The sequence below is a fragment of the Amblyomma maculatum genome, chromosome 9 (genome assembly GCF_055883805.1).
Source record: "Amblyomma maculatum isolate TAMU_Amacu chromosome 9, ASM5588380v1, whole genome shotgun sequence".
NCBI lineage: Eukaryota > Metazoa > Arthropoda > Arachnida > Ixodida > Ixodidae > Amblyomma > Amblyomma maculatum.
The window spans coordinates 8,900,960-9,477,675 of NC_139352.1; the positions used below are offsets into that span (position 1 = coordinate 8,900,960).

At 45.7% G+C, this 576,716-nt stretch overlaps 10 protein-coding genes, 1 long non-coding RNA gene, 2 other non-coding genes and 1 pseudogene across 21 annotated transcripts; 4 read left to right on the top strand and 10 right to left on the bottom strand.

Annotated features, from left to right (window-relative positions):
- The first annotated feature begins 848 nt into the window (after positions 1-848).
- Positions 849-100,752, top strand: TfAP-2 (transcription factor AP-2). Its single transcript, XM_084579718.1, has 7 exons — positions 849-1,133; positions 38,494-38,877; positions 45,052-45,276; positions 61,888-61,948; positions 76,364-76,690; positions 97,115-97,256; positions 100,437-100,752. The coding sequence occupies exons 1-7, from the start codon at positions 849-851 to the stop codon at positions 100,717-100,719; spliced, it is 1,707 nt and encodes a 568-aa protein (XP_084435844.1). The 3' UTR covers positions 100,720-100,752.
- A 51,259-nt stretch (positions 100,753-152,011) lies between these two features.
- Positions 152,012-167,056, bottom strand: LOC146178214 (rutC family protein C23G10.2-like). Its single transcript, XM_084579720.1, has 7 exons — positions 166,903-167,056; positions 166,341-166,443; positions 164,652-164,706; positions 164,152-164,188; positions 157,975-158,006; positions 152,799-152,854; positions 152,012-152,130 (listed from the first exon to the last, which is right to left on the bottom strand). Exons 1-7 carry the CDS (start codon positions 166,962-166,964, stop codon positions 152,083-152,085), a joined length of 393 nt encoding a protein of 130 aa, XP_084435846.1. The 5' UTR covers positions 166,965-167,056; the 3' UTR covers positions 152,012-152,082.
- A 21,053-nt stretch (positions 167,057-188,109) lies between these two features.
- On the bottom strand, positions 188,110-202,070 carry LOC146178215 (2-iminobutanoate/2-iminopropanoate deaminase-like). Of its 3 annotated transcripts, none has more exons than XM_084578020.1 (6): positions 201,039-201,429; positions 200,211-200,316; positions 199,175-199,229; positions 199,033-199,101; positions 197,933-197,988; positions 188,110-188,362 (listed from the first exon to the last, which is right to left on the bottom strand). In XM_084578020.1, the coding sequence occupies exons 1-6, from the start codon at positions 201,155-201,157 to the stop codon at positions 188,282-188,284; spliced, it is 486 nt and encodes a 161-aa protein (XP_084434146.1). In that variant the 5' UTR covers positions 201,158-201,429; the 3' UTR covers positions 188,110-188,281. The 3 variants fall into 3 exon arrangements, with proteins under 3 accessions (XP_084434146.1, XP_084434145.1, XP_084434147.1); XM_084578019.1 differs by lacking the exons at positions 188,110-188,362; positions 201,039-201,429 and adding exons at positions 195,383-195,559; positions 201,853-202,070; XM_084578021.1 differs by lacking the exon at positions 188,110-188,362 and adding an exon at positions 195,383-195,559 and having other exon boundaries at positions 201,039-201,423.
- A 2,021-nt stretch (positions 202,071-204,091) lies between these two features.
- On the bottom strand, positions 204,092-208,261 carry LOC146178216 (complement factor D-like). Its single transcript, XM_084578023.1, has 7 exons — positions 208,123-208,261; positions 207,051-207,196; positions 206,751-206,839; positions 206,467-206,545; positions 205,434-205,629; positions 204,724-204,845; positions 204,092-204,429 (listed from the first exon to the last, which is right to left on the bottom strand). Exons 1-7 carry the CDS (start codon positions 208,247-208,249, stop codon positions 204,271-204,273), a joined length of 918 nt encoding a protein of 305 aa, XP_084434149.1. The 5' UTR covers positions 208,250-208,261; the 3' UTR covers positions 204,092-204,270.
- A 12,383-nt stretch (positions 208,262-220,644) lies between these two features.
- On the bottom strand, positions 220,645-312,747 carry Fak (protein tyrosine kinase 2 Fak). Of its 6 annotated transcripts, none has more exons than XM_084578027.1 (29): positions 312,582-312,747; positions 258,240-258,477; positions 256,804-256,979; positions 255,714-255,801; positions 255,290-255,366; positions 253,410-253,527; positions 253,014-253,154; positions 251,646-251,723; positions 250,639-250,743; positions 250,134-250,245; positions 246,146-246,169; positions 245,491-245,512; positions 245,330-245,391; positions 245,150-245,200; positions 243,536-243,633; positions 243,046-243,133; positions 240,553-240,653; positions 239,051-239,166; positions 237,660-238,055; positions 236,989-237,068; positions 236,729-236,760; positions 234,515-234,892; positions 233,510-233,548; positions 231,672-231,788; positions 229,665-229,755; positions 228,416-228,495; positions 225,474-225,716; positions 224,955-225,035; positions 220,645-223,208 (listed from the first exon to the last, which is right to left on the bottom strand). In XM_084578027.1, the coding sequence occupies exons 1-29, from the start codon at positions 312,665-312,667 to the stop codon at positions 222,840-222,842; spliced, it is 3,687 nt and encodes a 1,228-aa protein (XP_084434153.1). In that variant the 5' UTR covers positions 312,668-312,747; the 3' UTR covers positions 220,645-222,839. The 6 variants fall into 6 exon arrangements, with proteins under 6 accessions (XP_084434153.1, XP_084434152.1, XP_084434150.1 ...); XM_084578026.1 differs by lacking the exon at positions 312,582-312,747 and adding an exon at positions 274,782-275,228 and having other exon boundaries at positions 225,474-225,680; XM_084578024.1 differs by lacking the exon at positions 312,582-312,747 and adding an exon at positions 274,782-275,228.
- Positions 312,748-313,018: 271 nt separating this feature from the next.
- LOC146178218 (guanine nucleotide-exchange factor SEC12-like) lies at positions 313,019-336,435 on the top strand. 2 transcript variants are annotated; one of them, XM_084578031.1, is made up of 9 exons: positions 313,019-313,183; positions 316,861-317,086; positions 319,751-320,082; positions 320,447-320,530; positions 321,074-321,198; positions 322,361-322,534; positions 325,992-326,064; positions 326,626-326,785; positions 335,348-336,435. In XM_084578031.1, the coding sequence occupies exons 1-9, from the start codon at positions 313,049-313,051 to the stop codon at positions 335,431-335,433; spliced, it is 1,395 nt and encodes a 464-aa protein (XP_084434157.1). In that variant the 5' UTR covers positions 313,019-313,048; the 3' UTR covers positions 335,434-336,435. The 2 variants fall into 2 exon arrangements, with proteins under 2 accessions (XP_084434157.1, XP_084434158.1); XM_084578032.1 differs by having other exon boundaries at positions 319,754-320,082.
- Positions 336,436-337,871: 1,436 nt separating this feature from the next.
- On the bottom strand, positions 337,872-341,732 carry LeuRS (Leucyl-tRNA synthetase). The gene has a single exon (XM_084578030.1). The coding sequence runs from the start codon at positions 341,480-341,482 to the stop codon at positions 337,913-337,915; it is 3,570 nt and encodes a 1,189-aa protein (XP_084434156.1). The 5' UTR covers positions 341,483-341,732; the 3' UTR covers positions 337,872-337,912.
- Positions 341,733-342,001: 269 nt separating this feature from the next.
- LOC146178220 (uncharacterized) lies at positions 342,002-352,970 on the top strand. Its single transcript, XR_014700572.1, has 3 exons — positions 342,002-343,206; positions 344,025-344,194; positions 350,081-352,970. It is a non-coding gene; the product is annotated as an uncharacterized LOC146178220 (long non-coding RNA).
- A 2,500-nt stretch (positions 352,971-355,470) lies between these two features.
- LOC146178221 (uncharacterized) lies at positions 355,471-363,409 on the bottom strand. The gene is made up of 2 exons (XM_084578033.1): positions 361,789-363,409; positions 355,471-358,399 (listed from the first exon to the last, which is right to left on the bottom strand). Exons 1-2 carry the CDS (start codon positions 363,024-363,026, stop codon positions 357,451-357,453), a joined length of 2,187 nt encoding a protein of 728 aa, XP_084434159.1. The 5' UTR covers positions 363,027-363,409; the 3' UTR covers positions 355,471-357,450.
- A 961-nt stretch (positions 363,410-364,370) lies between these two features.
- Positions 364,371-434,545, bottom strand: LOC146178222 (uncharacterized). Its single transcript, XM_084579654.1, has 39 exons — positions 434,533-434,545; positions 434,142-434,216; positions 433,200-433,265; positions 432,127-432,262; positions 429,392-429,608; positions 418,817-418,987; positions 418,006-418,077; positions 416,176-416,289; positions 412,938-413,027; positions 410,113-410,157; positions 409,873-409,926; positions 408,532-408,585; positions 408,401-408,460; positions 396,289-396,339; positions 395,128-395,181; positions 394,592-394,645; positions 393,833-393,886; positions 393,255-393,311; positions 392,646-392,699; positions 390,350-390,403; positions 389,757-389,810; positions 389,268-389,321; positions 389,119-389,172; positions 387,847-387,900; positions 387,283-387,336; positions 386,831-386,884; positions 386,083-386,136; positions 385,431-385,475; positions 380,695-380,757; positions 379,621-379,692; positions 378,121-378,156; positions 377,948-378,001; positions 376,020-376,052; positions 375,142-375,288; positions 374,113-374,167; positions 372,436-372,537; positions 367,252-367,341; positions 366,626-366,703; positions 364,371-365,827 (listed from the first exon to the last, which is right to left on the bottom strand). Exons 1-39 carry the CDS (start codon positions 434,543-434,545, stop codon positions 365,619-365,621), a joined length of 2,907 nt encoding a protein of 968 aa, XP_084435780.1. The 3' UTR covers positions 364,371-365,618.
- TRNAA-AGC (transfer RNA alanine (anticodon AGC)) lies at positions 421,896-421,968 on the top strand. The gene has a single exon. It is a non-coding gene; the product is annotated as a tRNA-Ala (tRNA).
- TRNAA-AGC (transfer RNA alanine (anticodon AGC)) lies at positions 425,824-425,896 on the bottom strand. The gene has a single exon. It is a non-coding gene; the product is annotated as a tRNA-Ala (tRNA).
- A 106,596-nt stretch (positions 434,546-541,141) lies between the features above and the next one.
- LOC146178225 (uncharacterized) lies at positions 541,142-542,559 on the bottom strand (annotated as a pseudogene).
- A 2,206-nt stretch (positions 542,560-544,765) lies between these two features.
- Positions 544,766-545,845, bottom strand: LOC146178226 (uncharacterized). Its single transcript, XM_084579655.1, has 2 exons — positions 544,912-545,845; positions 544,766-544,794 (listed from the first exon to the last, which is right to left on the bottom strand). The coding sequence occupies exons 1-2, from the start codon at positions 545,843-545,845 to the stop codon at positions 544,766-544,768; spliced, it is 963 nt and encodes a 320-aa protein (XP_084435781.1).
- Positions 545,846-576,716: the final 30,871 nt, after the last annotated feature.

Consider the following 576,716-nt stretch of genomic DNA (forward strand, 5'->3'; position numbering starts at 1 on the left):
GTCACCCTCCGCCCACCTGTTGTTGGATCGCGCCCTCGGCTCCGTAGACAACGACCGCGTGCTCGGATCGACCACGCGAAAGTGTTTGTTTCACCTGTGCCTCCTCTGTGTGAGTGTGACTGTGTATCCCATCGACGACAGCAGCGTGCTTGCAGGAAACGGCGTGCCCGCTGCAGCGTCTGACGTTCTGTTTGCGTCCCCGCGAGTGGTGTTGCCCTTTTTGCAGCAAGTTCACGTGGACGATTCACCACGGTGCGACCGCGTCCTCAACGAAGTCTTGCTCTTGCTCAGCCCGCGATCGGCGCGGGTCGTAGCACGCTGAAGCATCGACGGAATGCACCGGCACCTTTAAAAACCTACGGCTACCAGGGCCAACAGTGTTTCACCGAGACGTCGAAGCGAGCAGCGAGCGGAACCATGCGCTGGATTAGAGCAGGCAAGCCGGACTGACGTTGCCCGTCTTCCGGGCTGGCAGCAGCCCTGCCGACCACGTGTGCGAAGAGAAGGCGTCATCTCGCCGTCGGCTAGAGGAGAAGCCATGAAGCACGTGCTGAAGCGACCGAAGCCAGCGAACTGTTGATCGCATACGCTGGGCGCCGAATGGTTGCCACCGGGACCCACGGTCCAGGACTGGCAAGGTGCCATCGACGTGCGATCTGCTTGGAACGACAAGGTGCCAATACCTCTTTACCACGCAGCAAGCTTGAGCTGGATGGGAAGGCACAGAAGGCGTCATCGCTACAACTTGGATTAGCTACAGGCCGTAGGACTTAGTCTTCCGGACAAACTGAATCGAAGAACGGATTCTGGCAGAAGGAGCAACAGCGAATATCCACCGAGAAGACGTTATGGCTCAGCTGAGCCCGCTGGCCAGCACAGACAGTCCTCCACCGCCATCGAGGACGAGCAGCAACGGTGCGGCGTCGCGGGAGCGTGGTTCCGCATCGCCGGTGTCCTCCCGCAAAAAGCGCAGGATGCACGATCCGGACTCGAGCGGCGACGACGACCTCAGCCCGACGTCGCTCGCCAAGAGGTTCATGTCCGACGCGGCGCAGTGCGCCACCTCGTCTTCGCCGGCCACGACTCCTTCCACGGACGTCGCTTCTTCATTCGAGCTCATTGACGTCAGCGAGGTACGTTTCGAAAGTGTCGCTCTCTCTCTCCTTTAGAGCTTCGAGGACGGGCTCTCCTTTGTTGCGCACCGCCTCTTCTCCCCGCTCTCCTTCTTCTTGTGTTCGATCGCTTGCTCGCTGTGGATGTTGGCAACGGCAACAGGAGAAACCATCGGTGAAGGTTGCTTAGAGAGGGAAGAGGGAGATCTGAGTGCTACTACTGCACCCAAGCGATGATACAACGCGTCTGTACGTCTCTCCATTTCGATATTTTTTTTTCCCTTGGGCGACTTTATTATTCTGGATGGCTGCCGGATTAAGGGCGATCGCTCTGTCGCGTTTGAATTTCTTGCTGCCGTGCTGTGAATTTGTGTACTTGTCCTTATTCCCACAGTAAAAAGCGCTTTCTCCACATTGCACGACTAACGAAAACGATAGAATTTGGGGATGCTTGCAGATTACGGCTAGGGTTTTTTTTTTTTTTTTTTTTTCATTTTCTGCACAAGTTATTGACAGCACTACACCAAGGTGAAAACTACTTGTGGACATACTTGTTTCGCGGTAATCTATACCTATTAACCTACCCTTAACCCCTCTTTTTCTATCCTTTCCTGCATTATGGATCTACAGCTTGGTGAAAGTTCCGACTAAAGAGAGATTGTGCATTCGTGTTGTGGTTTTATGAGCGTTTCTAATAGTACGAAATAACTTTCCTAGTTGACGCGGAAACAAACCGCTTAACAAATTCGTGTTTGCTTTAGATGTCTACCGTTCATGTGCATTACTTCGCATTATATTTGTTTAATTTTGACCATATATATCTACAATATTGTAGTTTCAATTGTGGAACTTGCGTTTGCGTCTTATACATGCCGGTAATCTGCAGACGCTAATGGGGGCGTGCTCGAATGCAGTTAAAATAAAAAATCCCACTACGTAAACTTTGGTCACTCTACTGGCGTTACGTAGTTGCCCTGCATTCGAAACACGATGCTGGTGCGCGCGGGTATGGTCCCTGCCTGCTTGATGACCGATAGCAGTTTTCCGAGACGCTAATCCCCTCTGACAACCAGCGGTCTATTCACCGCAGTGAGTTCTCGATGATCGATGATGCTATGAGCGTAGTTTGCAAATACGACCGGCCAGATTATGCGCACCTGTTCTGTGGGCTGTTCGGTTCTGTCGGGTAGTAGAAATGGACGGCCCAGTGGCTCTGCGCAGTGCGCTCTACTCGTCCGGATGCGCCCGCCATTCGCATAGGCGCGCCGATCGCGTTGGCAACCATTGAAAGCTGGTGGTAACTAATGAAAACAAAAGAGGGGCTGAAATTGACATCAACTTTCGTCATTGACTGCAAATATAAACTATTAGTGTTTGGTACGTATGTTTAAGTGCGACTTAGGGTTCAATGACCTCTATTCATGGCGGTGGTTCCTTCTGACATCGCTAGCAGTGAACAAGTATCCAAAAGCAGTTCCAAGCACCTGGCTTGCCACGCACTTTTATTAGCACATGTGCATACAAATCCGTGTTTGACATCCAGAAGTCATGGTATGCTGTTGTCACGTGCAAGCTCCCCATGCTTCGGTGGGAAATAGCTGAAAACTGCTTGAGCAGCTGTTGGACTCTGGCATATAATATAGGAGCAGGGTGTAACCATCAATCTCCATAACTTCCTGCGCAATTACTCGAGCACGTGGACTACGATACTTTTGGACTCAGATACACGACCTCGAATAACATAGTAACTGCAGTTTTCTCAAGCCTGGCGAGTTGGTCTCTTTTAGCAGCGAGGACATACCACAATTTGGAGCAAAGTTAAGTACGCTTTCTTCTGTTCTCATGGCAGATACGCGAACAGCTCGAGCGGTAATCGAGTCGAGTACTCTGTTATGGCTTTTTCGTGGAGCTGAATTAAAGATCCGCCTTCTTCAGGAGGAACAAGTGTGATGTTTCATTAAGTGTACCTAGGGTGAAATAGTACTGATGACTATAGAGCACCGTTAACTGTAACTCTTGCGTTAAAAACTGTTCACTGGTGGTGTTACTATCGAGACGACTTCGGAAAAACGTCGACTAAAGAGAGGCTCGTATGTGTCGTGGTTGCGATACACAAAGGTCATCTCAGCTTGCCAGGTCAATTTAGGTACGACGACAGCCGTTGCCAGAACTGCGTGACAATGTGCTCTCCTGGAGGGAAGACGCGTTGACAGCCCCAAGCTGGCGGACACCTGTACTGAGCCATTATCGAATGGGATAGTATAGGATTTAAAAGAAATGACAAGAAGAAAGGAGGTGTAAGAAGGTACGCAACACCTTCAGAAAGAAGTATAAAAAATCGGATGATCTTAAAGACGGCGCCCGTCCCTGCCTGCATGAGCTTCGTTCTATGCTTTTAGATGCGTTGGCAGAGTATATAGTTGGTGAATGTTTAAAGGCAGAGAGCGCGCGTGTGTTTCATCGTTGTGTACATTGCCTTGTGTCTGTGGGCTGCATTGCATTCCTGTGCTCGTGTGCATAGGAGCAGTATACGCAGCCTTGTTCGAGAAAGACATTTTGCTACGCCCCTTTTCGAGGTGCGGGAGGGACGGCCGCGTGCGTTGGCAAGAAAATTGAACTGAACTGCAGCTGTTGCGCACACCGCCGCGATAATGGCATGCAGCAGCGAATGTTTTGCCTGCCGCTGCTACGGCGGCGCGCAGCGCTTTGACGTCCGTAGACTAATCACTCCAATTAGGCGCCAGCTCCGACACCGATACGTTGTTGCGTGACGCGCGAGCATTAGGGGTAAAGAAAAATGTCGCGCTCGGACGACGCGAGGTATGTAATCCCGCCTCATTTTGCGGTCGCCTAGCTTCTTGCTCGTTTCTCTCTAATTGGGTCCGTTCGCTGTCATGCCGGTGAATCGGGTGAGCTTTAGTTCGCGCGCGCTTTTCCTCGCTTACTAAACTTTTTTTTTTTTTTCATACTTGAGAGCTGTCCCGCTCACTGAAAGGTCGTCTCGCGGTTTCGATTAGCATAGCGCTGAGCAACGTCGCCATGTTTTTGCCTGCATTCGAGACGTTTCTGCTCAAGGGAGGAAACTAATAAATGGATAAAATGCTGTGAAGTGTATTAAAGAAAGGAACGCAAGCTTGTGAAATATATGAAAGAACGGAAAGGTGTGAAAATAAGCTTGCTCTTGGTGATATCCAGGAGGACAGCGAAATGCAAGACTCCTGTGAACCTGGACTTATACGAGCATGAAGAGGGTTCAACATTTCCTAAAATTGTGCGAGCTGAAGGAGCGGCAGTTCGAATAAAGCGGCAGTTCGATTTAAGCGAGTTTCAAATAACGGCACTTGCCATTATGACCACATACCAGTTTGAGGCACCTGGCGACGATTCTTACCTTTATTCATCGATAGCAAAGTTTTGCGTGTGAGCTTCTTTCAGGCTTACAGGTAGCAGAACTTCAATGTACTTGTCTCCGCAGACGGGCATCGCCGCTGTCTATACCGGTGATAACGTGACGTCTTCGTCAAGCGCCTGTTCTTGCGCGCCGTATGCTGTGCATTTGTCTATGCTTCAGCACGCATATATCGCATCGTAGTCGATTCCGAAGCCAGCGAGCGGTCGGACAGACGATCGTCGATGCAGACTTAGGGTATAAGTAAGGCTGCATTCACTGCTTGGTGACTAATGTCAGAAAAAGTTCGAACTCGCTTCGTGACTGGGGCACCCTTTCCCGAGTTTACAAAAACACTAAATAACCAGCTTATGATAGGCAAACACTAGCTTGCAGTGTTATGCATATCGTGCACGCAAATATTGCGTTTTAGCGCTGCTTCGTACCTACTACAGGTGTTGGCGATTTTGGCCGAAGCAGTCCTGCCAATTCCGCCACACACAAACAGCCTCTTTAGTGCCAACGGTGCCATTCTCCATGATGAGCATATGACGGCATATATATATATATATATATATATATATATATATATATATATATATATATATATATATATATATATATATATATATATATATATATATATATATATATATACTGACACATGCCATTCATAGACGACGGAGATTTGAACGGGCGATTCGGAGAAGACGACGAAGCGAAACGGTGCTCCGTTTTTGTGCTGCCCTGACTGGCTGTTGGTGTTCTTCGGTGCCAGAGCGCCTTCCGTGTAACGTTACGTTACAAATCTGGTGGAAGAATTGCCGGGTATCGATCCAGTCCTGCATAATCAACGTGTCACTACGGAGCTTACCCCCGTACATCAACGCCTCGGCCATATATATATATATATATATATATATATATATATATGACTACTGACTAAGTACGTGCGCACTATATGTCAACAGTGTACGGGACACTTCCAGTGCGATTGGTGTTGTCGTGTGATTGGCTGGGTTATTTTCGTACTCTAAAGCAGCTCTTAGCTCACAGGGACGATATTAAAGTTATTGTAACTACAGAACGATACAGGGCCAAGCTCCCCGTCAATGAAGAGTTGATGTCGCGCTGGCAAAGCCTGTCAATACCCTGTTGCGCACTATTTGTTATCGACAACCTGCGAGCCTTACCTGCATAAGCAAGTCGAAGTCGGCTCGGAAGAAGAAAAAAATATCGAAGACAGAATCTCCAGAATCTCAGCAGAAATTCTAAAGAATTGCCCGAGAGGGAGAAAGAAAATAGAATTGGCTTGCACGCTAATTCCATGTGCCGGTACCCATGGATACCAGCTCACTCATCAAACCCGGCGGGCGAGCCAGCCCACATTATATCTAGAGGATCTATAAGCCGAGCTACGGGCACCGACTCGAACGCCAGCGCGACCATAGAAAAGCTCTAATCTCCTACCACGATGTATCCCTACACTGTACAGACTCGAAAGCTAACTTACCGCACAGCTCACAAATATCGCACTAAGGCGCAAGTAGTAGTGAGGAGACAGCTACAAATTAAAACCCTCCCTGACCCAGTGATACTTATCCACGGATGTACGGACAGATTCGGTCCGGAGTGCAGCAAATGCGCCAGCAGGCCATCGTATCGATCACATATTCTGGGTCTGCCTAGCAGATCCTCCACCTGAACCTCTCCAGAGGCTCGCGCAACCGGGCCCGGGAGCGACCATGATGCTCAGTTATGGCCTGGAAACTCCTCTCGAACCCGTGGCCAGAGGCCGACGGGCTGTCAGCATATACTGATAGCCATTTAGCAATGTCTACAAGCCTGCTATTAACTTAACGCCAAAAACACAGTTTTCAAATCCATACCAATCCTTAGACCTTATATTTTCTTTTGCTTGAATGACGGTATTATTGGCGCTTTGTTCCAGCGCTTCAGTAAGTAGCGTCATTTATTTAAACATGACGTAAACGAAATTAAAGTTGCAATGAATATGACCTTACCTAATACCCACACGCTTACACTTATTCCTTGCCAAGGAGGGCAAGCTTGTTCTCGACGTCACGAAAGCCAATGTGGATAACCGCGCATAGCATTTAACATGCAGTAGCTGGCGGCAAGTGCATTAAGCGATTCGCAGAATTTCGCATGCCACGCGCCCTGTTCGTACGTGATGGTCGGTAAAAATCAGGCGTATAGAGTTTGATCCGACGCGCTATAAGATGACCGCAGGCCAACAGCCAAGGTTCAGTCCAACCTGTCGAATCGGCTTTCTTCGGCCGTTTCGACGTGAACGCGACTTGTGTCACCACTCGCACATCTCAAGGCGTCCCAGCATGCAAGCGCGCCGGCGTGTGACGTTCACCCACAGACAACGGGCACGACACCGCTATGTAAGAGGAAGCGATAGGCCCCTATGTCGCTCGACCGTATCGAATCATCGCCGCCGTCTGCACTATGGGAAGCCCGGAAAGAGAGCGCGCGGGCGGCGGCGTCGGCTGCCTCATTCCCCTCGAGACCCATATGATCAGGATTTCGAATTCGAACCCGCGTATTCTTTTAAAGACATCGTTCTTTATTATCAATCTTGTCATAGCCTTTACCCTCGCCCAAGTAAAGATCTATCTAAGACAGAGGAGCGGCTTCTACTCCGTCTTTATACCAACACTCTGCTGTGCCCGGCAGCACTAAAACATTTTAATCCCTCCTTCACGGGCAGTTGTCCGCACTGTGCGGAGAAGTCTTCGGACATCTACCACATGGTGTGGGCTTGCCCATCCAACCCAGCTGTTCCTCCTCACCCCAACCCCACCCGGGAGGACTGTGAGGCGACCCTGCTCGGCTGCTATGACCTGCAGGCCCAAAAGGCCTTGGTCGAGCGCGCCCGGGCAGCGGCCGACGCCACTGGGGTCCCGTACTAGGGACCCCACCCAGTATCTGTAAGGGCTGGATGTTCATAGATCCGGCCGATGCATACATTACCCCTTTTTGATTCAATAAACGTTTGTCACCACCACCACCACCGTCTGCACTATAGCGCTACTCGAGTAAACAAGGAAAAATAAAACCGCGCCCGCCAGTGAGCCCTCACTCTCAGCGCGCGCTGCTACACCAGACACTATGTACAGTCTGCGTCAACCTTGTGCTTGATCGGTGCACTTCCTTGTATAAAGATTGACGCCTCGTCGCATTTTTCAACTATAGAGGCAAAGCTCGTACAAGAAGGTGAGCACGAGTACTTTGTCCGGAAGCCTTTGGCTGCTTATTATAACTTCACTTTTGAGTGCGTGGTGCGCACTGCCTGAGCGCTCTGCGCAAGGGAGACGCCGAGTGTATATGCTCCCGCCCACTGACACCATACTTAAAGAAAATTAATATAGCGCAGATTGCGCTATATTATATAGCGTTGTTCAGATTGAAATTCCACGTAACTCTGTGCCCAAACAGCTCTAATTCAACCCGACGTATATGTTTGCGATGCCTCCCCACGCTGGCATGACGGCACGACAGTTAGGTGGACATGCATGCAACCGCTTTCAGGGCGAGACTTTCAGGGCGAGACTTTCAGGACATCCGAGGTTAGGCCTGCGCTAAATGTGACCCCCTCACTCGACCTTATATATATATATATATATATATATATATATATATATATCCCTGACTGCAGACTCACACTATACTGACAGGCGCTATAAAAATAGGGGGTCATGAAAGGCGCTCTTTATGTCCTAAATGATGTCTCTCCACAAGACTGCTTCTTTTGAAAACGCATGACACTGACGAGTACGATCATTTTCCCGGCTTGCCACTTCGGTCCTAGTCAAACAAGTCTGCAGGATGCCTGCATGCCGGCATGGCCTAAGGAACCAACGTGGCCTGGCTCGGGATCTAAAAGCCTGGAAGGTTGAGTGCTATTTCCCCCCCCCACCTCAGATTAGCAACCTGAGTTGACGGCTCCTCCCAACTTTGTCTTTGTGGCAGTATGTGATATCGCTACGTCACACAACGCACATACTAATCAGTGCTTAGCCATGTCATCTGCCAACTACCACCTGGCAGATGGCATTGACACTTAAGGGCAAGGGTCAAGGTCATGGGTCACCACTGATGTTACTGTTGTTTGACTTTCAAGATTTGTATTAATTGAGGTTGGCTGAAGGTGAAATGCCCGGCACTACGTGAAACTCGGCTTTTTCGTTGAGTATAGGGCTATTGCTATAAAATGTGTAACACATGAATCAATATATATATATATATATATATATATATTATAATGACTGCGTACAGTTTGCGCAGGATGCCCCGATCACATGGCGACCACGGGGTCCTTTCTTCTTCAAATCACGACGCGTGCGAGGCGGGTCCGTCGATCCTCTCGTTGTGGCGTGCAGCCGAAGCCCAGAGAAAGAGAGCGCCTCGCGACCCGTTGCATTCCGTGACCAAGCGATTTGCGAGCAAACTGGTTCGGCGCTCACAAAGGGAAACATACTTGCGCGCGGACACACACGCGCACACCCCTGCGAGTTCCGCACCAAGAGAACACGCGAACTGTTCGCGTGGCTACGGCTGTGGCTACGGGTACAGGTAAAAAATTACAGTGCAGGCATGCATGCTAAACGCGTTGGCACTTGATGCGTCTCGTCAGAGCTGTATACATGTTGCGAAGCTTCTCGTATGGCCCCTGTATAGAAAAAGGAGGGGGGGGGGGGGGGAGTTCTGATTGGTGAAAATTTAGGTGTTTACGCACAGTGGCACACCCGTGGCCATGAAGGTAATCTGTGTTTAAGTTTCAAAAGTTCCATAATGTTGATAACTGCACAACCACCTGGAAAATATGATCAGTTGAATAGGTGCTATAGCAAAAATTATTTGAACAACCGTAGAAATGATTAGGATGGCAAAGAAGAAAAAAAAGCTATTTTCACAACATAATGACGGCAATAACAGATAAAAGTTTAGTGGCCGCTTCTAGCTGATGCCACAATTCATAAGCGCTCCCTAAAGAAATGCATGTTATTACTATACTCACTTTTTGAAGCGGAGTTTCCGAACTGCATGGTGCGATCAAAAAGCTCTGGTAATCACTTAGGTGTTCAAGATGAAGTATGTTGATGACGTATTTCAATCGGTGACCCGGAGCAACCTTCATTCAACACGAAACCGAAAAGCGCTCCAAAAGGCGGTTTGGATTCATGCAGATTCTCAGTTCTTACTGTATGGCCATGGTGTGGTCCCTAGACTCCCTATACTGTTATTGCGAAAGCAATACTACTCTAGGTTTCGAGCCTTCAGCCTAGCGCGGCGGTAGCCACGTCTTACTCACGTGACGCTGTGACGTCACACCCCACGTGACACTAGGGTGAGAGCTGGGCTACCAATTCAAGCGATCGGTGTAGCGCGGCGGTAGCCACGTCTCACCCACGTGACGCTGTGACGTCACACCCCACGTGACACAAAAGGGAAAAATTGCGCGCGGTCCGCGCGCGGCTCAGTTGGCAGGAGCTGCCAACTTGGGTCTCTCGTCTCACATATGGGGCGGTTATGTCAGAATCAGCCTGCTAGGACCTTGGCATTCACGTTACCCCTATAGGCCTCTAAGGCACGTTCATACGGCTTGGTTAAAGCGGGGCTTTATATGTGGGCTGAGGAAGAATAAAAAGAGAAGAAGAACGCTCAGTCACCCGCAGCTAATGCTTTCGCTCAATATTTGGTTCAACAGCGTTGAACTCTCGTAATTTTTTTTACGAGCTGTCTGCAGCACTGAGAGAGGTAAGGGCCGCGTGGGTGATTTATGGTGAAGCGCATCACATGATTATGTTCTTATATACACGCCAGTCGACCACGATGTAAGAATGTCATGAGGGCGAAGTTATGTTGTGCGCTTCGTCCTGACTGGGCCAGGCTGCGCTCCCCTTTTTTCAGTATTGCCAGCGGCTTGGAAAACCGGGTATAGGCATCTAGCTCCTTCATGGATTTAGAAGAGTGTTCCGTGTCGCTGACTGGAATGCACCAAGAGAAAAGCCGGTAATGCAGGTTTCCTATTGAGTATTGGTAGGTACAAATGACAGGTGTGTATGTCGAATACTTGTTTTTGGCCGTACATTATGACAATTATGTTCCTATTCCGTCTTTTTCCGTCATGTTGTTCGGTTGTTAACGGTACCCTTTCAAACCAGAAGTAACTCGGTCTTATATAGTTTGCCACTTTGCCGTAGTCGGGAAACCAGAGGCTCCGGAAAACACCTCTGTCGTGCGTAGGATCAGCAATACGTTCGCGTCAGTCATGCGCATTTCAGAAGTGGTGGTGCCTGTGGAAACGGAGCTAAGCTTCCAGGGCCAACAAATTGTTATAGAGACTGTATGCGCCGCAGGGTCATACAAAGAACGCTTCTTATGACACGTCCTAATCGCAGATCGGAGCACGCTGCCCGAATCTAAGAAGCGGGGTGTCTGTTTAGGGTCGTTAGGACCCATGTATGTCGCCGCGGTCAATATCAGAGCTCAGGATCCAAGAACAGATCTCTTTTGGTTTGACTTATGGAGTTCAACGTCCTAAAGCGACTCAGGCTATAAGAGACGTCGTAGTGGAGGACTCCGGAAATTTCGACCAACTGCAGTTTCTTAGCGGCGTGCACTGACATCGCACAGCACACGTGCGCCTTGCTTTCCGCCTCCATCGAAAGCGGCCGCTGCGGCCGGGATTCTATCCCGCATCCTTGGGCGCAGAAGTCCAGTTCTCTAACGACGAATAGGCCATCGCGGCGAGGTGAGAACAGACTTGCCTAATGAAGCAAGCTCTTTGGTTTCAAGAAGCGAAAAGCTTTCTCCAGATCGTCGCTTGGAATATGTGATTACGCTGAAAGTCGAGCGCGCAATTCGCTCAGCATCGGATAGAGCTCATTAAAGGCTCCTTGACCACGTTTACATATTTAAGTGCACTAGCTGCTTGGTGACGGCCACTTCCCATTGGACTATCCAGTCAATCTTGTCCTAAACCCACCATGTCCACGCGAAAACTCCTTTCACGTGACACTGTTTTGCCCCATGTCGCATTCTCCTCGCTTTGAAATGCACATATGCCACAGTGGCGGCCATTTTATGGTGCATGAAGCGTGATCAAAGGCTGCTGGCATATCTAATCGGCTTATCGGTATCCGTTTCGGCTTGCACTTACAAAACTGTGCTCTGCACCACAAAATGGCGCCCAAGACGTCACTTGAATACCTCCTACAGCACACAGTGGATTATTTTTTTTTTTCCAGGACAGCATGTCACGCATAAGTACGTCCCCTAAGTAGATTTTTTCTTGCAAGTTAATTGATCGCGTTGGTTCTGCTCCTGTTTTCTTTTTTTTTTTTTTTTTTTTTTTTCGTCTCCTGGCTTCATATAGTGCTAACATCTTCCTTTTCATAGCTCGCTGTGCCACCGTTTCATTCAAAGCTTTCTTGTCACTCTCTGATAAAGCGCCATGAATGGTTACTGGACGCCTTTTCTGCTCATAGACATTGCCAAAAAAGCTTTAATGCATTGTTACATAGCAGTACTTGTTGATGGACATACTGGTTAATAAATCCATTTATCAACAAAAACGCCAACATGAAAGATACACGGGAGCCGAGGTCGACGAGAGAAGCCGGAACTTTCAACTGATTTTATTGCTCTTAAGTGACAACTTGTGGGGCAGGGATACCAAATAATGGAAAACGAGTGATTCTAGCGTCAGGGAGGTATCCTGGTCATCCTGTAATTTGGAGGACTAAAATCTAAACTCCACACAGTTTCGCTTTACATGTGCACTGGCTTGGCCTCCTGCCCATCTTTTCAAGGCCTTTATTTTTTATCATAGCCTATAAAACGTGGTGCAGCTTAAAAGGCATCAAAATCAGTTAAAAGTGCGCTTGACAAGTCGACTTCGTTTGCGTAGTAATAGATGCTTGGGTAGGCGGTGGTCTGGGCTGCAGAAAGTTAGGTGGGTGGAAGAGATTAGGAAGTTTGCGGGGATTATGTGGATGCCACTGGCGCAGGGCCGCGTTAATTGAAGATATATGAAAGAGACGTTTGCCCTGCAGGGGAGAAGAAGGGGGGGGGGGGGGGGAGGGGTAGTGACCAGGCTACTGCTGATGATAATGAGCATGAAACGCACACGCATTACTAGTGTGTGCGTCGTCTTTCAGTCTGTGACGTTGGAATCGGCACCATCCTAACACCATACATATAGCGGTAAGCTGCTTAGCTCGAAACAGAGCTGCATACTGCATCTCGATACTAAACTCGCTGTATTCGCGCCTAACTTCCTCGCGTTCTAGATTTGTCGCTACAGGAGTCATATGAATGCACACCCTTACTTATGTATTGAAAGATAAATATAAAGTAATTGGAAAGTAATGTCGAGGTTACTAGTGCGGCTAAAAATGAGATCCCCGTAAATTCTTACATTATCTCGGCAGTTGCTGATGAATCGCTGTGACAATGTGCCAAGCGCGTGCCAAATAACAGATAGGGCGTGCATTTGAGGCGTCCATGGAGGCTGACAGTAACCTTGTGTTACTTAGTCCGTTTTGTTCGATCGCCTTCAATAAACGCGCTAAGCGGGCGATGTTTCACGGTTGGAATGTAATCAACTCGAGAAGCGTGGTCTCGCAAGGGGGTGGTGCATCGGAGAGCTGTGTGCCACGGGCAAGCGTTAATGAGGAAAAGACCAGATGCCTCTCAACTTGCTTTAGGACAAGAAAAAAAAAATTCTCTTTTAAAGACAGTTAATGTAATTATACGTAATTAGCACACTGAAGATACTTCGAGTTCTATGCAGTTTTAAAGGACGTTGCGAAACCCCATGCAGATAGCAGAAATGAATACGAAGTCTTTCATTAAGATGAGCCTACTTATTTCCGGTTCTATTAACACTATCTCCTTCATTCCGAATTCCTCATAGCGCGGTGTGGGTACTCGCCTAGAATGAGGCATTTAAGTAACGTTTACTTTCCTCACAACTAATTCTGTTCTGTGTAGCCGGACACAATACTAGTCTGCAGTAACCGCCACACACAATTTTCTCGTTCCAAAAAGTTCTGCGTTGTTAAAAACTTCGATGCCATCTAAATGAAAAGCTAAGCATCAGGCACAATTATAGGGTCAAGGATTTCGATTCCCCTGGCTTGTTTGGTGCAGCCGAAAAAAAGAAAATCTAGTATTCGATACTGTTTAGCGGAGTAATACACACGGTACCATCACCCATAGTTAGCAACTGCTGTTTTCCAAGTAAGCGGCAATAAGAGGCAAATGGGAGCTCTTGCGATCATATTCGTCTTCCATTGTCTTTAATTGAAATCCATTGATTACCTTCAGTTCCAAGGGTCCCGCTCAGCTCCATCACAATTTTTATGTTCACATTACCGCCTTTAAATTTTCTTAGGTACCACGGGTGCTTTTTAGACTTCGCCAGCTCTCTACATTTCTCCTTATGCTGTCGGATTCTTATAGTGCATCGGTTATATGTTCGAATAGTAATTTTTGTAAACTGAATCATATACGCGAAGAATGTAACAACTCAACCGAATCAGATACTTGTGGCTAAAACCTCACTCGAATATTCGTACTAATGCTCGCTACTTGCGCTAGTATTATTTCAGAATGACTAACCGTGTGAAACATTGAGGAGCCAGCGGTAAAACAGGATTGGTGTTGTAAATTTTATTTTCATGGTATAGCTTTTAAAAACGGTAACACTGGCCTGTGCATAAGAAAAACAACGCGAGGTCAGTATACCAACTCTATGTGCGCAAGCTTATATATACAAAAAATAACACTTTGCAGACAGTGATGACGAAATGAAGTAGACTATATATACTCCGCTTCCCAACTTCCCTGCGACATTACTCAGGGTAAGGATGATTTGGGCCAATCAGTGAAGCATGTGCGTGCTGTGAAGCATGGTGCTCCGCATATCCTGGCCCGTATACATGAGCATGGCCATGTTGTGCGCTTCATCCTAATTGATAAGGATCGTTCTTACCATTCGTAGTGCTGCAGAGGAGTTGTAAAGCGGAGCATAGATGCCAAGACAAGAAAGAGACATGCGACAGCTGCGTACGAGCCATCGCCTGCGAGATCATAGCTGAAAGCAAAGATTGCTAAACTTTACTGAGTCTTGCCGTGCCTTCTACTCTTAGGGCCAATTGTAAGCACTATGAACGCTTTCCCACTAATGAACCGCGTAGCGACGCTGAACCCTTCATCACCCCAGACATATATACTGATCGCGTCAAGATGATACGGAGTGCCGGTGTGGACGCTGTTTTTGGAACAGTCGTCGCAGAAAACATGTTTGGCTTCGTAAGAACCGCCCCTCCGGGGTGGTACAGTGGTAAGACGCACGACTACTGTCCGGAGTTCCCGGGTTCGAACCCGACCACGGCGGCTGCGCCTCGATGGAGGCGAAACGAAGTGGCGTCCGTGTGCTGTGCGATGTCAGCGCACGTTAAAGATCCCCAGGTGGTCGAAATTACTCCGTAGCCCTCCACTACGGCTACCCTTTCTCTCGTTCCACTTTCACTCCCACCTTCCTCCCTTCCCTTACGGCGCGGTTCAGGTGTCCACAGAGCAAGTGTGACAGATACTGCGCCTTTCCTTTCCTGTTAACCTATTATTATTATTATTATTATTATTATTATTATTATTATTATTATTATTATTATTATTATTATTATTATTATTATTATTATTATTATTATTCGTACTAACCTCGCACCACATATTCGAAATGTATTTGAAAAGTGTGAAAAAATATATCATATCGAATAATTTTTACCATGCACCATTTGATTCGTTCAAACCATCGTATAGAAGGGCATTCGCATCGTTATTCAACATTTCCGTATACTCGAACACCTTTGATTTTGCGTTTTAACCACATAGATACCATTCCTTGGAGGGGTCTGCGTTTTCAAAAAGCGGGAAAAGAAACAACTCTCGTTAGCAGTGCTCTTTCTCGGGTCGGCCAAGCGACGCGGGGCAGCCAACGCGAACAAGAAAGTCGCCCGTGGAAACGACCACGAGCGCTGAGCTGGAAAATAAAGAAAGCAAGGTAAAATGCAAAAGGCAGAAAATTGATGAAGGCGGCGGCTGCCGCCGATTAACCGGCGAGTCCATTTGGTGCCGCTTCTTTTTCCTTCTGTTTGACCAAGTCGTCGTCGCGGCAACGTAGAAATGGTGGTGGCGGCGGCTGTGCCCGAGCCTTTGGGAAAAAACCGCTCGCAGCTACCACGCGCGCTTCCTGAGTGGATGATTTAGCGGCGCCATGGTTGGCGTGACTGGGGCCCTTGTATATTTTAATACGGGAAGCGACGCCCCGTGCTTTCTCCGCCGGCTTCCTCTGTCTATGCGCTGGTGGCCTTACACTCTGATACACCTTTTTTGTTTTTTTTTCGTGGGTGAGGGTAAGGGCGGGTGCTTCCAAGAGTTTGCACTCTCTGTCATTCTCCTGTAGTTACGCGTGTGGGGACCATCGGTAATAGGGAGACGGAAGCGCTTGAGCTTGCCAGGGGTTTTCTTCAAAATTTTCTGCATAGCGTGCGAGAGGTCCGAAAATCTGCGTTCGAAGTTAGAGCCTCAAAGTTCTTGATATCGAGCTCCAAACTACTAGGTTTGTTCAAGCTCTATGCCTTATGTTGTAGGTTCCAAGCTCTCTGTGCGAAGTTCTGCGTTTTAGGTTCTAGGGTCAAAGTTCTGGGTATCATTCTCTGCATCGAATATTATTCAAAGCTACGGCTTAGGTTCAGTTCTTTGGAATCGATGTTGATGTGGGAAATTAGTTTTAAATATAATTGAAAAGTTCCTGTCAGCGGCTTCAATATTTCTCTAAGCCATCTCTTCCTCTGCAAGCTACCAATAGTGCTTGAAACTTTGTTCAGATACGCGCTTTTTAGAGCGTCGCGGCTTCTCCGCAATGGTACAGGCACGTTTCCAATGTTTTAAAGTGCATTTGCACTGGGTTTCATAGTCCGACGATAAGCAGTTGCTCGTGTCCTTGTCTGAAGCCAGCGGAACCCGAAGAAGGATATAAAATAAACATTCCCAAAATGCGCCGAGCCTGCGTCTCGAACCAGCAGGTGCACGAACATATACACTTCGCTTGTGGCCAATGCACGCCTAAATCGGAGGCAATTTTTCCTGCCACCTTTATTGATGCGCATACAACTGTATGCTTATTGCGCGTAAGAAAAAAACGGCGGTCAGCGCCTTTGTTCTCAATTCCTGAAACACGCTGAGAACTTACTTATTATCGATAAACATCGACTTATTATTGATAAAAGTTCTGCATTTAGTTTGGTATCGTGCCTGAAAAAGAACAGAACTGTAATTTCCGTGATGCTTACTCAGTACTGAGTATTAACGAAACACTTAGCCTAGCGTTTACGCGCTGATCTGAGCCATGGTTGTGCCATAAATTTCTGCATCGCAACCCCTCTGAAGTGACAGAAGGGAACGCTGAGTCAACTCTTACAATAGTTGATCAAATGCGTGATTTTGTTTTCTTTATTAGGATTAATGGAACCATGTAGAGTAAAATCTTGCCGAGAATCAGGTCACTTCATTGAATGCCTCTCCCACCAGAACGGAAGTGTCGTCGCAGAAGCGAACAGGCGGGATGTCTTCTTTGAATTTAGGTTTGTGTGAAGCCATACACCTTATACGATTTTTGGAACTATGGCTCTCGTTTGCTTCGCTACGCGTTTCGTAAAGCTAAGAAGTGCGAAAAAAAATGGTTGGAGGAACTTAGATCTCTCGGTAAGGCGAAAGCCTTTTCGGTGATTCTTTGCACGCATTTACAGTTTTTTTTTCTCATTTGCTTCTTGTTTTATTTTCTTTCTTTTTCTTTTTACTCATTCCGTTTTTTTTTTTCTTTTGGTTGTATTTTTTTTTCCTTCTGACTACTTTTTTCCTTTTTTACTCTTCACGATTTCCGATGCTGTAGTGCAGTGACGAGGTCTGACATTAAAGCTTTGCAGCGGTTTTGCATGTTTTTGCACCCTTTTGACGTGTTTTGCATATTTTCGACGTTTGTGGCTGTTTTGACCTCTGTACACTATGTCGGCGACATTGGCTATTTTGGCGTCGGACTGACTTGTTTGGTTCTAATAATTAACTAATTACTCTATATGAACGAAATTTTGCACACAGACACATATTTTCACTCTTCACCACATACGGCCATTTTTTACTCATCCATCAATTCAGTTTTCGACAATGATGGTGTGGCACCCTCCGCGGACGCACAAATATCCTGTCCACACTCACGAACATATAAAGGTTTTAAGGCGAAGCCTTTAATGGCTCATGCTGTCGTGGACAAAATGTGTGCCGCTTTTGCGGCATTCTGATTGGCCGAGACGGGATGGCGTCATAAAGGCCTCGACCAATCACAGATCACCACCACAGTATGCACGAATGCGTGCTTTAAATGGTCATATGTCAATCAATGATCAATTACTAATTAATTAATTGTGGTGATTAATTCATTATTGTCCACTGAATCGCTGAATAATTAAATTAATTAATTACTAATTATTGTCAGTTGCGTAGCAGAATGCGACACTCAGGCTTTCGCCTTTCACTACTTTAGTTGCTAAAGTCCCTCGTAATTTTTTCACCCTAATAATTACACAACATAAGGTCGCTTCGTAGTCAACAGCGCAGCATCTTCCACTACTGGACAGTGTTGCATTCGGCTTTGGTGTGCGGTTCACATTGCGGCAACTCCCAAGAAAACCCAAATACGCTAATAGAGGCGTTATGCAAGCACTCTATATAGAGGTGTAACACTTATCCACAGCAAGGAGTGTTCGACGAACAAAAAGGGCAGTCTACCAAGCACCTTGCAGTAAGGGTGTAATAGACGGATAGATGGGGCTGTACATATCTTAAGCGACAAAGGCGGTGCTTTACGCCATGTGATGATGTTGCACTCTTTCTTTTGGAGCTTTACGCGCGTTGTGCGTTGTCAGGCGTTAGGCTCACTCCTATATGAGTGAAGTTTCAGGGGAATTCTTTCTCTAAAAGAAAACAAAGTACACGATACAAGGGAAGCAAACAAAGTTCCGCGTCGTTTCACGGTAATGACTCCGGGGGTAAACATCCAAACAAATGCTCACGCCTTACCGACGTCGTCCGCTGGCTGATGAACGCTACTCCCGCAGAGGCGTGAAGGAAACGCCGAATCAGTCGCGCTTCGACGATGCAGCGAACGTGGCGGTCACGCTCGGAACGCAAAGATCCCGCGCGTCTTGTGCACTAATGCGGAAGAGCCATTAGTGCTTTTCGCGCTAGCCGGTACACGCACACACCTTGCTTGAACCGAGGAATCAACCGAAAAAGAGCGAACAGGTGCTTGCATGGTGTGAAGCGTCAAAAGCGGATCTCTGCTGTTCTACTTTGTATCGCGCACCGCGGTTATTCTTCCCTCGATTCTAATGGCGTCGAGGTGGCGAAGCGCACTGAACATTACCCGCTGCTGTTGCCCCTGCTTGCACTTGTAAATAGCATCCGCTGTTCGCTTGCACGGTTGCGTTGCTTCGGAAGGTGTCCGCGTACTTATGCAGCCGAGCCGAGCTGCCGCTTTCGTGCGGAGTTGGTGTGTGCAAATGAGCAGGTAATGAGCAGCCTCCACATGCTATTAAAGCCATTAGCAGAGAGCCATGCCTCGGCATGCATGCCGGCTGTGTAAAGTCTCTGCGCGGTGAAGGAGGAAGGGTATACCGAGCAGGCAAAACCTAATTGTGGAAGCGCTAGGTTCCAGGCGACTCACGGAAATTTGTTGTCGTGACGGGCAAATAGCGGGAGCATTTGTTTTACGGGATTTATTATTATTACCGCGGATTCCCTCGTTTTGTCTGAGTTGCATCAGAGGTTTCTGCGTTCAGCCATAGTATCTTTATTCCGGAGCCCGGCTCGGATAAGCGTTAGATAGCCCAAGGAAGCTCGTAATGAAGAATTTGGTAAGCATGTGTCTGTCGGACACCTGAATCGCCCTTGAATGTGCAGTGGTACTTGCGTTATCGGAGGCGGGGAAATTAAGGGATTCACCTTACCGTAAAAATTGGTGCATACATGTTGTAGCCTCGCTGAAGACGTTTTCGAATATGCATTCGGCTTTGGGTAATGGCTGTTCAATACGTTTACACTGAATTTACAAAGAATTAAACAATATAAAAGATTCTAGAAGGTTCGTGGTCCGCTGGTATAACGCGTTGTAGTTTCTTTACTGCACACACAGCGAGAGAGTTCATCGCAGCTAGACACATGGTGATGACACGCTATACTGACGTTATACATTTACTTGCATTTCAGCGTATTATTTTTTCTCTGCGGCATAATACAGCTACGGGTATTTGTTTACGGCAGATTCGCTCACAACGGTGTACTGACAGCGCCGCTGAGAAGAGAAAGCGCTTAATACGAAGGTGCGCTTAATACGAAGGTGCGCTAAAAAGATCGAGAAAACGACATATTTAGACGAAATCCGCTGTTACTTCTGCACCAAGATGTAAATACGTCACGGCCATTATCAATCCACAGGAAAGGTGTTCAAACCAAATGGAAGAACCGTTCTCTTCTCCCATAGTTTAGTAGTAATCATTGGTTCGGCGCGGATAATTACACCGTTTAATACTGAAGCTGCCTGTAGGCGCCGCTTAAAAACCCGGTATATGGAAAATACTCCTTTTCTAACAGTGCCCACGGCAGCCGTGCGCACCGAAAGTCACCCCCTGACGTCGAGAGGCGGAGGTGGGACGCTGACTTTGTGAACGCACGTACGTGCTCGGCGGCGAGCCGCGTGGCCAAGCTCGGCCACGGAGCACGTGCTCCGACAACGAGCAGCAACATCACTGCGTCGAGACAAAGGCGTGTGCACGCGCCGCGTGCGCCGGCCGTGCTCGCCGTCCACGCCCAGCGGGAAGGTCACGCAGCCATCGGCTCCAGCCGAGGACTATCTGGCACACAAAGGTCGCCGCTGGCCTCCCGCCACGCTGAGCTGGCCAATTACTCTTCCTTCCCCCTCGCCCGTGTGCGTCCCTCTCTCTGCTTTGTTCTTGCTATTGTTCACACAGTGCTCCTGCTGTTGCTGCTGCTGCAGATGCGCACACTTTTTCACGCTGCGATGACCGTCCTGCTGGCACTGCGCATTCTTTTATTTCGGGCATGGAGGAGTTAAGGTGGGAGGGTCAACTATGTGGGAGTCGAGAGGGATCGGCATCCGGAAACATTCGGAGGGAACAGAGCGAACGAGAAGAACCTAGAGTGATTATTGTTCACTCGTGCGCAATTTTAATAATCTGCCCGCTAGCACTTGCCACGTTGGTCAAATTAATGTTGTGCTGGCAGCTTGTTTTTTAACTGCCCATGGGCCAACAATACGCGTGCAGTGATTTACCACCAAACCATGTCCTTGCGATGTGTAAAGATTCCGAAAGTTATTGCGCACTACATTCACCTGACCTTGATGTGAAGAAAAGATGTGAATATGTTTCATTTTCCAGTTGATTCCCCAGACATATTAACCTGTGTGGACCAGTTACCATGCGTTTCGCGCTAATTGGCTGGAGCTGTTTTTTAGATAGGAAAATTCATCGTCTCTCATCCTGCAGACAGTTTTACCCATTCAGATCATGATAAGTACCTTGTTTTACAAAATGTATCTAGATAGCTTTAGACCATTAGGATTTTGCAAGGCATTCACAAATTTCAAGAATTTCCGAGAAATCTGCAACTTTACAAGGGAGCATTAACGCGAGTCTTAATTTTGGTTTCTATTTAGCTTTTGAAAGCTACGTAATTGGGTGCAATCCGAAAATTTCCGTGTTGAGCAATTAATGTATACAGTATGTGTCGTACTTAGAGGGAACATCAGTATTGGTTAAGCGCGCCCATGAGCAGGAAATAGGCTTTATCGTGAAGTAGAGGCGCGGTTTCAGGTTCCTCCTCTAGAGTTCGCTGCGCTTTTTTTTTTTTTTTCTGGTGAAAGTTTCCTTGAAAAAACGTTCGCAACATTGGCTTTTCGTGCCTTGTTTATTACTTACGTATTGGCGTATATGTTAATAAGTGTGTTTTTTTTTTTTCATTTTTCTTGTTCACCATTCCTGCCTAGGCTTTACCGCCTGCAGAATGTCATAAAAAATTAAGTGTCGGTGCAATCATTTCTTCCCGGTGGAGGCGAAAAGCAAGGCGCCCGTGTGCTGTGTGATGTCAGTGCACGTTAAAGAACCCCAGGTGGTCGAAATTTCCGGAGTCCTCCACTACGGCGTTTCTCATAGCCTGAGTCGCTTTGGGACGTTAAACCCCACAAAACCAACCAACCTTCTCGCTGTGATCGACTCTCTGCGTCGATTCTAGCTTAGGTGATTTTATTGTTTCGGCTTTGCTTAGTGGAGACACAGAGCAGTAGTCTTCCATATTCCCCGAATGTACATATGCTGAAGTGTCTGGCATCTACACGCTTTAGCCAGCACTTCAAGCCTGTGTAAGTAAAGTGCGCTGGTTTGCAGTCTATACGAGTGGAAAAAAGAAAAAAAAAGAAAAAAGGGAATAGAAGCAACTGCTATTTGCAAACACTTTTACACCAGGGTCATCAACTCATCATTATTGAAGCCATGCTCCTGACTGCTTGTTGTGTTTTTATATCGTATGATTTGGTGGCATGCGATACGCAAACGTTGTGGTACCAGTGAGAATGCACAAGACGACGCTCAAGACATCCAACTATACAACAAAAAAACGTAAAGGCGTATTTTATCATTTTATTTTTTGGCAGTCTCCTGAACTTATTCAGGCGCTCTTATCAATCATGATCATGAAATTTAGAAAAAAAAAATTAAAAGAAAGCAACGCTGAGGCACTGAAGCGTAATCTTGGCTTAGGCACCCCTCAGCTGAGAGATCCAGCTGCGTATCGTCCGGTCAGCGGCAACAATGGCTAAACGGGGCTCTCAGAAATGGGCAGAGCCTTCCGTTTCTCCCCGCCTACGCGCGCCCACCTCCTGTCTGATCGCGATACTGCGTTCGGAGAGAAGCGCCCGCTACGAAAGCGGAAGAGAGATTGCTCTTGCCAGGGTTAGCCATTCAGGTACGTTCCTCTGCCCGGCGCCCGTTCGCGCGACGGGAATTCAGTGAGGCGGCGAGCACAGTGCAGTGAACGCCGCTTCTCTGAGTCTCCGGTCCGCCAACTTAGTTTCGGGCAGCACTGCCAAAGGTACGCGGAGTGCCAAGCTTTTACTGTCTACCCACTTGCCCAGTGCATCGTGTACACCGTTTGATAGTATCTTGTTTATGCAGGTTCTTGTGGAATAAGCCTCTTATCAGTTATTGCTTATACAAGGAGTACCCACAGTTATAACCACGCTTCAGACGTATGCGACGCCGGTGTCAGCGTAACACACCGGGTAGAACGCTTCCCGCTGTGTATTCAGAACGCAGTGAAGTCACACGGTACCTCAAAAAAAGAAGGAAAAAAAAAAAAAAACGCGAAGCACTGGTTGGCCAGAATACCAATTACTGTATGGTTCGAACACATTGAGGTCACGTGTAACGACACAACGCTTGCGCGTGGTGCTAATGTGAGTTTAGCTGTTACTGAGCCCTCCCAGCATCGGAATTCTGCACCACCCCAGCTGTGTTTAAAAACCACGTCCCAGCAATGGCAAAGTTTCGCGTCATTTTTTATTTACCTATTTACGATGGTTAGACTCCGTTACGGCTAACCTGCTGATCACATAGTACCGCAAGACAGTGGTTTTCGCGAGGGAAGGCGCTTCAGCGGGCAATCGGACGTATTTTATCGTAGAGGACGCACGTCGCTTCAACAGTACTGCAGGGAACTTTGCATTGGGATGCTGATGCGCGACTCCGAACGATGTGTACACCCGTTCGAGAAACAACGTTCGCTAGCACGCTATCAGCGCCCGCAGTCCTCTCTGCAAGGAAGCCCAGCTAGGAGGGGAGTGATGTCGATGGCGATCGGCATGCGGGGAGCATCGCGGGGCCGCCGTGCCCTTCCCTAGGGCGTCGCCCCGAGTGTTTTTCTCGGAGGCGCCGGCCATTTATTTCTGAGCGCCGATTTTTAACCTGCTGTGCGCGCGCCCGCCCGTTTCCTCCTCCTCCGTCTTCTTGGTATGGACAGTGTTTCTTCCCTGCCGCCTTGCTCGCTGTCGTGCCGCAGTACAAGGTAAGCGAGCAGAGTCAAGCCGCGCACCGAACGGAGCGCAGGTTGCACGATTTGCACATTTCGGCGACCAGGCCGCGCACGTTTCGTTCGAGGCGCACGGTCTGGGACATTATTCAGCAGTGTCATTTCAGTACGTTTTCTCCTGGGGCTGACTGATCTGATCAGTTCAGTTCAGGCGTTCAGTCGTGTCCGACTCTTCGTGACCCTATGGACCATGTCACGCCACGCTTTCCGGTCTCACTATCTTCTTAACATCACATAGCTTCATCTGCAATGCCTCGAGAATGCCATCTAACCATCGCGTTCGCTGCCTACCCCTTCTCCGGCGACCCTCAACCTTTCCCAACATCAAATCTTTCTCCAGCGACTCCTCTCTTCTCATCAGATGACCAAAGTAGCTGAGCTTTAACTTTAGAATTTGACCCTCCAATGAGCAGTCAGGCTTTATGGTCGACAATATCGACTGATTTGATCTTCTGGCAGTCCAAGGAACTCTTAAAAGTCTTCGCCAGCACCACAATTCAAACGCGTCAATTCTTCGGCGGTCAGCCTTTTTCACAGTCCAACTCTCGCATCCATACATCACAACTGGAAAGACCATAGCACGGGTTATACGGATCTTGGTTGGCAGACAAATGTCTTTGCTCTTTACTAGGCGGTCAAGGCTAACCATTGCTCTCTTTCCCAGAAGCAGGCGTCTCCTAATTTCATGGCTGCAGTCTCCTTCCGAGGTAATCTTGGCGCCCAAGAACAGAAAATCTGTCACAGCTTCCACTTCTTGTCCATTGATGCTCCAGGACTTGATAGGGCAAGACGCCATGATCTTCGTCTTTTTAATGTTCAGTTTAAGCACAAACTTCTCACTCTCTTCTTGTACGCGCATCAGAAGTCTCTTGAGTTCCACTTCACTTTCTGCCATTAAAGTGGTATCATCCGCATATCTAAGGTTGTTGATACGTTTTCCAGCAATCTTCACTCCAGCTGAAGACTCGTCCAGACCGGCCTTCCTCATGATGCACTCTGCATATAGGTTAAATAGGCAGGGCGACAGTATGCAGCCTTGTCTCACCCCTTTCTCAATCGGAAACCAATCAGTAAGACCATGCCCAGTTCTGACTGTGGCCTCTTGCCCTTCATAAAGGTTCCTGAGGAGACAGATGAGGTGAATTGGAACTCCCATCTCTTGGAGAGCTTGCCACAATCTGCTGTGATCTACGCAGTCAAACGCTTTCGCATAATCAATAAAGCAGAAGTAAATGGGTTTCTGGAACTCTCTTACTTTTTCCATGATCCAGCGAAGGTTGGCTATTTGGTCTCTAGTTCCTCTGCCCTTGCGAAACCCAGCTTGCACGTCCGGAAGCTCCCGATCCACATACTGCTGCAGCCTACCTTGCAGGATTTTTAACATCACCTTGCTAGCATGCGAAATAAGCGCGATCGTGCGGTAGTTGGAACAATCTTTGGCACTGCCTTTCTTTGGAATGGGGATGTAAACTGACCTCCTCCAATCCTGTGGCCACTGCAGGGTTGTCCAAATCTTTTGACATAATGTATGCAGTGTGTTAACAGCGTCGTGGTTGAGGTTTTGAAGCAACTCAGCTGGAATACCATCAATTCCGCTAGCTTTGTTCTTAGCAAGGCTGGCTAAGGCCCATTCAACTTCACTCTTCAGGATGCCCGGCTCGAGATCAGTAATCACAACCGTCCTATGTTGGGTTTGCACATCCGGGTCCTTCTTGTACAGTTCTTCTGTGTATTCCTGCCACCTCTTCTTTATCTCTGAGGCTTCAGTGAGGTCCTTGCCTCGTTTGTCCTTTATCACGCCCAGCTTAGCACAGAAGCTTCCTTTGATATCTTTGATTGTCTTATACAGAGCTCTTGTGTTCCTTAATTGGCTGTTGTCCTCAACTGCTTGACACTGTATGTTCAGGAAGGCATTCTTATCTCTCCTTGCTATTTTCTGAAAATCCGCATTGAGAACCTTGTATCTTTCTCTTTCCCCCATACCTTTTGCCATCCTCCTTTCCTCAGCTATTTGCAAAGCCTCTTCAGATAACCAGTTTGCTTTTTGCATTTCTTTTGCTTTGGAACTACCTTAGTAGCAACTTCTTGTATTATATCACGAACATCAGTCCACATCTCTTCGGGCTCTTTGTCTTCTAGATCTAATTCTTGAAATCGATTCCTCACTTCCACAGCATATTCTAATGGAATCTGATCCAGATCATACCTGAAAGGCCTTCTAGTTTTCTGCGTTTTCCTCAATCGAAGCTTAATTTTGGCAACAAGAAGCTGATGATCGGTGCCACAATCGGCCCCAGGCCTTGTTTTTACTGCTTGTATAGCGCTTCTCCATCTCTGCCGGCAAATAATATAATCGATCTGATTCCTGTACAGACCGTCCGGTGAAATCCATGTGTACAGGCGCCTCTTGTGCTGTTGAAAATGAGTATTCGCTATGGTCAGGTTGTTTTCTTGACAGAACTCTACTAGCCTCTGCCCAGCTTCATTTGGCTCACCAAGACCGAACTTGCCTGTAATTCCGGATATTTCTTCACTCCCGACCTTAGCATTCCAGTCTCCTATGAGAAAAACGACGTCTGATGATGGAGTGCGGTCTAAAAGGCATTGTAGGTCCGCATAAAATCTCTCAACGTCAGCTTCTTCAGCAGTAGTGGTCGGTGCATAGACTTGGATAACTGTTATGTTGAAAGGGTGAGCTTGGATCCGAAGTGAAATCATTCGGTCGTTTTTGGGGTTCTACCCTAGCACTGCTTTGCCCATTCTTCTGTTTATTATGAGAGCGACCCCATTCCTTCTCTTGGATTCGTGCCCACAATAAAAGACATAATGGTCGCCGGAGTTAAATTCTCCCATTCCGGTCCACTTGAGCTCGCTGATACCCAAGATATCAATGTTCAATCTGTCCATTTCTCGCTTGACGATATCCAGTTTACCTTGCGTCATAGATCTTACATTCCATATTGCTATGTGATATATCTCCTTGCAACATCGGACTTTCCGGTCGCTTCCCGACACATCCACAACTGAGCGTCCTTTTGGCATTAGCCCAGCCGCTTCATTCGTCCTGGAGCTACTAGGAATCGCCCTTTGTTCATCCCCAGTAACATGTGGGACGCCTTCCAACCTGGGGGGCTCATCTTCCGGCGCCATATCGATAATGGTATTGTGACTGGCCATAGGGTTTTCTTGGCAGGAAATACTGGAGTGGGTTGCCATTACCTTCTCTAGTGAATCACATTTTGTCAGAGCTCTCTGCCGTGACCTGTCTATCTTGGGTGGCCCTACACAGCAGAGCTCACGACTTCATCGAGTTTCGCAAGCCCCTCCGCCACGACAAGGCAGTGAGTGATCCATGAAGGGGCTGATACTGTGTATTAAACCGAAAAAGTAATTTGCATTAATTTGATTGCCAATGGACGCTATGTAGGCATGGTGCCCTTCTAAAGTATTACCTATAGGGCCATGGTCCAACGCTTGTGCTCACGTAAGAGAGGTGGAGTAGGCGCATGCATTGGTTTAAAAGAAGGAAATTCAGTGCAGGTATTGTGTGTGTTTGTGTGCGTGTGTGTGTGTGTGTGTGTGTGTGTGTGTGTGTGTGTGTGTGTGTGTGTGTGTGTGTGTGTGTGTGTGTGTGTGTGTGTGTGTGTGTGTGTGTGTGTGTGTGTGTGTGTGTGTGTGTGTGTGTGTGTGTGTGTGTGTGTGTGTGTGTGTGTGTGTGTGTGTGTGTGTGTGTGTGTGTGTGTGTGTGTGTGAGAGAGAGAGAGAGAGAGATATGGATTCATTGAAAGGAAAGGCAGAGGGGTTGGAATAATTCAAATCTGGCCTGCTACTCTGCACTGGGGAAGGGGAAGGAGAGGAGAATGAAGATCATGATAGGTGACGATGTGGGAGAAGGCATATGAAATATATACAGGCACAATAGCTTGCTTTACAAGCGCGAATCAAGTCCGCTTGCTCACAAAAAACTGCGAAGAGCACACACTGCCTGGACACCCTTCCCCTTCCCCTTGTCCTGCCAAGCGCCCAGCAGCAGTTCCTCCGGCAGAGGCCTCTTGTCCAAACGCTTCAAGGAAGCGGTTAGCACACTTCTTTCGCACGCATACACCGGGAACACCGATAATATATGGTCCACAGTCTCTGGGATGCCGCAAGTTGAACATTCCGGCGAGTCCACTTGTTTAATTAAATGTAAGTACTTGCGCGTGAAAGCCACGTTTAAATGAAGTCTATGTAGCAAGCAAGCCTGATGGCGCGGAATATCACGCGGAACATAAAATTTCAACGATCGATCGAGCCTTCTTAGACAAATGTGTTGGGCGTTTGGCTGGGCCCAGTAAGCTGCTGTAGCGTTCTTCATACAACTCGTAAGAAGGCACGTCGTATCCGCTCTTGAAAAATGCACAGCTGTTTGGAAGCCATTGCTGAGTGCACTTTTCGCTTCAACATCGGTCTGTTCATTCCCATGGAGCCCGCAGTGGGCAGGTATCCATAAATATTATCCTGTAGCTTTGCAGCTGGGCAGATGTGAGGAGCTCCATAATGTTTAGTGCTAGGGACTGCTAGGCAGTGGGGTGTATGAAGTTTTCCAAAATTTGCAATGCAGTCTTTGAGTCTGTGAATATACACCATTTTTGAGGTGGTTCACCACATAGCGAATAGATTCCCGAATGGCTATAAGTTCAGTAGCGGTTGATGTAGAAGTATGTCCCAAAAGGAAATGCAAAGTCGTTTTCTGAGCTGGTATGACCACAGCTGCAGCGGATGCTTGTGCTGACACCGATCCATCGGTGTATACGTGAATATAGTTAGGATATTCTGACCAGATGTGCGCCAGAGTAAGTTGTTGGCACCATTGATTTCTTTAGTATTCCGGGAACACGAAGGTGCACCAAAGGTGTATCCATCGTCCATGGTGGTTGGGCGGGACGATATGGGAGGGCATATCCTGTCGGTACTTGTGACTGATGGCAACGGAGTGCACTTGTAAAACTGCACTCCGGCCGCTCATCCAGAATCTTGCTGAGTGGGTGAAAACGGTGTCGTGTAAGTGCTCGTAAATATACATGAAGTGGTTCGTGTGACAAGTATATGGATATTGGGCGAGCATGTGCCTCTTCAATTGTGTCTTTGTTAGAGGTGCATCTGGGCAGTCCGAGGCATATTTTCAGTGCCTGCGCTTGCACGCTCTCTAAAGTCCGCAAGCAGGAAATGCTCATACTAGAGAGTACTGGGAGACTGTACCGGATGTAGCCAATAAACAGAGTCTCGTAAAGCCTTATTAAGGAGCGCTCAGTTGGACCCCATTTGATGCCAGCTATGAAACGAAATACATGGCAAAAATTAATTAGCCTTTTCTTCACCATATGTTTCGACCAAGATAGTCGGTGGTCAATAATAACTCACAAGAATCTGTGCCTGGAGACGTGCGGTATTACGACTCCATGGAGAGTAATGGGGTGGCGGCTGACACAATTTCCCGTAAATGCGATCGCTGCACACTTTTCCTTTATTCGTGAACTACTGACATCTGCTGCTTTTTCTCTTTTTTTTTTTTTTTTTTTTTTTTTTTGGCATGCGTTTCGACGGCCAGCCGTCGATTACCCAGTACCTAAGTACCCAGTAGTGACTGGGTACTTGGCAAGAAGTTCGGGAAGCTTTTCAGGCAGGCATATCGGGCCTTCCTTTGTTTTGAATTCGGTGATAATCAGAGGCATTTATCATAAGCTTCATTATATATTTGCGTCATTTTTCTTTCAAAATTTCCGACTACCATACTTCTCTTTTGTCTTCTCCGAGATGCCAAATGCCAGGCGGAGAATAATCATGAGGAGTGACATGTGTCTTTATATGTACTGAAACTCGTTTCTACCGCCTTGAAAAATGTTGAAAAAGGTAGCCGTTGGCGCAGCGCATTTCTGTGCCTTATTCATGCAGAGTGTTAGTTTTATCCGAAAGCTTAATTTTAAAACATTAGCGCGCCATTCAACCCTAGGTTCAGTTTGCTCTTATCGAACAATACCAAAAGGTTGCCAGTTTTGACAGATGATTCCGCACTTGGTGCGGAAGGTGTTCCTTTAATGACTTCAAAGTGTGTAGGCTGTTAATTATTGCTTGTGTGTTTTCTTTTTTCGAATGATGTGTATACGTTAATACGCGTACATAACCCCATGATATTCTTCTGCGAATGCTAAATAGTTTTCAGCTGAGCCTCATCTCTCGTTTTTATTTAGTTTAAACAACCGAGCGATGATTGTGACGTATTTATCTTGTTTAAGTCACACAAGGCAGAAGGAAACGATATACTTGAATATAACGGCTTACGCGTTGTCTCCATCCACTACAATACTTAGGCCAGGCACCTTCAAGAGCTGCACTGACATCGAACGAGTGCCGCCCCGCCGCTGTGGCTCAGTGGCTATAGCCACTATATGGTGCGCGACTGCTCACAAGGACGCAGGTTAATTCCCAGCCACGGCGGCCGCTTTTCGAGGGGTGAAAGGCAAGGCGACCGTGTGCTACATATTGTCGATTTATTCATCAACTTCCCACTGCATGTCTTAATTGTTCCTTAGAGTTTCTCAGAATTTACGATCCTAAAAATGGGGCTCCGTTACCGATTTTCATAAGAAATTTAGCAACTATCCGCAACTAAAAGTTTGAACTTTTTATTCAGCTTGGCTAGAAACAAGAAATAAGCTTCAGAATAATAGCTGTGCTGCAATTCTATTTCTTACATGTATTATAGATTATATCAGTAATGCACCAGTGTTGTGTCACTCATATGAGCCTCTCCAACATTAAATATTTCCTCATTTTTATTCCGCACATTTACCACGTACCTCTTCATTATTTTACGCGCAATTAGGCGTTTGGTGCTGGTTTTTGTCCTAGAAATGACAAAACACGTTTTAGAGGTTCCCTTCGAGGTAACGCCTATGTTGAATCGTAATCGCTGTTTTCGTACACGATCTAGCGGCCTGTCGGTGAAAATAAAACTCAAACTCTAAGCTTTATTCCCTAGTACGATGTAGCACTGGAACTGTTGATATGGCTTCCCTCCACTATATAGAAATGGAGCATCCCTGGAATGACAAACACCAGCAGTAAATCAAATTGAACCTCCTCATCTTCGAAGATAACACTTTGGTGAAGTAACCGCGTCTTATGCAGCGTGTAGCGCTGCGCAAGACGATCACATGGCCTAATTCGCCCCGGACTAACGTGCAAGGTGCAGCATACACTCTGTAGGCAGAGCACAGATAAGGCTTGCTCTTCCGAAATTGCCTTAACGGCGACTTCACCTGAGGCGATTGTTCTGAGGTCCACTCTTTGCTGGTTGGTGGCAGCATCATCGCGTTTGTGTCTCTATTGGAAAAGAAACGAGTTGAAAGTATCAACAGAATGATCAGATCTGCAGCAGCATTACCAGATCCACATAGTTTATAAGTACTTTTTCGCACCTTTACCCTGCGTGAACCACATATACATTAGCCGTGGAACTTCGGCAGCCAATCTAACCTTGCGCCATCCTCCTCCTCACCAAGTCTTTGAGAAATCACATCCACGAGATTGCAAACGCATTATCGACATCAAGGCGACACTTCTCTTTTTCATTTAAATCAACTTTTTTGCGTCAGTCTCAAGTCGCATATATGATTCGGTTTAACAGGACTATGAAAGACAGGAAAAAGTAAACCAACTTTACTGGGCTAAAGTCGTCGTACAGCACATGGTTGCAACAAGCTGGAACGAGTATTCTTCAACAATGAAAAACCAAAAGCAGAGCACCTCAGCATAATTCGTAAAGAGGTTTGCAATTATAAAACACAATAAATGGACAACACCCAAAGTGTGGAGATCCTTGCTTATATGGCCATCCTCTGAAACATGGTCTATATGTCGACTTCATCTGGTTGGTTGGTTGCGACTGTAGGAAGAATAAAAAGAAAATACACGGGCCTGCTACTGGGCTCTGTAGCTGAGCCACCTCCGCTGCCTCGTGCGGACAGAAGAGTAAATAGAGAAGGAAGATAAAGAAGAGGGAGAGAAAGACGCGCGTCGCAACGGCCGTCGTCCACCACCGAAACGGTGGGGGTGCAATGACGGCCTTGACCAGATAAAAAATAAGTGGCAGGCTAGCCCCCGCCGCAAGCGGCGTTGACCTACCTGAACCCCACAACGTCGGAGTCTCCTTCATGCACAGACTAGATGTGTTGACCATGTAGCGGGATCTTCAGACTCCCAAACTCTGTTTCCGAACAATCAAAGTTTTCACCAACGCCATCACCACTGTGTTCGACAGGTTACTATAGTAACAAAAGAGTGCACTTAGCCTAGACGGTGCTAATGATCTGTAGTTAAGAAGCACACACTACACGTCTTCTATGCATTGTCAAAGACTTGTTCACGTTCTCGGACAGATCCCAGTCCTGTCGAACAAGCTTGGAAATAGTATCTTGATTTCTTAATTCATTCATTCTTTTGTGTGCTTGTGTGTGTGTGTGTGTGTGTGTGTGTGTGTGTGTGTGTGTGTGTGTGTGTGTGTGTGTGTGTGTGTGTGTGTGTGTGTGTGTGTGTGTGTGTGTGTGTGTGTGTGTGTGTGTGTGTGTGTGTGTGTGTGTGTGTGTGTGTGTGTGTGTGTGTGTGTGTGTGTGTGTGTGTGTGTGTGTGTGTGTGTGTGTGTGTGTGTGTGTGTGTGTGTGTGTGTGTGTGTGTGTGTGTGTGTGTGTGTGTGTGTGTGTGTGTGTGTGTGCGTGCGTTTGTGTACGTGCGTGTGTGCATGAGGGGGCTTTGCTGAACAAAGGCATATGGTTTCAATGTCCATTTAAAAATAAAATCATAGCCCTTGAATATCAATCTTTCCAATATTTTTCTTCATCAGTCGAATGAATGAATGAATGTAATCAAGCAATTAATCAACTAGTTAATAATTCAGTAATATTCAATCTATATTCTAGCTCACTATTATTCAATTAATCAGCTAACAGTCATCCTGCCATTTTTCGCCGTCAGTTCTTCGAAGCATGCTTATTTCTGGGCGCAAAGGCCACTTCTTGGTGTCCGCTCACCTATTCCGATGCGGGAAAGCGATTTCCTAGACATACCTTATACATCATACTGACACGTATAGCGGCCCTGCGGCGACGACGCTTAAGTAAACTAATCTGCCGGATCGCTGTCAACGCACTGTGCATTGACGTCCCGGTGTCGAGAATGGGCGTGCCGCCCCTAGACACATTTCTAACCCTTTCCTCTCTTTCCGTCTGCGTCCGTAATGGCTTAGAAGGTCCTTGAAGGTCTCCGACTCAGCCTTTAGGCTTCGCCCGGAGCGGCGTCAGCGCGTGAGTAGGCAAAACGCCCCCAGCATCCCTCCTTACCTCAATAACGCTACCTGTCTCCTCCTCTTTTTCTCCATCGTCGTCGCGTGCCCTGCGTCTTCCGTCTTCCCCAGCTTCAGTGGTGCGTGCAATGCAAAAGATGTGGGCGAAATAGCGTGAAAAGCCCTGCGGTTACTTGTTTGTCAATATTTTGTTGTCGTTGTTGTGAGTGTTGTGTAACTTTTACAGTGCACTTTTCTCTAACGAATTTCCGATACGTGTCCGCGTTCCGCTACGCGTGCAAAATGACTCAAGACAGGTCAGCAAAGCGGCGGTTGGCCAAGCGACACGAGGAAAGAAATTCGTCTGGACCATTCTGTCCCACTTTATTATTATAATGTCATGGACTTGCCATGTGGCATACGATATGGCTATCAATATGCTAAACGCTGTGGAGGCTATTTTTGTCCACGAACCAGATCAATCCCCTGCTCTTCGCGTCGTTCGTCAGCACGTTGTCGTTTCATTCTTGAAGCGTCTGTTCTGGGACATGTCCAGAGAAGGCGGCTAACATCGACGTCTACGGCTGGCGTGGAAAATGTTTTTGGCACGAAGTGAGGTTTTTCTGTTCTTTACAAATTGTCTTCGTCTGCAACGCTCCAGTAGGAGGCTAAAATATTTGCGAAAGGTTTGTAGGAAATCAGCGCATTTCATGATTCGTTGTATTCTGGAGCAGTACAAGGCGGGAGCACCTTGGAAGACAAAGAATATATATATCGTCAGTCAGCGTCTACACCGCGTCCTTCTTTGTCTTCCAGGGTGCTCCCACCACACACACACACACACACACACACACACACACACACACACACACACACACACACACACACACACACACACACACACACACACACACACACACACACACACACACACACACACACACACACACACACACACACACACACACACACACACACACACACACACACACATATATATATATATATATATATATATATATATATATATATATATAGCTCGACGTTTAACGCGAGCAAAACGGGAAGGAGTATCCGCTACTTTTTTTCTTCTTGGTTCGTCTTTGATCTTTTTCTCCTGCTGCACATATCCAAGTCTGCTCGATTTTGTTCAATGCGGCCAACGTAAAGGGCTGCCTTGGCCTAACTATAATTCTCCATCGGGAAGTTGCTCCTTAGAGTGCAAGCGTAAATTATATATAACCATTCAGAAGGTTCGCATGCTTCCTTGATGGGGCAGTGAGTAGTAATCGTTTTCAGTGCCCACCAGCGTATTGGCATGCATTCAATTATCTTTCAAATTGCTTCCTTTGCTTCTTTTTCACGTCTCCGAGCTGAACTGCGCACCTACGATGATCACGAAATTCCGCTCTCTTTCGTGGTCGTCTATTGTTTGCGACCTCGCTGAATAACTGTCTAAGTAATGCGTGAGCTACTCCGTTTGTTTCTCTTTCGCTAATAATTGGGCGACGCAGAAAAAACAGAGGGAAGGCAATGTTTCTGGCCGAAAAAACCGCGCGACTGGGTCAAACGGCCTCACACGACGACCGGTTTCCTTGTTCCGCTGTGCATGTGAGGGGAGAGGCGTGGTTTCGCGCGGGCATTTTGCTCGTGCCTCTGCCTGCGTCATACGAGCGTGCTTACGTAGTCGTGGACGTTCGTCTTGGCCGGGTGAAAAACGGCGCTTTCTTGAATCACGTCCCGTTCGCCACTACTTACACACTCGTTCCTTTGTTCCCCCGGCAGACGAGATTTCTTTCTTTTTTTTTTTTTTTTTTTTTTTTTTGTTCTTCGCGGTGGCCCTGCGGTCGTTCCCATCCGGCTTCGCGAACGCTGCCCTGCGCTCGCGCATGAACGTGACCGAAGGATGCGTAACACTTATTCCATGGACGAGGGCCGCCCGTAAATGATTCGGAGCGTAACGCTCATTCCCGCCTTGATCACATGCGCCCAATTCTCTCCTTTATCATCGGTAAAAACAACGATGCGCTTTCTGAAATATGTGGAAGTTGGCGAGTCTTGAACGTGGTCAGGAAAGTCGTGGTTGGAGAAACGTTGTGGGGGCGAATTTGGGTCGCTCTGAGTAAGTGGTTCCGCCTTTCACTTGCAGCGTCCAGCCGTTTTTAGTTGCGATGCACCCTTCTGTGGTTAGCCTAAGGAGGACTACTGTGCTGAATTCTTACCTTTTACCGCTCGTCCTAAGTTTCTGAGAAAGAACAGCAACTAAAACATTTGACAGCCTGTAGCAGGGACTGTTTCTCACTTGTTGGTGTATTCAAATTGAATTAAGAGACAGCCTAACAGTCTATAGCTTCTATCGTGCACATCCAAAAGAAATAAAATTGAATATTTGATATAGTGAGATAGCAGTGTGCGGCCCGGTGTAATGAAATCATCTTTTGACTATTGTCTGCACTATCATCAAAGGCTAGTGGGGGAATTACGCAGTAGTAATAGAAAAAATAATAATGGAAGACGTTGCTGTCTTTACTGTTTAATCATTCATCGATTTCGAGGATAGGGTACTAGATCACAGCGTTCTAACAAAAAATATCGCCATCCAATTTGAGCGTAGCAAAGTTTAGAGCGAAGAACGCACACCTTTTATCGGCTGCTGTCGATATAAACGGAACTGTCCGGCCAGTGTGAACAAGCTCCGGCTGTAGTTCCGTATTGACTAAAACAGTGCAGTAAGGCGCACTTTTTGTGAGATTACTCTGTCCGCGGCAATTCTTAGTGCCCGTCGCCGCGCTCGCTGACGTCATTTCCCGTAGACAATTACCTTGGTTACGGCTGCAACGTAAACATATAACCTCGTGCTTTGGTGCTGTTACGTCGCGTTACAAGTTAGTTACGGCCGCACCTCCACAAAGCAACGCCCCGTTCTCACGGAGACGAAGGTGGTAAAGCGGTGCCTCTTATGAGAACGGAAGCTCGTCCAGCCACACTCGATCCTCGCTCGGAGACGCCGGAAGAAAAAACAACCATGGCGTCGGCCGGCCATGCAAAGGCGGCAAAAAGGGAGGGACGCGGCCGCCATGGAGTTAGCCGCCACAATGGAAAGAGACGGATCGGCAGCGCGATCGCGGACGCAGCGCAGAGTATCGGGGCGTGAAACGGGTAGTCCCTCTATCCGGCGTCGCCGCTGTTGAGGCCGGTGTATCGACCCTCGCGCCGCTGCGGCCACGCATTGCCGCATTGGGAAGCCCCAGCCGACAGGTCGCGCCGCTGTGTGTGCGTATGTAACCGACGCATGTACTTTCACGAAATGGCGCGGTGGCCGTCTTGAGGGAGCGTCGATGGCGCTCTCACGGACGTCAAAGGGATGCAACGGACGGGTTCGTTAAAAAGCAGCCCCTGACCCTGTCCGCTTCCTGTATACAGTTGTCCCAAACGCAAGCGTAATGGTTTCCGGGCTGCGGCGCGGTACAGAAAGGGCGGAGGGAAGGCAGTGTGGACTATATTATTTAGGAACGTTTGCCAACCTATAACTGATTATCAGAGGAAACGAACTGGAAAGGGAAGAGAAAGAAAAAGTGGGCGCTCTTGAAATGACCTAATCTAAATGTTTTGTTGAGTTGCAACGAAAATTTAGTGGCGCTTGCTGTCCTTTTTGATTTTTATCTGAAGCGGAATCTTCACTATTGAGGCCAACTCGAGACTTAATTCAGCGTCAGTGTCGTCAGAGCGCCAACTGGGGCTTCTCCTTTCATGTGGGAGGGTGAAATTAGAGTCAGCCTGCCATGGCATTTGAATTCACGTTAACCCAATGCTACGGGCAGGAGCTGCCAAACTCGGGTCGCTCCCCTCATATGGGAGGGGGATATCAGACTCAACCTGACAGAATCCTTTGCATTCTTCATTTTGAACCAGATTCAATGAACCAGATTCAACTCGCCCAACTTTCAACCTTACTACCTTTGCATTCTTGTTACCCCTACGACATGTAGGCACGTCCATACGGCTTGGTTAAAGCGTGACTTTATATGTGGACTGGTAGCTTATGCTCTCGCGTCATACCCGTAAAGGCTGAGCTTACGTGTTCCCAGTAATGTAGCCCCCTACACTGATAGGACGTGGTAGGGGAATAATGTAGCTGGCAAAAGAAGCTTCCGCTTCCATCCGGATTGAACCAGAGCTAAACCACAACTAAACTAATTTTTAGCCGTGGAAGCTTGCATCTATGCGTCAATATGAGATGTAATTTCATGCCAGTTCTTGATTTGTAGAAGCGTCTGTATTGTATAGGACGCTTATGAATGCAGTGCTTCATAGCAGTATCGTTCATTCTTTCTCCTCTGACCTTTACGCGTCGAATATTTTTGCTGTTTTCATCATCATTTTTTTTTTTTATCTCACGAAGCACTAAAAATTACAAAACGCGTACTATGAATACGCCTCAAGTTTACTCCAGATATAGAGACTTTTTTTTTCTATCGTATCACTGCCAGTATTTTCTGTTCACCTCTCCGCACTGTGAACCCAAAGCCGAAGCTTCATATCCTCCACCGGCTGCTGGAAGGATATTTGGACAGCTTAGCCCGAGCGATCGTCAATCATTGACCAAGGCTTGGCAGAGACTAATGGACGCCTTGAGCATGAAAATTGCTCGAGGGCGATAATTTATTTAAATGCCGTTCCCTTTCATCTTCTCTCATTCGCCTCCGTCACCAACGTAGTCTTCTCCTACTTCTCTTTTCCTCATCTATTGCTCTCTTCCACCACTATATAGACAACGAAGTGGAATGGTTGATATCAATGCCTTGCCTGTGTTAATTCAGTGGCTTTGTGTACCGATCAGAGCCACAGGCACACTTTTCGTCGTCTTTATTACCCTCTCCTTTCCGCACCCGCCTCTGTAAGGCGAGTTTTACTTGATGTCTTCTTGTGTTTTCACCTCACGTTTCTTACGCAACTTGCCCTTTTTCGCCATTTTAAATCCGTCTTCTTTTCCAGTGCGCTCTAACGGACAGTAGTTTCCACTCCTGATAACTTTCTTCTTTCTAACTGAATGTCCATACCGATAAATTCAGAAGAAATTCATTTTTTTCTTCTTCTTTTGAAGGGAAGCTGTTTCTGATCTAAACGTTTCCCACATCGATAGAATCTACCGGAATCGCTTTGGGACGGTAAACACCGTCAATCAAACCGCATCTTATGTTTCATACCTGCCTCACACATAAAAACAACGTCCAAAAAAAGGGCTGAACTTTTGTATTGACAATGTGGAGGAGCAAAGTTACCAGCCGATGTCATTTTCTTTCCTTCCACTGACTTTTAACTCTGCTTCTTTTCTGTTGAGCTTCCGACATCGAGCTAGCCCCACAGTCCCTATATATGCCGTGGATTATGACGGTCTCCTCCCTTGTGTGCAGGACCGGCGCGACCTGGTGAGCGGCCATGCTGCCGCCGCAGCGGCCGCCGCGGCCGCCCTGGGGCCCATCACGAGCCTCAGCTCGCCGAACCCGAGCACGCCGGGCTCCCTGGGCTCGGGCGCTGGCTCGTTCGCGGGGGGGCCGCCCCCTCCGCCACCGCCGCCCCGGCTGACGCCGTCGTCGGCGGACTTCCAGCCACCCTACTTCCCGCCCCCCTACAACCTGCCCACGCCCACGCAACAGCAGCTGGACTTCCACGACCCGTACGCGTCTCACCACCTCAACAGCCTCGCGGGGCCCCAGCAGTACCACCAGCTGCACCCGGCCGCGGGACACCAGCCCCGGGGGCTGTCCCGGAGGCCCGAAGAGGACCTCCTACAGGCGGTCAGTCTCTTATCATCGCCGTTTCTTATCTTAACAACAAATGAGGCACACCCACATTTAGTGATCATCCCATAATCGGGTAGCATAGCGAGGCTAATGAGATAGATTCGACAGCTGCGGATGTCCTTGTCTTCTTGTTGTTTGACTGGATTCGGTGTCTAGCGCCTGCTACTGTTGGAGATTGTGTAGCCGAAACACTTAAAAAGAGGTGGCTGACAGGCATATGTTTATCAGAAATTTATAGAAGGAAATGTTCGTGGGATGGTGGGGAATGTATTGCCTATACAGGAGATATCGGATAGGGTAAAGAATGGATTCTCAGTGGTTCTATGGGAGAAGTTCGATGGATAGCAAGCGGAACGAAGCAAACTCCAAGGGCTGCTCAGGCTTACAGTTGGGGTAAGGAGGGCGGCTGGAACACCATGGCTGCCCTTGGAGTGAGGCATCGAAACTTGGATGTGTATTTGGACGAAACATATGTCGTTAGATTGAGTTAACCTTTCTTGTTGATCCTGATACCTTCGATTAACTGCTCATATAGAAAGCGCTATCTAGCGCACTTATGAGTAGTAGGAAAAAAGGTAAAAAAGCTGGAAGAAGGTTAATTGTGTTTTGCGAAGATTAGTTTAATGAACCGCGGAGAAAAGCTTCAAACTCCAGTCTGCCTTCGTCTTATCTGATAGCGGAGTAAACTTGATGAAAACATAAATTAAACACTTTACATATCGGGATTTGTAGGAAGAGTTTAAAGAAAGGACTGGGTGGTCGGTCTGCCTCCCGCTCAAGTGGAGCACACATAAACCCTTTTGAAAATGGAAAGATTGGGAGTAATATGCTAGCCGGTGTCTCCTTTAACGCTGAATGTGATGAGAAACAATGCATCGGTGTCCTATATTAAAAAGAACGGACGGACCAGTTTAGCCGAAACCGCTGTTCGTGGCACTACGCGAAGAAGTGGAGTCTGCGATGATATTTCCGGTAGAGGCTGTGGCGGCGGAATCCAGAAGACTTGCAGAAATAGTCTGGTATAGTGTACTGCTCGCAAGAAACAGAAAAGAATGCTTTAGACTGTCGTATGGCTGTTGGAGGTCCTAGCCCGTTATACCTATTGGCACGGGCAGAGGCATATTATTTTATATTATTTTTGGGTAGCCTCACCATAGTATAAGTTGGAGGTCCTATAAAAGTACAGTGAGGACTAATACAAGCTTGTAGGATATCGCGATAGGGTATCGCCATCACTTGCCTGACTAAGTCCACTGCAGGACAAATGGCTGTTTCATGTCCTTCCAGTTAACCTGGTCCTGTGCAAGGTTATTCATAATCTCCTCCGCCCACCTAACTTTATTCCTTCTCCTACTAAACTTGTGCTTGCGACAGGGTATACCGCTTTAAAATCACAAAGAAACCACTCTCGCCATAAACAGAGCTTTTAACGTTTAGAACAGAAAAAAAAAAAAAAAAAACGAAACATAGGCGTCGCGATTACCGCCTGATTTCGCTCCGCCTTTTATGCAGGGTATGTGACGCTACATCGTTAATTGTTTCAATCGGCGCTCTTGTGAATCCTCGCTCACGAGCGAACTTTGAAGCTCATCTAACCGCCTAGTTTAGCCTCCATTATGTCGCGCATGCTGATTAGCTTAGAGTCGTAGGCTAAGACCACGAGGTATGTGGTAGCATGGCTTGCGCCTAATTCAGGATCCACTGTCTCGAATTGTTCGATGCTCTTATAAACGAAACTGCCCGAGTTGGAAACAACTCGCCACAGGTGGCTTCTTGACGTGACAGAACCCGCCAACCAATGAGTGTCATGACATGCCAACCACAGCCTTCCAGGAGCATAGTCATCATTTTTCGCTTACATGGCCGACGCCAACGCTGATGTCGGAACTTTAACGCTGTCACGTTGCGTTAATACCATTCTCGCAGATTCCCTATGATGATCGACTGCTGGTAGGATTTTAAACTTCAGTTGTCTCGGCGAAAAGTACGCCTCTTACTGCTAAAGAAACGTTAACTTAAGAATCAGGAATTACTTTTGTGTTGTGTTGCCTCCCTGCTCTTGTGTTGCCTCCCTGCCAATAATTAGGATTGTGGACTCGTCAAGCTGCCCAAGGGCAGCTTTTTTCTACGATTCCTCCATCTGTAGTTTTAGATGGGAAATAAACTTTGACTTTTTCCTCTTAAAATAATTGAATAGAAATGCCCTCAATGTCACTTTATGGTTTTTTTTTTTTTTTTATTGTTAGGTTGTTCTTAATTACGTGTTGTCGGAGGTACTCTGGCAACTCGCTGGCGGATTTTGCGCAAAATTAATGCTGTGACGCTGGAACACGAGGTTTTGCTTGTTGAGGACTGGCAGGTATAATACGCTCACATTCAACATTATGGTGGAGCACTGTCATAGGCATGGGTAACACACCGTTCACACCGAGTCAGTGATACAGGTGATGAGTAAACGATAGCTTGCGGTTTGCTCACCATACTCTGTATGCCGCCAGTGATCGCGTGAGACTGCGCCACCAACAGAGGCACGTGTATTCCGTGGTCGCAGCGACAAGGGTTGCTCCTCATAACAGCACTGCCATTCCGCTCACGTAACACTCGGTGCCCGACCGCACACATGCAGTGCTCAGTTCCTCGGGCTGTTTTGTGCTCGCAGCAAGCGAAGAGTATAGTGCGGCAGTTCATGCGTTCGTCTCATTCCGTTACCCTTTAGTCACGCCATTGCGGGCACCCGACAAACCATACTCAAAACCAGCCGCACTAGTTCTTACTATTGCTCTTGTTTTGTGTCCCGTGGAACGATTCCCCGTTCCATTGTAAGGGCCGTCTCGCAGTCGTGTCATGTTTGAAGCATCAAAAACAAATAATCCCTGCAAACCAAGCGCGCCCGGAATACATTCTTCTTCGGCACCGCTCCTGATACGGGGCACGTATTCAGAGGTGCCACGGAATCCCTAATGCCGGCCCCGCCAGGGAACGAAGCTAGAGGGCCCGGGAAATGCCGGTCTGTCATGGTTGAGCTCGCATGTGGGTGGCGTCTTGTCTCAACCGCGTTGAAACGACTTTGTTGTGTTTCAGGCTGCAGTATAGACGGTCACCTTTCCCATGATCCTCTTCTACCCGTTCTTTCCGCGGCCCTATATAGACCACTGTTTGCCGATTACAAACGCTTAGTTTATTGCGCATGATAGAATTTTTTTATCTGTGAGGAATACATTATATTTGCTCACAGTAGCGCTCAGCAGCAGGCGTTTATCGACTCTGGAAAGTTATAGGAGAATAGGGGCTGTTGTGCCTCAGTCTGTCTGCTCAACAGGTTTAGACAGGCAGTTGTCTCCAACGCGATAAATACCCCAACACACCCGTGCCATGACATGACAAATCGTTTCTTGCAATGATGATGACGTAGTGAGGCAGATGCGTTTATATCTTTCTGTCTTCTTATTTGTTGATGAAATACCCCAGGCAGCACGAAGTGGGCTATGAAGGGTGGGCCCCGGTGGGCCCGATGTAGGCAATGCAGGACAGCCCCGGTGGGCTCAATGTGGGTGCTGCAAGAGGGGCCGACGTAGGCCCGAAGGGGGCTGTCGACAAAGCCCCAATGGGCCCCACTAGGGGCCGATGCGGGCAGCCCTTGCGGGGCTGCCCTTATTTTTCCGGCATTGTTAAAAGGGCACATCCCGCCAACTCCCCGCGATGGTCCTACTTTGGACCGATATGGGCAGCCGCTTTGGAGGAACATTTTTTTTATTTCAGTTAGCCCCTCAGATAATGAATGACATAGGACCAATGCGGGTTCTATAGCGGTAGCCGCACTTGGGCTTGCCCACATTATTCTCATAGGGGTCCGACGCAGGAAATTGATGGAAAGCCCTAGTACAAGTTCTCCCATTCAATATTTATGCACATAATTAAGTAATTATTTTATACATGTCTGCACTTTCTAAACAACCACAATATAAATTTTACAATAATTCATAACATTCATCTAGCCGAAATGACTTCATGTACATCCTGTTCAGGCTATGGAGATGTGTGTTCTGAACAGCAATTTTGTGCTGAGAGTTGCAGGCTTTCCAAAGCAACCACATAAGAGGCAACAGTTAGCAATCAGTTTGTTTTAGTATTTGTAGCGCAATTTGCATCAGCGCGAGAACTAAAGCCGTACAAATTTCTAATCGACTAAACATGGCAACAACTGTTATACAAATCATCTATAATAGTAATTTAGGGCAACACCTAATGCAAATAAAGGTTGGAAACAATGATTACGCAATTGCACGCACGCCTTCTAGCCCCATTACGGCCGATGTGGGACCTACAGCGGTTTTGTGTGGGCAGCCCCAATTGGGCTGGATGTTGGTTTTGAACCTAAAGCCCACTTGCTGTTGCACGTGCCTTCAAATTCCCTACAAGGGACCAATTTTGGTATCATGCGGGCCCTCCCGCCTTCCAGCCCCATTACGGCACATGTTGGATATAAAGCAGTTTTATGTGGGCAGCCCCAATTGGGCTGGACGTTGTTTTTGAACCTAGAGCCCACCTGCTGTTGCACAGGCCTTCAAAGTCCCCACAAAGAACCGATTTTGGTACCATGCAGGCACGCCCGCCTTCCAGCCACCTTACAGCCTATGTGGGACCTAAAGCGGTTTAGCTAAGGCTGCCTCATATGGGCTTCACGAGGGCTTGCCCAAATAGAGCCCTTATTCATATTTCACCTGCCCTCAAGTAACCTACAAGGGGCCGATTGGGGCAGCATGTGGGTATGTCCGTTTTCTTGCCCCACTACGGCCGATGTTGGTCCCACAAAGATTTAATGGGGGCGGCCTCATTTCGGATCTATGAGGGCTTTCCCATAAAAAGCCCACATTTAGGTTGGATTGCCCTCAAATATCCGGCAAGGGACCCTTGTGGTCTGGATGCAGGAATGTGCTCTGCATTAGCCCAAGAAACGCCGCTATGGGACCTATGCGGGAGGAACAGGGGCAAGCCCAAATGGGGCTTGCCCACATTTGCCCCATCGGGGACCGATGCAGGTTTTATGATGGTTGCCCCAGCCCCACTTGCCTACATCGGACCTACTGGGGCCCCACATTCTGTGCTACCTGGGACTAGAGTCACTAGCCCATGCAGGATGGCCATATGTAAGTGAAATAAAAAAGATTCAGGATAAAAAAAGCACTAATAACAGCAGTTTTCTACACTCCAGAAGCAACGGTATAGTTATCTGATTGGAATCTCTTCATCGGCGTGAAAAAAAACAAAAAACAAAATCGAGGAAAGTTTGTTTTAGCGAACTAGGATGGTGGCGCTTTTACATTGCGGATAAGAGCGTTAAATGTAGTGTGAGATCCAGGCCACTTGTTATCCAAGAGGGGAGAATTTTAATTTAGTTCGTGGGGTTTAACGCTTCAAAGCGACTCAGGCTATGAGAGACGCCGTAGGAAAGGGCTCGGGAAAATTCGACCATTTGGCGTTCTTTAACGTGTACTGACATAGTACAGCACGTCGACGCCTTGTTTTCCGCCTCCATCGAAAAGCGCCCACCGCTCCCGGGATTCGATCCCACATCCTTGCACAGAGCCCTAACCGCTGCACTACAACGGCGGACTTAAAGGAGGAAAATAAATGCTACATCTAAATTCTCTTCTTCGGAGGGCAAGTCTTCCAGTCAGATAAATTTCTACCAAATGCATGGAGGCGTCAGTGTTTGCATATTTGTTAAAAATAAACCATTATAAACCAATAACTACAATTAAAATACTTGTATTTGTTCATGGCCACCTTTCAATATTGCTTAGTGCACGGCGGCAAGATAATATCGCGTGCAATCTGTGTCATGAGTAGGCGTCTCTTCTTATCGACAAAAGAAAAACAAATGAAGGGCGAATAACGTAATAAACGCAACATGAATGGCTATAGCCAACACCGCAATGACATCGCTATGGCTCCCAACTCTATGCTCATTCTTAAGTACAGTGTTGACTTCGATCCCTTGATTATCCTCAAGATGTAGTTCAAAGCTGCCCAAGGATCGTTATCGTCCTCATTAACCAGGTTACGCCCACCAACGGCCAAAGGCGTAGCTCTCACATTGCCCCAGTACAGATAGAGAGAGGTGTTGAAAGCAGTGATGACCAAATGTTGGCTGTCTTTCTTTCGCAGGCAAACATGCACCTCCCGGCGTACGGTGAAGGGGGGCGTAGAACCGAGCCGACAGCGTACCCCCGGCGGCCTGACGTGTTGGTGCATCCACACCACGCGCACCACCACCTTACCGAGCAGGACCTTCTGGGCCTGCACGGCGCCGCCGCGGGACTGCCGCCGGGCATCGTCGAGGACGGACAGGCCAGCCCCTGCTCGTCGGACGACGGAAACGACTTCCTCGAGGTGAGCTGTCTCATTTCTCAATCGTCACCTGGAACCTTAATGAAATGGTTGAGATTTTATGCAAAAGAAACAACAAAGCCACCGCAGCTGTCACGTGAAGTCTTGCGCATGTCTCATACACTGGTAGCGACTCAGGCTATGAGCGACGCCGTAGTGGAGGACTCCGGAAATTTCGACCACCTGGGGTTCTTAAACGCGCACTGACATCGCACAGCACACGGGCGTCTTGTTTTTCGCCTCCATCGAAAAGCGGCCGCCAAGGCCGGGATTCGATCCCGCGTCTTCGGGAACAGTAGTCGAGCGCCGTAACCACTGCGCCGCCCCGGCGGGGTCATGTCTCATACACACTTAACTAAGAAGGAGTCAAATGGTCTAACTTCAGCACTTTTTCCCAGCAGCAAACTGTTAGCCGCTCTTGAGAAGACCCTAAGGGTAATCATTAAACTTTAGTGCGATAATGATAGCTTCACCGCAGTGAATCCCGAAAAGGTACACTTGCGATACCCCTTTTACTCCCTTCTGGCTTCAAGTGTACGGCGACGCCGAGAGGAGCATGTGGTGACGGAGGATGAGCGCGCCCAAGTGTTTTCCAGCTTTGCAAAATGTGCCCTCCGTGGTGTTATGTGGCGCGCGCGCGTACACAGAGATGCGGAATGGAAAGCGGCCGTTCTCCTTCTTGTGTTCTGCAAAGCCACGTGATGTCTCCATTCCAGTGCCGTGAAAATGCCCACGCGCGCACGCGCACACGCCCTCGAGGAACGTTGTCGTGGCTACCGAATCCGATTAGAAACGCGCTTGCAGCTGTTTTCATTGTTATTTCCATTTTGTTTTTAGTACTTGCACGGACTCCGTGTGGCGTGCTTCAGCCGGGCGCACGCGCACGCACACTCCTGGCAAGCCTTTCTTTGTGCTCAAGGAAGGGGGCCGCGGGTCCCCCCTTTCCTCCGACTCTCTCCAAGTTTCTTCCGTACACGCGTATGTGTGTGTCTGAGACTGCGCGCGCACGCGTGCGAGTCGACACAGATAGCAAGCGGCTAGCCTGGGCTCGTTCCTGGTCGCGTATCGCCGTCGTCAATCTCATTAGCGATGCCTGGCATTCCATTTGCACTCCCAAGCTCGCTACCGCCCTCGCTTGAGTATTTATTATTTTTTTTTTAAGCCTACCGATTGGGACACACCACCGGGGCTGCGCGGGGCAATTTGTATTCCGCTCTCCTATGCGGGTATTCGCCGTTTCTGCCGCCATCTCTTCCCGACCTCCCTACGCAACAGATTGGTATACGTCTTTGGTCTGCGTGCGAATCGCGCAGTAGTATAGGCACGTGCCAGGTGGAATTCAGTGCAGCGAATGGAAGACGGGGACACACGTAGGTGCATCCAATCCGCGAGCCCTGGAGAATAGTCGCACGTTCTCGAGGTGGTGTAGTTTTGATCGATTCATTGGTCTGTCCATTGATCACTCGAAGATCCGATCCACAAAGAGAATGATTTGTCAGTTCGGGAACGTATCTGTTGTAGGATCTAGCTTAAGACAGATCTGGAGCAGTACTGCATTTTGTCATGCGTAGCAAACTGGCAGCATGTAGCCAAGTTGTTTGCAAGGCCTAATCAATGTCTGCCCTCGTTGTGCGATGTGAATAATAATAATAATAATAATAAAAATTTATTATTTCCTTTTTCCAGTACAAATGCAGGCCTGCCAAAGCCTCCGAAGGCTTGAATGGCAGTGCCCGGCAGTAGACAGCATATAAGCCATGCACCAAGCAGACATGTTGCAAAAAAAAGAAAAAAAAAATGCTCGAAAAAATGAAAGAAAACGGGATTCAATAAGAGCGAACGCAAAAATACAAAAATGCACACGCCAGATGAGCAACCGTGTAAAAACATAAGTAACAAACCTGTGTACTGGAACTAATATCTTAATTTCACAAGACAATCTTTCACTATCTTTTTGGAATCAGCAGAAAATATTTCTTTGGGTAACCGGTTAAGAACAGAGGGAACATAATGTTTTCGAAGACGCTCGCCATAGCGCGTACGCACTCTAGGCACGAGAAAACGATCGCGACTTCGCAGATCTTTCACAGGAACATAAGGTGTGGAAAAATCATTTGACCAGGTGTGTTTAAAAACAATTGTTTCAGAAAATAGATGAGAAATGTCAGGCACATGTAAAAGTTCAAAAACATTACTATGTTCACCACGTGACCTACCATGTAATACTGATTTAAGAGCGGATTTCAGTACACTGTTCACTTTCTTTCGTCAAAAGGCAATGATATTACTGCAGAATTCCAAGGCGAAATGCGAAATCAAGCACGGCAGGCAAGGCCTGAGGACACAAACACTGGCGACCAGGCCGGGACACGCGGGACGCATAACAGCAAACATGTATCAGGCATACAAAACCTGCCATGTGAATATGTATGACATAAAAAAACAAAAACAAAACAAAACAAGAAAACAAGTCAACACTCCTCTAAAGTCTGAAGATCATGAGCAATGCAAACAAAAACTAATGTTGGCCGTTTTCGAGCGCGCTGCTTGTTTTAGCACGCTTGGGCGATTTGAAGGAATTAGTCCGGTATCATGAGAAAAAAGAACGAACGAAGGAAAGGTTAAAAACAGAGAATGTAGAAAGAAAGAAAGAAAGAAAGAAAGAAAGAAAGAAAGAAAGAAAGAAAGAAAGAAAGAAAGAAAGAAAGAAAGAAAGAAAGAAAGAAAGGGAAAACGAATCTCGGGCGCTGAAAATTGAATAGAACTTCGGTGCATTCTGGCGTAAACAGAGAGGCTCTTAACTACTTGAAGCGTCTACGCGAACTCTGTTAAGCAGGTGGTAACTTCTTACGCTCGCGCTGCCGAGGATGTGCATCTTTTCCTAGCGCTGCACGCAACTGGGTGGGGTGGCGTTGTGCAGGAGGAGGAAGTGGTCAGCGCGCACGTTTCTTCGCGGTGAAACGCGCCAAACACTTTCGCGAAGGCAGGCAGCTTCCCTCGTGGCCATCGATGGATTAAGACGACGGCGCTGGCGCCACGCCAAGGATGTCCCTTTCGTGAAGGAAGCCGGCTCACAGAAGGAATCCCTCGCGTCACATGCATGCGAGTGGTTGTCTGCGTGTTTCTGTTTTTTCGTTATTTTTTTTCCAGCGATCGAACGTTTTTTACTCTGCGCTCACTTCCGTCTTTAGAGTGCTACGAGCTAAGCATCACCTTCTCACATGATCAAGACGGATTTTCCGCACTTCGGCCGCGTAGAGAACGACCAAATTCCAAGCAAATGCGTGTGCGTGTGCGTTGGCGATGGAAAAACAAAAAAATGTGATTGCCGTGTTTGCACACTCTGTGTTTTCGTTCAGTAAAGAAACATCTCGGCCTCCGCTAGTTTGCTCCCTTGAAAACGCAATGGCCGCTTAGCTTTGTCGCTCGCATGGTGGGCGAAGATTCCAAAACGTCCTCCTCAATCTGCTTCGGGACCTGTCGTCCGAGAACCATCGTGGTTATACAGTGATCCTCGGAGCGGCTGCCCTTGCCTTTCATTGAACAGATAAATTATTTTCAACTGCGCATGAACAGGCTCATGGTATTCATTTGCAGCCAGTGTGGATGCGCTGTGTTTGAGTCAACTGTCATTTTTCTCCCTTAGCAGCAAAGCCCATGGATCTCTTTTTATAACTTACACACCGCGGCGCAAGTTTCAAATGTTTTGAAGATATCCGAATGCTAACTTGAGGACAGATCACGCGCCGAAGCTCTAATTCACCGAACAAGAAATTGAGAGAATCGATGTTGACAGAAAAGTACGCAGAAAAGGAACTACGCTGACCTTTATCCTTGTATTTCCTTCATTTCGTGGTCACGTAAGGTTTGCGCAAGGGGTGAGTCCGCAAGGGTTACTAGCGCCGGCTTTGCGCTTTGACCGAGACGACATGCATGTACGTGCCGGCTTCAGTAACTGCGCATCGATGAACTTTCGCGAATTCGGTGTCTGCAATTGAACGCCCTGTATATTCTCCGACACATCGCGGTAGGTCTCTCCACACACATACAGTTGTCCTTTTGTCTCCTGGCAGAAGCGATTGAGATACACGAGGCCAACATCGCGAAAAAATATATATAATAGATACTGCCGCTGAGGAAAATCCCAAAAGGCACCCCCTGGGCAGCGCGACCTGCGGCGCAATTTATCGCAATGGATTCTGGAGTTGTCGGCGTACCTCGAACGAATCGTACCTGCAGATTCCGGCATGAACTCTGTGGCCCTTCGGCGGAACCCACCGAACGATACGGGCCAAGCGCGTCCGCAAAGAAGAAACACATACGTGCGAACTTTAACGCAAACACTGCGAGCAGGTATAAATCGTGAATCTCCTCCCCCTTCTCCCCCCACCCAGTGAGACGCTGTACATGGTGTCAGCGCTGCCTCCCCAAAAGTGCAGTCACACGAGGCATATGCAAGCAAAAAGGTACGGCTGTTATTCTAACGCTGCGTGAATGTACTTGCAGAGTGCGCTGAGTTCGGGATCTAATTTGTCCTTGCGCTCATATTGAAACTGCCTACATTTTTTTTTCTGCTTTGGCTGTAAAGCACCAGACGTAGGCAGGTTCGACCTCCGTGAAAGGGTGCTATGCAGTACTATTCAGTATGCTTCGTACGCACCGGCCTCGAGCAGTGCCGTTCCTGTGAGGGTGATAGAGCTTCTCGGAAGTCGGCGGACATCTTTCTTGAGGCCGTACTAGGACAAGTCGAAGACGTGGACGTACATCACTTTCTGACTGCTTGTTCGCGCGTTCGTGCCTGAAACGAGATATGGTCGTTCAGGCTTCTCTCGGTGCGGTCACATGTTCAGGATCTTCATCCGAAGCTTGAAAGGCGAGCGTTGTCTTACGTATGTCTCGAGCGATGCGAGTATATAAGTCGTTATACAGCGCCAACCCTGGTTCCAGAGCACGGTCGTCTTAAACTTGGCACGAAAAGGCATATCGCCAGTGTCCCAGGCCATGCAGGCTTCGAAGCCATCGCGTGCTTCCTTAGCGTACACAGACCGTGACCTAAGTGACCTTCATTCGGTTCGTGCATCCATGCTAGCGCGCTGCCGATTTCGACGCGCCACTTGCAAGACGAGCGAGCTCCCTCCTATCTCATCTGGTCTCGGTCGTTGCATTTTCGGCAATGCCCGAGCAAGTCTTTCCGTTATTTCATCCGACCAACCTCTTTATTTAACGATACGTTCGCCTATGGTTCACCCGTCTCAACAATCCATCTCACATAGACCTCGAGAGCGTTGTTTTAAACTCTATCTTCCACGGCTATAGACTTTCCTTGTAAAACAGGTTATCTCGGTTGCCATTGCATATCTGACTGCATGAACCGAGAAATTTTTAGGCCCTTTCCCTATGCAGAGAACAGTTCTCAGCAATTCGACTTCCACCCTTTCCTCTCGGGCACCCTCCTCCGTCCTATCTCCGTTTCTAAATGACAGACTCTATATAATATCTCTTCTTCCTTCGATGCTGCATGCTGACTACTTGTTGCTGATCGGTTTTCTTTTTTTTTTTTTCTGCCGTCCTTTGACCTCTGCCACCAGATGATAGGGAGTGCGACTCGTAACGTTTCCGTTGCCTCACTCGAATTTGGATCTTTTTCTCTGCCACATGATCTTTTTTTTTTTTTTTTTTATCGCTCAGGTCAGAGATTGACCCTATTTCGCTGATGCTTGTTTCAATCTGACCCGACCTCTGCGTGACCTCTCCCGTGCGCTACGCAGAGGCAGGATAAAAAACAAAAAAGACGAAAAAAACTGAGCGCTGACAAGACCGAAAAGCCGTGCCGAATCGCGAACGCCTGACTTTCGACCCTTCACCTTTTTTCTTTGGCAATTTCCTTTACCGGCGTCTTCATTCATCGTCATCGTGCGTTTAGTGGCTGCCTCTGCTTTACTGATTGCTCTCTTAATTCCGTTCACTTCCCTTGAACATCTTTACCTCGCTTCCCCTTTTCGTTTGCGAATCATCCTTGATAGTGTTTTTGATTCATTGGCGATATTAAACTGTTACTTAATTATAGCGCATGGGGCGTTGTGATACATCATGCACAAGCGACTAATGAAATTAGATCTCTTCCTAACATTAAGTACCATCAAAGTACCTTCCACGTTCTGGAGCTAACCTGTGTCGTTCATCCTAATCAAAGTTTGTGATTTGTTTTGCGGTAATCTGTCATCGCATTAAGAGCCTATTTTAAGGAACCACGTATATAGGTACGTAGCCATGGTCCAACCGCTCCGCCCGGTCCGCCGGCTTGCAGTGGCTGGAAGTGGGGCAGGTCGAGCGTTCTGTATACTTTGTTCTAATGACCAGGATGCACTGAAGGGGCTTAGCTTGTCCCCAGTCAAAATTACACCACATATCAAATCCACTGTTTATTGTTGTCTTCGGTTTAGACGCCTATATTAGGCAAAAAAAAAAAAGAATAGATGCAGCTATTGCTGCTTCCTACTGATCCTAAGTTAAGTTTAACAAGGCGTGTACTTTCGTTGTGATTTTCTCTATTGAACAGGCACGTGCGTGTACGAAGGTTGCATCTTGCATATTTGTTGATCTCACCCATCCCGTTTGAAATTCCTTCGACCGTACCAGTCAATTAAATGGAGCGAACTGGAAACGTAATAAATGGCCGTGTAGGAGGACATCCTTCGCCGCCGCCTAAGAAACATCGTCTGCGATGTTTCGCGTCCTTCTGTCACCGCTAACGAGTGCCCTCTTTCGTAGCTGTCGCACCGGTCTCCTCAATCTGATTCCGTTTTATTGCCAATTGTCCCCCCCCCCCCCCCCCACCCCTCCCTCTTTCTTTCTCTGTACAGACTTGACTAGTAGAAAATTTGTGCTAAAATTCCACAACCCCTCCCTCCCTCCCTCCCTCCCTCCCTCCCTCCCTCCCTCCCTCCCTCCCTCCCTCCCTCCCTCCCTCCCCCCCTCTCTCTCTCTCTCTCTCTCTCTCTATCTCTCTCTCTTCTACCTCCCGCCATGAGTAACTTCTTTTGTATTCTTGCACTTCGCTCGATTGTACTAGTTGTATTCTTTCGATTTCGTTGTCGGCATGGTCACGCTGTCCGTCATTAGTTTCTTCCCGTCGGTGATCACACTTTTGCCTTTTGTTTGCACGGTTTCTGTTAAGTTGCGTGTGCTGATGCGCAGAGATCTCTCATCACATATGTAAGCCGAACGGCAGAGTGGAGGTTTTGTTTAAATATGTCTCCAGTCTCCTCCGCCACTGCTGCTTCTGCAAGACCGGTGGCGGGAAAGTCGTTGAACCCGCCGCGTCTTTCATTTGCGACGGTGGTCGGGTAGCTCGGAGGATAGCCGCCGCTGCCGTGGTGATGATATCACCCGTCGGCTATTGGCATTCAGTGAGCGTACGCAGTGTGTACGGATCCAAGCGGCAGCACTGGCGAAGAGGCGAGAGAGAGAAGCAATGCAGGAGAGGAAGACTGTCGTGGCCTGTCCCCTCTCCTTTTCTCTTTTTTACCTGAGCGTTCTTCTCTGACCCCTCCGTTCAACTCTCTTGTCGCGAAACGTGGAAGACTGTTTGGTATTTTCTTAGTGGAATTCGCGGCCGTTCCCTCTTCTGGTCTTTTTTCTTTCTGTTCTTATCGTTTCCCATTTATCCGTATGATTTAACCTCTCGCTCGCTCAGAAAGCGCCGCTTTGCTTACCAAGCGCATGCGAGCTCACAATCTCCCCCTGGTATGGCACCTCTGCTTCGATGGCGAACCTCGATTTGCCACTCGTTTGCGCGTCGAGCTTCTCTCCTAGGGCACATAACAACACACACGATGAAGGAGCAAGAGAGAGGAGACAACTCAATGGCTCCGCTCTGTAGCGCCCTTCCTCACTCACCCACCTTCCTGATCAGAGCCCTCGTCAACTGTTCGTAGTCTCAAACAGTGTTCGAGGTCATGAACCGGTTACGAGTGTTGGGTCCCCGCGTAAACGCTGGTTGCATGTTGCGCGGGAACGCCGCACCGCCTGGACTAGCTTCGCCGGGCTTTAACTCAGTTAGCGGAACAGATGCGTTAATGGTGGTGAGTTATGGTAAACGCGGCGAGGTCGGTGGATTGCGTAAGCGGGCCGTGCGGCGCATCCGGTAATGGTATGCGTTCACGCTACGGGCTGCATTTCCTCGGGCTTTTGAGAGCCTATGCGGATCAGAAGTAGCCGCGCGTGGTTCGAAGAATAGCCACCGGTTTCGGTGTATACCGGATACGCCGCCTAAGCAGCTGGGTTCAAATTCGCCGTATCCTTTAACGCGCGCAGATAGCCCGTCATTTGCGGTAAGCGGCCGAGGACGTTCCGCGTTATCGGAAATGGCTGCGGATGCGTGTCGTGCATGTTGTGCGTATACAGTACTTGTCTGGTGGCGAAGAAGAAGAGGAGGTTGTGTGTGTGTCATTTCCTGTTATTTCATTGCCGGTCGCTATAACCAGCGTGCAGCTGTGGGGTCCTGCTGCAGACCCCACAATGTTGAGTTTTCAAGGATACAGGAGCAGGCAAGATAGGTTAATCTTTCCCGTTATCATCTTTTTCAGACTCACAGGTTTGACACGTTAACTTGATAGCAATCAAAGACAAATTATTTATAAGCAGGAAATATGTACAATGTATTAACAACTTGCAATGCAGCAATGGACGAACATTCTGGCCGCCACGCAGACCTTCTCCGCGGCTTTAGTCGAGCTAGCGATCTGCTCATCCAACTCCAGAAAAGTCAACTCCTGAAAAACAGTGTGGTGCGATTAATTAAGAAATTATATTCATCCTCTACGCTCATAAAAGTAAAAGGGATGAATTCGAGCTCTCCCTGCGTTCAGTTTGGATATTTACAATTCGTCAAAAATGATGTCAGGGTTTCTCACTGCACTTTGGTTAACAGCGGATTGCGCAACATCGCGTGCTGTATACCACGTGTGCAACCGGCCCATGCAGTCGTTGAGTTTTCACGGTGTCCGCTCACTGAAGGCATCGTAGAAGACACCGAGAAAAATTAGGTCCGGCTTTCTGTCCATCTCGCGGACAATCCCAGAATGAACAATAAGACACATAAAAAGAAAGAAAAGAAAACGACGCGTCAAACCTTACAAGAGCCATACGCGGAATATAAAAACGCCTGTTCGCTTAAAAATGCGGTCGATAATAACCCAGAGGTCTCGATAGCCATGTACCCATACCTCAATTTGCAGCTTCTGGACGTATCAATAATCCGCACAAGAATTTCCTGCATCGTATTATACAGCCAGGAAATTTTCGATCAACATCTCAACCATACACAAGACGTGAGAAAAATGTTGCGAGGATGCGATGGAAAACAATGCGTGCGAAATCAAAGCGGCCACGAAAATGACGCAGCCCCGACTTGAAGGCACTAAAAGAGCATGCATATGTGTGTTTTGGTTGCATTCTTTATTCTTTATAATGGTGAGTAAGACGTTGCTGCACGTGACACTGATCAGCACGTGACATATGCCCGCTAGCTAAATAATTTACATGTTCGAACTTCTCCCAGCTGTTTGAGTTTCATCAGAGTTCCGCAATATCAAGTGAAAGAAAAAAAAGTTTCCTAAAATTTATGCTCCAATATTTGTGATTCTGAATTTTGAGGCAGGCTGCCACAGCGCTGTAGTGAACGAAAACGATGAAAGAGCGATTAGGTCATATTTCTCACGTGAGGGATGAAAAATCTGCAGTGTAGTTGCTCCTTAATTCGTCGTTTTTGTTCACTACAACGCTAAAGGCAATAAAATACCTCGAAAGACAGAATCACAGTGATAGAAATAGCGCGGGCGCAGAACGACGCAAAGAACACAACAAAGGCGCTGCTGTCGAAAGGCTTCCGACTACAAGATGCGGCAAAGGCGCAAGGAACACAACACAGTGCTTGTGTTGTGTTACTGGTGTCGTCGTGTGTCAGCGCTGTTTCCACCATGAACTCAACATGCCCAACTATTCACGCTTCTCGTCAGAATAAAAGAGAGCGAAAAAGCAGCGATTTTATCACACTTTTACTACTTTAATGGAACTTCCACATAATAACCATCTTTTCTCTGTTGAAATTGAAATAAATGACAGAAATCTTTTCAATTATAAATTCGTTAGCGGTCCTAGGCGGAAATCGCAAGGTGCGCCGTATACAGTAATGTATTACGCGTCATCAATAAGGAGAAAGTATGCAACCAAAATGTGGTGTCTATACTCCTTTAAGCATTCTTCAAATGACCCACTTCGACTGAACCTATAGCCTTTCTACAACAGCGTGTCTTCAGATTCAATCTCTATATTAATCCTTAAAAAAATAAAAAAGTGTTTGAAATCAGCTCCTTGATTGAAATTAAAAAAAAAAATGCGATGTGCATTAGCGCCGCTTGTCCGTTGTTGAAGAAAAATTTGTGATGACAGTTTTTCACGAGCATAAAAATTGCTTGTAAATATGCGTTCTTGGTCACTTCTGAGCATAACTGGAGGAATAACAAAAATAGGAAGGGGGGGGGGGGGGGGGGGGGGGGTCCTGCTCAGGGTTGTGATGGACGGGTAGCTTTCCGAGTGACAAGAGCAGTTCCTTCGACTTGGCTGCCCTCACCCGCATAGCACGCCTGCGGTGTGGACAAGGTGTCACCCATCCAGAGGCGTCAGTTTTGTCTGTCCCATCCTCGTCCAGCCTGAATTCAAAGCGCGAGGAGAGCACAAGGTGCACATAATAGGAGCACACTTATTATTATGGCTCGCGCAGACATTAACCGAATCGCGGGCGGTGGCGGCCGAAGTCGGGGTGGCAAATTGAGCCGCATTCCATGCATGGCACGCGCGTTGAGCTCTGCTCTGACCGCTCCGTGGTGGTGGATAGCCGGCGAGAGCGCTTCGAGTGAACCCCAAGGAACAAAAGCCGCAACAGCCTAGGGTGGTGGAAAGGGGGAGGAGAGGTGGAAGAGGGCGAAGCCGTGCGTAATTACACGCTGCTCACTCGCGCGAAATTGAGGCGCCTGGCGCTGTGCGTCCGTTGATATGCAAGCGCCCGCTGAAAGCTGCCGCTGCTGCTCTTGTGCATGTGATGCGGTTTGTGCATCTCGTTATGTGTGCGTGCGCGCGCGCGTGTGTGTTTAGATGCAACGCCGCGACGTGTAATGGGCATCGGCGAAGCAAGAAAATGCGAGTCTGCCGCCACTCCTACTCGTATAGAGCGAGCAGTTCATGCGGCTGTGAATTCCTGTGAGCACGCAAAACTTTGGCCTAATGGAACCGCAGCTGACGCTAGCCAATGGCAAACCAGATCACCAATCAGTCGTCTGCCAATCACGTATACAGTCAGCTATAGTAGCAGCTTCACACATTCGCTCTGTAATGAAGGTCCGCTTTTCGGTATACCAATCGGGTGCAAAACAATCACGAGAGTGATCGCAGTCTGGACAGCCAAGATGCCGACCAATCACAAGTTCTTCCCATGTAAGGAATGTCTGTGTATTCAAGCCGTGATTGGTTGTCATCAGCTGCAGCTTTCGCAACTTTCCACCGTTTTATCTATAGCATAACTGCCACCGAGCCTCCCTAGAATTCTTCTGTATGGCCTTTACTATATAGAACTGAACTGCCTCATCTACAGTTCACTCGCTTCCGTGATATTTCAGCTCCTGCTATTTTTGTTTGTTTGTTTGTTTGTTTGTTTGTTTGTTTGTTTGTTTGTTTGTTTGGAGTGTTATCCTTTGGGCAAGCCCGTGCGCCCACGCTTCCGGTGTAATTTCATTACTGCTGTCTTTATATGCAAGACGCGCAGCTGAAGACATCTGAAGTCATGTTTGCAAGGCACTGAAGAGACCTTACTGCGCTAAATTTATGTTTTTCGATGCGGAAACAGACTTTATATTGCCATGACGAATAGCAGCTAACTGGACTCTCCTCTCCTAATTAGAGCAGCATGAAGGTGTCAATTTCCTCAGATGGAGGAGGCATCTGTACATAATTTCCCTATTTCTATTGCTGAATAGTTCATATTTAGCTCACGGCATGTGCCTCAAAGCGGAAAACGGTCGGTTCTTCCATGTCCGTGTTTTTCCTTCCGTGCCTTGAATACGAGGTCTGTGAAGCAGCCGTAACCAGTGTATCCATACGGGCATTTGACATAAATAGAACTCATATGGCTTATGTGTTAATAGCTTTGCGCACCTAAGCAGAGACAATTATATTCATCAGTTGAGTAGCCGCCAACCGTTATCACTCCAGTCGAGATTAAATGAACTAACTGAGGAGAAAAGCAAAGGGCGCCGATATGAGTCCCACAAGCAGGGCTAATAAATGCGAGCAACCACAAGTGCGCAACGCAGCGCCATTAGGCGAACTGTGGAACTTTGATAATGATATGCTTTTCAGAATGTATACCTTGCATGTCTGTGCCTCATTGTGAGCTCGGCCCTGGTGTCGGTTCTTGGCGTTAGCTCCTGTACTTAACTGCAACTTATGCAATCCAAAAACGGGTTCTGTTTTACGATTTCTTTTTTTACGAATCGTCCGTTTAAGAATTACGGAAGCTGCATGCTTGGCAGTAAGCTACCTAGAAATTTTAACGTAAAGCAGGTACTTTTTATTTTTATTTTTTTTTTCGGCGATGGTGTAAGATCGTCAGCCGTATCAGGGAAAGCAAACCATTACAAAACTTTCAGTGGTTCGGTAAAGGCGCAGCACCATAATGACAGTGATTTTGAATTTTGATACTGATTTCCTGCCTATGCATCCGGTCTTGTTATTTAAGTTTTATTTTGTCTGCAGATAGGAAACTAGTTTGCATGCTAATTGCAATCTTACAGCAAGACGTTTTGTTTCAGCACAGCTACCACCTTATATTTATTTATTTTTAAATGTATGTAGGGTACACACGACCGATGACAATGAAACGCTGGAAGTTCCGAAGTTCTATATTAAATGTTTTTTTCTCATTTGCCTTAAAGAATAAACGAACCTCATTTTCAGGATGATAAGACGAAAAGGCTTATGCAGACTCAAAAATGAAATTTCCCTTGAGTCGCTTACCGTTGTGCAAAGCAGGCTATCTAACCTGGTGTGCCGAAATGTGTCTTGACGAGTTGTCTTCGACACGGCGGCGCACTCTCGTAGCCTGTTAAAAAGAGAGGGCGTTTGGAATATACACTGTCGCGTTAAGTCACTCCTCGTCCCCATTAGGCATGGACGAATCGTTATAACCGTGTGATGCTCGAAAACGGATGAGCCACTCCGTCTGGTCTTTCTCTGGACTCCCATTAGACACCAGCGTAATCGCGTATAACGGCGTCGTTTGTCGCGGTCGCCGCAGAAGACGAAACCCGATAAACGCTAGAGACCGTAAACGATTACACAAGAAAACACCAAACAACGCAAACGTTAAGCAAGAAGCACACAAAACGGAAGCATCCAGGCAGCTCAAGGATCTCCGAGCAGAAGCGAGTGTGAGAGAGAGTTCCAGGCGGAGACAAGACAAGCCGAGCCGAGCTGGGTACGCGGCATCGTATATACCCACGGGGGCAGGTTTTCTCTCAAGGCGCCCGACGCGATAATTCGAAGAACAATGGTCGTTTTTTTTTCTCTTATTCTTTCACGCACTACCCCCCCCCCCCCCCCCCTTCCTTCTTTGGCTATACCCTCCTCGATTTTTCGCCGCAGCCCCAATCTCGCCGAGTCTCTGCGGTGTGATCGGTCTCCATCGCCCGCTGACAGCCCCGGCTTCCCCTGATTACAGGGTTTTTTGCATGCCTATAGCGAAACTCGCGCTACACACAGACACCCACTATACGACGCGTAGCCGGATCGGGGGCAAAGCCAAACAGCTCCGCCGACGATCGAGGGTACACAGTGTGTGCGTACCGGTGGGAGGCAATGGAATAATGGAGAGGAACGAGCCGTAGGCCCTGCCTAATGCTGCGCCTATGCGCCGGCTGTTTCTTTGATTCGTTTTTTGCTTCCCTCGTATTCCTTCCCGTGTTCTGTCTTCTCTGTCCTTGTTTCATTTTTCGGCTGTCACGAGCGCTTACGCAGTCTCGGCTCGAGTGCTGCGTACTATCTCGAGTACAGCGATGCGTCTTCCTTACTGGAGTCCAGTTCCGTTTTGCGTCTTCAGTGCAAGCGGCGGTTCCCACGGTTTCCTTATACCGCGATGCCGTATAGAGCTGAAGGATAGGTTGGTACGCGTACGCGTATGCGAGAGAGAGAGGTGAAGGTGGGAAGTTTTTCGGACAATTGCCTTATCGCACTATATACATATACTATATCAAGTTGCGACAATCGAGTTGCGCTGGCCGTACCACCTCCGTGCACGTGCCATTACGAATAAGAGCCTTAGCCTCTTTTGAGCGAAGACTAAACGCAGCTCGTGAGAGCTCATTCGCATTTGGGGAATATCGTTACCTGGTCTGTGGGCAACTAATTTGGCTTCACAAGAAAGACTTGCTAACTGTACTATGTGTGTCTGTTGCCTATATAAGAATTGTATTGCACCCCTCTTGCATGAGTGCTGTCTTGCACGATTGATGCCACAGTTTCGTTAATGCAGCCTTTTATGTATGCCTTACTTGGCCCATTTATGTGTCACGATTTGCAGCTTTTTGACAGCCTTAATTTTTGCCTGAGAGCAAACAACCCGCGCGTGCCTTCGGGACAAGTAATATTTGCCATTGTTCGCCGGAGGCCGCAACGAGGAGAGAGAGAGAGAAAGAAGTTGTCCTTTAGCAAATTAATCACCGTCGCGCGAGTAATTCATTTCCTGCCACCCCTAGCGTTCTACGTGGAACCGTTTACGTGCAGGGCACATCGCTTTAAATCGTTAATCCGGCCTACCGCAAGCGCTACTTTGAGGCGACGCTGTGGCTCAGTTTTTGTTTTTATTTCCGCCTCCTTTCTCTCGCGTGATTTCTGCACTCTCGTGGGGAATGCGTCCTGGAGGGCTTAATTCCGGACGCGGATGGCCTAACAACCTATGTCGGCTCTGCCGAGCAACCACCGCGGGTAAGAGGAAAGAAAAAAAGAAAGAATTAAGCCATCGACAGCGGGACCACCGCCGCGCGACGGTCATTGTGCGTGTGGGACTCCGCGAGTGCGCATAGGGGAGCGCGCGGAGTGACTTCCGCGTGTTTGGCACACATAGTTTTTCCAATGGTCCCGAGGAGATCCCACGCCGGCGCTCACGCAGGCCGCCGAGCGGCGGGAGCGGTTGGGCGAAAGCAGCGCGACGAATTCCCCGTCCGCTGAAGCGAGGGAGCGCCGACTGCGGTGGCCACGAGGGTCGTCCTAGTGTGCGCTCGTCGGCAATTAGCCCAGCTCCTTTTTTCTGCTTCTGGCTTCCCTAGTTTACGTGGTGGGAAGAGGCTGAAGTGCTGACCTGCATGCAATGTCATGTCCACGATACTAAGCGTGGTCAACGTCGCCGTTATGAGCATACGTTTCGCTGTTCAATCTACTTGCCTTTTACCTTGACAACTTTGCTTACGAAGTCCTCGCTTTGAAATAGTCAATTCTTGGGTTTTAAATACGCATTTTTTGGTTCTTAGGACTCTAAATGTACCAGTAATAAGAATTCTATAAAATTCAAATATTATACAATTGTGTAGCTCCCGTGCGGGAGTGCATGCAAAACATTTCGTAGGTTCTTGAACAATATTGATTAAATGAATAATGATGTATCTTAGTGCGGCTAGAAATGTTCAGAACCTACTCATACGGCTTTGTCATCTTTAAACTACTCTATCGACAAACAAGATGTCTCTACTAAAAATATCGCGCGTGAGCGCACGTAGAACTGATGCGCATTAACCTTACATGCTGATGATTACGCTGGTATGTCTGTCGATGTGCGCTCTTAAATCTAGGTAAACCTAATGTGCGCAGAATTTCATCCGAGGTGTTTTTGTAACCGACGACACATGAGTCCTTAAGAGGGTAGATTTCTGTGAAAACCAAACGTAGCAGGAGACACAGGTACCTCGGTGAGAAGATTGGGATAGTTGGTGACGTATGCTGGTTGCAGTTGACGCAGGAGGGATTAATTCGAAGCTTGTGAGACAGACTTTTGTATCGCAGTGGGCGTGGTGAGGTTGCTGTTGTTAATGACAATGCCTGATAGGAGCATGGCTTCAAAATTATGAGGCACTGCTGCTATTGCCTACGCTGAACGACGACAGATCCGGCGCCGCCGCACAGTCATTGTCTAAAACCTTTTTTTTGTTGTTGTTGTTGTTGTTGTTGTTGTTGTTGTTGTTGTTGTTGTCAAGCGCCTGAGCTGCGTGTCCCCATTAGCGATCAAAAAATCATCACTGTAGCATAAATGCTACTTATTTCAACGGAGACCAACGCAGAAATATTGATGCTATGCATTTTTAGGCTTTTTTGTCTCCCCATTACAAAAACGTTAGAATGTAATTATATCCCCCCCCCCCCCAAAAAAAAAAAAAAAATATCACGCAGCAAACCTTCGCGCTCACAAAAAGTCAATTGTGTTTGCATGGAAATCAAAAGCGCCGCTTCAGGTGCAGGTGACTTCCTACAAAGGAGTTTGCCATTCACTGTGTTGCCTCTTCTCCTTTCCAGGCAGGGAGCGTTGACGACACCAGTCTTTTTGGGAGCGACCACAATAGCGTCATACGAAAAGGTGAGTACAAAAGCACCACTGAACACGTCTATGCACGTGGAGCGTATGTATGCCTGCTACTTGTGGATGGATTCAGGCTCAAACGAACTTTCGCCATCTTGCGGACGGGAGATGCTTTGCTGTGTCACGGCGACAGCAGAGGGGAGCCTCAGAGGGACGGCCTATATTGATTATCCCTTTCAGTAATTGTAGTGTTTGCATAATGATGTAACAGGATTTTATGCGGCCCTTTTGGTGTGTTCGTGTTTTTTTGGCAGCAGAAGATAAATATGTTACCGAGGAAGTTGCAAGTAAAATTGTTCCCAGCAATCAATTCAAGTTGTGCCGCCTATGCAGAAAATAGCTCAGTGTTAAGAGCTTATAGAAGTTAATTCTGGTGCGCCTAGGCTCAAAGATCAGTGGATTAAAATTTGTGTTGGCGAGCGCAGTTTGCTTGAGGAGCCCGCCCCGAGTTGGGGACGCTTCAATTTTTTTCGTTATAGGTTTTTAAAGCTCAGTTCGCATTAAACGTAGCGTCTTTTTGTTCAGAACGTCGTATTCTGTCTATACAGGAAAGCTTCAGTTTCTTCTCGGTACCACTTTTGATAGGTAAACTCAGGCTTGAGCCGGAAGCGGCGCCTCGCTGTTTTCAGATTATGTTCCTGGGCTCCTTCTCTTGCTGTATGCATCTCATGGAGTAAGTTATACCTTTTATGAATAGGACTGAGCGCAATGCTGGGGGTTACTTTTGTTGGAAGATACCAAGCTCCTTAATTTTTCTCTCTTGTAAGTAATCGTTATCTTCTGCCTTTTCCTCATCTCTGAAAATGTTTTGGAAAAACTTTTCTGCGGCTGTGTCGACGGTGACGCTGCCTCGGACAAGCCAGTCACGGAGTGAGGCGAAGGCAGTTCTCCTATTCTGGGATCCGGCTTTAATACTGGCGACGTTGAACTGTTGGAGACTAACATACGTAACTTTAATAGCTTGCCCGTCTGTGTGCACAAACCTTCGCTGCGTAGTGTTCACACCAGCCGTCGTGTTCTACTGTCCTCAGTTCGAAGCCTCCTGCACATACGCGAACGGTCAATGTCCCAAAGCGACTCAGGCTATGAGAGACGCCGTAGTGGAGGGTTGCGAAAACCTAGACCACCTGGGGTCCTTCAACGTACACTGACATCGCACAGTACACAGGGGCCTTACTTTTAGCCTTCATTGAAAAACGGCCGCCGCGGCCGGGATTCGATCCCGCATCCTTGGGCACAAAGCGCCTAAACACTGCACCACCGCAGTGGGGCGCGATCGGTATTTGATTAGTTGGCAGACGGCTGGAAAGTAGGGAAGCGGCACACCTTTGACGGAGTGAAGCTCAAAGGACTCAGGGGCGTTGTATCGACTAACACTTGAATATTTAGCGCAAGGCTGCATCTCATTATGCCTACCATGCCTCTCGATCTGTTGCATGGCCTCCATTCATTTCCATCACGTTCGTGATACAATGTAGCCACCGAATTGTGAAAATGGTTTGTTTAAGGTTGAGCCAGCGTGACGTGATTTTCGTACCCTTATGGCAATAGCAACAAAGTTATTGTTATTTATTTCATAAAGGCTTTATGTTCCACGTACAATAAAGAGTGTATTAATGTCAGTATCTCTTGCCCATCTTGTGCCACTCCTAGGACGTTTTCATCTGGGCCGAAACAAAAGGGGCCAGATGTTAAGCTAACGAAGAATGGCTGGGGCACTACTCTAAAAGCGGGTGAGCGATTTGCAATGTGCTCGGAAGTTATGAACAGTGTAAGGAAGCTACTGGACACAGATATTGTTACGGCTGGTACAATACCTTTCACGAATTACGCTAGCATATTGTCATTTTTAGTCTGCAAAGATGCAGTTTCTTACGCGTCTATGACTAGCAATGTCAGTGGTTCCAGTTTTACATTCAAAAGAGCGGTCCTTCCCCTATTGAAGAAACTGCATTTCCCAGCCCATAAAGCAGAGTGCTACCAAAACGCTGGCGGTATGCTGCACGAACGGTGACTGCAAAGGCCAACTCTCCCTAAATGAACTGTTATAATTGTACCGTCACACTGCCACAGCGGCAAGTGATGGCATTATTTTGAAATCACCTTAATTTGGCAATTAATGCAACGTGGGACTCAACTTTTCAAAATTGCACTCGAGCTAAGAGAGACGTCGTAGTGAAACGGTTCCAGGTTAATTTAGACCGCCATGGTTTCTTAAGCGTGCGCTAACATTGCACAAGACTCGGAAGTTCGTGCTTTTCACTGAGCATCGAAATGCGGCTACCCGTGCACGGGCTGAATTTGATCAGGCGGCCATTCTGGTAGATTGTGCGATAACGGTACCTGCCTATATAAGCATGTAAAGTTTCATTGATCTTCGGGTCGTTAAGGGTAAAATGCCGAAAATAGGCCCATTTTATCCAGACGTTTCAGCGTGGGGCTATTATGAGATTACGGAGGGGGGCTTTGCGCGACTGTTTAAGATGAGATCTCGATAAAGAGAGCTGCCATGTCTCATGCATACCACTCGATTGCAGCCTAGTCTATTTACCTGTTTTCGTACTCCCTGACACTTAGTATGACATCTTATATTACTGCTACTACTACCTCCTGGTCAGTTCAGTCGCTTACATAGTTCGCAGGTATCACTTTTCTTGTGGTATATTCTAATCGGTGATCCGGAACGGAGCCCTGAATTGCGTAAAGAGCACGAAATCTGGTTCGGCCAATAATAACTCAGAGCTTCGTATTGACATTGCCCGCTGATGCATTCTTTTTTTTTTTTTTTTGCTAGCGAAACAACAAAATGAGCAAAAGGTCGCTGAATAGAGTAGCCTAGCTATTAGGAGTGTCTGGCACCTTGTGTGCAATTAAAAAGTAAAACACTCTAGGTTCTCACTTCTCACAATTGTTATATACATCCTTTCTTTTTTCATCGTCATGGACTATACGCAAACACGATAGGGAGATATTTGGTTTGGTTTAGTTTGTGAGGTTTAATGTCCCAAAGCGACTCAGGCTATGAGAGACGCCGTAGTGGAGGGCTCCGAAAATTTCGACCACCTGGGGTTCTTTAACGTGCACTGACATCGCACAGCACACGGGCGCCTTGTTTTTCTCCTCCATTGAAAAGCTGTCACCCAGGCCGGGATTCGACCCTTGGGAACAGTAGCCGAGCTCTGTAACCATTGTGCCACCCCGGCGGGGCGATATATTCCTAAAGTATTTGCCTACATATTTGGCAGCAAGGTTGGCAAAACATCTACCTTTGATCGGTACACGCGCATTTTTATTTATTTTGTAAAACACCCGTGACGTCGTTGATGAGAGAAGATGGAGTGGGACGGATGGAGGCAGAGGGGAGGACGAGGCGTGAGCGTTCGCTGAGCCGTGACTGAAGGCCATTGTGTAGAGCGCAGCGAATCACAACAAAAAGGCGTCATAACGAAGGCGTCGTGACAGCCCCCCGTCCCTTTTCCACCCAGCCGCCCTCCGTCGTTGCGGTATTGTTAAATGACCCGTGCGGAGTAGGGTGGACGCGCGTGCGGTCCATATCGAGTATTTGTTCTTCGGCCGCTCTTTCGTGTCTGCCGACCGCGTCGTCTGTCATCCGACGCCCGCTCGTAGCAGCCCTCACACGGAGCGGAGTTGCACTTGTTTCTATGTGTCATAGTATCATGTAGGTTGTAAGGATAGATTTGAGCGAAGAGCACAGTGATTTACCTACACTTCTTTCCCCCCGCCACTCCCCTAAATCGTGTCTCGCTGTGGTCGCAAGCTTATTTGTGACGGTGTGTCGACGGGTTGTGAAAACTTCCACGCTTCTGGTCCAGTGCGAGGTGGGCATAGCTCACCCGGGCTGCGTAGCGCAACCGCCCCGTGAAAACACGGTTTTCGGCTGCCGACACGCACCGCTAGCTTCCGCCGCTGGCGCGCTTGGGGTCGCGTGCCGCCCGGGAAAGCAGCGACCGTACATAGTGTCCCCCTCCACACGCCCTCGTTTTAGCCGCCATATCACGCGACCGCCAAGCACTACTTGTTGCCGGGTGGCATAAGCAAGCGCCCGCGAGTGTACCGCGCCCCCCGCGCGCAACAAATTGAATGATAGAGTCGTCTTCATCACCACGCTTTTAATGCGTGCGTGGTCGCCGCCCGACACGCATTGACGCGCGACCGGTCTCACCGAAGTGCCTTAATTTACGGCCGCGAATGGTTTCACCGCGATGACGTGGTCTTTTTTCCGGATGAGCTCTTCTTTAATGAAGTGCTGTGCACACTTACCATAAAACGAAAGAAAAGAAAGCGTGCGGCATTCAGAAAGCCGCCAGAGTGATGTATGTTTCGGAGTTATACGTGAGTTGCATGATTAAGTTACATGAGTAAAACGAACGCAAGCCTGTTAAAAACATGTAACATTACATCACCTAACAGCTTAAGCGGCCGCGTAATGCGTAATTGCCGCCCATAATATGAGGCTTTGGGGATAGTAACATGACCGCAACTACCCTGTCCTTTCGGCCTATCCCTCCCACCTTTGTTTTCCCCGAACTGTTCCCTCGCTGTCCTTTTACTTCCACCGCCGCAGTTCAGGTGCTTCTGTTACTTGCGATAGCAGATAACGGGGCCGGAAAAATTCTATATTATTTCCCTTTTGTTATTATTTTCAATAAAAAAAGCCACGTACTACTTACTGCAAGCGAGTTACGTGAGCGCGCAAGAAGCGCGTCGAATCCAATTTACTCGTCTACGAAGTGCACTGTTCTGCGGACAGTCCTTACGTAAAGCTCGCATTTGATACTGTCCACAATAGTGCCTCCTAAATCTATCCACCATCCGGCATTGCAGGCATAATATTACATAGGCTTCTTATTACGAATACATGCATGCATCCCGCCGGTGTAGCGCAGTGGTTGCGGCGCTAGACTACCATTCCCAAGGATGCAGGATCGGATCCCGCTGCCTCGGCGGCCGCTTTCCGCTGCAGGATATAAAAGCAAGGCGCCCGTGTGCTATGCCATGTCAGTGTACGTTAAAGAACCCCAGGTTGAGGCGAAAAGCAAGGCGCCCATGTGCTATGCGATGTCAGCGCACGTTAAAGAACACCTGGTAGTCGAAATTTCCGGAGTCTTCCACTACGGCGTCTCTCATAGCCTGAGTCGCTTTGGGACGTTAAACTACATAAACCAAACCAAACCGAATGCCTGCATGCAAGTTTGCATACTCCTGAGAAGCAGCATTATGCACCGTGTATTTGAATCTTCTATTTAGCACCACGATTTAGATGCGCTTCCTCCGCCAGTCAGTCATGTTTTACATGAAGCCTATGCGACAGAAACCGAATGCGACGCACCTTTACACCGCATTCGTGTGAATGTCACCACATGCAACAGCGGCAATACGCCTCCGAGTATGCTGGTTGACCTCCTCGGATTTTGCCGTCTCGCGTGTCGCATGAAGTGTGTTTTGGTGTCGGCTTATCGGTGACCTTCGCGAGCACTGTTCACTGCAGCCGGTAGGTCCGCTGGATCGCTTACCAACTTCATCAACTCTTGTTCCCCAAAAATAGTGACGTTTTGGTACGGTGCAACGAAATACCTAGTGCCGCCTGACTAGTGTTAATTTTAAAGCGATAACTTTAAAGATACCGTTAAGCAAGGAAACCTGGCATTATGCCTTCGGCGTCCGGTGTCATGACGTGAAAATCCTTATTGATGCCTTGACTTTACGCGCTCATGACCTAAGAAATCCAATAACTTGAAAATATGACATGAAACGTGACGTCACGCGTGGAACGAAGGTGACTAAACCATCATATTCAATGTGAAATAAAGTAGCCGCATGTCTTAAAGATTATTCAATTTATAAGGAAATTATTTTCATTAGAAGAGAAATGTCAGGAGTATTATGCGGGATTTGAACCCACGACCTTCCGTTTCTGAATACTAGGCCTCGCTAGGTATATACTTTACGGCTGGTGAACAAGCTGATTTATATGCATGTCGTATATGGTCTTCCATGAATACAGTGGCAACTTACGAAGGTATATATTAATTATTATGTGCATAATTATAAAGGAATAAAGGCAGCTATCACGTCACAGCCTTGAGTCGAAGCTTAAGTGTCTCTTCTTTTTTTACACCTACCTCTTGATTTTTGACCGCAAAATTATCGGAAACAACACTGAGCCGCAAAAGCGACAACAAAGCGGAGACGAAACAGAACGAGAAACGCGGGCAGTTCGAATCAGGACAAGTTCGTTTCGTTAATAAGCGGACAGATATTTATGCACGGTTCGGAATGAAAAGTGCAGCAAAACGACGAGAGAGAGTAGGGAAATGGAGCCAGGCTGTCAAATGAAATACTACATGTCTACGTAGAGGCTCGCGTCAATAGTACATCGAAGGCTGCCGCGGCCACCGCACCGTTTTGTTTTCGTTGTCAGCTCGCGGTACACGGCTTTGCGTGCCCCAGACCGTTCCGTCGTCTCGCTCCAGAAAACCTGTTCCTTCTCGGCGAAGCCGATCTGAGGGGTGCGGGGGACAACTGTTCTGGGTCCGCGCGGTTCTTAGGCTAAGCGTCGCTCTCTTGTTTTTTTTCCTCCTGCCCTTTAAATTTTCTCCCGGCGCGCGGAGAGAAACGCGTCGACTGCACCGTCAATGTTGTCGCTGGTTTGTTGGCTGGCTGTTTGTTGTGACTCGTTTAGCGCTCCTTATAATCCCTGTCGTTCTTTCGGGCTGAGATCGCGTGCTGGCTCGGTCTAGCTGAGGCGTTGCGGCCATCTCTCTGTTTGCCTTCCACGTAACCGCCCGAGGTTGCCTCGCTTAGTTTGCCTTTTTCTTTATGCCGGTTAGTCTAGCGGGTAGACCAAGCTTGGGAGCGAAACAAGTGTAATACTCACGTTGCAATGCCGCAAGTTATGGCATCGCGTTATTTACGTACCAGTAGCGACTTCGACTTTTACGCATGTTTAGGCAACCTTGGTTTCATAGTTTGCGAAATCTTGCGTCAGGTTTGCTGAAGCGAACGGTGCGATTGCAGCTGAACAACTGCTGTGTAAGCCAGGCTGCATCTTGGTATGTGTATATTTCAATAACTGCTATTTCGGGATTGTTGCACATACACACAAAATAATTTACGCTGTTATCCGGTAGCCATGAGCTGACGAACAGCTGTAAAATTCTGAGTAGCCGTTACCTAGCACTCATAACTGAAGCTACTGTTTAATGAAAATATGTCCCAATTCAGTAGCCTGGGCAGTATTTATTCAGTACCTTTTTTATCCGCCTGCATTCACTTGGCGAAAACGTGACATATTTTCCTTTACGTGCGGCTTCACTGTGGAAGTTTCCTACCTCGAATGTTTGCGAAAGAAGCAATACAGTCAGTACCTCACTTTGCGCTTCCAACAACGGCACATCCCCAAAAGCCCTATAGTAAATCTATTCAAATGCTGATTTACCTGATGTCATCACTAACTGGAGTTTCCGTCTATACTTGTAGGCATATCGCTTTTAAGTACAGACCTTTTTTTAGCCTTCGCCAGATGTTAGGAACTTTTATGTCGAATACCTGCAACTCGTCTCCACCACCAGGGCTTCAAAGAGCGCCACGTTGGCTCATGTATAACCAAAGGCGGCGCATACTCGTCACCCAACCTTAGTGAAAAAACCGTATCAGTCACAATAACCTCAAACAGATTTCTCATACAAACTCATACACATATCATACAATCCTCATATATTTCTCATACGTTGAATGATATTTGTGTGATATGATATGAGACTCTGCACGAGTTTAGTACGAGAAATCTGTATGAGGTTATTGTGACTCATAGGGTTTTTTCAACGGGCAAACAAAAGTGTTTGATCTTCATTGCTCTGAATTGATGATCACGCGTGACTCTGCTGGGGTGACGTCACTGAGTCTTCTGCTAGGGAAGTTAACCTTTAACACCGTGAACAAAGGAAATCCTCAATGACACAGTTAGCACTATAAGTAGAAGTTACTGTCGCGACATCCGTCTTAGGTTCATGAAACGTGAATTCGGCGAAAAAGCTTCCTTTCTTTTCGTCCAGAGGGCGTTGAATTAGAATTCATGGCGCAAAGTGTAACTCTTAGTCTTGGAAACAGCTGCATATTCCTACTTGCGGCCAAAGACGGTGATGAAATAAAGCCTTGGAATATTATTGCGTTCCGTTATAATCACTGTCCTGCCACTGTTAAGTCACTATTAGGCGACCTTAAGGGGTGACTGTTCCAGAAAAAGAGCGTCACAAGCTGCAGAAGAAAAAGCGGAAAATAGCACAACTGTTAAGAGGAAAAGAAGCGACGGACATGCGAGTTTTTCGCGGCCTTCAATCGTCAACGAAACTGATCAGCCGAGATCACAGAGGCCTAAATATAGTCCGCGGTCATTTTGGATGTGCGTTTTTGATTGGGTTACACATAAGTGGGTTCGTGTTGGATACTCACAAGCATACATGGTAAAATTACTTTTGAAAAGGAATTAAATTAAATTACATTACTAATTACTTTCCTGAAAATCGCACAAAAGTAATTAAATTACATTACTCATTACTGCTCCCCAAAAGTAATGAAATTACATTACAATTACTTCTACTGAGTAATTCAATTAATTTGAAATTACTTTCTAGTTTCCATAAATGCAAAAACTAAGTAAAGCTATTAAACAACAACTTGCTCTCCAGAGTATTCTAGTCGACTACAGTTCTGCTCAATTCTGTCTTCTTTTGCCAATCCGTTACGCTGGCTTCGGATTGCAGCACGTCGGTCCTGCTTTCGCGCACTCTACTTCGTTGTCTATTGAAGGAGTGATGGCGCACTTTAGTAAAAGTAATTTCGAGAGGAATTAATTACTTTACTGCGAAATTACTACCAAAAGTAATTCACTACATCACTAAATTACCAAACTGAAAAAGTAATTCATTACAATACAAATTACCGAAAAAGTAATTAAATTACAGTAATTTCATTACTGTAGTTCAATTACTGCCATGTCTGCTCACAAGAAGGGCGCACAGCAGGAACAGTGTATAAATCGAATGCGCCTCGCCAGCGGTGGCTCAGCTTTCATCTGGATGCCTTAGAACTGCGTGGTTGCAATGGTATACCGTGAGCAAGTGCACGAATCGTTCGCAACAGAGCGGTCGCCCTTGATTCGACAGGCTTGAAATAAAAATATCAGTACTACTTTTGCAAGTTTTATAGAAAGAATGTGAGTCGGTATAGCAGCAATATTTAGTTGTTTTTAACTCGTAGTGTTCAGGCCTCGCTGTAGATTAGGTAGATTGGACTCCCAAGCCTTGCTATGCTCACAAGAACTTATTTTTGTACATTGAACATAAAGCGGGCAGGGAAGGAGCACGCTCTTTAGGAGTAACAAATAAAAAAAGGAATGCAATGACGAGCCCTCAATATGCATAACTGTGCTGTTTCCGTGAAAGCATGTCGTAAATTTTAGAACTGAACTTTGCTGACTACAACTTTAAACTTTTGGGGGTTCGAATGAAAAAGACGAAATCACACGCGGACAAAAACTGTCTCACGGTAACGAACACTGGATATATTCAGACATGGTTACACACGTCTTTCTCGACGAAGTCTCTGCACCGTTCCGTCCGCGCTTTTTCTTCCTCCTCTCCCAGACGTTCCTCTGCAGAACTCGCACCCCGCACGTGCGCATAGCTTCGCCGTCGCTGGCTCCTTTTTGTTCCGAAGTTGAGCTCCGGGGTTGCCGCTTGTTCTTTTTATATTCTTTACACATGTTCCACTGGCGTAGCCGACGGGATGAAAGGCTCGCATGTCGAATGCAACTTCGGATATATGCGTATTCGCTCGAAATGTTGCCAGTGGTGAGCGACCTTTGCGCATTCTTCGCCGTATACCAAGTAGCCCCAATTTATCCTCGTTAAGGGAAAAAGGAGAGAGCCATTTCAACAATACAATGCAATGAATGGAGGAAGCAGCTGGGAGCAAAAAAGAGAGGCCAGGTGTCTTGCGACCACGAAGTAGCAAACAGAGCGAGAGAACACTCCAGCATAAATGAAAGGAGGAGGAGGAAAACGCGGGAGACATCTCTCTAGCCAGCAACAGCAGCAGCCTCTCTTCGCGGGCGAGATTAATGCGTGGCGTCGGTAATTTATGATAATTGTCATCGGTCTCTTCCCCTCGCGATGATTTTGGACCGAGCGGGTCGGCCAGCCGCTCTCGCGTCGGAGCTGGTCATTGCCACGACCCCAAAATGCGGCTACCCCTGCTTGCTCCCCTCTGTGTATGCGGCCTTTCTGCCGCCGTCGCCGCGTGTCGTGTGCTCCGCGCGCGCGCATGTAGCAGACGACGCGCGTCCTAACACGTGCGCTGTGAATTAGACGGAGCTGCTGCAGCTTCTGATCTTAATACAACTTCTCCTTGTGACGGCGTTTGTAGCCCTATTTTCGAGCCCCTCGTGGCAGCTAGCTCCGGACAGGAAAAAAAAAAAAAAAAAAAAAAAAAGCTCTACAATGGAGTCCCTGAAATGTGCGCATTAACGGCCTAAAGTGGGGAGCAATGTCAGACGCAGGAGTGTTTCAAAGCTGCCGTCTGCTAGTCCTCACGCCGTAGTACCGTCTGCGAATCCTCGCGTTGTCGCCTACGCGTCATTGCGACGAGGCAGTTATGTAGTAAGTGGGTTATTAGAGAAATAAGGCAAGCAGCGGTGGTGTAACCTGGCGGGCAGCCAGTTATGGATGCATTACCGCGTTGAAACGAAGCACTGCCACAGCTTTCATCACTGCAGCTGCAGTTCCTGCTTGCTCCTTCAAATTTTGTTTGAGGTGTTGTCCATTGCGGTTTCGCACTATTACGTTCTCGCTAGGTTAGAATTTTTCAACGGTCTAGCTTTCTAAATTTAAAAGAAGTCCTTATTTTAATTGTCACGTTCAAATGACAAAACAATCGGGAAAAAGGTTGTCACTGCTGCCTTAAGAGGGTTCCTGCAAAAGATTACTGGTAATGAAGATGGCGCTCATAAATGCGACTCTGATTATGTAATCTTCATAATTTCTTGTCATATAGATGGCCTATTTTAAGCACGATGTGTCTGAAAACGATACCCCTACATAAGCCTTTATGTTTGCCGCGTGTCTAGCTGCTATCTAGCTGTGAACGAAAATGCCCGCTATTAGTGGGCGCAACAGTCGTTCGTCGAAACAGTTGGGCTTTCTTCTGTTAGTAGTGCGCTTATTTTCCCCTCCCATAAGCGCGGACACGCGTTAAGAAATCTCATAATTCTTAAGTTTGCGAAATTTTTGCGTGGCTATCACCATAGCAGCGGTTAAGCTGCGAGGCAATTCTGGAACTATGCTAACAATGACGCTTTAGTACGAATACGCGATAAAGCGCATGCGGCGGATGCGGACGCAGCACAAGCAGAGTCAATTAACTACCATATGTTGCTTTCGATCCCCACCATTTCGAAAAGAGACACGTATGTTGTGACTGAAATGATATTGCTACGTTCATCGGTAAGGTGTAGTTGAGTTGCCTCGGGCTGTCATGTTATCGTTCGGGCAACTTGTTGCCCTTAACAAAAAAGGCTGACTTGCGGCATAAACAACAGGGCAATAACAAAATAAGGACAAAAATGGAAGAGGATGCAGTCTAGCATTTAGCTTCCCCAAGGGAAAAAAACGAAGGAAAATAAACTATCATGCCAGCGTCGCGGGCCTAATTAAGCCTGGATATATTACACGAAAAGACTACTTCTGCAGCCTTATCCGCTGTCCGTGTGGGCCTGGAATTATATCGCATCTCTACCTGTTCAACCTTGCTCGTGTGCGAGAGCTTATAAATATTCGCTTTTTTTTTTTTTTGTCTGTGCTTTATTTTTGTTGCTCAGAGTGGTATAGAGTGTCGCTCGTGTGGGTATATATATATACACGCACATGCGGGGAATCGTCTCGCCGGTAAAAATAAAAACAAACTAAACAACTCACGGGGCTGCGCGCGCATGCGCTGTTCATTTGGTTAATTACCTACCGAGTAGCTAGAAGCGTGCATTCAGCGCCGCTGCCCTAATGGCGGTAGGGTTAATAAACGTGTCGATGACGGTGAGACCGACCGGATTAATGACCCGACTGACCGTCCGCGCGAGCGCGATAGCATTTTCGTTTATATATTCTCGTCTTTCCGTATACAGGTGGGAGAGGCTCCCGCAAGCGTGCGGCAGCGTCAACTCGCGACAAGCCACACCCTGCTTAGCCGCCGTCGCGTACGCAGTATAGCAGGTCGTTCTGGCCGCGTGTAGGAAGCGCTATTACCGTACGCCGCAGAACAACCCCTGCGAGGAAAAACAAAACAGGGCAACTGCAAGAACGCCTCAGCCGCAATTCAAAATGGCGTCCTCGCAGGGAGCGACGCAGACGTGCTCACATGCACGCGTTTCGCGTTGCAGACGACGCGGTCGCCGTCGTTGTACCGTCGTCTGCGACAGCGAGGGAAGGGAAAGAGAGAGAGAAAAAAAGAGGGCAGACGAAAAGTAAGAAAGTCAATGGAGAGCGGCCGTCTGCTCCGATTATCGGCCGCAAATAAAAACAAACAAACACACTCATGAAAAGAATTCCTATCACTGAATGTGCCGTTTACATAGCCCGCGGCATCTGGTGGCGGTGGCTGGCAAGGATCAGCGCGCGACTAAGCAGCAGCAGCATGGAAACAAAGTGTCTCACCTTGTCGAAAGGCTTTCTCGGGCTCTGGGACACGATAAGCGCCGAGAAGAGGCGCGGTTATTTTCTGTGCCAGCTTTCAAGCCTGTAGTGGCTATGATCGCGCGCAGCGGCACCGAACGTATCTCGCTCTTGCTCGCTCGCCCGTGCCGCGCCACTGTTTTGCATTCCGAAAAGCACGTGCTGTAGCAACTGAACGCCTCAACGGGACCTCTTGGTATAGCTGCGCCATTTTAGCTCGAAGAGCAGCTGTGTTTCGATATCCGCGTAGTAAGCGTCTCTGTAGTCTTGTCGCCGCGTTGTGTACTGAGGGACTCAGTTATCTGACCTCGAAAGTCGTCCGTGTCTTTATATGCTGTGTTACTTGATAGTCTAATATCCTCATTTATACCAACGCAATCTCTAGACAAGCATAAATGATTGTTGTCTTGTCGAATATCATTCATGCCGAATGTAAGGTTAGGGCTCTCCGGACAATCATTTCATCTGTTTTCTTAATGACGCCATATATACCACAACGCCTTCAGGGCACTGGCGTCATTTACTTGCTCGTAGAGTTAGGCTTATCCTGCGCGTCTTTCCTGCGGTGCAACACGATTGTTCAGTAATTTGGGGTGTCGATAGTACTGAAGAACGCTGGCTGCACCGTGCATCCAGAGCAGTCTTGTCAGCTGGTGTTTCTTTTGGTTGGAGGAGACGATCCGTTTGGGCGCTGGACATGAATGTCGTTTTTACGCTCTCGTACAGGGGTGGTAAGACACGCATGTGCTAAGAGCCATAAAAGATAGTGAAGAATCGCAGTAAGAAAAAAAAATAGGAGGGGGGGGAGGGGGGGGGGGGGGGGCAAATCGTTTTTATTTCGCCCCACAAAGCCGTGGTGATGTGAAGGCCACTCATGCAGCGACTGTTCATTGTCACTCCGTACGGTGCTGCCAAATTGTTTAAAAGCAAGCGTGAAGTGCATTCGTGGAGCGCATCTCTTTTAGAACTAAACGGACGCTGTTTTTAGTCGCGCAAAATATGGGGATGGGGAATTTAGATGCCAGAGAACCGCGAGCCGCCGTCGGACCGGCGAGGAGGCGCATGTGGCCGCAGTATGGCCACTTTGCACTCCTATGTTCAGCATCTTCAGACAAAATTTTCTCTTGCACGTTGTCAGCTATTTTACTGTAAGGAATACCATGTCTTCTTTTTCACTGAACGAGCGCGAAAGTGGCAGATGCTGAATCGTACTATCGCAAAGTTCCCCATGTGCCTCAGGCTTCAACACCTGAAACGGTTAGTGGGTCCTTAGGTCATATGCCAATTAGCATACTATCCGCGAAATTGACGTGGATTGTCGATGATTCCTTCAAGTGATATTAGGAATCCGCGTGGTAGCACGGTACCATCTACTTCATTCAGCTCGTTGCCAGAACTTGGCTGCGCCCGTGTTACGAAGTGAAGCTTCACGGGTGCGCGCAGTAACTAAGGAATTCTTGTTGACAGAACAGCAGTGGCCGCCCAAAGCGAGCACATTCGCTTTTGTGACATAAAATCAACAGCGACCAGCCCACATTTTTTCCCTGCTAATTGTAGTGCTGTCGACACGGGTCTCCTGGTGAACCGCAGTTGAACTCTCTCTGTGCCGCAGGTATGTGTCGACACGGGTCTCCTGGTGAACTGCAGTTGAACTCTCTCTGTGCCGCAGGTATGAAGGTCCGCAACTCCTCGGAGAACCACAAGGACATGGTCATCAGCGGGGTGACGTCCCCGACGGACGTGTTCTGCTCGGTGCCCGGTCGTCTGTCGCTGCTCAGTTCCACGTCCAAGTACAAGGTCACCGTGGGCGAGGTCCAGCGCCGCCTGTCGCCGCCCGAGTGCCTCAACGCGTCGCTGCTGGGCGGTGTCCTGCGCCGCGCAAAGTCCAAGAACGGCGGCCGCTCGCTGCGGGAGAAGTTGGAAAAGATAGGTCTCAACCTACCTGCTGGTCGGCGCAAGGCGGCCAACGTTACTCTGCTCACTTCTCTGGTCGAAGGTGAGCGATGGTCTGTCCCCAAACCCAGAAGCGCATGAACATGTCAGCACCCTTGTTCGTGACCTCTGACTTCATCACAAGAGTGGGAGCGGTAGGTTGATTGTCCACGTCACGTATAGAATGTTCGGCTGACTTTCACAATGCTTGCTATTGTGGTCAGTTGGCCACTTCCGGCAAAGAGCCGACAGATCAAGCTGCTTCTGGTGATCTGTCCTTGTGCTCAAGGTACACTATGTGTACTTTCCTCGGCCTCTTCAGCGAACGACTCTAGGCAACAGAACGCTTACTGATTGAATGTAATTCTGAGTTGCTTTCAGCAAAAGTGACCCCAGGATTCTGTCAATCGAACCCGTTCAAACGTTCGAACACGACTCATGAGCCGTGTGGCGTTACAGGTGAAGTGGTATATGTGCACATATAAATTTCACTTGTTTCTAACCCGTACAAGCGTGTATGTCTCGCAGTGCAAGGGTTGTGGTGAAACCCGTTTAGCTAAATTAAGCTAAATTATTTTCTTTACAAAACTCAACCATTTCAGATATGCGGCAACGTTTAATTCGAATTGTACGACGTGTTTTATACACTTTCGTCCCATGCGTAAGGCCGCGTTGAACCCCAGCGTTTGGGCCGTTTAAAGTTCCCGCGCAAAGCTATGTCATCGCAAGTCGTCGCCGTCGTATCGACCAATCTCAATTATCCGATCACGGTCGCGACGCCGGCATTGCCGGCGTCGCGACACGGAGCCCTTAGCTACCGCTCAAAAAGGCGCAGCAATGGAGAGTTCCAGAGAAATTTCGACAACCAGAGGTTCTTCACACGCACTAACATCACACAGTATACGGGCGTATAGTGCATTTGACCTCCGTCGAAACGCAGCCGCCGCGGCCGGTATCGAACCTGTTCGTCAAGCTCAGCAGCCAAGCCTTCAATGAGACACTTCGAAGGGTTTTGCAACCAAATGCTCACGGTAGCACCTTGCAGAAAGATGAAGAGGAAGGGGTCGGTGAGCGCAAAGGCACGGTAGAAGAGACGGTGCAGGGGATAGGAAGAACAATTAAACAGTAGGCGAAATGAAAAGTGTCGTTTTAATTGAAAGTTATTTCAAAGTGCGACAGCCACCGCGTCCTCCTCTACTGCTACCTCCTTACCCTCCATTTCGAAGAGAGCACCATAATGATAGCTGTAACTAAATGTCATAATACATAGTGATTCTTCCTATCCACGTGCGATTATAATATAGAGAGACCGTATTAACAGATAGACGCAACAATAAAAGCCGGAAACAACTGCATTTGGTCGACGGTGTCTCTCGAAATGAACAGCAAATATTAGGAACATTAGTTTGCGACTAGGCGAAGATACGCGTGCTTCTTGGGAGCTGTCTTAAGAATATTACATTACCAGAAAGGATGTCTGCCAACCGGAATTCATAGCTGGGTGTATTTTTGTATGTGTGCGTGCACTGCTGACCAATGGTAAAGACAAAGAAAGGAAAAGCATTCCGGCAAGCTGTTACGAATACGACACCAGTGATCGAATGCCCATCCCCTGTGGCGCACGGTCTTTTTCGCGGAACCGCTCAACTTCTATCGCCACGAACGAAGAAACAGCGTATACGTAAAAGGAGACAAGAGATAAGAACAAAGCAGCGAGAAGTTTCGCCACGTACGCTCGGCTGCTTCTCCTGGAAGGAGATGCACAATTTACGACTGAACAATCGGGCTGTGCGGTGAGAGAGAGAGAGAGAGAGAGAGAGAGAGAGAGAGAGAGAGAGAGAGAGAGAGAGATAGATAGAGAGAGAGAGAGAGAGAGAGAGAGAGAGAGAGAGAGAGAGAGAGAGAGAGAGAGAGAGAGAGAGAGAGAGAGCGCTGTATTGAAGTGCAGACGTCGTAATTGGCCGAGAAGGATGACGAGGAAGCGAGATTCATTTGCTGGCTGCGGTGTGGTCGCGCAACCTCCCCTCCTCGTGATTTTCCCTATATCTCGACTCCGGCTGCGGCTCGCTCGTAAAGATAACTTACTCGCGAGGCCGTTGCTGTCCGAGAACAGCCGCATCCTGCTGAATACTAGAGCAGTGCGCTACACTTCCAGAAAGAGTCACAATCGAAAGAAAGCTGTCTAATGTGCATCTTCGCTAAGACCGTCGTCAATAAAAATGAGAAAACAAAAAGACAAAAACAAAAAAGAACTTTGCGCCTTTCACGAATCGACGCTTTCTTCGTTGGGCCGGTGTGCTTTCTAACTGTCCTCTTCTATTTTCCTCATTCTCTGCCACGATGTTTTCAGCCGGATTCGTAAATGCCTTCTACACGAGGTCTCTGGCAGGAACCGCGGCGACGAAAAGCAAACAGATAATCTTGCGGCATTCGTCCGGATCTCGTCTTCGTCGTCCGTGGTCCGTCTCTTGAACTCTCCGGTCTCTCTGGTGGAGGGCTTTCTTTTTCCCTTTCTCCTTCGTCTCCCTAGCTTTCTTTCCGTCATCGTTCGTCGCAAAGGTCTCTCTCGCGCGGTCTGTTTTCTCGGACTTGGGAAGTTTCGTAACGCTTCCTCTGCGCCTGCCGTATCCCTCTGTACAGTGTGAGCACATACGCCGCTTTGAGGCTGGCCTCTTACTTCCCATATCCAACCTCGGATCCGGCGGCGTTCCTGTTTCTTTTCTTTTTTGACAGTCACGGGGCTTTCTTTATTCTTCATCGTCTTTCCAAGGATAGAGGTGCTTTAGTCTTTCCGACCGGGTTGCGCCATCTGGCGCCGATTGTAGCGCCCCACCTCGGCGGCATTCCTCACTCGGCCCGTGACTGGAGTGTCTGATGAAGCGAGTCTTATGTCATGACGACCTTCAGTCGAGGTCCGGTTGGTCGCGGGATGCCCTTGCCGTCGTCGCATCCGAGGTGACGTCTGTCTGACGGGTGTGTTCTGTATAAAGCAGACTGTTGGGCGAGTTCGTGAACAGACATTTCATGCAAAACGAACTGGACTAAAGAGGAAGCAGAAATCGGTCTTGTACTTGTCGATGTGTCCATGGATGCGGTAGTACAGGGCTGCGGATTAATTTCCGCCGACAGTATTAAATTGCCCTGATATCGCACAATTAATTTCGCCTCAATCGAAGCGAAATCGTGCACCGCAGCTGGCATATCGGCATGTAGGAGAGGTTAGTGGCTGCAAATAGCCCTGGGAAATGCTTGTCACAGAAGCATAAACAGAAAAGCCCACGAACTGACGCGTTAACTGGAAAAAAAACTGGTATAACTAGCTGCAGTAGACAACACGCAACGGTAACACACAACAAAAGACGCCAGCATCATAAAAACAAAATTTCTGAAAAGCAGTACAATTTCATTTCCGAATCTGCAAAGTCAGGTAAGTGGCACATATGCAAATATGTTTATTTTTGATCGGGTAGCGACTCGATCAGGCTATGAGAGACGCCGTAATGGAGGGCTCCGTGAATTTTGACCACATATAGTAGCTACGTACTTAACATATTATATGATAACGACGATACTACTCTGTACGCCTGTTTCAGACAATGCAATAATATGTGTCTTTTATCGACAAACTGTCCTTAAACACGAATTAGAGCAAAATATGTCAAGCTTGCTTGCTCTGGTTGCGAATTCTTATTTCCGTCATGTGGTCAGCACCGACCGATCGACCGAAATTGTGGGGTGTGGTTTGTACTCTTTACTATTACATTTGCGTGAACCTTCGTTATTAACGCACGGTTTTAAGTTGCTAGCAACTAACGGAATTGGGACTGAGGAAGCCTACGAGGTTGGGTAAACGCGGTTGTTGATCCATATAACGTTGAGTGACAGCTCGTGACCCGTTTTGTGGTCACCACCAAAATCCGGTTAGAGCGGCGAGCATTCATCACTATCGCTGAACCAATAGCAATGGTGGTCAGTCACTTTCATGAGCGCCTAGTCAAGACAATTAACACACTTCTGTAAGGATTGTATAGGCCGCGACTGTAAGGCATGCCTTCTTTTGTAAGCTTTGCCTTTTGGCGGGCTGTTTTAAAGATTCAAAAAGAAGGCGTGAGCTAGGTGCGCAGCGGCATGTAGACAATGAAATTGGAGAAAAAGTGGAAATCAACTGCATGCAACAAATACACATTGATAGTCAAGATCATTTCATAGTTTTCAAGGTTCCGATCATTGAAAACTTGAGAATGGATGCCAAGTTCAGAGGATATGGCAACGTGAGCACATGTTAGGCTGAAGTCATTTCAATGGCCTCGGCTTGTGTCGTCATGCATTTTCGCAGCTTTCATATCATCTCTAATCATAATAAAAAAAAATGGGAGAGACTATAACCTGGTTACGTCATTGACAGTATGTAGAGGAGTATGGGTTTGTCGCACGGCTTAGGTCAAGGTCAAATATTAAATCAAAGCTTAAGTTAAGGTCAACGGTCAGGTCATGGTCAGTCATAGTCTTAGCTGTACCGGCCATAGATTGGATTACTCGCACGAGGATAAGTGGATGTGACGTCACGAAACAGCTTAGCCAATCAGAGCGACGGAACACAATTTTCAACTGTGTTCAGTTGTCTTCCTTCTACATGGAAGCAGCTGCCCGGTCTAGCAGCTAGCTCATTCCAACCCTATCATGCCATCTGGTCTCGAGACAACAGACAACGCGCCGACCAGTAAGTGTCCGGACTTGTTACCTGCCAGCTACCACCGACCAGGTGCATGCTTGTGTCTTCTTGAGGCTGCGAACTTCAAACAGGGAGCGTTACGGTCTCTTGTGGTCGCTATGGAAACCACGGAGTGTAGGTTACTAGGGTGTAAGTCGCTATGTTAACGGCTGATAACTTCACTTGTATTAATGGCGTCACGAGCCTTAGCCAATCAGAGAAACGACACAGACAGTGTTAGTTGCCACGGCAACGGCTAGTGACGTCATTTGCTATAATGACGCCACGAAAGAGCTTAGCCAATCAAAGCGACGGCACACAAAGTTTCGATGCTGCTTGTGTGATCCTATGAGCGTACTTCTCAGCTCAGTGAAACGACGCATCCCTCGTGGACATGAGCGACGTCATTTTTATATGAGACCCAACTGGGAAGCCCCCTCCTCATACCTATCAGAATTTTGCTTAGGCTTTGGTCGACGAACGCTCAATCGTGCATCGACTCTTCAAGGCCTCAGTACGATTGCCGAAAATTGAGAGTGGGATAACATATAGGCACCGCCTAACGTCTGACCTATCATGTTACTGACCGACTTAAGGGGGACTGAAAACTTGCCGTTTTGGAGATGGGGATTCATTGGCACCGTTATTATACACGTGACCTGAATGATTTGCTGACAAGAAACCTAATTCCATCGCTTACCACTCATTCCGCCGCCCTCTGCTGCTTATTTGCTCCGCACACCGTAAACAGTGGCAGTGCTTTATACCGCGAGGAAAAAAAGCGTCACATCGGACCATGGAGAAGTTTCGGACCGTGTGTGATACGCACGTATTTAATGCGATCGGAACGGACAGGCTTTATGCGAAGGCACAAGTCTTCCGCAACATTTTTAAGTCCACCTCCGTGACCACTCTGTCCGCTATAAGCGAACCCCGGAAAAAAATTCCGGTTTGCGTGGATATGAGGCGGCTCCGTGCACAGATAAACACCCGGACGACTCAGTTGCGACAGCGGTCGGCGCGCGATTGCACTTTTGTTGACAAGATCCGCGTTGCGGGGAGACTCGCCAGGCAAGTTTTTGTTGCGCCGGTCCTTTGGTTGCATCGGGCGAAAGATTCACTTCGCCCTGTTGCATTCTTTTCTTTCCTTGCTCTTTTTCTTCTTCCTTTACTTCGCCTCCCTTAGCCTCTTCTTCTTGCGGTAAGCTCCGTTCTTCTGTCGCTCTCTCTTGCTAAATTATCGCGCAATTTAGTTTGGCATCCGCTTGCGTGTTCAGTCCTTTTTTCACCATTTTCCGTTGCGAGCTTTAAACATTTTCTTTTTTTATTATTATTTATTGTTAATAATGTGCGCTACTATATCACTTTCACCCGACTTATTTGATATTGCTAATTACACGCTTCCGTACGCAATGTCTTCTGGCCTTTTCCGATAACGGCAAAATGCCTACTCGTTGATGCCTTTCATGCATTACGGACTATCAAACCTGTTTAAAGCGGCGACATGATGGAAATATCGTGTCTCGTGCTTCCGAAGATAGCTGGAGAGAGTGCTGGGGCTCCCATTAATTAAGACTATGCCATCGTTTTAAACCCTCTGTCGGAGGTGCCGTAGAGAATTCCAGCGAATGGCTCCGTGCGATACTCCACTGCGGTCACGGAGCGAGGAGCTTGATAAGTGTAAGGTGACGTCACTTATAAGCAGCGCGCTTCTAAAGGTATAAATACAGAGGCGGCATCTTGGGGCGGGAAAAACAAGTCCTGCGCCATGCGGATTGCTGTGAGTGATCGGCAGGACAACAGGCGACAAGTAGTACTTCTGCGGCGCCCCTGGAAGCGCTTTTTAAGATCGTTGTCAGCAGGCGCTGTCGGCAGAAGCTTTCACATTTTCGAGAGCGCACCATAAAAATAAACTTTGCATCATGAAGCGCTGATCATAATTCCCCTTGTCTACCGAGATGATGATAGTGGGATTCCGCGAGTGACAGATACTGCGCCTTTCGTTTCCTGTAAACGAATTATAGAGCACCGGTGAACTCTGATGTGCTTTACAGCAGGCGTCAGCGGCGCTTCAAATTGATTTACAGGAAGATAAGGCGCAGACTCTGTCACATTTCTCCGCGGGCACATGTACCACGTCGTAAAGGAAGGGGAGAAGATGGGAGTGAAAAACGAGAGGGAGATATGCGTACATATGTGTCTTGCTCGAAATCTTTGCCTCAATCTATCGAAAAGGTGAAACAGCTGATGAGCTGCGCTCAAATTTCGCATTAGGAAGTAACGTAATCGTGGGCAATTTTTTTCCAAGTAAGGAATATCGAACGCAGTCCACATGTGACTCGGCTGTGTTTTCAAAGGGGGGCTTCATTGCAGCGCGCACGAGTCTGAACCATGGGCCATGTGCGAGATCCATTTCCGCTAATCTACAGGGAATGAAGAGGGAGGGGGGGGGGGGGGGGGGTAAATTGCCTCAGAGACAAGCATGGGGACATGTTTTCTCAGTATGTCGGCGCCGTTTTTTATTTTCTCGTGAAAATCACCAACCTGTCCTTAAATCCTCGGCATGTATTTCCGCTTTCTGAGCTCCTACTCGATCTGCACCCAGAAGACTGGTATAGCATACCCACACAGAAGAGTAGCTCATATCTGTGGCTAGCAGTGCGAAGGCCATTTCTCATCTTCCGCTATCATACGGAGTCTCCTGCTGAATGTTTCATCTACATTCCCCTGGATCCTCCTGGGGAAACGATGAACCTGGCAACGTGACCTGTCACTGTCTTATACAAGCAGGCATGCATGCACCGACATTCGAATATGCCTCAAAATAACACTTCAAGGCGCAGAATATCCGTCCACCGATTCGCGGAGGTGAGGTCGGCAAAGCCCTTCGGCGACCGCGTCGCACTTCTTATCGGAATTAGTCGCGAGCAGACCGGTTTTCCATTCACCGCAAGCGCGCATCCCGGACGATCCTCGCCGCCCAGAAGCGCAACCGCTGCTCGACCAAAACTCTCCGAACGTGAATGTATACCCGAACGAAGAGTCTATGTACACGCGGACCAGGAGAGATGGCAATCTCGGGCCTCGCTTCTCGGCCGGCTGCCACATTGCTTCCAATACTATCCATCGCGGTTCATTCGCAGCTTTGCGGTTCGCTCTGAATACACCCCGTGCTCTGTGCGTGCGGTGACACATCCGGGTCCTAATAGACTTACTAAATTGCGAGTTCAATTCGCGGCTCGTATCTCCTCTCATCTTTATCCTCCGCTTCGGTGTCTTTACTTTAGAAAGGTTTATAGAGTGTTGGCGGCTGTGGTATAGAGGCGGTTCACCGCTGTTTTTGTTTGTGCACAACTGTTCTTACTGCAACGCCGGCGGCCACTGCAAGCAATCTGAATTATAACGGTCCGAACTGGCGTGCTTGGCGTCGGCCGGTTCGGTGCTCGTGTGTGTGCGCGCGACATCGGGGGGCGATCGATCATCCGCGCCTGAAATCAGGGTTTTCGCTTATCTCTCGTCGACCCGTATTTTTTTTTTTCCCCAAAGCGAAGTGTACAACGCCCATTCGCCATTCGGCAACGTGTGCGCGACAATAGGACGACGCCTCGTTTTTCTATTACGTTAGTCGTGTGCTGAGTGGGGTTTCATTACACCCAGTCACGAGCTTTCGCTCGTTAGTGGATGGCGTCTCGCTGATGGATAGGCCCGTTACTACACTAATCTACCACGCTTCCACCTTCTACGAACAGTGTACGGATTCGGATGTTACACAGATGACGCTAGCCAGACAAGAACGGAATTCGCAATGATCCTTCCGACGATGCTTGCGATCGGCCAATGCTTTACGAGGACACTGAATAAATATTGAAGTTGGCCGCTCTCGAATGATTACCGAATTATGATGATAAACAGGTCATTTACTTTGAAAACTGAGCTCGTAAAATAAGCCTGATATTACCATAACATGAAAAGCGGTTGCTGCCGTTCACAGCTTTGCATGATCTAACGCGATGACGTCAATTGCAATTTTTTTTTCGGACCTCCCAGGCTATGATATGCCACCAGCCACTTCCATATGGTGATCACAGAGTCTCCGGTATTCTCGTCATCGTCAGCAACGCCGTAAGTTCAAATTGAGAGGCAGCTAAAAGAACATTCTCATTAACAGATGCGCCTACTGTTGCTAAAGAAGCGCCACCAGTGCCACCGAAGGCAGAACTGTTCAATTTCTAAGATAATCCCACGTTGTATTCCTCTGTGTTACTTTAAAGTTCGGTGGTGCGACTGGCTTCGCTGTGAAGGCGTATCGACCAATCTTGAGCCATTCTTAAGCCTCCGAACAGGTTTGAGTTGGTCCCCCACGTTATGCGGGTGGCACAGTGCCTGCCTTGCCTTGTGCAGCGTTGCACAGATTTGCAGCTCCGGAACCCGTGACTGCTTTGGCGCATTATGCAGCGCAAGTCACGAAGTGGCTGCCGCTGCAGGTTGTGCTCGGTTTCACTTTGACCGAAAATGAAACACCGCCGCGTGCCGCAGCGGACGGTCTCAAACAGGCGGGGCACGGACCACACCGGTGGCTGGAATTTAAATAATGTTCCTCGCTCCGTCCTGTGCAAAAGAGAGAGAAGCAAAGAGAAGCACAAAGTAACTGCGGCACGCTTCTGGACACCTGAAAAAACTACTTTTCTGGTTTAGCTTTACGATAGGCACGAATACAGTCAGGTAGTAAATAAACGCTAACACACTTATTTACTTACTTGCCTTACTTTTTCTACTCTGCAGCTATGTATTTTTTTTTTTTTTTTTTGTGAACGATCGATGACTAAGTATTTCGGAGAACCTTTAACATAAATCATTGACCATGCTGTTTCCACATGCTGTTCCCATATGGGAACAGCATGGTACTATTCTAAGCTTGGTTAGGTGCCATAAACCTCCTAACTCTCCCTGTGTAGGCCGAAGTGATGATGAGAACATTCATTTGGCCGAAAACACGCAGTGCACGCAACAGGTATATCCATTTAAGAGAACAGAGTGCACTCCAAAGGTCTTGGGAGAGTTTATCTACTGTGCAGCAAATTGTTGGGCGGCGATATGAAATTGAAGCTACCTTAGATGGATAGGGACCGCAAAAAGTACCCGGCTAGAGGTCAGGAGGAGAGGCCTTTCTGTTGTAGGGTGAGAACTTGGCCGATGATGATAGTGATAGTGATGGGGGTCTTGTGAACCATCGACCGCAGGTCGAACGTTACAGGAAACAGGTGACCTCTTCGTTCTGGAGCGATTTAAAAATCCAGTTAGTGCAATGTTATTATTATTTTTTCTCTATTGATAGTTCTTGCGGTCACGCTTAGTGCGCAATTCCTCTCCACGTCACGCATGACACAAGAAATGTGCATTCGCACATGTTTTTGAAATCTCCCTTTCAGACAAGAAAGGGAGCTAAACCAACTCCGCTTTACACAAAGAAGCAATCCTGGTCTGTCAAGCGTAGACTAGAACAAAGTCGGACTAGTAGACACCTGCTCAACATCATGGGTTGACCCATCGACGAGAAAACTAACCCCCCAAGAGAAACACTCACTCCCGAAAGCAGAGCTGAATACCAGGTCCTTCCAATCCCCCAAAACACGGACCCCCTAACATAGCAACGAAAGACGACAAAACACAAAACGCAAAACAACACATACAAAACAACGTCGTCAGAAGCAATAGCGACCTACTCTGTGTAGACGCCAGTCCATATCTGGGAAGAAAAGCGGCGGTAGCCACCACAGTTGACCACACTGGAAGAGAGGTGACCAGCTCATCGGTCGAGACCAATAACTACATAGAAGATGCAGAGGAAGTTGCAATCGCTCTTGCAGTTAAACACGCCAGCAGCCAAGGTAGAAAACACATAATACTCAACGATTCCCAAAAGGCCTGTCGTGCCTTCCTCCTGATACGCGTATGCAAACCGGCACACCGAATAATGAAGCAGGAAAAAAAGACTGGCAACTTGAAGCACACAATCCTGTGGATACCGGCACACGAAAGAATCGACGGCAACGAGGCAGCCGACAGGATAGCCCGAATGCATACTTTCCGGGCACCTGCGCCGGCTGCCCCAGAGCCTTCAACTCCTCTCACATACGGGGAACTAATACAATACTTAAAATTAGGAAGCAAACGATACGCAGAACCACACAAAGACCTCAGCGGACAGGAGGCAGTAGCCTGGAGGAACATACAGGCTACGACATTCCCAAACCTAGCAAAGTACCACAAAATCTGGTCCTAAAAATTCAAAAATAACACATGCACTGCATGCGGTGAAGTCTCGGACATCCGGACAGTCTCGGACATGATATGGAACTGCAAAGAGCAGTTAGAGAAATACAAAGCTCGAGCACTCAGCCAAGCTGAGTGAGGAGCAGAGCTAGCCCACACGGGTAAGCTAAGTGGGAGGCAGAGCTAGCTTACGCGGGTCTCTCTGAGCAGCGCAGCCTGCTCACCAGGGCCCAGGAGGCAGCCCAAGCCAATGGTATCCTGGACTGAGGAGATCACCCACGCAATTTCGTTAACCAATTAAAGTTTACTCTCTCTCTCTCTCACCACAGTATTCAAGCTTTTGTTACACCTAGTGCAAATGAAAGATTTGGCGTGTAAGAAAAAGTAGGAACGCAGATATTGGTTTGGCGATTCACTTATGCTGGACAAAAAACAGAGCCGACCCGACAACACCTTCCTCAGTACGCAAGACTTCGCGACATCTCGATGAAATTATAGTTTCGGACTAAAAGAACGCTGTGAAACGCGATGGTTTTGGCAGGAGGGTCAGTCATGCTGGGTTAAAAAAAGAAAAAAAAAAGAAAAACGAAATCGAGCCAGCATCACTTTTTCAAGTGCACTAGCTTTTTTCACGTCTGGGACAAATGATACCTTTGGAGGGAAAGAAAGCTGCGCAACCGAGATAGGTGTCGCAAGAATAGGTGTCGCAAGGGGTAGTCACATCGATGCCGCATTCCCTATGTGCGCAAGCTTTTGCCAGGTTCGGGACAAGTGATAATTTTGTAGGAAAAGAACTGTGTGTAACCGAGATGGGCTTGGCGGCATCGCATAGGCATAGAATCAGACCGACACCGCTTTTCCGAGTACACAAGCTTTTGCCATGTCTGGGACGAATTATACTGACGGGGGGTGGAAAGGCGATGAACCGAGATCAGTTTGGCAGGTCGTGAACGATGGGTAAACGAGTCAGTGAAACCAACACCACTTTCTCTAGTTCACCAGCTTTTGTCACATCTGACACAAATGATACTTTTGGGGTAATAGAAAAAAAAAAACACAGTTGGAACCAAGACTGGTTAGGCACAGTCACTCATGTTTAGTAAGAAAGACACAGATGCCGACATTACTTTCCCAAGTGCAAAAGCCTTTGTCATGTCTATAGACAAATGATACTTTTGGAAGAAAAGAAATAGGAGGTAGAACCAAACCGCGACGCTTTTCCGCCCTTTCCCCGCGCCGCCGAATTATAGGCGCCTACTATAGGGCAGATCCCTGATTAAAAGCGGGTGCCCAATTACCCGATAAAAATAAGAAAAGAGATGGAAAACACGGGAGGGCTGCCACCTCGTTAATCCTGCAGCTGCAACCAGCCAGCTAGCGAGGCTGCAGTCGAGGTGTTCGGAGTTTTTTCGTTCTTTTTCCTTAGCTGTGGGCTCCTGGAAATAGCGGCTCGCGCTGCAAAAAGAGATCGTGCATGCATGCTACTGCTACTACCGGCGGTGGCGGGGGACTCGTTTCTTGAGCGAGCTTCTCGGGTGGCGATGGTGTAGTAATTGCATTTGAGGCCAGTCCTCTACAGTTTGGCTTGGCGCGCCATGTATGCTTGACTTGACTTGGCTCGCTAAGGCGTTTCGACGACTCTTTCCTGAAGGGCAGCGCACGACGGCGGGTCCCTCCGATGCCGCTTTCTTTCTTTCTTTCTTTCTTTCTTTCTTTCTTTCTTTCTTTCTTTCTTTCTTTCTTTCTTTCTTTCTTTCTTTCTTTCTTTCTTTCTTTCTTTCTTTCTTTCTTTCTTTCTTTCTTTCTTTCTTTCTTTCTTTCTTTCTTTCTTTTTATACTACATGATGTGCCTAGCTGTTATTGTGCTTACATTTTTGTTTCGCTCGTTCCTGCTCATGGCGAGCGGTCTCGCCTTTGAGCTGAGCGAGAAAGCTTACTTGTGGTGACCGCGACTGCGAAAAAAAAAAATAATAACCTTGTTAGAGCGGAGTACACGTGGTCATTTTCATTGCGCTGCCTTTTTAAAAGCGGCCCGCAAAAAGAACAAACGGGCAATTCATCTTCCGCGCTGAAAGTTCAAAGACCGCTTTGCGCCTTGCCGCGCTACGTAACAACCTCACAACCCTTCTCTGCTCAATGTACACACAACTCTGCCTCCGTCCACTATGCCGATTCTCCGTCGAGCCATCTCGTTGCTTAATTTTTATCTTTTTCGTGGCTCGTATTCTGCGACCTCTAGCTCTTTCAACTCGGCGACCGTTACAATTTCCGGGGCCTGATTATTGTAATCACAAGGCAGGTAGGACTTGGCCTCCCTCTGCGGGAGGTCGGGCTTCTGAGCAGAGCACTCAACAGGCGGGAACAACAGGGCAGCACCGCACAAGAGGCGCGCTCAGGTGCGCTGTTGTAACATAGTGCCGGACATCAATAAATACCTGATGATCATTAAGGAAACTGGATAAAGAGGTGAAAATGAAACTTTGCCACGTCATAGCCTAGCGCGGATTGTGCGCCAAACCGCCTATACTTTTGAATGGAAGCCACGAAATTGTGGACACCTGCGCCTAGCAAGGTCAAGGTGATGTTTTCATATTTTTTCTTGTATATTGTGGATGGGTTTATAAGAAAGGAAAGACGCAGTATCTGTCCTTGACCTTAATTGTGACAAAAATGTGGACACCCACATTTAATTAGGTCAAGGTCATATGAAGGGCAAATTCAGCGTCGCACGAAGACCTGTTGTGAAGTTTTCGCTTCCATTTTAAATTGGTTTATAAGAAAGGAAAGGCGCAGTATCTGTCAAGGTCACTTGAAAGTGAAAACTGTGCATACCCGACGCGCGTACCCGACGGCTCGAACTACCTGGTGTAGTGAAGCTTTCGCTTCAAAATACGCGAGCCGCTACAACTAGCCAACGAAGAGGCGAGTGCGATGATGGCGTGCACGACAGGTATACCGCAACACCGGTGGCAAAAGAGCCTTCGCCACAAAGGGCTAAGGGGCCCCTAGGCGTCCAGCCCTGTAGGCCCAGTAGCAGCCGGTGGTATCTCTTTCTTCCCTTACTGCGAGGTTCATGTGTTCACCGAGAACTGTGAGGATACTGCGTCTTCTTATAATTCAATATACAAATTAAGTGCAGGCGTCAATATGATGTTAGGCAGATACTTCGCCTTCTTTTCCCCTCAAAACATCTTTAAACGGAGCCATCGGCGGCCGAGCTTGTGCCGGAGTACCCGGGTTCGATTCCGACCGCCGGCGGCTGCGTTTCGAGGGAGGAGAAACGAAGAGACGTCCGTGTGCTGTGCGATGTCAGCGCTCGTTAAAGATTCCCACGTGGTCGAAATTACTCCGCAGCCCTCCACTACGGCTTCTCTTTCTCTCGCTTTTCACTTTCACTCCCACCTTCCTCCCTTCCCTAACGGCGTGGTTCAGGTGTCCACAAAACAAGTTTGAATATTGCACCTTCCGCTTCCTTTGAGCCAAATATATTAAAAATATAGATAATTCATGGAATGCAAATGCAGTGTTCAAGGTTCTATTGCGTTTACAACTAAGGCGGAGAAGCTTCAGCGTCTCCATAATTTTTGTCTTACCGTAGCGCGCACGAGCTGGATTACCGATTGCCTGCTCCACCACCAGATGACAAACGCACCTGCCACTGCACGTGTGCAACAGCACTTAGTAATTCCGTATACGCCTACGTGTGTAAGTATTTTGGTGTGTGTGTGTTGTAACTCTTACCTGTTACAGGCATTCCACGAAAGACAATTTAGAATGGAGGATCTGGATTAGATTTCAAGAATATGGATTTCAGATTTCAGGCTATATGGAACCTTCACAGCCGCCTGCGACATGTCCACAAAACAGCTGCAATTTCTGTCGCACAGTTTGTCTTCAGGCGCCTACAGCATGTGATATTCCTTTCACAACATGCTGGCGGCATTTCTTTGTCTGCCATTTCAAGCGCCTCCTGCACAGCGTTACATAGAGTATCCGACCGTGCTTCGGCATCCTTATGATAACCGCTTAGTAGCGTTCAAGCGCCGGTTCTCGTGTCCTGTAGTGCCGATATCTTACGGTCTTTACGCAGGTGCCAGACCCGTGGCGTATGCGGCTTAAATACGGAATCTAGAAGAACACTCCCAGCCCTTTTATTCTTTCCTCCTTTCCTTTGCTTGCGTTCATAGCGTCGCTTGCTTTGCTTCCTTTCGTTAGACACACGGTTCGCGGACGGGCATGAAAGGCACTGGCAAAGACCGAAGCGGCAGCCCACGTTCGAGTTGTTAACCTAAGCTTTCAGTGGTACAACCTTCGGGCTTTCCTTTTCTGTCCTTTGTGGCTTTCTTCAACGATAACTGGCGTATATATATGCCGTCACCCCACGCAAATCTGCATGAGGTCCGACCTTGTGAACAAGGCGTGTGAAGGCACTGGCAGGCAGCGTAAACAGCAGCAGTAGCAACGGGAGGAACCGCTAAACAATCTCCCATTCCCATCCCGCCGCAGTCGTGAGCGCGTCAGTTCGCCGAGATGCGGGGAATGTTAAAGACGGCTTCCCTCACACGTGCGCCGTGGTCGATCGGCCAGGTATTTTGCCGGCTTTCCGCGGCGGCGACCTTCGAGAAAGCTTATTTCGACGCGCGTGCGGCTTTTGTGCTGCCGCTCAAACGAGGACGCTGTCAGTCAAAGAACGAAGACTCTCCTCTCTCCTACGTCCTCCTCTTCCTCGGGGATCCTTTCACTTTCCGTCCCCTGGCGCGCTCTGTCTTCACGGCGCGGAGGTATGCGAACGCTGCATCTTCAGATTTGTGCATGCTTCGCAAAGAGGCAGGTTTCCAAACGCACAGTATTAGAACGCTATTCTTGCTTTGTTTGGAGCTTCTTGCTTTTAGCGAGATGCACATTGGTTTGTATTTATCTTTGTATACGTGTATAGCCTTCTACCCAATAGCGTCATCTCCCGCTTACACGTTGGTCGTATCTCCTTCCAAAATGGGACATCCCTTCGCGCATGTTTCTTCCACATCCCTGTCGACGGTGCTCATTGTTGTCCGTCGTTCCTGTTTCGCTTTTCGTCAGCGCCACTGTGACCTCCGCGGACAGCGATAATGCGAGGGCCTCATCACGGGCCGCGAGGGTCTCATCACTTCATGGACAGGCACTTCAGAGGCCTCCTGGCCGGTGGCCCGCCTCCCAAACCACACAGGCGCGTGAGGATCCAGAGGCTAACGCTGTTTACGATTTTTATCACTTATTTCCTCTCTATGCTTCACACGGGAGCCGCCATTTTGGCTGCTATCCGTTGTTTTTGTACTCCTCGGCGGCAAGCTCCATCACGGCATGACATATGTGCGCGATTCTTGCTGGAATTTAAAGAATCGCATTATCTGCCTGTGTAGCCACGTGAACTTTGTTCCAGAATTAAATTGGGCAAACTTCAAGAATTGGACAATGTATACATGGTAATGCCTGTGGGCCTGTTCAAGCCTGCCAATAGAGTCCGAACAGGCTTGACGGCAGTACCATGCAGGGTTACAGATCCAGCTCCAGGATAGACGCCGTTCGGACTCCAAGACGAGGCCCGGATTGCATATCGGCCTCTAGGAATAGGTTGTGCTCGGCTTCAAGAGTGGTGCAAGAAAACAATATCGAGTTTTATTGAGGTGTATGCATCGCTGGGCCTCCAGAATGATTCCAGGAATGCGGATCGGGCTCCAGGGATAGTCTCAGTTGGGCCTCAAATTTGATACCAGGGTTATAAGCGTACCCAAGGTATGGACCTGTTTGACCTTTACAGCGGTACCAGAAATACGAATCAGGCTTCGGGAATAGGCATGGTTCGGCCTCCGCAGTGGTGCCAATGGATTACCGAGCTTTTTCCAGAGTTAATCGGCGTTTGAGTTTTACAGTGGTATCGTTCGGTCTCTAAGAGTGGTACTAGGAATAAGAGCCGGGCTCCAAGAATAGGTACTCAGCGGTCTCTACGTGCATATATATATATATATGTGTGTGTGTGTGTGTGTGTGTGTGTGTGTGTGTGTGTGTGTGTGTGTGTGTGTGTGTGTGTGTGTGTGTGTGTGTGTGTGTGTGTGTGTGTGTGTGTGTGTGTGTGTGTGTGTGTGTGTGTGTGTGTGTGTGTGTGTGTGTGCGTGCGTGCGTGCGTGCGTGCGTGCGTGCGTGCGTGCGTGCGTGCGTGCGTGCGTGCGTGTGTGTGCGTGCGTGCGTGCGTGCGTGCGTGCGTGCGTGTGTGTGTGTGTGTGTGTGTGTGTGTGTGTGTGTGTGTGTGTGTGTGTGTGTGTGTGTGTGTGTGTGTGTGTGTGTGTGTGTGTGTGTGTGTGTGTGTGTGTGTGTGTGTGTGTGTGTGTGTGTGTGTGTGTGTGTGTGTGTGTGTGTGTGTGTGTGTGTGTGTGTGTGTGTGTGTGTGTAAATTACCAAGGTTACGAATCGGGCTGCAGCAATATGCACTGTCCGGGGCCTCCATGTATAATACCGGAATCACAAATCGGGCTTCGGGAGTAGCCACTCTTCGCCCCCCGTGTACAGTACCAGTATTACGAATCTAGCTGCAGGTGTAGACATTGTTCGGCCTTCAGAGTGGTATACCAAGGTCACGGACTGGGTTCCAGGGGTAGGCACCCTTCGGCTCCAGGACTGGTGTCAGAATTGCGGATGACAATCCAGAAAGAGGCATCGTTCAACCTCCGGTGGTACCAGGAATACGCATGAGGATACGGTAATATGTACCGTTAGCAGTTCAGCAACAAAAAACGGTATCACGAATCACGTATTTTTAAGGTTATTCGGCGGTGAGAGCGATAATTATGATTGAAAGTTTACGACTATTCTAATAATTTTTAGCCTAAAGTTTCCTCATGAACGGGTCTCCTCATATTGAAATTGGTTTACAGTGCAGACAGACGAACACAGGAAAGAACGAAATGACAGAACAGAGCGATACTAACAACTTGTGTTGTTAGTAGCGCTCTGTTCTGTCACTTCGTTCTTTCCTGCGTTTGTGTGTCTGCGCTGAAAAACCAATTTCAATAATGCACTAACTAGCCTGCAAAAGCGTTCTCCTCATACCACACGCAAAAAAAAAAAAACAAAAAAAAAACAAACAAACAAGTCAGCGTATAAGTGGAGACATTTTCCTTTCAACGAAACAAACTCCACTCCGCTGAATTACGAGGCAACAAATAATTTCAACGAAATGAGCCTACATCTGTTTCTCTTGCAGTTTATTTATGGCAACATGCTTTGACAAGTGCCCCAATGCAGCTGTATTTGCACATTAGAAAAAACTAACGAAAGAAAAAAAGAAGGAAATGTCTGACAGATATTGCCTCCGCCAAGGAAGTTGGACGACGCTCAAGAAAGTTCTCTGTATGTTGTCTGCTGCACACCGCACATCTAACTGCTACTGAGACAGTGATCTCTCCTGAGATGCCGGATAACGGCCAGGCCTTCGGGCGGAGTGAATACCGTTGGGTACGTCTGGCGACAGTCAATAAGATCAGTAAGTACGCTGAGTGAGGAGCTCGGCAGCGCGTACGACTGCATGCCAACACATTGGTGGGGTCGATTTATTAAGAAAATGAGTGCCCCGCTCGTGCTTAGGAACACTTTGCCCATAATTATTAGAGTGCAGCTTTTATGCGTCCATCCGGCGGTTGTGCCGCGTTGCTGCCGGCGCTGTTGGCGCCGATGTAACAGAGCGAATGAGAGTCACGAGCCACCAGAGAGTCACGAGACAGAGTGAATTTCTCAGAAGAGGAGCAATAAGAGCCACGAGCTCTGCGCCGCTCGCTCGTCGGACACCCTGGACGTCCCGCCGGACAGAGTGCGGGCTTCACTAAACGCCCTAGATGCTTTCCCTCTCTCTCTCTCTGCGCTGTCCCCTGGCGTTCTCTTTCACTTTGCGAAAAAAGCTAAAGACTTGCGTTCAAGTTTCGCATTAGGGAATGTCGTAATTGTTTTCAGACTTTTCTTTTTTTCATTCTCTCCATTTTTAAAATCTCCTGTTATCCTTCCGTGGTCTCGTTTCGCTGTGCCACGTGCCCATGTTCGAGAAACATCAGCAGAACAGTAAAAAAGGAGCCACTGACACAAAGGAAAGCTTATGGGACTTTTGGTTTGTTGTTGATCAATGTGAACCAATAATCTGATCATGAAGATAACTGATTGGAAAGTAGAAGAAAGGCAAGCACATATCGCCGGTGGGATACGAACCTACGACCTGCGAATTTCGCGCCTACCTGAGCCAAGGTGATGGGTGTCCAACCTTGTACTTCCGTAGGCATTTTTAGTGCTTCTAACCTATCCTTGGGAGTTGGGAGTATATATATATATATTCTACTATTTGCCTTTGCCTTTCGATTGTAACATCAGCAGCAAACCAGCAAAAGACACAGAAACACAAGAAGAGAAGTACACGAGACAGCGTTGGACTAACAACTGTGCTCCCTCGTCACTGCAGAGAATGTGAAAACTGTGTTCCTGATTTCGACAGTATTTCAGTAATCGGAAAAGGAAAGGGTAGGCAGGAAAGCGCTCTTGTGGAGGCCTATTACGTTAGGATGTAATGCAGTAATAAGCGCATTGGTGCACCGTCACTATTGCTCGCCAATAAAGAGGTTAGATTGTTAAGCAGCAGTGCACGCACGTACGTATTAAGCGACATAAGTTCAGGTTTGCGTGCCTTTGGTTGTCATCGTCCTCGCAACACTGTGTTGAATCGAGACTTACTTGTCCCCTTGTGAGCGTTTGATATGTCATTTGGTTCCTTGACCGGACGTTTTATCCAGTAAAAACCTCAGTTGTTAGCAAACTTCTTGTGCTTTTGTGTCTTTCGTGTCTTTCGCTGGTTCATTATGCTAGATTCGCACCAACTAGCCCCAAATGGTCACCGTGATAAATGTTTGCTTTGTGGGTTTTGGCCAGACATGGCAGTAATTGAATTACAGTAATGAAATTACTGTAATTTAATTACTTTTCTCGTAATTTGTAATGCAATGGTAATTTCAGTTTGGTAATTTAGTAATGTAGTGAATTACTTTTTGGTAGTAATTTCACAGCAAAGTAATTAATTCCTCTCGAAATTACTCTTACTAAAGTGCGCCATCACTCCTTCAATAGACAACAAATGGTAGAGGGCGCGAAAGCAGGAACGACGTGCAGTCCGAAGCCAGCGTAACGGATTGGCAAAAGGAGACAGAATTGAGCAGAACTAGAATACTCTGGAGAACAAGTTGTTTTGTTTAATAGCTTTACTTAGTTTTTGCTTTTATGGAAACTAGAAAGTAATTCCAAAGTAATTGAATTACTCAGTAAAAGTAATTGTAATGCAGTTTTGTTACTTTTTGGAGCAGTAATGAGTAATGTAATTTAATTACTTTTCTGCGATCTTCAGCAAAGTAATTAGTAACGTAATTTAATTCCTTTTCAAAAGTGATTTTGCAATGTATGGTTTTGGCGCCAACTGAATGTGAGTCTCCTGTCCCGCAGGCGAAGCCATCCACTTAGCCCGGGACTTCGGTTACGTTTGCGAGACCGAGTTCCCTTCCAGACAAGTGGCGGAGTACCTGTGTAGAAATCACGCCGAACCAACCGACCTCTACCGCAGAAAAGAAGTGCTGCTTGCCACAAAGTGAGTCACCCTTTCTCTTTTGACGTTGCTTTTATGCGCATATGTCGGAGGCCTTGTCACCTTACAGCGCTCGTCACGGGAACGCCCGCTTAACATAACTTGTTTACGCAAATCGTGCATGCCTACAAGTGGGCCTTCATTTTACTCTGTGGAGAGGCGTATGCCGCAATCACCAGAATCCACTTTTTCAGGATATCTGCCTCTTATATGTGGGCGCCTAAATCCGAACGATGTCATATACTACTGACGGCATGCTATTGGTTGTATATGCATCACTGAATATTCGCGGTTCCATTATACATTGAGTGTAAACTTCACTGAGCTCATTATGGCAAATATTTAGGTCTTTTTTTTTCGTTTTTTTTTTTTTTCACATTAACATATGAACTTGCTCCTCTGGTTTCCTTATTTGTTAGATTCGCCATCTCAAATGGGACGTCAGCATTGATAATGTGATGACTGAGGCCATAATATATTTTCGATTGATTATTCCCCACTGTAGAGGCTGTCTTGCACCTGTTTATGTCGTTCATCTTCCAGTAGCTGACTTGCACACTTTGCTAAAGTACTTTTCTATGCAGAACTTGAGGGGTCGACAACCTTTGAAAGCTGGTTGCTGTTCCATATTTTTATTTTTTCTCGACAGAATCCTTTAACGGGCACATTAAGCTCGAGGCCCACTGGTATTTTGGGAGGGCGTCGCCTTATTGGTCTCTCATTACGTGTCACTCGGCTGATGAGCACTATCGCGTTCCAAATTGAGCTCGTCGCTAAAGATTGTGATTCTTCAGCGAGGGCACTGCTGAGCGGGGACTGTGCTGCGACCGTGTTTAGGTGAACGTCGACGCTTGTACTTAAGCGTACGACAGAAATATTCATGCATCCTTCCGCAACTCGTTTGGCGCTTGCGCGCTTTGACTTCGCTTGGTAATTTTCTTTTCTCGCTCACAGCGTTCGTCTCTTTTGGATCGGTGACCTTTCGGAAGCCCACTAATTGCTCCCCGTCGTGGCTTGGCTTCCTAACATCACACGCAAGGGCGGCCAGAACGCGCGGCGGCTTATACACACATGCAACTACAGCTTCTATACGCTTCGCTGCCAGCCCGCTGGAAATGCGGCCAAACCGAGCGCACGGCTTCGTCGTCTTCTTTTTCTTGGGGAACCAGAGGGCCATAATAACTCCCCTGATTGTAATTCAGAAGCGCTCGCGGTATTTATTGCAATTACTGGTCCCGAAGACCGCGCCGGCGCGCGACATTTAGGCGGCGGCAGCGGCCATTTTACGCAAAGCCGCGTCGTGCCGATGGTAGGCGCTAGTCAAACGACTATCGGCCCATGGTGGCGGGGAGGAGAGTGCCGTCACCTAGCGGCCGCTCGCGAAAACTCTGGCGCGCCCGGTCGGGCCGAAAATGAACGGAGCAGCAAGAAAGGAGAAACTCGCTGATGGATGTGAATAATAACGGCGGGCGCGGCACAGACCCTGTTATTAGGTCCGCTTAGCGTTTCTTTTCCTCTTTCCTCATTGGCCGAGGTGATTACGTCGTGTAGGGGCAAAAATGTTGGATTGGTCAACAGTCTTTTCTTCCCTGCCCTTTTTCTCTTCTTTTTCTTTTCAGGTGTCGCGGGCTTTCTTTAAGTCTTTCGTCCGCATGCCTGTCACCTTATTTCTTGTTTCGCTTCGTTGTACCCACAGACAGACAGTCGTAATCGAAACTTCAGACGTTGTTACCGAAATCGTTCCCTTGCCTGGCACACGAAGACACAGTTGGCGAATCCTTAGGGAACTGGTTTTTTGGGCTCATGCCCTTCTGGGTTCTACGAATGGGCCACACGATTTGGCATTGACCCGCGCTAGCCCATTATTGCCCAAGTCGCTTCCCGGTGAAAGCGGCGTCGTTCGAGGCTTCAAATTTTCTGCGCCAAGACGCCCGCGTTACCGCATTAATGCTTAGGTTGCGTGCCTTATCGGAATAAAGCGGTCTGCGTTGTTGGGAATGACTGTAGCACTGATTTTTTTCCTTCCATCCTGACATCTAATGGTTGCTTTTGTTCGTGCTATCCGGTACGTGCATTGGGCTCTATCTTGGAAGGAACACCTAATTAGTGTTCCAGCCCGACAACATCCCATAGCTGAAATTGAGTGTGACAGAGCAATGTTTTTCCAATACACGTCCTTGCGTACGTAATATTGGTTACAGTTGTCACTTGATCGGAGTAAGTGGATTCTTATTGCTCTGAATGCGGGTTTTTAAGTGTGGATCGTTTTCTAATTGACGCCTGGTGAAGGAAGGTCTGAAATAAATTTAACTAGAAGCCAACTGGAAAATTTCCAGCAACACCTAAATCTCTCGTTGTAATGCAAGTAAATTTCGATTGTGCCGTGCATTCCAAATTTTTGTTTAGAACTGAGTGCACTTGATAACAGTATAGATGAGCGACAAGCTTCAATGCAAGGTGGATACCATTCATTAGTTTGGTATTGTGCTTCCTAGTGAAAAGATTTGTAAACGAACATAATACCCGACTTTTCAAACGCCATCACTTTCTCACGACTTGGTCCTGCAGGTTTTACGATAGGCTGACAAAGGACACTGGACACAGCGGGTACGAAACTACCATTTTTTGCTGCAACGTGTCCAGGAATATCAAGCGCTGTATACAAATTCATTTGGTTAGCAGCATTTTATGAGGTTTTACGATCGCCTCTATCCTCGCTGATCAAGTTATACTAACGGTCATCTCATCAAACCTAGCGGCGTCTAATATGCTAGCTGTTCACAGGCGACGACAGTTTGGCGTATTCATTGATCGGTTGTTCGCTAGTGTGTACGAGCCGTGCTGTTTTGACATAGTGGTGTAGTAACAATCTGTAATAAAGAGGCAAAGGGTTTTTGGCTTTATGTGCTGGTCGCCAACCTGCTTGCTTTGAAATGTTTTAGCCATGCAGTAGAGCGCCGTACTTTGAACCGAGAAGTGAGTAGTCTACGTGACCACTGACAAAAGCGGAACAGCAGTGGACAACTTTCTGGATGTTCAGGAGAATACATTGAGTGTTTGGCTCTTGTCTCTGTCTAAGTTATACTTCTAAGGATGAATGATATCGAGTCCGCGTCGCCATCCTGAATAGACTCTTTCCATGCAACATTTTCTCAAGTTGTTCTTGGTTCCGTTGCCTTGCAGGGGCATGGTAAAAGAGTTCGTGGACTTGCTGAACCAGGACCGGTCCCCGCTGTGCAACACGCGGCCGCAGAACATTCTCGAGCCGAACATACAGCGCCACCTCACACATTTCTCGCTCATCACGCACGGCTTCGGCAGTCCGGCCATCGTGGCCGCGCTGACGGCTGTGCAGAACTTCTTGAACGAGTCGGTCAAGTACCTCGAGAAACAGATCAACAGCTACCCCGGTGGCGCGACCCACCTGGGTTCCGTAGACCCCAAGAAAGAAGACGCAAAGAAGTAGGCCGCCGCTGTCGCCCGTCCGTAGCCGAAGCCGTAGCCGAAGCCGTAGCCGAAGCCGTAGCCGCTTCATGTGACCCTTCCACCTTGCTCTGCGACACAGCCTGCGGATAGCAGCAGCTGGAGAAGTAATCGAAAAACCGCTGTCTGGTTTGTAGGCTCTGAGAAAAGATGGATGCGGTTAGTGGGTTGTCGCTGACGTAAACTTCACGCGCGACATTCAGCTGAAAACTAGTGTAAAAAAACAAAAACATAATTACCACTTACCTCACGTGTTATTGTCCATGGCTTGAGTCAAAGTAAATTGCTTTCAGAAACACGTCGATCGTTTAGAAGTTGTTTAACTGGGTACGTTGGATTTAAGAATGATTCTATCACACATCTTTGGCGCGAGCGAGTAGTCGTAGGCGATTGTCGCCAATCTGAGCTGAGAGCATGGATGGTAAGCTCTTGCAGGTTTCTCAGGTAGCTTAGAAAGCCAATGTTAGCCGATAGCCGTCACGCTACTTGTACTTTCGAGCCCGTGGTAGCGGATGCGCTGCAGAATATTCTTTTACAGAGAAGGAAAATGGCATCCGAGGAGTGGAGATAACCGACTTTAGGGGCAGTCAGTTCGTTATAAGCATAGGTATCGGAGCGAACCCAAGTGCGAAACTTTGTTCTTGGTGCCGTTCAGGTTCGTAGGTATCGTTATTTACTTAAACCCACTCACAAACACATTTAAGTTGTGAAACCATTACTAAGGCCTTAAAATCTCAGGATTAGAAAAGACATCAATTGGTTCTTATCAGAAAAGTAAGTGGTAAACTCTCGAGAGAATGTATTAAGAAGAAAAAAAAAACGATAGAGGAAGAAGCCACAGCGGGAAATTAACTGAGAAGATAATTCACAAAAAAAGTGAAAGAAACGATCCTACAGTTAAAATAGCTTAAACGTAGTCCTGGGCAAGTCCACAACACACGCGAAAAGACCGCGAGCCTTTCACGCCACCTACTGTATGCGATACAGGCAATCTTCCAGGCGTCAAGACAAACGCAACGCCTAGAAAGATGACACTGGTCCCGTTGCTATGGAAGCTCTACACAGCGGTCTTAATGCGCGTTGCTTGCCTCGACTGCAGTGTGATTTTTCTTATTAAGCATGACCAGGCTGGAGAGCTAAGAGACTAAACTTTCGAAAAAAAAAAATATAACATCATATAATGCACAACGATCACCGCTCAAATGACTATGGCTCTTACCGCAGGATCAGGTTGAAGTAAGTGTCAATGTATCATAAGCGGATTGCTCCCAGTCGACATTATGTGCCATAAAACTGTTTCCCAGAGTCTGCAAACCGAGCATGATGTTTCCGACTCACTTCTCCAGTTTCTCTACGACGAACGGCAAGACTTCCCTTGCGACGTCGTGTGCTGAGTGCATATCGCATTAAGATTGCCTGCCTGCTTGCTGCCACTGGTTATGCTGCTATTTTGCTGCTTTCTAGGATGTAGAAACTGGAGGACGCGCAGAGGAGGCCATTTCGCTTACACAGTGCGCGAAACTCCAGTTTCTTGAAGATTAAAAAGAAAGTCAACCTTCCAAATAACGAGGCTGATATATACTCTCCATAACGTAGAAACCAATTCTTCATTTTATTCCATGTGATCTTTAGTTGACTCCAACCATTTTATCTTTACACGATAGACAGAAATTTTTTTCTGTGGAGCTTTCTTTCAGCATACGATTGAGCAGCTAATTCAGTGCTCTGATTAATATTACCACGAAGATGTCAATATATTATGCTTTTCTAGGGTTTAAGAACAATTGGGTACATCCGAAGAAGACCTGTATATTTATTATATTACTATAGCAGCCTAAATACGACCACGCTTAATTGGCATCTTTTATACATTCCAGAGTTGGAGTCTACTACCAGAGATACCATGAGCCTAGAGTCTCTGTTTTTTTAAAGGGCATTTTTAGATCAACAATAACATAAATCCATCTAATGTATGACGACCTTCAACATACAGCTCGCGATGATTTAGTTTGCAACACGCGCAACAGCAGTGTAAACACCAGCGCCAGTGGCAGCCGCAAATGCAGTGGAGTGCGCGAGGCTGGTGGCGCCCTCTTTCGTCGCACCTCAGAGCCACTATTGCACCGTACCGCATCAGTGCTGTGATAACCAACGATCGGGCAATAGGGCCGGGACATGTGCGGCTCAAGCGCCAGGAACAGGGACGTGTGTGGAACCTCGCTTCGGACCGTGAGGCAACGCACCGTGTGGGACCCTCGTTATAGCGTGCGACCTCTTCTTCTCTCTTCTCTCTTCGCGTCCCTCATTATGGACAGTGGCCGTGTCTTTACCCCAGACGTGAGCCAAGACTGCAGTCACCTCCGAGCCATTATACAGTGTGTCGGAAGATTTTTTTTTTTCTCTCTCTCTCAAGTCCGGAGGGGCCGTCTTCGGAGCCATACTGTGCAGAGGCCTGTGGCGTTTTCTCCTCCTGGGTGCCATATGTGTACATGTAATGGACGTCCCTGCGGTCATGTGCCACAGCCATCGGACCCCTCCCGCCATTAAGTCTTCGTGTGGGTACCTCGCCAGCGACTGGAAAGGCAAGGTCCCTACCACGGAGCCTGCCGCGGGGGTCGGAAAGCTCAAATTGTTGCCAAAGCGAGAATTCTCGCCCGTTTGACCCACGGACACAGATTCAATCTGCATCCCTTGTCGCGAACCTTCTTTTTTTTTTCTTTTCTTTTTTTTTTTTTGCCCTACAGTCCGTCTTTTGTTGGCCGGTGATTGGTCAAGTGTGGTCCTCGTGTACTCGCCTGAACTTTTCAGCTTCCTCTTTCTTCATCTTCTTCGGTGTGCTCTCGTCTCTTTGCAAACTCTTCGCTCACTGTCTTCTCAGTGTGTTTCTCGAGGTGACCTTCCTGATGCCAGCACTGGGAAAAAGTTTATAGTTGTCATTGATTCAAGATGCTGCACATTGACTCACTTTCATATTGAATTTATTCTCCAGTCTTCTTGTGTCCACGCGAAAACGTTAAACGATTTTTGCGACTTGGGTATCCAGGATATAATGTAGTGGCATATCGCATGATTCGCCTTCTTCATTAGAGGTGGCGCCCACTAGGCAGCGCACAAAAATTCGCCTGCGACAGAGAAACCTGATTTAAAACAAATGCATTTCAATTCCAAGGGATTGGTGTGTGCGCCTGCAATTGCAGCCGTCTGTCACTTGCACCTATCGCCAGCGCGAGCTGCGCATGTGCTGTACAAGCCCGCTGTTAATTTGCAACTAGTGGCGCTCAGGAGAGTGCACAGGAGAAGACGTGCGCACGAGTAGGACGGCCCTGTGGAGAAGGCGAATTGACAGAAAAATTCCGCACTGTTATCACGGCTTGTCAGAAAATCGTGGCCGACGCTCTCGAAGTACGCTTAATAAGAATCTCTTACATGTTTCGAAAGATCCCATTCTGGCTGATGGAATCGACACCTCCAGCGCCCTATGGCAAACTGAAGGCAATAATTATCAAGCAATGCACTTCTTGCGTGTTGTACCTAGTGACTGTGTGAAATGTTTCCTCACAGTGGTGTACCATACACGAACGGCGAGTGATAGCAAAGCAGGAGGCAGTACGTCTTTCCTTCCTGTCACTTAAGTCACAGTATTTAAGTCGGCGTCGCTTTCAGCGGCGTGGCAATTGCTCATGAGATGTTGAATGAATTCTCATCTTGATGTCACTGTGCAAGAAATGTTGCGGGGCGGTGCGAAACGCATATATTTATTGGTGAAACACTTGTGTTCATATCTTTTTATTCATCTGTTGCTCTTAAATCCTCTGCACTATTTGTATGTCTTACTTCTTTCCGAGGCATGCTTTCTTTTTCAAGGTTATGCCTTCGTTTGAGAAATATTTTTGTGTTCTATAAATACCCAAGGTGCAATACAAGTTTAATCAATGCATGGCCACACAGTCGACGTGGCCACGCTGCGTGCTCAGTTTTGTTTTCTCTCTCTCTCTGCTTTCACTCGCCCATACAACTGTTGCTGGCAACCTTTGAAAGTTTTCATTTCAGCGCTCCATATTCACATAAGACGGCAGTCAGTATCTCTCTTCTGCCACGTCCGAATTGCATTTTATTTTGAATTTTATTAATGCAAACTACCTCAGTCGCCGCCCGAAATTGTCGAAAACCTTTGGTGGCTTTTAAATTTAATGAAGAAGGTTTAGATAAACCAGTGCATTTAGTGATACACTTTACTATGTTCACACATCATTTATGCGCTGAACACATCCTTTCGGCTTTGCAGCATGGCATTTCTCTTTCATTCATCGTGGTCGTTTTTGTTAAGTGTCACTTCATTCGGTTGGAAACTTTCGGAATTGACGACCATTTGATGTGAGCTTCTTGAGATTGTTACTGCTATCGTAATGCTCTGTGCTCGCATTTTCTAGGTGGCTTGAGCCGCTTGAGCTAGTTTTCTAAACACTTAAAAGCATGCCTGAATTTGGTGGCCAAATGATTCAGATTTCACACTTGATGTTTTGGAAGAGCTTTATATCAAGACTCAATACCAAATTTGTTAAAAATAGTTGTTAGATTTTAGGTTGGTGCTAATATGGTGCCAAGAACAAACATACTTTAAATTTTTTTTCAGGTTTAGCAACATTGTCTCATGGTATACCAAATCCGTTTAATTTAGTATTGCGCAATACATGGTATCATGATGCTGATTTAATTCCACCAAAGAATATGATGCGGTCAGCTTAGCTCTTAACGCAGCTATTTAACAGCCGCTAGGCCTCCTCCCTTTAATTCGTGCTGTGAGCAGCATGCCGTGCTTTAAAAACATATTTTCAGTGCTTGTATATTTTAACATACCACAGCATATAGGCTGCCTCAGCGTGCCGCAATCTTTGTGTAAATATTACCTGTATATACGAAAACTGCTTCTGTCAAGATTTTAATCCATTAGCTGCTTTCATTTCCTCCGATACTCTCTTTGCAGCCGCCACTTAATTTTTTTTTTTTTTTACGGCGTCTCTTTAATTCATTAGAGATGTATTATTTAAGAAATGCTCAATGCTCTGCATTTATTTTTTTTTTCTTCCACGTTCTTTTTGTCTGGATGGGTATACAGTTCTTAAGATATATACCGCTATCGAGCATGCAAGTGAATGTACATACTATGAGCATAGGACACTGGCGATTATATGTTAACGCAGTATTATTGTCAAACTTTATTTAGATTACAGAACAATCAGCCTCAAATGCATCCACCGTGTCACAAATGCGCTTTGCCAAATTCAACTTTGTGTGTTTTTTTTTTTTTCTTATCTGTATCGCATTTCCAAGCTTCCACAGCACATGCTTCTACGAATCGAAAAAGTAATACTCATCTGCGTTGAGCGAGACATACTCAGATTCCACCCTTACCCTTTCGCTTTTTACCTTTTCTGTGCAACGCTCAGCCGGCTATGTTACACGTGCTCGATAAAAATCACAAGGGCTTATTGCTCTGTAACTTCGCGTTTCACAAACGAGTTTACCAAGCTTTTTGCACTTCCTTTTTTTTTTTTTTTGTGCATTAGCAACTCATGAAAACATTTCTCTCTAGCATTCATCTCATCTTTCAGAAACTTGAGTTTTACCCCACGCGAATGTCGAAGACAGGCTTCAGTTACAATGTTCTACGCATCACTTTGTCAGTTTAGGCAATGGGCCGATTCTCGGGACGTTCCGGGAAGTCTTCTCAGCGTGAAAGTTGCCGTATTGGCAACGAGCCAGACTGCATGCTGTCGCTTCTCCCATTCTCGATGCGCATTTTCATCTATCGGTGGGCTCTTCGTCAATCGGTATTCGTTAGAAGCAGCAGTAATTTACATATCAATCCTCTCACAAAAGATTCTAGTCGGTAAAGAAGTACCACTTGTGTGCGAGGTATTTTTAATCATTGTTTTCAATCTCATATGACATCACTTAGAGAGAGCTCATTGCTCGGGTGGCCCGCACTCACATCCGCCTTCTTTCAGCGCAGGCTTTTCGTCTTACGTTTTTGCGAGCTTTATTGCGACCACATTAGCGTGATGAACTGAATATGAGGAGTAATTGGGAACTTCTTCCGCGCTGAATTGATTTAGTGAATTACGAGTAGAAGCAATCTGAACGGAAACACGCGAGCCAGTAACGATGCTTGCCGATTGAGGCCACGTTGTTTTCGAAAATCTGGAGACACACCCCGTCGAAGGCACGATGATGTGTGCGTAGAATTTTTAGGACATTAGGTACTTTAATAACCATGAGTTTAATTTCAAAAGCTCAGTACGCACACAAGCAGCAACGAGCCTTTGTCGTACTCAGCTGTAATGCCAAGTCTTAAAACAGACGACGAGAGATCATGAAAGGTGAGGGCGTACCTCCGATGTTTAGAACAGCCTCAAACGCGTAATAGGCTTGCATCGCCACGGGCTCGCTGTCTCCCTTAAACATTGCTTCTAGCTTTACTTAGTGCATGCCATTTTTTTCTTCATTGTGAGATTACCCTGAAGCTGCTGCATCTATCCACTCTTGGTTCCAAACTGTATAGATAGGTGTCGGCCAAATGCGCAAATCTGGACTAACGTTTACATCAATCCGCGCCGTTAGTTTTAACCTGCTCAGATAGATAGCACGACAGTGATCTTGCTTGATTAAAACGGCATTCAGGTATCCTCTTCATACCAAATCACTGCGTCCAGGCGTCGGTAAGAAATGCACTGAAATATTGGCAATCTCTGTTTAGGCAGTGCGGTTCTCACCAAAGCAGTGTGCTCTTTCCTTTGCATATTCACTTCAAGAGATGCTCTAGCGTTATTTTCTTCGCTGCTTTTGCACGTTTTCATCTTTTACGCCGTTAAAAATTTGCGGAGTATGTTATGCCTACTTACAAGGCACTTTATTTGACTCTTCCAAAGAATGGGCTTTGCCTGTCATAGTAATCAAAAGGCAGATATGGTCGAAATTTGGTGGCAGAGCTGCGCTTCACATAACTGAAATTCTCGGTGTTTCTTGTGCTTCGAGTGGCACCCGTCTGACGTCCTGATTTTTCTATTGTTATGCTTACACTGAGTTTGCATTTTTGAACCAAAGTTATAAAATGTAAAATGAATAAAATCTTGCGGGATAAGTTGAAAAACTGCGGTTTAACTTTGACAATCTTAACGTTGGTTCTCCCTCTCTTTGCGTTAAGAAAACGGTGCGCAGGAACGTTACCCGTTCTGTAATTTTTTGTTTATTTTCTTTTCTCAGAAGCGCAGACCGATCTTAACTGCTCAGCGCAAGGTGGAGCAGCCGTTGAGGGAGAGACAAAAAAAAAAAGAAAAACAAACAAAGGCTCAATTAGAATTCAAAGAGTATATTGCATTTTATCCTTGTCACAGAGGCTCATACAAACTTTCAGCATGAGATACTGTTGTTTTGTGTTACTGCTTGTGGTCACTTTATAAGAAAAATTCCCGTTTTTTCTGTCGCCACCGCTTGCTCCTTGAGAAAAAGAAAGATCGCATTTTTTTCCCTTCTCGTTTGTGTGCCCGCGTTTGAATATTTTAGCGCTATGAGAGCTTCCCGCATCAGTGCTGTCCGTTTTTTATGATGATTATTATTTTTATTGAGCGCTTTTGAAGAAGAGATGTGTTTTACTTCAAGCGCTCTCGTCTTGTCATTGTGAGTAAAGTGACCGGCCTGTGGAAAAACACGACCTCGTTTTGCTGTCTCATTTCTGCTCCTTGCCCCATCCGACGACAGCACCGATCTGTCGTCTGGTAGGCGGGCTTCGCCACCTCTCATACTGTGGCTGCAAACTCATGCCGGTACTGCCATCACCATCGTCATCAGCCGCTTAGTTACGCTCAGTGTAGGACAAGAGTGCCTCAAAATAACATCTAAGTAACCTAAGAGTAACTATAGTATAATATAGTCTTATATTGGTTAAATTTAGTTGCGAGGTTAATTCAAACTCTGTGCCACCCGCCTCGGCTATATTAGCTGACTTCAGCATACAAGGAAACGGACACATCTATTGAAATACGCTCACAGACTTGGGGATACATGTGAATTTATTGATCAGTATACAGCCTGTTTCTGCGAAGCCTGGAACGAAACCCTTTATTGTATCCCGAAATTTAAGGTAAGAACATGAAATATCACCTGATAAAACGGCAGAAGTCACCACCACCGGTACAATATTCTTGACCTCGAATAAGTTACTATCCAGTGGTCGAAGCCGCCAAAAGGCGCTTAGGAAAGCAACCATACACACTTCAGTGATGTTGTATCGCCATAATAGAAACAGCCTTGAACACAAAGGACAGGGCTGGGAGCTTTCTCCTGCGGACTTGTATTGCGGTGCTAGATCATTATGGGTTCCTACCAAATAGCCCAATTTTTCATCCTGTTGTTATACGGATTTTCATTATTGCAGAGACAGGTGGCAATTTACCATGTAAGTGCATGTTGTCAGAGGAACGTTTTACAGCACGTCAATAAGTGTATGCTGGCTACACCATGAAGGAAAGTGTGGCACTGGATGATTAATGCTTTTGTGTAGTGGTAGGCAAAAATGGAGGCAAAACGAAAATACAAGGCAGACAAAAATGTTTTGGGGCTTTTCGAACACCACAGATATTCGCAAGTAAACATTCGTTGAGTTGTTGCATACTACAGGTGGGATTAGTCTTTGCTTATTCTGCCGGCAATAGCTCCACCGTAGCGTCACTTATGTGTTAAAAAAATCCCAATATCTGTGAAATCTGTCCCACAATGCGCACAGTCACTTATAAAAGTACATATTTCACTCCAGCAGTCATCATCTATGTACACATTTACTCACAGTAGAGCATAGTCCATTCCAGCTGTCACCATCCAGGCTCGATTATTTGTCCTGCAGGACTCGGATCATGACTCTATATAGTGACAGCTGGAGTGGACTGTGTACTATTATGGGTGATTGTGGGCATAGAGGAGTAGGTCTGGTATGGGACTGAATTGTGGACTGTATTAATAAACGTTTAGGTGTCGCTACGATGGAGCAGTTGCCGGTAGAATAATCAAGGCTAATCAACTGGTTTGGCAAAAGGCCAGAGCCAAGAGGCGGTACAAAAAAATTACGACAGAGGATTAGATTTTTAGCCACCGTTTTAACGCAAGTCGCGCGCTCTAAGAAATGAAGAGAACATACAATTTTGCCTGACCATAGTGTGAACAACTTTGAGATAAATTAAATGACAAATTCAGGTCATTGCAGGTATTGCTGACTGCGTGATCTGAGTTTATATTTCCAACACAAAGAGAATTCCTGTTCATTTAAATCACTGGCGGTTTATCTTAGTCATATCATATCAAAACCATTTGCGTGCCAGTCTTTAGCTGTGTCAGAAGAATTATTACTTGTTGTGGGCCTTCGTCTTCAATAACATGGGCTATCGATGCGGCACACCCTTCGAGAAAGTCCGCGCATATATACGATGCGGTTAGAGGGGAGGCCAAATATTACACCCATTGAGCCCGCATTCCCCGGTGCTCGCGTTTATATAAGTGTCCCTTTTAGTTTGTCCCTTTAAATTTATAAAGTTGGTTCCTTTAAGCAATGTGTATGAATCATTTACTTATTGGGTTTCTGGGTTTCTACTGGGTTTCTAATCCCCGCCAGAACGAATAGATCAGCTTTCCTGGCCCCGCGGCTCGAGGGCACTATGCTCTCCCCGCAGTTATGTTTTCTTTATTGGATGGAAAAACTTCCAAAAACGTAGGAATCGAACAGATGATGCCTCCAATCACCGGACTGAATTAAGCGAACCCGCAACAACCCAGCAATTCTTTACCATTAGAAATGTGAAAATTGCGGGAGGCACACACAAGCATCCAGATACGTAGTAGTCAGCTAGGCGGTATCTCCAGGGTAGCGTAAAACCTCCGCAAAAACACACTGCTCCCGTAATACAGGCTTAGATGATCATTGAGATTCGGCATGGCAGTCCATCATATGGCTCTTCCAAAAACCGGATGATGCCATCAGCATAAATAAATCGTAAGACACAACACAGATTTTCTCAACCGGTAGAAAACAAATACAATAGGGTGTGATTTCAACGTTCCTCTTAAGCGTTCCCTGTAAAATGTCCAAGAAAAATGTCCAGCACTAAATAAACCAATATACAGTGGTATCGGATAGGTTACACAGACGTCAAATCGACGGCAATGGCAAAAACATCTCCTTAGCTTGAAACCTTGCTTTTACAGAGAGTTTTGATGTGTCAATTGAAAGAAGAGCGCTCTTACAGCAGATTGAATGGATATGGCTTAAAGCTCTTCAAAACACTAGTGTCTAAAAAACCCAGATCAAGTTGCCAACACAAAGGTATAGGGAACAGAGACTCGGTAAGAAACTGGGTCATCTGTCCCCTGTCATAGCCTCTCCGCTTATACAGATAATATAAAGAAAATTGAGCACGGAGGAAATTGAAGGAGTTCACAACTACTTTAAGGAATCCCTATAGGGTTCCTTCGCGAGCCTGTCCAGTCGGGGCACTGAGACGCCGGATGCACACAGCTACTAAAAAAGGGTAATTGGCCAATTTGAAAAAATAAGAAAAACATGTGAGAAGTTAACGCACAACAAAAGAACAAGTCCTATTCATTCAGAGTATATAAGAAGGAACGTTTTGTCACCACGCATGGCATCCCATTGAGAGTACCATACGAAGGTTGCGAATTTTCCGTGCATATAGCCTGCACCTTTTCTCGCAGAGTGTAGACCCTGCAGGGCGTAGACAAGTTTTGCAAGCGCGAAGTTTTTACAGACTTGCGTGCCAGCAATTGCCGAAAGTTCCCGACCCATCCAAGCCTGGGTTTGTCGCCTCAAAGTCAGGGTTTGTGAATAGCATATTGCGGTCCGTTGTTGCGCCTAGAGCAGATGAACGCCTATACTCCGTTTCATACATCAGGTGCAATGCAGCGAAAGCTACGCAAGTAGTCCGCAAGAAAAACAAAAAAACAGGAGGCGTATCACTACGCGCTCGTTCTGTAGACGAGTGGTTCCTGCCGAAACGGGCTCTATTCCGAGCATACACGTTTGCAATAACATGCTTCGCATGCTTAGACATCTTCACAGAGCGGATCTTATAAAAAAAAATGCGCACCAAAGAACCATTTTCTCAAAAAGGGATGCGCAGCGCGGAGGGCACAGCCAGCGCTATCTGGTGGCACAGCTGGCAAGGTTGCGGGGCAGCAAAACGCGGCACGAACAAAAACGACATAAAAACATACAAATTAGCCGAATCAGACCTTTTCTCCCTAAAAAGGGTGCTTTTTATGAAGTTGATGGCAAATGTAAAATGTATTAAGCTTGCAGACAAAGCAACTATTATTTTCTCTCGTCAAGAGCAGGCACTATGTTTTATCGCGGATGCGGAGAGCGCAAACAAGAGCTGTAGCTTTGGTAGTGTTGCACTTGATGTATGAAACGGAGTATAGGTAGTGAAGGGGGTCACAGTCCCAGCTTATGCCCACAAAAAGACTCGACCTCGTACCCCGCTTACACAACCAAAATCCTTTGGATTTGTCTCAGCTAAGAGCCGCGCCTGATAACTCGCAAAACTGTCCAATCAAATGTAAAGCCTCTAGTACGCTCTTTTTATCAGAACAAAAAAAGGGGCGACCTCGTCAGCATAGACAGAAATCAATTTCAGATTAATGCAGGGAGAAACAACGAATAGCAGCGCTGGTAATAATGCTGAGACAAACTGGTGTAAGATGTAGGGCAAACAAGAAAGACGAGAATGAACACTCTTGGCGAACAGATGATTTCAGTGGATTAGGTTTGATTACCTGTTGGTTAACAATTATCTTGCATAAGACTCCTATTAGCCCGACATTATGCTTTTGAGCAAAATATCGCCAATATTTGGATGCTCGAAGATTGTGAACAAAAAATTGTGACGGACTTTATCAAACGCTTTTAGGTCAATCTGAATTACAGCGACCTGGCCAGCCTCATCTGATGCGACCTCCAATACAAATGTGCAAAATGGATATGGATTTGGATATAGCGGTCTATAATATTACATACCTGCTGCGATCCAATTAAGTCAAATAAGTTAGTGACTACTAGCTACCTGCTAGAACAAAGAACCTTAGCAAAAAGTATGTAATCTATATTACAGGTGGAGATTGAACAATACACCTTTGCCACCTTCAAATGATTAGTATCTGCGCTTTTTGGTATTAACATAGTATGTCAAGAATAGAAAGTCAGAGGCAGAAAACCAGCATTACAAGATTCCTGAAGCGCTTCCAGTTGCAAGGCAAGGCGAAGATATTTGGTAGAACTCGCTTGTAATGTAATTCAGGCGAGGAGACCTCTGACCCTGCAGTTCAGAAAGCACAGGTTTAAACTCGTGCAAAGTGATAGGTTCCTCCAGTGCAGCAGGCTGCTCACCGTCAAGTCGAGGAAAAGCATCGAAAAAGCAGTTGTAATCTTCTCTCCCATTTTGGCCTCCACTACACTCGGAGAGCGTCTTGCAATAGCCAAAGATGCAAGAATTCCAGGTGAATCACTGCATGTGCAATATCTGTAATGAATTTCCAATATTTCCTTCGCAAGAGCAGTCTGCCTTTCATCGCTCAGGGACCATCGAGATGGTCATTCATCGAGAAACCTATTGTATCAAGGCCTTACTATGGCCCCTTTATATCTCCTGGTTGCAAACTGTTGGAGCTCTGCTTTAACGTTATTGATTTCTACATAGGCATCAGGGCTAATTCTCTCTAGCTCATGTAAAACCAATTAAAGTACGCTCTAGCTGTGAAGGTGATGCCTTTTCAGGAATGCGGTTCTTGCTAAGGTTTGAACCTGTAATTTCTTAGTCTCGATCCCGTTTAAATAAGTCCCACATTTGAAAAACAGAGGTCCATCGGGACCGTGTCTCTTTCAAACCAGTTACAGCCAGTTGAAAGATTCCCTCAGACGGGAGATAGTTTTTCATTTTCCACAATTCCCAACGAGGGCCAAATTATACACCGACAGCACTTTTCTATCTGACAAACTCTATTCAGTGATCGCTGCAGAATATGGACCGTATTCTGTAATAAAAAATGGTGGCTAACGCGTCCAGTGAGACGTAAATCCTGACAAGCCAAGCGCTGGAGCAATAATGAAAATGAATGAAATATATATTATCACCCTTATCTTACAACACCCACGAGGCTGTACTCACACGCCAAATAAGCAAGTAATTAATCAGCCCACTAGGGGCATAATGCCTACATGACACTGCTCGGTCTTCTTCCCTGAAACACAATTACAATCTCCCAATACTATTATCTTACGATATGTGCAAAAATGGTGTGCAATCCCAATGACATGTGCAATCCCATCATTGATTGACATGTGCAATGACATGTGCAATCCCAATGACAGAAAAAACAGCATTCTGTCTGCTTTGTAGCACAATAAATAAAAATAATTCTCCATTGAACACCCGAAATTGCAAGCCCAGAACACACAACTCGCCCTTCATCTCTTATGCAATACGAAAGAGCAGTAATACCTCTTGTGTTGGCCAGGAATAGCATGTACCATCTGGATAAGCATCTCGTGTGGCTAACCATAACATCGAATTCTGGCAAAATGAGTCGAAAGCAGCTTACGTGTCCTCATCAAGGGACAGCTTGGTATCCTGGATAGCTGCCACGTTCACACTACATTTCTTCAGAAGATCGCATAACAGAGATTGCCTTCGACGACTGCGGAAACCCCTCGCTAAGGGCAGCGACGCGACATGAAATGCTGAGACGCACGCCATTTTGGTGCCAGTGTTATCGAACGCCATCAACTGGAATCATGCGGCCCGCCTGAAAATCGGCGCCCTGTAGGGCACACAATGCCCTTCTTTTTAAAGTTACCCTTCCTCATTTATAGTATAAGGGAGGCTATGCATCCTTGAGCGGAAGCGGTATTTCTCGGTTCAGTGTTTCCATATGCTCCATCGCAGGGAACCGCCACGTTTTGCGCCCCACAGTTAACGGTTCCAAAAGGCTCCAAGGCCTGTGCAATTCTCCTGTGCTCGGTATAGCGTGGAAGCTAAACTAGCTTGACCTTGATGGGCTTTTTCCCGGGGTCAAATATCGTGCACGTGAGACCTTTAACAAGGAACGCGGCTTTGTCAGTAAGCTTCTGTTTCGACTAGCTACAATCACAGGTGACCATCGAAACACGGCTCATTTAATACTACTGCGCAATACAAAAATTTCAAGAAAGTCCAAAATCTGCGCGTGTGCGTCACGGAAGTCTGGAGCGTGGTACGGGCGACCTTTGAAGCCCACATGCAGAAAAACTGTGTTCTGAACGACATTACCGGTAGCATGTCGAGGAGACACAACTTTGTACGTGTTCGTTGTAGCTATTCCATTTGTCGGAAGACCTCGGCCAACGGCCGATAAGCCATTTCCAGCTTGGAATAGTTCAGAAGGTAGCCTGTTAGGAAAGGCAACACACTCTCGCGACTGCTTCCGCAGACGATCACGTCTCGTGTAAAATTTCAACTCACTCTCGCGCCTTGCATAAAGCATCAAGTTTTCACTGCAAAACGTTGTCGTGCTATGCAGTGAATATAGTCGTCTTCATGAAGTTCAATCTGCGCCACTCCTAAATTTAACCTATAGGTAAATCTGCCACACACATACGGTATCTGGCAGAGTGCGGCCGCGGTTCGCTAGCGCATATGTCGGGCGAATCCACCAAACGGTGTGACAGACTTCGCAATGCTTTCGCATTACTTCACCTGAACAGACCTAAGTGTACTCCTGGAATTTGTTCTTTATTTACCGTTCACAATGAAAAATACGGTTGTGTAAAAGTCTCAAAGTGCAATGCCACGAAGGGCTCAGCGACAATTAAGGCTCGACTGTGTTTCAAAAACGTTTCAGGTTAACCGGTTCGATCAAAACTGGCGCCCATTCAGGTTTCTACTCTAGAACTTTCTGAATTAGTAACACGATGTATGTGATGGGACCATGATTTAAATCTTAGGTTAAATCTTAGATTAAATTTTTACCTACGTGCCAACTGATATTATAGGATTAGAGGCAATTGTGTAAGTACTATCGTGGAGGTTTCGCCGGCAATGGAAAGAAAGAAGTTTTAGTACCATTCTTCGATGCGGACAAGATCTTGAAGCATGTTAATGTCAGTGGGATTGATTATTGGCCGGTAGGACACACAATCATTTGCAAATAGTCGAACATTAGACCTGATGTTAAAGGGTAAATCATTTATGTAGATAAGAAATAGAAGAGCTCCTAAAACAGTACCCTGCGGAACGCCAGACAAGAGAGGAGAGAAGGATGACGAGTGTAAATTAACATAGCCGAGATGGTAGCGATCAGTTAGGAATGCTCGAATCCAAACCAGAGTCAAGGGAGGCAGATTTAGCCGTGACAGTTCAAGTATTAGGCGCCTATGAGGAATTTTATCAATGTTGTGATCAAGGCAAGCATGTATATCGTGAAGAAAGAGAACAAGCTGAGTATCACAGGAACGACTTTACGGAAGCCATGTTGGTTAGGATGAAAGAAGTTATTTATGATAAAAAATGCGCAGTATGCGAATGTTTTGTAAGTGAGCTTGCTTACTCCTAATGCAACGTAGGCACACTCGTACGGCTTGGGTGAAAAGAAAAAGGAGCTTTATGTCATGGCGGATGGCCTTATAATGTAATACCCTCCTTTGGAGGGCCTTTAGGGGTAACTGAAATTAATTATTTAATAATGAGGTAGCTTATGACTAGGTTTATGAGCATATATAATAAAAATTTTGCTGCAACTTTAAACGTGTGACGAGACAACATTAATGGCTCCGATTAGCCGGCTCCCTTTGCGGGTCCTCGTTTGGTGTACATGTACTTTGCTCATCACTTGGACGCCAATTCCTTAGTTTATGCCCCTCTCTCTCTCAAGCGTACCCACTAGTACTCATTACCCCATGATCATTAGTTCGACTAGATCTTATTTATGCCGCCCTGTTCCAAACAAAAGCGAAAAGCACCTGTTAAATACTTCGCTAAATACTTAAATACATCGCACGGGTTGCCATGTTTATAAACATGGCAACTGGTGGAAAAGTAAAGCTAAATGAAGCAAAACTTGACTGCACGAGGGCTAAATATGTTGCTCCTGCTGCATGTCTATCCGTGCATGACCAGGTTAAACCACCGCTTTCTATACTACCTCATTAACATCCTCTAACTTGAGATTATTCTCGCGTGAACATGCCCCTTCACTTATATTATCCTCTACGTCTGCGTTGTCTTGACTCGTTTCTTTGACTCGCACTGCTTCCCCGGAAGGCTGGCATGCTAGAGCATTGCCGCCGTCTGATACGCTCGTTGCATAGGAACTTTATTAGATATACAGTAAATTGTATCTCCCAGTAAGACAGTTTGTCGCTAGTCCAGCCTGTTCATGCTTCGTATTATCAGTACATTTTTAAGTTTTCAGCCAACTATTTTATGCAGGGGGGTGAAATGATCGTTTGTTGCGTTTGCAGAGATTACTATCCAGCTGTGGTACTGTGCTTCTATAATCGTGTTATTCCAGGTGGTACATGTTCCTCGTATTATTTTATTTTGTATAGTTCTCTATGTTCTCTCTTCGGTGTATCATGTCGCCTCCTCATATGTCTAGCTAACAAAGGCCCGAACACCAGAAAATCAGTCGTCTGCGTTGTCGGCGCTCTGGGCGAACAGTAGCGAGACAACCATAACAATAACGACAGGTGGCAGCTGGCAGGGGACGTGGTCGGACGAACAGGCAGGCCAAATTGGCATAGTCTGCCGGCTTGGGTAGCTGGGGCCTCCTATGAAATGGTTTGGTTTGGTTTGTGGGGTTTAACGTCCCAAAGCGACTCAGGCTATGAGAGACGCCGTAGTGGAGGACTCTCGAAATTTCAACCACCTGGAGTTCTTTAACCTGCACTGACTTCGCACAGCGCATGGATGCCTTGCTTTTCGTCTCCACCGAAAAGCAGCCGCCGAGGCCGGAATTCGATCCCGCATCCTTGGGAACAGGAGCTGAGCGCCGTAATCACTGCGCCACCCCGGCGGGGTTCCTGTAAAATGGTATGCTGAGATGGTAAACCAACTCGTCGGGCTTGGACCCCGATACAAATAGGCTACCCCTAAGCCACGCAAGAACGCTTTTTATGGCTTGGTTAAAGCAGGGCTTTATATCTACATCGAGTGGGCTTGCGCATAGTGTGCCGGCTTACAATTGTATGTTAATGAGTACGTGTGAAATAATAGAGGAGGAAAATAAGGGATTATTCATTTATCAAGTATCAGAGTGTACGCACGCGAACGAATATCCGCTAACGGAATCGCAGACGAGAGCTATTAACTCTTTCGCGTTATGTCCTTAAAGACGGATGGATCTTAAGCGTCCCTAAAATTTTCTTCTTTGGTCTCCTTGCATTGCCCGGTGAATTATTTTAGTGTTGCGGGAGTTACTGTGCATCCCATTGGAGAGGTTACTTTTGGCACAGCGCTACCACGTTCCAAAACTGCCAATTGCGCTCTTCTTACGATGGTTGACGAAGAGGCTCTTCGTCAACCATCGTAAGGAGAGCGCAATTGGCAGTTTTGGAACGTGGTAGCGCTGCTCTTCGTCAACCATCGTAAGGAGAGCGCAATTGGCAGTTTTGGAACGTGGTAGCGCTGTGCCAAAAGTAACCTCTCCAGTTGAAAGATAAAACTGCCTAACCGGGTTAGGCAGTTTTATCTTTCAATACATTTGCTGCGTATGTGTATGAAGAAGAAAAGAGAGAACATTAATTGAATAAATGCTGCGGTTTTAGCCCGAAGCATTTCCATACGCTGTGGGTAGCGCTAGGAACAAAGTAGCATAGTAAAATCGCCTTAGCAATGACGACGAGTTAGCCTTGAGCGAAGCTATAGATCAACGATCGGCACAAGAGCGACCCTATAACTGACAAAGGCAAGAGACTGCGCTGGCGATTCGGCGCGGTCGGCCAGATAGATTGGTAGTTGCCTCTAATGTGCTTCAGAAGGATATTCGAGCATGGAATTCTTGACTCGAATACCGGGCAATGGGGAAAAAACCGCGACAATCATGTTTCGACTTTTCCACTTTTTTTTTTTTCTTTCTGTAGATGATGGCGGCGTAACGGTAGCAGTGGTTAGACATTGCGTAGCCTAACTGCGCTGATGCGCTCAAGGCATCCTACATGGGCGCGCCTGTTACGTGTAGACACAGCTCTTTGACTGAAATTGCACCTGTTCCGTTTATTCCTTAGCCACGAACGTTAATAGATGCCTTGTCAGCTGTCGGCGTCCTGGCAAAGGCTATAAAATATCGTTAGGGGCCGGCAACTCTAGGTAATTTGATTCTGTCGTAGGTTGAGTGGATGCCTTGAGCTATACAAGAAACGTAGCCATCGTGGGTGGCTGTTCAACATCATTAGGCTTAAGAATGTAATACGTCCGTAGTAATGGCACCCTACTGAGGTCGTGCGAGTAAAAGAAAGATGCTGATGGAGTGGCGAGCCTCCCTTGACTGCACTACCGATGTTTTGACGCTGCCTCAAGCTCGAGTCGAGACCTTCATTCTCACACTTTGTTCCCAGACCGCGGAAAGAAGCTGGCGTCCCCGAGAGACGCGGGACGACGACAAATGGGCGGGCTAAGACCAGCCAAGCAGGAACAAGAGCGAGGTCCGTTTAGCGGTAATTGTAGCCACGACCGCCAGAAAACTGTGGGACACTGGTAACGCGTGTTAAGCACAAGCGGTCAAAGTGGAGCCTGCGCCGTTATAATAGTTAACTTGGCCTTCTTTGAGCGCGCCTTAGACGTCGTCGTGTGCACGCGTTGGGCGTCCATCATGGGCATTTTTCGCTGGAATGTGCGCTAACTGCCCAAATGGCTGTTAACTGAACGCGAGAAATTCCCAATGGCTACCATGCTCACGGGCCACGTCCCCGGCCCCCCCTCGTTCCTATTTCGTTCTTTGCTCAGACATGCCGCTCGCGCTCACGTCCGTGTCGGTGCAAGCGGCCAAGTGTCGAATTAACGCGCGTTGAGTAACCACGATTCGGCTGCGCGCACTGGAACACCCAGGAAGAGGTCGCGGTGGACAACGAAGAGCAAAATAAAAACCCATGACCAGAGAACGTTCAAATGAAGTGCGTCATCTGTATCAGTTAATCGCGTCCGTTTCTGTTCAAGACTCCTTCTTTATATTTATACGCCCCGACACCTTCTTTGGTCGCCGTCGAGTTTCCAAGTTATGATTTATAGCTCCCAGCAGGCAGCTCGGATTACTTGGCCTCCCATCGACGCTGCTCAACGTCCGGTATTATATATAGTGACCACTCGAAGGTGCTAGCGTTTTGGCAATTAGTCGCCATTATATCCGAGCGAACGCAGAAGAGTCGAACAGTGCGCGCGAGAGCGGATCGATGACCTTTCAATGTCGAAAAAAAAAAAAATGCTCCTCCTCCCGTGTCGCCCAATCTCCGGGAGAAGAACCGAGACGCGGTCTCTTCTTAATGACACCCCTTGTCCGCCGCGACTCACCGCAGATGTGACCCAATAATGCGACATTAGGGCCGGTCTCATTAATTAAACTCGCGGTCAGCTGCCATTAGGAAAAAGATAGACACATTACTCGTGTCCTCCTCTTTCCCATCTTCCATCTTTGCATTCTCGTCTCATTGTTGAAGCATGGGCCTTGATGACCCTTCCCTCTCCTCCCTCCGCTCTGCTCAAGTACTAAAAACCGTTAATATCGAATACAGCGCCTCTATAGGCTTCAGTAGAGCTTAGTCTGACGCAGGCGTTGTGCAACATTACATGAGCATTCCAGCGACGTGGTCTGTACTTGCTGCACACGTACGTGTGTCCGAACACGGAAGTTGAACGACGTGAACCAACGTCCACTTGTGCAAGAAGTTTGAACTAACCGTATCCTTTCGATAATTAAATGGGGACAATTTTAGACCTTGCCCCAAGCTCTCTTGCAATTGCTCCGAATCACTCCAATCAAGCCCGTCGACGACCGGAAAACCACGTGTACTGCAGGGAAGGAGACCGGGTGTGTGACGTTTTAGACCTCTTCCTTTCTATTGTATTTGATTTCGTTGGTGAAGCCCTAGGGCTCCCGCTAGCTTGAACAAGGCAGGCCATAGAAATGGACGAGCCCGACACAATGATAGTAGCCGATGTGGAAGATGGGATGCTCTCGGCAGCTCCCATTACATGACCCCCATGTGACCAATAAAAATCAAACATACCAAGACGTCTTATCATCCTCTAAAATGAAAATGGGGGTCAATTATTTTCCTAGAACCCCGCAGGTTACTTAAACACGAAATGGAGGCGAAGGGCAAGATGGCTGTGTGTTGTGCGATATCAAAGCTAGTTAAAAGCTCCGAATTGTCAAAATTACCGGAGCTCTCTACTACGGCGTCTTTAGTGACTTTAGACGCTGTGTGAGTTTAAAACCCCAAAACCAAACCAAACCACGTTAACGCGAAATATTTGCAGGCTGAATCTTGCTCAGCGCACCCTCTATGCAGCAGAATTCAATAGGTCTACCAATTCCTCTAGAAGACGCCCAGCTTCAAAATTGGGCAGCTGGTACAACCGATGACGCGAGCACTTAAACTGTCTTCGCTCCTTTATGTGCCTTTTTTTTACACAGAACACTGGCTGACACAGACGCTGGCTGGATGTATGTGTTGCGCATTCCCTGTCAGCCCTGCTGGGCACTTGCTGTTTTCAATAAACATACTGTTGCTAGTCCAGTCGTCGTTGTGTACGTCTCTTCTTTTCGTCCTTGTCCTTTTTTGACTTATTCTCCTCCTCAAAATGTACCAACTGGCCCAGATTTTCACTTTTCTGCCCCTCTTACTCCCTATTAATTTCCAAACTATCAATTCATTTCATTTATTTCGCATAACTTACAAAGAAAGGGGGGGGGGGGGGGGAGAGAACTGGTCAAGGCAGCTTGAAATAGTCACCATTTGCTGGTTAAATTTCGCCAGATTTTGTTTATAGAAAACAAAAGGAGCATTATCTATCATATACTTCTCGGTGTGCACCTGCCCACGGGCCACAATATAAGAATAAATACGAAACAACTGCAACAAAACCAACACAACAAAGACGGATAAGATGTGGACCTCCCGGCATCCTTAATCACGCGTTATCTTCGCGCATCAAGGAAATGCAACTTTTTTTCAGATAGCGCCCCGTCGGAGCGGTGCAGTGGTAAGACGCCCGACTACTGTGCCAGAGTACCCGGTTTCGAACCCGACCGCGGCGGCTGCGTTTAGGTGGAGGCGAAACGAAGAGGCGTCCGTGTGCTGTGCGATGTCAGTGCACGTTAAAGAACCCCAGGTGGTCGAAATTTCCGGAGTCCTCCACTACGGCGTCTCTCATAGCCTGAGTCGCTTTGGGACGTTAAACCCCACAAACCAAACCAAACTAAACCATTTTCAGATAGCAGAATCGATGGTGTGCTGACGCATGAAGTTCCCGCATTAGCTATTGCCTTCGCCTCGATAATCTATCTTGTTGTTTTGCATTCATGTAACTTTGCATGTAACTTCAGATACCAAGATAGCCGTGTCATCATCATAAGCAGCAGCAGCAGCAGCAGCCTGACTATACCCACTGCAGGGCGAAGGCCTCTCCCATATTTCTCTAATTAACCCGGTTCTGTGCTAGCTGCATCCACTTGACCCCTGCGAACTTCTTAACCTCATCCGCCCACCTAACTTTCTGCCGCCCCCTGCTACGCTTTCCTTCCCTTGGAATCCAGTTTGTTACCCTCAGCGACCATCGGTTATCCTCTCTTCGCACTACATGTCCTGTCCATGCCCATTTCTTCTTCCTAATTTCCACTAGAATGTCGGTAACTTGAGTTATTTCTCTGACCCACTCTGCACGCTTCCTATCTCCTAATGTTACCCCTACCATTTTTCGTTCCATAGCCCTCTGGGTTGTTATCAACTTAAGTAGAACCCTCTTGGTTAGTCTCCACGTTTCAGCCCCATAGGTGAGTACAGGTAAGATGCAACTGTTGTATACTTTCCTCTTGAGCGATACCGGTAAGCTGCTAGTCATAATCTGTGAGTTCTTGCCAAATGCGCTCCATCCCAATCTTATTCATCTTGTTGTTTCCTTTTCATGGTCCGGATCTGCGGTTACTACCTGTCCTAAGTAGACATATTCGCCTACTACTTCCAGTGCCTCGCTACCTAATGTAAACTGCTGTTCCTTCCCGAGGCTGTTGAACATTGCCTTAGTCTTCTGCATATTGACTTTTAAGCCTACCTTTCTACTTTTCCTGTCTAGGTCATCAATCATTATTTGCAGTTCGTCCCCCGAGTTACTTAGCAAGGCAATATCATCAGTAAATCGCAGATTACTGAGGTATTCTCCATCTACCCTTATCCCTAACTGCTCCCATTTCAAGCCTCTGAATACTTCCTCCAAGCAAGCTGTGAATAGTACTGGGGAGATTATGTCGCCTTGCCTGACACCTTTCTTTATGGGAATTTTATTACTTTCTTTATGCAGAACTGTGGTTGCTGTGCAGCCACTATATATATCTTCCAGCACTTTCACGTATGGCTCGTCTACCCCCTGATTTCGCAATACCTGCATCACCGCCGAGGTTTCAACTGAGTCAAATGCTTTTTCGTAATCAATGAATGCTATGTATAGGGGCTGGTTATATTCCGAGCATTTTTCTATCACCTGGTTGATGGTATGGATATGATCGATTGTAGAGTACCGTTTCCGAAAACCTGCTTGATCCTTTGCTTGATTGCAGTTTAAGGTTGTCCTAATTCTATTAGCGATTACCTTAGTAAATACCTTATACGTAACAGACAGTAAGCTGATTGGTCTGTAATTTTTAAGGTCCTTAGAATCCTCTTTTTTATGAATGAGGATAATGTTTGCATTCTTCCATGGTTCCGGTACCGTCGATGACACCAGGCACTGCGTATACAGACTGGCCAGTTTTTCTAGCATGATATCCCCACCGTTCTTTAACAAATCTGTAGTTATCTGATCCTCTCCAGCTGATTTCCCCCTTTTCATAGTTTCTAATGCTTTCTTGACCTCGTCCTTCGTCGCTGGTGGAACGTCTGACTGTTTTTCCCTACCGCCAATCTCATTACGGTCCTGACTACTTTGGCTGCTGTAGAGATCTGTATAGAATTCCTCGGCTACTGCTGTGTATGAGGTCCTTATCCGTCCAATCTTATAATATGCTTACGTCGTCTGGTTTCCGCGAATATGCTAAACGATGCACACGTGGTCGAATCAGTTCAAGGAAAAGCGGTCCGCTCTCACAGATACCAGCGCACTGACCCTCCCATGGAGCTGCTTTCCCGCTCAGACGACGGACTATGTTGTCACTGGGGCTCCGACAAAAGTTCGCGCAGGTTCTCCAGCAGCTGAAAACAGAGACGAACCTAGCGGACGCCGACGAGCAACCGCCACCAAAGGCGCTGAGGCGACAGCTGGGTCGCCCTTTATCTCCGGTTGCGGCTGCCGATCCCTCTTCGGGACGGAGGCGAGCTACCTTTCCAGGTCTTAATGCCCCTTGGCGCCCATGGCAGCGACAACATGGAACCGCCTTTCCTTTTCTTGGAGGAATCGGACCCGCGTCGCCTTGCTGAATTGGCCTCGCTGGCCGACTTCCCGAGACAGGCGGTCACGTGACCTTTTGAGAAGTACCACTGGGGAAATGACCTCCACCAACGGCAGACTTCTCGGGTTGCTTTACCTTGGTGCAAATTCTCCACCGCCAGCATAAGCTCGCCCCCGACTTTAGAGGAGTTGGCCCTCGCCACCGAAATATATGCAAGGAGCTTCTGTGCCATCTTCGGCAGTGGGTGGCACCTCAAATAATCGCTTGTGCTGTTGTGCCCAACTGATTATGTATCGGTATCCGCTAAAACTGTACGGCACACGCCAACCAGTCTGGCAACGTGCTCGGGCACTTCCGGTACGCGGGTCTATAAACATCAGTCGTTCCTCAGTCACTGAACGTGTCGGTCTCGTTCAATACATGGTATCAAAAGTGACAAGTTCCCGCCCCAAAAAAATGGATCTGCAAAAAAAAAAATAAATAAATTGTAGTGTGGTAATCTTCGTCTTCATAGCCACTGCCATGCATCGCGTGCTGACACACTCGAGGACGAAGAAGTTGGTCGCTGCCTTGCTGATTCGCCACGCCTGACGCTCCGCAGCGAGTTCCTCCTGAGCGGCTGGATCCATCCGGGTTTACCGAATAAACACACCCCTACAAAATAAATAAATCAAGTGAGACACTGAAGCTAAAGTTTTGGATCTTGTGGCCCCCAGATCGTACAGAGTACGAACAGAGGATTGGAGCGAATTTAGAAGGAACCGTCAAGACTTACAGAAAATAAAAGAGGTTTCCAAATCAACCACAGCGCAGCTGCATCCCACAGAACGTAGCACCGAAGGCGTGCAGATCAAATTTTACAGTGAGCGACAAGGATATCAACAGCCCTTCACGACTGTTGACTATCTGTTATTGAGTGCAAAACCAACAGTCGCATCAAGGAAGCTGTGTGCACCGCCTAGACAGCTAGGGCCTCCTAAAGCATCATCACCAGCAGTTGGAGTAAAGGATGCAGTTGAAAGCCATGCTCGCACTCCTCCTAGACCAGCTGGAGTGTTTGGAAAAGCTGAGTCAACAGTGTCGCCCAGGCAACAAGCTGCGGACCGCCCAGCTGTTCCATCTCCAGGAGGATCAGCAGAAACAGCTGCACGTACTGCAAATTCAGAAACAAACATGTTGCCCTATATCCAACGCTACAGACCCCGAGTCGACGATCATCAAGAATCTCCCCATCGATTGGGCTACCAAAGTTAAGACGCCTGGCCCAGCATACCCCTCATGGCTCTTTGAAGGACGTACTGTGTAGTCAGTTTCTCAGTTTAAAGAAAAGAGGATGTATCGGTATCCGCTAAAACTGTACAGCGCACGCCAACCAGTCTGGCAACGTGTGCGGGCACTTCCGGTACGCGGGCCAATAAACTCCAGTCGTTCCTCAGGCACTGAACGTGCCGGTCTCGTTCAATGCAATTAGACTGTACATATTGAACTTGGTTTCCCCGGCTAGGGAAATAGGAATAACCGACCGTACTTTAGAGGTGAAAATTGTCAACACGAAAAGCGTTTTCTTCCTTCAACTTGTACATATCCCACCATGTAAAAAGTTGTATAAAACGTTTCTTCTTTGCCTCTCCTTTCTGGCTGCTCCTGCTGCGTTGTCTCGGCTCCTCATGGTTCCACTACGGTGAAGCCTGGACCCCCGACCCCGATCCCATCAACTATCAAATCGCGTAACCGCGTAACACTCCACAGATTCAAGTTTTGAAGCGAAAGCTTCACTACGCTATGTAGAGCCGGTCTTCATGTGGCACTAAATTTGACTTTCAAGTCCCCTTGACCTAATTAAGTATGGGTGTTCACTATTCCGCGGTTCCTCGCGTATCACCTCCATCGAAAAGCGGCCTCCGCGGCCGGGATCCCGTATCCTTGGGCGCAGCAGTCGGGCGCCCTAACCACTGCACCACTGCTGGGTTAAATCCTTGCTTTTTTGATCTTATAAAGGAAGATATGTAGAAGCTCAATCCTTTTCACAAATCGAAATAGAATATATATCTCTCAGAAGTTTCCGTGTTACAAGTGTCAATATCCGGTTCAGACGCAGGCTTGTCCATTAGTTCCCCAATTTTCTCCACTATGTCATCTGGACTTTCATCGTAGGGCGCACCTTTTATCTCCAAGTTGTTCAGGCGAATGTATTGTTCAAGTCCATCTACTTTTTGAGACACACACGGGCTTCGTTGAATTGTAAAAGCTCTCTATTTTCTTTTCTGAGTGCTTCAACCTCTGTGCTAATCACTTTCGTCACATCACATGTATCGCTGCAGAACTTGACGCTGCCCTTGACACCACGAAGTTCGTGCCTCATTTCTCGTTTAAAATACTAAAATTATTTCATGGTCTCCTTGGACATTGTTGAAGATTACAATTCACCGTATCTGATTAGAACCAGGTTCTAATTTGGCAGAAAGAAATAAATCGCTTACCTGCAAAAGCAGGAAACGTTACGTACAATGCTTTCGACGTGCGCACGGAGGCTAAATTGATTAGCCCATCAATGTGAGGCCCGTTTTAAAGGCCGCTGCTAGAGGCAGTCCCACGCCAACAGGTCTTGCTATCACTCCCCTCTGTACTTCTTCCCGCTATCCTCTCCCTATCCCTTTTCTTTCCCACCGGCCGTAGCGCGGGTAGTTGAGATATTAGATAGTGATTACCACGGCCGGCGACATTCTTTGCCTTTCTTTTACTTTTTGATTATTGTTTTTATTTTAGACGACGCAGCACGTCACTGCCACACTAGCCTCGTCAACATGGTCGCTAGCGTGCGCCGTGCAGACGATGCTGGCGCGATCGGACAGGCCGACTGCAGGTTCTTCACAATTGCAAAAATAAGTCTGCGCGAGTGCGAGTAGGTAAAGGATCCCTCTAGCGACGCCGATGCGAATGGCTCGCACGGGCCAACACACAGAGATCGACGCTAATCTGGGAAAGTATCTAACTACTCGCAGAACGGGCGGCCACAGGTCCAAACGCATAGTGCAGTCAGTCGCCGCGCGTAGCTTGAACAGGTCTGAGCCACACTGCTTTGTATTTCTTCGTAGCGCACCCGATTTACTGATATCTTGCAAGATCTTGCAAGCACGTAAGGGCAGCGCGCGAAAAGCCGCGTGTTTGCTCGGTGGACCGTCGAAAACGACAAGGCTCTCGCTCCATTCAGCCTGGCTGCGCTGACCGCCGTCTGCTGCCAACGACATCATCATGGCGGATTACCCAGCATGCATCGCTTCATGCAAGCTCCCTATAGTAATGCTGCAAGTAAGCCTGAATATGTTTAGTTAATTAACCAATTAGGATAATTTGCATAAATGTTACATAATCATTAATTATAGTTTTCTAGATGTGGACGTAGTCAAGCGAGGGTGTATTTACAATTGATCGAAGTAATAGCTAATTACACAAATCAGGTGATTAGCGTAGTAGTGTTAATTAGGCAATTAGTGCAAATTTTCGGTTGCTGAACAAGAACTTAGGTTTACTGATGAGTATGTCTTGTACTGGTAATTGACTGTAGTACAATGCACTCATTAGCTAATTAGAGTGCTTGTGTTAATTAGGTAATTGGTTATAGGCAATTACAAAGTCTCGCAGTCAATGCCTAACAGTGCGCCAGGAAAGGTTTCCGCCTTGAATCACTTTAATGAGCCAAAGTGCCCCCTGAATTTTTTGCCTTTTGTTAGCGTTGCTTAAAGGACAACTCCGGGGGTTTTTTGACATTCGAATATTTTAGTGAAACTTTAACCACAGGTTCTTCTCTCCATCCTGATGCATTCTACAAAATTTGAGTGCCGTACGATAATCCGTTCACGCGCAATACGGCTTTAAAATATGCCGTTTTCATGGCTTAAGTTGAGAGTATTTCTGCGGGCAACACTGAGTTTCTGACGTCACAAACAGTATACAGGCGTTAATGTCTACTTCCCGCGTGATTATGAAATTGTGAGGTTTATATTGAACTACCTCAGACATTTTACGCAGTGCGGCATGATTTCCATACTTTATTTTCACCATCCAACGCACGTACGAGGGTTTTTCTAATACTGAGTGTGACGTCACCATTTCGTCAAATGTGACGTCGTTTCTGGCCGTGAAATCAGTTTCGGTTTCGATTTGCTGTTTTTCTTTTTTAAAAATACTTCTAATTGGAATTTTGGAACACGGTTTTTTGTGTTGGAGTCAGGACGTGCCGAGGAATGTAATTCAATTAAAAACACAAAATGATGAAAAAACCACCGGAGTTGCCCTTTAATGCGAGACGGCATAGTATTGTGCAGTAACAAATGGTGCCGAAATGGTTGGTGCCCTTCTTGCCACGGGATGAAGTTAGCGTTACGCAGTGGTGAGACACGGGAAGAGAATTCAGGGCAGGGACCCGCCTATTCTGTATAAGTGCTCTTTAGAAAGAATAAATTCAAAGGCGATTTGGAAGAATTAAAAAAGAAAAAAGACAAAGAACACGCAAAATAAAAAGAATACGCTTCGTTAGGTAGGGCGGGATCACTCTCTGGGAATCTCGCGACATTCAAGGATTCAAATCTATAGGGGCTATAAATAAAACGTGGAAACCTCTTTTTTCTTTCTTTTTTTTTTGCGCTATCATTCAAACTGATGACGAAATAGACGACTGAACCTTAAACTTATTGTCATAGCATCAAGGGGGTGCGGAGAAGCCTAACGATAACCCCCAGATGGTAAAATTTATTATTTCCGTTGCCTTCGGCCAGATCCTGCGTTACCTTATTTGGTGCCGACAAGGAACACTTCTAAGGCTTTTCTTTCGACAGCGGTGTTTTGACTTCGTCAAATCAAGCGCTTCTATGCAGAAACGTGCCAGTACCGTCCATGACGTCAAGTCCTCATACCCCCCCCCCCCCTCCCCCCCCCCCTCCCAACGGTGCTATGCGTTGCTGAGAAGACTGAAAGCCATGTCATTTTTAATTACATATTACGCCACTGTTTCAAATACCAGCGCCAAAATATTTTCACAAGCTTAAACTATAAGCTTCAGTCATTCGATCTCTCGAAACTAATCGTATTTTATAATCGGTACAGTTTTCATTTAATTAGGCGGCGTTTTGCAGCCTTATATATATATAAGGGGAGAACAGGGGGAAAAGCCTGGCAGCTGGTGCGATTCAAGTAAAAAATTTTGAACAGCGTTACAAACAGTCTTGTGGTTGAATCCGCGGCACATGGTGACGTAAATTGATATCAAGATAGAACTGCTTAAACCAAGGCGGAATTGGTGCAATAACTTCCCATACTACTTTCTTCACTAATAGCAGAAGCGGTGAAAACACAGCGAAGATAATCCCTCAGTTCACAAGTTGTTTGTGCCTCACTCGTTGCCATAGCTACTTTGAAGCCAGCCGTGGTCGAGCGGCCAGTGGCATGGACATCAATCAGCCCCCTCTCTTCCCCTCCCACTCCCCCCCCCCCTTCTTTTTTTTTTTTTTTTTTTTGCCTCTTGCGCCCATTTGCTCGATCGGCATCATTAACGGACCTTGATAGGGCGCAAGCTAGATTTCGCATTGTGCGTATAAAAACAGTTATGCAACCGTTCTTCGAGCGTTTAGGGTGATGTAATCATATACCTGCTAATCAAGTTGGAGGGGGGGAAGGGGGGGCGTAGTTTGCATCAGCGATTAGAACCGAAGACATGTGTACCTGAAGTTGTATGCTGGTCAATAAAAACGTTCACCACTTTACAAAGCTTTCTGCCAGTCTCTTAGCGCTAAACCGCCAAGGAAGGCGATCCATGTCAAAAAGTTATTTCGCACGTCTTAACCGACTTAAGCGGACCTAAAGCCCAGGTAATTTTTTCTTATTCCGGTTCACAGCGAAATGGGCATACAGGCGAAGGTTTTAAACCATGCCATGAGTACAAAATGATGCAGCCCGTAAGGAAGACTATAATCTCGCAAGTAAGACTACTATCTGACGTTATTAGCACAATTCCTTGCTCTAGCTGAAATGTCCTCATTTTCCTCGTATTCCTTCGTTCGCAGGAAAATCACCGAGTTTGCTGCCTTGCTTCTACGGCAGGGCAAGTACAGTGTTTAGGAAATATGACTGGCATAATACTTTCCTACGTTATTTCCTTTTTCATTGCGGGAGGGGGGGGGGGGGGGTGAACGTACTTATTATGCACGCAGACCACGACGGCGAAGCTGATTGAATCCTCCCACGGGGTAGCATTCCTGCTGCTTTTGAAATGATCGTCTCAACGCACCACTGAGGGTACGCTGCAGGCAGTAGCGGAGTCGCAGCCGATAACAGATGCGAACACATTCACTCATACCCGGTCTCCCAGAAAGACAGTTCTGCATTCCTCAACCATCGTCGTCTTCGCACAGATATGTTTCTCACGATAATCGTTTATGCGAACGTGTGAATCCCTAGAAGCGGCTGCCGCAGTAGGGATCATAGTTACATTTAGTCGCATATTAGAGCACGCGGCCGCCTACCGACATGCAGCGCTACACAGGCAGGCCACCCGACCGAAATGCGTGCCGGACTGCGCCACAGCCAACGCTGGGAGAGCAGCACACGGGCCCAGGGACGACAACGACGGAAGACACCAGACTAGGGTGTGGCCCGCCTCGCCTCGACCTGCCGTGTTGCTGCTGCTGCTGGCGTCAGCCGATACGATTCGGTAATTTCGCAAACGACCGCCTGTTGCCGCCCGCCTGTATGTCCCATGGAACGCGCCGCGGCCCTGCTTGGTCCCGCCCCTCCCAACACCACCTCATCCCCATTTTTTATTCTTGTTCTCTGCTTTCCGATTCTTTCTGTTTCTCCGAGTCACCACTGCCGCGACGACTCTGCTGCAGCAGCTGTTTCGCGCCAGTGCCGAAAAGAATAAGAGCCCAAAGGTAACTAGCTGTAGTTGCCGTGGCAAAGCTATGGGACCAGCGCGCGCTAACTTTTAGCGGGAACGCGCCAGCACTCGGCAGCGGCGTCGCGTCGGTCGTCCGAGACGAATTCTGTTGCTCGCTCTTCGGAATCGCCGAGTAATTGCCGGTTTGGCGTGGCGGCGGCTGTGGCGCGGAATGCGACGACCCCCAAACCGAACACACAGGCACTGTCCGCGGCAAGCCATGCAGTGCGATTCGGCGGCCCAATGGCTTGATCGATGGCGGACCGTTTTTCGGACTGCCGGCAAGTGGCGCATTTTCTTATCTCGCCTCCCGCGCTGCATGCCGCCGTTCCTGCTGCTGCAGAGACAGTCCGATAGGCGACCGCAGCGGCACTGGTGGTGGTAGCGGTGCAAGCGCGCGCACTGCGGCGGACCTATGTTTGCCGGCTGTGCATTCGCGGCGTCCATTTGTTAGCTGCCACCTACGAAGCTTCGCTTACCGACCCCTCCGCGTGTGTCAATGTCGATTTCCGACGTCGTCCCGCAGTCGTTAGGGCCGCTGTGCGGCGCCTGAGGCGACCGCATGCCCTTCCGTGGTGCTGTTCCAGAAAGGGGTTGTTCGCCGCTTATGAACGGGACACGTAGGAATGATCGCAGTGTTACAAGGAGATACGTACGAAGGCGGCTAGATTCGCCCACTTAAAATGGAGTGCTTTTGTTGAAGCCGCGCATAACGTCTCCCACCATCCAGGCTCGGTGAAGGTGACGAGGGGAGACTTAAAGAGTAGAATTGAAGAAGGCGTTAAGATAATGAAAGGAATAAGGGAAGAATAAACGAGCTTTGGAGACAGAAGCCTTGCTGGACTGTTATATTTTGAACCGAAGCCTGCATCAGAGAAACAGACAGACGGAGAGAAATCACGGACTATTTAGCGTGACTAAGCCGAAATGCGAATTAGATGCGCTCACTTCAGGTTTGATCCGGTTTCGGTTCGAAGATCTGTTTTCAATCTCAAACAAGCTTCGGGTAAAGATCGGCGAAATCGACGAGTGCTAGCGCATTATAATGCTTTCAGGCCGTTATGCGCTAACGCCATAGCGGTGTATTCTGTATCCACTGTGCACGGATGGAAGTTGATGACGACAACATGCAAAGTACAGCGCGAGAGTTTGACAGGGGACGTTCGGTTGCGGTGATGGCGCTGTGGTCTGTTGAAGCGACCAGCGCAAGTGAACGATTCGTGTTTCCGCGCGATCGAAATCTACGTGCGGTCATAAAGTCCCATTTCCCGACGAGTGGCCGGGAAGTGCTTGGAGTGTTCTTAGAATACCTCAACTCTCTTTCCTGTTAAATTATCGCTTTAATAAGAGACTAACTAGTAATGGACGTCCACCTAAGCGCAGCCGTGCGGCTGCAAAGGGAAGCTATACAGCTTTCTCGGACACTTAGTTAAAAATTCCTTCTGGTCCGGGATTTAAACCCGGGACCACCGGCGGGATCCACGTCAGTCGATCTTCCAAGTGAGCTAACCAGTTCATTTCTTGGAGATACTCATTTTGCCAAAATAGGTCTGCGACTGAGAATGCCATCGCCCTTGTCCCATCACTTGAAAGGTACCATCATGATGGGTACATCCCGACAGACGTTTTTCTTGACATCAAGGACGCTTTTGACTCGGTTTTTCATCATGCAGTTACCGCGGCCTTGGTCAGCCCTGGCCTATGAGGAAAGCTGTACAAAGGGATTGGTCAATATTTAAAAGTGCGGATAAAATTTTTATGAGCACTCCAAAGGTCCAACATTCTTTCACGCAGCGGAGAAAGGCCTACCTCGGGGTACTGTGCTCAGCCCTCTCCTGTTCAACTGCCCTTATACACATAACAAGAAACCTTCCGCGAGAAGCACGCATAACAATTTATGCAGATCATATCTGCATCTGTAGTGCTTCACGATCGCGCTGTCACCTAGCAACGTATTAGGAGAGCGTTACTGCACATATCGATGTACCTTGATGACCGAGGTCTTCGCCTCTTGCCTGCGAAACTGTCAATTGTCATGGCTTTAGCAAGAAAAACATTGTCTCGATATCCGCCTTTCCTGGGTGAACGGCCACATCTTTATGTACGACTTCAGCTATTCCTAGGTGTTGTGATACTGTAATCTCTCTTGGTCAGCCCATGCAGATAAGAAAACAAAAACGCGACAGGATCACTGCAGCATCGCAAGTTTTCGGATTCATGGCGGGAACACGGTGGGGCAGCAACTGCCGATCATTGCTTCTGATTGAAAAAACCTTCGTTGAAGGAAACTTGGGCTACTTTGTACAGGTACACCAAATGTTATCATCGACAAGCAAGAAGATTAGTCACGCCGAGCGGAAGAACCTCCTGCTGATATGCCTTGGAATCTCAAATGGTTCCTCTCCTCCTCATCAGGAACACTAGTGGAAGCAGGATGTTTTACGCTAGATGTGATTGCCGACCAGGAAATTATGCATACCCACTTCATGTCCTCCAAGCGAAGGAGCCCTACCTACACCATGTCCACCTAACCCACTGGTTAAGCTATCCAGCTCCTGCTCCTTCCTACTATTGATCAGCCACAGAAACTAGTACCATTGACGTTTCCCCCCTTCACACTTTCGCCTCTAAAAATGAGCAAGTTTGTTCCAGGTGTGAATTTAAAGTGCTCCATCCCACAGATATACCGCTTCTGCAACCCACCCTCGCCTATGCTTAACCGATGGTTCAACTACTCAAGAGATTTCTTCCTCTGGCATTTGTGTGTCCTAAGCAAGCCATGTCCTTTCTTATCGGCTGCCGCGGAAGGCATCCTCTACGACAGCTGGGCTTCACGGCATCCTGCGTCGAACCCTCGGCCGATGTGTTATCTGTTCCGACTCAAAAGCATCTTTACAATCCCTTTCAACCTGCTCAAGAAAGCTAATCATCAACCCGTTTCCCTTGACATCGGGTATTTACACAATTTGGTTGTTGTCCCAGGCCACTGCATAACTTTTCAATCGGTACCATGCTCACATTGGCATTAGGGTAAATGAAAAAATGGAGATGAAGCGGCCCGCCAAGAACGCCAACATCAGAGATACGTTCGGACTTCTTTCACGAAATCTGATGCCTCCCAAATTGCTAAAGCATTTGCTTCCGAAGTAATCGATCGGCTCCGTAGCTTGCCGACATATCACTACAAATTTCTTTACTCATTCGACCCACATCTCAGATCAAGACTCCCACCCAGAGTTCCCCGCAATCTGGAAACTTCTTAGCGCCGACTTGGCCCGAACGCTGGATGTGTTGCGATATTGTTTCGGTGAAATGTAAAGTCCGCACTGTAACAATTGCTGCTCGATCCGAACTTTGGAACGTATCTGCCCTGCTGACGGGCGTGTGTATAACTACACCAACATTGCATGCATGAGAAGCTTTCCCCATGCCTCTAATAATGAGCAGCATTTTGAAGTTCCTTAGCCTGCCTGAGGAGACAGGAACATGCAATGAACTCTTTACTCGCACATTTGAATGAGACTGGACATCACGACAAGCTCTAATTTCGCCTTGCATGTTACCTTTATGCATTCTTCCTGTAGTGAACTTTGTCAAAGCTTTTTTTGGACCATGTCCTTGATGATTTAATGTTATACGATTATTCGACTATGCACTTTAGCACGCATTTATTGGCCTCATTTTATTGTCTCCCTTCTTTATTTATTTTATTATGTGCCCCACTGTCCTTCCATGTTTCTCTCCCCAATTCCCTTTCCCACGCAAAGTAGGATACCAGCGATCTTCACGCGCCGGTTAAATTCTGCTTTTCGATAGCTCTCTATCTCTCTCTTTCTCTCTGATATCGCAAATAAACCGTAATTCTAGCAAATGGTTTCGCGGATCCACAGCCACGACATTCGCTTTAAAACGCGGGCATAAGGGTTCCTCGATGTCGTAGGGAGGTAATCTGGGCTGTCTATACTCTTCGATATCTACGTCACGAGTTTCAAACGAGCAGCGATATAATGTTTCAGTTATAGTAACTGAGAAAAAAAATGTCCCTTTCTTTTTTTCTCTTTTTTTGCTGCTGGACAAATGTCAAAATAGCCAGAAACAGCCAGTGAATCAATTTTTACAGAGGAAATAATTGAACATCGTTGTCCTCAGCGTCTAAACACAGTGAACTTCTCCGGGCCCTTTCTTTCGATCGAGCGCGTTGTGTCGCCTACTACTCAGTACTCATGTGTTTGTTACTTACCCTCTCAAAAGACCATCACGTATCGAAACAGAGTGATAAGCTGCTTCTGTTGCCCATCACAACTACAGCGAGTCTGCCAAAGTCGTGGAAATCTGCGCTTATGTGTAGGTTTTAGGTGCGAAAGATATTCGTGGGTGACTGTTCCCTGCTAAAGGCCAATCAATCGAGGATTGGGGTAGTATTTTCAGCTGCTGCTGCACAGTGATTCGAAAATTAATATTCTTCATGATCCCGTCAAGTATTAGCCAAGTGGACGCAGCTTCGATGCCCTTAAATGTCGAGCGCTCACTCCTGGCGACCGCATATACTTTGTTAGAGTAAAAAAAAAAAAAAAAAAAAAAGGAAAAAAAAAAACTGGGACTTATTCGTTCAAAATAATAGAAGAAACGTTGTACAAGCACTGACGGAATAGAAACTTGCGATCAGCTTTGTAGTAGTGGTGAGCATAGTTTCTGCGGTCACTGTAGTAGCCTTCTAAGAAGTGTTGCTGATCTAAACGTTCTTTAGCACTTCGTATAGGTGCATTTACTACCGCATTGCAGATAATGAACAGCGCATAGATGGTAAATGACACCGACTCCTTTGACCTTGCACAATAACAATGAAATATGAAAACATGTTTATGTGTGAGTGGTAGAGCATTTAAACAAATAATATTTAAGCTGCCTGCCTCTCATAAAAGCTATCAGAAGTATACATTCGTTGTACAAACGATCAAAGCAGCATTCGGTACTCAAAGGATCTGCCATCACGAAGTGTTTATATAGTAAACTAGCGTGAAACAGATGACCATGTCAGAGAAGACAACATGACATGGGCGCTCAAATGCAACTGAATGGTTTGTTCGGAAAAACAGCATTAAGCTTTAAAATGCATTAAGCATTAAGCAAGCGAGTGGGCGCTTGTATTGTCATGGCTGTCGTCTTCTCTGCCGCGTTTGTCTTTTTCGCGTTAATTTACCATGAATACCTACCAACTAACCCAACTTCTCATGTTGACCCCGAAGGCTGACGAAGCTTCGATCTGCGGCAGGAGAGCTTTTCACGGTGAATTCCGAACTTCGCAGCAAGTTCATTTGAAAGAGCGTAGATGGTTTGGTTTGGTTTGTGGTGTTTAACGTCCCAAAGCAACTCAGGCCGTAGTGGAGGACTCCGGAAATTTCGACCACCTGGGGTTCTTTAACGTGCACTGATATCGTACAGCACACGGGCGCCTTGCTTTTCGCCTCCATCGAAAAGCAGCCGCCGAGGCCGGGATTCGATCCCGCGTCTTTGGGAACAGTAGTCGAGCGCCGTAACCACTGCGCCACCCCAGCGGGGCAAGGAAGAGCGTAGAGTATTTGCCCACTATATTCACTGTGTTTAGGAAACTTCCGAAGCGTCGAATTAAAGCTAATGTTCTAATCATGCGCCTCTGTGGCGGCACGTTTTAACCCTTCGCGGAGAATGCGATCGCGGGGTTCGGGATTTCGTGCCGAAAGTCGTCACATGCGGCCGCTCGTCAAAACTCGCGGGCGGCCCGGTCACACGACTTCACACGCTCGACGCGTGCGTGCAACGTAGGGACGAAGATTGCGGAGAGCCGAGAGTTCGAGTGGTATAAGCAGGCAAGCGAGAAAAGGGGGAGGCCGAGATGGTGGAGAGTCCTTCTTGGACGGTGGTTCTTATCGGAACTTTGGGCAGCCGCAGGTCCTTCTGCGAACGAGACAAGTCAGCGGTCGGCGCATACATTTATAACTGACGTGCCAAACGGCCGTTCCTGGCTGTGGCGGCGCACGTGCTTTCTGGCATGGCGTGTGTAGAGAGACAGGTATATATCCTTCAGCGATGGTCGAATCGCGTGCCCCGCTATCATTGCGGCCACTGCTGTGGGAAAGTGGCCATTTCCATTAGAACAAACGTGGCTTCGCTCTCCGTGTTGCACTGCTCTTCGTTGCTTTACGTATTGCTCGCCCTGTTCTTGTTATTTTCCTCCGCCCGTCTGTTTTTCCTGTTTACGCGGTCATCGAGAGTCATTGTGTTTGGGGCCGGCGGTTGAATTCCATCGCGGCTCGAACGACGTCGGCGACTTCGTCCCTTTCATGTCCGCCGCGCGTCCGGATTCTATCTTTTAATTGGCGTTATGCTAGTCCACAGAAGTATCGGTTCGCACCCCGCGCCATGAGCGCGCCGTCGTCCCTGATTCTTGAAGGACACGCAGAGATCGTGAGTGACGGTTGTTCTTGATTTATGGTCACCTGCTCCCCCACGCTGTCTCTGGATCATTTCGGAATGATTTCTCTGTCGTGATGCCAAGAATAATAATGACGAGGGATTCGGATGAGGAACAGTGGGATCGGCAGCAAAGTCACGAGGACACAACAAGGGCGCAGGGTGGTTTTGTTTCTCAAGTCAGAGCTGGTGGTCTGAACCATCACGATTACCTCCATTGAGTTCACGTAACTATCGTGACGCGATTGAAGAAATGGACCGAGTTGAAGAAGGTAAAAAGAAAATTGAAGCGCCCAGCTCATCATTGAGAGGTTCGCCTAACCTATACGGAAGGCGTGCGGCTGCAGCGGCGAGAAAATCCGGCTTCTACGTGGTGTTCGTCATAACTATTTGACGTGAGGTGCACGATGTGCACGAGCGCGCTTGCACGATGGTTCATTTACCCTGACGAGAACACTGTTTTAAGTCACTGAAACAAAATCGGAATAGCCGGAGCATTGGTATGCTGCGCAACGCCTGAGACTATGGAACCGACTCAGCCAATGCGTATTGTTTATTTCTTTATTTCCGCACAGGTATTACTGAAACATTATATGAAGGAGTCAAATTCGTACATGTAAGGGATATCCTTGTTTCAAAAAGAGTGCACTTGAACAGATATATTTTTACTTTATTGTTCTAAGAAGTACTAATATGTACCCATCTTGCGGTGTATCAACTCCGTCTGGTAGTGCATTCCAAGACGCAAGACGCAGCTGGCTTAGAAAATAAATGATCTGTAAAAAAAGAAAAAGTGTTGCCGGTATTTAACTCTACTTAAACCTATTAAGGCGTGCGAAAGGACTGCTTGGCATCTATAGTTTCGCTTTGTGTTTTAGCATGGATAGATTGACGCAGGGCAAGGCGTGCCTTCAACGAAATGAAAATGCCTAGCTTGGTTTTCAGGAAAGGAAAGACGCATTGTGTGGCTCACTTCTCGGCAGTGGACACCTTTTTACAGTTAGCAGTATACAGTTGGAGACAGACAAGTAATCGGTTCGCATCCCTATCGCTAAGTGTGCATGCTAAGTGTGAAGCGAAATGGTATGACACCGCCCTGAACGCCGCACAAATTACGGTTGCGTCACAATTCTGATACCAAATCACGTTATATTTTTGGTCTTTGTTGCCATTTCCTGAGGACATATTCTGATGAGCCAAGCAAGACATTCGCCTTAACATTTGTGATTACCTATGCCGAAATAAGCTGGCATTAAGCCTTCAAATGTCCTGCTGCATGCTGCCAACACCACTGAGGCCACGCCCACACTGGCAGAATCAAACTCTCATACCCGTAAACAGGCATTTGTTGTTCTCGCCATCGGTGGAAACATCTACGGGCATACACCACGGGCGTGCTAGCGGCCAGCGCTTCACAAGAAAGGAAATGTGCACGCTTCTGTCCGCGGCTTCGGCATAGGAATGGGCGCACGTGCAACGGAGGGAAGAGAGGGAGAGGTCAATCGAGGGAGCTCGTTTTGCGGAAAGGAACTCGAAATCACCGGCATTACCGGAGAAGGCGACGATACGGTGCGTCACGCTCTCCGAGCCCGCATGCATCGGCGGTGGTGGCAGGAAGCCCATCGAGTCCCCTACGACTCCGTGAAGGCCCCTCATCGCTCTCCATTAATGACGACGTCAGGAGTGGAACAGGTTCCCTCGCGGCGATGCTGCTGCCATATCGAGAGACTCTGCGCTCGCAACGCCACCGCGTTCACGGACCTGCTGTTGCTCCTTTGATTACAAGGCCTTCGGTAATCTAGCATCGGGGGTCATTAAAATGATTACTTATCAAGACTAGGGCGTGTCGTTTCTTCGAGCTCGCAGGTCCGCTGCCGCGTTGCCAGTACCTGCGGCTTCCGACACCGTGCCCTCCCGCGCACGCTCTTTTCTAACCTTTTGACCAATCTGCACCGGAGAGTGGCGACGGTGGCGGCGTGTTTTTAGAGCGGGGTCTCGACATGCACCCGCCGACCAGCCGTGTTACGTGCAGCGCAGGCAATAGGCCCTGTGGCGACGTGCCTCCAACCTTTTTATCAGAGGTCCATTGGCCTATGCCCTGTCGCGAATCGGCGCAGTCTGAAGAGGTCGTTCGAGAGGAAGAACGTTTATGGGGTAAAGCTTAAAGAAAAAAAAAAAATTATTGCTACTTACCCGCTAAATGGCACAAGGAGTGAGGACATGGGGTAAAGCTTAAAAAAAAAAAAAAACGAAATTATTGCTACTTGCACGCTAAATGGCCCAAGGAGTGAGGACACTGACTCTCCTATGACCTTTACCTTTACACTCACTGAAAAGAAGCGTTTATTTGTGAATAGTAAACAAATTTTCCCGCGGATAACTACAGCCCGCTTGGCGTTTTGTTGAGTGGTTAGTGTCATATTGTCTTGTGTTCAGTAGGTGAAGAGTAAAAAAAAAATAGCCTCAGACATGCGTATTCCTGCTAAAAAGTTTCATATGAGACAACTATATCGAGTTATGGAAATATGGAGTCCATATGATATGAAAAAATCTATGAAAAATACATCTTTTCTATATCTTCTCCGTATGATTTCTATACCCTTCCTATTTGGTTTCTATATAATTATCATACGATCATACGGAGTCCATATGTTTCCATATGCATGACCTATATATATATATAGTCCGAGTTCAATATATGCGTTCCATATGCTATCCACATGATCCATACAAAAACATAAGGAATTATGAAACTCACCGCACGTGAAGCCCCACTAGGGATACCCAGGAGGATTTCAGTGCACTCCAGATGAGCGCAATTATTGAGAGATGCTTGAAGACACATACGTACAAATACACCTACAGCATACGCGCGAACGCACACTCATTTTTTCTTCTTCTAAACGGTATGGCGAACTTCTGTGCTTCGGAAGAGAGAAGAATGCCGCTTCACCTGTGCTCTGCCATATTTTAGATGAAAACTTTCTGACTACTTAATACTACTTTTACATTTGGAAAAATTTAGGGGGACACTTAAGCTCTGCAGTTAAGCATATACGACGCAATACCATTTCACGCACACTGATGTTTTTCACCTTTTTTAATTCTTTATTTTCTATTTCATTTTTCTTTCTTTTTAATATTTTTATTTTCATACACGACACTTAGCGTTTTCCATTCTGAGCAGTTGAACACCTTTGAACGCATTGTTTTATTTATTTAAATTAACTATTTGATCAATTGCAGAATCTCAATTTTCCTAATTAGCATTATCAAGCATTGACTTTTCATTGAGAGCATTTTGACTTGTTAGAATCCCCTTTTTTCCAGTTTTTCATTTGTCAATTATTTCAGTACAAACTGATCAATTACACATTCTAAACTGCCTTAATTGGCATCATCAAAATTGCCTTTTCATCCTAAGCATTTTGACACCGCTGAAGCCCTTTTCCAATTTTTTTGTTTTTTCAATATTTCAACTAAATAATTGACCAATTGCACTCTAATTTCTTAATTAGCGTCATCAAGCATTGCGCCTTTTCATTCTGAGCATTTTGACACCTCTGAAGCCCCCTTTTTTAAAATGTAATTTTTTCTATTATTTTCATTTTTAATTGACCAATTAATTACAGCTTATAAATTTTGTTGATCAGCATCATCAAGCAGTGGCTTTTCATTCTGAGCATTTTGACACCTCCGAGCACCCTTACTATAATTTTTTTTATTTTAATTCAGCAGTTATAATGATTTCATCAACTCGTCATCGCCTACCACACGCAAATTAATAATCAGTCACTAGAACCACAAATTACCATGATACAATTTTTTAAAGCGGCCTCCGATTATTTCCGACAAGTGGTGCCGACAACAACTATTACTACGAAGCTGATGGCTTTCGGACCGAACGAGCTGTAAGCTACCGCTTAACATAGATCCACCCAAATTGATGGACTCCTCACAGTAATATGTGTACTGGAGGCGTCTTAGCTGAAAAAAATTGTATGCATTTTTAAGTTTAGAAAACCAAACACAAGCACGCTGTAAATTAGTCACCATAGCCTGTTTCCTCAGGCCACGATCTCAATGTATTGTACAATGAAAGCCTTAGATTGTAGGTAACTATTTTTTTTTTTTTTTGTAATCCTCGCACAAACGAAGACAAAGCAGACGCTTCACTGCTTTCCCACGCCTATCATCGTCTATCATGATTATTGCGCCACTACACAACAGACCCCCCTGACTCCTCTTATTGTCCTCAGTTTTGTTCACACATATGGTACACACGGCGACGCACTGAACGAAGCGTAGACACCAAAATTCTGGTTACATATATTGTCCTTTGTAATGTGAATTATCATATATGGATAAATTAATTGCGTTAACATAGGACCGACTAATTATTTATTTATTTATTATACAGGCAAAACATGGCACCTACTGCCCGTAGTAAAATTTTTCTCTTTAATACAGAATAGACAAATCATCTGCACACAAAAATACACATGGAACATGGTTATGATGCTTAAAACAAAAACATGTTTTATCGTTGAAACGTACTGTACACGCTGACACATTGTATAAAGTTTAAAAATCAGAATAAATAAATTATAACTGCAATATCTAAGACAATAGCATGTATTTGTTTCTGTATTTCAAATAAAGACTGATTAAGATCTGCGGTTGAAGCAGGTGCACATAATCTTGCGATCTCGAGTATGTGGGGATAATTATTTCATAATTTCATAATATCGTGACACGTCGTCTGTTTGCTGTAATTTGTTGGTAGTTTGTCTACACAAAAAAAAAAATATCTGCGGAAATTTGACTTGTATTTCTACTCATATAATAACTAATTACTCGACGCTCAAAAATATGAACCCAGATCATTTATGTTCCTAAATCTTGTGAAACGATGGATTATACTCCTCGTGATCGTTACTGCGCCTAAATCTTCGAAATACTGTTATCGTCCTTCGCTTTACTGCTCATCGTTTATTGTTGTCAGTATTATTTTCCGTTCCCCGTAATGATGTATAACTGATTTTCTTTTCTCACGATATGTATGTCTCTAACGCCGAACAATGACTGAAATGGCGAAGTTCGGTATAGGTCACGTGAGGCAGGAAACACCGATGAGGCTTCGTAGTTTGATTTCACTGCAGCGCTGACACCAGCCTGCTTTAAGTGCCAGGATGGCGTAAAATGAAGCATCTATCACATCGCAGGTTTTTAAAGCCTGGTTTGGCTTACAGTAGACTTTTACGTCCCAGTGACGCTTCAACAGTTGAAAACTGAAACCAGACAGCACGAGAAAAGAAATTAAATTCAAATTATTTAGGCGCGGCGGACGAATATCCGATGGTAATTCATGCATAATAATGAAATAAGCATTATTACAAATAAGAAATGTGCTGTTGCCCAAACGATACCAGCTTTTTTTCGTGCTGCACACAACTACGAATACTCTCACATTGCCATGTGGCGCACGCAAAAACAGGAGCATTTGTCGTCCTACCCTGGCAGTTCGCCGGTTCGTCTCCCGCACGGTTGTATCGTCTCGCAAAATCTCCGGAGCCAGCCCCGTTCTTACTTCTCTGGAGGCGATCTACGTGTTAGTACCGCCGTTAGGACAAACGCAGAAATGCCGTCAACCTGTTGCCCCGCCCTCTGCCGCCGTGTTTTGCTACTGCTACAGCTTCTTCTTTTCGTTCCATTTGGACTTTCGTGCACTGGAAGACAAATGGATCGTTCTCGTGATTGGGTCACAGCCGTAAGCGGTATTCCCTTCGAACGCTGATAACTGGGCGGGCACACACACACACTCACGCAGCAAACGCAAGCATGAAAGCGCACAGTTGAGCGTGTATGTATATACGCACACAGAAGAGGCAGCCATTCGCAGGCGAGCCTTCTCGATTATCGCGCAGATTAATAACGACGCACATACAAGAGCACCCACACGACAGCATAGAGCCCGCCGACTTTTCTCAATCGAGAACGGTCGGCGTCTTGGCACAGAGAGGGAAGAAGCGCAGCGCTGGCGAAGTGTCTCGCAGGTCGTTTGCGATGTGCCCAGGAGCTCTTCACCGCTCATGATTTATGCCTGCATCATGTTCCTTTGCTTCATTTTCTCTTTAAAAAAAAAAAAAAGAAAGAACAGATATGGATAACAATCGAACACATCTTACTTCTTTATCTCTTCATTTTTATTTTCTTTTTCACATCTCTTTCTCCCCGCTGTCGCCATGGGGTTTGTGCCGGCGACCACACAAGCGGGTCATTTGGAACGAGCCTGATTAGGTCCGTGGATGTCTTCGGGAGGGGCACCAATTTGTCAGCCCAGAGGCCAGCAAGACTTACACGGTTTCCTGGAAGGCACCCGTGTTTTTCATCCAGAGTTTGTGTTGTACTTAAAATCTTGTGCGGCACGGTGCTACTTGAAGCATGTAGCTTACCACTGTCTCTCTCTTGGTGTTACGTATACAAGAGATGGAGAGAAGAAAGGATATGGGAAACTGGGACACCTTTCTTTTTTTTTTTTTTTCGCTTGGCAGGTTTAGAGTACGATTCAAGCTTGGAGTTTCAAGCTCTGGCTGTTCTGTACGAATACAGTGATGGCGTGTGAACAAAGATGACTGCCTGCCGACGATGCTTCCCTATTACAAAAAGTTTTGCATCTTATTTAACATGGTTCCAATTTTGACTTTGTAACGTTCGCGAAGACAAATAGGTGAGCTGCAGGAAAACCTCCGGCATTGCGGCGAAGTGCGTGATATACAGACGCGAACATAAGTAAACGCAGCCAGCTATACCCAGGACAACATATTTGCAATCACGCCATCCGTGTCACACATTAAGAAACATTTGTCCATGAGAAGTTCCACTAGCACCTATTACCAGCCTGCACAGATACTACAACTGCCAGTTTTATTGAGGCAACACGTGAAAAGTGTTAGTACCCAATAGAGTCATCCATTTACTTTTGTCCCCCCCCCAGTATATTGTTCAGCTGCCCGCGATACTAAGTCCACACGCGATTGAAAATGCAACCATAGCGAAAAAAGTCCCTGCTCGTAATGCTCATTTTTTATTGATATTTTTTGTCGGCCCGAAGCGTCACTACTGACATTTACCGGGAAGTATTACAAAAAAAAAAAAAAAGAAAAAGAAAAGAAAAAAACGTTTTATCGGCGCTTGTGCAGCAAATCGCAAAATATTCAAAGAAAACCTGCTCCTTTTCACCTTTGCGGCACCACGCGCAAACAGAAAATCTGCTTCACATTCAAGCGTGGCGCTTCAACTCGATTTTTCACGCGGACCAAACACGCAGAGAAGAAAGGTTTCAAGGTCTCGCCAATTTAGGCGAACTAATCTATGTAATAGTTTCGCTTATAACTTTCAATTTTTCCCTACACTTCGTGAATTTCAGAAAAAACTAAAACGTTTTCTACTTAACTCGCCCTAGTTTGTATTTTGTTGTGTTCGTGAATGCTGCTTGTAATATTTGAACAGTTGTGTTTATTTGATGTCACCATTGTCGTTAATTCTAACTGCTGTCATGTAATTTGTTAAATAGTCATGTTATGCTGTCGAAAGAAGAAATGATTTGTTTGTTTGTTGAGACCCTTAAATTCCTGTTGGATCTCTGAAGTTTTACTTTTGTATACTCATGTTTGTGTAATAAACCAAACTTTCAAACGTGACTGCGCTGCGTGGTGCTCCTTTCGAAATATTTATTCAGGGCATATATGTAGGAGGTATGCTTGGCGCGGAGCCTTATATGTCCCGCCCTTCCAAACACTATATGGAGTCCCTAGACAGGGACCCCATTGGCGGTTTCCGCCGGCACTTGTCTCCTCCGCAGCCGCCACTGCGTGCAAGCCAATGGTGCGGCATCCACTGCTTTGTTTGGCTAACTACGCGTGCACGTGTTTATTGTTTGTGTTTGCACTTCGGCAGATTTAAACTCATCTAGGCGCAGCCGTATCGGTGCGTTTGTAGGATGCTAATGAGTAATTACAGCCTCATTACAGATGCAGTCAACCATGAGGGATTCCCGCAACTACTGGACTAACACCGTTCCCATTCCATGTTGTCGCCCTATACCATCTGCTAGCCGTCCTGTTTCGATCAGTTGGATAGGCAAATGTCCTGAGTTTGATCTCCAGACAAGAGCGGACTTTTGTCATACTAATGAGTTTCTGTGAAGGCTGTAGTCTTTCCCTTTGCAACCGAATGGGTGGTCTTGGATGAATGGCAATGAGCAATCACTCTTTTATAGCAGCTCTATTCCAAGTTAGAACAGCATACGGGAACTGCAGTTCTTTCCTTCTTTTCTTATATTTCTTTCTTTTCCAAGACACATAAGCGCGGTTACATACAGACATTTAAAGATCCCTAGTCAGATTATAGTCGTGGATTCCAAACTGAATGCAAATATCTTTACTGGCGGTTCAGAGTGCCGAGAGAAGTAAATATATTCAACATTGCAGAATCAAACAACTGCAATGCGAAACAACACTATAGGAACTGAAACAAATCATTATACATTGCGTTTCCCATAAATTAGCAGTAATATGACATTACAGTTCAGGTAGAGGTTCAAAAAGAGTCCCTTAATTAAGAAACTTCTATGTTCAGGAAGATCGATCACGTAGAGGGAGAAGAGATTATGTCCCAGAACTGAGTCTGTTTAACACCCCTGGGCACTAGCTGTTAACAGCTTCGAGACATTGGTGTCAATTATGACACTTTGTGAACCATCGGATAAGTAACTTTTCAGGAAATGCAGGACTAGACCTCTTTAAAACCAATGCTTTCAAGTTTTTTTAGCCAGAATTTCACGGTCCACAGCATCTTTTTTTTTTATGTGCTGCTATCATATGTTTCCATATATTGCTAATAATATATGTTTCTCTGAAGTAATACACTATAAACATGTCAGATTCTGGAATGCTGATAATCGCTCTTAGACCAAGCACCTTGAATATGTAGTAGCGAACACAAAGTAAAAGTTTCGCTTTCTGAGAAGGGCTTTGAGGGTTTCTACTTCTTCTTGCTGCCTATTCGCGTACAATACTAATTCTGCAAATACCAGACTAATATGTGTAATTGGGCACCTTTCAATGAAACTAGCATTCAGAAAGTAGAAGTTATGCAAAGAAGCACAGCTCGCTTCATTCGCAATATATTTGGACATACTAAATAAGTAAGGTGACGGAGCTCCTGACAAAAGCGAACTGCTACCATTATCGCAAAGAAATCGCGTGTAACGAAGAAGATTCCTCTTTAACCTAGCTGACTCGGAGGACAGATCACCCGAGAATTATTCTTTTTTCCGTCTACGCCATTAGGCAGATGCACAGCAACCCCATTTAGCACGTGCGATAACTGTTTTAATTAATGCTTCTTTCCATGAACCGTATAGGTGAAAGTAATCTTGTAACTAATGACCTAGTTTCAAAGTTATTACTGTCGACACGTTTCTCTCCTGTATTGTTCGAAAATAAGTTATTTGCTGACGTACCGAAATGTTAGGCTGCGTCAACCAGAATTCTATCATGTTCTTCGCCCATGTTTTTAGGTTATTTACCTATATGTGCAGTGTCGCACCCTGGTGAAACCCTAAGCGAGGATTTCAGTACTTATAAAAAAATTGGAGGCTTATCAAGGTTAAGCCCAGTGGATGCGAAGCATGTTAAGCAGCTGCCTCAGTGTGGATGGGGCTAAATAACGGAGACGTGGTTTTAGGTTAATCGTCGTAGGCATCTTGACCGCATTCACGCCCGGCGCAAAGACGCTGGCACGGTTGCGGGCACAGAGACTGACGCGACGGCGGGCGCGCGCCGCTTCATCCCTGGCGTGACGTCACATATCACGTGATGCAGCGATGGTGGCGCCGCCGCCGCGTCGCGCGCGACGGCGCGAACCGAAGCGTGGAGGCCTCCGCCGGGCGACGTCCGACGGCGCGATATGAGGCCCCATCTGCAGCCGGTGTGACGTCATCACGTGACGTCACATCATGTGATCTCACTTCAAGGTCAATGGTGGCCACCGCCGGGAGGCGACTGACGGCGCGATATGAGGCCCCATCTGCAGCCGGTGTGACGTCATCACGTGACGTCATGTCACGTGACCCCACTTCAGGGTCAATGGTGGCCATCGCCGGGCGTCGCGCGAAGGCCCGAAACCTGCGTTAATATGCTTCGCATAATAAATAAAATATTGAGTTAAATATGCTCAGACTAACATGTCCCTTTTTCGTACTGTCGTCTTGCCAACTGCTGGGCGTACTGGTGAGCATAGGTAGGAGAGCGACTGGCCCGGGTGGACAAGGACGAGTTTTTCCCCAATTAAGCAGTTTTTGTGAAGGCCATACAGCTTACCTTTGCAGCCGGACAGCCATGCCTAAATGGATGCTAATTCCGCTTCGAGTAAAATAATCGCGTATCGTACGTCACTGGAGTGTGTCCGAGCACTTCAGACATCACTGGCCTATGGACATACGAGGGGTGGCCTGATCGCCGAATGAACCCGCAACGCAATCGAAGCGCGACCGTACTCTTTGGGTACAGCTGCTGGCCCACGACAACCTATCACAAACTGCTGAAAAGTATTGCGTGGAGTATTGTCATCAAAAGCGCACCAAGTCAAAGGCCGAGGACCAAATAGCCAATAACTGCTGCGTTCAAAACGACACTATGTGCTACAACCCAGGTGTCTTGTGGAGTAGTAAACATGGTGCTCAGTTTCACGTGCATTTTAACGCAACAGCTTTAAGGCTCCCGAACAGAGGAGAGCTGGCTGGCGTTGTAGCTTGTGGACGCTGTGAGGGAAAATTCGGAACCATGCATGCCAATGGCAGAATGGGAGTTGGCAGGTGACATGGCAGGTTCGTGTGACGTCATGAGACCACGTGACTTGGCATAGTTTGCAGCAGCTTACGGAAGGCGATGAAGGAATCGAACTCGAGACCTTAGGTTCCCTAGTCAGGCACGTTACTTGTAGGCTACGCGGGGACCTTTGTACGGCTTAGTAAAAACGGGGCAATAAAAACGGGTCTTTATATCTATGTAGGGTGGCCCTTCATATGTTCTAGAGGCTCGCGACTGCATGCTAATGTGTATGCGGGAGATAACAAAGACAAAAAATATGTGAAATAACTGATTGCAAAGAACAAGGAACTAGTGACTGAGTAGCAGAGCACCTGTCGGTGATCAGTGAGTTTGCCGAACGAAGATCCGCTAGGGGAGCTGCGGACGGGAACCACTGATCACTGATAACTGGAACCACGGGGCCATGCAGGCGGTGAAATTAAAGGTGCAAGCATGGGTAGAAAGTAACAAGATACTCGGAGAACTTCAGAACAGCTTTAGAAATGGTAGGCGCTTAGATGATAGCATGTTCGTGCTTACCCAATGCATCGAAATATCTAGAGTGGAAAATAGACCTTTGTATTTGGCCTTCCTGGACATAAACGGGGCGTACGACAACGTAATATTAAAAGAAGAAGGTATCGGTTATGAGATAATAGAGTTCCTACAGGAAATATACCGGGATAACAAAATAGAAATTACATGAGAAGGGATAAGAAGTACAGAAGATGTCAAAGTATGCAAAGGATTAAGACAAGGCTGTCCTTTATCACCGCTGCTGTTCATATGCTTTATATGATAAACCTGGAACGGAGGATACAAGACAGTAAGGCTAGGTTTTAACCTGTCATATAGATTAGGTGGAAAGGCGGTAGAGCAGCGCCTCCCCGGTTTGATGTATGCAGACGATATTGTGCTGCTAGCGGAGAGTCTGGAAGAATTGCAAACTCTAGTTAAGTATTGCGGAGACGAAGGGGATGCTCTAGGCTTCCGCTTTAGCGCAGTTAAGTCGGGTCTGATGATTTTCAACGGCTCAACTGATCAGGGTCTTAAAATACAAGGCCATGAAATACCTAGAGTAGCAGAATATAAATATCAGGGGGTATGGGTAAACGAAGGATTGGCATACATTGGAAAGCATGAGCAATCACTTAAGGCCAAAAGGCGAAGGAATGCCGGGATAATGAAGCATAAGACATTGTGGGGATACAATAGGTATGAGATTTTGAGGGGTATTCGGAAAGGAATTATGGCGCCCGGACTTATTTTCGGAAATGCGGTTTTGTGCCTAAAATCAGAGGTACAGTCGACATTAGAAATAAATCAGAGAGCCGTCAGACGATTAGCACTAGGTGCTCACGGCAAAACCACAAATGAGGCGGTACAGGGCGATATGGGCTGGGCATCCTTCAAAGTACGGGAAGCTCAGAGTAAAATATTATATGAGGAACACCTGAGGAAATTGGACAGTAACAGATGAGCAGCTAAAGTATTTAAATACCTGTACTTAAAAAGTGTTGGCTCACAATGGAGGAAAAGAACAAGGTAACTAACTAGTAAGTATACTAGTCACAAGGACGGAGAAATAAAGAGCATTAAGCAACAGATGAAAAACACAGAAGGTAAAAATTGGATAAATTCGATGGAAAAGAAACAGTGTGGAATTATACCGAAAGTGGAAAATGCAGATCAAAAAGGAAGCTTTCTTTGATAACTCAAGAGGCAGTGCCCTACTTTTTGAAGCTAGATCAGGGTGCCTTAGAACACACAGCTACAAAAAGAAATTTAACAATGAAGATGACACATGTGCTGTATGTGGTAACTCCAGTGAAACAATTGACCATATTATACTCGAATGTAATGGTATCCATCCGAAAGTTGATGCAGGCGCAGTCACTGTTCTTGAAGCTGTGAGGTTTAGAGATACCAGTGGCCGGGTGAATAAACCGGCAGTGGAAACTAGCGAAAAACGACTGGAAGATTGGTGGCTTAAAAGCAGAGAAGTGACATAATGTTAGTAATGTAGCAACAAAAATTTAAGAAATAGAATGATGGTTTAGTTAACCAATCTAAATCAATAATTAAGATATAGGGAGAAAAATGAGCATGATAGCTACTGCTACCACCCCGTTTCAAAGGAGACGCTCCTATATTCCATCCGTCCATACATCCACTATAAAGTTATCGAGTCATGGCCCTTAAAGGCAGAGCTTGACTGTGTGTCACCCCCTCTCCTTTAAAGAATGGAAAGCTGTATAGGCAATGCATGCTTTATTCCGTTTCCTGACCAACACAGGACTCGACTTACGCTTGTGATACAAGCAAAAAAGAAAAACAAATATTAAAAAGAGGAGTTATAGTCGTGAGATATTGCTCATTTAACTTCAAGAGTGTATCTAATGTGCAAAAAGTGCCATCTAATCCATCATAACAAAGGAAGTTTGTTTTGAAAACCCCCACCCCCTTCCCAGTTAACTTTTATTCGCCCCAACCAACTTCTTTGTCACGCTAGAACTATCACGAAACCCTTGCCGATCATCTTCATGATTATGTCCATGTTACAGGAGGTCAAAAACACCACTAAAGTTAAGACGTCTTGTTTTCAATTTCAGGCTTGATCTGTGCTCTTTATTAAAGTGACCCTCTCTTCATGATTCAATATAATGTATATTTTGAAAGAAGGCCAGGCCGAAACAAGACAAGATACGCCCTGTATGGTGCTTATTCTAAAGGCGAACTCGAGACGCGTGCCACAGGCGGAGCCGTGGCATGATGACGAAGGTATGTACAAATAAAGGCGATGATTCACGAAAGGATCACAATATTTTTTTTTTTTTTTTAATATCAGGACGTCATTGATTTAGTATCTGTCTGTGATGCGGAGTGAGATGTCGCAATTTGTTAGTTTGGGACAGTAACAAAAACAATTAAGAGCTCGTAATTTGTCTTTGTTTAATTATCCGCCATTTGTGCTTTGAAACTACAGCCTGGCAAGGTCGCTAGTGAACTTGCTCTGCTTGGTGTTTTTAGGCCTGTGGCTTGCGTGTTTTTCAAGGTGCTCAAGGACATCGCATCCTTTTCAACCTGTTTTCTGTTCCGGTGATTATCTTATTTCAAGCCCTTTTTCTGTCACATCAAAATTAGCACAGGTTTTAGTGTTTTACACAAACAAGACCCGATTTTTTTTTAGGCGCAAATACGAAAATTTGATTAGTAGCGGAAGAGATCAGCTGGGTACGTGTTTTATGTGCGCTGTTTTAGATGGATCGCTACCAACTAGCCCAAATTTCGACATTACTGAACTGCAATGCTAGAAACAGAGGCAGAGAAGAGCTTTTATAAACTTTATTGCAAATCCATTCGTACGCTGATGCAGCGGACGTGCCGGAAGGAACTTGCTTTAGGCTGTGTGGTCCACCGCGATGACGTCTATTTCAACCAAGGAGTTCTGATAAAAGTGGAGAGGGAAAATGCTTGTTTTCATTACTTTCATTACTCGCCGAATTTAGCTGTCGTGGCACCTGCATTAGAACTGTTAGACGAGAAAGGACCGCTACAATAAAATAAAAATCTCTATAGCCAATCCTCGGCACATCACACCTCGAGAAACAAATTTGAACGGCGGTCCTGCCCTGGAAGCAGTGTGCCGACTTTAGAAGTAGGCGCTATATTCAAGAAAAGTGATATGACTAAGGAAGGTGTTTACAAATGTTATTTCTTGAAACTTGGCAGTGCAATAACGGTCTGTTTGCCGGTATTTGCTAAACATGGTAGACCGTCCTCTGTGCTATGATAAGTTGACCACGGTAAAACTGAAAAGACACGATAAACTCAAATATGGCTAGAGAATTCTGCAACCTAAAGTGCAAGCGCGCTGATTTTAAGCGCTGCAAGAGAGGAATGGACAAGACCAGCACTGGTGGCGTGTGCATGGGCCGCATAGGTGGATTGTAGACTTCTTTTGCACGAGTTACCTGTGTTGTGTCTTGTTCTCTCCCTCTGTCAAAGTGCTTCGGTGCAGCACGCCTTTACTTTGCAAACACTGTTTCATTTCCCGTTTAAGTTTCCAATGATAGTATAGTAAATAAAAGAATATTCATAAAACTGAAGGCGTACCTCCGGAAGCTTTGCTACTTGGAATGCAGCCCTTGCCGGGAAGTCCTTCTGAAAAACTACAAATGTGTTTGAGCTGCAGTTATAAATAGCAAAGTTGAACGCAGAATACATTTCTCTAGTAGTACAAACAGGATTAGTTGCATAACATGTCTGCAGATCGGTCTGCAAGGAGTCGTCTCCAAAGGTACCCGAATACTTTGTTGCCCGTGATTTAGTCATGTGCCTGTTCTACCACATGAGAATTTCATTTTAACCTGCACTACCTTCATTGGGTTTTGTTTTGTTTTTCATTCTCTAAGCGCGATTCTATAGGCAAGAATAAATCTCGGTTCGTAATTAAAAAACATCGCAAGAAGATGAAACTCCAAGCGGAGTACCCAGGCGAGCATTTATCCGAAGGTTATCCCGCAGAAAAACTAATTTTGTGCGCTTAACCCTTCTAAACAAGCGCAGAGTAAACTGTCAGTGTTTGTTTGTTTTTAACGTTTAGGATAGAGTTACGCACACTTTACAAAACATAGTACAAATAAATTAGATGGCATTTAAAAAAAAAACACCAATATAGACGTTTCGCTGTCTGTGCACGTGGTTGTACAGCAAAACGGACGTTATGCACCTGATGTGGATAATAATTACACCCTTAACTACCTAAAGCAAACAAATAAATCTTATTGTTGATTTCAGGCAGCAAGATTATATTGCGAAACAGAAGGCCACCAATACCGAAGGCGAGACAAGTTTTTAAATTTTCCTAATCCCAATGCAAGTGGTTTGTAATTTCTTCCCCCCAAAATAGGTATTTGAAATTTTAAGTTGGTTTCACCGAACTGCAACTTTATAAAATGGTGTCGCTGCGAGGAGTGTTGTTGCCGAAATTAAGTTAACTTGTATACATCATCGGATACAAAAAAAAAAAATGCATCTGTATTTCACACAAGAGAAGCGCAAGTGACACCATTTTATAAATTTTCAATCCTGGAAAGCAACTCAACTATAGTGTTCACATGCGCATTTTCGACATTCGATATATCGAAGCGCATTGGTAATTAAGAAATTTTAAAACACTGGCAGACCTTCGATGTTGGCGGCCTTCAGCTTCACAGTAGAATCTTGCTCGCTGTGGTAATGTTACAAAGTTGATGTGCTAATTACAGTTATCCTTAATAACGTTCATTACCTCAGGGCGTAAAGAGAGTTGTTAAAGAAAAATAGGGGGGGGGGGGGGAGGGAGGTCCGGCGCTATTAAATGAGTTAAAAAGGTTGGCTCATCGAATGAAGCTTTCTCATCGTCAAAATATTGAGCGTGTACATCTTACTGCAAAATAAAATTAGCCCCATTAGACCGCACGGACCACAGTTCTTAGAAGGAACAAGCTGCAAAGGTAAAAACATTACCCTGAATTATGCTAAGTTTTGGCTGTGTGCTGGCAAATGTGCGCTATAAAGAAAATTATAAAATTTGTGTCGCACAAAGAAAAGATAGTGCTCCCTGCTTCACTCAAATTTGTGTTCATGTGTTCTAGCTTCAGTGTTACGGGTGTCAGCGAGAGCATAACAGTGTTTGATTACCTTCTGAAAGACACATGAATCCACTAGATTATTATTTTTTTTTTAAGCGCCACAACGAAATGCACTCACAATGGCGCCGTTTTGAGAGAGTTCCTGAAGAGGAAGGAAACAGCGAAACCTAGACCACACTATTTAGGTGGCAGCACAGGTTCTAAAGGTCGCTTAGAAATATCGTTTTATGGCGCGAAACCTTCCTTCATGGAAAGTGGATTGTTGGGCGAGTTGGTTGGACATTATGTTAAAACAGCACTCAAAATGTGTGTTTGTCTTCCTATCTGTATGTTTCTAGCGCTGTTTTAACATAACTTCCTTCATGGCAGTCGCGCCTGCGAGTGTGTTATTCGTGACATCTGACAAATCTTCTATTATCCGATCGCGTGACTATATATGCCAGAGCATTTGCTATTTCTTCTCGCCTGAAGTGTTGGAATTGACGCTTGTGCGTTGTCTTCCTTTATTGGCCTTAAGCTCGCCAAATAACATGTTGTGCGTAGTCATGTATTTCCAACGCTTGAAAGCTGCCTACCCCATCAGCGGGGCATTGTGTAATATATAGTTGCGCAATTGCTGGTCGGCTGGCTGGCCAAACTGGTTTGAAATTCGCGCCCAGTAGTATTAGTCTCCATTGTCAGCAGCGCTTCAGTCCAGGAGACGCTCATGTACGCTTCCTAGAAAAGGTCAAATGGTTAGTTAAATGAGTACGACGCTCCAAAGCGACTCAAGCTATGAGAGATGCTGTAGTTGAGGGCTCCAGAAATCCCGACCAACTGGGGTTCTTTCACGTGAGCTGACACCTAGAAAATGACAGGTCAAACCCTATGCTGGTTCACAATTTCAACAGAATTTCTCAGTATAATTTTCAACACAGCTGCCTGCCTGGTTGCATTAAAGTAATCCCGAAAACAAAGCTTTTCATTTTAAAATTTCCGATCTTACGAAGACGGCTAGCAACAGCCCCCAGGTTACCTCTGATTAAGCAGCCGTGTCGGCTTCCAAACGCCTGGTATTTTAAAATTAAAATTTTGGTTGGAGACTCTTGAAGTTTCTTGGAAACTACTTCGCCGAACACTGACACTGCTGACTTGAGGGACAACGTGGCCGCTAGGAATGAATGCCTTCACGTACGTTGTTTCCGAGTCTTCTGAGCTTCCGCTATATTACCTGCTCCCTGGGCAGAAAACTTCAGTGGAAAATATCGTGAAACTCATTCTGTAACGACGTCATCATCTACCATGTTTTCTCTCTCCCTCTTTCTCTTCTTCCCGCTCCCTTTCGTAGTGCTGGTAGTAGAAGGGTGCTCTTTCCTTCCTGACATTAAAGTTTTACCTTTCTCCCTTCCTTTTTTTAAGGATGTGCCTAAAGTTACGTTGGACGGACCCGGTGCACGTTTTTACCGGTGCGTCCGATGGATCCGACCGCTGTGTCTTGATGTTGTGGCTAAAGTTACATCGGGCGAACCCGGCACATTTTTTTCTCTGGGTACGTCAATTTTCGAAGTTCAACGTAACACGCGAAGCAGTCGCACAGGTTCGGCACCACGAACACAACGGTGTTTTTTGATCGTAACATCCATGAGGCTCAAACATGAGGCGCGCGCAGTGGCTAGCTTTAGCCATTATTTTTCCCATGTTTACACACTGCCCGATATGGGCAACTGGCGTCCGATGCGCGTATACTTCAAGCGCAGCAAAAAAAACATTTATCAAAACAGAATGCATTTCGGTTGCACACTGCTCGGTACAAGTCGCTGGGCAGCAGCGTTGAACGGCAAATTTACTCTATTTTATTTCCACGGAGACGCGTGATTCTATTCCGTGTACCAAAATCTTCCGCTCGTATACGTGACTACGGCTAAGCAGGGGCCGTTCGAGTGGCTTACGGTAACCTCGAACCTACCTGGGTTTAAATTGCATCTACGCGAAATTTAACGAGGCTGCAGGCTAAGCATATAATTGTCTAGTCTCCCGTAAATACCCACATCGCTGTTCGTACGGAAGCGGACCATTCGCCTTCTGTCTTTCCGGTTGTGTATTCATCTATTACGGTGCAGCACGTCTTCGCCAGGCTCGCCGCCTATTAGGCATGTATTTTACCATGGTTGTGAGATATAAAGGAATGATTTAATGAGAAACATCCTTTGTCGCATGTAAAGTACTACATTATGAGCATTGCATTACATTACTTTATTAGGAGGAGATCTCTGCGCGTGAATGTGCGTGTGTATATTAGAATGCATATTAAAACCGTGCGAAAGGACAACGGACAATGAAGAAACCAGCACTCCATCCTATTGTTTTTTTTCCTCGTCCGTTGTACTTTCGCGCGGTTGTAATATGCATTCTAATACTTATCACCAACTAGTAGTAGTAAGTGGTTTTATTGAAATAAACAAAACGGTAAACAGATGTTTGCGAGTCCCAGTATCATCAGAAGCACCTGAACTGGGGCGGCAGAAATAAAGGGATAGGAAGAGGGAGATCAAATAAAAGAGGTAAGCGACAGGAAGAAAGACAGTGTAGACCAACTAGCCCGCCTTTCTCTGTTATACGTGCACATATCTCTGCTGGTGTATGCCGCGTCGCTTTCATGCAACCTGTGCGCGTGACAGCGGCTCCCGCCGCACACAACCCTGAGCGAAGATAATGATCTGCGTCATTTTCGGAATGAAACTATACGTTAGAATGGGTGAACATTTCTTAACACCTCCTGACTGAACTTCATGCATGGTATAGCAAGCAGAACGCGGACATACGTTGGACGTAACTATGGCTGACAATATCCATGTGCCTATATCAACATACGCTGTTACCGAGAAACGAATGTTCGGGTGCCTCAGACGTATTTTTAGCCACTTCGTTTTTTTTTAATGCGTTTTATCTTTTACACTGAGAAGCGAGAACCAGCAAAACAATAATCGTGGTCACATAACTTGCTTCGATGTATTTCGCATCGAATGAGTAACACATATCTGATGTGATGGAATGAGAGAAGGCTGATTACAAGATTACAAGGATTACAAGGAGAGCTTCGGGCTCTCTGTGCCGACGTGGGAACTGCCCTCTACACCTGGCGCCTAGCCGAGTGTCCTCCAGGACCCCTACTGTGGGAAGTTTTACCAAACCAAACCAATTACAAGATGTCATAACGTTGCGCATTATTATATGAGCGCGGTATGCGCCCGTTAAACTAAGCTGAGAACCATTTTCGCGCGTGTTCTACGGTGACAACATTCTTTCCCCGCTTAATATTTGTTTGCGCTAAACATCACGCGGGCAGTAACTTGTACTTCAGTTTTAGATACTTAGCTTCGTCACTGGAGCAAGCGCTTATTGATAGTTGCATCAGCATACAGCACTATGCGTGCTTTGCGATAAGCTATATACCCTTCTGTGATGAAATTGCTGCTCTGAGACAAAAAGAAAAGAAAGAAAACTGGATTGCTGAGTATTATAATCCACTGTTGTTAGCAAGTGCCTGGTGACTTGTTTAACGGCCCCCAAAAGTACTGAATGCACTATCCCCCACTCTTAGGTGTGTAAATCAGCGGTCATTATAATATAGACTGCGCTGTATTTAGCAGCCTAGATCTTGCAATGCGTATACTCACATTCTGCGTAGACCTTGTTCATGTCCTTGTAGTCATTGTCGTGACGCTGGGGCTACGTCGACCCGGCCTTCACTTGGTAGCGTGCAGAGACTCGGGGTTGAAGAAGGACTGAATCTTCGAAGTTGGTAAAATATGTACAAGCAGGTTTAATGGCACTTTGAGAAAACTTATTTACAATATTTACACGAAAAAGAAGGGTACATCAGCAAAATGGCAAGCGTTAAGAGTTCATAGCGAGAAGCGACTGGATGAGCCGTTTACCCAGGGCTCAGAGCGACATTTCGTGCTCTGCAGCGTCCTTAAAAACCCCCTATGTCCAGCCCCTCTCTGAAGATGCTGACCAACCAAATCCAGGGCACGCCCCTCAGGTATCGGCATCCAATCGAACACATCACTGCACTGATGGTCTGAAGCACTGACTGGTCCGGCATTCATTCGTTGGGCGGGATCACTTGTTGGCGGGAAAAGCTTGGGAACGGCGAGGAGAGGAGGTACATTTCTATTCTTCAGCAAAGAAACCACAGGCTGGTTCTGACAAGGGGTTTTACTTCTCAGAAACCCGAGTGCACGTGGCGCCGCATAGGGCTCCCAACATTGTCCCTTTTCGACAATTGCAAATCTTTCCTGCATTCCCGGGAAATCACTTAATGGCCGTATGAGTCATGCTCCTTTCTTGTCCTGCACGTCAGCGGACATGTCACTCTGTCGTCTCCTTTGGATAGGAGGCATTCATCACTGGAGGATAGCACTTTTCGACTGGAAGGGTGAACAAAAGAAAGAAAGCACTTCCTGCTATTTCCCGCAGGGGGACGTTTCTTTGTGTTTTTCCAGACGTTCTCTTGACAGGGTCAATTTGGCATTTGCAGGTTGTCCACAAAGCAAAACATGCTTACAAAACAGGATTCCTGGAAACAGGCTCACTTAGAGCCATTGGACCATCACCACATATTCACAAAACTTATCCATGCCCACAGGCGAACAATAGAGCGCGCAATTGCGGATGCTTGGTCGTAACAGCCTCCTCCCCCGCCAGAAGAGTCTCGGAGGGCAGCAGTCCCAGCTGCTGCATGAAGAGACGACTTAATGGTCTGCACGTGAACGCTTGAAGCTCGCTGTTGCTTGTCGCGTTGTCTTGATTGTTGTAGGCCAAATTGCTCGAGCTGTCTGAAACTCAACCACATGTCGAAGCAAGCACTCGGCTCCCGTCTGAAGAGACCAGGTCAAAAGAAAACTGCCATTGTTGTTCGAGAAAAGCCCACTCTCAAGACGTTCAGGACCCACGTATTCCTAGAAAACCAAACGTGCTGCTTTACATAGCCACACATATACAAGCGCACGAAAAAAAAAAAAAAAAAAACCTGATTATCAATTTGGATACATGGTGAGGAACATCTCGGACCGCTTAGAAAGAGCGGCTAAGCGCGTCCGCATTCCCATTTAACCTCCCCTTTTTGTATCTTATTTCAAAATTGTACTGCTGTAAAATCAAGCTCCACCTAAGAAGGCGACTGTTCTTCGATGTCGCAGTTTGCAGCCAAGCCAGGGGACAATGGTCCGTCTCTACGGTGAATTTGGCCCCTCCAAGATAGCACTGCAATTTTTGAATGGCCCATACAATGCAAGCGCATTCTTTCTCTGACGCGCAATAAGCCCTCTCTCTAGAACTCAGTTTTCTGCTCAAGTAGAGCACGGGGTGCTCATTACCGTCGTCATCTCTCTGGCAGAGAACAGCACCTAACCCTCGATCACTGGCATCACACTGGACCGTGAATTCTCGGCCATAGTCTGGAGCTCGCAATACCGGACGGTTAATCAGCACAGCCTTCAGGTTTACGAAGGAGGCTTCCTTTTGTTCGTCCCAGACTACATTTGTCGGTTCTGTCTTGCGGAGAGCGTCGGTCAGAGGGCTGGCCAAAGCTGAATAGTTAGGGATGTAGTGATTGTAGTATCCAGTCAGACCTAGGAATGCTCGAATTTCCGTCTTCGTGCTCGGCCGCGGGTAGTCTGCTACCGCAGAAATCTTAATCTCGCTGGGTTTCCTGAAACCTTGACCTACATTGTGACCCAAGTAGTCCACGGTCGCCCTTGCCAGGCAACATTTCTCGGCCTTTACGGTTAGTCCAGCTTGACGCAAAAGGCTCAGTACAGCTCTTAGATGTACCATATGGTCCGCCCATGAGTCGGAAAAAACCGCAATGTCGTCTAAATAAGGCACCGCGAATGTTTCACACCCCTTTAAAACCCTATCCATGAGTCGTGAAAAACAAAATGGAGCATTTTTGAGCCCGAAACTCATCATTGTTGGCTGGTAGCTGCCCGTCGGAGTGACGAAAGCCGCGTATCTGCTGGCGCGTTCAGTGAGCGGTACTTGCCAATATCCTCGAGTAAGGTCCAGCGTAGTCACATATGCCGCTCTACTGACCTGTTCTACTCTCTCCTCAATATTCGGAATAGGATACACTTGATCCCTGGTGAGAGAATTTAGCTTTCGGTAGTCTACCACAGGCCTAGGGTCTTTACCTGGAGCTTCTACTAAGATCATAGGCGAAGCATAATCGCTTTCCGAGGGTTTTATTACTCCCAATTCCAGCATGCGAGTTACTTCCCTATCCAGAATTTCTCTTTGCCTTGGAGAAAATCGGTAGCACCTTGATCGCACTGGCACGTCTGAAGTCAGCTCAATATCGTGCTCAGTCAAATCAGTTCTGCCTGGCCTGTCCACGAAGCAGGCCTCAAACTCTGTTATTATCTCGCCCAGATCGGACAGCTGGGATTTCTTTAGTTCTCCTCTCTGCTCCGTCTTTTTGAGAAGCTCCTGAGCGTTGCTTCCTTTTCCGCTGAGGCAAATCAAGTTGTCCCCCATCTCCTCGGGAAGGTTTAACGTTAGATTTACCACGGCTTCCCTCTGCACATAAGGCTTCATAAGATTGCAATGATAAATGCGCACTGCTTTACGCCTACCGGGGAATTTCACTTCGTAGTTAGTGTTAGAAAGCTTTGCAACGACTTCATCAGGTCCTTCCCACTGTACTTCGAGCTTATTCCTGAGATCATTGGCTTGCTCCATAGCTAAGTCCTCTCGGGTTCCAATTAAAAGTCTCGTGAGATTACTAGACACCGGCGGCAAGAGGTTACTCTCTAGAACGTCCTCATTCCGTGTCTTATCAAGCTCACTTTCTAGTTGACTTATCTGAGATGCCTCGCTCTCAAAGTTTTCTGACCGGCTATCTTCCGCATTTACCACTGTTTTAACTGCCGTTTCCTCCGCTGTGGATTTTTCTGGAATGAGCAGTGTAGCTAGTTCTCGCGCCTTTGAACGTGTTAAGGCTTGCACAACTCTGTCTCCGAAAAGGATGCCCCTCTTTCGCAGCAGCATGTCCGATTTGTTGGAGAACAAATACGGATAGCACTTAGGAAGCTTTCCTGAAACGGCAGCCTCGGTTGTTAATTCGCCGAAAGGGCCCTCGATGACCACGTTCGCGATCGGCAAGCACACACTCTGTTCCTCAACTACCTGTCGGATCCATGCACACTGTCCTGTATAGTCGGAAGGCGACACATACGCCGGATGGACAACATCCATCGTTGCGGCCGAATCGCGCAGTACCTTGCAAGGCTTCCCGTTGACTACTAGGTCATGCATGTAAGGTTCCAAAAGCTGCATATTTTCATCGCAGTCACTGACATACGAGAAAACAAACCTTTCTTTCCGGCAGTTGACGGCAATGTGACCCTGCTCATTACACCTAAAGCATGTGAGCGGCTTCCTAGCCCCAAGCTTGTTCTTTGTGTTCTGCGCGTTGGTCACTTCCCCACTTTTCTCACTGCCGTCCTTTCTAGGGCGTTTGCCTGAAGAAGCCTTCCTTTCTTCGTTTGCAAATCTAGCAAAGTGCCTTTTCTGACGGTTATTTACACTCAACTTGGGATTGCGGAGCCTATCCACTGCTGGGTTGCTGAATTGTCGGCGCGAAGCGTACTCCTCAATGACTTCGGCAGCTTCAGTTGCCGACTTAATGTCGCCTCGGTCCTGTAACCAATTTCTTTCTTTTTCTGGGAGGCAGTTATAAAACTGCTCCAAAAGAATTCGCTCGACTACAGCGTCCCTATCACTGTAGGAATCAGTGCTCTTTAGCCACTCGCCCAAATTTACTCTTAAATTGTACAGGAATTCAGGGTAACTCTCGTCCCTGGACTTAGTAGCTTTCCGAAAACGTTGTCTGAACGCCTCGGCGCTAAGCCTATACTTTCTCAGAAGGCAAGCTTTGACCTTCTCGTAGTTGTCCGCGTCCTCCTTGCTTAGCCGCGCGACAACCTCCGCTGCCTCGCAGGGCAGAACCGTCAATAATCTCTGAGACCAAGTGTCTCGCTGGAAGGACAGTTTTTCGCAGGTTCGCTCAAAGTTAGCCAGATACAGACCGATATCCCCTGATATCACATATGGCTGCATGTACTTTGACATCTTGAAATCTGCCTCCTTGTTGAGAAGAGGTACCGCTAGCTGGGGACAATCGCCCGACCTCTTGCTCAACTCTAGTTCTAATTTCCGGAGCTCAATTTCTTGGTCCAGCTTTTTTGCTTCTCTTTCACGCTTCTTTTCCTCTTTTTCCCACTCTTTCTGCTGTCTGAGCTGTTCCTTTTTTTGACCGACGAGGTTCCATGCTTCACTGAGCTCCTCATCATCGGTTCCCAGATCAGTGATTGCCTTTATAATCAAGGGTTTTCGTGCCAAACCACTTGTATCAATTCCCAATTCCTCACACAATAGCAACAGGTCCGGTTTCTGCAGCTTTTGTAGGTCCATGATCGCTCCGAGTGTCGGCTACTTCCAAAACAACAGTGCAAACTACCAAACCTAAAGGCGTTTCAACACTTTTTACCAGTTCTAAAATCTAACCCTGTTCTAGAACCTGGTCCACATCAGAAGAAAAGCCAAGCACTCACCCACACATGCGATCGATGTTCCGAGCTGCTGTCTTGTTGGCCGATTGTTGCGCCTGCTTGTTGCTTGAGATGCCACCTCCGATCACCAGATGTTGTGGCTTGCAGATTCTGATCCACCTCGAATCACCAGATGTTGTGGCTTGTAGATTCAGATCCCAACGCTGGTCACCAGTTGTCGTGCTTGCAGATTCAGATCCCACCGCTGATCACCAGTCTCTTCGGGGGCGTGGGTTCGTATCCCACCGCTGCCACCAGTTGTCGTGACGCTGGGGCTACGTCGACCCGGCCTTCACTTGGTAGCGTGCAGAGACTCGGGGTTGAAGAAGGACTGAATCTTCGAAGTTGGTAAAATATGTACAAGCAGGTTTAATGGCACTTTGAGAAAACTTATTTACAATATTTACACGAAAAAGAAGGGTACATCAGCAAAATGGCAAGCGTTAAGAGTTCATAGCGAGAAGCGACTGGATGAGCCGTTTACCCAGGGCTCAGAGCGACATTTCGTGCTCTGCAGCGTCCTTAAAAACCCCCTATGTCCAGCCCCTCTCTGAAGATGCTGACCAACCAAATCCAGGGCACGCCCCTCAGGTATCGGCATCCAATCGAACACATCACTGCACTGATGGTCTGAAGCACTGACTGGTCCGGCATTCATTCGTTGGGCGGGATCACTTGTTGGCGGGAAAAGCTTGGGAACGGCGAGGAGAGGAGGTACATTTCTATTCTTCAGCAAAGAAACCACAGGCTGGTTCTGACAAGGGGTTTTACTTCTCAGAAACCCGAGTGCACGTGGCGCCGCATAGGGCTCCCAACATTGTCCCTTTTCGACAATTGCAAATCTTTCCTGCATTCCCGGGAAATCACTTAATGGCCGTATGAGTCATGCTCCTTTCTTGTCCTGCACGTCAGCGGACATGTCACTCTGTCGTCTCCTTTGGATAGGAGGCATTCATCACTGGAGGATAGCACTTTTCGACTGGAAGGGTGAACAAAAGAAAGAAAGCACTTCCTGCTATTTCCCGCAGGGGGACGTTTCTTTGTGTTTTTCCAGACGTTCTCTTGACAGGGTCAATTTGGCATTTGCAGGTTGTCCACAAAGCAAAACATGCTTACAAAACAGGATTCCTGGAAACAGGCTCACTTAGAGCCATTGGACCATCACCACATATTCACAAAACTTATCCATGCCCACAGGCGAACAATAGAGCGCGCAATTGCGGATGCTTGGTCGTAACATCATCCATAGAGGCCAAGTAGATCGTGCACTTTACAACTGCGCATACGTGTATGTGACGATTGACAAGCAGCAAAGATCGATTATACTTCTTACGCTATTTCATTTGATTTGGCCTTGATAGCAGATTAACCAAAAGATAAAACTTTCCTCCAGATCCGGCATCACAACGTGAAAATGAGAAGCAGAAGAATTCATAGCCTTCACAGCTTGAGTGAGGGTGTTGCAAAAATATTTTGTGGCAACCTATGCGACCCATGGGACTTCTGTAGTATTCACAAGCATGTCACTTAAGATGCATGCTTAATGGTAATAACAATTTTTAATGTTTATTGCGAACTTTCGTTACTTCTAAACAATATATATATATATATATATTGTGTCTACATGGCAATGAAATATCTGCCTCTTAATTAGTTCTAGCCATATTCTGATATCATTAGCTCGCCCTTTCATTCCTGATGCAAGAAAAAAAATGTTGAGATGTCTGCATGAAAATTACCATTGTCAAGGCTCATTCCAGTAGCTTGAAGTATGTTCCCAAGGTTGATGAGGGTCTGTTCTTTGTCAAACAATAAAAGAAAAAAAAAAACAACATATACGCACATATTTACAAAGGCTGCAAAATGGAGATACTAAGGAAAAAAATTGTTGTTTAGGCTACTAGAGTATTTATTCAAAAAAAAAAAAGGCAACAAATTTACTCAATTAAGGTACCCACTTATTTTTATTTATCCTTCAATGTTGTTATGGGTGTACTATTTGACAGGGCACTCCTACTTTAAAGGTGTTGGTTGAGGACTCAGAAAAAATTATCTGAATAATAAGTTTCAGCATTCAACAAAACTTTAAACGTGAAATAGTTTTGCGCTGCAGAGAAAAAGTAACTTGTAGACTACATACTTATCAGAGTTTATCTCAACTATTATGCCCTTTAAACACGTTTCGTTGGTTAATTTTCGCCCTTTGTGAGTGCAGTATTTTGTTCGTACGAAAATCACTCCTCGGTTAAGGATCACTCTTAACGTGCTATATATGTGTATGTGTCCCTGTATACGAGCTCGTACTGCTGGGTCCAGCATGTTATTAATATGTCAGCAAGTTTTAGCTATTTTGATTATTTCTCATCATTATCACCTGCACTACAACCCGTATTAGGTGGCATTGTATCCACACAACCCTCCCTCAATGATAAGAACCGATCAATTCCCGGTCATTCCTCTGGCAGAAACATTACATGCGTCTTGCAGTTTACATTCATCCATAGGCGCTTTCTATAATGCTTCAATTGATGGCAGCCAAAAAAGAAACTGCCTCCTTGCCTTTGGCCTGGATGTGACTTTAATCATTGGCTCACTCTTACTGTACAGTATAGCTACATAGCTCCTCTGCCGCTCGTATGAATAGAGCGTATGTCCACTAAACAGTTCCGATACTCAGACTCTTGTAGTCCATGCGTTTGGGCCGGTAATCAAGCAATCAGGTCGGCAAATTACAGCTAAAGAAATATAATCCCTGACAATACAATAGAAAACGCTTTCGACGCAATAAGACGCGCTGACGGCTTAATTGCTACACTAAAGGGGGTGTAAGAAGCTTTGTGTGACTAGCGGAATAAAAAATTCAAAATGCGTCTGAGTGCGATCCAGCCTTGTCATGCAATATACTGCATGCACTAGAACGCGTCAGAGGTGTGTCACATTACTAGAATCAAAAGCGGGTCAATACGACGGAAAAACTGGTAAAACCTGTTAATTAAGAAGCAAAACCCAGATATGTGAAATGGGCGTACGCGGGTACAGAAGTTTTGTCAGTTACCTTTAAAGGCCCGTTCACACTTGCGACTCGCAGCGGTCGCGCGACCGTTTTGGTCGAAAAGCGACAGTCGCAAATGGTCGCATCGGTCGAAAAGCGACTGCCGCGGGCCGTTCGGGCAATGCTCGATTTCCAGTCGCGTGACTGCTGGTCGCAAACCGTTAAACCAATCAGCGGCTCAGCTGACGCGAAGGTAAGTTAGCTTTACTCTATGTGGTGAACAGTCAAGGTAGACACGATGTGGAAAGCAACCCACAAGTCGCATTCGCAAGTGTGAACATCGGTTGCTCTCTGGTCGCTTGCGACTGCTGGTCGCGCGTCCTTCGCGAGTCGCAAGTGTGAATAGACCTTAAAGCCGTTACATTGACGTAATTACCTGTCGTGTTTGGGCGACGATGCCAGCGTCAAATTTGTTCGTTCCTGGATGGGATCCAACTTGGCCTGAGACGTAGACAGTGTTGCCCACACGAACTGCGTGGCTGTCAACGAATAAACTCTATACCACATGCCAGAGTACCACCGCGTTGATACGACCATGACAGATTTACTCAATATTTGGCAACATTTGCAGCGATGATCGCCTAAAACTGTGTACTCCTACGACGAATAATGGTGAAGTAATCAAAAGTAGAGCAAACTAAAAGAAAAAATTTGTGATAGGTTAGGCCATTTGCATACAAGAAAACCATGACAACGTAGCGACAAACAACTGAATGAAAATGCATCTGAACACCACCCGATGGGTAGGAAAGGAACCCACACGCCCTTTTGTACTTTCGTAGTTGAAGTAAAAAATTCGTCCCGACCCAGGCCACGCGAGATAAGGGCGAAGTCCCTTTCGGCTCGATTTGAGATACTTAAAAAACGCTACGTTCCTGAGCAACCGAATGGATGCACAAGTCCGTAAACAAATTGGTCAAGTGACATTTCGCGCTTACCTGTACGGGCCTATGGCCTTCGGGGCATCAGGCGTATTGATGACGGTTTTGGTAAGCGGCATGGCTACAGCTTCTCTTCGGTTGCTTCCCAGTGCTGCTATCTCGTCGACTGGTCGCGGCTACAGGCCAAGCGCACACCAGGAGGCGCAGAGGACGCAGTCTGAGATAGCGTCAATTGCTCAGGAGTTGTACGCTAGATTGGCACATCATAAAACGCACTGCGGAAAGCCTGCAAGCGCCACTGATATGGGAACGAAGGAGCATGCAAAGGCATCCACATGTGTAGCTCGCTAGCGCTGCCAAGAACACGACGCGCTTATCAAGCCGTTCTTGCAAAGCATGCTTGCAGATTAAGGCGAATGGTCGCCGTGTACCTTACCACAAAAATGAATGTAAATTAAAATATACACGGTAAGAAAAAAAAAAACTTGCATTATAATGGAAGTTTGAAGCGAAATGCTGCCGTGTTGGCTGCATCCTAAGATATACTGAGCGCAAAGAAAGAAGTAATGAAGGCCATGAAAAGTACGCCTTGTGACGAATATTGATCAGCGATTTCATGAAACTGCAAACTATTGGCTGACTTCGTTTTGGAAAGCGTTTTGTAAAGGCGGTGTCGATGGCCTTGGACGTTAGCGGAAAATCCCGAATGGTCGACGACAGAATCATGGCTTCACAGCCACATAACCCCGCGCGGGAATTTCAGACAGCCCACAACAATCACTTTAAACGTGATGTCACTAAAGGAATAAAATCTATTAACATTGCAAGCAATGCGAAATAAAAGTCGCCGCATACATCTCAATTGATTTAGCTTAATAAAGGAATTGACTTCAATGGAAAAAAAAATTAAACAATGCGGGTTTTAGGTGCAACTCGAACCCACAACGTTTGGTTTGCGAGCTAGACACCTTTTTTGTTTTTATTACACGACAGTTGTTACATGCGGTAAAATCCAGCAAGGAGCTATTTGTACAGAATATGTACAAAGCGGTCAGCAAGTGGCTGCAATAGCACTAACTTTGCGCGAATAACTATAAAACAACAAAAGGGTGGCAAGGGCACAGATTGTTTCAACAATCGAAACCAGTCCGAGGAAAAGTCATTTTCTTCGTAAATATACTATAGGTACAGCATGATATAGTTAAAAGGCGTCCGCATGGGCGAGACAACGAGTCCAACGCTTCGGCTCAATGTGCGCGTTTTTTGAAGCCTGCTGTGGAATCCGATGAAGAAAATCCTCTCGTATCGTAATCAAGCTGTGCAACCCCACGATATCATACACTGTAAGAATTCAAAGCATTTCTTTTCAGTACGTTAATAAACAATAGTTTAATGGTTTCAGGCATATCGCACCGAGGATAGTACACGGAAAAGTCCCTAAAGCCACGTTTTAATAGGTGTAGCTTCAGTGTGCAATTTTAAAAAGGAAAACGTTTTAGTGAAAGCAGAAATCGGCACTGCGCACTCGCGTTATGGCAACATGATCATTTAAATCAAAATATACACAACGATACAATAGTGGTGAAAAAATCACCCTTATCAAATTACTGTATAGGCTCTTCCGCGAAACAGCGTATACAAACACTCATTAGTGAGCCGAATAGTCGAAAGCTTCACCGAAGCGTAAACTTCCTGTACAAAGCCTAGTAAATCAAAGCGACCAGTAAAATATGAGGTAACCATAAATTTAAGAAGCAAAGTCATGAAGTTAATCTGCAAAAATGATCTAGTAATCGAATTGAAACAGTCCCAGAAAATAGAAGAACCGGGCAGCTGTCTCATATAAAAGTACGCTAGGCCTAATTCTCCTTTACAAACAAATTACTGTTTCTCCCATAATAGAAAGTAGATGTCAGTATGAAATGGTTACAGGCTCCGTGGCGGCTTTGTGACCTTCGTGAGCGGCCGCATAATCATGGCGTTTTTGGCAGGGGTGAGCACTTTTCTGCTTCGGCGCATAACTCACAAAGCGATCGCTTTCCGCAAGATGCTTTCTACCTCTTCTTTCATCAGGCTCCGTTGCACCCACGTACGGGGAATGCATAAGCATGCCTAGTTTTTGCGTCCCACCTAAATTTGATAGTCATCACTGAGTTGGTCACGCTCAAACTAGGACAGACATCAATTTTGTTCCAATTCGGACAAGGTCAAATTTCGAGGCTCCAGAGGATCAAATTTTGGGGGTGGCACATCTAAATTTAGAAGTCACAACCGAATTGGCCATATATACTCAAATTAGTTAAGATAGAGATTTTGCCCAAATTCAGTTCAGTTCAGTTGTTCAGTCGTGTCCGACTCTTCGTGACCCTATGGACCATGTCACGCCACGCTTTCCGGTCTCTCACTATCTTCCTAACATCCCATAACTTCATCTGCAGTGCCTCGAGGATGCCATCTAACCAACGCGTTCGCTGCCTACCCCTTCTCCGGCGACCCTCAACCTTTCCCAACATCAAATCTTTCTCCAGCGACTCCTCTCTTCTCATCAGATGACCAAAGTAGCTGAGCTTTAACTTTAAAATTTGACCCTCCAATGAGCAGTCAGGGTTTATGGTCGACAATATCGACTGATTTGATCTTCTGGCAGTCCAAGGAACTCTCAAGAGTCTTCGCCAGCACCACAATTCAAACGCGTCAATTCTTCGGCGGTCAGCCTTTTTCACAGTCCAACTCTCGCATCCATACATCACAACTGGAAAGACCATAGCACGAGTTATACGGATCTTGGTTGGCAGTCTAATGTCTCTGCTCTTTACTAGATGGTCAAGGCTAGCCATGGCTCTCTTTCCCAGAAGCAAGCGTCTCCTAATTTCATGGCTGCAGTCTCCTTCCGAGGTAATCTTGGAGCCCAAGAACAGAAAATCTGTCACAGCTTCCACTTCTTGTCCATTGATGCTCCAGGACTTGATAGGGCAAGACGCCATGATCTTTGTCTTTTTAATGTTCAGTTTAAGCCCAAACTTCTCACTCTCTTCTTGTACGCGGATCAGAAGTCTCTTGAGTTCCACTTCACTTTCTGCCATTAAAGTGGTATCATCCGCATATCTAAGGTTGTTGATACGTTTTCCAGCAATCTTCACTCCAGCTGAAGACTCGTCCAGACCGGCCTTCCTCATGAAGCACTCAGCATACAGGTTAAATAGGCAGGGCGACAGTATGCAGCCTTGCCTCACTCCTTTCTCGATCGGAAACCAATCAGTAAGACCATGCCCAGTTCTGACTGTGGCCTCTTGCCCTTCATACAGGTTCCTGAGGAGACAGATGAGGTGAATTGGAACTCCCATCTCTTGGAAAGCTTGCCACAATCTGCTGTGATCTACGCAGTCAAACGCTTTCGCATAATCAATAAAGCAGAAGTAGATGGGTTTCTGGAACTCTCTTGCGTTTTCCATGATCCAGCGAAGGTTAGTAATTTGGTCTCTAGTTCCTCTGCCCTTGCGAAACCCAGCTTGCACGTCCGGAAGCTCCCGATCCACATACTGCTGCAGCCTACCTTGGAGGATTTTCAACATCACCTTGCTAGCATGCGAAATAAGCGCGATCGTGCGGTAGTTGGAACAATCTTTGGCACTGCCTTTTGCCCAAATTCGGGGGAGGTCAAATTTCGGGGGTTAAAAGTGGTAAAATTTGGAGGTGGGCAACCTAAACTTGGAGGTCACAACTGAATTGGCAATACTCAAATTAGGTAGGATATTAATTTCGGTCAAATTTGGACGAGATGAAATTCCAGAGGCCCAGATAGCTAAATTTGGAAGTGGCGTACCTAAATTTCGAAATGACCACTGAACAGACCATAATTAAATTAGATGGGAGACCAACTTCGGTCAAATTCGGACGAGGTCAAATTTCGGACGTAAATAGAGCCAAATATGGGGGTTGCGGACACAGTTTCTTAGCCACATGCCGGTCCTATACGAGTGCTTAGAGAGCGGGGAACTCGTCTCGTTACATCTCGTTCGGTGCACGGATCTCGATTTCGGCTCGAGGCCACCTTAAAATCACTGATAGACGAAGCTAAAAGTATATCATGCTTAACAGACCTGAAGAGGTTATCGCGCCGCATCATCTCAAATTCGACCGCCAAATAACTTTCCAAAATATTAATTAAAAACGCTGGATTCGATGTTTAGTGCAACGAAAACCTGGAGGATGCGCATAAATGTTGATTAATGCGTTACAGGCGACGTAAGGGCATGCTTGTACGGCGCGGGAACAATTGCTTCTGTTTATACGTTTGAAGGTAAACCCGAACACTGGGCTAGTTGGTACATTCTAAATAAAGAAAAGCTCCACAGCGCTAAAAAAATGTAGCGAGCACACAGATAGACAAGGGCAGGATATGCGTTGATCCTGTCCCTGTCGATTCGCGTGCTCCTCTCTTTTTAGCGCTGCAGAACATTTAATTTAGCCCCTGTCCTTGTCTGTCCGTGTGCTTGCCTTTTTTTAATGCGAAAGCTTTTATAGACTCATCAGTGTTAGCAGGATTTGCGCATTTGCGAGATGTGTCCCCAAGACTCCGCGGGATATCGGCGGGGTTCTGTTTAATATTTAAGAAAAAAAAATATCGCTCAGTGGAAACCGGACTCGTACCCTTCCGATCACCTGACGAGCGCCTTAATCAACTGCGCCAAGGTGACCTCTCTTTTTATTTATTGCGTAAGAAACCTTCCGCGGAATACATAATGTAAGCCCGCTATAACCCAGTAATTCCCCATCATAACAAATGTCAAAATTCAGGAAGGCACAACAAGCATAGAGATGCGGTAGCCAACTAGGCGGCTCTTCCAACGCAGCATACACTCTCCGCATCAAAGTGTACTTTTTTTGGAATCAAAGACTTCGATGATCGTGGTGGTTTGGCGGCTGTCCAAATTATTCGGCTTTTCGATAGACTAAATACACCCGTAAACATAAACAAATCATAAGGCACAACACAGCTCTTCCGAACTGGCAAAAACTGAGTACTATATGGCGCGATTTCGGTGTCCTTCTTTAGTGTCCGCTGCAATGTGTCCAGAAAAAAAAAACACAGCATCATAGCACTGAATAAAGCAGTGGTCGACGGGCTCTGGCGTGTTACACAGGCGTCAATCACCGGCCGTGGCATAAACATCTGCTTCGTGTGAAGCCAAGTCTTAATAGGGAGTGCTGATGAGTGCAGTTTAAAAAAGAATGTTTTTGCAGCAGACTGAATGCACATACGCGTAACACGCTTTAAAACGCTAGTGTTAAGAATATCCTGATAAGGTAGCCGAAACAAAGGTATGGGGAACAAGAACACAGCAAGAACATCGGTCATCTGCCTCCTGGATAGGATATACATTCGATCAAAAGAAAAGCGCGCAGTGAGGAAATTGAAGGTGTCCGCAACCTCCTTAAGGAATCCCCATAGAGTATCTTCATGCGCCTGTCCAGTCCGTGTGAATAGGTATAGGCAAGTGAGAAGTAAGACGCCTAAGAATCACAGATACTAAAAAGAGATGGTTCATCAATATGAAAAAAGAAAAAAAAAACGCGAAACTAACTGGTGCATGAACATGTCAACAAGACCTAATCCACCAAACTCTATTGGAGAAAACAGGTTATCACGACACATGGGTTCCCGCTGGGAGCACCATACGAAAGTTGAGAATATTCTGTGTATTTCTGCAACTTCTTTTTCGCACAATTTAGAACGTAGGCAAGCTTTGCAAACAAGAATGTTTCACAGATTTGCGGGCAAGTAAACACCGAAAGTTCCCTACCCATCCACGCCTGAGATTGTACCTAATAGCTATAATTTCAAAATCCCAGTATACCCCACTGTTGCGAACGTGGTGCAGAGGAACCCCTAGGTAGTGTAGGGGGCCACAATCCAACTTTTGCCCCCAAAAGTCTCGGCCTCGTACCCTCGTAACCCAGCCAGAAAAATTTGGATTTGTCTAAATTATGAGCCGCACCTGACACCGCGCAAAACCATTCAGTCAAATGCAGAGCCTCGAGTGCACTCTTTTTGTCAGAGCAAAAAATGGCGATGTCACCATCTTAGGCCAAAATCTTAATTTCACTCTGAGCCAGGGAGAAACTTCGAATAGCAGCAATGTTAATAATGCTGAGACAAAGCAAAGGCGACAATGGACACCCTTGGCGAACAGGTAGTTTCCGTGGAATCGCTTTGGTTAGCTCTAGGTTAATAATGTTGTTGATACGTTTTCCAGCAATCTTCACTCCAGCTGAAGACTCGTCCAGACCGGCCTTCCTCATGAAGCACTCAGCATACAGGTTAAATAGGCAGGGCGACAGTATGCAGCCTTGCCTCACTCCTTTCTCGATCGGAAACCAATCAGTAAGACCATGCCCAGTTCTGACTGTGGCCTCTTGCCCTTCATACAGGTTCCTGAGGAGACAGATGAGGTGAATTGGAACTCCCATCTCTTGGAAAGCTTGCCACAATCTGCTGTGATCTACGCAGTCAAACGCTTTCGCATAATCAATAAAGCAGAAGTAGATGGGTTTCTGGAACTCTCTTGCTTTTTTCATGATCCAGCGAAGGTTGGCAATTTGGTCTCTAGTTCCTCTGCCCTTGCGAAACCCAGCTTGCACGTCCGGAAGCTCCCGATCCACATACTGCTGCAGCCTACCTTGCAGGATTTTTAACATCACCTTGCTAGCATGCGAAATAAGCGCGATCGTGCGGTAGTTGGAACAATCTTTGGCACTGCCTTTCTTTGGAATGGGGATGTAAACTGACCTCCTCCAATCCTGTGACCACTGCAGGGTTGTCCAAATCTTTTGACATAATGTATTCAGTGTGTTAACAGCGTCGTGGTTGAGGTTTTGAAGCAACTCAGCTGGAATACCATCAATTCCGCTAGCTTTGTTCTTAGCAAGGCTGGCTAAGGCCCATTCAACTTCAGTCTTCAGGATGCCCGGCTCGAGATCAGTAATCACAACCGTCCTATGTTGGGTTTGCACATCCGGGTCCTTCTTGTACAGTTCTTCTGTGTATTCCTGCCACCTCTTCTTTATCTCTGAGGCTTCAGTGAGGTCCTTGCCTCGTTTGTCCTTCATCACGCCCAGCTTAGCACAGAAGCTTCCTTTGATATCTTTGATTGTCTTATACAGAGCTCTTGTGTTCCTTAATTGGCTGTTGTCCTCAACTGCTTGACACTGTATGTTCAAGAAGGTATTCTTATCTCTCCTTGCTATTTTCTGAAAATCCGCATTGAGAACCTTGTATCTTTCTCTTTCCCCCATACCTTTTGCCATTCTCCTTTCCTCAGCTATTTGCAAAGCCTCTTCAGATAACCAGTTTGCTTTTTTGCATTTCTTTTGCTTTGGAACTACCTTAGTAGCAACTTCTTGTATTATATCACGAACATCAGTCCACATCTCTTCGGGCTCTTTGTCTTCTAGATCTAATTCTTGAAATCGATTGCTCACTTCCACAGCATATTCTAATGGAATCTGATCCAGATCATACGTGAAAGGCCTTCTAGTTTTCTGCGTTTTCCTCAATCGAAGCTTAATTTTGGCAACAAGAAGCTGATGATCGGTGCCACAATCGGCCCCAGGCCTTGTTTTTACTGCTTGTATAGCGCTTCTCCATCTCTGCCGGCAAATAATATAATCGATCTGATTCCTGTACAGACCGTCCGGTGAAATCCATGTGTACAGGCGCCTCTTGTGCTGTTGAAAATGAGTATTCGCTATGGTCAGGTTGTTTTCTTGACAGAACTCTACTAGCCTCTGCCCAGCTTCATTTGGCTCACCAAGACCGAACTTGCCTGTAATTCCGGATATTTCTTCACTCCCGACCTTAGCATTCCAGTCTCCTATGAGAAAAACGACGTCTGATGATGGGGTGCGGTCTAAAAGGCATTGTAGGTCCGCATAAAATCTCTCAACGTCAGCTTCTTCAGCAGCAGTGGTCGGTGCATAGACTTGGATAACTGTTATGTTGAAAGGGTGACCTTGGATCCGAAGTGAAATCATTCGGTCGTTTTTGGGGTTGTACCCTAGCACTGCTTTGCCCATTCTTCTGTTTACTATGAGAGCGACCCCATTCCTTCTCTTGGATTCGTGCCCACAATAAAAGACATAATGGTCGCCGGAGTTAAATTCTCCCATTCCGGTCCACTTGAGCTCGCTGATACCCAAGATATCAATGTTCAATCTGTCCATTTCTCGCTTGACGATATCCAGTTTACCTTGCGTCATAGATCTTACATTCCATGTTGCTATGTGATATATCTCCTTGCAACATCGGACTTTCCGGTCGCTTCCCGACACATCCACAACTGAGCGTCCTTTTGGCTTTAGCCCAGCCGCTTCATTCGTCCTGGAGCTACTAGGAATCGCCCTTTGTTCATCCCCAGTAACATGTGGGACGCCTTCCAACCTGGGGGGCTCATCTTCCGGCGCCATATCGATAATGGTATTGTGACTGGCCATAGGGTTTTCTTGGCAGGAAATACTGGAGTGGGTTGCCATTACCTTCTCCAGTGAATCACATTTTGTCAGAACTCTCTGCCGTGACCTGTCTATCTTGGGTGGCCCTACACAGCAGAACTCACGACTTCATCGAGTTTCGCAAGCCCCTCCGCCACGACAAGGCAGTGATCCATGAAGGGGAATGTCACTAATTAGTATTTGTTAATTGGTTAGTTGTGAATTAGTAATTAGTAAACAGTTAATTATATAGGCATTAATTAGTAATTGATCATTGATTGGCATATGGCCATATAAGGCACGCATTCGCGCATACACTGGTGGTGCTCCGTGATTGGTCGAGACTTCCATGACGTCATCCCGTCTAGACCAATCAGAGCCAACGCAAAAGCGTGACACTTTTGCTGACGACAACGATGAGGCAATAAAGGCGTTCGCCTTAATAATCTCATCAGAATTAATCCATGGGCTGGATGCACACGTAGAGGTAACGTTCTGCGACAGACTGGGAGCAGACATCATGAAGGAAAGATTAACCCAATGCTGTAGTGGCTTTCTTCTTTTTGGACCTCTGCGTCCTGTCTGCGCTGCAAGAGACCTCAGACAAGGCTGCTCTTTGACGTCTGTAGCTGCCTGATGAGATGACTCAAAGTGTTCCTTGCGCGTGCCCTCGCTTTATCTGGTGAGAACAAGCGCCGTGTTCTGACTGCAACTGACCGCCTCAACAGCCACTTATTGATGGAGAGTAGGTGGCCTCACCGGCCGCCAGTCCCGCCACATACTGCCGACCCTTAGTCCCGAGGGCCAGGTCGTGGACGGCACCAGCCACCGCGCATGCCCAGTAGACACCTCGTTGATGATGTGGCATACGTCACGGTAGTACGCCTCCTTTATGCGAAATCTCATTATACTGAAGGGCGATGCCCGTGGCATAGGAGTAGAACTGCATTACAATGCTACTTAGGCCTGAGGTGCAGTGCTGCCTTTCCTGAAGGCGTTACCTTTCACAATAACTCGTTTTCACATAGAGGAGGCGACGTATCGTGGACACGTAGAACCAGACCAACTAGGAGTCTACTGTACATGTGAAGTGGCAGGTGCCCACCCTCCACATAGCCCTTCGGTGTGACCGGTCTGCATTTGCAGTGAGCCATCAATCTGTGCCGAAATGTGAAATTTTGCTAGAAATAGAATTTAGTGAGCTGCTCGGGGTATGTACGAATGAATTGTTAATTTCGACAACTTTTAAACATGTTTCTTGGACACAAAGCTACAGCTTCACGGGTAATGGTACCGTGGTTGGACGAGATGACAGTAAACGGCTGCGGATTACTTTCTCAGGTAGCAACACTTCTGCGGCAACTATAGAGATGCTCTTCAAATAAATGAAAAAAAAAATGTTGGTCGACGAGCATCTATATAGGTACCGCAGAAGAGTTGCTGATCACACCCTTCATCCGTCATAACATTGCTTTTATGCCCTGAGGCTATAAACATCGCAATATATATAGATGCTCATGAGCCGTGAGTGACATCTTCAAGTGGCAGAAAATGAAGCAGCCAAAATATAGTCGCACTTCGCCATGAATACTGTATGTTGCAATTCGTACGTGAGGCCACAACTGTAATAAAAATGTATATTGGGCGCTGTTAGCAGTAACTTGCACTTAAACAAGTATAAGTGCATGTAATCATCTCATTTTTAGGTGTAGCAGGCAGCTGCGTTTACCGATTGTCTTCGCATGTTATCAGTACAGCGGCTGGCAAGCCAGCGCCACGAGCACGATGTTACCACGCAGGATGAGGGATTGTAGAAAAAAAGAGAGAAAAATGGAAGAAAGAAAAATCGTTCCAGTTATTCTCATCGTTCCACTTACATGTCTCCTGAATGAAGTGCACATTTTTTCGATTATTTCTTTCACGAATAAGTCGTTGCAACTTGTCATAAATACATAGATCGCAGGCAACATATGCACGGGAAAAATATTTCTTTAAAATAACAAAAGGCACACCCAGCACAATTTATGATTAAAATGTACCCCAGAGACAAAATAAATTAAAATTTTCCGGGCTCAGAAGAGACAACAGGTTACAAGAAGCGCCATAGGGCCTATGTTTGATGTCTCGGTGCTCAGCTTCGTCGTCTGCGGCGATAGCTATAGGCCATTTTGAGTCGCCAACTCTAGTTTTATGCATATCGAAAAGCTTAATTTCTGTTGTACTCGCTGTCTGCACCACAACAACTGACATCAATAGCAGCCTTAGTCCAGGTATAAATTCATAAGCTTCAGTCCCATGTACCGGAGGCGTACGCTATATCTCGCAGAACGAATTGGCGGGCCCCGCCGGAACAATGGCGGCCACCAGTTCGGAGAAGCGCTGGCATGGAAGTTCTCTGCTTTCAACGCGTCTCGGAACGTGTTAACACACAAAGATTTCGGCCATTCGTCTTCGTCCATAACAAGATGCCCACTCTGGGCTCCCAACATTTTGCATTTATAGGTTCTTTTCTCGTTTTTGTTGTTCAAAGTATTTTCTTCTTTCTTATCGTCGCCTGCTGAGCTTTTAAGCCGGCTCTTCAGTGCTCAGTGCAATTTATAGCGCAAGAGCAGAATCGTGACCGGACGCCGCTAAAATGGCTCTTCTCAATCACGATTGATGACCCTCGGCGTGTCGCGGTAGAGAACTAAAGTAAACGATACGAAAAAAGGTTAACCACGACTACTTGCGGCTGCCTACCAACACCGAATCAAGTACGAAGTAGAGAGATGGCGTTGTAGCTCAGGAAAAACGAAGACCGCAGAAGGAGCTGCGTATCGAAGTAGTCAAGAAGGAATGCCGTTAACGAGTGCTGGTGCACCAGAGCTGGGCTTGCACGATCGCAGGCGGTCGCTTAAGCACCTATAGCTCCTGATACGACGGCTCCGTTCTTATTGCCTTCTGCACCGTGACGAATTCCAGAGGCGCGAGACGTGTAATAAATGGGAAAAGACGGCGTTGCTGAATCAGATGGTCTTTCCATGTTATTCACTGTGCTTGTAAGAGGTTTGTACAAAAGGTGAGAGGTTTGTATAATCAGATACACACACAATTCTTCCGCGACAGAATGTAATCCGTTGTTACGGCTTTTCTTGTTACCCAAATAAAAATCCAATTGTTAAGGCAAATTAAAAGCGCAAGAATTTTGATGCCTCTTATTTGTTGATATTGTCAAATATTAAAACTGATTCCGTTTGCTGTTCAACGGAGTAGTACGTATTAGTCAGCTTTTTCTTTTTTTTTAAGTGGTATCCTATTATATAGAAGATGCCGTGAGCCTGCTCCAGAGCCCTTTCACCACAGACTTGCATGGCACGTTCTTACCGCAAAGGAGGTGAACGCGGCGATACTCAATTTTTATTACCCAAAAGGCGATCACGTGACACTGTTGAAACGATGTCATACAGGTTTATATCAAGATATATGTACCGTTCTATCGCTACTGCTTACAGTGACAAAGTAGTACGCCTCAATCGGATTTTCAAGGACAAACCGCTAGAAAGACGTAGACAGAAAACAGAGGAAACACAGGACGAGACCTGACCCACAACTGAAAGTTCATTAGGAAACAAGATAATGCAAGGAAAACGTGGAATGATATAAGGAAACAAACAAAAACTAGGTCAAGGTATAGAATCGCTCTGTCATCCAGCAATATAGACGGCTTACTGAGGCACAACCTTGTTTTCGTCATCATTTGATATGCTTCGATAATCTCTCGTGTTATTCAGATACAACCGAAATTCGTCCACGAGAACGCATTATTGGTCTGCCTGTTTTGGTGGTCCCTCAAACTGGCTTTTGTTCTGATAAGGTGAACGCGCAACGTCATCGCCTATTTTGACATATTGGGGCAGTTCGTGCAATATCGTCATCATTATCAGTTTAGGCCTAGTAATTCCACAGCAGGAAAAGATCCTCCAGTATATCCCTCATATTAACCTTACCTGCAGCGACCACTTAACCACAACGAAATTCTTGATATGATTCTCCAACCTGACATTCTTCCGTTACGTTTGCCTTCCTTTGCAGACCACGCCGACAGAGAAAGAATTTTATTCCGCTGAGGTGTCGGTACACCGCCATGCTTGTGCAACACAGGAGTTTGGTAGCTTCGGCGACCTCGCAAGCCCGATGCCAGTAAGGGGTTAGTCCAATTGCCCCCCCCCCCCCCCCCCCCCATTCTTCAGACAGTGGTAGACTTTGGGATAAGGCCTGTGCCGGGGATGTTTCAATATTGTCGTTACTTTAAGTGATAATCCCCCTCATATAAAAGAAAATATGAGACGGAGTTTTGTGCCCCAACGTGCGCATACCACTGGTTCCTTCACTCTTTCCCCGAACTAAGCGTATATATACTAAACTATTAATGATTACTGCAGAACGGTTCATAGTCAGGCGTTAAACGTAAATAACGTCGTACAGTCTAAGCTAAAGCTGAGAGTGAAGCTTTATGGAGCATGGTGTACTTTTCGCATCCACAGCGATGGCTTCGATTTCTACGAGGGATCCCTGCACGTGAAAGAGAAAGAAAAACGCAAGAATGGGCCAAATTAAATAACAAGCCTTTCTCAACTGTTAACTTTTCGCACATTAAATATGTCACCGATCGAGAAAAAAAAAAAATTCTCTTTAGTTAGTGAGAGACATGGACTTGCCGACAACAGCTTTTATGCATGTCGAAATTTATCTTGGTTGATGTTATAGAAAGATGGGATTCTCTACGATACAAGGCAAAATGAATAAGAGGTGAGGAGAACCCTCAGTCCGCTAGCCAATGTTTCTGTAAGATAACTTGTCTTTGTCTGGGAAAAGATTAAAGTCTTCTCGTTGAAACTTTAACAAGTGGATAGAGGCTTCCTCTCAGCCCTACTTCATGTTATTTGCTATCATCTCAGTTTAAATTCGTTAAAATTGGCGCACACAACGGCTTAAAGCAGAAATAATCGAAATTTTATACTTGCTGCGCTCTGCTAAGTCGTACCGAGCTCAGCAGCATTATTGAAGACTACGTAACTGCTTAAAAGTACCCCGTGCAGCCAATCTACGTACACAACCGTCCTTGCAGGTGGCTCTGAACTGAAAACTATACAGAACACTGAATGAGGCTGCGGGTACTGGCAACAGATGAAATGTCCCTTCCACCGCAGCTAGAAGCAACACGAGAACGGTTAGGACAAGGACGGCACTTTAAAACGCTGACCAACTAACCTGACAGCTTATTTCAAATGTAAAGCGCCACTCCGCGTCAACCGCTGCGCTTACAAAATGCTATTTGATCTCATTACGCGATGATAGAGCGACAACGATTCATCTGAGCTGTCGAGTTTTCTGAGGACGCCGAGGAAATATTGCGGGGACACTTAAGCTCAGCTTTTGAGGATATATGACGTGACAGAGTTAATAACAGCTGTTGCTCCTCTAACAGATCTTCGCCTGCGTGCATGCACTTTACTACTTTCTGAATAAGTGATATTCTAATGTGTGCATCTGTTCGCCTGTTATCCCAAACACAATTATTAGCATACAGTCGTACGTCGTAAGTGAAAGACTATATATGAATCCCCGCTTTAACCGAGCCACACGAGCGTGCCTGTCTGGCCACGGACAACGTGTCTAACTCGTGATCCAAAGGTAAAGGAGGACTTGATTCCGATCTCATCCTCCCACCTCAAAGGCGAAGGCCGAGTTGGCGGCGCTTGCCAACGCGGCCATGTCACTTGACCTCATGACGTCATGTAAACCAACAACTTGCCAGTACTCGGCTATGACACCAGCCAGAGCCATGCCTGTGATTTTTGGTTCTAAGCGTCGACGCGATATTTTCTGAAGAACGGGGTCTTTAACGTTATGGCGTTAACATTGATGTTGACCTGCAGCAGCTTACAGCCTTTTAATGACAGAGAGGTTACTTTTATTGAAAGAAGAGTTTTTGTACGCTAGAAAAAGTCACGAAATGAATTACCGGTGTCGCCATCAGCGGCCGATTTAGCAAGCAAGCAGTGGCGCCTGAAGACAGTTAATGCAGGCGGATCTCTGACGCAAAGTTACACTACCATTTCAAAACGGTGATCACGGAGTCATTTTCGCCTTTGACGTCAAGAGCTTGAATTTCAGTGGCGGTACGAAGTTTGGAAGCCAAATTTCTTAGCAACGAATGCGTCTTTACCAGGCGGACAAACATCAACTTGGCATAGCCAGGAAGAGTCACAGCATCAATATTTACTAATAACAAAAGTTTGAAGGAGGCGTCTTCACTGCCCCTATACCCATGAGTTTCGCGAATAATTCAGTATTTTCGCAAATAATATTTCAGCAGCCGTGAAATGGAAAGTTTCTGCAAACTAACAGCATATTCACACCGAGTTATGGATACGATCATGAAACTTCAAAAAACCAGGAAACTTTGCGGTTCGAAAAAGTTAATCCTGACATAACGAAGAACGGTGTCACTGGTAAGCCAATAAAAATGCGAAGATAGGTAAAAAACATTGATATTTCAGCTCCCGCATAGAAGCCTTGATCATAAATACACGCTGTAAGAGGTTTGGTACATTACAGGCCATTTGCATAAAATATCGCGCAGTACATGGCTTCAACGCGAGCATGGTTTGTGTCGATAACGCGGTTTATTTTTATTTTTTTCGAAGAACTGATACCGTGTCCTCGTGAACGAATAAGCAAGCAAGTTCCTGAAAACATATATAATGTATTAAAACACATATCAAGAAGATTGGTTAAGATCATCTTTTCGTTCAAAATTCGTGCCGTGGTTAGAGTGTTCACCAGTAGTTTAACATGGACAGAGGTATCACGTTTCTGCCTGCAGTAACCGCGCCTCCATTTAGGTCTGCAAGCAAAACCGGCGAGCCACTCTTCCGACTATCTGAATTAATGGAGGCCTCGCCTGCTGGGTCTGCTCTGCAACTCCACCTGCCGTAACTCTGCCCGTCTGCGGATCAATACCTCTCTGACCAGATATGTACAGTATATCGTGTTGCCCACATGTATGGCATGGCTGCAAAATAGCCAGAAAATGGACACTATGAAGACATGCTGGTGCTTCTGTCAACTGTTTTCTAAGACCGAATTCCTTATCAGGTGTTCACAGAATAAGAAGCAATGGTGAAAATATCATAATCAAGCACTGAGGGAGGTTAGGCCACACCCTTACTAATTTGATCTTTGTTGTTATTGTCAGCGTAGTGGGGGCGAAACAGTGCAGTTCGCATTGTAGTATGTAGCGCGGCATATTGCTTTTTATCATGTTCACTCCTCGTCGAGCGTCTCCTTCAATTAAACCGACAACTTCGCGGCTACTGAGCCAAAGGACTCGGGTGTAAACCCGGGCGTGGCGGTCGCGTTCCGATTGAGGCGAAACACGGAAGGTTTCTTTGTGCTCTACAATAGCCTCCTGTACGACCCATGCCAGGTCTCAGACGCCGAGATCAAAGCATGCTGTTCGTTTCATTCAAGGCCACGGCGAAAGAAAGCAAAATTCCGAAAGCACTGCAGAATCTGCACTGGAGAAATGCGAATGTCTGAGCCTTGCTGCTGTACACGATACAACCGCGCGCCCCTTGTATAGATTTTGCTGGCAAGGCCAGGGCTCGTGCCGCACAGTGTAAATTTTCTTTCCTTGGCGCGCGTTTTGTAGTGCTCCTAGAAGTGTGGGATTCGACGGTACAGCGTCACTCTGTCGCATTGTGTTCCTCGGCGAGCGTTCTTTGCAGTGCTCCTGCGAGTCTGGAATTGGCGGTAAGGCATCGCTCCTTTCGCATGGCGTTCTCATAGCCACATGACATTCTCATGCAACTCGACTGTCAGAACTAGGTAGAACGAGAGGAAGAGGATGGTTTACACGGTATGAGGGAGCATTGAACAAGGGTAAAGGGGGGAGGCCTCAGTTCGCAGGTCGAGCCAACGTTTCGACAAGTGGACTTGTCTTCGTCTGGGCAAAGCGATCATCATTGGCAGGAGTTTAAATACGCTTTTGATTCCGAAGAAGAAAAGCTGGGGAGGGGGAAGTTTGTGAGAAGAAAGTAGGTCATGGAGTGAAAAAAAAGTTTCTTCAGTAGGTATTTCTCAGCCTGGAACCAGGGATCATGTGGCATGCAAAAGAAATAAATGCGGAAGTACCAGGAAAAACTACAATACGGGTGGATGATTGGTCACCACTTAAGTAGGTTTGGTGCAGACACACAAACGGGCAGGCTTTGGAAAGGGCCCTGATAAGGAATATATCTAAGGGGAACAATTCTTAAAACTTTCTGCAAGGGGGGACGAGGGGGGGGGGGGGGGGGGGGGGCTATGGTTCATGACGTCGGCAGCCCAGTCTGTGGCGATCTTCTGCCGAGCCGGGTCCTCACAGTGCAGCAAGGTCTCCCAGTCCTCCCAGGTGGTGAGGTGCTCCAGACCCCGCGGGGGAGAATCCGCCGGGCACTGGAACAGGATGTGGGCGAGGGTGGCGGTGGGGTTGTTGCAAAGGGTGCAGGAGGGATCGGTAAGGGTGTGGTGGTAGCGAGGCGTACTATAAGGGGACGGGAGGGTGCGCATCTGGAGTCATCGCTAGAGCGTTTGGTAGTAATTATCTAGAGATGGGTGAGGTTGGGGGGGGGGGGGGGGATGTAGAGAAGTCGGCGGCTGTACCTGTTGTAGGCCGTCATTGCACCCGCCACCGCTTCGGTGGCGGACGACGGCTTTTGCGACACGCGTCTTTTCCTCCCTCTCTTCTTTTTCTTTATTTCGTCTCTATGTTTTTTTCTGTCCATACGAATCAGAGGACGTGGCTCAGTTACAGAGCCAGTAGCAGGCCCGTGCGCTTTCTTTTCGTTCTTCCTACAGTCGCAGCAGCAGCAGCTTCGAGGAGACGGAGGCATCCGAAAACTGTGTCTCCTGAGTGCCCCGAGTTCACAGATCGTGTTCTGCTATCTTCTCCTGCTGGTTCCTGTCTTGTCAGCTAGACTGATCGAATTCTCTCTGGTGAGGCCATTGCACATCGGGGGATTGACCAGTAGTTGTTCTCAACCGGAAATTAGGGTTCATGCTCAGATAGGTCTATAATGTTTCTAGCTTCCCTAGGTGGGAGTTCGGCATCTTGGTTTGCCAGTATGCCGGCCCAAAGCTTGCACCTGGAATCTTTTGTAAGGAATGGAATAAGTGGAATACCGGTGACATTTGTACCTAATGGGGATGGAGCCCTGAAGTTGAAAAATCCAAATATAATTCAAGAGCAGCTAAAGGCTGTCACCAGTCACTACCTAGAAATCTATGAGGTGTGCCCTTTTGGCAAGAGAGGTATTCTTCGGAAGCCCTCCAATATACAATGTGTGTCGGACTTGCTTCGATGCACATCGTTTGCATCACTGCCATTAAAGTCTTTTATACCTGAACAGCTGGCATGTTCAAAAAATATTATACGTGGTGTGGATTCGTCGACTTCTCCACAAGAAATGATTGAGGAATTTAACAAGGCTGGCGTTGGCATCATATCAGTATTCCGTTGCAGCAGGGATGCTGGTGGCTCCAGGGTGCCGACATAATTGATTATAGCGACGTTTGCCGGGGCTAACTGTCCAACAAAGATTAAAGTATTGCCCATTGTGTACCACGTAGATCGATCCCCTTCAGCCTCGCCCTTTGCCATTCAAAAACTGCTGGCGATTTGGACACAGCAGCAAGGCATGCAAATCCGCAACACGCTGCAGACTGTGCGGAGCCAACCATTTTTCTGACATTTGTACGTCTTCTGCGGTAATTTGCACACTATGTCGTGCAGGTCACCTCGCTGATGATACTTGCCCAAAATGCGCAGGCGAGCAAAGTGTTTTGGACATTATCCAGCACAAAAGGTGCTCCGGGGCAGATGCCTATGCACAGCTAGACCGTAAGAGGCATTCATATGTTCAGTGCACGTTAAAGAACCCCAGGTGGTCGAAATTTCCGGAGTCCTCCACTACGGCGTCTCTCATAGCCTGAGTCGCTTTGGGACGTTAAACCCCAAAACCAAACCAAACCAAGCATTCATATGTAGCTTGTGCAAGAACACTAGGTTCCGATGTGGAAGCAGGCCTAACAAAGTCGGTTGTCTCAGCTGTAGAGAAAGCACTTGAGGGTGCCTTGGAGCGTATGTTGATCACGTCTACAGAAGCTGTGTCACAGGTCATAGATACAAAGATTTTGTCCACCGAAATGGCAGCTTTGCAAGTTGGCAACCCTGTTAGAACTGAATTCCATGCTCCTACGGTTGCTAGGGGCTTTGTTGCTGGAGATTCTGCCCAGTCGTCGCCTACTTCTTTTTCGTCCATGAAAGTGCAGAGTCAAGGTCCTATGGATACCAAATTGACATGTTCAACTCAGAAGCACCGCGCTTTTTCCTTTCCCTCAAAGTCTGCCCATTCTAACACTAAAAGTAAAAAAGGTTCCTCTAATCTTCAGCATAACACTGATACCTTGATCTGCATGCGAGAAGTGCAGCTTCCGCTACAAAAATGATGCCAAAGCGTCTATTGACGCAACAGCAGCAAAGCTCGGGCTTTGGAATTTCTCCAGTGCAGGTTTTGGAGTGATCTAGCAAAAGCTACACTAAGGTAGTTAGCGGCGCGTTTCGGGTAAGCGGCGCTAGTCACTACTGCGCATGTGCCTCAACCATGACAACTAGTTGCTCCGAGCCACAAAAGAGAAGGGAAGAAAGAAGAGGGAGGAGAAAAGCCGGTCAAATGGAGCAAGAAGATTCGGAAGAAGCCAAAAAGACGCGCCGAATCGCCGATCACACAATACGGTTTACAGCCAGTGCATCAGCGACGAGAACGTTCGAGTCGGACTTTGTGAACAATCCGTTTGGTGCCTTTCGCTGCGCATATCCAGGCTGAACCGAGTTGATCCGCCATAATTTTTGAAGCGAAAAGCTTCACTAGCCTATGCAGTTGAGGAGATGTTGCCGGGCTAGTTGGTGATCCATTAAGTAAAAAATTTAGCGCAAAAAAAGAACACAAAGGACAAAGCAGAACACATAAGACGTTTGACGAGCGCTCGTCAAACGTCTTATGTGTTCTGCTTTGTCCTTTGTGTTCTTTTTTTGCGCTAAATTTTTTACTTAATGCTTCACTAGGCTAGTCAACACCGGGGTGAGCGTGGCCTCGTCGTCAGAAAAAGCCACAGCTGCGCATGCGTGAAACTGCGTGACGTCAGAGGAGAGGCGCACGTGGTCGAGCCGCCGCTGCCGCAGCTCTGCGAGAACCGCGTGACGTCAGATGAGAGGCGCATGCTGGCTCTGCCGGTTGACCTTCAGCTGCTGCCGCGCGCTACTGCAGATACGCGGCTGTGGTTGGAGCGGTCAGTATATATGTAGGAGCTCTCTAAGGGGAGCGCAGGCGGCCATGGAAGAAGACTGTGCTAAAGTGCTGGCATGGAAATTGGCCGAGAAGGAGCACAGAAATGCCAGACGTAGGCCTCAACAAGCAGCTGTAACGCCGGAAGAGCGGGATGCTCGCCTTGTTGCACGGCGACAAAGAGACGCTGAGCGTCGTTTGAGTGCGGCGAGCACGACAACTAACGAAGATTCCGAACGCAGAAAAGAACGATATAATGAGAGGCGTCGAGACAAACGAGCAGTGGAGACCCCTCAAAGAGAGGAGCGCCTGGCAAAACGACAAGAGGCTCAAAGACGGCTTTCAACTACCACCAGTTTTAACAGCGAGCAGAGTGAAAGTGACGATGCCATCGACGACGAACTGAACAGTCGCCGGTGTAGAGACTACACATTGAAAGTGTGTGAAAGCGTTGGTGCTACAAAGATGTTTAAGACTGAGTTTGAGGACAATCCGTTCGGTCATGTATGTGACGTCTGCGAAACACTGTGGCATCTACGAGATTTAAGACCAGTAAGTAATACCATGCGCGTAACATGACATCGCCGAAGCTTTTCGCTTCTGATATCCGGGTTTAACCGAGCTAAGCCCCAGCCAATTTTTTTTTTTTTTCATCTTTTTCACCTCTTGTTTTTCTTTTGGAAAGTCATAAAACCATGTACGACGAATGCACAAAAGAACCAATAGAACTTCGCTGTATATAGATATATGACTGCGTGCAACTATACGAGCAGATAAATAAAAAAATTCATAAAATAAAAACTGACGCTTGTGATTGCAACAAGCCGTTTTCATCAAAATAAGCGAAACTGGTCTTCCGTTTCTCTTGATTGATTGATTGAAAACTTTGTCTTTTGGAAGTTTGTTAGCGGTGGAGGTCGAGGCTTCTTCTGGAAGTCCGTCACCTCCCTGGCCGTGGTTGGGCCCCTAGTCCAGGGCTCCACTGAGTCGGGCCACCTCGCTTGCGTGTGCTATGAGTGCCCTCTGGGCCTCTAGCTCGCAGCTGGTGAGCCGGCTCTCCCATTGCCCCGCACTTGGTGTTTTCTGTTTGTGAAATGCATGATTTCTCTCGCATTCCCACGTGATGTGATATAGTGTTGGTTTTGATCCGCACCATGGGCAGCTGGCGCTATATTGTGTTGGAAAAATCTTGTTTAGTATGTGTATGTTTGGGAAGGAGCCCGTTTGTAGTCTCCTCCATCCTGTGGCTTCTTCCTTGGTTAGTTGTTTGTGTGGCGGGGGGTAGTGGAACCTCAGCCCCTTACACTGCCCCTCTTTCGAATGCGTTATTTGTTTTTGTCCCTAGCTTGAACTGAAAAGTACACGGTATGCTATGCGAATTGCAAAAATAGAAAAAAACATTGAATAAACAAACTGCGCCCTGCACTATGAGCGGGCTTGTATTGATACCAGTACAAGGTTCAAGACATGCACGACAGACCAACGACAGCGTATTATACAACACTATAGTTATTTGATAATCTCATTAATGCAGTTCTTTGGTGCATTTATATTCTTGGCGCATCAACAGCGCTCGACTACAGCCTGGCACGCAGTGTTCCAGCGTCCAGCTTTTCATCCGTGTCAACAGCGACAGCTTCGATTTCAACGCGGGCGTTCTGCGAGAAAGAGAGAAAAAAAAGCGACAAATTCACGTCAGATCTCGTTTTCATGGAGCCAGCAGATGCAGTCGGCTAACGAGGCAGTTATCGTTACAACAGCTGTACACTTGTCTGAGCGCTCGAGCGGTATGCCACGGACAAAATGAAGTGAAATCCTAACGCAGCTGCTTTGTTGGGGGCGCGCTTCCCATGACTTTGTGGCTACGCTGTATAGAGCGCAAGTACTGCCAGTAAAAGTCAGATACCTACATTAGAATTTCCCTTTGCTCTGGGCGAGTTTGATCGGCTCTTGTGAACTTCAGCGCAGCAAAGTCGGCACATGCGTTGTTTTATGAAACCCTTTTTTTGATCAACGCGCTATAGTTGCAGTGCGGTCACCGTACAAACAGCGCAGCTGTGTATGCGATAATTATTTCACTACAACACGTACTTGAAACTCATGCATGCCGTCTCAATAACGATCGAGTAGCCGTGAAAAACACTTGCTGTTGCTGGCATATCTGTAAATTTCCTGGCTCGACCACCCAAAACGCCAGGGAGAAAAACGTTCGATAGGGCACTTAGATCTCTCTCAAAGGCGAAAACCATCAGTTTGAAGGTACGACATACTACATCATGATGACGTCATCAATTAATTTCAATTGAAATTAATCGTACCTTAAGGTACGATATACTACACTAGTGATGACGTCATAGTTTATTTCAAGGTACGACATGCACCATTAATAACGTCATTAATTTTAAGGTAAGACATACTACATCACTGATGACGTCATTAATTTCAAGGCTACACCGCTGATGGCGTCATCAATTATTTCAAGGTGCGACATACTACACCACTGATGACGTCGTCATTTATTTCAAAGCACGGCATATACTATGTCACTGATGGCAGTCATCATTAATTTCAAGGCGCGACATACTACACCACTGGTGACATCATCATTAATTTCAAGGTACGACATTGATGACGTCATAATTAATTTCAAAGTACATGACACTAGGCTAGAACTAAGATACGTTTCTCACGTGCCCGAGCATGATTGGCAGCTATAGTGTGATGGAACGAACGCCGACAGTGAGAGCCATTAAAGGCTTTTGCCTCAAATGACAGTCTGTGTGTCCAGCCCCATATTTTAGTGTGTGGCATCAGCCCCACCGCTTGGCTACGTCAGGCCATTTCTGCATATTAGTCGATGAGCCACACGAAACAAAAAAAAAAAAAAAAAGAGAGAGAGAGAGAGAGAGAGAGAGAGAGAGAGAGAGAGAGAGAGAGAGAGAGAGAGAGAGAGAGAGAGAGAGAGAGAGAGAGAGAGAGAGAGAGAGAGAGAGAGAGAGAGAGAGAGAGAGAGAGAGAGAGAGAGGAGCTTCAGCCTGCTATAGAACCAGGCACGAATCACTCGCTAAGAATTCATTCTTAACCTCAGACCAGCATCGCAGAGCTTTGCGGTTCTAAATGCCGTCATATACACATTACTGCATTTTGTTTGATATTTCACGGAGTAGCAAGTCCCAAAGAACACCTGATGCACTGGGCTAGAAATGACTACAAGTTAAGCAGCTCACTGAATCGTGTTTACAAATGTAACAATGTAAAAAGCAGACAGAAATGCAAGGTGAGAATTACATAGCTACACAAAAAAGAACGGAATCTCATTAAGCTCATCAAAGCACGTCAATTCATGGCACTAATCCATGGCGTGGCCATCAACAAAAGCTCAACGAACAGCTACGTGCTCCTTTTTCAGTACACTACCGGGTGCCCCTGCTCAATTCAAACAAGGTTTTAAAAACAGACGAAGTGTCCTGGTACGGAACCAGTCGAGTGTGGTCGAGAGTCGCGCGGCTAAGCTATGGATTGGTTGAGAGGATCGTGACATTCCAACCGCTTTCCTCGCGCGGGTAAATCAAACACAACACCCCATTACGATCCTAAGTATACAACAGTCAGGTGATGACCCTAAACAATTTCTCATTGGTCTACAAGATTGTCAAACGTTATTATAACAAGCAAGGATGTAAAGTTTACTGCGATGAAAAGAAAAGCGATTGGAAGATTAGAGGCTGGAAAGCAGAAATATTACAAGTGTAGAAATTAAAATTTAGCAACTGTAATGGCGTTCAAGATATACATACATATAAAAAAAGCCGAGCATGGTGGAAACTGCCACCGCACCGTTTCAAAGGGGACGCTCTTATAATCCATCCAGGGTGATGTTTTCTAGTGTTTCTGCATCTCCGAGAGCGCTCTTTCTACTGCTCCTGTACTAGCCCGGCTGGATCACCCAGCTATAGTGCTCTAGAAGATTGGGCAGTGTGTCGACCGCGCCGCGAAATGCATGGGAGCGAGGGGCCGCTTTTGCAATGACGGAGGCGCCGCAGCGCAAAGGGCGCCACCAGCAACTGGTGTGTCAGTCGTTCGGGCGCCCACGTATGCGCGCTATGCGGCGGGGCGGATACCGCGCGGACTGTACATTCTTGTTTGCTTGTGCGTCGTCTCGAGCTGTTCGCGACAAGATTTTACTAATATGCCGGTTAACAGTGCTCAGTACTGTTAGCAGTCACCTAATTTATTTTCCATTTTGGCCGTCGGCAACACCTCGGGGAAGTAACATGACAGGAGTTGGCTCCGAAGAAAACAGCTTGGAGAGGGTCAGCGTACGACTCGCACAGCACGCTTCACTCGCCGTACAGCTTCCTTTAGCATTCCTAAAGCACCTAATTCACGTCCAGAAATGTAGTCGTTTTGAAAAGAGGGCAGTGTGAAGGCAGGATGTATGAAGAAGTGAAACGTAGAACACGTGCGTTCGAGCACTGACTAAAACTGGTCACAGTAACCCCATTATCAAAACATTCCAAAATGGTATATTCCGTTGTTTCCCACGCCAACTATGCCGACTACAGTACGTCACTGAAGCCACAAGAGAAGTCGGCATTCAGTTGGAATGAATTAAATGTGGACTACCCCGCATGGAGGTAGAGATGACCTAATTCTTCAAGAAAATGTTTCCTTTCTAGGGTGCGCAAGCCACCGGTAATATGCAAGTCATTGCCTCCAGAAGATAGCTCTAGTCCTGTTTTATGTACAAAATAAAAAAAAATGAATAGCTTTGAAAAAGAAATAACGACGGAAAATAGAGAACGCAGAGGCTATATGGTACGCCTATTCGCTTCCGCTAGATCATCCTTCTGCGAAAGAGAGGTTGTGAGGCCGGCACGGTTTCTCACCACAAACAAAAATAGCGCTATAGGATCGAAGCTAGGTCGCAATTTACTCAAAAATTTGGCTCGGATACCCGGTCCTTTTCGACTGCTTTGCACTTCAGATTTTGCAAACTTCCTGTAAAATGTGAAGGTTCAAAAAGTTGACCTACTTGGAGCACCAGAAAAGCTCCCACTTGAAGCAATGAAATTTAATGTGTTTTTGCGGCTTCGCTTTTTGCGAAGTAAGCGAATCACGACAACAGTTCCCAAAGGGAAAATAATTAAAATCCCTTGGAAGTATTTCACGTGTAATATCAATCTTGGTAACAATTATAGTCTGGTTAGTATTGCAAAGAGCACCCGCGGCAAGTAGCCCGATTATATATAGTCCGGTAAGCAGTAGTTGCAAGTATATCCATTCGATTACTCATATTTCATACCACACACTCAAAGAATAAACACGCATTATGTCCGCATTTGATTTCGGCATTTGCGTATTAGGTGCTCGTCATTTTTTTCGCATTTTTCCGCTTTCTCTCGGTGCGCGCCAAGAACTGCATCATACCTGCCAATTCGACGTTTGTTTGTTTGCTCTGTACCATTTGATGCCAGTAAAGCGTCCGCACTCAAATGCCCACTATGAACGTATTACGTATGTGACAGGTTTAATTTTTCACATTTTATTTGAAGTAATGCCGTAACTGTGCTTGACTTTTTTTTTTTTTTATCTAAACAGCTGGTTCACCCTTTGGTTAGTGGCACGTAAACAAATGTCCGTGATATACGTTTATGTTAATCACGAACAAAGAATAAATGCTTAAGTAGCGTATACCTTTTTATTGTTTTCTTTTGCCGGTAAATACCACAGTGCTTTAAATTAGTACGGTAGTGAATAAATGTGTTTTGCTCGCACACTGTATTTGTAATTTATATAAGCGGTGATTAGGGCACATAAAGAACAGCGATTAAAAAGATATATTACAGATTACTGGCGATTTAAGATAAACGTTGTTATGTATTATTAAGCGCAAGCTGCAAAATATAAGCAGGTGTTCGTAAATAAGGTTTGTAAAAAATAGCTGTTCCTAAAGAGGCCTTATACGAAGCACAAGCTTTGATACGCATATGTACACTGTTTTTCTCCGCGTGTTAATAGCGCTCCTGGGCAGTAGCCTTTATTCCCTTGCGGGAAGAACGAATGCAAAACACCATGCTTCGTTGCAAACGTTAAGTACAAATTGCTCATCTGGACGATTTGTAACTGTCCGCAGGAAGAAATGTTGAGAGTTTCAGATAGCAATTCAAACATCGCGCGCTGCTTCGAAGGACAACCGAAGCGTGCACGATGTCTCCAGATAGACGTAAAAGAATGGCAGGGATCAGTTTAAGCACCTGGAATAAGTCGCCTCTTTATTAACTATCACACTAATTGCGTAGCGTCTGAAAATTGCTCCAAAGAGAGCCGCACCCCTCCTGTCTACCCCCGCTATCCCGCAGCCGCTACGCGCCGAGCGGCGAACATGGCACCCCTGTTGCACGTCGCGCCCTCTCGCGGGAGTCGGTTCTTGTCATCGCAAAAGCGGCCTGCTCTCAGGCGCCGGTCATCACACTGCCCAATATTCTAGAGCACTATAACCCAGCTAGTCCGCAAGTCAGCTGCTGCCAGCGGAGCCTTGGACTAGAGGCACCGATCACCTAGCTCCTGCACTCTTTAATCAGTTTCCTCTCCCTCTCTCTACTCCTCATCTTTGTTTGGAGCCGCCCACTCCACTCCTCACCTGAAACACCCGTGTGAGTATCCCCCTGCTAATCACTAGATTAGCAGGGGGATACCAAATCGGCAGTGAAATGGTATGACACCACCCCGACAGCTGTACGAAGAAAGATTCCATCACAATTTTGATAAGAGGCCACATCTGGCGTCATATATAGTCCGTATGTTTTAAGCGCAAATGATTGACAGTTGCTACAGCAACTACGACGCAAGTGAACCCCTATTTATGTGGAGCGAGGCACGACTGGACTTCGTCCCGCGACAGGGGTACCTGTTGTGCATGCCCTCGTCCCACTAGCCACTTCAGTGACTCGACAGCGGTTGGCGTGCAGTTTCTATGGCAACTATGACGCGAGTGAGCCCCGACGTATGGGGAGCGAGGCACGACTAGCCCTAGTTCTTATTAGACTTCGTTACATGCTACGCCTTCATCAACGTCATATCTAAATACCATCATCAATAATGTCTGACCAAGACGTCACGTCTCGTTACGTGACTTTTGGTACCACTACTTCCGGCGCCATATTCTGCATTGCGTGAAACAAGGCGTTCGTTCGCTTTGAAGAAAATCTTTTCGGTCTTTAGTCACAGCGGCAGATGACGTTGGTAGTGTGCCAACTGTGAGCAACGGCGGCAGTGGCGGGAAGAGCGCCGCCGACAGTTTCCGCTGCTCACTCGTCGAGTCATCGAACGAGATGGACCATTCGATGAGCACAGTGGTGCCTGAGGGTGTTTCTTCGAGGAGCAGAGCTGTGTATGCGTAGGCGGCCTCTGCATCCTATCGCGTTGTGCTTCCCGACTTCGGAATTTCCAAATTTTTTCGTTGTCTGAAGTTCGTTTGTAGTAGCCAAGTAGAAACTCACTAGCTGCCATTTAAATAATGGAATCAAGAATACAAATCTAGACTTTTGACAGTCTCGAATAATGCCTGGCTGAAATCGTTACCCCTACCTTTTATGTAATTTCATTTACCAGAATCAAAGCGGCTAAGCCTACTCAGCCTTGTGACCTGGGTTCCAACCAGGCCAAGGCGGCCTTGTTTCAATGGAGGCGAAACGCTAGGTGGCCAGGCACCCTGTGACGTGAGTTCGCTTAAAGAACCGTAGGTGGTCGCTATTATCCGCAGCCCTCCACTATGGTGTCCCTCAGCCCTAGCCACTTTCGGACGTTAAACTCCATAAAATAAACATTTTCTGGCATTAAAAGGAAGTCCATGAAATACGAAAACTAGCACGACAGCTGCTAACGAATATCTCTTACAAGGTGTGCTCACAAAGACCTGGTGAGGGCAGCGCTGGGGAGAAAAGCCTGTTTATTCCCACAAGACGTGTCTTGTAATGAACATCAAAAGGGTTTCAAATTGGGCTAGTTGGTGATTGACATGTTCAAACATCGTTGCGCTTTTTAAAAAACTTAGACATAGAAATTGACACAAAACACTGCGCTGGAGACATTAGCACTCCAGTGTCTCGTGTCGTTTTCTAGGTCTAAGTTTATTCAAAAGTGCAACTGTGCTTGAACGTGTCGTGTAATGCTTTTGTATTTTGCGGGCTTTCTTGTGTGCAAATATATTTTAGCCGGCTGTTTAAGGCGAGCTGCAACTTCCTCACTGACACTTTATTCCCGACATAAGTACCTAAAGGTCTTAAAATACTGCTGACTATACATCACAACAGCCCCAATAGCATACCGTCTCTTACAACAGGCTCGGTTACTCTTAGATGGGACACCCGGTGCATTATGCCTGCATGGAAGATTTCAACAATATTATATGTTCCTAACTTTTTAGATGCCATCCTGAGCGATTCTTGCATGAAATTATGTGCAGACTTTGAATGCCTCAGGGATGGATTTATGGATGAAACTTGAAGGGGGAAGTATGTGGGCATTGACTCCATGTACAACATTTTGTTTTAAACTTCAACAGCAAAATCAGTGAGGGTAGGGTGTATTGATATCAATAGCAGAGCTCTAAAAAAGAAAGTACCTAGCTCGGGGAAGTGGAGCAGTGACAGCCCTGCAAATGAGCACAAAGCATGTTCAACCAAAATATGTTTTATTATGAAAAAAAATCTTTCCCATTCCAAAAATACAAAAATCTCTGTAACAAGAGCCATGGCAGCATCATATGAGGGTTTTCTGGCATGTATGAAGTCCAGTGTAGCAAGTGGTTATTGGCAGTCCACAGCAATAGCCTCAATTTCGACTGCAGCATTCTGCAGAAAGAAGAAAATAAATAGGGAAAATATGCACTTAGAGACAGACTAGCCCACCAAATTTAATGTTGCTCGTAAGCCCACCACTACATGAAAACAAAGCTATACCAGTAAACAGTTTTGTCTGCACGCTGAACACTGCAGCCTCCGTTTCAGTAGAATGGGCTTGAAATTTTCTGCATTCCCTCAAATCAACTTAACTGAAGGCTCATCACAGTGAAGTTTCCCATCTCTCTAATTATTATTCCACATTTAAGATGTGGTACCTGCCTATATCTATAAAGGCTTGTTCAGGGCAAGTAGAATGGATCCAAGATCTTAATCCCTTGTAAGCAATAGTCAGCATGCCCTCAACACACTGACACTCATGCACTTCATATATCGAGAAAAGCATATGAAGCAATGACATATCCTGCCATCAAGACTTACAATGGCACATATTGCTACTAAATGCTAAGCATGGCTGCCCATGATCAAACAAATAATGTGTTTACTCAATTATGAATGCATTCTTCAAAACAAAAACTGATAATTGGATGTGGGTGCATTCCCATAGAGAGAGACACAGTTCACCACAGTAAAAATGAGACAAGATAGCCTGGTGACATAAATACTTCATTCCATATGACTCACAATAAAAATAAATAAAATAACATTATCTCTGGCATGGTTTTCATGCTCGAAAGCAATGTCAATAACCAGCATAATAGCCTACCATATATATCATGTATCGCTCGTAATTCTGTCCAAAGAAAACACATCTGGAACTCATTTTAGCTGGACTCGTAGAATCCCAGCAGACACCCAACAGCAACAAACAGCTAGAATGCTTAATATGGCAGATCGAACCGAGATTCCATAGCGACCAGGCATGATTTTTACTTGCACTCGAATTCTGTGTTTAAAGGTTGGAGGTTACGGCTCAAAATATGGTCCCTCTCAGCAACCGAGGATTGGCACTAGTTCATTCACTGTACCATCAATGACAAAAGCAAATTTTTTTCTGTAAATGACCGCTAATTGGATATAAAGTTAATATACTGTCTTTGCATGTTAGCTAGAAGAGACTATATGAAAATTGGGGCTGTGGTTTGACCAAGGGTCATTACCCTATAATTTAGGAAGTTACCTTAACATATTGGCAGCAAATAATACATGTATAGAAGATATCTTAACTTGCTCCTTGCACATGCGCAGTTGAGGCTCTTCAAGGCTCCACGAAATCGCTCAGACCTAGCGTTGTGTTGCTTCCGCAACAAAAGGAAGCCAACAATAAACGAGGAATGTTTCTTCTATATTAATTTCTGGTACAGGCCAGGGGAAAAAAGTGTGATCGTTTTATGGCTGAAAGGTAACTGAAACAAGAAAAGAAGAAAAAACAGCTACATGCCACCAGTGGGATCTGAGCTCACAAACTCTAGGCACTCCGTAACGTAATCTACCAACCGAACTATGGTGGCTGCAATCCCAAATTCCACTCTTGTGGTATTTATGTTGCATGTGTTTTAACCTTGACAGTTTCTTCAGTGTTACCCTCATCCAAGACATCCTCATCCACAAAGAAGATCAGTGCTGCATCTTTTGACATTTATATATTTAATTCCATGACTTCTAGCGCTACTGCTAGAGCCTCGCTATTTTACAAAAATATTCTTTTTGTATGAATAGCTACGCAAGCAGCAAAAGATGACACAAATATTCAACAATTCGATTAATTGAATAATTATTCAATGTATAAATAATAATGTATTAATAAGAATGTATGTGTGTATGGGCCTAAACTAGCTTCGGCTATTGGCCCAACATTTTTTGCAATTTGTACATTTTATTCAAGCAAATGATTGACTGATTGAATATTTGATTCAGTTTTTTACAGAACTATTCATATTTTATTATGAAGCAAAGCTGGCTAATTCATACTCGAATGAGTTTTGAGAAAGTACTGTTTTAATGTCCTGACACTGGTTATGAGGGGCACCATGGTAGGAGGCTCAGGAATAATTGTGAGCACCCATAATTCTTTAACCTGCATTGAAGGATCACAGTATGTGGGTACCTTGAATCTCCTCTCCATTGAAACACGACCACCACGACCGAACCTGCACCATCAGGTTATGCAGTCGAGCACACTAACTGCTGAGAAAACACAAAAAGGCCCACTGCAATTTTTCTGGCAAAATGCTCTAGATATAGGCCTGCTACTCAGGCACGACCCACATTAATGCAACATCATGGAACGTGGCATGTCACAAATTAGTAGGTAGGCAACTAATTCATGTGCAGAAATTTTTACGTCTTCTAGTACTCACACTGCTACACAGTTCAATCTTGTAAGAGCACATCAATGCTGACAACTAGGACAGGTAGGCTTACCAGAGGCAGCTTGGCCACCTGGAATGCAGCACGGGCTGGCTGCTTCTCCGTGAAGACTGATGAAAGAAACAAATTGCTAACACTCAGGAGCTGCCATAATCTCAATAACGCAATATTTGTTCTCTACTTCTGTTAAAGAAACTGCTATAGAGGAGTATTTGCTCACTGACATCCACCCAAGCGCAGCCATACGGCTACAAAGGAAAGCTGCGCAGCTTGCTCAGAAACTTTGTAGTTAAAATAAAATTTTGTCCAGGGATCGAACCCGGAGCCGTTGCCTTTCCGGGGCAGTCGCTCTACCAATTAAGCTAACCAGGACGGTCAGCAGATTAGATGGTAGGGCGAGAGCGAATTGATCAATAGCTCAAAATGAAAATGGAGTTGATCTAACACTTACAGGAATCCCCCACGGTGGAGTATTTTTGTAATAAGGGAATAATTACTGAAAATAAAGATACTGTTTTACTACTAGCTATATCATTAGTACTAGCTGTACTACTCTCGAAAAGACAAGACAGCATGCATCCTTGTATAGCAGCCCAAGAAGAATGGTTCTAGTTATATATATAACAAAACAGTGCTTGATGTGCATAAGTATGCATATGAAATCTATGCAAGTAAACACTGCTTTTAATTGCAAGCCAGCTATTCACTCTTTGTAGCAGCACTGCTTCAGCCAATGTCTGGAACGGAAATGTGGAATGACAACTGATCTCCTTTGACCTGACTGCAAACCTTAGTGATTGCTGCCGAATCACTAAGAGAAACAGACCTCCAGACTGTTGCCGGTAATTTCATCACAGAAAGCAAAGCAGGAAAAGTGGAGCATTTGTTTAACGTCTGCCTGATTAACTAGCAATTGTTCTCCACCCAACGAACTTCATATAAATGGAGTCCACTGTATCATAACCATTGCTCTAAGGAGAAAGCTTTGCCTGTAAGTTTTGAGTCCTGCACTGCCTTGCTCATACAATATCTGAAGCTAATAACTATGCTATCTGCACATCTGCAGCTGGTGGCTAACAAGAACAAAAAATATAATGGTTCACTGCACTTTCTCCCCAGCTACAAATATAAAACAATTTTCCTTAAATACTCACATTCAGTATAAACTTTGTTCATTTCCTGAAAGTCCTTCATGTCCCCAAGGTAGACAGTGCACTTTGCAACTGCAGAAAAATAAAAAGGTTACATAGTTATCCAAAAGGTGAATTCAGTGCCAGAAAGTATGCTCAAGCTTACCGCATTTAAGAGACATCCGCCCAGCTTCCAAGACCTTGCTCAGATTTGTCAGGGCCTATGCACAAGACATTAACAAGACGACCAATTCAACAAAGGCCACTGTAAAGCCTAAACGTCCAAAATAAGTATGCTTCTGTAAAATGGCTCAATGATGACTCGCTGTGTGCTCTACTGTTTCATGGCTCATTTTGTGCATCTTGGTTTAAGCTATAAAACAGCTGTACCTCTGTGCTACCTATGCTCGAGCACTCAGTTTTTTTTTTTACTGTCTATTTATTGCAAACCTTACCAAGTCTGCATTTTGGTACATGGTAGCATGCTCTGTCTTTACGCATGCACCATGTTTGGGCGATAATGCCCATGAATGCTAATATCCAGATCCACACACACATATATATACAGTGCTCTGCAACTTTATCAAACCCCCGTTTGAAACATTCTCCTGCCTCAACCAGAGGCTCATTTGCGCTGAAACTGCGCACAAAGCTTGCGAATTGTTGTCCCGTTATTTACGAGGTAAGTTTGACCATGGTGCTTACTTGGTTAGGCCGTGCATGATGAGAAACCAGAACCGTCTGCAACGAGACTGGGGAGCGAAAAACGCCAGCGCAGAGTTTCTAGCAAAAGGCAGTTGTGGCGTCATCTGGCGTCGCTGGAGGAAAGTGCTGCGGTTCAAAAGCGCCGAGGCAAGCATGGCACTATCCTGTAATGGTGCTAGATGGCACCACTGCTGCCCTTCGGCGGAAAATTTATGTTTGCGTCTTTTGCTCCTCAGTCTCGTCGCAGACGGTTCTGGTTTCTCATCATGCGCGGCCAAACCAAGTAAGCACCATGGTCAAACTTACCTCGTAAAGAAGGGGACAACAATGCGCAAGCTTTCTGCACAGTTTTAGCGCCAATGAGCCTCCGGTTGAGGCGGGAGAATCTTTCAAATGGGGGTTCAATAAATTTGCAGAAGACTGTGAGCAGCTGCGAGTGCAAATGACAGCCTGCAATTCAATGATACGTAAGTAGAAAGGAACGAAAAAGCACTTGCCTGCCTGGTCTCGGCTGTGATTCCACCTTCAACTAGCTTGCCAGTTTTTGGGTCTACGCCAATCTGGCCAGACACGTACATGGTGTCGCCAGCACGGATGGCTTGGCTGCATGCAGAATGCATTCCGTAAATACAAGGCAAGTTCCTCGGTGACTGAGCAGCAAGTTATGCAATCAATATTTCTCCGTGCAACAAGGTAAATGGTCTTATGTTCCCCCAGTAGTGGAGCTAAAAAGGATCTGTAAAGTACATGTAGTCCAATTCTATGGCAATGCAGCCAATACTTAAAAATTTCATGGCCAGAAATTGTTCAGAAGTCATTTGTGCATTATTAAACTGAAGAGTCAGTGCTTTTGTGCACAAGTATTTGTTTCTTTCATTAAAAGCGAAATGTGAAACTGCAATGAGTGCGAAGGTCTCAGCTAGTAAACTACAAATACAGCATGCTTTGAGCTTAGCTCTAGCTGAGGCATGACAAATAGGAACAAAAAAGAAAAAAGATCAAAGAAACAAGACAGTTCAGCTACAACAGTATTTCACGCTAGCACGTGCTATTCTAGGCAGTCGAAGTTTATCAGTTTACAAATCCCACGGCTGTTTTTAAATTGCCTTCTTAGGAAAGCATGGTGCGGTCAAATCTGATTACATTCAAAACATCGCTGAAATTTAGAAACGCAACACCGCAGTTTGATCACCTACAAAAAAATCTTAAAACCTTGCTGATATCTCCCTTATACTGCCATCAACATACCTCAACAAAATTTGAATAAGAAGCGAGCAATCCTACAATTCGGTCAGCTCGGTGATTGAAGGAAGTAAACAACCCACCTGTAAGGCCCCAGAGCTTTGGGAGCGTGCTCCGAACTTATAACTTCTCTTGTCACCTTCGACATAATTCTAAGCAGGACACTGGGACCAAGTTGCCGCGACACAAATGCGGAGAACATACACGGTGCAAACTCTCAAAGCTTCCGCAACGCCCGCGCCTTCACCGCAGCCACGCGAGGGTGACCGCAGCTCTGCAAATAACTCGTCTGTCTCCTTGGTAAGACGAAGGCGTTTCTGCGCGGAGACTTCAGTCCAGAGATAAACGCCACGTCAAGGCTTTTTATCGAGGATTTTCAAGAGTAGAATGTCTAGACGGGCGAGTGCGAGCGTCCTCCAAACAAGCGAAAAAGCGGCGTTGCAACAAACCGCCACCGCCGCCACCTCACCCAGTGTTGCCTGTACACTTGGCGAGCACTTGGATCAGTTTCGCTTTCGAAACTAAAGCTCGTGGTGAGTATGACCACAGAAAATTAAGCCGGTCGTGGTAGTGAGTCTTAATTGTGACCAACGTTTTTCGTACAATGCTCTAAAATCTGTAGCGTCTGTAATTTGTGGTGGCAATAACGAACATCGACTGAGAACAAGCTGCTTCGGCATGAAAGCCGTTTCGGTCTTGCGAATGATGCCAACTTACGAGGCGAGCACGCTTAAAAAGAAAAAAAAAGAAACGCGTTTTAAAAGCAGGTTTTATCATCCTGACGGACCTTTTCTACCCGCGGACAATACAGTAAACGAGCAGTAAACATTATCCAGCAGTAAACGCAGTAAAAGAGCCAAGCATATAACTTCAAATATTGAACAATTTAATTCTTACCTAAACGGGGCGGCAGATTTCCACACATTCGGGCTGTTTACGACTTCCTTGGTGACCTTTCCCATTGTTGAACCGTGGTCAGATGAGGGTGGAAGCGTGGAAGCGCGAGCGGGCGCGAGTTCTCGCTGGACAGGAAACGGCTGCACGCCGTGCTTTTTAACTCCGCGCTGGCGCTCAGAAGCCAGCGCTGTTCCAAAGGCCCGTAGATATGAGGCGCCGGCCTGGAGCAATAGCACTTTTACAGCTTGTAACATCCGCTGCGGCCTATCTGCTTGCTCGGCAAAGCTAAGCGGGACTAGCGCCCCTTCGACGACGAAGTCGGCACTGCATGATATGCTCGCGGCGCGAGTGGCGCAATAAGCAAGCCAGTTCGAAACCAAACTGTCGGTGATGGCATAGCGTTAATTACAGGCCCCATCTCCAGAATCCCCTACGCTATTGTCATTATGAGCGAAAAATCACCTGCATGCCTGGCAGGCGACACATAATTGGTCGCTGAGTTAATTTTGTGACATCACAAAACTGCACGGCAAGGCCGGGAGCTGCCAACTTATGCAACTCCTTACGCTAATCCTAGGCCATGTAGGCACGTTCGTACGGCCTGGTTAAAGCGGGCTTTATATATATATCGGGGCTCGGGAGGTCTCGTACATAATGGGGTAGCTCGCAATTACAAAATAGAGGGACAAAATAAGGGATTAGTAAGCGAATAGAAAATGCATGTTAGCGAACGAAGATCAGTACGGGGACTCGTAGACGTTCGGAAGCATTACCGCTACCGCACCATACTCTTGTAATTAAAAGTGTCCCTTTAAATATATAAAAAGGCTCTATGTCTTGGTTCAGTGAAATTAAATCAGGGTTGTTACTGTCTTTAGTCCTCTAGTGCTTATCGCACTTCGAGCTTTGTTAATAATTGTATGCTAACTAGTATATACTATAGCTAACACTTAACGCGATCTGTTCTGCAGAAATAAAAGCTGGTAACGCGCTTTAATTATCGCTGTGGTCGGCATTGTGAGCGATGCTAGAATGCTAGTTGGCAGGTCACGTGGCCAGGCACTGACTCGACAATTTGCGTGACGTCACGAGAAACACATGACGTGGTCGATTCGGCGCCATGGATTCTGCAGCTAGGAGTTGCCAACTCCGATATCTTCTGTAAGAAGCAAATCGAACCCGGGACCTTTCTATCCCGATTCAGGCACGCTGTCCGTAGACCACGGAGGCGAGTTCGTACGGCTTGGATGAAGCCCGGCTCTATATCTGTGTCAGGTGGTCTTTCACACTATTTGACAGCTTACGACTGCTTGCTAATATGGGTACGTGAAATATTAATCCCAAATTGCCAACATATTTCGAATGATTGGATAATATCGAATACACATATCCTAACCTTGAAAATCGAGTGTAAAAGTACAGGAACTTCGCCCTGTATATATCAGACTGAAATCGGCTATACGCGCGGCCTTTTGCACCTGGCTCTGGTGTCATGAAGTCGCGTGACGAAGTTAATTTGACTTTTGTTTGAAGAGAGTCTTTGGTCTCTTCTAATCAGTTTTACGCGCCACATTGTTGTCACGCAGTGATGCCGGCCCAACTTACCAAAGTTGGCTGCACTTGGGTGGATGTCAATGAGTAATTACTCCCTTATAACCAAAGTCTAGTGGCGGCCTATGGTAACATATGCCTTTCTGCTGAAGTACAATGGTAACAACAATGCGCACATCTTCGTAGGCAGCGCCCAGTTGTAAAGTGCCGCCTGCAGCCCATACGCCGAGAAGCAGGTTACATCCAGCAACGCCTTGCGAGCTGTTTGTGGCCAGCATACCGGGGTCGGTGCGTCCCAATAAGCTCGTCGCCAGCGTGGTTAGGGTGAAATCTCGCTTCAAGGTTACATGCAAGCTTAACTATTGCTATATATCAAACTATCGATACAACGAAATATTTTGCTAATGTCGATCCTTACAGTTCAATACATCTCAGCTCGATTGTATTTGGACACGTTGCGGGCACTCACTGAGAGCACATATGCAACAAGTGGGCCAAGGTCACACTACTGCAACGAGGCAACGGCTATAACGAAGGTATCGCGGGCCCCTTTCAACTTCGCTATCTCTAACGAACTACATCTCCTCTGTGGGACCGCGCTTACATCCCGCTCCCTCCCTATACAACATGTGCGCAGTTTCCGGTGCAGACGAAGCGCAAACGCTTCCAAGAAGACACTATATGCAGATTCAGTACAGCACACGTTTATTGTGATCAGTCAGGTGATGTGATGAGCCTTCTGTCCCTCCATCCACCAATGGTTTCAGATGAAATGACTGCGCACGTGCAAGGCGAATGTATACAGGCGAAGCAATGGTGCAGCTGGCGCGGTGAAGGTGCAAGGAGTCCATGGCACGGCACCTTTGCTCAGATCTCGACGGGGATGTTGCAGACGAACTTGAGGAAGTACGAGATCTGGGTGTACACGTCGGTGTTCCCAGACTGGCACTGGTAGTCGTTGGCGACGCCCACCAGTGTGAACTCGCCCGTAGGGGACATCTGCACCACAGGCGATCCGCGATCACCCTGAAGATAAAAAAGACAACATATATATATATATATATATATATATATATATATATAAAGGGTTTTGGGTTGGTATGCATGGTTTGTATGATGGTGACGACATTCAAGCTTAATGAGATGCACATTAGCAACCTCCTACGGCCTACTACGAGAAGTACTCTTCAAATTGCAGCAAGTTAAGAAACGAGCAAACAAGAAAAAAGCTGCTGAACTTCGTAAGAATGACCATGGATGAGGAATTTTGGCCGCGACTCAGTGGTTTGCGTCCGGGCGGGTACAGCGTAAACCACTTACCGTGCAGATTCCAGCTTTCTTCCCGATTCCGCAGAATGCGTACGGCTTGTTCTTGAATAGGGGGCACTGGTCGTTGGGCAACTTTTCAATGTTCACCTCTTGCATGACGTTGTTGCGTCGGCCTGCAGGGACAAGAATACAAAAAAAAAAAACTGAAACGCCTGTAGGATATCCTATGAACGTAGCGTGGAGTACTGGGGGGAGAACGCGCTATAGTTGTTTTATTGCACATAGAACAATGAAGAGCAGCGACCTCTCTCTCCGGAAGAAAATACAACGCGCGCAAAGCTGCCCGTGACAACTGCGCATGTCCCTTAGAAGGGGTTTTTTGGACGGCTGAAGTTAACCGTATAACAATTAGCGTACGTGAGTCGCCATGGTGTGAAAGCAGGGCAAGCTGCAGAGTAATCAATTAGCGATAATGATAAGCCAGCGGCTATCTATCCACACAATTTAAATTTATTGTGCTGCTGTAAAATACGGTTGGTTATCTCGTCATGGTACATATATTGCCAAAGCTCCTTGTTTTTTTGTTTTTCAGTTTGACTAGTTCCAGAATATCACTGCTATATGTATCCTTGGCAGGAACTTATAGTCACCGATGAATACTTTCTGCACTGTTTATATATGTATATATATTCGGCGCCATTAATCCAATTCCTAGTGTACCATAATAGAAGACCACAGAGCTTAAAGAGCCGGCAGCTTGCCTTCCTGGTCGTATCCGAAGCCGGTGAGAGTGAGCCAGCCGTGGGCGTCGACGCGGGGCTCGGGCAGGCAGATTGTGTTAATGAAGCCGTTGGCCGAAGAGAAGTCCACCTCCCGCTCCAGCTGTAGCAGAGCCAGGTCATAGCTGTACAGGTCACGTTCCGGGTCCCAGCGGGGGTGCAGCACACGTTGGTAGACCTGCCGCACGACATCACCAGGAGAGAGCGAGAGGTATAAATTGGTTAGAACATGTGTAGCATGGTACAAATTGCGAAGAAAAAAAATCGCTATGTCACAATACACAGATTAAAATTAGTTCAATATATTTTAAATAATTATTCCTTCGTGAACGCTCTGTCACTTGCAAGTGGTGGCAGCCACAGAAATGGAGTCATGTTGAAATATCTCGAAGCAGCCAGTAAGCAAGAGCAGGCCCAGACTAATCCTCTTATCGAAGCGTTAGCAGAATCCTGGCGGAACCTTTTACGTTTGTGCGATGAGGCAGTAGGAAAGGAGGACAAGGTGAAGCTGTTCTAGCCTTTGACCTCCATCCACTCTGTGTGGTTTCGAGTGACTAGCTGTCCTTGAATAATATTCCACCTGCTCCGAAGGCACTAAGCATATGAGCGATATCAACTAAACTGAAGCTATAGTGAATGCAACAACGAAACAGAAAAGCAAGGGGGAAGAATAAGGAGCAGACACAGTCGAGGCATGACAACTCGACAGGGTAACAATACGAGATAAAACAACACCGCTAGCAATGAAATGAATTAAGCTACAGTGGTTCCCTATTCAGATGGCCACAGCACTGTAACGCGAGTGAACATTTACCGGTAGTCCAGCAACTACAACAGCATGCTTGCAAAGAATGCAACGCCCGTGATTCTGTCGCCTGCTCCCAAATTATGTCAAAACTTATCCTATGGGAATGAAATAGGTGTCACGCAATCATTTCTTTTAAAGAATACACTTTTTCGCCTCGAAAAAAAAAATTAAAGGTATCATGCTGTCGGTCGACATCTATATACGTACGGTGTAGGTGCGCTCTGTGGGGGATTCCTTGTCCAGATCGGTCTTACCAAGCTTCACTTGCAATCGTGAGGGACGGAAGCTAGAAAGGGCAGCAATTTGAAATCAGAAACATAGGTGGTTCGAAAGTTCAGCCAGAAACGTTTCTTCATTGACAAAAACCGCCCCTGCCAAAATTAAACAGTGTTCTGGCACTGGAGACTGTCCTCAAGCCTATTGCTTGAGGTGATTGCTGACAGAGTACAAATGATTTTGCAATTTTGATGCCACATTGCACAGACACTCACTCCTGGACCAGGTAGGCCGTGGTGAGAACGAAGTTGCAGGAGACGAGAGCGCCGCCACCGATCGGGGCACCGTCGGCGTATATGATGGCCTGTGGGAAGAGAAAATAGAGAAACACAATTGCAGAGTAGCTCAACAGCAGTGGACAAGCGCAGCTCGAACTTGTGTTGCGAGAGCAATAACTGGCAAAGCATGATGGCTGTGGTTTCTGTTTAAGAAACTAGCGCGGAAACGCAACCCTGCTACATAGCAGACACGCAAGTATGACGTCTGTAGCGTGTATGCTTTGGGCCCCTACTCACGTGCCACGGGTAGCGTCCTCGTGTTGAGTTGGCACCCCCGTACGTGCGGCCCCCGGGGAGCAGGTCCCAGGGACTGCGTGGCCGTCCGCAGTTGCGAGGCACGCATGCCAGGCAGTACGGCTTGTACGGGTACAGAGATGTGGCCGCTGTAGATTAAGAAGGAAATAATTACGCTGGAAGTCAGGGAGACTGTCGGTTGGTTTAATAGATATGCTGGTTATGTTAAGCCGTGGCTGGAAGCAGAAACGCAGTTATTTGCGAGGAAACTCGCAGTGCAGTATTACTCCCCGCTCAATTCTTACTCCGTCACGTCTGAGATACTAGCATTCATTGCTTGAAGCGAATAGGGGAGAACATCTTCAGCCTCTGAGATGAGAGTTTAAAAACTGCCGAAATACGGCCTTCACATACGGAATAGACTTAAAACACCGACTTGAACAGCAGTGACTCTTCAACACATCAGGAACGTCGGTACTGGGAAATATAAAGCTGCAACTGATTAGCCGAGAAATCAGCGCAACTAACAAAGACAACAGAAAAAAAAAAAAAAAAAAATCTATGGGCCTGATTTCAGGGGCTCGGCGCGCGAGCTTTCGTTCTGCAGCCCTTGTTCATCGTGCTGTTCCAATTTTTGTAAATTGACCAGTGAACCATTCAGCCAAAAACTGCCCCTCTACATCTAGGCGTGCCCTTTTGTATCTAGCGAAGCTAAATAACTTGGAATTCACCATATGAACAACACATGCAAAAAAAACAAGAACCAATTATTGCTGTTTTGCAGCTTCGATCTGCAATCCAAAAGTCACGATTTCTCGAACGTACACGGCTTCGTTGTACCCATAAGGGTCGCATTTTCCTTGAAGTCAGTGCTTACTACACTTACATACTGCTATTTAGCTTGCTTTACAAGTTTAGAAGCGGTAACTAAACGGGTATTATGGTTTACAGTTAACAGCTTTTATTGCAGCTAATTAAACCGGTGCCACATTTACGAAAAAGTACTAGGAAATAAAACGTCCCTCTCTTAACATCGTACGGAAAAACTCGATGAAGTATATTTCAAAGACCTCACCACTAAGGCAAGCCATGCACCAGAAGACGAGCAGGGCGACGATAGATCGCAGGGCCATGGTACTGCGGTGGTCTGGATGCGGACGAAGAGTGGAATGCAGGGCTCGAATTCTGGTTCTTATACCCATCCGTCTTTCGCATTTTGCTTTTGTATCTTACTTTTTCTCCTCAGATAAAGATGGGCACTCCCTACGGTCATAGCAGTAATCGTTTTACTCCGATAAAAAGTATAAGCCGTGACGAATGCCAAAGAAAAGACTAAACGATATGTACATGCAAATTTGATATGCAGTGCTTTCAAATTTGATAAGGTCTGTCGCTGCATGATAGACATTATAGTAGGTCGGTCGGTGATCGCCTGATTAAAAACAGGAAATAACTCAGCATTGAGCAGATCTAGAACCCTTGTTTCCGTTTCCTACGCTATGACCAACTGGTAGTGGGACGTACTGCTACGTACCGCCATTTCGCTAATAGATATATCGCTATCGTGTTGCAAAAGATCGCAGAATTGGGAACGTTTATCGTATCTTGCTGTGATACAGACGCTGAGGAAACCGGTCAATTTCAGAACAACTATAAGTCACCGAATGAATCACTACAGATTTGTGACGCCTTCCTAGCCTTGCACGCCATTCACGCAGCCGGATATGAAGCCCTGATTATAAGGCATGACTTTTTCTGTCATTAGCCCTGATATTTGTGCACAAGGTGACCTCCATTCTCCCGCCATAAACCGAACTAGTTCTTTGCTTGTTATTATTATTCCTTTTGCGACGCCGCCTGCTCACATTATACATTTTATTAAATAATATTTTAGACATGTAGCTTATTTCTGTAAAGTATACCATTGCCGATGTCTACGAGTGCGGCCTTCAACTGTTATTAACTGGCATAACGAAGACGAGCTATTGCTAATTCCTACCAGCGTTTATTGCAGTTCTAATCACATCTGCCCGCTGCGTACAAAGATGGAAAGTGTGTGTGTGTGGGGGGGGGGGAGTGATCTGACAGACCTAATTTATTTCATCTGCAGCAGCAGCTTGACATATTTTCATTCTAACCTATTTATAATTCGCACTGAGAACTTAGAAGTATGTGCAAGTATAACAATTGCCCGCCTTGATGGTGCAGTTGCAGTGGTTAGGGCGCTCGACTGCTTTGCCCGAGGAGGCGGGATCGAATCCCGGCCACGGCGGCCGCTTTTCGATGGAGGCGAAAACCAACGCGGCCGTGTACTGTGCGATGTCAGCGCACGTTAAAGAACTTGAAGTGGTCGAAATTTCCGGAGCCCTCCACTATGGCGCCTCTCATAGCCTGAGTCGCTTTGCGGATTTGGGACGTTAAACAACCCCATAAACAAAACCAAACCCAAACCAAACGTATAACAATTCTCTACACTAACATTTTTCCGCATCTTTCCGCCAGCAGACGTCAGCCTTTGTAGTTCTATGCTTTCTTTAATTAATTTAAATGTGTTTAATGTTTTTTGTTCATATATCTGTTTGCTCACTTTACTCAAATATATTACCTCCCCACTCAATTCCTCTGCCTCCTTTAGGGTGAATGAAATGAAATGAAAAAAAAACAAAAAACAAAACAGAAAGTTGTCTTTTTAATAACGCTATTTTAAGGTTGGTTTCTTGCAAGAATCTCGGCTTAGGCGCAAACTGGAAGAAACAGCCGATGATAACTGTATAGTGGAAGACAGTTGTCATAGTCCAGTACTGTAACGTATCACTATGCCTTGCGAAATGTCCATTATTCGACTTAATCATGCTTCGTTTAGGCTAACGCTTCACCGTATTCTTGATCGTTCGTTCGTTACTCGTTCCTTTGAGCGTGTTTAAAATTGTACAGAAATTATGTCCCATATATCACGCGTGAGGCCAACAGAGTACGTATGTTTAAATAAGCTTGAGAACTATTTGAATGCGGGATTTTATTGCGCAGCCTTTGTGAACTTGGCTGCTGTAAAATGCGCACAGGGTCAATCGCACATTTTATTAGCGCATCAAATAAGTATGCAGTCACGATGTCAGATAATGTGGTGACACTAAATATACATGCGGTGCGTTGCATCAGTCGTTTCCCTTTTATGTTGATCCATATGTGAGATCATTGACTTGTCGCTACAATGAAGCCGCGAAGCTCTGTGTCTTTCTGCTTGCCAGCGGCCCTCCAGCGCTCCGACGATCTTCCCACATTTTTCCTTCGTGACATGGGACAAGTTTTTAGCGAACACTGAATAGACAGGAGTATATACATTCACTCTAGACGGCTTCATAACAGGCATTCCTAATTACACAGTGATCAGCATCACTGGCATGCATACGTCTACACAGCCATAGCGCATCAAAAACAAGCTATTGAGGTGCCACTCTATGTGTCATGTCTGCCAAAAAAATCACCCCTCCTCACGACCACATATTAGAGCACACGAATTCGTCTTTAGCCTCTATAAGCATAGTTCCGATACAGCCAGCGGCTAACTACAAATGGAATACACCGATAGATACCGAGAATGTAAGCGCATAGCCTTACTTTATCTCATTTCATGTTAATTCTATGAAACATGGCTCGCTTTCAGCGAGATGTTTAATTCAGCGGCGGCTTTTGGACGCGATGACAGTGCGATACGCGCTATCGAATCCTTTTAAATCCGATGCGACTGCTGCTGCACTACTTGTTCCTGTCCTGCGAAGTGAAGGCCATGTCACAACGGAGGCTTCATGGTCTGATGTCATTTGCAAGGTCAAGGCATGCCGCAGGATCTCCTGAGGACTGGCTCTATCTAGAAAACCCAAGCGTGCCTCGAAGCTGATGAGAATGTCAAACAGGCCCTGGTCAAAGTCAAACTTGCTTTTGTGCAGTAATCTACCACTTTTAATTTCTACCACTTTTAATTGCGACAGGAGATAATAGTAAAGGAGCACTGTGTGCCGTTCGATGTGCTCTGTGAAATAGCGCTCTTGAAGACTGCACGTAGAAAGATTCAAACGGGATGAGTCAATGAAGCGCCTCAATTTTTCGTTTTTCTTCAATAGAGCTTCCCTTCAAGGAAGTTCTGTCGCGCCAGTTCTTTTCAGCCGTTGTGGCTACGCCGTTCGGCTGGTTAGCCAAATGTTGCGGGTTTGAATCCCGACCGCGGCGGCCACATTTGTATGGAGGCAAAATGTAAAGACTTCCGTGTGCTGTGCGGTGTCAACCCACAAACCCACAGGGGTCTAAATTAATCCGAAGCATTGAACCATGCGTCATCTCTCCACGCACGTACATTTTAGTGCGTTGACCCTACATACCATAGCACATATCGCAACTTGCTCCATTTATTTGGAGGCGTATATGCCGAAGCGTTAGTTGGAAGTACGAGCCGAACTCCCATTTTTCGCGACATGGGGAAAGAAGGCATGCTTGGCAGAGCTCCCCAACGCCAAAATGCATTAGGCGGCGCCGTGTTCGGACACAAAAGCTATGACACCGCTCACACACATGCGCTAGTCATCTGGTGTCTCTGCTCATATATGCAGAGGTGTAACAGCCCTCAATGCATGGAAGATAGAACAGTCCACTGTGCCGTCTTGCTCCTTATATGGACAGTAAAGCGCCTCGGCCGTGCAGCCCAGTGGATGTCAACTTGTCAGATGCCCACTGCAAGGAAGCAGCACAGCACAGCATTATAGCACAGCAATATAGCAACCTGTGGTCAGCACAAAGCTGCAGATGAGGCGCAGAGTAAATGCACTATATGTCAACGCGATGGCTTATGGGTCTGGCTTCCTATCTGTTACGGGAGGCTTCTGATTAGCGAACCTGTGCATGAGGATCTTGCCGTCTTTCATCAGTGGCTTCACCCTTTTGGGCCCACTATTCGGGTTTCTGCAGCGTCTCGAACGGGCCACTTCGGCTAGTCGCTCACGCATCTAACGTTTCGGCAAATGCAGGATGGTCCCACGCTGCTTCGGGCATGTCACGTCGTGCATCAGACAAGCTGACAAGGTGGTCACGTGACCACGTAGCCATAGTGCACACTTGACAATATCATAAATGTCATCGTATAATCATCTGACCGACGACGACAGCCACGTGGAGGCCAGGGACCTTGGCATTAACAAAACGTTGGATAAGGCACAGGAGACCGCATGGAGGAGACTCCAGACGAGATCCTTTCTTAACCCATATCTATTAGCAAAAATGTACCCGGATTACTTTGAACCTCGCGTGCAGGTTCTGTGGCGAAACAGCCACGTATGATCACATACTATGGCAATGTAAAGAAAAACCTCCACCGGAAGATCTAGTACAAATTTAGCGATGGGAGGCCGTTCTGGTCAGCTCTGACCCGGGCATTCAAACCTTGGCCACTGAATGGGGCACTAAGGTCGACGCCAGCCATGGACTGGAGGCCATCTAGAGTCGATCGTCTACATCTGCATTTTGACGCAATAAATGTTTTCCAATCTAATTGGCATTAACAGGAAAAGCGAAAATAATTGTCATCGGAAGAAGCTGTCAGATAAAATTTGTTTAGTGGAAAGAGTTAAGAGGCCAGTTTGCGTGAGCAGCTTAAACATAAAGAAACGCTAAATTCCAGGTTCATTCGCAAGAGACATTCAATCTGCGCCAAAGCTAGCTTGTCTAAATCATAAAGGCAGTGAACCATACACGGACGCTATGCAGCGTACACGAACGGAAGCTATATTCTTAGGACGAGCTAGCGATGCTGTGATTTGCTTTGTGTATTAGGTTGATTGAGAGTCGCTTCTCAGTTTCTGTGGAATGTGGGCTTTAACACTCCGGAGTGATTCAGGCCATGGGGGACACCTCAGTGAGCACAGGGGTGCATTTTGTGCTTCGCCTCCATCGAAACGTGACTGCTGCGGCCGGGTTTGAACCTATGTACCCGGCTAAGGAATTTCATGTTACTGGTGTTGGAGACTCCGAAATTGCCATTTAAACGACCCCTGACCAGGTTTGAATATCTGAAACAAACAAGCGCGCAGTGCGTGGGTCGGGTGTCGATAATTGTCTGCAAATATATTTATTTATTTCACATTCCCTTACTGACCCACGCAGAGGGCATTAGAGAGGGGGTGGGCGTTAAAAGTTCTTACACGAATTAAGTGCGCAAAAGGTTATTTAACATAACAAATTATTATACAAAATTAGCAGGCGTAAGGGATATGCAGATATACACAATGCTGAAAAATATCGAGGTTGCAATAAACTTAAGCGAAGAAAAAAGGCAAGACTATGCAAATATCGCCATAAGCGCCCCGAAAAGCGGTGAAATTTTCAATCTTTCCACGCCCTATTTCGACAAAGAGGACTTCCTCATCCTCTACGTTGGCATCCGAGAGTTCACTGTGACGTCTCAGCGAGCAGAATCCCATTTGTCCGTCATTCGCGTTGACGATAATGGCAGGTGCCCCAAACGCGTAGTCGCATAATGCAATGACGCGTATACGCTCACTGAGTGAGTGTGCGCACTTTTCGCCACACCTTTCGTTTTCGCGCACACATAAAAAAAGCATTTTCTTCAATTGCCCTAATTCGAGTAGGCCTAAGCTTGTTATATATCCCGGGTGTTTCAGCGAGTATATTAAAGAATTCCTAAAATATAGTGGGTTAAAAACAGCAAACAATATTAACATAGGAACACACTCTGCTGAGGTGGAAGTAATAATTTGAGAACTCTAATTATCCGGCTAGTGAACTGAGCCCACTAACTTTTTATTATCGAAGTTGCATGGTTAGTCCCAATGGAGAAACAACCGGGCTGTAAATGCGATCGATGACAAGGGTAACTTAAGAAGTTTGCTGCATAATACAGATCTCGTTGAATAAGACCATTACTGCAAGAACAGTGTGAAAAATGCTTGGACAATGTGCTTAAATTACACTAACACGTTTTCATAGTTGCGATATATAGTTTATGATAGCATTTATAGAACAATGTTTAGCTTGAATGTTAAACTAATGGTTAAATACTACAACGGACTTTAGCGACTAACGTAGTGAAAGGCGAAAGCCTTAGTGCCGCATTCTGCTATGCAACTGGCACTAATTAGTAGGTAATTAAGCAATTATTTGACTAATTAGAATTAGTTAATCAATTGATTGAATAGCCATTGAGTAGGCAATTAACTATTCATTAATCATTAGTTAGTTGATTAATTATTGATAACCAATTACTAATTAATCAGCCATTAATTAGTAATTGGACACTGATTGTCATATGGCCATATAGCGCACGCATTCGCGCATACTGTGGTGGTGCTTTGTGATTGGTCGATACCTCTATGACGTCATCCCGCCTCGGCCAATCAGCCGCCGCAAAAGCGGGACACATTATGTTCAAGACTGCAAGAGCGGGGGGAGGGTGGCTGCTCCTGGCCCTGATGGGGCTGGGACAAGTAGGTCATCGGCGCTTGCGGCAGGAGCTAGCCTGGCACCAAATATTTATCCGTTGTAGGCCGTCGGCCCCGCCGGGGTGGTGCAGTGGTAAGACGCCCGACCACTGTGCCGGAGTTCCCGGGCTCGAACCCGACCACGGCGGCTGCGTTTCGATGGAGGCGAAACAAAGTGGCTTCTGTGTGCTGCGATATGTCAGCGCACGTTAAAGATCCCCAGGTGGTCGAAATTACACCGCAGCCCTCCACTACGGCTCCCCTTTCTCTCTTTCCACTTTCACTCCCACCTTCCTCCCTTCCCTTACGGCGCGGTTGCGGCGTCCACAGAAAACAAGCGAGACAGTTACCGCGCCTTTCCCTTCCTATAAATAAATCAGTTTAATAAATCGGGTAGCGGAGGTAAGAGGCGTCCGTGTGATGTGCGACGTTAAAGATCCCCAGGTGGTCGAAATTACTCCGTAGTCCTCCACTACTGCTCCTCTTTCTCTCTTTCCACTTTAACTCCCACCTTCCTCCTTTCCATTACAGCGCGGTTCAGGTGTCCACAGAAACAAGTGTGACAGATACCACGCTTTCCCTTCCTGTGAACCAATCAGGCAGCGGAGGTGGTTCAGCTACAGAGCCAGTAGCAGGCCCGTGCATTTTCTTTTTCTTCTTCCTAGAGCCACAACAATCTCCTGTCCGCACGAGGCAGCGGAGGTGGCTCAGCTAACAGAGCCAGTAGCTGGCCCGCGCATTTTCTTTTCTGTCTTCCCGCAGCCGCAACAACATGATCCATTAAAGGCTTTCACCTTGATATATAACGCATAAGTGGGTTGCAGAAACCTAGAAGTCAGCTTCTCTGCAGAGCAAAAACTCCTTCACTATGGCGGCCAAATCTGTTTTGGGGGCAGAAATTAGGTGCAGTGCAGGAGACTTTTATTGTGGGAATAATGGCCACGTCCATTTCCTGCATCCCTCTTCTTGTTGTCACAATTATGGGATTAAGAACCCCTCCGTTTGTGAGTGCCATCCATAACGCCTCCCCCGCCCCTACCTCCTCCAGGCTCTCAATAGTGAAGGCATTGTGCTCAACAAGTTTGTGCATGACATCAGGCTGGACATAGTATTCTGCGCTGCACCCAACTTCTGCCCCCAAAACAGGTTTGGCTGTCATGGTAAAGGGGTTTTTGCTCTGCAGAGAAGCTGACTTCTAGGTTTCTGCAACCCACCTAAACACTCAATTTTTAGCATTTACAGCCTCCCTGAGGCTAGCAGTAATGTATAAATAAATTTAAGATTGCTATAAATTTATATAGTAGTATCATAACAGCACTTTAATGCACGGTGTTACCCCGAAATCCAATCCCTCCTAACCTCCATGGTATGGTTGTCTGCGAATCTCTGAAGCGCCCAACGGCTCGCCTCCATCGAAGCGCGGCCGTCCCGACCGCAGCGGCTGCGTTTCGATGGAGGCGAAACGAAGAGGCCGTGTGCTGTGCGATGTCAGCGCACTTTAAAGACTCCCAGGTGGTCGAAATTACTCCCTATCCGTCCACTACGGTACCCCTTTCTCTCTTTCCACTTTCACTCCCCCACTTCCTTCTCTTACGGTGCGGGTCAGATGTCCACAGCTACAAGTGTGACAGATACTGCGCCTTTCCCTTCCTGTGAACCAATTATTATTATTATTCAGCGCACGACGTCACAACATCGGTTTGATGGCGTCGAATGTAGCCCGGCCACATAGTTTCGGTTTCTCTTTCCAAACCAGGCCGCAGCGCCACTTTGCTGCGGAAACAGCGTTACCGATCGCGTATCAGCCAGCCAACCGAGCCCAGCTGCGCCGTTTTGGCTGCCAATTCGTGCGTTACTTATTTTTATTAATGCGTAAGTATTGTATGGCTGTTTGTAGTCTCCTGGCATCACGAGCTTGTCCGTACGTTTACGTTCGAACGAATGAGTTTATATATATATATATATATATATATATATATATATATATATATATATATATAAAAGAATGGTTGCATCAAATAGAGCACCAAAAATCTTTTATGGGAAATAGGGAAGTGCATCATGCATGTGGGTTGTCAATCAGACGTCTAAATAACCCGGAAGGGTAATACCGACGTGTAAAGGGGGTCACGTGGTACTCGACTTTCGGTGACGTAGAACTAACTTCTGGTGGCGGAAATTTGAAATGTTTGAACGTGAACGAGCGGGAAAAGGCGTGATTTGCGTGCACAAATGGATGGGAATGGTTAGAAAGTGTGTGAAGAGAGGTAATCAACCAAGTGCAATCTGTAAAATTCCGAGAGTGCTGTGCAGAAATGCGAAAGTCTGAGCGTTGCTGCCGCATAGAATGCATCGCGCGTTCCTTGTCCTTCTATTGAACGCATCAGGTTCACTGGTGTTCTATAATTGGTTTACAGGAAAGGAAAGGCGTTATATCTGTCACTCGCGGAATCCCGCTGACACATCTCGCGGACAACACAGCAATGCTCAGGCTTACGCATTTCTCAAGTAAAGATTCTGCAGTGATCTGGAATTTTTTTTTTTTTTTTTCCAGAGCGAAAAGCTGTTCTGGGAAGCTTACAGGCATTTTCGTGTCCCTTGCGCCGGCCACCCGCAGCACGCACCAATGCATATCTTCTTCGGGCAGCAGTTTACAGAGCATCAGTGAGCGCATGCGCAGTTTGTAGCGGAACGACATGCAGATAGTTTTGTAGAGTGCACCCGCTTTCTGTGGGTCATGGGGAAGTGAAAAATTATATCCCCTTTCTCCATGTTGTCCGAAAAGGTTTTGTCGCATTGGCGAGGTGGGCGCGTCTGTTTCGAGGCTGTTTCTGTGGGTCGTGGGGAAGTGAGAAATTAACTCTCCTTCCTCCATGTTATAGGTAAAATTAACTGGAAAAGGCTTCGTCGCATCTGCGAGGTGGGCGCGTCTGTTTCGAGGCTGCACTGTCCTTTGCCCTGTCGCCCTGCAAGAGAATTGCACGCTTTCGTGGCTTCGTTCTAGGAGGATGTGCGACTTCGGGAAGAGGCCTAGCAGCCTCGATAAGCTGGACAGAACACTGTACGTTAATTTGCCGTCGATACGGGCCCTTAGCGGTTCTGGTCGACACTTTGCAGGCTGGCTTCAAAGAGGCAATTCTTAAAATGTACTGCCCAGAAGGATGTGGGGCCGAACACTGGAGCCGCTACAACACCAGGAACCTATATTTCGCTGACCTGAATACAGTGCAAGCAATAGACTACCCGATCTATAATCCCCACCGTCTGCATAGTTCTTCCAGCGTGCCATAAGTGCGCGTTTGCTCCCAGGTAGCACCAAAATATTTGAGCAATATTAAATTTTTGTTTCAGTTGAACATTATTTTTTTCCCCTCCGGCTTTTGCCTAGCTAGCACATACACCTAATACTTCTGGATTCAATGCATATTCTTAAGCAGCTCTTCATTTCTGCACATGTGCACGTGGTGCTGTTAACGCAGTATGTGCACACACTTTGAGTACCAGCACCGCGTTGTGTCGTCCATTGAAGCTGCACCTTTCCTGGAGGGCAGAGCTTGTTCATCAAAGAAAAACTTGTGCATTAAATTTGTTCCTGGCAAGCACCTATAATACCCAAAAATTACCCTTATGTTCTCACAAAGCACATCATTCGTTTCAAAGTACTGAAGCACATATCCACCCAGAGTTTCTTGACCAGCTTTTCGTTTTCCCATTCATGTAGTTTCCCGGTCGTGACATAACATAAAATGTTAGGGGCTTTGTTATACAAAGTATTCTAGTCAAGACGGATGTGACTGCACTTTTGAAGTTATGAGTTGCACATCGTGTCAAAGTGGCCAGTGCTGACTTGAGAAAGGCCCACAAGAGACTGCTAATCTCATCAAATTGGTTGCACCATCAATTCTTCCAAACTCTGCATCGAATTTGCACCTCCATTTAGGCGTTGTAGTCGGCGTGATAGAGAAGCATTAAATCCAACAAACAGCGCAAGCAGACGCATGGGAATGCGAGCTTTGGGCTGGGCCTTAACTCCGGCTCACTAGCTCGCCAACACGAAGTTTCTCTGGCTATCAGAGCTAACCAGACTGAGAAAATATGTGACTCGCAGGCGCACACGAGAGCCACCTGGCTAGGCTTGTTCCTATTTTGGCTGGCTCGGTGGAGCTATAGGCGGAGCGAATGTGGCCAGTGTAGCGAAGGCGGGACAAAATGCCATCCGACCAGCATGCGGGTGGGACCACACCTACAAAAGAGGGACATGTCCCACCTAAATCGGGACAGATTGTCACTTTGGATGGTCTTGGCCCAAGACCCTTGCATTCACGCTATCCCTAGGCCACGCAGGCACATTCATACGGCTCGGTTAAAGCGAGCCTTTGTATGTTGGCTAGTAGCTTACGCTTTCACATCATACTGATCCAGGCGTCCGTGTGGCGCCTTTCATTTGGCCCTTCCTCAATGCCGTACCACACAGCCTACAGAAGCAGACGCAGTAAAACCAGGCATCAGCAAATTTTCAAGCAAAAGCTTTTACCTCATCGTATTTTAGTGGTCCAAAGTGGCACACAAATTTTTTTTTTTTTAGTAGTTCCGCTTTGGCACTTCATACTATATACGCAATAAAGCATTAGCGGGACTTAAAAAAATAGTCACTGCCATGCATCTCATCACGAAAATGGGCGACTAATGCCCCAGTCTTTCATTTGGGTTGTTCAATTAATTCCATTGTTTTTTCGGTTCCTTTAACACTGAATAAATGTGCTTTCACTAAAAGCAAACACACTATTGCCACCAATACGAAAATGACGAAGCGGGCAATGGCGTGGGGCAGAGCGCTCGTGACAGGCCCACTGGCTGTTAAAGCATATCTGTCACCATTGTTACACTGCTTGCCACCAGATAGCAATATTTATTGTCCTCAAAGCAGTTTTCGAAGCGTTTCCATTCCTCTCTCTCCAAATGATGCGATTTAGTGGGGCCAATCGAAGCATCTTATTTATAAAAAGTGTAGAATTATGCAGGCTTAACAGATTGACTACCTACTAGTAATTCGAATTCTTCTCCTGCAAGCTTTTCTAAGCAGCTACAAAAAGAAAACCAAGGCTGCACTTGGCACTTGCCTATCGTGTGAGCCTCCATGTGACAATAAACCAACAAGTGGTTGGCGGCTGGCCACTTGCTACGTGTCATATCACAGCTAGCTGTATGCAAGAAAGTGAAACTTATGGATAGAGGTTACCACAAGTGTTCAAAATCGCACAGGTGTGGAAGCTACTGCCTCACACTCTCAGCTTCCACTCTACTGTGAATAAGCTATGAATTGTAGGCACCATTGCTGGTTGAATGGTCTGTATAAATTACAAGAATGAAAGTTTCCAATCAACAGACCAGATAGAATTAGCAGAGATATCAAAGCTAATAAATAAGTAATAAATAAGTGCAAATTGGCCGATGGAGAAAATTGAGCATGCTGTAAAGAATGAGGGAAGCCTTAAAGCGATGAAGAAATTGGGCATAGGCAAAAATCAGATGTATGCGCTAAGGGACAAGGCGGGCAATGTCATCACGAATATGGACAAGATAGTCAAAGAAGCCGAGGAGTTCTATACTGATCTCTACAGCAGCCAACGAAGTCATGACAATAATGAGATTGGCAGTAGGGAAATGCAGTCAGACGTTCCGTCAGTAACGAAGGACGAAGTTAAGAAAGCATTAGAAACTATGAAAAGTGGGAAAGTAGCTGGAGGGGATCAGGTAACTATTGATTTGTTGAAGGACGGGGGGGATATTGTGCTAGAAAAACTGGCCACCCTGTATACGCAATGTCTGGTGTCATTGATGATACCGGAACCATGGAATAATGCAAACACTATCTTAATTCATAAGAAAGGGGACGCTAAGGACTTGAAAAATTAGATCAATTAGCTTACTGCCTGTTACGTATAAGGTATTTACCAAAGTAATCGCTAATAGAATCAGGGCAACTTTAGACTGCAACCAAGCAAAAGGCTTTCACCAGTTGCTAAATAAGTACTGTACTCATCCATTCTCCCAGCCTCAGGAGTTGAAATAGAGAACCATAGGGCAAAGTGGAGCAATTATTCTAGACAGGAAGGTCAGAACACAGCATCACTTAGGATTGAATTTAATAAGTTCTATTAACACTTGAACATGATATACACACATATGCACACAAATATATTAAAAAAAAGTCATGAGGCAGGCCTTGAAGCAAGTCCACTGCTGTGAATGTAAAACAGCTCACCGAAGGAAAAAAATTCAAGATGTAAAAAAAAAACTTCGCTGTAGAGTCAACAGGTAGAGGTTTTGTTTCACACTGTGGTAAGTTCACTCAAGTTTGCACTGTGACTAGTTTGCTGCCATTTTTTTGCAAGCTAAGTTAGAAGCAAGCGAACACTGGATTTGGTAAATGCGCTTCTGTGCCTGAACGTTATCACCAGCCTGCCATTTTTTTTTCCTGCTACGATGCAGGAGACCAGTGGTTACAAGATAAATAGATACAAGGTACATCTGCACAATGCTGCTGCCTCACAATGTGCGAAAAAAGAAAAAAAAAAGCATTGAGAACATGACTGAGCGAAACAATAACCATTTCATAGCAGCATTAAATAAGTCACTCATGTGTAGTATTATTCACTCTCATTCTTGAAGCACATGTACACCTCAAAATAACCATTCGCAAGTTACTTGCCCAAGTAAAGGCATATAGCATTGTAAATGATGCATTGCCTTACTGTAAAAAGAAAAAAAAAAAAAGAATGACGCATGAACTTCCTGGTGCAACCCGTTTCTTTACTATATGGAGGTTGGTGACAATGGTTAAGAGTCTAACCGTGCTGCTGTTGCAAGTGAAAGCTCGCACAGTAACTTCTGTGTGGGTCACTAAGTAGCTGCTGGAGTAGCTGACATCAACTCAAGCCACCTATAAAAGGTTGATTACGTCATGATGCAAAAATGAACTCGAGCATTTTCAAGCGTCTACACAACATAAACTGTACCAGTGTTTTAACTGCTAGATGCTATGTGTATTTCCAAAGCTGCTCACATGACCCCTAGTTCTCAGTTTCTCAGCATAAAAAACACACAGTAAAGCCTAGCTAAATAAAAAACGAGAACAGCTTGAATGCTGAGGAGGCCACACAACAAATGCATTTAAATCGGTATGTGGCTGCTGCCAGTATGTTCCCCACTTGGCCTCTTGAAGAGCAAGTTTTACGAGGAGAACTGCCAAAATTATAACATCCACTGCCTTTGCATAGCTGCCTACAAGAAAAAAAAAAAAATCTAACATTAGCTGCTTTTTTTACTTTTTCTAAGCTCCAAGCTTTTCTAGAACCTAAGATTTCACTGACCCCTGTCCCCAACAGCAAAACGTCTCTGTAGCAAGTAGTAGTAACATTGTAACGTTGGTCGTAGCACGGTGTTCTGTTTTATCCTTCACTGCTTCTGAGAAACTGAAGACAGCCTTTGTGGTAAGAAAAAAATTAATCAAACAGATAATGTCAACATATCGCCACTACAAATAGATTAATGAATGATGGTAGCAGGGAATACTAAACGTGAAGAACCAAAGAATCCGGCAAGTAGGCATGTTACAGGCACTCGACACCACAACACCTACTTTCTCACATAAAAGAAATGTGAAAACCTTCTTGCTCCTGGTTTTTGTAATCCCGATCACCCTAAGCCACAGCCTCAATGAAAGTTCGACATACAGCCAATACTACAGCGCCTCAACAGTGAGGCCGTACGATACTGTTTGTCCTTATTAACGTCCATAAGAACCTTCCAGTCACCACCTATACTGGTCCCCGCAAACAGAACAACTTGAAACAGTTTGCCTATTTCTCACATGCTAGTTGAGATGGAGAAATCTCCTATTAACAGCAACTTGTGTGGTAAGAGCAGTGCACATTGACCAAAGGTCATTTTCGTCATTCATCTGGACAGTGAGCCCCTGTTCCATCCACCAAAACTTCAGCAGTTTCAAAGTCAGCCCACAACCGATTTCACAGCTCCATTGACTGTCCCATACCACGTAGCCTGTTGTGTGCATTGTCTGCCATACAATTTAGCTTTCGTGATAAGCTGCACACACACAAGCTTTCACACGCAGTAACACTAGCAGCTCTTCGAACATTGCAAAAGCACCTAAAGAATGGCTCAAACTCAAAATACATGCCACGAACGTTAGAAAATGCTCTTAAAATTTGTACGCCTTTCTGCTCAGTCCATATGTTTTTCAAACACGCCACAGCAGCATTTTACATGTACTGAAGGAAAGTTTTTAAGCGACGTCATAATTTGGTTCGCAGTCCTCTTGCTGAACCTCTCGTTGTACACAGCTTGTGGATGTCGCCACCTCTTCATCAGGTTCCAATGCCTGGCCGTTCTGGGCAGTGACAGGTGAGGCCAACGCTGGTGGTGTGGCAGACGGTGGTACAGCTACCTGTGATGGCGACATCTGGATGCGGACTCGCACTGAGTCCACCACGTCGAGCAGGTTTTTAGCGTCGATGGCGAGGGCGTGCGCAGAGCTGAGCATGCCCTTGCGGTACTCAGCGTCGAGTGTCGTCTTTGAGTATTTGATGGCGAGCTTCATGGCCTGTACCAGGTTGGCCATGTCCTTGCTAAGGACGCGGTGGGCCATCTCCACCTGCAAAACGCAGCACATGCATGTGTTCTGGTGACATCTGGATCCTGGAAGTGCTAACAGTGACCACGCAGGTGATGATAATGATGAAAAGTATGATTAACTCTTAGATTTGCAATAACTAAAGGTATACATGGTTTTTCCGACCTGCTGCAGTGCCTGATTCCAAAATGATGACAAGAATACATGCTTACTACTACGCCTTAACAAAGCCCGAATGACAATGTTGTCGATGGTGATGAGAATGAGGCAGCCCCATGTGAAGTTGTGCGGTTTCTCTGACCTGCTAGAGTGCAACTGTGAGAAACATGCTTATTACTCGGCAGTAACTACGACTAACATGTCAGACTTGTACATAAGCCAACGAGAGCTGATGTTTGTATTGGTCCAGGTGTACAAAATGCACGCTGAAGACAAACAAAGCCCATTTCCTTAGGCACAAAAAGAGAGAATGCGCCCATCTCGCAAGATACATTCACAGGCGGCCAAGTTAACAGAGCCCCAATACCTTGGGGCAAGCCTAGTAAGGATTTTTGCGACAAACATTGCATCAGGGTGGTCTTTTTTGCACCAGTGAAAGTAAGACTTCACCACAGGCCAGAGAGAGAGATCAACTTTTATTGGCAGCAGGCGTGAAATATTTGGCCCAGGTGGGCAGCTTCCTCAGTCAAGGAAGCCGTGGACCCGAGCCATCTCCATAGTCCGATCGACAAGACTGTGCTGACCATCCAGGCTGGGCTTGACAGCTGGGTGTCCCACTACTGTTCTGTTAGGTCTCTGGTAGTTAAGGTACCATGTGGTCCCTTGCGTACCCACACCATTTGATGTAGGATGTTTGGCACATTACAGAACATGCCTTTATAGCTGTAGGTCGCGGGTGAGACCCTAAGGTGCCATGTATGTGACTGCTGGTTTGGATTTTTCGGAAGGTGACTGCTTCTTCTCTCCTCAGTTTTGGGTGAAGTGGAGAATATTTCCTTCTGTCAAGCCTGTAATGTAGTGTACACCCTGTGTTCACCGAAATCCCTTTGGCAGTGGTGCCCGGTTATTGTATCCTCAGGCTAAGGCGTCGGCAGCCTCATTTCCTTCAGGATATTATTCCCTTTTGCTATTTTCTGCATGCAGGCTCTGCATCAGTGAGGATGATGGCATGTTCTTTGTGTGTCAAGAGGGCTAAGGTGATTGCAGCACCTTCTGCTGTGTCAGTGCTATTTTATTTTAGTAGCTTTAGAGGTCTTTTCTGTTAATATAGAATCCATGAAGCTAATGAAGTGGGCTTGTCTTCTTGGGTGTCTTGCTGCATCAGTGCATTTATTTTCCAGATTTGTTCTGTGCGCATTGCTGAGGGCCTGAATTCTTGCCTGATGCTGGTCTTTGCGGCATGCAAGATGCATATTTCGCAGGATGGAAGCTACTGTGATGTATCAGAATATTTTGTCCAGGGTGTGCTGCTTTGTGAATTTTGGTTCAACGCATTCTCTCCATCCCAGCTTTTGAAAAAAAAAGAAGTGTTCACCATCACACTACTCAAAAAACAAAGAAAACAAAGCACACCATTGTGCAGACAGAAAAATGATCAAGAGGCAAAACAATGTTACTTTTTGTGCAAACCATTCTAGTACCCAAATGGTGGCAAAGCATACAATGTTATGCTTGGCATACGTTCATGTTGCAAGTGGAGAAAGAAATGAAAACTCTGTGGCCAGCACTTCTGCTTTGGGAACATAAATGAACCACAAATATGCTCACCTCCTTTTTGGACCACAGGGGAAAGAAAGTCATGAGATCATCCACACTAGCCAGAAGGTTTCGAAGCTCTATTCCCACATTCTGAAACAAAAAAGAAAAGCTGTTGCAAATGCCAGATTTCTGTAACTCACTACCAGCTCGAACAAGAGCTGCAACACGTTTAGCATCTTCGTACACACTTGTACGCTGCTTGCCAGGGGCCGCATTTCATAACATTCAGTCTCATTTACTTTTGGTCCTTTGTCATTCATTGGTCACAGCTTCCTTGTGACTGTAGTGGTGGAGATCAGGTTTATATTAGCGTGAACACATCAACATGTTTATGCTGCCATGTCACTAGGGAAGGATGGATGGGGGCAGACAGCATTTCAATGCAATCAAAAGCCAGAAAGAATGCTAGAAGACTTACAAATGAATCTGAATCTGTAACTCGGCAGGCAAGCACTTACTCATAATGCTCATTTCAGCAATGCGGATAGCTAGCAAGTGAAGGAGTTATCACAGATGTAGCAGCCTCACCTTGACCAGGTCGAGGTACTCCTCCACCCTCGCCTCAGTGACCCCCTGCGACAGCTGCATGACCGACCGGACCACGCGAGTGGTGCACTCGTACACGTGGTCATTGGTCCGGTCAGTCTCCAGTGTGGGCGGCTGAGAGGCCGCTGGTGGCGCCATCTCAGGCTGGGGCGGCGGGTATGGTTGTGACTGCTGGATGACAGGGCCCTTCTGCATTTCAGTGACATCCCCCGTCACAGATGGGCTCTGAAGGAGAAGCCCACGACAAGCCAACACAAGGTAATTAAGCATACCTCAATTCATTCTTCCAGACTTCACTGTCTTACTAGAAGCTGACATAATCCCTAAAAACTCCTTGCTTACTTGACTGCAGTTAAGGCCTGATACCTGAAACATCCTGGAGCAACATAAAGGCTGTGAGGAACGCCATCACTGAGGGTCCAGATTAAAGTTGATTTGGTATGAGTTACCATATTGACTCGAATGTAACGCAAGTTTTTTTCATAATTTTTGGCTCTCAAAATCTACCCTTGCGTTGCAATCGAATACTGCAATTCGGATGGCTGAAGCAGCGCCGGGGTGCAGCCATATTGAATCCGCCACCATTCAGTTTCGGTTTCCGCGGTTTTATGATGTTATGTTGGCAACATAGGTACCAGGGAAGCCAAATCAGCCCGTCTCAATTCATCCAAAGTCAAAACATTGCGCTTTTTCTCATGGGCTCAGAATCACGCTGCCCCCTTGATCACGCGCTTGCCACATTTTCTGCAGTGGATTAGCGTGGTTACTTTTGTTGTTATCGCATTTTGCACGATGGCAATGCACTGTGCACAGTACGATGCTCGCCTCAAAAAGGCTATTATGATAGCAGAAGGAATCTGAAATTCTGCAGCAGCTCGATGGCTAGATGTTACTAATCTACCTTACGTGGGTGGCGGACGTAGCGGGAGGTGGTTTTTAAACGTGGGCTAGGCCGCAAAGGCTTCCGAAGCGTCTGGGAGGACGAGAGTGAAAAAAAAAGACTGGGTTTCTGAGAACTCGGCCTCCGACGACGACGACGAATGAGCGTTTTTGATTAGACTGCAATGGCCATAATTATTAAAGGTACTTTTTCAAGCTCTTATCTCAAGCTACATTTGTGGTTTTATTTTTTCCCACTGGGCAGTATGGAAAGTCGCCCCTCGCATTACATTCGTGGTCGCGTTACATTAGAGTAAATACGTTATATCAGACAGTGCTCAGGCATTTTATATTTCATCTCCATCGAAATGCAGCTGCTGCAATCTTGGGACCTGCGACCAAACATAAAAGAAACTGAGCCATCAAATAAATGACAATCAAGGAGAACTACTCAATTATACAAATAATTTGATGCACAAGCGTGTGTTAATGGGCAACTACGAGGCTTTATCAAGATTCACAAATTCTAATGAAACCTTTACTGTAGGTTTTCCACCCTGTCTTGATCATTTCCACCAGGTTTGGGAGCCATGCAGCAATATATTCCTGCATTAAACAGTCTGCCATTTCTGTGGCCTCATTACAAGGTGATTCCTGTTGGCAACACTGCATTTGCTAAGTCCTATAAATTAATTGCAATCCATTTCCTGTTTCACGCTTGAAGAACAAAAGATGAAGCATGTGATTGGTCGTCTTAGGTATTTCATGAACTGAGTTATAATTTATAGTCTCTATTTCGTCCATTCAGCATGTGTATGAGTATTTTTTTTCTTTCAAATAAGGTAAAGTCACCACTGCTTCAGCCAGAGCATCATTTAGTGCCACAAACCAAGTTTCAGACTCCTGTTCTGAAGCGCTTCTAGTTGGTATTCTGAAAAATGATTTGTTGTGTTGAATAGAGGAAATACCGAGAAACATGACGTGGTCATTCACTAAAAATAATGAGAAAATCATAACAAGGAGGGGGGACGCACTGTAAATATATATATACATTAAAATACAGCGCAGTTAAATATGCCAGCAAAAGTAGAAGTTAAATTTGGAACAGATGATAATACAACAACGTCCTTCTCATATCTTTTCTTTCGTTACAAAAAAACATGGTTTGAATTTCAGTAGCAAAGCGAAACCCCTGACAGTGCAGGTTAAAAAAGAAAGAATAATGCACGCGACATCACACTGGCTCTGTCGTGCATATAGACCTTTGCATCGGGCAAGGAGGATGTGGAAATGCGTCCTCTCTGGGCTGTTACAAACTGGTTTTACTACCACTTCCACTGCACTAGCGAAACGTGCACACAACAGCCCAGCAAGCAATATGATGATGTGCCTCACTACAAGGGTCTATAATATTACAAACTTTTGAAAGGGCAAGGATATATAATTTTACAACTTTTTTCAAAAATAAATCAAGCACCACTGCTTTGAAGCTTGTTCTAACTTTTAAAACTGGCATGACTACAAAAAATCTTGATGACACAAATATGGTTGTTAAGAACTTTGAGATGACACAGACTCGTTAAATTTCCCGGCAGAAGTGTACTGCACACAGTGTGCTGAATTTTGGATGTTGTGAACACTTCCGCACCACTACAGATGATGTGAACACGTGATCCGCGACTGCATCTTCAAGCACTAAACACGGCACGCACATTGCCTATGCCGAGAGCGGTAGTCGCGTGGTATGCGCTGCAAGCAGTGAATGGTGCCACGCGCATTAATTCCGTGAGCAGTGAACAGGTCAGCAAGAACACATTTCCTATTCTCCTGACCATAGATTTTATCGGTTTTGTGTGATAAGAATCGGACCTATGAGATTAGTATCGCTGAGATTCTACTGTAATTTACAATGCTTTTGAACAACCGATTTATCATTGTGGAGTCCACAAATAAAGCTTCTTTTACAGCTAATGTAGTTTGTGTTGCACACAACCAACTGATTGCAAAAAAAAGGACAGAATGAGGTTGTAAACTGAGGCACTTACATGTTTCTTCTCTACCATGGAGTATTCTAATGATCCTGTGCAGACTTCTTCTTGTTTGAATGGGCTAGGACTTGCCACAACTGTAGCAAGGGCACAAGGATACATTTGGATAAATCTAAATGAAAATTTCAGAAAGCATAACTGCACTCAACACTTGACCGATGCAACCACAGACACTATTTAACATACAATAATATTCTATATGACACCACCATTTTGTATATTTTAGATATCCATTGGGCAACTGAAAAACCACTCTAAGAGGTATGGTATGTATTTCAAGGCAGGTGCTCATAAGTAACTTGCAAACATTTCTTTGACATGTCCAAATGATGTTCACCAATAGACTTATTTTGGACATAAATATTAACGGTAATAATAATTGGTTATCAGGAACGCCGCAGTATCTGTCTCAATTTTGGTGGACACCAGTACTGCATCTCGCAGAAGGGATGAAGCAGGGAGAGAAAGAAGGTTGAGAAGGTAACAACACCCAGCACATGGGTGTTTTTTGCACTTCTCGTCCATCAAATGTGATACAGAAAAATGGTCCTTTCCATGTCCACATTTGTATGCAATGGTTGAGCATTCAGTGCAACCCCAAATTATTTGTCTATTTTAATTCGCATACATTCTCCATAGCAGCTGATTTATCTGCTAGAAACGACTTTGTTCATGGTTATAAGGCAACAAAAACTGGCACATCCCGTTAAGTCATACCTTTGAAGTCCATAACCTTCAAAGGGCATATGACATATGTAATTGAATGGAGTATGAACTCCTACCGGTATAACACGCTTGATACAGATTATTTATTATCGACTGCAAAACCACAACACAAAAATATTCACTCCAATTATATTGAGGGCATACAGTACTGAATGTGCTTTATGCTCGCCCAGCCATGACGACCGCAGTGTGTGTTTAGGATGCTCACCTAAATGTGTGAACAAAGCTTCAAAAACATCCACAATACACATCCATCAGAACAGCTATATGGATATAGTATATTATTGGCTAGAACCCTTTGAAATGCAAGGGCATAGTTTGAAATGGCACTCTGTATTCAAAATCAAAATCTCGACACTCCCACAGATATATACAAGTGAGCAGAAAGAAGCCAGGCTCAAAAAAGCAGTAATTTGAAACTTTTTTCTCTACAATATTAAGATCCTTGTCTTTTCATGTCATGGCACTGAAGAATACCCTGATGACAGACACAAAAGTCACAAGCATGACCCATTATTACCTGGGGAAGTTGGGCTGGTTCCGTTCGTCATGCCTAAGCTACCTGCGTCAGAAGCATCACTGCACGATGCTCGACGGCGGTTGGGAGTGGTCTGAAATAAAAGGGCAATTTGTAAAGTAGTCCTTCTAATAGCAGCCGAAAGCAATTTATTCGGGAGGCATCTTTAGCAGACCAGAAAGCACTGCTGTGGCACACATTGTTTTACTGCGTTAGCAGTGTGTGCAAGATTCCCCCAGAACGATGGCATGTGAAGTCTTGGTGATCAAAGCCTCCATTCACAAGGAGACCACACAGTAGTGGAATAAAGAAGCAATGGCTAAATAAAATTCAGAGACACAGTGGGAAGGTGATCAATGTAACATTGATACTTACAACTACTACTGCTAAGGCAACTCGAACTGACACTAAGCTTTCCTTTTTCCCTCGGACGATATTAGACTGGAACAATATTTTACAGATGGCTACACAGTGTGACTAAAACTGTATAAAATTGTATCACTTTTTTGTTGTTGCTGTTTGCTCTTGCTTGAATGCATTTACGCCCCCATGCTTGGACCCAAGGGTAAGCAGTATGTAATAAATAAATCAATAAACAAACAAATAAATAAATAACTTTGTGACACACACATTATGCAATTGGCCATAGGTGTTTTACTTTACCAGGATATCTGAGGAACACACCTATAATTACTTGTAGAACCCTTGTAGAACACACCTATAATTACACCTATAATTACTGCCTATCAGGTATAATGATAACAGGACCCCCACACCCAGACGAGACATATCCTTCGTAGGACAGACATGGACAAGAATTTACAATGTGTGCACTTATGTAACAAAATTTATTCCTGTGTGATAAGATAGAACAGTTCACTGAAAAGCTTAGAATTATGAGGGGCTTTGCATGTTGCGATCCACTAAGATGCATAACACACGACCTCTTATAGAGGTAAATGAGACATTACTTTTTTTTTTTCTCACAGAATATCACCGCATAAACCTTTGTTCACGACTGTATACCTGCCCATTCTATACCACTTGGCCACCCTCACTCAAAGTGTCCTTTCTCTCAAATGATATCCACTGTCATTGGCATCTCTCATAATGTGAATCGCTTTGGGATGTTAAACCCCATAAACCAAACCAACCGTTGCCATTCTAAAAGAATACCAGTAGGCTGGCCTACCCCACTTTTCAGATCAAATACACTTCATCTGCTTAATTTCAGCTAGAACAATATCAGCCCCCTACTTTCCTTAGCCTATGCTGCCATCTATTACAACACTGCTATCAGTCTTATAGCCAGCTTTTTGTGAGCCTCCAAGTGAGACTGATAGCACTTTCCTTTTTTTCCAGCACATCAGTACGCCTGCAGCTGGTAACTTTGGGCAGCCTTCCTAATGCACTTCAACACGTGTTCATCTTCCAGCTTATTTTTCTCTCATAGCTGAAACTGCTCTGCCAGCCAGACCAACATAAATATCTCCGCACATTCCAAAAAATGATGCAATCGCATGCCAGCGCACAGCGATGCCAGCGCAAGAAGGTGAGCGCATAGAGAAGGTGCCAAGGCACTCTCTGGAAAAGTTTTAAGATTGTGAACTGCCCTCAAACGCAAACAAGAAGTTGAAAATGTCCAGATTTTAAAAAGGCATTTATAGAAATGTCTCCAAGCGAAAATGGCACAATATTGGCGCACGAATACAGAGACGGTATGGGTGTATAAAACAACTTTGCAGTAGCCGCCACACAGAATTTACACACACACACACACACACACACACACACACACACACACACACACACACACACACACGCGCGCACACACACACACACACACACACACACACACACACACACACACACACACACACACACACACACACACACACGCACACACACAACACGCACACACAAACACACATAGAGGATTCTTCCAGCTAATTTCTCTCTCATAGCTGAAACTGCTCTGCCAGCCTGACCAATACAAATATCTGCACTCACGGGCAGGGGGTCGAAGTGGGTGGCCTCCTGGTTGAGCCACCTGGAGTCCTCCTCAGTCTCGCGCTGCTGCATCTGCAGCCTCATCTCCAGCAGACGTTGCTCCAGGCTGTCATTGTCCTGCACCATGTCCCATACACCACACATGCACCACATGCGAGAGCCTAGCGGATTTCGTTTTGGCACCATACCCGCACGCAGACACTCCCTCTTCTCTGATCATTCATCATATGTACCGGCAGACTTTGGTCACACCTGCTGAGTATACTGTGCAGACTATCCCAAAAATCCTCAAAACATCTGGTTAAGGCCTAAGTGTCCAAACCACTTCCCCTCAGTACCCAACCCAAACCCCGTCTTAAGGCACCTCATTTGCCTACACCTCCAGCAAATCTTTTTAAAATAGCACAATACTATGCACAGCTATCAGAACAGTGTAATAGTCTATCTTGGAGACATGTGCAATGCAAGTCATTCTTACCAACACACACACAACACTGGACAGTTGTCGGATTTTTAGCTATTACTATATATTTATTCATATACAGGACAACCTGTTTAATTTCTTTTTTCTAAACTTGTGCTAGCCAAACTAAGGAATTGACCAATCGGAGAATCGTGGCCAGGAAGATGAAAAGAAGGATGACAATGACAGCAACGTGCTACTGTAGAGACAGTCTTGCAGTTTAGAAGCATCACAGCACAATTTATGCAGCATTATAGTAGGCTGTTATCTTAAGCTCGAGACGTGAAAAGTCGAGTGACAGCACACTAGCACTTTGAAATCACTGCAACGTGCATCAGACACTGATAAAAATAGCGAGGAAGCTTCTGCATCAATGAGCTTTTCATGACTGTACCACAGCTCTACAATGCGAGACACTCTGCTGGTCACCTTGTAGTTTGTGGCTCAGAGCTTGCATTGGTTTATCAATGAGACCTATCAATCAATATATGAGCAAACACGGTAACCTGCCATTGCATGCCTTGAATCACTCGCAGCCAACAACAAAGTGGGAATGCACCCTGAGAGATTCATTTTCCTGCATACCTGACAAAGCCTTCAAGATGACTTTTTTTTTTTTTCATAAACAAAGGCTATTTACCAAACTTTCCTTTCTTGTGACATTATAAGCTAATTCAAAGGCTAGTTGCAGCAAAGCATTTGCACACTGCACTTACTGAAGCACAGCACTGCTCCCAATGTGATGTAAGAATGCCTCAAAAATCATGACCAATGTTCATCAGTGACCACGCACGAGTTCATTTGTTGTACAGTCTGCACCGCTTTGGAAATAACTTGGCCTAACTTAAATAGTATTTGTGCTGGGTGATTTTGTAGCACATAAGGTGTCAGACCCATCAGCACTCTTGAGAACTATGCAACGTGCAGGTGGCTTTGAATGTTGCAAGTTCAAACTACTCGCCGCAAAATCACACAGACTATACACAACGAAACAGTACTAGACACAAAAAAAAAGATGCTACAAGAGGAGAGGCCTCAAGGCCAGAGCTAAAAACCAGGCTAGAATCGCAGCAAAAAAAGGAATTAAAAGAAAATATGTACACTTCACACAAGAAATAGCATAAAGCAAAAAGTATGCAACTGCAGCAACAAACAAACAAACTCTCACAGGCAAGGTACAAGCGCTCGCCTCACAGGGTGGCCGGTATTTCCTCCATGCGGGAACAAATGAAGTCAACACAGCAGGATTACCAGGGCATTGGGACTAGTGACTACAGAATCATGCCAGAGGTATGGGGGAGACCAGTGCGCAACACACACGGCAAACGAAAAACAACAAGCCAAAGCAAGTTCAAGCAGGCTTCCAAAGACATACCACGAGGTTGTCGTAACTCTCCTGTTCTAGGACGAGGTCCTGAAAGGTGCAGTGAACGGCGTCAGAGGAAAACATGCAGAAACCACCAGTATCTATTTCAAGCCTGCATTAAGTCCATCAGTGCAATTCTTTCCTTATAAACTCTCTCGCACATTTAGCAAATCATATTCACAAGCAACTGCCTTCATTACTTATCAGCGCTACACGAAAGTTGGACTGATGAAGAATGTGGAAGAATGAGATGTTAACAAAAATTTTGCTGCCTTCAACACTCAGTTTATTCTATTGCAAAAGACTGATAGGATTATGATGTGGGAGCACCTTTTCTGAGAATTTCAATGCAATAAACCAGCAGCCTTGGATGCTTCCCAAATGGCACTGAAAGCCATGCAAGAATATCCATGGTTTTCAGATATTAAACTTCTTGTCTGAGCACATGAATTGAGAAAGTAAAATGCAGTATCCAAAACCTTAGAAGCCTCTGTTACTTTCTCATAATATTAAAATTCTTCTGAATTACTACTGCATAAGAGATGACCTGCATGACATCAGTGTCAATCTTGCAGTGCCATCATTTTTCTACCACTCTCATATGATATTAAGCAGCCTATGAGACAGAAGCATTCACTGAGCACTTCAATTAAATGATGACTTGATTCACACTAATTCAGAGACGCGACTTCACATACGTGCCTCACGCACATATATTTTGCAATTCCTGACAAAACATGCCTACTGCATGCCGTGCATTCTAGGTTTTCCTGTGTTCCAAGCAAGGCGGTGGCCCTCATTTAAATATCCATCAACGATTCTTAGAGGGATGGAGTTATGTGAAACAACACCCGACACTTTCTGAGAAAAATGCCGTTTCGGTGTTGTCCCCAATTAAGAGTTCTGGCATTATGAGGTCGGTAGCTATTCTGGTCCATAGTTGACTGAAGGGGGAAATGACAATTCCACATGATGACCACGTAAAGCTGCCGGCTAAGAGAAGAGGCCATTGACCTGTGAGGCGAGGCTTGACCTTTGACCCGTCGCCGCCGCCCCAGCGCCCCCACGAGGAGACGCCGACGAGGACGTAGTGCTTCCCGCCACGCTACCACCCCCCGTGGTGCTGCTGCTGGCGTCGGCATTGCTGCCGCTGCTCCCCAGCACACTGCTCCCCAGGGCACTGCTGCTGCTACCACCACCACCCAAGTCCTGTACCGTGAACGTGTTGGTTGGCGAGGCTGGCGCCACGTAGGCCCATGCCGGTGGGAGGCTGCCATCGTTCTCCTGCAGGAGCTGTGCCAGCACCTCCGGCGTCTGCGCCACGATGTACGTCCCTACGGTCGGCGTCGGGGTCTGTGCACGGCTGCCACGGTCGACAGGGTGCCTTGAAGGCTGTGAAAAATAGCCATGTGAGTTTCTACAAAACATTTGATATATATATATATATATATAGTATATGTATTGATACAGTGAAAGCTCGCTAATTCAAACCTCAGTAATTCGAACTTTTGGATAATTTGAACTTACTACTTGGTCCGGCCAGGTTCCATAGAAGCCTATGTATATATAAAAAACCATTAATCCGAATGGAGATACTACCACAGATAATTTGAAATATGCACCACAGCACCTGGGCAGCCTGGAATCCAGCACAAGGCCAGAGAAACGCCCGAGCTATAAAACGGCCTAATCGTAAGGCTGCGTCAACTCCAAAGCAAGGAGAGAAGAAATCTGGGTAAAACGATAGAGGAATGGGCATGGAATGGGTAAAATCAAACTGGTGCCATAACTGGCGCAGCAGCCAGAGGTAAAGGGTGCCTATTCTCTGTTTTGCAAGAACTCCAAAATGAGATATTGAAACCTCATTAATTCTATCCCCATTAATTCGGTATACAGATGATTGTGTGCTGTCCGGCTATGGCATCAGACGGAATATTTTTGCGGGCGAGTTGGTTCATTGCGGATAAAAATGTAAACTGCACCTGTGTTGTCGTGTGTGTTCCTTCGTCTATTGTCCCGTTTTTTGCGCAGTTTACATTTTTATCAGACGGATGCTGCAGGTCTCACGACAGTTAATAAGGATGACTGCATATAGGGGTGGCCAGCACACTAAACAATGTCAACATAGCTCTACTGAAACCTGAACTACATGCTGCAGAGTCGAAAAGCACATCGAGAGTTGCGTTTTTGAGAACTGGCCAACAACTTAGAGCCGATTGAACATTTATGAACTTCACGGGAGTCCATGGCAAAGGCATTCATCGGCCATGCATCAGCTAGCCAAATGAGAGTAACTGTGTGCTGTTTTCAATGTTGAATGGCAACACTGAGCGTTTCCTTTGCTTCCATGAGTGTGGTTTCTTCATAGCACCAGGATTATGCGCATGTCAAGTGCTGTTCATGCACCGTGAGGTGAAAGCTTCTCATACGTGACATAGGCTATTTGTGATGGCGCATTGCCACTATCATGCACCACCGTGAAGAATGCCAGTGTGGCAGTTACTGTTCTGAAGAAGTTCTGCTTTGAAGCTCCCATGAGTGTGCCCGTAATGAAGCGTTGATGGAAATGCAAGCTAAAAAGCGGGCCCCCAATGCTTAGTCTTTCACCCAATAAATTTACCGTGATGCAAGTGGTTCCTGCCAATTTTTCCGGGGTCATTGGATGATTTGAACTTTGGATAATTAGTTTTTCCGCTCTCCCTTGAATTCTGAATTATCGAGAATTGACTGCTCTACATAACTGGGTGTGGTCTTTATTAGCATAGCTATGGTGATAAGAACACCAGGAAGAAAAATGTTTGCTATCTAACAAGTACCTAATAAGCACCAATAAAAGTAGGCATGTGCAGGTGCGGCCAAAATATAAAGTATGCACTCGCATCCTCACTTTTCTCATTCATTCCTCAAAGAAAATACGACGGTTTCTTGTTTATACATGAGCACACTGATGGGATCTCCTCATGTAAGTTAAATTCCTCTTAACTTTTGTTAAGAGTTAAACTGGTGCTCTGTAGTACTATGGCACCTCAACCATGCAAAAAAGCCACATTAACAGGATACCAATTTTATCTAGGGCAACTTGCAAACATATTATGTGTTCAATTTGATGTAATTTGCAGGAGCTAACATGACCTCATAATCTATGCCCAGTTGCAGAAATAAATGACACATTATTCAACGTTTGTGCGTGCAAGACTTCACAGGCAACACAATGGCATTCAAGCTCACCTTGGGTGGTGGTTCATCGGAGCCAGAAGAACCTGCAGAAGAATAACACCACTGTAACGATCTAAAACGAAACTGCAACAACCTACTTTCACAGTTCACAAGGCTAGTTTTTGCTGAGCCTTACAGGTGGCGGCAGTATAAGCTGCACCGTTGTTCACGAGAGCAGCAAAGAAAAACAATAATTCTAAGTTGATGCCTTCGACATATACATAAACAGCTGAGGGAAAGCTGCCCAAAGATGGAAACTCGCAACAACTCACCCCAGGACATGGCCTGAACCCTACGGTTTTCTCGTCGCATGGTGTCTTCCAGCTGGTGCCGCTCCTCAGCCAAAATCTCACTGCAAGGACAGCAGAGTGCAAATGACTTGCAGGCAAAAAAATACTAAGATTAGATTTTGATTCTCACTGTTTGATATGTGTTTCAGTTCCCCAATGCGTGATATGTAAAAACAACAACAAAAAACTACAGCATGCCAGTACGTGGTTAACCAATACAGGAGCCAAACAAAGTGCAGTAGAGTTGTAAGCTTTTCAAATTGTAAAGAAAGCTAATCATAGTACCAATGTATTAGAATGCACGTGAGCAAGAAAGATAGCAGCAGAAACAACTGCATTTTTGCCCTCTTATAGATATTCATGCATGCAAAGGCTTCACCTAGCATTTAAAATGGCTATGCGCTTCTTTCCTCCAGACCGTGTCACTCCAGATACAGAGTACAACTTTGCGTTTGGCTGCTCAAAAGGTGTAGAGGAGAAAGTAAATGCTGAGAACTCAGCCATGAAGGAGGGTAAAGGCTCGAGCTGATGGAAACATCCGAGATACTACTACACCATGTGTGCTCGTGCACACAAGCATGCACGCACGCACGCACAACACCTTCCCCCACAGTGTACTTCCACAGAGTAGTATGATAACAGTAGGCATTTACCTGAGCACCTGCTTGACATCCCGGAAGCAGGGCCGCTTAGAGGGCTCATAGGCCCAGCACTGGGACATCAGGCTGTAGAGGCGCGGGGGACAGTCGGGAGGCAGGGGCAGCCGCTCCCCGTCCTCGATGCGGCCGATAACATCGTTGTTCTTGACCCCCTGGAAGGGCTTGACGCCCAGCATTAGGATCTCCCACATGCACACGCCAAACATCCAGACGTCGCTGGCGGCCGTGAAGCGCCTGAAGTTGATGGACTCGGGCGCCATCCACTTGATGGGCAGCTTCCCGCGAGAAGCCTTGTAGTAGGAATGATCCTCCACCCAACGCGACAGGCCAAAGTCGCCCAGCTTCACACAGTCGTGGGACGAGACCAGCACGTTGCGTGCCGCTATGTCCCTGCATCCCATAACACACACACACACATAAGTACTCTGATTGTGTACACTGCAGCAGCACAGAAGGAAACAGCACAGTTTAGGAGGAAAAGAAGAATGCAGCAGGAAAATTAGACACGAGCGTCTGATGATTCACTGTTGGAAGTTGAGTTCACATACCCAAACCAAAATTTATCGATAATATGATAAACCAAAGGGCAGATATGCATGATTATTGGATCTTGAGGTGAGCAAATGTGCGTGAGCCAGGAACTTTTGCTGCTGCTATAGATGAGACAATTAACAAGCATAAACACAAGCCATACAACCTTCTATGAACCAGACGAGGAGGAAACATCTTATTACGGTAACGTGCCCATCAAAATGATTTTACAAATCTATGGATTTTAGCCCATACAAATGATACAACTGTTGCAAATAAAAACATTTCATTCTCTGTTATTTAATGAGACACATGCAGGGACACAATCCATCATTTCAGTCGTTTACGGTAATAAAAGTACATGCCTAAGAACAGCAGTGAAAGCATACAGAAAGAAAGACAAGGCAGGAATCTTCCCACCCAGCAACTAAGCTTAGAGGTGCTCAAACTAAATTTAAAGGTCCCACTCTGAAAAAATTGCACCTTACACGGCAAGTTGGTTTGGTCTGGTTTATGGGTTTTAAACTTCCAAAGTGACTCAGGCTGCGAGGGACACTGTAGTGGAGGTCTCCGGAAATTTAAGTACCCGAGGTTCTTTAATGTGCGCTGACATCGCACAGCACACGGGCGCCTTGCTTTTCGCCTCCATTGAAAGGCGGCCGCTGCGGCCGGAATTTGATCCGCGTCCTTTTGTTCAGGAGTCAAGCGCTCTAACCACTTAGCCACTGCAATGGGCTACAGAAAGTCGAAATGCAGGAAGAAGAGGGACCCTCCTCTAAGGCAGAGCCACCCCACCTTCTGAATGCTCCTCGTGAACCCCACGACGGTCACAGGAGTGTGTGCTGGGGTCATACCTATGGACATACTTCTTGCTCTCCAGATAGGACAATGCGGTGCTCAGCTGGTAGGCATACTGGATCAACGTGGCCAGGTCCAGCCGATGCTTATTGTTTTGCAGGTACGCTCGCATCTGCATGCCACCAAAACAACCGTCGTAAATATGTGCACAGCATCACAAGCAGCATGATACCTAGCCTAGCACAGCCGAGTTAATGGGACGAAGTTGTGAAACCTAGCGAAAACATCCGAGTGTGACTGAATAGCCAGCCCAATGAATTACAATGGCTTGAAGTCAAGCTTGTTCCAAGGTGTGAGCACGCCTGCAGAAGTAACAATTTACTCCTTAAACACATGCTTCCTTTATTTTTCTTACCTTTTTTCATTCTTAATAGGTCTCTAAAACAAAATAGCCCCATTGTGACTAAAATTCCACAAAGTTGCACTCAGACTCTAAACACTGAAGTGCAAGGGATGAAATGTTAGTCACATTTAGAGGGATTAAATCAGGTGCAAACAATGTTAACGCAATATTGTTAAATACCCCGTTCAGCCGTCCGTCGACGTGGATGCTGGCAATGCGAGCGAAAGATCACAAACATGGAGCTGGAAGGCGGTAGCTGGCAGCTGACATGACTGAGCACTAACTGGTCTTAGGGTTGCCTAACATTACATTTGGCAGGAGCTGTCAACTCGGGCCACTATCCTCACAAGGAAGGGTGATATATCAGAATCGGCCTGTCAGGACCCTTGCACTCACGTGTTACCCCTATAGGCCACAGAGGCACGTTCATATGGCTTGGTTAAAACGTGGCTTTGTGTGTGGGCTAGTAGCCTAAGCTATTGCATCATACCCTCAAGGGCGGAGCTTAAGTGTCTTCAATAACTTAATTGCGAAAGCAATACTGCGCCAGGTCTAACCGCTCGTCGTGTCCGTGGTCCCCGAGCCGGCCCTGCAATGGGCAGCAGCTGCCAACTCGGGTCACTCCTTTCATATGGGAGGGTGATATCAGAATCTGCCTGCCACAACAGTTTGCGTTCTTGTTACCCCTACGACACGCTGGCATGTCCATACGGCTTGGTCAAAGCGTGACTTTATATGTGAACTGGTAGCTTACGCTCTCGCGTCATACCCTTAAGGGATGAGCTTATGTGTCCCCAATAATGTAGCACCTTACACTGATAGGGCGTGATAGGGGAATAATGTAGCAGGCAAAAGAAACTTTGGCCGTTGCTTTCACAATTAAACTAGGGTTAACCAGAACTAAACCACAACTAATTTTTTATCCATAACCTTAAGAAAGCCAGTGCAATGCCACTGAGTGGGCACGTGTGGCATGACCGGGTAAATTATAGTCTAATCAATAGATAATTATATGGGCAGAAAATGAGTAATTTATTCATGCTAATTCCTAACCCCCTGTAAAATGAAACAACAAATGAAACAAAAATAAGCAATACACCCTCACTGCACTCAGTTCTTGCTACAACCAGGCTGTAGCCAGGGTCCAGAACCCACCTCTCCGTGCTTGGCCAGCTCCATGACAATCCAGATTGGAGAGCCCGAGCAGATTCCAATGAGCCTGATGATGTGGGGGTGATCAAACTGCTGCATAATATCTGCACACACCACAACCATCATTTTTTGCAATATCTACTACCTCTGTCATCCAAAGCAGAGTAAACAAAGCAGCCACACAAATTGGAACACAAAACTGCACTTGACTACACACTAAACTTTCTTATTTGCAGAAACCATCCTTCTGGAGTGGAGAGCTGAAGTTCAGTCATGAATAGCTCTGGTGCCATGTTTTACTGAGATTTAGTTAACAATAGCTTGCTACCAATAGCTAGGCAGGAAACACAACCTTCAACAGCTGCTGCAGTGGTGCATAAAATAATGAATTGGCAGACTGCACAGGAGATGTTTCCCGATACATGCTCATCATTATATGGTCCCTCGTATGTGCATTAATGAAATAAAGGAATTGTCACCGCAAGGATGCATGCAATTAAGGTTGTTTCTACTTCACATTAATAATGTGGCCTTGTCTTGCCCTCTATTAGACATCCTGGTTAGCCTATATGAATGAACAAGTGCCTCAGAAACGCAACACATCCTGAGTTCGAGCAATTTTTCACAGTAATTGAATAACTGAACTGTTTCAAGAAAACGGACACGTGAATGATATAAACTGCTCAGTTAAGGCTGAGACTGTTTCTCTGGGACATTTCATTTCTGAAAATAACTACTCATCAGATATCTTACCCCCTTCAAGATACTCTCCACTGAGCTAAATGCACTTTCTCCAGTTTTTGCTACAATTGACAAAACACAGGTGCTTCGAAGCCCCTCTCTGCCATCTGCTTGAAAACTGTCTCCAAAGCCTCGGTTGCTTTCTACACTGTATCAAAATGACTTCCCTTCAATTCCTTTCCCGCCATGGGGTACAGTAAGTCGCAGTGGGCCAGGTCAGGAATGTAGGGTGGATGAAGGATTATTGTGATTTTTCCAAGTGAGAAACTTGGCCACAGTATTAGCAATGTGAGCTCTGGAATAGTTGAAGGGCAGTTTCCAATTGCCCACAAGCTCGGGATGTTTTCATGAGATGTCTTCCCTTATTAATGAATGCAAAAAAGATTTCTGTAATACTCGATGTTTACTGTCTGGCTTTTATAGATGCATAGGCTCAGACCATTACTTTGTGGTTGAAAAATGTGATTACCATTAGCTTGCTGTTCAATTTTTGCACCTTAGCTGGGAGATTGGTCGAGGCTGTCCCTTCTACCCAGACTACTTTGGAACTTCATCTCTAGACCATAGCGGTATACTCAGGTCTTGCCTACAGTAATAATCACCTTCCACCAGTCTTTGCTTTCATCTTTTATGCCCCGCTCCTAGTCGAGACAAAGATCTACCCAGTTTTGCTTCTGGACTGGCGTAAGCAGTCTAGCCACATCTCATTATATAGTCGCTTTAGAGCGCTGAATTGCATCTGCAAGAGGTTTAAGTAATTGGCAGCGGCGATCGCGACAAGGGTGCTAGGCGGTCGTCGATCTACGAATACTCATCGCACGCGCCAGAACTCTCTGTCCGTCCATCCGCCCACCCGCCCGTATGTCCGTCCGTCCGTCTACCCTTGACATGTGAATGTGCTTTCTGAAAATTTTATGGGTACTTCCTACTGAAACCTCCAGCTCCTGGGCAAAATGCATGTTAAAATGTCCATCAGCTTTGATCATTGCAACCACTTTATTGATGAATTCTTCAGAATGGCTGTAAGAGGTGCACAATCCCCTCCATGCAATTTAATGTCATCCCTGACCTCTTTGAAGCCCTTGAACAAGTGAAAACACCAAATTCACAAGTGAAACTGGCATAATTTTCAGTGCCTCTTTTGTAAAACCACGCAGAAAACTTGATCACATAGCTCTGTTTGCGTAAGGTTGCCGTGGGTCACACAATCAACATGCTTGTAGGCAATGAGTACTATCTCATGTTAGAATGAATAATGCTGCCACCAAATTGATGATGATGATGATCATGATACCGATGATAATGTTGGCGAGTCCCTTTGTATCGGGTAGACACCTGGTTGGTGTCCCAGTCATTATATTATAAAGGGAGTAATGTTCCACTTGGTGAAAATTACTGGAGTCACAGCATTTACTAAAAACCAAGGAGCATGGCGAGCGACAGCTAAGAGCAACAGACCTCATCTCTATTTTGCTGAACTATTCTAGCACATCTGTTGATTCAATCAATTTCTGCAATATCATGTTACTTCATTCCTCTCGAGATTAGCAGCATTTATTTGGTCGCACTCTCTACTGCGTTTTTCCGTGCTTCAGCCCTCTTTCTGAGAAGCATAAGGGTGGTTGTTGCCCTGGTGGGTGAACTGTCAAGGAACACTAGTCTTTCCTTATAAGAGGGTCCAGACAGAATTCTGTGCTAAGGAAAGGAAGCTGAATGGCTACAGTAAAAAGAGTGTGCACAGCAGCCACAACTTACAGGCTTCTTCGAGAAACTTTTCACCCATGGATTCCTCTGTCTCCACCTTGCAGGTCTTGATGGCCACGGGGACCACCTGGTTGTCAGCCTGCGGCCAAGCACAGATTACTACAGAGGGAGCTAAGTAGCAATTATACAGGTACAATACATGCACTACAGAACCATTACACAGTCGCGGCACACAAACTACACGCATACTACTTTTCCACAGCCATAACATGAGCATTACACGGAAGAGGTCGCGTGATTCGAGAGTCAAAAAGACTGCAGTGCTGTAACAAGAGTACCTATCATTATACCAATAGGCATGCAAAATGTTGCTAAGAAAATGAGAGAAGAAAAAGGAACAAGTAAGCACAAAGTGCAGGCCCTTTGGTATCTATGATGCAGAAGCATAAAATAAAAATAAAAACTGATAATTGGCAACTATTTTAAACACAAAACGCCTAACGTTGTTCATAAAATGCAGAGTAGCTCACAAGTAGCATACCTTTGAGGTGTAAGTGCCCTTGTGAACGTCTCCAAACTGGCCTTCACCAATGATGTCTCCAAGATTGATGTGGGAACGACACAGTTCGTAGTCTTTGGCTGCAGAAGGCAAAGAAGAGGTACCTCTATGAAACGTTTGGTGTGAAATGAGCTAGAAATAGAATAAGACCAACTTCTCACTCCTTTTTTTATACGTGCAACTGGCTGTGGCTCAAACGAGATCTGTTCCCCATAAAATAAAACGACAGTCTGTACAGTCAGCACTATTTAAAATCAATTTATATTTTTTTGTCAATGAAAGGCAGTCAAGAAACAGAAAAAGACGGAAAAGACATTAAGACACAACATATGCAAATAAAAAAAGAAGAGATGGACACAGTGGTGAGTGTTCAGTAGTCTTTTTACGCAGTTTTACTGTTGATATGCTTTTATACTACATGAAGCCAAGTGGATTACACTGAAGTTTACAGCATCTCATCTCTCCTTTGTGTAGGCAAAGGAAGTACAAATGATACAAATGATCAAATGTTCCGTACCAGCGAGCTTTTCATCTCAAAGATAATTAACTAATACCCTGCGTTGCTGCGTTGACCTACGTTTCTACTCTCCAGTACATGCATCAACTTGCCACAGTCTCCTGAAGGACAGAACACTGGCCAAAATATGTCATGACATTAAGGTGGAGATGAAAAGATCTTGCCTCATATAGTACAGATCGAGCACTACAATATCAAAGAAAAGAGGCTTTACAATTTTAATTTGCCATTGAAAATCACATAAAAACAACTTAGACCCTATATAGCGGAGAAACCCTATTACCTTCACTGTAGTACCCCATGTGACTACATTTCAGCAAAATATCACTGATTTTTGTAACTGCACACTGTTCTTTTTTCTTCTAGGAGTGCTTGTCATAATTTATTATATTTTGTGCTCTCTTCAGTGCGTTCTTTAAATAAAAACCACCCCTCCTTTCGCACTACGAGAGGTATGCTTTCAGGTTTTGCCACTAGATGGCGTCACAGTGTTTACAATTTCATGAATGAAGCAATGACAGTGCCCACTAAAACTTTCGTCGACGAGGACGTGTGTTATTGTGCCGTAACAGCGTTGAGTGTGAAACTGAAAAGGATGTTACTCTATGCAAAAAGTGTCTGATTACTAACTGGCGAGTGAATGTTTATTTGTTTTCGATACATATTTTTTGTCGACCACCAGTTGTCATCGCGGTCGCTGCTCATGGTTTCCAGCATCGGACTACATAAAAACGGGTACACGCATTGATCGAAAAATTCCCGGTAAAAATTTTCTACAGCGTTTCTAACAAAACCGTTAGGGAATCGAACATTTTAGACATCAATCTTTCCACTGTGGCAAAAAAAAATCGAGACCTAAATTCCAGTGTTCTGTCCCAACTAAAGCCCACCCAACTACACAACACAGTGGTGGCTCAGCCTACAAAAAGGTGTCTAAGTTTGCGTTGGTGTTAAAATACAAGTGACAGTAAGCATTGATTCATCACTAGCCATAGTGAAGTGTGTCTGTGACGCAGCGCTTGTCAAGAGATGTACTGAAAGTCGTAGTTGTTACAAGGGGAATAGAAACAAACACTCACTCGCAGGCGTTGAGTAGTCCCCTTCTTCATCAACAATCTCGGCATAGTCCTCTGAAATGCAAGTGGGTCTACCTGATGAGCAAGGCTATTCCAACCTGCCATGGAGGCAGTGGTAAGTATATGCCAACAGTTAAAACATACAAAGACGTCAAGGACAGCACTGTATACTGGCACTGTTACCTGATACTCCATGTTTCTTCGAACTGGATGGGTTGGAATGATTCTTGTGCTTGATGCCTGACCTAAAAGAAGCAATCAATGCCATTTATCATTTTTCCCCTACCCATGACCACTACTATGTTTGAAAAGAAAAAAAAAAAAAAAAGTCACGAAATTCCTACCTGTACTTAGGGGGATGTGCATCTGAAAGTGAAATTGGACACAGAATATAACTTTGACCACAGACACAGGTCCGCAAAAAATTTAATTCAAGACATCATTGTAGCTCATGCATTGTAAGTACATACAAAATCAAAATTTTTGTACGCTAAAATAAAATTTTTGCCTCTGAAATCACAGTACGCTTTAAAAAGCAACAAGAAATTTCTACAAACTACTACAGGCAAGGCAACCCTACAAAGAAAACGAAGCAAAACATACTACAGCTCAAGAAAGCTGGACGCTAGCTTTGAGATTATATCACCAAGAAAGGGAGAAAGCACATTTATCGAAATTGTTACAACATGTCGTATAAGTGCAGGCAGAGTATACCTGAATGGCAGCATTTTATAAACATAAGCTCACTTACGCCCAGTAGTTGCAAATTTAAAACGACACCGCACAAGCATCCCACATTAAAGTCGAAAGCTTTAATTTCACGCATACATAGACTGCATGATCTAATAACAGGTGCTAACTACTATCACATACAAGTATTGCAATACAATGCTATTAAGTGTGAGGTGGTTAGGAGATGCTAAAGCTAGCAAAACAACTAGGTTAGCCTCACATATTGCCAAGCAAAACTGCAACCAGCAAAAGAAGGAGTCAGCCTACCTTCTTCAGCTTCCACAGTGGCTTCTACAAGAACAGAGACAAGCAAGTGCAACGAGAAAGCAGGGTCAGATGCAAGCATATAACGGCAGGACAGACAGACAGTAGACGTGGTTAGCGGAGGCCACACAACAGCTCTCACAAACATAAGGTGAGGTGCATTCCCAAAGTCGATGCAAAGAAACGAGAGAAAGTCGTCCGTTACCGTTACTTCCAGATTAGACCATTCACTCCTTTCATTGCAATTCATGTGGTCTCTGTGCTCATGCTTCTTATTCTACAAATGTAACTGTGCTTCGGCATTGCCGACTATACTGTATCATAGCAGAACCAGCATATGACGCATTTATATGCCTCACGCGAGTGCAGAACTGAATTGTCCCAAAAGGCAAGCTGTCACGGTTAATATCCTGGCTATCATGGCTCTGTGATGCTGCCAGCCAGTTTCACGTGTGTTCAAAAAAGTTTAACAGTCAACACTAATCATCATACATTCACTCCTTGTTGAGCTACAAAGTGCCAGAACCAGTAAAGATGAGCAGGTAATCGTGGATTTTCCTCACAGCGTGTAAAAAGGTTGCCACTGGGTTATCAAACGACCCATAAAAACTGATGCACGCACAGCACAGCGTGGTCCCATTTTTATTATATACGAATTGCGGCCTACTGTGCAAACAAAATATGTCACGAAGCGTGACAGTACAAGCACGATGACCTCGCGGTGGCTTAGTACAACCAGCAATGTCGTAGCGCAAACAAATGTGCAAAATAACGACATCAACACAGAGTCTGCGTGTAATGCAATAAAGCAAGGAGAGAAAGAACCAGAAGTAGTAATAGCAGATGATTCTCCCACAGTCCTCTGTGTTGACTTTGGAACCTCACTTCTTTTTTGCGCACAGGTAGTCATGGACAGTGGAGTGACAAGGTCACAGCAAGCCCACAATTGAAATAACTAAATACTAAATCTGTGGCATAAACACACATATCAGTTTTTAAATAAAACGAATGAACACAAAGCAGCCTCTATTAGCCAATATCATCTGTCAACTTTCAGGGAGGTTTCATCAACTCGCCATTACGGAGCTGACATAACCTAATGTGTTCAACATTTCTGTCTCATGTACAGAGTCACGAAGGGGCAACTCCAGTAGTTTTTCAAGGGTCATGCACTCTGAATTCACAACAGTGTTTTGCTCAGCATCCTTGACTTTTTTTTTTCTGTGCTACATTTTCTACCTTGATGACATCTTGTCCCATTGCAAATCAGAATGACAGGTTTCTCCTATCGCAGACACCAGGATGGGTCACTTTCTAGAGGCAGCCTGCATTTGTGATACCACAGCCATTACCCACCCATTGCCACCCATTAAATGAACACAATTCTGGACTTGTTTTCAGTCAAATCAGACATTTCACAAATGCAGTCATTATTTACAGCTGCTGGTTCAGCCTTTCAGTTTGCTCACGAGTTTTGCTGATAATGTTTGTGGCTTCAGCTTTGTGCAACCCTACTTCAGTTTCAGTTTCCCGCTTTTCCGTTAATATTTTGTTGAATTCTTTACCAAAAATTGTTCACTGCAATACTGACAGGAAATTCCAGCAAATACAATGCAATTGTAAACCTCTAACCCCGAGAAATTTTCAAGAGCTTCCCTTTATCGAAGACCTGACAAACTGTAGTAGTCTCACTCCCCGAGTTTCTTTCAAAGTGCTCTTTACCTTATGTGCTATGATGCGTGTTAATCGCGATGGGTAAATAATTTTCCTACCTTTACAGTCGCCTTGTTTAAGCAGAAGCTGTGCACGGAGTTTGCACAAAGCGGTAGCTTTTATCTCGTAGTAAGTTTGACAATAATATTTACCGTAAAAATACATGCATTTCATTTTGAACAATGGCAAAAAGTCAACCACTGCCTTATATAATGGTAACTCATGGAAAAACTAAAAACGTCTTGCAACAATAAGCAGCCAAAGTCGACGGCCATCGTCATCATCAGAAACACAGTGGTGCAGTGTTGTGGTGATGCTGAATAAATCAGCTCAGTAAGCCATTTAAAAACTGAGCTTGTAATGAAAGAATGCCGGGCGCTAACCCAACCACCCGGCTAGCCACCTGCAATGCCCACCACCGCTGCTGACAATTTGTAGTTGGAGGTTGTCACCATGAAAGGCAAAGGGAAGGCACAAAAATATTTTTAGAAAAGCAGCATCAGAATGCACAACATACTGAAGGTGCTGTGGGATATGGGCAGTGAGAAGCACTTGCCATCCAACTTGAGCTGGGACAACTCCAAGTAAATTTTGCACACATTGCGTGACCTTCCAGTACATAATGCACATACAAGCGGCATTGAAATGTAAATGAAAATAAATACAGTGCCATCAGTCTCAAGAGCGGGTCGAGTCATATCAGCTTCAGGTTGTGATGCCTGATGCCTTCCTTTTTGTTTTTTGAAACGCCAATCAATGATTTCCTTTTTGATTTTTAGAACTGGTAAATCGGAGGGGTAAATACTGGTAAACTGGTAAATAATTGGTAAATATAGTATCGTATGGCTTGTACCCCCGTTTTTACAGCATCTGTTTCAGCCATGCATGATGCATATCCATTATCACCTAACTGAGATCAAGGAACCAAAAGCCGTCAAAGTCAAGTTATCCCTGAAGGGCAGCAGTGGCGCCATCTGTAATGTGCAAAGAAAAGCACGAGGACTCAAAAAGCACCGAAGCGAGTATCAAAAAGTGTGCAAGTCCTTCGCAAATGACAGAAGGCGGCCCAGTCGCCACAGTCTGGTGGCTACTGAGCGTTGGCAGCTTTATTGTTCCTGTATCTCGGCCCAGATCATAACCAGCCGAAAGAGCTAAGTGCCACTGTCAAACTTACTTCAAAACAAAGTGACTGCAATGTGCATGCCCTGTACACAATTTTCACCAGAAATGAGCCAGTGGTTGATGTGGAAAAGCTTTTGAGAGCCTTCACAATAAAAGTGCACAATACTGTATTAACCCAACCGCGTTAAGGGCCCCATTCTCCAGAGAATTCAGCATTGTGAGCGAAGAATCGCACGCACTCCTCTGGCAGGTGGTATAGTTGGCAGGTGATATGGAAAGGCAGGTTGTGTGATGCCAAGAGACCTTGTTATGTGGCCGAATTGGCAGGAGCTACCAACTTGAGTAGCCCCTTTGAGATGGGATTCGAATCCTCCGGGACTCTTTGATCCTGTGTAACATATGCTACACATAGGGCATGCAAGCATGTTTGCGTGGCTTGGTTGTTAAAGCGGGGCTTTGTCTATTTCAGGTGGTCTTTCACATAATGTGGCAGCTTACAACTGCAACGTTTGTGAGGGATTTGTGAGTAAATGAGTAGCAGAGTGGATGTATTATGCAAATGAAGATGTGTAGGGGGAGCCACAAACGGGACCCATTAGAGAGCTTTAGAATAGGGGCCCCAAGGCATTGGTGCCCCTTATTCAAAATCTTTCTAATAATACTATAGTGTCATACTCTTAAATTGGATGTTAAGTATCCCGCCCCCTTCCCGCCTTCCCAATTTTTTAAAATGTTCCTATGAATGCAATCCTATGTGCCACTGCAGTTTGCTCAAGACTGATATAAGTCACCTCCATGCAAGGGCGGCAGGTTAAGTGCTTTGAGATTAAGGTAGACAACTAGGGCAAGAATGCATAATATAGTATCGCACATCATGGTAACACAAATCAGACGAAACAACACTTGATCATACAGCAGTAGGGCAACATAAGCAGTAAGATTAAACAACAAACAACACACTTGTAGAGAAGCAGAGAACAAAGGCAAGGGACACAAGTCGAAAACAGGGTTAGCACCAGCCAGCATGAGTTAGGCGCAGCTTCAGCGATCAACGGCACCAGATGTTTAGGCAGTCAGTAAGCACGACAGAAGTGTTTGTTGGACCCAGATGATTATGAGCGAGTGGTTTCAAAGTGCGCAACACTGCGCAACATACCTTTACGGCTCCAAAAAGAAGCCTGCGTTCCCTGCATAAGCCGACAATAACCGTCCACCAGATCCGCAATGCTCTCTGCAATGGCCAGTGAAGGGCACGAGATGCTCAGCACCTGCAAAGATTTTAAACAGGAAGTCTGGTTCTCCAGTTCGATACATGCTAAATTTACCCCAGAAAAGAAAGCGAAATCATAATATGAAAGCTCAATCTAACACAAAGTCACTAGCCGTGAACAGCCGCGTTATAAAATGCTGGAAAAAAAAAAGGTCACAGAAAAAGCTGCAACTCTACTAACTGCCAGTTTTGATTTCTTGCTTGTGTTTACTGTTTACCAGAAGTCAAAATACTGATCTCAAATTTTTATCTATGGCTCCGCTCTCTGCTTGGGTTTCGCCCAGCACCTGTAGCCACTAACATCTTTTGTTCATCAGAGACCCATAAGCAATTTTTGAAGGGCACACAGGGGTCAATGAGGCATGTCCAGAAACAGGCCATGTCTGCTCACCTCCGAGGCCCCAGCAATCTTCAGCTGGAGCACAGGCTTTGGGCTGATGTCGTTGACTACGGTCTGAATGCTCTGCACCTGCTGGAAGTTTGCTATGTGGTTCAACTGAAGAAGAAGAAGAAATGGATCCCTCATTACCACTACGACTTCTAGCAGGCAACAGAAAAGCAAATGACATGAAAAGTGCATGTGCTGCAATGATTCAGTAGGCTCCCCTATACTTGTACAGAAAAAAAAAAGAGGGATGAGAAAGAGGCGGAACAATGCATATCAAGAGACAAAATATCAATGTCTTTTCAATGTCCCAATGCCGTCCCGTGTACACTTGGAAAACCGTGGTCATTATTTTAAAGGCAGAAGACAGAAGTACATTCATACGACTAAAGACCAGAGGTTTTTCCAGAGTTAATTATTTTGCCGTATTATTTGGAACTTGTTTGCAACTATTTTGAAAAAACAAAAACTCCACACTCAAATCAGAACTCTGTTCTTGGTCAGGGATGACGTTCCAGTTGATGCAGGATGGCACCATAAACATTATTCAGAAAAGCAAGCACACTGAATGGCTGAAAATTACTGGAAATGAACACTGTGTTCAAAAGATACCTACGACTACCTATGAAGAACCTTAAAATTTGTTCCTCATACAGAAAGCAGGCCATAATGATCAATTAATGGTTGGTCCATGATACCCAGTGTCACCCGCAGAAACAACCTGAACTAAGACCAGGGAAATGGCAAACTATATAGTAATCGATGTGCGGTGGAAGGAAATGTCACATGATGGCTACCACACTAGGTGAAAGATCAGAATGAGGTGGAAAAACTGCAGTGAAAGTTTTATTAAAGGTAAAAAAAAGAAAGAAAAAAAAAACAAACAAACTCAGAGTTGCTTTTGAAGGTATTGGCCATGCAATGAGCAAGAATTTTATCAGTCCATAATAATGCAAACAAAGAACACCCCAATTTTTCCTTCCTTTTTTTTTTACACAGAAAGAAGCACTGACCTGTCCATTCCTGTCAGTCAGGTACCCAATGCCAAGTTCTTGGTTCACAACCAGTTCCACAGGCACGCTCCACCCAGTCTGCAGAGTGAATCAAAAGAATATTTGAATATTTACCACACATTTTCCTCCAGACAGAATACAAAAGAACAGGGTGCAGATACATAGTGTCGCCTGGACAACAGGTGGCACAAATACCTACACAATGGTGAACTGCACATGTGGCAACATGTCAAAGCGCATGCATGCTAGGAAAAACATCAGTTAAATACTACACAATGATAGCTAGCACTGTGACCGATGTAATGAGTGCAGGGCCGCCAGGTGTTTCTTTTTTATTTTATCTCATTTATTTATTTATACATGCCGCAAGCCATAAATCTGGCCCAAGAAGGAGGGGCACACAACTAAGCTATGACAAACATAAAGACCATCAGCCGCTACAGCCACAAGGCATTTACAGGATATAAAATCCAACATTTGTCGTCAGAACTCCAACCATAGGGGCCATACAAAAAATTCTACAACTCCATCACAAAATACTTCGAATGACATAAACAAGAAGTAAAGAGATTCCACTCTCTGAGAGTATTCAGGAAAAAAAACTGAATTTGAACCCATTGGCTCGCGCAGAGATTGGGGCTAAAAAATGCTCATGTATGTACATGTTGCTTTTCTTCTAATGCTTGCTAATTTCACACAGTCGGGAAGATCTGCTTCCTGAAATGTGACTACGAAGCAATGCTAGGCAGCTAAGCTTCCTTCTCACTGCTAAAGATTGTAAATTATTTCTTAGAATCAATGCACTTGGAGAATCTGTCCTTTTGCATTTACCATAAATAAAACCAACTGCTTTTCTTTGTACACGTTTCATTTCGGAGATAATTATGCGAATGCCAGACTGCTGCCGCATATTCAAGTCGGGGCCTGACACAGGCCTTACACGCAGTGATTCCAATACTGATGGGGGCATTTCTAAGTTTTCTTTTAATAAACAATAATTCCTTCATTGCAGATGCGCAGATGTCAGAGATATTCGAGGCAAAAGAGTTTTTTAGTGAGGGTTACTCCGAGGTACTTATAGCCCTCCATTTCTAAAATAGCGAGGTTGTAGAGTATATAACTATGCAGTTCGAACGCTTTTTACTTGTGATTTGTAAGAATACAGTTTTGTCTTAGTTAATATCCATACCCCAGCGCGCACACCAGTGTGATTGATGCTCTGGTTTTTTGCAGTGACAGTTAATCCTGATCATTGGTCACAAACACAGCCACTTGCATGCTGGTGACATATAGCCATTATATGTCGCCAGCATGCAAGTGGCTCGAAGCATATTGCATCCTCATCGCGCCAAGACAAGATGGACTCACCCCGAGAGCACAGGAGAAACTCTCCCGGTCGTAAGGCAACACCTGTCGCACCAGCTCCAGAAAGCGCAGCATGCACTGGGTCTCACTCAGCTGCGAGCACTTCTTGAACTGGGCTTGGATCAGCTTGCGCAGATTCTTGGGCTGCAACACACAACATACAATTATTCAGCTCCAACACTTCACAAACTTGATACCACGGCAGATATTGCTGCATGTAAGCATAAACTGCTATCTTGACCGATGACTTATATAGCAACACTGTGTGGCTGAAGACTTGCACAGAGACTTCTTTAGCTATAGATTCTGGATACAAGGTACGCTTCAATGTTTAACACGTGTATGACACGCTCTGCTGGACAGCAGCTGCTTCCTCATAGAAGGGAATGCACGTGAAACCTTGTTGGCTGAGATGACATTTGCAGGCAGGAACTTGTGCAGGCCAATCTCCTTCTCGATCAGCTCGTAGTTGGACTTCTTGTCCAGGGCGCCATGGGTCATGTCCTTGCAAAATCTCCTGCACAGGAATTCACCGCAAAGTCACACTCCACACAGCTCAAAACATTAAGAGAGGAAAGCATATGGAATAACTAAAGTCACATGTGATTAACGAGGAAAAAATGAAAAGGAATTTCATGCTTGTCTGATTGACACTTGAAGCCGAGTCTGACAATGCAATGGTGTCGCAAAAAGAACAATTACAAAATTGAAATGCAAGCTGAAATAGCTCAAGAGACTGCAGGAGATTTCTCCACGATGCCTCGCATATTTGGCAGACATATCAGCTGGTATTTACTGCACTTAAATATGTATGGAGATATAACAGCAACATAATTCCTTCAGTACTGATGAGGGCCAAGGAAAAGATGGGAAAATATTTTTACTCTTAGCAAGGTAACGTTGAAGTGTGCATGCAGCCTCTCTTCCTCAAATCATGCTATGACACCTGAGTTTGTCCTCAGTGCACCTAGTACTGTGGTACACAGTGCGGGGGAGAAAGAACACAGTGTGCAGTATCACATCGTGCGTCACACCGAGTTGTCCCACCTCAGTCTACCTGTGTGCCACCTCCTAGGATGCGTGAACTAATTCCAAGCACGCACCAGCCTGCAACACTGTCTTCATAAAACATCTATGGTGGCAGAAATACCACACTGTAGGGTATAAAATTAAGTGCATCAAACTTAATGGCTGTTAAAGGGACCATGAAGAGCTAATTACTAAAGCATTAAGCAAGCAAGTAAGCAAAGCAATTAAGCAAACCCCAATGACGTCGTCGGACAGGTTTGCACGCAAGGATGTGCCGCACCAATCAATTATGGGTGGTTGCCAGGAGCAATTTTAATAATTATCTGTAAGCTATAGCCTCCACGCAAAGCTTTGAAATTTTGCACTAATGCTCACAAAGACCATCTCTATGAATTTCTTGCATTAGAATATTACCACAAATATTCTGCCAGTTGCTTAAAACTTTGCAAGAACAAAAAGGCTGCTTGCCTGAAAACAAAGCTGCTGGGAGGGCAAAATATGCATTAGAAAAGAAGAGGGCCCACAGAAAACACTCCTGCAATGCTATTAACACTATCACAAAGGTGATTGACACCGGTTTAAGCGTGAATTATCAATGTGTCTATTTGTTAAAAAATCAGAGCAGGACAATAGGCCTCTATATCGAGACGTTTTCCTCTGCTTATATGCTCGCAGTGCTATGGGCTACTGAAAAGCTGACTCACATTTCCACACTCAAAAACAAAATCAAGCAACAGAATGATAAAATTATGTGCTGTGTCCCTTCCTTCCTTCCCCACAGGGCCATTTCCTCCCAGACCCTTCTGAAATTAATGTATCGAAAACAGAGTAACAGAAATATGGGGAAATGGGGAATGGTGGTGATGGCCAAATGAAATTAAGTGGAATGGATATGGAAATATAGAGATGTCAGCATTAGGTCAAACCAAGATGTGGAAAAACTTATAGACTATGAAGAAAGTGAGATGAGCTGGTAAATGGAATAAGAGAGGGAAATCCTATGCTTTGTATACACCCTCCTTTAGAAAATGGAAGTGAAAGTGACAGCTACTCAACAGTCCCGATGTTATGAGAAACCAATCCTTGTGTCCTTTGTATCTCCTAAATAATACCCCAACCGGCCAAAAGCAAATGTGAAAGTTATGGCCACAAAATACCAATATGACAAAATGCATACTGCAGCACTGTCTACCTTGAAGACCACGACAGGAACCGATCGCAAGAATGTGCACAGACTAGTAATAACTTACCTAATTTCTAAGCAGCATAGATGAATCGCCAGGTCTTGATCCACATTCACACTCTTTCGTAGATAGTCACTCTTGACCTAGGGGTAAGACAAGAAGTTATAAAAAACTAATCCTGCTGCCACAAGTTAGAAAATGAAGCCATCGATGTTACAGTTCAGCAAAATCTTCCTACAAATAATACTTTCAAGGCTTTACCAACTACAACTACAGGGCTTCTGTCTTTTCTCTCAAAATGAGGCATTCAACAGGTAATAATGCTCATCTAGCATGCTGCTAGCAATATGAAGTGCAACACAATGTGTACATTCTTTCTTCAATTTGTTAAAAAGAGGTACACTTTCTTTTTTGGAGGGGATGCAGGTAATTTCATATTCTTATAATCTAGGAGAAAAAAAAAAAAGGCCACCATGTTCTCATATCTCACCTGTCTGTAGAAGTAAGTAAAGAGCACAGGGTCCTTGTCATGGAATTCTTGCAAATTACTGAGGAGGTAGCGTACCCGCAGCTCAAACCTTGCAAATAAAGAAAAACAAGAAAAGAGAAACACTTTTTTCTATGCAAATAATTTCATTTTCAGTAAATGAACCACAGAGATGATGGCAGCAGAAAAAGTTAAAATTTCTTAAGCAGAATACACATGAAATTTTGGTTCCATTGTTCTTCTTGTTAACGATATGCAAGACATTACTGTACATGGATCACCATGTAGTTTCCACCTATAAGCGGTAAATAATCTATAATTAAAATTTATTTTTTCACCAGCTTCAGCTTCGCTTTCAACAGCCGAGCAACGAATATGATCTCAAAGTGGTGTCTAGGTCATGTGATAAGAGCAAAGAAACTAAGGTATAGTTGCTGTTTTTCATTTTACTTATTCAGATTCCCCTTCTTGAGGCAGGCAGAATTCGGCACTGTGGTGAATTAAAACGCTGAAGTAGCTATTATATCGACATATTTTCATAGCTCAAGCGACCTAGACTGCCCTTCGATCTTACAGCCATCGTTCATCTGTTGAAACCAAAACCAAAACAGGTAAGACACAGGTGAGACAAGAAATTAATTCAACTAAAAATTATTTTGCAGTTGCAGGCAAATAGCTCATGGTGATTTATGTATGGTAATACCTTACACATAATTACAAAGCATAAAACACATAAGCAAAAATTATGTGTCAGTACTCCTGCAATCACAATCTATGTTTTACAACTTATAACAATAAGAACCCTCCAAGACTTTCCATTCTTCCTGAGGTGGAGATGAGAAGCAGCAACAGCAACCTTAGCTCCAAGCCTTCCCTAACCATTGCAACAATGTGAGCAGTACAACTGCGACAGCCTGAAAGAATGCAAAGAGCATTTCGGTGAACGAAATATTGCAGGTGCAACCAAGCCTGAACAAGAAACATAACCCACAAACAAAAGAAATCACTAGAAGTGCAGAGAAAGGGCGATGCTAATTCAGCTCACTTCTCTCTTCACCGGCTGAGGGGCGACCATGCAGGAAAGAGTGCCTACCTCCAGTCATTGGTGTTGTGCTGTGGGAGGTACTTCTCGACCACCTGAAACATGGTGGTGTCCTGATGTAGCCACCGGACTTCACCGGACGCCGGGTGGTGCAGACGCAGTGCCAGCAGACACTCCAGGGGCAGGGGCCGCTCGGACAGCTGAGAGGAGAGCAGCCGCAGGATGCCCTGCACAGGTGCACAGAGCAGAGTTGAAGATCAAAGGTCAGAACAGGATCATGACTGTAATAGTCTGGGCCAAGCAAATGCAAGTTCAATGCATACCATTCAATGAAAAACTTGATAGTGCTTCAAGTTTCCTTCCCTAGTTTCAGAGGAATATGATACTGATTGACACAAATTTCCAAAAGATATGACTGAAGTCATAATTAAACCTGTGTGAATGCAATCATTTGTGTTCCTGATACAAGCATTTTTAACACCCCCATCAGGATTACACCACTGAAAGTTGTGGGGCCCTGCCTTAAAACATTTCTTTCCTGTAGAGCATCGAATAGGGAAGTGTTCATTTTCAGATGCAGCATAAAACTAGCATTTGCAGGATTTTATAGTGATTAAAAAATAAAGAAAAAAAAATAATGCAATAACAACTAAATGCCCCCCCCCCCAAAAAAAAAAAAAAAAACCTGCAATGAATCTAAAAACTAACATATACATAAAAGTTATCAGAACTAAATCTACATAAAAATTCCACTCAAAGCACACTCCATATATTTTTAGATCAAATGAATACAATTTCTTGCTCTCTTATTTGAGGTATGTTTCAAAATGTGCAGGGATCACATACCTTGCAGACATGCTTAGACACAGACACTTTCCTCTGGTAACCCCAGAACAAATACTTAAACCAGTAACACTTTTTATTTGATATTTGTTCAAAGTCAATTTCTTTGGTACTAGTAAAGTGTACTGCATTGTGCCACAGGTAGAAGAGGTAAAGAGTGTGTAGGCAATGGCCTTTCAATTGAGGAACTTCAAAGACAGGAATGGTCGAGAGGTTGTTTGGAGACAAAATATCTTTGGTCTGCTGTTCCAGAGTAGGGTAAAGGGGAAAAGAAGGGGGAGAGCTTGGGTTTTAGCATAGGCTCCAGGTCGAGTTGATGGCTTGAATTAACATACAAATGCAAGCTATGCCCCATGAGTAATTGTTTTATCGATGCATAGAATCTCCCCCTAACCCTTTCCCCACAGTGTTATTAGATTGGTTCACCTCTTGCATTACCCTCAGAGCTACACACAGGGGCTCCTAGCTCCTACTGCACAATACACTCAGTGATAACATCCTATTACAAAGTGCATGCAGTACTCATGATGACACAGATGCTCATGCGTGCACACACTGGCCGGCTGAACCAATACAGATCCCCATAAAAAACTGCTCTACCAATATGAGCTTTTGGCTGTGCAATGACCCTCTAGGTTCCTCACCTTGACGTCGGTGGCATCGCCACACTTGACTCCCTTGAAGGTGTCGTTGGAGAGGTGCACCCTCAGCGGGGACATGGGCGTCTCCGGGGCGGCACCCACCCTGGTGGCCAGTGGCGAGGTGGGCCGGCTGCCGCCGCTGCGGGTCGGGGACAGCACAGGCTTGCGTGGAGGACAGGGTGAGGAGCCTGCCGCATCACGCATTCCCACCACCGACTCGAGCCCGGGCTCATCATGCAACCTGGGAGAAGAGCGAAAGCACCGAAGTTAGCTATTTTATTTAGAGACAAAGGCAATCACCTTGCTAAGAAGGAAAGCTCCACAAGCCCTGGAGATCTTCAAGGGAACTTTATTTCAAAGCGTCAGCTGCGTTAGCCAAACCCTGCCTTTCCTCCCCACCCCTCAAGATCTCATGGTTGGTGTCCATGCAAAATGATGTGACCTCATGGCAAGGTCACATGACCCACTGAATTCCTTATACCCGACCCCTGCCCCCCAAACATAGACATCAAAACTTGAATGACATAATGTGTGTGCAACTTCAATTTTTTTTTTTTTTTGTTCTTAACAAAATTATACAGTTCCAGATTCTGCGCCTTAGCTGTTGGCTTCCATTCCACAACATCGGAAAGTTGCAACATCTTTTTCCTGCTATTCGACTCAAACTCCTAGCGCTGATACTGATGTCGGCTGCATCGGAGTCTTTTGTTTGACAGTGCTAAACTCTGGTAACAATACAGAGAACAAAGACAAATAAGTGCTGGATCAGCAACACCACATACTACACATGCAATCCAGTCAAACATGTGCTTCGGTCTCTCCAATGTCTGACTCTATATGTACTTTATTTCTGTTCTATAAGTCATGCCCGCCCTGAGCAAAGTCCGTCCAAGGCCATTGATCAAGGCAGCCAGGAAAAAAATGATAAGAGAAATAGAGATGGGCGCCGACAGAATGAACCGAAGTAGGTGAGGAAATGGCAGACGGCCACAGACAGAGCGGTAGAGGAGAAAAAAAAAAAGCGATTGCATCAGCTTTATTTGTCGCTCTCACCCATCAATATGGCGCTGTGTCATGCTCATGGTGAATTTTACCACTGACATGAACAGCACAAGAAGGTTATTGCCCTCAGGACTTGCTATCCGGTTGCTAGCTTAATGCCTCAATCTCTTTGATCACCCCGGAGTGTGGTTGCAAATGGCGAGTAAGCTCAGCCAAGATTCCGTCTGTAGACACCCAGAGAAGCAAAATAAACTGAAAAACTAGCGAGTGTAAATTTCGCAGCAGCTACCATCTCACAGTGCTACGGTGATGTTCCGTACGCCCGAACGTCACGCGCACCAAGACCAAGTCGCTTTCGTTGCTGAAAAAGCCGCTCGGCGGCGTCGCAAGACCTACAGCAACGAAAGTGGTACCGGCATCAACGCCCAGAAGGCGGACACTGGACATTTAGAGCTGTTGTCTTGGACGAAGTCCGTGTGTGTGTGTGTAAGGGGGGGGGAGGCGCTAGAGCGAGCTTAGGAAGCGTGAGAGCGAAGCAGTCGACGCCACCATACCACCGTCGCCGGCTCACACCGGCTGCTTAACTAAGCCGTTGCCAAAGTTAGCCATTTTTACGACGTGAGCCGTTATACGGAGTACATCCAGAGCCTTCGCGTGGATGGAGTCCGTCCGAGGCCGCTAACCGAAAAGCCTAGGAAGAAATTAGAGAGAGCGAAAGCCAAACAAAAATCCCCCCCCCCCCCCCCCCCCTTATCGCTGTGTCCAATTGTCGGCGCTCACGAGGGATGCTATCGTTGACACGAGTCATATGTTTACTGCCAACATGTCTTGCTATCTGGCTCCTATAGTTTTCTAACTTAATCAGTCATCACCCCAGCCAGCCTGGAAACGAAATTGAGCAGCAAGAGGCAGCTCAGAGAAGATTCTCTATCTAAAGCCCCACAATCTAGGGCGGCCGGGGTAACAAAATAAAGAGAGAAAAGACAGTGTGCGTGCTGTCTTTCCGCGGCATGCTATGAAGGGGTGATAGCGTACGCTTGCCACTCTCGGGAGGCTCGATGTAGGTGCAGACAAGGCTACAATTCAATATAACAAGACCAAGCTGTTTTCGTAGCCAAACCATATATGTAGATAGAGATTGGTACTAATCTAAATTTCTATATGGACAGGCGAGCAACCGGCCGGCGCCGCATTAAAGTGCGACAGGAAACGAAACCTTCGCAGCAGCGCTAACGGCGTCGCCGACGACGGAAAAAGGGGCGGCCCTTATAAACTTTCGGAACTGCCGACTCGGAAGAAGTTTGTGATTTGGCCGCGCTGCAGCGACCGTACTGAAAACGTAGATAACGTCAGCGAGAAGCAGCTGTCACCGCACAGGCGCCAACTCACGCAGACTGTTCAACTAGGCCGTTGCCTATGTTTAGCCCCCCTTTTTTTCTTTTCTTTTTTTTGTTTTTTGTTTAGTTGGATCAACCGACTGGAGTGCTGTTGCGGTTCATCTTTCGCTTATTTTTTTTTTTTTTCTTATTCGCTCGAGCCGTACCATGGTCGTACTGTCTCCATATGGACTGCTCGAAGTGCATTCTCCAGCGCGTATTTGGCGGCACGCAGCTTGTATTTCGCACCGCAGCGTCTCTGCGCCACACGCGACATCACGTCATGCAAAAACAATGTGCGACGCGCGCGAAGCCAAACGGAAGTGACGCAGGCAGGGTTGGGCCGAAATCAAAACTATATAGCACACTGTAAATAAAACCAATAAAACCAAGGAGAACACGACTGGAGTGGACGCGGCATTTCGCCCCATTTACCACGCGGTGGCACGCCATTTTTTCGGCTGTATGTAAGCCGCACCGTTGTATAAGATGCACACACACAAAAAGAAAGGAAACGCGACCCATACACAGGAAAGTGGAGACTGCCACGCTCAATACACATAATTCGAGCCCAGTCATAATTAAAGATTTTTAATAAAGTCAACTGACAGTCATGAAGATTGAACTCGTTGCATTTCAAGTTCGTATAGTACAAGTATACTTCCCCAACTACCGCCAAAAGTACTAACTTGTACTAACTTGATAAAATTCAACAAGAAATTGAACTTGATAAAAGTGGCAGGCTTATCATGGCGCTTTCCTTCAGCTCTCCAGCGTGGTTATACCATTCCACAGACCCTGCTAAGTCTGGACACGGTATAACTAATTGTGTTCACTGCGTCAGATTGCTAGCGGTCGGAGAGTGCTCAACACGGCGTTGCTCGATACCACGCGCGCATTGACTTCACCGGAGCAAGGTCCTGAGATGTTGGCGCCATTAGGCGCCCGCACCAACCCAGTGATATCACAGGCGACATCCGACGAGCTGTGCACCACCTACGCGCTGCTACAAATACACATGCATATGATCACACGCGTTTCCCACAGCGTACGTCATCGTTAGCATATGCAGAGTCCATGCACCGATGACAGTACATAGCGTGTTAGCTGCGCGCTTCCAGCTGACTCAGCAGGCGATACACAGCACGTGAAGGCGGGGCCAGCAAGCCATTCAAACTTCAGATCGCTGCCGTTGGTGGATCCAACACCGCGTGCAGTAGTTTAGTTTTCGAAGCTGTCCCTGTCTCGCACTCTCAGTGCTTATCGCTCTACATAGATGCTATCCATTTTCCATAGCCCCCTCTACCCCCTATGCCCTACCCCAGTGCAGGGTAACTGAACCTGAACACCCTACTGGTTAATTCCCCTGCGTTTCTAATTCCTGCTCCTCTCCCTTTAGACGTTTTGACCAGCCGGTAAACTCGCACAAAATAACTGACCTCTTTAGGACCTTAGTGCAGTTGGCAGGCGAATATCTATCGTTCCAATACTGCCGAGGAGCTGCACAACACCACGGCGGAGAACACCAAGCAGCCGCGCCACACAAACGTATCGGCTTCATCAAATGATGCCACAACCACTACGCGCACATAAACGAAGGGCTGTGCACGGCTCCCACAACGCATTGCGAGCCATTTATTACGTCATTCAATCACTACCGACACCTTTAAACGCAACTGCGTTGAAGGCCCCGTCCACCAGAAACTCCGGCGTCGGCACTGTGAGTGAAAAATCACCGCCATGCATCTGGCACGTGGCATGGTCGGGCAACGATTAGTTGTCAGGTTGTGTGACGTCACGGGACCATGTTAACACGGCCGCCCTTTGGCAGCAGCTACAAACTCTGACTTCTCGTTTGAGACGGGAAGTTGAAGGGAATCGAACGCCTATAGGGAACCTTGGGGTCCATAGTCAGACACGCGCCACGCTGGCACGTTCGCAGGGCTTGGTTAAAGAAGGGATTTATATTTAGGTCGGCTGCTTTTTCACATAACGCGTTAGCCTACGATTGTATGCTAAGCATGTATACAAAAATTACAAGACTGTGCTTAGGTGTGGTTTAAGGGCGGAAATGGTGAAGGCTACTTTACAGGACAGTTTTTATTAACTGCATTGTCACTGCCATCCCTAGTATTATCATGATCAATAAGTGCCCGATCGTGCATTGTCATAGCTACTATTATCATTGTCTCAAACTGCGTCGTCGGCGTCATCGCTACTCTTACTTCACGCTAGACAAGGATAATCACGACCATATTCTCAAGAGCCCGGCGTGGCGTAGTGGTTTTCCCGCTCTGCTGGGGATTGGAGGGAGAGTGGTTCGATTACTAGTCTCAACTGTCGGTTCGTGCGAACATTTCCTGCGGACATTTCGCGAGAACGTCGCCGCAGTCCACGAGCCTTCAGAAAGTCTTTCGCGTTAATAGTAGATGCACAAATTTAGGAATCAGTGATTATGTGAGTAGCAATGTGCATGTACGCGAATGCGGATCCTCGACGGAAGCTGGCGAACAGCAACCATATTAAGGCGGAGTTTAGGTGTCCCTCAACCCCTCATTATTTTATTGCGAAAGCAATACTACTTTCACTTTCAAGCCTCTGCGGTGCGACGGCGGTGCACATGAAATGACCTTTCGCATGACCTCTGTGTGACGTCACGCCTCAAAGCTGGGCGACCAACTCGCGCCGTCCGTGAGAGACGGCGGTACGCATGACTACGATACCGCCTACTGCGAAGGATGCTTTTGCAACCTACCGGGCTTAACCAAGCTAAGGCTCTGCCAATTTTTTTTCTTGTTCAGCGACAAACAGGCATGCTTCACTACAGGACACATGCGCGTATCATTCTAAGGGAAGCCCTACTTCCAAGACGAACAAGCGGAAAAGGGACGAAGCAAAAGGCGTGAAAAATAGAAACACTGAAAAAGTCGACACCCCTGGGAAAAAAAAAATAAATAAATAAATAAAAATGCAGTGTGTTTCGCAATAAATTCCAGCGATTTCTCCGCAGTTCAAGTATACACAGTGTACACGCTTTTTAGGAAGGAAGCAAATGTGTAAGCTGCGTCCAGAAGTAGAACAGAAGACGAGAACACGAGTATACTAAACAAAACTTGCGACGCTGCCGTTACCGTCACTTATTATTCGAAGGTATGAAAAAATGCAGCTCGCTTTTCCTTTCCGAAAGCAATATGTTTCATCGGGCAGCGCGTAGCACGAGTTTCAAGAAGGAAGTTTTACCTTGTCAGACATGATATGGCACATGATATACCGGGTGTTCTTGTTTACTGTTTACAGATAGTTATTATGAACCCCCTCCGAAAAATACGTCGTCGCGGTTTTGCGCAGTTGCATTGTACAACGAGGCAGACATTATGTACGTTAACAAACCACGGTGATGAAACGATTAATTAACTAAAATTAACTTGGTTTGGTTTGTTTGGTTTAACGTCCCAAAGCGACTCAGGCTATGAAGGACGCCGTAGTGGAGGGCTTCGGAAATTTCGACCACCTGGGGTTCTTTAACGTGCACTGACATCGCACAGCACACGGGCGCCTTGCTTTTCGCCTCCACCGAAAAGCGGCCGCCGAGGCCGGGATTCCATCCCGCATCCTTGGGAACAGTATAGTCGAGCGCCGTAACCACAGCGCCACACCGGCGGCGCTAAAATTAATATTTTTTTTTTTTTGCTCTTGATTTCAATGGCCAACACTGTATTGCAACGATGAAAGGTGTCAACATACAAGTGGAGCACAGTTTCTATATTTCATTTATCGCCAATGCAATTCGAAAAAAAAAAAAAAATTAACGCCGAAAGTACGCTTTTAGCTCGTAAAGTTTGCTTCCCGCAACGCACATTTTTAAAATGGCGCCTCTGGGCGTAGTATTGTCGCGGGAATCACGTTGACTGCTTCTACGAAATAATACAGGCAGACAGCTTCCGTATCTGCCGTATTAGAAATCCGAGCGACGCCATCTTAAAAAGGGCCATTGCGAGACGTCAACTTTACGAGCTGAAAATTGCGCATTTTTGACGTTAGATACTTCGAACTGTAGAGCCTATATATAATAGAAAACTATTCAAGCGTTTATGGTGACGGCCTTCAATTTCTTTGTATAATACTGGCTTCTAAAGCAAAGAGCAATAAAGTTGATTAGTTAATTTTGGTTAACCTAATCACAGGTCTCTATTAGGCAACAAAATGTGCATCTTGCCGTACAATCCACCTGCACAGACCGCACCGATGTATATCTGGCAGTGCTTAAAATAACTATCTGTAAACAGGTATAAAGGAAAAAAAAAGCAGGGTACATCATGTAATGCTCTATCCCCAGAGTGACCAAATGAATTGAAATTCCCATCATCAACATCGTAACTTCGTCTGCTGCCAGAAAAAGCCCTTTCCCCACATGCCTCCTATTAGTCCTGACCTGAGCGAGTTGCGGCCTTCGTACCCTCGCAAGCATCCTAATCATATGTATACGACGTGTGGGGTTCAAAGCCCCCAAGTTACACCCGAGCTATGGGAGCCTTCCGTACGGAAGGCTGCAGATTAATATCAGACTATACCTTGAGGTTGTTTCATGTGGAATGACACCACACCAAGATGAGGAATTTTCCGCTTTCACTTCCAAGGTGTCCACGGAAAAAGTGCGACTATACAGCCCTTTCCCTTTCCTCTTTTTTCTTTCTTTCTTTTTTTTTCTTTTTTTTGCGCTGCGCCTCTACTTAAATGCGGCCCCCAAAGCAGGGTTTCGAACTCTCGTCCTGCTCAGCAGTCCAATGCCACCCGAGCCGCCGCGGTGGGTGTTCGCGACTTACAAGAAGGAGAAACAAGAAATATAGAAAAAGCCTTCTCATGGACGAAGAATGCGAGCTGAGTCTCCGCCGCCTCTAAATATTGCGAACAAGTCCAGTTGCTCGGCGAGAACAGTGTTTGTTCTGCAACCAATTGGAAACAACGGGTACACTTAATGCTTTCTCACCGCCAACTTTTATATTTTAGCGGGAGCCAACGTTGGCTGCGTCAGGTGAAGAACTCACAGTCGCCATCTGCACGACTTTTCACTCTGACACAAGCTTAAAGGCCCACGGTCCACCCTCCGGTCGAAAATATTTTCTTCCCCAGTGACTGTGGGACTCCGCCCCTGGAACGCAAGGCCGCAAAATGTTTTTGAAAAGAGTAACTAATAACGCAGTTACAGCCACCGCAATCACCCGATTCTATCCTGCCTCTCTCCTTCCGTTCCCTCGCAAAAGTTTTTCACTCTCCTGCCCGAGGTCGTCTAGCCTCCGCAATACAAATTCCCCTTCCTCCTCCGCGTTTGGCGGGAAGTGGGGCGTGGCTCTCCGCGAGCGCGAAAAAAAAAACAAAAAAAAAAAAACGGTCGAGGGAGCGCGCGCCGCTGGATTAGGGTCCCTAGCTGGATTCAGTCTGGCCGTGGCGAGGGAAAAGCGCGCTGCGAGCAGTAGACACCCATCCTTCTCCCGTCAGTCAGCGAGACGGACCAATGGACGTCGTTCGCGGTACGTACGTCATTATCGGGGCCCGTCGGGCCAGCGCAGGAAACGGTGGTGAAGCTGGCTTCTCAAAGGAGAGCATGAGGGAGCTTTGAATTGTATTTTCGATGCCTTGCGGCGCGCGTGTCGCTGTAGAATTTTGCACAGGCTATCTCCGGTACCTGATCGAAACACTGGGCTCCTTTTCTTAAAAGGGCCTTCCCTGGACAGTGGCCCTTTAAGCATACCAATGTACCTGTCTGACACGTATACACCCTAATGTTATGACCAAGCGTTAAAAAGCTTTAGAACATCTCTACTCCTACCTACAGGGGTTCCCTAAGGCATGCAGAGTAGCATTTAGACAATTTTGGAACGCTTAGAAAAACAAAATTGACTTTGCAGTTGCGGGAAGGTGAAGGTTAGGCCGGTTTGTGAATACGGCGGCTAGTGCTGGTGTCGTTGGCGCAAAGCCCATAGCGCGACGTCGTTCATGAATAAAGCTTTGCCGTGTTATAACTTATCAAGTATAATCACCACCACCGTCGTCATGAGCCAGTACGTCCACTGAAATGCAAAGACCGCGCTTCCACTTCAGAGTGCCGGCGAAGCCGTGGTTCGATCCCGAGAGCTTACACGACACGGTGAGTCCCGACCACAGTAGCCCGATCGACTTCCAAGAAGAAAAAGGCATCCCAGTCACGACTCTCGAATGAAGAATGCGAGGTTGCTCTGAATACTTTTCGCTGCAGCATTCCTCCTCTTTAAACCCCCGAATTACATATCCGGTTGCTCATGGAGGGCCTTGCATTCGTTCTGCAAAGAACTTGGAACAATGGCCGATTCCGTGCTACTTTCTTTTCTTTCTTTCTTTTTTTTTTTATTTTAATCATCGGGTCGCCTTCCAGCGCACACTTTTACTTCAAATTCACTTTCGAAAACCGTCAGCTGAAAACATACCCTTGCTTTGTGCAGGACACTGAACTTCGGAAACTTTATCGCGACCTCCCGAAGGATAGGCTTTCAACAAAAATTAACAAAAACTTTAGTCGGTAACCGGCTCTCGTCTCGTGTCTCCTTTCCTGTAAGTCTCGTTGTTTCGTACTGTTTCGAAACATCAATACCGGCCGAGTATCGCTCAGCTTTCCAGCCTTTGACCAGTACTTTTCAGACGCAGCATCTATGTACCATTAGCCCCGCCACGATGGGTCAGTGGTTAGGCCGCTCGAGTAGTGATCCCAAGGACGCTGGATCGAATCCCAGCCGCTCTTCGATGGAGGCGAAAACCAGGGCGCCCCCGTACTGTGCGATGTCAGCGCACATCAAATGACCCCAGGTGGTGGAAGTTATTCCGGAGCCCTCCACTTACGGCGTCTCTCCATAGTCTGAATCGTTCTGGGACGCTAAGCCCTATAAAACAAATCTGCATACAGTTAGGTTTACATTCTTTGTTGCGTGCTTATTTCCTCTAGACAGTATATATCAGCCATGATTTCGAGGACACAACAGCAAGAAAAGAACAGAAACCATGTTGTAAGGGAGCAGTTGAGATATGCGTAGGCAGCAGGCAGTCATTAATTAAGACACTATTAGGTGACGGCGAAGGAAAGAAACCAGGTGACGAAAAGCAGAGGCAAAGGAATGGTTTGGGAGAATTTGCTGGCGCCGAACTAAAAAAAAAAAAAAAGTAAAAAAGATAACCACAGCGCGAACAAAAGAATGGCAATTAGAGAGGAAACACAAAAAGACATTGTCTGCCGCTCCGTTGCCCGTGTTCCCCTATCTGTCCTGTGTTTTTATTCATGCTGCAGTTATATATATATATATATATATATATATATATATTTTTCACGACTGCGTACACAGCTCACTCCGTCGAAAAGCCGCCGTGGACGGCAGTCGGGAAGTAACCCGACAGGTGTACGGAGTCACGATGTCATAACAATGTGTACTCACGCGGGAATTTCAAACACCCCAAATAAAGCCACCGACGTTAAGAAACTTTCTCTCGGACAGACAGTATACCATCAAATCCTTAGATCTCAACTCCCAACCTTTGGCGATGGGGGATAGAGGAACGCAGCAAGGATATATCCTCTCCTCCATGTTGTTCAACTTCATTCTGAGGAAACTCTCCCCTCTCCTAAGACAAATAGAAGGGATCCAACATAGCATATACGCTGATGATATCACTATTTTGACGAATGGGGCTCCAATGCCGATATCTCGCATATAGACTTCAGATAGCGGCGGAGGCGGGAGAAGAATACGTTTTCGCCAGAGGACTGTCCTGCTCTCCGCATAGGTCTGAAATTTTTATACTCTAATCGAAAGATCAGAAAAAGAAAAAAAAAAAAGACGCCTTCCAAAACTTTACCTGCCGGTGAAGGTGCTGGTGGTGGGGGGGGGGGATCAACATAGGCTTCCTTCTCCAAAATAATAAAAAGAAAAACACGCGTTTATTATAAACAGGATCCCGTATGCAACCCCGCTCATGGATCTCAGCCAGAACTAGGAACAGAAACTAGATATTCTGATTAGGAGGGCACATAAAAAAGCACTAGGCATTCATACCAGCGTCTCAACTGAGAAGCTGTTGAAAACGGGGGTACATAATACATGGCGTGAGATCACTACATCGGTGAGGGAGGCGCAACTCCGGAGACTCAGTTCCACGAAGGCAGGAAGGAAAGATCCTAGCCCAGCACAGGGGAAAACCAGAAGGAGTTGTCATACGTGGCAGCGGAAATACATCTTTAGGTTCGAAACAGACTGGAGATCGCTCCAATTCCGAAGAATATGCACCCGACACGCAACAAGGAGCGCAGGGCACATAGTCAAAGTTATAGGAAAAACACTACGAGGGGTAGACTCCAGTCAAATTGCGTACTGCAATGCGGCCTGCGGCCTAGAAGGGGCGGCGGTAATGGCACTAATTAGAGAGTTTTAGCTTACCGTGATCCGCGATCCGCTACTGGGATCCGCCACCGTGCCTTCCACTGCGCATGCCCCGACCCCCCTTGACGCCGACAGATGGCGCCACATACTGGATGTCGGCACACAGACCTGCCGCGTCGGGACCAATCAGCTTGACCGCCCCGCCCATTCGCGGTAGAGACCCACGGTGGCGGATCGCGGATCACGGTAAGCTAAATCTCTCTATTGATGGAGACTGCGAGAAGGTGGTTACCGGATCCCTCAACACTAGAAACTCGCTCATACCAAAGCCAAAGCCACATTCATACTTTGCGACAGCAAGATAGCAGTAAGAAACTTTCATATGGTGATCGTTTCGAAAGAAGCGGTAAAGATACTTGGACAATCGGTATTGGATGGAGAGATATCCATCATATGGGTCCCGGCTCACGAGGGGATTCCAGGCAACGAGGCTGCTACCAGTCTCGCCCGAGATATCTACACCCGGGCGGCCGTGGAATCACCCTTACCTGGGTCGAAGGTTCCGCTCATCACGTACACGGAGACCACGGCTGCACAGAGGAATGAACGGATAGACCTCCCACCTCCACATCGGTCTCTCACACCTATGGAGGGCTGGGTCTGGAGAAAATTACAAACAAACCGATTCTTTCAACCTTATATATACCTACGAAGTTCTGCACTAAATGCGGGACAATAGCCAGTCTGAATTATCTTATCTGGGAATGCCCCGACTGTCCTGGGCACATTCATGGAATCAGAGAGAAAGACACTTGGGATGCCCTCCTCCGGAGCAGCAAGCTCGAGTAATCCGTCTGGCACGGGATGCTTTGCGAAAGACGTCCCCCTGCGGGACTCCCTCTCCCTTGGAGGCCCCAGAGAGCGGAGGGGCCTCTACATGGACGGCAATAAAGTTATCTTGAACTTGAACCACCGAATCGGGTGAGACTTCCAAATGAAGCCGAAATTGGCGGAAGTTCCTCTAATGGTGCATTTCAGAAAATAGAAGTGCATTTCAGAAAATAGATATTGGGGTTATAACCTGCATGCTCTAGGAGAGAGAGAGAGAGAGCGAGAGGGAGGGGGGAGGGAGAGGGACTCATATACATGCCACGAAAGGTCGTTGATACCAGACATGTTAGAGGGGGGTATTTAGAAAACGCGTTTTGGCGCGTATGACTTACGTGTGCTCGGGACTTGTAATAATGTAAAATGAGCTTTATTAATCTAAACAAAACCTTTAAAATTCGCGAATTGAAAAAGTGATGTTACAGGGCTCTGTTGGGTCTTTGCGTCCCTGAGAAGGGAGAAAGGCGGAAGGCATCTGCACAAATAAATTGCCCGAAAGAGCAGGGAGGAAAGGGGGCAAACAACTCGGCACGGCACAGTAATTAACCAGGGCGAGCAACAATAACCAAGCAGGTCATAAGCGCACACGAAGACGTTACCTGGTCTGACGCCCCCCTTCCGTTCAACAGGTAAAAACGTGCGCGAGTCTCCAAACGAGGGGCTGCTGCCAAGTCGTATATGGTTGTGCTTCCGCTATTCACAGCTGCCGCTCCAGCGTCCCACGGCCAGGTGACCTAACGCCCCTAAACGCAGCGCGCGTTGGCGAGTTCCACCGACTATACAGGAAAAACGACGGAGGAGCGGACCTCAAGGAGAGTATACATCTCCCACGCCAAGTTGTTAGCGGTAGTTTGCACGGCCGTACAGGGCAGATGGGGAAAAAAATAAATAAAAATCGCATCTGGCGTTTATGCTTTGCTCGTTGGCACCTCGCAAACGGCGCTTCAAATCAGTGCAGGTGGAAGTAACAGACCATGCCTGCTAAACGAGGTAACGAAAGAGGAGGCCGACGCAACATGTGATGCTACATGGCGCGCTTATAGTGTTAATCATGAAGCATAATGAAGCATAGGGCATTGTGGGGATACAATAGGTATGAGGTTTTGAGGGGTATTTGGAAAGGAATTATGGTGCCCGGACTTACTTTCGGAAATGCGGTTTTGTGCCTAAAATTAGAGGTACAGTCGACATTAGAAACAAATCAGAGATCCGTTGGACGATTAGCACTAGGTGCCCACGGCAAAACTACAAATGAGGCGGTACAGGGTGATATGGGCTGGGCATCTTTCGAAGTGCGGGAAGCTCGGAGTAAAATATTATATGAGGAACGCCTGAGGAAATTGGACAGTAACAGATGGGCAGCTAAAGTATTTAAATACCTGTACTTAAAAAGCGTTGACTCACAATGGAGGAAAAGAATTAGGAAGCTAACTAGTAAGTATGCTAGTTACAAGGAGGGAGAAATAAAGAGCATTAAGCAACAGGTGAAAAACACAGAAGGTAAAAATTGGATAAATTCGATGGAAAAGAAACAGAGTGTGGAATTATACCGAAAGTGGAAAATGCAGATCAGCAAGGAAGCTTTCTTTGATAACTCAAGAGGCAGTGCCCTACTTTTTGAAGCTAGATCAGGGTGCCTTAGAACACGCAGCTACAAAAAGAAATTTAACAATGAAGATGACGCATGTGCTGTATGTGGTAACTCCAGTGAAACAATTGGCCATATTATACTCGAATGTAACGGTATCCATCTGGAAGTTGATGCAGGCGCAGTAACTGTTCCTGAAGCTCTGGGGTTTAGAGATACCGGTGGCCGGGTGAATAAACCGGCGGTGGAAACTAGCAAAAAACGACTGGAAGATTGGTGGCTTAAAAGCAGAGAAGTGACATAATGTTAGTAATGTAGGAACAAAAATTTAATAAATGGAATGATGGTTTAGTTACCATTCTAAATCAATAATTAAGATATAGGGAGAAAAATGAGCATGATAGCTACTTCTACCACCCCGTTTCAAAGAGGACGCTCCTATATTCCATCCATCCATCCATGAAATGACGTTATATGCTAGAACTACACTACCCCATTGTGACTACACGCTTCAAGAGCAGTTGCCTCAGGGACTGATTAACAATAACCGGAGTTTATGAGTGAGTCACATGTATGCCTTCCACGAGTTGACAAAAATGTCGCTATAGGTGAAACAAATAGCAAAAACGATGAGTAAGTATACTTTACCCAAGCCAACGTACCCTCTACCTTCTTGTAACCTATACATAACATTATTAGTTCCTTGCAGCACTGCGGAAACTGGAAAACTCCTCAGCCTATCAGGAGAGTGCGTTAAACGTGTCCTCGTCGCCTGTGTGTGTCGCCGGCTCGTGGGCGTATGCAGATATGATTAGAAAAGAGTATAAATAGAGTCTGTTTAATTTTCCGGTCTCCCTCTTCACATCCGTTTTATCTTCAATCCTTCCGCAGCTGGCAGTGACTCAGGGTCGAACCAGTCGACAGGCCGGTGCGTCTTTGTTTCAATAAAAGCAACGGAACACAAGAGGGACATTAAAATTTAAAAAAAAAAAAAAAAAAAAGCTAAAAGAAGAATATAAAAGCACTCGCGCGCTTACATGCGCTGTTTGCGGGACTTTAGGCTGTTTGACCGTAGTTAAGTGTACCTAAACAGAGACGCAACAATAACTTCAGCCTGTAGTGGCACCGTGCGGGTCTTAGAAAGACATATGTGCACACAAACCGAGATTCTTCTTTAGGCAACGGCCGACTCGTCATTCGAAAAGAAAAAAAAAGAACAATAAAAGAGAATTTATCGCATATATATGTATCTAGCTGTAGATGAGACGAGAGAAACACGAAAGCGCGGTTCCGCACTTATCGTCAGTGTTAATGAAATGCCCTAAAACGACAGGTTTACTGCAAAGCGTGCAGGCACGGTGGAAACGGCACTTTAGCATGCGCAAGAGTCGCGAACGCTAAACCCGAGCAATAGAGCACGTAACTCGAGTGTGTACATACAAAATTCGATTTTAAATAAGAGTTTTGAAATGCGCCCTTTAAAACATGTTATCTCACATGCCTGGAGGCGCTAATAAACCAGAAAGCACCCGCGAGAAAAATAACGAATTCTTGGTAACCATCTATAGCAGTTCTATGATATAGGCGTGCCACCTAAGCGATAAAGGGCTAGGCACTCTAACAAGGCACCGACAGCGATGTCTCAGCACCTAAAAAACGCCGTACACACAAATAAAGATGTTGTCGTACTCTGCAGAATACCGCCGCATTCTCCTCGGCCCTGTTGCAGGTGTCAATAAAGCGAACCACTTGGCGCGCACTGCAAGGACGCCGGACAATCGGCGTGATTGGAATCTAATTAGCGGGCGCGATTAATGAGAAAGAGAGGGAGAGAGAGGGGGGGGGGGGGGGTTGTGAAAGAGCATCGCGGTCCACACCTGCTCAACCGAAGACAGGTGCGCGGGGTATGTGCGTGAACGGGAACACGGCAAAACGAGAACGCACTGGGACTCGAGGCCTTTTTGTGGCTTATCTATATAAGCGCGCTCATTAAGAAAAATAAACTCGTCAATGACATACCTCGTCTTGTTTTGCTTGTTTTTCTTGTTTCAGATGTTCAGATCTAATATATCTCGTAGGTCGTCCCTTGCAGTCTTTGGCGAAAGATTTCAGAGATTAATTAACTTTGAAGGCATCGAATGCATATCCCTATCTATTTACATTCGCGGACCTTGGCACCCGTCACGCTCGCTGTTTTCAGACCAAGAGGAATCAACTTTTTTTTTTTTCTTTGGTTAGGTCGGCTTTGAAGAATACATAATTCGGTGCGCTTGGAATAAGGAGAAAATCTCGATGAGACAGGCTCGAAACATTTCCTAAGTCATGCTCGCCTATATAAACAGGGGCAGAGTTTGTATATGGTACAAGCAGTGCGAATTCCAGTCTGACCTTCATTGCTTTTCTTAAATAAACCTTCGCCTTGAAAGACCGAAGCATGCGCGCAGTCATGCCCTATGCATGAAGATCACCGCGACGTCGTTGCCAGTTTCAGATTACTCCCTGTTATCAGAATGACAACAGGAGCTCAAGAACAGCCTGACAATATACTCCAATACGCAATATATAAAGAGAGAGATAGAGGTGCACGATGGTTACTCCGACAGATGCCGCTTGAAATGTATCCACCGGCATGACGTAACATGCGTGCTAGCGACTATTTTAGGAGATATAGTCTTAAATATACGTGCTACTGTACACTACGCAATGAAGAGAGAAACTAAAGAAGGATGGCAGTGCTGAGTGCTGCATTTCCGCGTAGCAAACTGGCTGCCGCTTCGGCCTCATGTTTTCGGTGTCTAACACAATCCAGCCGGTCTAGCCGTGCATTAGTCGGACACAACTCAAGAAAAAAGCGGCTTATACCCCTCATTGCCGTCACGGAGGTCCGCCCTTGCTAACGTGATAAAGCAGGTACTGGCAGATTAAAAAAGGCACGCCTCCTTAATCGGATCACCAGGCCTCATGAAAACCGAAAGACGGCACTGCTGAAGGGCCTCGATGATCCCGTCAGAGAATCCTTCGAGGATCTGTACAGGTTTTGTTCTATCCGACTATAGTGCCTGCTATTGAAGAAACTGCAAACGAGCGCAGATATCAGTTACTTAGCGGAATAAACGGATGCTTTGAACTTCCACTACGTATAAATTTAAATCAATGAGGAGATATGCTGCACTTCAAAAAAAAAAAAAAAAAAAAAAAAAAACGACTAAAGAAAGAATGACGCGACTGCACCCATCGCACGGGCCGACACTGAGATCGCAGGTGGCGCAATTGAGCCACGCGCTTTGGGCACCTTGTGAATCGCGGCGAGTTGGGCGGACGCCAGTAGAGCAGCGACTCGGTGCGCTCGTCGTTCTCCGAGGGCTCGCCCCGAGCGGCGCCCAGGAAGCAACAGGCGTCGTCCCAGCAGGCCAGGCACCAGCTGAGCATGGCATGCCGGAGGAACCAGACTCAGCCAGGTGCCCCCTTTGGCGGCTCACCGGCGATACTCGCAAGAGCTCGTGGCGACCAACACCTCTTGCGATTCCGCAGTGTCCACGAAGTACTCGGGCTTATCCCGCAGTCTTCCAGAGATCTGTCAACTGGCTTTGAGGACCCACGGACTTGCAGAAGAGTTCAGCTTCCTAGCATCCTGAAATCTTTCGTTTACGTGTTCTCGGGTGACGCACTGTCATCTGCAGGCATCATGAATCCTCCAAGCGAAGCCAAGGCACGACAGGCTGTGTTCTTAGCCAGATATATACCTTCTACACCCTTGGCTTTCCAGAAGCGTCCCTGTTCTGGACAACATTTAGAGCTTCCGTAATGAACGGTGCAGGTCGACACGAAGTCAGAAGACGGTCAGGAGCCTCCTCCAACCCCGTGGGAGATCTCCGACATAAAGCAGAGTCCTTCGAAGCAAGTCTTTTCTTTGACAACACAGTGGAGGCTTTTTGAATGAGCGCGCTCCTTCAATACGCTCTGGCTGACCGCTTGCGAAAAGTGCGTCGGCCATCACGCTTCACGAACAACCTCAGCGGCTGCCGCGCGCGCACTTCGCAGCCGCCGACTCGCCGGGAGCACAAAGCAAACACAGGGACACGGCGCGCGACTTATCTCCATTGGGAGGCAACGACGATTCACAATCCAGATACAAGAGCAGCGACCGAAATATTATCGGCACGCCGAGACAAGTGCGCTTCTTCAAGTGTGTTGCGTCTCGCAGAACCAGTAGCCAATGTTCGAGTACCCGGTAGTACGGGCGGGTGTCCGTGCGGGGCAGAACGGTCTGAGAGACGGAGAACGGCGCGAAAGGTTGGGCGCTTGCATTGCTGGCAGGCTATCCTGTCGATGTTCCCACAGACGTGCCTTTTTTGTGTAACGCGCCGAACAAGAAAGAGCTCAAATTACGCTCAACGAACAGGAGTCAGATGTGTGTTGCAACTCATTTTGCAAGGAATCACAGGAAGCGAAATGTCTGTGTAAAGCCGGTATATAGCGTCGGACATAGGTGAGACGAACGCAAGTCGTGCAGCAACACGTGTTCTCCGCAGTGATGGTCACGATGCCAGTTCGTTTCACGTCAAACCGCCAAATTCGTCAGCGACCTCGGCACTGCACAGAAGGGCACCTCACACAACGACTGAGCGGCAAAACTTCGATTACGTGAGTACGCCAAGGATTCCGTTGTCTTCATGGCACGCGCGCGCACACACATACATACACAGGCATCAGATTCACGATGCGAGCAACGAAGTGGTACTTCTGGTCTCCCGACTGACAGGAGGAATAAGCGGAAGGCACTCGCGCACGACTTCACGGGTCACACTTCACGCTCAGAGACTCATCCTATGCTTGCAGTCAGGATGATCAAATCGTCGAGACCTCCATTAGGTCGGTCGACAAATGGTATAAAAACGCAGACTGCCACGTTCACTAAAGCAGACACGTCTACACGGCTTTGCCACAGGGTCGCATGCACGGACGTATCTACGCCCCCGAACCGGAGGAGAAGATGCCACCCACGAGACGTCGTCCACAATTGGCAGAATCATGCATGCTCGCCTCGACTATTGCAATACCGAGGGCTGCAGATGCAGAGCACCACGCCACCGTTCAACAATTCATACCACGGTCCAGGAGCACGGAGGGGACATCGCGTACACACGCATCACTGGTCTAGCGCGCGCGCACGGAGTCACACTCGCTCACACGTTTCCTCTGGAACTGCCCACTGCGCGCTTCAAGGAAGGTGACCGGCGAGACCCTCGATGGCTGATCGCGGCGAAAGTCCAGAGAACCGACCGAAGGCGTCGCCCACGCCGCTCCTTGCGCGCGACGATGGAAGGAGAGAGTGAGGTTCGATTGCTCGTCGTCGTCGTTCGTCGTCGCGTACTGAAGAGGGCGACAGAGGGAAAAAGCACAAGAAAAACAGAAAAATGCACGCGGCGTTTCCGTTAGCGGCGGCGGAGGAGAGATACGAGAGTGTGAAACGAGCGCGTGCGTTGCGCACGATACAGCACGCGCTCCACTACTACTCAATGCGATCGCTCGGGCGCGAGTTGCGCGTGGCCGCCCAAAACCGCCAATGAATCCTCCTGGAAAGCGGCGAGCAGGCAAGCACACCGCCGAACAGGACCGGTTGGCTGGCCGGCGCAGGCCTTGCCTGCCAGCCGGCCAGAAAGTAAAAGCGTTGGCGGAGGAGCGCGCGCGTAGGTCGACGGTCGCTCACGAGGCGGCGGCGGCAAGACAGAGAGCGCGGCACAAACACCGTGTGTGTGTGTGTGCGTGCACCTTGATGTCTTGCTGTTGTTTGCCGCCGCCCCAATGTGCGTGCGTGCGCGTGCAGGGCGACGGCGGACATATATGGGCGAGAGTGAAAAACGAGGGCGACTTACTGCCTGCGGCCGGACAAGAGGGGTGCGGGGCAACCCTTGCCTTTCAGGCGAGAACGAGAGACAGGTGCGGGCACAGGTCGCCCATTCATGAGGTATCTCCCTCTCTCTCTCTCTGGAGCAGGTAGGGAGGCACACAGTCGTTGAATATGCGCTCTGCTCGCGCCGTAATATATAAAGTTGTACTTACATACGTAGTATGTACGCGCTCAGAGCAGAAGCGTGGCTCGTAATAGCGGGTTTCAGCGGGCCGACAATGAGGTGCAAAGCACGCGGGGAGAAGAGTCGCTCCCGCGCTAGTGGTGTGGGAACGCATTCCGAGAGATACGCGGCGCGTCTTGGCGGCACAGGGAGTTATTTGCACGGTCAGAATGCGCAAATCCGGCTGCTTCTCCTGCTGTTGCTGTCATATTCGATTGTGGAAGGCCCGTCCAAACCTGGTCGTAAATAAGCTGAACTGGAGAACCGATGATTGTCAGTAGATCGGCTAGCTATGTGTAATGGCACAATGATGCCACTTGGTAAACACGCGGGTTTTAACTGCTGCTGGGCGCTTGGCAGGACAAGGGGAAAGGCGTCCAGGCAGTGCGCGCTCTTTGCCGTTATCTGAGCGCCAGAGGACTTGATTCACGTTTGTAAAGCAAGCTGCTGTGTCTGTATATATATTTCATATGCCTTCTCCCACATCGTCACCCATCATGACCTTCTTTCTTCTCTCCTTCCCCTTCCCCAGTGCAGAGCAGCAGGCCAGATTTGAATTATTCGGGCCAAGCTCTCTGCCTTTTCCTTTCAATAAATCCATCTATCTATCTTACGTACAGAGCTTCAAAGGTGCTTATTAGGTTTCGCTTATTATACGCATCGTACCCCCCCCCCCCCGCGCCCGCCCGCCCGCGCACGCACACACACACACACACACACACACACACACACACACACACACACACACACACACACACACACACACACACACACACACACACACACACACACACACACACACACACACACACACACACACACACACACACACACACACACACACACACACACACACACACACACACACACACACACACACACACACACACACACACACACACACACACACACTTTTTTTCTTCTTCTAAGGGGGCTTCGCAGAACTGCACCGCGAGAAATGTTGCAGTAGACCGTACGCTACAGACATAACTCTATTTCCAGCACAGGTTATGTAGCCCGTGTGCTTCCCAAATAAAAGCACCGACGAAATGCTAATTGAAGCTCAAACGTATTTAGTTCGCCTAGCTCGAAACCACGTCTACTGTCCTTAGAAAAACAGGCACTGGAAAACAGTGCCTCAGACTCAGCACCAGAGAGAACAAATGGCAATTAACTCCTTGCGGTGTTGAAGCGCGCGCGAAACCATATATAAAAAAGAAAGAAGGGCGCATTCTTCAGTAAAAGCGTCTCTTTCAGCACTCTGCGAACAGCGTCCATATACTTGAACTCGTAAGGTCAACACAATGACAAAGTGAGTCCAATAACAGGTCCGGCCGGTTTCAACCATTTCGCTATTGGCCTCTGCATTGGAAAAATGTAAAAATAAAAACTGGATGCTGCTCTGATAAAATAATCAAATTGGCCTATTTCTTAACCGCTCACAAATAATAAAACTGCGTGCTCAGTCAGGCATGAAATTAATAAATAAGTAAAAAGAATCAGTACTTCCACTAACTGCTATAGCATCCGACGCAACAGCACTAGCGGTCGTTGAAACCTTGGGATGCTTTTCAGAGGAACCTTGATTTTTTTTTAGCAGCAAGAGATCTCAAAGCACGCCATACGTTCATCCGGAAGCCGACCCTTCTATTTTGATCTGAGGAACGTGCTGGCGAAAGCGTTTTAACTAACGCTTGTGAATACTTGACAACCTCAGGCCCGCATAAACGAAAGCTGCTCACATATGCGCAGTACGCGGTCTCGTGCACGTGATTCAGCGGAAGTAAACGGGCGCCGTCCGCTGTCGCGACGTGCTCTCCGACAGCGTCGAGGCAACGAGACACCTTTCGACACGAGGCTGTCATGTGGCGTAGTCACTGTCGCGGAGGCTGGTGAATCAGCGGCACGAAGACAATCAGATCCACAGCACGGTGCAATGTTACAAGCGGCGCACTTACTTAGTCATGGAGGTCGCCTGCCATCGTCATCATCATCATCAGCCTGACTATACCCACTGCAGGGCGAAGGCCTCTCCCATATTTCTCCACTTAACCCGGTTTTGTGCTCATCCAGCTGCATTCACTTGACCCCTGCGAACTCCTTAACCTCATCCGCCCACCTAACTTTCTGCCGCCCCCTGCTACGCTTTCCTTCCCTTGGAATCCAGTTTGTTACCCTAAGCGACCATCGGTTATCCTCTCTTCGCACTACATGTCCTGTCCATGTCCATTTCTTCTTCTTAATTTCCACTAGAATGTCGGTAACCTGAGCTATTTCTTTGACCCGCTCTGCACGCTTCCTATCTCTTAATGTTACCCCTACCATTTTTCGTTCCACAGCCCTCTGGGTTGTTCTCAACTTAAGTAGAACTCTCTTGGTTAGCCTCCACTGTCATCGTAGCGACGAGCTAATGAATACGTGGACGTTACAACAACAAAAAAGTACCACAAAATAATGAGAAAGTTAGCCAAAGTCATGTCTGAATTAAGTGACCCATCTTAGCGAAGAGACGGCCGTCACGCGGCTTCAATGCATCCATACAACCCAACAATCGTGTCCCTGCCACATATATCCGAACTGCACATATGCCGGCATTCGTTGACAGGCGCGATCCCGATGTGGTGAGGCCATTAAGGTTCAGTAACTGAAATCCAGGGCTTATATTTTGTTGGAAAGACGTCTGGTCGGTTATATTGACTGCGGAATAGCTTCGAGCGCCGACCGTGTTTTCATAACAAAGACGTTTCGACCCCGCTATAGTATACGGTGGCCTTGCTCACAATGAGCGAAATAAAAGTTGGATATATACGCTCACTATGTGACGTAGGCAGCGGGCGTAAATTGCTTTCGTTTTTTCAAAAAGCTAAACGTCTAGTCTGCGCTCGAAGCTTTCCCGCCAAGAATAAACCGGACGAGGCGGCTTTCTGTCAAATTATCGCACTTCGTGAGTAGTATATGGCCAACCTGTCGTCACCGCGAGATTTGCCGCTTCATTTCACCAGAAAGCTGCGTATACATCCATCATTCAAAGCAGATCTTCAATTCAACCTAACCTGCCAGATACGGGTACGGGATGCGATACCACGCTCCTTGCGCCTCGAAGGATCTATTAGAAAGCTGCCTTGGATTCCAGGCAAAAAAGGCGATCTATACCTCCGATATTCTCCCGCTGGTTACGTCACACGCCCAAACGTATATATATAACCAACCTTCATTCCGTTGACTGTGAACAAGGTACCTGTAGCGGGGCCAAAACATCTCTGTTATTAAACGATTGGCCGGCGCTCGAAACTTTTCCACTTTCCTGAAACTGGCACACAAGTACTTCTACTATTAGTCGGACTAAAGTAATATGTCGGCGCAAGGAACCCTAGATCTCTTCGTAAAGCTATCGGTGAAAAAAAAAAAAAAAATGGCAATTGGAGATCAAAATACATAAAAGAAAAGGATAATTAAAGAAAAAAAGACAGAAAGAACGTCTTTAAAAATGAACCAAAGAAGAAAGAAAGACATGTTTCGTGCTCATAAACCTACTTAGTCACCCGAAGCGAACTACCGCATGCCGCCTTCAGCCCCTTTATCCACCGGCCGCTACTGCTCGAGGCCTTGGCAGCTCAGCACGAGGTCGCGAGATCGAATGCAAAGGCCGCCCCGGCTGTCGACGCTGGAAGATGCTGAAGAACCTCGTGTGGCGTAAACTAAACCGGAGTCCGCTACACTGTGCCCCCCACAGCCCACTCATAGCCGCGGGGCGTTAAACCCCGCATACCACACCTTATTTTTCTCTCTTGCTCTCTTTCTCTCTCTCTCGATTTAACCACCCTTCTCGTAAGTGCCACAACAGCAGCGGCACATCGGAGTTGCAAGGACGGCGAAGGCCTCAGCGCCCACGCCCCCTCCAGTCGGAAAATACAGTGACGGCAGACAGCGCACAAGCGGTGTCGACGGACGCAGAAAAGAGTTTAGAACGCTGCCACGAGTGGCATCGCCCTTCTCCCTCCCCCTCTCCCCACAGCTCTCTCGTCCCCTCTCTGATACTCAGTTCCCAGAACGGATGCCTCACCTTGGCGATGGACAGAGACAACCATCGCGCGCAACAGCCCCAAGGCAGCCCCACTTTCCGCCGCCGGCGTCGCTGTTTTTATATTAATGCGTGCATCTCTGTCAAACCAAACAAACGCACAGCGGTGCAGCAAAGGGCGCGCGCGCAGCGAGTTGCAGCAGGATCTCTGCGGCAGCTCCGTACAACCAAGGCCAGTCTCGAGCACGCGCACACTCCCCTCGAGACCGGCCGTGGTACAACTAGCCACCGTAGTACAACGAAGCCGCGCTATAACGTAGCGGAATGGAATGAAACAACGTACACAGCCAGAAATCTCAAAAGAAAAGAAAAATTAAAGAAAGAAAAAGCAGCCGTTCATAAATTTTACAAAGCATTTAAAGTAAATGTTGGAGGCGGAAACACGGCGAAATCACAGGAGGCACAATTGCGGCTAATCGCCATCGTACGCCGCACCTCCCTACAGGTGCGCACCGCCGCCGGTCTATGTGAACGCACATACGTCGCTTAGCAATCCGCGATGGAAATAAATAAATAAAGAAAAAGTAACCATCAGCAACGAATGTCTTCAATTTTGTTGCTATAGAAACGTTGTAAAAACTAGAAAACGAAAAAAAAAATGATAGGGTGCTGCTTAGCACCGCCGCTTGCGGCATCGCGGGCTAATTTTGCTGGACAGTGAGAAAGGCCCGTAAATAAAAGGGCTCGACAGTCGCGGAGATCTATCAGGATAACAGAGGCGGTGCAGCTGGAGCAAAGAGCCGCGCCGCCGCTTCCGGCCACGGATTCCACTTCTCCGGGTTCCCGGAATCGCGGTCGCCGCGCCAACTCCCTCTCCTCTATTGTGAACGAGGATATTACACACCTTTGCGTTGGCGTAGGGGGGAGACGGAGAGAGAAAAAAAAAATACAAGAGTTCAACGCTGCTGAACCAAATATTGAGCGAAAGCATTAGCTGCGGGTGATCGAGCGTTCTTCTTCTCTTTTTCTTCTTCCTCAGCCCACATATAAAGCCCCGCTTTAACCAAGCCGTATGAACGTGCCTTAGTGGCCTATAGGGGTAACGTGAATGCCAGGGTCCTAGCAAGCTGATTCTGACATAACCGTCCCATGTGAAACGAGAGACCCAAGTTGGCAGCTCCTGCCAACTGAGCCGTGGCTCCGACCGCGCCACGCCGACCGCTTGAGTTGGGAGCCTATCTCTCGCTTTTGTGTCACGCGAGGTGTGACGTCACAGCGTCACGTGGGTAAGGCGTGGCTACCGCCGCGCTACGCCGACCGCTTGAGTTTAGCCCAGCTGTCACCAGTTCGCAGGCCGAGCAAACATTTCGACAAGTGGACTTGTACGCCCACACGAAGGCAAGACCACTTGTCGAAACGTTGTCTTGACATGCGAATTAAGGCTGCCCCTCAACCCTTGCTCAGTGCTCTTTCATATTATATTGTTGAGATAGCTATTGCGTGTTTTTAACGCACTGTGCTTTATTAATTAATGTGCTCAGTACATACTACTTGTTTCTTTTCCGCTCTTTCATATCACTAGTCAAATGTTTCTACGCATATGCGCATTTCGCTTCTCGCGAATGATATAGGCGCCTGTGCGAACACCCCACGCACAGATCTGTTCCGCTATAGCATGCACCTTTCTTCTCAATAAAATACTATCTCTCTCCCTCTCTCGTGTATATAGCCACTCTCCAGTTGCTGTCACCTACACGTCAGACGCGTCCGTCGGTGCACACAGCCGGCGTCGTGTCGAATAAATCATACTCCATTTTCCGCGCACTGTCGGATGTCAGCGCTGACCAGTCAACCGTGTGATGAGACGGTTCCCGTTGTCTATCGCCGATGGAGCAATCGGCGATCGCGCTCTTTGTAAAGCAATTTGCGAGGCGACCTTTTGTGTGTTCGGCATGCGGCGAATTAGTCGTATACTCGTTCTGAAGAGAAACGAAGACGAGTGGCTCCGCTCATTTCCCACGCTCCTTTGCGTGTGGCGTGGGAATTTTTGCGCACTCTGGCCGCCTCTCAGTGGAGAATTTTAGTGAGCGGCGCGAAGCGGAAATGCACGTCTGAGACCTCTGCCGCCAGGTGAAAAGAGGAAGTATGTACATTCCGCTAAGCATGGCGCAGTTGTTTGCCAGCGTAACTATATATCTGTTGTCTCGACAGAAAAGGCACGATGCGGCTATCGCGTTCAGCTGTCTAGACACTTTCGGCGCATGCTGTACATATGCGTCGAGCTCTAGCATCCAATCGGGGATGACTCGGAATGTAATTAAATGCGGCGGTCTGCCAGGGAACAGAGAGATGAGATGTTCACTGCTGCACGGCTGTCTATACCAACGGACATAATGCGACGCCGATGATGATGACACTGTTAATGGTGATACATTCGAGCTCGTCTACAACCCTTCCCGAAAGCCTCAAATTTAGTCTGTTTAGTCTGTTACGTATAACGCCAGCAAAGGGCCAATTCGCAGTCATGATCTCACAGCGAAACCGATTACGGAACGAAAACAGGGATTTAAGGCAACAACCCTCAGTGGCGGAAAGGCAATGAAGCGGTATACGATGGCTTTGGTACGGGTATACGCGCAACATGCATTGAGTGTAAACAGAGTTCAGTGAATTTCGGTTAAGCCCGCAGTCAAGGTTTCCTTTTTTCTCTTCTTTTTCTGGGAGGCTACAGAGCTTTGGGTATATAGACCAGATGCATCCCATCTCCCCGACGCATGCACTAAAGCCGAAACAAAAAGGAAGACTCTTCGGCCGTTAAAAACCTTTCACGTGACTACACGCTAACACGAGGAACGTACAGCGCGACAAAATGCTCATCTATAGCTTCGCGACGCTTACGCAACGCCGATATAGAATAAGCTGTATCTGCCACAGCGATATCGCACGTGAGTCGCACCAAATCCGATATGATTACATGTGTGTCTCTCTTCACTTGCGACCTGCAGCTCAATCGCATGCCAACCACTTTGACAGTTCTTGCCAAGCGTTGTCAAACCCTTTCGCCAAAGAAAATTTTGAATAACCACTCGCACATAATACACGCTGCTGATTCGAAATGAGGTATTTGCTAATCGTTAATTAAAAACAGCAGCAGAGAAGAAACAACGAGAACGAAGAAACACGCAAGGATATTACCCTACATTCAAGGGCAATGCTGCTACGGGTATAACAGTAGCAGATCCTCAACTGTCTGCGTGCTCCTTCGTTGTTTTTTTCTTTTCTGCGCGCAATTAATAATTTACCAACTAGCTCAACAATCCACATTGCTAACCGGGTATTTGCGCACGGGCGGCTGAGCCCGAATTACTCTGCAGTTCCAAGCAGCGCGAGTTTTGCAAATCCCAAACAGGTGCACTGCGTCGTGCCAAACGAGATAGCGCGACGTTGTCCTCAATGGAAGCGGCTTCAAAATGGGTTGGCGACCGCCTCGCGGACCGTGCGCAGAGAGAATAAGAGAGGAGCAGTAAGCTAAGCCACCAGTCCTTATCGCTTAAGACAGTGTTACGACTCTTCCCACGCACATACCGAGCGAGCATTGGCGGTGCCAGTATCTCGCCGTGTCACTGATACCAGTCGGTTTCGAGTTTTGACACCGCGATAACAGCGTCCCTGTCGTTGCCTATCGCTGCGACTGCTCCGCACAAGCACAACAGGCTACACCCGGTAGACAGAGTCGCAAACCGCCCATTGATATCGGCTGCACCTACTTGTAATAAGTGAACAAACAACGCGGCCGCTGAGTCCCACTTACACTGGGTACGAGGATGTGATCGTTTTCAAAAGGCCCCGTCCAATCTTTGCTCTCGGACGGTGAACGCATTCGGGATATCACAGAAGCCAGCGCCGCAGTGCGCGAAGAGACGACGGCACACGGAACGCGGCTAGGGGGCCTCGAATAAAGCAGCTGCTCTATCTGACACGGCAGAGAACAGCAGCGGTCCGCCGGGGGTCTGCGGCTACACTGATCTCACCACATGCTCGGCACCACGACCTGACCGCCGCGACGAACGCTGCGACCAAATATGCACAGGCCGGATTTTCCAAATAAAGCTAATATATTTTTACGTACTTGTGGAAAGGGAGCAATTACTCAGTAGCGTCCAAGCAGGCGCAGGTTTAAGGGCACACAGGAAAGTTATGCAGTTTCAACGGAATGTTCCCAGTCGAAGAAAAAAATTTGTCCGGGGCTTGAACCCAGGACCACCGCCTCAACAGAGCGGCTGCTGTACCAAGTGAGCTAACGGAGCAAACCGCAAGCTCCCTGTTGGTCGGAGCACATTCAGGACCGTGCTTTGTGACCTCGGCGACATGCAGCCGGCGCGCCCGGGCACCGAACCCATGACCTCGCGCCAGCGCGGTCGGTGCTTCTAAGCGAATAAAAAGCAAATACTGTAACAGTAAATTGCAGACACGGCAAAAAAGAAAAAAAAAAAAAAACTCTTCTCGAGAACGGAGCCCCCGATAGCGTCCCATTGGGCATCGTTCCAACCACGCCGGCACCTGAAAGGGAGGAGGGCGGAAGGAAGTGGAGGAAACAAGAAGGGGAGGCCGTGCGTGCGTTTCCAGTTATATATGATGCATCCGGTGGTGGAAGATTTCGCCATCGATGCGAGAGAGTGTGATTCCGTTAAGAGTGCAAAGTCTTCCTCGGAGTCCAGCCGGAGGTCATGAATATGTCAGAGATCGCGACACTACTTCGCTACGCCGTTCGCAGCTGTTTTATCAGCCGTAAGAAAACAAGGCCCACGATTAGAGTCGCTGATCGTACGCATTTGACTGACGCTGGTGCTGCCCGATTGCGCGTCTATATGACAAACGAAGAGAGGGAGGAAAAATATACTTAAGGAACAGTGAAAACAACGACAATTTTTATTGTTAATAGTCTTTCTGCTCTTTTTGGCTATGCTGATATTTTATTTTATTTTTTCTTTTGCAACAGCCAAACCAGTAATTGCTAGCAAAATTGGGCTCACATTCTCTCTATTTTTTTTTTTTTCGCGGTGCAATTCAGACTTGTGACATTTAGACCGAAGAAGACTCGGTGACCAACATTTGGAAGTGAAGTACTGTGTAACCTATAGCTCAGGGACCCGCGTCTAGACGTATATCACCTTCTATCTTCTTGCTAACATAGCCAGAAAGTGAAAGCAGCAATCTGGTCATTAAAACGCGGTAATAAATCTCGATTGATACAGGCAAATTTCAATTCGTCCTTGGTTAACGCTTAACTAAGGGTGATTAATTATTAGCGTACGCAGCTCCTAACTGCTGTGGCCACATAATAGAAAGAGAGCAGAGAAGGCACAAAGTTACACATGCCTTCTCCGCCGTGCCCCGTCTCTTCGCCGACCATGAAAAAACAATTTGTTCAAGAATTAGCTCAAAAATTAACGCTGGTATAGATAGTTAATTTACCTATTATGCCCGCATACCTGATAATATACATGAAAACAACTGCGGTCAGCGGACCTATACAAACGTAAAAAAAAAAAAAAGTAAATAAAAATAAAAACTGCAAAGGTAATATACAACAATCAAAGTATGCCGAGAAAAAAACGTATTAAGAACCACGGAAGAAACTGCGCCAAGCAGATTAAAGAAAGCCATATAAAATATATAACAAAAAAAAAAAAAAACGTCAGATCATGAAACAAGACTGAAACCACCAGAATCGTATATACACTATACACCATCAATGACTTAATATAGTTCGATAAAACTGTAAAAACACGCAAGTTTTGGCGCGAATCTTCGCCCTCAAGGTAAATTATTTGATCAATAAAAATAACACGGCACAAAAATAAACAAATAAGCCGCATTAGGCCACGCTACCAGCGCGGTGCTTCGCTTTGTTCCCACTCGACCCGCACCCTGCTTAGCTAGCTCCAAACGGCCGCGAAGCCCGACGAGTGCCACACACACGCGCGCCAGACTCACTGAACTAAATCACGACCACGAGGGTGTGGAAACGAAAGCTGTCCACCGACAACGAGTGTTCCCCATGTCTCCTCTTTCGACACTCGGTCCCCTAAAACAATGCAGCCTTGGAAATGTATACACAAAGCGCGTCAGGCCAACGAGTGAAGGACCAAGTTAGCCGCTGCACGCCTCGCAACCCGCTCGTTCGTTACCGATATCTGAAAGAATTGAACTATTTGCTGCTTGTAAGCGGTCCAACGAAATGTATCGCACTGAGGTCAACCCACTCAAAAGTTCGACGATACACGCGGTTCATTAACACGCACTGTTGCCACTGCGAATCTCCCGGCCTCGCCAAAAGTTATCCTGATAGGCGTCAATACGAGCTTCCCGAAGTCGGCAAAACACTTCCGACTCTGTCTCGAAGTACAGGCTGCTCGACTGCGCGCAGCCTCTTCGGCACTGTACGGTTTTCTCGAGACAGCGACACAAGGGCCGATGCCTTCGGAATCCTAATTAACGAGGCGCCGACCCCTTTGATATGCGTGCGCCGGCGTAGCCTAGGAAAGAACGAAAGCAGATGCAAACACGCAGAAGACGAACGAAGGCGACCAGCACCACGCTCACTCGTGTCGCGTCCGTCTTCCGGGGAAATTGCGGCGCCGTGTCGTCTAAATTTACGCCAGCGCACGCACCGCCCCTCTTTTCCTCCTCGGAACAAGCAGAAACCGAGAGTGCGCCCCAGTGTGTGGGGGCGGTTATGAGGGGATGGGGGATGCAGACAGGCACGAACTCCTTTTTGCACCGGCTGTTCTAACGTATCGACGGCAGAGACGTCGTGCAGGGCAGAGCGAACGTGGCGGTTCACTGACATGACCCCCCCTCCCTCCCACTTTCACTCCAGTGTCTACATCTCTTTCTCGGGTTGCAGCCAGCGAGGAGCCATCCTGACCTTCGCACCGTTCTTCGACTTCTCTGGAACGGCAACGACCGACCTCTTCGAATGGCCCCGGATAGAAGGGAAAAGATCTGCCCCGGCACCGCGAGCGCGCTCGGGCCATCATGATAAGCGTTTTTTCGCCACAGTTGTACGGAAAAGAGCGCCCTTGTAGGACGTCATCAAGGAGAATGGCTTGCTGTTTGAAAATACGCGGGCTCCCACAACGTCCTGCCCAGCACTCGTCCAGTACACGAATTGAAACGACGACGAAAAAAAAAAAAAAAAAAAGAATATAAATATAATCGGAAATGACTGGAGCCGGCACAAGACATGACGTAACAATCTTCCAAGGCTAGTTCCAAGGTCATTTGCAGCTTCTCTGAAAACTAAACGCTTTTCCTAAATTCCGCGCCCCTTCGGCATTTTGGAACTAAAACATCAAAGCGTCCCCCGTAGTGGGATTGTTCCGTTTCCAACAGAGGGAAAACAACCAAGGTCACTTGTGTCCGGGGGTCGAAGGTTGCACTAGAAACTCTTGTTTTACACAAACCAGCAGCGACACAAACCACCATGGCCATAACCGAAGAGCCACGGGAGACTCTACTGTCAAGCCCCAGCCTGGAGGATCAGCGTAGTCTGGTCAGCCGGATCGGGAGATGGCTCGGGTCCACGGCTTCCTGGACTGAGGAGGCTGCCCACCTAGGGCTGAATATTTCACGCCTGCTCATAATAAATGTTTTTCTCTCTCTCTCTCTTTTGTACAGTCTACAAGCGAATGAATATGTGAGCACTATAAAGGGGCGAAAACCCGCACAAACGCGGCACTCTGGTACTAGATACGCAAGATAGGCTTCTGATTTTCTGCGCGTGGTGCAATAATAATATGAATTGGTCCACAGGAAAGCAAAGGCGCAGTATCTATCACACTTGCTCAGCGGACACCTGAACCGCGCCGTAAAGGAAGGGAGGAAAACGGGAGTGAAAGGGGAGCCGCAGTGGAGGCGGGCTAAAGGAGTAATTTCGACCACCCGGGGATCTTTAACGTGCGCTGACATCGTACAGCACACGGACGCCTCTCCGTTTCGCCTCCACCGAAACGCAGCCGCCTGCGGTCGGGATCGAACTCGGGGACTCCGGCCCAGTAGTCTTACCCCTGCACATTTTCTGGTGGTTCGAACGAGACGCGAAACCCTCTTTTAGACCACAGCGAGTGCGCCCCAACAGACGCACCGAGTTTGCCCACAGTAACCGCAACGGACGACTTCAAGGCCGCAAACATATCGCACATGAAAGCGCTCGGAATCCACGAAGCAAACAAGGAGTCGCTCGTCGGGAATGCCGGAAACGGCGCGAGGCGGAGACGCCCTCAGCGCGGAGCCATAAAAGGCACCTCTCCGCCGTCGCCCATTTGTTTCGCCCGAGTAAGCACCATTTCACTGGAGCGCCCTTTGCCTGTCATGCGGCTCATTCCTTTCTTCTTCCTTCTTTTTTTATTTCCCCTAACAGTTTTGAAGCTGGGCTGAACGGTGAGAGACCAAGTAATTTGACTGAAGATAAAGCGCACGGGAAGACGCACACAAAGTGCGCTTTATCTTCAGTCAAATTACAATGCACCATCTAGCCCATCTTCAAGTTTTGTTAAAGACCAAGTAAGTATATCTAGGATGATGCATGACTTAGGAAGAGGCTGCCACAACATGGCGTTTATTTCTCGTGCAGCAGTATGTTAGAAAAGATTAGACAAGACATAGTAATCATAAAAAAGGAATTAAACGAATGGGCGCACGGATTTACGAAACAAGTAAAAACCCGTTCCAGCTAGACGAGCAGGGGTCTCTCAAACCACGAAGACTGCGGCGCTTCGCCTAAGCAAATGACCAATGGTAGCTTACAAATCGAGCCCACTTAAAAACAACGAGATATTGGATGCACTGAAGTCACAACGGTAAAACAAAACTTTTTCGTTAAGTATGCGCGCAGGAAAAGCAGAAAGACAGTACGACGTAAGAACCGTAGCTGAATCAACAGTATTTTGTTATTTGCATCGCTTCACTGCAGCGCACGGATGCTACGTGGCCAAGCGATTGGCGCGCGCTGCACCAAAGCGCGGCTCGCTTCCCCCGCGGAAGCACGCAAGAGACGAAAATCCCAAATTGGTAGTAGCGAAAATAAAACAATCCAGTTCACTGACTTGTTCCAGTGAGTAGCAAGCTAAAGCTAGTCATTCTGAAGTAGCATTCTAGCGCGTTAGCAATAGAAGCCCTATCGTGAAGACCAAGCCGGCGCGTCGTGTGCCCTTTGCCACCTGCCAACCGTGGAGAGGCCGGAAGGTGGCTTGCACGAAAAAAAAAAAAGCACGAAAATAAAAATTACTACGAATAACTAATCGAAAATGGCAATGAATGACGCAACAAAAACTAAAATGAGAGAGAGACAGCGAAAATTAAAATGACTAAGTAATTTACTAAGTAATTAAGCAAAAATGAAACCACAGAGCGGCCCGCCAAAAGTGAAAATGAAGAACGAGTCCGAAAAAACCAGAATGACAACATGCGACTCAGCGCAAACATGAACGATTAAGGGGACTCATCAGAAATGAAAGAGATATAAAGAATCACAGCAAGCATGAAACTGAAAGATCTACGAAAAAATTAAAAAGACTCAGAATGACCAAGCAAACTTTAAAAAGAAAACAATTAAGAGCAAGGAGAGTATCTAATGATAACGCATTATTATCGCGTACTGATAATTAAGAGCCGCCTCTATTTTTAAACGGTTGGACGAGCTACTCCGAAGGGGACACAATCTAGGGAATTTGGATATCGCCCATGCGGCGTGTTGCCTTGCTTCTTTTATTACTCCGCTGTCCCGTACATTTCCCCCGGGCGACTTGTCACGAATCTACGCCATTACACCCGCAGAGTTCGAGTCACTGAGGAAGTGATGGGTTGTATTTGTTCCACACTTCATCCTTTTCCTTGCTTGCTTTGGGAATGGGAAGAAATATACTAAACGCGGAATCCGCCTATAAGTTCACACGAAAAAAAAAAAAAAAAAGAGGCGACACGCATTTTTATTTTCTACTGCGACGATGAGTAAGACGGCTGCTGTGCCTGTGTATTGTTACTGGGAAATTATTATTAGCACTATTATTTTATAACAGAGCTCGAAAACTGATTAGAGAATTTTTTCCGATACGACAGCACGTATAACTTCCACGCCGGGAGAATCACAAGAACCAACTTTTAGCAAAGCCAATGCCTTCAGAGTATTCTATACAGTGCTGCTAGGACTCTCAATCAGCGTCGCGTTCTTTATTTGTTTTTAATTTCGGTCTCAATAAACCCCTGCTAGTACCAGTACTTTCATAAGAAGGCGTTGACGCCTCCAACGAGGGTAAGGCGCCTTGAAGCCGAGGAAACACGACCGCACCGCAGACGAATTTACCAACGGGGTTTCATTCACTGTACAAGTGCACGCCTGCGCGAAGGTTGTGAAAGATTCGCCAGCCGTGGTGGTCCCAGACAGGCGTCTCTTTGGCAGGCGCCGCAACAGCGCAGGTGTGGGCGTCGGCTCTCGAAGGTCGACGACGACAGAGTTTGTGTAACGCGACATCGCTGTCAACATGATTGCGTAAGAACCCCCACTTCCCTCCGGCGCATCATTTCGAGCAAATTACGTCCCACACTTGTTCTGAAGTTTAGTTTTTGAAGACGACAAAAAGAGGCGCAGAGTCGGGAGTTATACACAGCCCACTGTTTCAGAATACGACGTGCACCAACGCTGCTAGAGCGTGCTGCGAGATAAAAGGTCCCAATTAATGATTACGGACATCTGGTAAAACAAGACGCGCGGACACATCTACCGCCCACGTGGCCTCGGGAGTATTGCGCTTTTGTACGACCGGTTTTCGGCTGCCTGCGGCTCATTCATCAACTGCGTGCAGCTGACAGTGACATACAAAGTCCATTGTAGAATGCTGCATACATTGGACTAAGATCCACGCTCCTGTATGGGACCCTCTCCAAATTGGGAGGAAATCGTAAACCACACTTCTTTTGAATATGTTGCGAAACTTGTCATAAAGTTTATGCATTAAGAACATTGGTCAGAGTTAACCAAACTGTCTAACATTCGTTCAATTTATAAAAAATTGTAGGTTGCGACTTGTATAGCATAGCCAATACAAGTGCCTTTCACGCGCCTTGAGAACATATGGCACGGAAATGCCACCGACTCGACCGATATGCGACAAGTCCACTGATCGCCATGTTCTGAGTTCGCCATTCAGTTCAACATGACGATCAATTGACCTTACTTTGAAGCAAGGCAACGCCCGTATCGGTGCGGATAAAAGTAAACGGAGCACGATTTTTCCTCCGACAATTTTTCACGCATTGGCTGATTGAAACTGGCAGTCGGGGTATGTGCGAGCACACACCAGTGCCCTTTCACTTAGACAAATATTGTTTTCTATCTCCATTGCAGAAGGCGTGATTTTAACTTGAACGGAAAAGAGTGCCCCGTTTACTTATGTCCGCACCTGTAAATAAAATGTTGCCGAACAAACCGGAGCGTGGATGGCTTTCAGGCAATCAGTGTTGTGTTGTCTTCCGCTGGCTGGGCCACGCGGTGAGCGGTCGTCGGTGCTTGAGGCGAGGCCATCGACAGCAGTGTGCTGCATGTCGTCAATTTCGAGATGCCTTGAAAATTCCTCCCGTACGGCTTACAGCTTAGAATCGGCACAGCGCCACTATTCAACTGATTTTGTCTCGACAAGCATACAGGCAGAGGTTGATGAAGCACAGGAGACGTAGACAACCGAAGTGATAGGTTCGCAAAGCCGTCGTACGTTCGGAGACAATTCCCCGACCGACGGCAAGGGAACTAAGCGAAACAAGGAAAGCTAAACACAAGGATGCTAGTCCGGCCGCGCAGTGCATGATGCTGAAGATTTTGAGACAGAAGATTGTTTAGAAGACGACCTATGATAGGTCACGAATCTCGCGACGGTCTGCGGTCGCAGCGACCTTGCGAGAGAATCACGGGGTTCAGAAGCCTCCATACAGACACTCTCCCAAATGTTCTTCCAAGCAACTAACTGACAAGAGCACGACCGCATCGTCGTAAAGACAAAGGATCTCAAGTGCCGAGACGACATGCTAGGATTAGGAGAAGGTATACAGACAGGTCAACAGAAGAAGAAAGGGAATGTCGCAGAAAAACGTTGGATGTACATCGGTACACAATTCACCCAAAAGCTTGACGTCCACTAGGCACGTAGAACCACGCACCCCCTCGTCGCTACTAATCCCACCACTTTATTTTAAAAGCAAATACACAGTCTGCTGAGGCAACAACTTCAAGACGTGACCCCTTAGCGAAGTTTCCACGCGGAAACGCTCAGTTCTGGGACATGTTTATAGAGCCCCCACGCAATTTCCGCGTAGTTTCGAGCATCAGGAACCCACCATTCCGAACACGTATCGTCGTCCTACGCCGCCCAACCTCTGGTGATTGTAAGGCACGCGTTGAACGACCGCAAAACAGGCACGAGCAGATCGAAGCCGACGCAAAACCACCCGCAAACTTCCGTGTGGCTGAACCTCTTAGTAGACTCTATAAGCAACCGCTGAGAACCACCGAGGAGCGGGAATTTAGCAAAACCGTTTGCACGACGGAGCGGTCCTCGTGATTCTTCAGTGCTTCGAACGGCTGCCACGGGTGCCGGACGAATCAGGGACCATTCTCACGCGTCTCGGGAATCAGGCTCTTCCGATTGGCTACAGCTGGTTGTTTGTAGTGGCCGCACAGATCGCACAATTCTATTTAAGCCGGTGAGATTTAGCGACACACTCCACCTGTATAATGGAATAAAAATCCATTCTCGAACCTTGGCACAGGATCGCCTCCCGAACCGTAGCCAGGAAAGACCGGGAGCAATCTCTCTATATGCATATATATACTAAAACGTGCGACAGCCCGTTGCTCGAGCCCACAATATGCGATGATAACGGTGACACAACGCCAATGCCTTCCGGGTCCGATAACACGAGTGCGTGCATATCTGTCGCATATAATACGCTCATAGACACTCCGAGCATGTATGCAAGCCAACGTATCGCCCCCAAACCCGTTCCGCTCAGCGAAGATGATCCGGTGTGGGAGCGTCGGCCAAGGATACGCGCATGAATTTTCTGGAGATGTTTAGAGCAGCTCTTAAAAGGGGGCACTTCAACTCGTGGCCCGACAAGCGACAAGCGTGATCCCGAGGTGTGGCGAGAAACAGCTCCCTATATATAAAACAAAAACAAAAAACAATGCCAGCTCAATTTGCGGAATAAAAAAGGACTATAAAGACTATGCCCCGGTATCGTGCTCGGTTGGACCAGAAAGACTCCAGAGATAAGATAGCGATCGAGCGCGCTCGACAGCTTTATACGAAGCGATACGAAGTTGTCCGGACAAGTTCTTCCGAAGGGTCATTTCTATGGGCAGCCCGGAGAAGCAAGTCGCACCGCGCGAACCCCTTATCGGAGCTGACTCCGTAAGCCGGCAGACAGACGGGTCAGCCAAGGTCGGCCCGATGTATACACGAGGTCGGGTAGGTCGGAAAGAGGCGGTGCAGCACACTGAATGAGCACTCGAGGCCAAATGGCAAATGAATGCGCGCGGAATTTGAATTGGCCATACGCCCTGTTGCGTCAATTAAGCCCGCCTTTCGAGCTGGGAGGCTCTGCCAGGTTCCTGGTAGCGTGGCCGGAGTAAAGAACTGCCGAAGTGGGAGACGAGGATGCACGAATAATATTGACTAACACGCACCAGCTGATTGAATATTTTTATCCTGGAAAATCCTGCATGGCGCGCCGGCGCCTGACGTACACTATGCTGAAGACCAGCACTGGGAAATTTTCTTGAATACGGAAGTGATGCTACATGCATGTCCTACTTCTCGGATGATATCGAGCATGCGAGCGTCTGCATGAGCGCCTATACCAAACAAACAAACGAACAAACAAAAAAGTTAGCTTTTTTAACCACGCCCTCCTCCCTATTGAGAAAAAAATGGATGATAAGTGATTGTCGTGACGCTGGGGCTACGTCGACCCGGCCTTCACTTGGTAGCGTGCAGAGACTCGGGGTTGAAGAAGGACTGAATCTTCGAAGTTGGTGAAATATGTACAAGCAGGTTTAATGGCACTTTGAGAAACTTATTTACAAGATTATTTACACGAAAAAGAAGGGTACATCAGCAAAATGGCAAGCGTTAAGAGTTCATAGCGAGAAGCGACTGGATGAGCCGTTTACCCAGGGCCCAGAGCGACATTTCGTGCTCTGCAGCGTCCTTAAAACCCCCTATGTCCAGCCCCTCTCTGAAGATGCTGACCAACCAAATCCAGGGCACGCCCCTCAGGTATCGGCATCCAATCGAACACATCACTGCACTGATGGTCTGAAGCACTGACTGGTCCGGCATTCATTCGTTGGGCGTGATCACTTGTTGGCGGGAAAAGCTTGGGAACGGCGAGGAGAGGAGGTACATTTCTATTCTTCAGCAAAGAAACCACAAGCTGGTTCTGACAAGGGGTTTTACTTCTCAGAAACCCGAGTGCACGTGGCGCCGCATAGGGCTCCCAACATGGTCCCTTTTCGACAATTGCAAATCTTTCCTGCATTCCCGGGAAATCACTTAATGGCCGTATGAGTCATGCTCCTTTCTTGTCCTGCACGTCAGCGGACATGTCACTCTGTCGTCTCCTTTGGATAGGAGGCATTCATCACTGGAGGATAGCACTTCTCGACTGGAAGGGTGGACAAAAGAAAGAAAGCACTTCCTGCTATTTCCCGCAGGGGGACGTTTCTTTGTGTTTTTCCAGACGTTCTCTTGACAGGGTCAATTTGGCATTTGCAGGTTGTCCACAAAGCAAAACATGCTTACAAAACAGGATTCCTGGAAACAGGCTCACTTAGAGCCATTGGACCATCACCACATATTCACAAAACTTATCCATGCCCACAGGCGAACAATAGAGCGCGCAATTGCGGATGCTTGGTCGTAACAGCCTCCTCCCCCGCCAGAAGAGTCTCGGAGGGCAGCAGTCCCAGCTGCTGCATGAAGAGACGACTTAATGGTCTGCACGTGAACGCTTGAAGCTCGCTGTTGCTTGTCGCGTTGTCTTGATTGTTGTAGGCCAAATTGCTCGAGCTGTCTGAAACTCAACCACATGTCGAAGCAAGCACTCGGCTCCCGTCCGAAGAGACCAGGTCAAAAGAAAACTGCCATTGTTGTTCGAGAAAAGCCCACTCTCAAGACGTTCAGGACCCACGTATTCCTAGAAAACCAAACGTGCTGCTTTACATAGTCACACATATACAAGCGCACGAAAAAAAAAAAAAAAACCTGATTATCAATTTGGATACATGGTGAGGAACATCTCGGACCGCTTAGAAAGAGCGGCTAAGCGCGTCCGCATTCCCATTTAACTTCCCCTTTTTGTATCTTATTTCAAAATTGTACTGCTGTAAAATCAAGCTCCACCTAAGAAGGCGACTGTTCTTCGATGTCGCAGTTTGCAGCCAAGCCAGGGGACAATGGTCCGTCTCTACGGTGAATTTGGCCCCTCCAAGATAGCACTGCAATTTTTGAATGGCCCATACAATGCAAGCGCATTCTTTCTCTGACGCGCAATAAGCCCTCTCTCTAGAACTCAGTTTTCTGCTCAAGTAGAGCAAGGGGTGCTCATTACCGTCGTCATCTCTCTGGCAGAGAACAGCACCTAACCCTCGATCACTGGCATCACACTGGACCGTGAATTCTCGGCCATAGTCTGGAGCTCGCAATACCGGACGGCTAATCAGCACAGCCTTCAGGTATACGAAGGAGGCTTCCTTTTGTTCGTCCCAGACTACATTTGTTGGTTCTGTCTTGCGGAGAGCGTCGGTCAGAGGGCTAGCCAAAGCTGAATAGTTAGGGATGTAGTGATTGTAGTACCCAGTCAGACCTAGGAATGCTCGAATTTCCGTCTTCGTGCTCGGCCGCGGGTAGTCTGCTACCGCAGAAATCTTAATCTCGCTGGGTTTCCTGAAACCTTGACCTACATTGTGACCCAAGTAGTCCACGGTCGCCCTTGCCAGGCAACATTTCTCGGCCTTTACGGTTAGTCCAGCTTGACGCAAAAGGCTCAGTACAGCTCTTAGATGTACCATATGGTCCGCCCATGAGTCGGAAAAAACCGCAATGTCATCTAAATAAGGCACTGCGAATGTTTCACACCCCTTTAAAACCCTATCCATGAGTCGGGAAAAACAAAATGGAGCATTTTTGAGCCCGAAACTCATCATTGTTGGCTGGTAGCTGCCCGTCGGAGTGACGAAAGCCGCGTATCTGCTGGCGCGTTCAGTGAGCGGTACTTGCCAGTATCCTCGAGTAAGGTCCAGCGTAGTCACATATGCCGCTCTACTGACCTGTTCTACTCTCTCCTCAATATTCGGAATAGGATACACTTGATCCCTGGTGAGAGAATTTAGCTTTCGGTAGTCTACCACAGGCCTAGGGTCTTTACCTGGAGCTTCTACTAAGATCATAGGCGAAGCATAATCGCTTTCCGAGGGTTTTATTACTCCCAATTCCAGCATGCGAGTTACTTCCCTATCCAGAATTTCTCTTTGCCTTGGAGAAAATCGGTAGCACCTTGATCGCACTGGCACGTCTGAAGTCAGCTCAATATCGTGCTCAGTCAAATCAGTTCTCCCTGGCCTGTCCACGAAGCAGGCCTCAAACTCTGTTATTATCTCGCCCAGATCGGACAGCTGGGATTTCTTTAGTTCTCCTCTCTGCTCCGTCTTTTTGAGAAGCTCCTGAGCGTTGCTTCCTTTTCCGCTGAGGCAAATCAAGTTGTCCCCCATCTCCTCGGGAAGGTTTAACGTTAGATTTACCACGGCTTCCCTCTGCACATAAGGCTTCATAAGATTGCAATGATAAATGCGCACTTCTTTACGCCTACCGGGAATTTTCACTGCGTAGTTAGTGTTAGAAAGCTTTGCAACGACTTCAGCCGGTCCTTCCCACTGTACTTCGAGCTTATTCTGCCTTGAACTTCTCAGCAACATCACCTGGTCCCCGATACCAAACGTCCTTTGACGGGCTGTCTTATCATAGTACACCTTGGAACGAGCCTGGGCTGACTTCATGCTGGCCTCAACGAGTTCCTTAGTGTTATGTAAGCGATTCAAGAGGTTCAGAATGAATTCTACTACTGTTGGGTCTTCTCCGCGCACCATTCGCAAAGGTGAGCGCAGTGACCTTCCGTACACCAACTCGGCTGGGCTAAATCCAGTGGATTCGTGCGGCACTGACCGCAAAGCGAAAAGCGCTGCAGGCAGGCAGGTATCCCATTCGCGCTTGTTTTCATAGCACAGTCCCCTCAGGACTCGTTTGAGAACAGAGTGCCATCTTTCTACGCTGTTGCTCTGCGGATGATGGATCGAGCTATGCACTACCTTAATGCCGCATCGCTCGAGAAATGAGGTGGTGAGGACACTCGTGAAAACGCTACCCTGATCACTTTGGACCTCGGAAGGGAATCCAACTCGCGCAAACACTGACAGCAGCGAATCCACTACACTCTCGGACGTCACCTCGCGCAGCGGAACAGCCTCTGGAAACTTTGTGGCTGGGCATAACATAGTGAGGATATAACGGTACCCTGACTCTGTCACGGGAAGTGGCCCAACTACATCTATTACTAACCGGTGAAACGGCTCGGTAATGATTGGTACTAACACCATCGGCGCTTTCCACTTATCTTGCGCCTTTCCAACCCGCTGGCACGTGTCGCATGACCGTACAAAATTTTCCGTGTCCTTAAAACATCCAGGCCAATAGTATTCTTGCAACAGCCTCTGCTTTGTTTTCTTTATTCCAAGGTGACATGACCACGAGCTGCCATGGGAAAGTCGCAGTAAGTCTCCGCGGTACTTTTGGGGAACAACTAATTGGTCCCGCTCTACTCCGCGCTTATCCTTGAATAAGCGATACAGCACTCCCTTTCTCATCTCGAAAGAAATATTGTTTGCTGTCTTAGTGGCGCGGTGGCGCTCCCTTATCTCCTGTATCTTGGGATCATTGGCTTGCTCTATAGCTAAGTCCTCTCGGGTTCCACTTAAAAGTCTCGTGAGATTACTAGACACTGGCGGCAAGAGGTTACTCTCAAGAACGTCCTCATTCCGCGTCTCATCAAGCTCACTTTCAAGTTGACATATCTGAGATGCCTCGCTCTCAAAGTTTTCTGACCTGCTATCTTCCACATCGACCACTGTTTTAACTGCCGTTTCTTCCGCTGTGGAATTTTCTGGTATGAGCAGTGTAGCTAGTTCTCGCGCCCTTGAACGTGTTAAGGCTTGCACAACTCTGTCTCCGAACAGGATGCCCCTCTTTCGCAGTAGCATGTCCGATTTGTTGGAGAACAAATACGGATAGCACTTAGGAAGCTTTCCTGAAACGGCAGCCTCGGTTGTTAATTCGCCGAAAGGGCCCTCGATGACCACGTTCGCGATCGGCAAGCACACACTCTGTTCCTCAACTACCTGTCGGATCCATGCACACTGTCCTGTATAGTCGGAAGGCGATACATACGCCGGATGGACAACATCCATCGTTGCGGCCGAATCGCGCAGTACCTTGCAAGGCTTCCCGTTGACTACTAGGTCATGCAGGTAGGGTTCTAAAAGCTGCATATTTTCATCGCAGTCCCTGACATACGAGAAAGCAATCTTTTCTTTCCGGCAGTTGACGGCAATGTGACCCTGCTCATTACACCTAAAGCATGTGAGCGGCTTCCTAGCCTCAAGCTTATTCTTTGTGTTCTGCACGTTGGTCACTTCCCCACTTTTCTCACTGCCGTCCTTTCTAGGGAATTTGCCTGAAGAAACCTTCATTTCTTCGTTTCCCACTCTAGCAAAGTGCCTTTCCTGACGGTTTTTCACACTGAACTTGGGATTGCGGGGCCTATCCACTGCTGGGTTGCTGAATTGTCGGCGCGAAGCATACTCCTCAATAAGTTCGGCAGCTTCAGTTGCCGACTTAATTTCGCCTCGGTCCTGTAACCAATTTCTTTCTTTTTCTGGGAGGCAGTTATAAAACTGCTCCAAAAGAATTCGCTCGACTACAGCGTCCCTATCACTGTAGGAATCTGTGCTCTTTAGCCACTCGCCCAAATTTACTCTTAAATTGTACAGGAATTCAGGGTAACTCTCGTCCCTGGACTTAGTAGCGTTCCGAAAACGTTGTCTGAACGCCTCGGCGCTAAGCCTATACTTTCTCAGAAGGCAAGCTTTGACCTTCTCGTAGTTGTCCGCGTCCTCCTTGCTTAGCCGCGCGACAACCTCCGCTGCCTCGCTGGGCAGAACCGTCAATAATCTCTGAGACCAAGTGTCTCGCTGGAAGGACAGTTTTTCGCAGGTTCGCTCAAAGTTAGCCAGATACAGACCGATATCCCCTGATATCACATATGGCTGCATGTACTTTGACATCTTGAAATCTGCCTCCTTGTTGAGACGAGGTACCGCTAGCTGGGGACAATCGCCCGACCTCTTGCTCAACTCTAGTTCTAATTTCCGGAGCTCAATTTCTTGGTCCAGCTTTTTTGCTTCTCTTTCAAGCTTCTCACGTTCGTGCTCCCTTTCCTCTTTTTCCCTCTCAAGTTCACGCTCTCTTTCCTCTTTTTCCCTCTGACGTTCGCGCTCCCTTTCCTCTTTTTCCCTCTGACGTTCGCGCTCCCTTTCCTCTTTCTGCTGTCTGAGCTGTTCCTTTTTTTGCCCGATGAGGTTCCATGCTTCACTGAGCTCCTCATCATCGGTTCCCAGATCAGTGATTGCCTTTATAATCAAGGGTTTTCGTGCCAAACCACTTGTATTAATTCCCAATTCCTCACACAATAGCAACAGTTCCGGTTTCTGCAGCTTTTGTAGGTCCATGATCGCTCCGAGTGTCGGCTACTTCCAAAACAACAGTGCAAACTACCAAACCTAAAGGCGTTTCCACACTCTCTTTACCAGTTCTAAAATCTAACCCTGTTCTAGAACCTGGTCCACATCAGAAGAAAAGCCAAGCACTCACCCACACATGCGATCGATGTTCCGAGCTGCCCTCTTGTTGGCCGATTGTTGCTCCTGCTTGTTGCTTGAGATGCCACCTCCGATCACAAGATGTGGCTTGTAGATTCTGATCCACCTCGAATCACCAGATGTAGCTTGTAGATCCAGATCCCACCTCCAGTCATCAGATGTTGTGGCTTGTAGATTCAGATCCCAACGCTGGTCACCAGTCGTTGTGCTTGCAGATTCAGATCCCACCGCTGATCACCAGTTGTCGTGACGCTGGGGCTACGTCGACCCGGCCTTCACTTGGTAGCGTGCAGAGACTCGGGGTTGAAGAAGGACTGAATCTTCGAAGTTGGTGAAATATGTACAAGCAGGTTTAATGGCACTTTGAGAAACTTATTTACAAGATTATTTACACGAAAAAGAAGGGTACATCAGCAAAATGGCAAGCGTTAAGAGTTCATAGCGAGAAGCGACTGGATGAGCCGTTTACCCAGGGCCCAGAGCGACATTTCGTGCTCTGCAGCGTCCTTAAAACCCCCTATGTCCAGCCCCTCTCTGAAGATGCTGACCAACCAAATCCAGGGCACGCCCCTCAGGTATCGGCATCCAATCGAACACATCACTGCACTGATGGTCTGAAGCACTGACTGGTCCGGCATTCATTCGTTGGGCGTGATCACTTGTTGGCGGGAAAAGCTTGGGAACGGCGAGGAGAGGAGGTACATTTCTATTCTTCAGCAAAGAAACCACAAGCTGGTTCTGACAAGGGGTTTTACTTCTCAGAAACCCGAGTGCACGTGGCGCCGCATAGGGCTCCCAACATGGTCCCTTTTCGACAATTGCAAATCTTTCCTGCATTCCCGGGAAATCACTTAATGGCCGTATGAGTCATGCTCCTTTCTTGTCCTGCACGTCAGCGGACATGTCACTCTGTCGTCTCCTTTGGATAGGAGGCATTCATCACTGGAGGATAGCACTTCTCGACTGGAAGGGTGGACAAAAGAAAGAAAGCACTTCCTGCTATTTCCCGCAGGGGGACGTTTCTTTGTGTTTTTCCAGACGTTCTCTTGACAGGGTCAATTTGGCATTTGCAGGTTGTCCACAAAGCAAAACATGCTTACAAAACAGGATTCCTGGAAACAGGCTCACTTAGAGCCATTGGACCATCACCACATATTCACAAAACTTATCCATGCCCACAGGCGAACAATAGAGCGCGCAATTGCGGATGCTTGGTCGTAACAGTGATTGATAATTGATTGATATATGTATGATATTTATGATCTGAACAATATTTGTGTGACAAATCGAATATCTGTATGATATCATACAAAGGTCACACAGGTTCTGCCTGACATAAAATAAATTGTGATATCGTAAAACATACAAACTCGCATGCGAAACCCGTTTCATTCAGCTCTCATACTGATATCAGTTGATACTCATTGTACATCTCACTTGGGATCATTCAGTGCCTTTCGTGATAGATCACACAAAATCTGATGAGTCGCGGAGCTGGCTTTTTTATTGGTCAACATAAGCAAGGTGACACGGTACTTGTGACATAAAGGTTGTAAAAGTAATAGTAAAGAACTTATGAATCGCTAGACGAAGGCTTTAATATATATATATATATATATATATATATATATATATATTTGTAGCCGTATGGTTACTCCTGGGTGGATGTCAATGAGGAATTACTCCCTTGTTACAGAGTGCATTGACCCGGATTACGCCTACCTATGCCGCCTGGTCACTCGGGGCGCATTCTCAAAAGCGTTCACTTGCCGGCCTACAGGAATAATATTATCCCCGAGAAACAGCGGCAAACACGGGAGTTCTACGAAGTGTGACACCGTTGGTCCCCCATCCACAATTTCCACACCTATCCGCGGTAGCTATAAAACAGAACACAAAACGCACGTCACAAGAAGCCGAGCACAAGCTGCTGCGACGTTACGCATAGGGAAATATAGGAACAAGCAAAAGAAAGGAGTCTCTTATCGGCACCGCCGCCGAGACAGCTTCCGCAACGCAAGCGCCGCGGAGCTCAGCTTTCACGCCGCCGCTAGGAGCGCGGACGGGAGCGGGAAGCGATGGCTCATCTTCAATCTCCGCTCATCAAGACTGGGGGCCGGGCACAGAGGCACTGCCAGGGCCAGCAACGGTCGAAGGCGTGCCCGCTTTGAGAGTGGGGGGGTCAAAAGAGCAAGTGGCGCAACGGCGCACGGTTACTCACTCGACAGCTTTGTACCTCGCCGCTTATAACATCGCTTATTACTCGGCAACCTGTCCGCTGCTATATATGTACACAGAGAACAGAAAGGCGTGCGACGCGAAGCCGCCTCATAAAGAAACCAGTTCGGCATGTACACCCCTCTTCCCTTCCTCCCTTATTCTCTTGACCGGCGCTGAAGCACAGCTCGGTGAGACAGCTCGGTTTCGGCGAAGCTTCTTCCATCGACTTTCCACAAGGTTGGCTCGATCGCCAATGAATTCTCGGTAGTCCAACACAAGGAAGAATAAGTAATAAGGGAGTGAGTAACCGACAACAAAGGCCACTTTAATAGGCAACACCCGCCCAGAGTCGAAACAGCTCACGAAGACTACACGGCAGTGGAGCTGATGAAGCGCGAAGGAATGAAGAACAGGCGAGAAAAAAGGAAGCAACAGGAATACCAATTGAAAAAAAAAAAAAAAGTGCTCCTTTCGTGATGGCCCGGCAGCATCTGCGGTGCCAACTCGGCGGCGCCGCGTCACTTTACGGCCGCACGACTCCACCCCCGACGCGCGCTCAAAATTGAACTCGGCAGAAGTCCCCGCACAGGCAGGGGATGATGACGTGCCCCCGACAGCGGCAGCACCCAAGCTTTTATATAGGCAGTCCACACACGCCATGCAGTAGCATCACCACGTCGTGTTCGCTTCCTCGGCCGACGACGCGTCATCTGACTGGACGACGTATACCCCGCTGTGCTTTTCGGCCGTCGTCTTGGCGTACTGGCCCGAGAGCGCTGCTCTACCGCGTAGGCTTCGCAGCTCGATACGACATTCCGCTCACGCCGGCCGAGAAGACACAAGGGAAGGGCCCGATGAATGCAGGCAGTCGTGCCTGGCGACAACGACGCGCGACCGAGTAAGGAAACAGGTTTACGACGACGTGCACGCACTGAGTAACCTCGAGGCACCTCAAGTGATGTGCCACTGGCACAGCGCAGCGGAACAGCGAACGCAGCCAACACCATCTAGACTAGGCGGTAGTGACAGAACGCGCCGCGAGGATCATTACGTCTTCCGGACGTCAGGCATCATTGCGTCGCGGTTAATTTTCAAGCGCTGATTGCTTTTCCCTTTTTGCTGGTTATTTCGTTTCTTTTTCGACACTATTCAAGAGCCGGGCGGAATCTGCGCATGGCTAATAACAACGTCGAGTTCAAGCACGAAACAAAACACTCCTCCATTGCTAAAAAAAAAAAAAAAAAAATCTCGCGACCCCCCCCCCCCCTTTTTCATTACCATATACATCTACACGACGTCCTACGGACATTTATAAAGGATATGTAAAGATAGGGTGTATAGCTCCTTTCTGTTGAGAAGCACACACCAAACAGATGCTACACATCCATGACGGTCGGCAAGTCCGAAAAACTATACACGCCCGAAGCAGGCAAGATTATCGCAGAAACTAAAAATAAAAACGCCCTTTACTTTCCACAAGGGTGAAGTGAGAACGGCACTATTCCTTCGCAGGCTGCTTTGGGTGACAGCGTGCCTTGTATCTGTTTTCCTTTTCTGTTCTTCAGCAGCGACGTCCCGCCATGTCTCGAACGGCGGCAATGTGCCCCCCGCCGCCGACCAGCAGTGGCGTCGACACCATCCTCTGGCGTTCGCAGCACTTCTTTCTTTGCGAGCATTTCTTTTCGGCGCCCTCTCGAAACAAAAGGAGGCTGAACAAAGAAATCTGGGCCATACAAATGAAACTTCCCCGTCGCCGAATGCCGGTGTTTTTCTGCGGAGCAGGTCATCCGAACCACATCCCGGGGCCATTGTTTGCTGCAATGGAGGAGACCGGCTGGTTCTCTCGTCGTCGGAAAACCGTTTCTCTGCCTCAGTATGCGCCGTTCGCACCATCTCTTGGAGCCATTTAAGTTCGTCGAAATAAAAAGGCGGAAGCAGGTTCACTGCGTTCATTTTGCATTGTGTTGCAGCCGAGCACAAGGAACAGCGATATTTAAAACAGCCTTCCGTGTCGACCAAATTTAGGAAGGCCGTTACGGAGTGAGCCTAGCAGTGGCGTAGCCAGATTTTATGCCTTGAGGGTAGGAAAAAAATGCGATGAGATAGAAGGGGATGCAGATGGGGAGACGCAGCACTCAGAAAACTTCGGGGGCTGTTCTGACAACGAACCCCCCCCCCCCCCCCCCCATGCTACGCCCCTGTAGCCTATTTACGAACGGTACACAGTTGTTCCTTGCTCTTCGAATAGATCCCACTTGCGTCTTTCGAATTCCTCACAATTTGAACACGTGCCATTGTAACTGTCTACACCAAATCCGCTTGAATGTGTCATACACAAACTACTTCTTACATAAAATAGGCATAGCGAGCAGCCCTCTGTGCTCTACATGTGATGTTTGTTAAAATTTCGAATATTTGGTAGCCTCCTGTCAACGGTTTACTGCACATCGCAGGACACTGCGTAATAATTTAAGCTTAGCTAAAGACACAACCTTGCGCCTTGAACACGTCCTGGGTCCTTGGTGCGACAGATCGTCGACTACGCGAGCTACAAAGGCCTTATTAACTTTTCTCAAGGACACAGGGTTGATCGAGACCCTTTAAAACTCATCTGTGTGTGATTATGTGCGTGTGAAAGTGTGTGACACCGATTCTTTTTTTTTTTTTTCTCATTCATTTTTCCCCTCCCTGGCTCACCACCAGGCAGACATCTCCTGTTGCCATTAAAGTATATATCTCTCTCTCTTGCTCTTCGCTCCCGCAATGTTCGAACCAACATTAGAGAGCACCAACATGAAGTCCCCCCCCTTCTTCAGAACTTTAAGATACAAAGGCAATGAGGAAGGCCTAAGGAGCCATAGTAGAAAAAGTGTCGAACAAACATAAAAAATTGAATTCACGCGAATCCCCCCCCCCCCCCCCCTCCCCCTCCTTACTTAGGAATAGAAAGTCACAGCTAAAGACTATGCCGTCTTCACCCCTCGCAACCTAATTACAGCATCATATGACTCTGGAGTTTAGCAAAATAGCAAGGGCGCCTATCGGTTGCGTAATCAACTTTCGTTGGTGTCTTGCAAATGAGCAGCCCTCCGTGAGCAATTCGTCCGACTGGAAACAGGTAGCGTAATAGTCTGCTCGATCTGTCGGCCGACTGAACCACGACTGAAGCCGACACAAGATGTTAAAAAATTAAGCAGACTTGCTGATCTGACAGTAGCTGGTCATAACGCGGCTGTTCGAAAAAGGTGGGCAGCAGAGCCAGTATCTAACAGTAATTGATACTTTGAGACTACAAGCGTTGTCCTCGGACATGGACCATATTCGGCAGTGCTGGAGCTACTTCGGAAATCTGTCGATTCCTTTCGTTTACGACGAGGTCCTTAAACGTTTTAGTTCCTGCATTTAAAAGCCGCTGATAAGTGAACGTGAAAGGTCGTCATGAGGTGCAATGCTACGTTCCACGCCCATTGTGCGCATATTACACTGGCGTGAATGCTCTTCAGCTGAAACTCGCGCAGCCTCTCCGTGCGTAGCTGCTGTCGGTCATGTCCGAAGTATGTCATGACACACTAAGACCGCAACGTCACAACATATTTTACTCGACCTCACTGCAACCCGAGGCTTCTGAATCGCGGAATGCACCGTGGAGGCTCGGTTCCGGCTGGAGCATCGTCGTTTTTCATCAGTTCAGTTCAGTCGTTTAGTCGTGTCCGACTCTTCGTGACCCTATGGACCATGTCACGCCACGCTTTCCGGTCTCTCACTATCCTCCTAACATCACATAACTTCATCTGCAGTGCCTCGAGGATGCCATCTAACCATCGCGTTCGCTGCCTACCCCTTCTCCGGCGACCCTCAACCTTTCCCAACATCAAATCTTTCTCCAGCGACTCCTCTCTTCTCATCAGATGACCAAAGTAGCTGAGCTTTAACTTTAGAATTTGACCCTCCAATGAGCAGTCAGGGTTTATGGTCGACAATATCGACTGATTTGATCTTCTGGCAGTCCAAGGAACTCTCAAGAGTCTTCGCCAGCACCACAATTCAAACGCGTCAATTCTTCTGCGGTCAGCCTTTTTCACAGTCCAACTCTCGCATCCATACATACTTGGCGCCAAGCAGACGACAGCGCTTTTTCCTATCACTTTATTTATCTTCTTTTTTTTTTCAAAATGCGTAACCCGATTGTGTGCTTACGTAACCTGGCACTGTCCTACTGCACACGTCACGCGCACGTCACAATTTGAACAAAATGGCGAATTATCGAAAATAGGGCCCCAGCTTGCGCAACTGGAATAAGATCTCCGACGGCAGCCAGCCTTCTGCCCCACAGATCTCTATCAAATCCCCACAGATAAACATCCTTGCTGGAACGCTGTACTTTACGTGGCGTCAGAACGATGACGCAACCAAGTTTTAAGGCGTAGCCCAAATCACGGGAGAAGAGATGAATTGTCTCCCAGGTATGACTACGACGCTGCTGGCACCTGACGACCTCGGTATGGCAGTCAAAAAAAAAAAAATAAAAAAAAAATAAACGATAAAAGAATACTTAATCGCGAGCACTTCGGCGCTCGGTTAAAAATCGGAACCTAGCAGTCTGCGAAGCCGGACGACGTCTCCAGCTATGTTTTCCGTCCCGCACCGCATAAAAAAGGAGGAGAGACGTTAAAAGTTGCTGAGGGTTTTAATCTACGCAAAAAACGATTTGTCTCTAAAATAGGAAATGCGTCCACCCTTTTCAGCCTCGGCCCTGCTCGGCAGCGTGTGCTTTGCTAAGCATGGGAGCATTTTTTTTTCTTTCTTTCTTTCTTTTTTTTTTTTGCAGCCGGCGCTCGTATAATCGACTTCCGTGACGGACTTCCGCGGCGCGCGCTTTCTCTCAATGCCCATAATCTAATGCAGTACCAAGCAATTACTTGCAGTGCGGAAACTAAGGAGCTTAAAAATGGGGGATATAATAGGGAGTTTTAGAATAGGGGTACCCTATCGGTTAGGGGGATAGGGTAATAGCGGGGCGCGAGTGCGCATGCGCAGAACCCAAGCGGGCCTTGGGTTTTTGGGTCAGCGGACGACGGCGACCCTATCTCGGCCGCCGCTCGCCTCGGCACACATTCGTCGTTACCGCTGCATGGTGTCACGCGTTCACGGCAAACGAAAGGCCAACGAAGCTTGTGCTATGTCTCATGATGCCCGCACCACCAAATTTAAGCGATAAAACGCCCCATATTGCCTGATTGCTTCCGGATTTACCGAGCTGCTAGGCTTAGCGAGTTCGCATCGTGTGGTTGCCATGGGGACCAGGCGTCGGAAAGCGCGCAAGGTTCAAATGAGGTTTCCCGGCTCAGCCTGGATTGATTAGGATTGGTCGATTTCGTCTTGTCTGAAGAAAACAGATTATATAACTGGTATTTTTAGGATATTTTTGTACAATGACAGCATTTTCTGTTTAATAAGATAGCGTTGTTTTGGCTTTTATATATTTAAATGCTTTCACGGTTTACCGTCAGGGCGCTGCGATCGACGAACGCAAGCCCCGCTCCGCTGCGTCGGCAAACCCCTATTCTAAAACTCTCCGGTCGGCTCGAACGTTACGCCACGGCACGGTATTTTCTTGGGGGCCCCAATCCTTGGGTTCCCCTATTCTAAAACTCCCTAATAACGCAAGAGTTAACAATCCGTGATCTTTTTCAACGTGCCGCGCAGTTACCGCAATTGCATTGTTTGCTACGCTTCTTCGCCGGGGGAAGTGCCTCGCTTTTTCCCCCATACCAAGCACTTCAGACTAAAGCCGAGAGAAGGGTTTCCTGTTTGTCGGCGCTCTTCACGACACCGCTATACTTATCGTGAAGCGCATCTTCCGGGCCTTCCCTAGATGCGAACTGTTTCTCGGCATGATACACGACGTTCTGTCGCTTAGGCAAAAGGTCTGTTTGAGCATTTACACTTAAATTTTAGAACATTTTACACCTTACTTTCGACTCTAACATTTGCTAACTACACCTGCTCATTCCGTGCATAGAATGTGCTCCTACGAAACCAGAGCTTGGCTTTCGTCTGAAGAAAAGATGCGAAAGCACAGGAGAGATGAGATTTCTGGCAACGTTACTAGTAACGTTGGTTTCTGGGTGCATAAGAATTACAGGTAGTTGCAATTAGTCCACAGCCATCTACTACATTATACAACTTCGAGCCCCACTAAGAACATTTAGTTTTATAGTTACTAATGTTTTGTCATTAACTCGCATTCTTTTTTTTTTTTTTTGCAAAGTAAGTATGTTGCACTATACGGATCTACGTGACTGGGCACACTGAGTGGTTCAGACGATGAGGGATGTCTACTGATTATAGCGTCATCTTCGGGAAGAAAAGACTGTCAGGCACCAAAGCAGCAAATGCTCCACCGTTTCTTGGCGATAGGAGACACATGCTGCCGGCTAGCAGGCCACACCAAGAAGCGCGGATTTCGAAGCGAAGCTTCGCACGACTACTATGGTGGAAGAACTCGGGACACATCGCCGGAGCACGACAACAGCGAGGGCCGAGCAGCAGCCTGCGACCACCATCACGTATAGCACGCGCCAGCTGACTTTCAGCGAGGTCGTGCTGCGGGCACGGGGCAACGTGTCGTGAGCGGACAGTGCGCAGGCGACCCGACAGGAACGTGACTCGTAATCGACGCAGCATATCCAGGCAGCAACGACGACGACGACCGCGAAAAAGCTGCACGAAAGGGGCAGACAATGGCGCCTCCGGCCACGCTACGCGCGCAAGAGAAGAAATGAAAAATGAAACAAATAAAACAAAAAGAGGAGCAACAAAGGCGACGCCGGCCACTGGCCGCAGTTGTCCGTCGCACAAACGACCACTGTTCGCGAAGGTCAGAGCGACCATTCCATCCTCGCGATACAGTGGGGGAACAATAAACAACTAGCTTGTGAAGTCTGGTTATGGTTGGGTCAAAAGACGAACGTCTTGTGTTCTCCTTTTAGCCGTCGGCGCGTGCGAGGTTTTAAAATGCCTACATGATGGGAACGCCGCCGTTTTTTGTTGAAACCTATCGAACAAAAAACGGCTGCTGAATACGTGGCGTTCGCAGCGCCAGCAGATATCGTAATCGGCGTGAAAATTAAAGCGTTTACATATAAAGTGTTCGGCAACTTTATCAGAACCATCTTGGAAAATTTTCCGGCCTCGACCGGTGGGAACATTTTCCAGGACGGTTCCGATAAAGTTGCAGAACACCGTACATCACACAAGCAAGCTTTTAACGTAGGCTGCTGTGCCCAATGTCACGAAAAGAGCGAAAAAGATACAGACATGCACATATATGTCAGTGGGGGCGTCGCATTCATTCAAGTTTAGTTTCTCCGGGAAGGAGAGTCGGCCGGAAAGGAGCAGACGACAGCCTGAGAGCAGCTGAGATCGCAGTGGGACCGGCGGAAAAGCGGCCACAAACAAAACATACAGGGTGCCCCACATTTTGTCCGAGAATACGCAGCATCACCTACGGTGAGAGAAGCTGCGAGAGCAAACGAAAAAAGAAAAAAAAAGAAAAGCGAGCCCTACGGCGCGACGCGGCAAAGCATTGGCTGCTGATAAGCTCTCTTTATTGTCTTGATCTCTCGACATTACGACACAGACGGTCTGACATCGACTAAAGCTTGGATAAATACATGCTTCCTTTCTTTCCTTTTTTTTTTTTCCCCCTTGTGGCAAAGACCCTTGGCTCGCGTCCTTCCTTCACTCGATGTCGCCTCGTTAAGCTCTAAGGTAGCCCCGGCATGAGCCTGGCGTAACATCGACATGAAGTGCAACTACTGAAAATATCTGAAGGCAACGTGAGATCATCTCATCAGATATCCAGAGCTGGCATCATCTGCGCATTGAATTTCCGTTTCTCTTTTATGCTAATTGATTCTGAGCTCGCGAACACAAATGAAGTGCATAACGTCCGTAGACACGGTTGAATTTTCAGCGGTTAAATAAAAGCCGCAATCCATTGTCCCAGTATTTGCGTCAACGATACTTCAACAAACAATCGCGAGTGTTTTCAATGCATGACAGAAACGCTTTATGCAGATTGAATCAACGATCTCCTATGTCTAGAAGCACTCCCAAAATTTTGGCAAGTAACAGGGTTTGCTCAAAAGCAAATTTAGTGCTTTTGTTTGGAGCAGTCGTTGCAGAAAGTTTTAACCAGCTCCACGGAACGTCAATGGTTTGGAAACGAATCGCGTGCTTTCGAGCGGATAAACAAACCGTTATCAAAAAGCACGAGCGTAGACATTCACCCGGCAGCTCAAACAAAACGGCGCTTTATGTGCCCAGCGTCGAGATTCGTCCCAGAACGAATGTGATCCTTCTTCGCTTAATGTCCTCGTCTAGAAGCTCGTCGAAGCACGCCGGCTTGGATTTCATCTCTGATGGGGGAGTCCGCCCACAATCCCACTCTGTGTAGGGGATCTCTCAGGAGGCGGTGGGGGGGCTTGGCGTCGCGCTTCCGATGCGGTTTTATTACTGCGATCACGATGCCGCACGGACATTGTTTTACATGCGATACAGAGTTTCGGCACGCTCGGCACACGCACCGACGTGCAGCGCCCACGGGCGACGCATACAAGCGCAATACACGCGATTCTGTCACTCGTCTAAAGATGGTCTGGTTTACAGTGTTGAGCTTTCCGAACAAGAAGCGCGCTCCTAGTTCGCGTGGGATCGTGAAGGTCTCACCTTGAGCAGGCACTTTTCTTTTTCTCGAGAGTAGAGAAACGGCTCCCCGAGTCGGAGCTGGAGATGCTGTGGCCCCGTGAGTGCATTCAGAGCATTGAGGAGGCTTTTATGTGATCCTCCACAGCGTATCCGTGCGGCTACTCAAAGATGTCCACCAGTGCACATTGAATCCCAGAATGCTTCACTGTCTTTCATGGCTAAATGCTAGCAACTTGTGCCTTGAATTTAGTAAGTTTACAGTGTCCTCTGTTAACGAACTGTAGAACTTTATATTTGTAATGACATCTAAGTTGTGTAGATTATAACCTTGTAACTCAATTTTAAAGTAATAAAATAACCTAAAAAACATATAATTTTGTTAGTTTTAACAAATTGTTGTTTGTTTATTTGTAACTTTCTAAAAATAGTGATTTCTACCTCTTGTTGCTAGAGGGATGCCTGTAGTTCCACGCACAAGCAACGTCAAGATGGCGCCGTCCAAGTCGGGCGAGCTGCTGGCCCGAGTAAATTTTCCCCTGTATTCGCTAAATGTGGTCACGGAAAGACATATACTTGTCGCAGGCGGTGGCGGAAAGTCAAGAACAGGCATACCCAACAAAATCGTAAGTTGTTCGTATCTAGCGGCTGGTTCTTATCGCCGTACTAGTTTCGGCTCGTCTATAACACCTGTGATGAACTGACTACCACATACGTGTCAAAAGAGAACTGCAGCTGATTCTACAGATCTCGTCTCGCCAGCCTGTCATGGCGTCACCGGAGCAGCTGAACTACTTTGAGAACAAACTCGAGCTTTAGTTTATTTCATATCGCAATGTATTAAACTGATGCGTTTGCGCGGCTTCTGCTGGATGGGTTCTACATCGATGATAGAACTCGCACCGTCCTTGCAGAAGCTGCTCGGGAGGACACGTTAGTCAAGGCTGTCTAGACAGTTTCGCGCCTGCCTTGTGTTTAGATAATGACAGCCCGTGCACCATAGCGGTACAGTTCGTGCGAGATTGCGTGGTTCAGCCTGCTTAGTGGAGTGGATCACGAGGGAAGGGTTCGTCACAACGATATCGCGAAGTCGATTTCGTTGTAATAAAAGAGAAACAGAATGGCAGAATGGTCATATACGCTCGGTCTGGTTCGTGAAGTGTAGTCAGGGGGCGGCAATTTTTGTGAAATATCTTGTATGCAGTTGAAAAATTCGCTTTTTTTTTTTTTTTTTTTGCTGTCACTCATTCTGTCCGCGCTGTTATTTCCCACCTGTATACTTCAAGGCTGCATCACTGTGACGTCAGTGCGGCCTTCGCACTAGCACGCTACTCTTGTGACGGAAGTTTTTAGTTTCCTCATGCCAGTAATGATCATTCGGCGCCACGCGTATGGCGTTATCAGTACAAAACATCCTTCCTCCATGGTACAAAATAAGAACATAAAATGCGTAAAATGCTTCAGTTGTGAAATAAAATGCCAATCGTTTATCTGCTAGAACTATGGGTTCATTGTCATTGATTTGTACAGTTTATGCTGCTTGCAAATCTGTTATACTGATTTGCGACTCAGTTATAACAAACCTGCAAGAGCTATTTGGTAAACATTTTTGTTTTCTTTGAGGGAGAAGTAAAATTTTTTGTATGTGTCGCAGAAGGCTGAATGATATGATGAACACTTCTGTTGACTAATTTATGTGTGATTCTCAGGGAACACAGTTTGCCTTGTTTCGTAATTGCTTTGTTTTGTATTTTTAATATGTAAGCATTAAGTGGGCATGTTTTGAAGGTCATGTCACCGGAATTTTTTGTCGGCAGGATTACGTTCGAACGAAACTAGTGATAAGAAAACGAATGGATGCACTAGATAGAGAATGAAAAAATCTCTGTGGGGAAAAATTTTGTGCATGCAGAGTAATTAGTTGGGACCAATTAAGTCGATCAGACATTGGGTGTGTTGTGTCACCAAGCGGCAGGATTACTTTCGAACGAAACGATTGGTTGCACTACGTAGAGGATGAAAAAATCGCACTGGGGAAAATTGGTGCATAAAGAGTAAGTTAATTAGAGCCAATTAAGTCAGAAGTCAAAATAGCAAGGGGGGGTAATGTCTTCCCATGGGGTGTTACATAATAGTGTGAGCCTCTTTTTCTTCTTCTGTCTTTTCTTTCTTCCACAAAGAATGCTTGCACATTCCCTCAATGTAGGCACCGCAGTGATCTCAAATATATGATTTTTTTACTTTCCAAAGCTGTGCTCGTGCTCTGTGCCAGGCTATACCAGAGAACTCCACGTTTATTTTGACCACTAATGGACTTCCTTACTGTGCACCAAAAGCTTTTGTATTTTGCTATCATCACAGAGCAGCTGCTGCCGCTCATCCGCTTTGTTGCTTCAACAGAATGGCGAACGGCATGACTTGGTTGGTCAGACAGTTTTTTAAGGTTTTAAGAATATGCACTACCAAACGTCACCTGATCCTAGCATAACAGGTTGAGTGAGCAAACATGTCTGAAACCAAACTTGCAGCCTTATGCTTGGCTTGGCAGCACAGTTGAGTCCCAAACTCGTTTCTTACCATGGGAAAACAGGCACTTTCAGGATGGTTTGCATAAAAAAAATTATTCACGCATAAAATGAAACATTCTTTCTTGTTGTAGCACATCTTAGTATAGCTAATAGATCTTTATTTCTAATGGCATAAATAACAAAATAGTATTTGGTAAAACTTGAGACGCTGATAAGTTGGCAAAAATAATAAATATGTTGAGCCATAACATCTAGAATATACATTTTGTGCTTTACAATGCTGCAAACAAGTATTCGAAGTTGCAGAACTTTTCATGCCAAGTGCCCCTCTGAGGTGGCGCAGTGGTTAGGGCCCTCGACCGCAGTGCCCAAGGATGCGGGATTGAGTCCAGGCTGCTGCAGTATGAAAAGCAAGTTGCCCGTGTGTTGTGCGATGTCAGTGCACGTTAAGAAACCTGTGGCTCTATACCTGGTTATGTTGATGCTTGACCGATGCCAAACAACTGTCAACATTTATTGCATTAATTGGTGAGAAAATCAGGCCAAAATTTTTTCCGCCACTTGATTCTATCTTGTGACATCAAGACTGTGATTGCTGGTGAAGATTGAGTAGCTGTGTAGCCTGCCCACTGGGATCCACGTGAAAAAACATTCGTGGTGCACCCCAGTTTTCTTGTGAAAATGGCCGGTGATTGCAACACCTTTATTTCATATTTTGGCCTGCTCTGTCTTTTATTTTTAGTAAAAGTATTATCTTCCTTATTATAATGGGGTAACCTATCGATACAGGCCTACTTGAATTAGTCCTTAGTGTCTCTAACCAGTTCTCCCCAGTGTGATTAAACAGACTTGATAGGTAATCAAACTGTATAGCAAGTACTTTGCCAAAGTAATAGAATGGCTTCTTAAATGTGTTCGTTCAGTGTTTACATATAATTATCTACAGGTACTTAAACCTTTCGAGCTTTCTTTGCGACTCTAATCTAGGAAGACCAGCTTTTGAGCTAAACTTGGAAGGTGAGGTAAGATATCGGTATTTATTAAATATGCCTATCGGTATTTATTAAATATGAACTTGGCAGCAAGTCTCTGGACCTTTTTAATCTTTGAGCAATTATTTTTTGTGTATCGGTCCAAGATAAGCTTTGCACATTCTATGATTAGTCTGATCAATGTTTTATATCCATGACATTTTATATCTGCGGTCGCATGACATATGTTCTGTCTAATGATGCAGAGTGCCTTTTTAGCTTTTGAGCATGCAAAATCTTCTTGGGTGTTTCAACGAATATTGGGTGTCAATATGGAGGCCCAAGTAGTTATGCTGCATTGTCTTTTGGATTTCTTGATTATCTATGTGGTAGGAAAAATTCAAGATACCTTTTTTCCCAAGTTATTGGCATTAGTTATTAGTTATTGACATTACAGATTAGGATGCTACACTTGTGTCTGTTCGTGTTTGCTGCTGCTGCATGCATATGCAGGGCAGCTCCAGCATACATGTGAACGTGCAACATGTATGCCTAGGAAATGGCCATTGGACATTGAGTCAGGGTCTTGGTTGCATGCATTCCACATGCATTATTTGCTTGAGACGAATACTTGCAAGATTTCCAATACCAAACTTTCAGATTTAATTGAATGTGGAGCACTTGACTATTTGAATGGGTATTTAGAATTATCGAATATTTTGTACATGCCTAGTTATGCCTTTTTGCACGCCTCAATCACATTAATAGTGTTTTCTTTTCTCATGTTTACATGGGCTTTTCTAGGAAATATACGAGCTGGTTCCCACAAAAACAACATGCAAGGCGGAGCCTGTCACCCGTTACTCAACGGGTGACTGTGCCATCATGAACTCGACAGTGTTCTTCCACAAGGGCCGCAAAAGCTTCGCTCTGGCCGCGGGTGCAGATGAGCACTGCCAGATGTACACGATGCGGTACTGCCTACTCGAAGACTGCCAGGAAGAAGAGGCCGAGAATAAGTTGGAACGAGGTGTGCGGTGCCTTTTCTCTCCCATTGCTTCATGCTGCGAGCTTTACAGTGCAGCATGTTCTAGCATAAAAAGCATCAGCAAAGTGATGAAGCAAAATATGCCAGGTGTATAATGTTGCATGGCATCTTTTGTTTCTGTTGATTAGCGCAGTGGTGATTAAAATGAGGATAGTGAGGGTGACAGTGAATAACAGCAACTGTAATAGAGTTTTAGGAAAAGAAAAGGCACCCTCATGGGGTCTCACTCAGGTTGGAGGCCTGCACTAAACCGTGAAAGAATGGATGAAGGAGAGAGTGAAAGTGGGATGAGTCACTGTAGTGCAGGACTTCGGATAAATTTGAACTGCCTGGGGATATATTTTTATTTAGCTTTTTGTAGTGGAATTCATAATATACAGAAATCTCTGCTTAGGCACAACTTCTACTTTGCAGATTCACTCGTAAAGCTCACTGTTTCCTACGAAACAGTGAGCTTTTAATTAGCATGAGGAAAATGTTTCTGTGCTCCTTGCTCTTTGTTTCCAATTTTGCCATAGCCTCATCATATGCATTCTTAACAATCTGCTTTTAGACTGTCATGAGTTAAACATCAACTGAGATAAGCCAAACATTTGTTTGGCCTATCTTAGTTGCTGACACACAGTAGTAACTGACATATCACACAAGGCCTTATTTGTTTTTTCTTTTCATAGCGACCAGTTGGCATTGAAATAAAAGCGATCGATTTATTAGGCTGTTTGGAAGTTTGTGCAGGCAGCATGCTATATAGCCATGTTATGCATGTAAGTAGGTTATGTGATAGCCTGGGCTTCTATTCCTTGGGACATGACACCTAAGGTAGGCTGTCATGACCTGTTGGCTTCATAACTGAAACAGGGTGGCATATTATATAGAAGCTACTTTCTAGTGCTTGCATCTTGCTGTCAGCCTACATCCTTAACTGTGTATTCCTAATGTAAAAAGTTCAGTTGAAACGGAAGACATAAAAAGATACTGGCTCCCATTAAGACCAGCTCTGTTAGGATTAATTCTCAGATAAGACTAACAATATTGTTACGAAAAAGATCGGCAGTGGCGCGAGAGGCGCCCTCGCACTAAGCCAACCATTAAATCATCCTTCACCGTATCGCCATGTTGTGCTGTCCTCTGCTTGTCACTACTTAACATTTTGGTTGGAGGTGCGGGGCACGTCATCCCCATCCCCACCTTGGAGCTTCGACGCCATCTGTGAGCCGGCACCATCAACCGAGGGCCCAGGGACATCGCCGAGCAGCTTCGCCCCAGCCCTTCCAGCCCAGACCCGACCAACTACCACCGCCCAGCCCCTAGCCCAGATCTGAAGGCAAGGAGAACACACAGACCAACCAGAACCGAGACGAAGGACCCGAATGACCCGAAGGAACCTATGGACACGAACACGCAACCCCCGCCCAAGCCGCCGGTGCGACCTCAAGGTATCGATCCCATGGATGCTTTGGTGGCAGATGGTTGAAGAGCTCCAAGGGAGGCGGATCACCCATGCATCAGACATCGTGGTGGCAAGCAAGTCATTCACTCCTGTCTTTCCTTGAACATCCTCACCGTCACGTCACCATCAACTTCAAGCGAACCGATCGGGACGATCGCTCGGTGGCCCCGGGAATTGTTACGAAGAGATCGGCAGTGGTGCGAGAGGCGCCCTCGCGCTAGGCCAACCTTTAAATCATCCTTCACCCTATCGCCATGTTGTGCTATCCTCTTTGCTTGTCCCCACGTAACAATATGAATACGTTTGGTGTTTTCTGATATAGCCGATGTCAGAAAGATCTGTTTTAGTCGAACGGTTTTGTGTGTCTCTATGACCCACGGAAACTCAGCATAACTCAGCATTTATTATATTTAAAAGAATTTATATTATGAGGCTCCGACACGCTGTTGTAGTTTTTTAGACCATAGACTGAAAGGAGGGCCATCCACTAAAGGCATTTCTTGCAATGTTTTTACCTCTTTTTGGTGCAAAGGTCAGCTAATTGTTGAGATGGGCTAAAACACAAACTAGCATTGTTAGTATTTTATTGCAATGGCTATCAGCTGGGTTCTGCAGAGCTGTCAGTTTCCTCAGAGTACTTTTTGGGTTCTCCGAGCACTTATTTCCATGCATGCTTTAGTGCTTGCCTCTTCTTTACCCATGTTATTTTGTAACTATTCATAATGTTAATTGCTTATAGTTAACTGTTTCACTCTGCTCATAGTTACCATTAGTTAAATTTGGCCATTTTTCTGGTTTGTCTCAGCACTTTCTGAAAACAACTGGGGCTTCCTGGGGTATAATATTTGAGAGCTCCAGTTCTAGATAATATTAAGGTAACAAAAAGACACGGAGTTGTGATGTGATGAACATTTTATTGATAGCCCGGACGGTGATGTTTGGAAGTTTACTTCGGCTAGGCTGGCCATTGCTGGTGTAGGGGCGGGGTAATAGAGCAAGTTTGCGAAGACATTTGTCCTTGTAGTGGATCGGCTAGGCTGGCCATTGCTGGTGTAGGGGTGGGGTAATAGAGCAAGTTTGCGGAGACATTTGTCCTTGTAGTGGATATAATCTGTTGATGATTGCCATTGAAAAGGATTAATGCTATCATTGATCTTTTGTGCGTGCTGCCCTGCCATTTTGCCAACCCTCGCCAGCAGATAGGAGAGGCTCATCGTCTGCGTTGAGACGGAGACGTAGGTCTGAGTCTACGTCATCGTCCAAGGACCATGGGGAGGGTGACAGACCAGAAAAGGTGGAGAATGGTACTGTCGCCAACGGTGTGGTGCATGAGCCTGCAGACTCCGCCAAGCCAGAGCCAGACTCGAATGCCAACAGCGTCCGGATCGGCTTCTCCATCCGCCCGGACACCAGCTTTCAGACGGATTTCAGCCCAAACCAGGAGCCCTTCCAGAAGGTGGTCCGGATTGCCCCTGAGACGGAGGTGCTGTTCACCGGTGGTGCAGACGGTTGCCTTCGGGCTTGGAAGGTCAGCAACTGGTGCTTCCCTGCATTCGAAATGCTTGAATTGCACTATCGTTCCTCTTGATTTCTTTTTCTTGCTTCGGAGTGAGCAATAACTTCAGCAGCTGGAGACTTGCTTTTGATGTCTGATATGTCATGTCTGGATAGACTATTTGCGCAAAAAAATTTGCTTCAGTAACAGAGTTCTTTAAAATGCTCATAATATTCTCTGCAGTGTGAACTATTATTATATGAATGATGTCTCTTGTGAAGGCCTTCAAATTTTCAAATTCATTACAGTTGTGTCGCACTTTTGGCTCTGAGCATTCTATTTCTGCTTGGTTCAGCACTTAACTCTTTCCTGAAACCGGGTTCTTGCCTCTTTTCAGTACCCCGAGTACAAAATGATATACAAGGTCCAAGCCCACGAAGATGAGCTTGATGATCTCTGCATCTCACCCGATGAAACAAAGGTTGGAAGGAAACACTAGTGTTCTCTTTTCTGCTAAGGCTTGCACATCTGTTGAAGAGTACCACAGAAAATATCCGGGATTGTAAATGCATCTGGAAATGGAATGTGTGTGTGATTGTGATGCTTTGTTTGTCATATATAGATGCATTCGTCATTCATTTAGTAGGATCCTATTGTTTTGTTAGTTTAGGCCAGGCTGTGCTTTCGAGCTACATACTTGAGCAGTGCATTTAGACCAAAACTGATGAGGCAGCTCTGCAAATGTGCTAAGAAGCCATACTTTGTTGAACTAGGTTCCATTTTACCGCTTCGCAACTACCCTCTCCACATGGTCAGTCCGTTCCAAGGTTTTATCGAACCACAATGATATGAGCCTTTATGAGCAGGAATGTTGGCGTAGCTGTTTCCATGTGCTGAGTGCCTGTCCGCCAGGAGCAGCCAGGGTTTCACGCTAGTGGATATGAATATCTTGGAATCACTATAAACTGCTTTGAGGCTAGTTGCAGTGTTTCTGAGAGAGAGAAAACAAAAATGTTCCCCGAAGGTGGTGACGGTGTCCCGAGATGGCCATGGCTACATGTGGAGTGCCAAGGATGGCGAGAAGGTGTGCGAGCTACTCTTCGCAGCACCTCACAACAGCTCGGAAAAGTATATCTTCAGGGCGTGCAGGTGGGTGGTGTGTTGTCTGGATGTGACTGCACATTGGGCAAATGCTTTCATGAAACCCAAGAGAAGGCCAGCATTTTAGCGCCCATTCAAATTTAAAAACTTGAGTACCGGCATAATACAATGTTTTCTTCAGTTTCAGCTTGTTATTATAAGATGCAGTTTGCATTGTACAAAATAATATTACTTAACAGAACTAACTACTGGAACAGACCCATCATATAAAGATGCAGTGTACCATTTGCTAGTTCACCCAGTCCTAAAATATGGATTCGTTATTTAGGCGGAGCACTTCCAGCGTCTCGTTGCCGGATGTATTTTTGCCGCTTATTGGATATCTTCCTCTGTTAAAAAAGCTTAAATTGGAACCCTTTGCAAGTTCAGTAACAAATGCAAGGCCAAAGCTTTATTTATTGTAATAGTATTACAAAACTTTTCAGTGAGGTTAAATCACTTTGTATTAATGTGACCATCCTTCGCCAGGGCTGCAGTCTTTCAGAAGTAATTTTTGCCTACATATTAAGCAGTGGAACTCTCTCTACCTCCGTGTATTTTTGAATGCCCAGATATGAACAAGTTTGAAAAGTTTATGTGCGTGCATTGTAGTGCTCTCTGATATGGCCATGGCTACTACCTGCCTGCAGTATTTCAAATAAAGTATAGCAAAAACAAAAGAAATTACAGGTAAGGGTCCTAGAGTCACATTCTGAAATGGGACCTTCAAACGAACTGGAATGGTATGGAATAGTCCAACCGAAAGGAGGCAATCAAAGCATAAAGCTGCATTTTATTCTATATGTCATAGTTCATATTGCAGGCAAGTGCAAACAAAATGCTATTACGTTGAAAGGTGAAGTTGTGAGAGTTTGAATTGAACTGCCTGTTACTCTTGGGATAGCAGTGTATAATTGCAATATATTGGGAAAGAAACTGAACGCGTCTTTACACTGTGAACAGGGAACTCGCACTTGGGATGGCAATGGAGAAAGCTGTTGCCACAGAGAGTGTTATTGGAAGCACGACATCTACGCATGTTTCTAAGCTTGTATGTCTAACATGCAAGCTGCCAGTGGTCGAATGGTCATTGGTGGCCATTTTTTTCTTCATTTGCTGCGGTTAAACCTTCTCTGGAGACCATAGCCGAGTTGTTTCATATGCTGCGCAGGTTTGGCATTGTGGAAGGCGACAAGAGCAATTATCGGCTCTTCACGATATCCAATCCCGCTGTACGGAAGAAGCCGGCCTCGCGCTGCTACCTGACCAAGTGGGACATGCGGAGAAACGTCCCTGAAAGAATTCGAGCAACGGGAACAGATGTGCTGTCATCCCTAGCTGTCAGGTGAGATGGGGAGAGGTTGTTCTCCCAAAAGATGAAGTTTAATGTGTTCAAGGAAAGTGGTCTGACAGGTGTAAACGGTGTTACATATATTCCGAGAGGATTTTTCTATCATCCGCCTCGTCTCGTTCGAGCTGTAATGAGTAGCTGAATGCCACTTTAAGTGTTTAGGCCCTCTACATATGACATTTCCAACATGTTATGGTAATAACCCCTCTTTGGGTGGCTTCATGTCAAAATGTGAAAATAACGCTTGTGATTTTTTAGTGCTTGGAACGAGTCGTGTAGCAAATAGTCAGCTGTAGAGCACATTGCTGATTTCTGAACACTTTTTAGATATCTTTATTTTCAGGCTTCTGTAATGGGTAGTTGTGACTCCTATTTCTCCAGAAAGGGAGTCAAACATTGCATTATAAGTCCTTGCTTTTATGCTCAGCATTGCTAGCATGGCCATCTCAGTAATTTAATTAGTGCTTCTAGCATTTTTGTTCGTGCAAAAGACCCTTATCTGTCTTGGAAAACATTGCTTTCATTTGCATTTCGTTTGAAATATTTTAGGACCGAACGGATTTTGTAACAATGTTTGACTCATTCTAGGGTTCTGCATTCTGATTTGTGGTCAGTCATAGCTAGTGCAGGAATATTAAATATACAGCTGTAATTAAAATTTTGGTGTCTATGTTTCTGGACAGATAAGTGCAGAGGATAGGTGAATTAATGATATTCTTTCAGAGATGAACAGGTGGGGGAAAGGGGGGATATTTGTACATAGACATGTTCAAAATTAATTGGGAATATCGGTAGTAGATAAGTACAAAATACACATGACTATACCAACTAAGCAAGGAAGTAAATAGATTAACATAAAAACAAAAACAGATACATACACGTTGAAAGAACAACTTTTAGAAAAACTCTCATGAGACATGTACATAATGAAAAACTTAGCCAGGGTCAACAAAAGGTCATGTGTAGGGGTAAGGGTAGGCAGTTTACAAGGGCAAGGTGGCTATGGATGGCACGAGACAAGGATTCGAACTCCTTAAAGAGGCTTTTTTGTGAAGCTAAAGGGACCGCGTTGGCGTACAAATGGAAGAAATATTTTGCATGCTTACAGGAATATACACGTCTTCTAAGGTGTTCAAAGAGAAAATTTTTCCACAGTGATCTCTATGGCATCCTACATTCCAACCCAAAGAAATTTTGGTGGCTGTTATCACCCAAATCGAGCAACTCTCACTGCATTACTCTTTTAAATCCAGATAGTTCACAGTGGCTCCGGAACTTCGATCCGACGTCATGAATTCTTATTTTACATCTGTCTTCACCCATGAGCCTGCCTGTAATACACCAACTCTACAAAGTTTTAACTTCCCCGATATGGCCCCTATCAACATCACTACAGCTGGCATCTGTGCTCTGGTTGACAAACTAAACTATTCTAGTACTGCGGGGCCTGACAACATCACTGTAAAGTTATTAAAAGCTACAAAAAATATATCTTGTCATTTTCTAAAAATAATATTCGACCAGTGTGTCTCTAATGGCTCAATACCCTGTGACTGGAAATTGAACAAAGTTATTCCTGTGTTCAAGGCAGGTAGCCAGAGCGACCCATCGAAACTATCGTCCTATCTCATTAACCTGCATTCCATGTAAATTTCTCGAGCATATTGTATACTCTCAAATTGCGTCCCACCTGAATTTCAACTCCTTCTTTTTCAGAAATCAGCATGGCTTTCGCCGTGGTTATTCATGTGAATCACAATTATTCGAGTTTACCTTGGACCTTCACTTAAATCTTCATTCTTTGTTCCAAACTGATGTTGTCTATCTAGACTTTTCTAAAGCATTCGACCGTATCCTTCATCAATGTCTTATGTCCAAACTTTCAGGTCTTCACCTTCACCCACTTGCTTTAGACTGGATTCATAACTTCCTCACGGCTCGCTCTCAGTTCACCGTAATAGGCGGTCTTCCTTCAAATACTACTTGTGTAATTTCGGGTGTACCATAGGGGTCTGTGTTGGGACCGCTGGTCTTCCTAATTTTTATTAATGACCTTCTCTCCAATATCTTGTCCACCATCTGCCTCTTTGTTGGCGACTGCGTTATTTACAGACGTATAATTACTAAAGATGATCAAATTTCCCTCCAGAACGATCTAAAGTTAATTCAAAACTGGTGCACATTGTGGTTGATGAAGCTTGAACTAGGAAGTGTAGCTATATGCAAATTTCAAGGAAGCGCTCGAACTTGACTTGCCCTTACTGTTTGTTTCCTGAAGAGTTATCGCACGTAGAATCTTATCGTTACCTTGGCATCATTATTAATAGCAAACTCACTTGGGCAGACCATATCACAAAAATCACGGCCGACGCTTCACATACACTTGGGTTTATTAGACAATCACTTTTCACTTCCCCTCCTAACATACAAAAATTGGCATATGAAACATTTGTTCGCAGTAAGCTTGCATATGCATCCGCAATTTGGGGTCCCCATCAGTCCTACCTAATTAGCATGCTTGAATCCATTCAGAACCGTGCAGCCCGCTTCATTTCGTCAACATACGATTTTCATGCCAGCATAAGCTCAATGAAATCATCACTTGGCCTCACTTCTTTAATTCTCAGATGCAAAGTTGCACGCCTGTGTTTATTTCATAAGTTATATTTCAATTTCTCCTATCTTCGTGGTTCCCTCTTAACTCCTCCCATTTGTGCATCTCATCGTCTGTTTAATTCCAATAGCGTCCAAAGACTTCATGGTTCCACTAATGCTTTTAATAAGTCTTTCTTCCCGACCGCAATTGAAGAATGGAACCTGCTGCCCGAACCAATCACTAATGAGACTGATGCGACTAGGTTTAGAGCAATGTTGGTAAATTACTTTCTGGACTGACATGTTGTTTTTGCTTCAATTCATGTTCATGTAATTTTTTTTTTTTCTTATACTGACCTTTTCTGTTACCCACTGTGTTCTCACCCTGCTGCCCGGACCTCTTGCCAACGAATGTGATGCTCTTGGTACTAAGGCGATGTTTATAGCCCTTGTTCATGACTAGCGCGTTCTTTGCTTCTTTTTATGTTTTGTGTTATTTTGTTGTATTTATATTGACCTTTGCTCTGTACCTATTCTTGTTTACACTCCCCCCTTATGTAATACCCCAACAGGGGCCCTTAAGGGTTAATAAATGATGATGATGATAATGCGGAGGCAGGAAATGTCTTTGTCCTGCAGTAGATGTGAACTGATTGATTGATTGATGATGATAATGGTGTGATCACCCCCTCTGATGTACCAAGATTGTTATCATCTAATGCCTACATGCCCTGTACCTCTGGCCATGTAATCATAGCTCTGGCACTTCTGTGTACTGTCTACATTTCAGAGCTATGTCTAATACTTTTTTCTGTCATGACTGTAGTTACTAATTTAAGGTTCTGACCTCTTACAGTGAGGATGGCCGGTTTGTAGGAGTTGGTCACCTGTCGGGAGCTGTTGAGGTCTACATCGCATTTAGCCTACAGGCAAGTGCAGTGTTTGTATTAACCTGCGCAGAACAGGTTTTTGTTTAATTTTGCACCAACTTGCTTCTCCGCTTCTGTGCGGAGCAGTTGCAAAACATTTTTTTGTTCATAACCTCAAGGTTTGGATTGAAAATTAGTATGAGCTAGCAGAGTGATTTTCTATAGTTATGTGCTATATTTAGGGCCTGCCATATACCTGTAAACATTGGTAAGCTCCAGAAAAAAAAACTTTATTGTTATGCATGTGGAAAAGGCATATATTTGTCAGTGTCAAAGGAATTGATAGCCTCACTTCCACTGCCTGTAGCCCGAGTTCCACCTCTCTGTTAACTTATGTATTTTTTCTTGCTTTTCAGTTTCGATACACTACTGAAACACGCATTTCATGCATTTAAATGTAGACATTGTTTCTTTCAAAGTATAGATTTGCCAAGCCACATACGCTCACTCAGTCATTGTGTCATGAACCAAGCTGATTTGTGCAGATGCTCCTTGAGTCATGTTGAGGAGCCAGAAAGGTGGCACACTTGACATTGTGGCATTTGTTTTTTGCTAAAACAGATATTGTACCGAGCTGAGCATGCCCACAACATCTTTGTTACGGGGCTGGAGTTTCTCAAGTCTTGCGACGAAACGCGCCGCCTGGCGGGAAACTATGACGCCTCGCTCATCAGTATATCGGTGGACAATCACATCGTGGCGCATCATATACCATACCCAGGTGAGATGGTCTGACCACTTTGCTTGTTGAATCCACATGTGGTGAGCCAGCAGCCTGAAATCAAATTTGGGTGGTACAGTTGTACCCTGTTAACTCAGTCACAAAAACTGGAAAAACATTTTGAGGTAAGCAGAGTTTCGAGTTAAGCAAGATGCTAATGATTTCAGTGGCTAGGCCACAGAAACAAGAGCCAGTACTAACCTTTTGCTGCAAGCAAACACTTCATTGCAAGAGAGGAGCTTTCATAATACAATGTAATGGCAAAAGAAGGCACTGGGTGAAACCCACTGGGTGATGCTTGCTAGTTTGCGTTTGCATTGGGTCCGAGAAAAGAGTTCTTGAGCTGCTCAATACATCGCATGAGCTGTTGGTTGCTGCCCTTGCATTCGACCTTCTTACAGCAGCTTCTCATCGCTGGTAGCACTGGCCCCGAAAATGATTGTTACTTTGTCTTTGCACTGCTTAGCACTCAAGTACTGTGCATCTCTTTATGGTGTGTATGTGTGGCTGGACAGCATCTCACGAAAGAGCTATTCGTCCAGGTTAAAAGTGTCTTTGTCCGCATAATTCTTTTGCAGCTCAGTGAGCCTGTGTTTGCATCAGATGTCTGCAGCCTTTTCGTTAGTGGTCCCGCTTTTGCTATGAATAGGCGTCGAGGCTACGCTGTTTGTCTTCTTAAATCTGCCACACCAGCCATTGGTGCATCTGAAGTCCGTGTGACCCATTTGCAGTGCCAAATTGTCTGCCTTCTTCATGAGCATCTGGACGGTCACAGGGAGGTGTGATGGTTCGACGTTCTGAAATCATATCATAAGGCCTGCTCCTATATCTAGGGATCCGCTTGCTGGAGAAGTTTTGCTCGAAGTCATCCAATACCTTTTGTTGGTTTTTCATGACTATCGACAATGTCAAAAAAGGGATTTCGAATTCTTCGGCCCCTCTTTTCTCCACTTCCCTGATTAATGCAACTTTTTTCCTCGAGCATCAGAAATAGAAGAGTCCGCTTGGCACAGCACACACAAAGTCACAGTCAACTTGTGTTGTGCGTATAATGCGACAAAAACAAAAGAATCGCTGCACTCATTCTCACGTGCAGGTGCGATGGGCAGCGATAGATTGATTAGGCTAAGTCCTATGAACCACATGGCCCATGCCAACCTACGTCCATGAGCCCCCGTGCACCAGCTGCATAATGGTGATGGCTGCACCGAGCTACCAAGGTTGTTTGACCAGAAAGCCTCTGCAACCTTGGGAATTTCATATACATTCGCTTTTCATGACCGAATTCGGCACGCAGTAGGAACTAAGTGCTCATTCGGAGCCCGTGTCACCTCTCAGTAGAAGCTTTTAACTTCAAGGCATCTGCAGACAGCAGTACACCCGGATAAAGTTTCGAGGTAAACTGGAGCAAATATACATGGCATCTATGGGGGGTGTTGGCGCAGCATGAAAGACTTCCGACTTAACCGCGAGTTTGAGTTAAAGAGGGGTTTACCATATAGCGATAAGGTTTGAAATTATATGTTAGGAAGAGAAGGAGGAGGAAAAAAACTTTATTTAAATAAAAAAAAATGTAAAAACTTCCAGGAGGACCTCTTAGTCCAGGAGCCCTCTGGCTGTTCCTTCTAGCTTAGCCCGCTCGACCAGCCGCAACTGATCTGCAGGTTGCGTGGCTAGAAGGGCAGCCTCCCAGGAGGAGGGGGTGGGGTGTTTGACGAGAGGAACGCGGATGAGATGTGGGCATTCTCATAAGTAATGGTAGAGGGTGGGTGGGGTTGCGCTGCATGTGGTGCAGTATGGTGGGAAGTCCGTGGGGTGAAAGATGTGGGCAAATTGAGGAGATGGGAACGAATGTGTCTGAAGTTGTCGCCAGTACGTGCTGTTGATGTGAGAAAGCGTGTGATGCGATGACGGGTACGTGGCACGGCAACGATGATAGTAGTGAACAATTGTAGTGTAGTCAAGAGGTTCGATGGGGGTGTATAATGAAGGTTTGGGGAGGTCATCCACCGGCGCCTGGAAGCTTAGTTCTCGGGCAAACGCATGAGCGCGCTCATTTCCGAGGATGTCCTCGTGCCCAGGAGCCCACGTGATGGTGATGGGATCAGGAGGGGTAGGTAGAGTAGATAATATTTTAGCAGATGGAGTGTGGGAGGGTTCCTCGCAGTAGATATCTGTATGCTGTTTGGGAGTCTGTGTGGTGTGCTGAGTCTGCAACTGACTGATGTGTGCAATAACGAGTGTAATGGCCAAGCATTCGGCCTCGGCAATGCTAGTGCAGTGTATGGAGGCGGCATTAAACTTTGAGCGGCGAATGTCCGTGAACACAGCAGTGCAGGTGTGAGGAATCTCCGGATTCTGTGAAGCATCCGTGTAGATGATGTCCTGGCGTGTAGAGTACTGCTTGGAAAAATATGAGGCACGGTCTGCGCGACGGCCTTTGTGGTGTTCGGGATCCATATTTCGTGGAGGGGTTTGAGCTCGAGGAGGCTCTGCAGATGCGGAAGGATGGCTATATGATGTGTGAGGTGAGGGATCAGGGGTATTGTAGCTCACTGAGCGCAAGAGATGAGTACCTGTAGATGTTGTGCATAGTCGACATTATTGGCTGGAGAGGTGCACCTCTATGATCTCCTCAACATTGTTATGAATGCCTAATTGAAGGAGCCGAATCGTACTGGTATGACGAGATAAATGGAGGGCAGCTTTATTGACTTGGGTTTTGGTGATGTGGTGGTAGGGGAGGTGGTAAGCTAGTCGACTAATGATAAGGGCGTCTACGAGTCTTAAAGTGTCTTTTTCTTTGAGGCCATGATTACGGCTTCAAATACGACGAATGAGATGTGTGATCTGGTTGGTTTGGCACTGCAGGAAGTGTATGGTGTGGGTGGCTCTAGTGTCCTATTGAATGTGGAGACCCAGCAGTCGGAGCCGTGGTACTTTGGGAATCGGAGCGTTGCCAAGAAGTACGGTGATAGTTGGGGCACGTGGGGAAGGCTTGATGACTAGGAGCTCAGATTTCAGCGGTGCACACGCTGTGTATATGTGTGGATGGATGTGTAGCGAGTTGCAAAGTATGTTCAACTTGGCCAGGGCAACCCTTAGTAGTCCATAGTGTGATGTCGTCTGCATATATTGCATGCTGAAGTTCAGGTATAGTTTCGATTATCCGGGCTAAGGGAGTTAGGGCAACTTTAAAGAGGATGGGTGAGAGGACTGAACCCTGCGGTGTGCCTCGGTTTGGTAAATAGATGATCGGGGAGGCGTAGGACCCGAATGTGATATGAGCCGTGCGTTTGGTTAGGAATGCCTCAACGTAGCGCCAGATGCGTAGCCCGCAGTTAGTTGTGGCAAGGGTAGACAGAATGTGGTCATGGCTCACATTGTCAAATGCCTTTTGTATATCAAGGGCAAGTATGGCCCGTGTGGCATGTTTATAGAGGGTATTGTTTAGGACGGTCTCTTTCAGATGCAGTAGAATGTTTTGGGTGCAGAGATGTGGGCGAAAGCCGAATTGAGAGTGAGCAAAAAAAAACGGTGGGTTCGAGTTCAGATTGAAGCCGTCTAGAATTTGCCAAGACAACTTGTCAGAGAAATGGGGCGTAGGTTGTCTAAGAAAAGGGGTTTTCCGGGCTTAGGAATGAAGTTGATTGCAGCGTGTTTCCAAGAGGCTGGTAAAGTGCCATCCCTCCAGTGTGGGTTGTAGTAAGCTGTGAGTTGAGAGAGAGATGTATCATCGAGGTTTCGAAGGAGTTTGTATGTAATTTGGTCGGGCCCGGGTGCGGTGCCCGCATAACCACCTCCGCGGTGGTTATGTCCTCATCCAGCCTTGGGTTCGGAGGGGGAGAGGGTGGGGGCGTGGAAGAAGGTAGGGGGAGGCAAAATGTATCGCTGTGTGAGGTATTGGAGGATGTCTGTGTCTTGTTGTGCTGTAGTGTGAATGAGGCGGTGCGTGTTGATGGCTGTCTGTTTGGTGGTTGTGGGGTTGAGCAGGGTTCGGAGAATATTCCACGTTTTTCGTATGCCTAAGTACCCTGAAGGCTATTGCAGAGGTTTCGCCAGTTGGAGTTCGCCAGATTGGCTGCATACTCTATGGCCTCAGTGGTAATATGTGCGGTTCGGAAGCAGAGATTTCTGTTTTGTCGTTGTCTTTTCCATCTCTTACCGAGGCTTTGCCTTGCCTCCCAGAGATGCAGAAGATGAGGATCAATTTGGGGTGCTTGCGGGGTGTTTTTGATGTGTTTAGTAGTGCGTTTGAGTGCAAACTGAAGCTTATCTACCCAGGCGTCCAATGGGACATCGCTGTCCTTGGGAGTGACTACCGCTAATTGCTCATGAAATTCTTTCCAATTAGTGAGATGCTGGCTCTTGGATGTAAACTGTTTTGCGTCATATTGCAGTTGAGTTTGGATAATATAATGGTTGCTGCCCAGTGTGTCTGATAGTATGTTGTAGAAAATGGGAGAGCAAATGTTGGTCAGTGTAATGTCTGGGGTGGTGTCTTTGGTCGTGCTAGTGCCGATTCAGGTAGGGGCATTCGGGTCTGTGATGAGGGTGAGGGAGTGTTTTTAAGGTATCTCCGGACTGTGTTTCCGGCGTTGAAATCACCTACTATCAGTGTATGTGACCCAGATATGCGTTTGATGTCGGCTGGAAATGTGAGGAAGCCATGTCCTTTGGCACGGGTTGGGTCGTAAACTTTCGTTATGAAAAAGCTGGGGGCATCTGGTGTATTCAGTGAGTGTATGCTGAATTACTTGGTTGCTGAGTGTATGGTCTGTGGCTGTGACTGTTTTTGACGAGAATCGCAGTGCGTGCAGATAGGGAGGTGGTATTGTATCCAGTCAGAGTGAGCGAGCGCTCTGTTTTCTGAAGGGCTATGACATCCGGAGTAGTTGCGTGGTTCTGAATGTAGAATTGTAGTGATGCCCTTTTCCGTCTGAAGGTACGGCAGTTCCGTTGCCAGACTGTTATGCCGGAGGCTGCAGACCGACACGTCTTCTTATTGTGTGCCATTTTCGCTGTGCGTATGTTCCGGTCACGGCCCATACTTAGTTCGCGCGTGGATCTTGTCCGAGAGTTCATTGAAAATAGAGCATGACACGTATCCCGCATGATGATTTGATGGGCGACCAGCAGCAGCACAAGGGGCACACTTAACGTTGGGATCCCGGATGGAACTCGGGCAAGCTTTCAAGGCATGCGGCCCCGCACAACGGGTGCAACATACCTTCGAATGGTCATTCCAAGCTTACATTTCTTCAAAGCGTGCCCATACTGTGCACAGAGGTGCATGCAGGTCCTCGCACACCTCGACGGAAGTCCACCCTATGATTACTCTTGCAGAGACTGGCAAAAGCGGGGGGCTCTGTTTTAATGACGTGAACAAACTGTTCGGAGAGTTGTAGAAAAGATCATCATCATCATCATCATCAGCCTGACTATACCCACTGCAGGGCGAAGGCCTCTCCCATATTTCTCCAATTAACCCGGTTCTGTGCTAGCTGCATCCACTTGACCCCTGCGAACTTCTTAACCTCATCCGCCCACCTAACTTTCTGCTGCCCCCTGCTACGCTTTCTTTCCCTTGGAATCCAGTTTGTTACCCTAAGCGACCATCGGTTATCCTCTCTTCGCACTGCATGTCCTGGCCATGCCCATTTCTTCTTCTTAATTTCCACTAGAATGTCGGTAACTTGAGTTATTTCTCTGACCCACTCTGCACACTTCCTATCTCTTAATATTACCCCTACCATTTTTCGTTCCATAGCCCTCTGGGTTGTCCTCAACTTAAGTAGAACTCTTTTGGTTAGCCTCCACGTTTCAGCCCCATAGGTGAGTACAGGTAAGATGCAACTGTTGTATACTTTCCTCTTGAGCGATACCGGTAAGCTGCCAGCAAGCACTCGTAGAAAAGATAGCCTGACCTTACAGGAAGAGGGGTCCAGATGAAGAGTCGGGTTGCAATGATCGAGTGCAGAGATAAGCTCCTCCGGCCTGATATCGGGGTCAACCTCAATCAGTCGAATGTGTGGGTTCCACTGCTTGGAGATTCGGACGTTGACGGAGGTCCGTGTGGCCTCGATCCGTGAGATGGCAGACTTGAGGCGATGGGGGTCCTCAGGATCCCTGGAGGCAACCGTCAGGGCACAACGGGAGGCCCGAAGAGTAACAGCCCCGATTCCCTTGACTTCGAGATCTATGCTTGTCTTGAGGAAAGCCACCACTTCGTTGCCGACGTGGCCTGAGGATGCAGCAGAAGTTAAGACCATCTGGTGCGGCTGGTGATTAGTGCAGGAATCTCCGGACGCAGGATACCCACTTGAGTCAGAGGTCGCAGCAGGGGCTGCAATGGCTGCGTCTGCCTGTAGAGGAGATATTGAAGAGCCACTCAATGCAGCAGCATACGTCCCAGGGACCTGGCACTGTCGCCTCTCGCTGGAAAGGTGCACCGCAGCCGTGGTGTCCTTGGTAGTCACCCCAGCAAGCCTCGTTCGGAGGACACTCAGTTCACGATCTCGCGCAGCCAAAGAGGTCCGAAGTGTTTGGGAATGGTTCAACTGGGCGACAGCACACGCGAAGAAGTGCGCAGTGTGGCAGTACAGGGCACAGACCAGAGGCAAAAGGACTGCCCTGGTTGAGGGACAAATCTTGTTATCCCTGTCCAGAATAGCCGCAACGATCTGCTCATGGACCCTCATGGCGTCAGCGTCCATTCCAAGTTCCAAGCTGTTGTACTTTGGCGACTCCCGAGTCCACAGTTGACTGCGGCGGAAGGTCCAGGGTTTCCGGCAGCTTAGAAATGTCGCATTCCAAATGGAGACTGGCAGATGGGGAGGCAGGGTCGGACTTCGGAAGCTCACCAGAAGGAGCAACGTCGGGGTTGTAGGAGGTCAGATTCGTGACGACGTTAGAAGCCGCCCAACAGGAGGACGTGTCGCACGGAGGCGGTGGCCCGCCTGAAGCAGCCTGGTCGGTCATGGCCACAAGCAACCGGTAGGCCCAACCCGCCAGCCGCCAGATACCAGAAGGGGGAAAATCGATCCTAAGGTACGGACCAAAGGTCACTCAGAGTGTCCATCAGGTCTTACCGGTCCCCGCCTAGTAGCATTGATGCTAAGGGGCCCGGCAGTTCATATAAAATTCAAGCACCCCGAAAAGCGAAAAAAAACGGCCTGCCACCCAGCCGTCTTCGTCTAGGAACAGGAAACTGACGGAGTGTAAGATTAAAGATAAAAAGAGAGCAGGAGTTGGTTAGGGAACCAATGCAAGTTAACCGTGATTATGATCATCATCAGCAGCAGCAGTAGCAGTAGAATCTGCCTAACTACATCCACTGTCATGCAAAGGCCTCCCCCCATGGTAGACAGGCATAGCAGGGTGCTTCAGATCATCGGGTATGCGAATGATGTAAGGAGGTATGCAAGATAAGGCAGCTGCAGCTCTTAGGCAGGCATAGTAGTGTGCATCATGATGGCTGTCAGGTGTGCATATGTAGTAGGGAGGTTTGTGCGATTAGGTGGCTGCGGCTTGCACAGGAAAGGTTTGAAAGGTGGTCAGTGGGAGAGGCATTTGCCTTGGAGCAGGCATTACTGGGCTAATAATGGTGGCTGAGAATGTTACATTGTACAGGAGATAGCATATTTACTCAAGTGTGAAGTGAGGCTGTTTTGTTACCAGAAATAGGAATAACAACTTTTATTGAAAACAGCATGTGAAAATCGGGACCCAGCCAGCAACGAACACAAGCGCTGACTAATGACTGAAGACTTATTGCAGTGCTTGCAGTAAATGCAGCAGTAATTGAAATACACAAAGAAAAGCAATGATAGTGTCCTTTTGTCAAATTTTTCATCATTGCTTTTGCAGGATTTTCTAATATACTTTCCTTCTCAAAGTTACAGGTGGGGTGCTTACACATGCTGCAGCTTTCTTGTCTATAATGCAGGCTTAGTATATCTCATATATGTGCAATATGCAAAGAGACATGACAAAATGACGCCGCCTTTGCCTTATTTTTTTTAAATCTTAATTCTTGTATTTATTGTGAGCACGGCAATAAATTCCGCTTTTTGTCAATGCCTGCGTTGGCCATTCCATTGGCTGTGTGATGTTTTTCATGCACTGTTTTTCATACAAATCGTGTACTAACTGGCCTAGCTGGTTTCTAGAAGCGAGAAATGTAGGAGAACACAGATTGATTGGCAGTACTGAATGGAGAATAAAAATAAGGCAGTAAATAATAATAAAGAATAAACTTGACCTGTGCCGTTGCCGAGGGGGACGACATGAGCTTTTGTCATAGCCCTACTTTTCAGTTCGCATCGTGCATGATGCAGTGCACGTCGTTTGTTGATGTCTGCTTGGTGATTTCGTTCATATCTCTCACGTAACGGATATTTTGATGCACATAGCATGCTTGCAAATCATTTTTGGGGTGGTTCTGATAGGATGAACTTCAATTTCTTTCCTTGAGAGTTCTTAAAGGGAATCTACTGTAAATGCAGATTCTCATACTGTGATCCTAATGACTAGATATTTCGTTTTTTTTTTCGCCTGCAGCTACTATGGGCGTCATGGGCTTGCTTGCCATGTTCGTCGGAGTGATACTCATGGTCTATCTGCTGATGGACTTCATCGGACTTTGAAGCCACTGACTGTCGCAGATGATGTTTTGAGTACCGCCTCCCCCCAAGAAGCACCGCCGGACTTGACACCGACAGCATTCCAAATCATACCACTACCTGCAGACTGTTCCCAGCTGACACCTCATTGTGTGCTGGTTTCTTCGCATTTGTATTGGCTATAGTTTGTGCAAACTACTTGCTGGATACTGCGATCAAATCTCTTCATAGTTGTGCATCTGCTTTGCAGGCACGATGGTTTTGTTAAAAGAAGCCAGTTTTTAGCGTTTACACTGGCACGATCCTTGTTCCTTGGGTGGTTAATGCAATGCCAGGTTCATGTGAAACTAAAGAAGAAAAAAATAGGCAGACTTAAAAAAAAAATGCTGGTGTTATAAGTGCCATAGAGAGAGTGGCAAAAAGTTTGCGTACACTTGTAATGAGTATTAGAAAAAGCACTCCCGCAGATTTTCAGCACCACAGTCTGTAAAATGAATAATAATGGCTTTTAACTCTTTTTCATGCCCTCTTCCGCATGAATTTTTTTTTTTTTTCACAGTATATTTTAGACTGCAAAGTTTTCTCCTGCTAAGTAGTGCGTAGCTTTTTCTTTTTTTTTTTCTTTCACAATGAAAATGCTACCATGGTCCTTGTACAGTTTTGCTGAAGATCTTGTTACATATTGGTTCTGCTGTGATGCCACATTGTACAAATGTCATTCTAGCTTGCCTAAGAGGAGGAGCACTTATATTCTCTACCTTTAGGCATGACAGATGTGCATTTTTTTGTACTTATTTGAACACTTGCAAGCTGATTGTAGAGATCTTGTTCAATGCATGATGAAAGTCGTGCTTGAAGTTGTGTGTAGTACGCTGCTGTTCTATTGTGCTGACAGCTTAGCTTACAGAACATTGGCATCTTTTTAAAGACTCAACCCTTCGCCTGTCAAAGGTGGGTATCTGTGCTAGTCAGACCTGGAATTGCCTTTTTCGAAATAAAAACAGCGCTCTTCAATCAAAAGCATAACCTGACTTTTGCGTTTCTGATGATGATGCTTCAATTTTTAATGGTGCAACAGTGCCGAAGGGTAACTTGACTAATGTGTGTTTTGCACAAAAATGAAATGAACATGTTTTCGAGTATTTCATTCAAAATGAGTCAAGCGCAGGGCTTGGGTTAAGCTTGGTACACATTTGTAAAACTGGTAGTTAAAACCAGTTTAGCAAAGTTGTGGTTGTTTTGTGGTTATGGCCATCCTGGCAGTAGCACAAAACACCAGTGTGCAGATATGTACAAACTAAAGAAAGGCACTATTTTTTTATTTATTTATTATTTTTTTTGACGTCATACTCAGTGTTGCTGCCTAGATGAGCACTATTCAACTGGCGCAGCTGTCTGCATATTTACAGCGTTACAGGATTCGGCTGATTTAGTCATGTTTGGGCATGGCTGCCACATTTCTACAGGAGCAGACTGCAAGACAGCTTGCTTGGTATACAAATTTCAATAAGGCTGTGTGATACATTAATCCAACCACTTTGCTACTTTTCCTAGCTAATCTGTGGTATTTGATCGCAACTCGCCTGTTCTTGTACAAGCAGCGATAAAAACTGTTGCTAATTAAGCGACAAAGTGATCTCAACACAGAATAGCACTCTTGTCAGCTATGGGGTTATATTGAGGTGCGCACTGAAAATGCTACCACGGTGCACCGCGAATGGACAGTTTCGATTATGTGCTGCAGTAGTAACCTGTTGCTGAAGGGATGGACAGCATCTATATTGAAGCAGTGCAGAGTGTCATGGGCAGTTGCGTTTTTGCATTTGTCAGTGCTTTAACTTGGATAGCTATACTGTGGTTTTATTTTATTCATTGTGGCGACTAAAGCGGTAAAAGCTCAAATATGAATCTAATTTTCTCCTGCCTGCACTTACCCCCAGCCTAGAGCAGTCAACATCCAAGTCTATTCGGATATTATAGTGCATGTGCCATAATTTCATGCAGTTTCTGTCCTGGATTTCAAGATAAAATCTTGAGTTTTAGTTACGTGCTAATGCGCAATGTTAATGAAGTGGAATTAGTGTTTTGCAAGTGTTGCACCTGCCATATTGACAAACGTTATGGCCTAAATACAAATTTACTTTCACGGGGACTGCCAGCAATGTCGGTAGCAAATGCTCGCAGTTCAAATAATTTAGCAATTAGACAACTTGGTAGTAGCTAATTAAAGTAAAGCACAAAGTGTGTATGCCACCAAAGATGACAACTCTACAGACTCTGACTCAAAAATGGTGTGGCCATATGCAACTACCATAAGTAACTCGCCTTATGTCTAATTGTTCTGCGTCAAAGTCTTGCATGGGCATATGAGCTTTTTCTACAGCTCATTACTTTTGGTTATCAGTGACTTCTATACTGGCCTGACAATCAGGTGACATCAAAGTAATGACAATGAGCAGAAATGATTTCATTAAATAATTTCTTAGACACTTCCCAATGTAGCTCAAGGCACGACAACATACGACACTTGGCTTCCGACGTCAACTCTGGTGCCATCAAGTTCGAGTTCCACGCCACTCTTGTCTGCCTTGATTCGAAAGATGGACCCCGGAGGAATGGCTACTTTGCCGGCTTCCTCGTATCCAAGAGCAGGAATCTTTCGTGGCCCCGCGTTTGGGTCTTCATACCTTAGAAGCTTCACACTGGCTCCTTCGAAGCTGGCGTGGCCACCCATCCTCTCCAGCCGCGCCAAAACTTTGGCTGCACTATCGCCATCCAGCACCGGAACCAGCACCTCGAAGCAACCCGAAGCAGGCTGCTGATTGATGCACCGCACGTTGACAAAAGTGTCGCTGCAGAAGACTGCACGCGGCTGGCCTGGGCAGCACTCTTCGCGGATAACCTCCTCAGCCTTTGGGTCATCACTGTACTTGACCTCAGCATCATCCACTTCCAGGGTGTTCAAGATGTACCTCAAGTTTTCTAGAAGCACCTCACGCTCATCAAAGTCGAGGGTCACATTAAGTGCGTCAATCCCCATCTTCTCAACCTTCTCGCGCATGGCCTGTGCGAATGGCATGACCTTTTTCATGTGCTTCTTCAGTTCGGATTTGTCCTTCAGCTCTGTGGAGATGACCTTGTTGTCGGGAAGACCATTGTGCTTCTGGAAGAGCTGCTTCAATGTGGTCAGTATGGTCAGCTGCCATGGTGGGAAAGTCTTGGCCACCCATATTGTTGCACGGATCATCTGCGGCCCGGGAGGATGCATTGACAGGTCTTTCTTTTTGCTGCACTTGCTTCCGGCAGCCCGGAAGGCCTTTAACCGCAGGCGGAACTCATGCACGGCATCCATTAGGTACTGTGAGGACTTCAGGAGGACTTCATCAGGGGCGGAAACAACTGGCCACCTGGTGTGCATTATGCTCGTCTTTTTCCCAAGCAGAGACCACACATGCTCACAGATGTGAGGGCAGATTGGACTCAGGATGACTGCCTGAGTTTCGATGAATTTCAGGACCAGCTCCCGATGCATTCCTTTCAGCACACACAGCTCACGATACTTATCCCTGGCTGCTTGAAACTCGAAGAAGCCAGTTCTGAGGGCTTCCTTGAACATCATCTGGTCAAAGTGTCCCTTGGTTACCCTTACTCCATGGCTCATATCAGCTTCGAAAGCTCTGTCTACATAGCTGTCTGTTGGGCCCGTCCGCAAGGAAGAGAGCGATGCGAGCATCTCTTTGACCCATTCCAGGAAAGTGTATAGTCGCAGAATTCCAGCGTCTGCCATTGTCTCAACAAAGTTTGCATCTTCGATGCCGTCTCCAGCATCTGCAAGTGCCAGCCGCATTCCGTCAGCCGAAAATTTGTCCAAGGCATCTGCAAGGGTGAGGAAATTCCCCGTAGACTTGGACATCTTCTCCGAGTTAAGCAACAGGTGGCCATTGGCTCGCATTCCAAGAACCCACTTTTGAGGCTCTTCAGGCCACATGGCACAATGGTTAAAGATGCAGTAGGACAGATGGTTAGGTATCAGGTCTTTGCCAGAGCAGCGGAGATCCATGGGATACCAGAATTCAAACTCTTTTTTCATGGCATCAAGGGCTTCTTTCTTCTGTATCTTGGCCTTGCTGGCAATGTTGAGGAAGACATAATCCCAGGCTTCTGGTGTCATGTCTTCAGGCTTGATAAAGTAAGGAGGGCAAGACGACATGCCCATAAGGTCACTTCCTTGAAGGTAGTGGGCAACAGTGTAGTATGCCATGTAGATTGTGGAGTCTGACAGTGACTCTATCAGCCATGATTCATCCCAAGGCAGCTTTGTTCCCAGGCCATATGTCCTGGAGCACGCATGCTCGCAAAGCCAGTCCAGAGTGGCCTGAAAGTTCTTGCGCACCTCCTCTGAGTAAGTCTCCATCTTGGACAAAGCAGTTCTTGCCATATCTTTCCACTTGGGGTCACCATAGTCAAGGTACCACTGATCACACAGTGCTACAACACACTCATCACCAGAACGAGCGACAACTTTTTTCTCGGGCTCCATGTACACAACTGCTTTTCCATCATCAATCATGCCTTTCTGGATTTCTTTCTTGACATCTTGGATCTTTTTTCCCTTGTACGGCCCAACTAGTAGCACTCCTTCATAAAAGCCCTTGAGGTAGACTCTCTCCTTTGCTTCCTGGAGCTTGTCTCGGTCATTCTGGCTCTGAATTTTCAGTTCATCACAAACTGCAGCAGCGCACAGCGATCCATAGCCAGGCACCTCCAAAATAGGAACAGGCTCAAACGGTAGTACCATGCTGTCTGCAACACCATATTTTTGCCGCAAAGCATCTTTGTTCTTGAGGTCACGCAGTGCAGCGAAGTCATCTGGCGAGTCCGAAGGCACAGATGTTACCACTCCAGTTCCTTTGTCTTCCTTGATAATGAGCATGGGAAGTGCGTAGATGACCCTGTGGCATGTCAGCGGTGATGACAGGCCAAGACCAATAAGGTCTTGCCCCTTAAGCTTCAGGAGGATCTTAACGTTGCCAGTTTCTGCAGTGAAGCCCTGGTAGCTCATATTAAGAGCAGATCGATATGTGCAAACAAAAACGTCTTCATTCTTAAGCTCGAAGGCAACATAGTCCATGTCAGGTCGAACCCAGCAGTTGGTCTGCCCGTACATCGTCTCTGGTCTCAGTGTGGCAGCAACTAGAAAGACACTGCGGCTGTGCAGTGTCTTAAGAGCTGCGGGGAAGGGTTCGACTGCCTTCATTTTCACAAGCGTGTATTCTTGCGGTCCGACGCCTTCACCGGCACTACGGTCGTGGTCCATGCATGGCTGATTCACCTTAGGCGAGAAGATTGTGTAGCGTTTGCCGAACTTGATGCGCTGCCGCTCTTTGAGACGAAGGAACTGCCAGCGGACAAACGAATCGTAAAACGGATTAACATCCGTGGTCACAAATGAACGCCGCCAGTCAGCTTTAAGACCCATCCTCTTGAGGTCCTCCTTGATTACGGGCGGGAAGTAGTGGAGCCAGTAGCTGGCATCGGCAAACTTGACGATTTCGTCATCCGAGAGTCCCAGCGACTGCATGATTTGCCACTGGTACTTCGCTGCCACAGTCTTGGCGGCAGCCTTGCTCTTCTTCCCTTTAGCTTTGCTTTTGACTGCGGCCTCGGCTGAGTCACCAGCGTCGAGTTCTTTGACATCGTCTTCAGGTACGTCGTCGGGGAACACGGGAGGGCAACCGTACTCCTCAATCTCCCTAGCCAGTTTGTCGGCACAGGCTTTGATCGGCATTCCGGTGGCATGAAAGCCGAACGGAAAGAGGCACTTTTTCCCAAGAAGCCGCTGGTAGCCGACAGCGAACTCGCACTTTGAAAGCGAGAACGAGTGGCCCAGATGAAGACGCCCATTGACATACGGATAGGGAAAAGTGACGAAAAACTTTCCATTCCCGCTGCCGTCGTCACCTGCGTCTACCTCAAATACTTTCTCAGCCTCCCACTTCGACTGCACATTAGATTCGATTTCTTGAAGAGCACGTACTTTGAAAGTTCCTTTTCGCTCGCCGGTAGATGCCATGTCACTCCGCACAGGTAATTGAGTCAACTGACGTTCGCTCACAGCACACTGGGACAAAATCGCTGCCACTCACAAGGATAAAGCGCAAAATGGTACCACACATCAGCCAGTTTCATACAACCAGCGATTCAACATATGATAATGAACTCAACTCGTCAGCCCCACGTTACACCCACGTGTAAAGCCGCAACGCAAGAACAACGCAAGCAAAAGCAAAACTGACGACATGACACATGACGACATGACAGGAACCGGAACTGTTGAAATTGTTGACTGAACAAAAAAGTGTGACAATGTAGACGCTCAAAGTACAAAAAAATAATCTAAGCAGTAATACACTATAAACCATATTTTAAGAACGTAGCTAAGGTTTTGTTTTTAATGTTAGGTTTGGATAGCAGCCAGCGCCTGATTTAAACCCAGATGCAAGTACGGCGGTCGGCGGTAAGGCGGTTATCTCTTTCTGTGTGGTACTGGCGGTACGGCCGTACGGCCAGTACGGCTTTCAACGGTCGTCTGCAAAGCATGGAACACAGAAATTTGGAGGCCCCTGCAAGAGGCCTCCGAAGTCCGCGGAACGGTGGAATGAGGATATGGCTAACAACTGTCAAATGGACTCATGCCACGTGAACATGTCTCGAGTTTGCACGGCAGGAACGCAGCAGCACTGCTGGCTCAGGGAGGAACTGTCACATTGGAACGCCATTATGAACCGCATTCACCAGCAGCTGCGCGAATACGAACCTGGCAAACTGTCCATACAGACGCTGCCGTTGCCGGGGCTCCAGTTCACCTCGGCATCGATCTTCCACGATGCTGAAGTTCTGCTTGTCTGGCTTCTGGATCACCACAGGTGCGTCGTGAAGCTCAACATGAAGACGGAACTGCCTGCGAAGCTCCTGAACAAAACAATGCGGCACAGCTCGAACCTGATACACGTGATACTGCAGCGCGCAGGTAGAAAGGACAGAATGTTGGCAAGGCATTAGATGCACTGCGCACCGTTGAAAGTCTTAGCATCACCGACTTTTTTATCGGTGACAGTTCGCTGCCTGCTCTGTGCAGCTTGATTGTGCGTAGTGCATGGACCCTCACAAAACTGGAACTTAAGGGCCTGTTGTTTCCTTACAACCGTGGCAAAGCCATAATGGACGCTGTGTCAGAAACCAAAACACTGCAAGAGCTGGTGTTGAACACGTTTCGTGTCACCATACCCGTCCTGGGTAAAATAGCCGAACTTATCAGGTCGCCCCAGACGCTGAGAAGGCTTACACTGATCTTGGCACCTGCCCTACACTCCAGTTGGGACGGAGTGGCTTACGCCGTGAGACACAATACCTCCCTAGTCGAATTGAGTATTGGGTCGCAGTTTGCCTATTACTGGCTCGTTCCTCTGCTTGAGGCACTCGAAACAAACAGCACTCTGAAGAGCCTGTACATAACAGCAGCATTACGTACAGACGAGATTTTAGCACTCGGCAATAGTTTAACAAAAAAAAAACAGGTCTGACGACGCTGAAGATTTCAGGATCGCCCATCAGTGTCACCTTGGTTAGAATGTTGGCAAACGTGCTTCTTGTCAACTCAACGTTGGAGTGCCTGGACCTAACGTCGTCATATGGAATAGACTTACATGGAGTGAAGGATCTCTACGCTGTACTCACAAAGAACAACACGCTCAAGCGACTGGCTTTTTCAATAGCATACTCTGCTGGCAGGGACGGGTAGGTAGTTATCCATTTCAGGTCATTTGAGTATTGGAGCTCAGCTGAAAGCTGAAAGGAGTGGAGTAGTATTAGAAACCTAATATCAACGCCGTTGTTGATGGGCCGATATCTTGTATGAAACAAAAGGAGCAGCTATCCCGTTTCTTTATGAATATGCTTTAGGCATGTATTTACTGGGATTTACTGATTTGAATGTTAGCAATCAGCCTAATTACATCCATGCTTCTATTAACCTTCAGTTAACACTTTTTTTGTAAGCTTTAGCCACTTTATACTTGCCCATCCAAGTCTCCGCTTCAGGGATTTGAATGGCATATAGATATTATTTCTGCATTCTCATCTATTCCTACAATAGCTCCATTTGAACAATAGCTCCATTTGTTCCATTGCACAAAAAATTTGTTGGGGAACTTGGATCTTTCAAGAGCGGTAAGGCAAAAGCCTAAAACCCTTTCCTCCAACTCTTTGCACTCATTTGCTTTTTTTTCTTTCTTGCTCCTTTTCCTCCTTTTTCTTTTTTTTGCCTTTTTACTCTTGACTGACTGTTTTCGATGCTGTAATGCAATCATGAGGCTTTAAAGCCTCGCAATGTTTTTGCACATTTTTTACGCAATTTTGACGTATTTTGCACAGTTTCAACGTCCATGGCTGTTTTGACATCGTCATGCTATATCGACGTCCTTGGCTATTTTGACGTCGAATTGACTTTCTTGGCTGTAAATCATTCAATGAAATTTCACATATAGAGACATTTTTTTCACCCTCTACCTCAAACAACCATTCTTTAACTCATAAATAGCGTCACTCTTCAACAGGGATGATGTGTGACACACTCTGCGGACGGACACTTTCTGCAAACACCCTTGAGCCTACCTGAAGTTTGCTCCCACTACACCAGCGCCGCCTCCTCCTCTGGCGGTCATTTCTGAACGACTGGTCGGGGACGTCGTCGGGGGAGCGCATTGAACCACCCACGTCCCGAATGGTATGCGCGCTGCTCGCACCGTCGGCACCCTCTCCTTCATTGTATGCACGCGCTGTCTCACTCATAGGTGCACAAAAGAGATGTTGCTGGTCGCTGTGAGTCTGGCCGGCGTTCCAAGGCGTTCAGAGAGGGAAAAAAAGGTTATTGTGTCCAGGGGTGCGGAATGGCTTCTCTTGGTTCTTTTTATTAAAAGCACACAACAGCACCATGCTTGCAGTGCCACAGAATGCTAGCCCTGCAAGTGCATTTGCCACTGCTTGTAAACTGCTGCTTTGGAGATGCTAAAAAAAATGTTCGCGATGAAACTTCTTTGTCGCACAGTTTACGAGTACAGAGAAAGAGGAGACGCGCCCATAATTTTTTGCCATGAACGGCCTCCAACTAGACCAGACTTCTATCCAATTGAAAAAGTATGACATTATTTATTGCAGAAACATTTATTTACCACACTTTTGAACGGAATCATAGCATTTAGTTAAGCATTTCTCCATTATTGTTATTTACTTACGAATGTTCATGCGGGCGAATGCAGTTTCGAAAAAAGAATTTTGAAGTCAAAACGTTTGTCATCCACATCAGTGATCATTCGCTTATGATCGATGGCTCTGCAGATAGGTTTTCTTGAGGGTACGCGTGCGCTGTGATAGCATGAAATAAATAAACAACCGCTTTTCTCTATGGCACTTATTAGTCAAGCTTAATACATTTTTCTTTTAACCATAAGCGAGCAGTTGGTAGGCATATTTGGTGAATGGTCTCGTCTTTCTCTTCAGCCTCGCATATCGCCTTCAGGACTCTTAATTTGCGTTAAAATAACGGTAATTTTCATTATTATTAGCACAAAAAATATCAAAATCCAATCTATTAAGTCAGCGAAGTTCCGTGCACCACACTGAGCCATCGAATAAAATTTTGCATTGTGAAGATGACTATGTAAAAAATAGATTTACTTTCCACGTTGTAAACTGTTTTGCCACTTAATTACTTGCAGAACTAAAAGCGCCGTTAACATAATGGCGTTTTCGTCAATTTGCCTTACGGAGAGGACATTATCCACAAATTTTTTTTTTCGCGTTTGCGCTGAAAGATTTCCCTAATTCTATGAAGAATGCGCATGCGTAAACACGCGACTGCATAAACATATCTGCAGCAGCCCAGCACGTGCAGAACTGACCCCTTTCAAGAGCCACTCGCGCAGCTGTTCAATGTGAGGGAGAACCGGCCTGCCCGGTCAATTATCGGGACGCCGCCGAAGAGGGCGCTTTTCCCAGTGGCTGTCAGAAGTAAACAAAAGGGATAAAAATGCAGCTAAGAAATTCTGGCAACACTTGAATTCCCTGAATAATAAGACTAGCCTAGAGCAGAGGTCTATTGTTACAGATCAAGGTATTCGGCTAGAAGGGGAAAAGGCAATAGAGCATATACGACTAACGATGTCAGAAAAGTTTAAAGAACAAAGAAATGTAGTAGGTGCCTTAGTAGAGGACGATAGACCGGTTAGTGCAATTGTTCCAATTGGACAAAGAGAGTGGGAAAGGGCTGAGAAGAGAGTACCAAGTAGCACATCAGCAGGCCCAGATGGTATTCCTGTTAGGTTATTAAAGATGTTGGGTCCAAAGTCTAAGGAAACGTTAAGAGAGGTGGTGAGCAAAATGTTAATGGATGGCAAAGTTCCTGATGAATGGAGACTAAGTAGAATGAGCATGATATATAAGGGAAAGGGGGACAAAGCTGACATAGGCAACTACCGTCCCATAACAGTAACATCAGTGGTCTACAGGGTGGTGATGCAGATTATAAAGGACAGACTGCAGGCATGGGTAGAGAGCAAGGGGGTGCTGGGAGAGCTGCAGAATGGCTTCCGGAAACAAAGGAGGTTAGAGGACAATCTGTTCTCATTGACACAGTGTATCGAGGTAGCAGAAAAGGAACACAGACCCCTATGGCTAGCTTTTCTAGATATCAAAGGAGCCTATGACAGTGTACTTCAAGAAGCCTTATGGAGTATTCTGGATGTGTTAGGTGTGGAAAGCAGAGTAACTAATCTTTTAAAAGATATTTATAAGGATAACCAAGTGCTAATAAAATGGGAAAAAAAGGTGTCGAAGCCTGTAGAGGTAAAGAAGGGGCTTAGACAAGGATGTCCCCTGTCACCTTTGTTGTTCATGCTGTACCTGCAAGGATTAGAGGCTAAACTAGAGGGGAGTGGACTCGGCTTCAACCTTTCTTTATTCAAGCAAGGAGAATTTATCCCACAGTCATTACCAGGACTAATGTATGCAGATGATATAGTACTGATGGCTGACAACAGGGTAGATTTGCAGGAGTTGATGGATATCTGCGGTACAGAGGGAGATAAGTTAGGTCTGCAGTTTAGCAAGGAAAAATCGGCAGTCATGATTTTTAATGATAATGAGACCGGCGAACATAGGATACAGGAGGACATGCTGGAAGTAGTGGATAAGTACAAGTATCTTGGGGTGTGGATAAATACTGGAGCTGAATACCTAACGGAGCATGAAAAATATGTGGCAGCTAAGGGAAGTAGAAACGCAGCCGTCATGAAAAACAGGGCGCTTTGGAATTACAATAGGTATGAAGTGGTGCGAGGGATTTGGAAAGGGGTGATGGTTCCTAGTCTGACTTTTGCCAACGCAGTCCTGTGTATGAGATCAGAGGTCCGAGCACGGTTGGAAATTAAACAGCGCGGGGTGGGTAGGCTTGCTTTGGGAGCTCATGGGAATACGCCAAACCAAGGTGTGCAGGGTGACCTGGGATGGTCTTCTTTTGAGAGCAGGGAAGCTGGCAGCAAGATAGCGTTTGAGCAACGATTGAGAAAAATGGGAGAAAAGCGGTGGGCTAGGAAAGTCTTCAGCTACCTCTACATGAGGAATGTTGACACAAGATGGAGAAGGCGGACAAGAAAATTGGCAAGCAAATATTTGGACAGCAGTAGGGGGACCAGCCAGGAATTATCAATTAAGAAAAAGGTTAAGGAAACAGAGAGGGGTCTGTGGAAAACAGGGATGGAGACTAAATCAGCATTAGAAATGTACCGAACGTTCAAGCAGGAAATAGCCAAAGAAAACATTTACGATAATTCTAGGGGCAGCCCATTGTTGTTCGAGGCTAGGACAGGAGTATTGCGGACTAAGACGTACCGAGTCAAGTACCAAGAGATAGACACGCTGTGCAGGGTGTGTGGGGAGGATGAGGAAACGCCTGAACACTTAATAATTTCCTGTAAAGGGCTCCGCCCTATAGTTCAAGGCAATGGGCCTGGGCCAGATTTAGCCAAAGCATTGGGGTTTAAGGATAATGAAGGGAAAATAGACTTTAAAAGGGTAGAAATAACCAAACGAAGGTTAGCTGATTGGTGGCTGAAAGGAAGGCAAGAATAGGCCCACACTATATATTACTATTCACGGCTAGGTGGCCTGTGGCGCCGCCGCCCGATTCAAAGGGTTCAGCCTTATCCATCCATCCATCCATCCATGCAGCGCCCTCCTGCGAAGCTGCGGTCCCCTATAGACCGAAACCGTGTTTATAAAGAAAGGGGGCCGGCCGTTCACGACGCTGCAGCAGACAGGGGGAGAAAAGTAGGTTTAGTGTCCATAGAAATACATGGAAGGGGAAATGTTCAAAGCAGTTTTCTAATTTCTCAGGGCACCTATGATGTCGTTTCCTGGTACAGTGCAACCATGAACATCCTAGAATATATTGTGAAAGCGTGAAACACCATTTCAGAGGTGCGGTATATTTAAAATACTGTGAATTAAATGTATTGGGAGTGCGAGTTGGGAGGCTAAATATATGCGTTATGAATAGGGGTTGGACTTCTCCGTTTAAATCGAAAAACACCGATAAAGGTATGCCGAAAGCATTTTAAAAAGTTCGGTTTAAACCGAAAAAGGTCTGTACCTCCTCATGCACACCGCGAAATCTCGATGACCGGAAAAAAAAATTACAGCAGTGCTCAATCCAGGGGCATGATGTGAGACAATGGGATCGTTGGTTTAGTTACAGTGGTGGAGGGTTTTGAGGCATTGTTCATGGCCTCAAGAATAGGGATGTAATGGCAGCCGTGCTTCCTGACCCTCATAAACATGTCAAGCGTCCGATAAGAGGCGCGTACCGCAAGGCAGGTTTTCGAGAGGTGAAGGACAGACCAGGGCATTTGCAGCGCAAGTGCTTCTAGGAAATCGCGAAGACCAAAGCCCGCGAGTTTCTTGCCACGTGACACTTCACATTTTTTAAAGTGATTTGGTTTATGCAAAAATTTGATGGTAATAAATATTTCAGTTACTCCTTTCTCTACCATATGAATTAATGGTTTACATATGCGTTTTGTCATAACGCTAATTTTCCTCGTGGATAGCATTTTCTTCCAAGAGCTTGGCTGTATATATGACCAACTGTATATAAAATAAAAGTGCATAAAACAATATGCTAGAAAAAAGAAAGCCAAGATAAAATGAACACTACGTCACTTTTAACTGTACACGAATCCCTCTTATCTCACCGAAAAAAAAAAACAAAAAAAAACGATATTTCTTTAGCAGAAAATGATATTAACAGACAAAAACCGAAAGGTGGGTTTGCAAAATAACACCGAAAAAAGTCAGCCGAATTCTCAAAAAATAAAAACCAAAAACTCCACCCCCTAGTTATGAAGCAGTAGATACTGCTGAGAGGATCGCTATCTGCTGGGTGTTTTGAGTCCCGCAAGCTTCTCTTGTAGCCTTATATGCTGTCATATGCATTGAATTTGCTTACTATTAACAGTCGTTCAAGGTATACAACCTAGGGAAAACCACATTCAAAAAGCAGTTCTGAAACGTCATGACAATGGAACAAAAGAGAACAGCCCACTGTAACTGGAGGCGCAGACGACACGCTATTCGTCTGCTGCTACGTGCAGTTTATTTATCATGCTGTGAGAGGATTGTCTTCAGCTTAACAGTTAGTACCTTTTGAGCAGCGGTATTCAAGAGGGAATGTAGCCTATGCGGCAGCATGTTGGACGACACGAGAAACTTCTCGACTGCGAAAAGCACTCAGCGGATAGCTACTTTTTCAGGAATATGTCGGTCTTTACAATGCACATTTATCGAGGCACTTTAAAATTAACTTCAGTATGACGTAGCATACATCACGTGTTTTCTTTGAAACATCCGCTAATGTTTAATGATCTGCCATGTTTACTGGTGCGCTCCGAAACCCGAAAATTATTTTGGTAAGGGGTCCTTGCATGTGTTTCTATGAGCCGTGCTCCTGACTTGTATCCCCATGTTAGACGGTGTTTTCAAAATACTCTACCTCTGTAATGAAGTTTGTAGTTTCACAGAGTGTTCTAGGATGTTCATAGTTACTCTGCACCGAATGAAGGCGTCATAGGCTCACTGTGAAATAAAAAAAGCTGCTTTGAAATTTTTTTGGTTCCATGTATTCCTATGGGTGCTAAGCCTTCTTTTCGTCCCCAGTCATCCCAGCCTAGTGTAGCAGCGCTACTCCATATTGCTTGCATCACAGATTGGTGTTGGTATATAAAGGCTTACACCTTAATACTGCACAGTGTGCTCCACTGCAGTTGGCTTGCCTAGTCTAGTCATGCTAATTATGAGGCATATACATTGTGAGCCTTCTACGGGTCTTCTTTCATTTGTACATACCATCGTCATCGTCCCGCAACGCCGGCTCCAGCATGCGCCTGGGTTCACCATCAGATTAAAACGCTGACACGGCGTACCTTGCCTTGCCGTCATGACTTTGGCCTTCTTTCACAATATATATAAATAAATAAACAAAATGAATGAATGAATGAGCAAATGAAAGTTCATATGTGAGGCTTGCTGTTCCAAAGTGGCACATTTTCTTTATTTTCAGAGGAAGGGTGGCCAGCACGTTGGTAGAGTCTGGCTGCACTTACTGCATTGTGACTAACTGGCAGACAGGAGAGTTTCCCTTCCTCATCAGGGCTCTGAAGGAGGAGCACAACGCACTGGTGGAGCTGCCTCTGTATGATGACGTCGAGCTTGGCATCATGAGGCCCGAGTTGTTTGGTGCCATGTCTGCATGCATGACTCTCCAGAAGCTTGTGGTCACATCCTGGGACTGCTATTCCTGCATCTGGAACACGCTCGGTGACACCCTACCTTCCACTAGTTGCATCAAAAGCCTGCAGTTCAACCTGATCAAACATGAGGAGCCCAGTGTACCAATGGGCTGGCTCGCCAGAAATCTTGCCTTCAACACTTCAGTGACCACTCTAGTCATTGACGTTGCTGACATAACATATACTTTAAGTCATGTCGCATGTCTGGTGGCACACAACAGAACTCTAACCGAACTTGCCATCAGAAGTAGCCGTAATGTCATCGATTTAAATTTTCTATGCACTCTAGCAAATTCCACAGAAGATAACAATGTTATCTTGGACATGTCGCTCGGCGCACATCCATTGCCGCAAGGCTGGCCTTCTATTTGTTTCTGCGAATAATTGCGGCGCAACGTGCAAATGTTTACATGTGCTGTGGAATTTGTTATGAGTTCATACGTTACAAGGTATTCTACAAAGGCATATGAGAGGCTGCGAGGCAAGGGCTCTCTTCTGCTTGAGGTTGAGAAAGCTGCTGAAGGCACTGGGCAAGATCTACATGGACTGCTAGCTGCTGCAGAGTACAACATGCGCTGCAACTACTTTGTTTTGACAGGTGTTGTCAAGCAGGGAGTAATGTGCTACCCAGCACCTGACACACAGATAGATGCCTTAAATGATGCCTGCTGGTATCAAATAGCCAAGTACCTGACCATTAGTGATGTTCTCAAGCCGTATTGAGGTTGTTGCAGAAAAAAAAAGTCAGTGGTTACTATACTTGATATTAATTTCTGGTTGTGACACAGGAAAAAATGCTCTAGTTTAAATGTTCAGGATGTTGAGCCTAGTGTTGTTATTTGTAATGTGCAATAATTTACTAGTCAGCTCCAGATGCAGTGGCTTTTAGTCTAGTTTTGTCCTGTTGCCGTCACATGTTCGATATGCAAAGTGTTTGTCGATATGCATAACAGTAGCGACGCTAATCTTTCCATTTTAGTTTCGCATCTTGGTGTTCTGTGGTGTGACATGAGTATGTACTCCTCACTGCTTTAATTACTGCTTTAAGGCAACAGCTTTAATTTATTCACTGCCAAAAAAAGAAATGGCTTAGTAGTTAGTTTTAGTTTGTTTATTGCACTTCAAGGGGCCTGTTGGCATCACATGTTCGATACGCAAACTGTTAAGTAACAGTAGTGACACTAATCTTTCCATTTTAGTTTTGCATCTTGGTGTTCTGTAGTGTGATATGAGTATGTACTCTTCACTGCTTTAGTTACTGCTTTAAGGCAACTGCTTTAATTTATTCACTGCCAAAAAAAGAAATGGCTTAGTAGTTAGTTTTAGTTTGCTTATTGCACCTCAAGGGGCTTGGGCATGGGGCATTACATGAAGGATTGACATGGCAGTTACAAATTGATGGCCTCTATCTTTTTTTTCCTTTTGTTAAAATATTGGATGGGGTCGATAAGGCGCGCAGCTTCTGCTAGAAGTCGGGTGGGCACTTGGGCCCCTATGTGCTGTGCAGCAGATTCAACTTCACTGTCACATTTGCGAAAGACAAGAACAGTGGTATGACAACTTTGTGGCGCCCACGCACTCTACATTGAGGTCTAGTTTTATCTTCATTCTAGCTTAAATGTGAGGAAGAATAGGGGCATTTTTGTGTAGTGGTCTCGGTTCTGTAGTAAATGTACAAGAGCATTTGGAACATCTGCTTTTAGTCATTTTCACTTTTAGTATTTGTATTTTAAGGTATCAAATGCTTTCACAGTAATATAAATATTTTCCTCCTTTTTTTATAATGGCACAAGTAACAAGGCTTCAACTAGGCCTAAACTCTAGTCGTTTATGGTACCAACAAAAGAACCAGAACATTGCTCCTCTGGTAGACCTGTTGGCAAAAGCCATTCCTGACATGTGCAGCTAATACCCAGTTAGCTACATTATGCAGTTCTTTTGTGTTCAGCCATCATAATTTTGTTGCTTATCACACATTGTATGCCCGTTCCATTTTTCTTTTATACAAATAGCCACCAGCCGTGATTTCATCGTCAGTAAAGTTGTACTAAGTTCACTAAAGTAGCCCTGCCTGTATCTAGGAGATACCTCTGCAACACCTTCACTGAGAAAAAAGGCTGTCTTTATATTCTGATTCAGTATACTTGGATTCACAATAGTTTGTAGGGTTGATGCTGTGCACCAGGAAAACAGCTTCGCCACAGACCCTAGGATGGCTACGCTACCAAAGAGTTATTGTTCCCCAGAAAAGCTTATTTTCAGTGTTCAGCAAAGTGTTACAGCAGGTTTTATTCATGGCCAGATCCTCTTTGTGTTCTCCCTGCAATTTGTGTGAGCTTCTCTTTCTTCGCTCATATTCATTCTAGCCAGCACCAGCCACATATTCACGCCTATTATGAAGGCAGATACTGACCAAAAGCATTTCCTCATGTGGAAAACGTCATCTTTTATTATTGCTCTCAAGGCTAAATGCGTCTTTGTTGCTGGTTGCCATGCCTTGCTGTGTTAGTTGGTTTGTTTGTGGCCAAATGGAAAGGCCTGTTGTGTTTTCCCATCTAAGTTTTGTACGAGGTGGTTCTCCAACTATGTGTTCATTCTTGCCAACACTAGGCATCCTAGCAAGCCTATTGTGGAGGCAAATAAACATTATACAAAAAACAAGATTGGTTGGATTTGTTATTCTTCACAAAGCTCGATATATTGTTTTGTTGGTGGTTGCCGTGGCCTGTAATCGTATTGCAGCCCTCATCGCCACAGTGCTCCATCTTGTAGTGGTGTTCGTGTTGGTTGAATGGACATCCACTGCACATCTTACTTTATGTATACCAGACTGATGTGTTTGCAACGGTTTACTTATCCTCAGTGTGACTTCAGCATTTAAAAACCATAAAATAACTGAATAAAGAAGAGCCCATTGGGTTATTAGTAGGGCAGGATGTTGAACTGACAAATGCAGTCAGACTAGCACTATTGCACTGCGATATGCTTTACTTGGTGAATTTTAATCTCTCATATTGAACTTGCAGAAACTTGGGCTTGGAAATGATAAAATTGGCGGGATGCGATATGCAAATTTTATGCTTTAATGAAGATTGTATGCTATTCCATATAGCAGCTTGGAAGAAAACTGAAGATATAGCTTGCCCTGTTTCTATTAACTGAAAGTCGCGAGTGGATACTTACTGGAGCCCCTCATAAAAATTCACCGGATGCCATATCATAGTAACACAGGTGTCATTGGTGAAACACCAGACAACTTCACAAGTACCGTATGTAGAATGCTGAATAATGAGTATTTAGTAGGGGTGTGTGGATATTCGAATATAAATCTAATATATACTTTGATTCTTATTTGAAAAACATTTTCAGCATATTTGGTTAACGAGAGTTTATTATATTCAGCAGTGATATGACAGATCCACCCAATTTCATGCAGGTCTTTCCTGTACAAAAAATTAGTATATGGAATCCTGTATAAAATTTACGCTGAATGTTTGAGTAGGGTATACACTTCCGTGCAATTTGTTCAATTTTATTTACAAATAACGAATTCTGAAATTAACAAGAACAGTAATAATGGAGTAATTGCTCACTGATATCCACCCAATTGCAGCCATATAGCTACAAAGGAAATCTATACAGCTTTCTCAGAACCTTCATAGTTAAAGAAAAATTCGTACTGGCCTGGGGATCAAACCCCGGACCACTGCCTTTCCTGGGCAGTCGCTATCAAGATGAACAGTGTTTGGGATTATTATATTTTTACTAAACAGATATTTGAAGGCATTTTTTTTCCAATACTCATATTAAAAATTGCAGTATTTGCACACATTTACGGTCTTTATTTCTAACTAATGTTTAATAGTAGTTGGGCATGACACTTAGTGGTGTGGATGTTCTGTATGGAGTATGCACTGGGGCAAATTGTATTCACTCTGTTAACAAAGGCTGCTTCATTTGTATACCAAAGCCCGAATTTGGTTTTACAGTGCAGATAAACGCAATGCAGGAGTTTTAATTGCCCAGTTAGCTTTGGCATTGGGGCATGTGCACTGTCGTTCTCTTTCGCTAATATTTATCGAAACTTTCGTAGGAGTATAGCTGATAAGCTATAAATGCATTTTTCTGGTTTGAGTCCATTGTTTTTAAATTACTGTATATTTGTTCACTTTCTGAAATATTAACGATCATGTTTGAGCAGCTGTGAAATTATGTCAACGTTTGGGAGACTTGGACAAAATTCGCAAAACTTGACAGCTGTGACAGGTGAGGCACTTTGCTTAATTGCCCAGAAAAGCTTGCGTCCATAGGTCGGGGCAGCATTTTGGTAAAATTTAATAACATCAGCATGTACGTCTAGACAGAAACAAAAAAAAGGCCTCATAATGCAGATTCCCTAAACCTTCCCCTTGACACATCGGCAGTAATATGGGAAAAAAAACAAAACTAAAACTTTTATTAAAAAAAATGAAAGAAAAACAGGGAAAAATAAGAGGCAGATTTTTATTGCCATGATATTGTAACAAGTAAACAGAGCATCTGCCTACCTAAAACAAAGTACTGAAGAGGAATAAACCTTTGCAACAAACATTTCTATAAATAAAAGGCACATTCTTCTCAAAATAATTTCAAACAACCTTCTCATGCATTCATACACAAGGACAAGAGACATTTTGAAAGCTACCAACATATCTGCAAGGCACGATGTCACAAGCAAAAAGGCTGCACTCCTGCAAAATATATTTTCGAGGCACATGCTGAACAAGCTTGTCTCACTTTTCATTTAGGTTCAAAGAAGTCCCGAATATGGCAGATAATGGCAACAGCTAGCCTTATCAAGCTGTAGCACCCAAGGCAGCAATATCACATAGCATCAACAAATGGAAAGCAAAACTGGTAGGACATCTGATGCAAGTTACAACTGAATGAAATTTGAAAATTCCCAGACGTTTCGGAGCACGGCTCCTTCTTCAGGGGTGCATGATGCGGGGCCTGGTGCAGCTATAAGTAAAGGAGGGGGGGAGGAGGAGGCGAGATGAGTGTGAAAGAAATAATGAGAAGGAAGGAAGGGGGGGGGGGGGGGTGCAGGGGTGCCTGCTGAAGTCTTTTTTTCTTTTCTTCTGTGAAGTGGCCAGGAAGGAGCGAAGACCTGGCCACTTCACCCCCCCCCCCCCCCCCCCCCTCTTCTTCTTCTTCCCCCAAAGTCTCTTTACTTATAGCTACACCAAGCCCTGCGTCATGCACCCCTGAAGAAGGCGCCAAGCCCGCCGAGCCAAGCCGGCTCTGAAACGTCTGGTTTCTGTAAAATAAAAAAGTGATAGTTATAAAATTTTCAAGTTTCACTTAGTTATCAACCCGACCAGACAAGAAAATCTGTTAAAATGTTTAGCTTTCAAGTTACAACTGCTAAGCAGGGAAGAAAACTGCCAAGAAATCATGGTGCTTGCATGAAAACCTTGACAGTTGACAAATGATGCGATGACTATAAAAAGGTATAATCTATGTAAGCATTTAATCTCGGTTGAAGCTGTTACCAGCCAATCAATGATGAGGCTGATTGCAAATTGTACACCATCTTCATAAGCCCGACTAAGTCAATTACAGCCCGAAAGCCTCTCCAATAATCTAGTTAACCCTGTCCCATGCCCTCTGTGGCCACACTACAAATGCAAACATCCTGATTCATATGCAATCTGACCCTTTGCTAAGCTTGCCTTCACTCCATTACTCTCATCTATGTACTACATGAGCAACATTAACAAGGTATGGCCAACCGGTAGCAACTAGAGGGGAGAGCGTTAATCTCCTCATTGAAACAAGCAACAATACAAGATGTAAGCATCTAGTGAAACAGGGCGCCCCAGTAGAACAGAGGAGGCCAGAAAACAAAAGCTGTGCTTTGGCCCTTTCAAGTTCACTTCAAGTTCACTCAAATTCAGTTCTCGACGACTAGACAAAGTTTTCTTGCAATCGCATTCTGTCAGACACAATTATTTCTAAGCACAGTGCATTTAAAATAAGGTTCCGTTGAGTGAAGTTCAAATGTATGCTAATTAGAAGAATATAAGCTTGACAAGAAAAGAGAACACCAGGGGCAAAAAAGCTCGCTGCCAAACACTGCAGAGTTGCAATAAGTCTGCATGTGATTAACTACAATACTGTCAAATACAGCACCCATGAGGCGCAAGGTTGACTCGTTGAACACGCTCACAAAATGCCTTGCCTAGCACTTGATGCACACAAACAGGCATTTTCAAATAGAAATGCTGAATGTACCATAAAGTAATAAATTGTTAAAGGATAGCAACAAAATACTACCATACAAAGTTGGTCCACACTATGTGTGCACACTCTAACAGAGGCTACAACATCCCACTGTTGCCTTCCACAGGAGGCGTCAAACAGCAACTAAATGAAAAATGAAAAGAGGGCTCATGGGGTGATGTGGAAGAAAAATAGGCACAGTTTTATTGCACTGACTTTGCAAGAACACAGGGCAATAAATTCAATCAAATTATTAGCGCTGACTCTTTAACAACTATATTTCAGTCAAAATATATATGTCAATGTGACCTTTGGTATGGGTATCGCAGGAACAGCACTGTAATTACAACTTGTCATTAATGGAGTACAGAAACCAAACTTTTGTTGCGTGTTTTTTTAACAATCACATGCAAAGCAATAAGCATAACTAGCAATGTAATAGTCGTCTATGCCTTGCAAATAATAGAAATGGTTCCAGTTTCAATAGCCGCACATGGTGGCATGATGTCAAAGTTCAGTTTAGGTTAAGGGAGGCATATAAAAACAGTGATGTTAGTACTGCTTCCCTATTCATTGCCAGTTTAGCACTTTAGGCTGGTTGGCATAAAAGTTGTAGCGAGCAAAAATGATGAGACTGCAATTATTAAGTCTTTTTTTTTGTGTGTGTGCTTCACATGAACTTCACATGACCTGAACTGAACTTTGATATAATCAAAGCCCCCATTTGGCTGCAGGAACTGAAACATGGGAGAAGAAACTGAATAGCAAGTCAGTCATTGGGCACAGGCAAATTCCATGCACACCACTTCTTCACATTTCAAAGAACAAATCATGCAAACAAAAATTTGGTTTCTGTGTTGTTTGAGCATCAGCAGGCTTATTCCAGGACTACATCTGCTAGCCTGAGATAACTTGCAATAGCACACCAGCACTCGTGGTTCAAAGCGTCTATCTGCATGCCCATGCCGGGATGACAGACAATTCTCTCCCGCACGACACCTGCGAGGCGAAGGTAGTTCGATTGGATATAAGACTGTGCAGAGAATGCAGCATTTTTTGTCTCTTCCTCGGTTTGTTTAGTCACTTTCATTACCTGCGACAGAAACGACGAGTTTCCTCTCAGAAATTCAAATGCTTCTGCTGCTTGCCTATCTAGCCTGTCCTTCGTGAGGAACCGAATGGCCATATTCAGAAAACCGGTATTCCTTCGGATAGCACTGAAAATACGATAAGACACTCTGTTCACACGCGTGTCGTAAGCGACAGCAAAGTCCACTACAGTTTTGTTTTGGGTCAATCCACGAGATATAATGGCCAGTCGTTTCGTGCCAAACCTGCGCGCCACATCTAGCTCCAACTTTGTAATTGCTGTGTTCTTGGCCAACATGTATGCAATGTACCTGAGTGACCTAAGCGAAATCTCCGAGCTCTTAAACTGCATCTCTGACAGTGTCTCGTTTATAAGAAGCGCTACTGCTACTTTGGCAAACAACCCACAGTCTGAATTGTCATTGGCAATGGCAACTTCAAGATGCTGGAGTGTTTGGTTCCGGATAAGGGCTGTGCACAAAGCATCCCTGATCTTCCTATTCTGCGTTCCCATCTCAACAGACAAAATCTTGACTTGTGTGTTTGAGCCAAGGTGCTGAAGCAGAGCGCAAATGTTGCTTTCACTGAGCTCGGCAACATTGGCAATGTGGAGCTCCGTAGGTGAGTCTGGCAGAAGCGCCACAGCAGCGGAGAGCGGTGGAATGTCTGGCTCAGCCCAGTTCAAAACGATGCGACTGTAGCACTTCTTTTCTGCCATTAGGAATGACAGGACTGTCCTGGAGGTGATAAAGAAAAAGAAAAAGTCAGCAAATTTTTTTTTTTTTCTGCAGAAGTTGCAATGATTTGCTGGTACAAGGTTAAAATATGGTTTAAGACAAATGCAGGTGTAACTCTATTTAGAGAGCTGTAGATGTATTAGGTTTACTCTGTTTGGCTGAACTAGCTGCACTCGGTTATTGAGTGCAGCATCTTTGTAATCGCTTTTCCAGCGCAGCGCGTGACCCCTGCACCTTGCTATTTCTTTTGCAAAGGTGCAGGCCTAGTTCAGCGCGAGTTCACTGAATCTCTGAATTGGCCGGTTGGCAAGTGCAGCGAGTGCAGCAAACGTGCAGCGCCAGTGGCGCTAGTGTCGCGCTGCACCTGAACTAAACCTTAACTAGCTGAACTAGCACTGCACACTCTCAACACACTCTTGGATCCTGCCAGAACTGGTGCAGAAAGTGCAGCCAAATCGAGTAGACCTGTTGATCAGCATAGTACTGTATGCAAGAAGAAAAAAACCATTGCAGAACCAACTACACCCTTGACTGCAGCACTAGAGTAGTATATTGTATCACTGATGTCCCCAACGTCTTCCAGACAGCTTGCTTCAGAATGCATGACCACTGAGACATAAAAAACGTCAAGCCACCGCACCCAACCTGCAGTCACGAGTAAGATGTCGGATCTGTTCAGAGCATGTCACTTTGAGCGCTCCTCTTGACAAGTGAAGAGTGTCGCAACGCACTATGCGAACTATAAAATGCTTGTAACAAACTGCTCGCTTATTTGCACTGAAATTTGGCATAAAGCTAGCATACAACCGTCTATAGCTTTCAACACCAGTTTGGATGATGTACTTGCCTCATTCAATCAAAATTAATTCGAAATCTGCATTAGCTTGTGTGTTACATGCACTTGTGTGTTTAAAAGATGTTACAGATGTCCTGAATGATCATATCACAACTCTACATCCGATTATCTCTCTGATCAAGAGAAATTTACTCAATTTAACCATGATATGTAATTTGTAAAGAGCTGCTGCCTACTAATAAAATTTTCAAAAGTATTAAGTTTGGAATGGGTGATAACACTAAGTAAATCATGCACGGAAACTATTACCCAGCAAGTCAGACATCACTTTAAATGAAAGCATGATCACACAGAGGAACAGGTGACTGCATCACTTTCTTGAATGTACGTAAACAGGTGACTAAAATAAATAAGTGTCATAAAAAGTGGTCACACTAAGTTGTGACTTTCTTATTAGACTTTTCTGGGATGAGTTAACAATGGGATGGGATCTAAGTTAATCAGATGGAGAATTTGGCTTCAATATATTACTGCAATAGTCTTGCAGGCCCTGGTCTCCGGAAAATCTTGGATTGCCAATGTAGTGAGCAAAGAATCACAGCCATGGCTTTGGCAGGTAACATGGTCGGGCACCGATCATCTGATGTCACCTGACCAAATAACATGGTTGAGTCTGCAGGAGCTGCCAACTTGGCTACCTTCTTTGCGATGGGAATGGATGTCTATAACCACTTACAAGTCAAGAATACAGCGATACAGCGGTGAAATTCCTCAAAGGAAGCACTCCAACCAATGGCATTAACAGGGAGAAACTCCCAACTGAGGCACAAAAACAATTTTCCCTTATTCCAGTAGGTCAGAAAGGCCTTTGCGTTATTACCGGTGTTCAGTACCCCAGAAGAAAGGAAAGAAAAAAACTGCCTTGCCTACGGAGACATGAACAAAGGCTGGGTCCCTTCCTTTGGAGATGGAGCAGCACTGAGAAGAACCGACGCCATTGGCTGAAAAGCTTCCTCTAAAAGGTATTTGCCACTGCATTCTTGACTTGTGACTGACTACTGTCAAGCATGCTACTTCTAAGCCATGCAAGCATGTTCATATAACTTGGATGAAGCGAGTCTGATAATGTGGTAGCTTATGACTGTGTGCTAATGAGTATGTGTGACATAAAAGAGGCACAAATTAAAGAAGTGATAAGAAAGCAAGTAGGAATGTGCATGTATGCAAGTGAGGATCTGCAAAGGGATCTGCAGACAGGCAGGAACCATTAACACTGCCATGTCATGCCCTTAAAGGCATAGCTCAAGATGGGGGCTCTGGGCTAAAGCGCATGTAAACCCCCCCCCCCCCCCCTCCCCCCCTCTTTGTCAGTCCTTCCTCACTTCCGTACAGCACTTCTGCAATATATCCCGTTTCATCCTAACCATGCCAAACTAATAAATGACAAGATGTGACCACTATGATTAGTTTGAGTCTGATGCATTAGTTTTACGGCACACAGAATACAAACAAGCACAGCTATTAATGCTGAGGCGAGGAGACAACAATTAAGGGTCTAGTCTGGAACTCACTCTGACATAGCTTATTTTCCACTCCTAAAGTGGGAGAAGAGAAGTGCTGGAACCATTTGAGGGATATACAGCGATAGTGATGGTGGCAAGGGAAAAGATTTTGCTCCTTATGACATCTATTGTTAGTTATATTTTTTCGATGTTGTTGCCACAGGATGGGCAGGTTTACATTACCCATTAAAAACTTCTCTAATCCTTAAGCAAGTGCAGATCACCTCACAAGGAAGGCAACTCCCAGTGCGGTGGGGAATTCCCGTTTTACAGCTCAACAAGGTATCCCAATTGCTAAACAAAGTCACTTTAGGAGAGGGCCCCATCTCCTCGCTCTGGTTTTTCTGTACATGCCTGTTGCCATGAAGTTCAATTATTTGTGGTTCTATATATGACGCAGGTTATAAAAATTTCCGAGATCACTGCGGAACATGCACTGGAAAAATGTATAAGCCTGGCCATTGCTGTGTTGCCAGCCAGATGTGTCAGCGGGATTCCGCCAGTGACAGATACTGCGCCTTTCCTTTCCTGTACACCAATTATAGAACGCCGGTGAACTTTGATGCGTTCCAAGGAATGACAAGGGGCATTCCACTGAGACACGTGACCGGGAGCTGTGAACCGAAACCGGAAGTTGGCTGGCGGCCATCTTGGTATATCAAGTAGTTCCTCTGGTTCCTCTTTTACGTTTTCTTCCTCCATGGTTTTTTACAGCTCCGACAATGCTTGCGCATTAATAAATGGGTCCCCTGCTACTGCCCTTGCCCTCGGAGATGTGGCCCTGGGTTGCAGTCTCCTCAGCCCCACCTTAATCCAGCGCTGAGCTTAAGTTATCTACCTTGATGTTTTCCAGGAATTTAGTAGCCCTATTTACTCCTGAAACATTATATCACAAGAGATTCGGTTCTTTTATGTCAGCATTCAAACGCCTGTAATATTCAACATTTGATCAACAAATGAGCAAACACAAGCATTTACGCGCATCACAGCTTCAAATGTCACCATGCACGTGGTTGAATGTTACTACTTACCTTTCTTGCTCTGTGCCTTCAACTTCGCAGAACACCACTTTCTTCAGAGTGCTGTTATTGCGAAGCATCCTGCAGAAAGCGGTGACTCCACGTACGTTCACAGAGTTCCTCTTCAGGTCGATGGTTTCAAGGGTACTATTCTCTTCCAGTCCTCTAGCAATCGCCTCTGCAGAGCCGTCGTCAATATGACAGTAGGTCAATTCCAAGTCCCGCAGGCCTTTGTTGTTTTCCAATGCCTCTGACAGTGATTCTGCGTTGCCAGCGTTGATATCGCAACTGGTGAGCTCCAAGTGCTTCAAGGTCTCGTTCACGGTTAGCGCTTCGAAGAGGCACCTGTAATTACCTTCTTCCATTTCACCTAAATGCAGCTCGGTGAGAGACGTGTTGACTTTCAGCGCCTCCGAAATCGCCGCCAGACTCGCTATGTCTTGCAAGCTCTGATTCAGCGTGAACTTCCGCAGCGATTTAGTGACCCGCAAAAGCCTCGCCAGAGAGTTCACACATCCTTTCGAGAGGCTATTCCTAAAGATGGTCAGTTCGCCTAGGGCGCGACACAACTGAAGAGCACGAAGGATGCGGTTCACAGTGTTCTGTGACATGCGATTCCCACCGAGAGTGACCGCGGTAAGTTGACTAGCGTTTCGCTTGAGCAAATCAGCCACTGGTCGGGACATGAGCGAGCTGATAGTGAGGCTCGACAACTCGAGGCTCTTGAGGCGGTCGAGTCCCGCCAACCCTTCTGACAGCTCTTCTTCGCTAACAGGCGTGTCGCCTTCTGCCCGAAGTGTCAGGTGCTGTATGTTGAGGCTCTGGCCCAAGGAGAGGGCGAGCGTGAAAGCAGGTCTATAGAACAGCACCATCCGGACGCCTTCCAGCGTGATGGACTGTACACATGGGTGCGATTTCGGTAACCAGCAGAAAACGTACGCGGCGTCGTAGAGCTCGTCTTCGTCACTGTAGTGACGCCGATCGGTGTTCAACGAGCGGATGGCCAGCGTGGCCGGCTCGATTTCAATAAGTTCGAGGCTCACCGGATGCAGAACTTTGTTCCACGGCTCCAAACTGTGACAGAGCCAGCAGTCACCTTGTCCTTCGTACTGGCAGGTGCGGTTAAAATCCAGACCACGCGCGGTTAGGCGAGCAACGATCTGGTCGGGGTACGACATGCTTTCGCTAGCGCTGGAGACTGTGCCTTCGGAAGCGAGCCCTTCGACTGTTTCCCCTTCTTCAGCAGTCATTATGAACACTGTGAAATGAGTTGAGCCTGGAAAATGCCACGCCGGACGGTGATCGACAGTTCACCTACAACTCACAGGACGCTGCCGTGGGATGGAATGAATCATGTGAACCTCAGCTGCCTACTACCTGCTACCCTGTCACTACCACAACGGCGATTGCAGCATGGTTGCGCCGAACTACACAAGAACGGCGCCTCGTGCCCTCGTGCACTTGCATCGATCCGTTCTGTCCAAGGCCATGCTCTGTGTGTCTGACTGCCCTGACGTTAACCTCACGTGATGCTGATTTTTGGATTGGAGAACATTTATTGTAAGCATTGAATGATAATAGCTACACTCGAGTCCGTGGCTGATGATGCTGATGAAGAAATGAATGGATTGGACTTCGACTGTGAACGGCCTAAAATCCTTGCCTAAATCAGAATCAGTTCCGGTTTTGTTTTTAAGTTGTGTGCACTAAAAAACAAGTCGGAACGGGTCGTTCGCCCGTCGTTCGCGAGTACATACATGGTTTGTGACGATAAGATAAATCGGGGCTAGCTAAAAAAAACAAACAAACAAGTGCAGGCTGCGTAAAGCACGTGCACGCCGCACGTGTTTGCTTTGCTCTTTCAGCATGTGTTTGTTTTGCTTGTTCCAGAGAGACTCGTGCTGTGGTTTGGTTTGGTTTGGTTTGGTGGAGAGTTCTGGAAATATATCGACGCGCACCGGCATGTCACACTTCACGAGAGCCTTGCGTTTCACCTGCATGCATTGAAGAGCAGCAGCCGCTCGCGGCTGGGATCGAACCCACGTCCTCGCGAATCAGCAGTCAAAGCCAGAGAGCTAGAATCAAGAAGAGAGCTCTTGATGGAGGCATGCCTCTTGCGTGGTTCTGACGGTGATAATTGACATCTACTCTCATCTGCAGCCAGTGCTCTCTCTACAAAGACCCTTTGTACCTGCAAAACTTTTTACATGTACTTGTTCCAAGAAATTATCATGGTCACTGTGTTTAATTACGTGCGCGCTAGCTCCAATTTCATGTAGGAACCTGCCTGGACCACAAAGCAAGACGCCAGCTGGGCCAGAGAGGGGAGACTAGACAATACTGAAGTTTCTTTTAGTGCCTTTTATTCGTGTAGATTTTGTACATGGTCATCGCATATGAATCCACTGGAGGAAAGGGTTAAGTATCATTTCCTGCAGCTCTCTCATTCTTGTTGAAAAAAAAAAAAAAAAAAAGCTGTACAGACGTTCTGTCCTCATGAACTTTCGGGATACTGCTTCCAGAAGTCTGTTTTGTTCAAGCATTTGTCTACACAATGATTAAAAAAAAAAAGAGGGGGGGGGGCATGGAGGGAATATAATAACTTTTCCAGGAAAAACATGGGCAGCAGTGTGGGTTCAAGGTATGCTGGCAGTGGGTACAGAGGATGGCAGTGTGTTTTGCTAAAAGGCACACGACGTGCTGATGAGGAAGCAAGTTAAACACCTTGTTTTTATCTGCTGGCAGCTGTGGCATTTTCTTGTAGTACTTGATATATCTTTGTATACAGTCCTTCAGCTAGTGCACTGAACAAACATGATTTAGTGCACTTGCATATTTACTGCTTTTGCATTACAGTTGTCTTCTTTATTGCAGTAGTCTTCTCAAAATCATTAGCATTTATTTTCGTCAATGTCATCAAAGTCTACAATTCCACTTCATTGCATGGCAGAAGGCCTGACTAGTCACCAAAAATGTTTTGCTGCTCTCATAGATTGTGTACAGTGAAATGGTGTAGTGTCAGGGAAGGCTTGTGCACTACTTTTCTGTGATATGAGGTGAGTACTTTATGGCCATAGCTTTTTTGCAATGTACACTCGACATTATGATATTTGGCTCACTCTGAACACATCTATGCAGTGTAAGGTACCTCGAATATGGGCCTTTTGTCTTGTTCCAGCTTACAAGTGTGCATCTCTCTCCATGAAATGATCAATATGTTACGCTATGTCTGCACTGTTCATTGTAATCAGCATTGCTCCCTGTTAAGCAGTCTGCATGAATGAGCTAATTCACTGTACTTAGACCCACCAGCTTTTCTCAGTTCATTAAGACTGCAAGCAAGCCTTGCCGATCATTGTGTTTCATTCAAAATCAGGCCTCCTTCATAGAATTCATCTTCATTCAAAGTGTTTGTGTCGGTCTCGCTGCTGTCCATAATATTATAAATACTATTACTGGCTAGCTTTCTTAACTGTGCAAAAGAAGGAAATATGTTCATCAGCTTGCTTTTTGAGTGAATATAAAAAAAAAAAGATAAACTGCATACATACAAGATGGTGTCATGGGTTCAGAGAATTCATTGCACTATCTGTGCACAGCTGGCATGGCCATGTAGACGAGCTGAGCATACCTTTCAGCTCTTGACAGCTTTCAGCCGAGCATAGGCCCTAGCTCCGTGTAGCTTCTAGCTCAGCGAAGCTACGGCATGAAGCTTTTAGCTATACCGAGCTGAGAGACTAAGCCAGGATGCAGCTACAGCAAGAGGATGGGAAAAGCATCAGAGACGCTGACAGGTCCCTTTCCAAAGCAGTTCCAGATACTATCACTGGTGCTTCTGCAGTCTACTTGGAAGGCCCCTTGTTGTTTTGCTGGACGGTGTTCATGTGCATCATGTGCAGGAAGTCGGCGTTTGCATAGTTGCACATTTCACAGTAGCCGGGCGGACCCTGTGCCCCTGGTGGACCACGAGGACCTGGTGGTCCGAGGCGACCAGGTGGTCCCCGCTCTCCTGGCCTCCCAGGGTGGCCCACTCCAGATGGACCTGGTGACCCTGCTCGGGGATTGTGAATAATGCGGAGACAAATAACAATTAATGTTCACTCCAGCAAAGTAAGTAGGTATGCTAGGTATGCTCTTTTTTTTTTTCAGTGATAGCTGTTAATAGTGCCAACCTCTAAACCTACGAAATTGGCTTAGACATTCACACGGTGTAAGAGTTAAAGGAGTAGGAGGTGGGAAGGGTGTGGCAGCAAAAAGGGCGTAGGTGTGCAACGTTGCTTCCTTCTACTGACTTTGTTTTCTTTGCACATGTAACACTTCGTAAGAGCCACCTAGGTGCTCAGATTACATAGCATGATTCATTTTTTAAACTGGCAAATCATCTCAAAAAAACAAACAAAACACGATGTATTTTTGAGCAGGCTCATTTGCTTGTGCACGCCAAAATCAAAACTTATCATTAAGGTGCCGTCGCATAATGTCAACACTACTCTTCCCTGAGATGTCACATATGTTGCTTGCTGAGTCAGACAACTTAGGATTTAAGAAGTTTCTGTTATTACTTTATTAGAGCAGCAGTTGCTGTTCACACTAAAATATGGCAGGTTGTTCAGAACAGAGGTGTTCAGCAACATTGTGCAATGTGGTCTGTAATAGAGCAGTGAGTCCATTCACATTCAATTGCTAGTTGGTGCGCATGAATTATTTTGCTGGAAGCTTAGCGTGGAAAAAAAACAGGGACACAGGGAGCGCTTTGTCCTGTCTTGTTTTCAGTGTTTCTGTTGTCCCTGTTTTTTTCCGCGCTAAGCTTCCAGCAACATTCAATTGGTTTGCTGGTTTCATATCTTACCTGGAGATCCACGTGGGCCGATGGGGCCCTCTACACCAATACCTTCAGGGCCGCGATCACCTTTTTCACCCTTTTCACCTGTGTGGAGTTGTATAAGAACAAGTTTTGAATGATAGAGTCATCAGTGTGATGATTCAAGCTCACCAAAATGACTGAGTTGTTGACTGTGTTTAACATAGCACATAGTCAACACAACATGCAGAAGCTGTGTTTCTTGATTGGTAATGCTTGTGGGGCTTTCTTTGCCCCTTGTAATTCCTACTGTGTGCACTCATGCCTCATGTGTCGATTCCGCCCCACACAAAAAACTTAGCCTAAAGCTGTCCACTAATGAGAACCTCTTGTCATGCCTGTACAGACATCACTTCAAGGCACCATGTATATTTCTTGCAAACCTTCTGCATAGTGATTTCTGCCATATAAGAAGAGATGGGAATGAGTAAGCAGTGAAGGCCCCTACGAGAGTGAGTGTAATAGAGGAACTCTCAACAATAGCTCCTGGGTATGTCTGAGGGTGATGAAATTTGCTCAAGGACTATGTGGCACTCTTGCCACTGTTGATGCCAAGAACATAGCACTGCAATTTTGCTGTTGTGTCTAGATGTACGTTAGTGCTTCGAAAATACCTGTCAGACCGGGCTGTCCTTGTGGTCCTGGAAGTCCAGGAAGGCCCATGAAACCTCGCTCGCCTGGGAGCCCCGGAGTGCCTGGGTCTCCTGCAGAGCGTGCACATGGCAAGAGTTGTTTAGTCTTTTACTCAAATATGATAAGCTAGTTGATTTTGAAACACTAGATTTTAGTGTGCAGGCTGTGAAGGATGTTGTAATACAGGATTTAATTCGGACCCGTTTTGACCACATCTGATCCTTAATTAACCTGCACCTATATATTGATTACAATTGGTTTCGCTTTTTGTTGAAACCCTTACAAGCTTGTGCTGGCTATGTAGCAAAATTGAGACTGTATGCTTATCACTGGAAGCCTTTTTAGGTTGCAGAGGCAATACATATTTTACAATCACATTTTAAAACCTAACAGTGATCATTAGCGTGCCTAATTGTTTACTGGCAAAGCGTGTGTTGACTTTACTGCTTTTATGCAAAATTCTGTGTTACCTTTTGTTACTGAATCTTCTTTTGACTACAGTGTGTAGTTTGTATAACAAATTTGAGTTTTTTGTTGCATAATTTTGTAGTCATTGGAGCTGCTGGAAGCATCCTTTGTCAAAGGTGTAAAGTTAATGTAAATCTGTGTATATTTGATTTCAAAAAGAAGACAGTGTGACACAAAATCTGACATGTGTTTTCATACTACCATTTTCTTCCCAGGATGGGCTCTGTAATTGCATTCAGTGGCATGGTACAATTCAGCACTGCTTTATTTTTGTCTCTAAATTATGTAAACTTAAACTTAAAAATAAAATCATCAAGAATTCAGAGATAAGAAAGTTGTTGATATTGAAGGGGTTAGTGCCAATGAGAGCTGGGTTAATATAGAGCCAACAAACAGTGAACAGTTTCTTTCTTCACAGGTCACCTTATTTTTGTAACAGCTGTCACAAACATGAAGTGCACGTGACCTTTCATGGTTAGAACAAAGATAAGCAGATGTTGGCATAGATATGACTTGATGCTTTGTAATGAATTTTCTTGCACAGTTTTCGTGTAGAGCATGCAAATAATAGCCATCTTGGGTGCTGAAAGTATACCTCTTCCAAGTTTCCGACTTGCCTTTGAAAGGTACTGATCCCTGGGCTATTATCCTCTTGCTGTGCTGATATGGCTAGTAAGTTATTTATACTTGTCAAGTTGTTGAGCACCTGTACTAGCGGCTGTAGCTTAGTTGGAAGGTGCAACACACTGTATGACTGAGTGCCACACTGAACAGCTTGACGACGAATAGTTTTGTGGTAATAGTATATCTATGCATTTTAAATTTTTTGCCATAGATTATGGCAGAGGCGGATTGATTTCATGTACCAGCAGTTACTCGATTATGTAGCAACATTCGGTTTTGTTATATCATTGGCGCTTCTTGTACTTTGCTTTTTGAAAGATGGCAGCTGTGGCAACACACTAACTGTTAGACTCTGTCAGAATATTAAAATCACCGAAGGTGAATGTCAAGGTTCTTCGCGGTCCACTTTTAAAATCTTTTCTCTTAAATGTTCATTTGGCAACGAACTGTGAAGTTAGCGACTTGGGTGTAAGTTTCTAATGGAATGAGTAAAACCACTGCACAGAGGTCAGTTCTTTCTCCTGTGTGCTCTGTACGCATGCTTGCTATTTACTCCCAAAATGGTGCTTCCTTGTTTTCTCATTACCTGTACCCCTGACTTTGTGTGCTGGCATTCATGTCCTCACCTGGAATACCTGTCTTCCCTGGCTTCCCTCTGGCCCCCAGGCGGGACTTGCCGGGCATCCCCCGTGGGCCCCGGAGTCCTGCTGTCAGCTCGGGCATTTGGGCTGGGTGCCACGCATCGCTGTTTGTTTTCTCTCTCTCTCTTTCTCTGGTTGCCTCGACAGACACTTTCCTCACATGCAGCTCATGATGAACCATGCCCTGCTACTGTTCTGAGCCACTTGCTGTGATAACCAGGGAATGTTTTAAGATTACATGCTTTGAACTGCTCTACATGAATGTTTAGTGTTGGGGTTAGCTCTGAATTTCTCTACATGAATGTTTAGTGTTGGGGTTAAACAAGCTGACTGCGATTTCCTGTGGTGTACAGCTTGACTGATGACATCACTAATTTTTAATGGTCAGTTTAGAGAATGGTTTAGAGCTTTGATTTAGAATGGCAGGTCAGGATCATTAGAATGGAAGACAGTGTGGACACTCAACTGAGTGTTGGTGCCACTCACGAAGACCAAGGCGCATACTGAAGCAGTGTGCAAACTGCTTACATTGTACATAGTGTGCATTGATTACACAGCGTACAGTCACACATTGGTGTATATGTAAGGAGGCCCATAAGGGCATTAAGAGGCAGATGCAGAGTGTGTAAATAATATGCTCCAGATTAGGAAAGTTTTAGGCTACGACAGAGATTTTTTAGTAATATGTTCCAGATGAGAAAAGCTTTAGTCTGTTACTGAGCTTTTGTAGTATGCACAGAACTGGGCAGGCAATAAGTGCTGCTTAACAAGTATTGCTACTAACGAATAAGGAGGTACTTCTTGGAAATAGCCGGGAAGGAAGAAAAAAGTGTTTTGATATGTAGATTTTATGTTGGAGGCTCATCACTTTTACCTATATGGAAGAGTCTTGCAAAAGCGTCCAATTGTGTGGTCAGCCAGGTAAGGCACGTAGAAATAACTTTATGCTGTGTATTAACAAAATCTGCGGATTTTTCATGCAGGGTTTCCTACTGGGAAACTCTGTGAAGAAGTGTTGATCCGTTAGGATCCGTGGAGTGCACACTGGCTTGAGACGACTAAGATGAGATATGGAATGAGTGTAGTGCTTAGTGTGTGTGCTTTCTGCCAGTCCAGTCAGTGATTTTTCCAATTCTGCATGTGCTTTCGGCAGGCTTTTCAGCTTGGCTCCACTGTGCATTAAACACATGCATGTGCCACAGTTGCTATCCTAACATAAAGGTTTGAGCTTTGTGAAAGGAAGTGTTGGCAGATTTTCTGCCTGGCTCTTGCAATGCCATCTGTGATCGTTTTGATCAGGGCCTTACTGTATCTAAAGTTCTTAGAAAGTAAGTAGAACCCTGGTATAGTAAACTCGGATATAGGAAAGTGAAACTTAAGTTTCAGTTCATCTTCTATAGACGACTGTACATTTTTCCCCCATGATAGTAAAGACGTTGTTGGTAAAATTTGGTTATAGTAAAGTGCATTCGGCCGCGGCGACAACTTCCCACGAAATGACATCACTGCACGTCCGCTACCTAGAATCGTGAGGCAAATTTAAAGAAAAAAAATACAACACCGAGTGCTTTTTTTAAAAAAATGTCTTTACCATTAACTTAGCAGCACTCAGGAGAAGCCAACTTTACGTAGGTCTTTCAGCCGTGAGGGAAAGCATTTAGCGTGTAGGAAAAAAAAAGTGAAGCTGTCTACAAGCATGGAAACAAGGTGGCGCGGTCTGTTTAGGAAGTAAAAGAGTAAAAGTACAGTGAGAAATAGGGAAAGGAAGGTACGGTCTAACATTCGTAACACTGTACAGCATGAAGCAGCGATGGCAAGAAGTGGAAGAGCGGCGTGTGCAGTTTTACAGCGCTTAACTGCCCCATGCATTTCTCATCTATTGCTTTTTAAAAGATAAAAACAGCAGAATATGATGCCATGTTCACGAAAGGCTTTAGTTTTCACATGAAATCGAACTTCGTTTTATTCGTAGCCATGTTGCCCTCATGCTCAAGAGGTACTTCCAAAAAATGTAAACAAAAAATCCTGTAACTGAAAAACAAAAGGAAATGGCAGAAAGAGACAATAAGAAAGAAATGGAAGGCATTTTAGTTTTTTTTTTATTAAGCAGCAAGAGGTGTTCAGTAAGTAGCCATTTAATTACCAGACAGCATCCTCAGGACCATGTCATTATTAACAACTGATATAGTGATGATCCTGATATAGTAAAAATTTTTGATGGTCCCAGTGAGTTTACTATAAAAGGGTTCCGCTGTATTTTTGCTACATGCCAAAAATATTTCTGAGAAATCATAACTATTTTCAATTTCCTTGCATACCTGAGTCTTATTTTTTGGGCGTACTATATTCATATGATCCGCCGGGGTGGTGCCGTGGTTATGGTGCTCGAATACTGTGCCCAAGGAAGCAATCGAATCCCGGCCTTGACGGCTGCATTTCGATGGAGGCGAAACGGATTGACGTTCGTGTGCTGTGCGATGTCAGTGTACGTTAGAGAACCCCAGGTGGTCGATATTTCCGGAGTCCTCCACTATGGCATCTCTCATAGCCTGAGAGGCTTTGGGATGTTAAACCCCACAAACCAAACCATATTCATATGTGCATAATCAGCATGGTCGGAGCTATCAACGTGGGCAGACATTTTCATTGTCAACCTAGCTGTTTAGTGAACTGGTACAGTAATAATTTTCAGCAATGCTTTAAATGAGACTAATTGGTTGCACATATTGGGAAGGAGTGTGCTGCAGTTTTTGTCACACTCCTATTCTAATACGGTAGAAGTGGCACTTACATATGCTAACTAAAATTTTTTTTTTATTTGTTCGTTTGCTTGCCACTGTGACAGATTTTTGGCCATAAACATGCATTTGGTGCAGTGTTGATCTCTCAACATGGGATACTTTTGAGATATCCTTAATTTTGGCCAGTCAAGTATTTGCGACATAGGTGCTTGCCAGTTTACACATGTGGCCTTTAAAAGAGCTTTGAAGACAAATTAGTGTTTGATTGAGTCATTTTATTGCCGTATTTTGATCTTTGAGATGCTACTTTCACTGGAAATTAAGCCTTTGGAAGCTAGAAAACGTAAAATATGAAACGCAGCAGGTATTATTACCAGTGGTTGTTCTTGCTAGCAAAGTTTGGTGTGTGAAAGCAGTTTTTGTTCTTTGAGCCCCAAGCCAGAGCTCTGCTTTCATTTAGTTCCCAAAGGCAATCACAAAATATTTTATTTACCCTTGATGTCACAAGTTTGAATTGCACTATTGGAGGAAAAGGTGTTCTTTTTTTTAAATTTAATTTTTTTCGGCAATAAATGCATCTTCTGTTTCCAGCCGGATATCACTGTAGCCAAAAAGTATTTTGCCTGAGAACAATAAGTGAGTGGTCAGTGTCCCCTTAAATGGGCCCCGTGTGTAAGAGTGGGTGTACTACCTGGTGACCCCTGGGGTCCGGGGGGCCCTGGCTTTCCTGGCTTCCCTCTCCCTGGAGGACCAGGGGGACCACGCATCTTGCTCGTCAGTTCACTCAACTGCTCTGCACGTTGCACAGTACAGTCAACATGAAGGGAGAGCCAGTGGAACGTTCACACAGTACCACACAAAGACGCCCATGATAAAACGTGCTCATGGTCTTAGAATCTTAAGCTTGGACACGAACTGTTTCTTTCATCCAGTAGTTTAGGAAAATCCACAGGTGGAGTAAAATTGAAATACGGGAATGATTACTTATTAGCGTCCACCCAAGTGCAGATACACGGCTACAAAGGAAACTTATGAAAACAGGGCAAGAAGATGGGATCCACCCTAGCACAGACGTATGGCTACAAAGGAAACTTCAGAAAGCAAGGTAAGGAGATGGGATCTTTACAAAGAGCAAAATTTATGGGACAATGTGCTTATCCCACATTTTTTTTCCTTTCCTTTTCACTACCCCATCACAAATATTTCAGTCTTCTCCTTGCCGGTAATTTGAAATAAAAATGGTCTTGCCAAGTTTAATTGAGGGAATAGTCTGCTGCCTAAGGGGTAGCAGACTAGCCAGGCTGAACTTTACTTCAGGAACATAGTATATATAAGAAGTGTAAAGCTTTTCTTTGTAGCCATACACTTGCATTGAGTGACAAGAAATTAATCCCTTATTTTGATTGCCTCTTTGGGATGTGGAGAGATGCTAGCCACAGGTTTTCATGTCCATTTCTTGAGCTTCACTCAGTGCTGAACGTCTGCAAAACACTTCTGTTTCCCTAGCATACAGTTTAGAAAAAAAGGGGATGAGCAAAAACTTGCGAACTTGAGGTTGGCTGATAGTATTTAGAAATGATTTAGCAGCAGGTTATGTGGCAAGTTAAATGTCCTAAACTGCTGACTTTAGTGCCACAAGCTTAATATTCACAAATTTGCTTCAATAAGTGGCACCGTGGTAGCTGTTGTAACCTCGGCAAGCTGTTAGGAGTGTGTAGCTGGATGAAACAATCGTTAACATTAACAGGTTATACACATAAGAAAAAAAAGCGGAATAACAATCTGCAACAAAAATGCTTAAGCATGTGAGCTTGCATGATGTGACTGCTTTTCAGAAAGCTTTAATGTTTTAGAAATAAATGAATACATAAATAAATGTAGCTTATCATGATCATAGCACTGTGCTATTGAGGCAGTGCCAAAATTATGATCATGATCTTATGCTGTAATATGTCATCATGACTTTTATAATATGAGATATTTACTTATTTTTTACCTGGCTCATGTTAGCTCACATGAACGGTTTGTATACAGAAAACCTACAACTGAACTGGCAATATTTTAGACAAAACTTAGCATTTCGTATACACCTTCTCAATAAGTGGTCCCTGGGCGCTGCCATAGTATTTGCTGGACTGAATTTTGCGCTGAAAACCCGGTTCCGCTGCTGCTTCCACCATGCTAGCGACAAGCGCAAAATGCAGTCTAGTGAGCAATATGGCGGCGCCCAGCGACCACTAACTGAAAAGGTCCATATGTCATCAATGTTTTTTCAGCAATAGCTAATCCAGGGCATGGTTACTGAGAGCTAAAATTTAATACGTACAAACTTAATTGGCAAAAATGCGGCCAGCAAGAAAAAGCTTACCTCGAAGCACAGCTGAACACAATTCTCTCACTTCTTCCTCTGTAAAGCCGCGACCCTTCAATGTAAACAAAAAAAAAAGCAAGTTAACGCAAGGAAGACGTTCAGAATTGTGACAGGTATGGTCGTTGTGCTTGCAGTCAGCAGTTGTACTCTCAGTTAAGCATCTTTTAGGCAATTGTTGCGAACTGAAGAATGGGACGTCCTATTTGACATATTTTCATTTCACTTAAGCTTATCTGACCTGAATCTATATATTCAGGTCAATTTCATCCAATCTATGGTTTAATTTCACCCTAGTGTACTTATCCCTATCTTTCTGAGCCAGGTTTGACTTCTGCATATAATCTAGACCTGAACATTTCCTTGTTTGCATAGCATGCATTCATTTAATGTGCTTGATGTCTTTTCACATAATCTAACATTATCTGATCTTAATTCATGCTGAAGGGTTTGTTTAACCTCACATTGCCTATCATTGTTCCATCTGAAAAAAAGGCTGCACTAACTTTGTCCTGCGATCTAACATTTAGCTCTAGAGCATAATCTGCCTCGCCTCTTGAGTACAACCGATTGAATCTGAGCGAAAAAGTCTGTTTAGCCCATGCATACTTCAAAGTGGAGTGTTTCCCGATACTAAAATTCGATTTATTGTGATATGCTATGCTAAGAAAGAAAATTTATTTCCTGCTAATCAAGTCTAAAATGCTAAAAGTTACCATCATGCTAACCTGACCTATCACAAAGTTACACAGAGTTTATTCCAAATTAGAGTTTCTTCCTTAGCAGGAGCACAGAGACATGCAAATGGAAGTGGTACATAGAAACCGTTTTTTCAGCTCTTGATGATGTGCTCTGTAACTTTCAAAATACTAAGTTACTCATTTTTGCAATGCCCTAGGGACATGATAGTCTGCGACAGCATTAGATTTGGGACCAACCAGTCTACCATGATTTGAAGGAACACAGCTGCGGAATGTTTTTCAAGGGATGAGGCTAAAAAATTGTGGAAGGAATAAGCGCTTGTCTGACCGGAGGCCCAGGTAGACCCGGCATTCCTGGCTGACCCCTGGTGCCTGGTGTTCCTGGCAAGCCCGGTGATCCTGCTGGTCCCGGCATGCCTACTTGGCCTGGAGCACCAGCTGGGCCACGGTCTCCTGGTGCACCTCGCTCACCGGGCTGGGTACATTGTTGTCGGTTCGGCAGTATTCCTCATAGTCATTATCACCATCATCGTCATCAGACTAAGTGACTCCATTTCAGGAGGGAGGCCTTGCCCAGTGGTGTGTATAGTTACTCTTGGTGTAAACTTTGTTGCTCCAGCAGACCTGAGCTCCGCTTTTTCTCTTTGAGCTAAATATTATCAATTGTCTATTTCTCTTTCCGCAGAATTTAAGCTGTTCTTGATCTTTTAATCTTTTCCGCATTATTTCCCTTTCCAGTGTCTTTTTTTCAGTGTGTTAATTCTTCCTGGAATTTTTGTCACTGGGCTGCTACTGCAAGTGAGGGCGATGAGAGCATAATTAGTAGCAAGAATATCCTGTATGGACGTGTGAGTGCATATTTTGGCAAACCTCCCTCATGATTCCTGTTACTGCCAGCAGAACGGTATTGGCATCACTTAGTATATATGAAACACAGCATGATAAATTATTAAAGAGGTGGTATGCGGGCATACCACTTTGTTCACTCTGAATGCCTTAAATTTTTTTAGTGGGTAAAGAACAGTGAGTGCAGCAGAATATGCACTATATTCAACTGCACTGCAAAAAGGTTTTACTCATTATGCCACACTGTCATATTCTGGCAAGCTGCATAAATTCATATGCATGAATGTGCAGTTTTGTGAGCTAAAAATTTGTTATAGCAAGACTACTTAGGCATTACAAGCAGTAGCTTTTGCACGTTACCAGTCCTGGTGGTCCCATAGCTCCTGTTGCCCCCTGCAAAAGAACAATAATGATGCGGCTGAGTTCCTTAACAAAGGTTCAATTCTATGCATTGCATAGAAATACTTTGTTGATTACCATACAAGTAAAAAAGGGGCTGATAGATAAAAGTGCTTTTCTTTTTTTTTTTTTTTCTTTTGCTGCCTACTGTGCCCTGTCATAAAATAAATAGTATGCGGGCTACATGTGAATACATTCAAAGAACAGGCCGCGACATGCTCAATTGTGCACAACGTGAGCTTACAACTTTTTCTGAGGCTATGCTGCCGCTAGCAGTGATGTCATTGCTTCTGGTGGATTTCGCATCTTCTATATCACAAATCATGTGTTTTTTTTTTTATGCCACATAACAAACGCTGTAAGGTACCACATCCACATTCTGGCATATTTCACCACATGTAGCAACACTAATTTTTTTCTTTTAGCAATGTCATATGTGTAAATGTCTACCTCCGAAATAGAAATTATCCTCACAATATTTAGGATGAGATAGTTTTCATCTTTAATCAGATATTTACTTACGCGAAGAAGACAGAAGACAATGAAAAAGCACATATGATAAGTACAGAGCACATCTTCCAGCTGGTTTATTTTATAGAAGGCAGCTACATTTATACCAGTGAGAACAATCACAGAACTCAAAAGATGAAGATGTGCGTGTGCTCTGTACATGTCTTATATGCTTCTTCATTGTGTCCAGTCTTCTTCGTGCAAGTACATACCTTAATAGATCTTTAGGGTGCATACTTGATTAGCGGTTGAATTTTGATGTTGCTATTTCCATACATTGTGACACTTTGTATGAAATTTCGCTCATCTATGCAAAAAGCTTGTTGCTGGTATTTGTTCTGGATAACTAGCAGTTTGTCTTTCTTAACGCAATAGTGCTAAGGGCCTTTTGTCGCAGGAAAGCCGGTGTCGTTGTTGTGGTTGTAATGTGAAAATCAGAAGAAACTAAAGAAACAGTAAAAGTTTTGCAGAAACCTGTGGACTCGAACACGGTTCCTTCACAGTGCGAGGCGAGGCAAACACGCAACCATTCTGTCACAGAACCGCATTGCTTCTTTCCGAATAAAGGGGGACCTATTGTATGCATTACCTTATAACTGTCAGCTAATGTTTAGGTGCTTAGAAAGAAACTAATTACGGAAGTAATAGTTAAGCAAGAACATTTCCTCTTTGCTTACACGCGATGCAGCACTCACTCGAAAGTTCATTCAATTGTACAGTGCTGCCGCAACAGATGGCGCGAGCTGCCGCCTGATTGAAAGCCTTATACATACATTCATTGTCTTCAAAGCATTGGGGTTTAAGGAAAGCATAGAAAAAAAGACTACAGACTTTAAGTAGGAAGAAATAACCAAATGGAGGCTATCCCAATGATGGCTGGTGTCAAGGCAGGAGTGAACTTTCACCTTGCACTAAATACCAAAAAAAGGGTAGTGTATCATGAGGAGTATGTCGTCATGAGGCTGAAGAGCATGAGAAGGCTATGCATGGGGCCTGATAAGGCTATCGCGTTGAACCCTTAAATACGAAGCGTAAGCGGGCTCCAATATTTTTTATGGCCTGGGGCCTGAATGCACTGTTCAGGTGGGAAAATATTTATTTTTAGTGGAAACAGAAATGGCATCTGAAGGGGTTACAAAATCAAGAATAAGTACCCCAAACAATGTGAAAGGAAAACTTGAACTTGGTCGGATTGAAAATTGTGTGGCATGTAAATTAGCAGTCACGAAACTGCAGCAACTGAGCTGTGGCATTGAGAAACAGTTTTTATTCACAAATGTCTTGAGTAGAAGGCAGTGAAATATGCAACAGCGTATAGACATTGGAAGAGATCGCGAAAGCAACAAAAGAGTTCATTTGTGCCGAAGTGTTGTACTAACCTGCCTGCTTGGTGCCACCAGGTATTCTTCTTTGGCTTGGTAAATACATTCACCCTATAAAAAAAGAGGGTCATTCAATTCACACATCACAACACATTGCTGGGAATTTAGATGGAATTCATCCCTTTTCGGAGTGCGAAATGTTTTTTGGGTAACAAAGCGCGTGCCCTTACCTTTTCACCGGGTTGCCCGCGAGGTCCTTCTTGTCCCTTAATTGAAAAGAAGCAAATAGAAACGACAGGGCTGTTGATATGGCTAAACTGCTTTTAGTGGAAACTTTAGCAAACGCACATAAGCCCTGTACATATAAAAGAAAGCAATGGTTGAGCATATTATGCATGATTTCTCTACAGTGAAAATAAAGGGTTTCAAAGGCACAGCGAAACATACATCATCTTCATTCAGTGGCTCTAGATTTACGCTTCTGGACATGAACTGAAACGTCTTGAGAGAGTGTGTTGTTGGCGGAGGTTTACAGTCATGATAAACAGTACTGAGCACATACAAACAATGTCGAGAAGGGTACATTTACACAAGTATTCCCTTTCTTTTTTAGGTATAAAATTTTGGGAGATTCTGCTTACAGGGTGCCTTGTCTAAGCCTTGCGCACGCCTAGTGCTTGAGAGTCTGCACAATGAGGTCGTAATGATGTTGAAAGCTGGTTTTCTTATTTTCATTGTTCTTGTTATGGCAGAGGTGTTTCTGCACAAACTGAAATCTAGAATGTGCCGGGATAGTAGCTCTTTAACAAAATGAGGCCAGCAGTGCTACGCTGTGTCCACAGGGTTTCCATAATTATAAATAATGTGGAAAATTGTTACAGTGTGCCAGTTGTGTTTTCTGGCATGTGCAAGTTGGCCTCATCGTGCCCTTGGATCATGCTCTAAGGGACGAGTATGGTGAACTGCGTGAAGCGTAACATCACTGCTTTTGCCGGATGCCCAACGAGTAAGTCCCCTTAACCTGTGGAAGGTAACATTGGTCAGACAGGCCAGTGCTTAAATGGTCATTCAAAAGAACACAAGCTTTTTTGAAGTCGACAACTCTGTCAAATGTACTCCTGCACCGCGACGCATGCCTAGATGTTAGACGCCGATACGCTGTGCCTGCCTTTGTTGGTGAAAGCAAGTTTCGAGGAGAAGCCATGACCAGGTGGCATGGGACCTTGCGGAGGCATTTTTTATAAGAAAAAAAGGAAATGTTTGTGTAAGTGACCCATCAAATAACTTGTATCCAAATGAAGGCAGGTTTTTGGAGTGCGCATAGTCTTTGATATGACAATTTGAAACTATAAAAGATGCATCTGCTTTTCAATAAAAGTCAGTTGTGAGTCTGCACTTGTTATGAACCCTTCTCATCCTTGTTTGTGTGTGTGCGCAGTACCTTGTGTTTATCATGAAATGTCTGTTTTTTTCCTGCCCCCTTTTCTTGTATACCGTAAGGAAAAAATGTGATAGAAGAATATGAGATGGAAAACAGATATTAGTGGTCATGCTACCTAAAGATGAATTTGGACAAATCTATCTTTGCCATGCGTGCTTTCTATGTGGCATTTAAATTTGTAAACAATCCTGAAGGGTACATCTTGGATTCCACCTGCTGAAATAGTGGCAGAGTCTTGGTATTTAACCTCACTGTATCAATTCCTACACACTGTTTACTGAAGACTAACCTGAGGACCCCTGGGTCCCATAAGTCCGGGCAGTCCTGGGGGTCCAGGGTTTCCAGGTGTTCCAGGAGGTCCCTGTAACATCAGTAAGCTTGACTTTTGAATGCATCTTTTTTGATGTTAAAAAAGATAAAGCAATATAGCTGGGCCAAAAATGCATTACTAGGCTTTATGCTTTAAATTAGGACGTCGTAGGAATTAATATGCTTTTTCTGCAATGTATTTTTAAGTCGTATGGTATGTGGGATTTAACGTTCCAAGGCGACATGGGCTATAACGCACATCACAGTGGAGGGCTTTAGAATAAATTCTACCACCTGGGGTTTTATATGTTCACCCACTTTGCACAATACATGGGTACCTTGCAATTCCACCATGAAAAAAATTTTTCCGAGATCACTGCAGAATGTGCAGTGAAGAAATGCATAAGCCTAAGTGTTGCTGCATTGTCTATGAGATGCGTCAGTGGGATTCCGAGAGTGACAGATACTGGGCCTTTCCTGTAAACCACTTAATTATCTCTAATTAATTACCTAATTAACCCACACCAGCTATTTTGTCACTCGCACATCTTTCGATGATCTTTATCCGATGATACCATTATTTTTCTATATATCAACTAGTTCCTCTTTTACAGCGCCGCCAAAGTCTTGCCCACACAAAAACCCTCCTACATAGCTCTACAATGCTTACGATAATCCAGTGGATATAGCTTGCCGAGAGGCTGCCAAGACGAAGAGAGGTGGATTAAGCGAAACGTGCCGGCACTTTTGATTTGGTTACTTAGGCTTAGGAGGGTTAAACCTTTGCCTAAATTTTTTTAAGTACAACAAGCAAGCTGATGAATGCTATTAAGAACCAAAGCTTTACTTAATGCGCATTTGGCATTTGGAGTATAGCTGGGCTTTTGTCATGGTGAGGCCTTGTCGCTAGTGTCATTTCTTATGTCCTTATATTTGTTATCTCACTTTTGCCTTGCTCAGTCGCAGTATCAGCTGTCAGTACTAATACCAACAGGCATGCGGATGTAAGGGTTCTTGCAGGCCGGGACATGGAATATTTTGAGAGCAGATTTACCTGTGGGCCTGGAAGTCCCCTTGGACCTTCTGGGCCCCGCAGGCCCTTGTCACCAAAGTTGCCCTTGAAAAAAAAGGAAGAAGTAGGGTCCAGTTTTCATTTTAATTGCTACCAAAAGTTATTAGATATATATTTATATTGAGTGTACATTAAAATAGCAAGTGTTGCAAGACAAATATAACTAGAATATTGGGACTCATGCTTGTATACAGCATAAAAGCCCATTTGTAGTGAAACATAGTGTATTGTGTATGAATTCTCGTTAGATCATTATCTGACCATGCAGCATGTAGTTGCTTGCGTAGTAATGTATACTTGATTAGTGATGCAGATTTGTAAAAGACATTTCAAAACTATTAAAACTATGTGGAATCATTGGTTCCAAGGCACCTCCAAATGGCTATGGGTAATGTGTGGGTAAGGTTAGATTACACATACACAACTTCGGGGCACTGAATATGTACTCTACACATGATGTTCCTCTCCTTGTTCGGTTTTCATGTGAGATACAAGAGATGTGTTGTAATCCTGTTTTACCCTTTAAACAAAATGAGCTGCAAGTGCTGAAATAAGGTATTCACAGCAGTGTAGTAGAAAAAAAAAAAAGTGAAGGCTGCATCGTATAATTCGTTTTAAATTCTCAAATCTCCGTGATGTTTATGGAGGAGCTCTTACTTTAGGGCCTGGCTTGCCGATGGGGCCTTCTTTTCCTGGTAGACCGATTTCACCCTGTGGATGCATTGGTTGCTTTCTGATGGTTTTGAGTTGTTTTTCAAACGTGGTAATGCGAACTGCTCATCCATGCTGCAAGTTATTGATACCGGGACTTCATACAAGCTTTGCATTCACTGCCGTGAACATGCAGGTCTCTCCTCTATACATGTCAGTTGTGTTGTGTTTCCAGACTTGTCGATGCATACTGGTCAAGTTCTTGTTATTTTGCATATTTAAGAATTTCTCGGTTTGGAAAGCACTATTTTTGTTCTTGAGAGCTTCTGCACAAAGAATGGAGTCAGTGAAAAAGCTTTGTAAGCAAGCCTATTTCACCTGCGTGACAGATGACAGTATTGGCACATGCTTTGGTGACATGTTACCTTGTTACCATGTGCATTAGGCTTGTGTTAGGCCATTGCTAGTGCATGCTAGGCTCTCTCAGGGTAGCATTTAGGCTGCAGGCAGAAGTGTATATATGAAAAACTTAAAAATTCAATTCATTCTTGTGATGAAGCTGGCATATAGTTCAAAATGATGAAATGTGGAATGTGCCAACGTCAGCCCCGTGGTAACATGTTAGTGCATTGGAATATGCAAACCTTGTCTGGTGATTCATATTGCACAGTACAGTACAGTATTGTGCAGTATGTGTTAATGATGTTTTTATAAACAGTATCGGTTAACACAGAAGTTACTGAAATCCAGGGTTAGACGGAATCCCGTCTGACAAGTGAAGTTCATACTGACTTGACAAAAACTGGACATGAGGCAACCTTCCCAGAGATGTGCACCTTTCCCCTCTATGAAAAATTGCCTCTATATAGTGCACCTTCCTGTCTTTCACTATACTGTGATCAAAGCACCCATATGGGCGCAGAAACATCAATTAGTTTTCTTTTCTCTGCAATCTTTGACGAGGGCATGTTTTTGTCAGGCTGTTATAACACAAGAGCTCTGTATAAGACAATCAAAGATATCAAAGGAAGCTTCTGTGCTAAGCTGGGCGTGATAAAGGACAAACGAGGCAGGGACCTCACTGAAGCCTCAGAGATAAAGAAGAGGTGGCAGGAATACATAGAAGAACTGTACAAGAAGGACCCGGATGTCCAAACCCAACATAAGACAGTTGTGATTTCTGATCTCGAGCCGGACATCCTGAAGAATGAAGATGAATGGGCCTTAGCCAGCCTTGCTAAGAACAAAGCTAGCGGAATTGATGGCATTCCAGCTGAGTTGCTTCAAAACCTCAACCATGACACTGTTAACGTTCTGTATACATTATGTCAGCAAATTTGGACAACCCTGCAGTGGCCACAGGATTGGACGCCATTCCAAAGAAAGGCAGTGCCAAAGATTATTCCAACTACCGCACGATCGCGCTTATTTCGTATGCTAGCAAAATGATGTTGAAAATCCTCCAAGGTAGGCTGCAGCAGTATGTGGATCGGGAGCTTCCGGACGTGCAAGCTGGGTTTTGCAAGGGCAGAGGAATTAGAGACCAGATTGCCAACCTTCGCTGGATCATGGAAAAAGCAAGAGAGTTCCAGAAACCCATCTACTTCTGCTTTATTGATTATGCAAAAGCTTTTGACTGCGTAGATCACAGCAGATTGTGGCAAGCTCTCCAAGAGAAGGGAGTTTCAATTCACCTCATCTGTCTCCTCAGGAACCTGTATGAAGGGCAAGAGGCCACTGTCAGAACTGGGCATCGTCTTACTGATTGGTTTCCTATTGAGAAAGGAGTGAGACAAGGCTACGTACTGTCGCCCTGCCTATTTAACCTATATGCTGAGTGCATCATGAGGAAGGCCGGTCTGGACGAGTCTTCAGCTGGAGTGAAAATTGCTGGAAAATGTATCAATAACCTTAGATATGCAGATGATACCACTTTAATGGCAGAAAGTGAAGTGGAACTCAAGGCACTTCTGATGCGCGTACAAGAAGAGTGAGAAGTTTAGGCTTAAACTGAACATTAAAAAGACGAAGATCATGGCGTCTTGCCCTATCAAGTCCTGGAGCATCAATGGACAAGAAGTGGAAGCTGTGACAGATTTTCTGTTCTTGGGCGCCAAGATTACCTCGGAAGGAGACTGCAGCCATGAAATTAGGAGACGCCTGCTTCTGGGAAAGAGAGCCATGGCTAGCCTTGACTGCCTAGTAAAGAGCAGAGACATTAGACTGTGAACCAAGATCCGTATAACTCGTGCTATGGTCTTTCCAGTTGTGATGTATGGATGCGAGAGTTGGACTGTGAAGAAGGCTGACCGCCGAAGAATTGACGCGTTTGAATTGTGGTGCTGGCGGAGACTCTCGAGAGTTTCTTGGACTGCCAGAAGGTCAAATCAGTCGATATTGTCGACCATAAACCCTGACTGCTCATTGGAGTGTCAAATTCTAAAGTTAAATCTCAGCTACTTTGGTCATTTGATGAGAAGAGAGGAGTCGCTGGAGAAAGATTTGATGTTGGGAAAGGTTGAGGGTCACCGGAGAAGGGGTAGGCAGCGAACGCAATGGTTAGATGGCATCCTCGAGGCGCTGCAGATGAAGTTATGTGATGTTAGGAAGATAGTGAGAGACCGGAAAGCGTGGTGTGATATGGTCCTTAGGGTGAACGACTAAACTGAACTGAACTATAGAAGTTACCGGTTTTGTGTTTTGTGGCCTGCTCTTGTTCTAAAATTGTTTAATGAGTGTGGCATAATAGCCCGTATCCACATTTTACTGCTGCGCTCATTTCAAGCCCTATTCGGCATGTCTGAAAACTAGTAAGATGACCTCAGTGCCAATAGCCACATGGTTAAAGGATTATTAATGTTAGTACACATTAGTGTGCTGATTACTTCTGAGCAAATATTTCATGCTTGTAATCATTTTTTGCTTTACTGATGGTCCCTCCGGTCCCTGTGGTCCTTCATCACCCTTGGCTCCCTTGGGTCCCTATATTTAATGCCGTGTAGGAGAAAAGAACAGCAGTAATACTCGCGCTGAACACAACACTTGCAATACATGTACAATGCCAGTCTAGTAAACCAGTTCTGAGGAGAAGCAACACTAATATTGCTGCAAACGTTTTTGTGCACTGTCTGGTTTAGTGCTATTGTAGGGTACATCTTAAAGAAACGGCAGTTACCAACTATGGGCAACAGTATGCAGCATGCGTATCACTGCGCTGAACAGAAAACAGAATCAGGTGTTGCTATTTGATTTTACCAAACAAGCCAGAGGCATGGAAATTCTTGGCGATGTTTTGTTTGCTGACCAGAAAAGCCTTAACAGTCGGTTACTTTCTCTCATGGATAAAATGTGTGCGGTGGTTACCGCAGACTTTATCTGACTTCCTCTTTCACTCGTGGCCTTACATTTTACATGATTTTCTTTTACTTGCTGACATGAGCTTCAGTAAAATGTTTTCAAGTTTATGGTGCTCCTATTGCTAAATTTCAGTATCTGTTTTTTTATATAGGCATTGTACAAAATGAGTATATATAATTGGGGCACTACTCTTACTGCCGGAAAGCATACACAATATTGTCCTACTGTGAGACAGTATTTTGGCCGGACTCAAGCTTTAAGCACTTTCGTGAATGCTGAGCAGTACTGGAAATTAAGTACTAATATAGCTTTGCAATAGTTAATCTGTGGTCTCTCATATGCTGCCAGTTGCAAACTTTTCTGTGCAGGCTAATACATGCAATTGAGCTGAACATGAGTATGACATCTTTGCATCTACCTTAGCTGCAAATGAACCTTTATAGATCAAGTATGGATATATAACAAATTTTTGTCTGTATCAAACATTTTTATGATTCTTGACAAGGTCACTATAACAAGGTTCAATTCTATTCATCTTTGGTGTTGTGTAGACAGTTTGTCTTTCATAAGTTTATTCTCCTTGCCGAGAAATCTGAACTGTGGTCAAGATGAGAAACAGTGAGATTTTCATTGGTCAAATGTCCAGTTTGTTATGATAAAACAAGACATTTGACTTCATATTTGGCAGGCGTTCCCCGCTCAATTGTCACCTCTGTCCCATCATGCCCTTGTGGTCCTGGTGGTCCCGGTGGTCCCTGCATGCATGCATAGAAACAATGCCAGCTGTTCAACCTTTGATAATCTTGGCGAACTCAAGCAATTTCATTTCTTATCAGTCAGATTCTGCACTCAGTCGAATAGGAACTGATGAATTTCTGAGAGAATTGAAATGACTGATTAAGCGAAATTTTAGCTGAACATTTTTGGAACAATCTTAAAGGAATTACTTTGAATATCTTTAGAACCTTCACTTCAGGTTGGCTGTGTACGCAAATTTTATGCATAAATGTAAAAATTTTTAAACACTTATAAGTAATGTGGCAGTCTCATGCAGCTAGCGCTTGAGGGGCTATTTTTTGGCCTTTAAAAGCATGTGCAGGTGGCACATTTGGACATGCATCTTTGTTACGAATTGAAAGTTCGTCTATCTTAAAATTTCAGATTTAAAAAAATATTTGGCAAATATTACAAATTAATCGGCATAGTGCTTCTATCAGCCGCTATATTTTTTTATTAAATTAAATATATGAGAGAGTTGCATTGTGAATGCACTTCTATTCTCCACAGGTATTTCAACGAGAAAATCAGAACTGTGCCTCCTTTAACGCTTCTGTTTAAACCTGCAGTCAGTGAGAAGCTTACGTGCAAGCCTGGGGGTCCCGGAAATCCTCTTGGTCCCATAGGTCCCATGGCACCCTGTGTGAAAAATTTGTCCGAGTGTATGCTGAAGCTGAAAAAACACTGTGGCGTAGCTGTTATGAACACCATAGAAGCAGCATTTGGGAGTCAGCACAAAGAAAACGAAAATAAACACCAGCATAAATAAAAACAAGAAAGCTTTCTTTGTACAACAATGCAGCAACAATACCTAGCTGTTTCCATTCTCGGTAGAGAGAAGGCTAAGAGATGAGTTTCTTGATAGGACAGAATGCCCAGACTTGGAAACTTCATTTTGTTAACGTGCAAGGTACACAGAACATTTAGTGTGAAGGCAAATACAGAAAGAAAGCACGGAAGTATAGTAACGACATAAGGAATTGAAGTAAAATTACAAAAGGAAAACATCTTTGTATGGTAGTTAGCCAAAACTGTCCTGAAGTTAATTGATCAGTGTAGATTAATTGGGACATTGTCCTAGTCATGACCGATAATTCATATTGATGGCTTTTCTTCTACCTTCGCTGATGAAACAGTAGTTCATTGACGGAATCACTAGCCCTCCATAAGAGTTTCACTTCTGCACGCATAAATTAACTCATGTCACAGCTCACACAGGGCAGGGAATGTGTTTTGATCTTTTATTACCAAGCTTAAAAAACCTTTATGTGCACCATTTTTTTTTGAATATGTAAACACACAGACTGCATTTAGAATGGATTCTGAGCCATACCTTCATTCCATCAGCTCCAGGCTCCCCCTTTAGTCCAGGATAACCACGAGGGCCCTAGGAGTCATTCACAGACATTATCAAGTGGTCATACTCGCTTCCTGGGTAATGTGCATTTGTCTTGCTGGCTTTTCTTTTCTTCTTTCTTTCTTTCTTTTCTTTTTTTTTTTTTTTTTGCAGCCTGCATTAATTGAGGGCTTAAATTCTTCTGATGGATCTGCTAGGCATAGTTCTTCCTACCATATGAAATGTAACATTGGAATGCCTAGAAATGTTTTGCGGGATCGTTATGGTTTAAAGATGTCTTAGTTAAGCAGTTTGCCACCAGTGCTGTAATTAATAAATATGCCTGTTTCTTTGTTGGACTTAACTTTTGCTGTGAGCATAACACCTTTTCTGGATGTTGTTCTGGCAACTATGTAATTATGCCGGCATATAAATTCAGCTGCACTTACAGGCTCTCCAGGAACAGCAGGCTCCCCTGGTTGTCCAGTCTGTCCAAATTCTCCCTGAAAAAATGATGCACAGATTTGATTTTTTATTTCATTCCAGCTAAATTGACATTTTTTTGCAGGCATCGAGTGCTGGGAATACATTTTTTGCAGAATTTGGTATCAGAATTAGACTCACATTTTCACATCTTTAATCTATCATGATCTCTGACAGGAAATTTACTTGATGACAGTATGCTAGGTATTCATCTGCATATTTGGGTCTTGCCAGAAGTGCAATTCATAACACCAATTTTAATGGCGCAAACAGTGCTTCACCGCTTTTTTGAGTCTTGGTTATCAAAAGATCAATTTTTTTAGCACTGCAGCTGAGAACAATGCATATGTGCTTTCAGCAGTAGAGGATCAATGATTATGAATTTGTTCCATTATCAGGTTTTTCTGCTGATATGCTTTTGTAGTTTAGATCATTACTTACATGACACCTTTACTTACAAACACACTTTTCATGCTAAATTTATTTGATGTCATTAGAAAGCGTTATTTAGTTTGGTGTTAGCGACATACTTTTTCACCCTTCTGGCCTCGAAGCCCCACAGCACCAGCCGCCCCAGTAGGTCCCTACAGGATGTTTGAGAATGCGCAGCTTTTATGTCAGCATCATGTAGCATCAAATCAAGACAGCAGTCTGAAATATCAACTGCATTGATGCACGTGAAAGCAATTCGTGCTACAGTGGTTAAATTTAGGCACAGAGCATCAGGTGTATTTATCTTCGAAATCAATTTTTGAAAGCATTTGTCTACAGCTTGGGAAATGCATTGGAGCATTTGGTCGCTGTTGCTTGGTGATTAATGCTCCCAGAAATATAGAATTAAAGCATTCACTTGAGACTTTGTATTTAGCCTTGAACTTTACTCTTAAATATGCAAGTCTTTAAGTGGAGTTTGAGTAAAAGGCAGAATGATAGAAGATATGAATCAGTGCTCATGAAATAGCTGTTTCCTAACTGTTGTAGGTGGAGGGGGGCTTATGAATGTTTAGTTCTTAATTAGGTTGCGCAGTGAGGTTGCAGATTTAAAGGTTATATTTTATGTCTAAAATGGTTTAGTTCGTACCTGTGCCACATATGCACTAAAAATGGTATTAAGTGTCATGTGTGTGAAGTTGTAATGCCATTCAAACAGTCTTCTGGATGCATGCTGACATTCTCTTCATTACCACAGAGTATTCCAAGAGATCGTTCAAAACATTTATTATGTCATAAAATTCGTATCATCATTGCCCTGCTTAAATAGAACACACTATTTTTTCCCCACGTAAGTTTACAGCTACTGTTCAAGCTTGCTAAGTTGGAACAATGCTTATCATTCCAACATAATTTTAGTGGTGCATATTATACTCGGATAACAGTTAGCACCTGGTTATGTTATGCTGTCATCTGGAAGCATAATGGCCTTAAACCTAGATTCGAGACACTGCTTCCAAAATAAATGACCTCTCTGTCTTCATTATGTTAGGCACTGAATTTCATTTCTAGTGCTTATGCGGCATGGGGATCGGTCAACTTATAAGCAGATAGTTTAGTCTTATATTTAGCACTGTATATTGAGCTGTAATGTCTTCATGGAGAGAAATTGCTGAATCCAAAGTCCCACCTGCAAGTACAGAAAGGTAGAGATTGAGTCCAAGTCAACATCGTGAAGCTCACTCGCAAGACCTTTTGCAGAGCCCTTTGCTTAAAATTCTCATACAAAAGCACTGGCATACTGTACATATTGAAAGAGGTTACAGAATGTTATGGAAGGAAACAGAAAGAGACTAGAAAATGCTTCTCACAGGAAGTCCTATTAGGCCTGGCTCTCCTCTTGCTCCATCTATTCCTGGTGGACCCTGGAGAAAATTTTATGTTATGTGACTTGTTTGACAAGTTTGACAAGTTGTTTGACAATCGCTGTTAAACAAAATACGAAAGTGGAATAGCTTACGCGTTCACCCTTTGGCCCTGCATCACCTTGATAGCCTCTTTCACCTCGGTCTCCCTGAAAATGATAGATTAATCTCAAGAACCTTCCAACGAGACCATGCTTGTGATATCTTGGGCCTCAATGAAATGTGACAATTGTGAAATTTTTCACTGGATGCATAGTTGAGGAACCGCACTGAATTTAGCTGGATGATGATGAGAGGTAGGGACCACATTAGAGAAATCACAATAAAAACTGAAACAATTAACAAAGGAACCATGACCACAGCTTCAGACTTTGGGAGGGACAATGTAAAGGAAGCATTGAAATCTATACAAAGTTATCAAAACTAAAAACAGATTTTAGGAGAAGGTGATCATCAGCTTTACATTGGTAACATAATCTACTGCTGAATATTAGATGAGGGGCTTGTATGCCTAACTAATGGTCATGATATTTGATTTTGTGGAACCTAAACAGATTGTCTAAAAGTGGTGACCCGTTACAAACCTTCGCACCATCCAAGCCAGGAAGGCCAGGAAGTCCGCGATCACCTTTGTCACCCTGTTAAAAATTAAAAGTATATCGCAGCACTTATAAGCAGGTATGCGATTTGCTATGACAATGCTCTTTACCATTCTTTAGATGAAGAAATATCTTGTCTCATAGCTAAATATATCTCTTTCTGCTGCTGTTTTACACTAGCCACATCTGAGTCAATGGGCAACCAGCTGTTTTATTGCACTGCCTTGTTAACTACTATGTAGGAAGACTACTGGTTAACATTATCTTTCTTCCACTTTGGGTTGAATAGCGTGAGTACTGTTCATTCACAGCATAGTGCTGTAACGCCAAGCATTTGATCATGGCAAAACGATGCTACAGTAACAAGTGAAGTAATATAACATACTCAGTGTTTACATTTAATAACGTGCTTGGATTTGACGGGGCTCTATAGCATGCAGGAGCCCTTGCATTGAAAGGAATGCCTTTTCTGTGATACTTAAGTTTGTGAAAGTGACACACTAATTTCTAACTGCTGCACCATCTGAGCAGAAAAAAAAAGGTTCTTAATTGAGTGAATTTTATCTTTTAATTCTTACCTTCTCCCCTTCGATTCCCTGAGGACCGATGAAGCCACGGCTGCCTTTTTCACCCTGCGGTTGAAGCAAAACACATAAGACAAGTTTCACTTCACTTTTTCATTCAGTATTGGTTTGACTGAAAAGAAAAAGGGAATTGTTTCAGGGTTCGTTTATTAATTTACTGGTTGCAGTTGTATTGCATTTGATGAAGTGAAAGGTACTCCTTTACTTCCTAGCTTGATGTATAGGAAAAGGTTGTATGCTTCTTTCAGCGTCCCCTTCTGTGCTTTTCAGGTGGCCCAGGAGTTGAAGAACAGTGCGTTCATGAACACAGGATTAGTTCATATGTGTTCACTTAGCAAAGATAAGAGCGTAGATAAGAATAGAAAGTGTAAGCTCGCATCCTCTAAGCATTTTTTGCGAGAAGCATATATGCTGCCATTGCGTTATGCAAGCTGTGGACGAAAATAGCATGACTACTGAAGGACAACAGCCTTATTGCAGTTAGAATTTTTGATATTCATTCTATGATGGATTTCCTTTCTTTTGAGTATTGATGGACGAGTCCAAAAAATATTGTGCAGTTGGATTTCAATGAAGTCTCTGCATGAGGATGTTATTTGTATTTGACTTGAATAGGCACGCATGATTGGATCAGGTTTTTTGTGCTGTATGGGCTCTATGGAAGCTCAAACATTCTGTGAATTTTCCGCTGAGAGAAGCAATACTCTATGCCACATCTGCTTGCATAATAGACACACTATCATGATGAACAGGCTTCCTTTTTTGTTTTTTAGCATGGGAACTTTTGCTAACACAGTCACTGCATCATCTCATGCAATCATTTCACCCTCAGTTTTCATAACATTTCTTGGGGGGAAAGGCGCATGCATCATAAGTGCAAGTATGATGATATACTCATGGGAAATAAATTAATGTAATAGGCCTTTGGGCATACTTCCCCTTATATAATGCCGTTCGTCGCCAAGAAGGTATAATAAGTTATGATCCATATGCCAGACACTATGCTTTCCATTTTGAAAAACATTGGCAGTGGCTTAGCTCAGCTATGTCAGGATATACGTAGCGAGAGGTACGTTTCTCTGGCTGAGCTTGTTGTGGTCGTCTATGTAGAGTCAGATCCTCTTCTGTTGGTTCTCGTTGACTGAACTCTCGCACAGACCCCAACTCAGCGGTTATGCTTCGTATATTACGCTCGGCAGTCTGGCATCACTGTTTGGCAAACCGTTTCTCTTTCTGCGGGGGCATCTCTACTGCTTTCTTTGCCTTCTTACTCTCATTCTCACTTTGCTGCTGCTATGTGCTGCTTTTTATGCTCTGCCGGCGGCTGCATTTCGATGGAGGCGAAATGGAGAGACGTCCAAGTGCTATGGGATGTCAGTGCACATTAAAGATTTCCAGGTAAATTAAATTACTCCGTAGCCCTCCACTACAGCTTCTCTTTTTCTCTTTCCACTTTCTCTCCCACCTTCCTCTCTTCCATTACAGTGCGGGGTAGGTGTCCACACAGCATATGACAGATACTGTGCCTTTCCTTTCCTGTGAACCAATTTATTATTAGTATTATTATTATTATTATTATTATTATTATTATTATTATTATTATTATTATTATTATTATTATTATTATTATTAATATTATTGTTATTATTATTGCACTCTGCATCCTGGCGTCGCTGCTTGCAATGTGCTCTGTTTGTTTGTGTTTTTTCACATTGTCCTGGCTCGTATCATCTTCGACCCGCTGTGAGGCCAATGCACGCCGCTCTTTCTGACGACGTCTCTTGGCTAGGCGTTCCTCTCTGCTGCGGTGTCTCCGCTGCCCACTTAGCCTTCTTCTGTTCGTTTTTCCTACGTTCAAAGGCCAACTGCCAGGCGACAACCTCGGCATTCGACGAGTTGAGATTTTTCATTCTCTTACGCCGCTTAGCAGCAGCCTGACTTTCTTTCACATCGCTCTCCATGGAGAATTCTGGGTTAGGCTGCGTTCACCATCCCACATTTATACGCGCTACGCTATCTCCTCGCACATGCGCAGTAGCACGAGCCGCTTCTGCTCCAGAAGTGGTGGCACCAATGGAGTGACGTCACCCGACTCCTGACATCACCCGGCTCCTCGCAGCTGCGGCGAGCGGAGACAGCGAGGCTCTCCAGCTGCGAGTAGTGATGTCACTCGCTCCTCGAGCATGCACAGTATGGTTGCCCCAGAACCACGCGAGACCAGCGAGAGTGCGGCCAGTGTAGCTCACGCTACAATATTTGCACATCATAAAACGGAAGGCCTCTCACTAACCTGTGGTCCTGGTAGTCCGGGCTCACCAGGCAGGCCAGGAGGTCCAGGCAAACCCTGTTCATGGAATTTAAAATTGGAACAGGTAAATACTTTGACCAGCAGTTAAATTGCATACACAACATAGCTGCTGCTTCGGCCAATAACAGTGATCTGCGAGTAGTTTGAAAACAAAGATGCTAAAGTGTGGAAAAGAAATGAAACTTCAAAGATAGAAGCACTAATTGGGGTTGTATAGTTATATGAATGGCCCTTGACTACCTTTCCTTTTTTTTGGACATTACGTCATGATAGCGAAAACTTGTGATAATGTTTCCTGTATGAGCTGGAGCTGTATGGCAGCAGAAACAGCTTTGGATGTGTATCTGTTTTCGGTCTTTTTAATCTATGCTGCTTTTTTACTTCAGTAATGAACAGCCTTCTCATACACTGAACAGAAAATCATTTTTAACATCGCACTTTGTGAGACTATGTTGTCGTCACTCAGCGATGACGAAGATCTACAATTGTAAACATTTTTTAAATTTATGCCTCATTGTGGTGAAAAGGTTGAGATAGGGCTTCCAGCTGCTTTGTGTGTAACACAGTGGCATACAACGTTTATGAACTGACTGGTGTTGATGGTCCTTCTCCTGTGGTTCCTGGAATTCCGTCCCGTCCTGGGGGCCCCTGTAATAAAAAAAAGAAAAGAGAGAGAAACTTGCTTATCAAAGAAAAAAAACAGGCACTCCTTCAAGAGGACTATACTATTCAAAATTACTTTCTTGAAAACATTTAACATATGAAGTTCAGTTTTCTGACATTTTCCAGGCATGTCTTTTGCTGTCATCTTTTTTGTAAAAGTGTCTAAGTTGAATGATTTGTTGTTTGTCTGCCTCTACTGCTTTGTAACTATGGGCTATGGCCTTGTCAAGCTATTTTGGACAGCTTTTTCTTCACCTCCTATATCATGCACTTTTCAAAACAGAAATAAATTTAGCATTTATTGCTATTTATTCATCCATGATACTTACCAACTTGCTTGAATAATTGAAGCTAGGAGTGTGTGTTCACCCTGATTTTAATGTACTCTAGGACGTGCATCAAATAGTGACAGACGTAGGCTAATAAAAATTTGTCCTTGTGAGGGCTGACAGTGCATCGACACAATGTGCATGAGTCTTGTAAGGTTAGTACTACCGGATACTGACCGGTGGCCCTCGAAGGCCTTGACTTCCTGGTGAACCTTTGGGCCCTGGTTCACCCTGAAACAAAATGGCCAACTTTAGTGAAGGAAACTTTGTGCCACACATCTTTTTCTTTGCTAAGTTTGCAGAGTAAGTACACGATACGGCAGCTTCATTTTGTCACCTCGATAAAGGGTATCATGTGATTTCTTTTATGTGGGTTGCCATTGCAGTACTGCTATTCTGCAGTTTTTCTGTTATAACGACCCTGTAATGGCCTCAGGCCAACAGTATTAACAAATAAGTATTTAATAAGGACATACGATTGCTGTGCACTTGTTACTAATTAGGAATTACTATATGGATGGTTGGAAGTTATTCTGCAGAGCCACACTTTTTTTTGCAATTCCATTGTGCTTTGAAACACTTCTAGCTAGTACTCTATGTGCTTCTGGGAAATATATTTTTAGGCATGCAGATATGTAGATGAAAACAAGATAACCGCATTGCTAATTTTTTTCCAGCTGGTAGAAAATTAGTTGTCCCACTTAGCTAGAAATTTTTCATCACGGAGATGTTTGGCAACACAAGCGAAATGAGATGCCAATAAATTATGTGAACTCGATTCAATTATATTTTTTTTAAGGCAACAAACTGCTGAATGTATAACGAATGCAAATGGACCATAATACCCGAGTACAAACCGCTACAACCACGGCTAGTTAGATTAATTTTTTTAGACTAGTTATGTGCAGTGGCAAAAGGAAAGAAACCATTACATACGGGCAGTCCACGAGGTCCAGTCTGTCCGGTGTTTCCTCTTTCACCTGGTTCACCCTGTGTGCAGCATAGAAAAAGTAACATTTAGTGGGCACACTTCACTGCTTTCTTCAGTTTTTCTTTCTTGATACATGTGAGTTACTTCAGGGCAGATGACACCAAAGTAAGCAAAGCATCATATTTCATCTGAAAACCATTTCTAAAACATGTTGTCTCAGTTGGATACTTTATGTTATCAGCATTATTGAGTGTGGTTTTATTTCAGTTTTTGAATGGTATGCTACATCTCCTTTCATGTGAACACTTGCCGCCCATTTCTCATAATAAAAAAAGAGTGAGACCGCAGTTAGTGCAGATCATGAATTTGTATAGGCTCATGCATCAAGTCGAAATTATCGACTTGGTATCCATTACTTTCACATTTATTTGCTTTCCATTGTTACTGATCTATTTTTGCATCCTTTAGCTCTCAAACTTCATGCTTCAACTGAAGAGACAGCAGCTTGCGGGCATTTTTATTTTTGGCGGAGAGTTGTCACCTTGTTGCCTGGGGGTCCCATTGGTCCAGGTAGGCCTTGCAGTCCTTGCTCACCCTATTAGAGCAAAATTCGAAAATGTTGACCAAGGTGTGGAAGTATAGATTTAGGTACCTTATTTTGCTATTTTTTGGTCACTGTTTTTGTTGCTTTAGTGTTTTTCTGGCTCATGCATTGTGGTTCATTTTTGCTTTAAATTTCACTGTGCTAATTCCGATAGGAGGAAATCATCATCGTCAACATGAGCCTGACTATACCCACTGCAAGGTAAGAAGCCTCTTCCATGTATCTCCATCACCCTGGCCCTGTGCCAGCTGCATCCACTTGACCCCTATAAACTTCCTAACCTCATCCATCCAGCTAACTTTCTGCTGCCCCCTGCTATGCTGCCTTCTTCTTGAGGGATACTGGTAAGCTGTTGGTCTATTGCAGTCTGATTCTCATTATTTTCTTTTCATGGTCCGGATCTATGGCTACTACCTGTCCTAAGCAGACATATTTGCCTACAACTTCCAGAGCGTTGCTGTCTATAATAAACTCCTATTGCTTTCTAAGACTGTTGAACATTACTTTAGTCTTGTGTATTTTAATTTTTAATCCTACCATTTGGCTTTGTCTACCTAGATCATTAATAATTATTTGCAGAAATTGTCCCCTGTGTTGCATAGCAAGGCAGTGTCGTCAGCGAGTCACAGATTACTGAGCTATTCTCCATCAACCCTTATCCCAAACTTTTCTCATTCTAGGAAATAACTTGGCCAAACTGGTTTAAAAAGTCAACACATAGTTGCAGCTTTGTATTCCTCTAAATAATATATGTATTTGTTATATTCTGCTCCCAAAGTTTATGTGGCCTTGATTCGCCATGTGTTCTGAAAGGCTGTCTGGAAATAAACATGTTACATTTTATTTGATTTGAAACTTGGTCCAAGGTGCTGATTGACGCCACGAGACTGCTCATGATTTATAAAGGCAGAACACTGTGAACCTGGACCACATAGGCTTCAGTATGCTGCATACTATATGAGTTAAAAGAGCTTGCATTTTGAGTGGAGGAGTGTCTACATTCTATTTTTCTGCACTCAGCCAGAACCTGGTTATGTTGCGTTAATTCCTACAATTTCTATATATGGTGCTACTGCCAAAAAAAAAATGCGGTCTTGCAATTGGTCCTGGTGGGCCAGGGTCTCCTGGTGGTCCAAGTGGTCCTTCTACCTGCATAGACAAAGTCCCACTTAGGCATTATGTTTTTTTTTGCAAAGAAACTTGAGTGCCATTCAGAGTTATAAAAGCCTGATGAAGTTTGTAAAGTCTTGATCTTCTACTGAAGAAAGTTATCGAATAAAAGCATCGTTATTTTGATCAAAACTCATTTCAATCCCTAAAAGCAGTGCGTACTCACTGACAGCCTTTCCACACACCTTCAAAAAGTGCAGATAGAACCCATTGGCAAGGTGTTAATCTAAATCTGCTCGCAAGCAGGCAGTAAGCTGCAAAACAACTGCACTATATTGGTTTATTCAGTAAAATTGATCGTAATGTTTTAAAATAAGCTTTTTCAGATATCTAGACGGCTTCAACGACGCTGGTGTGCCATATCTTCTGACAAACGCCAGAATATATCTAGGCGAATCAGGTGTTATTGTAATGAGCTACAACCAAAAAAACCAGCTTTTGCTCCTCATAGGACCCTGTGTAGCCAGTGGCACTGAGCGATTCTCGGGAAGAGTCAGCTTTCACCTGCTAGTGAAACAACGCAGCGTGTGGCATATGAAATTGAGGTTCACCACACCTTAATCGAATTTCTTGTGGCATCATGAAGGTCGGTCGATGCCACTGGTTGAAGCGCTTCATCTGCCGCCTTTTTCTTGAGTTTTATCTGAATGTAGTAAGCTGGTCACTAATTTATTATTTAGCTCTTAAATATGTCAGTTATGTGCCTGGTTGCAAAAATTAATTTGCAACTTGGCGCTAATAATAACCATATCACTGTTTAGAATTTTGAGAACACGAAAGTATGAGGGCAGCGATTATTATGGAGGCCCGCCCGCTGTGCCAAGTGCTTCAACCCAGGTAGCACCAAAACATTACATCATTGTTACATCTTTGTTAGTCGAATGTTGATATGATGTTAATGGCCTTTTTTTTTTTAATGTTCTAGCAGTGTTACAAGTAAAGGTTAATATAATGTTTCACTAAACATTGAAACATTAATCTCTAATGTATATACAACATAAATGTAGCATTCCTAAAAATGATAGAGCAACTTTGCACGATTGAGCATGTAGGCTCACCACTTGTGTTGGTGCACAATCTGTAGGTTTTGCAAAGCCCACAGAATAGCGCAACTTCATAATAAAGTACAGCTCCTACGCTCACCTGTGAACAAATAGCATAGAGTCAAGCTTTCATATCCATTACCGAGTGGCATTCCATATGAGTGATAGTGGCGAATGGATAATACGTAAAGCTTCCCGACAAAATAATAGTGCTCTATGCATGCACTCTGTAGCAGGTATCATCTCCAAGATTAACTTGCAAAGTGTTATTTTAGAAACATGTTTAATTACTATGTTGTTTTACAGTTATGAAAGAAACATTAATGTTCAAAGATCATATTCAAACATTATTTTTGTAACATTAAAATAATGTTTATAATACAACATAAAACTTTATATAACATTATAATAGCATTAAAAAGTCAACATTAGTATGTTTCTTTCGAATGTTCTACTAATGTTATTTTGTGTCACAAAGTGTTATGCAACATTCAGACAACTTAAATAAAATTTGTATAACATTATTCTAATGTTCGGTGCTACCTGGGGATGGATTAAGACATTCGGTGGCGGGCCTCAAACCCCCAGTGAACATGTAGTGCAATGTATTATCTTTATTTTATCCTACCCTGTTCTTTCTCTCTGTCCCTCGCTACCTCTTTCTTTCTGGCGCCCCAGTTCAGGTGCTTCATGTATTCAGATAGCAGATATCGAAGCTGACGAGCATTTTTACTTCCGTTTTTGTATTTTAGTACTTAATCAATACTACTACTACCACCTAGGTTCTGTGGCGGATTGAATTTTAGCCATAGTGTATTGTATCCTTTTCCAAAAGCGCGCCTCTTCGGCGCACACGAAACGAAGGGGTGCGCGGCAGCAGAAGTTTGTTGCGACACTAACGGCCGCCTACAGATCTCCCATTCACACCCAGCCACCTATTTGCATTAATTAAAAGCTTGGAAATTAGTTGAGCAGCTTACTCTTTCATACGGTTCACCTGTTTTGTGATGTCTGCCAACAATGGCATTACAACACGTCAGACGCCATCTAGATATCTCATGCTTATTTGCAAACATTTTGGTTCACATTTGCTGAAAAGCTGGTACACATAAATGTACCTCTTGAGAGCATTTTGAAAGAATGAAACGAATTTGCCGACTGTGATAAAATGAGTGGCCGCTAGTCATTTAGGCAGGCTTTTTGAGATAAAGAAAACTGATTCTGCCTTGAACTACGCGACTTCACTGCTTTCCTTTCTTTTTTGTTCTGTGTGATACCTGAATAAAAGCTCTATCTGAATTGACTGTTGGTGGCATGCCTATGACTCCGTGTTCTGACAGAATGTTCTAACGCACTTGCCACACGTACTGCACGCGCCGACAGCGGCATTGGCTGCCAACTTGCCGAGACGATGCGCGCGCAAGCTTCGTTCATTCAAAACAGGTTTGGTAGTGCAACAAAACAATAGAGAAGAGCAGTCAAGTTTTCTTTTTTTTTTTATACTTAGCGGGATTTTTTTAAATGCTGGCAAAAAGGACCAACCACGTTTGAGAAATATCGGTAGAAAAAAGGAGTCAGGTATTTCTTAACGGCTAGCACTTTTATTTAACAGTGCACTCGATGACAAAGTTAATATTCAAAATCTTGAATATTTCCCTTAAGGACTGACGCCAAATTTTGGGGGCATTTGTCTTCTTGTAAATGATGCGTAAGTCATTCCTGTATATCGATCTGCGCTCAGTTTTCGCCTACGACCGCGAAATAATTTGTAATTGAATTTTCTTTTCTCATCAGTTTCGGTTTCAGCAGCCGATGTGGTGATAACTTTATTTTTCCACCAGATAAGGAGGCCCCCAATCCCCGCCCCCGTCACGCAGGCCTAAGGGACGGGAGCCGACACTATAGTGCTCTAGAAGATTGGGCAGTGTGTCGACCGCGCCGCGAAATGCATGGGAGCGAGGGGCCGCTTTTGCGATGACGGAGGCGCCGCAGCGCAGAGGGCGCCACCAGCAACTGGTGTGCCAGTCGTCCGGGCGCCCGCGTATGCGCGCTGTGTGGCGGGGCGGATACCGCGCGGACTGTACGTTCTTGTTTGCTTGTGCGTCGTCTCGAGCTGTTCGCGACAAGATTTTACAAATAGGCCGGTTAATGGTGCTCAGTACTGTTAGCAATCACCTAATTTATTTTCCATTTTGGCCGTCGGCAACTCCTCGGGGAAGTAACATGACAGGAATTGGCTCCGAAGAAAACAGCTTGGGGAGAGCCGGCGTACGACTCGCACAGCACGCTTCACTCGCCGTACAGCTTACTTTAGCATTCCTAAAGCTCCTAATTCACGTTGCAGAAATGTAGTCGTTTTGAAAAGAAGGCAGGGTGGAAGCAGGATGTATGAAGAAGTGAAACATACAGCATGTGCGTTCGAGCGCTGACTAAAACTGATCACAGTAACCCCATTATCAAAACAGTCCAAAATGGTATATTCTGTTGTTTTCCACGCCAACTATGCCGACTACAGTACGTCACTGAAGCCACGAAAGAAGTCGGCATTCAGTTGGAATGAATTAAATGTGGACTACCCCGCATGGAGGTATAGAGATATAGTAAAGTAAGGACATGAAAAACGAACGACACCACGCCGACTGGCTACTGAATAACGGAACACAGTGGGTCAGGAAAGGTGGAAGAAGTGGGAGGTAAAGGTTGCACAGAAAAATAAAAAGAAGCGTGTCGTCTGCCAGGGAGGGAGAAAGGGGTTGGTGGAAGGCACACAGCGATGTGAAAAGAGCGACCGCGAATTTGAACAAAGGTTCAGAATTTTCGTGCGGCACGGCAAACGCACGACGAAGAAAGCAGGTAGCTAAAGACGAAGAAAAATGGAGATATATTAAAAACAATAAAAAAAAGAGGAAACAATCGAGCATAAGAACCAAATGAAGCCCCGGGAAGAAGAAAGCAGTGCACAAACAGGCTGCAATCGAACGCGTATAAAGATATAAGCATCGAAACTTAAGAGACAACAACTTGTGAAACTGTACACTAATCTAAGAACACACCATTTTCTTTTCTCTCCATAAGCTGAAACATTGTTGTAACGGGTAGCTTTATAAATAACCAGAGATGTGCGCTATACATATGACATTTAATCTCAATGCGTTATAGTTTAACAATCACCTAATTGTTCAAGAAAATGTTTCCATTCTAGGGTGCGCAAGTCACCGGTAATATGCAAGTCATTGCCTCCAGAAGACCGCTCTAGTCCTGTTTTATGTACATACAAAATAAAAGAAAAATGAATAGCTTTGAAAAAGAAATAACGACGGAAAATAGAGGACGCAGAGGCTATAGGGTACGCTTTATTCGCTTCCGCTAGATCATCTTTCTGCGAAAGAGAGGTTGTGAGGCCGGCACGGTTTCTCACCACGAACAAAAATAGCGCTATAGGTTCGAAGCTAGGTCGCAATTTACTCAAAAATTTGGCTCGGATGCACGGTCCTTTTCGACCGCTTCGCACTTCAGATTTTGCAAACTTTCTGTAAAATGTGAAGGTTCAAAAAGTTTATCTACTTGGAGCACCAGAAAAGCTCCCACTTGAAGCAATGAAATTTAATGTGTTTTTGCGGCTTCGCTCTTTGCGAAGTAAGCGAATCACGACAAGAGTTCCCAAAGGGAAAATAATTAAATTCCCTTGGAAGTATTTCACGTGTAATATCAATCTTGTTAACAATTATAGTTTGGTTAATACTGCAAAGAGCACCCGCGGCAAGTAACCCGATTATATATATAGTCTGGTAAGCAGTAGTTGCAAGTATATCCAGTCGATTACTTATATTTCATACCACACACTCAAAGAATAAACACGCATTATGTCCGCATTTGATTTCAGCATTATATTAATTGCTTGCGTATTAGATGCTCGTCATCGTTTTCGCATTTTTCCGCTTTCTCTCGGTGCGCGCCAAGAACTGCATTATACCTGCCAATTCGACGCGCAATTATCAGTGCTTTTATTTTTGTTTGTTTGCTCTGTACCATTTGATGCCAGTAAAGCGTCCGCACTCAAGAGCCCACTATGAACTTATTACGTATGCGACAGGTTTAATTTTTCACATTTTATTTAAAGTAATGCCGTAGCCGTACTTGATTTTTTTTTTCACCTAAACAGCTGGTTCACCCTTTGGTTAGTGGCACGCAAACAAATGTCCGTGGTATACGTATATGTTAATAACGAACAAAGAATAAATGCTTGAGTCGCGTATACCTTGTTTATTTTTTTTTTTTGCCGGTAAATATCACAGTGCTTTAAATTAGTACGGTAGTGAATAAATGTGTTTTGCTCGCACACTGTATTTGTCATTTATATAAGCGGTGATTATAGGGCACATAAAGAACACCGATTAAAGAGATATATAACAGATTATTGACGATTTAAGATAAACGTTGTTATGTATTAATAAGCGAAAGCTGCAAAATGTAAGCAGGCGTTCGTAAATAAGGTTTGTAAAAAATAAGTGTTCCTAAAGAGGCCTTACGAAGCACAAGTTTTGCACTGTTTTTCTCCGCGTGTTAATAGCGCTCCTCGGCAGTAGCCTTTATTCCCTTACGTGAAAAACGAATGCAAAACACCACGCTTCGTTGCAAACATTAAGTACAAATTGCTCATCTGGACGATTTGTAACTGTCCGCAGGAAGAAATGTTGAGTGTTTCAGATAGCGATTCAAACATCGCGCGCTGCTCCGAAGGACTGCCCAAGCGTGCATGCTGTCTCCAGATAGATGTAAAAGAATGGCAGGGATCAATTTAAGCACCTGAAATAAGTAGCCTCTTTATAAATTATCACACTAATTGCGTAGCGTCTGAAAATCGCTCCAAAGAGAACCGCACCCCTCCTCTGTACCCCCGCTATCCCGCGGCCGCTAAGCGCCGAGCGGCGAACGTGGCACCCCTGTTGCACGTCGCGCCCTCTCGCGGGAGTCGGTTCCTGTCATCGCAAAAGCGGCCCGCTCTCCGGCGCCGGTCGTCACACTGCCCAATATTCTAGAGCACTATACCGACACCTCCGCAGCCATAGAGTTTCTTACTCTTACCTAGAGGGAAAGCTGTGCTGCCGTCTATGGAAGTTTACATGGAGTTTTCAGACGGCCGTTCAGCTCCCATGGGCGCTCAAAGCATCATGGGCCGGAGAGCTACCGAGTGCAGAACCGCAGAACTACAACTTTTGGCCAAAATTAATGTAAAGATAAACGTTGTTCTACCGTAAACAACGTCCTAATATTGAATATCGTGACTATAAATTGCAAAAAAAAGAGAGAAACAGTATATGTCACTGTGAAATTTATCCAATATAAGCGATGGCTCTTTCTCCTATTGGCTTAGTTTTGAGCAGCACAAATACCAAAATTTCGCACTTAATAGGCAAACTTTGAAATAAAAAAATGTTATGAAAATATTTATCGTTGTGCAATCACTTAAAGAAGTTTTTAGTGGCATTTCGGGAAACAGAAACCATTTATTGGCGACGTCTGCTTTTGCGCCTTCGCTACTATGGCTTTCGCGGTCTATGTACGCACCTTCAAATGACGATGATGACGAAAAAGAAAAATCGCAGTAACGCCACTCCACGTACCCGAGAAAAACCGACTGTCCCGCAACAAGTAGCACACCGGCCCATGATTCTTAGCGCGCCCATGGTGGCTGAAGTGCAGCGCCCTCAGCTTTCCCTCTAGTTAGTGTAAGCCAAGACCTCCGCAGGCAAAGAGGTCTTGGCTCTTCGCGGCTTCTTCCGCCAGGCGGATGGCTTGTTGCTGTGGAGTGAGGTACCTCGCTCCGCAGCATTGCTTCTCAGGCTTCTCTACAATTTATATTTGTTTTAGCCTCTGGGGAGCTAGCACATTCCCAGATTATATGGTCGAGGGTCCCTCTCTCCCCACTGTGCTTGCATTTATCGTTTTTTCTATCGTCCATCTGGATATAATATGCCCAGACCGGGTTTACAAAGTTACCAGCTTGCAGGCGCCGCCATATGCGACCGCCTCCCTATTGTTTAGACTTTTATCCGGTGGTGGCACCAGTCTCCTGCTTAACCTGTAATTTTAAAGAATCTCCGTATAATTTTGCAGACGCTCGTCCATGTTCCGGCAGTCGGGCGGCTCCACAGTTACCCGGAAGTAGAGAGCTCGGGCTAACTCGTGGGTCGCTTCGTTGCCAGGGACGGACGTGTGTGCAGGGCACCGTGGTGCAGGGGTCCAAATTAAGCGAATTTTCCTGTTTAGTCGTCTACTGGCCAGAATCCTTGCCGCGTCCGGCGAGACCCTACCCTTTCCAAAATTCTAAATAGCCGTTTTGCTATCGCTGATTATGAAATTGGCTTGCGTTCCGACGCAAGCGAGCGCTATTGCAACTTCTTCAGCCGTTTCGGCGTTGCGGCTTCTAATGGTGGCGGCTGATACCGGGGCACCTCGGCCGTCGACCACCGAGGCGACCGCCGCCCCCGTTTTGCCACTTGCTGCATTCACGTACGCAACCGACTTGGTGTCCATCGAATCGAAGCGTCTGATTAGTGCTTCTGCTCTCTTCTCCCTCCTCTTTGTGTTGAATATGGGATGCATGTTACGAGGAACGGGGGAATGATTATATTTTCTCGGCAGTCCTGTGGGATACTTGATTTTTCTCGTAGTCCCCTATCTGTCTGCAGGCCTACCATTTCGAGTATAGTTCTGCCCGTGGTCGTTCGACTTAATCTTTCCAGCTGCGAAACTCTGACAGCCTCCGCTATTTCGTCCTAGCTATTGTACACTCCCATAGAAAGGAGCTTCTCTGTGGATGTGGTAATTGGTAAGCCCAGGGCTCTCTTTATGCACCGTCGAATGAGAGAGTCTAATTTCTTCTTCTCCTCCGACCTGATATTTAAGAGCGGCGTGGCATAGCTCACGCGACTTATTACGTAAGCTTGGGTTAGTTCAAGCAAGCTTCTTTCCTTCAGGCCTCATCCTTTCAACGCGATCCTTCTAAATATGCCAATAGCTTGCGTGGCGAATCCCTCTAGCTTTTTTATTGTTCCATCATTATATCCATTCTCCTGAATGAATAGTCCTAAGATTCTAATTTGATCTTCCTTTGGAACTGGTTCCCTTCTACTTTAATGTCAAATTCCCAGCTGCGCTTGCATCGGAGTGACTTTGGGTTATAGATGAATAATTGCGATGTATGCGGCGAGCATGATAGACCCCTACTTGCAGCGTAGTCTACGACAGTGTCTGCCGCAGCCTGCAGGCGCTCCTCAATGCTCGCATAACTACCCTGATTAATCCAGAGATTGATGTTATCCGCACAAATACTGAAATTTAGCCCCTTTATGCTGGGAGGCCCCTCATCGCCACGTTGAAAAGGAACGGGGAGAGGACCAAGCCCTGCGGCGTGCCCCTGCTCCCTAACTTCACTGTGGGGGACTGAATGTCTTGAAATTTCATGCAGGCAGTTCTGTTTGACAAAAAGTCCTTAAATGTACTCTTATATTCGTGCACCTACTCCGATTTCTTTCAGACCGTGGAGAATCGCTTCGTGTTTAACTTTCTCAAAAGCCTTTGTCAAGTCCAGGCCGAGAATCACTTTGGCGTCTCTAGAACGCGAGTCGATTATGTCGCATTTAAGTTGGAGCATCACGTCCTGCGTGCTCAAACCCGGTCGGAAGCCGACCATCTCGTGCGGCCACAGGTCGTTTTTCTCCATAAAGCGCGTCAGTCGTGTCTGGACTACATGCTCCATCAATTTCCCCATGCATGAGGTTAGAGAAATAGGTCTTAGATTTTCTAGTTTCGGGGGTTTGCCCGGCTTTGGGATTATAATTACGTTTGCCGACTTCCACTGCCGAGGCAGGTGGCCTTTAGTCCAAATTTCTTGCATATACTCAGTAAGATCGAGCGCTGATGGAGTCATCATCCAGGTTTCTTAAAATTTTATTCAGTTCAGTTCAGTTCAGTTGTTCAGTCGTGTCCGACTCTTCGTGACCCTATGGACCATTTCACGCCACGCTTTCCCGTCTCTCACTATCTTCCTAACATCACATAACTTCATCTGCAGTGCCTCGAGGATGCCATCTAACCATCGCGTTCGCTGCCTACCCCTTCTCCGGCGACCGTCAACCTTTCCCAACATCAAATCTTTCTCCAGCGACTCCTCTCTTCTCATCAGATGACCAAAGTAGCTGAGTTTTAACTTTAGAATTTGACCTTCCAATGAGCAGTCAGGGTTTATGGTCGACAATATCGACTGATTTGATCTTCTGGCAGTCCAAGGAACTCTCAAGAGTCTTCGCCAGCACCACAATTCAAACGCGTCAATTCTTCGGCGGTCAGCCTTTTTCACAGTCCAACTCTCGCATCCATACATCACAACTGGAAAGACCATAGCACGAGTTATACGGATCTTGGTTGGCAGACTAATGTCTCTGCTCTTTACTAGGCGGTCAAGGCTAACCATTGCTCTCTTTCCCAGAAGCAGGCGTCTCCTAATTTCATGGCTGCAGTCTCCTTCCGAGGTAATCTTGGAGCCCAAGAAGAGAAAATCTGTCACAGCTTCCACTTCTTGTCCATTGATGCTCCAGGACTTGATAGGGCAAGACGCCATGATCTTTGTCTTTTTGATGTTCAGTTTAAGCCCAAACTTCTCACTCTCTTCTTGTACGCGCATCAGAAGTCTCTTGAGTTCCACTTCACTTTCTGCCATTAAAGTGGTATCATCCGCATATCTAAGGTTGTTGATACGTTTTCCAGCAATCTTCACTCCATATGAAGACTCGTCCAGACCGGCCTTCCTCATGATGCACTCTGCATATAGGTTAAATAGGCAGGGCGACAGTATGCAGCCTTGCCTCACTCCTTTCTCAATCGGAAACCAATCAGTAAGACCATGTCCAGTTCTGACTGTGGCCTCTTGTCCTTCATATAGGTTCCTGAGGAGACAGATGAGGTGAATTGGAACTCCCATCTCTTGGAGAGCTTGCCACAATCTGCTGTGATCTACGCAGTCAAACGCTTTCGCATAATCAATAAAGCAGAAGTAGATGGGTTTCTGAAACTCTCTTGCTTTTTCCATGATCCAGCGGAGGTTGGCAATTTGGTCTCTAGTTCCTCTGCCCTTGCGAAACCCAGCTTGCACGTCCGGAAGCTCCCGATCCACATACTGCTGCAGCCTACCTTGGAGGATTTTCAACATCACCTTGCTAGCATGCGAAATAAGTGCGATCGTGCGGTAGTTGGAACAATCTTTGGCACTGCCTTTCTTTGGAATGGGGATGTAAACTGACCTCCTCCAATCCTGTGGCCACTGCAGGGTTGTCCAAATCTTCTGACATAATGTATGCAGAATGCTAACAGCGTCATGGTTGAGGTTTTGAAGCAACTCAGCTGGAATGCCATCACTTCCGTTGGCTTTCTTCTTAGCAAGACTGGCTAAGGCCCATTCAACTTCACTCTTCAGGATGCCCGGCTCGAGATCAGTAATCACAACCGTCTTATGTTGGGTTTGCACATTCGGGTCCTTCTTGTACAGTTCTACTGTGTATTCCTGCCACCTCTTCTTTATCTCTGAGGCTTCAGTGAACCATGATAAATTTTGATACGGCTGCTACATCAAACACACAATGCCGTTGCCGTCGGAAACCAAGTGTTTCTGTGTCAAGGGTTTGTGCAATAAATGAAGGTATGAATTTGCATCTGTTTCTTTCACCACTCTCACTTTTCACGAAATATTACACACATGTGAACAGTGAGTAAAATACACATTATTATTGGACACTTGAAATATAGTTAGCATAACGCAAGATATTAATACTTTGTATGAACACGATTCTTTAAAATAACGGTGGCCAATTATCGGAACACAGTCGTTACAGTGTCTATATACGCTATCAATAGGCTAATCATAGGAGGTATAAATTCGTTCTATGTAAATATATGCTATTCAATCACGGTGGTCAATTGTCGGAAGGGAGGTCATACATAGATCATACGTGTTCTAAAGACGTTCTTTTGATGGTCGATAGCTTCTATGATCATATTGTCTAAAGACATTGCATAAAGTGATCATAGACATTTTTGTAAGGGTATCCCGTCAGGGCCCGGGGCCGATTTTGTTTTTAGTCCCAATATTTCTGCCCTGACCTCCGCCTCCGTGATGGGTGCGTCCAGCTCCTCGTTAGGAGCTCCGTCATACTCTGGGAGGGGGGCACTATGAATATCGCCAATGTACATGTTGATTAGTGCATCCATAAATTCCGCGTCTGTACCCTTAAACGCGTGCCTGGCTTTTGATAATCTAATTCCTGATTGGGATTTTGAGTTGGTCGGATCTAATAGGTGTCTCAGCAGACCGCACGTTCTGGGAAGGCTCATTCGAAATATGGCTGTGACGTCACTATCATGTTTTGTTGCGCGGCATGAAAAACAGCGATATAATCGCTGAGTCTTTACTTGTAGTGATTGTTGTTCTTGAGGCAGGCTAGCTTTATCATTGTAGTAAATTCGAATGACACAGGAATGATTATATCGGTGTATTTTCATCGCTCGCGTGGCCTAGACTTGACTGTGACGTCACAGCCATCGCTCGGCTGTTCAAAACCGAAACAGGGGAGAGAAGAAATTCGATCATAAATTATTCAGCAGTCGTTGGCGAATATGACATTGTGATCCGTGTACAGTAATGTCTTAGGCATCATTATAAAGAATAAAACACGAATCCAAAAATAATGTCTACGCTCCTTTAACTAGCATTTGAAATTCAATACAGTAGACTAAATAGAAATTCAATAGAATTTCAAGGAAAAACATTTGTAAGGAGCATTACACGCCGAGCAAGAACAAGTTGCTGGTGTCACCTGGCTGCGGTGTACCGCTTTTCAAAATCCTTAGCTAAAGTTAAGACACTCGGTACGACTAGTGAGCATGTTTTTCTTAGCTGGCCATCTTGAAAGCGAGCTGCGTTGAAGCTGAATAGTCCATACCACTGCTGTGTTGCCTGGTGGCCCTTGTGGCCCTCTTGGCCCCATGGTGCCAGGAACGCCCTGAAACAAGTAAATACTCAGCGCCGGCCGCGCTTGCACCATGTCTGCACAGTAGTCCTTGGTATACTCACGGGAACACCCGGCTCCCCAGGAACTCCACCATCTCCTTTCTGACCTTTTAATCCCTGGGAAAAGAAGGGGAGGATGCGTTAGGTCAGACAGTTATAAAGCGATCCACAGCAGGGCCATGTTTGAAAAGTAAAATAACAACAACAAAAAACTAGTACACGCTTCAGCACATTTCAGGTATCAGTCTGTTTCTTCTTTCTACGTGAAGTGGTTCCATTTAGGGGGCGGATGAAAGTGGAGGAAATAAAAGCACCCCCCTTTTTCCAAGCGAGAAAATTTACATAGAAAAAAAAAACGATGAGCCTGGCTCAAGCTGAAATGGAACCACACTGACTTAAGGCAATCCAAGAGAGGCATGCTAAGTTCCACTGCTCAGTCAAATTATCCTGATTCGCCTGTATGGAACCCGTATTTACCCCCCTCCCTCCCATACAGCCCTCTCTAGGATTGGATCCTTAACCCACCCCTTGATTTGTCGATGAAGAAAATATCAAAGCTACAGATTTCCTCTGCCTTTTTGCTCCTCTCGGCGTGATTGATTCTCATGTCACGAATGAGCCGTATATATCACGTGAAGCGGAACGAGTAGATTTCAACAGCGCAATTACAAGTCCGGAAATGATAACGTAGTGTTTTTAACGGGAGTTTATCAGTGTTAAACTGCAGTGCGAGTTACCATAGAGCTCCCAGCAGCAGTTCAGGGGACGTATTCCGAGTTCGCATCGTTATCGAAAGCGTCGCTACCTCCGTCGACGAGTCATCTGATCGGTGAAAACATCGGAACCGGAAATAGTGGCAATCAAACTGACATCCGGTCCCGGTGTTTTCACCAGTCATAGGACTCGTCAGGGAGATAGTGACGCTTTACATTACGACGCAAACCCTGAATACATGCAGCTGAGATCAGTGCTCTCATTTGAAAAGGTGAATTCACGAGACGGCAGTCGATGTAACCCCCCGCGTAGGCAGGTAGGCGGCTTATGTTTTTAACTTGTGAGGAAAGTTGCTGTCGATGCTTTTGCACAAATTAAAACACGCATATACGTGAGAAGTGACATCATGAAAACTGTGACTAACCTTGAAATCTTACCATGTGCCTCAGCTGGATACTCTTCCGTCAGTGTGGTGCTCGGTTTTAGCACAAAGCTAGCTCTTATTAATTCAGGAAGTATGTTGCGAAATGAGTGGTGAAATGTAAACATGCTAGCTTACTTTTTATATTTTTTAAGTAATTGCGGTATTGCACATTCCTGGTGACCTCTACACTCGTAGTGACATCAGTGAAGGCCATGGCATTCTTATACTAAACGACGATGCCCCATGGAGAAAACGATATAACTCACTGGAATGCCAGGGATTCCCGGTGTGCCAGTATCGCCCTTTGTTCCAACAGGTCCCTGTGTAAGAGTTTTGTCATTTATTTGTGTCTCAATGACAGAAGGAGACAGGCGGCGAAAATTACACGAGACAGCATTGCACAGTGGTCGAGTCGTCCATCCTTTGTTACCAAAAAATAAATAGATTCGGGTTTTTCAAACTCGCTCTATGGCAACCAGAAAGTAGAATTAAGAAGTTGTACTTACTGTAGGTCCAGGTAATCCGGGCAAGCCGTCCAATCCAGGTGGTCCCTGATGGCATTGCATGAAGTGATGCTGTCATTCACATGCTTAACGGTTTCAATGTCGTGGAACCCATCTAGCGAACTTTGTTATTTTTTTAGGACGCGTTTACTCTGAATGTAGGTCGGTTTAGGCTTTTTCTTTTTTTTTTCTTTTTTCTTTTTTTTAGAACGGTTGCCGCGCATGTTTGCGCTACGCATGTTTAGGAAATGCAGGTTTAAGAACGTAGCAGTTGCTTTTCCCCTGAACATTGCATGATGCAATATACTCATAAGGCTTTATCATACACAATGTGATACAAATATAATGTTAATGTCATGCAGTGTCAGACGTTTTTGTATATTGTCATAGTGTGGACATATATTTGTTTGACAAAACCGTACGTGTAAGATTACAAATGCAGAAACATTCTGCAGGATTTGCGGCGAAGTTTTAATGATGCTTGACCCTGCATGTATGGGATACAGTGAGGGGCTAAAAGTGAGCGCAGTAGCTCTGTATTGTTACGAGTTGAGTTGAATTTTCGCCCCCGCTTGCCGCCTTCACCTCCCCACGCAGAAGAGGTTGCCATCGCCCTCGCAGCCTCTGACTCCTCCTCCAAATACATCATAACCGACTCGCGAGGGGCTTGTCGGAACGTCCAGCAAGGGTGGACTGCTCAACTAGCTTACCGCATATACCAGAATTGTAGTCGAGATTCGGATCCCGCGTACCGATCTCTCGTTTGGGCTCCAGGTCACCAAGGTCTCCAAGGGAATGACGCAGCCGACGCCGCCGCCCGCGCGCTCTCTCTCCGGGCATTTCCCACGGGACCGGACGCGGACCAGGATTTTGATTTCAGCCCAGTTTACAAATTTAAAGAAATATGTGAATATTACAGATCTACGCATCAAACTCTTCTCACCCCGTGTAAAGGGCTGGGGAAGGCTAACGAGCGGGTGCTCCTGCGCCTGCTCACCAATACAATGTTGTGCCCGGCTACTCCAAAACATTTTGATCCGCAATTCGACGGGCTGTGCTCGCACTGTGGGGAGGTGTCTGACACTTACCACATGGTGTGGGCCTGCCAGAAAAACCCATCTTTGTCCCCTATCCCCAACCCCACCCGAGAGAACTGGGAGGCGACGCTGTCCGGCTGCTGCGCCCTAGAGGTCCAAAAGGCCTTAACGCAGCGCGCCCGGGCTGCGGCAAACGCCAATGGAGTGCCTGTCTAGGCATCCCACCTAGTGTATATACCTATACCTATAGTGTATATGTATTATAGTGAATGTTTTCACCACCACCACCACCACCACCACCTCGAAACACCGGACTCCTCCTCCCCACGCGCTTATTCTTCCTTCTCTCCCATGGCACGTGCCTTCTCTCGTGCCCAACGTGCTCTCTCTCTCTCTCTCTCTGTGAGACGTCGCTGCACTAATGCCCAGTAATGAACTGATGGGCCTGCACGACTGCGGCAGCACGGTGTTTTTGTAGTGGTAACATGCACGGACAAAGTTTCTTTTCCTTGTGCTTTGAGACCTCTCACCTGTCTGGTGAGTGACCGCAGCCCAGAACGCTAGCCACAAGATAGGAGCAGGCTCAGCGAGGCACCACCAAAAAACGTCTGCCAATATACTTGCCGCATGGAACGCACATTCAGTTAAGTCGAGAAGTATGGTACTTCAAAAATGGGATCTTTGTAAGAAACGTGCCTGTACTTCGTTTCACAAAATATCTGCATCACTGCGAAATGGAGAGGAGCCCTTGCAATTGTACTCCTAAGTGCCTCTCGCCCCTGCGCACAATAATAGAGAATTATGCTCCTACTGTCACTCCCGCCAATTTGGTGGGTGAGAGGCGCGTAGGAGCACAATTGCCTATTGTAGTGCGCGTGATCCTAATTGGATCGCCTCTGCCTTTCGCGGTGCTGTGAACACCTTGTGAGACAAAGTATAGGCATGCAGCGAAAATCTCTAAAGATTCAACCCTTTCTGATGCTTACACATAAATTTCCGTCGGCTCCTGAGTCTCTAAATAGTAACTCTCTCTACTGTTTTGCTTTCGACTCACTTTCTAGAGAAGACGGCACGATAATAAAGCGTATACGTTCCGGAGCCGCTCTGCGTTGACATGAAACGCGGGGGCTCTTAATGTTTTCATTTCTCGTGAGGTCTGCAATGGTTGGACGTGGCTTGTCGGAAATGTTTCGTGCGCATTGTATCACCGCAAAAAGAGGCCGACACAAAAGTGCACGCGCACACATTTATGTACGCCCTGACTAAACAGGATATGGAACAAAAGGCTGGCAGCGCTTGGGAAAAGCTGTTTTGTGCATATGTAGTATAACCGCGTTGTAATGCATACACGCATATATTTGCATGTTCAGCGGACTCTTTTTGTTGTGATAGCTGTATCACTGCTGGATCGGCAGGAGGGCTAGGCTTGGGTCTAGTTTTGTGCAGGAATTGATCGCAGCTGGGTGTCACGAAGCAGTGTCTCGCGCGCTTGAATTCAGGGAGGACCTTGGTCGTAACGATCAACGTAATATGTGTCTCCTTTGCTCCTTGCACCCGTATCTCAGCCTCCGATTGTCGGCTGCCTAGGGAAGCATAGTTAAGGAAGGATCCTTCCATATAACTGTCTTGTGCCTTTTCCTCTTCCTTCTAGCCTTATAGTCCCAATCAGTCCCAGTGCAACACTAATATTTTTATTGGTTTAGAGATGTTTTAGAGCACATGCATTCATTTTGTCACTCACTCATTCGTTGATTTTGATCTTGCTGGGCCAGCTTTAGTAAGCATACTTACAGGCAATCCAGCGACGCCAATCTCGCCCTTAAAACCTGGAAGTCCAGGTACTCCGGGCAGTCCATCTTGACCTGGTCTACCTGGAATGCCCTGAAATGCGGAGGGACGGCACAGCAGGGCATGTTCATATCTGTTTAGTGGTAGCAGGTAGGATATGAGGTCGCTTTAATATATACGTATGTATGCACGTAGAGGGTAAATGTGGGCTAATAGGTATGCCAGTTCGGGCGAGTGGGTGTGACATATGACTTGGGAAATAGAGCACGTACATTTTATTTCACGATGCCTAGGATTGAATTACCTGTACTCCTGTAGCCTGCTTTACATCCTTATTGACTCCGACTTGACAGGAGAGCGGATAGAACCCCATTTACGTATGAAGGCGCATGCTCGTTCACAGCTTGCTTTTTTAGTGCTGGTAAAAAAAAAAAAAAATTGTGGTATTTTATATAGGCCCTGGTATTTTGGTTTATCCATTGCAGTAGGTGTTGTGCATGGTGCAAATATGTTCTTTTATTGTGACAGCACCAACTTATACATCCACTATTTGTTTAGGCTGTTACGAAAAGCCTTTGTCCGCACTGCAATTAAGTTCAAAAACACGGTAGATGGAAGCGGTGATAAGCGGATACGTACTAGCGTAGACGCATACCGGTTTACCAGATGCCCGCCTCGCACGTGAGGGTTGAGGGGGCAAGGTTTGGCGACAGCGCGCGCGCGTAGGAGACGCCTGGTCGCATAAACTAGTGCGTCCCATCTCTCCTAAAATCATCGAATAGTTAAAAACAACTCATGGTGCAGGGCTGTGGGAATTTCGTTTAATTTAGTAGATGTGCGGTAGGGCTGGTCGCGGGCTTATCTATGGAAAGGAGAGGACGAAGGCCTTTGTGCCTATAGACCGATATACGTGACAGGCTTTTAAAATGACCATTTATGGTAAATATTTTGAACTATTTTTGATATTGTTACATTTTCTTTACAGGCCACTCCGTGATACTTGTGTTGAGAGTTAAAAAAATGGTGGCGATCGCACCGCTGGTAATGCGAACGATCATCGCTAGTTTGGCCGCTCTGCGATTTTGCAGTTGCTGCATTCGCTTTGCATGCTACTGCAGCGCATGAAAAATTCTAGACACTTTGAGCCGAAAGCCATTATAGCGCGGTGGATCGTAGCCCTTCACTACGGCACTTCTAATCTCCCTCTCTTCTTTCACTCCCACCTTCCTTCCTTCTTTTACGGCGTGGTTCATGTGTCCGCGGAGAATTGTGACAGATACTGCTCTTTTTCTAACCTGTAAATCAATTTGAAATGCCGCTGGTGACTGCTGTACTAACGCCTCCTAGACATCTGGGTCTGCTTCTGTTTGCTGTGTGGTGCGGCTTTCGAGGAAGCGCCTAATGAAAGGCGAACACAACCAGCATTCCATTGAACGCATCAAAGTTCACCGTCGTTCTATAATTCGTTTCAGGAAATTAAAGGCGCAGTATCTGTCACTCGCGGAATCCCACTATCCTCACGGTAGACAAGGGGAATTATGATTTCACGATCCGGGGCGTGGTGCAGTTGGTAAAGCGCTCGGCTGGGGATCAAAAAGATGGAGGTTTGATTCCCGGTGGAGACAGGGTTTATTTAGTGTGACACCCTCTGCCGACAGCTGCTGCTGACAACGATGAGGTATTGAAGGCTTTCACCTTAATATGCGACGATTGCGTTTCTTCACAGTGACTGGTGGTTGAGCATAGGAAAAATAGGAGTATTTGCTGTTTGGCAATAATTTGAATAACTTATTATATTGATAATTAGATGGTTTCCCTTGGGCGAATACATGTTTACCATGATTATTAGAACGAACTTCCTTTCTGTATTAGGTTATTTCGCTCTCTGTCATCATTGAGAAAATCTTTCCAAGTGATACATTTTCAATCATCTCATAATAGGATAGTATTTTATACAGGCATTGTTTGAATACTTTTGCTTACAGTCCAGTTAAAACTTTCGTTTTCTCTTTTATTCATGTGTTTTTTAAACCTTGTCTTCAGTATATGCCTCCCTTAGATGAACAAACACTTTTATTTGGTGTGATACTAGTGCTCCTTTCTTATTGTGAGTTAGCTTGTATGCCTCTTTATAGAGGCAAACGATTTTGCTCATTGACCGACTGCTTCTATTTTACTTTTCCTATGGGTTCTTGACAACAGGTCCCAATACAGTATTGACTTCGGGACCTCTTCCTGTATGATGTTGCTTCAGTCTCCGTAACCATCCGTGACAATAAACTTGATTTACGCTTCCGCTCTGGGTTGGCAGGGGTAGATTCCAAGGGGCAGAAACAGTTAGAGAGGGCACTGAAATTATGAGTTTGAGTAGAAGTCTGCTGTGTCCTCAGCTAATTGCTAAGTCTAATTGCAGATCAACGAGGGGCAGGCTTTGTATCGCAGTAGTTTTTACGCCTGGCACGCTGGCGAGAATTCGCTTCTGCATAGTTGTGCGCGAGGCGTAATGTGTACAGGCTATTTTGTATTGTACGTGAATTTGCGCTGATCATTCGTGACTTCATTCAAAACGAAGTTCGCAATACATATTGGAAAGGTACAGCGCAAAACGACACAAGACTAAAAGAAGACGGACAGACGTGCGCTGACTCGCAACTCATCACATCGCATCAGAGCCTGCGTGCATGCTCGCAGCTTGAGCTGCGTGTCGACTTTAGCACTTCGTAGATGTGAACAGCAAAAGGCTCGCTGGCGTGGACTGTTTGAACTTGTCGCTAATGCGGTGGAAATTCACGACTTGCTGCAGTTTTATCAAAGCTGGGAAAAGTGCCTCAATGAAGGTGCCGCTGCGAAAACTGCGCGTTACCAAGGATTCTGCACGTTTCACGCTGGATAATTATATGTAATTATAGGTTTTCACGAATATGCAGTGCAGTTCGGTATAAAACATTTCCAATAGGAATTGCTATAGAAATAATGTTCATTTTTAGAATTATCTCCATTCATGTGTATTGCATTGAAAAAAAAAAAAAACGAGCGCTACATGATTGCTATTTCGGAGTACCCTATTTGCTGGGATAGCAATGCCCTCAACTGATTTCAGTGACATCCAGCGCCATCGATTCTTTCCCCATCGACGTCATTTTAAACGCCCCTTTATTCTGCTAGATGGTAGTCTTGTTTTAAATATTGCGCCCTGTATGCTGTGTACTGTCATGCAATACGCGCTACTGCGCATGCTCACGTCAGTTCCGTTGAGTCCTGGTTGGCCTGGCGGACACTCTATGCAGGCTGGCTCAATGGTCACGGTGGTCTCTGTGGGAGTCGGCAACGTCGGAGCCGGCTGCGCCGTCTTCGGCTGCACAGAAGTGTGCGGAATGGTGGTCTGTACATACACTCTGCCGCTGTTGATTTTGATTATTCTCTACAAAATTATCGGCGTCAGCAGGCAGATTGAGTCGATTAGGTTGAACGTGAATTATTAAGAAGAGAACAATGACATTCTTGCATATGCGCATTTCCTGTGTGTTCTTTAATTATAATAATAAAATTCATTCGTTGTGGGCTGAAGTGTATGCAAGCACGTGTTTACTCGTGCGATTCCCCTACGTGCGTGCAAGATATCGGCAGATCCTTCGGGAACGTTTGCGTCGACGATGTGCCCGGAGGATCGAGCAAGTGCTGCGAAGAAAAAGCAAAGCAGTGCGGCGTGGACCCGTTCGCGCTACGTTTGGGCGGCTGCACTATAGGTTTGAACTTGTGGCCGCGCGTCGACATCATCGACATTCACAAATTTCTAGTTTTCAGGACTATATATTTTGGTACTTTCTCGGATTGGTGTCGTTTCCGCGTCTGGTGGTTCGTGCGAGTCATTCGTGTCGGCGTCGCTCAGAAAGCTTTGCCTTCTCTCACTCGTGCAGGTGTATTCTTGGAATCCTAGAACCCGCAGTTGGCCTGTCCGGTCTTTAGTTCCTGCGCTTTACTTTAGGCTCAGGTATTACAGCCCACCACAGTACAGTTCACCATCACGCCAAACCATTTCAGAGAACTACACGACTACGTAAACTCAGCGCACGCGGCGACTGCGTCGTCTGATGCCAATGAAGACAACATGGCGGACTACTCAGCATGCATCACTCCGTGTAAGCTCCCTATATCTAGAAATCAAAATCGCAAAGAATTTGGAGGTTATCTACCTTTTCTCGATAGCCGACCAGATAAAGTTTGTTATTTACTTGTGTGTACGGCGATCTAGTACAGATTATAGCTTGGTACGTGGGAAAGCAAAGAATGCATGCGTATAATGACATTCAAATTACATTTGCAGGTGCTTTTCAAATATTACAAAAATTTTGGTCAAGAGTCCCATTAATAATTAAGTTTATTATAATCTGTAATTGTCATCAGAAAAAATAATATTTAAAGCCGTTTTTTGGCACATTCAAAGGGGTTGTTTTTAGTGCGTGCCTTTGTCTCGTGTTATAACTTGATGATCAGTAAGCGAAATATGATGAGTAAGCAATATGTTGCACTTTTGATCAAAGCTTCACAGCTCCTCAGTGAACCATGCTGTGCACTGGGCCGGACAGCAGGACTAGCCGCGAAATGACCGCAAAGCTCACCGATTAAAGTTCCTCCTTTTCAAAATAGGTTTTAGATATAAGGGCTGACTTAGGTGCTAAATACACGTAATAACATGCGCAGCCTGAAGGACTTTCCTCAAAAGTTCTTGGCTGAATGATGAGACCTCGCGTGAAGAGGTCCTCAGTGTTGTTGCGCATTTAAGCGGTATCTATAGCTGTTATACTCACCGAATATGGTTGTGATATTCGCGCCCTGTCAGTATCGATTAGGCAACGATCATTAATTCAGGACAGATATTTCATTAACTAAGATTTAACATGAAAATCCAGACAGGCTCCGCCGCGCGCCAAGCAAGGTGATATTTTTCCTTTGTGATTTCATGAGCTTTGAGCTGAAAACCTAAAAGAACTGGAAGAAGCAACTACAAGGGATGTTAGTCATCTGCAATGAAAAAGCTGAGCTCCTGCTAATTCGGCATCACATATCTCACCGGCAGCTCATAGCAGGTCTCCCGCTCCGGCCTCGCAGGGTTGCAGCTCATCACCATCCACTGCAAGTCTAGCTGCGAGCAGAAATTGTAGGAAGTTCACTCCGTATTGTTGCACTCTCTTAACGGAATCAGAGGATCCATAAAAAAGAAGAATGATGCGGAAATGAATCAAGGCACAGAGTAACAGTGCTCATGGACACTGCGCGGTATTTTGCTCCGCGCGTGTATTTTGGGCCTCAGTGCATTTTCAGTTATTCTGACAGTCGTGTTTCAGGGATGCAAAATCCAACCATACTTTTTTATATAGTGAAATGAAAACAGATAAGGCGTGCAGAATTCAGAGAAAATATTCAAGTAATGGAGCCGGGCAGTTCAGTTATTTTACCAGCAGTGGAATATTTCAACACCACCTGCCACAACTGCTTCGTTGATTCGGTGATGCATGTAGACTCTGCAAAGGCATGCACAGAGATGGAGACACAATGTGGTACAATAATTTCTTTTTGAAAGCTAAGGCAGCTCCAGGAATGACGTGTTGTCTTGGGGATGGTTGTTACTGTGCCGTCTTTTCTGGTGCTGGCTCTGAAAAAAATAGCGTGTTATACGAATACAGTCTCATTTCCTCTTTCGTCTGTGCGCTATAGTCGAAGGAACAAGGATGTTATTACCGGTACTGTGAACCTGCAGGGTACCATACTGGAGCTAACTCATTTGCTAGGCTATATGGCACATGCAGAGGCGCACTAGTGCAGTTCTGCGCGTGCCAGACAAAGTCGACATCTAGTGTGAGAAGCGCCGTGTGGGCACTCACCGGCACCGTGGACAGGTCGGACTCGTACTTGGCGATATTGACGTCACCATTGACGTCGATGGGCGCCCTAGGGACGAGCTCGAGGCTCGAGTGCCTCTCGCAGTCCAGATACAGCACCGCGTGGTCCCGGAACACGCTGATATCCACCTTGTGCCACCGCTGGTCGTCAACCTGCACCACCGACGTCGAAGATGAGTGTTACCATGCCACTGCAGATTTACGCATGCTGCTTGGCGCGGCGATATATAGCACAAGGATGTAGAAACAAACGTTTTCGCTTTGGTAATTTTTGTCCAACACGCACTGCTTCCTGTCTAGTAATAAGTAGAGAGCTGAACTTTTTTATTTACACCAGCGGATGAAGGAGCTAGCAATAAGTAAATCCTTGCGAATGTCTCTGTCTGTAACCTACCAGAGTAATAAACTTTAAACTTTCGCAATACAGGGCAGTTGGGACACCGGCATCGGACAACTTGTGAATTATTTCGTCGGTCGTATTCTTGTGTGGACAGCTTGCGCGCAAACATTATAAGCTCAAGGAAGCTTGGTTATGATGTTCTCTAACGCACTCAGCAGGCTAATAATTAAATACAGCTCATTTCTGACGTTTCTGAATATATATATATATATATATATATATATATATATATATATATATATATATATATATATATATATATATATATACACACCTTGTTTATGCAACGACTCTTGAGTGACGCGCATATGCAGGCAACCGTGGCGGCACAACAACATGACGGGCGAACGCATGACGGACCCACTAGGCCGGGGCTACATGGGATAAAATTATTGGACTGGGTGTATTCATGATGGTCGGAAAATCTGACAATGACCCCGCTTCAAGGCTATGGGAAGGGGGTGGAGCTCATGTCACCGTCCTCCAGCCGACGTTTTCTGGGAAGCAGGGTGTACATGGGGGAACTCATTTGAGCAGTCTGAAGTTTGTCCTTTTAGTTTCGATCCTCGCAACAATATGGCGCCTGCCCGAATGCAGAGTTGCCACACACCAGCTCCCGGAAGCACTTAAAGTGTGCGAGACGGAAACTGTTGGCGGAAACTAAATAAAATATGGTCCGATATATGTAGAGAGCTAACGTGGATGCTCAAGCTGAAATAGTTGGTTAATGGTTTATTTGGCCTTGCATTACCATTACCAGCCAAACATTTGCTAACGAGTAGCCACTGAACGCTACGCACTACACTAGGCAGTTAATCATAAAATACATTAAATGGCAGATGCTAGTGTACATCACCCTTAGCAGTATTGTAGAGATCGTATGGAGCTTTCAGTACTACCAAAGTAGTCTGCATAATAAAACGATGTTACTCAGTGTGCTCTACATCCGGGGGTGGGGCTCAGATGGTAGAGCGCTCGCTTAGCATGCAAGAGGTATTGGGATCGACACCCAGCACCTCCACATTACTTTTTTTAATGGCAGGCTTTTGTTTAAGGGACAAATTGGGTGGTATTTGAGGGTTTAAGTTTGCCAGAGACGTGCTAGCGTAGACATACATCGGTTTACTGGATACCCACGTATGCGTCGTGTACACGCCTTGCTCCACTTATGCCAACGTGCGTGCCCTGCGTTTGTCCGGTAAACCAGTATACCCTAGTACGTTTCCGGCAAGCTATTCTCTATTATGACAGATAGTATTAAATGGTATATGAATGACACTCCAGGCGCCAAGGCCATTGCTGACGCTGTCAGAGCCGTTATTTGAGCGCAATCCGAAACATTTAATGATGAATGTTCTTTCTAGTTCGTAGTTTGCGAAACATTTAAGGGTTTTGGGTTAAGCTGTGACGCAGTACAAGCGCCACCACGGCCCAATGCTCTTGCATTTTGTCTATAGCCCCGTAATGCCCAAGCATTGAAAACGTAGCAGCGAATTTGATAGTTTATTTACTTATTTATTTTATTGATATTGCATTGTAATACGCTAGTAGTCATTTCATTGCAAAAATATAAACAAAAAGAATTATTGAGAAAATGCTCAATAATAATTCAAACTGGGTAATTTATGTTTTCTCGTTGAACAAAAACAATAAAATTTTATTTTGCATAGATATACGCATGTAGATAGAAAAAAAAAAGGAAAATTCATAACTTCGCCCCCCCCCCCCCCCTCCATTTTTTTTTTGTGCAGTAATATACGACCACCGAAATCTTAGGTTGTTTGCCGCTACGGTTAGTCTTTACACAAATTCATCTTTTATCGACACCTTTGCATTCCGACCGCTGACAGTTTGTGGCTTTCCTGCGAAAAATGTGCCAGAAAAAGCCGTTTCTTGAAATGTGTTCGCAAATCACGAAGTTCTGCGATCAATGAAAATTATTCACGTTTTTAAGCCTTGTTTTAAAGATGATACGACGGCAAGTATAGTTGGCAGCTCTAACTTTACCTGCTGCTGCTCTGTTATTCCTGCGCCACGGTTGCGTCATCGTGTGGCTTTTTTGTCTTGGTACTTTGTGCAGACGTGTACAAAAAGTCCCGCAATAAGATCTACCAGCTGAACTTGTTTAATCACACGTCGGGTTTACGCTTTTTCTGTTGACACGTGACTGGCTAACAACCGGCTGCCAGATCATCCACGTTCTACCTGTGCATTGTGCGCATCGTTTCCACCGCAAGATTTGCACTCGGTTGGTGGACACGCGTGGTGCAGGATTAACACCAACTCCAACCAGCCTTGAAGAAGGCGCATCGGATGAAGTCTTTTGCAGCCGCTGCGTAATACTTCGCTATCTGTCGTATATTTAGTTGCAATAGCTCCTCCAAGGAGGAGCAGTGCATAATATTTAGCTGTAACGAGATAACGTCACGTGTGGACAACATTTTGCCTGTTATAAACTGGCCACTGCTGTTTTCGCGTAAAAAAAAAAAAATATCCATGTTCGTACACAATCCCCTGCCTTCGAGGGCGAGCCGGTAGGCTGCTGCGGCGCGCTGCCGCATTCTCCGAAACAAGTTCGACGGAGAGAGTGTGCGGTGAGCCTCGCCCGTTTGATCTCATTTTACGCTTTAATTACGTTCGACTTCGCTTCGATCCTTGTCCGGGGGTGTAGCTCAGATGGTAGAGCGCTCGCTTAGCATGCGAGAGGTACTGGGATCGATACCCAGCACCTCCACGAAATTTTTCTTCGTCCCAAATATGTCATATGCCCTATTTGGGGACACCATCTTATTTTCGCCGACATCAAATCTTTTAAATGCGCTGGAGCCGCTTACCACTGAGGCTTATTTTTTTTTTTTTTTTTTGCATTTCGTCTTCATTTAAAGACGGCCGCCGCGGGTAGAATTGGATCCCCCAAATGCCAGCAGAACCCCGCAGCCGCCAAGTCATCTGGGTTGGCATGCTAAGAACGGGACGGCACATTAAAGATGTGTATTTGTTTGGTGGGGTTTAACGTCCCAAAGCGACTCAGACCATCAGAGATGCTTTAAAGATTTATATCCTATGGAACATACCGTATAATATCTTACCGGCATTTCAGATGAGGACATGGTAACTTTTGCCAAACTAAACTCATCCGTTTCAGTTCTGGTATTTTACATTTGGTTTTTGTGCTCAAGCCTTATCGCGACTCGGCATAATGGATCATCCATATTTAAAGCACTGTAGGCAGTATTTGTGGGAGTGCAGCAGTATTTTTAGCAGTGTAAGGCCTCAAGATATGGCAAAGATCTGTGGATCAACTGTTGCCTTGTTGGTACCCTTACCATTATTCTAGCACGCGTTCCCTCTTGATAGGGTAGCGCTGTACACAGGGAGACGACTCGTGGCGAAATAGCAACTGCGCGTCTACAAGACCTCCAATGCGCGTCATTTCAAATCCTTTTCACTAACTGGATAACGTGCCATCATAACCGTCAGCGACGTCTGACGAGTCAGGAAGGAGCATCCTGCTGCTCCTGCGACGCCAGTGACAGACACCTCTTAGCTTTGTTGTCTGCCGCAGGACAACACAGACGGGGTCTTGTAGTAAAGCCGGCTATGCTGCTGTCACCAAAATTTATCGACCATCACATACTGCAAGCGCTCACAAGACCCGTTTTTCCGAGTCGCAGCGGCCGATTGCAACAGACTGCTTGCTGCGAAGTTGCATGGAGTATGTCTGCGGAATGAGAACATTGTTTCATTCGTCCGTTCTATCTCACCCAGAGCTTTAAATATCTGTGTTCAGAAAGCTGTTCGTCCAGGGATCGCATACAGTGTTAATTTCAAAGACAGCTAAATTACGCAGCGTCAAATGATATCGACTAATAAGTCTTAGCAATGTAGATAATAAAATTTCGTGGAGGTATTGGGATACCCAGCACCTCCAATAGATACCATTTTGTTTCCTACCTCTGAACTATACGGCGTGACGCAGCCTCGTAAAACAGTTCTGAAATGTATTTTTTTTTTTTTTTTGTGCACTACCGGTTGGAGACTCATTTTAAGCGGTCGGTACAGGATTGTCAGAAGACACGCGTGTCGACGTGACTTACCGCTGAAAACAAGAACCAAGGCCTGTATAAAAAGCACAGTGTTAACTACGAATAGAATAGGAATAATTAATTTACGATATAAAATTGGCCAAAAAATAATGAAGAGCAGGTTTATTTGATCAAATAGTGATTTCTGCTTTTGTATGAAATATTTAACTTTTCTTTTTAGGAATCAACCGGTATACCTTAATGTTAAATATGTGGTTCGGATCGGTAAGCAACATAGAAAAGAAAGCTTTTGCTAATCGTAGAATGCGCTTATGTGATGCTGAACAAATATTTCTTGGCCCCTATAACCATGGCAACAGTAATACTATATTCCAAAGACAAAATAACATGTCGCACGCAGTCCACTAAAACTGTGATTTATTTAAAAATTTCACCTATATATATGACGGCGCATGAAGCCGCTGTGCAACATATCCGCACGGCTGCATAGCTGCATAGCGCCGTCCCGTATGGCGTGAAAAATGTTGCACTTGGTGAAGCTGGCTTTGCCTTGCCCGCGCATAAAAGAAATTGTTGTTAATGCAGCCGGATTATCGCCGAACGAATAGCCTATACAGGCTTATATCAATAAACACAGAAACATGTCCCAATATTCTCTTGTGGAATTTCGATTTGCTTGGAATGTATTCGTGCCCTTTCGAATGCTCAAAGTGGATGCCCTTCCTGCATGGAAAGGAACAAAGTTTTAATGCTTGATTAGGACTTGCATGGCCAGCGCGCCTTTTTTTTTTCTTCTTTAACTAGTTTTGCTCAAGGCTTATGCTGTCCCAAATGTAGTCATTGTTAATACTAGTAACCCCATCCTCCCACTCAGACTTTTATTTTTTGAGCAAACTGGCAGCTTTCATTCATAACCTTTACATATATACCAGAGATGGTTTTTGAATTTGGTGCAAAAGTTTATTTCTTTTTATTTGTTTTATTCGTGACAGCATCGAATATTGGCATAAACATATGTCTGTAACAAGTTATATATGCAACATTCGGGAATGGGTGGTAGCAATCGTTTTTTTTTAGGCTACTTCGCTCACTGCAGGCCTTCATGAACCGGAAGCAAAACCCTTTTCGTCCACCTCACCCCCCCACGACATTAGCTTTGACATGGTGAAGATACAGTACTACACCACCCCGGATATATATTTCTGGAAGCTTGGAGTGCACATATGGCACACGAGTTAGGTAACGCAAGAAGATCGAAGGCAAAGAGGTCGTGGGGATCGGATGTTAGATTACGGGTCAACCAATCTTCGCCAATGTCACGAAACAACCGCCTCTCGCCTAACTGCCGATCAACATCTTCGCGATTGCTCCTATTAAAACACGAACGACCAGTAACGCAGAGCCGTATACCGAACAAGCCTTATTTTGTAAGCCCATATAAGCTATGCAACTATTAGACATTTCACGTATTGATTATCAGAAGTAGAAATTTATCTAGTCAAAGCACCATTGGAGCAAAGTTAATCGTCTTTTACGAGAATATTTTTATTCTTGAATTTGACGGCACTTGTTTTCTGTAAACTCCGTAGTGATATGTCGTCGCGCATGTATCTTAAAGATTGGGTCTAACGCATAATATTCGGAGGTCGGCCCGTATATATTGACGAATAGATGAATAAAGAACGCCAGGCCCTTTCAACTTAACCTATAAGGCTTCATGCACGTAATTTAAACTCTTCACTTTGGAACTAGTTAAGCGGAACTATTTTTTTTTTAGCAGCAAAAAACTGACACATTAGTTTTTCGGGCGACAATAAGGGGCGCTTTCGTTGTGCCGCGCTAGTTTTCCGGACGGAATAATAAGGCCTGCCGCGGTGTCCCAGAGGCTTGGGGCTCACCGCACGTACGTTACACGAAAACATGTTTAAACATCGGCTGGTTTGATTTTAGCTGTGTACAAATTTCTCATGGCGAAATCTGCATCTTTATATCCACATCCTACGGGCATAATGACAACCACCACAGAAAGAAAATAAAAATACGGCTTGCATAAAGGTTCTTACACAGAGCTAGAACACACAGCGCATTCCCGGTATATACCCACAGACCTGCGCCGATACACCAGCGCTAGATACCCAGAAACGTGCAAGTAGGTTAATCGGGAAAAACGGCGAATGAATTTGTTGCTTAATACGGGACAATTAAATCAACTGTGGTGGCTTAGCTGATTCCTGGTCGTGGAAATCACATTTCTGTGAGGCACAACGCAAAAGACATCTATGTGTTATGGTATGTGAGCACACATTCAAGAGCCACACGGCGCCATAACCAATCCGGAGTATACCACTACGGAGTCCATCATACATAGCATGAAGCACCGTTTTCATGGAAGCATACAGAGCAGAGAGGGTACAAAGGGGTTCAGAAACAGATTGGCAGGGAGCCTTTCGCTACCACCTGATGTCAGACCGAGGAGTAGAAAGAAATAACTTGGCAGCCGCTTGGGGAAATCGGAGAGAGAGAGAAAAAAAATAAACGTCACTTGGAGGTGCTGGGTATCGATCCCAGTACCTCTCGCATGCTAAGCGAGCGCTCTACCATCTGAGCTACACCCCCAGACGAGGATCGAAGTGTACTCGAGTGAAATTAAAGCGGAAAATGGGATCGAACGGGTGAGGCTAACAGGCCCTCTCTCCGCTGACCTTGTTACGGAGAACGCGGCTAGCGCGCCGCAGCCAAGCCTAGTGGCTCGCCCTCGAAGGCAGGGGATGGTGAAGGAAGGTGGATATTTTGTACATGAAAAGAGCAGTGGCAACTTTATAAGAGAAAACTGTCCACAAATTGCGTATTCTCCTTATAGCTAACGATATTATCCCATGCACTTGTGTTTCGAGAAGGAGCTATTGCAAAAGAAGTGTTCCACATACGCCGCGGTGACAACGACGGACTGCAGCTGATCCGGCTTCAAACAGGCTGGTTGGATTTGGTGCTTACCCTAAACCAATCGAGTGCAATACTCCAGGTCAAAACGACGCGCGAAACGTACAGAGAGCATGTGTGACTATAGATAGCCGGCTGGTGTTAGCCATTCACATGCCAGCAGAACAGGCCCGAAGTATAATTAAACAAATTCAGTTTACAATATTGTGCGACGGGCGGGCTTCGTATCCGTCTGCACTATAACTAGCAACATAGAGAGGCAACACACGACAGACCCGCGGCAATAACTACCAGCTATGAGTGCTGTTCTGCTATCTGAGCGGTTCTCTTTACGCCACCACAAAATTATAACGTCCTGTCCATCATCTGTCACAAAGGGCGTGAAAACGTTAACGACTTTCTCTGCTAGCAAAACTGCGCAATTTGATAACATATTCGAAAAACGGCCTGTCATGCCATATTTTTCACAGGAAAGTCAGAGGGTTAGCTGTAGAGATTTAAAGTGCCCAGTTAAAGACAAAATTATGCAAAAGCTAAACCGTAGTGGCAAAAGAGCCTAAAATTTCTATGGTCGTATAATGCTGCACATAAAAGGGGTGGCGAAGTTTTTAATTGTCCTATTGATTACTGCATGCTGTATGTGCGTATACTCTGCGAGTGAGTATGTGTGAAAAATGTCATTGTTTTTATTAAGTTGGGAAACATGTATACATTGTCCAGTCCTAATTATGCTTGAATGGTCTTTGCTCAATACACTTCTGTTTTTGTTGACAGTTTCTGCAGCAAAGGTTCCATTAGTGATGATATCTCTCATTTGTCAACTTTAATTGTTATGTAATTTTCAGTGCTTCGGTGTTACAGGGCTATAAACATGACCAAGAACAAGAAAATTGGGCAATGCTGGCACCTATACGCCTTCACAGCTTAGCCGTGAAGTTGTTCCAAAACTATTGTCTACGAAGGACAACGCTAGTGGCTGTTTTCATTTGTAATGACGGCTATGAGAGTCTTAGCTACGGCGCTTAAGAGGAAAGTCTGAAGCTTTATTCAGATATCGCCTAATATTGTCTGCAAAAAGTAATATCTCTTAATTTGTCAACTATTTCTCAAATAAAGTCTGCATTTAGAAAACAAAAGTCGCCTCGTGGAGGGTGCCGAGTATCCGTCCCAGTACCTCATGTATGCTAAGCGAGCGCCCTACTATCTGAGCCATCACTCACTTTTTTTATTAAACAGAACACTTTATTTACATACATATGTACAAGAATGCTACTGACCCAACAGCCGAGAGTACAGATTGCTTATCGTGTTAACATCGCCCAGAAGAAACAGGAAAGGTGTTTAATGAACAAACAACAATTATACAAAGGGGTCTGGTAAAAGGGGGACAGATAAGGCTAGATATGTTTTGCCCGAGGTGCGCGCACCAAAGGAGCCAAGAGGGACATCCAGAGAGGAGAAGGGGGAAAACTTTGGGCAACGCTGCTGCCCATGACACGTGTCAACACCAGCGGTATTCAAACAGCTTTTACTGCCGGGTCTTAAAATTAACCACAGTAAACCCACCTTTTCTGCCTTTATTAGCTTTATTTCGCATACACCGTGGGAAGATGAACATAGCAAACGCAATTAAAGCGGAAAATGATACTGGACAAGTGAGGGAAAGCATCCGCTTATGTTTTTTTGTGCCTATTTTCACGATGGAGGCTCGCGACTGGAATATGAACGGTGACTATGCGCGTACCTCAACAGGGGACACGGTCCTGTCGTCTCTTCTTTCAGCGCAGGCATGCATGTGCATCACAGATGTTTTGTGTGTTTATGCAACCTTTTTTTTTTCTTCTCTTTATTTTTTTCTTCGCTGCTTCGTTGCATTGTATTTAGGCCCTGAAAATACTCCATAGCATAGTATAGTATTAGTTGGCGGTATCCTGCATTGTTTGACAGAATACATTCGATGTTAAGCACGTGCTACGAGCGAGGCCGTTCTATTTTTGTGAAGTTTCGATTATACGGAGACCACTTCTGTTCAGATATTGTAAATGTTCAGGCGACAGAGCATGAGTTATCCGCTGTGACTCTTTTCAAGGGCAAATATGTAACTCATAGCAATAAAGTATAGGTGGCCATTCAACTTTCGTATAATAACGTTTAACTGTGTATCCCTGCAGCAGCCTGCTTACCTATCCGTACATTACAGGGTACATATTCTAAGTAAACGTTTCTTTAGAGCTCCTAGGAAGCCGTAAAGAGGTTGTATTCTGGAATATATGTCAGCGGGCTACGAACAAGTGCGCTGATGTCCACTTTTCAAGACGGCCCTGCTCATTTAAGACGCAATACATGAACGCCACACGAATGAGTTGGCCGAGGCGAACGCGCTTGCTTCGCTTTCATTCAGGTAACCGTCTGCTTCGGGGTCAAAGGTATTTCTTTTCTTTTTTAGACGCGGAAGAAAGGATCAGCTACTTATTGTACTTCATTCAACCTTGTTGTACGAATAGAAGCTGTCAAGCGGACTGTTAAAAAAATCTGGATAGAAGGAGTAAATGATGATCAGGGAAGATTACATGCAGATAAAGAAAACGAACAAAATGATGACTGAATTAATTTCATAGAGAATACTGGGAAATAGAGAAATCGCAGCAAAGAACACACTTGGATGTTCGAAACTATGAAAAGAGTTCAGAATATGTCGTGATAATGGTGTCACAAGAAAGTAGGTAAGACTAGTTTTATTAGTTGACCATTCTCGAAAAGTACGTTCTGGTGAGTACAATCACTTTCGGAAGACTCTGTTCCAGATTAAAATAAGTTCATATTTTGGGGAGACGTACTGTGACCTTGGATGGTCGGATCAATAAAACGCTCTCATCTCCTGTTTAATGAAGGTACAAGTATTTTGTAAAATAATGGTCAACGCAGAAAAGCAAAATTTAATAGCGGTGGAACAATGCTCACCCAGTAAGCAAAAATTGGATATGAATATATTAAATGCTATCATGATTATATCATGGCGCACAAGCAGTTGGAATATTTATCCTTTATTCTAGGTGTGTACATCTCTATCAGTATTTAAAGCGAATTTTTGGATGAGTATGTAGTTTTATATTTTCCCGATTACGGTAACGTGCACGGGGAACTATGGAGATTTCACAGTATATGGCTTACCCGGACATTTTTGAAGCGAAGCGTCTGTCTGTTTCCGGTGATGTCCTGGGCGAAGAAATCCAGGCGGTTTTTTCTGGCGAGCACGTTGAGGCCGAACTGCGCCGTGCCCTGGACGTCGGTGACGCGAATCAGGAACCAAGGGTCGGTGCGGCTGCTCCTCTTGCGGAAAGTCGCCACGAACGAGAACTCCTCGGGAAGGCCCCGCGGGAACACTGCCCTAAGGAGAATCCGCGGGAACACCTCATCCTGTCATGCTTATGGCGAAAAATTTTAATTTACAAATACTTTTTGTTTCCACCTCCGTCAGATTAAGGGAAAAAAATCGTCCAGAAAACGCGGCAGAGCTGGGGCTGGACATGAAGCCAAACACGACGTGGTTCCCGAGGTTGAACAGTCTGTAAATTTTGCTCCGAACAGTAGCCCAATAGCTCTGCGCTAGAGCAACAGGCGCACCGCGAGCGGAAGCGAATATTCGTCATGTTAGCGGCGGCAACTTGTACCACTGTTTGAGCTACAACGATTCCTTCTCCAGATCATTAGGAAGCAGCATCGTGTAACGGCGTGGAAGCGACTTAATTGTTCAAGATGGATCTTATGCTTGCCCGATCTTGGGAATGATTAGAAAGATGCGCAGTGAACTGGCTAAATTCAGCGCCAATAAAGAATTAGGCCGTTGGTCTACCTTTCTGTGTGTTTTACATGTCAGTGTATACCTGATGTATGCCTATAAAAGAACGTTCGAGCCACTTCAAGGGATAATATTTCACTTGTTCGAGCCACTTTTCGCCTCGACGTAAAATAAAACTAAAATTCAAATTTTCAGTTGCGGAACGCCAGTTCGAAATTCGCCCACGTCTTGCACGAATTGGAGGTAAACCAAGATAGAAACAAACACAAGGCACTCTTAGAAACAGAGACCTTACATACGTATATACAAGGTTGACAAGCTGAAGGAGAAATGCCAACTCTGGGGCGACACTACTGTCAGAACTGGTGCCTGATGACGAAGCCAAAGACTCAAGTGAGCGCAAACGCTCGTGCAGATCAGAAGCGAGCCGCAGTCAGCCAACGAAACAGCATCAGCTCCTCCTGCTCACTAGCAGCGGCTGCAGCCATCCTCCCGCCCCTCTCCACCTCCTCAATAACGAAGGTGGGCTTCAGGCACCTGGCCGCCTTCCACAACGAGCCGCAGTACGAAGATATTAGCACCTAGCCGGTTTCATTTGTTGCTCTGAGAAAATCGCTGCCCTAATACAAAATTTATGTAAATTTCTGTAATGGTAGTCGACTGTGTTTGCACTCCTGTCTACCTCAATAACGAATGTTAGTTTTGAGTACACCCTAAAATCACGCTTTCCTTCCTTTTGTGTATGCATCATGTGCATGGTTCCATCTGCAATTAAATCACTCTGCAAATAACTCACCGGTACATATCTGAAGAAATTCGCCAGGATTAGCCGAAATGCGACTTCTCTTACTGTCAAAAACTATAAAAGGAAAGCTGGTAGAACGAAAAGAAGATGGTTTGCAAGGTATAAAAAAGAACTGAACAAGGGTAAATAGGGTACGCCTCAGGTCGCAGATGAGCGAACGTTTCGACAAGTGGACTTGTCTTCGCCCAGACGAAGACAAGTCCACTTGTCGAAACGTTGGCTCATCTGCGACCTAAGGCGTACCCTATTTACCCTTGTTCAGTTCTTTTTTATAAAAGGAAAGCTGTGTGATAATCTTAAGAGGCCATTCGAGACGAAGTGTATGGCTTATTCTTCTTTCTGTTTGCATGTCGCATGAGTAGCGGGGGATTTGTTGTGCTTTGTTAAGTGCTGGGCCCGCCCTTCTGTTCTTGAGTCTCATGTTAGCGCCGCTACTCATATCAGCTTACATCTAACATAATGTCGAAACCGAAACACGCGTAAGTTGCTTGACGTATGAATTCTGTGCATTCTAGCGCACTGTTGACACTGTAGCTCACTGATGACTTGAGGGGGATTCGCTCGTTTAGGTTTTGTGCGAGTGAGGATTGCTGCAATCTTCACTCGTTGCCGCGCACATGATATCACGTTAACAAACTGCATCTCGTCTGAATTGGCTAGTACTTTGTTCGTAGATGCTAGGTGCCCACCTGAGCGCATTCGTAGTTTGTATTTTTGCCTAATCACACCGTCGCCATCTCTCTCTTACTCGGAGAAGAGTCAGCAGGGCGGAAGCGTATAGGATGAGCTGCATTATATCAAGTTCACGAGTGCAAGTAGGTTGTAACCATCCCCTCGCGCACTTCCCATTCCACACGTGACATGTACAAGATTGTTCAAAAGTCCGTGCTACATGGTTTCCTTCTGGGCCGTATAGTGGAGCTATTTTGCACCCTTGAAGGCCGGAACCGGAAGGTCACTAAAGGTGGGGATGATAGCTGTCCTCATCAGACAAATATATAGAATCATGTGGGAGGCATATATAAGCAGCTAGGAAGCAATCCATATGTGATTTGAAGACAATAAGAGTGTGCTTGCATTAATTCTTCCCCTTTCTTTTTCTCTACGCTGCTTCCACGTGTCTGCCACTTGGACTGAGACGGATATTGCAACATTTCCTTCATCACTTTCGTGATCTTTCTCCGATTAAATAAACGCTAAAATGAGATAATAGTATAAATAGCATCGTTAAATTAGTTGCCCAATTTATCCAAAAGCAGTGAATAAAATAAAAAAGTCGTTATCCTCTGTATGAATTTATACCTGGTGGGCAGCACGAGCTCGGCCTTCCTGGACAGTCTGTAGGCTGTCTGGAGGCTGTTGGAACCTACGACCCGCCGGACGCCCGGGAAGTCGAACTGAACGTCGTCCAGCCGGAACTTGCGGATCATGTCGAAGCCTGCTCACACGAGTAAGGAAGAGGAATAACAGCTTGATTGTTCGGCGTTGCATTGGCTTTCATAGCGTCCTCCTACAATCCCGTTCCTGACTGAGTGCGCCGCGCAACAGGGAGAAGACAGAGGACGGCAACACACGCGTTGTTTGCGAACAATTAACAGTACAAGAGGTACCGGAAGCAGAGTTCATATGGGGACATACTTTTGGCATGGTTGGTGCGGCGTGACCGTAGTCAACCCTAACTAAAAAGCAGATGGGCAATGTTCATGAAAGGAATTCCTCCAGACAATGGCGTTGACGTACTGCAGTGACATCACAGTTAATCAGTGGTTAATCCTCTTACGCCCCCAAACACTCTGCGATGTCACGGTAGCATGTTCGATAAGGTTTACTACGACGCCACAATCAATTGATGCCATTGACTAGAGGGTCTCTTTTGAGGGACGATTTGTCACTTTTGGTCTTGAGTTGCAACCGACAATAGCTTTTAACGTAACAGGGACAATGTCGTGATAGGAGACAGAACACAGGAGACACCGTAGCCTGTGAGTTTTTAATTTGAATGCATTTCTGTATCTTCATTTGCAAATTTTCTCCTATCAGTTTAATAGTATATGGGTAGTATAATGACCATGGTTTTAGGATGATTTTTTTTAACAGAAGGGCGCGAACCGTGCGATGTCAGGGAAAATATTAATGGTATAAAACAAGGCGCCTATATATTATTGTGAACGCATTTGCGCTTAGCTCTGAATTAGTAAAATATATGCATTACAGTCCTTAAACTATCAACGCAGCGAGTGGCTTTTCAAGGTGGCGGTCCTGCAACGCAACAACTGGTCGACACGTACAGAATTAAATTCCGTATGCTGCTGACTCTCTTAAATCTTTCCTTGAATTCGACCAGCTGACAAGTGTTGATGGCAATTTCCTCCTACCTGGCAGGTCGTCTTGTCCGGGCTTTGCTCGCGGGCAGATGTCGGTGATCTCGTTTTCCGTTCCATCTGCACAATGCGTTCACCATGCCACATTACGCTGGCAGAAGTTATGCTAGTAACAAACCAGCTCTTTTGACTATCGAAGGTATGGTATTTTTATGAAAAGCTATCAGCATTACATATAATACAAATGCTTGTTTCATTAGATTTTTTGTCTTATGGCAAGCCCACTTGGTCTTTGCAATAAAAAAATGCTGTCACCGGTAGAAACATGTAGTATTAGAAGATCCACTTATTTATTTAGCTCGGAAGCGCTCTTTGACTAAGGAAATAAACAACGATAGTCATGCCACAAGACAGATTAAAACTATACTTAGCTCTGGTTTTGCTTTACAGTTCCTAAAATGCATGCTGGAAAATATGTGATTACGCGAGCTTTCTTACTTTGCGCAGCTTGCAACCACGGTGTGAGCGCCTGCACGTTGGTACAAAGTTTTGTTCGCCTTAACAGTGTGTGAAAACTAGATTATCTCTGCAATTCTAGCTGTTAAGGCCAAAGTTACGGGCAAGTCCTGTCCGTCGTCGTTGTCTAAAGAAAGAACACCTCTGCAGCTGAACATGACGGTAAGAATGGGAGCTTCGGTGAAAGAGCGCTGTATTACAAGGCATTATTGCGAACACAAAGTGGGGTCGACGATGCATTTTCAAAACACCTAAACCGTGAGATGTCAAGCTTCAGGACAGGTGAAACCTGTACCCAGTGCATCACCGGTAGGTCATTCAGTTTTCTTTTTTCTTTTTTTTTGCTTCCACCGAATCGGGCCATGCCGGGAGCAATGTGCGCTACACGCTGTAGAAGGTTTAGAGCGTCAAGCAATCACGGCTGGTCCGTCTTCACAGCTGCATGGTCGCTGCGGAAAGCTAGAGGTCAAAAGAACTTACCGTACTCCTGTGGCAACCTTGTGATCGTCTCCTCTGCAATGACAAACAGGTCGTTGTCGCTCTGTGCTTGCACGGCTGCGGAAAAGAAGAGATGGAACAAGTCAGAGAGGAAACGAGAACCAAAGGGTTCGAATTTCACCTTTGGTTTATTCCAGCATGAAGCCACAGCTTAGTGGTGTTTAAAAGGCTCGGTCTATCCTTACAATTGTTGAGATGAGCACTGCAACTATATGGCGAACGAGTGTCCGCATGTGAGAGCAATGCCCGTTGCCGAGAGCATACAGGGTATAGGTACTTATATTCGGCTTTATTGTATTATGAACAGCAGTTTTGGATCCATACGAAGAAAAAAATGTTAGTACACTGAACGCAGTAATGACACTCAACGCACGTGACGTCGACATGGCCCGTGCTTCATTGTAGACACGTATCCTGCAGTACGATAGTTGTTCAGTCGAAAGTGCGGCGATGCCTATTCAATTTATTTTTTTTTGTGCACGCGAAATGCCTCAGCTGAAGATTGACACCCCGCACCCTCTTGTCTTGATTGCTCATGGCAAGAATGTTGGGGCAATTATGACCTCTGCGCCGACGATCGCCTAATCCACTAATTTACAGGCGTCCTCAGTTTATGCAGAGAATGCTCAATTCTAGGGAAGTTTGTTGAATTGGCGTTCAACATTATGAACTGTTTTGTGGAATAGGCGATATGTACCCGATAATGCTGCGTAGCTACGAGCCTGGTAAACGGGAACCCAGATATAGTCCTTTGCGACTGCTTCTAAAAGCTTCTGTACGTGTGCACGTAAAGCGAGACCGAAAGCTTTCCGCAAACCGAAGAGTCGTATTGCGCGGACGTCACACAGGCAGCAGAGAGCTGTTTGCGGAAGTTCTTAAGGCGCAGGGCCTCGATCTTCTAGCAGACTGTGGGTGGTAGTGAAAAGCTAGAGATGTATCTCTTTCCGGATGGGCAGGAGAATCTCGACTAGCAAAAACTGACGGGTCAAGAAACAAACATTATTCTTTACAACGAAGTGACCCGGCACTGTCTCCATCCGCTTAGAAATTGCAGCGAATGGTGCGTGGGGCCCTATAACCCAACATCGACACATTCCTGCAGAAGAGAACAGCTCGGAAAAACTGTACTGTTTCTTTGTCTTCATAACAACAATATTTTCACTTCTGGCACCAGACGAAGCGCCCTGTGAGTGAGGAAGTTATATCCGTACGAGCGCCGAGAAAAGATGTCACTGCGGGGGAACTGACTAATATCCGTACCAGTGCTGAGAAAGGATGTCACTGCGGGAAAATCAACTAGTCCAGGCACGCAGGGTCGCCATCGCCCAGTTGTGGCAACGGTTGCGACTGGTTAGATGAGAGGGCATCGTTCTGTCCTACTAAGCTATGAGAGCATCGCGAGTTATTGCAGACAGTGCGAGTTATTGCAGAAAAAAATCTTGAAGCGTCTAGAAACTCCGGAGAATGAGGCTGCATCTCCCGGAGACATCAAAACTATGCATGTCATCACGTGTAACAAGTGTTGAAAAGGTTTGGTGAGCCCGCTGAAATTCCAAACGATGCAGATAAAGCAACCAAAAACGAGAAATTAGCGCAAGTATATATGTTCGATTCGCCAGCATGATAATGCTGAGGACAAGTTTTTGGAGGTGCTTTCCAGAGAACGAGAGATAGTGAATGTCGCCGTCCAGCTCTGCTTGATATAGCATTTCGGATCGCGCGCGTCACGTGGAAGAACACTGCGTTGCAAAGACAATTAAGCTAGCAAGTATGGCTCCTGGCAGCCGTAGTCGCCCGAGCCATATGGTGCGTACCTGCTTGGGTTCTGCAATTCTTAGAGCGATATAAGAATAACAAGGCGTTACAGCCATTTCTCAAACTTCGAGGGGGTCTTTTCTTCCGCGTTTGTTGAGTAGATATATCGATTTTATTTACTTTCCTTGAAGGGGAGTATGCCAGGATTGAAAAAGCGTTGTTTCGGGGCCAAAAAGACTATAAGGGGAGGGGGGTGTAAACAAATAGGAATAAACGGCAGTCAATAACGCATTAATATGCTCGGATTTTGTGTATGATTTCGGATTGTTGGATCGTGGCGGGGGCTCCAAAACTGAGTTTCTTTGGTGCATGATAGTCATGATAGTCACGTAAAATTTCATAAGAAGATACAGATAAATCATCGCAGAAATTCTGTAGCTGAAGACAAAATTTGTCCTGGGCCGGTGGTCAAACCCAGAATCACTGCTGGTCAGGGTACATCGCTCTATCAACTGAACTATGGTGATAAGACGGTCAGGCCGGATATACTAAATTAACAGCTTGAAGTTGGAATGATATGTTGAGCAGACGGACTTGGGCAAAGTTTTGTTCACTTATTCCCGAGAAAGAATAGCTTCGCTCTCTACCCTTTTGGATGCGTTTTAGTTAGTGAAAATTATTATTTGCTCCTTTATAAACTTTTTGGGCTTTCCTAAATGACTGATTTAAATATTGATTCTTTTTTTTTCAATCCTTTAAATCGGTTACATCAATCCTTATTTATTCTTACCGAGTTACTTTTTTCCTGACATGTACCAACTGACAGGAAATAGTCTATCACTGCTGAAGGGGTGGACGGAGCTTTGTCAAAATGTAGAGTATCCTTTTCTCTGCAGCAATTTATTGCCAACATGCATTCCAGAACTGAAATAAGCGCTGATTGCTTTATTGACATGCCAGCCATCGTTTATACTCCCGGTTATTGTTCGCGTCCTTCTTCCTAGCGCCAGCTTATGATTACGGCTGTGTGAAAAAACACTTGCACAGAGAGGGCTTCCGCAGTTGACTCATAATGAAATCTTTATGCGAGGTTTCAACATTCCCAAGCGGTCTAATATACATGTTGCACTGAGCTCGACAATTGCTTTAAAAAATCTCACAAGCAAAATATACTAGCTCCTGTTCTGTAAAGAACATACGCTGCAGGTTGGCTTCTCAGAGCGTTGTGGGAGTAGTTTTGTAGCCAAGAGGGACGCATTTGACCCCTGTGCCAATGGCCAAAGGCCGACGTAGTGGTTGGTAATATTGTTATATCGATTGTCGACATTCAGTTGAAAAAAATATATGCGGTTGATAAAATTTCGGCATGGGCAAAGTGAATGTAATAAATATGCAACAGAGAAAGATGTTTGCCCCAAACTGAAAAACCTGATTTAATTCTGCTTTAACATTGTTACAATTAACGCACGTCCCAGTGCAGAGTTTTATATTCCAGGTGTGAGTATATCGCTACCACGAGACGAATTTTATGAATGGTTTAGTGGCCACAAAGTGATCTGCAGAAAATGCTGTAAACGTGTTTTACAAATGTGCGTTACATGAGGTTTCAGTTCTTATCTATACCGTGTACCTAATCAGTGGCCCTTTTGCATAGGTGTATATTCCATAATTTGTTTAATTTTAAACGTGTTTATTATTTGCGTCTAATATAACGTGTAGCTCTGGTAACCAAATGAGAAGTCATGTCCTTATATGCTGCATGTTCATGCCCCTCCTTATTTTTGGAGCGTTGAGTTCAAATTCTATTTTCGTTTTAAAGAAGCCAAATTTTTTATCACGGTGAATTTTGTAATTTATGTGAAAATAATGGCAAATGATGTAAACTTCCTCCAAACGGCTGCTCATTTTTAAGGCTGCGGAATTAGCGGCCGCTTCAACTATGAATATGCCAGTGCGGCCATCGCAAAAATAAAGAAAAGAAAGGGCGAATACAATTGTGAGGTTACGTTAGCATCAGTTAGACTGCGATATTTCGTAGCCACTTTTTCTGCGGTAAAAAATAAAAAAGAGAGTGCAGCCGTTGTACATTGGGAGTTTGTTTACCGTGCTTGATCTAGGTCCTTAAACCAAGGAAATGCCTCTCGTACCACCTGTTATATATAGGAATAATAAAGTGAACAATTCTGATTTTGCTTAGCCGGGCTAGACACGGGCTAGATCCAAAGAATTTAAAGGCCAACGTGTCATCTGCCACGTGCGCTGGAGGCGTCCTGCAGGATTGGCGGGCTCAAAATCTGTCCTTAATAGCAAAGCAGCCTAACATTTTTGTGGTCTTATGAATGAATTGAAAGATGACGGAGAATTTCTAAATTTAGCTCTCAATTTTCTCAGCGCGCTTACGGACTTGTGGTCAGTTCTATTAATCGTTCAATTTCAGAGCTCATAACAATTCGTTGAGTTTAATTAGGCTGCAAGCACTTTTCTTAAATAATGCCCAGGTTCTTTACATTTCTGCTTTGAAAGAGTCATTAATAATGGAATCGGGAAGTTCTTATTTTTTCTCCTGACGTTTTCACGCCTGAGCAGTGCTTGTTTACGCAAAGAAAATGCAATGTTGTGCGCCTTTTAATGTCATGAAATAAAAAAAATCAAGGAAGAAAGACGTCATACTGATAGATTGACACAGAATCTACTTTTTACAGGTAGTCAGCATTAAGGTCATCGGATATTTTTGGTATCCTCCGCCTTTCGATCAAGCCAGACAACGTTAGATCGCTCCGCATTCACTTCGGCGTTATGTTTATTACCCTTTATTACCCTTATAATCAGTATATACAACTTAGAAAAAAAAAAAGTCTATTCGAGCTTTGCAATGTATGGTTGAAGTTGCCGGGTCGCATCACTGGCTTTGTTTTACCTGTGAAGAGTAGCAGTGCCACCGCTAGGCAGTGTAGGGAAGGCAGCATGTTCTCGGAGCAGCGTCCACTGGGTAGGCGGCGTCGACGCACTGCAAAATAGAGAGAAACGGTGGTAAACTATGCACTTATGGTAAACGTAAGCAACTTCGTCCAAAGGCACAAAGCACGTAGATGAATTTGTGTCAAAAACGAGCTTCTGGGTGTGAATGACCACCGCAGTAGCACATGCGAGAGAAACCAGCTTGATGCCAGTGATAATAGCAGTTGCAGCAGTAGTAGGGTAGATTTAGTAGGCGTATATTTGTTAGTGACAGTATTAGTATATAGTGATAATTAAAAATAACAGCTTACATACGAATCCAAGTTAAAAAGAAAGCTTATACCTCTGTCACACGGTCACTTTTGATCCTAATTGAACTCGATCTGCATTGAGGTTTTCAAAAAGGATTGAAGCATCCCATGCTACACGGGCGTTTTTAATGAGTATTGAGAAATTTTCCTCGTGTGCACTACGAGGGTGTCGACGACAGCTTTAGAGTGTGCTTGAAATCTCGAAATCGATTGAGGAAGCAGCTTGAAGTCAAGCAGGCTCGAGCTCGATTGCACTTGAAAGTTGCCGTGTGACAACCTCGATCTACATTGAGTTGAATGCAGATCGAGCTCAACGAGGATCGAAACTATCCGTGTGACAGGGGTATTAGATTACGAGCGTTATTCTGCCAATTACAAGTGGACACAAATTCTGTAGAGCTCGTTTTCGGAGTAAACTGCAAACACTGAGTAGGATGCTACATTAATATACTGATTCCGAATGCGCTCAAGATCCGTGAATGCCCCTTGTACTCACATTGCCTTCCATAATATTACAGACAAATCTTCGGCGATCAAGCACTTGACATATCTCACTTAACGAAAATAAGGAGTGACTTTATACATGTTACCTCATACCATTGCTTCGTTCGATTATGAACCCCAAAAACAATCATATGCTCCCTATGAAACGCATAAGAAAAATTTGGGAGTTGAAGCGTGGTACATAATATTTTCTCCGCATCTATGCAATCGCACCTGTGCTATTGAGGACATTCTCGTCCCGAGGTAAAATGAATGATGCAATAACACTGGCTCTCTCATAGCGGGAACGATGGCTTTGAGCTGCTGTAGCTGGAAGACGCGCACGTTTTTACAGTTTAGAAATTTGGCGGTGATCGGTACCAGTTACGCGAAAAAAGAAAGAAAAAAATCGGCAATCCTCTTCCTACGCTCCTCTAATCCATGATAGGTCTCTGCTAGGCCTGACGTCAGGTAGACGACCGGCCACCTGGCCAATTAGCCACCTGTGTATGTCTGGAATGTGTATGTCTACAGTTGCCTTTGGGAGACTTCTTATGATTTGGTTAGGGATTTGTGTGTTTTAGAGAATATTTACCTATTATTTTTATACCGAAGTATATTTCCTTAAAGGATTCCATTCGCTCTCTGGCCGTCTTGAGCTCGAGCTAGAGGATCGCCCGGTTGACGATGACACTTTAGATGTAGTGACCCGCCGCGTCTTCTCACGATGGTTTAAATAAGTGGAGACTCAGTTCAATTGATTTCGCGGGTATTCGAATGATTATGGAATTTACTTAGAATTTTGATGGATTCACAGTGGACTCTGCCTTTAGCGAAGTTATGAAGTGTTGTTTTAGAATTATGTACTGGTTATGTATTTGTAAGTGGTGAAGATGGTGGCCAGGACTACGGCAGTCTATCTCAGAAACTTTGTTTTCCTGGACTTGGCCGAAACTAAGGAAGAACCTACATCATCAACTATAGTGCCAAACAAAGGCGTCCCTGTCTGCATGCAGCGTCCACGTGTACCGCGGATTTGTTTCCTCGAATCGAAGTTTTTTCTTGAATCGCTACAGTCTCTACCCTCCGTCTGCAGTCGTAGTGTTCTGGATACATGTTCACGGGAAGCAAAGATATTGTTAGCGTTTTGTGGATTTGGCTTGGGATTAATCTATGAAGACTATACGATTCCTGCTTTGGGTAAAACGAATCTTCCCATCTCAATCCGAGATAGCCTTTCTATAGGACGGTGAGGTGCGCCTTACTAATTTCTGCCAAAGTGTTATTAACGGCGAGCTTCAAAATAGGTTCTTGTTTTGCGTGTACGTAGGTAGGTTCAGTTCAGTTTTATCTGTTTTATGCGGTTGTGTAATAATTTTTACGTGTTTGTTGACATCGAGAGATTGACAGCTGGTCGAGGAGATAATATTGCTTAGAATGAAGGATTGCGCCAGTCTCCTGGCTTAGGTTTCCTTTATTCATCTATGTCTATTCACGATTCTGCGAACAAGTGACATTTGATTATCTTGTCTTCTTACTTTCTTCAACTTAGTGTCGTTTGCGTTGTTTTATTTCTTTAACGTTCCTAGGATTATTATGTCTTCCATGCCGAGAATGGACTAATTATTTACTTCGCTGTTATATTTCGCGCCTCTGTCTTTTCGCGAACTGCAGAGACGTGCCGGAGGCACGTCACAGCACGGCATGAATGCCACGGGCACGCGTGCCAGCCTCGTAGCGTAGACAAAAGCGTGGGCACCATATCATAGACGGTCCCTACGTTACGAATGGGCTGTCATGAATTAGGTTCAATCTAACAAAGGTTGAGTCCTTCAGTCGGCTGGCTTGCCTGCATTTCTTCACTTTTTTTTTTTCTCGTTGGTAGGGAGGCAGTGTCATTGACTGTGCTCTCCCAGACGCCGCTTCATGCTATGCACCGCCGTAGATGCACCTCACCTCCTCTCCCCCTGTGCATAATCAGACGGCGGGAAGTTCCGGAAGGCGATGCGCGACTCCATCCAACCGCCTTGAGGTCTGTGAAGGCCTTGCGGACTTGTTAAGCGTGCACGCATTCCGAGAACGACGGCATTACGAGTTGCGTTTGCGCGGCTCAGGCCCGCGCTGGCGCTACATAATACAGGCGCGTTTTGTATAAAACACAGCCTAAAAACTTAATCAGTTTGATTTCTTTTCTTCCAAAACGGCTGTGGGTTGAGGAATACGGAAGTGGAAAACGAATCGTCATTTATGACGAGACGAGTCTCTGTGTACGTCTCTCAAAAATTACACACTTGCGACTTATGACGAACGAATTAATGCATTTCAGATGCCACACGACGCCGCATAGTAAAAAGCTGAGGAGTTGTGGTAACATTTCAAAATATGAACTAAACTAGAGTCGTATGCTGTAGCATCCTTACAAACGCTTAATGGTGTTTTTCCTGCAATTTAAGTCATGTTAAAAATGTGGAGTTATATGCTCTTATCACGACAGTTACTGACATTCTAGTGGAAATCAAGAAGAAGAAATGGGCATGGGCAGGACACGTAGTGCGAAGAGAGGATAACCGATGGTTGCTTAGGGTAACAAACTGAATTCCAAGGGAAGGAAAGCGTAGCAGAGGGCGGCAGAAAGTTAGGTGGGCGGATGAGTTTAAGGAGTTCGCTGGGGTCAAGTGGATGCAGCTAGCACAGAACCGGGCTAATTGGAGAAATATGGGAGAGGCCGTCGCCTTGCAGTGGGTATAGCCAGGCTGATGATGATGATGATGATCACGACATATAAGATAGTGCGTACCTGGGATCAATACAGTAAGCGGGTTAAGCACTTAAAATAATATTATTGCAATCGTTTGCGTAAAGCCATAGGAAAAGCTATAAGGCGACACCTTAATCTGTATCGTTCGACAGCTTGTTATGTTTTTGTTTTTTTGAGGGGCGGGGGGGGGGGGGGGCAGTTTACACTTAGATAACGACATTACTTACAGGCCTCATTTGTTAAACTTGGATATTGCAACGAGATTATTCTGTTTTGGTTTTCTTTTCGCCAAATACAATGTTTACGTTCCCAAATACATTATACAAGGTGATAGCTAAGGCTAGGATACGTACTTGTTCATTTATCTATCAAGCGGGAGAGTAGAGGAAAATGCGACATATTTTGAAAAACACTGACTCACATTTCTCCGCCTCTGTTCAGGTGCTTCTGATGATTAGATAGCAGATACGGGGGCTGGCAAAAATCTTTTTACTTCCGTCTTTGTTTATTTGAATAAAACCACTTACTACTACTACTACTACTACTACTACTACTACTACTACTACTACTACTACTACTACTACCACCACTACTACTACTACTACTACTACTACTACTACTACTACTACTACTACTACTACTGCTACTGCTACAACTACTACTACTACTACTACTACTACTACTACTACTACTACTACTACTACTACTACTACTACTACTACTACTACTACTACTACTACTACTACTGCTGCTGCTGCTACTACTACTACTACTACTACTCCTACTGCTGCTGCTACTGCTACTGCTGCTACTACAACAACAACTACTACTACTACTACTACTACTACTACTACCACTACTACTACTACTACTACTACTACTACTACTACTACCGCTGCTGCTACTACTACTACTACTACTACTACTACTACTACTACTACTACTACTACTACTACTACTACTACTACTGTTACTTTTATTATCCCCATTTTTCATTGAATGAACATTGCCGACTTATTTTATACTGATTTAGCACGCTCTGCAAATGTAAGGAGGTGAGCTAATCGGAGCAAGGTAGAATTTTATAATACTAACCAACTGCCGCATTTTGTTCCACCCCGTGAGTAAAAATGAGACGTCTTTCTGAAATACAGATTTTACTCACTTTTTGAAGTGAATTTCCTCGAAGTTAGCTCTCTGGGTACAAACACCGTCTTTGTGAGCCTGCGTGCATGTTAAATAGTGTATCTAGACTGAATAAGGCACTATTTTGCTTCATGGTTTGCTGGACTGTAGGCAGTTTTACGCCCATGTTTTGCGTGCGCCTGGTTGCACGAATGTTCTGAAATTTTCTTTACAACCTTCTCTATTTCAATGCTACAGCTGTTGCTATTTCGCACAATTCTGTTAAATGGTCTTGAGATCTGCGTTTATTCTTAACACAAGATTTTGAATGTGATTGTAGGTTCGACCCAAGATAGCGAGCTGAACAAGTAGATTTTACTCACCTTCCTGAAATTGAGTGCTGTTATCATTCCAAATGATCCTTAATGCGATAAAGTTCAAAAGGTACTTTTCGGTGGAATTTGCGGTGTCCGTGTTATCAGCGTGTCGGGAAAATCTGGCTTGGCTGAGAGAGCACCTTGCTATAATTTGCAGCTCTAAGGGCATAAACTGTTTTAAGCGCCTATATAACACGTAACAATTTAAAGTAAATCAATCATACTTTAAAGCACATTTGGTAACCAAGTGGAAGAATTGAACTCCCTACCCATCGATCGTGAGACACACGTTATCCTTAGATCACTGTTAGACCTTCGTTCGACTTTGTTGTGCAGAGGCTTTATGTGAGAGTGTCATATCGCATGGCCGACAATGCGTCAGTCAGTCAGTCACTTCAGTCGTTCAACCGTGTCCGACTCTTCGTGACCCTATGGACCATATCACGCCACGCTTTCCGGTCTCTCACTATCTTCCTAACATCACATAACTTCATCTGCAGCGCCTCGAGGATGCCACCTAACCATCGCGTTCCCTGCCTACCCCTTCTCCGGTAACCCTCAACCTTTCCCAACATCAAATCTTTCTCCAGCGACTTCTCTCTTCTCATCAGATGACCAAAGTAGCTAAGCTTCAACTTTAGAATGTGACCATACAATGAGCAGTCAGGGTTTATGGTCGACAATATCGACTGATTTGATCTTCTGGCAGTCCAAGGAACTCTCAAGAGTCTCCGCCAGCACCACTATTCAAACGCGTCAATTCTTCGGCGGTCAGCCTTTTTTACAGTCCAACTCTCGCATCCATACATCACATTACAAAGACCACAGCACGAGTTATGCGGATCTTGGTTGGCAGACTAATGTCTCTGTTCTTAACTAGGCGGTCAATGCTAGCCACGGCTCTCTTTCCCAAAAGCAGGCGTCTCTTAATTTCATGGCTGCAGTCACCTTCCGGGGTAATCTTGGAGCCCAAGAAGACAAAATCTGTCACGGCTTCCACTTCTTGTCCCTTGATGCTCCAGGACTTGATAGGGCCAGACGCCATGATCTTTGTCTTTTTAATGTTCAGTTTAAGCCCAAACTTCTCACTATTTTATTGTACGCGCATCAGAAGTCTCTTGAGTTCCACTTCACTTTCTGCCATTAAAGTGGTATCATCCGCACATCTAAGGTTGTTGATGCGTTTTCCAGTAATCTTCACTCCAGCTGAAGACTCGTCCAGACCGGCCTTCCTCATGATGCACTCAGCATATAGGTTAAATAGGCAGGGCGACTGTATGCAGTCTTGTCTCACTCCTTTCTCAATCGGGAACCAATCATTAAGACCATGCTGAGTTCTGACTGTGGCCTCTTGTCCTTCATACAGGTTCCTGAGGAGACAGATGAGATGAATTGGAACTCCCATCTCTTGGAGAGCTTGCCACAATCTGTTGTGATCTATGCAGTCAAATGCTTTCGCAGAATCAATAAAGCAGAAGATGGGCTTCTGGAACTCTCTTGCTCTTTCCATGATCCAGCGAAGGTTGGCAATCTGGTCTCTAGTTCCTCTTCCCTTGCGAAACTCAGCTTGCACGTTTGGAAGCTCCCGATCCACATACTGCCGCAGCCTACCTTAGAGGATTTTCAACATCACCGTGCTAGCATGCGAAATAAGCGCAATCGTGCGGTAGTAGGTAGTGCAATGCGTAATGACTCATAAATGCAAGTGGTAATTAAAGAGTTTGCTTATATGTGCTCCAAGTGGCTCGACATCTGTCAATGGTTTGCTAAGAGTCCCTCAAGCGGCAGTAGGGTCGCTATCACGGAATATATACTTCTAGGCTTGATAGAAGTGTACCGTAAGATTTTATGCGGTTACTGCCTCTCATATTCTCTGATTTTCTTTTACTGCTTCGCGGGCGACTTCTTTTTGAAAACCAGAGAAACACTCGTACACCGGTAATGTTTGCGGCTCTCCTGAGCTTCCGTAGTGTTTTCCGCGCACCAATAAAATCAGCAGATTGAGTATATATGTTCGGACTACATTAAAAACCTATGAAACAAGGATTGAGTTCTGAATCCACAGATAAAATTTGAGGCCTTGCAAAACATAATGTCGCGCTTTGCCCCACGTACAGTCTGCTGCTAAAATATTTCCTACTTAGGAGCGCCAGAGGAAACCGGCTGCACAAGAGAAGACCAGTGACCATCTCTAATGGCCGATTTCCTTAATACAGCTGCTAGGTGCAGCTGCACAGCTTCGCAGTTCACAAAAGCTCACTTCGAAATTTGTAATCTGCTTAGCGAAAGCCTATAGCACTATCGACTGAGTAGACAGGGGGATGCTGCACTAGCCTCTACCCTAAATTGCAGACAGGCCGTCTCCTGGCGTCGTCTTCAGACTGGGACATTCCCACACCCGTTCCTGGTGAGCCATATGCTCCCAGGAGAAAGATCGGAATCATGTATAAACTGTGACTCGAGAGGGACCATCGAACACATCATTTGGGACTGCCCCTTTTTTCCAGGGAGGGGACTAAATCTGATGCCGCAACCCTGGGAGACCATGCTGCGTTGCTCGGGCCCTGGACTCCAGCTAGCCGCTATCCAGCTGGCCTGGGACGCCGCCGGCCAACAACGTCTGCCGGCCTGGGTCCGAGGCGGGCCCCCCGTTATCCGTCCCAAGCGACGGAGAGCCGCAGCTCCTTCATCCGCTGGTGTAAATAAGAAGTTATACTCTGTCTCTCTCTCTGCTTGAAAAAAAAAAAAAAGCCAGTCTGACAGGGGACACATGACAGGTCATTTCACTTATATCCAACCAGTTTATTGGCACTTCTAAAGATTATAGGGCGCTGAGCCCCAAGATACATCATACTCGTTATTTGTGCCCTATGACGGATTTTGCCACACTCTTTCCGACTAAGTAATAGCTGACTCATGGGATCCCGGAATGCTACAAATGTCACGTCACCACCGAAGTGCAGCTGACTGTGTTCACAGTCTCCTCTCATCGCTCTGGGGGGATGACCTAGTTTTGCGTCACACCCCTGCAATGTCGGATGCCGGCGCATCATCCGGTATAGTACACTCCCTTTCCGACCTTGGCCAATCAGGGCGCAGTGACGTAAATGCGCCTGTTACATAAAAAACGTGATTTGCCCGCTGGATAGCTTCCTAGATTCAAAGAGTAGTATGCTGATGAAATGGAGCAGTGAGAGGCTGGGGCTGACACGGCTCAATGCAACGCTGTCTTTGATATTTGTCGAACGTCTTGTTCATTCATTGATGGCCACGAAAGATCCACCGTAACGAAATACCAGAATTACTATGAATTTAAACGATAAGAACTGCAGAATCCATGCGCCCCTTGGTTTTTTGTTCATTGAGGAATATTTGCGAATGTCCTGCTAAGGTTCATGTACAGTGTTTGCGACTCCATTCTTAATTCAGATAGGATGGGTCGGCAGTAGCACGCTGCAGGTCCTTCTGGTACTAGGAGAAAGCGAACTCTCATACAAAAACGGATCGTTATCATTCGTAAGCTTTATGGAGTAGCTGAAAGGTGCCCTGTGTTCACTTCATGCGGCCTCCTGAGTCTTGGTGTGGTAGGATGTGATCGTTAAATGGCCAATGGCAGTCTACATGCTATATGTGTAAAATAATTGTGAAGTTCAAGGAACGGCACAGTAAGCTGATGCTTTATTCTTGCATTGAGTATCAGCGTGATCTAAGAGAATGATAGCCTTCCGCAAAGCTTGTATTGCTTTTTGGTAGGTTCGACCCGGCCGCGTTCTTCAACTGTACTAATTTTTGTCACCACCTGAAACGATGTGCGCAGCGAGACTTTTACGGTTGTTGAGAAACAATATTGACAATATCTATGAATATTGGCTAGCTCGCAGTCATTGCTAGGTGTAATAGAACACTACCTAGCTCTCTTGTTTCACTCCTCTTGACGCTGGAGCCGAAATACGCTAGATACTTGCAAAGGCTCTTCAGAAGCGTTAAACGAGTGTGCAGAAAGGACGTTGAAGGATGGCAGTATTTACTTGGGGCGAGACGATTTACGAATGCGTTTCGTATCTAAATAGGAAACCGGACCCGAACCTCTTAGTGGTCGCCCCCCCCCCCCCCCCCCCTCTCCATCCGTCCCAGCTGAAGGGAAACATGCGGCCACTCTTTTTCTTTCTCATTATTGCTAAGACATGGATCTTCCGTATTTTTTGTTTTGCACAAGGATACACATTCCACGGTACTGCAACTCGAATCTGGAGCTATGCTATTGTAAACAAGTAAATAAACATTTAGAATGCGCTTTTCGTAATTCAAAATGTAATGGTTCACATCATATTTTGGAAATAGATAAATGAACAGTCCCTAGCTGCGATTTTTTCTCGGCACCGGTAATTTTTTACGCTTTTGTTTGTTGTAGTTTTCATGATAACTTGACAATTTGCGCTGGCTATATAAACTGAAAGCCAGTGCGTGGCTACGTTAGGAAGTCGAAGAGACGACAGGTCTAACAACAGCGATAACAGGAACAAGATAGATAATGTTCCCTCCTATAAAATATTCATCATAGCTCATACGCATGCATCAGTTCCCATTTGGTATTGTATAGCTAGTGAACCACAAACTCCGTTTTCATACAAGGGGGACGTGTAATATTTACGCAAAGTAGACAGCACATATCGGTGTACATAATGAATGAGGACTGTAAACCGCACTTCATGACGTTATGTGAATTCATGTTCGCAACCGCGGTGCGCACTTCGCGACGAGATTTCTGCCATGCCCCTCGATCGCTGTGCTCTCTGCTTTTAGGTATAATTTTTGCACATGTGCGTTTTGGCACGTACAGAAGCAGCAGTGGCCGTTCATCCTTGGCCCAGTTTCGGCATCGGAAGGGACGTGGCTCCGGCAATTGACATCGTTGGCGTCCAGGCGCCGACGGAGGGGGCCCCCTCGCCCCTCCCTGGCGCCAGATTGGAGCTCAAAAACTCGCGCAATGAAAGCGACCGCAGACGGCGTGTGGCGACGACAACCCGGACTTCCTCAAGAGCCGTCCCGGCGGCTTTGGCACCCGTTCGGGCTTCAAGTCTCTCCGTTGCCGACGCGATCTTGGCTCCGACTGTGCATTGGTCAGCGATGATCAATATACCGCAGTTTTTTTCTTTTTTATCAAAACAGCTTCTTGATGTGTCACTCAGGGAAACTGCATTCAATCATATATTGAATGCAGTTATATATATATATATATATATATATATATATATATATATATATATATATATATATATATATATATATAAGTGAAAAATTGCTTCATACTGTTTCCAAGTTTATTTGTAGTCGAGGTTTCGGCAGGAGCCCTGCCTTTCTGTCTTAACGTCGACTACAAATAAACTTGGAAACAGTATGAAGCAATTTTTCACTTGTATGTAACCTCTAGCAACCAAGTACGTCTATTTACTTATGCTATATATATATATATATATATATATATATATATATATATATATATTGAATGAACAATTATATATTATTGTTCTTAGGAGAAATTCATTTTATGGCTCTTTCTGAGTATGATTAGATTTCCACTACTGTACATGTTCAAACGTTCGAAGTTAGGGTCAAAAACCCCTCAACGATCACTGTTTGTGTGCAAACGGCGTTGCTGTCGAGCCTCACGTATTCGTGCACAAACTATTTAGACGTCACTAAAGATTGGTTGCAAAAATGACTCGACGTGGTACACCTGAAGCGGTGTTCTCCTGAAGTCGCTTTTTGCGATGGATCCACTTCGACTGCATTGATCGTTTTCTAAGTTGGCGGTAAATCCATCTTTTGGAGGCCAATTAGATGTTCAGGCGGTTGGCTCTAGCGTGCAAAGACAGGCGTAGGGCGAATCTGGGATATCATCAGCGGAGCCCCGGTAGACATGTCGCAAAAGGCGACGTTGTTATGTCCTCGGAAAGGCGACGTTCGACGTCGGGGGAAACCCGCCCTGCACTTCTTTCCTTCTCTTCTTTTCTAGCTCTTAAACGCAAGCGCTGAAAATGTCCGGGCAACCGCTCGAACTCGACTAACAATTTTATTCTGCCATTAATAAAGCTTTAAGGCGAAGGCCTTTCTTAGCTCATGGGTGATGTCGACAGAGACGTCTGCCGGAAATGTCCGCACGATGTCCCAGCCGAGCGCGCAAACCACTACTCCACGCCGGGCTCTCGAGAAACAGGTCGTAATTCTCCTTATCTATAGCGATGATGAAAGTGGCGATGACAATGACGATGCAGTTAATGATAATGATGACGATAATAGTACCGATGATAATGACGCTGCAGTTAGTGATAATGATGGTAGTAGTGATGACAAAGACGGTTCATTTATGATAATGACGATGCGACAGTGGAGATTATGATGATTGTAGCGATCACAATAACGGCGCAGTTAGCGAAAACAGTTCCGTAAAACGGCTTTCGCCATTTCCGCTGTAAAGGAGACTTAAGCACAGGCCCGTATTTTTTATTCATTAATTTCTACCCTTACTGAAATGAGCCTTTTTTCCCTTCAATATAGGTTATTCTGTTCATACAAACTTCAGCTTCTCCCCGGTGTTCTTTGAACACGAGAAGCGAGCTGAATTAACTCGGATGTGAGGTTGTTACTTTGGTACATGCAACACATTTCAAGATATGACGGTGAGGGAAGCCACTAAGTCACACTTATAAAACGCTCTTATTTAAGGTGATTGTTTCTTTGGCCACAATGTTCTGTACTTGTCCTGCAGTGTTGCTGCAATGGGGTGGGAACGCATTTGCTGTTTCTATAGCTGATTGCATTATGGAGTAATAAAAAGAAATGAATTTGGAACATTAGCATGATTAAGAAATAATCTCTGATAAGTGAGCTATTTATGATAAACCGAGAAACAAGCGATGGTAACCTTTAGTAGTCAGGAAGAATTGAATGGAAATTTGTCTCCTAAAAGGACAGCGTTGTGAAACCCCAGTTTAAAATGCCACCGAGAGAGTAGTCGGCTCATTGCAAAAACAGACTTGTATAGGGCCGCGTATGACCGATTCCTTGAATTTTATAAATCTATTCCCAGGCCTTCACATTAAAGAAATAGAAATAAAAGCAAAAGAAAGAAAAGCAGGTTGAGATAACAAGCATTTATCTCATCGTCACTCACATGAATTCAATATCATAGTTTGTAGTTCTACATCACATTATTTGTCGTCATGGAAATATGTTTCCTGCAGCTGCAGTGATAAAGGCACACTAGCTCTTGGCTTGCAGCAGCAATATAGAATGGGCTAATCAATGCTTTTTTAACCGTGGCTACTTCACCCATGCGTGCACACTGTTTGAAAGGATGCAAATTGCACTATTTTGCTGATGACTTAGGAGGAAGTAGTGCCTGCCTTCTCCAATACTATGTGTAGATAACAACCTAGACATGTTATGCACGCGTGCAATTGTTAAGATATGCGAGTTGTATGCAGATAATATTATCCATCAATAGTTTTCTTTTAGTCAGACCTTTGTTTAAAACTGTTCGCACCCATTTTTCCGTGTCCTTTTTGCAGTAATTACCCGTGATATCGGCATAATGGCTAAAATAAATTAATAATGCCGAATAATCACCTTTACTTCCTGGCACAACTAGTGAATCTAATGGCTCTCTCTATACGACTTCGAACACATCCACTATTTCCGAAACACGACTCTCTGGCCTTGCTGGTAACCTATTGTCTTCTGAAGGAAATGTACGACAGCGTCACTGTGGAATAGGATAGGAGTGAAACCGACCGAATTAGATAAGCAGACTCGCAGACTTCGAGATAAATTTTTGATCACGAAGCTATGAGGTACAAGCGCTCGCCATCCGTCCCCACCTCTCCTTCTTGGAAAGCGATGGGTTCAATTATCGTGGTAACTTAACATTTAGTTTGCCCGAAATGGGCGCACAACGTGTTCCGTTCACTTTATAACAGCTGCTAATCTTTCGAAGACATTTTACTTGCTAATGGAGCATTAGCGCTTCCTTTTCCCATTTCTGTCCGTCGTGTTCTGGTATACTACTCTGAAGTTATCATGCATTTTTCTAATAATCATCCGCCCTCTTTTATGAAAAATCTGAGAGAAGCATCGACTGCTCCTGAACACTCCCACTGCTCAGCGAATGTTCATGAGATGCCTAAGCTTCACATCCTCCAATCTGAGCACGCACACTCGCACGCAGTCGTGAAGCCGATCAGTTCCAACTTGAGCCTCAAGATATGTATTCTCTACCAGGAAGAACAGACCAGTTTTTGGCCAATCACCATATTTTGTAAATGTTCATTAAGGTGAAACTGGCTGCATTGCTTTTATTGATCTTTATAATAATTTTTGCATCCTGCCCTGAAGATTTTCCATTACACTGTCTTCAAGCCCTCAAGTATTCGTGTTGAGAACATGATCGTCACCAGTTGGTCCACTGGACAGAATCGCTGCCTAATTTCCTGGTGAACTGATAAATTAATTTTTTCTTTTGTTGACCTTTTTATTGCCTTCCAGGCAGTAGCTTGGCAAATAAAATATTAATGGAATATTTGCGTAGTTTCCGCGCTTGAGTGCAAAAATTCAGTGGCTGCTATGAATGTTTTACAGACCTACGTAGCCAGCAAAATATTTTCGTTTTTTTTTTTGTTTAAGAACGCGCACTTACCCTGAAAGCTGTATGCAGCAGACGGATTTCGATGATGCCTGATAACACACTTGTGCAGCACTTCGAGTCACACAAAAGTAAAGCACATTTGGGTGAGGCGCAGAACTCACGCGATGAAGCAGTAGCACTTTTCTTGTCACACGCTAATTTTTCACACCGCTTTTCTTTCGTTAAATTTCCATCGTTCTCGCAGCGTCGGAGTCTACTAGACCGGAACACCGTACGTCCGGCGTTTCTCTACGCGCTGTGAACTTCCAACGTGTGCACCACGCCGCAGAGAGCTCTGTCTCCCTTGCTTGATGGGCGAGGGAGAAAAGACTCCTCACCCATATTTGCGCGAGGTCGTTACTTTTTCAGCGTCACCCCTAGCTCATGCTTTCGCGGAAAAGCGGTGGCTCGCTTTTCCTATACTGACTCAAATATAAGGCCACTTTATGTTATTTTATTCATTTGTTTTGTGTCACTATTGATGCGCTTATAAATACCAACGTTCCTATAGATGCGTTTCATTTTTTGTTTCCTTATTGTATTCATTATGGTGAAATGATATGATTTTCAAGCCCTATTTTCGACTTTCGTTACATTGTTTTATGGACACGTAAGTACTTCACGGTTATCCACAGTTATCTATGGAAACAATTTTTTTCTGCGAGATGAGGTGTGAAACTTGATTGTGTTTTTAATTTTGTAGGGACGAATAAAACTGCGAGTGATATAAATAGGGGCATTCAAGGCCAAACACCACGCAGATACTTTTGCCGGATCAATGGTGAGTAGACCAGAATGAATACCAACGCCATATAAAATGTATTAGTTAAATATAACTAAGCAAACAAACAAGAACAAAGCGAAGGTAGACTAAATAAGAGTTTTACACAAAATAGTGTAATGTATAAAAACATCAACATATTAGTCCTGCCACAGAAACCTCTTTGAACAAAATAAAGTTGTTATCATCATCATCAAGCATCGATTTTCTCGGCTTTTATTTTAGTTTGTTGATAGCCAAGTTCAGGCGTGAACGCAATACACCTGGTAATGCCCTTTGGAATTTGCAGATGTTTATTATCTGCGCGATTCCGCAGTCAATGAATCCTTCATGTAGGCAACAGAAAACTTGCCTGTCGACTAGTGACGTTTGCGGCACCACAAGACGGGCGTAGGCGGCCACTGTCTCCCGCACCGTGAAGCAGCCGGTCGCCATTACGCGACTCCATTGCGAGAAGGATTACTTGGACGGAGGCTGGGCCGATCTGTCGCTGCCTGCGTCCATCATCAGCTGATCTGCTTTCTTGATGCGGCCACTTTAGAGTGTCTCGCATGTTTTTTGTCCTTGAGCTGAAGTTCCTTTTCAGTTGCGTTACAATTCTCGCATTCCTGGTCCTGCTGATGCGCACACAAGAGCAAGGAAATGGGAGGCTTGTAATCTACAGCTGAAAAAAAACAAAAACAAGAGCCATCAAAGTCAAGGAAATAATGACAGCGCTCGTTTACTGCGTGATGCTAGTAAAATGGGCGCAGTCATTTCCCCAATGGAAGGATGATTTTACAGAAAGTAGCGTAAAAAAACAATGTGGGAACCCAGCTCATCGACCTCTACACATAGCTTGCGGGGCTGTGCCACCTGAGACTTGGCTACGGCCCCCTAAGCTTCTACATCTGTTGTGTTCTTGTGCTCCGTGTAGCGTATCTTTAAAAGGGTAGCGCTGCACTAATCCATGGATCTCAGGTTCTGACTTAATTTTCTGATAAATAATTTTCTGAGTTGTGAATCGTTACACTATCAATATTCCATTTTGGCTAGAACCTTCGTAAAGAAATGGCAATGTTTCAGTGCCTGCTGGCTGTTTTAATTTGTGCAGCGGTATTTGTATTGGCTACAGAATTGTGACTCATCTCCTCAGGCTGGAAAAAAATGAAATATGCGAGATTTAACGGGTCGTACCAGTATGAGATATCATAATGCGGTACTCTTGTGACAAGATCTATGGGGACAGAATGGCATCTGGCATCGCTGGGCTATTTGTACAGTTCTTTATGAAAGCTGCTCAGTTTCACCGGAGGAATTCTTGATAACGTTAGTCGTGAAATGTAGCCAGATTCATATTGACACTAGTATAGTTTATTGAAAGCGATCGATGTTCAAAGCGACGCCACAATATTTGTAGCACCGCAATTTTAGATGTGAATTTCTCCTTTGCAACATTTTTGACGTGATGCATAGCGGTTATTTTTGACACAAATGCATAGAGTGAAAATGTTTTTCCCAGTGAAAGCCCTCTTCTCTAGAAGATCCAGGGCCAGCATTGTCGGCGTCGCCGTGGTAAGCGAGAAATCACGGGCATAACGCAGGCAAGTGGTAGTTGAGAGCTGACATGAACTGTCACTGATTGGCCGTAGATTTGTGTCGCGCGAAGTCACCACGCTAGGTAACTTATCTGGCAGGAGCTGTGAACTCGGGCTTCACAATTCAGATGCATGGGAGGCTGAAGGGAATCGATCTCTCTAGGATCCATGTATTTCGAATCAGGCGTGCTACCCCTAGGCAACGCTGGCATACATTCTGGTAGCCTAAGACTAGGCTACAGAGTATATGTAAGATAATAAGAGATAATTAAGAGATTAGTAATTAGGCTACTTGCAAAAAGATTGCATAGAGTGGGAATCATCCGAAATTAGGGGGAGCCGTGGACGGGAGCAGATAACGCTGTCGCAGCATGCTCTTAAAAGCAAAGCTTAAGTGTCTTCCAAATTTTAATGCGACGATAATACAAACCTCACATAAAAAAAAAAAATTGCGGTGTTTGCCAAAAGACTCGATTACTGACTGGAGAGAAGTTAGATCAGGATACCTTAAATGGCAATAAAAGGTTTTGAAGCATCTTTATTGTAGCAGTGTCTCCATCTCCACCACTGGACAACTTCGAGAAAACAGCCAACCAACAACTAGATGACCTGAAGCTATCTCTGTGGTTACATGAAGAGAGACGTGTAGTTATCCGCAAACAGAATCATAAAATAATGGTACATGCCTCGATCTATATGCATTAGGAGCTTCTAATGTTATTGCGATGCTAACATATTTTGTAATTAGCCGTTCCTGTGGATTTGTTTCCCCAGGGCATGCCACGATGATATAAGATCCGCCTACCTGAATTTCACCAACGAAAATGCAACGAAGACGAGAGGCTTTCTACGCTATTTGTCACGAATTTGATGTTTTGTTGATGTGGTTGCTTTGTTGAAATAGTGTCGCGTCGTCACGTATCAAATTAAAAAAAAAACGAAAAAAAAAAAACTCCTGCATCATTTCATTTGAACGCTTTCTATCCAAGCAGTACCATAATTCATGCTTTATTTTTCAAACAGGGGAAGACAACATGTCTTTCCGCCTTTCTAGAGCAGAATTTTTCGATGCTGGTTAAAGTGACATTCGCGGCCATATAATAAAGAGCAGGGTTTAGGGACTCCACCCTGTCTCACCTCATTTAGGTAAAAGAATGCCGCAAACCGCAGAAAGCCATATTTGTTATTATTTTCAACAGCCACCAGCATGCGGCCTTATTAGCATGATCCTAACGCAGGGAACGGTCGCTTTCCTGCCGTCGGGACGCGGCTTTATCATTTTCTTTGCCGCGCAAGATACAGCGAGATGTATTTTGAACAATTCCAGGCTCTCGCATCTGTTTGCAGACTGTTCCAGGTTGTTCTGGCTATCCTTTGCGTGTTTATCTAGATTGTTCTTTGCCAGCATTAAATTGAGCACTGTCGAATGCAAAGGACATTCTTAGTTCGACGTCTGCCGAGCACGCTTACTGCTATCGCTGCCGCCGAATTGTTTTGTTGTTTAGCGGGCGCGAGTCAGCCCAATAAAGGGTTTATTGCAGTGAAATCCAAGCCTCCTCCATTGTGCCTACGGCTTCGGCACTACTACGTCAGAATAAGAATGCAGTTAACACATATGTTAGCAAATGTGCATTTGTGTGACAGCAAGATGCTCAAATGAGCATTTCCTCGCATTCCTAAGAGAGCTATACATTTGTTTTTCTGCGGCACGCGAAAAGTTTGAAAGCCGAAGCGTCCTGCGCAGTATTTTTGAAGCACGTACACGTCTTTCTAAAGAAATCTTGCTCTTGAGTAGTGTTTGCCGGTAGCCGATACGTTCGTCGCTTTGTTATATGTACCAGCAAGGATAGCAAAAGTGCAAATCCCGTTAAGGACCAGTTAGGTAAAAGCCGGTAACAGATTTTACAGAAAAATTACTCACGCGTATTGTCAATGGTATATGGAGCATTTTTGGAATTTATTCGATTTTTTCCCACTGGCAATTTTATACCTGGTGCTAACCGGTCACGAAGCCGTCAAACTAGGACCATATCGATATAGCACGGTAACTTTCGCCGCTTTAACACTCAGGCAATCGTCATAATTTCGACCCATACCTATTATTTACACTGATCAGACTTGCTCATCCGACGCACATTTGACAGGCGCAAATTCACTCACGGTTAGTGCGAGATAATGGCTGGCATGAAGCGATGTAAAATTTTATTCTTAAAATCATATCCACATATAAGAAAGAAATGCTAAAAATAGAAGGAATATACTGCGTGGCGAGCGACTACTCTTGCTCAGGGAACCGGAGCTATTACCGGCCGTACAAATCAGCCTGGCGGTTATACCTGAATTATTAGCTGGTGACGCTACTTTTCCGACATGGTGCTGCTGTTAAGAAAATGATATATAGGATTGTAGCAGTGAGAAAAAAAAAAAGACGCTAGAGCGGAGGGACGAACACGGCAGTGAAGTTCATAGGGCGCGGAACCTACAGCTGCCCTGTACTGAAACATCACCGTAGGTTGTCTGCCGTTGCAAACAATCAAAGGAGATAACACACAGGAGTCATGCATAAGAGACCCTGAACATGTAACAGAAATGGGGTTTGTATGACAAAAGGAATTTTTATTCTCCTTTTATCGTTCACTGGAAATCCACACATTTTTGCGAAAAAAAAAAAAAGTAAACTGAACATAATATTTCTAGCAATATGAACCGTAATGTGCTCTGCGCTTTACGTTCCCACAAGTGTTTGTCGAAGAGATGCAGTGAATTCGATTGCAGCTAAAGTACGGCAGTGAAGATATATGGTGTTTAGAATACAACGTAGCGAAGAGAGAGTAGGGAACGAAAAACTCATTTGGTTTGTAGGGTTTAACGCAACAAAGCGACTAAGATTATGAGATATGCCGTAGTGGAGGGCTGGAAATTTCGACCACTTGGGGTTCTTTAACGTGTACTGACATCGCACAGCACACGGGCGCTTTGCTTTCGCCTCCGTCGAAAAACTGCCGTGGCGACCGGGATTTGATTCCACGCCACTGGGCACAGCAGTCGTGCAGCCTAACGACTTAGCCACCACGTGAACGGGGCTATAACAGCAACGTTTCGGTGACGGTTATGTCACAGCAATGATTTCCTGGACGGAAGTTGTGTGGAAGGCATCAACTCGGCTCGGACTTTTCTTTGAGCTCTGGAGACCGGGAAAGCACCTTACGTCTGTTCATCGTCTGCATGTAGGCAGTGTTTAACTGCGGCTTAAGTCTCCCGTCTAGGGTTTCGATTCATTCTAGCAGAAGCGCCATGCAACGCTAAACCGAACGCGGTGATGTATTTGTTAATTCTCTGACGGGATGGGACGGGACGAGGCGTATTTGCGAGCTTGCAGAGTCTGTTTCTGTGGCTGCAACGCTCAGGGTGGAGCGGAAAACTGATGGAACGTTAATCAGCAAACGTGTCTTTTCACTGTTTTCAACGCAGCGGAAGTCTAAAGAGAGATTGAAAAGTATAATTAAGGCGCATTCACTTATATATCATTTGCTTTGAAGTACCTCCTAAATGTCTATCAGCATTGCTTTCAAACAGGTCGTTCCTTCGAAAATAACCTTGCCATTTTTGTAAGTAATTTTGTTTCTACAGTCACTTGCCGTAAGCAGGTTGACACTGTTTATTTGGCTGTGGTAAGGCCTTCGAATTAGTAGGCCATTTACTGCTCCTTGAAATATGTTAAACTGTACTCTTTGTAAGTCCTATTGCAGCTGGCTAGCTAGACACTACACAGTAGACAACACGCTATTAACTTTATAAAAGAGTGAGCTTTAAGAAGTTGTTGCTTACTCTCAATTCAATAGACAGATTAATTGTTGCGTGCATTAGTTTCTTCGAATTCTACGTTGTTTTTCCGAACTTGGCAAAAACCAAACAGTAAAGTACTCCTCCACTGTGGACGGCGCGTTTTCGTTGCCAGAAAACCCGTCGTAAATTTTGAAAGAAACCACCGCCGAGTAAATTTCTATGAGCGCCGCTGGCTGCTGATCCACACTAGTGGAGCAACGGTGGCGAAGCTCACATCACCTAAGCTAGATGTAAACTGGTAACCAAGGCCCCATGGACGCCCGCATGTTGAGAGTTGGCGGCTCATGACCGACCTGGATCCCTTAGAGAGCGGTGAGTAAATTTCACGAAGTTGCATGACAACGCATCTACATGTGCTAGCAGCGCGAATTAAAAAAAAAAAAGGCAAAAATGGCATTTTTCTGGATCCACTTTACCGCACGCGTGGCCGTGCTCTTGGGAAAGGCCTTATAAGCGCTCACCCACCTTTGCCACTAAGATGCGCTAGAGGCCTGGCATGCAGTTGGCAACCCAACAAATGTAGCTAGCATAGAGATGGCACAGGAAAGGAGCAGTTGTGAAACTGCTTTTGTTGTTGGAAAGGAAAATTAACTTTGCTTTGCTATCAACAGATGATTTATTTTAATCTGATAGGGTTCAATTTTAGCGGAATTCAAGTGTTTTGCGTGTTTTATGCTTACTGGTTTTATTTACCACTTGACTCTTTTTCTTCATCTTTACATTCTCCCATTCTTTCATCCTGCAGATTTACAAACCTGTGAGTTCTCACGGTCAACTTCCTTGCCTTGTCTTCATCACCTCCAAATTAGAATATTCAACTATGACACGTAAACCCACGTAAACATTCGGCCTCATAAAAGGTCGTACAATTTACAGCGCTATGCGATTCTTATGCAATTCATGGCAAAAAGATGACACAGTCGCAAGGGAAGGAATGCATCACTCAGCGATAATTTCTCTTATATCACTTGTTCAATGCGTGTTAAGGAACCCCCGATGGTCTAAATTTCCGGAGCCCTCCACCATAGTGCCTCTCATAACCTGAGTTGGTTTGGGACGGGATGACTTTTGAAGCACAATTCCTGATTTAAAACTGTCGAGAATATAAGGAGCCGATCGCTTTGGTTCAGCTCGGCCATTTCCTTAACTCTATATGTGGAGACAAGTAGATCATTACGATTGCCGACTATACCTCATCCGGTACGCCGAAGTAAAAGCCATGCTGAGTGGAGGAGGAGCAGAAGTCGAGAAATGTTTGGTTGAATGCGTCCTCCTATGACATTGCGCCCTAAGTGTGCTGAGCGCGGTCAAGGAAATAGCTTTCGTGGTTCAGCTAGCGCCGCCGAACGATAGTCGCGCGTGATCCACATGTAAGTAGGAGCGCCTGAAGAAGGAAATAGTAGTTTGCCAATATACTGCACGAACACAATACTTGCGAGCACAATGACGTGGTAATCCGTGTTAATGGTGCTACAGGGAAGACCGCTGTTTATTGGTGGTGAGGTGGTCGTGCGCGTCTGGACGCTAGTTACTTTGGCGTCTCATATAAAAAGTGCTGAGTGCTTTTTTTAAGGCTTTAATGAAGCGGACAATTCAACAGCAGTGCATCTCGTCTCCGATCCCTACTGCTTGTCAGGCAATATTTGAAGCTCTCAAATAATTTGCTGATGCTGGCGTATATGCATTATAATCCACCTTACGAGGATGTTAACAAAGCCCGTGCAACAGACAAATTATATTGAAGTACTCCCCTGCAGGTGCAGGTATTGTATACGCGTACAATATGCCGAAAATCTATACTGAGCTGTTTTAATGGTTACCACGAATAATCTGCGTATTTTCCTCAAGCCAGGGTATAGGGATGCTTGAGATTGGTGAATTTTCATGAGGGAAAGGGCTATTTTTAGGCGGGTGTGAAATGGGATTACATACAGGTGAGACACGCATCAAAGATAATTGATGAACTTCACGCTGAATCACTTCAAATGCATTTGGTTCAAGCGGATATCATTAGGCCTGCCCCAATGGCGGTTGACGAGTTCCAGCTGGGAATCCCAGACATGGAGGTTTTGGGTGCATCTGCCAATTCTTCGTTTGTTACCTCCGGGGCAGATCAGGGGCTTGAGTTCACCTTTGAGCAACCAGAAAATGCACAGATCCAGTACCTGGATATCAGACGTGTGCTTCACGAAGACCACACATGTTGGTTTTATAGGACACGAGGGGCAATAGGCCTTTTTCCATACGACTCCGGTCATACTAAGTTGATTAAGCGGGGGCTGGCTGTGTCTTGTTTACGGCAGGCGCTGATCAACACCTGCCTGCACTTGATGGGCGACAGTGTCAACATACAGATTGAGAGGTTGAAATGAAGCGTATATCCGAGGAGCATGCTGATATTTGCGGCTGAAAGCTGCTTGAAGAATATGCGACCCCGAACAAGAGAACGTAAAGAGACTGAAAAGAGAAGACAGGTTGTTGTCCTGCCTTATACGTACATGGCATATCACACAGTCTTAAGAACATAGCCAGCTGATTCGAAATTAGAGTTGTGCTGTCCGCACCAAACAAGTTAAAAGTATGTGCAGGAAGGTGAATGAAATGAGAGAGACTAAGGAAGGATGCGGAGTACTGCACAAGGCAACGCTTTGTCAAATGCCGCACGGGTGTCGTGTACAAGATCCCCCTGACATGTGGGAAGGCCTGCGTGGGGCAAACAGGCCGATGCATCAATGAAAGGCTAAGGGAACATAGAAATTCGTGTGCCGCATTGTCTGCTCCAGGAAACCTGGCGACCCATTGTTCCCGGTGTAAAACGGATGACGATCAACAGGACTTGAGGGGCACCCATTGTGTACCAAGGTTCACCGAAACCAATGTGCTGGCAGGCGCAAAAGACAGTTTTAAAAGAGAGATGATTGAAGATGATTGAAGAAGGGGAATGCTTGAGTGTTCCGTCGGTGGCGCTCAACAGCAAGGAGGTGATGCTACTTCGTTTGGACAATGTGACAAGACGTTTAGCCAATGTGACAAGAAGTTAGACCTAAGTTGTCATTATTTTCGTTTTATTTTCATTTAAATTTTTCATTCTGAATTTCTTAGCATTTTTTTCTGAATCTTTTGTTTACTTCTTCATATTGTAACCCCACGTTTTGTGTGAAGCTGTCATCTTCTTCGTACCACAAAAACTGGCAGTTGGTAGCGGGTGCATCATCCCTGTTAATGTCTTGGTTTAATTCTCTTGTGTGTGTATTGTTTTTTGTGTATAACCATGCAGCGCCGGAGGTCGTCGGAGTTACCTCCTCTGTCTAGACACGAAAGTTCAATTAAAAATGCCGACGTAGGGTCCGTAGCCTCTTTGCAAATGAAATGGGTTTCAATGCGTTAACTGCGATACATTAGAACCATGCCTTTTTATAAAGGTCGAAAAGCGCCAAACATTACATCTAGTTGTTTTTTGCAAGTGCAGGAAACCATCATGTGCTCGTGCCGTTGCTTACTCTCCGTAACCAGACAGCTCTGCCTCTTTCCTGTGTGTCAAGAAGAAAACATCTGCTTACGAGAAACCAGAGTCCATCACAATAAAAACCACCGTTTCGAATAGGTTTGTAGGGCCCGCCAACGGGGCGCTAAAGTATTCCCTTACTTCGACTGAAGGGGGAAAGTTACCTATTCATAAAGGCATTCATAAAGGCATGAAAACATTCAATAATGGAGACAAGCTTCATTTTGCGTCATGCTCTTAAGAAGGGAATTTATGTGCGACCAAATTGTTTGCCGCTTGGTGGTCAGATGCACAAGAAAATTTCGTGACGACATGGCTCGGAACAGTACTCAGAGCCTCGTTATGCGCAAGGGGCCGTATAATGAACTATCTTCGCTCATAGGCGACCTCTAAATCTGGCACTTTTCTTAAAACAACCGTCTTAAATTCTCACTAAAAGCTGCAGCACACCCGGCATTATGTTTGACAAGCAAAAATCAATGCGTCTAGTTTTTGTTACGTTACTTTATTTGTCCCACCCAACCCACAACATTTACATTTCCTAAAACTTTGCAGTTGCGCTGATACATCAGTTGGTAAGAAAGAGCTGAAACATCGATCGTTCTTAATTCGCGGGCTTTCTCCCCGAACGGCGCAATGTGATGCGAAGTAGCTTCTGCAGAATTCTTAGCCAGTATTTTCTTGCAGGCTATCACTTGCCACCAGGATTGCGCAGTATACACCACCTGTGATGGAAATCGGAAATGACATGCAGTCATTAACAAGGATCACATAGAAACGCCGGTGCAAGCAATGCACAATACGTACACACAGAGAGAAAACGTGTGCGCGCTGTAGGAGCCCTACGTCTCTACCGCAAAGATATTTGCATGTTTCTTGCTAAATAAATTAGTTGATTAATTAAGGAACTATTTGTAAACGTCTTATGCATGTGGTCAGTTGTACGACTTCGAATGAAACGTGAAGGTAACAAAGCTATATAATAACTTTAAATGCGCCAGTGTTTCGACGCCTACGAGATTTTTTGACAAGGTCGAAATGATCACACACCAGAAGAACAATGCTAGTCACAAGGGTTTTAGGGCACTATTATGGCAAAGTGAGAATCCAAACAAATAAATCAATATAAATAAATAGGTGCTATTGCAATCAATGTTTTAATCTCGATCATAAGCTTGCACAGCAAAAGGTCTAGATCTGTTTCAGACCCTTGCGATTCAAAATAGCTAGTTCTTTTTTCTTTGACAGCATTACTTTGGATCCGAATCAAATATATAGATGAAAATTTATATTAAGTAGCAAGCACTGCTTTTGCAGCCATGCGAGTGCCCCACGAGCTTTCCGAAGACCTATGATGTACACTTCTGATGTCAACACCGATAAGATCAGATGCTTGCTTCGTAGAGGTATTTTTCTTTATTGTTTCTTATCGACACCTCGTATGCAAATGCAGTTAATCAAAAAAACCCTTAAGCGTTTTACACTTGCGATTCTCAAGTAACCACTAAAGATTACATGCTGTTCACTGTGCTAGATTCGCGGTAGAGTACCTGATCTGGTAGAGAATATTGCCTGAAAATTACTTGGGCGACGCTACTTCATTATTAATGCGAAGGAATTTATCAGCTCATTAGTGTTGTCCGCAGAAATTGTGTACAGAAAGTGCCCGCTCCATCTGTAAAAATGCCCCGCCGGGGTGGTGCAGTGGTAAGACGCCCGACTACTGTGCCGGAGTTCCCGGGTTCGAACCCGACCACGGCGGCTGCGTTTCGATGGAGGCGAAACGAAGTGGCGTCCGTGTGCTGTGCGATGTCAGCGCACGTTAAAGATCCCCAGGTGGTCGAAACTACTCCGTAGCCCTCCACTACGGCTCCCCTTTCTCTCTATCCACTTTCACTCCCACCTTCATCCCTTCCCTTAGGGCGCGGTTCAGGTGTCCACAGAGCAAGTGTGACAGATACTGCGCCTTTCCCTTCCTATGAACCAACCAACCAACCAACCATCTGTAAAACATCAGAAAAATAAAACTCCTTTCTCCACCGGGAATAAAACCTTCATTCCCTGCAGAGTCCAACCACGTGCGCCATAAGCGCGTCGTATATCTTCTTTACTGGCATGATGATGATAGTAGCCATGACAATGACGCTGAAAGTATAAATAATGATAACAACGACAGTAGTGATGATGATGATGGGGCATTCAGTTCATGGTTACTGCGAGAGCAAACGCGATGCACGATGTGCAGCAGCAACGCTCAGGTTTTCGCATTTCTGCAGTGTCGATTCTACAGAGCTCTCGGAAGCTTGTCTTGTTACTTCCTTGAATAAAATTGCCATAGCCTTGTATTTATGTTCATTTTGCTTGCTAATTTTCTGTTTGTTTCCTTTCACAGAAGTCCAACATGTCAGTAGGAACACGCGAGTGTGCTGCTAGTTGTGGCGTCTCATGCCATCCGCCAGCGATATCGGCCTGCTCATGACAGAAACGATCGGTCAGCGGAACGCGTGGAATTCAAGGTACCTAAAAGCGGATACTGGTCCAGGTCATGTAGCTGCAGTTGAGCAAGAGCGGATATTGTTACAGCTCGAAAGAAGGTGTTGTCAACCAGGTGAGCGTGAGCTAGGCCCGATAGCACTAGATCGCACAGAACATAGTCGGGATTTGTGTGTTTTTGGGTCAATTTGTAGATTACAGCAACATCAAATGTATACAGTAAAATAGAGGTACTGCAGCATCCAGCGTATGGTGGCAGCGTCGCGGTCAAATTCATCCATGGTTGTGTGTGGACAGCAGGCTAGATACGCACACAGCATCTCCTTAACTATGTACATAATGCAATGCGGCTTTTGCTTCCGACCAAGGTCGGGTCACCCCGCCGGAAAGTCGGGTTTGTCGTTAACTTGCATATTGACCCAGCGGTTGCACATCTGCATCCGGCAGTAGTAGACCTCTCCGGCTTTCTATAAATTTGGGGCTGCCATAGTCACGCAGGTGCTGACTCGAAAATTCCTCCCAAGGCGTAAGCGCCGACTCATGATTCTAAAACCAGGTTAATACGGAGTCATCAAAAGCAAAGTATACGTTTCGGTTACAGTGATCTTTCCACTCGTTGTAGGTGATGACGCGGCTATAACCACCGAGGCCGCAGCGACGAGCCTGACCAGCAGCGGCCGTGTGCTAAAAATGAAGGGGCAGCGCGGGCACGACGCATTTCATACCACGCTTTAAGTGGCCAACCACAACGATGATTCAATCAATCACCGTACCAGTAATTTAAGCTCAACCATCGCCAGCTCGCTGCTTGCCTGGTGTTCCGCGGTGAGTGACGTGAATTTGTCAAAAGGAATTAGGCAGTATTTACGTTGCGCAGTTTTTCTTAGTCTAAGTCCTTTCGTGCCTGCCGGGGATATAAGGCCTGGTGGCTACTGGTTCGGCGGAGCCGCTACCTCTGGAATGCTTCCTACTAATTAATGTGAGCACCGCCCCGGTTGCACCTATTCAGGTTGATTGTGGCGCAATGGACGGACGTAAATGTGACGGACGTAATATAGGATTATTTTTGCTCTTTTACGCCACATTTTTAGATACTGCGGAGGTTAAGCAACCTAGAAAAACCTAGAAAAACAGGTCTTCTATGCAGATCAGCCAACATTCAGTGCCTGAGCGATCTTCTAGCGTGCGTATTTTGGTAGTCGGTCTGACGTACTTGTATCCACCCGCACCACCCTTGCGTGAAAGGTATCACCCGCGGTGTTGCCGCAACGCTTTCCCCTGAAGGTTCTTGGTATGACTGTTTGGTTATCGACAGATCGTTCATTGCGAAGCGCAGTTGGCCCGCGTAGCAAACGCCGGCCACCTGCCGAAGAAGAGGCAGCGACGGACTCTGCCGCCGCCGCTCCTCTTGTTTCCGTGCTATAAATGAAGCCGCGGTCGCCCTGCCAGGCGTTCTCAACTAGCCAATCTTCGACGATCTCAATGAGGTCGCTGTGGAAAGGTCTTGAACCGCGATAAAACGATAGGGCAGTAACAGCTTTTGGTAGGCAACATGTTTGGGTGGCCATGGTGATTGCCATTCTGTAAGCTTGGTTCAGTTCCGAAGAGAAATCTGATGGAAGGAGTTTCAGGCGATGACGTTCCCTAGCAATACATGGTTAGGTTGTGTCCTTGCTGCGCTGTTTTAGTTCGCCTGGGGTTATAAGGAAGTGCATGATGCAACGGCGGGCGCCTCCGCCAATTTATCACAGGTGCGACCTGGGAACTTACAAGAAGGGAGCAACGCCGATGCCATCGACTGAGTTCGCACAATGGATGTGGTTATAATCTTCTTAAAATGCGCTCAAAATTGTGTATATCATCACGAAATGGCTGGTGCTCTGCAAACACCTGACGTCACCGATACAGCGAAGGTGGAGATAAAGCGAAAGCAGAGGCGCATGTGATCTTCCGTTTAGGGACTACACCAGAGCCCGACCCGATGTGTACTTACCTTGCTCACCAGGGCGTTCTTTGATACTTTTAGTCTCCTGAGGCACTAAATTGTTTGGAATCTGCAGTACCATACATTTCCGACCATCGGCAAATAGTAGTTTATAGGGATTTTCTGCGAAAGAAGAAGAAAATGATTTCATGCATCTACTTTATTTCAGTATACAAGAGCACTTTGCGTGACTATTAGGTATATCATTTTGGTGCTGCATGTTTTTGACTGCCCCAATAAAACAAACTCAGTAGGTGTAAACTTCTCGTTTTTCTTTACCGTTCTTGAACCTGAGCAGGAGCACATAGCTCTCCCTCTGTGTCTTAGTGCTTAGGACGCTGGTATACTGAGCCGGGGAACTCGGGTGCGCTACTTGTAAGAGTTTTCTTGCTAGGTAACGGATTCCTATTTACAGCATTAGCAATGGGTATCGGTACCCACCGATGCCACCCGGTTTACCAGTGCTCAGCGATGTCGCCGAACGGTAGCTCGTGCTACATATATCCTGTCCCAGCTGAGTTAAGCCACTGCCAATTTTTTCCTCTTCCATGTCTTAATGAGCAGAATCGTCATGTGCAGTTTAAAGAAAAAAAAAAATTAGCAGCAGGCTGCAGAGAAATTTGTTTTACACATTTGATGGCATTTTTCCCAGGCCCAAGAGTACATATGATATAGAGGAACAGACCAGACCGCGCCAGCAATATTTATACAAAGCAGTTTACTGGTGACACTGGCTAAATATTTCTTTGTGAAAATGGTACGTAAAGGCCAGGTTGTTTCCACAATTTCAACAGAATTAATTCTGCGCTACACCAGTGATCTGACAAGCGTTAGATACAGCACACATTTAAAAAGCTCCTGGTAGGCGTAAATGACACAGAGTAAAATGAAACGATCTTTTACCCTGATTCTACTAGAAAGAAGCTGTTAGCTGTTTGACGTAAGAATAAGCGTGACAAAGACAGTCAACCTGGTCCCAGGTGGCTGCGAGGGTTTGTTTAACTTGTTTTCTCATAAGGGGAAGCCCAGACAATCACATCAGAGTCTTTACAGCTTTAGTGTATTGCCTTGAACAGTGGACACTTGCAGCGTACGTATTGCGCTTTGTTGAAAAAAAAACAGAGCATGTATTTGCGCGGCCAAACGCTGAAATATGTTTCCTTTCGCCCTACTCCCTTTATTGTTACTCATTTATGGTCTGCAGTGCTTACATCTGTTGTTGACAATATGGGTAATTTGTTTCTGTAATTTTTAGCACAATGGCAGAACTGCAGGACACATTCTTGCATTTGATGACCAAGTATATTTTGAAACTTACGAGACCTTATTTTCTTGTCCCCATGGCGAACAATTGGCAGTTTAATGCGTGCTACACCTAGATTATTGCACTACAGGATTACAATCGTGTTCACCCACGTTATGTTGACACAATGTACAGATTTCAAAGAAACGTAGTTTTAATGTCGCGTGTGCTCTGTGCTGTCGCGGCCAGGACCACGAGTAGTGGCATGTGGTAACTGAAGTAACGTAGATAGTTCGTCCTGGTTACATTGCCGTTTCGTACAACGATGATAAGTATCCCGGCGTTACACTCACGAACACTCTATCGTGGTCCAGTCACATATCAGACGTCTGCAGTTTTTCGTTAAGAAAGCTATGGTTTATCAAGCGGAAATTTAAAACGGCCCCGATTGAAACAAGGTTGTTTGCCTATGATGCATTTATCAGGACAAATCTAGAATATGTAGCAATAATTTGGGACCCTCAGAACAAAAAAGGGATAAATAAGTTGGAGCGGATACAGAGAAAAGCTATTTACTTTGTACTCAGCAAATACAAGCGGCTAAATTCCCTATCACTTCTGATGAAGAAACGCGGTATTCCTCTATTCAGACTCGTAGAAAAGTTAACTGGTTAATATTTTTGCACAAAATTCTTAAAGGTACGTTAAATATAGATTTTAGGTAATTGCATTAAGCGATGTACAGCACAAATAACCAGACATAGCCACAATGACTCTTTGGTTCCAATTTTCACGCGTACGGAAGCATTCATATTTTTTTTTCCAAGAACCATTGCAGATTGAAATTCCTTGACGGTAAAAATAACTGAATGGAATAATTTTGCAAAGCAGCTCGAAGATTATCTGATGTAAATTTTCAGTTTGCATTATGATTGTGAATCATTCATGTATGGTTTTCTCCAAGACATTTTGTATGTCTTTTGTGTTTTTGGTTTTGGGCACAGTGTCTCATGTATCAAGCTGGCAGCTAGTTTTTTTGTAATGTGCCACTCCTGCTTGAGCCGAAATGGCTTGCAAAAATAAATAAATAAATAAATAAATAAATAAATAAATAAATAAATAAATAAATAAATAAATAAATAAATAAATAAATAAATAAATAAATAAATAAATAAATAAATAAATAAATAAATAAATAAATAAATAAATAAATAATCAATGCAATGCAAGGTGTAGTTCTGGTAGTGGCTTGAAGTGGGTTATGAACAATTGTGACAACTAGTTCGTGCATGAACCACGGACAATAAGTGTGAAAATGTAGCCGTTAAATGCATTCCTGCATTAAAAACCCAACAATTTTGCCAATAGCACAGCCATGCAACATTCAAAGCTTTTTACCGCATTTGCTACTTGCTATCGAGTTGTTTGTATAGAAGTAATATGGCTATATATCATCAGTGCATGTTAAACAACTTGTACTGTGTGAGACTGCAGCGCAAATCCAAAAAAGTAGACTATTTGAGACACAGCGATCCTGCAAAATGATTCAATATATATATATATATATATATATATATATATATATATATATATATATATATATATATATATATTTATATATATATATTGTGAAGAAGATGATGGACCCCTTCGCTGAATGCTGACGAAGCAGCAGGCTGTGGAATCGCTATCGCGCAGATCATGCTGGTCTTGATCGCCCCGGTTCCTCGCCAACCTCGACGCCGTCCTGGATGTCGTATATTAAACCCTCTTCTACATTTCGTGGAGGTGCGGCTTGGTACCCTTGCCTCATGCTGGAGCTTCGCACCCCCACGCTACCAGAAACTGGTATGGCCGAAGACGGACACCCACCGGCCGCTCCGATGACCCCATTGGTCGTCTGCTCTGGCTCCTTACTCCAGCGAGACCCTGCGCTCTTCTGTGGGACTGATGACACTGACTGTGACGACTAGCTTGCTTCATACGAGCGAGTGAGCTTATACAATAAGTGGAACGACGCCATGAAGTTAATGTTATCTTTTATTTGACCGGAGTTGCCACCTATGATATCGTAACCACGAAGCCGATATCATGACTTTTGACTCGTTCAGGGCGAATCTTACAAGCGTGTTTGGTCGTCGTGCTTTACGCAAGATCTGCGCCGAACAACGCCTGCACGGTCGATCACAGTGGCTCGGCGAGACATTTACAAGTTACTGTTAGCGGTGGTGTTACTAGCGGCATTTACCGCAAGCGGACGAAACGACAACGGAGACAACGGAGCTGATAGATGGAGTATCGGCGAGAGGCGAGGAGAGGAGGGGGACGGAGGAGAGCGTCCGTGATGAACGGACGTAACGTCGGAAGCTCCATTATGTAGCCATTCTAATACAGTTCAATCTTTATTAAATTTCGTTGCTTTGAGAACAACGATCGTGTCATCATGAGCTGCAAAGGCTGACATGGCGACGAGGATCATTATTGAAGGAAACCAGCGCGGACAACCAAAAACTATCAGCAACGGCAAGCAACGCCACATGCAGTAGCACCATGAAGCTGCAACGACTGACATTACACTGAAGATGTGGTCCATCTGTGTAGTCGCATCAATGCCCAGATGACTGAAGCAGACAAAATAATGCACATCCTGAAGGGCATCGAATATGACGCCTTTCAAATGTTAACATCCCGGGATTTGACTACTGTCACCGAAGTTTTCAGCTTTTGCCAGAGGTATGATGAGTCGTATTCAGAAATGTGGCTCAACAAACACAAACACAAGAGAAGATACACAACGCAAGCGCACACTATGAACTGTAATAAGAATCTGAAAACACTTCCTCTTCACCCCTCCTCCTCTTCTACACTCAGGTAATCTCATCTTCCTCTTCTTTGCCAAGGGAATAGTGGCACCTTCTTCCTCGCAGACCATAAACATCGTCCAAACATGGCAGTCACCAATCTCATCATCCTCTTCTTCTCTTCTTCCTCTTCTTTGCCAAGGGGATAGTGGCACATTCTTCCTCGCAGACCGTAAACATTGTCCAAACATGGCAGTCACAAATTCTACACTGTCTTGTTACTCCACACCTCTGCTTTTCCCACTAACTCATACCAGGCTGGACAAGCAAATATCACCACATAGTCACATAGTCATACACTAAAAACCACCGCCACACATATACAGTAGGACATGTCCACCCACACCACATAACTTGTGTAGTCTGTAGGTATTGTATAACAGCTTTAGGCCAAGACTAACAGCTTGAGGCCCGATAATAACCTCGTTCTTTGCATTACTCAGGAGGATCGCTCATTAAAAGTAAATTCTTTTCTACGTAAACTCAACGAAGCTTCACTAATACATCTCTCTTCTTTCTTCTGTATCCAGTAGGCCTCTAAAATTTCGCGCGCCATCTTATCCCGACTCTTTCCTAAAATGTTAAGCCTGCTAAACAACGGCTCACACTTGCACTTCTGACAGTGCAGGGGTAAATTTGACCCCTTGCCATTTTCTATGGACTTCTCGTGTTCCCTCATTCTCAAGAGAGATGTATTAGTGAAGCTTCGTTGAGTTTACGTAGAAAAGAGTAATTTTATTGAGAAATCCTCCTGAGTAATGCAAAGAATGAGATTATTATCGGACCTCAAGCTGTTAGTCTTGGCCTAAAGCTGTTATACAATACATAGGGACTACACAAGTTATGTGGTGTGGATGAACATGTCCTACTGTATATGTGTGGCGGTGGTTTTTAGTGTATGACTATGTGGCTATGTGGTGATATTTGCTTGTCCAGCGTGGTATGAGTTACTGGGCAAAGCAGAGGTGTGGAGTAACAAGACAGTGTAGAATTTGTGACTGCCATGTTTGGACGATGTTTATGGTCTGCGAGGAAGAAAGTGCCACTATCCCCTTGGCAAAGAAGAGGAAGAAGAGAAGAAGAAGAAGATGAGATTGGTGACTGTCATGTTTGGACGATGTTTATGGTCTGCGAGGAAGAAGGTGCCACTATCCCCTTGGCAAAGAAGAGGAAGATGAGATGTACCTGAGTGTAGAAGAGGAGGAGTGGTGAAGAGGAAGTGTTTTCAGATTCTTATTACAGTTGGTAGTGTGCGCTTGTGTTGTGTATCTTCTCTTGTGTTTGTGTTTGTTGATTTCTGAATACGATGCAGCACCAACTAGCCCCTCAAGCCGTTATTTTGAGATACCTATGCTGAGTTGCGTAAGCAGCACCTCCTCCCTCGACAGCTTCCCGTGCCTGTCGGATTCTTCATCTGAGAGCTCCTCGCTGCTACAGCAGCTAAAAGACTTCATCCGGGAGGAAGTTGCTCGCCAGATATCGCTACTGCTCACAAGCTGCGAGCTGCCCCGCAATTTGGCTCCTCTTTGACAAGTCCTTCCTCTTCGCTGGAGGTGGGGCATCCTATCTTCTATCCTGCTTTGCTTTCGCGCTCGGGCCAACCTGCGTTCCTACGGCGCTCTGTTGGTTTGATGTATTAGGATTTTCTAGTTTTTCAACCTCCTTTTCAGGAGTTTCGTTTTCTCTGAGTATCCTATCTACGAACTGCTTAAGGTTTATTAGCTCTTGAGTATGCTTCTTTCTCTTTTGGGAGACCCTATCTGCTCAGCTCACCTCGTTATTCTTTGGCGTCTAGAATGATTTCCGGCCCCTCGATTGGGTCATAGAACTTGTGCGATCTCCGGATTGGTTCCTGGAACTCGACCGGCCCTTGAATTGGTTCGTCCTGTCTGGGGAACAGGATTTGGATCGATATCCGCTCCTCCCCAGTCTCGGGAAAGAGGTCGAGTCAGAACGATTGCTGCTGTGCCCCCGGGTTCTCGATCTGGTTTGTCGGATCGCCTGCGTCTCTAATGTCTTTGCTTTTCCCTCCTTTGCTCAAGTTTCGGCCCTTCCCCTGTCGTTTCTTGACGATGAAGGGGATCGGTAGCGTTCCTTGCATTTCTTGGCACCGGTCAGATACCTCTTGCCACACAGCTGACACACTGGGTCGCACTGGTGTCCCCCATGGAAGGGGAGAGGGAGGGGGGGGGGGGGCGTTCTGTAGGCCACATCCTAGGCATACTGGGTTCGGATTAGTACAAACGTTAGCTCGATGGCTCAAGCTACCGCAGGTACGACAAACTTTATACTTCTTTTTGCATAGTACGCTGTTGTGCGGCACACATGAGTAAATAAAGTAACGGGGCATCCTCTGTATCACAAAACGTGCGATTACGGACTCTGCCTTGCCCGTGCGTCTGGCGCCGAGAATCTCCGGGCTCCCGTCGTGTTGAAAGCGTCTTCCAATTTCTTCATCGCAGTTCTCCGGAGCCTCACCAGGAAAGAAGGAAGAAAAGGGCGAAAACGCTGCAGAAGATATATCAAGGAAGACAGGACGCGATCTACGTCGACACCGCAAAGTATAAGGAAAGGCATGCTATGGTTGCTATGGTTGCTATGTAGGCATGCTATGTACAAAAGAAGGGAGCGGCTTCAGCAATAGACTTGGAATTAAATGAGAAACAGAACATGTGTTTATTCATATTCTTCCTAACGCTCGCTACAGTAAAGGTGCGTACGTGCTTAATATTACAGCCGGCCTATAAACAGGACAGGATTAGACAAGGTGGAGTGCGATGGCAAGATGGTGTACACGAGCTACTCTAAATTAGATGGAGCCTTCTTCGTGGATGCTGCGGGTCCTGTAAGAAGGCCCTATAAAGTGTCGACTATATCGGTGATGCATCAGGGGCAGACAGTCAATGGACGTTCTGTTCGCGACTGGAAAATTTCCAATTGCAAAACGTGGGGATTGCCATGCCGGCTTAACATTTTAATTTATAATATATCATTATGGATTTGCAGACTGCGCACAGAAATTACTTGCGGGGCAGATTTGCGACGCTAACCTGCAAGATCCTGAAACAGTGTGGAGTTTTTGCATTGCGTAAAGAGCTTGTTTGAGTACCAGGTCATCAGGGTGCAGAGGGAAATGAGCTTAGACACGCCGCTGCCCGAGATTTTCGCTCCCCGAGTCCCTCTTCCTCCCTCTCTGAAGTCTAAGACTCCACACAGTCATTGTCAGCTTATGCATACATATTACAGCAGTTACGTTTATCGAGACAAAAGTTCGCGTGTCCAGCCAAGGGATTAGAAAAGTCAGAACAGTGTAATTTAGGCTGATTAAAAGCCATGTCATTTATCAATTCAGTAAAGCTTCACAGACTGCCGCTGATCCCACAAGCCAGAGAGGAGGTAGGGTGAACAGGGTGAGGAGGAAAGCAGTCGGCGCGCTGCGAACAAGCTGGGTGTGAGGCTAAACTGAAAAATGGTGTATAGGAGGAGGAAGAGAAAACATTAATTCACGATTATATGATTTGGGAAGGGAAACGCATACAGCAGCACGCACGCAGCAATGCATTCTGTGAATATTGTCTTCCGGGCCTCTCGCGCTACCGCTCTGGGAAAGTGTCTTGTGTTTCACCGGGCCCGCGATCGACGCATCTTTCTCTTCATCTGAACGGCCGCCGTTACCGATCAACCCACCCTTCGAAGCCTCAACTAACAAGAAAGCCGTGAAATTTTTTTTTGCCACAGACTGTTGTTTATTCGAATATTGTTTTCGCCTTTGTTAACCTCTACCTGACTTGGTAATATTTTTACACTGTGTTTTCTTTGTAACCCTTGCCCATACTTATTATATCGGCAATACTTGCTTTATTATCTTTACAGTATTATTTTTACCGCAGTGTTTTGTTCATTGTCGGGTTTTTCTCCTGTTATTTACCGAGTCGTATATTATTACTATCGTTTCGTGGCATTTTTATTTTTTTATTATACTCTATCATTATGCAATGTAATTTGGACTACTATCTACAAATATTCAATTGTTTGTGAAAGAAAGCGACCTTCTTGAACTTATTCCTCAATCACACACCGACATACGTACTTCACGGGTTGACCGACTTAACTTTTAAATGTGTTCTCAAACCTCATAAAGGAACGACGGGTAGCCGTAAGGGGATTCCGCGCCTCTGTAGACCGTAAAGGCGGGGGTTTGTGAGAGATATATAGAATACTGCTTCAATATAAAAACCGTGTTGAGGATAAAAAAAGCAGCGATAGCATGTGCTGTCATGCCTGGGGCAGGGAAACTGATCTGTTCGTTATGGTACGGGATTGAAACCCAGCTGCGGCAATTTGTTTTACAATTTAGGTACAACCGAGATCACACGATACACGCTGTTGCTGTGCGATGGATTCGCACCGTTGCTATGACGACCACCATTGTTTACGCATTGCAAAATAACGCGACCTTGACGAACGTAAGCTGTAGCGCTAACGTTCTAAAACATAATATCGCATCTGCGTTTCGCTGCAAAATGAAAAGTACCCAAAATCAAAACGGGTTGCTATGAGACGTCTTAAGAAAATCAACCGTTAAATGATATTTTTGCTGTATGTTTTAAATATGTCTTATCGCCGGGATATTTTGCAATATGTATTTTTTCTATGGTTCAAATCAAGTGAAGCGAAATGCTAGCGGTTTCACCGTTGGAGACATGGTGCTCTCAGACATATGTAGCTCCGGAGGCAGTATCGCAGTGGTTACGAACGGCATGCTAGGTGTTTTAATGCTTGATTCCTAAATTGCTTAAAAAGCGATTATTTCCCTCTCATCCTTCTTTGCTCAGTCACCGCTGTCGTCAGTAATTTGCCGAGCTCCTTAAACCCGGTCAGGATAACGTCATCGCGCATGCGGCTTGCCGAAAATGTCAGATAAGCAGACAGACGCTCGTGGTGTCCTGACCAAGGAATGACCCTCTTTAATGTTTAGCCAACAAATATATATACAGCCAGAATGGTCACATGTCTTCCGTGAGAGCTGGGTGAGGGAAGGAAAGGGAAAGGACGGGTGCGCACAGTGCGTCTCAGGATGACGCCACAGAAAAAGTTGCGGAACTGCGCACAAATGTGCGCTTTTGCATACACAGGGTGATTGTGGCCGATACTTTTACTTGTTAAGAATAGCGGGACATGTTAGTATCCTCAGTCGTCTCTCTGGGGAGCACGGCTAGGGGTAGATCACAGCAGTCTCAAACATTGGCTCGAGGTATCGGAGATTCGCAGCTCGTACTGCACACACGTGCTCCTGTGAAGCTCCATATACATGTAAGAGTGTGGGATGAGGGCTTATTAAAGAATACTAGGATCCGAACAGCAGCTGCGAACACAGCCCGTAGACAGCCAGGCCGAACACGCGCAGCGATAGCAGTGCCACTGACTGGAATGTTCCACAAGTATTTTTTTCTCTTCAGAATTGCCAGCAGGAAGAACAGGAGCCATATTGACGTCTTGAGGCGCTGGATTTGAACAATCTCGCTTCCGCGCCGGCGGAGGTCACGAGACGGCGTAAGAGGTTCCACATAATAATTTACAGGAGAGGTGCGCTTCAAAACATGGTATGGGCCATGATATTTGGCAAGAATACTTCGAGGACAGTCAAGCAGTATTGGTGGGTATCCACAGTCACACAAGAGCGCCAGACGAAAAGTCCGGTGTCGTGTGCTTGTTTTAATGTTGGGACTTGACGTTACTGGTTGTTAGTCATGAGTGTGCGGGCGATTTGTCGACAGGCTTCGGCAGGCTGGGCTTGGGAAGCAGGAGTATACTCGGATATGTCGAATTGATACGGCATTATGATGTCGATTGTAGCAGAAGGCTGACGGCCGAAAAGGATAGAAAATAAGGAGAGAAGCCAGTAGTAGACTGTATTGCGGTATTGTAAGGCTAAGAACATACGGAAGGACGAGGTCGCAATTTGAGTGGTCAGAGGCGACGTACATAGAGAGCATGTCGCCAAGGATGCGGTTGAAGCGCTCAGTGAGGCCATTAGTTTGGGGAAGATAGGCGAAGGTAGTTTTATGAGTAATGTTGTGCTTGGTGAGCAGGGCTTTCACACAATCACCCAAGAAAAGCGTTCTCTGTTACTGAGCAGCTATCGAGGTGCGCCGTGGCGAAGGACGAATCGCTGCAAAATGAAGGAAGCTACTTCTGATGCTATGGCAGACGGAAGAGCGGCAGTCTCTGCATACCTCGTCAAATTATGAACCGCTCCGATAGCCCAGCGGTTGCCAGCTGCAGTGTAGGGAATCGCTCCGCACAAATCGATGGTGGGCAGGTGGGCAGCAACTCTTCAGCAGAACATCGAGGAAATGGCTTGCGACATTAAAAGATGAGGTATGAGCAAACGTACTTGAGTACGAAGGTGTACATGCACAGCCAGTAGTAACGCAGCCGCAGAGGAGTGCCTAGAAGACGCTCGCGTGACCAGATTGTGGGTCAGCGTGGAAATAGTTAGAGATTTTCGAGCGTAGCTGCCGGGGAATAACGCGCAAACAATCGCGCCATCTGTGCTGTGGTTGCGGTGGTAGAGAAGGTTATCATGAGTGGCGAAGTGGGAGGCATGCCGGTGGAGAACACTCGATGGAGAAGCAGCTGTAGGATTGGAGAGGAAACCGAAAAGAGAAGTGATCCAGGGGCCTTTCCCCAGCAGCGATGACATGTCGTGGATGTGAAGGAGTGGCGGGGAATCATCAGAATCGAAACAGGAAAGGCTCGCGACGTCAGCTGGAAGGGGGCAGCAGGAAAGGGTATCGGCGTAGTGATCCTTCCGGCTGGAGTGGTCACCAACGCAGACACCATATTCTTGAAAGCGGAGAGTCCATCTTGCCATGTCTGCTGGTTAGATCTTTCAGTGAGGAAAGCCAGCAAAGCGCATGGTGGTCCGATACTACCTCAGAAAGGAGGCCATGTAGGTTAGGGCGGAATTTAGTAAAAGCTAAAATAATGTCTAAACACTCTTTTTCAGTGATAGAGTAATTCCATTCACCTTTTGTAAGCGTACGGCTAACATCAGTTCAGTTTAGTCGTTCAGTCGTGTCCGACACTTCGTGACCCTATGGACCATGTCACGCCATGCTTTCCGGTCTCTCACTATCTTCCTAGCATCACATGACTTCATCTGCAGTGCCTCGAGGATGCCATCTAACCATCGCGTTCGCTGCCTACCCCTTCTCCGGCGACCCTCAACCTTTCCCAACATCAAATCTTTCTCCAGCGACTCCTCTCTTCTCATCAGATGACCAAAGTAGCTGAGCTTTAACTTTAGAATTTGACCCTCCAATGAGCAGTCAGGGTTTATTTTATTTTTTTTTTTCGAAGCGTTTGCCACAAGGCATAAGTTGAGAAAGGGGGAATGGGATGCAGGAGATAGAAAGTTAAAAGAAGGAGTGTAGTCCAGTTGTGCTTATGAATTCGAGAAGGTTGGCAGTATAGCGATTGTCCATTGTCCATTTGTCATAATCACTATCGCGATTCCACCGCAGGCCCACCTTCATGATTATCCGTTGCCTGATGTGCGTTGTTGATGGACACGTCCACAACAAGTGGCGCACATCGCAGACGTCAGGTGGAGTGTCACAGTGAGGGCACCTGTCAGTCACTGGTAGGTCTTTTTCCCGCCATCGATGTCGAACAGATGGGGTCAGAGCCGCCCCTGCCCGGATCCGGCGCACTGTCACCTCCTCCTGCCGAGTAAGACTACGGGGGAGAGGGTGCGAACACGGAGGAATGAGAGCGCGTGTTCGGTGGCGCAGAACTTGCGAATCGGAAACGTGGGACAGGAACGGATCTGGGGGAAGAGGGGAAGGTGGTGGATCGTCTGATGTGTTTATATGCGTCATAGCATCTGCTTGTATGTTATGGGGATCGCGAGCATGGCCGCGAATCCAGTGTATGCGAATAGGACATGGGTACTTTGAACATAGCAAATGTATGGACTGTGTTATTTTGAATGTGCGTCGAACGGCCTTAAGCTGTTTAAGGGCAGTGAGAGAGTCTGTGTAAAGATGAACTGCATTGAATGTAGGAACTGGTGGGAGGGAATGTATAGCATTGTAAATTGCTTGGAGTTCCAGTGCCAGAGGGGTGCACGTATCCGCGGTATATGTCACGTGAGTGTTGAGATGCGGATGAGAGGGACTATACACGGCAGTAACTCCTCGCTCTGCAGTATGTGATGCATCGGTATATAATATGCACCCTTCAGGCAGATGTGCGGATGATACCGACGGGGAAGCAGTGGGGCGATTGTCCGTGAGCTGGCAGTACGACCATGGAGGTAGTGTCTTTAAATGATGTAGTTGTAAAGACTGTTTGCGAGCTCTGTTTGCCGTCCGCTGATCAACGAGTTCAGTGAGCGTATTTAGCTGGGCATACTCCTGAAGTACTGGTATGGGTGTTAGGCGGGGGAGGTACGTTATTGCACGCATAGCCTCACGATTGATGGCCTCAAGGGAGTCCCACTGTCTGCGGGTGAGACGTTGAAACTGTGCCTGGTATATTATACGTGGCTGGAGGACAGAGCGAACAAGCTGGCGGGCCGTGTGAGCACGCGCGCCGCCAGAGCGCATAGCTATGCGACGAATGAGGCCTAAAGTAGCGTGAGCGGTCTTACGGATGGCTGTCAGCCACGGTGTGCCAGTCCCAGAGGAATGTAGAAGAAGACCAAGAATGCGAACGGTTTGTACCTGAGGAATTGGGGTATTATCTATCATAAAATTTATATTTGGAGCTTTCCGTAAGCCAGCTTTATTTCCAATTCGAATGAAACAGGATTTTGTATGCGAAAGAGTTAGGCCCAAAGGAGGGAGGCGAAATGTCAATATATCCAGCGCATGCTGGAGGGCCGCCTGATGGACAGACGTATCTGGGTGACAGCACCATAAGGTTATATCATCGGCATACGCAAGCACCCGTATAGAAGGGATGGCCTCTAGGGCTCGAATAAGTGGAATGAAGGCCACATTAAATAAAGTAGGGGCGAGAACGGAGCCCTGGGGCACTCCTCTGTTTGAGGGGAAGTGACCAAAGGGCTTTCCATGGACACGCACACTGAATGTTCTATTTGTTAGAAAGGCGTGAATGGCGAGGAGAAACCTGTGAGGAATACCAAGAGTTTCTAGGGAGGCAAGAATGGCTGAGTGAAGGATGTTATCATATGCCTTTGTTATATCTGTAGCGATCACAGTTCTAACAAGATGACTGTGCGGAGAGTGGTGAAGCACGTCAGCAGCCAAAGTAGCAAGACCGTCCTCCGTTCCTATTTGCGGGCGGAAGCCAATTTGGGATTCTGGATAACAATCATGGTATTCCAACCACCACGATAAGCAAGTGGCGAGAATGTTTTCGTAAAGCTTGCAGATTGTTGGCGTCAGGGAAATTGGACGAAGGGCCGAGAGAGAAACTGGAGGATGACCTGACTTCGGTATTGGAACAACAATAGAATGCTTCCACTCGTCCGGCATGACACCAGAATGCCACACGTCATTGAATGCATCAAGCAGGGCCTGCAAAGCAGTCCCTTCCAAGTTGCGGAATAAGGAGTTAGGTATGCCGTCGTGGCCGGGAGCAGAGTTAGATTTGAGGCGTTCAATGGAGGCCAGCAGCTCTGCCATGGTTAGGTCAGAAGTAATCTCATCGGGGGGTTCGGTAACCGGTAAGCAAGGTGGAGAAGTTGAGGTGGAATCATAGTGGGGAAAAAACTGTCTGGCCGCCTGTTTTGCAAATGTGTCCTCATCTACATTCATAGCAAGGCGAATGCTCTCTGTGTAATCAGAAACTTGAGAAGAGCGCTCCATGGCGTGAAACACTCTCCAAAGTTGTCGATTACTCTGCTTGGAGGACAGGCGCTCACACCATGAAGCCCAACGTTGCCTTGCTAGACGCTTTTCATACCGCCTCGCACGCGCGGTAGCCTGGTGAAGAGCGGGGATAGCCGATGGGTCATCGGGGTTACGAGCAGCATAATGATCTGCCTGGCGACGCAGAGCCCAAAGATTTAGGAGGTGGATGTCCGTGTTTGGCTCGTCTTCATTTACAGTGGTGGTAATCGTGTGGGACGCAAGAACAGCAGAGAGAGTAGACAATGCTGATGATGGGGTGAAATCAGATAAGCGATTGTCTGCGCGTACAGAGTCCCAAGATGTTATTCGTACGCTACGGCGTATTTTACGTATCCGCGAAGGAGTGAGAGAGATAAAGATAGGACTGTGATCACTACCCCAGGTATCTGGTTCAACAGCCCAACGAGGGCTACCAGGGCCTAACCACCAAGTCAAATCAGGTGAATAAGGCCCACCTCGTGGACGGGTAGATGTATGCGGGTGGTTTAAAAGGTGAAAAGAATTATCTGAAAAGCTTCCCTGGATGTGTGCACCCCTGGGAGAATCCGATGGGTAACCCCACGAGGTGTGTGCGCCATTGAAGTCTCCACCGACTAGAATAGAGATACCCGAGTAGGTAGAACGCAGAAAACGAACCCATCCAAGATTAGGAGATGCGGAACCAGGACGGCCATAAAAGGAAACTAGTATAAGTGGCGTGCGCACAGGCTTAACTAGGAGTGCTACCACCTCTTGGCGTGTGTTACACCAGCGTGAAAGGTCGATCGGTGTGTGGGGAACTGAAGTGTGAATATAAATTGCAGATTTACCTGGGCTGTGGGAAGAGGTGATGCAACGGCGATCAGGAATGGAAGGTGAATGGTAAGCGCAGAATCCTGAAAGGCGAGGAAGTGAGTTATGCTCTTGAAGTAAGAAGGCCCACGCCTTTAGCTTTTTGTTGCGAAGACGGATGTTCACTTCAGAGGCCTTATTCGCAAAGCCTCGACAATTCCACTGCACCACCAGAGACAGTGCATTATCCATTGCGAGGCCGAAGAGCTTCTACGATGAGGGAGGTCACCTGCTCCATAAGGGCTAATATTTTATCCACTGTCGGGGTATTCGGGGTTAACGTGTTGTCTGCACGTGATTGTGGTTTGTTGCTTATTCGAGGGGATTCATTTGAAATCTTATCACGAGGTATTATAGTTCTTCGAGAGGGGTGAGAGCGACGCTGTTCTCGGAGCTGGGTGAGTTCGTCTAGACGTTGGCGAGCCTCTGCAATGGCATTGTCTAAAACAGCGTCTTCATCTGCGGCATCCACATGTGATTGGTGCACTGGCCGTTTTGGTGTACCATTTGATCCACGAGGGTGGGTCGCTTGTGCGTATGAACCATGCTGAGAAGACGTATGATGAGCAGGTGGGTCAAGTAAAGGAAGTGCAGGGAAGTCGGTTTCTTCACATGTAAGAGCAGCGAAGCGATTACTTGTAGGAATATCTTCTTTTCCAGGCGGCTTGCGCGACGGCCTCGTTCTCTTCTTCTTTGGACAAGCGGCGGAGCGCATGTCATGGTCCGCCGATTTGCATAGGGCACAAAGCGCTATTGGTTCATTCATGTCGGCCACAGCTGCCGGATTAGGGCAGGTATTTTGCATGTGCCCTTCTTTATGGCAGTGATAACAAAATATACGACGAGGTCGGAAGGGCTGTGGTTTGATAATCGCACCATAATAGGTTAGGTACTCAGGCAAAGTCAGCGGGCCTTGTAGAGTGAGTAGGTATGAACCTCTGCGCCCCAGAGGCCGTGCTTGCAACACTGAGTGAGTTGAACAGCGAATGTTTGCTCGCACCTCCTCAGAAGGACTTCTGCTGTCAACATGGTAAACGACGCAGCGGAGGGTGTCAGGGCCAGAGGCAAAATATATTTGCACTGGGACATGCTCATTCGCATCCAGGGGAATTTGAGTAACTGCACACATTTTCTGGGCGTCCACCAAGGATGGCAAGTTCACCGTAATGGTGTTCGATGGGCGATGGACGACAAATCCACAGTAGTTAGTAGAACCTAGAACTTGGTCAATTGTGGCTTGGACACACCGGGGAGGGATAGTCGTTATATCAAAGCGCAATGTAGGCTTGATGGTGACGCGGAACGAGTTAGCAGCAAGTGGAAGCGAGGCTCGACTCACTGGCGGCATCTGTGGTGTAGTCAGGGGCTGACACGCTGTAGTTGGCCTTGGAAGGGAAGACTGAATCGGTGCGACGGGCACAGTTCCTTGAGGGAGGGCTACAGGCACCGAGGCGGCGGTGCAATCCATGGGACAAGCCGAAGTCGTTCCATCCGAAGACGAAGCAGACTGGGGGCATGTAAGCGTTGATGATTGCGTGGACGTGGATGTTGCGCCAGGTTGTAACACAGCGGAAATCCGCACACCTGTCGTCGGCGGAGCAGAATCCATGCAGGCGCGTAGCCCAGCCTCGCTCGGCAACGCCGAGCTAAGCCTAGCCTGCGCCTGAGGGATCCGGTTGGACTTTCTTACTTGAGAAAGGGCCCACCGAGTCGGAAATCGCTCCACAGGGGCGTCTTCGTCATTCGTTCTTACGGAGGGCACTGTCCTACCCACACAAAACGACAGTTAATAGGCGAAACAAGATAAAAACACAGAGCTCTAAGCGGACACGTATCAGCTCAGGCGCTTCTTCTTCTTCTATTCAGTCAGGGTTTATGGTCGACAATATTGACTGATTTGATCTTCTGGCAGTCCAGGGAACTCTCAAGAGTCTTCGCCAGCACCACAATTCAAACGCGTCAATTCTTCGGCGGTCAGAATTTTTCACAGTCCAACTCTCGCATCCATACATCACAACTGGAAAGACCATAGCACGAGTTATACGGATCTTGGTTGTGTTACGACCAAGCATCCGCAATTGCGCGCTCTATTGTTCGCCTGTGGGCATGGATAAGTTTTGTGAATATGTGGTGATGGTCCAATGGCTCTAAGTGAGCCTGTTTCCAGGAATCCTGTTTTGTAAGCATGTTTTGCTTTGTGGACAACCTGCAAATGCCAAATTGACCCTGTCAAGAGAACGTCTGGAAAAACACAAAGAAACGTCCCCCTGAGGGAAATAGCAGGAAGTGCTTTCTTCCTTTTGTTCACCCTTCCAGTCGAGAAGTGCTATCCTCCAGTGATGAATGCCTCCTATCCAAAGGAGACGACAGAGTGACATGTCCGCTGACGTGCAGGACAAGAAAGGAGCATGACTCATACGGCCATTAAGTGATTTCCCGGGAATGCAGGAAAGATTTGCAATTGTCGAAAAGGGACCATGTTGGGAGCCCTATGCGGCGCCACGTGCACTCGGGTTTCTGAGAAGTAAAACCCCTTGTCAGAACCAGCCTGTGGTTTCTTTGCTGAAGAATAGAAATGTACCTCCTCTCCTCGCCGTTCCCAAGCTTTTCCCGCCAACAAGTGATCACGCCCAACGAATGAATGCCGGACCAGTCAGTGCTTCAGACCATCAGTGCAGTGATGTGTTCGATTGGATGCCGATACCTGAGGGGCGTGCCCTGGATTTGGTTGGTCAGCATCTTCAGAGAGGGGCTGGACATAGGGGGTTTTTAAGGACGCTGCAGAGCACGAAATGTCGCTCTGGGCCCTGGGTAAACGGCTCATCCAGTCGCTTCTCGCTATGAACTCTTAACGCTTGCCATTTTGCTGATGTACCCTTCTTTTTCGTGTAAATAATCTTGTAAATAAGTTTCTCAAAGTGCCATTAAACCTGCTTGTACATATTTCACCAACTTCGAAGATTCAATCCTACTTCAACCCCGAGTCTCTGCACGCTACCAAGTGAAGGCCGGGTCGACGTAGCCCCAGCGTCACGACAACTGGTGTCCAGCGTTGGGATCTGAATCTACAAGCCACAACATCTGATGACTGGAGGTGGGATCTGGATCTACAAGATACAACATCTGGTGATTCGAGGTGGATCTGAATCTACAAGCCACAACATCTGATGACTGGAGGTGGGATCTGAATCTACAAGCCACAACATCTGGTGATTCGAGGTGGATCAGAATCTGCAAGCCACAACATCTGGTGATCGGAGGTGGCCTCTCAAGCAACAAGCAGGCGCAACAATCGGCCAACAAGAGGGCAGCTCGGAACATCGATCGCATGTGTGGGTGAGTGCTTGGCTTTTCTTCTGATGTGGACCAGGTTCTAGAACAGGGTTAGATTTTAGAACTGGTAAAGAGAGTGTGGAAACGCCTTTAGGTTGGTAGTTTGCACAGTTGTTTTGGAAGTAGCCGACACTCGGAGCGATCATGGACCTACAAAAGCTGCAGAAACCGGACCTGTTGCTATTGTGTGAGGAATTGGGAATTGATACAAGTGGTTTGGCACGAAAACCCTTGATTATAAAGGCAATCACTGATCTGGGAACCGATGATGAGGAGCTCAGTGAAGCATGGAACCTCATCGGTCAAAAAAAGGAACAGCTCAGACAGCAGAAAGAGCGTGAAATTGAAAGAGAAGCAAAAAAGCTGGAGCTAGAAATTGAGCTCCGGAAATTAGAACTAGAGTTGAGCAAGAGGTCGGGCGATTGTCCCCAGCTAGCGGTACCTCGTCTCAACAAGGAGGCAGATTTCAAGATGTCAAAGTACATGCAGCCATATGTGATATCAGGGGATATCGGTCTGTATCTGGCTAACTTTGAGCGAACTTGCGAAAAACTGTCCTTCCAGCGAGACACTTGGTCTCAGAGATTATTGACTGTTCTGCCCTGCGAGGCAGCGGAGGTTGTCGCGCGGCTAAGCAAGGAGGACGCGGACAACTACGAGAAGGTCAAAGCTTGCCTTCTGAGAAAGTATAGGCTTAGCGCCGAGGCGTTCAGACAACGTTTTCGGAACGCTACTAAGTTCAGAGACGAGAGTTACCCTGAATTCCTATACAATTTAAGAGTTAATTTGGGCGAGTGGCTAAAGAGCACTGATTCCTACAGTGATAGGGACGCTGTAGTCGAGCGAATTCTTTTGGAGCAGTTTTATAGCTGCCTCCCAGAAAAAGAAAGAAATTGGTTACAGGACCGAGGCGACATTAAGTCGGCAACTGAAGCTGCCGAAGTCATTGAGGAGTACGCTTCGCGCCGACAATTCAGCAACCCAGCAGTGGATAGGCTCCGCAATCCCAAGTTGAGTGTAAATAACCGTCAGAAAAGGCACTTTGCTAGATTTGCAAACGAAGAAAGGAAGGCTTCTTCAGGCAAACGCCCTAGAAAGGACGGCAGTGAGAAAAGTGGGGAAGTGACCAACGCGCAGAACACAAAGAACAAGCTTGGGGCTAGGAAGCCGCTCACATGCTTTAGGTGTAATGAGCAGGGTCACATTGCCGTCAACTGCCGGAAAGAAAAGTTTGCTTTCTCGTATGTCAGGGACTGCGATGAAAATATGCAGCTTTTAGAACCCTACCTGCATGACCTAGTAGTCAACGGGAAGCCTTGCAAGGTACTGCGCGATTCGGCCGCAACGATGGATGTTGTCCATCCGGCGTATGTATCGCCTTCCGACTATACAGGACAGTGTGCATGGATCCGACAGGTAGTTGAGGAACAGAGTGTGTGCTTGCCGATCGCGAACGTGGTCATCGAGGGCCCTTTCGGCGAATTAACAACCGAGGCTGCCGTTTCAGGAAAGCTTCCTAAGTGCTATCCGTATTTGTTCTCCAACAAATCGGACATGCTGCTGCGAAAGAGGGGCATCCTTTTCGGAGACAGAGTTGTGCAAGCCTTAACACGTTCAATGGCGCGAGAACTAGCTACACTGCTCATTCCAGAAAAATCCACAGCGGAGGAAACGGCAGTTAAAACAGTGGTAAATGCGGAAGATAGCAGGTCAGAAAACTTTGAGAGAGAGGCATCTCAGATAAGTCAACTGGAAAGTGAGCTTGATGAGAAGCGGAATGAGGACGTTCTTGAGAGTAACCTCTTGCCGCCAGTGTCTAGTAATCTCACGAGACTTTTAAGTGGAACTCGAGAGGACTTAGCTATGGAGCAAGCCAATGATCATAAGATACAGGAGCTTCTCAAAAGGACGGAGAAGATAGGAGAACTAAAGAGATCTCAGCTGTCCGATCTGGGCGAGATAATAACAGAGTTTGAGGCCTGCTTCGTGGACAGGCCCGGCAGGACTGATTTGACTGAGCACGATATTGAGCTGACTTCAGACGTGCCAGTGCGATCAAGGTGCTACCGATTTTCTCCAAGGCAAAGAGAAATTCTGGATAGGGAAGTAACTCGCACGCTGGAATTGGGAGTAATAAAACCATCGGAAAGCGATTATGCTTCGCCTATGATCTTAGTAGAAGCTCCAGGTAAAGACCCTAGGCCTGTGGTAGACTACCGAAAGCTAAATTCTCTCACCAGGGATCAAGTGTATCCTATTCCGAATATTGAGGAGAGAGTAGAACAGGTCAGTAGAGCGGCATATGTGACTACGCTGGACCTTACTCGAGGATACTGGCAAGTGCCGCTCACTGAACGCGCCAGCAGATACGCGGCTTTCGTCACTCCGACGGGCAGCTACCAGCCAACAATGATGAGTTTCGGGCTCAAAAATGCTCCATTTTGTTTTTCCCGACTCATGGATAGGGTTTTAAATGGGTGTGAAACATTCGCGGTGCCTTATTTAGATGACATTGCGGTTTTTTCCGACTCATGGGCGGACCATATGGTACATCTAAGAGCTGTACTGAGCCTTTTGCGTCAAGCTGGACTAACCGTAAAGGCCGAGAAATGTTGCCTGGCAAGGGCGACCGTGGACTACTTGGGTCACAATGTAGGTCAAGGTTTCAGGAAACCTAGCGAGATTAAGATTTCTGCGGTAGCAGACTACCCGCGGCCGAGCACGAAGACGGAAATTCGAGCATTCCTGGGTCTGACGGGATACTACAATCACTACATCCCTAACTATTCATCTTTGGCTAGCCCTCTGACCGACGCTCTCCGCAAGACAGAACCGACAAATGTAGTCTGGGACGAACAAAAGGAAGCCTCCTTCGTAAACCTGAAGGCTGTGCTGATTAGCCGTCCGGTATTGCGAGCTCCAGACTATGGCCGAGAATTCACGGTCCAGTGTGATGCCAGTGATCGAGGGTTAGGTGCTGTTCTCTGCCAGAGAGATGACGACGGTAATGAGCACCCCGTGCTCTACCTGAGCAGAAAACTGAGTTCTAGAGAGAGAGCTTATTGCGCGTCAGAGAAAGAGTGCGCTTGCATTGTATGGGCCATTCAGAAATTGCAGTGCTATCTTGGAGGGGCCAAATTCACCGTAGAGACGGACCATTGTCCCCTGGCTTGGCTGCAAACTGCGACATCGAAGAACAGTCGCCTTCTTAGGTGGAGCTTGATTTTACAGCAGTACAATTTTGAAATAAGATACAAAAAGGGGAAGTTAAATGGGAATGCGGACGCGCTTAGCCGCTCTTTCTAAGCGGTCCGAGATGTTCCTCACCATGTATCGAAATTGATAATCAGGTTTTTTTTTTTTTCCGTGCGCTTGTATATGTGTGACTATGTAAAGCAGCACGTTTGGTTTTCTAGGAATACGTGGGTCCTGAACGTCTTGAGAGTGGGCTTTTCTCGAACAACAATGGCAGTTTTCTTTTAACCTGGTCTCTTCAGACGGGAGCCGAGTGCTTGCTTCGACATGTGGTTGAGTTTCAGACAGCTCGAGCAAATTGGCCTACAACAATCAAGACAACGCGACAAGCAACAGCGAGCTTCAAGCGTTCACGTGCAGGCCATTAAGTCGTCTCTTCATGCAGCAGCTGGGACTGCTGCCCTCCGAGACTCTTCTGGCGGGGGAGGAGGCTGTTACGACCAAGCATCCGCAATTGCGCGCTCTATTGTTCGCCTGTGGGCATGGATAAGTTTTGTGAATATGTGGTGATGGTCCAATGGCTCTAAGTGAGCCTGTTTCCAGGAATCCTGTTTTGTAAGCATGTTTTGCTTTGTGGACAACCTGCAAATGCCAAATTGACCCTGTCAAGAGAACGTCTGGAAAAACACAAAGAAACGTCCCCCTGAGGGAAATAGCAGGAAGTGCTTTCTTCCTTTTGTTCACCCTTCCAGTCGAGAAGTGCTATCCTCCAGTGATGAATGCCTCCTATCCAAAGGAGACGACAGAGTGACATGTCCGCTGACGTGCAGGACAAGAAAGGAGCATGACTCATACGGCCATTAAGTGATTTCCCGGGAATGCAGGAAAGATTTGCAATTGTCGAAAAGGGACCATGTTGGGAGCCCTATGCGGCGCCACGTGCACTCGGGTTTCTGAGAAGTAAAACCCCTTGTCAGAACCAGCCTGTGGTTTCTTTGCTGAAGAATAGAAATGTACCTCCTCTCCTCGCCGTTCCCAAGCTTTTCCCGCCAACAAGTGATCACGCCCAACGAATGAATGCCGGACCAGTCAGTGCTTCAGACCATCAGTGCAGTGATGTGTTCGATTGGATGCCGATACCTGAGGGGCGTGCCCTGGATTTGGTTGGTCAGCATCTTCAGAGAGGGGCTGGACATAGGGGGTTTTTAAGGACGCTGCAGAGCACGAAATGTCGCTCTGGGCCCTGGGTAAACGGCTCATCCAGTCGCTTCTCGCTATGAACTCTTAACGCTTGCCATTTTGCTGATGTACCCTTCTTTTTCGTGTAAATAATCTTGTAAATAAGTTTCTCAAAGTGCCATTAAACCTGCTTGTACATATTTCACCAACTTCGAAGATTCAATCCTACTTCAACCCCGAGTCTCTGCACGCTACCAAGTGAAGGCCGGGTCGACGTAGCCCCAGCGTCACGACAGTTGGCAGATTAATGTCTCTGCTCTTTACTAGGCGGTCAAGGCTAACCATTGCTCTCTTTCCCAGAAGCAGGCGTCTCCTAATTTCATGGCTGCAGTCTCCTTCCGAGGTAATCTTAGAGCCCAAGAAGAGAAAACCTGTCACAGCTTCCACTTCTTGTCCCTTGATGCTCCATGACTTGATAGGGCAAGACGCCATGATTTTTGTCTTTTTAATGTTCAGTTTAAGCTCAAACTTCTCACTCTCTTCTTGTACGCGCATCAGAAGTCTCTGGAGTTCCGCTTCACTTTCTGCCATTAAAGTGGTATCATCCGCATATCTAAGGTTGTTGATACGTTTTACAGCAATCTTCACTCCAGCTGAAGACTCATCCAGACCGGCCTTCCTCATGATGCACTCTGCATATAGGTTAAATAGGCAGGGCGACAGTATGCAGCCTTGCCTCACTCCTTTCTCAATTGGAAACCAATCAGTAAGACTATGCCCAGTTCTGACTGTGGCCTCTTGCCCTTCATACAGGTTCCTGAGGAGACAGATGAGGTGAATTGGAACTCCCATCTCTTGGAGAGCTTGCCACAATCTGCTGTGATCTACGCAGTCAAACGCTTTCGCATAATCAATAAAGCAGAAGTAGATGGGTTTCTGGAACTCTCTTGCTTTTTCCATGATCCACCGAAGGTTGGCAACCTGGTCTCTAGTTCCTCTGCCCTTGCGAAACCCAGCTTGCACGTTCGGAAGCTCCCGATCCACATACTGCTGCAGCCTACCTTGCAGGATTTTCAACATCACCTTGCTAGCATGCGAAATAAGCGCGATCGTGCGGTAGTTGGAACAATCTTTGGCACTGCCTTTCTTTGGAATGGGGATGTAAACTGACCTCCTCCAATCCTGTGGCCACAGCAGGGTTGTCTAAATCTTCTGACATAATGTATGCAGAATGTTAACAGCGTCATGGTTGAGGTTTTGAAGCAACGCAGCTGGAATGCCATCAATTCCGCTAGCTTTGTTCTTAGCAAGGCTGGCTAAGGCCCATTCAACTTCACTCTTCAGGATGCCCGGCTCGAGATCAGTGATCACAACCGTCTTATGTTGGGTTTGCACATTCGGGTCCTTCTTGTACAGTTCTTCTGTGTATTCCTGCCACCTCTTCTTTATCTCTGCGGTTTCAGTGAGGTCCTTGCCTCGTTTGTCCTTTATCACGCCCAGCTTAGCACAGAAGCTTCCTTTGATATTTTTGATTGTCTTATACAGAGCTCTTGTGTTCCTTAATTGGCTGTTGTCCTCAACTGCTTGGCACTGTATGTTCAGGAAGGCATTCTTATCTCTCCTTGCTATTTTCTGAAAATCCGCATTGAGAACCTTGTATCTTTCTCTTTCCCCCATAACTTTTGCCATCCTCCTTTCCTCAGCTATTTGCAAAGCCTCTTCAGATAACCAGTTTGCTTTCTTGCATTTCTTTCGCTTTGGAACTACTTTAGTAGCAACTTCTTGTATTATATCACGAACATCAGTCCACATCTCTTCGGGCTCTTTGTCTTCTAGATCTAATCTTTGAAATCGATTCCTCACTTCCACAGCATATTCTAATGGAATTTGATCCAGATTATACCTGAAAGGCCTTCTAGTTTTCTGCGTTTTCCTCAATCGAAGCTTAATCTTGGCAACAAGAAGCTGATGATCGGTGCCACAATCGGCCCCAGGCCTTGTTTTTACTGCTTGAATAGCGCTTCTCCATCTCTGCCGGCAAATAATATAATCGATCTGATTCCTGTACAGACCGTCCGGTGAAGTCCATGTGTACAGGCGCCTCTTGTGCTGTTGAAAATGAGTATTCGCTATGGTCAGGTTGTTTTCTTGACAAAACTCTACTAGCCTCTGCCGAGCTTCATTTGGCTCACCAAGACCGAACTTGCCTGTAATTCCGGATATTTCTTCACTCCCTACCTTAGCATTCCAGTCTCCTATGAGAAAAACGACGTCTGATGATGGGGTGCGGTCTAAAAGGCATTGTAGGTCTGCATAAAATCTCTCAACGTCAGCTTCTTCAGCAGCAGTGGTCGGTGCATAGACTTGGATAACTGTTATGTTGAAAGGGTGACCTTGGATCCGAAGTGAAATCATTCGGTCGTTTTTTGGGTTGTACCCTAGCACTGCTTTGCCCATTCTTCTGTTTACTATGAGAGCGACCCCATTCCTTCTCTTGGATTCGTGCCCACAATAAAAGACATAATGGTCGCTGGAGTTAAATTCTCCCATTCCGGTCCACTTGAGCTCGCTGATACTCAAGATATCAATGTTCAATCTGTCCATTTCTCGCTTGACGATATCCAGTTTACCTTGCGTCATAGATCTTACATACCATGTTGCTATGTGATACATCTCCTTGCAACATCGGACTTTCCGGTCGCTTCCCGACACATCCACAACTGAGCGTCCTTTTGGCTTTAGCCCAGCCGCTTCATTCGTCCTGGAGCTACTAGGAATCGCCCTTTGTTCATCCCCAGTAACATAGGCGTCCACATATTCAGCGTAACCTGATTTGCGCTGAGGGAACACGGCGTCAAGACCAACACCACTGGCTTCCGTGTGGACCTCGGTAGGTGCTGTTAGGTTGAAGTGAAGCAGTACAAGCTGTGCGGTAAGGATGTGGCGCAAAGTATTGAAGATATCGTTGCACGTTGGCGACCACAGCGAAAGGTCGCAACTGCGGGACAGAAGGGAGGAGCGATGTAAGCAAAATTTCGAATAAAGCGACGAAAATAAGAGCACAGCCTGAGGAAACTACGTAGATCTTCGATGGAAGTCGGTTTGGGAAGGCTGTTAGAGCACGAAGTCTGGCGAGGTCTGGAGATACAGCTTCTTTAAGACAACGTGGCATAGAATGGTGAGCTGGTGTGCGGAAAAACGGTATTTCGTTTTTCAAATTCAGCTGCAGTTTGAAATCACAAAGGCAGGTAAAAACATGCTTCAGACGGCAGAGGTTGGTGTGGTAGTTGGGAGAAAAGACTATGTCGCCGAGGTAGCATAGGCATGTCTTCTACTTAAGGCTACGTAAAATAATGTCTATCATACGCTCAAATGTTGCAGGTGCATTGCAAAGGCCAATAAGCATCACAATAAATTCTTACAAGCGGTCGTCAGTTACAAAGGCGGTTTTGGGGCAATAAGTCAGTGCCCGGAACGTAATGCAAGGAAAGAAAAGAGCTCGGCCCCATGGAAACAATCGAGAGCGCCGTTGATGCGCGGGTGAGGGTAGGCATTTCTTCCGCGCAATCCTAAGGTGGCGGTAATCGACACAGAAGCGTATCGAGCCATTTTTCGTTTTGACGGGCACAACAGGGGACGCGCAAGGGCTGCTTGAGGGCTGAATCACGCCATTCTGGAGCATTAGGTAGACTTGCTTCTCAATAGCCTAGCGTTCTGTTGCAGACACACAACAGCGGCGCTGTCGCAGTGGTGCGTGGGTGCCGGTGTCGATTCTATGAATGACAGTAGAAGTTTGGCCAAATGAATTTTGATGAGAGCCAGAGGAACGGAACTGTTGAAGTAGGTTTAAGGCTCTGTGCTTTGCGGCGGAGGGAGATCGACGTCAATGGAACGGAAGAACAGGTCTGTAGAGGAGGGAGCGGGCGCAGATGAAGGGATTTGAGCGCAACAATGAAGGAGTGCGGCGTATCGTCAGTCTCGAGAACTATGATGGGCTGCATATTGCTGAGGCATTCACCATGGCGCAAAGCAGTAAGGGACTTAAAGGGGTTAAGACCCATAACATGGAGAGGCCAGCGAAAATAGTGAGAGGGCAACGGAAGGCATTGGCGGCGCAGAAAAGTATGGGCTGGGGCGAACAGAACAGTGTCATGTCTTACAGATTGACAAGCAACACGAACAAGCGCAGAAGAGCAGAGACGAAGGTCGATGTCTTCGGCGATGAGAGCTTTAGCGAAGGAATTGGACAAGGCAGCGTCTGGCCAGGCATAGGACAAAGTAGAGAACCCGACTTCAGCGCGAGCAGAATCGATGACAGCAGCATGACGCGACAGGAAATCCCAGACTAGGATGATCGCTTATGAGCAAAAAGGCAGCACGACAAAGTCGATTGTGTACAATGAGTCCTGGACCATGACACGGGCGGAACACGCTGCTAACGGCGTAATGTGTTCACCGGTGGCCGTCCGCAGAGAGAGTCCTCAAAATGGTGTCTTCAAGTTCTTTAACGAGGGACAAAGATTAGTGTCCAGTTCATTACTGAAATTGCGGCACTGGTGTCGATACGAGATATGATAGAAATGCCCTCGACTGAAACTTCTATAAGGTTGTCAGATGAAAGATGAGGTCTTTGGAAGTTTATGGGGAGGCAATTTTGGCCTAAGGAACTGCGGCGTCTAGTACTCCTCCTGAGTATTATGACGACGTCGCATTGGAGGGATGGTGTGCCGTCGAGGCGAATGGGGAGGGCGGCTCGAGAGGGTTGACCACTCTGAAGAGAAAAGATGACGTTGACTCATCAGATGCGGAGTACTCACGCGAAGGAGGCAAGTACCTGGAAGTCTGCCCACGTGGTGCTAGTACTTGGTAACAGCGACGGTAATAGCGAGCAATATGGCCAGATAATCCGCAAAAGTAGCAAATAGGACGGTTATCAATTGTGCTCCATGGGTTGCGGTTGCTTGCTCGTCGAGTCGGCCGATGAAAAGATGACGCCAGCGCTTGTACAGGCACTGACATCAAAGGGTAGGTAGGTTGTCGACGTCTTACGATGATTTCGGTGTAAGTCAGTGGAATGATGTTAGGTCTTGAGGCGACGTCGGAGTAAGTTACGGCAGCGGTAACAAGTCGCGGGACATCGGTGTAAGTCAACGGAGCGACGACATGTGATGGCGGAGGGGGGGACGGGACTGCCTCAGCAGCCTACTCTTGAATGGTTTGACGCATAGCAGGAGCCAAATACAGCCGATGTTCTTGATCGCTAGGGATAAGTGAAAGCTGACGCGCCACCTCCTCACGAACGAAGTATTTCATCTGCTGCAGCAAGCAGGAGGTGTCGGTTACAGGCCTCAGATCGTCAAGCGTTTCCACTTGAATTGGGTGCTGACTAGTCAGCACCCTTAGCTTTTGCAGCTTCTCGAAGCTCTGACAGTTCGTAAAGACTTCGGAAACGGGGCGCAAATCACGAGCTGACACCGTCAGAAAAGAGTCATAATTTGTGCCCTTGAAGATGTACTTTATCTTGTCAGCTCCTCATATGTTATAGCTCACCCGCATCCATAAATCGACGAGCTCTTTACCCGTAAAGGTTCGGCTAACTGCTGCGACCGTTCGCGTAAGCGCTGTACAGCGCAGTTTTCTGACTTCCGAACGGCCAAATACTCCTGAAATTTCGTTTTGAAGTTGATGCAACTTCGGATGCCTCCATCATGGTTCTAGTACCACAAGTTAGAGATGCCGGTAAAATAAATTAACGTTGTTGAGCTTTGTGTCGTCGTCCCACTCGTTGTAGGAGCTCACCCATTCGCTGGAGGTAAGCCAGTCTTCTACATCATAGTCAATGGTCTCGCTGAAGATAGCTGGGTCCTGCGATCTTATCTCAGCGCTCAAAACATCTGTTCGAATCTTCTGAGTGCAATTATCTGGTTTTGTTTTACAATTCAAAACATTCAAATAAAATACTAACATCTTTTCTGGGGAATATTCCCATTTAGGTTGCATTATGTGATGTTTTTAATTCGTAATAGCCGCAAAACCAGCCGTGAACATAGTCAGTGGGTGACGGTATGGCAACGGTTACACTATGCACTCACCTTAACCGTAATAATTTCCTGCCTTCAGTGAATGTATGGTAACCTTAAGTTGATTTCAGAGAAACCTCTCAGCAAAAATCGCCGTTTAACTCGCTAGCAGTGAGGAGAAAGAGTTCGCGGGACCCTACCGTTGAGAGAAAGGAATCACGCCGAATGGAGCGGACACAGATGATAGCCGGGCCCGCTTGCACGGCTTGTTGCCTAATGTCCTCAGGCATCATGGGTGTCAGGAGAGTGCAGCTGCGCAGCTCCAGAATCGATGTTCTTAGCCAGAGACTACACCAAATGTAGGACGAGGTTTATTTAAAGGTACTAGGACTAGAAGAGCAGCGGTGAACACAGCCTGTAGACACTCAAGTCGAAAATGCGCAGCGAGATGTTGTTGTTATTACCCTCTAATTTGATGGCACATACCCACAGGTGGATCGGCCAAGAATTGGGGTGCAGAGATATTAGATTTTGAGATGTATAACTACATCGCAAAAAAATAAATAGAAATAATTGCTAGGTAATAGAGAAGGAAATGTAAATATGAAAAACTATAATAAAAAAGGGTAATTACTAACGCACGCAGTAGGAGAACACTGAGATTTATATGTACCGAATAAAAATTCAAAGCATATTAGCAAGGCAGACGTTTTGTTTCTATTAAGAAGTTTTCAATGGCGTTAAAAACAGACCTGTGGCTGTACCCAAGCATGGTGGCACCGAACGATAATAAAACCTGGCTGCTCAAATTAAGACCCAGCTGTTGTAACGGCTTCTTCTAATATCGTTTTCTCATCATGGTAAAACGGCGGCAAAATAGCAAGAAATGATCTATTATTTCCGGTTCCCCGCAGAATGCGCAAACGGGAGAAAGCGCCAAACCAGACCTGTGCATATACAAATTTAGGGGCGCAATACGACAGCGTAGCGTGGTTAGAGAGACCTCAGTCTGCCTTGATTGACATCATTTCCTATTCAGGAATACTTGAGATGCAGGTAGTCGTCCGATGACAAAACAGATCCAGACTGCGTGCTTATTAAGGAACGCCTACGAAATCGTGCTGCTGTTATGTACGCGGTTGCCGGGAGGATAGGCACACAGGGTCATTCAGAGATTCTTTAGCTAGTCTATCAGCAACCTCATTGGCTGTCACATTACTGTGTCCTGGTACCCACACTATATGTATGAGGCTCAAATGTGAGGGGAGCAATGAGAGAAAGGGGTTTAAAATTGGCGAATCCATATTCGAAGAAAGTGACAAGCACAAGGAATAAGAGTCTGTAATTACAGCCACTGTTGAGTATGTTGGGTCTAGTTTGCGCAGAGCAAGCACCACAGCCAGCAATTCTGCCTGGAAAATTGGAGTAAAATCCGGAAGACGCACTGAAAAAGCCCAGTCTAAAAGCGGACAGTATATTCCAACGCCGGCTTTTTCATTAAATTGAGAAGCATCCGTTGCTGTCGTTATGCTAACGGGAAGACTTTGTAAATGATGTTCTAATAATTCATTTAAAATTTGAGGTGATAAGTGTTTTGCATTATTTGGGAAAATGTCATCATAAACAATTTGAACCGAAGACGCACTTACTTTCGTTGGAAGGATGTTAGAAAGTACTACGTGCAAATGTTGTAACAGGTTTTGCATTCGTATTACCTGCGGGGTATGAAATCGAGGCCATCTGACTCCAAAAAAGGAGTCTGGCTCGCAACAAAAAATTGATAAGGAGCGGTGGAATTGTGATTCATATATTTTTAGATACGTCTGGACAGTCAAAATTTGTAATCTAGCTAACAACGGTGGTATTCTGGCTTCAAGGTATAGTACATTGTTAGCCACAAATTTGGGGAGCCCAAGGCATAATATAAGCGCTTCCCGCTCTAAAAGAACGAGCGAACGAATTTTGTAAGCAGGTGAACCAGAAAACAACACAGATCCAAATTCTATAATTGGTCGGACATACATAACATAAATCATTAAAAGAGCGTCTCGCGCATCCCAGACCTTGGATTGCTTAACCTGCGCAACATACCCACAGCACGAGCCCCTTTCGCTGCAACATGTTCAATGTGATCCCTTCGTGTCAGATGGTCATCGTAAATCACCCCTAGATACTTCAAAGACTTAACTTGAGTAATCATTTCCTGCTTAAATATTAGAGAAAGATTTACCGGATCCCGAATTTGGAAAACAGGAAAGCGCACTTTTTAACGCTTAATGTAAATCGTAAGTCACATAACCAATTCTGAAGGGAGCTTAAGTACGATTGCAGGCGCCTGTTGAGGGATTGAATGTCAGGTGCAGCCGTAAAGGACGCGATGTCATCCGCATAGACATACGTGCGAACGTCTTGATGCGTGGGAATAGAACTCAGTAAAATGTTAAAGAGCACGGGAGAGAGAAGTGCCCCTTGAGGAACACCTCTGGTTTGTTGATATCTGCCAGAATGCACACCATTCAATGAACAGTAAAATTGTCTGTTTTGTAGGAATGTAGACAGCCACTCAATTAAATATTGTGGAAAACGTAGAGTTTCTAATCTGTGAAATAAAATTCGGGGCTCTACACTATCATAAGCCTTCTCTATATCGAGATTCACCAATACAGCATGCATTTTTTTTTGCGCCGCGCAAGAAGAATTCGACTCTCAAGGTCGGTATGCGCATTCCATATTGAACATTTTGCGCGAAATTCGATTTGACAGGGACTAAGAATATGCTTTTGTTCCACAAACTCGGTAACCCGTGGGAGTGCGACCCTTTCAATTAATTTTATTAAGTTTGATGTTAATGATATTGGTCTGATATTGTCCAAAGTATAGCCACCACCATTATGTTTTAGTAAATGAATCACTTTGGCTAGTGTCCAGTCACCAGGTATCCAAGAATGAATAATTGAGTAATTTGCCAACTCTAACAAGGAATTTGGAGAAACCTCAAAGAGGATCTTTAACATTTTTGACGTTACTCCATCAGGGCCATACGCAGCAGCTGGCAATGTCATTACAGTTGAAGAAGTTGAGAAAATTTAATTTTAGGGACATCCTTAACCGTATCTACTGGGCCTACATAGAAAATTTGGAGAGTGTTGACAAAAAACGGTTTTCTAAACCTTTAGCAATGTTTTCTACTGTTTTAAGAGCTTCTTTAGGAGTCGAAACACGTGATGGTAAATTTTCTGAGACAGGAATCTTTTTCCGTGATTTTAAAAACCTGAAAAGTATACGTCGGTTATTAGATCGTGACAGGTAATTGAAATGCTCAGTATCATAATTATCTTTCACTTGTGCGACTGTGCGTTTAAATGTAGCGGCAAAAAATTTATAATCATGCCAATTTTCGGGGCACTGGTTGTGAAGGAGCCTCTTCCGTGCAGCCTTTCTTCTTCTATAATCACGCGAACAATCTGCATTCCACCATTTTGTTGATGTATTGCCTTTTGATGCACGCACTAAGAATTTACACTTCTAACGACAGGATGCAATAACCTGGCATAATGCTTGCGTTTTTAACTCTTTCGTAGCCTCAACCACTGACTCAAGAGACGAAATAAAAAATGACTGAAACTGGTTATAATTAACGTACGATCTCAACTGAGATGTCGGCGGAGTTAAGGGGCAGTTAACCTCAAGAACAATAGGTATATGATTGCTAGAGGTGCCACCATCAACTGTCGACCAATTGAGTATAGAAATACTAGTGCTGGAAAAATCTATCACAGATTGACTGTGAACACGTACAAAAGTTGGTAAACCAGAATTCATGCAGTTAAGGTCATAATTTGAAAGCCAAACCCACAAACGCTTGCCTCAGGGATCCGTCTTGTAGCCCCACGAAACATGGTGCGAATTAAATTATCAAGCCAAAATAACCGAATTTTGACAATTAACTAGTAAGTGATCTAAAGATCTGGTGTCCTGAACACCATGAGGGAAATAAACATTCGCTAATGTAAACGGACTGAATCCTGGAATTTCAAAATCTAAAGTCAATATTTCAGAATCTAAAGCAGAATATTGAAAAGAAATCTTAGCCCTATGACAAAATTTTGAAGAAACTAGAATTAGTAACCCACCACCTCTTGACTGCCGATCTTGTCGGAATGATCGATAATTTTGTAAATGAAAATGTTTTTCAGTTGTAAGCCAAGTTTCTTGCAAAACAATTATGACCGGATTCTGTTTTAAAGAAAGATAAACTAAATCTGTAGTAGCTGAAAGAAGAGATCTACAGTTCCACTGAAGAACTTTTAACGTTCCTATGGTTATGTAATCCGGGCAGCAACAACAGCCTGCCCCAAAATGGTTCCCTTTGGTTTAGAGCCTAGCTGTTGCTTTTTTGATTTTGCCTGTGGACGAGGAGATGCCGGGTTTGACAACGGGGATCCACTGCGTTTAAGGATTCGCATATCTGTCTCTCCCATATCTGCGAAATGAGTGCCGCTGACTGGAATGCTTCACATGTACTTCTTTCTCTTCACAACTGCAATAAATTACACGTCATAGTCTAGAGTCATTTCCACATAGACTCATATTACACGCCTAATCAGCTCGTCGTCATAATACAGCGACGTCGAAGATGAGCCATTCTCGTAGAGCGCCGATCTATATACCTCTGCGGCTATACAAATATCATTTATAAAGAAATACAAAAAAAAAACTTAGCTGTGGTTTAGCTTGTGGTTAAACCTGGGCCTGCTTGCACAAAACAATCTTAAGACTGTCTTAGCTAAGTCCAGACTTAACTGGAGTCTAAAGAATAGGCCACTAGCATGGCCGCTTAAGACTGGAGTCAAGACTGGGCTTCAGTCCTGACTTGAATAAGTCGCTTGTATGATTACGACTCTAGTGCTGTCTTGGTTAAGACACAAGGACGCCAGGTGTCTAAGTAGAGAAATTAGGGAAATACAGGAATGCGCTGGCACTGTATTTGCTGTAAGATGTACACATTCCGTCAATTTTGCGTTGTGTAAAACCCGTGTCATTGCTTTTTGCGGCTTAAGATTGTGTTACGAGGAAAAATGCCCCAAGTGGTTGCTGAGGCCGTTCTGGGAAGCCACTCTGGTGAACGTGGACCCGAAGCGTTCGACGTTTGGAACACGAGCCGTCTTAAATAAGCTTGGTCTTCTAAAGACACCATTTAAGTCTGGACTTAGCTCGGACTTTATCGTGCAAGCCGGCCCTGGAGTTATGCGGGAACAATAAGCATGGCTACGCTTAGGTTCGGCTTGAAAGTAAAAACATGGCTGCTTTTGCACAAAGTAGTTTATTCCATGGTTTCAGCTTTATTTATGCCATAGGGGAATCACTTCAAGTATTATCATCCCTTGCCTCTCGTCGTTGACCATTCTCATTTGGATGTAAAAGACTTATAGTGCTATGACATTTTCTGTACGTCGATCGCCGGGGCACACCGCCGTCACAACTTTCGAACGAACCTTCTGTCCTAGCAACTCGCTGTTGTCGTTCGCCTCTACCAACTACCAAGTTATCTATCTTCTTCTTGTTGTTCTTTTTGTTCTTGTTCTTCTTGATCTTCTTCTTCTTCTCCCTCGTTTTAATGGCACATACCCACAGTGGGGGATTGGCCAGAATTCGTTGTAGGTGACATACTATTTTTGATAATGTCGATTTGACTATATGATATAAATCTTGTCCTTCTTCTTATTCTTCTCCCTCGTTGTAATATTCTTCTTGTTCTTGTTGTTGTTGTTCTTCGTCTTCTTCTTTCTTCACTCCTTGGACAAGCACGGCGAAATGGCGAGAATGAAGCATGTAGCTCTCGCTACAAAAAAGTATCTCAGTAGCGAACCGGAGCCTCTTTGCCCACAATAAGGCGGCAGGTGTGTGCCAGTGCTTCAGGGCGCGGCCAACATATCAAGGCATAACTGTCAGAATCAGCCTAAAAAGGGTTTTAGTGACGCTCTTGCAGGCAGCGCTCATAGCGTTATAGAATCACACGAAGCCTTTCAACAAAGCTGCATTGGGATACACTGCAACTATTGTCTATCGTTTTTATGGCAATTGAATAGTCGCTTTGCATAGATAAGTCACATTTTCGTCCTCATAAATGAAGCACAGAATATAAGCAGAGATGAAACTATCGCCAGTCTATTAATCTTTGACTATGGTGAGAAACCTTATATTTATTTATATGATAAGGCAGGTTGACACACTCAAAACACATTTTATTTCTCTAGAGCGCGAAAGAAGTTGCAGGCTTTTTGTACAAAAACTCAAATTTAGGCTTTTGGAGGTTGTGCTAAGCAATTCTCGTTTTTAACGTTTGGAAAACTACCCCGTACAGTGCATGATCCGAACTGGAGGGAGCAATCTTGCGGTGGGGTCTTTCCAGCGTGAGAAGCAGTCACCAGGAGAACACAACGGACAACTGTGAACGAGAGACATAACTTTAGGGCATGGGTAAAGACATGAAAATCACAGGAGCTGTTTAGTAGTGTTAGACAGTAATGGTCTGAAATTCGGCAGAACGAAAGCATCTCTCAGTTATTGTACCAATGGTGGAGTTTAAATGGTGTAACGAGAGTGTCTGTTTGTAGCTGGTGGATGGTTTGTTCTTCCGCCTTGTCTAGAGTTTTGGGAGGCGTGGGGTATGTCTGTCTGGCCTGTCTGTAGGCCTGCAGGTGTTCAGCAAAGGCGATTATGGACTGTGCAATATGCTCTTTTTCCTCGTCGGCTAGGGGAAAATCCCGGTGTAATAGAGGTCAGGCGTGCCGGTGGGCGGCGTCATTACCTCACGTGTGTACTGTGTGTCCCGGGAACCACATGATTGAGGCCTAATTAGGAGGGTGTTTTGCTAATATTGTCTGACATGATTGATGTATTAGTCCGCTGGTAATATTTCTTCACGAATTTTCGGAGTCTGTGAATACAATAGCGTTTGGGTTGGAGCTAGTGCTAGTGGAATGGCTGCCTCCTCTGCGTGAGTGGGGATGGCCTTTCTGCACAGTGAAGACCCCGACCAGTAACGAAGACTGGTTCGCAGGGCCCACACTGCGGCGCAGCTAGCCACAAGGCTACCGGAATAGGTGGACTACCCACAAATCCGAGAATTCTCAATCAATCAATCAATCAATCAATCAATCAATCAATCAATCAATCAATCAATCAATCAATCAATCAATCAATCAATCAATCAATCAATCAATCAATCACAGCTATTGTAAGGAAAAAACAATCTTGGTTGCGTTGATGTGACGTAATGAGCGAAAAAAAAAAAAACAGGATCATGACATAGGAACACGCCCCGCCGGGGTGGTGCAGTGGTAAGACGCCCGACTACTGTGCCGGAGTTCCCGGGTTCGAACCCGACCGCGGCAGCTGCGTTTCGATGGAGGCGAAACGAAGAGGCGTCGTGTGCTGTGCGATGTCAGCGCACGTTAAAGATCCCCAGGTGGTCGAAATTACTCCGTAGCCCTCCACTACGGCTCCTCTTTCTCTCTTTCCACTTTCATTCCCACCCTCCTCCCTTCCCTTACGGCGCGGTTCGGGTGTCCACAGAGCAAGTGTGACAGTTACTGCGCCTTTCCCTTCCTGTGAACCAATTTAACTTTAACTTAACATAGGAACACGAATAGGTGTCCGTGTGCTGTGCAATGTCAGCGCACGTTAAAGAACCCCAGGTGGTCGAAATTACTCCACAGCCCTCCTCTACGGCTCAGCTTTCTGTCTTTCCACTTTCACTGCCACCTTTCTCCCTTCCCCTACTGCGTGGATCATGTGTCCACAGAAACAAGTGTGACAGATACTGCGCCTTTCCCTTCATGTGGACCAATTATCAACTATCATTATTATAAGGAATACAGCGGCTCGCGCGTGTGCCGCCGCCGCGTTCTTGCGCCCTGCTCCTATGTGCACGGTTCTTGCCATACACTACGAAGTCTCCTAAAAATCTCCTAAATCGAATTTTGTAGAAGCTACCTCTTTTTTCTGTCTCCTCGGCTTGGCTGGCCAGATTGCTTAATTTGAAGCTATTGAAATGTTCCTTGTGCCACAGCAACACCACTGATTCTACAGCTCACCAGTTCGCTTCGTTTATTGAGAATACGCCTAGTAATGCAATGCGTTCTCGTTTATTGCGAGGACGTTGGCGAATGTGGTCGCTTTTGGTTTGTCATGCCATAAATACCGCACTAAAGGTGTGTTCGAACGGAGTCTTTTGAAATACGCGTAAAAAAGAAAAAGCTTAATATGGAGAATGTTTGGGGGGGGGGGGGGGGGGCAGTGTTTATTGTGAAGGGGTGAATTCACTGAAACACCACTTTGTCACTACATGTATTACTATCTCTCATGCTGAAGAATGAATACGTAATTAAATGATTCAGGATCCCACTTTCCTGCGTGTTGCGATTTCTAGTACTAACCTGGATGTATAGGGAGCCAGCGCCGTCAAATTATCTTTGTACAACAGTGTGCAAACTGCATTCTCATCGACTCTTCAGTTCTGTTGCCCTCAGTTCTAGCAGTGAGTACTGTTCACTTGTCCTAAACCGAACTGTGAGCAGTTTGAATACGCAGCGTTTAAATGATGTAGACGGTGATAATAATTGGTTCACAGGAAGGGAAATGCGCAGTATCTGTCGCAGCTTTTTGGACACCTGAACCGCGCTGTAAGGCAAACTGATTGATGTATAGGAAGGGAAATGCGCTTGTCTTCTGTGGACACCTCAACCGCACCGTAATGGAAGGGAGGAAGGTGGGAGTTAAAGTGGAAAGAGAGAATGAAGAGCCGTAGTGGAAGGTTACGGAGAAATTTCGACCACCTGGGGTCCTTTAACCTGCACTGACATCGCACAGCACACGGATGCCTCTTCGTTTCGCCTCCATCGAAACGCAGACGCCGAGGTCGGGATCGAACCCGGGTACTTCGGCACAGTAGTCGACGGTGAACAGTCTGGGTCAGTGAAATAATGCTTAATATTGGTATTAATCGCCAGCATATCCAGACGAACTTGCGTACTGTGAACCTTACACGGAGTAATTCTACGAAGTGTAATTAAATATCAATTGTTATTAATACCTCTTGCATGCAGTATGGAGCAGATACGGGAAGCGATTTTTATTTGCCAAATTAGGCGCAATGCTCCCATTAAAATGTTTAAAACCTCCTTTTTTATCGATACGCACAGATTTCATGCATTTAAAATCAAGCAGCTTCTAGGACATTGCACTTCAGCTGTATTATTTCCTATCATTACTTGCATCTCAACCTTAATTTAACAACAGCCTTTTTTTTTTTTTTTTTTTTTTTTTTTAGCCTTTGCAAGTGTGACAGATGCTGTGCCTTTCCTTTCATGTGAACAAGTTAATATTTTCTGTACTCCTCTGTTTCCTTGTTTGCTCTCCCCAGTTCCATTCCATATGCAGAGCAGCATCCTAACAATTTATAGCCCCGCCGGGGTGGTGCAGTTGTAAGACGCCCGACTACTGTGCCGGAGTACCCGGGCTCGAACCCGACTTCGGCGGCTGCGTTTCGATGGAGGCGAAACGAAGAGGCGTCCGTGTGCTGTGCGATGTCAGCGCACGTTAAAGATCCCCAGGTGGTCGAAATTACTCCGTGGCCCTCCACTACGGTTCCTCTTTCTCTTTTTCCACTTTCATTCCCACCTTTCTTTTTCCCTTACGGCGCGGTTGAGGTGTCCACAGAAAACAAGTGAGACAGTTACCGTGCCTTTCCCTTCCTATAAATCAATCAATCAGTAACAATTTATAAACGCCTACGCTATTTCATCCTTCACTAAACGTTTTCCCTCTCTCTTTTGAGTCCTGACCTGAAAGTAAGATGCATTCTGGAGTCACTTGTGGAAGGGAGTACAGAGTGAGCATGATTGAAATGCTCCCTCTGAAAGGGTGTTTTAACAATGAATATAGCCCTCTCTAAGCTACACGGCGAACAACACAAGAACACAGCTAGCCTAGGCATACACCAGCGAGCTCGAGCAGCGCAGCGACACTTCGTCGCTCTCTTCCTGGTCTTTGTGATATCCGCTCGTAGTTCACTACACCTCATATAACAGTTTTCGGGCGTCTTAAAGTTCGCAGTGTTAATGCTGTTATTCATTGGGAGTTAAATTGGAACACTATAACCGAGTCCCTAAGTTCGCTGTGGTAAATATTCATTAGAAAAAAAATTTCCTGCGCTCAAAATACTATCAGGTAAATGGCCGTTTTCTAGCCGGAGGAGAGCTACTTTCTCTTTATTCGCTACTCTGTCGTAAATGCGCCAGAAATTATGTGAAGTTATTCAGCTAGTAGATAAAGGCGGTTAAATTGGGCTCGCAGATGCATGCTTTTGCGATAATGGTTGCGGCGAAAGCCTCTCAGCATAAAAACCACAACACACACAAGCTTGTTTCTGAAAATGGTTCATAAATACACATATGCGTCATCTAAACAGATGTTTTGCATTGTAGCGAAGGGTTGAAAGCGAGCCTCAGTCCGTAAGCCAGCATTTCGACGAGGGGACTTGTATTCGTATAGATTCTGAATAGCGCGGCTATCATAGGCGGGGGTTTAAATTTACTTCTGCTTCCGAAGAAGAAAAGCAGGCGACAAGTAGAGCAAGGATTGAAAGAAAGTTTTATAGGAGCTGGCATTGTCTAATGCGAATCTGCGGTTTCGTGAAATGAGAAAGAAGATAAAAGGAGGTGGCAGCAGGGAGAAGTACAATGCGAGGTTCATAATGCCGCCTTTTCGTTTTGTTTTTATGCCACGGAAAAAAACGCTTCCAGATCAAAGCCGCCTTCAAGAAAATTCTTTCACTCTATGCCTTATAAGCCTACCGTCTCCTGCGTTTCTTCTTCAGGAGCAAAGCCTTTATAAACCCCACCAGTGATGACCGCGCTGCCTAAACGATTGCAAGTCCTCCTTTTGCAATGTTGGTTTGCGGACTGATGCTTCCCCTCATACATTGTTCGGTTTTCTTTAATATTATGTACCTGTCTTGACCTCGTTGCATTCTGATAATTTGCATTGGTGACTTAAGTTGATAAAAGCTAGTGCTTTGCGTATTTTCTAAGGGACAAATTTCATTCTAGAATGTGAATGCAGTACGTTAGAATTATTTACATTCTGTGTTGCGATCCATGTCGTCCTTTTGTGATTCCGGATAAAATCTTTCTGGGAGGCGCACAAGAAGGCAGTCTTGATTGGCAAACATCAGTTCGTAATCAAAACCTGCAGAGAATATAAAAAAAAAGAATAAACAACAACGTATGGCTACGAGTAGTACAAAGTGTAATAGGTTGTGGTATTTTAGTTTTGGCATAGTTCTGTTTTTTTTTTTCTTTGGTAAGTATATTATATAAGAAAGTATGAAAGGTTATCTCGCTTCACAGTTTTTAATGTTCGCTAAGCACAGATGGCAGCAGTTATATACGCTCTAAATATTAGACTGTACAATAGTTGCTTTACGTCCAGAGATAATGCTGAAGATTATGTGAAAAAAGCTCCTCGTTTTTTGCTGCCTGTATTGCACATATAGCACATATATGTGTCCATTCATACAAGTGTCAAAGATGCCTCCAGGCAACTAAAATTCTCAGCAGCATTCCTCCTACTGTTACTAAAGCAAAGTCGCGGCGGTAAATTGGGTTCCAGAATGGAAGTCTAAAAAAAAAAAAAAAAAAAAAAAAAAAGGTTTACAACTTTGATACCTGCAACACGCCAGTTTGCGATGTATCATCTTTTGCACCTGCGATAGCCTAGTGTTGCAGCAAGCAAACTCAAGTTAGATCATCTCCAATGATGGTCCACCTGCCGAGGGATTTGAGGAAAACGTTGCATCTATCTATATTGAATAATAAGTAGATGAATAGTTTAGGAAAACGGTTCCGTTACCCGCTTATGAAGGAATGGCCAAATTTTGGACAAGTATTCAGAAATGGTTTTGGATCTAATTTTGTCGCATATTGTATAACTGGATCATATCAGCAAATTCTGCCAGCAAGCTCCCACTTATTGCCAAAAACGCACCACATTGGTTTTCTTATAGACGGTTTCTACATATAACGCGTTTCGTGCTCAGGAAAAACTTCAGAAAGAAATGATTTGCACGCATCGGAAGCTTATACCATTTCCACCAACATGTGTATAGCAGTATTTTACAGTATACCACTTACCACACAATAAAATGTGTCCAGGAATGAAAGAAGAATGTTATTTATTACAGATTTAAGAGGAAGAACCTGAAAAAGCTACTTTTGAATACAATACACTGAACAAGGCCCATTAGATTACTTTTTCTCAACAAAACTGACCGAGTCGCACTGCCTAAAAAGGAGCCAAGACTTGGCTACTGTTACAGCTGTCAATTTTATGATGCGAAGTGTTGTAATACATCAGGCGAATGTCCTCACTGATGTACTCAATTAAGCCTAATATTATTTTCTTACTTTTTATAAACTTTAAAATAATTTCCTTTTGCGGCAGCAATGATATTGGGTAGACGATGATCTGCAGAATGAAAAGTAAGTATGTATTATTAAGTAATGCTTGCTGACGTTTTTTTTTTTTTTTTTTTTTTTGGGGGGGGGGTCTCTAAAATGCTACCCTCAATAGAGAGCTTTTGGCATAAAGGGAAAGCTGAAATTTAGCGGTGATTTTCAAGTCATTCTTTTCACTTCCCATAAAAATGACAGATAGCTTAGTATATAGGATACACATGTCAAAACGCTAGTGCATGAACTGGGAAAAACGATATTTATGTGCCAAGCATCGGGCTACAGTATCTGCGGCAGAACTTATTGGACCAAAATGTAGGTCTTTGTAGTGCTCAAAGTGGGTTGATCTGAAGTTCTTTAAGATGCCTAACGTCCTTGGCGTAGGTCTGGTAGAAAGCCATATATTTGTGTGTAAATACATTCGTAAAACTATAAGGATCATGGCGGAACATCCTACAGGAGAATTTCCAAAAAGGCTATTGAATTTCCTTCTGAGATTGGAAACAGGTAGTTGAAAAACATCAGCTTGAAGCTGTCCTAAATTTGTCTTGCCCATTTCGTGAAAAACTCATTTTTGAGACATCTGCGAAAATGCGAACGTCTGTTTTTATCCTATTTAAGCAAGCGCCTGCTTAGCTCTTCTTAGTGCCATAGTTAGGTCACCAGTCACGATATTATGGGCGATACAAGGGAGCGGGATTTCAATTGTGTGAAAAGCATAGAGCTTTACGTTTTAAGTCAGCATCTTAAAATGCTTTGCTCTAAATCAGAATTTTCAAAATTATGCAGTTCTAAATTATGCTTAGGAAAGAAATAAGGGTGTTTGTATATTGAAACATTTCAAATAGCCCATGGAAAATTATATTCGGTTATTCGAAAGAATTAATCAGTGTGCTGAAGAAATAAGTAAAAATAAAGCAAATATATTTTTAACTGATGAATACTTTGGGAGTAATATCCCGATGTTTATGTAAGAAGCACGTAGTCTTGAACGACGGTTTCAAAATGAGGGTTCGCATTAACGCCGTGTACCGGCCTGCCGCGGTCAATACTGGTGGCATGACGGGTTCACTACAGTAAAGCTATCCGTTCATTTGGGGCCGTTCGTAATGATCATGCATGACGTTCAAAAATTTGCGATACGGCGAGGATCAGACAAGTTCAGCAAATTCTGCTGAGTTGATTGATATCAGAGCCCACATAGCGCATACACAGCTCTTGAAATTGCACAGCGCGCTAAGAAACATGACTAAGACGATGGTGTCTTGCCTCCCTCTTCGTTATTTTGGCGCGATAAATATGTTGAAGGATCTTTTATATAATGCAGCAGCTTACAATCGACTGTATGCTAATAAGTATGTGAAGGTTAACAGAGGCACATAATAAATGATTAGTGATTAGACTGGTAGCAGCGTGCATGAACGCGAACGATGATCAGCAACGGAGGCTGGAAAACGTTAACGGCTATTAACGCGGTCTCTTTACGTTACATCCTTAAAGGCAGAGATTAAGTATCCTCTGTTTTCTTTTTCCGGTCATGTGCTTCCTAAAATTTCTTACACACCTAATATATCGTTACCTGGTAAGAAGCAAGAAAACGACGCAGCATGGCGACAGGTTGAAGGATGATTTAATGGCGGGCCTAGCGCGAAAGCTCCTCTCGCGCCACTGCCGATCGTCTTCTTGCTTGTCGCCACGTATCAATATGATTAATAGTGCCACCCCGAGAGGTCCTTCCCGATCTTCATCTCGTACTTCAAATGTTGCATTTATTCCTATCTCTTGCGCGACTAAGGCACTACACTTAATCAAAAAATGAGCAAATGCAGGATTTATATATCTCCACCAAACTAATGTTATTCGTCTTGCTCCCGCAAATAATGCAAAATGGTTGTATAACAACGTTGAGCTTGAAGTGCAGCAAACATATAAAATTTTGTTAAAGGTTTTAGTATGTTAGTGGGTATGCCTTATTCTACATGCATCACATAAGTATGATTCATAAATAGTAAATATGAATCGCTGTTTACTTATGTACTTGTTCTACCTATCTCAAACGCAGTGTTTTGTACGCTCCTGCTCGTTCATTTTTGCTGGTATTTTTTATGCTTGATTAACTTCCTACGCTATGGAAGCTAGACGCAATACTACCAATCTTCTCGTATTTTCGCACCCTAAAATAAAAATACGCTCAATAATTTGCCCGGATTGCCTTCCCGCAGCGACGTGAAACATGCAGCCGGTGACCAAGATACTTTGTTGGGCGGGTTGGTAAACATCCATTGTTAATATAAACAGCACGATCAGGAAGACACAGAACAAGATAAAAGGAAGCCACAGGACAAGCGCTGACTCACAACGCAGCCTAAGCCTTTACTCCAAGGCCCAGATAAAAACAAATATGACGCAAAACGAAGCATTCGCGGGAAACAACCCCTGGGTTCACCTGCTACACAAAAAGTCACTAAAAAAATAAAACTCTACCCAACTATGAAGCTCTTGTCGAATTCCTCAAAGAACACAACCCAAGAAAGAGTGTTGGCTTCAGCATGGATGTCAAGGATTTATATTATAGCCTCCCTCATGACTGCCTCCTTAAGCTTGCTCAAATGTGCATCACTGAGGACAATAATGAATGCGACTTCATTAACGCCTGAGGTGTAAGTGTTGGAAGTTTTATCGAACTTTTCAGGTTCTACCTGCAGTTCGCCTTCATAGGATGGAAGGACAAGCTGTATACGCAGAAGGCCGGAGTATGCATTGGGTCGAGTGTTGCACTGGTCTTGAGTGACATCTTAATGTACGTGGACAGAGACCTGAAGGATAACTTGAGGGGCCTACATCATTCCACCTTTAGGCATGTGGACGACGTTTTAGTATTCACAGACAGTGAAGGGTTCAATCAACGAATGAGGAACATTATTGATGTTTTTAATGAGTGTGGATCTGGGCTGGAATTTACTGTTGAAGAACCAGTGGACGATCGGTTACAGTTTTTAGACTTATTGATTCAGTTCGGGGAGGATCATGTTTGTTGGGAATACAACCCGAGATTGGTGAAGCCCTTGCTAAGTTCCAGTTTGTGGCATTCCAAAATAATGAAGAATGGGATGATCAACACATGCTTGTTAAATGCATTGAAGAAATCTTGCTACCACGGCATGGGCAACAGTTTTGAGAGGCAAGTGACAAGAATTGCAAAGGCTGGTTATCGGGAGTTGGTTATTAATGAGGCCTGTTGCCGGTTACTGAAGAGCCTTAAAAGAACACTCAGACAGAAATCCCTGCCCTGCTTGGGTGAGAAGAAGATGAAGGTTGCGGTGGTACCGTATGTGCATAGGATTCCACATGTCCTCAAAAATGTTGGCAAGCGGTATGGTGTTGATGTAGCATTGACCGCCCCGCTCAGGATGAATAGGATTTGCCCGGCTGTTCAAAGGGAAAGAGAATCGAAGAAGCAAGAATGGGGGGTGAAACATAGAGACTCATTTGTCAGATGCAAGACATGGTGTTGTGTATTTCCACTCCCTTGTGGAGCCTGTTATATAGGACAAACGGGAGCTGTATTAACAAGAGTACTGGAACACCGGAACAACTTGGAAAGTGGCAAGGACAGAACATTTCTGGTCTCACATCGCCATTCCTGTGGGACAATAAAGAAGGAGAAGAAGAAGTGTACTCCCCTATTTGACCAGGTTAGGATTTTGTATCACCACAAAGTAAAGTTGACGAGAGAACTAGTTGAAGCATATTTTATTTCAAGGGACATTAAGTGCGTCAGCAAGACTTCTCTTGCTCTTTCAAGCAAAGAGATTTATTTTTTGAGTGACGTTTTGTGTAGCAGGTGAACCCAAGGGTTGTTTCATGGGAATGCTTTGTTTTCGTCATATTTGTTTTTATCTGGGCCTTGGAGTCTTAGGCTTAGGCTGAGTTGTGAGTCAGCGCTTGTCCTGTGGCTTCCTTTTATCTTTTCCTGTGTATTCCTGTTCGCACGGTTTATAATAACAATGGATGCAGCCGGTGGTTCTGTTTTGCTAGCTAGAGACCCCCTGTGGGGTCACTGCGATAGGAGGGGATGGCAGACGCGGAGCTCTTCCGAGAACTGTTTGCACAGCATCCATTCCGTTCTTCCCGTGTTGATCTCGCGTTCCGATTGAGCCACCTCCTGGTGACGTAATGGGCTCGACGCGGGGCCACCCGAGGGAAGCGAACGGGGAAATCGCCATCGGCTCGGCCAGCAGCAGGTGTGTACGCTTTTCCCTTCGGTTCCCCCGGCTTCGGTCGGGGCCGCGGGTTGTGAAGGTGCGCGTACCTTCATTGTATGCTTGCTCGAGACCAGCAGACCCGAAAGGAGTCTGGTGTTCGCCTGTGCAGCGCCGACGCTTCTGAGTCGGGAGGGCCTGGTTTGGCACGGTCCTTCGTCACCGCTAGCCAGTGCCGGTGGCGGCGCGCGTTGAGCCATCGACGTGCGACCTGTGTCATCGAGATGTTCTCCGCGCATTCCTTATTCTACCTCGTTGTGTATCGCACGCGCTTTGACTCTCTGGTTAGCCGTGCGGCCTGCGAGCGCCCTTGGATACCACCGCGGGCGCGTGAGTGGCCTTTGCATCGTGCGCACGGCGCCGTGGCACCACTATCAGAGGTTGTGCCTGGGCTATGGGTTTGTACTGAAGTCTGAGGGATCAGTCCAATGATACAGCTTTCTGCAAAATAAACATTTGTGCTTAAACTTGTGCTCTTGCCTCCTTCGGAGCGGAAGCGCGCAGTTCATGCTGACTGTGCCCTCGGCTTGCTCTGGCGTGAATCAGTGGTATGTGAGTGAGGTAGCCGCGTACCATCTAACGGCAGCACCCATTTGAAAAGTAGTCCCACAAAGCTTTAACGTCACCAGACTGGTCTCCTTAAATGTGTAACGTTTTGATGTATTTCTTAAATATATCTAAGACGTAGCAGGCTACGTGCGCGCATTTAGCGGCCATTAAACGTTCAGCATTTTTTCTGGTAACAGCATGGGAATATAAAACAGATATTTCATCAACTTTTTAGTTTGCGTAGCCTTGTACTCACCGTCTGTGTTCAGCGAAGAAAGAGCAGAAGGCTGGGCATTTGATATCTTCATTGAGGAATTAGAAAATTCTAGATTTGCAGAACCTTCGGTATTGTTACTGAAAGAAAAAGCCTCGTTATAGGTTATATAACGGATCTGGTTCTTTAGCTGTGATTAATATGGATGAAGATTTTCACTTTAACTTATTTTTGCTTCGCACCATTAATTCTGTTTTAGAAATCTGTCAAGTGTCCACAAAACCTGAATTAAGAGATAAGCACAGGGGAAGCACGCAAATATTATAAGAGGAAACTTCTGAAGGTAGTTTATGTGGTAAGGTACATAATTTAAACACGCAAAGACGCAAACATTCGAATGTTAGCCGAAATATGTAAATATGTGAAGGAGGGGAAGCGTAAACTTTTACTTCCATCGACAGAAAGTAATGACAAAATTGTGGGTGTCTAGCCCCATCAAGTGGTCATGGGCCCGTGGCGCTCGGTGACTTCAAGGGCACTTAATTGTCACGACTCGGATCTGTGTGTCGGAGTCGACGCGTCCTCGCACTCGTCTTGATTCAAGAGCTGCAAACCTGCGGGAGGGGGGTCCCAAGAGATTGGAGTTTTGGCCACATAGTATACAGGATGAGGTGTAGACCACAGGACATATACGAGCATATATCGTGGGGTTCGGGAAAGTGTTCGTTTGGAGGTGCCTCCACACAACCTCTTGGGGTTTCATAAGGGAAATATGTGCGGGAGATGGATAAGTCTACCTAAGCGGTAGTGCATGGTGACGTCATTAAGCGTAACGATACAATCTCTCGCCGTCCCTAGAACGGTAAACGCCATAGCCCGGTTGACGAATCCTCGGGCGTAATTGTGGGCTGTCTCGTTCCCTGGATGGGATGAATGCACGGGACTCAGATCAACTGGATCTCACGAAGTTGGAGATTGGTGGAGTAGATGAGGGATAAGACGACGGGGGAGATCCGGTCTTTGGCGAAGTTACGAATTGCAGGTTTGGAGTCACTGAAGACGGTCTCTGCAGATGTGGAGACTACCGCCGAGACTACAGCCGCCTTCCCGGCCTCTTCAGACGATCTGACGAGGATGGAATACGCAACCAACGACCGTTCACAGTAGTTTCCTATCGCAAGCGAAACAGAGTCACGGTCGGAGTTTTCGGCGGCGCCGACATAGACTGCTGTCCGATCTGTCGGACATTTTTTTTTGAGGGACTTAGTCTTGTCTTTGCGGTGAGCGATATGATACATTTGGTGCATATTTTTAGGGAGAGTGGTAACGATGAGGTTATTGTGGTACGAGGTGGAAGCTGGGCCTTGTCAGCAACGGTTGCTTCGTAGCCTGTTCCTACCTTGTCGAGTATGTGACTTTCGAGAGCAATGCAAACTTTGCAGGGGAGAAATGCGAAAGCCTGAGCGTTGCTGCTGCACAAGGTGCATTGCGCGCCCCTTGTCGAACATAACCAGCAATCCATTGAACGCATCCAAGATAACCGGAGTTCTATAAAGTCACATACTCGACACAAGTCGAAAGGCGGCAGCGCGAATAATGCGCTTCCGTACGAACAGCGATGTTCTTTGGGTATTTAGGAGATGACTAGCCAATTAAGGGCTCAGCTGCGTGCAGCTTTGTCTTCTCGGTAAATTTCACGTTCATGGAGTTTAACCTCACGTACATGTTCTAAGTTAGCGCGTGAGCCTATCCAACAGCCACCGTCCTCACAAACGACCGGAAAATATGCGGCGCCGGATTTCGGTACACGCAAGCAAATCACGTTTGCACGGAAATAGCCAAGAGCAAATCTGCAGTTCAACGCTGCTGTCCAGCAACTTGTGCCAAGCAGTATAAAATTTAAATGCTTGCTGTTTTTCACGCACGTATGTAGCAGCACTAACTAGTTTATTGCCCCGCTCAAGTTATAGTGCATACGTGCATCGGACACTAATCGCCCCATTTCGGGCAGTGTGTTGACACGAGAAAGAAATGGGTTGAATTCAGCCACAGCGCGAGTCACAGTTGGCACAAAACAATTGTGTCAACTTGCTTTGCCTTATAATTGCGATCATGACATATCGTTGTGTCCATGATACCGAATCTACGAGAATGCCTGACGTGATACGTCATACTTTGAAAACCGACTCATCCCGCAGAAAAAAGGCACCGGTTTCGTCCGACGTAGCCAGAATAAAATATATTGGGTCCGTCCGACGTACCATTAGCCGCAGCCAGCTTTAAAATTACTTTGCGTGAAAACTAAAGCATCCTCAACTTTGCTCTTTGGCATATATAATCTTGACGTTGAAAATAACTTTTGATACAAATTTCATTAATATTTATGAGCATCGATAAATCGCTGGTGTTGCTTTAACTAATCCGTATGAACATGTGTGTGCGGCCTAGGGGTAACGTGAATACAAGGCTCCTGGCAGGCGGATGCTGATATCGCCGTCCCATATGAAAAAGGAGGCCTGAGTTGGCAGCTCCTGCCAAACGTAATGCCAGGAAGCCCTACGTCCAGTTAGTGCTCGGCAATGTCAGCTATCAGCAACCACTTGCCAGCGCCATGCTCGTGATGTTTCGCTCACAGCACCAACGCTGACGACGGCGCCACTACCGGATGTTTGATGAACGGTTAAAAATATTTCGTTAAAAACAAAGACAGGACTTGAACAAGTACCATTGTCTGCTAAAATACCGCCGCCGGCTACATGGTGTTCTTTGCCGCGGAACTGATGCGCTTGAAAGAGTTTCATTTCGCTAAGCTCTTCGGGTGGAAAATGTACTCATTGGCACTGTCATGTGGGTCCGTGTTAAGTTCATGCGAAGACTTAGAAATGGCGACGGCATTTTGACGCTTTTCAAGCGTTGGCTATGGGAGCTGCGTGGAGCAATGCCGTAAAGAGTGAAGAATTAAATTTTCAGTCGCGGACAGCACCCAACAACATACTGACTCGGGGACCTCAGTCGAGTTTCCTTGGGCAGCCTGGACGTTCAGACCAGCAGTAGAGCTCACGGGAAAGTAGGGAATCGCTGGCGGCCATTAAGTTACACTACGTGCCTATTTGGCTACTCTTCGTGTTCCTGCAGACGATATCTCGCGTTAAACCTTGACGTGAGCTTGATAGCTGGCCTCTGAGCAACTGCAAGACTTTGTAATCTCGCTTATTCGCTTTGTTGTCTTTAAATTCCCTGCACAAGGACGCATTCAAAGCCTCGAGCACAGGTTGTTTGGCCGTGCTGTCTAGTTCTTCAACTGCTTCGCAATTTTTGTAGCGCGCAGACCTGAAAGCATCGCAAGCGAACCTCTCTATACTGGGGCAGCTAACCCTGGTCGTAAATGGGTCAGCAAAGTTTATTTCGAGTACAGAGAGTTGGGCTGCTGCATACAACCTTGGGGAACTTCTCCGTGAGCAGTAGCGGTAAACAAACCCCGTCAACTGAGTTCTGTCAAATGTTTCATATGCAGGCATGTCGAGGTGAGTTCGCTAAAAGCACCCATTAATCAGAAGCGTGCGAAAGAACTGCTTCATTAGGACCGATGGTTGGCATCGTGTACTATAGCAGACGATGGCGGACATCTAATAGGAGGGGTACAGCAGCCCCTAGCAATCAGGTTAAGCCCCCATGAACCTGCTTTCGGTTAGAGCGAAAGCCGGTACATGTCAGTAAGTTGCCCATGACTGTAAATGTGAATATTCCCACAGATTAGTTCCACAGCTATGACGCTTTTTGCACATGAGCACACAACTTCTGCGAAAAGCGGACTGTACATACAACGCTATCATTATGGTCAACATTATATTGTGCTGGAAAGTGAAAAAAAAAAAAAAAACGTGGTTCGTTCTCGCTTTAGGCGATGCGTCACTGAGCACTGAGAACAGAAACTGTGATGTCTTTATGCATCGCTTGATATTAATACGAATACCAATACGACTCGTTATAATGGCATCATGCCTCATCTTCATGGCGTCACGTCGTCCGATTTCTCTTATCTCGCCTTGTCACAAGGTTTGCCACTGCGTAACAAGATTATTAAAGTTTAACAAACAATAAAAGGACTAACTGCCAGAATGGTGACATCTTCACCACGTACCTCCCAAGATTAGCACCCACCAGAGGATTTTGTATTCAAATGCAGCTGAAGGCGATTTTTTCAATGGCAGTTTAGAAATCTCAGCGTAGCTCACTAGACAGATTGTTAGAGGCTACTAGGTGAAATATAAACACAATGAAATGAACACGACAGAAGGCAGCTTAATATACTGGTTGAAATAGTAACGTGGGTAACAAAAAAAAAATCAACTTACTCAGATCACTGCTGTCACACGCATTAGAGAAATGCGAAAACAGGCTTATCGCAAATTATTTTATTATTAGTTGCCTTACACTGATTTCAAAAATTTCTTTATCCCTAATGTTCTTATCGCATCTTTCTTTATTACTTATTTCCTTATCACGAAGTTCCTGTCACTAATTTCCTCATCATTGAGTTCTGTATCACTAGGCCCCATATCACCTAATTCTTGATCATTATTCATGCACTACTTGTGTTTGAATTTTTATTCTATTACAACCACTCACATTTTACACATTTATACACTGTTCACAGGGCATTATTTACTGCAAAAGATCGACACGGGGGCCGATGACTACTACCAAGATACAACTGTAGTCGCACCGTGACGGCCAGAGAGACTGTGACGCATCCCCTCCTTGCGAGCGGCACTGCACTCGGCGAATGCTCGTGAAGATCAGTGTGCTCGCCTATAAAGCCTGGGAAATCGTCACCACTCAAATTGTCCAATCCGGAGACAGTACGTGACGGGAGCCCGAAAGGGGCAATCAGCCAGCGCCCTGATCGTTCGCTTTAAATCTGCCGTGATGCGAAGGCGTTTCGCTGCGAAGAGACTGGCATCAGGCTGTCTAGGATTTTGCGGGCGTTTCAACAGAAAATTGCTGTTGCTTTCTTGCAATGCGCTGCTGCGCGGCGCAGCACCGGGGCTTGCAAAGGGGCGTTAGCAGGAGAAGCTTAACGTTCGGCTGAGCGGAGTCCGGGCGGCTTGCACAGGCACAACAACGCAAGTTCCATCCAATTAACATCACGGCTCACAAATGATCGGTGCTGCAAAGACGTAGTACACTGTTGCTGCGCCATCGGTGGGAACTGGCAGGTTGACGTCAACTATTTTAGGTGCTGCTCCTGAAACATGATCTAAAGTAGAAGTGTACAATGTGTACCATGTTGAATCAAACCAAACCATGCGCTTTTCGCACTCAGGCCCCGACGCACACTTTCGGCCCACAGATGCCACCACATTATCGGTTAACGACGCGAGCCGAAGTGCCAAGCAGGGTTCACGTATGCTGCACTCGAGCAGACGACGTTCGCAGCTTCCGGAAGTGTCTCCGTGACGTCCTGGCAGTTGTGGCGACAGCGAATGACATCATCAAGCGGCCTGTCACTCTCAGTAGTTGTTACGTATGGTCTCAGGCTGAATTAGTTCCAAATCTCATTGCCGCGCGAAGAACAATCGTCCCGCGATTTTCGAAAAAACGCTGTTTTAATAAATTATAATAAATAGCTGGTTTCGTTTCAAGGAGTTATACTTTGGGTATTCGCTCAAACGCATTCGTTCTGTACATTGAAAAATTCTAGATGGCACTTTGGATCACTAAAGTGCCGCTATCGCGCGGTTGTCCGAAGCCCCCCACTACGTCACCTATTTCTGTTTTCACTCCTAGTTTCACGATGACGCGATAGCGTAAGCCAACATATAAAGCCCCGCCTTAACCGAGGCATCTCAACGTGCAGGCGTAGCTTAGGAATTACGTGAACGCATGGGTCTTGGCAGGCTGATTCTGGTATCATCCTCCCATTGCGCAAGCCACTGAAGCACGCCAAGTAGCCTGTAGTCGGCTCCTCATCTTTTAGACTTCTCATAAATCTGCCTACGTTAGGCGACATCGCCACGTGTCCAATTACCCTGGGTCCTTAGTTCTTTTATGATCTTCTGCACGCCGCATTGGTCTCTCGTAGAAACGTTTGTCCCGCTATAGTGGCTCTTATCGTGTGCTGCGCCAAGTCACCGATGTGACGTATCAACTTGCTCCTCTTGTGCCCGCGTCCTCCTCCTGTCGCCCCGCTACTGACATTGTCCATGTTTCCCGCCTGAAGCCATACGAACTCATGCCTTCTTTGCCAGTTTAGCGCCGGGACGGCGTTTATTCCGCCGGGGGGTCATGTTACGAGAAGACGAGGATGAAGTGTTTCCTTCGCTTGCCTCGTGGAAGGGGCAAGGAGATGACGAAGTGGGACTGTTTCCATATTGCTGTTCGCTGCTATGCCAGTTGAGGCTGTTTTGTAAATGTACTGTAAATACATTCAGTTCCCACGTAACATTATGACAGGAGAGACCAGAGTTGGAAGCTCCTGACAAACGTAACGTAAGGAAACCATACATCCAGTTAGTGCTCAGCCATGTCAGCTGCCAGCTACCGCCTCCCACGTATAGAAAGCGTTACGGATGAATAGACACAATCCGCGAGCATGAGTAATTAAAGGCTATTATCTTAAAATGTTCATCAGTGGCCTTTCTAGCCGTTTATAGACTCGGGAGGGCAGGATGTGGGGATATACTTAGCCAGCGACGAGCGCGGAGGAGTCACGAGACGAAGCGCGCCCGCCAGGAGGGGGTCGGGGAAAGCGCACTTCGCATTTCCTCGTTACCAATACAATGCCGCAAAGTCATGGCACCACGCTGGCCACTTAGGGAAGGGTACATTCCAAACGCGCGGAGGATCTGATTGCTTCTCGTCTTCAAAACCCGGGGAGAAACTGATTGCTTTTCATTGTACAATACCAACAGGGATAAACGTTATGCAGACTCCTAAGCTCCGATTTTAAGGGTATTATGCGACAGCGTAGGCTACCAGCCCACATATGAAGCCCGCTTTAACAAAGGCTACGAGCTTCGTGGCCTAGGGGTAATGTGAACACAAGAGTCCTGACAGGCTGATTCTGATATCACGCTCATTGTGATAGGGGCGGCCTGAGGATTGGCGGCCTCTGCCAAACGTAATGTCAGGCAACCCTACGTCCAGTTAGGGCTCAGACAATTCAGCAGACAGTTACCGTCTGCCAGCGTCTCACTCGTGATGTTTCGCCCACAACGCCAAGGCCGACGGACGGCCTCCACCATCGGCCGTCGACGCTGGACTTTCAGTGAACGGAGCCTTTAACGCTTTCGCCTTAAAACCAGGTGCTGGAATAGACCCTAGAGCGGACCTGCCTTCACCTGCCCGGCTGACGACCACGCGTAATCGGACCTAGCCTGCTCTGCCGTTGAATATTTAGTACGAACCTGCTTTGGTTGCGTGTTCTGCGCCGCATGTTGGGGAAACGTGTCGCGTACCAAAAACGCCTTCCTGTAGCTAGCACGGAAGCTCGACTTCCCGGCCGGGCTGCGCGTAGTTTGACCCCGTAAGCTCAGCATCCTTTTACGCGCGTCCGCGATATTTTTCTGCTATTTATCGTCAAATACCCATCATTACTTGTTGTGAGTGCAGGGAAAATTTATGATCGGCAATCCTGCTATGCATCGGAAACGTAGAACATTCCTATCATTATTTTCATGAAAGTATCTTGCAATATTAGAGTTACCTGTCCTCTAATTAATAAGAAACGCAGCTCATTGGTTTTCTGTGACAGTTCTAAATACACGGCGTTAGCGCCGAAAAATATTTAAGAGCATTATTTTTTTGCGACGCGACCGAAGACCATTTCCATCCACATATGGACACGACAATATCTTGAAATTGCGACAATTAGCTCTAAATTAAAAGTTTTGTTGCAAATAGCTCGGCTTGGTTAAGTCTGGTAGTAGGCTATGTTGTGGTGGCAGTCGGCTAGGTATCCAGGTAATAGGTCCTCCAAAAGCAAATGAAGAGGCTTGGCCATGCCTTGAATGAGGTGCCCGGGACATGAAAGCGTAGCCAACACTTCTACAAGAAATCCCTCTAGCGTTCCAGGTCTCGGCTGCATTAAATTTAATGCTGCCAAGAAACCGAGTAATGTTTGAAAAGCAACTCGAAAATAGCGTGCAAGGAGTTTTGGGATGGGTTGATTACTCAAAATGAATCTGATGGCATGTGTCGTGTCGCAAAGTAGTAAAGCCACGTGTTATGAGCATGAACAGCAAACACCAAGGTCATTCACAATATAGAGGGTTGCGCCAGCTTAAAATACCCACACAAAAAAGAAAATTTTACTTCTAAAACTCCGTAGCTTCTTGCAGTTTAATGTTGGGTTTTCGCATATATTTAAAGCATTTTCAAGACAATTCCACTTACGCTGATTTACCATCGTTGAACTCGATGCGTAAATTTGGTTCAGTTCCTTTCTCAGGTTGGCGAGTAAAAGAAGCACACGCAGGATAATCGTATGTTCCTCTTTTATACAAGTTCTGACGAGCCACGTAGTAGGTTACATTGACTCGTACTGCCTGGAAGTAAAACAAGGTGTTAAAAACATACGGCACGAGGATATGGGGAGAATACGCTGAAGCTACAGTAGTTCATTCAGTGATGACCATCTATGTCCTTCAGTGATGACCTTTGTCGTGTTTAAACCAACAGGACGTGGTGGCGCAAGCAGGATATCACGTACACAGCTGTTTTAAGAGTGGCGGCCTCGCTAGTCTTCCTCTCGTAGTGTAATTCACCTGGACTGAACACAGTGAACCACTCTGGGCCGATTAGTTGCTGAACCAACGGCCAGTTCTTTCAGCGAAGCGAAGTTCGAACCGATAAAATTCGTCTGGTGTGTCATAGATGTTTGTTGTATACATGGAGCTTACAACAAAATAGCAGCCAGTAAGTTTTCAATGAAAGACCCCTATAGGTTAGCTGAAAGGAAACTAGCTAAATTAAATAAAGCCAGAGCGTTGGCTTTATCCTATAGAGTAATTTATTTCTGCCTTATTGAGAATGAAAACGTCACCGCACCTTTTCTGCGTCTGGCTTCTTAACAGATGTTTTCCCCTGGACGGTTTGGTGATGAAAGCTCACAGCAGCGAGACAGATCAGAAACGAGTGAGAGAGCATCATGGCGGTTCCTTTCGCGCATCTGTTACACTGTCTAACAGGAGGAAGTGTGACAATTATTTATAGTAAATCTGAGCGCCAGGGTGCACTAATGACAAGCAGGGCATGTTAATGTCATAAAAAGAGAATGGATTGTGGCAGAAAGATGCATCATGCTGTCATCTTTGCGGTCTGGATGTAATGTCAGGACGGAGTAATTTTTTTTATTCGTTGGCTGGCGCCAACTTGTAAACTTCTTGTGAGAATTGTGCCGTGTTTTACAGTAAGGCAACATGTAACTAGAGTAAAACAAGGTACAGGCACGCAAAGAAGAATCTGCAGTATGTCTAAAAACAGACAAACAAGGATGTACTCTCTCGGGAAGCATCAAATGGATTGCAAGAAAAGCATATGACATTCTATGACACATTACAGATGGTGCTGCCTACATTCGGACATTCCTCAGGGAATTATCCTGCTACAAGTGCTTCCATTTTAGCCCACTGCCTTCATTAAGCATAAAAGTGTGCGTCGGCTCCTTAGCATGTGTTGCAGTTTCAGGAGCTTACACCTTCAGCCATCCGCATGCAGCCAAATATCACGGTCGGCTTCATTTATCTCTTTTTTGAACTTTGCGGCCGCCTTGTGCAGGATTGTACTCATTTGGTACAACTCCCGTTTGTCTACGATTCATCATCATTATCCTCATCATCATCACCATCATCAGCCTGACTATACCCACTGCAGGGCGAAGGCCTTTCTCATATTTCTCAAATTAACCCGGTTCTGTGCTAGCTGCATCCATTTGACCCCTGCAAACTTCTTAACCTTATCCGCCCACCTCACTTTCTGTCGCTCCCTGCTACCCTTTTCTTCCCTTGGAATCCAGTTTGTTAACCTAAGCGACCATCGGTTATCCTTTCTTCGCACTACATGCTCTGCCCATTCCCATTTCTTCTTCTCAATTTCCACTAGAATGTCCCTAACTTGAGTTATTTCTCTGACCCACTCTGCACGCTTCCGATCTCTTAATATTACCCCTGGCATTTTTCGTTCCATAGCCCTCTAGGTTGTCCTCAACTTAAGTAGAACCCTCTTGGTTAGCCTCCACGTTTCAGCCCCATAGGTGAGTACAGGTAAGATGCAACTGTTGTATGCTTTGCTCTTGAGCGATACCGGTAAGCGGCATTCATAATCTGCGAGTGCTTGCCAAATGCGCTCCATCCTAATCTTATTCTTCTTGTTATTTCCTTTTCATGGTCCGGATCTGCGGTTACTACCTGTCCTAAGTAGACATATTCGCCTACTACTTCCAGTGCTTCGCTACCTAACGTAAACTGCTGTTCCTTCCCGAGGCTGTTGAACATCACCTTAGTCTTCTGCATATTGATTTTTAAGCCTATACCTTTCTACTTTCCTGTCTAGGTCATCAATCATTATTTGCAGTTCATCCCCCGAGTTACTTAGTAGGACAATGTGATCAGCAAAAGTTATGCTAACCCCTAGCAACGCCCCCCCCCCCCCCCCCTCCCCTTCCCCAGCACCCCTGCTTTGTCTCTTTTACATTTCTGAGTGATCGTACACTCTTCAGCCGCTTCAGCAACCACTCGTGGTAATGAACAATAGCGAAGAAATGTTTTTTAGAAATTACCACACAGCAGTTCTTGGTGACGTCTGAGTGCAAAATACTAAAAAAAAAAAAAATGAAGCTGAACTTGGCGTCGGCTCTGATTCAAATTCCTCTCATAGTTGAATCCCTCTGATAATCTATTTCTGGCCCCTGACATCATACAGTGTAGGAGCGTCTTGTTCTTTGCCGTCATCACAAGTTACCCGTGCGGCCGAGATTGGACCCGCGCTCTTAAATTGAAAATTTTAAGTCTAGCGCCTAAACCACAATACAACTCTAACGGGGCATGAGCTAATTCTCAACCCTACAACGAACTGGTTCATTAAATGCTTTCAGCAGATCAGCAATAATTTTGGCCTATATATTGCAGAGTGTGCATTATTATATTCATCTATAGAATAAGCAATACTTACATAATGGGCTCTTTGACGGTGTTATAATAAAAGATTTCGTTGAAACGTTTAACAAATTCAAATGCCTTGGCGTCCGTGGACCTACGTAAGCCCTCTTGCGGAGTTATATTACTATCTGCACCCAATTGGTCCAGTTTCATTAAGCGCTTTCCCACCTCTTAGCTTATTACTTAAAAGCAGCACAAGGATCCATTTTAGGTCTACCTGTTTGCGTTATATACATAAAAGTCCTAACCTCGTACATCTGTAACACTATTTAAATAATTAATGGTAATGACATGATAATGCATTCAGTGTAATGGCCTAACAAGCTTAATTAACAGAAAATATCAGCACAAAGCTAACGAACAATGCTTCATGAGGTCAAAATAGTGTGCTACAAATTTTCACAACTATTGTAACGACATTGCACTCTGATTAAAAAAAAAAAACAAACAACGTGTCAATATCTCAAGTATTTACTTATATAATACCATCGTGGCCTCCAAATTTCATTTTTGGGCGTTACACAGTCTCTGCTTCCACCTTTAGTCATTATCTTAAAGTTCTCCCGATAACATACCTGATCAAACATAAATACACTGACGCGCTTGCACAGGCCGATGACGTCTTCTATGTAGATGATGAAACTTTCACCAACCTGCCGGGCTCGAGCGCGACGACGCTGCTCAGCGCGAGGTTTACGCATGCCCGGACGTAGTCAATGAAGGCGGTTTTGAAAACGGACTAGCGCTTGGCAACATCGGTCAAGTAGAAGACGACATTCGTGAGCTTCATCCCACCAGTTATGAGCACTCACACATTGGTAGGAGGATAGCCAGTCCTCTACACCGTGGTCATTCGCCCCGCCATAGGGGTTCAGTTATTAGGGCTCTCGACTACTGTGTCCAAGAATGCGGGAGGCCGTAGCGGCCGCTTTACGATGGGGGCGGAAAGCAAGGCGCTCATGTGCTTTGCGATGCCAGTGCACATCAAAGTACCCCAGGTGATGGAAATTTGCGGAGCCCTCCACTACGGCGTCTCTCATAGCCTGAGTCTCCTTGTGACGTTAAACATCAAAGACCAAAGCAACCATCGTGGTGAAAATGGCAGGATCACGTTGGCGAAGCGCAACGGGGTAGGTCGCGGGTGGCGGTGAAGCAGCAGCTGGTTGGTTGATGTCCGATGGCATGACAGTAGCAAGCTATCGACTGCGCAGCTCCTGGATAACACCCAGCACCTCTACGAAGAATATAATGTTTTATTGAAGTTGAGTTCATTTTTTAGAGCTCGGCCAGGAGAACTGCTTGCAGTTTCGGAGGACGCGGAGGGGTGTGGCTGCTCTTGGCCCTACGGGGCTAGGACAGGTAGGTCACCACCGCTTGCGGCGGGGGCTAGGCTGCCGCCGGACATGTATCTGTAGTAGACCTACATTGCACCTGCCACAGGTTCGGTGGTTGACGACGGCTGTTCCGACGCGTGTCTTTATCTCCGTCTTGATTTTCTTTTTTCTTTTTTTTTCTTCTGTCCGCACGAGGCAGCGGAGGTGGCTCAGCTACAGAGCCAGTAGCAGGCCGGTGCATTTTCTTTTCCTTCTTCCAACAGTCGCAGCACCAACAACGTACAGCTGGTGCTCGCGTCTCGTGCCAGTGATCTGGCGCCAGATCATGTTCTTCTTTACACTACCTCAAGTAGTGTAGGCAAACCTGATCCCAGTTATGCTTCAGTCTAGTTCTGCCTTGACGTTGAATTAATCGTTTCCTAGATGTCAAGTACGGCAAAATGAGTACTTTTACGCGGCTGAATATCTATGTGGACCTAAATTCATGAATAATCACTTACGGGGCAGGCGAGGCCGGCATACGCTTCAGAGCATTGCGGTGAGGCTGCGCAGATACGCTATTTTCACGGCTTGTTATGATCCCGCTGTACTGGTTAGCATTCTAGGGTACATTTATTGTATGAACGACAAAAATGTCGTTGTGATTATAATAGTGCAGAGTAAGATGCACGAAAATTCTGGGGGGACGTTTCGGTTTTGTAACTTCTGCCACATAGCCACATAGTCCCGAGACCACTATGGGCGAATTGTTTTTGAAAAATATAGCAGTTGTTGAAAAAACAGAGCAGTTATTGAAAACGATTAGTAAACTTCTAATTCGTAATGGCTACGCTTGGTGCCTCGAAGCGTTTTGCACGCATACCTAATTTGAACCCGAGTGTGAATAAACTAAACTGCGCTTTGAATGTCTAAAAGGTTTCAGCGACATTTGTGAACTTCTTGAATTACGATGAACTGTGCGAGAACCTGGAAAGAACGTAAGGTTCCGACAGTCCCACTAACATGTAAAAGCGCGGAAGTTAGTTGAACACTACTCTGCCCGGAAATGCTTTGCAATCGTTGTGCATTGGAAATTAATAGAGATTTCAGGGAGAGGTCGAAAGCTGTCAGCTTCTTCACGAAGTACAAACGTTTTAGGGGCCCTGCGAGTTTAACAACAGATCTAATTGGGGGTTGCGGAGTAAGGTTTATCGCGGTATGAAAGCAATGCTCTCGTGCTGTGGCCGATCTGGATTCATGTCCAGAGTTCTATTGCGAAAGAAATACTATGACAGCCAAAGCGAGACCATGCGTGGCCGCATATACGCCGGGAAGAGGCGTAGCTAGGGTCTCCTCGTAAAAAAAAATCAGCCTGCCATCACATATGAATTCACGTCACCCCTATGCTATTTGCAGGAGCTGCCAACTCGGGTCGCTCCTTTCAGATGCGAGGCTGGTATCACAATCATCTTGCCAGAACCGTTTGCATTCTCGTTACCCCTACGACACTCAGGCACGTTCATACGGCTTTTTTGAAGCGTGACTTTATATGTGGGCTGGTAGCTTACGCTCTCGCCTCACACCCTTAAAGGATGAGCTTAAGTGTCCCCAATAATGTAGCACTTTACACTGATAGGGCGTGATAGGGGAATAATGTAGCAGGCAGAATAAGCTTCCGCCGTTGCTTTCGCAATTCAACTAGGGTTAACAAGAACTAAACAACAACTAAATGTTTTAATGGACCGCCATATAGCAGTAAACAGTCTTTATAAGCACTTTATTCCTTTGCTGATTTGAAGTAAATGTGCTATCAATCGCTGATTCTAATTCGTAATTGACCGCTCCTAAGCGACGTTTTGAGAAACCGTCTTGAAGCAGGTTTACGTGGCGAAGGGACGTAAAGTGCTTGCTTGCCGAGGAACTCTTGACATTTAAACGAGCATAAAAACATGCTCGACAAGAAGCTGGCGGTCAGACAAACGAAAGAGCGGCGTATAGAAGAGCTTACACAAAGTTAATGTAGCACGGGGATGACACTAACAGAAAAGAAAAAGTGGCGAACTTCGCAAATAAAGAATGCTCAGTAAAGAAAAACAGGGCTTGCTATCGATGTAGAAAAGGGAATGTTCTAAACAGATGCTAGTACCGAAGCGCGAAATGAGCTTGTGCAAAGCGTGGGCAGGTGCAGTTGATGCGCAAGAAAAAGTAAAAGCGCTCGCTTAACTACATCGAGAACTCGAAGCAATATTTCAAATTTTTTTATGTATAATTTTTTATCATACGCACAACTAAAAAGCAGGGTCTATTAGATTTCTGCGAACATTGGAAGGACACCCACAACAGTGCTAGTGAACGCCGCCGCAAGAGTTTGCCTTACGGAAGAAAGGCATTAAAAACTGTTCCACGCAAACTTTAGCTTCAGGCTTCAAAACTTCATACGATGCATAGAAATGCTCGCAGCAATTGCATTCAGCACTATAAAAATAAACAATCTACTTGATATATTTCTGCATTGATGATCTGCTATTAAATGAATCTGATTTGCATTGAGTGAGTTTCTGCCACAGTTTGAATAACTTCACTCAATTATTTAGTTCGATCTCAAAATACAGAAAATGTTTTGTCTGTTTACTAACTACATTTAAAAAGAATATGTGAACATTAAGGAATTGTCATTTAATACAAATGACATTGAATGCGTGACGGTGAGGCTTTACGTAGCCGCGGTTGTAGTCGTGTGCAGGGCATCAGCAGTAAACAAACCTAATTTCTTGAAACAATACGAAGACATTCTTTGCGACCTGAGTAGTTGAGGGCTTTTCTTTTGAAGTCATAATGAATGAGAACATTGGTATTTCATTTTATTATGTTATTTTGTTGCCTTTAAAGTCCAAATGAATATTGCATAATGTGGAGGCACCATCGAAACACCGTCTAACATTGTGTCATTCTGTCTTCACAGGCTGACAATAATGGAGAAATAACCAGAAATACCGTGTACAGAACTAAGAATGATGCAAGTCGATGGTAGCATTAGATAACTATCACACAACTCAGCAAGGAAAAGAAGGAAAGTAAACCAGCGGAAACAAGTGAAAAAGACGAATCTCTCATTCTGGTCTTTAACTGTTGCAAAGCACTAAGCATGCAAGAGCACTGAGCAAGAATAGGGTAGAAGGGGGGGGGGGGGGGGGGGGAGCCTCAGTTCGCAGGTTGTGCCAACGTTTCGACAAGTGGACTTGTCTTCGTCTGGCAAGTCCACTAGTCCACTTCTGACAAGTACCACTTGTCGAAACACTGGCTCGACCTGCGAACTGAAGCTTCCCCCCTCTACTCTTGTTTAGTGCTCTTTCATACCGTGTAGCCATCTTCTTCCTCTCGTTCTACCTGGATCCTAACCCCTGTGTAGCGTGACAAAAAGTTCAACTTTTGCGCGGTTTGTGACGCAGATTTTTTATTGAGATAGCTGGACTCATTAATTCCCAGATGAATGTATGATAGTTTTAATAAGTTGCGAGTGGCACGTCCTATTTTGTCGACAGTAATATTGTTACAATAGGCGGTGCATGCACTGATATGCGCATAAAAAGGAAAAATAAGAATCTCGGGAGTTTTGACGAAGCCGACGATGACGTTCGAGCAGTGTCGGCTGGTGCCTGCAGGAAAGGCGTGTTGTGTGAAAGCCTTGTCTCTCGTCTCCGCTCTCTGCAACCTCAAGCTTAACTATACCCCGTAACACTATGAAGGGTTATAGTAAAGCTTGTTAAAAATAATATAGAGGATGAGTTTTTAGCCTAGCTTCTGAAAGCTCAACATTTAATTCGCATTTAGTGAAAGAAATACTGGAGTACCAACAATAGGTACATGCAATAAAACGCGCAATTTGTTTTGCAGAGATTTTAAATCCCATATTTCGATTTAGATCGATTGACGAGGGTTCCAGATAATCGAGGCATATTCGAGTTTAGGCCGTATTATGGTGCTTTAGGAGTTTAGTATATTTGTTATTGTACCGTTCTGATGTCTCATGACGGTCGTATAACCATGATGTGTAGTAAAAGACTTGACTACATGCTGATAAACGCACTAGTTTTTAAGTATTAATGGTCTTCAGCCAGCGAGAACACCGTCTCTGCGCGCTCTGTGGATCACTTTTTTGTTGCAACTAGTCATTTAGGTTAGTCATAGGGCCGTAAATGAAGCATTAACCTGCAAAAAATTGTGAGAGAATCAATATTAGGTGATTTATCATTTATGAAGGTCAGAAATACCGTGTGGTACTCCGGATTTTATGGCCTGAAATGAAGATTGCATACTCACTACTGTAACAGTCTGCCGCTTACACTTAAGTAGTCCTCAACCCAGCTAAATATTGTTCTACCAATGTTATTTTGTCCCATTTCAAGTATTGATCGTTTGTGTGCCAAGCGCTCAAAGACTTTTTTCAAAAGCAATAAATATGACATCAGTTTGTTGCAACTGTAGTTCGTGGTTAATTCGAAGACGTGGGTTTCACACTACCGGCCACGCTGAAAACCATATGGTTTCATGTAGACCGCGAGAAAGGGGAAGGAATCAATTGGTAAATTCGTTCGCATGGGTGATGGATGTATGAATTATATAAGAACATCCCTGTTGAAATGGGTGGTTGCAGTTCCACCGTGCTCGGTTTTTCATTTATTTTTTCCTATATCAAAATTGCTGTTTTAAATCTCTCAACTATTTGGCGATTTCAGTTACTGAATGTTTATGTTTTTATTCTGCACTTATGCCTTCGTTCTGCTTTTCATGGAGAGTGACTGCACCTGCATCGAGATCCGGATGGATGCCCTTGCATTCGAGTATGAGATGTTCACTTATTTCTAAGGTATTACCGCACACTGGACATGTGTTATCTTCACGGTTAAATTTGTTTTTGTAGCTGAATGCTTTAAGGCACTCTGATCTAGATAAAAAAAAAAAGGGGCGCTGCCTATTGAATTATGAAAGATTTCATGCTTATCTGCCTTTTCCAGTTTCGATATGCTTCTACACTCTGCTTCCTTTCCAAAAACTTTATCGAATATGTATTTTATGTTTTTTACCTCCTCTTAAACACACTTTGTTTATCTGTCCTGGTGCCCTGCATACCAACTGGTTACTTTCCTAGTTCGTTTTCGCCATTTTGAGTCAACACTTGTTAGGCATATGTATTTAAATACTTTAGTTGCCTCCTGTCGCTCTTCATTTTCAGCAGGTGGTCCTTATATTGTTATGTGGAACAATATATGATATTTTACTCTCAGCTTCATGTGCTTCAACCCTTTTTGTGGTTTTGTCATGAGCCCTTAATGCTAATCGTCCAACAGTGCTCTGATCTAGTTGTAATCCTGACTGTATCTCTGCGTTTACGCCCAAAACCGCATTCCGGAAATCAAGCTGTGAAATCATAATTCCTTTCCTACCCCTCAGCACGTCATACTTGTTTTATCCTGTGTTTCATTACCCTGGAATCTTTTCGCCATTTTGTGAGAACATACTGTTTGTGTTTTTGCATGCATGTGAGTCCTTCTATGTGTGAGTCCTTCTATTATCCTTACCTCGATATAATTATATTCTGCTACTGTGAGTACTTTATGACTTTGTATATTAAGCACCTTATTGGTATAGCATTAAAAGTCATTAGACCCAAATTAATTGCAATAAAACTGATGCTAAGGGGCACCTGTCGTCTCCATGAGATTTAACTAGAGCTTGCAAGTCTTCCTGGCAATCTGCTAACCGTACAATATCGTCCAAACACATTAAACCGAGCAGGTGTTGATCACGACTTTTCTGCCTAATCTATTTCACACATCACCAAATTATCAGACTTCTCTCCATATTTGCCCTATAAAGCACAAACAATAGGTGTGGTAAAGGACAACCTTATCTTAATCCATTGCATACATTGACAATTTTCGTGCTTATTATCTCTTCGCATGCAATTTATAGTTTATTATAACCTGTATACTTCTTGTAGGAAATCTTTTACCTCATTACCTATACCTTCATATTTTTAGTATGTCTCACACAAAGTCTCTGTTTACGTTGTGTTATGCCCCAGTTATGGCTAGGAAAGCTAAATACAAAGGTCTGCTTCCCTTCCTAGCAATTTATAGGCATTGAGTAAGCACGAACAGGCTGCCATCATCTAGTCGGCTACTATTTCTAAACTTGTTCTGAAATTCTCCGAGTATCCGATCAATTTCTACCCATGACAGCATTCTTAACTTCACCGGTTATATCACAGCCTGTATATAACATATGTTAACGCAATCGGCCCGTAAGAATAAATTTGTATCCGATATCTTTTCGATTTATAAATCGAATTAATTTTATCCTGCCGCCAGCTTTCTATAATTTGCTTATTCGTTTCGAATGTTTCCAAACCATAACAACGTTAAGCTTAACAATGCTTCCTTACTTCCTGGACAAACTGCATTATTCAGCCCAATTTGAATTTCTTCAATCCCCGGGGATGTTGATTTATAAATATTTGTTCCTCCTTTTCCCAGCTCAGATTGGTCACATCTAAGCTACTTTCTATCTCGTTGTGCTGTGTACGTTGCTCTTTCATGTGAGGAGATGACCCTATCGTCACTCCTAAATTACTCAGCTACCTACAACTGATGTTATGTAGTTTACAGAGTCGTCTCCATATAAACAGCTTATTTAGGTATCTGGAATTTGTGCCTGATTTATTTGATTCTTTTTACCTAGCCAGCTTATATAATTTCAGAATTTGCCTTTAGTGTCACTGCGGATTCCAGTCACACAACGTTCGGTGGACTGTTTTATTTTGCTTTGGACGAGTGCCTGCACAACCAGTTTCTTTTGTCAATACAATTTTCATTTTTGGTCTATATACTCCTATGATAGCAGCGCCCTCTTTGCCTTTCGGAGTTGTTTTGAGGTCACCCGTTGTTGTTCGATGGCTTCTCTAATTTCCTTATTCCACCAGCTTCAGTGCTGTCAGCCTTACTATACAAAAGCGACCCAACTGCCTGCCGAATCTCCCATGCCACTAGATATTTGCACCATGATTATTTATGCCTCCGGGAGCACCTGTTGTGAACACCAGAAATAGGTGATCACATACCAACGTTTCGTTCCATTTTCCTTACCCGATTAAAATATAAAGCTCAAGGTAGAAAGAAAAACGCATCATAAATGGGCATATTCTGGAAAGCTGTAGTAACGGCGAATGGAGCTCAGTTATATGCCAAGAAGATAAAAAGAAGTTCTAAATTGTGTTTTTGCTAAACTGGTGTGGTTTTAGGATCAGCCTTTTCCAGTAAATATGTAATAACAACACGGTGAAAGGAAAAGAAATCCGTGAATTAGGCAACTCATCTTTCAAAATATAGATAGAATAACGTGTATCGCGCCTTTTGTCCAGTCATGAGGCGTAAGCATTCGCTGACTTGAAGTAAAGAAATACGTTTAACTCGCTGGGTAAACAAGCCAAAGTCAGTATGATGAACAACTATTTATGAAAATTAGGTGCGATCCAAAATTATTTGGGGAAAAGTCGGAAATATATTCGCGGCTGCAATCGTCATAAATCTTGTTCAGAATATACAGTTAAAAAGCGAAAATGTAAAACAAGTTTTTGCTACTACGATCGGTGACACTAACTCCATGGCGCTTTGCAAAATCCTAACTCTTTACCGGTAAGTTAAAAAATGACGTATCCACTGGCTGTGACTGCATTTCCTTCATATAATAAATTGGCAATGAGATATCATTCCTATGACTCATATCAGAAATTGTGAGTTTTAGAACGGCGTGCTTTATGTTCTGGTAAAGTGCCACGGATATATTTATTTTATGGTCATCGTGTGAGCCTTCTCATCGCAAAAAATACCAAATTGCTGTTTTTATACTGCAGCATCTGTCTCAGCTTCGTACAACTGTTATAGGAGGAAGCTTGGACATAATTAGAATTGCCGTCATTTGGTATGCAAATTTTGCTATCAGCAGCAAGAAAGGCCAGAAGTATCCTTCCCGTATTCTTCCTTTAAGTTTCCGACAATAACTGATGAACATCGAAAACGCCACTAATAGTCCTACAACGCCGACTGCCTTCACGACGGCCTTCAGTCTTCCACTAACTGAACAAAAACGCTAATAGATACCTTAAGCAGACCGCGTACCATGTTGCCGTCTGCGTTACCAGAGTAACGGCATCCCTCCTACTGGCAGTGCTCCCGCAGTGAATGGTCCTGACGTGGTGGACATGCGCTTAGCTGGAGGCCATTGGGCGCCTTCAAGGCGAGGTGCCACGCGCGGGGCCATTCAAGCGCGTCTGCACCGGTGACGGCCAGGCTCAGGATGCTTCAGTAATGCAGACGGCAACACGGTACATGGTCTGATAAAGGTCTAATATACTCTGCAATCATTGTGAATTTTCCTTTTCTCATTTAGAGTGTAATACAGATGTACTCCCCTTCATGGATCACTGCCTTGTCGTGGCGGAGGGGCTTGCGAAACTCGATGAAGTCGTGAGCTCTGCTGTGTAGGGCCCCCCAAGATAGACAGGTCACGGCAGAGAGTTCTGACAAAATGTGATTTACTGGAGAAGGTAATGGCAACCCACTCCAGTATTTCCTGCCAAGAAAACCCTATGGCCAGTCACAATACCGTTGGCTGCAGCAGTATGTGGATCGGGAGCTTCCGGACGTGCAAGCTGGGTTTCGCAAGGTCAGAGGAACTAGAGACCAAATTGCTAACCTTCGCTGGATCATGGAAAAAGCAAGAGAGTTCCAGAAACCCATCTACTTCTGCTTTATTGATTATGTGAAAGCGTTTGACTGCGTAGATCACAGCAGATTGTGGCAAGCTCTCCAAGAGATGGGAGTTCCAATTCACCTCATCTGTCTCCTCAGGAACCTGTATGAAGGGCAAGAGGCCACAGTCAGAACTGGGCATGGTCTTACTGATTGGTTTCCGATCGAGAAAGGAGTGAGGCAAGGCTGCATACTGTCGCCCTGCCTATTTTAACCTATATGCAGAGTGCATCATGAGGAAGGCCGGTCTGGACGAGTCTTCAGCTGGAGTGAAGATTGCTGGAAAATGTATCAACAACCTTAGATATGCGGATGATACCACTTTAATTGCAGAAAGTGAAGTGGAACTCAAGAGACTTCTGATCCGCGTACAAGAAGAGAGTGAGAAGTTTGGACTTAAACTGAACATTAAAAAGACAAAGATCATGGCGTCTTGCCCTATCAAGTCCTGGAGCATCAATGGACAAGAAGTGGAAGCTGTGACAGATTTTCTATTTTGGGCCCCAAGATTACCTCGGAAGGAGACTGCAGCCATGAAATTAGGAGACGCCTGCTTCTGGGAAAGAGAGCAATGGTTAGCCTTGACCGCCTAGTAAGAAGCAGAGACATTAGTCTGCCAACCAAGATCCGTATAACTCGTGCTATGGTCTTTCCAGTTGTGATGTATGGATGCGAGAGTTGGACTGTGAAAAAGGCTGACCGCCGAAGAATTGACGCGTTTGAATTGTGGTGCTGGCGAAGACTCTTAAGAGTTCCTTGGACTGCCAGAAGATCAAATCAGTCGATATTGTCGACCATAAACCCTGACTGCTCATTGGAGGGTCAAATTTTAAAGTTAAAGCTCAGCTACTTTGGTCATCTGATGAGAAGAGAGGAGTCGCTGGAGAAAGATTTGATGTTGGGAAAGGTTGAGGGTCGCCGGAGAAGGATTAGGCAGCGAACCCGTTGGTTAGATGGCATCCTCGAGGCACTGCAGATGAAGTTATGTGATGTTAGGAAGATAGTGAGAGACCGGAAAGCGTGGCGTGACATGGTCCATAGGGTCACGAAGAGTCGGACACGACTGAACGACTAAACTGAACTGAACAGATGTACTGATATCCATTACGATACTCAATGCCTTTGCGAATATAACACAGATTAGTACGGACATGACGAGACCTTTGCGCGTTTCCCACTTGCCTGTGGCAGACTCTTCCTACCCACGAAGCCTGATTTCGAAACCTTAGGCACGGTGTTGTCGAACATCTGCAAGGGAATACTGAAAGCATATTGACAATGGCTTGGAATTCTTTACTTGAAGCAATATGCATTCTGTTATTCTATTAGGTAAACGCAGCGCTATTTACCTCCACAAAAGTTCAATTAGAAGCGTGCAAGAACCTCTAGAGATTACCGGGTTTCAGAAAACCCACTCACAAAAATCGGTTGAAGTTTATAGAACGCGATATTAGCCGAAAATACATCTCAACCTCTAAATGTTTCGAGTCTAATAAAGGTGGCAGCAAGAGGGCGAAAGCACCAACTTCATGATGTAGGCCAAATGCCTAATATGTGTTTGCCATTTTAATGAAGAAATTCATTCGCTGAAGTGGAGTAAGCGTTTTAATGTACAAAACGCAGGAGTTTGTGCAAAAGGCAACCTAGATGCACATCTAAGGTTTTCATTAGACCGCCATTCTACGGTACCTAGTATTTTAAAACCTTTTACTCCTTAGTGGATTCGAAGAGTGTTCATTAGGTGCTCCTACATCACGTTCCATAAAAGGCCTTGTTGCAGGTTTACGTGGCGAAGAGACACAGGTTGGTGGATTGCATGGATTGCAACAAAATCAACATTTAAACGCGCGTGCAGATCATACTCCGGAAGCAGCTGGTGGTCCAACAAACCAAACAGTGGCACATAGAAGAAAGACTGAAAAAAAAAAGGAAAACGTAAATGAATGAAATGATAAAAAGCATGTGAAAGGTATACAAAATTGAGGCTGCTGACCATACACAAGCCATGTTTATTGTCGATGCGGGAAAAGGAAGAAATGGAAAACGCGATTTGTCGAGCTTGCGTAAAGCGGGGATATGTGCAGTCCGTTGCCTTCCAAAGTATAGGATTTTGATAAATTACGTCCCTAGAATTCCAACTAAGATATCAATATTTCTGCAATTGCGACTGGCTTTGTGTTATGCGCACCAGTAGGCATGCGGAGATATCAGGTTTCTTTATGCATTGATTGGACATCGATGTCATTATTCGAGTACACCGCTGTTGCAGTTAGCCTGGAATACATTTAAAATATTTCACGAAAACTTCATATTCATACTTTAAATCTTCATGAGATGCTGCATACGAAGGCTCAAAGCATTCGCATTAATTCCAAGTAATTGATTGCTCCACTTGTATCCTGAACCTGTCTTTCACTGAACGAGTTCTCGCCGCACACTTGGATAACTACAATGGCCGTGATTTATTTCGATCTCTAGAGAAGAGGAGGCTGTTTATGCACTATAGTCACAAATTCTTAAGTTGGGTAAGGAATGTTGTTTATCACGTATAATATTTGATGTCTGGCACTGAGGCTACGTGTAGCTGTCTATATAGTCGTCTACGGGCCCCTAGCTAGAAACAAGCTGCATTTCCTCGAACGCTCCGAAGGTAGTCTTCGCTACTAGAGTAGTTTCAGGCTTTCTTTTGCTTTTATGGGTAATGTGAATATTGATATGCTCTTATACTGTCCATGCATAAAGGCAAATAAATTAACTGATAATTTTCTTTGCATGTATGAACCTTATTACAAAAGTGGTTTGACTCACAGAACAATCTGCAATGCTACTGGAGATGTGCTTCAGCAACATCAATGCCCCCGGTTGGGTTTTGGGTTGTTTAAAGTAGAAATAAATCATCATTTATCAACGTTTTGCTGCATTCCAGCCAAGCGCTTTGAACATAAAGCACAAAAAAAAAAAAGGGTGAAGCTTTGACTGACCATGTTTTTGAAATGTTCCATTACCTCAACAGTAACCTCGAATTCCTGTCTGTTATATGCGAAAAAGATGCAACAGATCCTACGAGAGGTTTTTCGGCGAACTCATGTGCTGCTAATATGAACCTTTTCCAGTGAATGCGCATAAACACCATAATAAAAAATAAGAAAACCATAGATTAGAAAACATTTTCAAAATAATAAGTAGAAAGTATAAGATGGATGGTGCCTTTGTTAACAGCCGTGACGCGACAGAGTTTGCAGACTCCAAGTGGCATAGAAGCTTGTCTAACTCTCTGCCTAAAGAAGCCAATGCTCAGTACGACAAGGAGTTATTTGCAAAAATTAGGAGCGACCCCGAAAACATATGAGATATTCACTCCTGAAAATTGAACATGCTTTCAATAGCTATTTGTGCAGCGTGTCGCTTTCGTTAAACACGGCAAGCTTTTGTTGAAGATGGCCAAAACAAACTACCTATTGTACACATCAATAAATAAGGCTACAGATACTGGCATATACATTTCTTTTGATGGGGAAATAATAGCCGGAACCAATGCACAAAAATCCTTAGTTGTGGGGTTCACAGAAAACGTTTCCTGGAAAACTCAGGACGCCAAAAACCTTTTAGATAGAAAATAATATAAAATTCACACAGTTTTTCCATGCTCGTATCTATAAATCGGCTTTGCTGGTCTGCACTATCGCCTCTATATTTTCACGTTCTGTCACACAGGGACACGACAGCAGCAGACACCTCGGGTCAACGGCAACGGCACAGTGCAGCACAACAGAAGCGGAACCAGCCCGCACGTGAGTCACAACAGCAGCGTCGTCTTTTTCCAAGCAATATCGCGCTTCTTCTTCTTCGGGCGCTACACTGCCTCCCTTCCGAACGAAGCATCGTCTCGATGCTAAACGAAAAAAAAAACGAAAGCACCAGCAAAAACACGGTTAGTGTCTGCACGTGTTGTTGCGCGATAAAAGTGCAGCGGAGAAAACACTGAGGGGTTCCTCCAGGGTCACACGTAATACGGCGTAAGCCGAACAACATGAACAACTTCAGGACGTGAGGAAAAGCGTGACGATGGTCGGCTTCCGCTGGGGAAAGACCTCGTAGTGGAGGTCACCGATGCAACGAATAACCGTGCAGGGTCCAAAGTAGCGCTTCATAAGTTTTTCCGAAAGTCCTCGACGGTGAACCGGTGTCCGAACGCAGACCTTATCACCAGGTCGAAAATCAACGTCACGTCTCCGGAGGTTGTAGCGATGAGCGTCGGTACGTTGTTGGTGCTGGATGTTGAGTCGTGCCAGTTGTCGAGCCTCCTCCGCGCGCTCGCATACTAGTCGAGCATCATCGGCGACGCCGTAAGGCGGTTCGTGCGGCAGCATAGCGTCGAGCATTGTAGCGACCTTTCTGCCGTGCACCAGTTCGAAAGGTGACATACGTGTTGTCTCCAGAACTGCAGTATTGCAAGCGAACGTAACATAAAGGTCACACCTCGTCCCAGTTTCAATGGTCGGCGTCCACGTATACATGGCGATCATATCAGCCATCGTCTTGTTCAGCCTCTCCGTTAGCCCATTGGTTTGAGGATCCGGGGCCACCGAGCGATCGTCCCGATCGTGGACGAGGAAGTTTAGCGATGTTAATGATTTTATGGCATTATGATGGGCGTGTCTGGATGCTTGAAGAAGAAGAGGAAGAAGGAAGAATAGAACGGCTTGCTGGTACGATGTCTGATGCGTGGGTGATCCGCCTCCCTTGGAGCTGTCAACCATCCGTCACCAGAGTTCATGGGACCGATGGCTTGAGGTCACGTCGGGCAGCTTGGGCGGGGGTTGCGTGTTCGTGTCCATCGGTTTCTTCAGGTCATTCGGGTCTTTCGGGTCCTTCGGTTCTGATTGGTATGTCTGTTCTCCTTGTCTCCAGGTCCGGGCTGGGGGCTGGGCGGTGGCAGTTGTTCAGGTCTGGGCTTGAGGGCAGGGGTGAAGCTGCTCGGCGATGTCCCTGGGCCCTCGGTGATGGTCCCGGCTTGAAGATGGCGTCCATGCTCCAAGGCGAGAATGGGGATGCCGTACGCCGCACCTCCACCAAATGTTACGAAGCGGCAAGCCGATGAAGACAGGAGACAGAACATGACCGATGACGATGGTAGATGACGTTTAATGAATGTTCGCGGGCCTAGCGTGAGCGCTCCTGCCCGCGCCACTGCCCGCTTCTTCTTCCTTGTCGTCCGTAACAATATGCAGTAGTTCGACAGTGGCTGGTACAGCTTAGACGCAGGAGCTCTTGTAGAAGTTGCGTCAGAAATGCAGTACCCCGGTCAGTGATCAAAACTGCCGGTGCACTATGCCGCAAGACAATACACTCACCGAAAAATTTGGCTGCCTCCGCTGCCGTCGCAGACGGAACTGCGCGGGACTCCGCATAGCACGTTAGGTAGTCTGTCGCTATTATGATGTATTTGTTGCCGGACTGGGACGTAGGAAATGGGCCAAGAAAGTCCATTCCGATTGTGTGGAACGGGGCACTCGGCGGTTCGTTTGGCTGAAGAAGGCCTGCCGTACGTGTAGGTGGCGTCTTCCGCCGTTGACACTCGCGACAAGTTCTTGTGTACCGACGGACATACTTAGCAAGTTCGGGCCAGTAATACTTTTCCCGAATCCGTGAAAGTGTTCGGCTGTAACCAAGGTGACCAGCCAGTGTAGGATCATCATGGCAAGCTTCCGTGATCTCGCTACGCAGATTTTCCGGCACAACAAGAAGCCACGATTTCTGGCTGCTGTCGAAGTTCTTTTTGTATAGGACGCCGTTCCGAATTCTAAATGTGGGTAAGACACGCAGGAAAACACGAGGTACCATATCGTCGTCTCTTTCAAGATGCGCCATTAGTTGGCCAAGCTCTGGATCATGTCTTTGTCGAACCGCCATATCTGTCGTCCCTGTGTCTCAGGACCTGACAATATATTGCTATTGTATATTACTGTTATGCTTTAATGCGAAAATATTTCTTGCCTCATGAAAGGCATGCACAGTTTTATGCTTGAAAAAACAAAATGAGAAAAATAGGTGAATATATGGCCCACGGCATGACTATAATATTTATTCTCCCGTTACTCAGTCAAATGCGCAAGCCGCTAATCTATGCCGTTTGTTTTGAACATATGTTATTTGTCCCACTAAAATGTGCTCTATCTACTGACGTATTTGTGAACGTTTCAGCAAACACTGGAAAACAAACCTCAAAAATAAGTAACGGAGCTCTACACCGGAGGTAAATCAGAATCTTTCACCAAGTGAAATTGCCAGTGCTGTTCAGTCTGTCTATGGATACACATCTTTCACCTGAACCGGCGGCCACGGCTGAAAAATGATTTCATAGCAATTCTATGTGATCGAAAGAACTGAATCACCGGGCTGATTTGCCATTTTGGTTTTCCATTAGATAAGTTGTGTAATTACAAAACAGAAAACGTAGGAGATATATCGAAATATTTCAGGACGGTGAGGCATCGATTGGAATGTGAAGTACACAAAGCTTTTTTTATAAAGCTTGTGCACCGGAAAATAGAATTTTCTCCTTAATTGTTAAAGTAAGTTTGAATTGTTTCTGGAGTCTCGCAGAGTTGCTATTTCACATACGACTGTAAAATGCTCTTTTTCTGAGGTCTTCACAGGGACTGCTCCCGTATGCGACTCTTGAAAAAAGAAAGTAAGGGCGCTGTATCGTGGCAATCCAATATACATAGAGCGATAAAGAGGACGAGGGAAAACGCTTTCGAGAGCGAGAGTTAAAACAAATTATTAAAACCTGTCTTCACCAGGAATTGAACCTCCATCCTTTAGATCCCCAGCCAAGCGCTTTACCAATTGCGCCACGCCTCGCTTTTTTTTTTCTGACATGGTATTTATTATACAAAAAGGGTTATGTACACAGACTATTTACAATTCATTCAGCCATTGCTGAGATGCACAACAGAATACAACTTTTTAAAAGGCAGGCAAAAATAAGCACCGTGTCACCAGCGGAAACCAATCAGGTTGACAGTCATTTTCATCATAAGTGTCCTTCAGTTTCAGCGTCATTCTGCGAAAATGGAGTCTAGGGGGAACAACAGGTTCAGCGTTGCGATCCGACATGCGTGTCTTCCACAAGCTATGAAGTCCAATAAGGAAAAACATGTCATATATTTCGTAATCACATTGTGTAACAGCAAGATACCGCACACTGTACGAATTTAGAATAAAGTCTTTCTTTGGAGTTCTTTGCAGCACATCCCAAAAAAGAATTGAGTCTTTGAAATTAATGAAACAGTGCTCAATAGTTTCGGGCACATCACACAGACGGCAGTTTACAGAAGATACAAAAATATTTTTTCTATGGAGCCATGTGTTAACAGGTAGAGCTTCGGTGTGTAATTTAAAGAAAAATGTTTTCGTGCAAGGAGAAATCTGCATTTTGCGCACCCTTTCTAACACATCATGACCTTTAAAGCCAAAGTATAAAGAACGATACAGTGGGGGCGGAAAAAGCATTGCTACCAAATCCTTGTATAGTATCTTGCGCGAAACAAAATATAAGTACTCATTCGAGAATCGTACTGTCAAAAACCTTACCGAAGCATAAACTTCCTGCATAAATCCTAGTAACTGCGGGCGATCAGTAAAATCTGAAGAAACCACTAAGTCGGGAAGCAGATTCATGAAATTAACTTGTAGGAATGCTCTAATAATCGGATGTGAACAATCACGAAAAAAGAAGAAACGGGCAACTAACTGCCTTACATACAGATGCACTAAGCCGATCCCCCCTGCACAAACAGGTCTGAATAGGTTATCACGCCGAATCGGTTCAAAATTGGATGACCAAATAAACGTCGCAAATATTCGGTGAAAGCGCTGGATGTAATGCCTAGCACAGTGGAGGACCTGAAGCACATAATAAAGTTTTGTCGCCAAAAATATGTTGCAGGCCTGAGCCCGACCGAATATAATATTGAAAGCCGATAGGGGACAAATGTATTAGCATAACGCTGGACTACTGGAACGCGCTCTTTCCAGTAATTTGGACTTGACTTAAATGCATGCAGTGGAATGCCTAGATATTTAGGTGGCACACATGACCATTCAATTCCTGCATATAGGGGTGGTGTTGAGCCCCACGAACCAAACCAAAGGCCGGAACTCTTGGAGTGATTCATCTGAGCACCAGAAACAACGCCAAATTCTTCTATGCTGAATATAACTTTTTCTATGCTTGGTTTGTCAGTGCAGAAAAACGCAAGATCATCCGCATATGTAAGAACTTTAATCTCATTTCCAAGGAGAGGGAAGCCATGGATAGTACTGTTATGTAAAACGCTCTGACAAAGTGGTTCCAAGTAAAGAGCAAAAAGCAGTGAAGACATCGGACAGCCTTGCTTCACAGAAGAGTTGATTGGTATGGGGTTTGATAGGTGGCCATTTACAATTAGGCGAGTCGAACAATTTCTATAGCAAAGTTGCACCCCCTTCAGTACTACAGAACCAACGTTCGCTCGTTCCAGAAGAGAAAACAGGAAAGAATGACGAACTCGATCAAATGCTTTTGCGAGGTCAACCTGAAGTAAAGCAACCTGATCGCGAGAGCAGGAGCATGATTCTAGGACTGTGCGCGCAATATGTACATTACTTTGTATGGCTCGGCCCCTCAAGCCGCACGTCTGGTGAGGGCCAATGAGAACCGACATTGCGAACTGTAGGCGATTTGATAAAATTTTGGCGAAAATCTTGTAATCCACATTTGCCAGTGTAATTGGTCTATAGCCTTCTACTGACCGTAATTTTTCTTCATCAGTACTCTTTGGAATTAGGACTGTGTGGCATTTTGTAAAAGTCTCGGGAAGGGCTTCTAGATCAAAACTTATCGCGAAGACATCTAGCAGGATAGGAACAAGAACAGTTTTAAAAACTTTGTAAAATTCAGAGAAAATGCCATCAGGACCAGGCGTTTTTGAGAGAGGTAATTGATCAATTGCCACTTCTACCTCTTGCTGCGTGAAAGAGCTACTAATTACAGAACAATCATCTTCTGATAAAGGGCTCACCAGGGATGTGAAACGCGAGATGTTAGAATTTCTTACAGGAGGAGTGGCACTAAACAACATTGAGTAATAATCCACGAATGAGGACGTAACCTCATTCGTACTCGTAACCAATGTGCCATTACGCATAATTCCCGAAATCAGCTTTGCAGTCGCATGATGACGTTCATCAAGCAAAGCTTGCCGCGTCGGCCGTTCGCAGTGCAAAGCACGCTTGACACGAGATCGGATTAAGGCACCCCTGTATCGTTCCGCATCATGCCTTTGTAACTGACTTTTGACACTAGCAATTTCGTCCGTATATGATCCTGGGGATTCACAATCTAGCTCATACAGGTTACACAAGGTTTTGTTAAGTGTCTCCTCCTGATGTTTTCTGTAGAAAGATTTAATTGAGCCAAGTTCAATTGCTATCGCACGTACTTCCTGCTTGAACATTTCCCAAGCGGCGAACAATGGTAGATTTCTGGAAAAACATGATTGGAGCTGTGAGCGCACACGAATGATAAATTCTTGATCGTTTACCAGCGATGAGTTTAACTTCCAAAGTTCCCACTGCGGCCTAAACTTTGAATGGTCATTGCCGCCGAGCCGGGCTACTACCATGCTATGATCGGAAAATGAAACCGGTATAGTTTCGCAAACAAGCCAGCGGGAAACTAATGTACAAGATGCATAGATCCGGTCTAGACGAGCGTGAGAACGCCCCTGAATGTGGGTGAATGATCTAAAAGCACGGCAGGATGCCCCTGTATCAACCAGTCCCGCATCTTCTGTAACACGGAACAAAAGTTCCCCACTCCTGTCACTGCGTGCGTCTGGACTAGAACGATCTATGGGGTTGCAAACACAGTTGAAGTCACCCATTAGCACAAGATGTCGGTCACAGTCAAGTAAGCTGGCTATGTGTTCAAAAAAACTTATGCGCTGTGTCACAGTGTTAAAAGCATAAACATTAATTATCCGCCATGGCTTCCTAAAGAGTAGAAGATCGCAACATATCAACCGACCCTCGGCGTCGATATTATAAGTTAGGCCAGTACAAGGCAGCGTCTTTCGCAGAAACAGAAAACAACCTGCCGACAAGCCCACAGCATGCGCAACAATGACATTAAAACCTGACAAAAAGGGCTGTAACGCCCTCTCGGTTTCCTCCTCTCTCTCTATCTTCGTCTCTTGGACTGCCACAATATCTAGACGCCTGCTGTGCAAAAGTCGGCGAAGTTGCATCTGTCTCTGGCGAGACCTAAGACCCCGTACATTGAGAGTTGCAAGCACTATCTCTTCAGAGACCGCCATGGTGACAGCACATAGTTTTGTTTACAATTCCATTTGCCTCTCGGAAGACGGCGAAGCCGCCTCCGAACCACCGCCAGGCCTCCTCGACCGCGAACGCCGGCACTTCCCTTTGTGCTTCGACGCTCGACCGCGACGACGATGCTTGTTGCCAGCTTGATCGTCCTCCTCACTGGACTCGGAGGCACATGATGCACGGCGTTTAAAGACCGGCTAGTCGGCAGCCGCGAGCCCGTCAGCCACAGGAACTTGGCTCTAGCTGGTCTGGACATTGTTGCACAGCAACAGCCACAGGGGTCACAATATCCGCGGTGACATCCGCTGGGTGTTCGGGAACGATTGGTGGATCGTCTGCGGTTGGCTCCTTGCCCGAAGCTTGACACGACATCTCGTCCAAGGCCTGAGACGCTGAGTTGTTCTCATTGCCCTCGGACGCATGAGCAGTATTTTGTTCCTCAGTATTCTGTGGAGTAGCACTTGAGGACTCGGCCACAACGCTGACAGGAAGGTCGCCAGACGCATCAATTATCTCAGACGCGTCCATGATGTGCTCCCGTAATGCTTCGTCAGGAGGCCGTACTCGGTGCCGAAGCTTGTCCGCGTATGTAACCACACACTCCTCTGCTGTGTGGCCGAAACGCCGGCAATCTTCGCAACGCGGCGTACGGCAGTGCCGACGAATGTGTCCTACACGGTTGCAGCGGAGACAGAGAGGTGGTCGGCCAGGTATCAGAACGAGGCTCTGCACTCTACACACAGTTAGCTGATGTGGAACGTCACCAACGCTAACCCCTTCGGCAAGAGTCAAAGTCATATCCCGGCTGAGTGTCTTCATCTGTTTTATGTCGGCAACTTTCCAGTTTTCCCTCGAAGTCGAGGTAAGTTTGCCATAACCTTGTAGAGCCTCACGTATAAAGGAGTCGTCCACGCGTTCAGGGAGCCAGAGAAGTTTCGCCTTTATCTCCTTCGGTTCTGGATCCACAACAACACAGCGACGGTTCTTAACTAATAAATCTCCACATGAGACTAGTTTTGCTTTAGAGTGTGCCGATTTACATGTAACCATCCAGACATGCGACATTTGAAATTGTCCGATAGAGCTTATTTCTTCCAAATCCACCACGTTCCGAAGGGCGTCTCTGAAGTCTTGGGCACGGTAGGGGCGACCGGCGAGGTCAGCATGTAGAAAAACAGAATCGACGACAAGCTTACCAGTTGGGAAACGGGGAAGGACAACACGGTAATCATTACTGCTGGCATTAACCTGAGCAGTACCTCGGCCTGAGGCCGATTGAACCTTTGTAGCGGAGAGCATCGTGAAACGCTGCCCGCGCCGCTACCGCGCGCCACCACTCTCCCGCCACGCCTCGCTTTTCTTTTTCTACATAGTATTTACTACATGTGGTTCTGTATAGAAAGGGTTATCTACACAGATATATATACAAAGCACTCAGCCATTGCTGAGCTGCGCACAGAAAACAGATGTAAAAGTCAGGCAAAGATAAACACCGTGTCAACAGCGGAAACCAGTCAGGTTGAAAGTAATTTTTTTTTTCAGAAATATCCTTAAGTTGCAGCATCTTTCTGCTAAAGTGAAGTCTAGGTGGAACAACAGGCTCAGTGTTGTGATCCAACATGCGTGTCTTCCACAAGCTATGAAGTCCAATAAGGAAAAACATGTCATATATTTCGTAATCACATTGTGTAACAGCAAGATACCGCACACTGTACGAATTTAGAACAAAGTCTTTCTTTAGAGTTGTTTGAAGTACGTCCCAAAAGAGAATTGCGTCTTTGCAATTAATGAAACAGTGTTCAATTGTTTCAGGCACATCATACAGACGGCAGTTTACAGAAGATACAAAAATATTTTTCCTATGGAGTCATGTGTTAGCAGGTAGAGATTCCGTGTGTAATTTAAAGAAACGTGATTTCGTGCAAGGAGATATCTGCATTTTGCGCAACTTCTTTAGCATATCATGACCCATAAGACCAAAACAACGACACAGTGGCGGCGGAAAAAGCATTGCTATCATTTCCTTGTACTAGACTCTTGAGCGAAACAGAAAATAAGCACTCCTTCGAGAACCATTCTGTCAAAAACCGCACCAAAGCATAAAGTTCCTGCATAAATCCTAGTAAATGTGGGCGGTCAGTAAAATCTTAAAAAATCACTGAGTTGGGAAGCCAATTCACGAAATTATATTGCAGGAATGCTGTAATAATTGGATGTGAACAGTCACGAAAAAAGAAGAAACGAGAAACTAACTGCCTCACATACAGGTGCACTAAGCCGAGCCCCCCTGCACAAATAGGTCTGAATAGGTTATCACGTTAAATCGGTTCAAAATTTGGAGACCAAATAAACGTCGATAATATTCGATGAAAGCGCTGGATGTAAAGTCTAGCACAGTGGAGGTAACACATTTTTGTCACCAGAAACATGTTGCAGGCCTGAGCCTGACCGAAGATTGAAAGCCGATAGGGAACAAATGTTTTAGCATAACGCTGGACGACTGGAACTCGCTCTTTCCAGTAATTTGCACTTGACGTAATTTCATGCAGTGAAACGCTCAGATATTTAGGGGGCACATATAACCATTTCCCTCCTGCTTATAAGGGCGGTGTTGAACCCCACGAGCCAAACCAAAGGCCAGAACACTTGGAGTGATTCATCTGAGCACCAGAAACAATGCCAAATTGTTCTATGCTGGATATAACTTTTTCTATTCTTGATTTGTCAGTGCAGAGAAACGCAAGATCATCCGCACGTGTAAGCACTTTAACCTCATTTCCAAGGAAAGGGAAGCCATAGATACTCAGTTCAGTTCAGGCGTTCAGTCGTGTCCGACTCTTCGTGACCCTATGGACCATGTCACGCCACGCTTTCCGGTCTCTCACTATCTTCTTAACATCACATAGCTTCATCTGCAATGCCTCGAGAATGCCATCTAACCATCGCGTTCGCTGCCTACCCCTTCTCCGGCGACCCTCAACCTTTCCCAACATCAAATCTTTCTCCAGTGACTCCTCTCTTCTCATCAGATGACCAAAGTAGCTGAGCTTTAATTTTAGAATTTGACCCTCCAATGAGCAGTCAGGGTTTATGGTCGACAATATCGACTGATTTGATCTTCTGGCAGTCCAAGGAACTCTTAAGAGTCTTCGCCAGCACCACAATTCAAACGCGTCAATTCTTCGGCGGTCAGCCTTTTTCACAGTCCAACTCTCGCATCCATACATCACAACTGGAAAGACCATAGCACGGGTTATACGGATCTTGGTTGGTAGACTAATGTCTCTGCTCTTTACTAGGCGGTCAAGGCTAACCATTGCTCTCTTTCCCAGAAGCAGGCGTCTCCTAATTTCATGGCTGCAGTCTCCTTCCGAGGTAATCTTGGCGCCCAAGAACAGAAAATCTGTCACAGCTTCCACTTCTTGTCCATTGATGCTCCAGGACTTGATAGGGCAAGACGCCATGATCTTCGTCTTTTTAATGTTCAGTTTAAGCCCAAACTTCTCACTCTCTTCTTGTACGCGCATCACAAGTCTCTTGAGTTCCACTTCACTTTCTGCCATTAAAGTGGTATCATCCGCATATCTAAGGTTGTTGATACGTTTTCCAGCAATCTTCACTCCAGCTGAAGACTCGTCCAGACCGGCCTTCCTCATGATGCACTCTGCATATAGGATACTACTACTACTATTACGTAAAACACTCAGATAAAGTGGCTCCAAGTAAAGAGTGAAAAGCAGCGGAGACATCGGACAGGCTTGCTTCACAGAAGAGTTGATTGGTACGTGGCTTGATAGGGGGCCATTTACAATGCGGCGAGTCGAACAATTCCTATAGCAAAGTTGCACCCCCTTCAGTACTATAGAATCAACATTCGCTCGCTCCATTAGAGAAAAAGGCAATGAATAAAGAACTCGATGAAATGCTTCTGCGAGGTCGACCTAAGTAAAGCAACCTGATCATGAGAGCAGGAGCACTATTCGAGGATTGTGCGCGCAAGGTGTATATTACTTTGAACGGCCCCTCAATCCGCACGTCTGGTGAGGGTCAATGAGAAACGACATTGCGAACTGTAGGCAATTTGATAAACTTTTGGCGAACATCTTGTAATCCACATTTGCAAATGTGATTGGTTATAGCCTTACACTGAGCGTGATTTTCCTTCACCGGTACTCTCTGGAATGAAGACTGTGTGACATTTTGTAAAAAACTAGGAAATGGTTTCTGCATCAAAAATAATCACGAACACATCTAGAAGGATACGAGCAAGAACAGTTCTAAAAGATTTGTAAAATTCAGAGGAAATGTTATCAGAACCAGGCGTTTTTGAGAAAAATGAGTGATCAATTGCCACTTCTACCTCCTGCTGCGTGAGAGCTACTAATTACAGAACGATCATCTTCTGATAAAAAGGTCACCAGGGATGTGAAACGCGAGATGTCAGAATTTCTCACAGGAGGAGTGGCACTAAACAACATCGAGTAATAATCCACAAATACGGACGTAACCTCATTCGTACTCGTAACCAATGTGCCATTATGCATTAATCCAAGAATAAGCTTTGCAGTCGCATGATGACGTTCATTAAGCAAAGCTTGCCGCGTCGGGCGTTCGCAGTGCAATGCACGCTTCACACGAGATCGAATTAGGCACCCCTGTATTTATCCGCATCATGCCTTTGTAATTCACTTTTGATACTAGCAATTTCGTTCGTATATAAACCAGGGGATTCACATTCTAGTTTATACTGGTTGCACAAGCTTTTGTTAAGTGCGTGATTCTGATGTTTCTTACAGAAAGATTTAATTGAGACAAGTTCAATTGCTATCGCACGTACTTCCTGCTTGAACATTTCCCAAGCGGCAAATAAGGGTAGACTTTCGGAAAAACATGATTGGAGCTGTTAGCGTACAAGAATAATAAATTTTTGGTCATTTATCAGCGATGAGTTTAACTTCCAAAGTTCTCACTGCGGCCTAAACTTTGAATGGTCATTGTCGCCGAGCCGGGCCACCACCATGCAATGGTCAGAAAACGAAACCGGTATTGTTTCACATACAAACCCGAGGGAAACTAATGCACAACATGCATAAATCCGGTCTAGATGATCGTGACAATGCCCCAGAAAGTGGATGCATGATCTAGGAGCATGGCAGGACATTCCTGTAGCAACTAGTCCTGCATCTTCTGTAACATACCACAGAAGCTCACCCCTCCTGTCACTGCGTGCTTATGGTCTAGAACGATCTTTGGGGTTGCAAATGCAGTTGAAGTCGCCCATTAGCACAATATGTCGGTCACAGTTCAGTAAGCTGGCTATGCGTTTAAAGAAACTTATGCACTGAGCCACAGTATTAAAAGACTAAATGTTAATTATCCGCCATGGCTTCCTAAAGAGTAGAATATCGAAACATACCAACCGGCCCTCGGCGTCGATGTTATAAGTTAGGCCAGAACAAGGCAGCGCCTTTCGCAGAAGCAGAAAACAACCTGTCGACAAGCCCACAGCATGCGCGACAATGACACTAAATCTGCCAAGAAGGGCTGTAGCGCCCTCTCGATCTCCTCATCTCCTCCTCGCTCTCTATCTTCGTCTTTTGGACTGCCACAATATCTAGACGCTTGCTGTGCAAAAGTCCGCGAAGTTGCATCTGTCGCTGGCGAGACCTGAGACCCCGTATATTGAGGGTTGCAAACACCATCTTTTCAGAAACCGCCATAATGAAAGCACATAGTTTTGCCTACAATTCCATTTGCCTGTCGGAAGACGGTGAAGCTGCCTCCGAACCAGTGCCAGGCCTCCTCGACTGCGAACGCCGGTACTTTCATTTGGGCTTCGATGCTCGACCGTGGCGGCGATGCTTGTTGCCAGCTTGATCGTCCTCCTCGCTGGATTCGAAGGCGCATGAGGCACGGAGTTTTAAGACTGGCTCATCGGCAGCAGTGAGCCCTTCAGCCACAGGAACCGGGCACTGGTCTGGACATTGCTGCACAGCAACGCTACAGGGGTCAAACTATCCGCGGAGGCACTCGCTGGGTGTTCGCGAAAGAGTGGTGGCTCGTCGGCGGTTGGCTCTCTGTCAGAAGCTTGACACGACACCTCGTCCAAGGCCTAAAACGCTGCGTTGTTCACATTACCCTCAGACGTATTAGCAGTATTTTTTTAGGAGGGTTACGTAAGGACTCAGCCACAACGGTGGCAGGAAGGTCGCGAGATGCATCAATTATATCAGAGGCATCCATGATGTGCTCCCGTAATGCGTCGCCAGGAAGCCGGACTCGATGCCGAAGCTTGTACGCGTATGAAACCACACTCTCCTCCACTGTGTGTCGGGACCTCCTCTCAACTGTGGGCGATTGTAACACCCACAGTCGAATCTGGGAGTACCGCCGTGAAGAGAAACGGGGACGCAAGTTGGCGGAGCTTGCGTCTACGTTGGGCCTCACTCTTCACACAGACCCCGTCCACCCAACACGTATAGGTAACTCCGTGACTCGGGATACGTGTCCGGATTTAACCTTTACCCGTAACATTCAGTATGCTGACTGGGTCAACACTGAGGAAACCCTCGGTAGCGACCACTGTATACTAAACACTACGATTCGGACCAGACCATTAGCAAAACCTACAACACAGGCTCGATTCCCAGACTGGTCTAAATTTAGGAAAAATTACGACACAGCTACATTTATACTCGAGCAAGGCTACCAGTCATGGTCCGAACAATTGGTTTCTAGCCTTCGCTCCACCGAAACCAAAATTCAGCTTTCCGAGGCGGTATCAGACGTGAATATATCCACCTCCTCCACCTCTGGGAAGCGCGGCATTGCCTTGTCTGCCGGTGGCGCCGACAAAAGCATAACCGTAAACTTAAGGCTCGAATTTGAGCTCACCCAGCAGGCGGCCGAGTATGCGGCCCAGCTCGCAGACGCCAGCCGGGTGGATCGTTGCAACACGGCGGCGCGGGAGATGTCCAGCAGGAACACCTGGCGGCTCTTCCGCGCTCTTATCGACCTAACGCAGACACACACAGAAACTCAGAAACATCTACAACGTGCCATACACAGCTTTCAGGGCAACACAACTCAGCTAGCGCACAAGTTGCGGGACCAATTCCTGTGCACTACCCAGGACCCCTGCGGACCGGCGCACTCTTATGCAGGTTCGGAGAACGCTGAGCTAGATCAGCCGTTCTAGCTCCACGATCTACGGGCGGCCCTGGCGAAAATGAAATGTGGCACAGCCCCGGGTCGGGACAAAATTACAGTCAAGTTACTAGATAACTTACCCGACCCGGCCTACCAGTCCTTATTGCAGTACATCAATTCAATTTGGCTTGGGGACGCGCCACTGCCCATCGTTTGGAAGGCTACTCTGCTCAATTTCATCCCAAAAGCTGGCAAGGCTATCGACACGGACAACCTTCGCCCCATCTCTCTAACCTCGTGTGTGGGCAAACTAATGCAGACGATGGTGCGTGACAGGTTGTCCGAGTTCATGGAAAATCAACACATATTCGCAGACTCCATGTTCGGATTTCGCCCGTACAGGTCCGTACAGGATGTTTTGCTACAACGTAATCGGGACGTTCTTGACCCGGTCGAATGCCCTCACAACGACAGGGTCATACTCGCCTTAGACTTGAAAGGAGCATTCGACAACGTTACTCATGAGATAATACTCATCTTTCACAAACCGGTTGCGGACGCAACACGTTCAGATACATTCGGCAATTTTTGACAGATCGCCAATCCTACATTAAAATCCAGGACACCGAATATGGCCCGTTCCAACTTGGAACCAGAGGAACACCACATGGTGCAGTGCTGTCTCCTCTCTTATTAAATCTGGCTATGATGCACCTGCCGGCCCAGTTGAGTGCTGTCACTGGTGTGCAGCATGCGCTGTATACCGATGACATCACCCTGTGGGCCACGCAAGGTTCTCTTGGAGATATTGAGGCCAACCTGCAGCAAGCGGCAACCATAGTGGACCGTTATGCTCGCCGCTGCGGCCTTCATTGTTCCCCTCAAAAATCTGAATTTGTACACATACGCCCCTCACCAAAGTGTAGGGCCAAAATTGAGCTTTTTTTTAGAGGCAGGATCAATTCCTGAATGAACAGAAGTCCGGGCACTGGGGCGTTTCATTCATCAACATAGACGGTCGGACACACTATCTTGGCGAAACTCCGTAAGGTGGGGGGACAAGGTGGGCCGCATGGTCCACCGGGTTTCTAACAAACGTGGGGGGTTGCGGTGCAAAGACGCCTTGCGGCTGGCGCATGCATTCGTGACCAGTCGAATCTTGTATTCGACTCCTTACCTCCACCTTCGGAAACAAGATGAGGATGCACTCGAAGTCGTCCTGCGCAAAATTTTTAAGAGAGCCCTCGATCTCTCCGTGAACATCTCCAACCAGCGTCTACTGGGCCTGGGTATGATGAATACGTTCCGGGAGATCCAAGAGGCTCACTTAACCAACCAATACGGGTCGCCGCCTACTTGCCCGGCTACACATCTAACATACCGCCCTTATGGAAGATCGTGTACGCCTCCCTTTCGAGTGGAGATGCGCCCTCCACGTACGCCCTCTTCCTAAAAACATGACACGTGAAGACAACAATGGCCGGCACCTGGCGCGGGTGGAAACCCTGGGCCGCAATTATGGGTCGAAACCCGGCATTTACTACGTGGACGCCTCCGCCCCCCACCATGGGGTATGGTACACGGCCGCAGTGGTCCACCAGTCCAAAACTGTTAACGGCTTAAATTTCGCGCCCGTGACATAACCCACGCGGAGGAGGTCGCCATTGCGCTGGCAGCTACTCCCACTGATTCTAAAACAATTATCTCCGACTTGCGAGGGGCCTGTCGGAACGTCGAGCAAGGCTGGGCGCCATACTTAGCCTACCGACTACCTCAAAATTGCACCTATACCGGGGACCCCGCTTACCGGAAAATAGTATGGGCTCCTGCTCATATGGGTCTCGAGGGGAATAGGCAGCCGACGTCGCCGCCCGCGCGCTCTCTTTCCGGGCTTCCCATCTCAACCCCCTAGATCAGGATCTCGAATTCGAACCCGCGTATTCTTTTAAAGACATTGTTCTTTACTATCAATCTTGTCATAGCCTTTACCCTCGCCCGAGTAAAGGTCTATCTAAGACAGAGGAGCGGCTTCTACTCCGTCTGTATACCAACACCCTGCTGTGCCCGGCAGCACTGAAACATTTTAATCCCTCATTCACGGGCAGCTTTCCGCACTGTGCGGAGAAGTCTTCGGACATCTACCACATGGTGTGGGCTTGCCCATCTAACCCAGCCGTTCCTCCTCACCCCAACCCCACTCGGGAGGACTTGGAGGCGACCCTGCTCGGCTGCTATGACCTGCAGGCCCAAAAGGCCTTGGTCGAGCGCGCCCGGCAGCGGCCGACGCCACTGGGACCCCACCTAGTATCTGTAAGGGCTGGCTATTCAATGATACGGCCCACGCATACACCCACCCCTTTTAAATCAATAAGCGTTTGTCACCACCACCACCACCACCGTGTGGCCGAAACGCCGCCAATCTTCGCAACGTGGTATACGGCAGTGCCGACGAATGTGTCTTACGCGGTTGCAGCGGAGGCAGAGAGATGGTCGGCCAGGTATCAGAACGAGGCTCTGCACTTTACACACAGTTAGCTGATGTGGAACGTCACCAACGCTAACCCCTTCGGCAAGAGTCAAAGTCATATCCCGGCTGAGTGTCTTCATCTGTTTCATGTCGGCAACTTTCCAGTTTTCCCTCGAAGTCGAGGTGAGTTTGCCATAACCTTGTAGAGCCTCACGTATAAAGGAGTCGTCCAAGCGTTCAGGGAGCCAGAGAAATTTCACCTTTACCTCCTTCGGTTCCAGATCCACAACAATACAGCGACGGTTCATAATCAATAAATTTCCACATGCGACTAGTTTTCCTTTATACTGCGCTGATTTGCATATGACCATCCTGACATGCGACCTTTGAAACTGTCCGATAGAGCTCATTTTCTGCAAATCCACCACGCTCTGAAGGGTTGTCTCTGAAGTCTTGGGCACGATAGGGGCAGCATGTAGAAAACGTCGACGACAAGCTTACCAGTTGGGAAACGGGGAAGGACAACACGGTAATCCTTACCGCTGGCATTAACCTGTGCATCACCTCGGCCAGTTGTTGTTGTGGCTGTAGGAAGAAGGAAAAGAAAATGCACGGGCCTGCTACTGGCTCTGTAGCTGAGCCACCTCCGCTGCCCGATTTATTTATAGGAAGGGAAAGGCGCGGTAACTGTCTCACTTCATTTCTGTGGACACCGCAACCGCGCCGTAAGGGAAGGGAGGAAGATGGGAGTGAAAGTGGAAGGAGAGAAAGAGGAGCCGTAGTGGAGGGCTACGGAGCAATTTTGACCACCTGGGGATCTTTAACGTGCGCTGACATCGCACAGCACACGGACGCCTCTTCGTTTCGCCTCCATCGAAACGCAGCCGCTGAGGTCGGGTTCGAACCCGGCTACTCCGGCACAGTGGTCGGGCGTCTTACCACTGCACCACCCCGGCGGGGCCCTCCGCTGCCTCTTGCGGACATAAGAGAAAATAGAGAAGAAAAGAAAAAGAAAAGAGAGTGAAAGACACGCGCCGCAACAACAGATCTCCCACATAAGCAGTGGCGGGTACAATGACGGCCTACAACAGATAAAGATCGGTGGCTGGCTAGCCTCTGCTGCCAGCGGCCTTCACCTACCTTCCCAGCCATGTAGGGCCAGAAGCTGCCATCCTTCCTACATCGGGCAGAGACCGATAGAACCTTTGTAGCGGAGAGCATCATGAAACGCTACCACACGGTATGACGTCTTCATTGCCCCGCATCATGCAACGTTCTTCATAACTCCCCTTTGCTACCGTGTAGAAAGCGATTCCGCGAGTGACAGACATTGCGCCTTTTCTTTCCTATAATCGAATTATTGAACGCTGGTGAACTTTGATGCTTTCAATGACGTGCTGGCTGTGTTTGACAAGGGCCGCGCGATGTCCTGTCACGACAGGTGATGAGTTCACCAGATGATTCATGCATATGCAAAGCTAATCCCCACCGGGCGTCCGATCCAGGAGTCCATGCGGCGCATTTCATTAGGCACTTACTCGAACACCCTATCACACAGCAAACAGAAGACCCATATGTCTAGGAGGCGTTAGTACAGCAGGCATCAGTGGCGTTTGAAATTGATTTGCACGATAGAAAAGGCTCTGTCACAATTCTCCGCGGACAGAAATGATTGATTTATAGGAAGGGAAAGGCGCGGTAACTGTCTCACTTGTTTACTGTGGTCACCTCAACCGCGCCGTAAGGGAAGGGAGGAAGGTGGGAGTGAAAGTGGAAAGAGTGAAAGAGGAGCCGTAGTGGAGGGCTGCGGAGTATTTTCGACCCCCTGGGGATCTTTAACGTGCGCTGACATCGCACAGCACACGGACGCCACTTCGTTTCGCCTCCATCGAAACGCAGCCGCCGAGGTCGGGTTCGAACCCGGGAACTCCGGCACAGTAGTACATGTACGACGCCGTAAAGGAAGAGGGTAAGGTGGGAACGAAAGAAGAGAGTCAGATAGAAGTGCCGTAGAGGAAGGCTACGATCCACCGCGCTATAATGGCTTTCGCCTAATCGCAATTTAGTGTTCCAAAGTGCTTGGTTGGTTGGTTCATAGGAAGGGAAAGGCGCAGTATCTGTCACACTTGCTCTGTGGACACCTGAACCGCGCCGCAAGGGAAGGGATGAAGGTGGGAGTGAAAGTGGATAGAGAGAAAGGGGGGCCGTAGTGGAGGGCTACGGAGTAAAGGGCCCTCTAGAATTTTTATTGCAAAAGCAATACTATACAACAGCCAAATCGAGACCTCGGGTGGCCGCATCTACGCCGTGAAGAGGCAGCTATACCTTGAAGAACGTAGCTACGGTCTCCTCATAAAAAATCAGCCTGCCATGACATTTGAATTCACGTTACCCCTATGCCACTCAGGCAGCTCCTGCCTGAGTTGGCAGGAGCTGCCAACTCAGGTCGCTCTTTTCATATGGAAGGGTGATATCAGAATCAGCCTGCCAAACCGTTTGCATTGCTGTTACCTCTACGACACGCAGACAAGTCCATACGACGGCTTGGTTGAAGGGTGACTTTATATGCGGGCTGGTAGCTGACGTCGTCGCGTCATACCCTTAAAGGATTAGCTTAAGTGTTCCAAATAATGTAGCACCTTACACTGATAGGACGTGATAGGGGAATAATGCAGCAGGCAGAATAAGCTTCCGCCGTTGCTTTCGCAATTCAACTATGGTTGACCAGAGCTAAACTGCAATATCTTTTTTTTTTTTTTTTTTTGCGGAGGTCAAGCGGCGCCTTCCTTATGTTTTCTGGCGCGCATGAGCAAACCTTCACTTACTAACACCCGGCCTTATCGATCTCATCACCTGGCTGTGAAAGCTGCTTTCAACAGCGTGGACGCATGACTTCGAAATGGCATGTGGTCGCAGTATCTGTTTTTACATTTTTCGAGTAAGCAAACCTGAGCAAGGGCTTTGCTGTCCGCGGATCGTAGGTCCTTCACGCGTAATCCTTCAAAAACGTGAACCTCAGGTTCAAAAAGCGCAGTTCATTGCCCAGCTGGAGTTACAACGTGAAGTCAAGAATCATTGCGCTTTCCTCTAAAACTTCTCGTACATCATAGTGAATACAAGGCGCCACATTTGCTTCGACAACGACAAAGTAATCATCCACAAAACGGAACACGAGCTCAGTTATGTCTCTTAGTTGGACCTGTATGCGGAGGTCAACTTTTCCGAGAAAAATGTCGCTCAAACAGGGCCCCACACATCATCCGCTTTTTAACTTGACGAGTTTACTGTAGAGAGAATTGGTGACGAAATGGCATGGTGAAACTGCGCCAATACCAGGTTATAGAATTGAAGTTAGAAGCTTGTGTAATGGTATTGCTTATTTACTTCTTTTGGCCCTGTTCCTTATCACAAATTATTTAGTTCCACATGAATCATTACCCAACATGCTTTTGAACAGTGTGGTGTCAATTGTTCGGACTAAAGCCTGCTGTGGACGCAAGCCGCATAAAATGTAGGTTGAAGACAAATAGAGACAATGCTACATTTCCCCGCATGCCTGTCATTGCTTCATCCATCTGAACGCAATTCCATCTGAACGGAATTTTTGATGTTTGTATCGGGCACGCTACACCCTGTAGCTTTCTTCCAGACCGACATTTTAGCCTAAAGAATCCAAATTAAAGTTAAACTCAAAATAAGTACCCGCTAAATGTTTACTGTTGACAGTAACGTGTTCTCTTGCATCATGATTAACTTAAACTGCACATTCTGTTACTTCGGCAAAGCTTCGCAAAGAGAAGTGCGCACAGTAGCTAAGCGGGCGAGTTGGCAATACACAGTTAAAAATAAAACAGCGCGAAACACGCAGACGAAAAAAAAGAAAGAAAAACACACCACAAGTGCTATTTCAGCGCTTTTGGTGTATGTTTCTCTTCTTTCGTCTGCGTGTTTCGCGCTGTTTTATTTGTAGAATTGGGTAGTTTAATCGATCACGAGGATGGGAAAGGTTGCTAGCATTAGGTAACGATTTCCTTGGTAATCACAAAAATTTTATTCTATGAAAAAGTCACACGAGGCCTCAAGCAAAGTTGACACATGAAGGTATAAATCTTTACGTTATAGATCAGCAGAAATAGGCAGCACAATTGCTACTTGCGAGGCTTAGGATATTTTTATATATTTATTTATTTATTTTCACATACTGCAGCTCTATGATGACACAACACGAAATCCACACGAAAAAGTCGCATTCCATTTTTTTTGTGGCGTTTGCCGAGCCTGACGACGACAAAAGTCTTTGTGAAGAGTAAATAACCATGTTGAACAAAGACATTGAGTTGTAGAGTTATAAATCTTTTTCTCACAGATGAGTTGAAATAAGCAGGACAAACGCTACTTGCGTTGCTTATAGTATTGCTGTGCTGACACGATACGAACTCCATATGAAAATGTCGCGCTCCATCTTTTTTTCAGAGTTTGCAAAGCAGGAGAGCGATGGAATCTCTTGCGGACAGTAAACGGTCATGTTGAACGAAAAGGACTCCATAAGGGTGGATATGCGGTACCAAGCACACGGTGTGTTGGTGTTGGTGGTGGTGGTGTGACGGTAGGAAGGAGGAAAAGAAATGCACGGGCCTGCTACTGACTCTGTAGCTGCACAGCCTCCGCCGGTAGTACTCAAACATTTCGACCCTTCCTTTTCTGGCCTCTGCCCTTTCTGTAAAGAGGTGGCTGACACCTTTCACATGGTCTGGGCATGCGAGCTAAATCCTTCTCTTTTACCTATAACCCCTTCCCCAACCCGAGAGTACTGGGAGGCGGCCCTGCTCGGCTGCCTGGATCTAGCGGCACAACAAGGGCTGGTCCAGCGAGCTCGTGTGGCGGCCCAGACTAATGGAGTCCCGGAATAAGGGACTCCACCAAGTATAGTAAGGGGAGCGACCCACTAGGGGTGGCTCTCCAAGCAACCTCTCCCTTTGCAATAAATTCGTTCCACCACCACCCCCTCGTGTGGACAGAAAGGAAAATAAAGAAGAAAGAAAAAGAAGATGGACAGAAAGACGCGCGTCGCAACAGCCGTCGTTCGCCACAGTAGCGGTGGCAGATTCGGCACCAAATCCCTGCATATACAATGGTTGTGGCCAATTCCCATAGATGCAAATCCCCACCGCAATTAAGCGGCATTGACCTACCAGTCCCAGCCCCGTAGGGCCAGGAGCAGCCACCCCGTCCCCATCCCTACACTGTGTGAGAGCACGTTCTGAAATGTGACCTGCTGATAGGAAAACCATCGACTTGACAGCTCGTGTCAAGTCGATGGTTTTCCTATCAGCAGGTCACGCCGCTTGTGAGTCAGTCATTACGTGAAGCTCTCGATTGGTCGCGTCTCCGTAGGTAATGGCCCTCACGATCGCCGCCACTTCCGATTCTGTGATAGTACAATGCGGGATGGACATGCTGGAGACTTCTGTGTAAAGAGCCCACGACCACGGCTGCTGCTGCGTTCGATGTATGCTCGTATAGAGCGGCACCCACATAGACAGTTTTCGAACTGCGTTCCACTGCACGGCTAAGGTAATTCACTCGGGCGGGTTTTCTGCCTTCGTTGTGGACTGGAGACATGTTATTTGGGAGCGGGGCGACATACACTCTTGCCCGGTATGAAACAGGAATTTTAGTCGTTGAATGGATGGTTTGTAGGTCCGAAGGAGAGCCAACGCGCTCGAGAATGAGCCGGCCTGTCTCAGCTGACAGAGGCGTTCCCCCTGGGACAGGAGGACAGCCTCTTGAATCTCTTGAAATGTGTTGTGCAGTCCAAAAGCTTCCAATTTGACATTGGAGGTGTATGGTGGGAGGCCTAACGCGTTATTGTAAGCTGCACGTATCATCGCCTTTACTTTGTTGAGATCTCTTCGGAGCAGGGTGAGGTAAGGTAGTTCATAGGAGAGGCGACTGATAACCAGCGCCTACCCCAGATGGATCGTGTCTTTTTCCCGCATGCCTTTTCGGTTTCTGGCCACCCGGCAGACCATTTTAGAGATCCGCTGTGTTATAGTCTTGAGGAGGTGATAACCAGCACCTGCACCAGATGGATCGTATCTTTTTCCCGCATACCTTGTCTGTTTCTGGCCACCCGGCGGCTCATTTTAGAGATCTGCTGTGTTGTAGTCTTAAGGAGGTGGAGCACGTAATCTATTTTTCTATCGCTTTGGAGCCATAGACCCATGATCCGGATGAGTGGCACTTCCCGGATTGGGACCCCATGCAGGAGGATGCTAAGATTGCCTGGTGATGTATAGTGGTATCCATGCATACGGATGACTTCAGATTTACCGGGGGGGGGGGGGGGGGTTGCTGCTGCTTGAAGTGTTTCTTCTGAGCTAGAGAGCCGGTGGTTGTCCAGATCGCAATGTCATCAGCGGACAGTGTGTATCCGATGTCCGGGACCTGTTGCAGATCCCATGCAATTCTAATCATGGCGATGTTGAAGAGGAGCGGGGAGATGACCGATCCCTGTGGCGTGCCTTTGTTTGCCATTTCTTGAAGATCCGATCTCATGTCACCCATTCCTATCGTTGCCGTTCGGTTGGACAAAAAATTGTTGACGTATCGGAAGGTGCGTTCGCCGCAGTTTAGATTATTGAGCTCGGATAGGATTGCCTCGTGAGACACGTTATCAAACGCGCCTTTTAGATCTAGCGCCATAATGAGGTGCTCGCCTCCTCTCGGAATGTTAAAAAGTATCTCCTCCTTGAGGAGAAGAAAAGCGTCTTGAGTGGACAGGCCCGATCTGAAGCCGATCATGGAGGAATGGAAGAGGCCGTTATCTTCTATGTAGTGTTGAAGTCTCGTCTGGATGACTCGCTCGTAGAGCTTGCCCAGGCACGAGGTGAGTGATATGGGTCGTAGCGTTTCGACCGCCGGCTTCTTGCCCGGTTTTGGAATTACGATTATCTCCGAGCGCTTCCACTCAGAGGGAATTTCATTCTTCTCCCACAGCGAGTCGTTCAAATACTTGGTGAGGTCGCTGATTTGTGCCTTGCTGAAGTTGCGGATCATGGCATTGCGGATCTTGTCCGTTCCCGCCGCCGTGTTGCGGGTGCACGATCGAACTGCAGCAACACCTCGGCTTCAGAAATGGGAACATCGAGTGCCGGATTTTCCTCGCTCTGGAAGGTCAAAGAGCAAGGAGGAGCTGGGCTGCGTGCCGATATATTTTTCCTTAGGAGCCTGAGGCAGCCTGGCGTCGTCCCCTGGAAAAAGGTGAGCAATACGCTTCAGGGTCCGTGTAGATGCGGATTTTGATTTAGAGGGGTCAATGAGGTTCCGCAGGATTGTCCACGTACGGGACGTTCCCAGCGTTCCTCTCAATGACTCGCAAAACTGTTGCCAATTTTGTTGTGCTAGGTTGGTGGCGCATGTCTAGGCGTCCACCGTGACCTGCGCAATCCGCAGACGGAGAAGTCTATTTAGGCGCTATCTTTTCCATCGCCTCACAAGGCGGCTGCGCTTCTGCCATAGCCTGAGAAGATGGCGGTCTAACTCTGGGGCTTCCAGTGTGCGTTGTATTATTTCGGTGGCTTGCTTGTGTGCTTGTCTGATATCTTCGCTCCAGTCCTGTATGGACTGAATTGGACCTGATGGGACGTATGCGTTGCGGAATTTGGGCCAATTGGTGATGTGGGCAGCGCCCAGATCCCTCCGGATTTTGGTAGATGATATGGATGTGCTTAGTATGCAGTGGTCACTTCCCAGGGTTTCTTCTAGGTTCGTCCATGTAGCCTCAGCAACGTTCTTGATCAGGGTGAGGTCTGGGCAGGAGTCACGGGAGACGCTGTTGCCTTCCCTTGTCGGATATAGAGGGTCGGTGAGGAGTTCCAAGCCGAGGGCTTCTATTACTCGCGCAACTGTCACTCTTCTAGCTGAGTTTGACTGGTACCCCCAGTCCCGGTGGGGCGCGTTGAAGTCCCCGACCACGACAAGCTGATTTGCTTGCGCCAGGTGGGTGACTTCGGAAAAGAGGTTGGTGAAGTCGGCCTTTGCGGGTCGCGGCGGCTTGTACATGTTGATGACGAATGTACTCTTTCGGCCTCGTTTGTTAGGCACTATTTCTATTGCTAAGTGCTCAACGTCCGGTTCGGATAAGGAGTGCTCGATTACAGTAATGGCGTTTGTGACGAGGATTGCAACCGACGGCATGTGGGGTTGGCGGACCGTGTAGTAGCCATCTAGCGTCAGCGACCTGTCGGCTCCTACCTCTTGCAAACAGATAATGTCAGGTCTGATGAGGGTGGTGCAGAGATATTGTTTCAGCAAACCCTGTTTTCGTCTGAAGCCCCTACAGTCCCACTGCCAGATTTCTATGTGTTCGATGTTGGTGCTACGGTGTGGGGTGCCAACGGGAAAGGGACGCGAGGCCACCCGACTGCTAGGGCCCATACTGAGTTCGAGCTCGGATTTTGTCTGAACGTTCGTACAAAATAGAGCACGACTCATGTCCTGCATGATGATTTGACGGGCGGCCGGCGGCAGCACAGGGGGCACACTTAATGTTGGGGTCCCGGACGGAGCGAGGGCAAACCGCCAAAGCATGTGACCCCGCACAACGGGTACAACACGCCTTCGAAGGATCATTCTTGAGCTTGCACTTCTTCAAAGCGCGGCCATACTGCGCACAAAAAGTAAAAGTGCACAGGGGAACGTGCAGATCCTCACGGACCTCGACGGAAGTCCAATCGATGGTTACACGACGCGCCGCACAGAGGCGGGCAAAAGCGGGTGGGTCAGTTTCAATCACATGAACAAACTGTCCAGAGTGCTGTGCAAAAGAGAGCCTGACTTTACAGGAAGAAGGGTCCAGATGAAGAGCGTGGTTCCGATGATTCAGTGCCGCGATGAGCTCCTCTGGCCTTATATCGGGGTCAACCCCAGTCAGTCGTACGTGCGGATTCCGCTGCTTGGGAATTCGGACGTTCACGGAGTTCCGCGTTGCCTCGATCCGTGAGATTGCGGACTTCAGACGGTCGAGGTCCTCAGGGTCCCTGGAGGTAACCGTCAGGGCACGATGAGAGGCCCTGAGAGTAACAGCTCCGATTCCCTCAGCTTCTGGATCGATGTTCGCCTTGAGCAGAGCCGCCACCTCGCTGCCAACGTTGTCCAAGGGTGCAACAGAAGTTAGGAACACCTGGTGCAGCTGAGGATCCGGGCAGGAGTCTCCAGACTGAGGAGGCTTGTACGGATGAGAGGTCGCAGCAGGAGCTGCAATGGCAGCACCTCCCTATTGATGAGATTCTGAAACGCCGCTCAACGTGGCAGCATACGTCCGAGGGACCTGGGGTTTCCGCCTCACGTCGCAGAGGTCCGCCGCAGTAGTGGTAATCTGGGTAGTCCCGCAAGCAAGCCGCATTCGGAGGACACCCAGTTCATGCTCTCGCGCCGCCAAAGAGGTCCGGAGCGTTTCTGAATGGTTCAGCTCAGCGACCGCACACGCAAAGTGCGCAGTGTGTCGGTACAGGGCACAGACCAGAGGCAAAAGGACTGCCCTGGTTTCGAGACCAATCTTGTTATCTTTGTCCAGAATTGCCGCAACAATCTGCTCATGGACCCTCACGGCGTCCGTGTCTGTGCCAAGCTCCAAGCGGTTAGATTGCGGCGACTCCGAGCCCGCAGTTGTGCGCGGCGGAAGGCCCAGGAGCCCTGAAAGCTCAGAGATGTCGAGTTCCAAATGGAGACTGGCAGAGGTGGAGGGAGGGTGGCACTCACGAAGCGTACCTGGAGTTGTAAGGTCGTCGGGATGGTACGAAGTCTGGTCCGCGGCGGTGTTATGAGCCGCCCGACATGAGGACACGTCGCACAGAGACGATGGGCTGCCTGGAGCAGCCTCGTCGGCCATGGCCAAACAGGCAGCCGGTAGGCCTAACCAGCCAGCAGCCGGAGACCAGAACGGGGAAAAAAGCGATCCGAGGGCACCGCGCGCCAGGAAGGAGGCCACTTGGAGATTCTCCCAGGTCTTACCGGGCTCCTCCAAGCAACATGGGTACCTAAGACACCCGGAAATTAATATAAAAGCGAAGTAGCAAGAGAAGCGAAAAGAACCGCCTGTCAGCCAGCCATCTTCATCTTCCTCTTCCCCGACTGTATTTCTGTAGTGTAGGTGTGCCTTTGTACCTGTTTTTGAGCCCTTCGTAGGATTCACTTGAAATTACTTTTCCTGCTAAACTTCTTTTTTCTTTTTACAAAACAATGTTTAGACGTTGTTACTTGTGTCCGTGTGCACTGCCTGCCATGCCATGCTGTGTTTGCGGTTAGGGCTATTGCCAAGCATTTCGTCTTTTGCTCTTACTTCTTTTTCTCAGTACATATCAGTTTCTTTCTGAAAAATAAACGAACAAAAAAATAAAATGAAATATGTGATTTAAAAGCCATCGCACCTATGTGCACGCTATAATTTCAGCTGTATGCGCCAATTTGGAGAGAATACATTATGTAACCAGTCCTTTGAACGCCGGCATCAGTAAACCACCGAAAATTCAGGTTTATTTACCGCAGCACCAAATGCAGCTTCAGACAACTGGTGCAGAGGAGCCAATTTGGACTGCTATCGTTCATCCTGTGAGCGTCGGCATCTGAAAACCGCAGGAAATCCAGGTTTACAGACTGCAGCACCCATAACCTCGCCGTCAGACAACTGTTATAGGAGGAAACTTGCAGAAAATCTGAACGGTCTTAATTAATTATGCAAAGTTTATTGATAATAGTAAATAATGTTGGAACCATTCCTTCGATATTCATCCTGGAGCTTCCAACCCATAACCGCTGGACGCTGAGATCGCCCCTGATATTTATAGAGCACTGATCGCTTCCACTAGGGTCGTCAGCCTTCCACAGCTTTAAAATTTCCGATGAATGATGATAACGTTGCAATCACCGTGAGCGGCAATCACGTTTCTCATTTTGAGCATACTGCAGACGTACCATTTCGAGGCCCACCACCTTTGCGAATATTTGTGAGATCAGTACGGATGTGTCGAGAAGATTCCTGCATTCGCCCTTTATACGATGAAAGACTATTCTTGTCTGTAATGTCTGGCGGTAAAAAGTTGGGCTCGCAGATGGCCATTATTGGGAAGCGAACGGCCGAAGCATATTGACGGAATATTAATATATATGGGACCTTCTGCGTTCTACAAAAAAAAAAAAAAAAGCGTTGCGCTACAAATTTTCACAGGAAATGTGAGAACCCGGGAAGCCATTGTTCTTGCAAATATCTCATAATACGAGACCGAGGGAGTCCGGCACCAATAAGATGCTTAGAGCTTGTAGAATTGCACTGTTATAGCTGGGCACCAACTGGCGTTCTCTACAGATAGAAGCATCAAGGATGCTATGAGGTTTGATTTTTGGACCCATTCGAAGCAGTCCTTGTGGTCGATGATGAGAATGTAATATGAGGTTCTTCTGCAGAATGTAACAGTAGAAGCGCTGCTCATGCTACACATATACTGTAAATTTCGCGTAAAGTGAGTTCTGAGATCCTTTTTCCGCTGAGCACAGACTGATCACATTGGTGCGTGTCGACCCGGAAGGCGACTGAGATCTGCCAGGGCATTGTTCAATCAACCAAATCAATTTTTTCACAGCAATAGAAAAAACATACATACATGGAAACCACCTGGGGGCCTGTGCCTTTTTCGTTAGACATGGGCCTATGCGGGCAGTGCAAGAAAGAATAGCAGGACAACACTACTTTGTACATCAATTTGGTGGATCGTAAAATTATATAATAACTGCAAAAGTAAAAAGGCAAACACCCAAAGAATTCTACAGTAGTTATAGAAATACTAAAAAGTGATTAAGCAAGCACATCAATTATCTATAATGAAGTAACATTATGATCACTTCTCAATAACTTGTTTATTTCGGCTATTGAAAAAGGACCTATATTAATATTCGCAGTTTGTTCTAAATTATGGCAGCAGAATTCACAGTGGTTCTTTTATCGCACACATTGTTACTCGTGTTACTGTTATTAGTATCTGCTGGACCGCATGGCTAGCAGGAGCAACAAACTTTCTCGAATACTGTTTGCGAAGAGATCATTTTCAAAAGTTGCTGTGAATTCGAGGCGCGTCTATATGTTCCTGACAGTTTGAGTAAGTGCAGCATACACATTTGATGGTCTGTGGCCAGCCTCAAAAAGGATAGTCAAGGAACCCATGGTAGTTAGAATATTCGGGCTCGCATACATTAGAGGCTTGACTTTGGCGTTGAGCTTAGCGAGAATAAACTGCCCTGTTGCCACAGATAGTGCTCTCGTGTCCCTGATCGGGCGTTGGTATACCATCGAGATAGGTTTGATATGAGTGGTGGTAGAGCATGCCAAAATGACGTACTTTTACATGAAACGGGACAAAGTCACTTAGAAGCGCAGTTCAGATTCAGCGTGATTTGATGGACGGAGAAACGCAGGAAATAACCAAGCCTTCTTTGCCGGCATTTAGTATAGGTAGAGCAACATTTGTACGTGAAAGTTGATATCAAGCATGACGCTATAACACTCCTGGATGAGGGAGAATAATTGGAAGGCTACGAAGCCTGTGTCTATGTTTACACTGTTCTGTGCCGCCCCTGCGGCTGCTTGATGGGCGTTTGCTGCAACGATGCTTTTGCGGTCAACTTCTGAGACTTTTTGTTAGGTAGGATAGCCTCGAGCAGCACAGACGCATTTTGCCTGTTGAGGGCACTGTTAGAAAGACGCTGAGAATGAATTCTTTCCATAGTAGAAGGAACAAAGAACGTTGACAATATTTTGCAGCTGCCCGGAAAAAAAACAACCCTATCCCATGTTCCAGCAACTGTAAAATGCATGCTGCGTTCTCTAGTGCAGACTTACAGTTACGTTTGGGACTTACTTTTGCTGATGTAAAAAAATAATAATACGGGTGATTGTAAAGGTGCGCCACGTGCACAAAACGGAAAGTGTGAATGAGAATTGCTAGATGCAAGTCAACTCCGCAGAAGTTATGCAAAGAACTGGTAGTGCGCGTATTAGTGGCTGATTATCAAAATCTTAGCAAAATACGACCTTTTATATCACTGCCACCCTGTCTTTGAAGTAAAAAAATATTGAAGCATCGGGACGCTACAGAAACTGAGAACGCTACATTGAACTTAAGACGACGAAGGCTCGATACTACAGAAAGGCAGTGATGGTTGCTGTTTTTTTTTTAAATCATTCTGCTGCATGTTAAAATTGACGGCTTTTTAAATTAAGGCAATACAGCAGCCTATTTCACGCTTTAAATATACACTTAGATATATGTAAATCCCATGCATGAATTAGACACTTAGAATGTTCAGATCGATATGGTATCGCGTATGAGCGTTTTCTAGCTAAATAAAGATGAGACAGGGAATACAGTGCAGATTTAGCTTTGGGATGCGCTAATTTAGATAACTAGAGCTAATGTATGCATAGAGTACAAGAAAACGTAAACAAAAATTTTGTGCAATATTATCCTAATATTGCTTCAAATAAATAGCTAGAAACGTTCTCGAAGAAAGCATTCTGAATGCGACAGTTTTGTACTGATTTGCCATGACGAGCAATCCTTAATTAGGTTAATTTAGTGTAAGGATTGTAGCCGAAACGCTTCAAAACGGTAATACCTCTGGGATGAGCTTCGCTACGGTGTGCCAGGCACGAACTAGACAGCTCATTATCATTTTCTCTAATTGCTGGACTGGCAAGTTTTATGGGAAAGAGACAAATATAAGCATGTACTTCTGAGGCTGGAGACCTTTTCAGGCTTTTGAAGGGCCGCAAAAAATAAATGATGTAATGTGGTAGCATGAGTTAACTGGAATATATTAGGTTTAATGTTGCTAGTCCTAAAGTAATCACCATTGTGAAAGGCTATAGTAGCATATTTGACGGGAAAAGCCTGAAGTATGTGCACGTCTTGACGAAAAGTCAAAATTCAGATTCATTCATATTTAACCAGCCAAAGGACGAGACACAGGGAAGAAGAGGACAGGACAAGGCTGCACTAGCAACTGAATGTTTATTGAACGGAAGAAAACAACGAAGACTCCTTTGGCTGAATAAATATGAACCCTTACCAACTTGCCCAGTCGTCAACCTTGTTGAATTTCAGATTCATTACCGTCACATAAGGAGTTGCAGAAAGTATGCAGAGGCTCAGTTCTCAAGTGGCCATAGAATTTCAATCAAGTTAAATTTCTGTCATACGGCATGGGAATATTATACGTACTGCCACACAGATTCGAAACCCAGCAAATTGTCAGGTGGTGACTTTAACGGGGTGCTATAGTATAAATAACTTAGATTGTACTTGGTTCCGCAAAGAATTGTAGGTAAGAGTGTTAAATGTGAGCCCCTTTAATTGCACAGAATTGGAGCAAATATTCAATGATTATCTAGTTAGGGTTTATAGTTGGAAAATGTAGTCATGCTGAGAGTAACAAAATGCTAAAATTGGGAAAGAGAGTATTCTAGTGCGGTCTTAAGATTGTTCTGCGGAAACGAATTGCTGGTGTTGATTTTAAGAGGGTAGACAGATTATATACCTGTAATAAATGATGGCTTATTAGAGCTAACACTGATGGAAAGTGTATAACATGGCCCATAGTCCATGCAGCAAGGAGACCCGCTGTTAATATCATTGGGGTGCCTGGGATTGAAGGCAAACGTAGAATGGGTAATAGCTAAGATGGAAAACGTGCTGACGGGCGGATATTTATGCTTAGTTCCTTTTGTTAGCAGTTTGACAAAAGCTAAAGCATGAACAGTTTGGCCCTAAATATAAAAGGACAGTTTTCACTTCCTTTTCGAAAGGCAAGGAAAATAACATAGAGGGAATGTCGTCGTCAAGGCGCGTGTCCTTGTCAAGAACTGTGCAAGTATTCTAGCGTTACTATATTTTCTAACTGCGTACCGATTTGGATTGATGAACTTAGTGGGCAAGAGCAACCTAGAATGACCTGAGAACATAATGTTTCTTTAGGATTTGAAGCCTATGAAAACGACAGAATTATAGAAGTAACTGGCATAATATCTTCCATATCCTTTGCTATAAGGACGTAGGAAGCGTTCTGTGTTTTGGCACCATATTTTGACATAGCGTTTATTGGTTATGCAGCCGCAGGCCTCTATGGGTTTTTTTACGTCAACTAGTTCATGCAAACCTTGCCTGATTTAATTCTTCTTTCAGTTCTAATTTGACGTTCAATTAACAGTTTCCGAGCTATGAATTACGACGAAATGTGTTCTTTTAGTGTACTGAAGGCGTATGCGAATGTAAATTCGGAAATATCCAACAGCCAATACGATGTGCGTTGTAAAAATGAGCTCAGTGCGAACTCGTAAACGGACCAATGCGAACGGAGCGGCTGACATGATCTGTCTACGTCTCGCGAGGTTGCCGTGATGCTGCGCAGCCATTAACATTCTCTGAAGAACAGCGCGACCTGTCCGTGTTGTCTTCCTTCCGTCCTTGTCCAAGTCGCGCTGTTCTTCAGAAAATGGCATACCAACTCGCCCAAGCATCAGTTCTAACAACATTAACATTCGCGTGGCTTGAATTGATCATTCTGTATTGTTTAGTATTTTAGCATAGCTTCTACGTAATAATAATGGTAATATCTCCTAATGCGTGCAATATTTCAGAGCAAGATTATTGAAACGTCTGCAGGGATTATATTATGGTGCGGAGTTCGTGCTTTTTGGCTCTTTAGCTTTCTCCGCATAGCCACAGAATGTTGTCGAGAGTAGAAGTAGATGTGCCCACTTCTTTCTTTTCTTTGAATAGTTACTTTCTGTAAATTATATTAGGATGGGTCAAAGAGCACTGTAGGGAATACTGGTGGCAAGATGGTGCGGTGAAACTGCGCCAGTGGATGACAGAATGAGAATTTCATTTCTTTTCAGTAGCGGTGTTTGTTAATGTGACCTTTGTTCCTTAAATTAGATCGACTGGTGAAACATGTTTCATTATCGAAAGGTATGTTTAAGGAAGGTGATGCTATGTGTCTTCACTAACAACGCTCTTAAAGCAAACTGGCTAAATGTGCGTTGAATACGAATAAAGGGTGATTCTACAAGGTGCCGCATGTGTATTCGGACGCCTTTGCCACTGCGATATTTGACCGAAACGCTTTCTAGTACCTTGCCGACATTACACTTTCTCTGACGCATACCTCAGGCGTGCTAGGACTTGGCGACAAAAATTCTGGCCTTTTACCTCGGCCTCTTCGCACAATCAGGCTAAATCAAATTTAATCGCAGAATAAGTAAATATTATCTCTTACTGTGGAGCTTATTCTATCTACTCGGGCGCAGGTTTTCGTTAGAACTGTGGAATTTGTTGTTTAGATAAAGATGCACGAAGAGGAATGTGCAGTTAAATCGATCATTTAAACTCTAGCATTTGGTAACGTTTCAGTAATCCCAAGCATTATATGTTACGAAACAATCACACGCGGCTCCATGAAATGTCGAAGAGACGTGTGGTAACAATAAAGAAATGACAAATTTTTATGTTCTTTATCAGCAGAACAGGGCTGCTTGCGGGGTTACGAAAGCATTGTTGGGATTTCCGACATGAATTTGATGCGAAGAGATTTCTGCATTTTTTTTGAAGCGCTTGCCGAGTCTGAGGTATCTGGAACTCTTTTCGGCGACTAAACAATCATGGTTAACGAATACCAGGATTTAATAGGGCTGCGTGGTTTCGTAGCACACACTGAGAACGTTCTGGAAAGTGACCTTCGAAATAATAAATGTGCCAATGACAAGACAGCTTCTAACTAGCGGTGACGTGTTGATCAAATTTTCGCCATTTATCTTTCAATAACATGCTTAAAAGAAAAATAACAACTAAACAAACAGAAATCATAGGCACAAATGACAATAACGACTTGAAACACAAACTCGCCGAAGCGAAAGTCACTCTCGCTGAGTCAACCCAGTTTTATTCCGGAGTAGCGATCAGCCAGCAAGTATACTCGTGCGTGCATTGACGTGGTCGCCTCCAAAAGAACGGATTGAAATATTAACCGGTATTTTCAGCCCGGTGCGCAATCCAGTGAAGTAGGCACTATCGGCTCGCTGTCACTGAAATGGATGTTTGGGTCACGACATAACGGCCAAATCGGAATCCTCCTCTACAATCACCGAAACAATGGTAACCATTATGCCAAACAATTGACAATTCAGGCACACCAGAGAAGCATAACGCACACCGAAATGTAACAAATCTTATGCACAGATAAACAGTACAACGCTTCATCGCTGATAAAATTCTTCGAGCGAAGAACCTTTGGTACCTGACAGAGTAGCGCGCACGCGCTTGCCCTAGTGCTTGTGAGGACCAGCGCCTTAAAGGTTGATCCAATCACACCGGCCTGTACATACTCATTTCGAATTATGAAAGGTCTTTCTCCACCGCGACCCCCACCATGCATATTCTAGGCATTCAAATACATTTTAATGCAGAAATGCTTTTAACAGCTAGTGTCAGCTTCATTTGTTCGTCACGGTTTTTACAACCTGGCAGATGAACATTCTGAAGTAACCTGACGACTATCCTGGCGAATATCAGAGCAGTTTTAGAAATTCTCGTGTGTTGTTGTAGTGAGTGTTATTTCAAAATAACGTCAGGTAACGAAGTACTCAGTGCGAAGTTTTTTTAGAGTGCAGCTCTTTAGAGCCCGTTCCTGCGTTTCGCGGCGATCGGCATTGTACCTCTTAACCAGCCCTATAAATAAATAAATAAATAAATAAATAGATAGATAGATAGATAGATAGATAGATAGATAGATAGATAGATAGATAGATAGATAGATAGATAGATAGATAGATAGATAGATAGATAGATAGATAGATAGATAGATAGATAGATAGATGGATGGATGGATGGATGGATGGATGGATGGATAGATAGATAGATAGATAGATAGATAGATAGATAGATAGATAGATAGATAGATAGATAGATAGATAGATAGATAGATAGATAGATAGATAGATAGATAGATAGATAGATAGATAGATAAATAGATAGATAGATAGATAGATAGATAGATAGATAGATAGATAGATAGATAGATAGATAGATAGATAGATAGATAGATAGATAGATAGATAGATAGATAGATAGATAGATAGATAGATAGATATGGATGGATGGATGGATGGATAGATAGATAGATAGATAGATAGATAGATAGATAGATAGATAGATAGATAGATAGATATGGATGGATGGATGGATGGATGGATGGATGGATAGATGGATAGATAGATAGATAGATAGATAGATAGATGGATGGATGGATAGATAGATAGATAGATAGATAGATAGATAGATAGATAGATAGATAGATAGATAGATAGATAGATAGATAGATAGATAGATAGATAGATAGATAGATAGATAGATAGATAGATAGATAGATAGATAGATAGATAGATAGATAGATAGATAGATAGATAGATAGATAGATAGATAGATAGATAGATAGATAGATAGATAGATAGATAGATAGATAGATAGATAGATAGATAGATAGATAGATAGATAGATAGATAGATAGATAGATAGATAGATAGATAGATAGATAGATAGATAGATAGATAGATAGATAGATAGATAGATAGATAGATAGATAGATAGATAGATAGATAGATAGATAGATAGATAGATAGATAGATAGATAGATAGATAGATAGATAGATAGATAGATAGATAGATAGATAGATAGATAGATAGATAGATAGATAGATAGATAGATAGATAGATAGATAGATAGATAGATAGATAGATAGATAGATAGATAGATAGATAGATAGATAGATAGATAGATAGATAGATAGATAGATAGATAGATAGATAGATAGATAGATAGATAGATAGATAGATAGATAGATAGATAGATAGATAGATTCTGTCTCCACTTGGAATCGACCCTCTTTGCCTAGAATTCCCAGCCGTGCGCTTTACCAACTGCGCTACGTCCGGGATTTGTTTCTTTATTGCATGGGGAAACTTCCGTAAAAAAAGAAAAACTTCATTTACTTAACGTGAACCGCACGCCATAATGCTTGTCTACCGCGAGGATGATAGTAGCGATGACAATGACGCTGCAATTAGTGATAATGACAATGATGACGTTAGTATTGATAATGACGATGCATTTAGTTGATAATGATAATGAGAGTAAGCGTTATGCAGCGTGTGAACCAGCAACGCTTATAGGCTTTCGCATTTCTGCTGTGTAGATTCCACAGTACTCTCGAAATTTTAGAGCACAGCTCTTTGGCGCCCGTTTCTGTTTCGCGGCTTCGCCGGTTCCCCTTGTAACCAGCTCCGTAGCCAAAAAAGAATGGTACCGTAGAATAGAGCGTCAACAAAAGGTGTGTATGACTGTCGGCGCTGTAAAAGAGGAACTGTTAGGTTTATCGGAAAAAGAATAGTACCATAGAATAGAGCGTCAAGGAAAAATATGAAAGTGACAAACTGGTTGATGTGGTTTAATGATATAGTTAATTAGAGCCAATAACAATAATAATTTGTTCAAAGAAAAGGAAAGGTGCAAGATCTGTCACACCTGTTCTTTGGACACCTGAACCATGCCGTAAAGGAAGGGCGGAAGATGGGAGTGAAAGTGAAAAGATTGAAAGAGGCGCCGTAGTGGAGGGCTACGGAGTAATAGGTTCTTTCGATTCAGAACTGGTTCTCGGCATCAATTCTGAAAAAGTTCCACCGGTGCCAGTCGGGTGCCGGCGAGGTGCAGCTCCAATTTTGTGGTTCAGGTGCTGGTGCAGCGCATCAGCGGTGCCACAATTCAGACGAGCCTGGTCGACTGCTTGCCAGTTCCCGTGCGCCGCGAGCTGTAAGTTTTCGCGGTGCGTAGCGACGTCATGAACAAGATCGTCGAAGTCATTTTTAAGGTATTTCTGGAGTCCTTCGACAGTGAGGATGAGGAACTCGACGCCGTGCTTTCCTTCGAGGAAACATCGTTGTTCAGACCGAGACTGACTGGTTCGGACAGAGCGCAATTAACCGGGTTCCTCTACAACTGATACTGTCCCGAGTTCTCGGGTTCGAACCCGACCACGGCGGCTGCGTTTCGATGGAGGCGAAACGAAGTGGCGTCCGTGTGCTGTGCGATGTCAGCGCACGTTAATGATCCCCAGGTGATCGAAATTACTCCGTTGCATTACTACGGCTCCCCCTTCTCTCTTTCCACTTTCACTCCCACCTTCATCCCATCCTTTATGGCGCGGTTTTATTTTTTTTTAAAGCGTTATCCAATAATCGAAAGTATCATTTCAAGAGGCCTTTTTCATCCTTACGTATAGCAGTATTGTCGCGGGCCAAATATAAGAGCACAATCAGTTGTCCCAGCCTTGTTCTGCACGCACAAAACCATTCGTGTGCCGCAACGTTCAACGATTTTGCAATACCGATACCACCGACACAGCTTGTAAAATGCTTGTTGCAGTGCACCATCAGTGAGAGAACAGCTGCATCATTTTCTCCTAACTACGCCAAATCGAAAGCTTTGCTACATGCTGCAACAAAATCTAGTTCTTGCTGCCTTTTGCGTCACACCCGCCACAGATGGTCTCTGGAAATCCTTTGCGAGAGTGTGACTGGAGCCGGCGCCTTTCAAGAGTGTGTCACGAAATGTATAGACGTATGGAAATGCTAACAAGTTCCATGGACGATTACCATGCTCCGTAATGCGAAATTCCAGCGAAGATATTTAAGTACTTGAGCGATATTTCGAAGAAAAGAATTTGAAAGATGCTCGTCGGTGTGTATGTGCAGTCACAAAGAATTCTTTTTTTTTTCTCATGGACAAAGACAATTTCTCAGAAGAACAGAAACATGAGCCACGTTCGAGCGGCGTTGAACTAGTGGCTGTTATTCCTCGTCTAAGAAATTCTCTTTTTGGATAATGATGATAATGATGGAAGCTTTTATTGAAGGCCGCAACGACTTAGATTGAGGGGGTCTGATCGGGTCCCTAGTCCGCGCCAGCGTTGGTAAGAGCCGCTGCCCGTACTCATTCGACGAGTACACGTTATTCCTCGAGGTCCTAGCTAGACAGGTCTGCTTCCCAGTTCCTCCATTTTGCGGACAAGTAAATGCCACATCCCCTTCATGGATCACTGCCTTGTCGTGGCGGAGGGGCTTGCGAAACTCGATGAAGTCGTGAGCTCTGCTGTGTAGGGCCACCCAAGACAGAAAGGTCACGGCAGAGAGTTCTGACAAAATGTGATTCACTGGAGAAGGTAATGGCAACCCACTCCAGTATTTCCTGCCAAGAAAACCCTATGGCCAGTCACAATACCATTAAAGATATGGCGCCGGAAGATGAGCACCCCAAGTTGGAAGGCGTCCCACATGTTACTGGGGATGAACAAAGGGTGATTCCTAGTAGCTCCAGGACGAATGAAGCGGCTGGGCTAAAGCCAAAAGGACGCTCAGTTGTGGATGTGTCGGGAAGCGACCGGAAAGTCCGATGTTGCAAGGAGATGTATCACATAGCAACATGGAATGTAAGATCTATGACGCAAGGTAAACTGGATATCGTCAAGCGAGAAATGGACAGATTGAACATTGATATCTTGGGTATCAGCGAGCTCAAGTGGACCGGAATGGGAGAATTTAACTCCGGCGACCATTATGTCTTTTATTGTGGGCACGAATCCAAGAGAAGGAATGGGGTCGCTCTCATAGTAAACAGAAGAATGGGCAAAGCAGTGCTAGGATACAACCCCAAAAACGACCGAATGATTTCACTTCGGATCCAAGGTCACCCTTTCAACATAACAGTTATCCAAGTCTATGCACCGACCACTGCTGCTGAAGAAGCTGACGTTGAGAGATTTTATGCGGACCTACAAGGCCTTTTAGACCGCACCCCATCATCAGACGTCGTTTTTCTCATAGGAGACTGGAATGCTAAGGTCGGGAGTGAAGAAATATCCGGAATTACAGGCAAGTTCGGTCTTGGTGAGCCAAATGAAGCTGGGCAGAGGCTAGTAGAGTTCTGTCAAGAAAACAACCTGACCATAGCGAATACTCATTTTCAACAGCACAAGAGGCGCCTGTACACATGGATTTCACCGGACGGTCTGTACAGGAATCAGATCGATTATATTATTTGCCGGCAAAGATGGAGAAGCGCTATACAAGCAGTAAAAACAAGGCCTGGGGACGATTGTGGCACCGATCATCAGCTTCTTGCTGCCAAAATTAAGCTTCGATTGAGGAAAACGCAGAAAACTAGAAGGCCTTTCAGGTATGATCTGGATCAGATCCCATTAGAATATGCTGTGGAAGTGAGGAATCGATTTCAAGAATTAGATCTAGAAGACAAAGAGCCCGAAGAGATGTGGACTGATATTCGTGATATAATACAAGAAGTTGCTACTAAGGTAGTTCCAAAGCAAAAGAAATGCAAGAAAGCAAACTGGTTATCTGAAGAGGTTTTGCAAATAGCTGAGGAAAGGAGGATGGC

Bases quoted from the DNA above. Each gene is read 5' to 3' on its own strand.
- TfAP-2 (XM_084579718.1), top strand. From the start codon at position 849: ATGGCTCAGCTGAGCCCGCTGGCCAGCACAGACAGTCCTCCACCGCCA. The intron at 38,878-45,051 runs GTCAGTCTCTTA...TTTCTTTCGCAG, and splicing joins AAGAGGACCTCCTACAGGCG to GCAAACATGCACCTCCCGGC. The intron at 45,277-61,887 runs GTGAGCTGTCTC...TCTCCTTTCCAG, and splicing joins ACGGAAACGACTTCCTCGAG to GCAGGGAGCGTTGACGACAC.
- LOC146178214 (XM_084579720.1), bottom strand. From the start codon at position 166,964: ATGCCGCTTACCAAAACCGTCATCAATACGCCTGATGCCCCGAAGGCC. The intron at 158,007-164,151 runs TGTTACGACCAA...TCACGACAATGA, and splicing joins TACTTGGCCTCTATGGATGA to CTACAAGGACATGAACAAGG. The intron at 152,855-157,974 runs GTGAGTATACGC...ACACATTTGTAG, and splicing joins GAACAAGGTCTACGCAGAAT to TTTTTCAGAAGGACTTCCCG.
- LOC146178215 (XM_084578020.1), bottom strand. From the start codon at position 201,157: ATGTTCTCCGCATTTGTGTCGCGGCAACTTGGTCCCAGTGTCCTGCTT. The intron at 197,989-199,032 runs GTGAGTATTTAA...TTCTTTCATCAG, and splicing joins GAACAAAGTTTATACTGAAT to TCTTCACGGAGAAGCAGCCA. The intron at 188,363-197,932 runs GTAAGCCTACCT...TCTTTCTCGCAG, and splicing joins AGGTGGCCAAGCTGCCTCTG to AACGCCCGCGTTGAAATCGA.
- LOC146178216 (XM_084578023.1), bottom strand. From the start codon at position 208,249: ATGGGTATAAGAACCAGAATTCGAGCCCTGCATTCCACTCTTCGTCCG. The intron at 206,546-206,750 runs GTGAGTGTCTGT...TGCCCTTTCTAG, and splicing joins ACGGCCTACCTGGTCCAGGA to CTTCCGTCCCTCACGATTGC. The intron at 205,630-206,466 runs GTACGTATATAG...GTCGTGCGGCAG, and splicing joins CCACAGAGCGCACCTACACC to GTCTACCAACGTGTGCTGCA.
- Fak (XM_084578024.1), bottom strand. From the start codon at position 274,918: ATGCTCAGCTGGTGCCTGGCCTGCTGGGACGACGCCTGTTGCTTCCTG. The intron at 255,367-255,713 runs GTGAGATATGAG...TCTTACCCCTAG, and splicing joins TTACTTACTTCTACAGACAG to GTCAAGAGTGACTATCTACG. The intron at 251,724-253,013 runs GTGAGTCCATCT...TTCACTCTGCAG, and splicing joins GTTTCTCCTGTGCTCTCGGG to ACTGGGTGGAGCGTGCCTGT.
- LOC146178218 (XM_084578031.1), top strand. From the start codon at position 313,049: ATGGCGCCGTCCAAGTCGGGCGAGCTGCTGGCCCGAGTAAATTTTCCC. The intron at 317,087-319,750 runs GTGTGCGGTGCC...AACCCTCGCCAG, and splicing joins CGAGAATAAGTTGGAACGAG to CAGATAGGAGAGGCTCATCG. The intron at 320,531-321,073 runs GTTGGAAGGAAA...TGTTCCCCGAAG, and splicing joins TCTCACCCGATGAAACAAAG to GTGGTGACGGTGTCCCGAGA.
- LeuRS (XM_084578030.1), bottom strand. From the start codon at position 341,482: ATGGCATCTACCGGCGAGCGAAAAGGAACTTTCAAAGTACGTGCTCTT.
- LOC146178221 (XM_084578033.1), bottom strand. From the start codon at position 363,026: ATGACTGCTGAAGAAGGGGAAACAGTCGAAGGGCTCGCTTCCGAAGGC. The intron at 358,400-361,788 runs GTAAGTAGTAAC...TATCACCTCCAG, and splicing joins GAAGGCACAGAGCAAGAAAG to GACAGTCCTGTCATTCCTAA.
- LOC146178222 (XM_084579654.1), bottom strand. The intron at 389,811-390,349 runs GTAAGAATTAAA...AATTTTTAACAG, and splicing joins AGGGAATCGAAGGGGAGAAG to GGTGACAAAGGTGATCGCGG. The intron at 385,476-386,082 runs GTAAGCTTCTCA...GCATGCATGCAG, and splicing joins CGGGACCCCCAGGCTTGCAC to GGACCACCGGGACCACCAGG.
- LOC146178226 (XM_084579655.1), bottom strand. From the start codon at position 545,845: ATGCTCTCCGCTACAAAGGTTCAATCGGCCTCAGGCCGAGGTACTGCT. The intron at 544,795-544,911 runs GTCAAGCTTCGG...AACAATGTCCAG, and splicing joins GGCCTTGGACGAGATGTCGT to ACCAGCTAGAGCCAAGTTCC.